This window comes from Ambystoma mexicanum, chromosome 5q (assembly GCF_040938575.1).
Source record: "Ambystoma mexicanum isolate Mex_15411 chromosome 5q, UKY_AmexF1_1, whole genome shotgun sequence".
In the NCBI taxonomy this organism is placed as follows: domain Eukaryota; kingdom Metazoa; phylum Chordata; class Amphibia; order Caudata; family Ambystomatidae; genus Ambystoma; species Ambystoma mexicanum.
This window is the reverse complement of record NC_090933.1, coordinates 1,134,980,656-1,135,557,371: the sequence shown is the minus strand read 5'-3', so window position 1 is coordinate 1,135,557,371 and position 576,716 is coordinate 1,134,980,656. Positions and strand designations below refer to the sequence as shown.

Genomic DNA, 576,716 nt, shown 5'->3' with positions numbered 1-576,716 from the left:
TATTAGTCCAAAGATATTCCATTTAATGTATGGCCTAGAAGTAGTAGATACACCAAAGAGAGAAATCCCTGAATACATTAGAAGGCCGTATTTGGAAAAGAAACTTAAATGTACCCTCATGTTTACCATTTGCTATAATTAGACTAGAACTTGGTTTACAGTCAATTCATTCTGGTGTTCTTTGAAAAAACTTATGATCCTGCAAAAAATGTTGAATCCTATATAATCCTATGAAGCCCTTTGGCAAATTTTAGAGAAAGGTTCATCGTTTGTATTTAACAATTTTTCAAGGTAATGTGCACTTGTGATGGAGGAGATAGGGTGTAACCTATGGTGGGTGAACGTAAGATTAGGACAACATCATTATAACAAACAGGATGATGCAATTAACAAATATGTTTTATTAAAAGACTATAGGTTCGTCCCCAGGAATCACTGCACAATCCCTAAATACTTGAGGTTAATTCAAAACAGAATATTGAGCATGTTATTTCTATGTATGTCACTTATGTAAACATCCAGCTGTTGTGGAAACTATTAAATACATAATTATGGAATGTGACAAAATTTACGAGGTACCCTACAGATTACTACAGAAGTGTGTACATGCTTCCGATGGGGTGCACTCTGCCGGACTGTAGATCCATTTACTTAATGGAAATCATACAGCAATAATTATCACATTAATTTGTTTAATACATATTATTTATGAACTCCATGGAGAAAATGTGTTATATTAGTTGTCAACCTTATATATTGTTCACTATGATTGTTTGAATTAATGTGTACATGAAGTGTAAATATTGACTGGATGCTGGAGATTGGGCGGTTTTTCAATACATTCAATAAACTTAATAGATTTTAGGTATGTATCAGTTAGGGGATGGTCTTAATTGATTTTGTGGAAATGTACAAAGGTGTTGTAACCAATAAATACAAATAAGAAAAATAACTATTGCCACCTGGATAGTAACTCATAGTTTTGTGGTTTTGGCAACAGGGCTGCATATCTTGAATGCAGCCCTAACACTGCAATGGCTTGGCTGTCACTTCAGCTGTTGGAGGGCACCTATTCTAATTGAACCTGCTCTGTGCCACAGGGGAGAATGTGTTGTAGATCAGGATACTGATGCAGCAGGGCACAGGTGTGCACTATGCTTTTGGAATGGAGTTTGTGGAGAGGATATGGTTAGCAGACCACCATCTCTGAGAGAGAATTACTGCATTATTTTAATAACACATTCCAGTGCTTCTACACCCTTGCCAAAGGGCAATACTTCATACTGCTACTGCCAAACAGTAGTCCTACTTTTAAGTGTGTGGCCTGTTGCAGTTTTTGTTTTTGAAAACTCAATCACTATACTTATACAGTCTGGTTCACACTCTCAGCCCTTCCATCCCAAAAGTCAGTGAGCCATTTTACCTTATATCCCAAACAACAAATGATTTTTAAAACATAGTAAGCCTCTCAGGACAGCTACAGCCTGGTCCACTGCTCAACTTCTCCTTTCCCCACCTCCCAGGCAGCCTTAGGGGAGAGAGGTAGGAGGTGGACCTCAGCAAAGCCATCACACCAAAGTACAGGCAGAGAGAGAGGACGATGCAAAGACACAAATATTAAGAGTGAAATAGTGAGAGATAGAGAAAGGCAGAGATGAGGGAGGGAGAGAGAGAGACAGACAGAGAGATAGAGAGAGAGAGAGGGAGAAGAGACATGGGATGATGGAGGTTTTGTTGTGGGAAAATGATTAATGCCGATTCCGGTGGATTACTAAACGATTTATTAGTAAAAGCAAAAGCAGGAAAAAAACAAATCAACAACAGTACGCAACTTCAGCGTGAGTGAGAACCCCCCTCCCTGTGAGTACCATTCTCTTAAACCTAAAGGAACACATGCATTTCAATGGACAGGGTGTCCCAGAAAGGGCATGGAATCATACTGAAAAAATGTTGCAAGCAGGGCACAAAACCTCACTATAAAGGATTTTGATACCAGCTGTGTTCTTACATCTCAGACAGTGTTATCAGTGAGGGCAGCATAGCGTGATATATTCAGTGAAATTGAATATAGTACTGAAAGATTTACACATGCTCTGAGGCAGGTGAGAACGCTTACAGTATGATGACTTTAGTCTACTAGCGCAGCTTTTTCTAGAAAAGTGAGAGCCTAAAACACACTTACATTTGCCAAAAGGGAAACAAGTTAGAAGCAAGAGATATGAAGGCCAGTATAGTTACACTCCAGGAGAAGGACCTTCATACAAAGACATGTGCAAAGCCTAAAGCCACACCTTGCACAAGGAAGACACTGTTTTAAACATGGTGGATTGCAGCATCCTCCTCACTATTATTATGCAGCAATGCAGTAATGTGCAAGTGAAGTACATAACATTTTCAATTCAAAACTTGCCCTCACAGTCTATTAACTACGCATGGGTGAAGAAATCCATCCGAACACTGAATCACCTGAATTTTCACTGTTTTCGGGTGATTTGGGTTTGGCCGAACTTTTAAGAGATTTGTGTTCCAGATCTGGTTTGAGCTTAGGACAATATTATGCTGGGGTCAGACCATTTCCTTACTGCACCATTTCAAAGCAGACAAAGTATACCTTTAATAGAAGAGCTCAGAAGCTTTCCTGCTAGGAATGCTCAAAGAAGGCAAAGTGTCTAAGTGAGGACGACATGCCCAGGATTCCACCAAAATAATTGGTCGGCAGGAAATACTAGTGATAAATCTAGAACCCTGTGCACAAAGTTCCTCAGCCACAGCGAATTCCTCAACAAGAATTCGTTTCTGGCATGAATTTGTTTTAGTAATCAAGGACTTTATGCACCGCTTCTCTGATCAAGAATATTTATTTTTTGTGCAACTGTTTTTCGTGTAATCATTTTCCTGTGTTGTGTTGCAATTGTAAAGCATTACAGTTGACAAATACCATGAGGTGGTGCCAAGCAATTATGAACTGACTTAACACCTTTACGTGTATGTGTTTATATTGATCTTTTTCTATATATGTGATAGTATTTCGTGTATATCTGTGATGGCATTTGCATTGTATTGCTCATTTGCAATAACACGTGTCTATGGTTTGTATCTGTTGTATGCCTATTTTTAGGTGCTGTGGAATACATTAAAACAAGCTACTCATTTGATGGAAAGTTTAAGTGAACATTATGTATGATTGAATCAGATTAAGTAAATTGATATGTTAGCTTTTATGTATGAATTTATCCCACAGAGAGAATCTTTCATATAACACATAGTTAAGTTCCCGATCTATTTATGACTTGTAGGGACTGCCTATAGTTGACTTTTGTTGGAAGAACGGAAGTACAGCAAGGTTGTGGGCCCGATGTTTGCCTTACCATCTAGTTTAAGTCGCTTTTGGCCTCATTACAAGTTTTCTGTTCCAGAAACAAGACAGGTACATTCAGACCTGCAATGCGTAAACACCGTCACCTCAAAGTGACCCCCATGGTGCTACCGAACCCAGTAGCGCCGTGACCGCAAACAGCGGGATGAATCCTTGGACCTCCCTGAATCACAGGCAGTGGAGTATACGGGTCAGAAGTGTTGCTAGGTCTGGAAATGATCAGGGGCTATGCTAATGTCGGGACTGGCGGGACTCAGGGCTAGCTAGCCTTGAGCTTCTATCCGGGGGTACAACCAAAAGACCCGGGGCTATAGCCCCCTCAGCCCCCGCCTAGCAACGCCTCTGATACCGGGTACATTACGAATACCATGCACATGGAAACACCACCATAAAAAGGGCAGTATCACCGTGAACACTGCGCCTGTGATACCGCCACCAAGGACCAGTCGTTAAACAGTGCCAGGTGAGCAGCAATAAGCCCCGAATGTGCAGAATTATACTAGCTGCACAACATTGGCCACTGGGAACCTACAAAAGGGCCACACCCACACCCAACCTACCTCCCAACACAACCATGCTGGCAGTCGGTCTAGCAGCAATTGGGATGGGGAACCTGCAAGCAGTTATGGAGTTACAAGCAGCACTGAGGCAGAGGAGGAGGCGCAGGAGGCAAATGAGGAACCCGGTAGCCACCCCAAACATCAATGTACAGCAGGTACCACCCCGCAGGCAGCCACCAATACCCTGCATCAGGGCCTCACCCTGGAACCTGAACCCAAGTCAAATCCACACATTATACCGGCTGGTAAGGGCCATAAAAATATCAATTGTCATCCTCATCAATGAAGACATCAGCAGCATAATCAACATCCGGACTGCAATTCCACACTTGCTGAAGGTAATCTTGGTACTGCACTTCCTTGAAACTGGAACCATGGGTGAGCCTCCATAAAATCCTTCAAACAGTGCGAGAAATGGGTCTGGCGTTCATAATCAGTTCAGGGCAAATAAGGAACAGATGGTATGTTGTTTCAACCGCATTTGCCATTTTACAAAATCTACAACACCTTTTACTTCGAGGAATTTCCCCACAGGCACCAGAAATTTCATTTGTTAAGAACAAATTCAGCCGAAGTCGCAGGGCCTGCCCACGCCAATACGAACCCGGACATTTCCTCAGATAGTACGGGAGCGTATTATAGGGTCTACTATCGAGCAATAGACCTGAAAATAAGTGATATTTCCTTACTTGGGCGAGCGTCTCAATCCAGTCGGCCTCTCAGACTCTTTTTTTAACTTTTAAAGGATACATTAGAAGAAACTCCACTGAGGAGTCAATATCCTCTAGAATTTCTAGACACTGTTGATGCCATCCTAGTAGACCGACAGGAGACCTACACTCTATACCACGTTTTAAGATCCCCTACATTGACCCCTATTCTACGTGATAGATCTTTCGCAGAAAACCTAGGTTTTTCCATTTAATCGAGGCCTCCATGATATCAAACCCAGTTCGTACCTTAAAAATGGTACTGGCACACATACTGGCAACTTTAAGGTTCTCCTCCAGAATACACCTTAGAGCCCATTGCCCTCTAAGCGAAAAGAAAGATATCTCAGCACTGTAGGCCATCACCGGGACCACCTTCTTACAGTAGAACTCACAGACCGGAATAATTAAAAAAACATATTTTTTATTTAACCAGATTGCCTGTGCCGCAAGTGCCATGACCTTAGGCAATATTTGTCGCAGTTCTGCCTAACGATCAAAAGTGAAACAATCAATATCAGAGTGGAAGAAAACTCAGAATAGGTTGAAGGAGGGGGGGCGCTGTTGCGCACGACGCTGATGGCCGCCTGAGAGGAGAGCTCCGGCCCGTAATCCATCCTATGATAAAATAAATCCTTTTCGGGGCCACCTCCAAGCCGGAAAATACCTGCTAATGGCAGTTGAAGACCCACGGCATCACTCAACCAAAACTCATGCAGTAACAGATACTTAATCCCGAGATATCGTCCTGGAAACTCACACCGTGGGAACGGCAGTGTCAAACCTGAATCGCGGCTCCACAAGTAAGCCACGACAGCCCGGAGGCGTGGACTTGGCTGCAGGCCTGAAGGGGGAAGGGCCATGCTACGCGCCTGAACACTGGATGTCCCGCCGAGATACTGTGGAGCTGACGGCTGACAAGTCCTGTTGATACTCGGTTTCTAGCCCGAGTGTATGCCTCCAGAGCAGACCAGACGTAATCCTCGGAAAGCGCTGACTTTCCACCGCTTGACGCTGCGGTCTGGTGTGCGCGAGCCGCTGCGCAGGATCCCTGTGTTGCCGCCCTTGGGCTGCCCGGCCCTCTGCCCGGGCCATTGGAGTGCCGCGGACCGACCCTCAGCCTACACCCGAGACAGCCTGGAGAAGAGCGGACCCACATCCTTGGCAGACCTGGCAGATACCGGCGAGCCGACTGCTCCCGTCAGTTGGATCATGCACCTGTCACCTTGAGGTAGGAGCCCACATCACAACTCCTCCTGGTGGCTCCTACCTGCGCATATCCGCCACACAAAACACCATCGGGCATGTTGCGGAGTTCGATCGGGACCCGGAACGATCTACCCTGGCCTTGTCTTAGGCAACGCACACTGCTCATAACCTCACGCTGCAACCCTGGGAACAACCTGAACCAAATGCCTGCAATACTGAGGGAATCGGTGTGATACCTGCACTGCGCCATTAGCCAGAATACGTGCCTGGGTGACACTGGCCGCCGGCTCCCGCGCCTCGAGCCTCGGGAAGGCAACCACCCCTCCTTATCCGGCCTATACACTGAACCTGTGTTGAGCCCACAAATCCAAGGTCCGGACAGCTTAGTGGTGCAGGAAGACCCGACTGGATCAGCCATCAATGTTGATGTGCACCTTTTGTGGAGGCCATATGAATTCTACTGTCTAACTACAGGATCTCCTGATTTCGGACATGCCTGCGACGCAGTGGACGGGCGAAGTGTGTGCTGTCTCTGCCGTTGGCACTGGCTATAATCCTACACGAGCGGATACATACCAACCCCGGACTTTGGCAACATATCACAGGTTGGCACCAGTGTGGGAACATCGGGGACATTGAGCTCCAGCGGTCGACGGAGCTTACTTGAAAGCCCATACCCAGATGCACGGCCAGGCCGTTGCAGTGCAGGTTACAGAACGACCCTCTCGCCTCTCCTTCACTGTGGCCGAGCCGAACAAGGCCAACTCATATACCAGGAAGGATCGCTTCCAACGCCCGGGGGACCACCGCACCCCACGTAAGACCGCTGGACAATAACTCCACAGGAGGCAAAGAGACGTGGGAGGACACAAACCACTCGATCCAATATATGGGCCGCAACGAAAAGACAGGGCCCGATGGACTCCTTTGCCAGCTCCCACTCACATGGGTCTACCACAACATCTATTGAGTCGACTGGCGGCCAGTCAGAACCCCCTATGGACGAGAGGGTGGACAAACTGTTGTCGATGGTCCAGAGTGGCTTCCTTGCGGTCAATAGTAAACTGGACGATATAGGGGCAACGATCAGCTCCCTGAAGGCAAGAGTTGATAAAGCAAGCACACGCACCACTGAGGCGGAGAACAGGATCAGCGCCAATGAGGACTCGATAACACAACACAGCCGCGACATCGCCCAACTGAAAGGGGATATTCAGAGAACCCTGCATACGTGCAAAGATCTCGAATCTCGATCCAGGAGGAATAACATCCGCCTGGTCAGGGTAGCCGAAACCTTTGGCAAGGGATCCATGGAACGCCAAGTGGAAAACCTCCTGAAATCTCTCTTGGGCCCCAACGCTTTCTCCGATCATTTTCTTGTAGAGCGTGCCCATCGCACCCTGGCCCCCACTCCCAAGCCTGGAGCACCACCCCGCACAATTATTGCCCGTCTCCTCAATTATAGAGATAGAGATGCTATCCTGAGAATTTCCAGGGAGAAAGGCTCCCTACACTAAGAAAATAACAGAAGACACATATACCCAGATTTTTCAACAAATGTGCAAACATTAAGAAGGTCCTACGAACCAGTTAAGAGACAGTTGAGGCTATGCCAGATCCCATATGCGCTCGTCTTCCCGGCTAAAATGCGGATCCAACACGGAGGCCGAGCACACTTTTTTGAAAATCCTACGGAAGCCATGTCGTATGTTGAGGCCTCTATCCCACTTCCCCCGGGGAGCCGGGAAATAAATCAGAACTTACTGCCCCAGCCAGTGGCGGAACCGGAAGACCATGCTGGCTGACAGGCTTTACTCCACACTGCATTATCATGAAGTTCGGAAACCTGTTGACGGCGAGATGGCCCTGACCGCCACATGTTGAAGTAGAGCCTTGAGCCCCCCGTGGTGGTCGGTCACGTGAGTCCAGCTCACACCCCCAGGAGACTTCCCAAGTTATGTTTGAAGGGTTACATCATCGGGTTGGGGTTGATGATGCGGGTGGGGGTTGGTGGGGAAATCAAGTAAATTTTCATCCTGGCACTATGCCAGGACTGTTTGGGGAAGTTATAGAGTTAAAACCAGGGGGCTACTTTCTAGCAAGACGCTCACATCACTTGAGACAATGGCAATACATCTGGCAAACACATGTTCCGATAAGCAGCTATGACACAGGCTAAAGGGGGCTTACACATTAGACTACTCTCCTGGAATATTCATGGGCTCAACAACCCGGTCAAGGCAAGGAAAATCGCTGCATATATTGCATGCCATGACCCCCATATTCTGCTTATACAGGAAACGCATGCATTGGGGAATGTTAACACCAAATTTCTGCCACGCTGGGGCCCTTATAGATACTTTACGGAATACTCTGCACAGTCCAGGGGAGTCCTGACCCTTATACATCCCAAGCTATGCTTCAAATACCACTCCAGCAGGATAGACCCACAAGGTAGATTTGCGTTGGTGTGGGGGGAGTTAGCAGGGCACCAGATAATCTTGATCAACACGTATGGACCCAATATAGATGACCCACTATTCTACTGTACAATACTAGATATGCTGTCCGCATCGGGGGAAACACAAATAATCTGGGGTGGAGATTTTAATACGATACTTCATCATTCCATGGATCGTTCCTCAGCTGCCCTTAGGGCCCCATCCAAAGCGGCAATAGCCATCAAACAATTGATGGAACAGATCGACATAATTGATGCATGGCGCACGTTACATCCACATGAGAAGAAATTCACCTTCTATTCATCTGTCCATGACTCCCATTCGCGCATAGATTACTGGTTCACTAGTTCATCCCTAGCTGGGATGATCACCAATTGCGAAATACATCCCTTCACGCTCTCAGAGCACTCGCCGATAACACTAGCCATCAGCCTGGATGACTCCTCACCTCCGGCTAGAAGATGGAGGATGCCTTCCACGATCCTTAGGGACCCCCATGTCTGAGGAATTTCTGGAACTGAATGAGGGCTTGGTGAACACTTATGCCACCCTATGGAAGGCGTTCAAAGTCTAGATTCGGGGAACCATACTGGGTAAGTCCACGGGTATGTTGAAATCTGTGAGAAGGGAACTGGGTATAGCTGAAGCCAAAATAGACTCATTACAGATGGAGTATAGCGCCACACTAGATAAGGAAACCCTGTCGAAAATTCACACTACACTTAAGGAATTCAATGAGTTGGCCAATAGGGAAGTCTTATACATGGCTGCCCCAGCTAAAGCACGCAGATATGGGGAAAGTAATAAAGCCGGGAAATTTCTGGCCAATATGCTTAGAACCGATAGACATCACAACCCAATCGCTAGCATACAGAACCCGGCTGGCATAACGGTCAATAAAAAACAGGACATTAATTCCACCTTCGTGGATTTTTACTCCGCTCTATACTCCAATCATGATGCAAAAACCAAAGAAGACACATTCAGGTACCTAGATGACCTAGACCTCCCTACATTAACCCCTGAGACACGAAACATACTAGATCAACTTGTTACAATCAAAGAACTCACAGCGGCCATTAAGTCTTTATCCGGTGGCCGTGCCGCCAGTTTGGACGGCCTGACCGCGGAACTATACAAAGAATTTCAGAGTGAATTAGCCCCATTATTATTGAAAGTGTGGGAAGAGGCTATGAGCCAGGGTGTCCTCCCAGATTCGATGCACGAAGCAGTCATCATGGTCCTTCTGAAACCCCGTAGACCAGCACAAGACATGGCCTCTTATAGGCCCCTCTCCCTGATAAATACCAACGCAAAAATCTTCGCCAAGGTATTGGCCACCAGACTCCTGCCATACATGCCAATCCTGGTCCACCCCGACCAGGCTGGCTTTATACCAACAAGATCTACAGCTCTGAACTTGAGGCAATTATTCAATGTAATGGCACAAATAGATCCAGAGGCGAAGGCGGCCGTAGTGGCCCTGGATACCGAAAAGGCCTTTGATTCCGTCTCCTGGACATACCTTTTCCTAGTGCTTGAGAGGTTTGGTCTTGGTCCATACTTTATCAAATGTGTGCGGCTGCTATACACCCAGCCATCTGCTAAGGTTTTAACCAACAACACTCTGTCCTCTACATTCCAACTACACAGGTGGACCAGGCAGGGCTGTCCCTCCACCTATCCTTTTTGCACTTACCATAGAACCAATGATGGAATATATCCGCCAGAACCACTCGCACAGAGGTCGCAGGATGACTGGTCCCCCATAAATGATATCACTATATGCGGACGATACGCTGCTATATGTCCGAAATCCATAGGAAAATGTGCAACACATTATGTCAGACATACACGAGTTCTCGGAATACTCTGGATACAAAATCAATGTCCCAAAGTCCGAAATATTTCCACTGACCCCTGATACAGGTGACCTTTCCGATATAACGGGGTTCAAACCTGCCCCAACGCAGGTACGATATTTAAAGATCATGGTTGCTAGAGATAGGCAACTTTTATACTCACATAATCATGGTGAATTATTGCTTAACCTTACGACCAAGCTCCAGCTGTGGGCTAATCTTCCACTATCCCTGTATGGCCGAGTGGCACTAATCAAAATGGTGGTTCTCCCCAAACTCTTATATTACTTCAACAACATTTCGATCTGGCCTGGTAAACCCTTTTTCGCGAAACTCAAATCACTTACATCCTCTTTTATCTGGAATGGAAAGACTGCCACACTGGGATGGGCTATGATGGTGGAATGATACTCGCAGGGCGGTATTGCTGCACCTGATTTTGAATTATATTACATAACTGCACAAGCACAATTCGCGAAACATTGGTTTGACCCTGAGGACATGGCCCCACATATTCTCCTTGAAAAACATGCAGTCCGTCCTAATGACATACGGTCTGTCATCCTTAACCCTACTTACGGAAACGTCTGTCCATTCGACCCGGTATATACTCCACACGTGCCCGGTCCAAAATCTGCAAAAGGATTGGCCTGGAGACCCCCTGTGATGCAGAAATCCCCCTATGGAACTTCTCTAGTATCTTCCCGACATTCGACAGGGCCCTCCAACGGTCCTGGGATCCAAACAAACTCTTTACGATGCGGGACATGTTCCCAGATGGCACATTTTGCAAACTCACAGATTTCATGGGTGCGGTAGGGGGAGGCCAGCTTAAACGCTTTCAATTCCATCGAATGAGAGCGGCTTTTGCTGCTAGATGGCCAACCTTTCCATTGGAACCCCAGACACACGAATGTATTAGAGCTGTAGTGTCCACGGATGGCCGTGGCAAGGGGGTCTCGATGCTATACACTTTGGTGCAAACTCACTCCCCTTCACGTAACACAATCAAAGAAACCTGGGAGCGGGACGTGGGCGCCCAGATCAATGACATTAGATGGGCCCGGTATTGTCAACTCACCAAATCTGTCTCATTGAATTCAGGGCTCCGATTGATTCAATTTAAAATCTTGAATCAGCTACATTATTCCCTGGTTAAGCTAGTTAAATTTGTGGTGGGTTGCAAAGGGACATGTCCAAAATGTGGCGCCCCCGATGATGTATGCATATCATATGTACTGGTCGTGCCCTGTTATTGTGGAATTCTGGCGGGAGGTGGCAGGTCTCCTGGAGGAGATAACGGCGATCCTGGCCATGCTGTCCCCCTTGAAGTATTTATTTGGTGACATTGGCAAAGTGAAGGAAACCACGAGAAGATTATTTAATATCTCATGCATAATTGCCAAACGATGTATCCTTAAATGCTGGAAGTCTGCCGCTGGATCAACCCGAACCAATTTCCTGAAAGACTTTTGTATGGTAAACGATGATGAGGAACTCTTTGTATTGTCAGTCTCGACACTCTGCCGCCCCAAAGATATATGGTCGCTATTACGCTTATACCTATGTGATTTGATGCCTGACACAGATGTAACATCTACCCCATCGCCTTAAACTGTGATGTATGCCTGACTATCATATGTATATCAATAGTGAGACTATGCTCATGTCGTATTGCACTGTTTCTGTGTACTGTCTTGATGTAAAACTGCACCCTCAATAAACAAAAGTTTTTAAAAAAAGAATAGGCTGAAGGACAAAGGCTTATACTCAGAAGAAATGTATCTGGGAAAAAGCAGATTTTCAATAAGCAAAGCAATAATCCCTCCTTAGTTCAAGACCTTTGGGGCAACGCTTTAAGTGACCGGTCCATGGAGGGTTTTAAATATAGACCAGAGCGAGGGCTCTGCCGGGGTCTTGATTATAAGCAGGTTCTCCCCTGTTTACTGGTATGGTGATGCCTACGACGGCCACAGCAGGGTTTGCCTTTAACGATGGGAAGCATTATAACACAAAAGATATCCTTTAGAGACTGTAATACCTATAAGACTACTGAAGACGCAGCTAAAATGAAAACCCTTGTTTCATTGAAATTTGTGTTCCACTTTCCCAGGAGCACATAGGAGGCTTCCATTTTCAAATCGTGATGTTGAGATGGACTAGTGAGAACTGCTCTTCTGTTGTAAGAACTGTGGGCCTCATTACGAGTCCGGTGGTAACCGTGCTTGAAATTCCGGCAGGTTACCGCCGGACTCGTATTACCATTCCACCTCCGTGATTCCCGGAATTACTGAGGCATTACGACCCCAGTGACCCAGGAATTCCGGAGACGGAATTTGGTAATTCCCCATTCCCATTGAGTCCCATGGGACTCAATGGGAATGGGGAATGGGGAAGTGGAAACACCGGCACCATCTAGTGATGGTGCCGGTGTTTCCATGTCCGCCTGCAGGCGGGTGGTGTTAAACCCGCCAGGTCAGACCTGGCGGGAATGACACCTCCGCCTGCAGGACTGGAGATCACCCGGTATGGAAACAACGGTGGCGGCGGGTTTACCGCCACCGTTATTTCCACACCGGGTGACTCGTAATGAGGCCCTGTGTCTTCGTTTTACTCACTGATACTGCAGGGGGCACACTAAATGCTCAAGCTTGCATACTTGGGCCTGCATTGTATAAATATCGCCTTGCAGCAGGTACTTTAGCACCGAGAGTTATCGGAAAGGGAATAGAACCTGCATGGAATTACTTTGATTTTATTTTTTATAATTTTGCTAATATTTGAATGGAGTTTAAGTACTGCTCAATTATACTCAAGCAATAAATCTGCATTCTGCGGGCTATACCAGCAGGTAACAGCCTGGGGCTCAAGTTACAGGCCAGAGCGAAGCGAGGGCTGTAGCGCAGTGCCCCGTGCCATTACCCAGCCTGGTGTATCCCAGAGAAAATGGGTTTATTGCTATTAGCACCCCGAGAGAAACCATCAAGGTGCTAATAGCAACAACAACAAAAAAATCCCGGCCGTGATGCTTTGGTCGAATCAGCGGCCGGGGAGAGTCAATCAGGGTTGTCATGGAAATGGAAGGCGGGGCACCTCTTCCATTTTCATGGCTTTGAGCTGGAAACAAAGCTTTCGGTTTGTGCAGGGAACAGGAGCCCCTTTGAGGTATGGAAGCGGGGTTAGGAGCTGGATTTGGGGGTGGGGTCAGTAGAGGGGGGAACCAGCCATAGGGAGTGGAGGGTGGGTGCAGAGAACACTCGGGAACCCGGGCTTGCATCGGTATATACAGCCGGGTTTGGAGCAACCTGATTTGCTACCACACCTGCTGAGGGTGTTAATGTTGTGTATGTACTTGCTCATGCAAAGGGAAGAGATGGTTTGTTGACTTCCTATGGAAGCTCTTCCCTTTCTTAATGCTGTAGCTTCCTGCTGTGACGACATAGCAGAGGGATAGAGAATTATTGATCAACTGTCATGACATCACAACACTGTGGATAGGACATTTTCTAGGCCAGGTATCTTTTTTTCTTTCATGTTTGTGATGTTGCGGGTGAGATGAGAGGCAAGCTGGCATTTTATTTCTTTTATCAGGTTCCCCCATACCACCTTCGTCCACCCCCTGCAATGCTTGTCCATAGGGGACATCATAGGGGTTGGAAAATGGAGGCATAGGGGCCGTACATAAGATAAAGTAATAGATGGGCAGCTTTCAACTTCTGTGTACATCCTACATAGAGTTAACTCTTATTGTCTATCAGATGGCACTCGAAACCCCCCCTGTGGAAAAAATCCCCCTAGTGCAAAATGCCCATATTTTGTAATAGATTGTAAAGTCTTCCATGTCTGTAAGGACACTTCTTCAGGTGCATGGGATTAGTTACTTATGCTTCTTAGTCAGGTTCCGCTCCCAAATATCATTTCATGACTTGTAAGGGCTGCCCTCAAGCTCTCATCCCACTTAAGGCACTGGTTGTACGCCCTGGGGCCATGTTTGAATTCTGCTGCTTTTGGCTGCTGTTGGATGATAAGCTTTGGCTTGAGAAATCTTATGTGTATGCTTGCTAGCACCCATTATGATGTGTGGAATGTGACAAATGTCTGGGATGGGAATTATCACTCAATGGATTTGTCAGTGCATCACATAATGATACCCATGGCCACTGTAGGTAAGCCCCTAGACACTCACACCAGAATAATACAACTCACTAGGGAAAAAGGCCCAATACACCTCTTGCAAGGATAACAAGGTTTATTTCCACAAAAATTAAAAGCGCCAAGAAAGAACTCAAAACTCTCTGGTCAAATCTGCCTGAGCAGCACATTATGAAGGTACATTGCGCCATCAGTGACTTCCTTACATACAGTAGAAACCTGCATGGCTGGTTGTGAGACCCTATATATAGGCCACCTGCTCCATAGGGGATGCCAGGCCATTGGACCCAGCTCCATCCGTCCATCTTCTTCCACGTGAGTGATGCTGCATTCGTCATCGGTCACAAGCTAGGTAATTGGCAATTATTTGCAAACTAAACAACAAATCTCCATCAATATAGCAGTGCAGCGGGTACAAGCAGACAGGGGACCTGGGGGAAAGCCGAGGTTATACTTACTCACACACTTCACTCGCTCCTAGACAGGACGGCACCTCTCCAAGGTCTTCCACTCTCGTTCTGGGCTATAATTTCATCCCTCGCTGCACCCCGCAGCACAAATCACGTGACCTAGAAGTGAAGGCAGGAAAGCCCTGCTTTCTGATCTTTTTAATCGATCGGGGGTGTAACATGTTTATGATCAGTGGTCTGGGTCTGGCTGGTACCTTGGAATTCAGAGGTCCTAAAGCTGGGGCATTTGGGTACTATAACTTAGAATTTGGACTGGTGGGTGTCAGAGGCCTACTTCTCCAGCTTTCCTTGGCAGACACTATTTTACAGACCAATGCTTCCCCTGTGTCTGTCACTCTGGGTTGGTCTGACTTCCTGGTGTTTACTGAGGAGGATGTTCTAGCCACCACTTCCCGTTTAAAATCTGCTGCGCTGTCTGATTCTATCCCTTTATTTGTTCTGAAGGATCTTATGCCTGAAGTTGTCCCGTTGGTTACTCAGGCTATTAATCTCTCCCTGTAGTTCGGGAGTTATTCCAATGGAACTTAAGCAGGCCATTGTGATCCGTCTTTTGAAGAAGCTGTCACTGGATGCTGATGTTCTCTCTAACTTTCGTCCTATTTCTTTGCTACCTTTTTTCATGAAGCTACTCAAATCGCTTATCTCTCCTCTTCTATCTGCCTTTCTTGAGCACTCCGCTGTACTTGACCCTGTCCAGGGAGGGGTACCGAGAGTGTTCTAGTCTCCGTCATGGACGATTTGGCTAGGCTGATGACAGCGGGGGCGTCGGGCCTTGATTTTGCTTGATTTGTTAGCAGCTTTTGACACCATAGACCACCCCCTGCTCCTCGCCTCCATTGGCCTCTTGGGACTAGTCCTTGCCTAGTTTACCTACTTTTTGACTGGCAGGGGCCAATCAGTTTCTCTTTCTCTGTTTCTTTGAGCTCTTCATTCTCTTTCTTGTAGGGTCCCCCAGGGATCTGCCCTGTCCCCGATGTTATTTAACATTTACATTCAGCCGCTGATTGGCCTCATTTGATCCCTCGGTTTCAGGTGCTACTCGTATGCCTATGATACCCAAATCCTGGTCTGCTTATATTTCGAAAGAGGAGGGGTAGCAGTTCGTCTACGAGAGTGCCTGTTGGCTGTGGGGGACTGGATGAGTGCCAACTGGCTGAAGCTGAACGGGGACAAGACGCTGGTTCTGGTGGTAGGTGCTTCCTCTCAATCCAGCTCTTGGTCTCCTGACTTTTGGCCTTCCGCACTGGGTACTTTCCCAGTTCCAGTGACAGTAGTGAAGAACCTCGGGGTCTATCTCTCTGCATCTTTATCTATGGCCCGCAAGTCAGTGCGGTCTGCCAATCTGGGCACTTTTTACTGAGGGTGCTCTGGAAGGTTCTGCCCTTCCTGCCTCTGCGTCTTCGGCCGGTGGTGGTTGCCTCTCTTGTTTCCAGTAGGTGGTAATACTCTACTGCTCTCTATCTGGCCCAACCAGTTGGCCTAATCCATCGGCTTCAGCTGCTTCAAAATCTGGCAGCTCGGATAGCCACTGACACAACGTATGGCTCTCACATCAGCCCGGTGTTACATCGTCTGTATTGGCTCACGGTGAAACAGAGAATTGTTTTCAAATCCCTCTGCCTTATTGACCGGACCTACCATCAAGTTGGATCAGATTTTCTCTGGGACAAATTTCAACCTTACACTCCTTGTCTACTATTGCGCTCTGGCAATACTTGCCTGGTTCAGGTCCCCAATTTTTGCCGTCAGCGAACGGTTGGCCAGGCCTTCTCGGTGGCTGCTAGTAAACTCTTGAACAGTCTTCCCTCTCACCTCAGGATGACTGAGAACCATCTGCTCTTTCACCGTTTGTTAAAAAACAAACTTTTCGTTCAGTCTTAAGGGTAACTTCCACTGTTCCATGGACATCCTCGTGCCAAGATGCCCTCGGACGAATGTGCGTGCGATTAGTGATTATAACATAACATAACATTCTCGTGAGATCATACAAAGACACTCAGCCCTCTTCCCGTGGCCGTGCAGGGACCATCTTCCCAGAGCATGAAGGTTGGCAGCATTTTAAGACAAAAAAAGATTTATGGATCTCTGTGGCTCTGGCCTTTCTCATCAATGCCCGGGATACAACCCATTCCTTCTCCTGATATTTGCGGCCTACACCTGGGATGCTGGCTGCTTATGTTCCAATATGACTGCCACTATCTAAAATGGCGTTTGTTCCCACATGTGCACTACTACATCTAAGAAGCATGTAATAGTGTGATTGTCTGGAAACCTTTAAAAGCATCCCCTACCCTCTTATCTCTTATATATAATATCTGGCAATCTTTGCATTATTCTAAACCGCTTGGGGGTGCAGGAAGATCATCTCTCCTTTCCAACACCACCTTGGGTCTGTATGCCCCAGTACTCCTGTTCCATGGCTTTTGATTGCTTCTGCTGAGGGGCCTCATTCCACAATAGGTGTGGGGGAGCTCTTAATTGGTATTTTCCATTGTGCAGTGCAGAATAATGAAAGAAAAGAATAATGTAGGTAATGGATTGTGGTTCCAGGCATGGGTCTACTTTCAGGGATGGTAACCAAATATTGAGCAGGTGAGTCTCCGGTTATAAATTACAGTTCAACTCTAGTGGCAAATCTACAATAGCGGGACACCAGTGCGCCCAACTGCTTCTAGACATGGGTCCATGCATTCCAAATCGCATGCCTGTGCTTCAATATCTTCCTTCTATCACTGTTTCATGTCTGACTGGAAAACTGGACACTGTTGGGGCTGTGGGACTGGATGTCCACTCTCAAAGGATCTGTATGCAGACACTTAGCCCACCTTTGCCAGGTGTGACTTTGAGTGACCAATAAAAGGCATGCAGCAGATCTATGTCATGGTACCTATCCTCCACACCTCACATGCTCCAGCCCCAGAGATGCACAGAGCCCATGTCTGTCATAGTTCCATGCTAAGCTCCTGCATGCATGTGTGCTGGGGAAATGGGATGCTTGACAGACGTTTTACTGCAAGCATCTATGTCGCTGCCACTCATCCGCTGCCCTAAAGAACAGTAAGTCAATCAAGCAGACTTTTATATGGATCATAAAATACAACACATCCAGAAACTCCAAAATAACATGTGGTCATGCATATAGAGATAATTATATATTTACATATTTATTGATATTTATAATGAGTGACTCTTGATCACCTGCTACAGAGAGACATACAATATAGCCCTAAAAATGCAACTACTACTACACTCAATTATAATATTATGGTAAACACACACAAATAAAATATCCTACAAATATTATACAATTCAAAGACTGAACAGAAAATAAAATGATCCAGACTTCCACAACAGTTCATAATCTAAATTCTTAAAAGTAGAGATTACATTTTTTACAGACTGTCGATTATAATGCCATTCAGATGCTCCGCCCACCACCAGTTTTCATGCCTTTAATGCAGCCGCTTAAGGGGTCAAGGCTAGGGCACACAGCAATGAGAAACAGCTGGTTACTTGACCAGCACCTGCAACTCAGCAGCTCCACCCACCACCTTCAACGCAGTTACTTGAGGGCTCCAGGCCAGCTGCAGGCACATAGCATTGAGGAGACTCTAGTCACTTGGCCAGGCCCTGCCGCTCAGTTGCTTCTCCCACATGCAGTTTTCGTGCCTTTCAGGCAGCTACGTAAGGGCTACAGGCCAACTTCATGCAGACAGCATTGAGGAGGCTGCTGGTCAGTTGTCAATGCTTAGGTAGTAGTCACTCACAACGCAGAGATCGTCCCCCGTGTTTTTGATGTCCTCTTTCCCCCAGGCTACTGCATCCAGCATGCTGACTAGTCAGTTAAGGAAGGAAACTGAGTGGCAGTAATCCACAGGAGCAATTGGCCATGCTCTGTCTCCTCTCTCAGAACATGCCTGTTCGAATCACTCTCCTGCCATTTCCCTTTTCCTCACAAGAAATTCATCACATTCAAGCTCATCTACAGACCATCTCACAGAAGTGACTCTTTCATTACCTACATCTCCAACTTAATCTCCTCTGCTAAATTAGCACACAGTAGAGATGTTTTTTTTGGAGATTTTAATGTCCCAGAGTCGCACATTGACAACCACACCCAAAACACAATTTTCGCACTGAATGGATCCATGGATCTTTAGCAAATTGTACTCTGGCACGCACAGCAAAGGAAACACCCAGAGCTAGTCTTTATATCAACCCACCTCTTCACCTGTGCAGACCCTGTCCCACTCGACTGATCTGGGCATGTATCCCTACCACTATCAATAACTCACGTGACTGCGGCCCACAGAGGTCATGCTAAATGCCCCCTCAGCGCTGCTCTTTCAAAACTTCCCTGGTCAACGAGTTAGATGTCAGGCATCCCCACCACAGGGAATGCATCAATCTTCCTAGAATTATTCAAAAGCTCTGCTATGAAACTGGTAGACACTCATGCCCATCTAAAAACCAGCCATACTAAGACCAAACCATCTGCCACTTGGCAGTCCATGGAGCTCGCCTACAATAAACACTCAATGATAGCCCTAGAAAAACGGTGGTGCAAAAACCATAACCCTGACGATCTCACCAGCCTCAAATCTCTCTGCACCAACCATAGGATTCTGATTACCTTAGCAAAAGATGCGGCCTAGCTCCAAATCTCCACCCTTTCCAAATATCCATGAATAGGTTTCCTGACAGGTTTTGATTCTTCTTGATCAGTGCCTTTTTGATGAGGCAGTAAAAAAAAGCATGGAAAATTAATTTCGGTTACGCCATGTTGCAAAACTTATTTCCATAGCCAAAGCAATGAGAGAGACATATCACAAACAGACTGGGTTTCCTCAGGAAATTCCAGAGAGTCTCCCCTGTCCCCATTTCAACACTCTTTTATGTTTTAGATCGTATAGTGGTAGAGCGAAAAACATGCTCGAACATGATAGGACATCAATGAGTCAGTGCAAAGTGAAGGCATTACATGTCAACGAGTCCATTCTGCTTTATTATTACATGATATTCAAATTCTGCTTTTAGTCACCACAACCTTGAAGGTGATACACACTTCCAATGGGATACATTGAAACAATATCAAAATATGGGATACATGAACAAACTTTCTTTTTCCCAATTGGGAGGATAGCACAGGTGCAACGTGCTCGCCGTGAAAGCAACATGACACAGAGCAACACAGGTTCGATCCCTGTTTAAGCCCTTTATAAATAACCTATCATATCACTATCATTTTGGAAGCCAGTGTTGATGTAGTAGTGTAGGTCAGCCAATAAGCCATTTCTTCCATTTGAATGGGCATGTACTAAAAATTGTGTACCTCTGTTCTAAAATTCTGAGGGGGAGAAAACTCTTCTTTGGCTATTTATAACTTGAGCAATACCCAGAGGTTTCAAAGTGCAGACCTAGGAATCGAACCGGCGCTGCTTCACGGTGTTTTGCTTCCAAAGCCAGCGCGTTGCCCCTAAGCTATCCTTCGAGCTTTCATCTGAATATGTGCTATAGGTAAGCATCCAACAAGATTCCAGAGACTTAGTACCCCTAGATAATAATGCTGGAAAGAAATCATTCAGTGTCATGGTTATCAAACTGTCCTGAATAATCTAATTTTTCCCAGATGAAATTCGGATTAACTCTCTCTTCGAAGGAAGTTGCTCCATGGAGACTAAGAGAATTCAGGCCCTAGTGCAGGAGAGACAGGCCTCCAAGCGGTTCGCAGCAGAGGCTGTCATCTTCAGGTATAATTGTGTGTAATCTGCAGAGTGCTGGATCGGTAAACAAAGAAATACGTTTTCATTTATGAAAAAGCCATGTTCAGTTAACTCTACATTTAACATTGTTCATGCCCTGGCACGGAGCCAATCTAATCCCTTGTGATCTCATACATCTCGTATATCCCAAAATAAATATGGCTAGAGTGACCATAGGCGTGCATCCTCGTTTTTCCTTCACTCTGAGGTGTGCCTTGGTCATATTTCTCTGATTTGAGCATCCCTTGTACAGCATCATTATAATCAACAAACACATGTAACATCACTTGGAATCTGAATGGGCACATGTGCATATGTCTTAATTGTGTCACGTGCAAAGAGCCCCCATAGGGTAAGCTTGAAATATTCTGATGTAGCAGATGAAGAGGTTAGCTATTCATCTGCTTGTTTTGATGCTGTGTGGTTCTGTGCTCAACACTTAGATCCTTAAAGGAGGCTTTTTCGTTTTGGCTATTAAGCTTAGCTAAGGGCAGATGGCGTGTGAGGGGGGGCACACAGTCTGTAGGTGTTTTGTTATTTACCAAACCATTGACTGCTCTAGAGAAACCCTTCAACGCTCACACCAGAAAGAATACAACCCGCTAGGCCCAGCACACTTCTTGCAAAGAAAACAAGATGTATTCTTTTTAAAGAAAGAAGTACGCACCGCAAAGAACTCTGCTGCCACAGAGCGCTCTGATGAAATCAGCATGAGCACTACCTTTTAAAGGTACACAAAGTCACAAGTGATGTACATCACATAGGTTACAAATACGAGTAGCTGGTTGTTGTGACCCTATACAAATATAGCCTGCTCCATATGGGATGCCAGGTGATTGGTCCAGTATCTTCTCTCCATCTTCTTCTACGTGGGGATCTCTTTCGTCAGCGAAGTTCACAGCATCAATTAGCAATTGAGTTACGCACACACAACTCATTATTTCACAGCTCTACAGTGCATCTGGTACCAATGACATGAGCGAGGCGGATACTTTGGAGGTTGTCGTAACTTTCTCAGCACTACGTATACCCTCACTCCTTTCCCAGACATCTTGGTGCCTCCACATCTTTCCCACCCACGGCATATATTTGTTACCTTCTACCCTGGCACTTCGCAGCAAAAACCACATGCACGGGGGGCGGGTGCCCGCCAGTCCTTGTTGTCTGATCTTTGGGGCACTTTACAGGACAGGGGTCTTAGGCTGGTCAGTGTATTAGGTCGATATAACTTAATGATCTGGACTGGCGAGGGCTTAAAACTCTCGTCCCTCATCCTGTAGGATTGCTCTTTGAAGATTAATTCGGGCCTCGATCTTGGCCTTGCTGGGTTCTTGGGTTGCATGTACTACTGATAAGATGCAAGAGAGAACTGTGTCTGTAATTGGTTATTTAAAACATGCTTAATACCCAGAGGGTTCTAAGCACGGACCCAGGGATCGAGCCTGTGTTGCTCCATGTTGTCTTACTTCCAAGGTGAGCACGTTGCCCCTGAAGTTAACCTTCGACAGAGCTGCCAGGGCTGCGAGTGAAGAATGCACGCAGACTCTTCTAACCCTCGGAACTAACTGCAAGCATGCTAGCATAGCCATGGTACTAGGCCTCAATTTCAAAATGGTGTCTACCTTCTAAAAAGGGGATTTCACTACACACGCAATTCTAAGGTTAAATTTCACTACGTTTCCATTACAATCTAACTTCTATGAGTGGGTCGCCCTCCCCCCTTCGATCTTCTAAATTCTCCTGCACCATTTCCTTCCACAATCGCCTTGTCCTGAATCGCCGCGAGCATTGGGACCTCCGCCCCTGCTTCCCAACATTGCCCATACCATGCTTCTCCCTATGGCCATTCCCACCAACTTTTTGCCCCTCCCTGCCCAAAACACATCCATACTACATCTCACGCCTTGAAACACTTGGGTATAGGCGCGTTATAAATGCCATATCATTTCCTATCACTAGGATCTCTTTGTGATCGTTTTTTCATGCCGTGAGATCAAACTTTGAATCTGAAGTGGCTGGCAGTGTTATTTCAAAGCAGTCTTTTGAGAGTTAATGGCTTCATTGGAGCTGTAAACACACTACTGATGTCATAAAAATATCTCAGCCATGTTTGCCTTCAGTCACTTGATTTATAAACTGTATGCATGCCCTTCACTGAAGTCCTGTTGTAAACAAGCACTGGCAAAGCCAACAGTTATGTCTTTTATATGGGTAATAGATAGGCCTTTGCCAGGGACTGCTATTATATGCCCAGGTCCTTGCACCATTTTTCAGTTGTTACTATTAATGACCAGTTAGTACCATTGGAACAGGGCCTGGAAAATGCCTTTCACACGTCTACACAAAACCCAAAGTTGTTGGCATTTCCAATTGTATCTGGGAGTCATGGAGGGAACTGGAACTATAGCTTGTGTGTTTTTTTTGTTGCCATGAATATGCATGAGCATGCACACGAGAAGGATCAATTCTGATATGAAAGGTCAAGCGCGTACAAGGAGGGAATTCAGGCACCTTCCTTGATTAAAAATCAGTTTGCATTGCAATTATATAGAACGTGACTTGGGAGTGTTTCCAGGCCCTCTGAAAATAATTGATTATTTTCTTAGGAAAGGATTATTGGATGTTGAATAGTAGACCACTGTCGGAATTCACAAGCATCAACTATGTCATAATTATAAGATTTGGTAGCATACATTTGTCATTACTAAACACTTCTACAGTGTGCCGATACTAGTTAGTTTAGGCTTCATTGTGCATAAGGTTGCAGGTGCAGTGCCTGTGGATGTAGGGGTAACCAACCTCCCATTGTGTGACTGACATTTATTTGAATTGTATTTGTGATTTATATAGAGTCAAAAATTAAAAGCATTTCACTTCAAGGCACAATTGTATTACTGTGGTGCTTACAATTAAAATTAAGACCATCTTTGCGCTGGCATTAAGTAATTGGAAATAACACAACCAAGATCTTAATTAACATCGTAGCTCAGATTTCTGTAGAGACATTGCTTCATGTGGCAAAGTAGGGGAAGGGGACCCAGAGGTCAGATTATATGCTCCTATCAGTCACTAGCACTGCAAAACCCACAGGTTGCAGGTTAAGTGCCTTTGGCTGAACAGATGTTTTGAACTGCAACTCCTATCAGCCCTAGTCAGCATAGTCAATAGTTAGGGATAATGGGAGTTGTAGTACAAAGTATTTGGGGAGCCAAAGGTTGTACCTGCATGGTGTACACCATTTGCATGGCCTTGGAGTGTGTACAATAATGTGAGTGCCCCAATATATGTTATATCTGAGTTCATAGAGAGCATATTGAAAGCAACAGAGACCAGCTTCATTACAAAGACACTGGGGGGGTCAACCCCCACTTAAGCTCACAACCACCCTGCACCAGCTTGTCGTAGACCAATTCTAAAGCATAGTAGCTCACCACCTGGAAAGAGTAGCCATATAATTACCCACAACCAGCATAAAAGGGTGCAAAGGAAAGCTAGTATGTTGCATTATACATCCAGTATCTTTTTAAAAATAGGGCTCTGCCATTTCCCCATATGTGATCACATATGAATATTTCAACCAGCATGGCATGTACAATGTACATGGTCGGTTGAACTACAATGCCAAGTTACCTGGGTCAGTGCAGAACTCATACATTGGGGACACTTCCAGGATAAAGACATAACTTTAGGCTGGTGGAAACTGTGGAAACAGTGGAAACAGTGGAGTGGGGGTTGGGGTAGATCATTTCAGAGTAAGCAATGTAAGGATGTCAAAGGCACAGACATACCAGGCCTGGTGAGTGTATCAAGAAGACATCTTAAACAAAGCATGTAATATGGGACTAGATTCACCAGAAATATGAAGAAAGAAAGACCCATGCTGGCTTAATTAGTTCTGCCACTTTCTGTCCTCTCTGCATGCAAATGCTCTGCCATTTGCGCCGCGAGTTTGGATTTTCATGCCGGCGCAAATGCTGGAGATCCCTATGGAGTCTGCCTCCTTTATTCAGCAGCATAAAGCAGGTGGTCCCACAGGGATCCATTGTACACGTGGCCTGCCAAGCTCCCATGGCAGGCAGCTTGTACACTTACAATTAAACAATTAAATTACAATGAACAAAAATGTTTAAATACAATTAAACACACGTGCACGCTACCTTTTGCCCTGCATGTTTGCACGAAAAGTTGGCTGCGGGGAGCCGCCTGCGTGTACGTCAAAACGTGACGGCTCCCTGCAGCCGAATCACTCACTCGAAGAAATGAGCTTGAAAATGTATTTACGCAAGATTTTCACCATTCATGGCTTGATTTCCTTATTGCATCTGAGCATTCTCTGGATAGAAAATGTGATTCATTTTGACAGGTTAGAAGAAGTGATATTTTATTTGATAATATTTTGAGGTTTTTATTTGAGGACTCCTCTGCTTTTGGTGTAATGATTATGTATTTTATCTGTTGCTGTGTCCCAAAAGAAGCTTAAAGTGAGTTCAGCACCGTATTCCTTTATAGGGCAGTGTGTTTCTTGTATGGGATATGTGTTACTGTTTCTAAATTGCTTTTTAGCCAGATGGTGTGTAACCATTAAGACATTAGATTAAGCCAAGATGACTGGTTGGGTTTACCACCCATATTACCCCTAAACATTCTTATAGCTATTCTAAAGCCCTAATTTCCTTTTACTTTTACTGTAACCTACTCTAGCTGTAATACGAATCTACCCCTTTTCTAGGATGAGCACTAATGTCAGGCTCCTATCTATATAGTAATATTCTCCAAATTAAGGATGAACCCCAGAATGTGTTCCTTATTTATGTCAGACATGCTTAAGCAACATTTACCAGAACCTTGAAACAAGTTCTACATGTTTGACTTGGACCACTCACAGAAATCCAGGAGATTTGCGTTTTACTTCAAGGCAGGCACGAGAACCTAGAGAGGCACAAATAGACAAAACTCAACACTCTAGAAGGCGGAAATACATTTAGAAACCATCCCTGAGAAAATACTCTCAACTGGATGCTAAAGTGACGCTCCTGGACAATTCTAGGAGAATAAAACAGCTACAGGTCTTGCACGTCCCCTTCGGCACTAACACTCGAAGCTCCACGAGCCAGGTGGAGAGTGTCCTGGCAGATCTGGAAAGAGGGACTGCAGCGGCTGACTGCACTCTTGTCCAAACGTTTAGGAACCTGATCCAACGTTGATAACTTATGCGGAATGAGGTGGCACACTAATGGTGCCATTATGAGCACCTGGAGACTGCCCTGGGGTGGTAGCAGTACGTGGTATAAATCAAAATAACATAACATGACACAATGGCCCAGTAAGTTCCAGAACAGAATACTGCAGGTATCGAAGCAACATAAAGAAGTGGGATATTAGGAATATTAGGAGTCTCCTGTTCCCGAATAAGAGACAAGAGACATTTGGACTCATTACGAGGTTGGCCGTAACACTGTTATCGCCGCCTGAGATCCCGGTGCCACCGGGACATTTCAGGTTCCGGCCGCCTGGGATCTCAAACGGCAGAAATCGTAAGTCCCCATGGGAGTGGGGAGACGGAAGCCCGGCACCATGAAAACTGTGCCTACCAGGACCGATGCGCCCAGCAGGTCAGACCTGCCGCGCGCAGAGGCCCCGGCAGGCATAGTTGTAGTCTGCCGGTCTGGAGTGGGTGCCGGTACATTGGCAATGGGCAGGCAGACTTGTAATGAGGCACATTGCCTTGAAATAGGCTTCCTTTAGAAATAAAAAAAATATATATTAATTTGATGGGTCTGTGAAACACAAATAGTTATCTAGCCAAATGAATAATGCTTTTCTTAAGCAGCAGTGGCTACAGTGCCCATAGACAGTTTCGGTATGCTACAGGAATTGAACTTCCAGTTTTATATTCGTGTTGTTTGAGTGTTTATTCACTTGCATGGGGGTGGGAAAGGACCCTCTGTGTTGGACGATGTTTGCAAACAGGGGCGAAAGTCCCTGGCCCGCTGCGATTCAGGACAAGGCGATTGTAGAAGAAAATGGTGCAGGAGAGTTAGAAGAGTAAACATAGCGAATTGTAACCATAGAACCACATGTAGTGAAACACTATTTTAGAAGGTAGGCACCATTTTGAAACTGAGGCCTAGTGCCATAGCTATGCTAGCTTGCCCGCAGTTAGTCCAGAGTTAGAAGGGTGTGCGTGCGTTCTCCACTCGCAGCTTCACAGAAGGTTAATTTCCAGAACACAAACACACACACACTTATTGTATCTTATCAGTAGTGCATGCAACCTAAAAGGAATGTGCCCGGCAAGGCCAAGAGAGGGATGGAATCGATCTTTGAAGAAGCAATTCCCTGGGGTTGGTGGGAGCAAGGGCATGAAGCCTCCACTGGTTCAGATTGTCAAGTTATAGGGCCTCATTACACGTTGTGTGGTAAAATCCGCAAATTACCGGCATGGCGCCCTTAACGTGTCCGCCCTCGTAGGAGTGCGCTAATAGCGTACCAGTACGAGTACGCGGACACAAGCTTTGCGCCATGCCGGTAATGCCCCTCCAGCCTTGCCGCTAATCTCCCCCAAAAGTCACTTACCGCCTTCCACGACAGTGCAGATAGCAACTCCGCCTTGACGCTTCGTGCAAATAGTGGCCACCGCTAATAGCGGTGACCGTTAAATACCGGAACCGGAAATAGCATCATCGCACAGGAACGGGAAAGAGCATGGCGGCCAACTTTAAAAACACAATCCATTGCCATCCTCTGCCCCCTCTACCTGTTCGTGTTACCTTGCTGCCTGATACCCATTGCTACACTGTTACCATGCCCAAGGCACTAAAAAAACAACAGACCGCCAGCGAAAGGAGAAGTTCTCCACTGAGGAGTTAGTGATGCTGACTCAGACCTTAGCGGACAATGCAGAAGTGGTCTTCGCAAATGACATGCGGCGGGAGACCCTCCTAAAGAAGAAAGCAATCTGGGCCGAAGTGGCAACAAAAGTGAGTGCTGTAGGCACCAGCACGCGCACTGTACGCGAGTGCAGAAAACGATGGGACGACCTGAGACTCCGGGTCAGGATGATCCTGGCCGAGAACCACAAGACTGCCACCGCTGGAGGATCAGGGTCACCGATCAAGCTGAAGGAGTGGGAGGAGACATGTGCAAACCTCATCGGGGTAGAATGTATTGAGGGAGTCGGGAGGATGGAGCACAGCGTGCCAGACACTTCTGATGGAGGTAAGTGCACTGATGCAAGCATGCAATGTGAATGTACAAGTCCCCACAAATGGCAGCCCTGGATCACTGCATGGATGGCCCGGCATCCACACATGCATCCCACCCTGCGCATGTCAGCGCCAGACCCCAACACACACACATGCATACATCAACAGAGCCAAGTGCCACACACAACACTGCATGGATGAGGCACTGAAATGACACCTCACCTGCTTCCTCCACAATGAAGTTCAAACGGCCCCAAATGAATTCATGATGTAGCCTGCATTGAGTACATGCGACCATAACCAATGACATCCCCCTTCTTGTCCCCGACAGGGTCGCATACAGACAGCGAGGGAGCATCCCAGGCACCCCCTGTGCAAAAGAAGAAAAGGCCACAGCCCAGCGAGGACGCACCAACAACATCAGGTGGAAAAAGGCCAAGGCCCCTATTGCAGCGTCCAAAACAACTCCTGCGCGCCACTGCCACTGCCACGAAAAACCCTACTGCCCCGCCTCTGGAGGTCCACTCCCCCCACCAAATCACCGCCACTGAGGGTCCACCCTCAGCTGCTGCCAGTTCGGCAGGGGAGGCGGCAGCCATTGCCCCATTGTCCGACGTGGATGAGCCCACAGAACTCGATCTTCCTATGCACACCCCAAACCCTGCTGTAACCCCCGAGCAATCACCCCTACACACACCTTGCTCGCACATCACCGTTCACGAGTCCATGGAGGCCTTCAGTAGCCCCCCAGAGGCGGCATCTGCACACCAGCCAGCATCAGGATGCGCAGCAGACACACCACCACAGGCCGCCACTGCCCTTGACCTGGCCAGCGTCATCCAGCGCCAGCAGGCTCTCACAGACCTCGTAGGTCAACATGTAGAGGAGGTTGCCTGTCTCAGGGCGGACCTCGGGGAGACATCCAGGCACTCCAGGGAGGGAATGGAGTCGTGCACAGACAAGCTGTGTGGGGAGCTGATACGCGTCCGGGAGGTGCTAACACGCATCGCAGATGCAATGGAGCGCCAATTTCCACCAGGACAGTCTGCCACCTCTTCGACCACCAGTTCGCGGCAGACAAGCCCAATCAGAAGCTCTACACGCACCACCAGACGCACCTCCAGCCAGCCCCCAAATGCTGGCCCTGGCAATGAACAATAGGGCGTGAATGTCCATTGACCGCTGTGCATGCCTGGACCCATACATTGTTGGAGATTCATGAGGGACAGTTGTGGGGGGTGGGGGGAAGGGTGTGATGGGACAGTTGTAGGGGCTGGGGGGAAGGGTGTGATGGGACAGTTGTGAGGGGTGGGGGGAAGGGTGTGATGGGACAGTTGTGGGGGGTGGGGGAAGGGTGTGATGTTACAGTTGTGGGGGGGAGGGTGTGATGGGACAGTTGTGGGGGGGTAAGGGTGGCGGGATGGTTGGGGACTTGCACATTTTTCTGTTTCTGTTCATTAATACACTGTTGTTTGAGCAAAACACAGGCCTTGACTCCTTCATTGTGTATGATCTATTTATTGACGCCAAGATCCATTGTGAGCTAACAAACAGACACCAGTGCATCACCAGCCATATACAGGTGACAGTATGACTACATGTAACTCAGAATATTTGGTTGATCAAATGCTGTCTCACAGCACGTCCCTCCTGGCCATCCCCTCTTGCATGACCTGCATCCCCTTCACCTCCATCCTCATCCCCGTCATCATCCTCATCAGGTGCCTCCATTTCAACGTCAGGGGGCAGTGGCACATTCCGTCTCATACACATATTGTGCAGCATGACACATGCCATGGTGATCTTTGCAACCTTCTCATGGCCATACAGGAGGGCGCCACCAGACCTACTAATGCACCTAAACCGTGACTTCAGAAGTCCAAAAGTCTGCTCGATGACGAGGCGGGTATGTGCATGATTGTATTCTTCTTCGTGCCTGTTCTGTGGGTTCCATACAGGTGTGAGGAGCCACCTCTTCAGGGGATAGCCGGCATCAACTACATGGGGGGAGGAATGGGTTCCTGTTACTTTTTGACACATGTGTGGCCTGTTCATGTCACATACTTTGGCCTATCATTGTGATTCATGTACACATTCAACTGCATCAATGAATATGGTCTGTGTGACTGCTTTGTGCAAAGGTGAGCGCAAGCATGCAAGTAGACATGCCCCAGTGATGCCTCCAACAGTGACTGCCATGTCCTGGGTGAGGCCAGGTCATTGGTGTCCCTGTGGGCAGGCACATTTGGTACCACACTGGTGGTGTACTGTCCTTCCGACATTGCTGTTGCCATGCTGAGAGGCAACACTTCAGTGGTGCCATGGGTTTGTGGTGCATTGCCATAGCTAGGGGGTATACCTTTGCATGCATCCAAGGGCACAATGCATTGTTGATGTTGTGCTGTAGGAATGCTGCATGACTATGTTGGCGGCATGGATGACATTTGTGTATTTTGTGACGTGGCGTGTCGTGCAATGTGGATGAGGATTGATATTTGATGTCACCAGATTTGGGTTGTCAGCTGTGTCATGTGGCATATACTTGCATGTCCGTTCATCCCAAGGACGTTGCTGCCCTCACAGATGCCCATTAGCGTACATCTGTATGTGCATTTGGGTGACGGACTACAGGCTACACCCAGTTGGAGTATCTATCTACCCCCCTCCAATGCACACCCAGTTGGAGTATCTATCTACCCCCCCAATGCACACCCAGTTGGAGTATCTATCTACCCCCCAATGCACACCCAGTTGGAGTTTCTATCTACCCCCCAAATGCACACCCACTTGGAGTATCTATCTACCCCCCCAATGCACAACCAGTTGGAGTATCTATCTATCCCCCCCAATCACACTGCCATGTGCTTGGCCTGGAACTCACCAAGTAGCCACGAACGTTGTCCCATTTGTCGCTCCATGTAGCGGGGGATAGTTGAGTTCCGCAGGACCATGGAATCATGGGTAGATCCTGGAAATCTTGTTTGCATCACATACCATTTGGACATTGATGAAGTGGAATTGCTTCCTGTTTTGGTAGACTACTTCATTGTGATGTGGGACAACCAATTCCACATGTGTACAGTCGATGGCCCCAATGCACCTTGGGATGCCTGCCAGTGAATAGAAGCCAACTTTGGTGTTTGCAATCTCCTGGGCAGTCCGTGGCATGGATATGTGTTCGGGTGCATGCTTCAGGAGGGCATCGAGTACCTGGTTCAGTATGCGTGAGAATACTGGTTGGGAGATGCCATGCATCTGCCCCACTGTATGCTGGTAGGTTCCTGTGGCCAGGAAGTGGAGCACTGTCACCACCTTGAGTAGAGGGGGGATGGCAGTTCGGATATCTATGAGGCTCACAATGTCGTTGTGTATCATGTCCACGATGCTGGTGATGGTCTCCCGGTCCAGACGGTACAGGGTGTGTATCTGCTCAGGTGTTAGGTTAAATGGACTGGCTCTGATCCGGGGAATTGGTGGGTGCCTCTGTGGTATGATTAGGTGGCGTGGTGGTGCTTGCTGTGCCTGTCTGGCCCTCCTCCTCCTCCTGCCTCTCCTCTGTGCAGCCTGTTGTTGTAGCAGCAGCGCTGCAATCAGGTCCTCCAGGCCATGTAATGCTGCCAGTATTGGAACCATCTTGGTGTGGGAAGGGGTGTGGTGTGCTTCTTTTGAGCAGCCACAGTCTCCATTGCCTCCACCTGTGCTGATTTTGGCCACCTGTGGCAGGTGTTGACACTGCTTAGTTCTTTTAACGGGTGGTTCGCGATGGCGGTATTGCCGCCATGCCGGTAAGGGGTTTTGGGGTATTTACCATGGCGCTATTGCTGTGTTCACTAGCCTTGTGATGGTGTGCTATTAGCGGCATGTCGTTATTTACGGGTTGGCGGGTCGCGCGCACGCGGACTGACCGCTATTAGTGGCACCGTAATTAGCGGTGCCGCTAATGGCAGTGAGCCGCGTCGTAATCCGCATGGGCATTTAACGTTACCGGTATTCCATTACTGGTAACGTTAAATACCTACCGCCATCCGTGTAATGAGGCCCATAGCGTCCTAAAACCCTCAAGCCCAAGATATAAGCATTCAAGTGCACTGGCCTACCCAAGACCCCTGGTCATAAAGCTGTAGAGTTGCCCCACCATCAGTCCAAGTGATTTGTGCTGCGAGGTGCCAGTCGAGAAGGTAACAAATGTATGCCACGGATGGGAAATTGGGGCAGCGCCAGTGTGTCTGGGAAAGGAGCAGGGGTTTATGTGGCTCTGAAGAGTTATCACAGCCTCTAAAGTAGCCGCCTCGCTCATGTCCTTGGTACCAGGTGCACTGTAGAACCATGAAATTATGTGTTATTTATCTAACCGAATTGCTAAGTAATGTTTTATATTTCACTGACGAAAGAAGAAGATCCCTACGTGGAAGAAGATGGACAGAAGATGCTGGGACCAATCGCCTGGTATCCCGTATGGAGCAGGTTATATGTGTATAGGGTCGAACCAACCAGCCACCTGGATTTGTAACCTGTGTGAAGAACGTCGTTTGTGACACTGCATATCCTTAAAAGCTACTGCTCATGTTCTCATCAGAGTGCTCCGTAGCAGCAGAGTTCTTTGTTGGCACATACTTGTATTTTTGTGAGATTAAACCTTGTTCTCCTTGCAAGAGGGGCCTTTTTCCCTAGTTGGTTGTATTTTTCAGGGGTGAGTGTTGAGCGGTTTCTTTACATTTTTGGTGACTCTAACGTGATCCCATGTTTTCCGCAAAGATGGACACTTTCGGGGCGCCCATCTGGAAGGGCCCCACCCACCTGCAGTGACCAGTCCCAAGCACGTAACCTGTAGTGGTGTACATGAGTTGTTTTCACTGAATTCCAGTCTGCAATTTGGAGCGGGTCGCAGCTCCTAGGAAGGTGAAAGACGTTATTGGGATGCTGTGACAGAGGAGCTCGGGTGAACACACAGATGCAAGTACAACTCTTGCGGGAGACAAAAATGGGGGTTGACATTGTTAGCTGCTAAGTACAAAGGTAAAAAGCTTCAAAGGAGGAAAGAGATCTTAGAATTATGGAAGATGGTAGTGGACAATCATGAGGGCAAATCTCAATACAACAGTAGCTCAACACAGAGCATAGTTAAAACAGTAGTGTCTGAAGGAACACAGGCACCTCAGCCCCAAGTAGGGATTTATCCAACTCTTCCCGCTACAGGATATACTAATCCAACATATGTACCTTCACCTGCCACAGCACCACCCATCTCTGCCACCACACCCATACCACACAAATACTAACACTGCAGTACCATGGGATAGAAAACCACATAAAGAATTAGAGGAGGCTTTAGAGGCAGTGCAAGCGGAACTGGCACAGTTGAGGGCACTCAGAGAAGAAGGGAGCAAATTTGGGTGTGGCCTTGACGAATGTAGGGCCAGAGACATCTTGTTTAGATTATACAGCACTGCTATCAAAGATGTTCATATTGAGAAGGGGAAGAGTGATGAACGAGGGGCGGGGAGTGTAGGAGGATGAGTGGGAAACAATGGATGAATTGGAGGATTAGGAGGAGGCACCAGCAATTACTCCATGAGTAGCGAGCTTGTGGGCTCTATAGTTGATTTGGGCGGGCAGCAGTGGTGAGGGAAAAGTCAAGTGATGGGAAGAGGGCAAGAAGGGAAGTGGGCACGCAGATGCCCTTAGTGCATAAAGGCCCCGGGAGGGCACAGTATGTAGCCTGGGCCCAACTGGACAAAACAACTCGATTAAAGCATTCCCGCCCCTCACTGTGGGGGCTGGGAGATGGATATATGCTTTCGAAAAACAAACAGCCAGACTCCCTTTAGCAGTGGGGAACATATAAAGTGTACTTGTATCAATCATGGAAGATCAGGCAGGAGATGTTTCGGTAAAGGCTGGAATTCCAGGAGTGAAAATAGATGACGATACACAAGATGGGGCAACTTTTAATAATATCAGAGTGGAGGTGTGGGATGCACAGTGGAGGACATACTCCGATACACCGGACCTCCAGTCCATAATGCAATATACGATAGGGGATGATGAAGGCCCCGCTCAGTACATTTTGAAAGTGCAGGAGATGTGGAGGGCATAGACGGGGGAATAGTGGGACCGATCATTTCCTCTTTTCCATTTTGTTATCCAAAGGGCATTGCCCAAGCCGGTACAGAAATCCCTCGAGGAGAAAGTGAGCATAGAAGCGAAAGGGTGGGCCAAAATACAGACTATAATTATACACCAATGTAAGTGGATCAAAGAAAGAGAAAAGGAAACAGCACAAAGGTTGCAGGCAGAGAAAGCGAAACTGGTACAGAAAGAATTGGCAAAATAGCAGTTGAGGAGGCAGTAACGCAAACAGAGCCAGCTAAGCAGGCAGTAGTGCCAGCGGATGCAAGAATAGCCGTGTTCTGGCCAGGCGGAGGGCAGTTGAACAGTGGACCTCAGCCACAGTACTCTGAGAGGTACCAAGGAGGTCAGCAGCGTAGAAGGGGACGGTTTAATGGAGGAAGGGGTTCAAAGGTGGATTCGGAGGGATGGGGGTGAGAGGGGGAGCGGGACCAGCTCAGTGTTGGGGATGCGGAAAGTGGGGTCATTTTGCAAGGGAATGTAGAAGTAGGATGGGGACGAAATACAGTCCCTACACCACTGCAGGTCTAGTACAACAACAGCAACACTCCGCCCCGATGGCCAGGTCCATACTTACAAAATACACCAAGCATACACAAAGATACCACCACAACCCCTTCAAGTGCAGTTGCCAGCCCCGTCCAGTACCCCAACCCAAGCTGTACCGTTAAACCCATCATACGGCACGCCTATGCCCAGAAGCAATGTCGTCCCAAATGGGACAGTGGCCCCTTATCGGGGAGTGAGTGTACTGGTTGTACTGGGGTTTGTTTACCTACTTTAGTCATGTGCTTGTACCACATGTTATTAGATAATCAAGCACTATCAGTGAGATAGAGATACACCCCCTTGTCTGCATCAGCACTGCATCTACCTCTCTGTATTTTACTTACAGTGTTTACCTTTCCACCTGACATGGGCGTTCCACCTGCCGGAGTTGGGGTTGTGTTAGTAGAGGTCACAGCAGTATTACTAGCAACATATGAAATTCACCAAAAGATGAGGGCAAAGATATTACATGAGAATAAGACACAGGACACAATAAGCATTCTTTTAATAATGCCCTCCATCACTTGTACCTCGTTGAACTCCTTTGTAGTCTTGATGATGTTTATTGCCCACCTGAAATGCACTACAATAGACATTATTGTATTAGTATTTTATTAATTCAAGCACTGCAAACTCAGTGTTGGGTCATTGCAATAAGGAATAGTTGTTCCCAAACGGTGCATATTCTAGGACCTCAAAGTACTGCAAGCAGAGACGGGTTTCCTATCCCTAGGTGTGAGTATACTTTGGTCAGATAAGCTATAAAAACAAGGAAAAACACATTAAGATGGCGTATTCTATCACTGTCATATCTTCTAACAAATTGGAGAAATTTGCCTTAGAAGGTCTCGGGATTAGGATCAAGGGGAAGCATGGTACAATGCAATACTAACAATGCAATAATAACAGTTGCACTTTCACGATGAATGCTGTCAGTGTGCGGAAAGAAAAATAATAAACAGGGTTCCCTCACTCTGGATGTGTAGGAAATCCTTTCCCTATCTCTCTTGCTCTGGAGCGAGTAATCATAGGTTGGCATCTGCTGGGTTGTGATGCTTTGAGGCAATTGTTTTCTTCTTCTGCTTGTGGATCATTGGCCCCTTCGTTGTTGGTGCTAGGAGAGGCCACCGTTTTGCAGGGCTTGATGTCTCCCAGGTGATTCCAAGTATTCTTCCCTTCCAATTTCACTGCTCGCTCAGTGACCTGCTCGACTCTAAAAGGTCCTGTAAAACACGGCATAAACCAGCGCATGGAAAAGTTCCTTAGCCAGACCTTGTCGCCAGGATACATTTGTGGCTGTTTTAAAAGGTCTTCATTTGCTTCTGTGTTGTTGTTCTGTTCTCTTGCTTCTGGCCTCTCCCGTTGTCCCTGCAGTTGATGAGAAATAAAAGAGGTGCTAGTCATCAAGGAAGCAGTGTATTTGTACATTTCCTGACCCAAAACATTAGACATTTTCTCTGCATCTTTTGGTGCCCTAGCGGGACGAGCCAGCGGAAGTCTCATGCGCCATCCTGTCACCACCTCATGTGGGGTTAAATGGTGGTCGTACCATCTTTTATTGCGCAATGGGAATAATGTATATGGAAGACAGTGCAGCAAACTCTTATTGAGGGCCTTCTTTGAGCAGCCCGTTGAGGTGCTCACACGTCCGTTTGCTTGCGGTGATAGGCACAAAAGAATTTGTGTTGCATTCCCCTACAAGGTTGCGATGTGTTGAAAAATCTCATTGGCGAAGTGAGGACCATTGCCAGAGCGTAGGACCTCATACACGCCCCACTGTGGGAAGATTTCCTGAACCAGGAATGTCGCTGCTCCAAGGACATCAAGATGGGACCAAGGACCAGCTTCGATCCATTGGGAAAACGGGCACACAACCACTATCATGTAGTGGTAGCCCTGGCATACTTGGAGCATGTCAACATAGTCAAAGTGCAGGTGCTGGAATGGACCCATTGGGTGAGGTATGGCTCCTCTCACTACCCTTAATGTATGACCTACTGTAAATTGTTTACACACTAGAAAATTAGTCATGAATTCACCGATGTGCTCTGCTAAATTGGGACAGAACCAATCCTCTCCTATATGAGCCGCAAGCACCTTCTTCCCTACATGGTAGGATAGTGTAATTGTGTCAGTGCAGTGTGCAACAATGAAAATGGCATTACTACTTTTCATGTGTTATTTTTCCACCATAAGGAGTCTGTCGGAGATACTGTACATCCCCTCTTAATCAGCAACTCCTTTTCTTCCCTGGGTGCAGCTCCCTCCATCGAGGAGTCGCAAATGAAGCTGACCACGTTGAACTCAGCCCTTCTCGTGATCCCAGAAGCACACCTAATCATGAAATCAGCGTTGTTTAGGTATCCCAGAGAGGACCGGCGGTTCACACTACACATTCACCATTCAGAGCACTCAGGGCCCAACTAACCCTGCCCCAGTATACAGACGGAGAACTCAGCCAAAGTCAAGTTAAAACTTTCATTTATTTTCAATAACAGACAGGGATCGTACAGGAAATGGCAAGATCTCCAGCCATTACAGCTCCTGAGCCAGTGCTAGGTGCTTTTGTTGAGGTCTGATGTCACAAGTCAGAGCTCTTCCCCAAAAACCTAAGAGCATACACAATTGGGTGGTTGGAATGGTATTGCCTATAACTGGCACCTATAGATGTTAGCTAACTGGCTCTCGCATGTCAGGTGGCTTTGCCTGAGTCTTCCCCAGAAACGATCTATTACATTGTTGCAGGGTCGCAGAATTACCATTGGCCCTTGCCCTTTGCCATCCACCCCCAGGATCAGTGTTCCCTGATTGGCTGGAGGTGATCTGCCCTGGGACCAAGCTCTGTTCTCAGCACTCTGTGTACCTTCTCAAGATGATGAGAAAGACTATGTGTCCCATTGTTGCCATCAGCATAACCACTTTGCCTTAGAGAGTGCCTGCAGGTTGCAAAGTTGTAAAACAACACATGTATCACATTGTGTCTGCTTCGCTGGGAAATGCTCCTCTTCCCACCACAGGTGAATTGCCTTTGTTTGGATTGGCTGCACCATGTGGGTGAAGACCGCAAAATTGAGCTTTCTGGTCTGCAATTAGTGAGGATTTATTCTGCTATTTGCCAAGTGGCTCCTTGTCTCTGGAGTTTCGTAATGTTCTTCTCTTCTCTGATCTTGACTGCGAGCACCAATCCTGGTCAGTATGCTGCAAAATCTGTTTTTCCTTCATCCCATATTCTGAGGCATGTGGCTTCATGTAATTCTACTATGTTTATTCTATGATTTCTGTATATCTATATTGTATTTGTTTCCTTATGGGTTAGTGGTACTTGGTCCTTCCAGGTTCCCTATACGATCCTGTAGCTTGATATGGTTAGTTGCAAGAAGTGGCTGCAAGCTTACTCTGCATCTCTTGTTTTTTTTTTCTGTGTTTCTGCGTTTGGCTAATGAGAGAAAATAATAAAGGCTTTTGACAGTATCTGACCTCTATCTACAGAACTGTATAAGCATGTTTTTCGTTTGTGAACGTGTTTGTCCATGTAACATCGTGCAGAGATGCAAGTTTCCTTCATGGCTATCGTTACTATGTCATGGTGTCTCTAATGACGTCAGCACAGCTAGATATTTGTCATTAGTCAATCAGATCCAGTGAGGCACCTGCATCCATGATCGATGAGGCACATGTATCCAGGAAGACGTCAGTTGGATAAGGTTTGAATAGTTGTCTGAGAGAATATCTGTTTGCATATGTGGATGTCTTTGGCTGTCCTGGGGGATGGCCAAACAGTGACTGGCGTCTTGCATTTCTTGCTCTTTGGGCTGTCATGCTTATGGCAGTTAAGAGGGGCATTCCAGGGACCCTCTCTTCACCAGGGAGCCTGGGTATCCCTGCAGCATCACCAGAGCCCACTGCTTCTGCATCACCATTACAGCCACCTGTTTTCTGAATACTGGCAGAGCTCAGAGATGAAGAAAAAAATACTTTTGAAGAGGAAGACAAGCTTTAACTATCTATCGTCAAACTCAACTCAATTGCTCAAAGAACTACCTGATCAATGCAGACTGTACAAAAAAGAGGAGGCATTTTTTGCTTTCTTGTTAGTGCCAGGGATACAAGCAGCAGGCAATGCTAAGTGGCTGCAAATAGTTTGATATGAACTAATAATGCTGGCCAATGACCCTGAACAAGGCTTTAACTCAATTAAGATGATGCTGCAGAACCGGTGTGTGCTCGATCTACTAAGGTGATCCCTAATAGTGCAACAATGATGGTTACAATTGGGGTAAGCAGTGCACCTTGCGGTACAAAAGATGGGCAGGTACAAACAGATGACCCAACTAAGCCTTGCATGATAACAATACAGCAAAGTATTGATCCCTGGAACAGTTAATACGGCCCGACTTGACCTCTGAAAATTATGTGGAGCGCTGGGTAGATTTAGAAGGAGATGAGGGCTGCATATATCTTACCTGCACCGTGCTGCAGTATGCGCAAGCAGGAGAAAGTTTGCGCTCAGTATGTAAAGTGTGGGAGCCTAAGAAAGGTACATGGAGGTATGAAGAGGCTCAGAGAATAGCAAGAGAGTTTATTAATACAGAATTAATGAAAGGGGGGAATGTTGGGAAACAGGGGTGAAGGTCCCAGGCTCTGTGGCGATTCAGGACAAGGTAATTGTAGAAGAAAAACAGTGCAGGAGAGTTAGAAGACTGAAGGGGGAGGATAAACCACTCATAGAAGTTAGATTGTAATGGAAACTGTAGTGTGGCTTATGCATTGGATGCCACGTGGGTGCCCTGGGTGATGACATTGTTGTGCTACGCGGTCGAGGAATTCCAGGACCCGAGCGAGGGTGGAGCCACAGTTGGAGCAGGAAGGTGGAGAAGGACAAGAGCAGGCAGAGCTCAATGTAGGATTACTTACCAATAAAATATCATAATCCAGTTACCGTGCCTCTGTGTCGCATACACTACAGTTGTGGTGATGAGTGTTTCCAGAACCCTGTGAGCCCCACAGAGATTCCCGATGTGATGCGATTTCCTTGCAGCAACCCAGCGTTATGCATCGTTGAAGCAGGCTGGCAGCAGTGCGAGGTGAGCTGACCCTTCTACCTATATTTCCTGACTTCTGCCACCGCTCACACGGAGAGGAACTATGCCCCTCTGTGGCGACTCCTATTCCCTTCTGAACCGGCACAGTCAGCCAACGTTACGCAGCATTACAGGGAGATTACCATATTAACTTTAATAAATGCGCACTGTATAGGAGAGCACCACTACCGTAATGCTGCTATAACGTGCACCCAATGACTGTCTCACATCTCCAGCACATTTGTACTTAGCAGGAACTTGTGTGAAACAGAATCCAGAGGCAAATTATTACCAATGGCAGCACACTACAAATATGCAATTCACCATGGAATGACTGTGCAAGTCAGCCAACCTCACTCATTGGATATTACATTGGAAACAGAACGTGCTGACACATCTCATTTAGTAAGTATGAAAGAGCATTTTACATTTGTAATACTGACATTCCACTTGCTCACTTTTGCCATTTCTCACCACAACAATGACATTCAATAGTGCTCAGCTGCCAGCTTTCTTTTTACCAGAGATAGGATAACCAGTGATACCTTGGAAGAGATGGATAAAGTCATTTGAACATTATGCCAATGCGTTCTGCGGCAACAATTACAGCGTAGAAAGAAAAAAGTCTCTTCTGCTACACTGCCTGGATGCTGCAGGACAAGAAAAGTTTGAAGATCTACCGGACCTACCAGGAAATGAGTCTGACGACTTTAACAAATATGAAAAGGCAGTCAAGAAGATGAATAAGCATTATGAATAGAAATTAAGTACAATATTAGAATGCTCATATTTGGGAAAAGAGTGCAAGAGGAAGGCGAAAGTGTTGAACAATATATTACACGCCTGAGAAAATTAGCCAGATCATGCAATTGTAACAGCCAGGTGGATGAACGCCTCAGGGATCAATTTATACTTCAGTGCAACAGTGCGAATGTCAGAGCAAAACAATGGTAGGAAGATGACCCCCGTTAGATACTGTCCTGAGAGTATCCAAAATAGTGGAGCATATTGAAAAATGTTTCTAAGCCCTAGAGGACAGGATAAAGTATACGACTATGAAAAGGGAAGTTGCCACATAAATAGCATCAATGCCCAAGGGAAATGACACTGTATCAGCAGTCAGCGATAACACATCTGTTAGGAGGAAGTCTGGAGAAAAGAACCAAAATTCAGGATGGAGAGATGATAGGAGAGGAAGGATGCCTTTCCGTGCAGGCAGGTGAAGCAGCCCAAGGCAGAGTAGCCCAAGAAGATGTTTCAGGTGTGATAGTGCCTACCACTGGGCGGACAACCCAGAATTTGCAAGGGTAAAGGTCACCTCACGAGATGTTGTAGGAGCAAGAAGTCTGATACCAACTGGATTGGTAGTGATCACAGTGAAGAATGCATATCACTAGTGATGGATGAAAACGAAGATGAAATAGACAGTCCAAAAGCTTCAGTATTTATTGACAATGCTTTGATATCCATGATGATTGTTTCAGGTGTCAAATATACACTTCTACCTGAGAGCCAATGGGAAAAACTAGGACGTGATTACCTAAACAAAGTCGCTGTCAATCGAAGGTCCTATGGAGGGGCAAAAATCGAGTTGACTGGATGGTTCTGGGCCGTTTTGAAATTCAAAAATAGAGAAGCTAGAGTTAAAGTCTATGGGCCTCATTACGAGTAGGGCGGTAAGGGATACCGGGCACCGGTAAGGAGACTGGTGCCGGTAATCCCTTACTGCCCTACTACGAGTTCCCTTAGCGGGTCCCGCCTTTAACGCCTGGTCTGACCGGGCGTTATGGACGGGACCCGTTAAGGGAAATCAGAGCCAATAACGGTGCCGCGATTTGCGGTACCGTTATTAGCCCCTTCACCATTCCCATTGAGCCCTATGGGGGCTCAAAAGGGAATGGGGAATGGCTTTTTCAATGGGCACTTACCGGTCCCGCAAAGGTCGGACTACACTGGTAAGTCCCCATTGAACGAGACCAGTACCAGACACATTATTGGTGGCAGTCATGGCGCAAATAGCGCCATCACTACCACCAATCTCGTAATGAGGCCCTATGTGACGAAGAAAGGCAAAACCGCCCTGCTAAGTTGGATGCATCAAAAGAAACTTTGAGTGAAACTGCCGAGGAGGCAGTGCTAGCCATTGAAAAAATGAGTAGTGGAAGACCGTTCGTAGATGAAGTGTTCCAACACAAGACAAGATAGGCTGTTTGCAAGGTTTTGTACATAAAATATAGATGAAGGACAACTGCATAATGGTGGCGCAGAAATTGTGCAACATCCCTTTGTCAATGAGGGAAGATGTCAAGCAAGAACTAAAGAAACTAGAAGGTCAAGGGTCATAGAGAGCATAGACGCAGCAGATTTGTCACCTTTGGTTGTCCTTAGGAAAGATTCAGGCAAACTCAGGATTTGTCTAGAAATGAGGGAACTTAATAAATGTGTAATTCCAGAGAGACACACATTACCGAACATTCAAGAAATTATATCGACCATGTGTCCCGCAAAATATTTCTCCACATTGGATCTCACACCTGATTACCATCAAGTAAGACTGCATGATGAGTCTGAGTGCTTAACAGCTTTCATCACCCCTTTCAATACAAACGGATGCTGTTTGGCCTAGTGTCGGCGTCCTCCGTCTTCCAGAAGATCGTGCTCAAGCTGTTTGATGGAGACAAGGGCATTTTGTGCTTTCGGAATGAATCCTTGTTTGCACAGACAATCAAAGACTCCACGATGAGAGATTGAATGGAGTATTCAAGAAATTAAATACTGAAGGAATAACATTGAACCGCGAGAAGTGTAAAATCAGTAGGAAAGAGATTGACGACTTGGCGCATGTTATCTCTGCCGATGGCATACGTCCAAAGAGACAGGTGGCGGAAGCCATTGAAAACATGCCCAGCACTGTATGTCACGAGGAGATGCACACCTTCTTAGGGATGACTGAGTATTACTCTAAATTCATCCAAAACTTTGTGAAGTATACTGTGTACATGTGTGAATTAGTCAAGATGAAAGGTGTATTTAGTTGGAGTAGGGCATGCAAAGAAGAATTCAAATTCATTAAAGAGGCTCTGGCGCGAGCTCCTGCGCTGTAGAATTTTGAAATAACAGGAAGACGATTATAACGGCGGATGCAAGCAATGTAGATTTAGGCACAGTGGTAACACAAGAGGAAGGTGGGAAATCATTTCTCGTTGCCTTTGCCTCGAGGTTGCTGAAGGGAGCCGAGAAAACCTATGCCACGATTGAGAAAAAAGCACTAGCGATCAAATGGGCCACAAAAAAGTTTACGAACATTATCTGGGGCATGGACTTCGAATTTCATTCTGATCACAAAACTTTCATGGAGATAAATACTTCAAAGGAAATGGACAAGGTATCAGCTCGCATCAGAAGATGGGTATCTCAGCTACAAGAGTACAATTGTGTAGTCAAGTATTTACCAGGTGTGAAGGTGGAGAAGGACAAGGGCAGGCAGGGCTCAATCTATATGTGATTACTTACCAATAAAATATCAAAATCCACTTACACTGCCGCTGTGTCGCATACACTACAGAAATATAGCGAATTGTGCCCTTAGAACCACGTGTGTAGCGAAATCCCATTTTAGAAGGTAGATGCCATTTTGAAATTGAGGCCTAGTGCCAAAGCTGTGCTAGCTTGTCCACAGTTAGTCCAGCGGGTTAGAAAGGTGTGCGTTCGTTCTCCACTTGCAGCCCTGGCAGCTTCTCAGAAGGTTAATTTCCTGAACACAAACGCACACTCCTTTTTGTATCTTATCAGTAGTGCATGCAATCCAGAAGCAATGTCGCCGGCAAGGCCAAGAGACGGCTGGAATGGATCTTTGAAGAAGCGATCCCATTAAGAGGGGGGCAAGGGCATTAAGCCTCCACTGGGTCAGAATGTCAAGTTATAGCGGCCTAAGATCCTAAAGCCCAAAATATAAGCATTTGAGTATACTGACCAACCCAAGACCCTTGGGCATAAAGCTGTAAAGTGACCAATCGATCAGGAAGATCAGAGAACAGGGGCAGGTGCCCCCACCATCAGTAATTGATTTGTGCTGCGAGGTGCCAGGGGAGAAGGTCACAAAGTTATGTCTCGTGTGAGAACATTGGGGAGACGCCGGCGTGTTTGGGAAAGGAGCAGGAGTTCATGTGGTTCTGAAGAGATATTGTGACCTCTAAAGTAGCCACCTCTCTCATGTCTTTGGTACCAGGTGCACTGTAGAACCGTGAAATAATAGTTGTTTGTGTAACCCAATTGCCAAGTAATGTTTTATATTTCGCTAACGAAAGAAGATCCCCACATGGAAGTAGATGGACAGAAGATGCTGGGACCAATAGTCTGGCATCCCATATGGAGCAGGTTATAAGTGTATAGGGTTGAACCAACCAGCCACCTGGATTTGTAACTTATGTGATGTACGTCATTTGTGACACTGTGTATCCTTAAAAACTACTGCTCATGCTGTTTTCGCCAGAGCACTCTGTGGCAGCAGAGTTTTTTGTTGGCACATACTTGTATTTTTTTTAGATTAAACCTTGTTCTTCTTGCAAGAGGTGTGCTGGGCCTTTTTCCCTAGTGGGTTGTATTTTTGCTGTTGTGAGCATTGAGGGGTTTCTTTACAACAGCTGAAATAGAGTATTGTTATTGATATTTTATTTCTATCGCGCTCGTACAGAAGTGTTTCGGAGCGCGACAAGGAAAGGGAGGGGAACAGGGGAGAACAAAACAATGATCTTTCTAGGTCCAGTTACATGGAGAATGCGCAAGTGCATGGGAGAGGGGGAGTGGAAAAGTGCATGGAGGGGAAGTGGAAAGTGCGGAGCAAAGGAGAAACAGATAAATAATTATAAATAAATAAATAATAAAGGCAACAAACAGTAGTAGTGCAGCCAGTAATTGGCAAGTGCTGGGTTTAAGGCAGCAGACAGGGTAGGTCTGATAAGTGTAGAAAGAAAAAGGGGGCACTGTATGGGTACAGATACAGACCCCAGTCCAAGGGATGGCCCAGAGGCAGTGTGGGAGGGTGGCAGGGGGAGCAGGTACCTGGGCCCGGAGGACAGAGGGTGGCCAGGTGCACGGTGACAAGAAAGAACAGATCAGCAGGGGAGAGGGGGAGCGAAGGCAGAAGCAAAGAGGAAGGTCTTGAGGTGCTTCCGGAACCGGAGATGGTTCTCCTCAAGTTTTAGTGTGGCAGGGAGGCTGTTCCAGAGGGAGGCACCAGCCGAAGAAAGAGATCTACCCCCAGCTCGTTTCTTCGAAAAACGACTGACCCTGAGAGAGTTAGAGGTAGAGGAGCGAAGACCTCGAGAGGGGAGGTAGTTGCAGAGGGATAGCTGAAGGTATTTTGAACCCAGTCCCCAGAAAGCCTTGTGGACAATGCAGAGGGTTTTGAATTTAATCCTTGCATCCACTGGGATCCAATGGAGAGATTTCTGAGCTGGAGAGATATGATCCCAGGGCTTGAGGCCAAGGACAAGTTTCGCAGTCCTGTTCTGGATTAGTTGCAGAGGGCGGAGAGTAGAGGCAGGTAGATTTAGAAAGAGGCTGTTACAATAGTCCAACTTAGAGTCCAACTTAAAGAGAACCAGAGCTTGGGAGACCATGAGCTTCTGGGGGAGAGAGAGGAAAGGCAGAGTACCTCTGAGGAGGTGCAGTAGGAAGTTTGACTTTTTAGAAACCTCAGAGATGTGGGCAGAGAAGGAAAGTGTGGAGACAAAGATGACCCTGAGGTTCTTAGCCTCGCAGGTGGGGGTAGGAGGAGGGCCAAAGGAGGCCAGCCAGAGAGTGAGGGGAAAGGATGTTGAAGGTGTGCCAATGAAGAGGATCTCAGTCTTGCTGGCATTCAGACAAAGATCATTGGCGGCAGACCAATCTTGAATGGCAGTAGGCAATCGGAGATGAGAGAGGGAGAGGAGGTGGCCGAGGGGAGCCTGAAAATGAGTTGAGTGTCATCAGCGTAGCACTGGAAATTTGAGCAGAAAATGGCAATGCAGTGGGCGTACATTGCCATGTATTGGTTGAAAAACCAGGGCAAGAGGTTAGACCCCTAGGGAACACCACAGGTAGAGAGGAATATAGATGATGGGAAGGACCCAAGTTGGACCTGGGAGGTTCGATCAGAGAGGAAAGAGGTCAGCTAGGCCAGAGCCTGATCAGTGATACCCAGGTTATCACAGAGACGGTTGAGCAGGATGGTATGGTTGACCATGTCGAAGGCAGAAGAGAGATCGAGGAGGATGAGGACAGAGGGAATGTTAGAGTCAAGGTTGGAGAGCAGATCTACACGGATGTTCAGGAGAGCAGTTTCCATGCTTCTGGGAACTTTGAAGCCAGACTGGTGGTCATGGAGACAGCCAACAGAATTGGAATGAAGGTTAAACTGAGCGATGGCCAAATTTTCCAGGAGTTTGCCCAGAAAGGGAGTAATGGAAATTGAGCGATAGTTAGCCGCGCAAGAAGGATCAGTTGTGGGTTTCTTGAGAAAAGGCTGTACAAGGGAGTGCTGCAGAGGGGAAGGTAAGGATCCTGAGGCAAAGGAGTGGTTGCAAAAATTAGCAAGTACCAGAGCAAAGGTGTCAATGTGGTCCTTGATGGTTTTAGAGGAACAGGGATGAACCTGTTTTGATGAGGCTTTCATAGATCGGACTTGTCTAGCGACCTCATCAGGGGAGAAAAGAGGAAAGGACGAGAAGGAGGGTGGGGGGTGGCTGGAGGAGGGTCAGCAAGCACAGACAGAGAGGGGAGTGGAGGGGTAGGAGTGGAAAGTGAGGACAGGATGTCCTGGGTTTTTGAGATGAAGTGAGAGGCAAGGGCATTGCAAAGAGCCTGGGAGGCAACAGGAGGGGCAGAGACTGCAGCAGGGTTGGCCAGCTCCTTGCAGATTTTAAAGAGTTTGGCTGAGTTGTTAGATGCTGCAGAGACACAAGCTTGAATATGGACTCTCTTCTTGGTGAGGAGAGTCGGTATTGCCTTTGGTGCAGGCGACAGGCCAGTTTGTCAGAGGATGAACAAGAAGCCCTCCATTTCCTCTCAGCCGCCCTACACTTACGTTTAAGTGTAGCCAGGTTGGAGTCATACCAGGTATTGCTCTTGGCTTTGGACTTCAAACGGATCCTCATGACAGGGGAAAGAGCATCAAGGGTATCAACAATAGAAGAGTAGAGCAGAGACAGAGCTGTGTCAGAATATGAGATAGCCAGAGGTGGAGGGGGAAGAAGGTGGTGGCGAAAGCCTGAACTGACACACACTTCATGGGCCGGATGTCCGAGAAGGTAGGTGGCAGTGTTGGGGTAGGCTTGGCTTGGGGGGAAGAAAGGGACTGATGTGAGGAGAGGAGGGAGTGATCGCTCCAGGAGAGAGGAGTGGTCAGAGGGATGGAGCATAGTTAAACTACAATTCATTTAAAGTATTTTATTTTCAATTATTGCCGGCATCTGTATTATCGTTAACGATTGTTTTATTGAAAGTGTCTTCATCATATTGCAATATTTGTATATCATCTTGCTTGCTTGCTTATACCTTCTTCTGTTTGCTTCTTAATCCCAGAACTTTTCTTTCCTCTATTTCCCTTGTTTTTGGGGATGTCTGGTTAATTTCCCCTTTTACAACCATATGACTTATTTTCTTTTTGACCCAAAATTCCCAGCAGAGGGGATACAAATTTTCCTCTTTTCCTCTTTCTTGGTTTCTTCATCTTGAAGGATATGTTCTAGCTTTGCAACTTCTTCCTTTCAGTGAGTTGTGTAGGATGTTTAATTGGGCAACGTCTAATTCAGGGCAGCTTCCCACCCACCCCAAACCAGGTGTACGAAACACACAGGGTTGCACTGAAGGTATATTTATTAACCAAATATAAATAATTGAATCAGATTACAGGTAAACAAAGTGTTTCTTCACAAAAGACAAATAATAAGAAATAATCAACACACTTCGATTTTCAATGCCATAGTATGGAAATAGAGACTTTTGTAGCACACACTCCACCATAACTATCTATGAATTTAATTCACCATGACCACGCATGTGCCCTGGATTGATGGCATGAGAGTGCAAGAGGAATCTTTCATTTGTGAAAGAAAGAAATTAGTTAAAATATCCCTACCTATCCAATTCTCACTACGTCCCCTTTATTCAAACTAGATACCCCTTACTATATAGACAGGTCAGGATTTCAACACTATTTTAAACTCATTTGCAACAAACTACTTGACCTTCAAGTTTGAAGATGCTTATAGAAAGGAAAGGATGTTTAACATGATATTATATGATATGATATAGCATTTATAACGCGCCTATACACAAGTGTTTTGAGGCGCGACGAGGCAGGGAGGGGGGAACAAAGGGAAAACAAAGACAACAATCTTACTAGGCCAGGTGACATTGAGATTGTGCAAGTGCAGAGAAGGGGGGAACAGGTAAGTGCGGGGGGAATGGGAAGGGGCAGTGCAATACATAGAATCAACAGTAAATAATAAATAAAATAAATATAAGCAATAGGTAAAAGTACGGCCAGCTAGTGGCAAGTGCAGGAGTAAGTGCAGACATCAGGTTTCAAGAGCTGGTGGGGACTGTAGGGATACAGAAACATCCCCCAAGTGCAGGGGTTGCCAGGGAGGTAGTGCAGGTGTGTGACACTGGCAGGGGAGGGGGCCTGGGCCTGAGATCAGAGGGTAGCCAGGTGACCAGTGCAATTTCTGTGAGGAGTTCAGCAGGGTAGAGGAGGAGAGAAAGCAGAAGCCAAGAGGAAGGTCTTGAGGTGCTTCCGGAACCAGAGATGGTTCCCCTCAAGTTTCAGGGAGGCTGTTCCAGAGAAAGGCCCCAGATGAAGAAAGAGATCTACAAATCTTTCTTCGTCTGGGGCCTTTCTCTGGAACAGCCTCCCTGCCTCCCTGCCAAGCAACTAACCCTGAGGGAATTGGAGGTGTAGGAGCGAAGAGCTCGAGAAGGAAGATATTTAGGAAGAGAGAGTTGGGGGAATTGAGGCCCCATGCCTTAGAAGGCTTTGTGGACAATACAGAGGGGTTTGAACTAACTTAATCCTTGCAGCCACTGGGAGCAAGTGCAGAGATTTCAGTCCTCGAGAGACACAATCCCTGCGTTTGAGGCCAAGGACAAGTCTTGCAGTCCTGTTTTGGATGAGTTGCAGAGGGCAGAGAGCAGAAGCAGGCAGATTTAGAAAGAGGCTCTTGCAGTAGTCCAGCCTAGAGAGAACCAGAGCTCTAGAGACAGTGAGCTTCTGGGGGAAGGAGAGGAAAGGAAGAATATCTCTGAGGAGGTGCAGCTGGTAGTGTGACTTCTTAGAGACATCAGAGATGTGAGGAGAGAAGGAGAGAGTGGATTTGAAGATGAGCCCGAGGATTTTAGCCTCACAGGTGGGAGAAGGAAGAGGGCCAAGAGAGGCAGACATGTATGCAGACAGATTACCTTCCATGATGTTTCTCTTCAATTACCAAGTAAAATGCACTTTTCTCCCTTTCAATGGGCAACTTGAACAGTAGAAATAATGAACAGTGAATAATCACCCTCTCCCTTTTATCTTGACCAACCCTGCATTTATAACAATAGTTTGCTTGATAGTTTACCCAGAATTACTTCAATTATCTTCTTTTTCTATGTACACATTCAGATAACCTTTTTGATGCACGTTAATTGTTCTTCAAAGTTGAGGGTCAGGTGAATTTCACTCTATACACACCATGGGACCTAATCTATGAATATAGATTTTCCAGAAGCACATACACTACTAAAATGTTCCCTAGCTTCACAGGATGTACAATTCATGTATCTAATCCCATCCCTCATTACTAACACATTATAGGGGCCGGGATTTACTCTAATTCTCTTTATAGGATCACTCCCCATAAGATTACTTCCCTTTCAGATAATACTTGCATTCAGATTTCTTTTGGCTGAATCACAGACAGGTGGGCACCCTGTCTTAAGACTGCTTCAATTCTCCACCTCCAGCAATAAGTGGGCATTAGCAAGTAAGATAGGATCAGCTTTTCTCCTCAGCCTGTCTGCTTTCTCTGCCACTAAAGAAGGCCTGGCACTTTAGCTCCTTCTAGGCCTTACTTTCCAAGCTCTGATGATAATTAAAAATGGGTCCAAAATGAGAGCAATCTATTCCATCTCTTTCTAGTTGTTATCAATACTCCTTTCTCTCTTGCTTTGCCATCAGTTAGTGAATGAGTGCGCGAGGGAGTGAGTGTCTTCATTAAGGCTCCATGAGTGAACCCCAGTGTCTGTCTGTGTTTGACCTTTTATAGAACTTCACCTTTTTGTATGCTTTCCACAATCTAATGGGTCAATCTATGTGATTGGACAATGTTCCCAATGTGACATCACAGTATACATACCCCTCCACGGTCATTGAGCATATTAATGAGGAGGGCAGTCTGATGGGAGTAACTTGTAAACCCAGTTTCCCTCACATTTAATGTGATGTCATCTTGGGGATTTCTTGCATTAAATATTGCTACTTTCTAAATGTGTAATGTCCACACATATGACCACTTTAATAATAGGCTCATTATATTTCTCTCTCTCTGGCACAAATACATTGGTGCAAGTTTTATCATTATAGGATGAATAATTCTTATAGATTATGCCCTTTAGCTCACTTCTAAATGTATATTCAAATTATTTTCCCACCTCAACATAACAGGCTCATCCCTGTGGATGTTAGTATATATGACAGATTAGCGTGCACCCTTTCTTTGTGACAAAATGCAGATTTACCTAATATGCATATTAAAGAAAATGAATTTCAAACCTAAATGAATTCTCTAAGAGTTTTAGTTCAAAAGATATAGGCAATCTAAAAAGTGCAATGTACAATTAAAGGGCTTTTTCCTTCATACAAAAATATGGAATTACAAATACAATTACAATTCTTCTGCTTAGATACAAAGACTAAACACATGGTAACTTTCTATTGAGTGAGGGCTGGAAATCTGCTCTTGTTGACTCAGGCCTGGCTCAAATGGTCTTTTTGGCTCAGGACCTGGCTTGTGAAAAGAGCCTTTGTAGCTAGCATATCAGCAGTTATATGGTGTTACTTCTTCTCTCCTCTTGAGGCGTTTCCAGACGTCCAGTCTTGTCAAGTGTTACATTCTTTTGTTCAGGAAGCCCTGCAAGATGGCGTTAATAGATTTGACTGAGTAGGACCATGGATTCATTTGAATTTAAAGTCTTTTTTTTAAATGTTCCCCCTAGGTACACACAGGGAAAGTAATAAAACTGAACCCTTGAACTAGTTTGCTTTGGCCGTTTGGAGGAGAATCCTTATCTGCAGTGGGCAGATTCAAAGAGTTTATTAATAATAATATCTATTTCTTATTTAGCTGCGCTACACACCATTGGGTCTCAGAGTGCTGAAATAACAAATGACATTATTATCCCACAGAGTGGTACTCAATGTATTGACCTAGGAAGGATGAAAGGCTGAGTTGGCCCTGCTAGGATTTAAACCTGCCACAGCAGGTATCACAGATATCAGGGGTGAGGGTTCAACCCGCTGTGCTATCTGACCGGAATGGGAAGGGAACTTATCTGTTCTCTGTGTCGAATCACAGGACTCTATCACTTTTCCCCAAGGGGGAGCCTTTCCCTGTGAGGCTAGGTAGGTGAGCCCACTCCGCAATACCCACCCTAGGGGTAGAGGCAAGCAGGACCTCACCAGGTGAGACTCCTTCTTTGGGGATACGGACTTGCTAGGAGCCACACCAATGGTGCAATTTTACAGCCATTCATTAACAAGAAATATGAAGAACATACTAAGATGTGTTATTGTGATCAAGCAATACAAATGATCCCATTAAGAGAAAAACTATCACATACTGAGACGAAGGGAACCCTGTTTGGAGCAATACATAATCAACAAACAGAAAGACAGGACTACAAGGTTGCGCTGGGGAAGGCCCACAGCAGCACAATAAAGGAAAGAGATGGAGACTGAGAAAGCCTGCAATATTTGAGTTTGCTCGCAGGCATGTGTTAGGATGCAGAGCAGAACCTTGAAGGAGAATCTACCTTGCAGCGTCAGCATGAAAAAGACAGAGAGAGGCTAAGACGGACACGAGGCATCCTTATCAGAGGCGCAGAAATAGGAGGTGGCGTGACCAAGAAAAAGCAGAGGTGGACCCGTGGGTTTGTAAACAATGCCAATACCACAGTGCTGACATATGAGAAAAGGGAAAAGCCGTCGCTGCGAGCACAGATACTGCACAAGGCCAACCTGACAAGGGAACATGAATGTCCCAAACAAGGGAGAGCCCCAATGACACTATCCCGGTACACCACTGATAATGGGTAAGGCAGGAGACCCGGGCAGGGGACTGAGTCGTTATTGGAACGCTACTACTCGTACTAGTCCTAAATTGTGGAGACTGAATGAAAATAAAAACAATCATTACTCGAATGCTCCTACTTGTCCCAGTCCTAAAATATTAACATAAAATTAAGATAATTTAGCAAAAGCCCTGAGACATTGCAAAATATAAAAACTTTGTGAGGGCGGAAAAACTGCAGAACCACTTGAAACCAAGATTAAGTATCAAACCCAAAACAGAGTTAAAGACTGTGATATAAAGATGAAAAACCCAGGAAGTCAAGAGAGAAGTGCCCTATGAGGGGAAAAGGACAAATACAAACAAAAGAGAAGAAGAAGGTCATGAGAATCAGAAGAGTAAACCAAAGCAAGAGAGGATTGATTATAGGTTTGAAGAATGGTATATCAGAAATGTGTGACTTAACAAGAGCAGTTGTCCAGAACTACTGAAGAATAACCTATTGCGTTGAATTGGGATGAATACCAACCTACAGGAGAAGATAGTCATTCTCCTGACTTTGTTGATATAGTAGTGGTAGAGTCAGAGCAGGTTAGTTTGGACAGTGGATGGATTCTGAGTTGGACCTTCACTGACAACGGATGAGCACCTTAGCTAGTTTTGCTAGGTAGGGGCGCCTTATAGTATAGGTAAAGTTAAGCATTACCCTTTTTGTTTAATAATATCAGTGAAATGGCTGACCAGTCTGTTTCCTTCTTCTGACTCGCAACACCTCCGATCCTCTATGCCAGGGGTGGAATCTTTGTGAGTTGAAAGGATTCCTTTATTTCAGAATTCGGTGGTAGCTCCATTTAAAGTTAGTTTCAGTCACAGTTGCAACTTTTACTGTGCCTATTTTCATAAAACACCACAGTCCATTTTGCATTGGCTTATCAAACTCCTATCAGCGGTACATATTCTCAACATTGATAGATTGCCTAATCCTGACTCTTTATTTCTGTATAAGAAAATGAAAACACAAAGCAGCAAAATGCAGATCCGTTTTTCCTTCTATAACTGCTGTTCTTTCTTCTCAGATTAGGCAATTCCTCATTTTAACAACAGTTTCAGGCTATTTTCTGGTACTCAAAAATGTTCATCTCGGACCTTGTCAGTTTTAGTTTTGAGTGGCTGCAAAACATTGCACATTTCGTTTGCACGTGTGGTTTCCAAATGCTGTGCACAGACTTTAGCTTAAGGACGCCTTGCTCTGCATCTTTTGTCATGAATCATACTTCCCAACAGTTGGCGGTCTGGAGTCTTCAGACCTAGTCAGGTTTCTCAGTATTTTACATACTTGGTTAGGGCCCCATAATTGGCAACATGATTTTGAGTTTCCTTCATACTTCCAACACTCAAAGGGTTTCAAACTTCTCCAAGACCTTTCAGGTTTGTTAAATAGTTTCCAGAATATGTTCTACTTTACTGTCTTATTAAAATCTCTGGAGCTCATTTTTCTCAATAACATAATTTGACGGTGGGGACGTGGTATGTTTGCATTTAGGTGTAGCCTGGTTCCAGCCACAAAACTTTTGTCATTTACACGGTGGAGTGCAAATATGGCAAAGGCAAAAAGCGGCTGAAGCATTTGTATGACGGAGAGGAAGGGAGGCGGCAGAGCAGAAACTTAAGTTGTGTTCCGCCCCTTGTTTCTGCCATACACATCCTAGGAAATTATCCATAACGTGAATTAATGGCATAAAAGCCTTTTACATCATTCATTTACATTACATGTTCATCGAAAATGAGGTCCTCTTGGTTTTCATTGCCATTCCAAGAATGCAGTGTGGTCTATCTTGTTTTTTTAGAACACTGGGAATTGCAGGCTTTTTGCCAAAATACTTTGATGTCATACATGTCAAATTGTCATTACATATAATGCTTTGGGTTTTTCGCTCAATTCCCAGAATGCAGTATCGATGGCTTTCTCATTCACATAACGCTTTCAGACTTTATGTCCTTTTCACTGAATACATTGTTGGTGTATTGCACTCAGTGCTTTTCGTATTCAAAAAGCACTTTGGTACTTTTATTTCAATTGTGAGAATGGAGCACTGGCTTATTACACTCAATGGCTTTCTCATTCACACAATACCTTGGGGCATTTAATCTGTTTTCTCAAATGCATAGATCGTTTACTTTGGTTTGTTTTTACACAATTCATGAAACACACAAGAGACCGGTCTCTGGAACTTACAAACAATTACTGGACACTTTCTGTGTGGGAACTGTGTCGCATGCAAATTCACAAAAAAGATGCAGTCCTTTAACATAGGAGAACCCAACTGCAAGTCAAAACAAGTTGTCTATTGCATTGAGTGCCTGTGTGGCCTTAGATAGAAACCACAAGACCCATCTACTTGAGGATTGCAGAACACAAGTCCAGAATTCGGTGCAGAAATATCTCGGCACCCCTTGCTAACCACTTTATTGATAATCAACACTCACCTAATGATATACTATGGTGGGTGTTAGACATAGTCAGAGAAACTTCTAATATTACGAGGAGCCTTTTGGTCAAAGAAGCTCATTGGATACATCGACTAGATACCCACCAACATGGCCTCAATGAAGAATTTCATCCACTGCCATGATTCTATCCCTCCATTTGTTGCATGTAAATGACTATACACAGTGGTCCGGTTAGTCTCAGTTACTGGAGCTCGCGCTCTCAACACCATTATGACCACGTTGGCAGTAGCAATTGGATCACTCAGGATGGTAATTGCACAGATGAATTATTGCAATCTGTGATTGGGGCTCCCGGACTTAACATCGTCGAGACCGGGAGAGCAACAATAATCCAAGTGCTCAATATGGCAATTGCACACCATCACAGTCTCGTCTGATCGATTGTTAAACCCCCCCTTTTTTTGACCTAGCCAATACAGTCCATACATTTTGATGGACAGCCGCTCTACAGTCTATAGTACTAGTGAAACGGCAGACAAGCCCAGTGCAGCCTTTCACATGACACTAATTTACTATCCCTTTATTCATACATGTGAGGAAGTGATGAACACAAAGCACTATTTTGAGATCATATGAGCTCATGACTGCCGTGGTTACCATGACACCGTGCATACACACATCAGGACACCTCTCCATGTGATCACACCAGCTCTAGATACGTGCCCAATCAGCACGGCCCAGCAGGTTGTCATAACGACGGCTGTGACAACCACCCTGTTCATTCTGCAGAGACCCCGTGAGAAACAAACATTACCTGACAGCGCTCAGTTTACCAAATTGAAGATAAACTTATGGACGGCTGGCCACTCACACGTATAAGAGAGCTTAGCGAACCACATTCTCAGACAATCCCTCTTTGCCCCCCCTCCCTTATTCTCCATCTACAGTGACACTAGTGGGATCTATTTCTGCACCAGCCGACAATGTCACGCACCGTTCACTGTGCCACAGCCGTGATCCCAACGACCCTGCAACGGACTAATAACAAACAAAGGCACTTCCGTTTCTATTAAACAAGAAGCACCTATGTTGCTTGCAGTTTTAACTTAGATATAGTATAGCAAGACTGTTTGGTCTGCCACTACTCACATACTCCATTCGAGTTCTCAAGAGACAAGTCCTAACAGATCTCTATCTGGATTTTATTTCCCTCTCTTTTAGAATTTAAAAAAGGGGAAGGTGTGACTCAGAGTGTGTCAATCTCAACCATTGGAAATGTGACATATAGAATTCCCCCATACACCCGCAAATAGGGTGAGTATGCCCAGGGAACTTTTGAATAAAAGGGAGAAGTAATTTATCAGGGTGCACCGGCCAGGTAGCCACTCACACTAGGTAACTTTCTTCCGATGTCTGCTTTCTTCCGGTGTCTCCATTTGCCCTGAGGAAGGCGTTGTGACTGTCAATTTGTTGTTACCCGCCGAAACGTGAGATAGGATCCAATCAATATCCTGAGGGTCCAAAAACCAAGTCTTGATAAGTTCTCCCAGGTAGGCAGACCTAAGAGTGGATACGAGACCTAGGAGTGTATACATACACAGGGTTGATGCAGAATCTCTGTGAAGACCATTCATTTTGTTATCAATAATTTGATTCAGTTCACTGAATGTTGTTTTACCAATTCTGCTGTCAATAATTCACAGTTAGTTCATTGAATGTTGTTTCCAATAATGAACAACTATTTATTTCTGTACTGTTTGTATGTTTACATGTGTTGTTAAATATGATCTTCTTGACCCCTGTTGCACATTTCTTAAATATGATCTTTTTGACCTTTGTTGCACAACTTTCCTGAATATATTTTTCTCTTGAATTCTATAACGTTTATGTCTAAGCACCGTTTTTGCTTTCAACTGATTAAACCACTTGCTAACATAGCTTCTTGCTCAAGGTTTTTCCTCTTCCTTTCCTTTTGGAGAATTTTTTGCCACATGCCATGCCTTAAGAACATACTTTGCTCACTTCCAAATAAATGTTGAGGGCTTTCCTGTTTTGGTGCTACCCAGCGTGAAATCCGTTCTGATACATGCGACCACCACAAACAATTTTTCCTTTCCTTAACCAATTATGAATAATTAAATACAGTGGGAATCATTTTGTAGTTGTATAGTTATAGATTACTGCTGCAACCACTGTTATTAGGGGGAGCCCCTATCTGTCTTTGCATTGTTTTTTCCAGGCGCCTTGGATTTTCCACTTGTGGGTCAATCTTTCAAGCCCCTGGGGTTCCTGGCGATTTCACCATTGCTAAATAAATGGCTTGGTGACACCTATAATATCTAAAGTGGGTTAGACCCTTCTCTTTGAATATAATCACCGCCCCTGATGATTAACTGGAATGGTTTGTTAGGCTCTAGTACACTTCTCTAGTACACGTAGGAGCTTAGACGAGTCAGTGCATCTTGGGGATTGCAGTACGAGGCCCAACCGGGGTTACTGAGCTAGTGCTTTGGCTTTCAGTGATTCAGACATAAAGGAATTGGTTGGTTGCATGTGTTGGAAGGAAATTAACCTTTCCCACCCCCTAGGCACTTTAGAGTGAGGCGAGTCCCATAGATACACTTGCAATGTACCAGGGTAGAGGGGGCCATGCTAAGAAACTCTGCACAGACACAATATTAAATATAAATTCACAGATTTAGTGTGCACGTAGAAGGAGACACCATTTTTGTAGTTATGGTAGACACATTCGGCCCGGCATGGCAGCGCGGTAAACACAGGCAGACGAAGAAACTTGAATAGGCCCAAGCCATGATGGTAAAAAGACCCTCATTGCTAATTCCCATAGAAACCTCTCTTAGTTCCTTAACTGTTGCAAATACTTGTTATCCCAGAAAGGAATGCGCCCTGCAAGGCCGCGAGACAGCACCAGGTGCCTCACTGGGCACATTCATCACAGCCAGGCCAAAAGCAGACCTCCAACCCACCAGGAGTTATGACACCCACAACCGACCCAGTCCAAGACCCCTGAATTCTGTGATAGTAGGTGACCTCAGACCACCAACCATAAACCCAGTGGTCATAAAAAATCTGAAAGAACACAACCATTTCACATTATTTCATAATGACACACTTTGTAATACAAAGTACAGGGAGGAATACATGATAATACAAAGCTAGGGTGGAAACCTTGGGTACAGAGAGTGCGATATGAACTGAGTGAAGAATGGGTGGGTCAGCATGATCTTGCGCCTCCCCCTGTGCCAGTCGCAGAGGTTCCCAGGTGCACGCCATAATTATAGAGTAGCACTGTCTTACAATAGTAAGTGATGAGGAACATGAACTTCATTCCCTGGAGAGATGAGTCCAGCTGACCCCTCATGATGGAAGAAAGACTGACGGGGCTGGGGCCAATTGTAGTCTGACATCCCCTATGGAGAAGGCCTATGTATTGGGTCTCACCAACCAGCCATGTGGAGTTCTACTGTATCTATGACTTGGTAATGACGATGTGTTGCCTTATAACCTTCTGCTTGTGCTATTTTTTGGCAGAATGTTCTCGAGCAGCAGAGTTCTTTGCTGACATCCTTATTTTTGTGCTATCGAAAGTGGTTATTCTTGCAAGAAATCTCTTGGCCTTTTTTCCCTAGCGGGTTGTATTTTTTATGGCTTGAGCGTTCAGGGGCGTGCCTTCATTTGATGACCCCAACGTGATCCCAGCACCCCCTGTACCTGCAGAGGTGTCCAGGCAGCCTCTCTGGAAGGGCTGCACCCACCTACAGTGACCAGTCCCAAAAACACATATCCCTGAGTGGCTTTATAGGAGCCGTCTTTGCAGAATCCTGTCTGCTCTTTGGAGCGGGGCGCGGCTCCAAGGAGAAGTGCAGGTCAGTGTTGTTGGAACCCTGTGACGGAGGAGTTTGGATGAACGCGTGCATGTTAGTATAGCCTTGCAAGGGATAACAAGTAGGGGACAGATGTATGGGAAAGTGTGAACACTGTGAACAAGCAGAGATTGAAATTGGGCGTGTGGCATGTATGTGGCTTGTTTTGTTTTTTGTTTTTATTAACATTTCAAGGAGAATCATAAGGAAAGGAAAACAGAACTATAGGGAGCATCCCAGAGTGAGGGGAAAAGGTAGTGCCACTCGTATTGTTTAATGAAGAAAAAAGAGGAAATACATAGGAGCCCAGTATAATTAGAGGGCTTGGGAATAGTAGTGATTGTTATTTTAGCTTTCTATTTTAGTTTGTTTTATTTGTGTATTTTATTGTTTAGGGTGGTGGCCCAGGAGGGGTGCTGTGTGATGTGTGGTGTGTGAGCAGAGTGTGATTTGCATGAAGAAGGAGAATGAAAGGAAAAAACGGTGGTGGGGAAAGAAAAGAAGTTTTTAGCTAGGGGAGGGGGGCAAACATTTAATGTGTTCTTGACAATATTTTAATCTGTGTAGCGCATTAGCACAGGCGTAGCACCAGCAAGGGCACGAAAAATGTGGCTATGGGAGGAGAAATGCCCATAGAACACATGTGAAAGGCCCTGCCATTGTACTGTGAAAGGATCAAAAAGTATAACAACCGGTGGGTAACTGAAACATGGGGAAAGGAGATACCCCGCTCATGACCAGAGCAGGGCTCCTATGACAGAAGTATTCTGGAACACATGTCCATCTTCTTGACAGCAAAGTACAAAGGGAAACAATGACAGGGCAGAAGGTAAATATTGAACCTCTGGAAGATGTTTGAGGATACAGAGGAGCGCAAGGAGGGACGTGCAGAGATAGCAAAGGCACAGGCCTAAGTGAAGGTGGGAAGACGTCAGCAGGACACAAGAGAATATATATCTTAGCAGCTCGTCCCGCTGTGGGATACACAAATTCAACTTATGTGTCAACCCCGGCGACAGCCCCGCCGCCCCCATATTCCTCCCCTCCTGATGTTACAGAGCATTCAGGCGTTAATCCAAGAAACCTAGAGCTAGCACTGGCATCAACGTGCTCAGACCGCGCCAGACTGTGGGCTGCACATGACGTGCCTAAGGCAGACACATCAGTACAGCAGGGGGGGGAAGAATGGCAATCGGGAGACTTCGTATTTAGGATTGACAACATGTCCATAAGAACCGTACATGTCGAAAGTGAAGGTGAAATGGATAGCTTGGGTTATGAGAATGTTGGTTCTCATAGGGGAGAGGAAGACGGGTGGAACATGTTCGATGAGATCGTGGACGATAAGGATGAGGAGGCATACCCAGAGGAGGAGGAATGGGGTAATGTTGGAACTGTGGGAAGTGGGGCATTATTCAAGGGAGTGCAGGAGCAGGCAAGGTGCTACAATGGTGGGGGAAACTGCCTTCTCATTCCCGGGGACGAATACCTATCCTGACTAGGACAGCCCACAGAGCCCTTGCATGTCCGGTCCTGTCGATGACCCTCAACCCAGAAGAGGAACTCTTGTTGGGAGCAGAGATAGGAAACAAACAAATTATCTTTATGGTAGATTTGGGCCCTGAGAAATCATGCATCAATGAAGGTGACTTCCCGTTATCTGGCAAATCTTGTAACGCTCACCTGATTCCCACGGAGGCGCAGGTCTGGCTTCGAGTGCTGATGCTTCTTCAATGGTGAAGCGCAGGACTCTGAAGATGGACAGGAAGGGCCCTCTACTCTGGCTTCTCCGGCTTGCAGGAATATTCCCCTGTGCGTGAAAAGGGAGTATTACCTACTGACTGAGTTATGCACAAGCCTCCCACTCTCTTCCAACCCTCCACGATACCCTTCCACGATTCCCCGTGAAGTCTCACCTTAGGGTCAGGAAGGATGAGCTCTCCATCCTGCTTCTGATGCAGGGGCGCGTTGAAACCCAGTTACTTCACTGGATTGAGGATTGATGGGAGTTCAGGTAAGCTTGACTATTCAGGTAAGGCTCTGTAAAAGTTCAGTTGCAAGTTCAAAAGTCCAAGCTTAATAACAATGTTCTTTGTCTTTTTGCAGCAAGTGCTAATGCTTATGTCTTTTTTCCCCTTAGGGGCCGGGGTTCGGAATGCCGGGGATATGGCGCCGACCCGAAGTGAAACGTGCAGTTCCTGTTCCAGTAAATGGCAGGTTAGTTCTGGATGAGGGCTCGGGAACTGTCTTTGCATATGCTCATTCAATGTCTTTGTCTTTTTTCCCCATAGGGGCCGGGGTCCGGAAAATGCCTGGAAGCGGCAAGACCCGAAATGAAGGGGAATGACCCAACTGGTAAGTCTTATTCCCTTCCTTCTCTCACCTCTTATTCTTGTCTTTTTCTCTAGGCTCTGGGAAGTGGCTGTGTATCCGGATGATCGCTGCTGAAGATGGAGGAACCCAGGAAAGGTGAGTGAAATGCAGCGCTGCAGCGATCGTAACGAAATGCTTTTAAAAATAATGTCTTCCCTTTCAGGATTGTCGGTGATGTCTCCGTGGTGCAGATTTAGCTGGTAAGGTCTCTTGTCTCCCTTTGCAGGTGACCCAGGATGCTAACAGGCGTGGCTGAAGTCCAGATACAGGAGCTGACACGGTGAGCGTCCAGCTGCGAGGAGCAGAACAACGCGAAGCGTGAGTTGCTGATCGGGTGTGGTTTAAATAGCTTTGGAAGAAGTTCCAAAAGTGTATCCTTCCTCCTATCAGGTATGTATCCTTCCCCGACCACACCCGGGTGGAAAGTAATCCCACAGGTAAAGTAGTTCCATTCAGGCCTCAAGAGGGCATGGATGTGGCAGCATGGTCTGCATCAGGTAAGTGCACATTAAAACACTTAAACACATGTGTAGCTTTATGAGCCTGGCGCCTAGGGCGCCAGGACAGGGGTCCAACATGAGCCTGGCGCCTGAGGCGCCAGGACTGCGTCCAAAGGGCCCCAGCTTGGGCCCGCTGGCACTCCCCTGGGGGAAATGATGCCTGCCTCTGGGGTTGCCGGGTCGGACCTGGCTCCTTGGAGGTAGGCATCATGACAGTACCCCCCCTCAAGGCCCCTCCCAAGGTTCTTCCCTCCGGGGGTTTTGGCTTGTTCGGAAATCTCCGGTGAAACCTTTGTACTAATCGAGGTGCGTGGACATGGTTACTAGGCTCCCACGATCTCTCCTGAGGTCCATATCCCTTCCAGTCAACAAGATAGAAGAGTTTCGACTTAACTACCTTGGAGTCTAAAATGTCTTTAACTTCGAATTCTAATTCCCCTTCAATTTGAACTGGATCTGGAGGCTTGGACAATCGGGTTCCTGGTTGTACGGGTTTCAAAAGTGATGCATGAAAAACTGGATGTATACGCATGTTGGACGACAGATCCAGTTTAAAGGCCACTGGGTTGATTATAGCCTTGATGGGATAAGGTCCTATGAATCTGGGATTGAAGGTTCGCGGGCCCTTGAGGGATAAGTGTTTAGTTGCTAGCCATACCTGGTCTCCTACTTGGTAAGGCGGAGTTTTACTCCGGTGCAACTCTGCGTTTTCTTTATACTTTTTCTTGGCTTGCTGTAAATGAGTTGCAGCTTCTTTGAAGGCTCGGGTTATTGTGGAATGCAGATGATTTACTGCGGGCATTTCCAGGGTCAGAGGTGGATCTAGGTCAGAGGTCCGAGAATGGTGACCATACAAAGTATAAAAGGGGGTTTGTCCGGTTCCAGAATGCACTGAATTGTTGTATGCATATTCTGCGATCCAAAGGATGTCTTTCCAATTTAACTCGGATTGGTGTAACATGCACCGAAGATATTGCTCGAGAGTCTGATTGGTTCTCTCGGTTTGTCCATCGGTATGGGGGTGGTGGCTGGTGGATAACCGCACATCTATTTGTGCTAGTTGGCAACACTTCTTCCAAAAATGGGAGATAAATTGACTTCCACGATCCGAGACTAATATGGAAGGGAAACCATGTATGCGAACTACATTCTCCAGGAATTCCTTGGCCAAGGTGGAAGCAGAAGGCAAACCCTTTAAAGGGATAAAGTGGGCCATTTTGGTGAATAGGTCCACAATTACAAGGATTGTGTTGTAACCAGCACAAGGAGGCAGGTCGGTTATAAAGTCCATTGACAGGGTGTGCCATGGCGCCGGTGGAATATCCAAGGGTTGAAGTAGGCCGGCTGGCCTTTTCCTTTGAGCCTTGTTTTGGGCGCAAATTCCGCAAGAAAGAACAAAAGACTTTATGTCTTTTCTCCAAGAAGGCCACCAGAAGTGACGTTTAATTTTTTCCTCCGTTTTAGCGATACCAGGATGTCCTTCCATTAAAGATTCATGATGATGGGCAATAACAAGTTCCTGCAATTCTTTACTTGGCAGAAACAACCGCTTCTGGAAGTAGGGTAAGTCATCCTTAACGGTGTAATGAGGACCCTTCTGACTCCATTCCAGTAAGGTTGAAGAGTCTAGAAGTTGTTTTACTTGCGTTTGGATGTCCTCAATAGTGTGCAATGAGATTAAGCCTAAGATTCTTTGCTCAGGTATGATGGGCAAAGGTTCTAAGCTCGAATTAGGTTCTTCCATGCCAATCCGGGATAAGGCGTCCGCTTTTCCATTCTTGCAGCCAGGGCGTTAGGTAATTACAAAATCAAATTCCGCAAAGAATAGAGCCCAGCGGAGTTGTCGTGAAGATTGAGCTTTGGCCGTTTTTGAATACTGTAAGTTTCTGTGGTCCGTAATTACGGTGATGGTGTGTCTTGCCCCGAGAAGGTAGTGACGCCAAGCCTTGAAAGCAGATTTGATGGCCAGTAACTCTTTATCGGTAATTGCGTAGTTGATTTCAGGAGGAGAAAATTTTCTGGACCAAAAGGCCACTGGGTGTAGTTGGTTAGTTTTTGGGTCTCTTTGCGACAGGACAGCTCCCATGGCTGAACTGGATGCATCGGTTTCCACTATGTACGGGAGATCTGGGTGCGGGTGCTTCAATACAGGTGAATTTGGTTTTCAGGTCCTGGAAGGCTTGTTCGGCCTCAAGAGTCCATTCGAAGTGTTTGTTTTTCTTTAGGAGAGCGGTGATGGGTTGGACTGTTCTGGAAAATTCCGGGATGAATCTTCGATAGAAATTGGCAAAGCCGAGCATGCTCTGAACTCCCTTCACCGAGCTTGGAGAAGGCCATTTGAGGATGGCGTCCACCTTTCGCGAGTCCATTCAGACTCCTTGAAGTGTCAGGATGAATCAGAGAAACTCAACTTCTGTGGTATGAAAAACGCATTTTTCGAGTTTTGCAAATAGTCTGTGCTGGCGCAGTTTCTCAAGAACTGCCCTAACATGTTTTCTGTGATCAGATTCTGAAGAAGAGTACACCAGGATGTCGTCAATGTAAACAATGACACATACATCGATAAGTTCCCGCAGAACATCATTCATAAAGTACTGAAAGGCGGCAGGTGCATTGCACAAACCGAAGGGCATCACCTGATATTCGAAGAGCCCAAATTTGGTGCGGAATGCAGTCTTCCATTCGTCGCCTTCTTTTATGCGCACCAGGTGATAAGCTCCTCGGAGATTTAACTTGGTGTACAGACAAGCGTCTTTCACCTGGTCAATAAGCTCAGGGATCAAGGGCAGAGGATAACGATTCTTAATCGTTATTTGATTTAGGGCGCGATAGTCTATACACGTTCTAAGGTCGCCTTCTTTTTTCGGCACGAAGAACAGAGCTGAAGAGACAGGAGACTTGGACGGGCGAATAAAACCATTGGCTAGGTACTGATCTAAATACTGACGCAATTGCAGGTTCTCAGGTTCCGTAAGAGCATAAATCCTACTACAAGGTAGTTGAGCATTGGGTACCAGATCGATTTGGCAATCATAAGACCGATGGGGAGGTAACGTGTTAGCCTGTTCTTTCTGAAAAACGTCTTGGAATTCTTGGTATTCTGACGGTAGCTGTACAGGGGTGGAAGTTGCTGAGGCTAGACCCATAGCTGGATTTCTTGGATAACAAGTTGGTTCACAATCAGGAAAACTTATCTTCTTTGCTCGCCAGTCAATTCTGGGATTATGTGTTTCTAACCAAGGAATTCCAAGAATTACTTGAAATTGTGGGGCCTTGATCACATCAAACACGATTGCTTCCCGATGTCCATCCTGACCCACCAGTGTCACTTCAACTGTGGAATGCGTTACAGGCCCTGAGGCTATTTCGATTCCATCTACTGTAGTAATGACATCTTGGGTTACTTTCGGGCGGAGAGGAAGCTTAATCCTGGAAGCCAATTCACGGTCTATGTAATTTCCTATAGCTCCACTGTCGATGTATGCTTTTATAGCATGCAACTGCTGAGGCTGTTTTGGGTCCACGAGCACCATTGGCATGACAAAATGCGAGGTCAAAGAGTTAGTTTTCAAACTCGGCAAGCGGACCCCTACGCTTGCCGGGCTAGGTCGTTTCCCGAATCAGGTGTCACTAATTCGTTATCAGTAGCTCCAACCACCTTCTTAAGTGGTTTAACTGGACAATTTCGAAGAAAGTGACCGGAAGTCCTGCAATACAGACAGAGTTGCATTTGCCGCCTTCTCTCTCGTTCTTTCTGCGTTAATGGTCCTTTAACACCACCGATTTGCATATGTTCAGATACGTCAGTACTCTTGGAGTTAGCGTGGGTTTTGATCGGTGCTCGGTTTTCATACTTGAACCGATCTGCTTTTCTATTTTGAAGTCTGTGATCAAGTTGAACCACTAAGTCAATGTAGTCTGCGCAGACCTGGGGTGGGTTTACTATCTGAGCTAGAACATCCTTAAGCTCTCCGCGCAGGCCTCGATGAAACAATGTGATCCTTTTGCTTTCTGGCCATCCAGTTTCCACAACCAGTCTGTTAAAGGTGGCTATGTAGGACAGAAGATCCTGATTACCTTGTCGTAAGGATAGCAGTTCGTTATCAAGGGCCTGTCCTTGTGAGTTTCGAGCGAACAATCTTTCCATGCTGGCCTGGAAGCCCTGAAAATTCTGGTGAATGGGATCATCCTGATTTACCAATGGAATAGACCAATCGGCAGCACTGCCACTGAGGTAAGATAGTATAAAGGCTACCTTGGTCTGGTCGTTAGGGAAGGCTCCGGGTCTGCATAGAAAGTGTAAACGACATTGGTTCATAAAGACGGCATATTTCTTGAGATCCCCCGCAAAACGTTCAGGCGGGGCCAAAGGCATGTGTCCAGGTAGATTAATTTGTACCGGGTTACTCAAACCCATTGATGTGGAAATGTCCCCGGAATTAGGTAAAGGAGTGTGCCCTGCCTGGTCCTGTAATAACCTTTTGGCTAGGTCATCTGTTCTTTCCTTGAATAAGATCAATTCTCTTTTGAGAGCGTTAGTCTCCTGGCGGGCTGAGTGCACCTCCGCCCGTAATTCCCCCAAAAGCTGGGCCAGCTGGTCAGTCTCGGAAGTCTCCATAGCGCCCGGGTGGGAAATTGTGGGTAGGCTTCGCGTTCTGTAACGCTCACCTGATTCCCACGGAGGCGCAGGTCTGGCTTCAAGTGCTGATGCTTCTTCAATGGTGAAGCGCAGGACTCTGAAGATGGACAGGAAGGGCCCTCTACTCTGGCTTCTCCGGCTTGCAGGAATATTCCCCTGTGCGTGAAAAGGGAGTATTACCTACTGACTGAGTTATGCACAAACCTCCCACTCTCTTCCAACCCTCCACGATACCCTTCCACGATTCCCTGTGAAGTCTCACCTTAGGGTCAGGAAGGATGAGCTCTCCATCCTGCTTCTGATGCAGGGGCGCGTTGAAACCCAGTTACTTCACTGGATTGAGGATTGATGGGAGTTCAGGTAAGCTTGACTATTCAGGTAAGGCTCTGTAAAAGTTCAGTTGCAAGTTCAAAAGTCCAAGCTTAATAATAATGTTCATTGTCTTTTTGCAGCAAGCGCTAATGCTTATGTCTTTTTTCCCCTTAGGGGCCGGGGTTCGGAATGGCGGAGATATGGCGCCGACCCGAAGTGAAACGTGCAGTTCCTGTTCCAGTAAATGGCAGGTTAGTTCTGGATGAGCGCTCGGGAACTGTCTTTGCATATGCTCATTCAATGTCTTTGTCTTTTTTCCCCATAGGGGCCGGGGTCCGGAAAATGCCTGGAAGCGGCAAGACCCGAAATGAAATGGGAATGACCCAACTGGTAAGTCTTATTCCCTTCCTTCTCTCACCTCTTATTCTTGTCTTTTTCTCTAGGCTCTGGGAAGTGGCTGTGTATCCGGATGATCGCTGCTGAAGATGGAGGAACCCAGGAAAGGTGAGTGAAATGCAGCGCTGCAGCGATCGTAACGAAATGCTTTTAAAAATAATGTCTTCCCTTTCAGGATCGTCGGTGATGTCTCCGTGGTGCAGATTTAGCTGGTAAGGTCTCTTGTCTCCCTTTGCAGGTGACCCAGGATGCTAACAGGCCTGGCTGAAGTCCAGATGCAGGAGCTGACACGGTGAGCGTCCAGCTGCGAGGAGCAGAACAACACGAAGCGTGAGTTGCTGATCGGGTGTGGTTTAAATAGCTTTGGAAGAAGTTCCAAAAGTGTATCCTTCCTCCGATCAGGTATGTATCCTTCCCCGACCACACCCGGGTGGAAAGTAATCCCACAGGTAAAGTAGTTCCATTCAGGCCTCAAGAGGGCCTGGATGTGGCAGCATGGTCTGCATCAGGTAAGTGCACATTAAAACACTTAAACACATGTCTAGCTTTATGAGCCTGGCGCCTAAGGTGCCAGGACAGGGGTCCAACATGAGCCTGGCGCCTAAGGCGCCAGGACTGCGTCCAAAGGGCCCCAGCTTGGGCCCGCTGGCACTCCCCTGGGGGAAATGATGCCTGCCTCTGGGGTTGCCGGGTCGGACCTGGCTCATTGGAGGTAGGCATCATGACAAATCTCTCGACTTGCAGGGATTCTCTGGGGCTATTTCCATGGTTCAATACACAAAGGATTTGGATGTAACGGTGGGAGTAAGGGTATTTTGAGCTCCCCTATTGTATTCTGAGAGCTCTCCTGCCAACTTGCTCAGCAGGGATCTGCTCAGCAAGTTAAACATGATGATCTCATTTACCGATAACGGCATTGTCTGCGCCACCCAAGAATGTGGACACTAAGGGCAATGCTCATAATACACACCATTACACATGGCTTAGTGGTGCGAGGCATAGCCGTTGACTCAGACATGTTCATCTATGATATAACAGCGCTTATGGAAGCAGTGCCACACATTTCCATAGCCTGCTGGAGAGTGTCAACTGACTTCATTTTCCGCCCTATAGTGTCCCCAGAATTGGTAGCAAGCACAATACTATCCCTAGACCTACAAGGGTTGTTAGTATATGCAAAAAGTGTAGTTGTTCTCAGATCAGACAGACAAAGGTGCCGGTGGTGTACTGTATTGTGCATTAATTCCACCGTACCCCGAAGTGACAGATGCAGAACATTTTGAAAACAATGACAGGGAGATAATAATTGAGATATCTATCCCCTGTGAGATCATGGTGCAGTACAGAAGAGTCCAGTGCCCCCCAGTGGCCGTTGTCGCACCACCTCCATTCATCCAGGCCGACTTAGAGTATGTGCCAGCAAAACTAAGAACCAACCCACATGATGTAGGGCTACTAAAGAATGTGACTGCAATGCAGATCACACTAAAAAATGAAGCAGTATTACTCCTAGTAAAACAGTACCCACTATCAAGGTAGGCACAGGAGGGGATAAAAGACACAATACAGGCTCTACTACACCAAGGAATAATAGTTCCCTCTAGTTCTGAACGCTGCCACAATTTTGTGCAGTATCCCCAAAGAAGCAACACACTTCACAGTGCTTGATTTAAAAAAAAAACAAGACTTCTTTTCAATAGCCTTGTACCCTAATTCACAGTATCTCACAGCATTCACACATGGTGGGAAGTGCTACAAGCACACTCGTTTCCCCCAAGGCTACTGCGAGAGCCCAAGTATTTCAACAGGATATTACACGAAGACTTAGGCAACACCCATGTGCCCAGCTCTTTCATCCAGTATGTGGACGACTTACTAGTTTGCAGTAACAGTGAATAAAATGGTTGCAAAGATTCCATCACCATCCTACAACTGTTGGCCCACAAGGGGTACGAGGTTGACAAGGCCGAACTCCAATACTGACAGCTTGAGGTATTTAATTTAGGACAGCTAATCTCAGAAGACAGCAAGAGAATAATACCAGACAGAGCAGTAACTGTGTGCGCCACTCCCAAACCGGTGACAGTAAAAGATATGCAGAAATTCCTGGGGTTATGTAATTACTGAAGGGCATGGATTCTGGACTATGCAGCATACACAAGACCGCTCTTACATGTTCTCAAGGAATCCCAAAAAGGCAACCATACACTAGAATGGACAGCAGACATGATACAAAATTCTAATGATTTGAAGGATGTCATTTCCACAGCCCCAGTCCGCGCCACCCTAGATTACACACAAGTGTTCTCCATATTCTCACACTGAAACAGAACACTCATGACCGCTGTTCTAACACAGAAAATCACAATGGGCCACAAGCCATTAGCCTATTACAGCAGCACATTAGATTCAGTCATGCAAGGGCAGTTCGCATGCAAACAAGCTCTCGCTGCATCTGCCTTTGCCATTGAGAAAAGCTCCACAATTGTAATGGGATGCTCCGTGACGCTGTACGTGGAGGATTCAGTATTCGCGATCTTAGAGAGGTCAAAGTCCACCCTGACCACCCAGAGAGCATCGGCATACGAGATTATAATTTCAAGCCCAAACATTGTTGTAGTACGATGAAAAACAGTAAATCCTGCCACGTTCCTAATGAACGTGTGCACTGAAGAAGACTTACAACAGCACGACTGTGCCACATATGAAGGTGTAGAGGATGACATCCCCAAAGCAACAGATTGTCCACTAGAGGAGGATGAAGTACTTTTTTGTTGAAGGGTCAGCGGAAATCGACCAGGACAAAGGCCAAAGACATACAGGTGCAGCAGCAGTGCGCATCTAAGGAGGAGAATATGAAATAATAGTGATGAAGAGGTTACCCCTGCACTATTCAGTGCAGGCAGCAGAACTGGTGGCACTCATTGAGGCACTACGCGCATCACAAAGATGCCATGTGACTATCTATTCAGACTCAGCATATGTCACCACAACAGTGCATGCCGGGTTGTCATTATCAAAAAGGAGAGGGTTCCACAGGCAGATGGTGCCCCAGTACAACACGTTGCACTATTAGACGCACTGATTTCCGCACTGTCACAATCTTCTGTCATGGGCATCATCCAGTGCACCACACACAATGGTAACACTGACGAAATAGCCTTAGGAAATGCTGTGGCGGATGCTGTGGGCCAACATAGTGGCCTACCTTCCTGTCCCGGAAATTTCAGAATATGTCATAACTACACCATCACATGATCCACAACCAACATAATGCACAACTCTGCCCATTGCCCAATTTATTGAACTACAGGGAAGAGCACCTAATGAGGAAAAAGAACTGTGGTCCAAGAGAGGGTGTAAACAGTCCCCCACGGACCCACTCTGTAGAGAAGAATGCACCGGCAAGGCATTAATGCCTGGAGAGGTCTTGGCAATAGCATTCAACCAGTTGCACCACCCGTCTCACAGCTCCAAACAGCATATTTCGGCAGACATACAGGAAGATTGGTTTATACCAAACTTTCAGGAACACTCCACGAATATGGTTATACACTGTACCACCCGTCAAACTTTCAGCACAGGAATGATGCTTCGGACAATACGAGGGACAATGCCTTACCCTATTGGGCCATTCCGTGAGTTACACATTGATTATGCAGATATGGGAGAAAGATGCAATGGTTCATAATTCCTAATAGTTGTAGCGTTCCCTTTTTCACGATGGGTTGAAACTGGACGTTGTACACATCTGTATGTCACATGCGCTGTTAAATGTTTGGTGTGTGTGGTTCTCCCTTGATCGGGTGTGTGCGATACATTAAAGTCTGAACACAGCACCCACTTTTTCAATGAGCTCTTTAAAGAAATCACAGCACTACTTGGCATCAAAAGCTGGATGTGCTCAATTTACCACCCCCAGGCAAACGGCTTTGTGCAACAAATCAACAGCCTTCTTAAAAGCAAGCTCTCCAAGCTATGCACTACCTTAAAGAAAAACTGGGTGCATTGCTTGCCCTTGGTCCTGTTCCGTTTGCTCACTCAGTCAAGTAAAGACCATCAGCTTTCACCACAGAAAATAGTAACTGGCAGGTGCATGCACACACACACACCCGTTCCCCCAGTTAGGAGGGCATCAGATGCTCATATAGCTACAGCGTTTCTGGGTGAAGAATTCAAAGAATACTTAACGAACCTGACACGTGCGATCAAATATGTCTCCCGACAGATTGCACCTCCTCACTGAGACAATGCACGAGGTACTGCAGAATAACTTTTTACAGATACAATGCCTGCCCAGCCACTGGTGCCAGGTGCCTAATATATGTCAAGAGCTTTGTGCTCAATTGGATCAACCCTATATTCCATAGTCCTTATGAAGTGGTGTTTTTCACCCCTCTTGCAGTAAAAATGAAAGGGCTCCTATATTGTATTCACCTCTCAGATGTGCGTAGGCCACCCCCAAATTCCTTGCCAGTATCTTAAAAGAAACAGCCAATCTAACTCACAATAACTACCTCAAAAGTAATAATGTAACTGTAAGTCCCAGAGAATAAACATGCATTGCTGCTAAAAGCATAAGCACTTTTAAGTAAAAGAAACTCTTTCTTGCTCTCTCTCTCTCTCCCCCCTCCTCTCTTCTCTCTTCTCTCCCTCTCCTCCTCTCTCTCTCACTCTCTCTTCCTCTCTCCTCTCCCTCTCGCTCTCTCTCTCCCCTTCTTTCCCCACCCCTGTTTTGGTTCCCTCTACAGGATTATACGGCATTGAGCACTCAACTTCAAATAATTAATTATATGTTCAGAATAAAGTTAGATATACTGTTAGTTCTACAAGGTTATATTCTTACACTTGTGGCCTACACGTCACTGCCATCCTATTTACCATATTAATGTTTATGTTAGGAATTTATTGGGGTACATCTTTTATCTGGGCCAACCATCTAAAAGAGGGGAGGGGGAGCGGGAACGTGAACGCAACTGCTGCACTGTTAAACGCAACTACAATGTCAAATGAAACCAGCAAAGCAACTGTATATATGTATAGTATTTCACAAATAAGTAATACCAGTATCAATAGTGCCAATATGCAAGCAAATATACCTGACCGAATGAGTGTGTGCATGAGCAAATGTTAGAAATATTATTTTGCACAATTAAAAATCTCTTTTGTGGCACACATATTAGTAATACTAACAATGTTAGCTACAGTTTATTAACAAGGAGATATGTATCGTGCCATGATACAACGAAAAGGGAAGCGTGTAGGCCCATATATGATGCATACAATCGCATAGACCTGGATGCCATTGAGGATATCAGACATCCCAAGCACTCGAATAGCTGATATGAGTGCCGTAGGAAGACAAAAAAACAAATACTAGCTGTTATGTATGCTCATTCATACCGCACGCATCAGGAGCACCCAAGGTGTTAGAACCACAGGAAGTTCCAATTATAGAGGCACAATGCCTGGTTCATCTTGCACTATGTAGACGAAAATTCACCTTTCAGGCACACAGCGTGCAACTAGACCTTGTCAATCCAGACGCCCTGCAATGCAAAACCAAGCCAAAAAACCTCAATAGCTTACAACAACCATATTTAGTGATTGACGGGGTAAAGTATGTAAACAGCAAGTGGCAGGAAACTATTCATAAAACATGCATACAGCTATGGGCAGAGCATGTCACACAACTGACATGGATTGCCGCAATGGAGAATCCAGTGAAGGTGCACCAAGAGGAGGGCTATGAACTGTGCTTCCTCAGCGAAGGAACTGTCTTTGTCAGCACCCACGAGTGATGCAACAGGACATTGTTGATTCCAGACTTGAAAAGGGGCACAGTGGCAGTGATGGACTACTACTGGGTCTGTGGCCAACAAGCGTACTTGTACCTCCCACCACAAGGAGGGGCTACTGTTCGCTGACCATGATGAACTCAGCACTATTAGAAGCTCCAAAACACCACCTGAAAGGGGGGCCAATACCTGACACAGCAACAATAGTTTCCCTGGCTGTCGAAGAACAGAACCCAATGCCACCGCCAGAATTTCGTGTCTTACCCAGCAAGAGCCAATATGATAAGCTGCAAAGGAAGAAGAGAGCATCAAACTATCTATCAAAAGACTAATCCACACTGCTTGGAGAGATACCTGAAGAATACCGATTGTTTAGCTATGCTGAAACATTTTTTGCCTCACTCCTGCTGCCCAGCGTACAGGCAAGGGCTAATGCTAAATGGGTGCAGTTCATACGCTGGGAAATGGTCCAGTTGGCAAATAACACGCAGAAAATGGGTTGCTGGCCCACATAATAACCTCAGTGCATGGCCTGGGGGGTCATATGAAAAAGGAAGCTGGTATCCAAGCAGTTGATTGGTTCGATATCGCCTGTGACAGGGCCCCGTCCTGGTAAGGATCCCTCTTGAAGATGCTGGTGCCTGTCATCGTGTTCATACTTGTTCTTTTCTGCAGGTGCCAAATGGGACTCTGATGTTGTGCCAAAGCAGTGCCTAGTAGCACAATGATGATGGTTTCAATTGGTGTTTCAAAGGTACCTCGTAATACAAAAGTTATAGAAATACAAACTGACCACACTATCCGCCGCATGGTCCCCATATCTTATGGAGATGAAGTAGACAGACTATACCACATGATTATTGTTCCTCCCCCTGACCCTGAAAATTGTAAAGATGTATGGGTAGATTTAGCAAGGGATGGGGGATGTATCTACATGACTGTGATAAACATGTTGATTTATACCCAGTTATTGTACATACTGGCGCTGGCTCTGTCAATACCAGGCAAAACAGTCATGTGAAGGGTTAATTATAACTTGCAGCCAGGAGAAAATGATTGATAGTTGTGTTGTCCAATCAGAGACTTCCTTCCGATGGTAATAACTGTTTTCTTTGTTTACATCTGGTTACTAGGAAACAGAGGAGCTGGAGAGCCAATTTGACGGTTACGAGTGGGCTTACTAGAGAAGCTGATATATATATGGAGAAGCTCACAGACGTTTCAAGTAGTGAGCCAAATTGCGCCGTTGCACTTACATGGTTTTGTTGGTATGCGAATAGAGCTTCGATCCTAATCGTTTTGTTAAGAGAAGTTTAATACTGCCCGAGTCCTGTCTAGGAGCAGCGCGTTGACAGTTGCTGTGAAGGCGGAGGAGCGCTCGAGGTGGCATCATGTCTTGAAAGTGAGTTTTGGTGTTTACGCTGTCAGCTGTGATTACGCTGATGAGTCCTTCTCGACAACAGAGGAACCGCTGTATCGCTACAGCCTAATCTTCGAGAAGTGTGAGAAGTGGGAGGAGACGAGGTGGTGCTGCTGAGCCACAACGAAAGCTGAACGGGGCGGGGACCTGACAGCCCAGATGAGAGCCGCGAGGGCCGATCCTACGATTGCAGAGAGAAAAAGCTACATACCCAACCCGAAATGACAAGAGACTAAGAAATAGGAAGGTACGTCAAACTGCAAAAGCCTGCGACTGCACATAGACTTTTTAAAACGGAAAAATAGACGTTGTGAGACACAAAGGCAATATAAGGAACCTGTCTTTATCCTAAAGTGCCAATAGTGAAAACTACTATTCGCCTCATTGAAAAGGTGTGTCAGCTCTCTGACAAATACCGAAAACGGACTGTCAATCGAATAACAAGACACACAAGGAGGTTTTGGAAACAATTAATTAAAGTGGAGAAAGGCCACCCAAAAGGGAAGGGGAGGAGTTGAGATTCACCAAAAGCTTGTGTATCACTAGGCAAGAGCACACCTAAAAGAGCGTCAGAGAAGCAAAAGTAAAGACTGCTATAACAAACTGAGATATTCATGCTAAATTCAGAGAAGGAATAAAGAGAAAGATACAAAAAAAGACACTGGCGAGTATTTATAGAGACTTACCTGTGTTCCTATGTGAGCCAAGCATATGCCAGGAAAAGTATATCCAGTCCAAGAAGCTTGCAGAGAAGAATACATATCCTTTTTCCTAAGAAAGAAAGAAAAGACAAAGTTTCCAATTTAATAAAAGTTGTTTCTGTAACAAGTTACCACCAACTTTAAGACTCAGTGTGCTCATTCATTATTTTAATAAGGTCGTCCTTACAATTTTGGTGTCAGAGTGGGATCTTAAATAGAACCCCATGGAAGAACTCATTAAAACACTCTCTGAAGGTCAACAACTTCTCCAACAAGCCTTACAAATACAAACCGAAAGTACCTCGTAATACAAAAGTTATAGACATACAAACTGACCACACTATCCTCCGCATGGTCCCCATATCTTATGGAGATGAAGTAAACAGACTATACCACATGATTATTGTTCCTCCCCCTGACCCTGAAAATTATAAAGCAGTATGGGTAGATTTAGCAAGGGATGGGGGATGTATCTACATGACGTGCACTCCTAAAGAATATGCACAAGCAGGGGAGAGCCTGCTGGATGTATGTAGGGCATGGATGCCAATAAAGGGAACACCACCATATGAAGATGCAGTAAGAAGGGAAAATGGGAAGAGGAATTTGTTACTGTAGAAGTAACGAAAGGGGGAATGTTGGGAAGAAAATTAACCTTTCCCACCCCATAGGGGCTTTAGAGTGAGGAGAGTCCCATAGGTGCACGTGTGATATACAGAGGGGATGGGGCCGTGCTAGGAAACTCTGTGTGAACACAATATTAAATATAAATGTGTAGATTAAGTGTGCACATAGAAGGAGACGCCATTTTTGTAGTTATGGTAGATACATTTGGCCCGGGATGGTTGCGCAGTAAACACAGGCTGACGAAGAAATCTGAATGGGCCCAAGCCCTGATGGTAAAAGACCGACGCTGCTAATTCCCATCGAAACTTCTCTTTGTTCCTTAACTGTTGCAAATACATATTATCACAGAAAGGAATGCGCCCTGCAAGGCCGCAAGACAGCACCAGGCACCTCACTGGGTACCTTCATCACAGCCAGGCCAAAAGCAGACCTTCAACCCCCACCCAATCCACCAGGAGTTATGACACCCACAACCAACCCAGTCCAAGACCCCTGAATTTCGCTATAGTAGGTGACCTCAGACCACCAACCATAAACCCAGTGGTCATAAAAGATCTGAAAGAACACGACCATTTCACCTTATTTCATAATGACACACTTTGTAATACGAGGTACAGGGAGGAATAAATTATAGTTCAAACCGAGGGTGGAAAGAGTGCAATATGAACTGAGTGAAGCATGGGTGGGTCAGCATGATCTTGAGCCTCCCCCTGGCTATTCCCTGAGCTTCCCAGGGTCACACCATAATGATACAGTAGCATTGTCTTACAATAGTAACTGATGAGGAACATGACCTTCATTCCCTGGAGGGAAGAGCCCAGCTGACTCCACGTGATGCAAGACGGACGGCGAGGCTGGGGCCAATTGCAGTCTGGCATCCCCTATGGAGCAGGCCCATGTATAAGGTCTCGCCAACCAGCCACGCAGCTTTCTACTGTATGTATGACATAGTAATGAGGATGTGTTACATTATAACCTTCTGCTTTGCTTACACTATCCTTTAGCAGAACGTTCTCGAGCAGCAGAGTTCTTTGCTGGCATCCTTATTTTTGTGCTATTCAAATTTTTTATCCTTGCAAGAAATACCTTGGCCTTTTTTCCCTAGCGGGTTATATTTTTTCTGGCGTGAGCTATTTTTTCTGGCGTGAGCATTCAGGGGCCAGGGGCGTGCCTTCATTTGTAAGGAAAATATATTCTCTGGTCAGTCTCAGAATCTCAGAAATGTCTAGGCTTGTGACATTACAGTAGACTGTGGGCAATGCCTACTAAGCTACTCCCAAATATTCTGCAGCTCAGAGAGAATTGTGTTCTGCTTGCTCATGGTCTTGGCTGATAGATTTACATATAGCTTTAGCATTTAGGGCTGGCACTTTAGTCTATGCTCATTTCTTTGAGGATCTTTGAAGTGAGGGTACATGTTGGTTCTTCATGGATAGTACTCTTTTCCTAACTACTTGGAGGTCCTCTAAGTGTATATTTTCAATTATTTAGAAGTGAGTGATCTCTGTGAATCCAGTCAGTCTTGATTCAGAAGCAGACACTCACCCATGTCTCTAAGGTTCTCACTACAACTCATCACCTTCACCCCTTATTTCATTTTCATCTTTGACCGGCTGCCACCTTTGATACCCTTTCCTACTCCTGACGCTTTCAAATCTTGGCTTTTCTGGAGGCTGCTCTTATTTGAGACACCTCCGGCCTGACAGGTTGTTCCTTCTGTATTCCTTTCTGGCATTTATCCTACTACCTCCTCTTTGCTCTTTTATATCCCCTATCTTGATAATCTCATCTCCCCCTTTGTGTCTCTAACTACTGGTTTGCTGATGTCACCCAAATATGTTTCGCCTTCCCCTCCTTCACACATGGACTATCGTCTTGCAACACCAATTGTTTTTTCACCACACATCGCTGGATGAGCCTGCACAGTATGATGCTCAACTCCACCAAGCGATCCTTCTCAAGCCCTATAGACACTCAACACTTTTTCAATGTCATAGCTATCTTACTCACATTCTCTTCACCCCAGCGCCCAACACCTGCAATGTTTGGGTCTTCTTTGACATTGACATCAAACTTTAACAGTCAATTACATCTATCACTATGGCTGCTAAGCTTAACTCTCTGAACAGTTGTAATAAAGTTTAGTTTAGTTTAGTTTAGTTTATTATTTGTATAGCGCCGCCTGGCCCTAGGGCATCAAGGCCCTTAGATTGAAAACAACATATCAGAATAATACAGTACAATGCAAAATGGTCCGTAGAAGGTAAGTACAGAGATTTGGTACAATATCAGGCAAGTACAGATTGATACAAGGTATGGCAGGCATGAATCATGTCCTAGTACATAGTTTACAAGGTTGCAGGTAATGGGAAAGCTGGTAGTATAGTGTTAGTAGTTCATGGCTTCTTTGGTTAGTAACCAGGATTTGGCGCTTTGTCTGAATCTGTGAAAGGATGGTTCAGATCTAAGATCAAGAGGAAGTGAGTTCCAAAGTTTAGAGGCAAGCACGGGCAAGCTTGCGCCACCTGCTTTTTTAAGTTTGTGTCTCGGGATGGTTAGGCAGTGTGTTTGCGCTGATCTGGTGGGTCGAGGTGGGATGTGGAGTGTGAGGTTGTCTCATAGGTATTTGGGTGCTTGGTAGGTTAGGCACTTGTGCGTAAGCGATAGCATTTATATTCAATTCTCTGAGATATAGATAGCCAGTGGCATGATCTTCTGGTGTCAGAGATGTGTTCGTGTTTGGATATGTTCAGAGCTGCTCGTAGGGAGTTGTTTTGAATAACTTGCATCTTGATGATGTTTTTTTGGCTGGTGCCCAGGTATAGAGCATTGCAATAGTCGACTTTCGAGAGGACTAGCGCTCTGGCTAATCTGATACAGTTGGAGGGTGAGAGGTATGGTCTACTGGCATTGATGAGCTTGCAGGTGTAAGCAGTGGCCGAAGAGATGGCGTTGATCTGTCTTGTCAGTGTGAGGGAAGAGTCAAGGTAGATCCCAAGGGTTTTGACGTTGTTGGATACAGAGATGATATTTCCGTCGATAGAGAATGTCTGATATAGTTTGTTCAGTTTGTTGAGTCTGGGTGTTGTTCCTAGGAGGAGAAGCTCAGTCTTGTCGTCATTGAGGCAAAGGCCGTGCTTAGCCATCCATTCTTGGATAATGGAGTAGATGTTGTTAAGTACTGCATTGTCAGTGGCATAGTCGCCTGTTAATGGGATAAGTATTTGCGTGTCGTCGCGTAATTCGTGTAAATGATCCCCAGGCGGTCCAGTATGTCGAAAAGGGGTTTTGTGAATACATTATATAGCGTGGGGGAGACGCAGGAGCCCTGAGCGACACCGCATGTGACTGGGGCTGGTTTGGTAGAGGTTGTCGGAGCAAAAACCCTCATGGATCTGTTATTCAGGAAGGACTGGATCCAAGCATTGGCTTTGTCAGAGAATTTGGCTGCTGAAGTTAGATGTTTACAAAGGATGTCATGGTTGACCAGGTTGAAGGCCGCCGACAGGTCGAGGAGGAGAAGGAGTGCAAGTTTGCCTTTGTCTTTGATGTTGTCCATTTGTGTCTTGAGGTCAATCAATGCGGTCTCGGTGCCGTGTTTGGGTCGGAAACCTGATTGTCTAAGTCCTAATAAAATGTTTTTCTCGAGGTGGTTCTGTATCTGTAGATAGGCAGCTCTGTCAAGGATTTTGAGGAGGAAGGGAACAGTTGTGATGGGTCTGTAGTTGTAGGGGACACTAGGGTCGAGGGAGGGCTTCTTTGTAGGGGTAGAACCCAAGAGTCCTTCAGGTTGTTGGGCACTATGCTGGATGTGAACGAGGAGTTGATCAATGAGGTAATGAAAGGAGTAAGATGTTTGGCTGCATCTTTGATAATAGGCGCCGGGCAGATATCGCCTTGGCACTTAGATGGTTTCAGTGAGTTGATTATGTCTTCCACCTCTTTGATGGATATGGTGGAGAACTCAAATAGGTTGTTGTCATCCGCTATAGGTGGGTGGGTGGGGAGGGATAGGGTTGTCATTGAAGGTGAGGGTTTCTTTCGTAGTTGCAATTTTGGTTTGTAGCATGGCAATTTTGCCTAGGAGTGCTTCTTGAATGTTAGTGCACCAAGATATGTCTTTGATGCTGGTATCTGGAGTGGGGAGGGGGATTCGAGGTCTCTGAGAATGTTAAAAACCTCTTTGGTGTTGGATTTTGCGTTACAGATTCTTTCATTATGCATGCTTTTTTTGTCTGGATGATGGCTATCTTGTAGATGTTGGAGGCAAGTGCGTACGATATCTTGTTGTTAGTGGAGGGCATTTGTTTCCAAGATAATTCCGCTTGTCTTTTAGTTTTGCGGAGTATTTTTAGTTCAGGAGTGAACCAGGAATTGAGATGCGCGCGTGGTTTGGCTTTCCGGAGTTTGAGAGGTGCTATGGTGTTTAAGGCCTTAAGGATGGTTGTGTTGTACAGATCAACTAATTCGGTGGGGTTAGTGATGGTGGGTGAGAGGTCGATGATGGGTTGGAGTAAAGGGAGGAGTTTCTCTACTGTGATGTTTTTGCTATTTCTAGTGAGTGTCAGTGGAGCAATGTGAGCAGGGCCGGGTGTTTGGGTACCTTTGTTGATGGTAAATGTGATGAGGTGGTGGTTGGTCCAGACACATGGTGTGTTGGAGAGGATGGTGGTGTTACAGTGGAGATCAGCTATCCAATCAAGGATGCAGCCTTTATTATGTGTGGGTTGTGAGATGTGATGGGTGAGACCTAGTTCGGAAATGGTGTTGGCGATGGTGTTTGCATTGTCGTCTTTCTGGTCATTGAGACCTAAGTTGAAATCGCCTAGAATGAGAAGTCTTGAGTTGGGTTTGGTGTTGTTGGAGAGTAAGAGAGCTATGTCGTCGTTGAAGGACAATATGGGGCCTGGTGGTCTATAGATAAGGTGGGTGGTAATAGTACTTGTATGGGTTGTGGACAGTTTGATAGTGAGTGCGAGGTGAACAGGTGTTGGGGCAGGTGGAGGTCTGGTCTATGGGTGGTGAGGTGTGTGTGAGGTGCGAGGCAGGTTTAGGTTTGGGGTTGTTTTTACTGTCTGGCTTTGGAGTGGTCAGTTCTGGATCTGAGACGGTTAAGTCTTAATGAACCTGTACAGGGGTAGGAAGTCTTGGTAGTGGTATTCTTGTGGTTGGGCATGCCTGAGATGGTGGTCTGTAATCCTTTTTGGGTTCTGGATAAGATATCTGGGCTGTGCGGCTTGGTGAGTGCCGACTGGAATGGGTTAATGTTGGGTAGGAAAGGGGTGGGGCAGGGGATGGGATGGTGTCTTTGGCAAGCTAGTCTGCTGAGTCCATTGGGGTGGGATAGGAAGTATGAGTCAGTGCATGGGATGTCATGGTGAATCACACAGAATGGAAACATGATGAGGATCCAGGTTAGCATATCTAAGGTATGGTAGGCCAGGTAGGCTTCGCTAACAGTGGATCATGGCTGGGCTTAAAGATTATAGAGCTATCAAGTGGGATAATGGTGCGTAATCAGCTAGGATTTTGGGGACAGTCAGATCAAGTATAGTGGCATAATCCAGTGAGATGCTAGAGCACTGCGAAGCTAAGTAGGATGCTAGAGCGCGGTCAGCTAAAGGCTGTAGTGTATACACAGCTGGTATTTACTCTGAAATTCTGCAATTATCGGGCAGTAGTCAACTAGGATACTAAAACACAGTCAGTTAGCGCGAATACTACATACACAGCTGAACATTTTCGGGTGATACTCAGCTCGGATGCTAGTGCACAGTTCACTAAGATAGTAATGCCAGCACAACTGAGATTTTCTCTGGAATTCTGAGTTATAAGGCAGTAGTCGACTAAGATACTAAAAGCACAGTCAGTTAGCACGAATAATACATGCACAGCTGAAATTTTCGGGTGATACACAGCTAGGATGCTAGTGCACAGTTCACTGAAATAGTAATGCATACACGACTGAGATTTTCTCAAACTTTCTGAGTTTTCAGGCAAAAATCAACAAGGAAGCTGATACGCGGTCTGTTAGGGCAATGAGAGCATGCACGGTAATGTATGTGCATCGAAGTTACACAGCTGCAGTTTTCAGGTAGTAATTAGCTAGGATGCTTGTGCGCAGCATCCCCGACACCCCCCTCACACTACTAAGATTCTGATTTTCAACCTCATCGTCAGCAGACTGGGTTACAACTCTAGCCACTGCATCTCAACTTTAGGAGCAGCATCCTTCAGCCACATGCACTCTTTTTCCACCCCCTGTGCATCGTCTCTATCTGTTATATTATGTTACAGCACTTGTATAATGTCAAAAGCCCTAGGGCGTCCAGGCGCTTGCAACAGCCAGAGACAGACAAGAAGGCTAAGGCTGGAAAAAAGATTACATGAACAACATCGTTTTCAGGCTTTTTCTAAAGGCTAGGTGATTTGCTTCTTCCCTGAGTCTTTGGGGCAGAACATTCCAAGCATATGCAGCCAGAACTGGAAAGGAGCGTCCATTTCCCCGTGTTTTCTTTACCGTGGCCACTTTCAAAAGATGAGCTGAGGTAGATCGAAGATCTCTCATGGGCTTGTGCACAGAGACCTTTTCCTTCAGATAACTAGGTGCTAATCCATTAACGCACTTATAACATAAGGTCAAAAGTTTGAAGGAGATCCTAGCTGATATGGGCAGCCAGTGCAGTTCCTTCCTGGCCGAGGAAGTTGGTTCATTACGTTTCATGCCATAGATAATGCTAATGGCCGCATTTTGGATTTTTTGCAATCTGAAAATATCTTCCCTACTGGCGCCATGCAGTAAGGCATTGCAATCGTCCACTTATGGAAGAATAACGGCCCTGACCAATTTTGCTCGATTTTCTTTCAAAATTAACGGGGACACTTGCCTTAGCACTCTCAAATGGTATTGGATGTTTTTCACAATAGCATCTACTTGGACGCCTGCATTCAAAGTGGCTTCTAGGTACGTGCCCAAGGTCTTTACCTTATTGACTACTGCTATCTGACTACCTTCCACTAGAAATCTGGCAAAGGTGGGACCTAGATTCTCCCTGGACTTCTTAGAATCGTGAATCATTAAGTCTGTTTTTCCGGCATTTAAACACAACCAATTTGTGGTCATCCAATTTTTTATGACTTGGTAGACCTCACCAAGCTTGTCCTTCTCCTTCTCTTGGTAATTGCCTGACAGCACCAGGGACAGCTGGAAATCATCGGCGTAATTCTTGAAAAAGAAGCCTAGTTTTTCCAGTTCTCTACATAAGGGCACTAAATAGATGTTAAAAAGTAGAGGGCATAAGCACGTCCCCTGGGGGACACCACATATGATGGTCTCCATCTCAGATGCAGAGTCTCCCCAGTACACCCTAGATCTTCTACCTTCCAAAAAAGACTTACCCCAATTTATCGCCTCCTCGCAAAGGCCACCAGTATCTCACATCCGCTTCAGTAGGATCTCGTGATCTAGCAGATCAAAGGCTGCTGACAAATCCAGTAGGATCAGCAGCCCTGATTTACTTTTCACCACTATAGTCAGCATATGAGTCTGGAGGTCCACCAAGGTACTCTCCGTACCGTTGTGACGTCGAAAATCCTGATTGCCTGCCATGCAACCGAGACAAATTTTCCATATAAGATTGGGGGTGGGTCGTAGCCACCTTATCAATCAACTTCAGGAAAAACAGAGTGTTAGTAATGGGTCAGAAATTTGTGGCATCCTTGGGATCAAGACCTGGCTTCTTCAGTAGAGGTGTCATCGCCACGGCTTTGATGGCTTGCGGTACACTACAGTAACTAAAAGAAGCATTTATGAATCTACATAAAAATGGAGCAGATATCCTGGTGACTAAGAATAATCCCTGAGGGGATAAGGTCCCCTGGACAGCTGGTGGGATTCATAGCTTTCATAATATTTATGGATTCTGTAACTGATATCTCTGGAAACTGAAAACCTACCGAGGATGGTTCCTTGTTAGAACACTTATCACTAGGTGCACACTACTAATATCCACACTCCCTACAGTGAGGGTGTCTGTATCTGATTTCTGACTCTCCAACTCATTTAGGATTTTTATTTTGGGCACATAGCAATTTATCAGAAAAAGCTTTCTGAGTTCTTGTACAATCATCCTGAGTAGGGATGATATGATTTAATACGTTGGGTTCCTCCCATGACCTAAAGAGACTGAAACGTTCCTTGGTTTCATTTCCCGCCATCTCGATCTGGTTATTATAGTAGGGCACTTAGCTTCCATCATTTTAGCTTCATAGGCTTTTTCAAGAAGTTTCCAAGCAACTTTATTATTATCTAGTATGGAAGAGCACAATCGCCCCCCCCCACAAATTCCTTCTTCGGATCTTTTAATCTATCCATGGACTCTCCTTCCCCTCGTCTAAAAGGCTATCTTTATCTCTTGATATTCAACCCCATAATCTCATAGTATCATGGAGGCCTCCCTGTGACATTGCGGGGGGCTCTCCCCGCCATTGAGGACCATAAACCACAGAGTCTTTTGGACTCATGTCCTGCATGGCACACTCTCGATTCATCGAAAGTTCCATTCTAGTCGTTCGGCTTCCTACGTGCTTGGCTGCATAACTTCTGAGTTTGCGTCCCGGACAGTCTGTCTCAACGTTGTGGTTTCCTTCACTACGGACGCTTCAGCTTCAGTTCTCCTTATTCCTTGGATCGGTTCCAGGTCTGCCCTGCTCCGTCCCTCAGGCTCCACTCCAAATTCTTGCTGCATTTTGTACTGTGCATCTATAAGACTCCTGGATGGTTTTTCCCCCTATATGGGTTTTCCCTCACTTTTGGATGACACTCCAGGGTTTAGCCTGTACTCTGGTGGACAGATCATCAGAGTGCACAGTGGCTCCTGCTCGGGGTCGTCCGTACAGAACCGAGTAAAGTAAGGCTGAATCCTGGACAGTTTGAGACGCCCACCCACTGCTGGCATTATGGATCCAGTCTGGTGCACGAATTGGTGCACGCAGTACACACTTTGTCCAACGAGGTCCAAAGTTTAAAGACAGAAAACACGGCTCACCATCAGCTTGTGGGCCCTAGTGACCCCATACCTGTTGAACTGTCCATGGTTTGCTCTTCCTTCAAAAGGTCTGAAGCTGACCCGAAGCATTTATATATAAGCACATATATATATAAATATATATATGTAATTTACATGAATTCTTGGACGCATGTACCATTCATTTCACCTCTCGACCAAATTTACACCCTATGGATCGGTCTAAAGTTGGCGTTATGGTCTTAAATATGACCAAGAATGCCTTAGCCTTGGCGACTCCACTGGTAACCACAAACAGTCCATTACTAGACCAGTACCAAGTTTTTGTGGGAGCACTAAAGCAAATGTTTGATCGCCTAAATCTGTCTTACTCTGCTCAGGAAACTCTATTAGACATTCACCAGGCATTCACCAATGTCGTGACTTACGTGTCGAAGTTTTGTCAATTGGCAGTTGAATCAGGTTGGCAAGAAAACGTGCAATTTGTCCTGTTCATATGGAGATTTAGCAATGAGTTAAAGAACGAACTGTCACGAGTACCATGCCTGCCTACCCTGTCCGATGTGATAACTATGGTACTCCAGTTAGACTACCGCTTACAGGAATGGAAGTCTGAACGAAAAAAACCATGTACTGCATATTTTAGAACAACATATTCAGCTGGACCCACTTCTTCTTCTAGTACCCCTACCGACAGCGAACCCATGCATATCGGAGCTGCTCAAGGACTTCTCACTGAGGAAGAAAGAAGAAGACGATGTACACTACACATCTGCATAAACTGTGGATCAAATGAACATTTAGTTTGGGAATTCCCCATACCCCCACAAAGGAGAATGGGAAAGGCAATCTCCTGCCCATTTTAGGAGCACTATCCCATTGACACAAAACCGCCCTACTTCTGTTTTGGGTTCAGCCACCACGACAAGTAGACAAGCAGCCTGTACTTTACTGGTGTTAAAGATAACCTTAGTCATGGGATCTCAACACAGTATCACAACCAAGGCCTTGGTAGGTTGTGAAGCTACAATGCTCTTTATGGACAATGAATGGTCTGCCTCTAATGGCATTGCAAGAATTTAGAAAACTACCAGTCAACCGGTAGAAGGCATTGATTTGGACAGCTTTCTTCTGCACCTTTCACAGAGCAAACCGAGTTTGTCCCTATGCGCATATACGATCATCATGAAGTCCTTAATTTCGACTTAACTACAACAGTGCACTTTCCGGTAGTACTTGGAATACCATATTCCAAGAACCCGGCAGAACACATAAATCAGGTCTGTACGGTTTTACAGAGACTGCTGAACCCAGGGTTACTGGTTAAACCAGAAAAGTGTTTGTTTAGTGTCACTGCTGTGCCCTATCTTGGATATATTCTCTAGTCAGATCGAGTATCCATGGACCCACGTAAAGTTGATGCCATTTTGAGTCAGCCCCTACTCAAGACAGTAAATGTTCAATGTTTCCTTGGCCTAGCAAACTTTTATCACAAGTTTATTCCCTGGTACTTCCATCTGATAACCTGTTTTCTTTCCAACTGCATCAAGTTCCAATGGACTCCTACAATGGAAAAAGTTTTTCAATTGTTGAAACATACTTTTACCTCTGCACCTATCTTTGTTCAACCCAACACTTCTCAACCTTTTATCGTGGTGACCAATGCTTCAGATTGGTCCATCTGAGCAGTGCTAAAGCAGGTAAACAACACCAATGAAGAACATTGTGTGGCCTTTTTGTTGAAAACTCTTGCAGACAGCAAACAAAATTATTCCGTCCTAGAGAAAGAACTACTTTCCATCAAGCATGCCTGTACTGAGTGGTCTTATCTCCTGTTGGGAGAAGTTCACCTACTCAAATCCGCAAAGATCTTAGAAACCTACAGCATCTTCAAAGTTTTGAGGGCAGAAACAGTGGACAGGCTTGTTGGGCTCATTTCTTTGTGGATTACACCATTTTTATAACATACTTTCCTGGCACCAAGAACATAATGGTGGATGCTCTCTCTCGCAGAACGGAAAGGCCATGTTACAACCCACTGCCAACTGATAAGATTCTTAAAATGAAAACCTCTGTGTATTCTGTCAAGTCCTTTCTGCAACAAGTACAGCAGGCTTTTGTAACTGGAACCTCCACCCATTCCTTCTATTCCTTGGGAATGCATTTCTACAGATTTCGTAGGGGAGTCAACCCCATCTCGCGACTTCACAACCATAATGGTAACCATTTACACTTTAGCTAAGATGGCCTACTTCTCCACCCTATGGAAACTACCCAGTGCCTTGGAGATGTCTCAAGTCTTCCTCATAGATGTTTTCAATTTTCATGACCTCCCTACCACCATAGTATCCGACTGAGGCTCAAAGTTCTGGTTGGTACTATGCAAAACATTGGGGATTGAATGTGCTCTGTCTTCCGATTTTCACTCTCAGTTCAATGGTCAGAACAAAACTATGGAACAATGCTTGCATTGTTTTTTCTGAATTCTCCAGATCACTTTTCTGATCTTCCCAGAGCTGAATTTACCTATAACAACTAATTGCACACATATCTCAAGACCGGCCCTTTACATTGCACTTCTGCTTTTCACCCCTGTGCGTTTCTAATAGAAATGGTTCTGTTGACATCTTCACCCTCAGCTGATGCTCAAATAAATCGATAACATCCACCAAAAACACACACAGTCTAATCAAAACCTTACAGCTGGCCAGGACGGTGCCAAACGGTATGCTGGCATCCACCATTCAGAAACTCCCGACGACCAGATCGGGATTAAAAACTGGTGGTCCATCTTCCTAGGCATCTGATTCCTACCAAACTGGGGTCTCGTTATCTGGGTCCTTTGAAAATCATCATACGGATTAACCCTGTGGCAGATAAGCTCCTGTTACCCAACTCCTGGTGCCTGCTCCATCCGGTGTTCCATGTGTCACTGCTGAAGAGGTACATTCCCAGCACTTTTCCTGACCGACAAAAAGGACCCACATCTCCTGTTCTACATGACGGCATTCAAGACTTCGAAATTGAACATCTCTGTAATTCTTGGTATCGCTGGTGTGCATTACAGTACTAAGCCACGCACAAGACAGAATGCGAGTTGCGGTCTAGTCGTTCAGCTTCCTTCGTTCTTGGCTGCATAATTTCTGGGTTTGCGTCCTGGCCGGCACACCTCAATGTTGTTGCTTCCTTCGCTACAAATGCTGCCCTGCTGGTGAGTTTCTGCCCTTCCCTGTTCTGTGGCTCTTGTCTCTATGTTCCCTTTTCTCTAACCCTTATTCTGTTCTGGTCACTCCCTCCTGCCTATTCTTCCTTGTCCTCTCTGTCTCAGGCATTCTGTTCCTCAGATTGGTTCCAGGCCCTCTGGCTGCTCGTCATTTAATCTCTACTCTGGACTCTTACCGCTTTTTGGACTGAGTACCTTCAAGGCTACTGGAGGTTATTTTAAACTGTACTCTGGTGGACACATCAGAGGGCACAGTGGCTTCTGACTGGGGTTGGTCGTACCTCTTCAGCTCCCGCCTCTCACAACAGAGCAACGTAAGGCTGAGTCCTGACACATAGATGCAAACACTACTAAACCCTATTATTCCTCCCTCACCCTTCGTTGTCTCCAACTTTCTCTCCCTTAATATCCAGGCTCTCCTTGACTGGAATTCCTTACTCCCATAAATCATAAATATCACTACTATGACTGCATTCAGGAATTCCCTCAACAATCACCAACTAGTGCTGAAAGGTGTCATAGTGATGTGCAATGGTGTCAGTCCTCCTCCCTAGATCCACAACACAAGTGCCCCCACCAGTATAGACATATAATGACTGGAAACAAACCTTTGCAACGTTGTACATTTCCCCTATCCTATTTTGATGTTATTTGCTCAATCTCCCAGCACTATTTTTATGCATCAGCTATTTTAAGCTGCCCTCAAACTCCGCCTACACTCTCTAGAATGGTCCTCTGCTCTCAGACATCCGATTCTCCTTCCCCTCCGATCCTTCTCTGTTCAACTCAAACATCCATTGTAAATATTGTATATATTGGTGTCCTCACTATAAACTGACATCTGGGCTCATTCTGGGCCTGCCAGTGCGGAAACAACGGTGCCGGTGAGCTTACCAGCACTGTTGTTTCCAGACCGGCATACTAGAGGTCTGCCTGCCGGAGCCGCCCTGCACGACAGGCCTGACCTTGCCGGGCACAGCGCCCACGGTAGGTAGAGCGTCACAGAAGCACCAGCACCATTAGCAACAGTGCCGGTGCTTCCCACTCCCATAGAGTCTTATGTGACTTTCCTTCCCCTCCGATCCTTCTCTGAAAGGATCCATTGTAAATATTCTATATATTGTTGTCCTCACTATAAACAGACATCTGGGCTCATTCTGGGACTGACAGTCCAGAAACAACAGTGCCGGCAAGCTTACCAGCACTGTTGTTTCTGGACAGGCATACTAGAGGTCTGCCTGCCAGAGCCGCTATGCCTGACAGGTCTGACCCTGCCGGGCACAGCGGCCACGGTAGGCAGACCGTCACGGAAGCACCGGCACCATTAGCAACAGTGCCGGTGCTTCCGTGGTTCCCACTCCCATAGAGTCTTATGGGACTCTCCTTCTCCGATCTTTCTCTGTTCAACTCAAACATCCATTGTAAATATTGTATATATTGGTGTCCTCTCTATAAACAGACATCTGGGCTCATTCTGGGCCTGCCAGTCCAGAAAAAACAGTGCCGGTAAGCATACTGGCACTGTTGTTTCCAGACCGGCATACTACAGGTCTGCCTGCCGGAGCCGCCGTGCCCAACAGGTCTGACCCTGCCCGGCACAGCGGCCGCGGTAGGCAGACCGTCATGGAAGCACCAGCACCGTTAGCAATGGTGCCAGTGCTTCCATGGTTCCCACTCCCAGACTCTTATGGAACTCTATGGGAATGGGGACTTACAATTTACCGGCGCCTGACTTTCCGAGCCGCCGGGGTTGTAATCACCCGGTGGCACTGGGAAGTCAGGCGCAGGTAAATATTTACTGGTCCAGTAGTAACCCGCCGGTATCACCGGCACGGTTAACCGCAGACCCGTAATGAGCCCCATAGTCATATGGTGCCTATGGCAGCATGCACATCATAAATACCACTAACATGCTGTAACAAAACATTTGTCCATGCTGCATATTTTTGTGTCAATAGACGGCACACAGTGAATATTGTAATTGTCATAATCTATTGTTCATTATTGCCTATGTCTTCTATTATTTTCTGGCTACTTAGTGTGACTATATGTCTTAAATGGGCCTCATTAAGAGTTTGGTGGTATCCTCTGGTAAATCCGGCAGGATAACACTAAACGGAATTACTGTTACTGGAACTCAGTCTGCTGGAATTACTGAGTGTCAGTAAGGGTTGGTCAATCCCCATTCCATTGAATCCCATAGGACTCCATGGGGGATTACCGGTATTACCGGTGCCGGTAATACCAGCTGTTTTTTGCAGTGGGGTGGCAGAATTACAATTCTGCCACCCCATCGGCCAACTTGTGGTTTGCCGGTCCGGAACGTGCCGGTTAATGGTATTACCGGCATGATAAATCCAGACCGGCAATCCTATAATGAGGTCCTATGTCTTTGTCATCCTCATTCCATGTTCCCACGATGGATGAGTACTCCTAGATCACTAGGACGTTGGTAACTAATACACCACCTGCTCTCTTGCCAAGCAGCCTTAGCAAGGAGTGATAGAATCATTGTTATGTGTCCTTATGCACAAAATATCTGTTTGAAATTCTCTCTCTCTCTCTCTCTCTCTCTCTCTCTCTCTCTCTCTCTCTCTCTCTCTCTTTCCTTTTACCAATAAACACACAAATAAATCAATGGAATTTACAGGGTCTGCCCTTCAGCGATGCCAGTTAATATCAATCTAGTTTCAACTAGCATTTCTAATAAGCATAGTATGGCAAAAATAATCAGCTGTACAATTGTGATAAAGTTTTAGGTGTGTTCGACTGCTTCTTGAAGCTAGGTCTGTGCTCAATAAATACCCTAATAAAAATAATAATATTTATTATTATATTATTATTATTTTAATGTATTTTATGGGTCAATTTTGGAGCTTTACGAGGGATAATACTGGATTTGTGGATTAATGTAAATATGAATATCTTGAGGTATAAGGTTGAGTTATAGAATAATTTACTTGTGCTACTCTTCAAGACCTAATAACAGTCCTGGTCTGATAGAAAAGTGTTCCTATTAAAAACGTTTTTGTTATTATCCTCACTTGTAGGCTAAGTGTAGATATTCTAGGAAAAGTTTTATGTGTTACTTGCTTGCATGTTTCTAAAGTGGCTGCCACATTATTATTCAAATGTGATTCCAGGGTGGTCATATATTTCTGTAAGGTTTGAGAGAACTAGCGAACAACAAATATTGTTCCACAATTCAAAAACTATTGACATATGATGCTGCTAAATTACGTGTGCTGCTTTGAGTGTTCACTTGTTCAGGTGTAAATTGGGTATTTATAGAGATGAAGCCTACACTGGCAAGCAACTTACATAGAGAGTGGAAATGGTTAGGTAGGGTCTAAAAGGGGAGCTAATTCCTTCGGTGCCAGGAGTTGAAACAGTAAATTAGGAGAAGTGGGTGTCAGGCCACTGTGTCTCACCCGCTAGTCCCCGGGGATCTCTCTCTCAGGTGGCCAGTACATGCCATTGCCTTTGGATTCAGACTCTGGAGGTGGACCAGTGCAGGAGGATCACCTGAGTGAGCGGTCTTCGGGGAGAGGGGGCGAGGCAGCGATGGTGATATGCGGTATTCCCCCTTTTGTGTACATCCAACCCCTCCTATTTTTTAGGGTCCAATGTCCCAACTCCCACTCTGCACAAACACTAGGCCGAGGAAGAGGGTGACTGAGAGTAACAAGATTAACTCTTATACATCGTACTGGACATGTTCCGCTAATCGGGTCAGGCAAAGTCAGGCACTTGACTTCGAGTGCATACACCTGAGTCCAATTAGCTCTCCTCACACGGACAAAAGGCAGAACCTAGAGACACACTCTGAGCAAGGTGGAACACGAGTATGATGCAGAAATTCTGGGGCGAAGGTGAACCTACTGGAGCAGAGTGATGGTCCAGGCGACGAGAGCAGCGGGCCGAAAACCACAAGAGTTCCCTACTGGAGGCTGTTGCCTCCACAAGGCCGTGAAAAAGACACATGGAGAAGGCCAGATCCCAATATCGAAGACTGCATTGTGTTTCAAGGATGCCAGTGACCCTCCTGGGTGAACGGAAGAGTGGCAGACGCGTGGCCAGTCCTGTGGTACTAAGCTTGACTTGTGAATTGAAAACCGGAAAAGCAAAATAAAAATGCACACAGCCGGGGAGTTGGCAAGCGACCTGAGAGAAAGGTGTGCTAAGAAAGATTGAGGTTTGCACGCATGTGGATGGGACGTGAGGAAAGGCAGACCTGTGAGTGAACTTCAAGATAAAGAAAGCTGTGAAATCAGCGATACTGAGTAAGAGAGTGGTCCGGCGAAAAGGAGTAGCCCACTTGAAAGTCTCTGTGAAAGGTGTATTGTTTGAGGCGATAAAAGTGAATGAACTGTAGAGGCGAAAGTGAACGAGTTTGCCCCTGTTGAATCTTGAGTGTCGTGCTGATATGTGAGACCTCCATCCCCAAGTGTCACACTGGGAGAATGATAGAATCACCCTATGCAACCCTTGAAGCCACAGGTGGAGAGGTCCGGAGCCAGGGAGTACTGGAAAACCCCAAGGAAGCTGTGAAGGAAAACAGGGTTAAGTACCAGACAAAGAGGGTAATTCAAGAGGTAACAGGAAAACAGAAAGGGCCTTTCCGGATGTTGGCAGAATGGAAGAGGGAAACCTAGTGGAAGGGTAATTCCGGGACTCACGTGGCAGAGGTCCTGAGCGGGAAGAGATGAAGACACCCAGTGATGATCAAACCAGACTCCACCTGGTAAAGTCCTGTAAGCAAGATTGAGGCTGATAACAAGGTTCTAGGCAAGGACGGTAGAACAAGGCAGTCCGTGTAGCAATCCAAGGTCAGCTGCTGGGTGTAGCAATCCAGAGTCTGTAGAACAATAGCAAAACGTAATCCGAAAGAAGTCCGTGAGAGTTATCCGAGTTCAGCAGCCAGGGGTAGCAGTCCAAAGTCTGTAGAACAATAGCCAAAAGGTGTAATCCGAAAGAGGTCCGTGATGCGTTAGCCGGGTCCAAGAAACCATGAAGCAGAACTAGATACATAAAGCCAAACAGAGTCTCAGGGAAACAGCTGCGAAGTGCGGTACTGAAGCACTTCACTGCTTATGTACTGTTCGCTTCCTGGTCACGTGATGCGGACCTACGTCACGTGATCGCGAGTCCAGGTCACGTGATCGGGTAGGCACAGCAACGCGATGCGAAGAAGCTCCTCTGATCTTCCGGTTGCCTAATCTCCACGGCAACTGCTAATGGAGGAACGGTCGCAGTCGTGACTGCGGGGTGTGAGCGTAAAGCTGCTGCTGTACCTGTGTACGGGGCGACCTGGACCGCCAACGTGAGCCCTGGAAGGTAAGTGGAGGGCGTAATCGGGCCGAGGGGAACCTCGGATCACTGGTGGGACGGACGAAGGGCATGACAGCCCTCTAGAGAAGGGGAGAGGAAACATTGAACATTGAATTCTGAGTTGAAGTGGTCCTGCGGTGGTCTGTAAAGGAAGCCTGCTCATTTGAAAGTCTTTGACATCCGGAAAGGGGCCTGAGCTCGACTGAGTGCGACCTGAAGTGTAAAAAGCTTGGGGAAGGGTGGCAAGTGTTATTGAAATGTGAAAGGTCTGAGCCCGGCAGAAGGGGACCAACATTTAACTTTTGCTTTTCTTGAAGAGGTCTGAGCCCGACAGAGAGGGACCGGTGTGAACTTTTTGTTTCATTATTTGGGGAAGACCGGAATAAGAGGCTTTAATGTGGAAGGCTAGGCGGGCCTTGATCCACGTTCTGAACTGTTTCAGTGTTAAAACCTGAGCCAGAGTGTGTCATCTTGCCTATAGAGACTGCCTTATTCTATGCTGTCTAAACATGGGGAGGAGAGCTGATTCAGCCACATTTTTTCTTTGACAAACACTGGTTTTCCTTTTATATACATACCTCATTTACACAAGTTAATAAAGGTTTTACAAATTGTATCTTTTTTGTCAGTGTCATACTTGTGATACCATGCCTCCCCTAGACTTCCTATGATGGGTTTCTTGGAGACTAGAGATTTCAGTTATTTCCTGAAGTGTAGGAGGGAGGGTCCTGCCTGTGGTTGGTAAATAGGTGAATTCATATTCTAAGGCATAGCATTTGAAGGCCTATTTCCTGGTTTTCTCTTTCCTGTAGTTCTTAATTTCCAGTCTGGTGATGTCATGATTTACTGTGTTAGGTGTGTGGGTATAGGTAATACAGGCTTTTGGGGGTATAAGCAGATCAAAGAAAAGAGAACATCAATATTGTGGTATCTAAGTGCAACATTGTACACCCTTATCAACAAATCTATTGATATCGTAGAAAACTGTTAGAGATAGAGATTAAATAACAATGTTACAAAATATATCTTTAGTTCAAAAATAGTCTCTAAAATACTAAAATATATAAAACATTCATAATCAAAAACAAACCCCATAGTTCCCAATACAAAAATGTATTTGTACTAGAAACACTAGTGTATAGGGCGCTATAAAGGTCATATCATATCATATCTAGAATATGCGATTACATGTTCAATAAACTTTACAGTGAATGTTGTTCTTCCAATTTCAAAAACATTACTCCACGCTCAAATTGATATGTCCCAACAACAGAGACTTAGTCCTCCTCCTTCTGAAATAAATACACTTGTATCAAATTGTACAATTATGTATCTAAATCCTTACATGTTTCTGTCCCTCAATCTGTTTAACAATGCTGGACATTCTTCAGGGGTAATCAATTATTAATAGCGTGCCACAAATCCCACAAATGGAGTCGTCATGAAATTAGCCACATATCCATGAATCTTGAATTACACCTTTTCATATGTCTGGCACTATTCTGTAATACCATGCAAAATATTTACGCTGTGGAAAAAATAATTCTAATCAAGATCCTGAACATATCCCTTTGTTACTCTTTATCATCATCACGTTCATGCTTATCCATCACAGATTAATGTGTGCATCACAGATTAATGTGTGCAGTGTTCGATCACCTGACACTCAATATATGTTAAGGACTTCCTGTAACTCTCTTCCTTTCCAAGAGTATAGGTCCATCCTTTTTTAACTTTGAACTCTTGTTTGAAGACTCCTTTGCATATTGACTTCTATTCAAGGGAGAAGTCCAAAAAAACATGTTAAACCGCCGGCACTACAGCCAGCGTTCACAAGAATACTCTTGGAAAGGAAGAGAGTTACACTGTAAAGTTCATTGAACATGTAATTGCATATTGCATATTCCAGTGCAAATTATTGTATTGGGAACTATGGGGTTTGTTTTCGATTCTGAATGTTGTGTATAGTTTAATATTTTAGAGACTATTTTTGAAATAAAGATATATTTATAACATTGTTATTTAATCTCTATCTCTAATAATGTTCTACAATATCAATAGACTTGTTGATAATGGTTTATAATATAGGACTTAGATGACACAATATTGATGTTCTATTTTCTTTGATGTGATTATAATTATGTTATCCCAGATAGTAGGAAAGAGATCTAACACCCAGTATTGCTTCTGGGTTAGCACTTATGATTTAGGCTTTTGGGGGTGCCAGCATAGCTCTATAAGGATTGGTGTGATGTGGTCACATTTCCCTACTGAGGGAATGAGGCTCTGAGCTATCAGTGATGCTTTCTAGGAAGGCATTTGCCACCATTGAGATGGGCCGGGGCTGACCTTGGACCTCAGTCCACGTGTTAGACGTATGGGGTTAAAGCTTGATGGTGTTTAGGAGTGGAAGCTGCTAACTTGCTGTTTATGTTTTCTTGGACACAAACAAAATCAATGTTGATATTTCTTTTAAATTGTTTTTTGGCACATGGAAAAGTTCTGTTATGAAATATTAAATTTAAAAAAAGACTTTGTAGTCCAATCAACTGACAACTGGTAGCACGACAAGCTGTCAGCCCTCTTCGCTCCTTCAGTGCCAGAAAAGGCCAGAACAGGCTGATGTGATTAAAATATTAAATAAGATTTTATCTGTGCTGGCAAAATATGTGTATCCCTCTATTTTTTTATAAATGTAATCCTGAAAAGTGCCATCACTTGAAAGCGCTCAGCATCTGAGGTCTATTTTGCCCATTTAATTTTTTCACAGGTTACTTCACCAGTCACATGATTATTGTTAAAATATCTGTATTGTTGGTTTGTTGTTACAAAATCCTGAAGATATAATATGTACCAATTTTGGTATAATCTTACTTTATGGTATGCAAACAGTATTCTATGGAACATATCTTGCACCTACTGCATGCACCAAACCCTCAAAGTGTTACAAAATCCCAAAGATTTGTTTCGATTTATTCATTTGTATAGCACTCACAACCTGAATTGGTATCACAGTGCTGAAAGTGCAACATGCAGAAATTGAAGCAATAGAAGGAGTTACTGGAAGAGCAGTATTTTAGGTTTTCTATGTTTGATCCAGCTAATCTTTTCAGGAACAAAACTAAAAATTCTGCTTTTATTTATTTTATTGTATTTTTATTAAATTTCTATAGCGCTTCACACCTAAGCACTGAACAAAGTAACCAGCAGTACAAATCACATGAGCAGGCAGTCAAAAAACCAACAGATCAATGAGTGAGAAGATGGGACTTGAGAAGAGAAAAAGAGGATATTGAACACAAGGAAAGTGGAAGAGAATGCCATTTCTTAGGATCAAGAAGAACAAAGGAACGCAAATGTGAGGGCCAAATGGGGCACGAAAAATATTTAGAGAGGCAGACCTATTCGTCATTTATAGAGCCCACCCCCTCACCTTCGTCAAACTGAAAGAATAACAAGAACGCACTGTGTTTGATACCTGGTATTATCCCAATACCATACCGGAGATGAGAGACGTTATGCCCTCAGAAAACCATATCGAAATGTATCCTTGAACTGATGTGGTAGGCATGAGCCTGCAGACACCACTGGACATAGAGGAACTATAAAGTCTGACAGATGTGAAGTGACATCATGAAGAAGAGAAGATATGAGGGGGCATTGAAACCAACATATGAATATCTAAAGAAGAAAGATGTGACTGAAGTGACAAAGTAAATGTATATGTGAAGATTTAGAAAACCATGTGCACTAAGAAGATAAGTAACAAGAGATGTAGTAGATGTATATAGGCAGAAACACAAGGTAGATAAGACAACGTAGAAGCTTGCTAAAAGTGGGAAATAGAAAACGGGTAAATCAGCCATGTTGGGAAAATGGACATCGGCATCATGTAAAAGTAAGCGCAAAGCCTTGAGAGGGGAAAAACAAAGTCTGCAGAGCTGACAGACACTGGAATACAGATTCATGCAAAAACAAAGGGTATTTGTTTGCCTCAGAATCAAGGAAACTCCAGCAAGAGCAACTGCAAGGCTTGAAAGGAGTTGAAGAGGATAAGCTAAATACGTATGACATATTTCTCTTAGATTAAGTAAAGGAGTGAACTATTGCGAGTGCCAAGTATTGTTCAATTAAAGATGCAGAAAGCCCATGCAGAATGGAGTAACAAAGTCTGCGGAGGGCGAGGAGAGTAATAGCACCCAATATAATTGAATCAAATAATATTAAATAGAAGGACTAAATCATGGTCTCCTCACACGTGATTAAGGACTGGAAAAAAAGGCCTATTCAGAAGGCTCCAGATGAAGATAGCAATGTACCTTCACTCCCTTTAAGGTTCTGAGGAAGAGAACAGTCAGCAAGGCTAACTACAAAGAAGAAGCCTTGTGTTAGGGCCTAACTGATGAGAGATGATAGGCTAATTAGCTAAGAAAGGCAGTTGTCTGACGTTGTTCTCTTGAACCTGGTTTTGTTTGTTTGTTTGTTTGTTTGTTTATTTATTTGTAATGCGCACCAGACCCGGAGGTATCAGGGCGCAGAAGAGCAGGCAGATACATGAATACTTTCAGCTTAAGGTTACACAGTTACATAGAGGAAAAACAAGCATTTACAGAGAGGATATAGTCAGTAGGCTATTTGACAGGTGCATATGTACAATAAGAATAATCAATACATCATTGTTTTGTTGCTTACGTGCTGCTAACGATCTGTCCAAGGTTGGTAACAGAGTGCCAGCCAATCATGAGTGCTTATGTGATGATGGAACATACATTGTTGCAGAAACCTATCCGCTGCTGGTATTACTTTATTATCTGTGTTTTATGTAGTTAGAGGTAGTTCAAAACGTGCCTAACAGATAAGAGGCATCCAATGATGATACTAAAATCTATACAAACTATAAGTATACATTTCCCATAACCAAACCCTCGACCCAGTAGGTTTTTACTGTTAGCCACGTTTGTGTAACTGAAATGCATTGAGAGTGTGTGAGCTGCAATCTGTTCGTTCATCAGGTTTCCCTACTTTATTGGATTGATAATAAAGTAGTATTTTGGCATATTTTTGGAGTCTGTCGGGTCATTTGGGCCCAGAGATCATTTATTGTGGTAATTCCATTCGGCACTGGGAACGCTCCAGGTGCTATTGCACACATAGTTAAAAGAAAGAGATATTCAGAATGTAGTGAACGAGCAGGAGAGTAGAAAGAGATTAAAGAGCATACACTTAAAGACAATGAAGAGAAAATTTAAGAGTAAACAATTTTCAAAAGAAACCCAATGCAAAGAGTGCAGACCAGAGGAAATATAATCCAGAGGGGAGAGGGTACAAAGAACCCAAATGGAAGACTGGTATATAGAATGAAGAGGAGAAATGTGAAATGCATGAAGACCAAGAAGAGAAGAGCAGTAAAACAGGTGGGAAAAAACTAATGAAGAGATGAGATGTTTAGTGGAGGGAAAGGTAAGAAACCAACAAGCTTTTCAATATTGAAAGGTTGATGGCAGTAAGAGCGAGAGATAGAGGAAACACGAGAAGAAACGGTTAATGAAGAGTCAAAGATTATGCTATGATTATGGCCAGAGGGATAAATATGAAGAGAAGAGGGAGAAAAAGAAAGAAGAGGGGAGAAAGAGGAGGAATAGCTGAAGCAGGGAAGAACAGAACTTCCGTTTTTGAAGGTTTGAGGTGAAGATAGTGAGAGGACATCCAAGATTGGATAGCAAGAAGACACGCAGATAGAGAAGAGTGAAAAGAGTCAGTAAAAGAAGGAAAACATCAAAAGAGTTGCTAATCATCTGGATAAAGGTCATAGGAGAAAACAAACGATGAAATAATTGAACCAATAGGGCATGTGTTGAGAGAAAAGAGAAGAGGAGCAAGACCCGAGCCTTGAGGAACACCGTGCAGAAGAGGAAGGGTGGATGAAGAGTGACCAGCCCAGGAAATAGAGAATGTGCGCCCTGTGAGGTAGGAATGAAACCAATTCAGCAATGAGTTCCTAAATGCCAAACTAGAAAGAAGAAAAGTGTGATCAACCGTGTCAAAAGCGTTATAGAGATCAAGAAGAAAGAGAAGAGAGGTAAGTTTAGAATAACGAGAAGAAAGTAGTGAGTTAGTGACAGACAGAAGTGCAGTTTCAGTAGAATGACATGACCTGAAACCAGACTAAAAAGATGTAAGAGAGAGTGATCATTAATGAAGGAAGTAACTTGGATATAAAGTAATGCACTCTAGAAGCTTAGAAAGAAAAAGAAGAAGAGATATGGGCTGAAAATTATAGGGCAAAGAAGAATCAGGGGTAGGTTTTTCACAATGGGAGGTATAGAAGCATGCTTAAATTCAGAGGGGACTACAGCAGAATAAAGAGAAGTATTAAAGGGGGCAGTGAGATAGGGTACAAGTGATGAGTAAACCGGGGGGTTTAAGGAAGAAGGCAGAGAATCATCTGGGGAAAAAGTAGGATGAGCCCTGGGTAGGGCGGAAGAAATATAACCATCTAAAAGAGGTTGGAATGTAGACAAATCAGCGAGGAAGGGATCAGTTGCCTAAGGATAAAGAAGGTGCAATAGAAGAGGAAGGGATAGTGGAATGCAGTTGAGAAATTGTTGAGGTGAAGTAATTAGCAAAGTCAAATGCAGGGAGAAGGGGATGAGGGATCAAAGGAGGATGAGGGATCAAAGGAGGAAGGGGAAAAATGCGATTCAGATTTTGAAAAAGACGATGAGGATGAGAAGCAAGTGAAGCAAACAGAGAATGAATGTATTGTTGTTTAGCAGAAAGGAGAAGAGAGTCATAGGAAAAGTGGAGAGAGGATAAAGAAGATACATTGGTTACTAACCCAGACTTGCGCCAGCACGATTCAGTCAGATGAAGGGGGCGGTGAAAAGAACAAAGGGAAGATGACATCCAGGGCTGGGAGGACATGTGAGATGGAATAAACTCACTAGAATGATAAAAGAGGTCAAGTGAATCAGATAGAGTACCAGATAGAATCGAAGATGCAGAGTCAGCAGAAAGAGAAGAGAAATTAGAAATAAATGGAAGAGTTGAAATAACAGCAGAGGAAAAGGAAGTAGGCTCAATGAGTCGGAAATCACAATGATGAAAAATAGTAGTAGAAGATTGAGTCAGAGGAAGAGAAGGAGGAAGAGAAAAAGAAAAAGAGAGTAGAAAGTGGTTAGACGAGTAAATAGTAAGATCAGTGACAGAGGTAGAGGTAGGAATAGAAGAACATATTAGACCAAGAGAAGAGATGTATGGGAAAGAGGTAGTGGAATTTGTAGAAGTGAGTAAGAATGAAAAAAAGACAGAAGCGGAACAGCAGCATGGGTGGAAGAAAGGTGAAGATTAAAATCACCCAAAAGAAAGAAAGAAGCAGAGAAAGAATATCAAGATCATCACAGAAGGAAGAAACAGGACCAGGAGGACAATAGATGACAAGAAAGTTAAAGGAAGGACAAGAAAGGAACAGTAATAATATTGATGAGAAACAGGGATGATCCAACTGAGAGTGAGACAAAACAGAGGGAACGGTGGACACAGGGCTCAATTCGAGGGTACAAGTGGGATGGCGTCGTCCCACTGTTTCACAGGGCGGACACCACCCCCCCAGTTATTTTAGAGGCGTGTAAAATGAGAAACATTGACTGTCGTTTTTACACCTACCCCGGACTTGAACTGCAGTCGCTGGGTTTGCAGGCCAGGCATTTCACCACTAAGGCAATATGCCCCAAGGTGGTGGGCCCACCCTGTAGGTAACGTCATCAACATTGAAAACAGGCCTCCTGTCCAACACCACTGCGTGGTTTCAGGGCGCGCTCATAAGGTAAGTTTCTTTTTATATAAAAAAAACAAAATAACACTGTTAGCACCCATGTAGGAAACTATGTGAGTTCTAAGCGATGAAGTGGGAGGGGGGCGCGGACTGGGGAAGGGGGCAACCGCTGCCCAGCCAGCTTGGAACACAGCCTTCTACCATACTGTACAGCATGTGTTCTGAGCCTCCTGATTGGCTGGTGCCCCGCCCCTGCAGTGTGATAATCCGCCATGTAACCTAATGAAACACAATACACAACTAAAAGTGAAATGCCACATTTCGGGAGTGCTTGTTGCAGGAAAAACATTGGTACTGGTTCTTGAAGTTTAAAATATGCACACCTTAATGTTTTCAAAACTGGAAGCAGTGCATGGCGTGTCTCATGACACGCAATTTTCCCTTTTCTCTCATGGTGGAGGGCTCAGCTCCAAGAAATGAACGTAAACTATTTATTTAGGAAGCTGACGTGTGCCTGAGATGTGCTCGCCAGGCGCCAGTATATATTTAACGCGCAAACAGCGCAGTGTTACTTTGTACATCATGACATTTCATTGGCTGTTTGGCAGCCAATGAAATTTGATATGAGGGGATGGGTGTGCGAGCGTGCCAGGGCACCGCAGCGTGCGCACTGTGGAACAGCCGGATTTAGTCAGCGTGTGTTGGTCATGGGCTTTCTGGTCGAGAAAAGGGGCGGCCTGCTTGGCCTGCAACAAACGTGGTTAGTACTTTTGATCTTAAATGGCTAGGAATATATATGGATGAGACTGGAGGACTCGGAGACTGAGTCGTATCCGCCAGCCCCGCGTATGTCCCTATCTGTCTCTCTGTAGTTGAAGGCGCTGGCCCTGCCTGTGCTTGCCCTACTATGACGTCAGACCCTCCTCGCTGGCCGAGGGACGGTGGCAGTAGGGCAAGGGCAATTGTATGTCGTCGACATTTGGAATTAAGAAGATGATCTATTCATTAATTGCCTGTCATAATTGAGCAAACGGTTTACAGGGCAATGATTTACGAATGGGACTGCTTAATTCCATATCGCACGGAGTCTGTCTCCATAATTACTCTGCTTAGGGCAGAAGTCCAGAGAACATGTAGGTGGACGGTATCTGTTATGTGTGGATTTGAACCGGTTCGCATAGTTGTAAGCCTAAACCCTTAGCCACAAGTCTACAGAAATCTCTGAGCAGGAAGTTCTTACACGTCTTATACTCGTCATCTGCAATTTACAATCTTTGTGTTCTGGATTTGAGGCATGAAATGTGATCATCTTTTATACTTAGCCCGCAATGTTATATAAATGGTAGGAATATGTATTCTGTTGGAAAATGCTCATTTGTCCATTTATCCTGCACACCTTCAACTGGGAAAGACAAATCAAATTTGAATATTTCACTTTTTTTTGTTATAGGTGGGCTTTGTAAAGGTATGGATTGCACTGCTACACTAGAAAAGCGACGAGAAAGCCATACCTTTTACAAAGACCACCGATCACAAAAAGGACTCCAGAATAATCAATTTATACTTAACCAGCAATGTTAAAGCAATATCTCTACTCTTGCCAAGCTTATTACTGCGCAATGCGCGCTTTCTTCAACTGGGAGTCACAAATTGAATGAAGTTTGCATATTTCACATTAGAATATGCTCTTGTGATAGGTGGGCTTTTTAAAAGGTGATCAGTTTGCATTGCTAGACTGTCCAGCAATGAGAAACTTTTCAAAGTCTTTCTGTCACAAAAAAGACTCCAGACTTCTCTGTTTATACTTAGTTAGCAATGTTAAAGCAACATCTCCTCTCTTGCAAAATGCAGATTAATCCTGCCCACTTTCTTCTTCTAGGAAAGACAAATGGTTACCCCCCTCACTAACGTGAGAAGGGGTTTAGATTTGATTAAAGACAAGGAGGCGACTATTATGCATAACAATCTTTACTTGTGACACCACAGCAGCAATGAAAATGTTTTAAACAAAACAAGTTCCAACAATTTAAAACAGTATCGCAGTGATAACAAAGGGAGGAATATCCAATCCAAGATGAAGGCCAGGTCATGCCCTGCCAGCAACCAATAGGCAGACCCACCACCTATATAAGTCCTTTCCTCTAGTAACAACTCCTCTTCTGTAGCTGCATCACAACAGATGCCATCCTTGAAGATCAGATACAATAACACGGACAACCAATCAATAACCAGCTCTGGGATCTTCTCATGTCGCACCATCCCGGGACACTTGAGAAACCTCCTTGAATGGATCACTTCACCTCGCAAGTGCATATAAAACAAACAGAAAAATTAGTACGAGGGATAATACTTACCTCCTTGTCTTTAATATAATCTAAACCTCCTCTCACGTAAGTGAGGGGGGTTGACCATTCTATGTCAATACAAGAGGCTTCATAATATGCAAATTTAAAGCTGCTGCATCACATTAAGTGCAACATGATCAATACGCTTATGCTAAAATGTCTTGAATGTGGACTCTCTGGACCAGTCAGCTGCTTTAAAAATCTGTTCCAGCCCTCCCCCCGGGAAGGCAGCTTTAGAAGCCATAGCACCCCTTAACGGCTGCGCCCCGAAGGAAGAAATGTCACTGCGTGCTTCCTTCATGACCCATCTGGCTAAAATGGCGGGGACATAGGTTTATAGAGTTTCCTGCAAGAAATAACCAGCTGAGAGGTACCCCGGGGGCCTAAGCCCCTCTGTCTTTAACTCAAAACTTTAAAAAAATTCAACAACACAGTTTGTTTTCTGGAAATGCTGGTTATGAAATGGAAGTAATAATGCATTTAGTTCTTCTAGAAACATAGAAGGATACCCTCTGAAGGGAAAACACCTTATTATCAGCATGCAAAGCTCTGATATCTGACACCCTGTTAATGGAGATGAGCCACAATAGCATGGCTAACTTAGAGAAAAGCTGTTGCAAAGATAATTCGTCATTATGGGGTCAAGAGTGAAACAAATCCAAGACCATAGTGACATCCCAAAGAACTGAATACCTAGCCTTAGGTATGTTGTTACTGCAACGCTGAAAATGTCGCCTTTTAAAATGCCCAGGACATTCACGATGACGCAGTAACAACATAGATGTTATGCATGAGGAATACAGATGAAGAAAACATACCTTACAATAGGCAGGATGTAGACAATTGTAAGGAGTGATAATCATTTTAATATTTACTGAAAGGAATGACAAAAAATGTACGTCGTTAGTAGATACGAAGGGATCTTAGTACTTGCGAAGGACCGCAAGCTTTTTTTACGTCCTCTAAAGAAGTTGTAACAAATGGGTTCATTATTTTATTTTTTTGCTTTACATGCCCGGACGCATAAAAAATGGAAACAGCGATGTGCATACATATTGCAATGTAAAAAACAAAGGTTACGCGTTTTTGTGAACCATGATATTAAAGGTAGATGAATCATTTTTAATAAAAACGAAGACAATGACATAACGGTCACATCTACTTTTGAGGTGATAAGAGGAACGTTAAGTGAACATTACAAAGGACAGAAAAGCAGATTTTAGTGATAATAAAGAATGTCTAAGGATGAAAATGGTAAGTCCTTTTGAAAATTATGAAGGGGAAAAGAGTAATAACGGCGTAATTCAGAAATAAGATTTATAATTTGCTTTTAATTGTAATTTCTGTTATAATAGGTGAAGGTAGCATAATGGATAAAGGTCAGTACATTTATTCAAATAAAAGAAATAAACAGCTGAGTCTACAAGGATATATGTATTTAAAGGAAAAAGTTAAAAGTGCTGTAACGCTGTGGAAATGTACTCAGTATGCAATCAGTAATTGCCGTGGACGAGCATGCACTTATAATGAATCTGAAACAATCAAATATAGCAGAGAACATAACCACAGACCAAACATTAGTGGGATACATGTACGGGAGAAGATACACGAAATAAAAAATAAATGTGCCCATGAACAAATGACAAGTGGTGAAGTGGTGAGACAGGTGCTAAGTGAGGTGCCATATCATCTTGTAGGAGAGATGCCAAATAGCAAAGCACTTAAAAGAAGGCTTTTGTACAAACATTCAAAAAAGGAAAATCTACCAAAACTACCCAAATGTAGTGAGGAAGTTGAAATATCATCACAGTATACAGTCACAAGTAAGAAAGACATTTTTAGTAGAGGATGGTAATGAAGAGGAAAGAGATTTTTACATATTTGCAACAAATAAAAATCTAGAAAGAATGGCAGAAAGCGAACACTGGCTAATGGATGGAACTTTCAAAAGTTGTCCTAGATTGTTTGCATAACTTTATAGCATACATGCAAAAATTACTAATGACTTCTTCCCTGTGGTATATATTCTAATGATCAACCGTTTGGAAAAAACATACATTAAAACCTTCGAAAAAATTAAAGGAAAACTAGCAAAACAGATTTTGCATACAATCCGATATGGAATGGACTATGAATTGGCGGCTATGAAAGCAATACAGCAAGTTTTCCCAAATATTCAGATCCAGGGGTGCTTCTTTCATTACAGCCAAAATAAATGGAAGAATATTCAGAGACATGGTTTGCAAACAAAATATGCATCTGACAGTGAATTTCAATTCGAGATTAAAAAGTTGTGTGCATTAGCATATGTGCCAAAAGAATCTGTAATCAAAGGCTACGAAGAAATAATAACAAGTGAATACTATAGAGAAAATGATGTGTTACTTGCACAATTTCTGAATTACTATGAAGAGACATGGTTGGGTAAACAAACACGCTATGGTAGACGCCATCCAAGAATCTCAGTGGAATACTGGAATTGCTATGAAGCAATAATCACAGAGGCATTCAATACAAATGATAAACTAGAAGGTTGGCATCACTGCCTGAATGTGCCAATTGGAAGAGGCAAACCAACATTATGGCCATTTTTACACTCATTCCAAATTTAAGAAAGCATCCAAGAAATAAAGATATTGCAGCACATAAGTGGCCTGGCTGTAGCAATGCATTAAGAAAAAACAGTAAAACAGAACCTACAGCTAAAAGAAATAGGCCTAAAGTTTGCCAAAATGAATTTACAAGACTACATTACAAGTGTCACATTTAATGTGGCATTTTTCATTCAATAATTAAAAGTGTATATATAGTCTGAAATCATTGCAAAAATGTGAAAAAACAGTTGGCATAGCAAAATACATTTGCCAAAGTGTTTGCTTCTTTTTAAGAATTTTGTCAGATTGGTATTGTTTAACAAAATATTAGCCGTTGCAGTAATGCTCACAATTCGTTTTGTAATTGCTCACAATAGATATACATTAAATCATAAAGACGTTGTTTGAAAACATGCTATAGATAACTATATAATACAGCCAAACTGACCGCATTTTACATAAAAACAATTTGCCCTGAAGATCTGAGCTAAATAGCAAAAAAAAACATGGAAACAAACAGACCGCACTGTGTTTGAAATCGAATGAAGCAGGGGAAATGTATGCAGAGTGCAGTGATTACTTGTGAAAGCACACACAATTAAATAATAAAGACGTTCAATAATAAAGACGTTATAAAAATATAATAGCCAAACCGACCGCATTGTACATAAAACCAATTTGCCTGACCGCATTGAATAGCACAGAGAAACATGGAAACAAACGGACCTCTCTGTGCGCATTTCCCCTGCTTCATTTGCTTTCAAACTCTGGAAGTCGGGAAGCAAACAGAGTGAAAGTCGCAGTAAGTCGTCAATTTGGCACATGGGAAAAATGCAAATTGGTGTATGTCGTACTTTTGGAGGCGACATTTTTGTACACTTCCCTTAGGTGGGACCTTAATGCAAATAGACTCAAGGGACTTCTGCACCAAGAAGTGCCTGCCCACTGGTTCTCCTTTCACAACCACATGGCCAGCCAAAATGGCTGACCTGAACCCATTAATAGTTCACGGAAGGGCAGAAACGGGATCGAGGTGCAGAGCCACACACCAGCCCACCCAGCGGCTCCTGACTTAGTGGAAGCTGCCTTGAAATCCTTGATGACACAGATAGTCCCTGGAAGCACCAGGAAGAGCTGAAATCTTCCAAGCCATAAGGGAGAGATGCCCCAAAGGACCAGCTCGCGAGGGAGACCCGTGGAGTCTGTTAGGAGCCGAGGGTGGAGAGGGAGAAGACAAGGAATATCCACTGTCAGCTCTAGGAGGGCTGGAAACCACACCTAAGAGGGCCAACAGGGAGTTGCTATTACCAGAGCCGCGGACTGTCTGGCGATCATGGTGAACGGGAGAAAGGCATAAGACAGGGGACCCGTCCAATCCTGGAGAAAAGCGTTGGTCGCTAAAGCCAAGGGGTCTGGCCTCCAACTGAAAAAGAGAAGCACCTGACAGTTGTCTTGAGGCAAAGAGGTCTACTTGAATCGGACCCTAGAGAGACCAGATCTTGGCAAAGAGGGTCATGTCCAGCATCCAATCGCTCCTGTCCTGAAGGTGTCTGGAATTCCAGTCTGCCAGAGTATTGCTGGCCCCCGGGAGTTACTCTGCTTTTAAGAGAATGTTCCGATCTAGGCCAAAGTGCCAAAACTCCCTTGCTAGATCCGCTAGGGCTTTTGAGCGGGTCCCCCCCACGTGGTTTATGTAACGCACTGCCAAGATAATATCCATCCAAAGAAGGACACAGCAATTCTCCTGATCCTTGAGGAGGCGCTTGACTGCAAAGGAGCCCGCCAGAAGTTCCAGACAGTTTAAATGTAGAGATTTCTCTTGAGCTGATCATTTCCCTTCTGTGGAAACCTGCCCTATCCAGGCCCCCTCAACCTGCCCTGCTGGCATCGGATTCTAGAACAACGTCTGGAGATGGAGCAAAGATTGCCTTGCCATTCCAGGCAGTCATATGATTGAGCCACCAAAGGAGCTCCAACCTGGCTTCCGGAGACAATAGCACCATCTGTGAATAAGATAGATTCTTGCGAAGATGTCTGCCCTTGAGGCGCTGAAACACCCTGTAATGTAAGGGGACCAGAAAGATGACCTGAATGGAGGCAGATGGCATCTCCACCACCCTGGCTTACTGTCTGAGAGAGCCCATCCCCTTCTTTAGGAGGAGGCAAATTTCCTTCCGAATCTTTGAGAGCCTGCTGTCTGGCCGCAGAAGGATGCATTGCTTGGTATCTATATTGAAGCACAGAAACTGGATACATTGTGTAGGCTGGAAGATGAACTTCTTCACATTTATGATAAAGGCCAGGGCTTGCAACAGGGAGAATGTCAAATGTAGGTGATCTTGGAGAACCTGGAAATTCTGTGCCAAAAGGAGCATGTCATCAGATAAATGATTATTCGAATACCCTTCACCTTGAGGAAAGCCATCACTTGCTTCAGTAGATTGGTGAAGCACCACAGGGCTGAAGAGTGGCCCAACGGGAAAGAGGCAAACTGCCAAAGGCGACCCCCCTCAAAGGAATTGGAGAAACTCCTGAAGAAAGGATGAAACCAGGACTACCAGGTACGCATCCTTGAGGTCTATTTTAACCATCCAATCTGCAGGGTGGAGGGTGTTCCTGAGAAAGTGAATGTCCTCCATCTTGAAATGTTGGTAAACTACAAATGAGTTGAGGGCTCGTAGATTCATGACATTGCGAAATCCCTCCTCTGGTTTTGGCACTAGGAAAATCGTGCTGAGAAACGGAGGCTCTGAGAGTGGCCGGGACTACTGCCCCCTTGAAGATGAGATCCCGGACCTTTGCATCCACTAACTTCTGTTTGGCCTTGTCGAACAAGAGGGGAATGGGAGGAGTGAGCTGACAGGAAGTGGAGTAAAACTCTAGTTGAAACCCCCGTACTCTTTGCAATACCCATGGATCTGAAGTGAGTTCCTCCCACTGATGAAAGAACCTTGCCAACCTGACTCCAAACCTTTACAGGAAGAAACATTTAAAATATGTGGTAATACCTGGAGCTGTTCTTGCTCTACCCTCACCTCTGCTGACACGTCCTCTCCATTGAAACCCCTCCTGGTAGTAGAAAGCAGCCTGGGTCCCTCGAGCAGAGGAGGAATGATGTGCACCTCTGGATGAATATTGGTGGGGCGGGTAGAACCCTGGGCGAAACAGCCAGAAGAGCAGGCTCTACCTTGTCCAGCTTTATCAAAAACCTTAGAGACGAAAACCTTCCTAATGTTGGCCTGGGCCTTATACAGGGCAGTGAAGGTGTGCACGTATGTATATAGGTCTTTAGTAAACCTGTCACCAAACAGGTTGCCTTGGTCTTAAGGGCCTCTAACCAGTGCTCCAGATAGGATTGTGAGGTGGGAGTATTTTACGCATGATTTTTCAAATTGGAGCGTAAATGCAATTTCAAGAGAGTAAAAATGAGTTTTCTCCTCTGCAAGAGATTAAAACTTATCCAACACATACGTTATGGGTATGAACACATTTTAAAAGGGTGCATGCTTTACTGTGTTGCTTGCTCAGCTGTCACAGATTTGGTCTTTCAGTTGGAAATTCACCATCATGCATAAGAAGGCTATGCTGCTGACAAAAGAAATGCTCAGTGCCATCTAGTGGTGGAAAGTATGTTTTTTTAATGAATAAATCAAAGCGTACACGGTACGCAGTACAAAATTAAATGATCCGTATTTGCCATATTTACATGCGTAAAAGGGCAAGATATGCACGTTAACTGGTAGGCTGCCTCTAACCCTTTCTGCATATTCTGTAATTTGGAGTCTATGCGCATAAGAAGGGACTTGCGCCTCTCATTGGAAATGGCAGCGTTGGGATTGCCGAGCTGGCATAACGCTCTTTGCACCCAGCCTTGAAGAGCTTAGACATCAACTGGGGTATTAGTCAGCACAGCTTCCACCGCTAATTCGAAAATTTGTGTTAAGGGGCCCAAAATATCTAGCAATTTGTCCTAGCAACTGCGCAGGGCTTTGTCAACCTGCTTCTTAGGGTCCTTTCCTTTCGGAGATAAGAAAGACACCATAGTCTGATCAATATCAGGGGTAAGGGCCAGAATAACAGGTCTAGGGCATTCAGAATGCAGCTTGTTCCTGTCTTCCTTGTGCACAGGCCTTCTGACCCAGTGATGTAAAAAAGTGGAGACAGACCTTGGGTGTTGGATGAGGGAGGGATAAAAAAAATGGCACCCCATTGTCATCTAACAAAGGACCCATAGCTTCTTGGGACAAATCCACAGGGGTCCCCGTCTTTTTAGGCCTCTTGGGCTTGGAATCAGAATCCTCAGAACTATCCTGTGAGGACATTGGTGTTAAAGGGGCGTTAACCGGAGGTACCGGCCTAGGGGCTGTCTCTCCCAACTTAATGCTTCAAGGCCCTCTTACTCGAGTGATCTTGACCTGGGGAACAGGACACAGGACTGAGTTGTCCTCCCAAATGCTTAGATTTAGCAGAACATTTTTTAGGGACATGCACTTGCAGGGAAGGACCTTGATCAAAACGAGGGTGAAAATCAGAAATGTTATTAACCCATCGAAAGCTGAGGCCAGGGTAGAGTTAAGTTAAGAAGGGCAGAGTCCATAGAATCTTGAATTGCCCTAGCTACTGAAGGGGGGGGGCTGAAAGAGAGCCCTCCCCATAACCCTTAACCCCAGAATCCTCTCCAGACCTTTCACTTTTCTTCGAAGGCCTAACCTGGGTACTGACATCAGCAGAACTTGCTTTGTTTAAAAATAAATCTTTGCTGCTGTGGTGTCAGAAGTAAAGGTTGTTATGCATAATATGAAGCCGCCTGTCTGGACATAGAATTGAACTACATTTCAATTTTTCACTTTACAATACGTCTATGTGATAGGTGGGCCTTGTAAAATGTGAGGATTTGTCAGTGCTAGATTGTCGAGTGTCGACCAATGAGAAATCCTTTTTACCAAGCCCACCTGTCACAAAAAGGACTCCAAACTGCTCTGTGTAATCATTCACAAGTGGGGGCTTTGCACACAGAGAATACATGTATCATGGGGAGCACATGTGTGTTTGATTCTTTCACATACAACTGTTATGGCGCTGCACAATCCCACAGAATCACAGACACAAACCACTATTCTGTTATTTTTGCCTACTTAAGCACCCTTGTTCTATTTCCATAAAAAAAATACTGAATGCGTACACTCCCCTTTGGTTCAGGGAAGAAAAATTAATCTGTCCTGTTGTATATTTATTTTGGTGCATTGCCTCTGCAGCAGGTTGTCCTCTGTATACATTGCAATTTTCAGGCTGATCTCATTTGGGTTGAGAGTAGTAGCAAGTGTACTGTAATATTTATCAATACACTATGATATTTTATAATAGGTCAACACTAAGTAGTCTTGCCTTGGTTGACAAGATTTATCCACACACAATCTCAGCAAGCTATTATTGCATAGTTATGGAACTGTTTTTCGCCTATTTACTCCAAAGTTATTTCATATCCTAAGTACATACCTCCTTACATGTTTGCTTGTCCCTTAAACATACATACATTATTTAAGAACACATCAGTGGTCATTACAGCTTTGCCGGTAATTCCGACGGGATACCAGGAAAGCTGCATTACTGTCTACTGCCGCCCGATATCCCAGTACTACCGGGATATTAGGGGTGGCGGAGTAACAGTAAGTTCCCATTCTCAGAGAGTCCGATAGGACTCCATTGGGATGGGAACTACTGAGGCACAGGCATTACCGGTGCTGGTGATTCAGTCATTTATCAGCCGGTGGTACCCCTGATCTACTAGCAGGTCCGGCCTGCCCAGAGAGCTGTTGCCCCCACCGGCAGACATGTACTTTTCTGGTCTGGAAGAAATGCTGGTTCCGGAATTACCAGCATTTTTTTTTCCAGCATTTTGTCGGAACCGGCAAAGTTATGAGCCCCATTGTGTCAGTTGGCAAATGATGTAATTTTCTACACTGCACATCATATCATAGCATGTTATTGTTGCATTATAAGCAGTTGTTAGATTGAATATAGGCCCTTCTCCTCCTTATGAGGCTTGGGGCAACAAGTTGAGTGCAGGCTGATGACCACTGCAACAACATGCCTCAGCATTTCATAATGCGTCTTTATGTATATATAGTTAGGAAAGCCCCTCTCGTTATGTTTGTGCCTCTGTTTTAATGCCTACAATTATATTTGGAAATGTGAAGTTCTATTTTGCGCAAGTAAACATGTTTGTCAGATATGTTTGTTAATGGTTGCGATAATACCACACCAAAAATAATATTAAACTATTTCTGTTGCATTTATCTCTGTGTTAAATGTATTTACAATTTCTGTGACCTGTGTGGTTTTCCGGACATGTCCATAGAAGATGGATCAATGTGCCTGTGTCTGGGCAGCCTCTCCAGCATTGTGGTGGGATTGCTGGGTTGCTTTTATTTAGAGTCTCTGGTGTCAAGTATCACCTGTAGCACACTTTGATTGCTCCCTCTTTGTTTGTGACACATTTTGAGCTCTTGTGCATTCGTGTCAAGATTCGGTTCCTTTCCTCCGGGCTCAGTTATTTTCCTATGTCCCTTTCCCCTTTCTGCATATAGGTTTCTTTTTTGTTGTGTTCCGCTCTGTCTAATAGTGTGTATAGGGTGGATATCTTGCCTGAAGGGGCGTTCGCGTTGTAGTGCTGTTAGTTTCCTGACCCCCTGTGCTATTCTGCATCCAGCAGCGTAACGCTCACCGTGCCTGCAAGTCTGCATCCAGTCTTCTGCCACGCCCGCCTCGAGTTTAGAGGTCCTAGAAAAAGGGAGAAAGAAGGAGAAAAGGTTAGAACAAGAGCAATACCTTTTGATCCTTACCTGAATTCCCGATCCATTGCGCCTTCGAGCTGGAAGAAAGAAGTTATTTTATGCGCGTCGCCTCGCCTGCTGCAGCGCCGCGCTGGACTCACCGGCCTTCGCACCATCTTCGCATTCCAAGCGCATCCTCCTGCATGTTCCCGCCGCACTACGGCACCTAAGGAGAAGACAAGAACAGCAAGGTGAGCCAATTGAATACACAGAGGAATATTAGTTACCCTCCATAGACTTACCTGATTTTACCACCGGGGGTACTATTCCTCTTCACGGGTCGGCGCAGCTTCCACTTCATCTTCGCCGAATCCCGGCCCCTAAGGGGAAACAAAAGGACTAACAAGGGGAACCCTCCTCACCACAATAGACTTACCTGATTTTACCGCCGGAGGTATTATTCCCCGAGACTTCATACTTTCAGCGCCTGAATAAGGGAGAAAGCAACAGGTTACATATTGACATTATTTTATCGAACTGTGTTGGAAAATACAAATCCTTAGCAGAATATTACCGGTTGCCACGAGGAACTCTCCACTAGGGTCAAGCTGCAACCTGCAAGGCAAGGAATCGAACAAGACAGTCAGGCATTTGAACTCTTACGAACTACATACTTACGGCGTCTTGCCGGGAATCTCGGAGTCAATATTGTTCTGGAACTCACCAATTCCTTCGAGCCAATGAAGCAACTGGTTATCAACGCGCCCCTGTGCTCAATGCAGGATGGAGAGCTCATCTTTTCAAACCAGCAGGTGAGACTATAAGAGGGGATATCAAAGTGATCTGTGGGGAGAGCAGCGGGGGTGGGGCTTTTTACGCTCAACTCCACGGGTGGTTAATTCCCTTTCTCCAATCGCAGAAGAATATTCCTACGGGCCAAGCAAACGAAGCTGGGTGGGCCAGTCCAGTCCGTCATCTCGGCCCTACGCGTCACGTTGGTGGAGACCGCAGCTGTCCAGTTCAGATTGACGCCTCTGTCGGAGCCAGGTGAGCGTAACACCCAGACACTCAGGCGCCAAAGGAGGGCTTCAGCACTGAAGCCGCCAAAGGCCAATGAACAAAGGGACCAAACCTGGTTTGGCGCGCAGAGAAAAACACAAGAAGGACTTTTCCTAAAAGAAATGACGAAAAAAGATGACAGACAGGTCTGGGGTGCCATAATGAAATTTTTTAGCTACCTTTGTTAGCGGTGGGAAAAATTCATGGTAGTTTGATCTAAACCACTGCCACCAGCCATTTAAAGTAGGAAAAGGTAACATTTGACTGTTCCATGATGAGTGTTTTGACTCAGGGGAAGCTAGGCAACCCCTCCAGCACTCTATTGGAAGATGGTGCGTGCTGGGTCTGTACATTTAAAGAGACTACAAGTCAATTTAACTTTTCATGCTCTGGGAGACAGTAGTCAGTCCCAGAGAAGGCATTTAAACCTTGGGAAGTCTGAAAGACATCCCTCTGTCACTGCACTGAAGGTGCTGTGTGACGCACATAAAAAGATGATGGCTATGGAGTTGTTTTAAAACTCCAAACTCAAACAACAGAAAAGTAAAACACACATCAACATACATGTAAGAGTTGGAACAAAATGCTCACGCTCTTCCCAGGTAAAAAATTCAAATCCTAGAAATCCAGCAAGGTTGCTGGGGGGTCTCAAAAGGTAAGGGAAATTAGCACATTCTTGAGAATTCTCCCTAACACTCACCCTCCCCCCCAGACTAAAGGACAGGAGGATTTAATCCACTCCTGGATGAATCTCCTTACTCCAGTTGGTCAAACATCCTGGAGAGACCATCAGCATTTTGGTGGTGACACCCAGACCTGTGTTCAATGGTAAAATCAAACCCTTGCAGGCTGATTGACCATCTTAGTAGTTTAGGGTTTTCCCCTTTCATATGCATCAACCATCTCAAGGGTTGGTGGTCAGTCTGAATCGCAAAAGTAGATCCATACAAGTATGGTCTAAACTTCTTCAGTGACCACACAATAGCAAAACATTCTCTTTCAATGGTTGCCCACCTTGTCTCTGGTTCCTTCAGCTTCGTGCTGATGAAGCAAATGGGGTGCTCCATACCGTTCTCATCCAGCTGACTCAGAACTGCACCTATACCTGTATTTGCAGCATCTGTCTGCACAATGAAGGTTTGGTTATAGTTAGGAGCTCTTAGGACTGCAGCTTGACAAAGGGCCTTCTTTAGGCCTTCAAATGCTTGAGTGCACTCCTCATTCCACTTGACCTTTTTAGGGAATTTGGGAGAGGAGACCACATTCAAGGAAGAAGCTATGGTCCCATAGTTCTCTATGAAGTTCCTATGGTAACCAGTGAGCATAGGAAGGCTCTCACTTGGGTTTGAGTAGTAGGGGTGGCCCAGTTTTGTACAGCTTGTACTTTGCTAGGCAATGGCCTGATTTCACCTCCTCCTACCTCATGTCCAAGGTAGACCACTTTACCCTGACCAATTTGACATTTACTAGCCTTTATGGTCAGTGGGCCTGCTCAAGAGCCTGCAAAACATATCCTAAGTGGTCAACATGTTCTTTCCAAGTAGGGCTGAACACTGCAATCTCATCCAAGTATGCCATGCAGAAGTCCTCCATCCCATTCAGAACTTGATTAACCATTCTTTGGAATGTAGCAGGTGCATTCTTTAGTCCAAAAGGCATTACCTTAAACTGGTAGAGGCCTGCGGGGGTTGAAAATGCAGTTTTCTCCTTGGCATGGTCTGTCAGTGCTATTTGCCAATAGCCTGAAGTGAGATGAAATGTACTGAGGTACTTGGCTGAACCAAGTTTGTCCACCAGTTCATCTGTTCTTGGTAAAGGGTGGGCATCAGTCTTGGTGACTGCATTAAGAGCTCTATAGTCCACATAGAATCTCAACTCCTTGGATCCTGCCTTTGGTACTAGAACAACTGGATTAGACCATGAACTGGTAGAGGGCTCTATTACCCCGAGATCAAGCATCTTGTTGACCTCCTCCTTTAAGTGGGATCTTACATGATCTGACATCCTGTAACCTCTGCTTTTAACAGGTAAACAGTCACCAGTTTGAATATCATGCTGGCCCCAAGGGGTCAAGCCTGATGATAGTGAAAACAGGGAGGCAAACTGATTTAACAGAAACTTGCACTCCTCCTGTTGTTCAGGTGTCAAATTAGAAGAGAGATTAACTCCTTCTATTTTCTCATCTAAAGGCTGGCCTCTGAGTAGGCCAGGTAGAGGTTCACTCTCCTCCTCTTGAGCTAAAGCTAGAAGCAAAGCTCCCACTTCTGGTCTTGAGACATAAGCTTTTAAATGGTTGATGTGAAAGACCAGGATTGCCTAAGTCCACCAGATAGTTGACCTCTCCAAGTTTACCCACAACCTTGAAGGGTCCCATCCATTTGTCTTGTAAGGCCCTCTGCCTTGTAGGTACCATAACTAGAACTAGCTGGTCTTGAGAAAACTCAACTATGTCGGCCTTCTGGTCATGCCAATGCTTTACCAGAGCCTGACCTGCTTTTAAATTATCTGATGCTTCTGCCATCATGTGTGACATTCTCCTCCGGAGACCTATCACATAGTCGGTGACTCTCACTGGCTTGGGGGAGGAGCACTCTCCAACCCCTCCTTAATTAGGGCCAAGGGGCCTCAAACTGGATGGCCATAGAGAAGCAAATAGAAGGCATGGCATTAGAAGGTCCCACTTGCTTCTAAGGGGTTCCTCTAAAGCACCTATCATGCTCTTCATTGTACGGTTGAACCTCTCTACCAATCCATTTGTCTGAGGATGGTAGGCAGTTGAGAACGCGTAAGTTACGCCACAGTTTTTCCACATGGCCTGCATGTAGTGGGACATAAAATTGGACCTCCTGTCAGAGATATCTTCCTTAGGAAAACCTACATTGGTAAAAATACCAAGTAGGGCCTTAGCAACAGCCTGAGCTGTAACAGTCCTCGTAGGTATAGCTTCAGGATACCTAGTAGCATGGTCTACTACAACCAGGATAAACCTGTTTCCTGAAGATGTTGGAGGGTCTAAGGGACCAACAATGTCGATTCCTACCCTCTCAAAGGGGACTCCCACCACTGGGAGAGGCACCAAGGGCACCACATTCTTGGCTCCACTCTTGCCAGATGTTTGGCAAGTGTGATAGCTCCTACAGTACTTATCTACATCAGACCCCGACTTAGGCCAGTAGAAATATAAAGAGAGCCTTTCCTTGGTCGTCTTAAAACTTAAGTGACCAGCCAAAGGTATCTCATGGACTAACTGTAGGAACTGGAGTCTGCTTTCAAGAGGCACTACAAGTCTTCTGTAGTCCCCTGGGATAGACTCAGTTGGTTCACTGTAGAAGAGATCATCTTCCCAGTAAAACCTATCCTTCCCTGGCTCTTGCCCATCCAGCTGGGAAGGTGCCTGTTGGCGAAAGCCTTCAAGAGTAGGGCACTCTCTTTTACTTCTGCTGAAGTCTGCCCTACAGGGTCCACCTTCTGCCAGTAAAGACTACAGCTCAGGGTGATCTGCAGGATTCAGATCTCCAACAGGAGCAAGATCCTCTTCCAGCTCTGATTCCTCCGCAGCTGGTTCAACCACACAAGGTTGTTCCACACACTCAGCCTCAGCTGGTGGAGGGATCACAGGTGTGATCTTGGACAGTCCTCTCAGGGCTGTCCTTGTTGGTAGCACAGGAGTGCTCGCTGTTTTCTTCCTGGAGGTTTTAGGTTTCCACTTTTCCTCTTTCTTCTTTGAAATTGCAGTCAGTAAGTCCTGTGGACTGGGAGTTATACTTTCTTCTATAATCTCCTCTTGAGAGCCTTTTAAGGTACTCTCTCTGGCCTTCCTAGTCTGCTCCTGTTTCCTTTTGCTGGGAGGCCTGGGGGTGCTTGATACAACTCCAAGAGTGTTTAAGTCATTCCCTAACGGGACTCTCCCAAGTACTTCACTCTGCACACTTACAGGTATCTTGACAGTCATGTCATTGCACTGGATGAGAGCTGGGAACTGTGGATGCATTTGGACAGGGCCTCCAGCAAGCTTAGTTAGGAATTTGGGTGCCTTAGCAACATCCTCAACCTTAAAAAATGATTAATCAACTACAGTTATGCTGGCCCCAGTGTCTCTGATGGCAGGGATCTCCTGACCATTCACAAGAACACTGTCTTTGTAGTACCTTTTAGTATTGTCTGGAATAGAATTGTACACATCTAAATTCTGCTGTTCTCACAGACTCAGGGATGCTAAAGAAACACTGGCGGAGACTTTCATGGGTTCCTCAGCCAGTAAGTGAAAGTTTCTATTTGCCATTGGTACTTCCTCCTCTGGGGAGAAGGCTAAGGAGACATCGTGGATCCCTGAAGGTTTCACATGGTCAGTTGACCCACAAGCATAACATTTTCCAAATGGCTTTATGAATGGGGGTCCGTTCTGACCTTCTTCTGGTTTGGCACCAGGAGGTACACTAGCCTTATTCAGTTTCCCTTGTGGCTTACCCTTTTAATGTATGGCACCCTCTTTTATAGTGGAAGTATTAGAATTATCTTTGTTGTCTTTCTTGTGCTGCTTTCCCGCCTCCTTCTTCCGAGTTACCCCAGAATCCTTGTGAGTAGCCCTGTTGGCAACCCACAAGTCGGCAGCCCTCGCTAACTTCTTTGGATCAATTTCCTTAGTTAACCAAGTGCTGTCTCAGCTCAGGAGAGCAGGCATCATAAATAGACTCCAACATAAACAGATTTCTCATAACTTCAAAAGTGTTAACTCTGCAACCTTTAACCCATGCATCTAAGATTTTCAAACATTCAGTCACCCAGGTAGCCCAACGGGTAACATTATGCTTTTTGAGGGTTCTAAACCTCTTAAGATACTGAGAAGGGGTCTTCCCAAATCTAGCTATCAAAGCTAGCTTCACAGTTTCATACTCCTTTCTGTCTATATTCCCAACTCCATTACCACATCAGTTGCAACAGGGGGTAGTCTAGAAAAAAGCCAAGGAATCAGCTGATTCCCTGTAATGTCTTGAATCCCATGGTTATATTCAAAATCAGCCAACCAATCCAAAATATTAAGCTTAACCTCATACATCCTTACTGCATCTTTGGGCATGCAAGGCTTCTTAGGACTGGAAGACCTAGAAGACTCTGGGAAAGAACCAGTTTCAATGGACAACTTTTTCATTTCTAGTGCATGGTTCAACTCCATTTCTCTGAGATTAAGTTCTTGATGTGTGCTTTCAGTTTGAGCTTGGATTCTCATAATCTAATTCCAGTCTCATTCTTTCTAAAGAGACACATTCAGGACTTAAGGTTGGAAGTCCCTGTGGTCAAAGATTGAGGCCTATTAGCAGGCAGAGGTAAAACAGGGCCTACATTGTGAGACTCTTCTGCCTCATCTAACTCATCCATAACATTTGAGTTAATCTCAGAAGTATTATCATCCTCATCAACATTTTCCACATTTGCTGCAGGGGTGGGGGTTTCATACCCACTCCTCAGACTTTGATATTCTATTTTAACAACTTTTCTATCAATTCAACCTCCTTGCCTTGTACAGTGAGATTCTTAGTTTTACACAGTTCTCAATTGATCAACTGTTAAAGTGACTAGGGTCGCCTGTCTGTAGCTTTCCATATCAGTCATGATAAAACAATTGCTTCTCTAATGTTGCCTAGCCTTGGGAGGATTATCTGAACAAAGGTAAAAGTAGCACTCTTAAATGTAGCAAGTTTACTTTATCCTCACTGCTGTACACCAGTGTTAGGCATAATCACCTGCACTATCCTTTGGGAACACTACATGTCCCGGGAGGATAGCTCAGCGGCAGCGTGCGCGTCTTGGAAGCAAGACGACACGAAGGAACAACAGGTTCGATCCCCGGGTCCGCGCTTAGAAACCTCTGGGTGTTTAAGCGCGTTATAAATACGTAACTAAGACAAAAAAAACACAATTACGCAACTAAGAAAAACAAACAATTCCTGTAACAGCGCCTCGATGCCTGCGGGCTGTGTGAGCGCTTTATAAATGTTAAATAAATAAATAAAAATACATGTAATTAAGACTACAAGTGTAAGCACAATTTCACCTTTGGTACACGCCCGTACTACACAGTAAACTGGTAGTGATGGCTGAGCAGCCAGACTTATCTCAAGAGTTGAGTGAGCAGTAGAACAGGTTACACAAAGGACCAACTAATATAGTGATTCAAACAAACACTTAGTCAAGGTTTCTTGGTAAAAGAATATACATTTAATTACAAAGTCAGTTTGAAAACATTACACTAGCAAGAGCAGCTCAATACAACACACTAATAAACCGCAAATACACAACCGGTAAGTAACTGAACAAGTTTAGCTCCCCTGAAGTGGGAGCAAAATGGCACTTGAGATACTTAATAAAGGGGTAAAAAGACAAGGTTATAAGAATAGACATCACAGATACATTCATAGGCAGGGCAAAGGGTTTCATTAAACTACTACCAGCAATTCTATTCATAGGCCTGGGCCAAAGTCAATGGTTCAGAGTCTTTCTATAGGATCTCACAGTTCTGGTAGTAAACGGTTAAGTCTTTGCCACAGCGTTTAGGAGAATTTGGCTAGCCGAAATGTTTGACGAATGTTTAGGGAAGGACAAGCCTTCGAAGTTGAAAGTTTCCACGAACTTTCGCAATGGCCGAAAAGATTTCCGGACTGCATTTGCACTGTACCTTTGTATCGAAGAAGAGCTGTAGCTGAGGCAGTTGTTCCTGGCAGTTCGAGCAGATCTCGCTGTTTCTGAGCATCAGTCGTGGGGACAAGGAGGAGGACGTCGGGAGGATCCTGCACTGCCCCGGGATGAGGCCACAAGCTTAGCAAAATGTCGGTTTAAGGTGTGTGCGCCTTAAAGTCCTCCAGCTGGTTTCCTTCCCTCTGGCTATCCGGTTTTTAACAGCACTCTGATGAAAATTCGACCAGATGGGGACGGTGTCAAGGTGGTTTACAAGTTGGTTGTTCCCACCCAACTCAAGGGAAGAAGTTAACCTTGAAGGGCTTCTCTGTCGACGGAGTTTCAGGCAATTCAGACCTGCAGCAGGGCTTCACCAGTCGTCCAGGTGTTGCAGCAGTCCTCTTCCTTCAGCTCGTCTTCGGTTCTTTCGTTCCAGTGGTCGACTCTGCTTTCCGAGCCCCAGAGATGTGCTTTAAAACAGTTTTCCCCCATTCATTCCAGCCTGGCTCTCACTCACACAGCAGAGTGGCTGTCCTTGCTGGACAGCCAGCCGGCCAATGACACCAGAGTGCATTTAGGTCACCTAGGAGACTAAGCACAGGGAGTTTCAGGCACCTTCTTCACATCCTGTCCACCCCAGACACTCAGGCCCCAGAGGAGGGCTTCAGCACTGAAGCCTGCCAAAGGCCAACGAACAAAGGGACCAAACCTGGTTTGGTGCGCAGAGAAAAAACACAAGAAGGACTTTTACTAACAGAAATGGCGAAAAAAGATGACCAGAGTCTGTTTTTACAGACAGGTATGGGGCGCCATATTGAAAAACATAGCTGACCTGATTTTTAGCTACCGTTGTTAGTGGTCGGAAAAAATCATGGTAGTTTGATCTAAACCACTGCCACCAGCCGTTTAAAGTAGGAAAAGGTAAGATTTGACTGTTACATTAGTGTTTTGACTCAGGGGAAGCTAGGCAGTCCCTCCAACACTCCTCTATTGGAAGATAGTGTGGGTTGAGTCTAAATTTAAAGAGACTAGTAAAGTCAATTTAACTTTAAATGCTCTGGTAGTCAGTCCCAGAGAAGGTATTTAAACCTTTGGAAGTTTGAAAGAAATCCATGTGTCACTGCATGGAAGGTGCTGTGTGGCACACAGAAAACGATGATGCCTTTGGAGTTGTTTTAAAACTCCATAGCCAAAGAACACAAAAGTAAAACGCACATCAAAATCCACGCAAGAGTAGGAAAAAAAGGCTCACACTCTTCCCAGGTAAAAAAATTAAATCCTAGAAATCCAGCAAAGTTGCTGGGGGTCTCAAAAGGTAAGGGAAATTAGCACATTCTTGAGAATTCTCCCTAACAGCGACTTGTTTCTAAAACGGTGCTGTGAGCCCATCGGGAACTGGGGCTGTGTTTTTTAGGGTACATATTGTTTCAGTTACTTCCTCTGTGGTTATTGGGAGCTACAGGGATTCTATTTCAGGCTGGGGACTTCCCTTTTGGGTAGCTTGCAGGTACCGGATCTGTGCTGCTTTGTCTGTTAGGGCGCCAGACAGAACTTCCCTGTGGTGCTCTGTCATGATCTCCAGTTTCTCTTTCTCTGTGTAGCAGGGACTACCGCTAGAGTCCTGCATAATGAGGATATTATTCTGTGTAGTTTTTTAAGCTTGAGTACCAACAGACAGTTTTGCCTTGTCGCTGTTCCAGTAGTAATATTGTTTAGTGTATGCTAACGCTCTCGCCGACAAGTCCGCCAGGAGCATTTCGAGAGCCGTTTTTTCCTTCTTACGCTCCCTACCTACTTTTGTGTTTTGTTGTCTTTTGAAGCTTTCTTCCAGCTCCGCTCCCCTCTCCTCTAGCCTAGATTACTGCAATTGATTTCTTCTTCTGTGTGCAGCCGTGCTGTTGATTGCTACCCCTCTGAACCTCTGGCTACATTGCATCCCAGACAGTTGTCTCAGAGGTGCCTTTTGCTGTGTTTTCTCTGAATTAGTTGTGAGGGATTCAGACAGCTCGCTACTGATTGATATGTCTGTTAGGATATGGTCCTGTAGTTTCCAGGACCTTTGTGGGGGTTCTGGCAGACCCTGCACTTGCAGACGGGCAATCACTGGGACATGATCCGATATTATTCTGCGTTCAATTTTTATATCTTCGATACATGGGACGAGAATATTGGATGTTAACAGTAGGTCATTTCTGGAGAAGCCCCTGTGCACATGTGAATAAAATGTGTAGTCCTGGGCACCCTTGTTGGCAAGCCTCCAGATGTCTATGGTGCCTGTTTCCCGGAAGAACTCACAGTCCTATTGCCCGGGCAGAATCCCCCCTGGTCGGTGGCAGTGTTTTATCGTTGGATGGGTCGGGGAACAGGTTGAAGTTGCCCCCAACTAGCAAGCGGCCCTCTGCAAATGTGGTTAACGCTGGGAGGATGTTGCGGAGGAAACGGTCCTCTGCATTGGTTGGGCAGTACACCACTGCTACAGTTATCTGTGTTTTCGACCAGGAGTCCCTTGACCAGGTGGTATCTCCCTGCTGGATCCCACTTTATTGTAATTTGTGCAGGGGGGACTTCTTGGCTGATTAGTAGGGCCACTCCCCTTTTTTTCTGGCCTGCGTGTGGCGAAATATCGCCTAGTGTATTGTTTGAAGTTGATTTCCTTTTCATCTGCTTCCAGGAGATGAGTTTTTTGTAAGCTGACAGTGTCTGCTGATAGTTGGGACAATCTGCATTCGACCAACTTTCGCTTCCCCGTAGAGTTCAGCCCCTGTACATTTCATGTTTTTATAGTGAGTTCTTTGCTAGAGTCTGTCATCCAGAAAGTACTTTGTAATTCTGCTTTCTTGTCCCCAATGATTTCAGCTGAAGATTTGGCGTCTGCTTGCAGAAAGCTTTAACAATTGTTTTCATTGCGCCCATGATGAGTAGGGTTTGATAATTGCCTTTCTTTTCTGATCCCTTCTGAGAAGTTTCCCCTACCCCATTTTCCTCAACCTCACCTCCTTACCCAAAAATCCAGGTTGTCAGGACCAGCCATCGACCATCAGTGAAACTGGCTAGGCCATGGCAACCGCCTTTCCTGGATGCAACAGTGCCTCCTGTAGTTTTTGGGTAAAATTTGGTATTCGCATTTGCCAAGTAATTGGATCTGTAGTTCGCGTTTAGTCCAGCCTGGCTCTTTTTCCCTTTGAGTTTGGGCACCTCTGTTTCTGCTGGCCTGTTTTTGATGTGTTATGTTGTTCTAGAGCAGAGCTGTATTGGAGCGACCATGTGGCCCTGGGGTTTTGCCTGGCCCTAGTTTATTGTATCAGGTTTGTGGCTGAGGGCTTCCGGTTTGTTGTCGCCCTAAGTTACGGCGACTTTTATCTGGGATAGTATGTGCTTCAGAGGTCTTGTCCCCCTCAGTCTTTGCTGTTTCGCTTGCTTTTGGGCAGAGGTCCCTTGATCCTGCATCGCCTATCCACTCGGGTCCAGGATTTTGTGGGATCTTTCGATGTGCCTTCGAGAGAGGGCATTTCTTTCTCGGGATTGTCCTTGTCTGCCTCTGAGTTCAAGAACCTCTCTGCCTCCTTTGGGGTGCGGATTAGCCGGGACTTTCCTTCCCATGTGAAGTTCAGGGTAGTCGGGAACCCCCAGCGGTATTGGACTTTTCTCTTTTGTAGCCACTCTGTGATGGGTTTCAGGGATTTCCTGTTCATTAGTGTGGATGCTGCTAGGTCCTGATATAGGGAGATGGAGGCATCCCTGAAGTAGATGCGCGCTGAGCTTCTACCTTCCCGCATTATTTCCTCCTTGACTTTGTAGAAGTGTACTCTCACTAGTATGTCCGGTGGGGTGGTTGAGCCTTATTTTGTCCTGGTTCTATGTACTCTGTTGAGTTCATAAAGCGGAATAAGTCCCTTGTGTAGAGCTCCAGTTCTGCGACTGTGACTGATGATGAGATACCCCGTAGGCATATGTTGTTGCGCCAGGATTGGTTTTCTGCGTCTTCCTGTTTGAGTTTCAAGGCCTCGCACCTGGCCTCCAGCGCTGAGATCCTATCTGCTCCCTCCCCGATTTCGAAATGTTGCTCATATGTTGTGGTTTCAATCTCCGTTCTTCTGCTTTCAATTTCACCTACGCGCTTGTCTAGGGTTGTGATTTTACTCATCACTTCTTCAGTGCCGTTCTGGTATTCCTTGGTGATAGGCGCTAGCAGTTCTTGGAGATCCGCTTTTGTGACAGCTTGCGCTGGGAGGCTGGCTGCATCCTCTGGAGATACTACTGGGACCATAGGTTCGCTCTGCTCCCCCTATTTACTTTTTCTGACGTGGAGGCTGTCAGCAGCGTGGAAATGTCCCCTTGTTTCCACGATTTTGGGTTTTTAGCAATTGTGCCCCTACAATCTCCTCTCCTGCACAGTGAGTTTTCCCCTTCCGTTGATCTCCACTCCGCTATGGTATGTCAAGCGTGAGTGGGGGATGTTTTCTAGCCCGCCTTTCCTTCTGGAGGCTGGTGCTGAGGCTGTGTCATGGGTGCCTTTGCTATGTGCTTGGTTCTCTTATCCTTTTTGGGCCTTACAAGGGCACTGCAGAGTTTTTGATGGTGTTGGCCTCCCTTTGGGAGCTTTGTTGTGGGCCTGATGGATGCTGAGGTAGCTCAGACCCTCCTTCCTGATGCTTTCTTGTCCAACTCTGTTCAGGTGCCTTGCGAGTAAGCGTTTATTTCTCTTCCTGGGGGCTGCAAGACCTCCTGCTGATCTGTCCCCTGATCGTTGGATTGATAGGGAGGTCAGGTTGTGGGAAGGGCGTAGGTCGAACCCGTTCCCACCCTCCAGTTGATGGTGTGGGCGGGTGTTAGGCCTTTTCGGCTGTGTTTGTCCCAGGGGCTGCAGGTTTTCTTAGAAGCTGCATGGTAGCGCTCGTGCTGTCTATGCCAGGTCTCCCTGCTGGGGCTGCTACTGCCGCGTGTGGATGTGTAGCCTCCCAGCAGGTCCGAGCTCCCGTGTGGTGTCTCCCTCCTTCCCTATGTGAGGGAGGAGATGGGTTGGCTGGGCTGCATAAGGGGGATTGCTGGGCTGCTGTGCGGCATGTGCCGCCCTACCTTCAGGTCCTCAGCCGAGAGTGAGTGGCTGGTTGCTCCAGGTGTCCCCTGCCAACAAGGAGGGGAGCGGGTCACCGCAGGCTTCAGGCAGGAGCTTGTAGGCGCTTTCCCTCGGCGTGGAGGCTGCAGGAATGGTCAGATGGGATCCAAATTGCTTTGTGTGCAGGGGTCTGTTGTGCCGTAGTTACGTTGCTGGCATGCCCCCTTTTTAATTCCTTCTCGATGGGTTTGTTGGAGTGCGTTGGGTTCTCAGGCACCCACCTGCCATGGAGAGTGGCTTTCCCTGCTTCATGCGTGTCACTGCGGGGCTTCCAGCATAGGCAGGATGTCTGATCTTCTTATGCGGTTTGGGAGTCCCACTGAAGGGCTCCCTCGTCATGGAACACTGGTCAGACCCAGCTCGGTGGTGAATCCAAGCCGAGATCACCGAAGCTCCTGTTGGATCTCAGGCTGAGGGAGCCCCTGGGCTGCTTGACAGTTCACTCCCCGGGTGTTGGTGAGTCAGGATATTGGCTGCCATTTTGGCTCCTCAGCCGCCGGGCACGCTGCAAACATCTCTTGACACAAAGTACTCCTGATTCAGACACTGTTGAGGGTCGGGAGTTTGTCAGTGCACGCTGTGCCTTATACTTGCCGATTTGCTCCGTTTACAGATTTGGGCAAGTGATTTTACTGGTGCATTTTCGTCGGTCGCGTGGCTGAAGCCGGGAGCTACTACGAAGCCACTCCAACCGCCATGGCTTCAAGCCACGCTCCCCGTTCATCACATTTTTTAAGACTGGAGTTGAAATAGTAAATTATACCTGCCATAGAATGTTTAAGGGAAAAAAGGATGAATATATTTGCAGCATTTTTTATGAACTCTTCTTACTTCAGCTTTGAAAATATTTTAAAATGTGGTCATGATATAGTCTGCTTTAGCAATGACATTATATTGTGTCAGCTTTTCACAGGTTCAGTGGCCTGTATGGAGAACACCATCACCTGAAGGTGTTTCAGACCACAGTGTGTACTCTATAAAGGACTCCACTTACTTTAAATAGCTTGTTCATTATGATATATTAAGCAAATTACGGCTTGAGCCCAGTGCAGGCACTGATCTTTCATCTGGCTTTGAAGATGTTATATATTTTATATAGCAAATAATAACAACGCTTATAGACACATTTTACCACTACTGGACATTACATGCAACAGAACCACAAAAAGTCTGTACTTTACTGTCTCACAAATTATAAATGATAGCTGTAGAGCCACCGATTCTTAAACAAAAGGGGTCTTATTTTGTAAAATAAATGTGAATTGCATGCAATGGGCAACATCTTTAGCACTTACGTGCTGTTGGATCCCTTGCATTAAATTGTTCACTTTTATGAACCAGAGTGAGACAGAACAGTCGAAACTGGCAAAATCTCCTTTGCTCATACATTTTACTCTCCCTTCTGTAAAAAAGTTAATTACGCTTTGCAGTCAGCATTTACTGTGAATTCCTCTGGAATTTGCCTGCTTCTACTAAGTGGTAATTGCAGATGGGTTTCATTGGAATTCATGAAGATTGTATTCTGGTGTAAAACGAGAAGTTCTACTGGCAGAGTGGGAAGTACGAGACAGAAACATATTTCTCCTTCTTTCCCCTCCAAAACCTTTGGAAACTCTAACAGAGCAATATAGCAGCACACAAACAGCATTACGACTTGTTTCTTTGCCTTGCTATGCCACTCTGTCAGATTTAAAATGACTCCCAAGCTCTCACTCTCTACTCTAAGTTGGGCATTAAGGCCTCATTATAAGTGTGGAGGTAACAGTAAAACAAGTAATATTTCCCAATTCTTTCTGTTTTACCGTACTGTCAGATTATGGATTTGGGCTCCCAGGACCCAAAAACCTGAAGTTATACCTCCACTCAAAAAAGCAGTAATGATAATGGTGGTATTACCAGTTGCAATAATACAATCATGCCCCAATGAAGTCCACAGGGACTTTGGAATGGTTGATAACCATCACTACTAATCAGGCGGTATTCTACTTTTACCGGCTCCGGTCGGCTTAATTCAGTTTTTCGGTATTATCTGCACTTATACTACCAAATGTATAATGAAGCCACTAGTAATAACATACAATGTTTAATCTCCCTCACTATCGTGAGAGGGGGGGTTAGATTCTATTAAAGACAAGGAGGTGAGTATTATGCAAAACAATTTGTACTACTTGACAGCACAGCAGCAAAGGAAAAAATCTTTACACAAAATAAGTTTGTTTCAACTTCAAAAATGAAAAAACAGTATTTTAAACAAAGTACAGTGAAATATCCCAAAACAAGATGGAGGATAGGTCATGCCCTGCCATCAACCAATGGGCAAGGACCCTCCTGCGTATAATTCCTTTCCTCGAACACATCGTCTTCTGCAGCTGCACTATGACAGACGCCATCTAAGAGGATAAAACACTGCAGCACGAAGGACGATCCTCGACCAGATCCAGTACTTGGTCTCACCATCGCCCCTTTAAACCTCCTGGAACTTCTTCGGACCAGGCACACCTGACCCCAAAGCTGCATGAAAATAAACATAAAACGGGCGGGTGGGTGTGATAATACTTGCCACCTTGTCTTTAATAGCATCTAAACCCCCTCTCAAGATAATGAGGGAGATTAACTATTCTATGTGGAGACCCTTGCATTACATTGATGGCTACATGCTCAATACGTTTATGATTAAAGGTCTTGAACATGGACTCTCTAGACCAATCAGCAGCTTTTAGAATGTGATCCAAACTTCCTCCCACTAAAACGGCTTTAGAAGCCATTGCACCCCTTACTGAATGGGCTCCGAATGAAGACATGTCAATATCTGCTTCTTTCATGACCCACCTTACCTACCTGGCTAGAGTGGCCGGGGACACAGGTTTATGGAGTCTACAGTAAGAAATTAGCAGCTGAGAGGTCCATGTGGCCTTAAGCCCTGTCATCTTTTGTTCAAAACATTTTAAACATTGCACTACACACAGCTTGTGATCCTCTGGAAAAGCATGGTACGATATAGAAGAAATCATACACTTTGTTCTTTTAGAGACAAGAAGGTCACCCTTTGAGGGGAAATCATTTTATTATCCACATCCAATGCCCTAATATCCGACACCCGCTTGATGGAAACAAGACACAATAACATGTCTAGCTTGAAGAAAAGTTACTGCAATGATAACTCGTTATTATAAGGCCAAGAACTAAATAAATCCAATACCAAGTTGACATCCCACAAGATTGAATACCTGGCCCTAGGAGGGACTTTGATGCAAATAGACTTAAGAGCCATAAGCACCAGGAAGTGCCTACACACCGGATCCTCATTTACCAACACATGTCCAGCAGAAATGGCGGACCTGAAGCTGTTAATAGTTCTATAGGCCTTGCCCTCTTTGAACAACTCAACCAAGAAATTAACTACCTCTACTAGAGGGGCAAAAACGGGATTGAGGTGCCGAGCCATGCACCAGCCCACTCACCGGTTCCATGCTGAGGAGTAACCCGATTTGTTGGAGGCTGCACAAGAGTCCTTGATGATACAGAGAGAGTCTTGCTAAAGTGCTTAGAAGCACCAGGAAGAGCTGAAATCTTCCAGGCCATAAGGGAGAGATGCCCCCGAAGGACCAGTTCGTGAGGGAGACCTGCTGGGTCCGTTATCACCAGAGGGTAAAGGGGGAGAAGCTGATGAGTTTCGACCACACTCTAAGAGGGCTGGATACCACACCTGAGAGGGCCAAAAGGGAGTCACTATTACCATTGTTGCGGCTTGCTTGTGCACTGGTAGTAGGACCATTGCTATCATAGCAAACGGGATAAAAGCGTAGGACCGGACCCGACCAATCCTGAAAGGGTCGGTTGCTACTGCATTGGGATCTGGCCTCCAACTGTAAAAACGGGGCACCTGACAGTTGAGCCTCGAGGCAAAGAGGTCTACTTAAATCGGACCCCAGGGAGAGAAGATACTGGCAAACAAAGCTTTGTCCAACATCCAGTCTCTCCTGTCCTGAAGATGCCTGGAATTCCAATCCGCCACCACATTGCTTGCCCCCCAGAGATAAGCCGCCTTCAATAGAATGTTCCTGTCCAGGCAAAAAGGCCAGCATTCCTTTGCTAAATCCGCCAGGTTTTGCAGCGTGTGCCCCCAGATGGTTTATGTAACAAACTGCTGATACACTGTCCATCCAAAGGAGGGCACAGTAATTCCCCTGATCTTTGAGAAGACTCTAGACTGCAAAGGAGCCTGCTAACAGCTCCAGACAGTAGATATGCAGCGATTTCTCTTGACCTGACCACTTTTCTCCCACGGACACCTGCCCTATCCTGGCGCCCCAGCCTGCCCTGCTGGCATCCGACTCCTGAATGATATTTCGGAGAGGGCCTAGAAAAATGACCCTGCCATTCCAGGCGTCCATGTGCTTCAGCCACCAAAGGATTAACCTGGCCTCGAGAGACAGTACCATTACCTGACATTAAGATAGACCTTTGCGCAGATGCTTGCCCTTGAGGCGTTGCACGTCCCTGTAATGAAGAGGCGCTGTAAAGAAGGCTTGAATGGAGGCTGACCGCATCCCCACTAGCCTGGCTAGCTGCCGAGGGAGACATTCCCTTTCCCGAGGAGGAGGTTGATCTCCTTCCATATTTTGGAGAGTCTGCTGTTTGAAAGGAGAAGGATGCACTGCTTGGAATCTATACTGAAGGCCAGAAACGCTTGTAAAAGTTGACCGTTAAATTTACATGAATCTGAAGAATCTGAAAACTCTGTACTAGATGGAGCATGTCATCCAGGTAAATGATTCTTTGTATTCCTTTTGACCTGAGATGAGCCATCACCAGGTTCCTTAGTTTGGTGAAGCACCATGGGGCTGATGAGAGGTGAAACGGGAGGGCGGCAAACTGCCAAAAGCGAGACCTCCATTGGAACTGCAGGAGCTCCTGGTGGGGGGCAGACGGAAACTACCAAGTACGCATCATTGATGTCTATTTGGACCATCCAATACGCAGGGAGAAGGGTGACCCTGAGAAGGTGAATTCCCTCCATTTTGACAAGTTGCCAACCACAAATTAGTTGAGGGCTCGCAAATTTATGACTGGGCGAAACCCTTCCTCTGGCTTTGGGACTAGGAAAATTGTGCTTAGAAATTGGAAAGCTTTGAAGGAGGCTGGAACCACTGCACCTTTGAAAATGAGATCTCGGACCCCAGCAGCTACTCATTTTTGTTTGGCTTTGTCGAACACGAGGGGAAGAGGGGATGTGAGCTGGCAAAGAGGAGAATAAAAGTCTACTTGAAAACCTCTTACAGTCTGCAACACCCAGACATCTGAAGTGAGCGCCTCCCACTGAGGAATAAACCTGGCCTACCTGCCCCCTAAATGTTTGCGGGAAGAAACATTTAAAACATGTGGCATTACCTGGAGCTGTCCTTGCTCTACCAGCACTTCTGCTGGCACGTCCTCTCCAGTGGAACCCCCTTTGGGGGTAGGACTCAGTCTGGGCTCCCTGATCAGAGGAGGAATTGTGTGCTCCCCTGGATGCATATTGCATGGGACGGTAGAGCCCTGGGGAAGTGAGCAGAGGAGCGGGCTCAACCTCTTCCAGCCTTGTCAAAAATCTTAGGGGCAAAAACCTTTTTGATGTTAACTTGTGCCTTATCTAATGCTGTGAAGGTATTCACCAAACAGATTCCCTTGGGCTTTGGGGCCTGCCTCCCCCTCTGCCATATCTGCTCACTTGGAATTGAGGCGCATAAGGAAAGACTTGCGCCGCTCCTGGAAATGGCAGTGTTGGTATTGCCAAGCAGGCAGACTGCTCTCTGCACCCAGCTCCGGAGGGCCTGAACATCTACTGGAGAATTCAATAGCATGGCCTCCTCCACTGATTCAAAATTCTGCAGCCAGGTGCCTAAGATATCCAATAGCTTATCTTGGCAGCTGCTCCAGGCCTTATCAACCCCCTTCTTGGGGTCCTTCCCTTTTTGAGATAGGAATGAGACCATGGACTGGTCGATATCTGGGGTAAGGGCTACTTTGTTTGGGATGTCTGGCCTGGGACACTCAGAACAGAGCTTGTTCCTATCCTCCTTGGGCAAGGGTCGTCTAACCCAATGATAAAAAAAGGCAGAGACAGCATCAGACGGGGGGCCACTCCGCTGATCGGGGATGGTGTATGAGGGAGGGATCGGAGAAAGGATCCCCACTGTCGTCTAACTACGGTCCCGGAGCCCCTTTGGATAAACATACAGAACCCCCTTTCTTCTTACGTCTTTTGGGAGGGTGAATCTGAATCCTCCGAACTATCCTCTGAAGTCATGGGAACAGAAGGGACGCTATTAGGTGTCTCTGAGTGACTCAGTCAGGCGGGATCTGACTGTGACTGAGCAGGACCCCCCTGGACCAACTTATGCTTTAGACCCCTACTAGGGGGATGAATCTGACCTGGAGTACTAGACACCAGACTGAGTTGTACTTCCAAATGCTTGGACTTTGCAGAATACCTTTGAAGGACATGCACTGCAACCGAAGGTCCCTGTTAGGGAGAATTCTCAGTATGTGCTAATTTCCCTCACCCTTTGAGACCCCCAGCAACTTTGCTGGATTTCTAGGATTTTATTTTTTTTACCTGGAAAGAGTGAGAGCCTTTTTCCCACTCTTCCATGTATTTTGATGTGTGTTTTACTTTTGTGTTCTTTGGTTATGGAGTTTTAAAACAACTTCATAGGCATCATCTTTTTCTGGGTGTCACACAGCACCTTCAGTGCGGTGGCACAGGGATGTCTTTCAGACTTCCCAAAGTTTAAATACCTTCTCTGGGACTGACTACTGTCTCCCAGCGCATGTAAAGTTAAATTGACTTTACTAGTCTCTTTAAATTTACTGACCCAGCACACACTATCATCCTATAGAGTGTTGGAGGGGTTGCCTAGCTTCGCCTGAGTCAAAACACTCATGCAACAGTCAAATGTTAACCTTTCCTACTTTAAATGGCTGGTGGCAGTGGTTTAGATCAAACTACCATGATTTTTCCCGCTTGCTAACAGCGGTAGCTAAAAATATTTTTCAATATGACGCCCAAGACCTGTAAAACAGACTCCAGTCGACTTTTTTCGCCATTTCTTTTAGGAAAGGTACTTCTTGTGTTTGTCTCTGCGCACCAAACCAGCTTAGTCTCCTAGGAGACCTGAATGCACTCGGGCGTGATTGGTTGGCTGGCTGTCTGGCAAGGACAGCCACCCTGCTGTGTGAGTGACAGCCAGGCTGGAATGAATGGGGGAAAACTGTTTAAAAGCAGGTCTCTGGGATTTGGAAAGCAGAATGGACCACTGGAACGAAAGAACCGAAGACGAGCTGAAGGAAGAGGACTGCTGCAGGTCCGAATTGCCTGAAAGTCCATCGACAGAGAAGCCGTTCAAGGTTAACTTCTTCCCTTGAGTTTGGTGGGAACAACCAACTCGTAAGCCACCTGGACACTGTCCTCATCTAGTCGAATTTTCATCAGAGTGCTGTTGAAAACCGGATAGCCAGAGGGAAGGAAACAAGCTGGTGGACTTTAAGGCACTCGCACCTTAAACCAACGTTTTGCTAAGCTTGTGGCCTCATCCCTGGGCAGTGCAGGAACCTCCCGATGTCCTTCTTGTCCCCACGACTGACGCTCAGGAACAGTGAGATCTGCTTGAACAGCCAGGAAAAACTGCCTCAGCTACAACTCTTCTTCAATACAAAGGTACAGTGCAAACGCGGTCCGGAAATCTTTTCGGCCATTGGGAAAGTTCGTGGAAACTTTATCAAATTCGAAGACTTGTCCTTCCCTAAACATTCGTCAAACTTTTCACCTAGCCTAATTCTTCTAAACTCTGTGGCAAAGACTTAACCGTTATCTACCTGAACTGTGTTATCTTATACAATTGACTTTGGCCCAGGCCTATTGAGAAGAATTGCTGGTTGTAGTTAACTGAAACCCTTTGCCCTGCCTATGAATTTATTTGGGCTGTCTATTCTTATAACCTTGTATTTTTACCCCTTTATTAAGTATCTGAAGTGCCATTTTGCTCCCACTTCAGGGCAGCTAAACTTGTTCATTTACTTACTGGTTGTGTATTTGTGGTTTATTAGTGTGTTATAGTGAGCTGCTCTTGCTAGTGTAATGTTTTTCAACTGACTGAGTAAATAAATGTATATTCTTATACCAAGAAACCTTGATTAAGTTTATATTTGAATCACTGTATTTTTTGGTCCTTTGTGTAACTTGTTCTACTGCTCACTAAACTCTTGAGATAGGTCTGGCTGCTCAGCCACTTCTACCACATAACTGTGCAGTACAGGCTTGTACCAAAGGTGAAATTGTACTGACACTTGTAGTCTTAATTGGATGTAGTGTTCGCAAAGGGTACTGCATGTGATTCTGCCTAACAGTCCCTCCTCAGAATGAGGGTGAATATCTAAGATTGTATTTATTAGTCTATCAAAAGCTGAGGCCAGAGTGGAATTCAGGTCATGTAGCCTGAATTACCTGAGCCACTGAAGGTGGGGCAGGAAGGGATACCTCTCCCGACCATCTGCTAGCACCATCTTCCCCCAACCTCGCACTTTTTTTTAGAAGGCCTAACCTGGGTACTGGCATCAGCTGAAGAAGGGCTGTCCGCCCCTTTACTAGCCACCACGATGACAGAAAACAGAAAATATGGGAGGGAATGGGAAAAGAAAAATGAAGTGAACACACTGTCCACAGGAGTAAGGACCCTGAATGGAAAACACAGTGTTCTGACAAGAGACAGGCACGTAAATGCAGCATAATAGCTGTAAAACACTGAGGCACAGCAGTGGTGTATACAACATGCCAAGCAGGTGTTGTGCCAACAGCTGCTTACCCCCGCAGGGTGTGTTTAATATAGCAGCGATGGCAGGAGTAATGCAGACGAGGCCGCCGAAGTCAGGAGAGGTTCCAGAGAAAGAGGGAGAGAGCTGCCTGGCCACACGCACCCTGTCCTGTAGGCCCACTCGCATTGGGCCTGAGACGAAGGAAGCGGTGTAACCGCCCGAGACGGGACAAGCAGGATATTTAAATACTTAGTGTCAGGCCTGAGGGGAAAGGCGGCAACTATGGCGGTAAGGGGCACGCCCTTGAGCACCAGTGAAGGGCCCGAGGTGTGAGAGCACGGGAGCAGAGACCCAAGTACTGGGGAAAACTGTTTGCTTAAAGCAGAGACAATGCTGAACCAACAAAGTTACAAAATAACTGTAGCTACACTGGCTAGCAACAAAGTACACAATTGAAGGGAGTGACTTCATTTGTGGCGTCAGTAGCAAAGAAAGAGGATGTTGTGTTTGAGGAAAGGACTTGTATGGGGAGGGTCCTGGCCCATTGGTTGATGGCATGGCATGACCTATCCTCCATCTTGGTTTGGGATGTTTCCCTGCACTTTGTTTAAAATGCAGTTTTTTTTTTTGTTTTTAAGTTGAAATAGACTTATTTTGTCTAAAGTTTTTTCTCTTTGCTGCTGTGGTGTCAAGTAGTAAAGATTGTTTTACATAATACAAAGCCTCCTGTATTGACATAGAATTCCATAACATCAAACAAAAGACTATAATAGGACTAAGTAAGTTTGAGAGGAACCACTGCAATGCTTTATCCGCATCTATGGGATAGTTAACTGAGTGATTGTGTTTTTTGACTTATTTAATTTCTACCAGTCTACATCATGTAAACCTCTCCACCCTCTGTACTGTTAATGAACCGCTAATTAATTAACCTTGATACTCGTAAAGAAATGGAACACCAACGCATCAGGAAGTATTAAGAGCTTTCTCAAGTAAGTGTAAATGCAGTCAGTCGGTCATATTTTGAGCTCAGCTGCGCCCTCGGGAGAACAGCTGTGAGCAGAGAAGCGAGGGAGCCGCGAGGCTTCTTGATGGACAGCTGCAGATTGCAGCTTGCGCTGTAATGGGCTCCCAAACGCTGAGTAATGGATGGCAAGTCGCCTTCCACCACCCACTCACTGCAAATGGGTTTTCTCCTGCGCATTCGGTCTCTGAGGCATTCCCGAAACACTGTAATTATGCCCTCCTTTCTGCTCCTCTGTCGCCACTTCTAAATCAGACGCAATTTCAGGTAATTTTGCATGAAGGTCGCTGTTAGTCTTTCCCTTGTAAAAAGACATGCTTCACATGCTGTACTAAAACTTTTTCTCACTTTGCTTTTACAGGAACTGTGTGCTCAAACCTTTATAGTGAAAAGTGGGAAAGACCAGAGATTCAGATAAACACAAGGACATTTCCCGAAACAATGTAGAAATATATGGACTGTGAATAACCATACAATCTATCTTTAGGGTATGCTCATCTGCATTAACTTACAATTCAATATTTGTATTGTAAGTATGACCAGCTGGAAAATCAAATAACAAAAACATACACAACTGCTGGACAATTTCACTACAAAGCTGGGGAAATTTCTAAAAACAGACTTGTAGGAAAATGACATCTGCTCCGATTAACAAGGGCAAAATGAAATCAGTAATTTCAAATGTTGATTAAAAATTATCCAGCATTGGTATAAAATAAAGTGTTTTTTAAACAATGTTTATTAGTTTTGCTAGTTTTACAAACAAACACATACATTTCAACTTCGGAGTACCCAGTAAGGGAAGAAAAATACAGTGACATAGTAAACATCACATAAACGGGCTGGATACATTCATCTATATACTTGAAACTATAGAATGTCGATTGTCAGCATCGGAAACCGTATCAGAAGCAGACAACACAAATTGCATACAAGGACCCCAAATATCTGGGGGCAAGCATGTAAAGGCCTGGTAGATATAAATGCCACATCAAGGTCATAACAATTAATATTTTCCATCCAAATTGTGATTTTTTGCAGTGATCCATTCCATTAGGCAGTGGCCATTCTCCTACGTGCCAGCACCAGAAAAAGCCCCGCTATTTTAAGTATATGCCTGGGGAGTGAGACAGTTAACCCCAACAAAGCTAACAACTGATCAGCATTCATCTATATACTTTAAACTATAGAATGTCGATTGTCAGCATCGGAAACCGTATCAGAAGCAGACAACACAAATTGCATACAAGGACCCCAAATATCTGGGGGGCAAGCATGTAAAGGCATGGTAGATATAAATGCCACATCAAGGTCATAACAATTAATTATATTTTCCTTCCAAATTGTGATTTTTGGCAGTGATCCATTCCGTTAGGCAGTGGCCACTCTCCTACGTGCCAGCACCAATTTTTACGTATCTGCCTGGGGAGTGAGACAGTTAACCTCAACAAAGCTAACAACTGATCAGCCACAACCTGTTCCTTCAGGATAAGAGATATATTCTCAAATACCCCTCCCCAGAATGTAGCTATCGGGGGACAAGTCCAAGCTAAATGGGCAAAGTCTGCAGACAGGGCCTTACATCTTGTGCAGTCCTGGGTGGGGGGGGGGCTCTGTTTTTTTTTTTAAAACAATCTTATTGATTTATTCAAACAACAACAATACAAACCAAACAAACAGTGCATATATCAACAGCGCATTTATACTTGCTTAATTTCGGTCACTGTTCCCCTTATCCCACCCCCGATTCCGAGCCTATTCCTTCCCGCACTCTGCTTCTGCATCACATGGCGGGGTCTCCCTTTCTGTAAGTTCTGTCAGATCTTGCATTGATCCGAATAATTCCGCTATCAATGATTTCCAGGCCATCAGGGTTCCTGCCTCCTCTTCTCCCCCTACTTTGCTCGCCTCTTGCCATATCATGGTTTCTGCTTCTGCCCATTTCTGTAACTCTTTCCACCAAATCTCCACCCGTGGTCTGAGGCACGTCTTCCATCCCATGGCAATCCTCCTTTTTGCCAGCACATATGCTAGGTCTTTCAATTTACTAACATGCTTTAGTTTCTGCGATCTGGGGGACCCCCCCCCAGCAAGCAGGCCCAGACTGTGTCTATAATAATCGTGACCCCTTTCTCCGCCAGTTTCTGTGCTACTTCGCCCCAGAATCTCTCAATAACCGGACATGACCAAAACATGTGCACCATGCCAGCCTTTTCTTCGTCACATTTGGGGCATGCTTGCCGTCCTGTATCTGCAAACCTGGATATTCTTTGGGGTGTCATATATGCTCTGTGCGTGATATATAACTGTATCCGTTTTAATCTAGCATTCCTTGACACCTTCTTATGATACCCCAGGGCTCGTTCCCACATCCCGTCCTCTATTGGGGCCCCTACTTCCGCTTCCCAGTCCAGCCTTAATTGCGTTAGATCCTTTCCAACCTTGGACATCATCATCTCGTACAATCTAGAGATCTCGTGCCCCCCTTCTGCTATGTCATATATCGTGTCTATGGTAGCATCTGGTTCCTCTTTCAGTTCCGTTTCGGGCCACGTTTCCCTGACCCTCTGCACCATTCTGTGATACGTAATATATTGGCCCGTGTGTAATCCCATTTCTTCCCCCAATGCTTCAAAATCTACAATGCTACCCTCTCGCCAAATATCACCCATAGTCACCAGCCCAACCGATTCCCAGTGATTCCTGATTATCATCCTCAGCTGCTTATCTCCCCCTGCCAGTGCAACTAGTGGTAACTGCGGGGAGCACAGAAATGGGTTCTCCATTATCCGGCATGCCCGGCGCCACATCTTCCACCCAAGCATCCTCATCCTGGGACGCCCTACTAATTTTGTCTCAGGCAGCCAGATCATCTCTCTTAAGTAAAATGGAGCACAATCATGTCCTAATAACCTGGATTCAGGGATCATTTCATCTTAGAGCCATTTGGCGACATACTGCAGCTGGGTCGCCACATAATAAATCTCAAAATTGGGCAGTTTTATCCCTCTTTTTTCATAAAAGTTCTGCAACTTCCATAGTGCCACTCTATTCCGCGTGCCATGCCAGAGGAAATCCCTACACATACTGTGCAATCTGGTGAAAAACTTTATGGATATCAAGTATGGTATATTCCAAAAATAGTTAGCATTGTACCCTGTCCCATCATTGCTAGGGGCAACTTCACCCAGAATTTCATACAATTCTCGATTTTCTTAATGGCTATTTCCGTATTGTGCCTGTGTTCCTCTTCAACTGTATGATATACATCTATCCCCAGATAACGGGAAGTACTCTCCGCCCATGGTATTTGTAGCACCGGTAGCTGTCCCACAGGGATCCCCTTATACCCACCTAACGGGAAAATGCTAGATTTTTGAGGGTTCACCGCTATACCAGACAACTCTGCGTATTTTCCCATCACTTCCAGAATGTACTGGAGGTTTTCCTCTGGGTGCCTCAAATACAGTAGCAAATCATCTGCATATAAAGAGATCAAATGTCGTTCCTCACCCACCGCGATGCCTATAGTATCGTATTGTTGTCTGAGGTATATTTTTAGCGGATCCAGAGCTAGTATATAGAGCATTGACCATGGGCATCCCTGTCTGGTGCCTCTGCAAAGTATCCGTCGTTCAGATATCACAGTTCCTGTTTTAACTCTGGCCAACGGTTCACTATATAACATCTTTGCCCACTGTATATATCCAGGCCCCATTCCATAGCCTGCCAGAGCTGGCTGCTAGCAGCCATGGCCACTTGACCGAATCAAAAGCCTTTACTGCATCTAGGGACACAATAGCCATTTCGCCCTCGTTCTCATTTCCTAGTTCAACAACCCGTTGGAGACGTCTATGATTATGCGTTATATTCCTGTTAGGGACATAGCCAGTCTGATCGGGGTGAATTAGTTTGCCAATAACTCTTCGCAGTCTGTTTGCCAAGACAGCCGTTAATATCTTGCTGTCTTGGTTCAACATCGACAGAGGTCTGTAGGAACCACAGCTATGGCCAGGCTTGTTGGGCTTAGGAAGCGGTATTATAATCGCTTCTCTGAGTGACTCCGGCAGCCTTCTCAGCTCAAACACTTCATTTAGCATGTCTAGCATTGGGGGAAGCACTTCTTTATATTATATACTTTATAAAATTCACTTGGGAACCCGTTAGCCCCTGTGGTCTTACTAGTGGGCAGCTGCCTCACTACCTCTGCTAGCTCCTCCAAAGTAATTGGTGCGTCCAACTCCTCTTTCCTCAGCGCTTATCTTTGGCAATCCTATGTCCTCCAGTGTTTCTATAATCGTTGCATGATCATTACCCCCTTAATCCCCATATAATAACCTATAATACTCCACAAACTCTTGATTGACGCTCTCTTGGGTATCAGCTACACTGCCATCTTCCCTTGTTATTGTTCTAATCGAGGGTCTGGGGTTTTCGCTCTTGTACAACCATGCTAAAAGCCTTCCTGTTTTATCCCCTCCCGCATGCTGTCTCTCTATGTATTTTTTATAGTTGAGGTTACATAGCCTTTCCCAGTGCTCCGCGCATTTCTGTTGCAGTTTAAGTGTCAGCTCCATGTCTCCCTCCGTGTTACTTCCCCCTCTCAATGCCTTTTCCAGTTCCCTTTCCGTTTCTTGTAGGTCAGCCAAGATCCCACCTTGTAGGCCTTTAGATTTAGCAATGGCCACGCCCCTCATCACGACCTTGAAGGCCTCCCATAATGTACTCGCAGAGTCCACACTACCCGTGTTCATCTCGAAATAAGTTATAATCTCCTCTCTCATGTCCTCCCTAAAAAAGGGATCTCTGAGTGCTTCCGCCCGGAGGTGCCATGTCGGAATCCTTGCTCTTGGGGGGCAGTATTGCCATCCGAGGATCAGAGGCGAGTGGTCCGAAAGGATCTTCGCTTTGTATTCCACCTGCATACTCTCTGTAATTACCTCTGAGGTGGCAAAGACATAGTCCAGCCTCGTATGTAACTGGTGCAGGGCGGAATAGTACGAGTATTGCCTATTTTGGTGGTGTTTCGTCCTCCACACATCTGCCAGACCGAAGTCATCTAATAATGTTTGTAAAGCTTTAGCAGCTGGGGCGGGTCTATCAATTTTCCCGTCTGATCTGTCCACCCTAGGATTTAATACACAGTTAAAGTCCCCCCCTCCCCCCAAATCACTGCAGACCCCATACACATGCTTAAGTTAACACACAAGGCTCTGAAATATGTCGCTGTATTTTGATTGGGGGCGTATGTATTTCCAAAGCTTATTTCCCTATTCTCTACCAGTCCTCTTATGATAACCATCCTCCCATCTGTCTGCGCCCTTTCCTGCAACAACTGAAACGGGACATGCGGCGCCACCCAGATAAGGACTCCCCTGGCATAAGCGGAATATGACGAGCCCGCCACAAACCCTTTCCATTTCTTAGCCACCATCTCCCATCTTCTCTCGCATCAGGTGGGTCTCCTGCAACATTGCAATGTCTATTTTTCGCCTACGCAGGTACAACATGACCTTGTTCCTCTTCAAGTAACTGTTGAGTTCCGTGACATTCCACGTAATTACTTTAAGGTCCCCGATGGCCTATTAGAGTCCCCCCCCCCACCCCCACCGGTGCAGTTCAGATCCAACTTCCATCTCAATCTTTATAGGCTCGTTCCCCACTTCAAACTTCCCCTAACTACAAACAACCCAAACACCCCTAACCCTTTCCCTCCCACCTCCCTTCCCTTCCCCAACTTTACCCCCCCCCCCCAACTGTTGCCCAGCTCCATCCCTGGATCTCAGGCTCCCCCGCATCTAGCTCTTTCTGGCAAAAGCCTGTACTCGAAGCTCAGCAGGGTGAGGTCGCCCTAGTGGCTATCCTACTACTTCTACTATTACTTGGGGGGTAAGGAGCCTGTGTTCTGCTGCTCCCATTTGGTTCAAATCGACTACATGCCGTTATCAATGTACTCCTGTATTCAAAATTCTATATTCCAGTCCATTGCATATCGGCAGAATCAAGGGTATTATAACCTGGCTCCGGCCCCGCCCATCACTACACGTCTATCATGTATTATCCAGTCTCTACCGGGGTACCCTCTAGTGTGGTATACCAGTATACATAGAACGTCTAAGTCACTTATCTTGCTCTTCTTGGGCTCGTTCTGCAACTTGTTCCGGGCAGCCCTGTAGGTCCAACCATGTAGTGGCGTCCTCCGGAGTGTCAAAAAAGAACATTCTGCTTTTGTGCAGCACTTTCTTTTTTTTTTAAACTTCTTTTTATTCATTTAGCGTGGCAGCAAAGAACAGGCGAACATCGCCAGGCAGGTACAATACAAGTACAATAAATACACAGTACAGGCAAACGGGAGTTACATCGCAAATGAACACAGCCATTGGGCACTTTTATAACATGCACAAAAAGCTATGATGGGGCGAGAGCCCGGGTCGGTGGGGAGAGGTGGCTAGAGGAGATGTGGCCGGTGTCATATTCAGGTCTGACATATAAGATCGGAATCTGAGCCAGATATTCCTGGGCCTAGAGTGGGTAGGTTGTAGGTGAGACCAGGCTTCCTCCGAGTCCGAAGCCCACGTGATCGCTCTTAGCCATTGGGCGTGCGTGGGAGGCAAGGGGCGAAGCCAGCACAGTAGGATGGATAGAACAGCGAGAAGCATGCAGAGGCCAGCTAGTTTTTTGGAGTTCCGGGGGAGGCCCGGGAGGTCATGGAAGAGGCATACCACCGGGGAGGGACTGATGGGATGGTCGAGCATAGCAGACACCGTCGAGCAGACTGCCTCCCAAAACTGTGAAAGGTGGGGACAGGACCAAATCATATGAATGTAATCGGCCGCATCCAGGCCGCACCTAGTGCAGTTAGAGGGGTGATCACTGGACATGCGGTGCAATCTGATCGGGGTGTAGTGGAACCTATGTAGGACTTTAAACTGTATCAGTTTGAAGCGGGAGTTGAAAGACACCCGGTGTATGCGATCACACAAGTGTGCCCAGCGCTCATCAGACATTTCAACACCAAGGTCCGCCTCCCACGCCCGCCTCAGTTTAGTGAATTCTGGAATAGATCTGGACTGCAGCATAGTGTATAGTCTAGATATTTTACCTCTAGTGGGTGAGGGGGAGGTGAGTTCCTCGATGATAGGGTCGTCCGGTGGTAAAGCCGGGAACATCGGATAATTACGCTTAAGGGTCCTGCAAAGAGATGAATATTGGAGCCATACACTCTGGCCTCTCCTTAAGGGCAATGGGAGGTCGGGCCATTCAACAAATATACCCTGATCAAACACATCGCGCAGCAACTCATATCCCGCCTCAGCCCAGCTTCGGACCATGGCCGATGGCACCCGTGGGACCCCCGGTAGGAAGTTCCAGAAAGGGAGGTTACCATGGAAGGTGTGAGCAGTACCGGACAATTTCCATGTTTTTGCCAATGCCAGGGATGTGCAGGCGACCGGGCTCTGTGAGTCCAGCACCAGAGGGGTGGGTGTTATCACCAAGGAGCGAATGTCACTGTCGCAGACCGCAAGTTTCTCGAGTCTGACATGTGGGGGGGGTCCGTTGCGTTAAACCAGTAGGATGTATATTGGATTTGGGATACCAGCCAGTATTTAAGGAAGTCAGGGGCACCAAAGCCCCCATAAGCCATAGGGGTAGATAAGGTATCCAGTTTAAGGCGGACCGCACCCGAATGCCAAAGGAAGGAATTGACCGTGCGGGTCAGTTCCCGGAAGAAACCCCCCCCCCCCTGGCCACAGGGGGATATTGGCGAACTTGTAGAGTAACTGGGGCAACACCACCATTTTCAGCAGGCCTATCCTGCCTGCGAGGGATATCGGGAGTTTGTCCCAGACTAGAACCTTAGATGACAAATGTGTGAGATACTTTTGATAGTTCTCGTTGAAAGTCAGCGCTTGATGGCGCGTTATCTCGATCCCCAGGTAGGTGAAAGTAGACTGGGCCCATGTGAACCCCTGGGTGTCAGGAGGGGGGGGGGGGGAGTGCATTCTGTAAGAGGGAAGAGTGTAGATTTCGAGCAATTCACCTTAAGGCCAGAGATTCGGCCAAAATGTTTGACGTCTTCCAGTATTGGGGATAAGTTGACGGAGGGAGAGCGTATAAGCAACAGAGCATCATCGGCATATAGAGACACTATGTCCGCCTGGCCCGCCGTGCGGAGTCCTCTATGTGTGTGGAATTGGCGGCGCATGTCAGCGAAGGGCTCTATTGCTATGGCGAAGATCAAGGGAGAGAAGAGGCATCCCTGTCTCGTCCCCCTGGCGATCCCAAAGAGGGGGGAGCAGCGGTCGCCGGTACGGACCCTAGCCACGGGGTCAGAGTAGAGCAATCTGATCCAGGAGAGAAAAGAGGGACCAAATTTACAGCTCTCGAGGACCCGCCACAAATACCTCCATGAAACTGAATCAAACGCCTTTTGCATGTCGAGCGTGGCCGCTACCGCATGTGTCTCGGGGTTTATTCTGTTAATTATATTAAAGAGACGCCTAAGGTTCAGAGAGGTAGAGCGACCGGGGATGAAGCCCCCCTGATCCGGATGGATGATAGATGGCAAGAGGGGAGCCAACCGTAGTGCTAGTGCCTTAGCGTATATTTTGACATCGCAATTTATAAGTGAGAGCGGGCGGTATGAACCGCATTGTGAGGGGGATTTACCAGATTTAAGTAATACCGTAATTGTGGCTTCACGAAGTGAAGGAGGAAATACACTGGCTTCAACCGACTCCTCCCAGAGAGCCAACAGGTGAGGGAGCAATAGTTGTTTATAGCGCTTATAAAATTCAACTGGGATACCATCCGAGCCAGGGGCCCTCCCCGAGGATAAGGAGTCCACCGCATCAGAGAGCTCCTCAAGCATAAGTGGGGAATCAAGGGAACCCGCGGACTCTGGGGAGAGAGTCGACAAAGGAAGGGTATCGAGGAAGGAGTCAATCTCCGCCGCTGGCACCTCATCAGCGTTGGAATATAGGGTTTCATAGAACGTGAAAAATTCCGTATTGATGTCTTGTGAGGTGACAGCCATAGAGCCGTCCGGTCTCTCAATCCCAAGTATATGCGGGGACCCCATCTCGTGACGGATAAGTCTCGCCAGAAATCGGCCAGGGCGCTCGCCCTCCCCGTATCTTCTCGCCATGCCAGGGTTATCCAAGAATTTTTGTTCGCGCTCCGCAAGGGATCGGAATGTATCCAGCTCCACCCCGATGTCAGCCAGGGTACCCGGAGTGGAGTGAAGTGAACATTGAGCCTCAAGGGTCGATAATTTAGATTCGCTCTCTGCGAGGTTTCTGCGGATCGATTTAAGGACACCGTTCTCCTTCGACAGCGCCATCCCTCTAATATAAACCTTGAAGGACTCCCATAGAATGGCCTGCGATGTTACCGAGCCTGTGTTTGTCTCAAAGAACTCCTCGATGGATAGCTCGAGTTCAGAACATAGCTCCGGGTCCAGCAGGGAAAGAGGCTTCAGCCTCCAACGTCGGGTACGGTCGGGTACGGTCGGGATCGGGCCCCCAATCTATGGTAATGGTCACAGGATAGTGGTCAGACAGGGTCCTGGGGAGAATCTGTAGCTGTATAATATTAACTAGTGCGTTGGAGATCACCCATCTGTCAATACGGGAATAAGAATCGTGGACCGAAGAGTAGAAAGAATAAACGCGGGAATCCGGGTAAAAGAACCTCCATGCATCAACCATGGCGAGACGGGGTAGGGACGATAGTGCAGCGTAGGCTGCTCTAGAAAGTTGACGAGGTTTGGACCCAGACCTGTCGAGGGCTACATCAAAAATTGTGTTAAAATCCCCCCCCCCCAGAGGATGGGGACAAGGGGGAAGCCATCGAGAAGGGACGACGCCTGTACATAAAAATCTGGATCATCTATATTGGGACCATAAATGTTCAGCAGGACTATCTCCTTATTTTGAAGCGTAGCATGAAGCAGTACATATCTGCCCTGAGGGTCTATGTGTGAGGAGATGAGAGTGAACTTGAGACTCTTATGAATGAGGGTCATGACCCCTCGGCTTTGGGAAGAGAAATCAGTGGAGAATCTGGGGGCCCCATGATTTGGCAAATCTCATGCACTGTTCCGTGCGGGCATGTGTCTCCTGTAAGAAAAGAACCTTGGATCCATGACGCTCAGCCTGCAGCTGCCTCATCTTTTTGTAGTTACCCAACCCCCGAACATTCCAGCTCATAAAAGTCAGGTCGCTCCCAGACATTGATAGGGGGACGAATATATCAGAGAAAATACCAATAGCCAATGGGCCAGTTTAGCAGCCCTGCAGTAACGGTCATTGAGTACCACCTCGCGGTCCGTAACTGCTGCCAACGCCAAGCTTTTTGTAACATAACCCCCAACATGTCCCACCTCCACCCACATCCCTCCCCCAAACAGAGGGATGGCAATCCCAAAACCCCTCAACAAAAACCAAACCAAAGGCATCAGTGCCTGGGGGGCTGTAGGCCGGATTGGCCGTGTCTCTCCGGGCAACGGCAGGTCAAAGTGAAATGAAAGGTGCCAACAGTGAGAACTTGCACGTAACTTGGGCGGAGATGTTGCACATGTTGACGTGGCACATATTCGTAACAGTGAACATTCTAAACAGGTTACAGAATAGAAAACCAGTGTGACTCCAGTATAGGAAGGTGGCTGGGTATGGGTCCTCCTCGACCGGGCTGAAGGGTAGCAGTAGGGCCTTGAACAAAGGGCGGGTATCAGCCTGGGAAATAGGCCTCTTCTGGAAGAGTGAAGAAGAACACCCGGTTGGCGTGTTCTATGCGGAGTTTGGCGGGGTAGAGCATGGCGTATTTAACTGAGAGATCACGCAACCTGCGCTTTACCGCCAGGAAAGTCTTGCTTTCACGCTGGACGGCCATCGAGAAGTCTGGGTAAAGGTGGATCCTTGCACCGCCCAGTAAGAGCTCACCCTTGAGCCTCGCGGCCCTGAGGAGGGCATTGAGGTCACGATAATTCAGCACACAGGCTATGATGGGCCGGGGAGGAGCGCCAGGCCTGGGTTTAGCCGTTAGGGCTCGGTGCGCATGCTCTATGGAAAATTGCGGGGAAAGTTTGGGTGAATCGAGGAGCGTCAGTAATGTGTGTTCGACGAAATCTTCCATTGATTCATGAACCTCATTCTCGGGAACGCCGATTATTCGACCTCCGCCACCCGGCTATCCGTCCTCTCAATATGGGCCTTGATAGAGGATATAGAGCCGTCATGTCATCTAGTTTTGAGTGGAGTGCGGTGAAGCCCTCCCGAATAAAGTCCATCATGTTTTGATACTCCGGTGCTATGGCGGATGTTGACGCCGTGGGAGCCTGCTCGGTGGTTTCCTCTGGTGATCTCACCGGCGTCTTCGCGGACATATTGATGGAGCTCTGTTTCTTTGTGGCCCCCTTGGTCATCCTGGCGAGGTTGGAGTTCCAATGGAGTAAGGGGGGGATCCCAGCAGCTCAAGAAAGAGAGGTATGGGAACCTCGCAGGGCGTGATGTAGAGCAGGTGATTTTTGGAGGGGGGGTCAGCCACTGTGGACCCGTTTATGTGAGGCCTGTGGCGGCCGGTGGAGCCTGCGGAGGTGCAACCTGCACCCGTGGGTGCGGGAGGCGCAGTCCGGAGAGATCAGGTGTAGATGACACAGGGGCTAAGAGTGGTGGTGTGCAGTGGCCGCTGTGAGAGCCGTGGTCAAGGTATGGTAGTCCAAGCAAGTCTGTAGGAGGGGTAGGGAAGAGCACCAACCGGCCCTGTGTCCCACCGATGAAATGGACAGGCTGAGGCTCAAGAGCAGCAATGTGGGATGAACCAAACCCTGAGAATCCTCAGGCCAGGAGGCCCTCCAAAGTAGGTGTGATGTGGGTGGCTGGCGTGGCCCAGAGCACCCCAAGTCAATTGCCGGATCACAAGCCAGTCTACGGAGCAGAGGGACACACGGGTGATGCAGCTCCAGGGCAGAGCCGACTGTGTTGGGTGAAAGCGCCAGTTGTTCAACGTGAGCCCCAAGTTACAGAGGTGGGCACCACCAGCACTCGGGCCACGAAGTGAGGCGGTACCCCCCCTCCATGCACCACGTACCTTATTGGGCCCGGGGCCCTGAGGTGTATCACAGCGGGGGAGCGCGGCACCAGGCGTACAGGGGAGCGCCGCAGCTGGACCCCCTCACTGAAGTATCCCTGAGGATAGGCCTCCAGCAGTCGGCTCCCCCGGCGAGCAGGATCACGGTCCGGGAAGGGCCGGGCCACAGCGGCGCCAAGGACGCCCCCCGAGGCGGCGTTGGATTGCGCCGCGGCCGCAGCCGTATGTGCCGCCCCTCCGCGGGTGAAAGAGGAACGCAGGGTCCGGGCTCCGGGGGAGGCCTCCTCAGTCAGTGAGCCCCGGCAGGAGTGGGTGGGGATCCTCGCTGGAACGAGTAGCGGCCCCGGCAATCAAAGAGGCCCGGCACGTCCCGCAGCCGGAAAAGGACGCCGGCGTGAAGCCGCCTTGCAGGTGGGGGAGGGGCGGAGAGATGTCAGGGTCTCCGGTTCCCCGGCACCGTTTCGCGTCAGGGTTCGGGCCAGATGCAGCCCGGATCATCCGCAATCGAGTCGTGCCTTCTAAAGTCAAGTATGAATACAGGAAGGTGCCGCAAAAAGGATCCTGTGACTGCCTGCCACGGAGAGTCACATTCAAGCGGCCATCTTGTTCGGTGCTCAACAGCGCCCCCCTTGTGCAGCACTTTCAACCTTGCGGGGTACAGAAGCATATATTTGATGCCGGCCATGCGCAGTCTCCTCTTCACCGCTACGTAGCTGTACCTTTGCCGCTGGATCTGCATTGTATAATCAGGATACGCTGTGATGGTAGCCAAAGCTCTCTCAATCGTTCCCCCTTTTCTAAAGTACTCCAAAATATTTTTGCGATCTTTGTAATTCAGTATCTTGGCAATTATTGAACGGGGAGTGGCTCCAGGCTTCGGTTTTCTCATGAGGGCTCTATGCGCACGCTCCACTGTAAATCCTTGTGAGAGTTTATCGGCCCCTATTTCCTGCAGGATCATGTTCTCCACGTAATCCGTGGTGTCCTGGCCTTCTTCCGGCAGGCCAACCACGCGAATGTTATTCCGTCTCGCTCTCCCTTCTGCTTCCTCTGCTCGGTTCTCCAGGATGGCTTCTTGCTGCTTCAGTGTGTGGACCTCCTTTGCATTATCCTTGCTGGTGGTCGTGTTGGTCTTGACCGCACTTTCCAAGTTGCTTTTTCTGTCTGCCAGCGCCCTGACATCCTGTCGCAGCAGGTTGATGTCTATCCCCACTGTGTCTATTTTAGCCTCCAAGGGGTACGCAGGTTCGCCATTGCTATCCCCCATGAGTCTTAGTTCCGTTGGCCGTTAGTATCTGGTGGTTGTCAATCCCTTGGGGACTTTCGATGGGTGCATTTGCACCAGTGTGTATCGATGCTGCTGGAGATTGCTGTGTCTTAGCAAACGTCTCCATCGTGGGTTGTTTGCTTTTGGCCTTAACCCCTCTCCCCGCCATCATGTAATCTGGCTCAGGTGTCCGAGACCACCTTGTTCCTGGTGTGGCAATTCTATTGCCCTGCTTCGTCGTATCGGCAGTGGGTCGCTACGGGCCCGGGCTGTTATCTTGGGGTGCCCCGCATAGACTTGAGTGCGCCGAGCTATGGCCCCGGGTGGGTTATGTCCTCCCACTTTTTCAATTGGCCTTATTGTCTCCCGTAAATTGTGTACCCTGGGATAGTATGGCAGAGGAGCCACTCAGATTTAAGTCTCAGCCAATGCGGGAAGTCCTTTCCTATCCCTTGGCCTCCGACACTTTTGTACTGTCAACACTACGATGCAATTCTGGTTGTAAGAGGTGCTCAATCGGCACCTCCAGTGGCTAATAGCCGCCACAGTTCGAGTTTTGCCCCAAGTTCCTGGTCTCATACTTTCTTATAACAGTAGGTGTCTCGGTGGGCTGCGCCAGTGCTTCTCTTCAAGCGCTGTGCCTACGTTGTTTTATTTCAAAGAGTCACCATGCTTCCTTTATTTTGCGTGGGCGTGCAGCTCGTGGTTGTTGGGATTCCTCCTGATTAAAACCCCAATCCTGTGCAGCTCTCACGTATATCCTTCTGCACAACTTGTCACTCGCCACCTGATCCTTTGCAGCAGCGGTCCTCCCGGTAGCGCTCCACGTGTGGTTGCAGCCTCTGGCCCGGGTCCCACGCTATTTGTGCAGAGTCTCCAAGTAGCAGCTCTGTCGCCCAGCCATTAATCACTATGAGTGCCTCTTTGTTGTGATCCTACCATGGATCTCTGTCATGTGCACAGGGAAAGGACTCGCTCTCCTTCACAGAATTTCTCTCTGGGCTGAAGCCTTCCGTGAGCCTCTGCCACAGGAAATCTAGGACATCACTGTAGTGAAGGCCAAGGCTAGGGGCAGCCTGTCGTGGGGCCCGTACTGGTGCGCATCCATTTGTGTGCTCGCAACACTTTGTTCAAGCTGCTGGTCTTCCAGCCTCGTTCTCCGTGCAGGGGAAGCGCCTGGCATGCCATGCAGATCCCTCCCTCAATCTGTCCTGACTGCCGGTGTCCATTCAAGGGGTCAAGTCTATGCGCCCCAGTTTCGCACACGCAGGTGCGTTTATATTACCATGGTGTGCTCTTTACTTAATCACGGAGCTGCCGGACCCGCCTCTTGCAGCCGCTCTTCGTTTGCTTCCTCGGAGCTCTTAACATACGCCTCTTTGTTTAGAGGCACTTCCATCCAGGGCGGCGAGGAGCCTCAAGCCTGACAGTCCCTCACAGCTGGGGGGGGGGCCGCGCCGGCTCCAGATGCCATTCCCCACCTTCCCCCACACGCGACCTCCACACCCATGTCCCGGGCCCACACGCCGCCCCAAGCCGCACACAACAATAAGTATCTTCGTTGTCTGTCCCCGCTCACTGCTCCGAGCGCACAGGGAGGGACCGTGTGCTTTTATCCGCGTTGCGCTCTGGTCTTCAACGTTGTATCCTTTGTTGTCCGCCATTTTAGATACATTGTTGCAGAGCCGCCGAAGGTTCCAAGTCCATTTCTTCTCTGCTGTGTGGCGCGATTCCCTTGGCTTTTATTTATGTATCAGAGGACACATTCACAATTCCGTGCCTTCATTCCTGGAACAGCTTGTCATGTATTAGTGCATGTGCTGGCAAATCAAATGTCGGATCCACGGAGCAGCTCTCCCCAGGCACGTCCTATTCCATGGCCAGCTGGCCACGCCCCCGGGTATAAAATAAAGTGACATAACTTCCAATTTGCTGGGCCCGGGAGTAATTCAAGATCAGAGTACGGCCCCAACAGCTCCCTGTGATTGCGTCACTTCTAAAATGCTGTGCTTATTATATAAAAGCCTAAAAGGCATGGATTCACTTGCTGCAGGGGAAAAGCATGCTTGAAATCTCTCAAAAGAGATCCACACACTCCTCAAATCAAGAAGGGGGGTTTGCAAGCAGGCCCAAAGGGCTCTTGTAACTGAATCTAGGTAGGTGTGGGAGTGGAAGATGAGTTTATTGGCAAAGTGTTTGAGGCATAGAAGGAAGGACCCGCAAGCAGGCGGCCAGGAGAGTAACCGCCCAGTCCTCGCTGCTACCCCTCGCTTCATCACTGCCGGATGATGCAGAACCTCAGTTCAGATTCTCCACCTAAAATTATAAAAAAGGTACGGGGCCGCACATGACACTCCTCTCTAGTTATGCAAGCCAACCAATCACAAAGCCTTTATATCTGGCTGTAAGCAAGCAGAAGCAATGAGGTGGTTTTGAGGAGTTCTCAGCAGGTATCTATGTTGCAGAGCGTGGGCACACCTTCGCCACCATGTGATCTCCATGGGAAACAGTCCCTGTAGATGCTCTAGTCTTTTCTCTTACTGTGACAGTGATGATCGTAAGTTGTCGTACTAAGGCACCTCTACATGAGCATGCATATGAGTTTGTATAGGTAGATTGTCGATCTCACTGTGAAGGATTGCCATATGGCAAGGGTGTAGAAGACCTGGCTTATCTCAGAAAGGGTAACCTGCTAATCAGGCATCCTCTTCAAAAGCTCCATGCCAAAGCACTGTGTACACATGTGCCCTACTGGATCAGTAGCCTGATCTACAGTGCCTTCTCTACCAGTGGCACACATCAGTTCCGGAGGACACAGGCCCATTTGACAGCTGCAGTGACAGCCAAGTCACTGCAGAACAGGGCATGCATTTAAAACATGAACACCTGAGTTTGAGGAATTGTGGCCTGCATCTCCCATAATTTTCCAAGCTACATCAATTTCATATCAAATATGTGTCAGCCCTGTGAGACCAGCTCAGCTGTGTGCAGGTTATGTGTATTCCCCCAGCTAGGCTGTCTGCTGCTGCTACCAGCAGGACTGTAGCCTTGAGGGTTGGCTCTCGTACACAAGTGTTTCAGAGCGCGACAAGGCAAGTGAGGGGAACAGGGGAGAACAAAACGGCGATCTTACTAGGCCCAGTGACATTGAGAATGCGCAAGTGCATGGGAGAGGGGAGGGAAAAGTGCATGGAAGGGGGGAGAAGTGGAAAGTGTGAAGCAGAGGAGAAACAGATAAATAACAATACATAAATAATAAAGGCAACAAACAGTGGTAGTGCAGCCAGCAGTTTGCAAGTGCTAGATTTAAGGCAGCAGACAGCATAGGTCTGATAGGTGCAGGAAGAAAAGGGAGGGGCTGTATGGGTACAGATACAGACCCCAGTGCAAGGGGTGGCCTGGAGGCAGTGCGGGAGGGTGGCAACTTGTGCAACTTTTTCACCAAAGACATATCCTTTTTAAAGAACGTTGTGCTAATTGAATTGCCTTTCATCCCTGTATTCTTGCCCAGGGTGCTACACTATCTCATGCTACCTTTTCCTTGCTATATGTTACCAGTCCTTCTGCCAAGCAAGGTAGTGTGCTGTCCAGACAGTTATTGACTTATTTCTGTCCCTTCACCATCATATAGGGAAACTCCACACACTTTATGTTTCTCCGGTCTTGATGTATTTTACACAATCTGGGCCCACCATTTCCAGGTGCACACTGTGTGCCTGGAACATTCCTTTTATTCTGCACAGCGCAAGATGAACCAGGCATTGTGCCTGTATATGTGGCACTGCTTGTGGTACTAACACCTTGGGTTGGGGGCCCCTGACGGGTGTGGAATGAGTGAACACACATAACCGCTCCCATTCATAGCGTTACTCCCTACACCACTCATATCAAAGTACCATAACTCGGGGTGATGAATACACTCAATCACATCAAAACCCAGCCCTTGATTGTCAGAGATAACATTATACCTTTTCATGGTGGTAGACAATCCCCTACTTATTGTAAAAAACCTGTTCGCTGCTTCCTTCACAGACGTAACCTGCACATTGGAGTCATTAAAGCCATTTCCATTATTCTTATTAGTGTTTACATTAGTACTGATATATATATATAACTCCTCTTGTGTTATTAACATTGTTATGTATTGTTCCACTTGGATAATCTACAATCCTATTCCCTCCAGTCCCCGCTTTATAGGACCTCCCCCTGTAATACCCTACCTCAATACACTCCCAGTAGTGCTAGCAATATAACAAACAATCGTCCAGCAATTACTGACCCACAGTAATAGATATGTCCCCAATCTCTCACTTGTATCTCTATGCCTTGGGTCCCTACTTAACAAACTATGTACATTAGTTACGCCCATCTTCTTTTTTCCTGAAATAGAAGCAAAGACACACAAGACAACGAAAAAAGGGAGAAACGTACACAAGGTACTCTGTACAAAAAGGATAAAGAAACTAGAGGGTGTAAGGGAGAGGTAGAGAGAGAGAAAGAAAGGGAGAGAAAGAAAGCCAAGGAGAGAGAGGGCGCTCCCAGAAAAATAAAAATGCATAGCTAGCAGCTGAGCTTTGGCCTGCCACTTGGACGTGCCACCACACCCGTATCGAGTACTATTACCCTTTCTTTTAAGACAACTGATGCACCACTGTGCTCTCTGGAGGTACCCTACGAACGTTAGAGAGGTGGACCCAGTAGCATAATTCATTTACTTTGACCGCGAGGGGAGTACAAAACACTACCTCGTACAGTCCTTGGAACCGAGGATGGTTCCACCTGTGCAAAAAATTGCGAATGTAGATATAGTCTCCTGGCAGCAGTGGTCAAGTTGTTATATGCTCAACATCGGGCGTCTCCCTTGTCACAATCCTGGGAGGTGCAATCTGTCAGGGAACACATTTAATGGCCCGAATTAGTGTCGTCAAATAATCCCTGAATTCCTCTCCTAACACCGCTGCAGTCCTGTGTGCATCAGAAGCCCTTACAGGGGATATGGGATTATGCATACACTGGCCAGAAACCACACCGTGAGGTGACAGATGATGATCTGAAAAGAGCCAGGGGCAAACAGTGCACCCAGTTCTTCTTCAACCTGGTACACAACTTGGATAACTTGCTGTTGAGGAGGCCATTTATTCTCTCCACAACACCATGTGTGGGTGATAAATTGAACACATCCGATGCCAAGAAGTACTGTACTGTGTTGGAAAAACGCATTGAAGAAATGTGTGCCATTGTCTGACCTTACAACCTTGCACACACCCCAGTGCTGGAAAACGTCCCACACCAGAAACCTTGCATCACACTTGGCATCCGGGGGCGCACATGGCCCTGCTTCCACCGACCTTGAGAAAGAACAGACCACAACAATGAGGTACCTGGATCCATTACAATGCTCACCCATGTCATCGTAGTCTATGTGTAATTCACGGAACGGCCCAGTAGGGCGGAGCAAGGTGCCCCCTAACATCTGTAGTGTCATCCCTGTATTAAAACATTGACTTGTGATGCAATGTATAGCTATTTCTGTAATGCTTTCTTGGATGTTTGGTGTGAACCAGTCCTCCTGTATCTCTGCTGCTATGTGTTGCTTCGAACTGTGAGATGGGTAGTGTAATTGTTGAAATGCTACTGCTAGCAGCTCTTGGGGCAATACTGTCTTCCCAGTGCTCTCTTGCTTTAATAATAGATCTGTCGGAGATTGTTTACACCCTCTCTGTGACCACAAATCCTCCCTCTCGGGCGCCCTTCTTTGTAGTCCGATAATCTGTGAGATGGGCAGTGCTGTGTAATGCAATGGATTCTCATTTGCCAGTCGATCAGTCACAACCTACTCAGCTGGCATTTCATTTGGAAGATAAGTCACCATTGTGGCTGCAGCGTCGGTGGCTGTGTTCCCTCTCGATATTTCGCCTGCACCATTAGTATGGGCGGCCCACTTGATGACCACCACAACAGGTGGCTGTGATAACGCTTCTATCAGCATTTCTAACAGAACTGCATGCTGTACTGGGGATCCATCCGCCCTTCAAAACTCCTCCTCTCTCACTGGAAGAGTCCGGCGTGTATCATTGTTGTAACGTACGCTGAGTCAGAGTATATTGTGACATGGCATCCTTGTGATGCTCTCAGCGCTTCGATGAGCGCCACAAGTTCTGGCACTTGTGTCGAATAGTGTGTAGGAAACCTTTTCATGACCACCGTCTTGTACTTCCTTCCCTCAAGTCGTACCACTGCTGCACCTGTCCGTCTCTTTCCATTCTTCTGGCCAATTGTGGACGACTCGTCAACGAAAAGTATCTCGCCCTCTGTTAATGCGCAGTCCCTTGCTTTGGGAGTATCATCCTCCTACCCCTCATATGTGGCACAATCGTGTGCCATCAGGTTCTCGATAGTAGGCATGTCTGTTAAAAAGGTGACAGGATTCACTCTTTTACACCTAACCACATGAATATGGAGTTTAGAGATAATGACCTCGTATGCCGACGACCTTTGCGTAGTCAGGGCAGATTTTGACCTTTCCAGAATAGCAAACAGAGAATGTTCCACAAACAATGTTACTGAATACCTCATTATGATTGTTGAACTTTTCTCTATGGCAAAGGCAGCCACTGCTAAAGCTTGTTCAAACGCAAAGCCCCCTTGCATCAATGCATTCAAAGTGCCACTATAATAGGCTAGTGGCTTGTGGCACACAGTGCTTTTTTGCATCAGCACTGCTGTCATAAACTGTCCATCAGAATGTGAAAACAAATAGAATTCCTGTGTATAATCAGTGGTGGCAAATACAGGTGCCAAACTAATCACCTCCTTTAGTCGTCAAACTGTCTGATCATTTCAGCCGTCCACTTTAATTTGTGGTCCTTTGTCTTTTGCGCTTCCCTAAGTGCGTTGGAGTGGTCTTGTGTACGCTGCATAATCTAGAATCCCTACAGTAATTACATAAGCCCAGAAATGTCTGCATCTCTTAAACTGAGGTGAGTCTGGCATTGACGCATACAGGTATTGCCCTGCCGGGTAGTATCCTCTTCCCATTTGCCAATATAAACTGTCCCAGATAGATCACTCCCTGCTGGCAATATTGTAATTTGGCCTTATCGACCTTGTACCCCAGTCCGTCCGTCTTCTATCACGTGGGTTCTGCGGGGCTCACGTAGAAGGTCAGAAAACAAATTAATTATACTCCTACTATACAGCTTATTTTATCACTCATACTGTACATTTGGCAGGCCTTAAAACGGACACACAGGAGGTTCTGGGGCACTCTAACCTTCGCACACACATTTCACGTACTCCGTCCGTGCTGTAACAAACTCACAGTGGCAACAGTAAAGACAGACACAAGTGATCACAGTTCAAGGGTGTTTATTAATTTGTATAGGTAGGTTGGAAAAATGCAAACCTATTGCCAATCCTTACAACTAAATACAAAAAGAGCGTGGGATAGTGTTCACAAGAAAGAAAGAAGTGTTCACAAATGATGAGTCTGGATGTGGTAGCTGGGGGTCTCCATACCCCACGTTTTGAGCAGGGGACAAGGCGGGACTCCTAAGCACAGCACACTCTCAAGCTTTCCCAGCACAAGACGGCAGTTCTGTTTTCAAGTATCAGGACCTTCAGTGGTTAAGTCTCTTTTTGTCAAAGATGTCCTCTTCTGAGCCTCTTAACACAGGTAGATTCCCCTCCTCCTCACCTGAGTCTTCAGCCGAGTACAAGTGCTTCTTGTCCTTCTTTCTTCATACAACTTTTCTTTTGGAAGAGATACAGCCTCCCTCAGATGGAAGCCACTATGTCGCTGTACGGAACACAGCCGACAAAGGGTCCTCACCTGAGAACGCCTGGGAAAGAGGGAAAAAGCCAAAGGCTGAAAAAACCTCTTTTAGATTCGTTCCTGCAGCGTGGTAAGTAAACCTGCAGTCTCCACGGGGTGTTGAAAGAAACAGGATCCCGTTGATCCGGTAGGAAAAGAAACGGGAGTGACAGCAACAGTAGGTTCCGTGCTCGGAGGATCAAGCACCAGTACAAGGATCCGCAACACAGCCAAGCGGAAAAAGTAAGTACCGTGAGAGAAAGCGGTAAGGTAAGAGAACGACAGATAGGGACCAGAATGGAAAACAACAGAAAAGGCAAGAAAGGTAGAAAGGAGCCACTGATCGAGAGTAGTGGAAAGAAGTACTGACCAGACCAAACGGAGAGAGAGCGGTAAAGAAGCTGAAAGGCTGCGCTTGGAGAAACGCAGCTGGAAGAGACAGCAACAGTGGAAACCAGCCTCGGTAACCGGAACGGGCGGCGAAAGCAAGCGGGGGAGGGCATATGAGGGGGGGGAAGAAAGCACAGCACAGCTAAATATCGAATCAAGGGGGACAAGAAAACAGGACAGAAAGCAGCAGCAGGCTGCAAAAGGAAAACACAAGCATCAGACCCAAAAGGGAAGGGAAGCGAACGTCAAGAGCCCCAAAGACTAGAATGCAGCAGAAAGTAACGTAAGAAACGTGATTGGGCAGATTAATTGTGGCGATACTTCAAGGCATGTCGCAAGCTCCAAGAGGACAGGCGCGTGACACTTTTCAGCAAAAAGTCTCTTGCCTCCGAAGACTTGATGCGTTCAAAATGATAACCAAAAAGTTCCTTCCGCATGTATGTTGGGTGATGACTTTTCACCCCTGAATCCTCCTCTCCTGGCCTCAGATCCACAAAATGTTCCTCGTGATATCAGGACCTTCGGTGGTTAGATCTCTTGCTTCCGAGGGTCTGGTATATTCAACATAACAAACAAAGGTTCCTTTCTGATTGTACTTGGGTGATGTTTCTTCATTCCTGAGTCCCCCTCTTCCGGGCTCAGTCCCCTCTCGAATATCAGCCTCCCTCTGTCGGGTTCACTATGGCTCCCATGTGTACACTTTCTCCTTTTGCATTCACAAATCTTTGGACAGCGGCTTTTCATCCTTGGATCCCCCGCTTACGGGCTCAGACCCTTCTTGAATGTTAGCCTCTCTCTGTCGGGTTTCCTATGGCTTGGTGTCCAAAACAATGTCACCTTTCGCATTCACAAGACTTAATGACTTTTTAAATCGTTCACTGTGGACACCCCTGTGCCGGCTTCACTCTTGTCCACACAGTGTTCATTGGGACTTCAAACTTCGCCCTTTTCCATCGGCATCCTTCCGTTGGGTTCACTCTTGCCAATCACACAGTTCTTTCTATTTTCTCACTATGTGGGATTCAACTCCCTTAGCTTTTTAATTACGTGCAGGTCAAAGACTTTCAAATGTATTGGGATTTTTGCTAGACCCCTGTATGACCACTTTGACCTTTTCCTTCTAGCTCTCCTTTGGCCTTCTGATATCGTTAGTTTCAACAAATGTGGGATCAAACAGAGTCTCTCGAATGAGCACCCACATGGCGCCCGACTCCTCAGCAGGTAGTTTTCTCTTAATGTTAACAGTTCTATGAACTTTCCTAAATTTGCCATTTCTACTTTCTTTTAACACAGTTCGAATTCTTATCGGTTCTCCTCTCGACTCACCGGATGTGATGAACCGCTAGGCTTTTCTTGTCTGTAGAGTCAAGGCCGGTACCATGGTAGCAAGTGTCTCTTCCTGTTCTGATTATCAGTGTAGGTGTGCTCCGTGTACCGTTGACATCTGCGGCAATACACGCTGGCTATTGTTCGCAGTCTTACGATTCGCTTCATGGAGGCTTTGCGGGTCTGGGTCCGAAAGGGCAAGGTCACTTCTCTCCTCCACCCTTTTGGTTCTCGCGGTCTTTCTCCTCCTCTTGAACTGCTGTGCTTGGATAGCTCTCTCGTTGTGAGGTTTGCCTTGCTCGTTATGTGGTTTTGTGCTCGGCCTTTTATCCTTGTTTGGAAGGAAAAGTGCCATCAGGTGTGAGTGATTCTGGTCAATTGCCTGACTTTGCCTGACCATTGTGTTGGGACATGTCAGGTAAACAGCTCTGGCGTTAGTCCATTCTTTTTCGTGGTGTGCAAAGAAAGTGTTTGTGTCGGAAAATGGGAGCGGGTTAGAGTGTCTGACTATTCAATGTGGTAGGATGGGGAAAAGGTGTTATAAGAAATGATATCCCCCCATCCAAGGGGGTTCGGTAAGCTCCGAAGGATGAGTTTGGTAGGGTTTGTGAAAGAAATAGGGGGGATTGTGGGGACGGTGGCATTTTGTCAAAGTAGTCTGGGAGTTCGGAAAATAATGATCAGAGGGACATGGAGGAAAATAACTAGGTGTAACGCTCACCTGGTATCCACAGGGACGTCACTCAGCCTGTTCTGACCACTTACAACCTCAAACCCTTCCCTGGAGTCTACTCGACTGGAGGCTGGGCCTTGTTTTCTTGGAAAGTATGCTCTCCGTGTGGTTGATGTATGCTCGTTGCTACCTAGTTACTTCACTGGCAAGAGTCCGACAGGTAAGTATAATGAGTCTTTTGAACAGTTCTCTAACTTTTTTCCTTTCCTTCCTTAGATGATGGCCGGCGTCCGGGGATGGCGACGTGCTGCTGAGAAGTAGCGCTGAAGGTCAGTGAGAGTGCGATGCGCGATGTGACCCTTTCGTATTTGTATTGAACTGAGTTCTGTTTGTGTCTTTTAGGTGCCGCAATGTTTTCAGCGTGGATGCCGGTTATGAAGAAGAAATGCGGTAAGCGTGGTATGCGGCGCCTCTAGATGTTTCCACGCTAACCTGGAGTGTCTTTTCCCTCTTGCAGATGGATGAGAAGTTCCGGAGACAGAGTTCCTCAGAGCGGCTGGGATTCAGGTAAGCGTTTGAAGCTCGTACAATCTTTAAAAAATAAGCAAAGATTTGCTGAATGCTTACTAATGCCTTTTTTCTGTTCTTTTCCCTTTTCCTTAGGAAGCGGCGTGCCGGGATGGGAATGACACCGCCGATGATGCCTACAGAACAGAAATAGCGATGAATGATGGGCAGAAGCGCCGCAAGGTAAGGCTGTTCCTAACGGTGTTCTTGTTCTTGCAGGAGCTGAGCGCAGAAGAAAGATGCAGGCCTACCGGAGACAGATCCGAACACGGTGAGTGTCTCGCTGCAGGTGCAGAAAACACAAAGCATGTTTCTCAGACTGGGCGTTGCTTAAATAGTCTCTGGGTATCCCAGGTGTCTCTGGGTTGAACCACACCCAAAAGACTAGACTGCACATGCAGTTCTGGGAACCGAAATATGTGGGGGCATCCATCTTGTCCCCATCAATGCACTACAAGTCCAATCCCCAATGTTATCCTATGGGAGTGAGTGAGTCTGGTGCCACAAGCGCTAAGTCTGACTCCAAGTGGGTCTTTGGAGGGATGGCGAGGCCCTTGAGGGCCATGTAGGTGATCGTGGCCTGGCTCCAGCCTGACATCTTGGATGGCTGGGGACATCAGGGGCAGGAATCATGACACTAGGAGTATTCAGGTAGGATACCGGAAAACAGGGATTCTGGGAGGGATAGTTTCTGAGTGCAACAAAGTTTGGGTTCCTAGTGGATTGGTTATATATTGAGGGGTGGGTTGTTGGACCTGGGCAAGATGTCTTCATTGGGAGGAAAGAAGGCAGATGTGGTACAGCCTAGAAAGGTCTCAGGGATCCCATCCTCTTCCCCTTCTTCCCCAGTATAATACCACGTCTCACCTGGGTTATTCCGCCGAGTACAACCCCGGGCTCTCCTATCCAGGTGATTATTTTTCGCTCATTCGCACCCAGGGTTGGGATCTGAGCGCGTCGGCTCTTCCCTGGCCACCTGAAAAAGTGATTCTCGAGGTTCGCTTGGGAGAAACCCTCAGGTTTCTCACAGCGCCATCCGGCTCCCAAGGGTTCCACCCTCGTTTTGAACTATAATGTATCCATCCCAGCACCTCACAATACAAATCACACGATTATCGTTTCAACAATATGACTTGTCCATCCTCTTTGAACATTTCAGGACTTTTTACTTTGGGGTTGGTGCTCAAAGGCCACCTGGTGCCATGGAATTTAGGGATCTCGGGGTTTAATCAGTTACATGGGCTATAACTCGCGGTAATCCGGGAATCTGCCAGGTCAATCTTTGGCCAGTGTGAGATAACTTGCAAACCAGGCGCCGTTCTCTGATTGCAACCTTATTTTTTGCATTTTTAAAGCACTTAGCAGCCCAGAGGCATCGAGGTGCTGTTTCAAGAAGGTCTCTTAGTTACATGAGAAAGAGGCAATTCATGGGATACATATGGCCTGTACCTTACAAGGTGGCTGTGCAGGCATCGGAAAACATAGATGAGATACTAGAGATGTAGTACATTACAGGGATACTTTAGACATAATGTGCAGATGAAGTGCTGGTAGAATGGCACGTTAGAGTTTACACAAACAGCATTGTTTTGATTGCTTTTCTGAAGGCCGCGTCGGACTCAATGCTTCTGAGTGTGGGAGGGAGCAAGTTCCAGTTGGTGGCAGCTATGACTTGGAAGCTTGAGCCCCCTGCTCAGACCCTGATGCTTTTGGGAATGGATAAGCGGTTAGTGTAGTTGAATCTGATGGGTCTGTTCGAGCGAGGAGCTGAGAATCTTTGAGAGAGGTAGCGAGGTGCTGTGTCATGGAGACACTTGTGGGTCAGTGCCAAGGACTTTAAAAGAATACGTTCCATAACGGGTAGCCAATGGTCAGATTTCCTTGTTGCAGAGATGTGGTCTCTCCTGGAGATGCCTGTGGCTGCTCTGAGGGCATTGTTTTGCACCGTCTGGAGTTTCTTGATGTTCTTTGCTGAAGTGCCTAGAAGGAGCGTGTTGCAGTAATCCAGGCGAGATCCAATGATTGCTCGAGATTGTGATGCAATTTTGTTGCGTTAAAAATGTACTGGCAGCCGTGATGAGGTTTGCGTGGTAAGCTGCTGCCGATGAGACTGCATTCACCTGTCTGGCCATGGTGAGGTTAGAGTCTAGGTATACTCCCAAGGTTTTGACTGACTGAGATACAGGGATGCGAGTGCTGTCGATGAGGAAGAAGTCCTATTTTGATCCCATTTTTCTGATAGTGTCCGGTGAACTGATGAGTAGAAGTTCTGTCTTTTCACTATTAAGACAAAGCCAATTTTCAGCCATCCAGGTATGGATGGTGGCGTAGATGAAGGTGAGGGTTTTCTGGTCGGCCTCATAGTCTCCCATGAGGGGGATGAGGACCTGCGTATCATCCGCATAATTGGTGTATGTGATGCCCATGGAGTCTAGATAGTTGAATAATGACCTAATAAATAGGTTGTACAGGGTGGGCGAGATGTATGATCCTTGTAGCACTCCACATTTTATTAGGTGGGGTTGGGCGCAGGCCTTGTCTGAGAAGACCTTCATTGCTCTACCACTGAGGAAGGATGAGATCCAGGCAGTGGCATTGGGTGAGAAGTTGCCAGCCGTAGAGAGGTGGTGGCATAAAGTGTCATGGTCGACCAAATCAAAGGCTGCGGATAAGTCAAGGAGTAGTAAGAGGGCATGTTTGCCTGTGTCCCTGAGGTCGTCTTTTTGGTTCTTGAGATCCAGTAAGGCAGTTTCTGTTCCATGGTTGGGGCGGAAGCCTGACTGTCGGAGGCCTAGTAGGTGATGAGTTTCTAGCTATTTCTGGACTTGAAGCTATGCTGCTTTATCCAAAATCTTCATTAGGAAGGGTACCGTGGTAATGGGCCTGTAGTTTCCTGGAGTTTTCAGATCCAGTGTAGGTTTTTTCAGTAATGGACGCACCCAGGCTTCTTTAAGGCAGGAGGGCACTTGGTTTGATTTGAAGGAGGCGTTGATGAAGTCAGTGAAGAAGGGTGCCAAGGCGGGAGCGCTATCCTTGATGAGCTGAGCTGGACACGAGTCACGCTTGCAATTTGACGGCTTAATAGAGTTGAGTATAGTCAGGACGTCCTGTTCTTTGATTTCTTGGAATGAAAATGCTGGGATTTCCGCTGGGGCTTTCAGACGCAGGTTGGATAGTTGTTGCTTTAAGGTTCTTTGTTGGCCGATGATTTTTTCTTGTAAGGTGTTCAGTTTGTTGAGCATAGCTTCTTGGATTTTGTTGCACCATTCTTTGTCTTTGGTAACGGAGTTAGGTGGGGGGGTGGGTGTTTCCATATCGCCAAAAATTTCGAAGATTTCCCTGGATCCAGATTTGGCGTCGGCTAACCTTCAATTGAATGAGTTGGCTTTAGGTGTGATGATGGCGGTTTTGTAGTGTTTAGCGATATTTTTGAAAGCAAGTTTAGTGGAGTCGCTGGGGTTGGTTTGCCATGCTGAGGGGGCTGATCTCTTTTTTATGCACAGCTTGAGGAGTTCTGGGGTGAACCAAGAGTTAGTTTTAGTGGTTTTGGCTTTTCTTTGAGTAAGTGGGGCAATGGTGTCCCCGGCTTCAGAGATGATGGAGTTGTAAGTGGCGGCGAGAGTGTACGGGTTATTGATGAATGGAGGCTTGAGTCCAGGAACCTGAAGATGTGGTAGAAGTCTTTCCTTAGTGAGTTGCTTGGCGCTTCTGGTGATGGCGGGCGGCAGAGTTCTGGGGGTTGTGGATGATGTCTTCGCGAAGTTGAGGTCGAAATGAATGGCGAGGTGATCTGACCATGGGATAGAGGTGATGGCTGAAATGGAGGGAGGACAATTGTTGTGGGAGATCCAGTCCAAGGTGCGTCCTGTCACTGCTTGTTTGAAGCCCAATATGGTGAGGGCATTGTTGAGGGATGCTGCATTCCCATCAGCAGGGTCGTTGAGGCTGAGATTCATGTCTCCCAGGAGGATGGACATGGTAGATTTCTCTAAATTGTTCCCAAGGGCGTGGATGAATGCTTCTTGGAATTCTGTAACTGGCCCCGGTGGGCGATAAGTGACATGGAAAGTGATAGTGCAGTTGGGTGATGGATTGATTTTGATGAGCATGTAGTCACAGTTATGGAATATGTCTCCTTGGATTCTTCTGATGGGGATGGACTGCTTGGCGATCAGTGCAACCCCACTTCCTTTCTGTGCTCCTCGGTCTTGCCTGAAAATGGTGTATCCCTTAGGCAGGGCAAGGGCAAGGGATGGGCCGGACGCCTCGTGAAGCCAGGTCTCACTAATGAATAGTAGGTCAAGGTTGGAGTTGCAAAGGAGGTCATGGATGTCAAGAGCGTGGGCTGGGAGTGACCGAGCATTGATGAGGGCACACTTGAGCATGGATGAGGGGCTAGGGGTGGCCGAATTGGTTGTGGGTACTGACGTAATGGTTGTACTGGCATCATGAATCATGGGGACAGCAGTGAAAGCAATAACAGTCATGGGGGTAGTCAAGTTAGCAGTACATGAAGTAGCAGCAATCAAGGGGGCTACAGTACAGGCATCAATAGTGGTAGCAGCGCCCACGCGGGCAACAATACAGGCATCAATAGTGGTAGCAGCGTCCATTGGGGCAACAATACAGGCATCAATAGAGGAAACCGCGCTTGTGGGGGCACCAGTATAGGCAATTATGGGGGCAACAGTACAGGCATCAATAGTGGTAGCAGCGCCCACGGGGCAACAATACAGGCATCAATAGTGGTAGCAGCGCCCAAGGGGGCAACAATACAGGCATCAATAGAGGTAACAGCGCTCACGGGGGCACCGGTATAGGCAATCATGGGGGCAACAATACAGGCATCAATAGAGGTAGCAGTTCTCATGGGGGCACCAGTATAGTCAATCATAGGGGAAACAATATAGGCATCAATAGTGGTAGCAGTGCCCAAGGGGGCAACAATGCAGGCATCAATAGTGGTAGCGGCGCCCAAGGGGGCAACAATGCAGGAATCAGTAGTGGTAGAGGCGCCCAAGGGGGCAACAATACAGGCATCAATAGTGGTAGCAGCGCCCAAGGGGGCAACAATACAGGCATCAATAGAGGTAGCAGCGCTCATGGGGGCACCAGTATAGGCAATCATGGGAGCAACAATACAGGCATCAATAGTGGTAGCAGCGCCCAAGGGGGCAACAATGCAGGCATCAATAGAGGTAGCAGCGCTCATGGGGGCAACATATAGGCATTAACAGTAATGGGGGAAGCCCTATGAACAATATATCCAGCAGCAATAATCATGGGGGTGCTGGCTGCAGCCGAGCGTGCATAACCTAGTGCTCTTACCACGTTTTGTTCGCTCCGGTTTGTTGTTGCGGTGGCCCCTACCTCAGGGTTGTGATGTCCTAGAGGATTCCATAGTTTGTGAGAAGGGGTGCTTGCAGATTCTTTTCGGTGTGTTGGACTGGTGGAGGTCTCCATGTTGCAGTGTCTCTCCTGGTAGATCCGGGTGCGGGGGCTGAATACCTTACGATGGAGGCGGGACCAGAGGTGATAGGAGGCGGTGTGGTGGCAGGGCGCGTGTGGCGCTGCGGTACAGGGGATAGAGATCTGGACGTGACGGGTACTGGAAGGGAGAACGAACCTCGAGCAGAAGCGTTCATTCCTGGTACACTGCGACGGAGGTTAAGAGGGGGTGGGTGTGGCTTCAGTACGGGCGTGTAAACGGGCCAATCTACGTATGAGCATGACGTTACGCTGCTGGAGAGAGGAGCTCTTACCCTGCTGGCGTAGATAAGGGGTGAGCACCCTTGAGCAGCAGAGAGCGGATGAGAGCAGCGCTGGCCTTATTCCTGGGCCTTTGCCATGTGGCTTTGCTTGGTTGTCGCCTCCCTCCACCTTTAAGGTGGCAGGGGAGGGGATGCAGGGCGCAATTGACCTATTGTGGCCTCAGGCCGCGGCAGTGATTCCTCGGCTGCATTTGTAGTACACATTCTTATTGGATGAAAAAACACATCTTTGTAGCACTTTTAAGAACAATGAATAGCCGGTGTGGCGGTGGGGGTGCGAAATGTCCTAATGGGAGCTCGGGCATAACTGGAGATTTCTTTGGCCTCATGGATTGAGGCCTAGTGCATGTAATGCTGCATTTACGGCGCACGCTTTCCATTTTACCTAGGATTACTAATATCTATGCAAAATAGCAATGCCTCCCGCGCCTTGGGCCACACCATGTAGTTACACTATAATTGGTTATATTAACTTGGGGTCCTGCTGGACGGGATGGCGTCCCTCTCACTGTCCCCTCTCTCCCCTGGCTCATCACAGTGCCTCAAATGCATCTTGCCTTACTTGAATGCGCCCAGGGGCGGCTGCCCCCTTCCCAACATTAGGCATGACGGAGCAACATTCTCAGTCCTGGACCCCTGATTCGGGAATTCTTTCGTTCTAAGACTGTGCTCCGTTTTGGACCATCTCCTATTCAGCCACACCTTCAACACTTATATTTTCTCTTCATAATTAGCTGGCATGTCATCCCTGCTCCTGCCTACAACATGCACCTATAACCCTACAGATTCACGCTCATTTAGAAATCTGCTTACCATAGCATAAGATAAAATAATGCAATGTCCTTAGGCCTTCGACTTCATCTGGGGCTAGTCAAGCCTCTTACCCTCCTGGTCTTGTTCTCGCACCATTCAGGGTGATAGTCCACCTGGTTTTTTTTTTTATTGTGTTTGGTTTATACAAACCTTTACAATCATTAAAAATAAGGATTAAAACATCCAGCACAATAACAATTTAACAATGAGTTAAAAACATACATGACATTTGTAAGGATAATTTTTCCATACCACAGTTTGTGCTTAATACATCAAATTCGAATTCTCATATCGAAAGTGTAGTAAATTCGTTTAGTTTTACTTCAATGATTGACAATAATTCTATCAATTTCAAATTAAATGACAAACTATTACTACACATACAACGGTTCCAAAGTGCTTCCATGCTAATGTCTGTTTGGAATTGAGCCTTTAAATTGAAATTTTTTTTACGGAATGGTGAGAAAAAGGGACAAGCAATGACCATATGTTTAAGTGTCTCATCTGTTTCCGGAGCTTCACAAAATCGGCATACAGTAGAAAAGCCGGTCTGAAATGATGTATTCCAATTTTTTGTTTTGGATAGAGTTCGAAATTGATTCAAACGAAAACGGATTAGAAGATTTCTACCCACCGCAGAGGGAAATTGGGTCAAGTAAAATGCACGATCACCCCACTTTCTACGAAATTGGTTATATTCAGAATACGATGGGTAAGTTCCCATTTTATCTGTAAGCTTACACCAAAAGTAGAGTTCGTATTTTTTTTTTTGAGCAGGAAGCAGCAAGGTCATACTTTCGGGGGTTTCATTAATAGCATTTAAAATTGCATTTAATTTGTTTGTGAATACTTTGAGTGAGTGAATACTTGAATTCTCAAGTAATTTATTCAAGTTAACATATAAGGAGTTTGCCGGAGGGTCCAGCATTTTAATATAGTTTTTTATATTTCGCCAATTTCTTTTTACAGATAGAGGCAGCAGATTGATTTCGTGGCAAATAAAAACATTTGGTATGGACTGAGCTAAACCCAGGGCAGACTTCCACATTTTTCCCTGTATTGTATCAAGAAAAGAATCAATTTCATATAAACATATATCCAAAGAGTATAATAAGCAGGGTTCAACTTTGAGACTGGTTTAGCTAGCAACTCTCACAAAAGCATGTCACCTTGATGCAGAGGCCCTTCTTCAAATCGTTTAATCCTTTTGCAAGTTTGCCAACTCCAGATGTGTGCAGAACGTTGGCGTTGACCTGCCTGCAGATGGTTTATTACAGTTGCACCCTTATGCATGCTGGATTTTTGACATTAATGGCTAGGCAAGGTGTATCCTTGCCCATAAGCACATCCCATTGATGCCACGAGGACGTGTCTGAGAAGACCCACAAGATTAACTTCAGAGAATAAGATCCGACTCTCGTTGTGAAAGGAATCATTTGTGTGGCGGTGCACCTCTCAAAGGTATTACTATATACACAGTTTAAAAAAATTCTGATTTTGTACAGGAGTTGCTTCTGCATGAGATGTTAACAGTAGCATCCCTGTAAATGTGGCTGGTCACAGGGTTCAATTTCAAAGTTCAATTCATCAACGTTATTCCAGTTTGAGAGTACACAACGAAAAGCAGAAGCATTCCTAATGGCCAAAGTTTCAGAATGGAGCTTACTTAGGGCAGTAAAATAATAATTGCAATAGAAAACACTCACCTCACACCACTACCACCATAAGTGACACCATTTGGAAAATATTTTATATCCTGTAGTAAAAAGCAACAATAATTGGGTTATGCAAGCAGATTGTGTTGTGAAATGGATCTTGCCCTTAACATCTGTCGACATCTGATCCCCAAAAGTACTTCCTAACTCTTTCCAACAGGCCTTTTGAACCTCCTGGGGACATAGGCAGCTTTGAGGAGCCCTCACAGAACATGAGAGAGCCAAGCACTTATTTCATGAAGAGACAGTACACCTATGTAGTATAACAGGAGTGTTAACAACAGAATTTCAGTTATTCTTAACAATGGTGTAGTCATCTCAGTGCATTGTAGGTAATGCAAAAACTCTCGATGTGGCTTATGTATCTATGAAGGAAGATTATTTTACTAGCAGTCAGCAAATGTTACAGCAGAGCTGTCCTTCAGAGATGTCATTTTAGTCAGAAACAACTCGACTGCCATACACTTCCATACAGGTTGATGCAGAACAGAATCAGAATTTGCTTCAAGTTTATTATTCAGATCCTATAATCGAGAAAATACTGGTACCTCACCGCTACTCATCTCTGGTCTATTCACAGGTTTGCTTCAAACAAACACCCCTGTCTCATAGATGCAAGTCTGGAAATCGGACACCTTCCGCATTCTTTCTCAAGTACAACTTCTTTACAGTAGCCTGCATGCGCGCCATTTGGTTAATTATTAAAATAAGGCAGTCAGAAAGCAAGTAAAGTTCAAAAGATTAAACATTAGCAGTTGCAATATGACTAAGTTATAATCTTGCTATTACATTAGTGACATTTCTCATACTTTGACTTTTGAGCAGTCAAGAGGTGGACTTCATGTGTCAGTAGTGTGTTATTGTAGTCTCTGTTCAGTATACTTTGCCATTAACGTTAAAAAATGCAGTGCTTCTCGGGTCAGTCCCTTTCTCAAATTCCACTATAAACTGTCCTTCATGCTCCAGGATTCATGTTTCTGAGAAGAGTTTCTTTCCCAAATGGCAGGAGGAAGTGGATTCCAGGTCCCATATTCAGTGCTTGGTAGCACATTCTCTTTTTCAATTTGTGCTAGGTACTTAGTCTCAAGGTCCAGTGGTTAGTGCTTCTTGTCCTTCCCCCAAGAATGCTGTACAGTATGCTCATGATTATTAAATATGCTCATAGTTTTCAGACTCTAACCAAGCAATATCTCCATCATATTTTAACTTGATTCATCCATCCCATTATACCATATTTCATGAGTCTTTGCTTATTTACCTTTACGTGTCCAGCACTAGTCTAGTCTATCTGTCATATTAGCAACTCCATAATGATTGCCCTGAATTTCTAATAATCCACATGTAGTTGAAGTAACCACTATGCTATAATACATGTTAATTTTAACGAGGGCAATGTCTTGGACTGTTTGGGTTTTTTCTAACATACTGATTAGCATATTCAATGCCACATAACATTCTTCATGCCTATTCTACTTTTTTCTTTTTTTCAGCAACCTTCTTTTTCTTGGAACCTAGCTTCTCACTTGCCATACATTTGTTCTGCACAAGACTAGGAGGAGCGAGTTAATGGAAACATTACAAGTACGTGAGTTGGTAAGTTCCTTAAGACCTTCATTCCTACATAAATCATTTTTGAATCTTTATCTTTTAGAATGGTTAATCTGGTTGATCCGCATACAGCCAAATAATCACTGAGGAATGCTTAGGGTTGCCCATATAACTAATGTAGTCATTGTTCCTGTGTGATGCTTGTTTACAAGAATGTACTATGGTCTATGATTGATTGGTTGTCCATGAATTAACTGACTTTAAGAAAACTGAATTAACTGACTTTAAGAAAACTAAAGGAGAAATTAGCACATTTTCTGGGTCAAAAAACCAAAGTTCCTACTTACTTTTTTGCACTTTATTTTTTTATAATGGGGGGCGAAACTGCCCACACACCTCCCTACCTTAACTAATACCCTTACCCCACCCCACACCTATATTTGTATAAACATTTACTAACATTTCGAAAACAATCTGCCAAATAAATTCAGTCATTTCTTCCTCTTTCTTTTTGGATTCGATCATTTCTACGGATACCTGATTGATTGATACTATTATTCATGGGAGATAGGTGTACATATCCCATCACCCGGGTAACATGATCTACATGTTTCCTCTAACCTCACTTCTTCTAAAAAAGCTAGAAAACCATTGAGGAGTCTACTTTTTGCCATTTGAACTTTAGATTTGCCGTTCAGGAGAAGCACCATTGGTTGACAGGATTCTTGTGTGACAACTAATAAACTACCATGCTTATGTGATGTCAATGCCTCCTTACTCTATGGCCAATATGTAGGATTGCAGGGTTTGGCCTTGAAAAATCTTTAAAATCATCGATTTAAGGGAAATGAACTTGACAGTGTGGTGGGAAAATGCAAATTACTGGTAAACGAATGCAGACAGAAATTTTAAGTGAATATAAATTGCTGAAGGATATATTTTTGAAGTGTTTGTAGCTAGAATAGGGAAAATAAACTTGCCAACTAATATATTTACTCCGATGTTTGTATACTGATGGTTTATCAAAATTAGTTCAGAATATGGTTACACCGCCGAAAAAATGTATATTCAGCTACATTGATAAAGTTACTTCAAACGCATTGTGGAATATTTGTATCCACGCCAATGCGTCACACTGCACCCCTTTGCCAATGGGGAAAGAAAAATGGAGGCGATAACCCCCGTGCGCACTAAATCTGCAAAATGATGCATGGTTCACAAACTACAAAAGAGCTGCACACCCTGCCACACACACAGGCAAAGTTGGTGTAAAAACAGGAATCACTGATGTCACCGGTCATCTGTCACCTGGAACAAGGCCACAGAATGGCAAAATACAAAAATGCCCTTAAAAATTCAGCCATTTTCCCAGAGAATTATGGAAAGGAAAGGGTGCTGAAAACAAAGATTCTCCAGGCAGTCAGAGGAATCCAGGCATCACTGCCTGACAACTGCCTAAGGAAATTGGCTGTCAAACCCAGTTAAATGTGTTTTCTTTTTCCTGAAGAAGTGAAAAATCCACCAATTTAAAGCATTTTTCTGTGAAGGGCTTAATTCCTTTAAAATGTCAAAATCCATTATAAACTCTGTTCATTTTATATCTTTTAAATAAAAGATTGTAGGTAAATCTTACAGGAACCCAGTCTGGAGCTAATAACTATTTAATTCTGATCTGATAATGCCTGGCTTGCGAAAGTTGACATCTCAGCTTGACACTCCCTTGCTACAGGAAGGCTTAAGTGATGCTAATGGTTCCTGCATAATGACAACAAGCAGTACAATGGGACCTCAGTAGACTTTCGTCTGGGGCTGAGCCGAGGACAATGGCAAGCTGCCCAAGTGATCTCTACAGGGGAGCTTCCCTACAGGAAAGGGAACACACCCCCCTTGATCAAAAGACTGGACAGCTGCTACCTGAGAAGGGGAGGTTACAAAGGAGGACTTTGATGTTAAATCCTTATGTTTGATTAAAATTTAGAACTCTTTAACTGAGCAACCTAAAGAAGAACAAATCTGAAAATTGGTAGACATTAAACTAATTTCAGCCTTGTGATTTGAAGACATTGAGGAAACCTGTACCATTTATGGAACCAACGTTATGAAAAATGTCTTATTGTAGCAGAACGATCAATGTTGCAAACCTAAAATTGTATGTACATGATCCACTGATCAGCGCCCAGAGATGTCCCAAATTAGAAATGATTAACCCAAACCATTATAGTTCAAATTGATACAAATCTGTAGAATAACCAAGATAGCTCGCACAAAGATTGGGAGTGAATGTGAATGTAGACAATCGAATATCAAATATGTGTCCAATTTTATTAAGGTACATAATGTTAGAAACGTACATTTGTGCAAAAGTTATGTTTTGGTAAAAATCCATGTGGGAGTTCCTAAATCCTGTCATAAGGATGACAGCTCTGTTCAGACCGCCAACCAGGACAAAGTACATGCCTGTACCCACTCATAGACATGGGGGTGTGTTTTTAAAGTTCTGCCCACCCCATAAACTTTGTAATGGATAAATATAGGAACAACAAGGCTGAAACACGTGTATGGGGGTTGCTGTTGGTACTCTTGTTCAGAGAGGAATTGCCATAGCATTTCGGTGCTCTACTGCCCATGTGGGAGGGACAAAGACTGATATACAAATGGATATTTCCAATCTGTGAAAGGTACAGTGAGCAAAAAGCAGATGGCTGTGAACTCTCAATGTGGTTAACAACCACTGAACAGGTTATCATGCCTTGTCCTTCCGATAGAGGTGCGCCTGCTACCTTTGTTGAATTCTTTGAAGGAACTTGGGGTTGGTCACCCTAGGTTGCCTGGGAGCAATCAGACGTGGACTCCTTGCTCACTGTGCTTAGAGAGGCTCAGCTTCACCTCACTGATAATGCCCAATAAGGCTGAAACACGTGTACGGGGTTGCTGTTGGTACTCTTGTTCAGAGAGGAATTGCCATAGCATTTCGGTGCTCGACTGCCCATGTGGGCGGGACCAAGACTGATATGCAAATGGATATTTCCCATCTGTGAAAGGTACAGTGAGAAAAAGCATATGGCTGTGAACTCTCAATGTGGTTAACAACCACTGAACAGGTTATCATGCCTTGTTCTTCCGAGAGAGAGGCGCCTGCTACCTTTGTTGAATTCTTTGAAGGAACTTGGGGTTGGTCACCCTAGGTTACCTGGGGGCAACCAGACGTGGACTCCCTGCTCACTGTGCGCAGAGAGGCTCAGCTTCACCTCACTGATGATGCCCAACAAGGCTGAAACATGTGTATGGGGTTGCTGTTGGTACCCTTGTTCAGAGAGGAATTGCCATAGCATTTCGGTGCTGGACTGACCATGTGGGCGGGACAAAGACTGATATGCAAATGGTATTTCCCATCTGTGAAAGGTACAGTGAGCAAAAAGCAGATGGCTGCGAACTCTCAATGTGGTTAACAACCACTGAACAGGTTATCATGCCTTGTTCTTCTGAGAGAGGGGTGCCTGCTATCTTTGTTGGATAAATATAGGAGTTTCACTACACATAGACACACTGCTTCCAGAACCCATCCAGATGTCCGCGCAGCACATTAGTCCAGAACTCTTCATCTTGTAGCTGACTCCAGAATTCTTTGAAAATCCAGATTTCTTTGCAGAATCCAGACTTAGCGTTGCTGAACTATTGCTAGCTTGACCCAATTTCAAACATAAAGAACTTAAAAGAATAATTCTGATTCAGCTTGGCTTGCTACCATTAAGTCTTGACCGCTGAAACTTGCATCCTGCTATCTACCGTGTTCATTTACCAGAAGGAGCCCTTCCAAATCCAGTCTGAGGTGCAGTCCAAAATTGACCAGAACTGCGCCGCTGATCCAAATCCCTCCAGAGGTGCCCTGCTGCCGGTCGACCTGATCCAATTCATTGACCAGAGCTGACGGTCCAATTCAATTACAAAGGACTGTAAGTGTGAATAGGAAGAACAGTCACCCATAGTATATCTGCATTGTATTATCCCAATCTCAACCCATCCCATCTTTAAATTCAGAACCATAATATTGTTAGACTTCTATTGTGCTGATTGTTTCATCTGTGTTACAAAACCATAACTCCCTAGTGATTTTGAATAACTAAAGTAAATCCCAGAAATCGAGTATCCACCAGGGACTGGTTGCGCTGGCCATATAGCTGTGAAGTTTCAAGTGTGGCATTCTTATTTTCATAGTCCTTAATATAGTATAAGAAAACCTATCTGTCATTTTTAAAACTGAATTCCTGTTTTCAATTTCACGCCTATTTTGCAAAAGCGCCTCTTACTAAAACCTCTATAACTCCTTCAGTTTTAAAGACAGAAACTCTCACTGATACCGAAGACCCTTGGCTACATCCACAACTAAAAACTGCATTGCCGAACAGTATATTTGACCCGTTTTTCTCTAATATCGCATAGTAAATGTTTGCTGGAAATTTGTAATTTTAGCCAAAACATGTGTCTTTTGCCCATTTCAAAGTGCTTCTTCCATCCCATCCTGATCTGAAGTGTGTATTGTTGTTTATATTATAGCTCATGTGTGTTAGGACATGTTTAGAGTTGCTTTCTTTAGAATTATTCTCCATTTAAGCATTTTTGACCATTTTGCAGTATTTCACAAAGCCATTTTCCACCTGTCATTTTTAAGAGTTGATTTCCAAAAACGGTTTTCTCTCTTGTTTGGGGAGGGAAGATTGCCTATAAACTTTAGACCTTGTCTTTCCTTCCTGAATACCTGCTGATTACTCACATTTGTGTAGGATTGCTCATTTGTATTTAAATAAAACTTTGCTGGGGGAATATTAACCTAAACGCTATCTGTGCACAAAACAAAACTCTTCTTTTTCCTGTGTTTTCTATGCTGCATCATTATAAGTGAATTAAATTGCTTGACTTATGTTCTGAATTGTTTTATCACTGTTAGTTGATTGCTGTCCCATACATATATAACTTATGTGTGATTTGAATATTAAATAAATAAATAAATACATCTTTACCTTTACAAACTAGCCTGATTCCTGGTAAAGTGTGACCTGGGGGTATTTTGAGATGGATGTGATATGAGTGGTATATCATTCAGAATATTGAACTTACAGACGAAAATAAATAAGGGTTTCATTCCGCGCTACATGCTGTGTGAGACCTGGGTGAGTGCCTGATTGAAATCCCTTACAACATTTTGTCAAAAGCAGTAAAGGTTTAATTGTATTAGAGGTGCCCATCTGAGTTGCTTACGTCCCAACGTTTGGAAGTTGACCATGGTTGTATGTGAGTTCTGGGGTCTACAGTCAGCTATTGTCTTAATTGGGAAGCCTGAAATCCTCCTTAAAGAGGTCATAAAATCTTTTACTTGTTCCATTGAAATCAATTCACTGAAGAGCTATTAAACCTGTCGATAAAGGGGCTGGACAACACAAACTTTGTTTTGCAGGATGATTGTATGACGTTCCCGTTTGTGTTTGGGTAATCAACTTCACGCAAGATTGAGATATGCGTCTGTTTTCTACAACAATTGAATAATATATTTTTGTATTTATAAAAGATGGTGGCTTATGAATAAACATTACCAGCTATGTTAAACCAGCTATGTTAATGTACCTTTTCAATATTCTCCTCCTCCATACGTGGGAGCATAATTTCCTATAGAGAGCACAGAATACACAATCCCCCACATATGAAGTGCCATTAGGTGAGGTTCATTGGAGGATTATAATACGTTTGGATGACAGGTTTAGAGTTTGCAATAGCTTGTAGGTCTGTGTCGGGGTTGGAAAAATTCTAAAAAAAAACTAAAATTAGGATTTTGGCTGAGGTTAGGATAAATGATCCCATGCACAATGGTCCATCAGTCTTGGTCCAGGATATGGTTAGGGTGTGAGTTAGTGTTTGGATTTATTAACCTAAAGGAACATTGTATAGTGCAGGATTCCAACAGAAAGAATATGGTAGGCTGCAAAGTGGTGTAGAATTATATTAACGTAAGTAGTAGTTCACGTGGTTAAAAAGTCAACCCTTTATACCACACAATGCAACTGCTAGCTAATGATCTGTGTGTCGTATTGCACAACATTCATGATAGTGGGGTTCAAAAGGGGTTATGGGCTGCTGTCTACTGTTGCCTCAATATACAATCACAAAAATGGGCGAGCAGAGTCGCTCATTAATGTAGATGAGTCGGCAGATAGCTGTCACCATGCTATCTATACTTCAAGAACACCAATTTACATATCTATTATAAGGCTCAACATTGGATAACTTGTCTTACCCCCCCTCAGGTGAGGTACAGGATGTGTTTTGGGCTGAAACTGCCAGGGCTACCGGCGACTCTGGGCTCCAATGCAAATGCCCCTCCGCCCCAGCTCCTCTTTTCTGAGCTCTCATGTAACGAATGTACAAAAAAGCACCCATATGCCTGAAGTCTGTGTTGATGTTGCATTATCCTTACCACTGCCTTATATTTCTTATATTTTCCCCATGGCGCAGTACTTCCAATGGAACCTCAGCTAGCCTCCACTCGAAGTCTTTGCCTCCCCAAAATAAACCTGTAGTGGTCTGTCTGGTGCTTGCCTAATCTCAATTGTCAATCTGTGCCTCACTCAGTCTAACGGGTGCCTGATGTGTATCAAGATTATACCCCCTCCCACCCCATGAAACATCCTGCCCTACTGCCAAGGGCCTATTTCGGAGCACAAGCCACTTCTAGCTCCGTGCCCCATCATTAGAAAGCCTGTGAAACACTCTTATATGGACAGTTGGTTCGTTTTCAAACACCCCACAATGCTTCTCTCCTCAGTGTCGGAGCATGAACTGCCAAGACTGCCTGACTCTTGGTTTTAGCCTTATACATAGATTAATTGATAGCGAGTCATTTTACAAAATATACTTAATCCTGTTCAGGCACTGATTGTGAATCCAGAAATGTCATCAAGTAAGTTTCATTGTGGCTATTGGCGGGTCTGATGTTTGGGAGTATTGTTTGCATAATGAGTGGTGTAATGTAAGATCTTTATTAAGCCCTAGGCCGTATCACCCCATCACTGCACATCTGAAAATGTCGCAATTTCACTGTATATATATGTGGGAGGTGAGTGAAGTTAATAATACATGTGGGAGGGTATGGGATGGCTGGGGGTCACCCCTGCATATATATGCGGTGAAATGGGTTAAAACAACCAGAAAAACAAACATTTTGGAGTGCGCAGTAAAAGATGTACAGTGATCACATAGATCCGTCCTAGGCCACCTGGCTACCATTTCTGTCCTAACTACTCACAGGTCTCAGTGATTGCTCAGCTTTGATTTCTTCCTAGAGAAATCGGAAGGAGGCCGACCACTATGCAAGCAGATTCCTTCTTCTCAGTACACATCCACCTAAGTGCTGCTCCAGAGCTCACCATCCCTCCAAACCTCCTTCACGAACAGGCTTGAGTGGTACAGATTGACGTAACGATGATGGGGATTAAAATTGTGCACAGAGGGCTGCTGTGGGCAGTGTAATTAGTGCAAACAATAATTTCAAAAGTGACACTCAGCTAAAGGGTTGAGTATCATGATACAAGTATGAAAAATGATATGCCTATTAATGATGGTTATGGGTGTGGTATTGATGGGTAAGTCCATTAGCTCCTGTCAACCTTTTCTGCCTGACTCATACAAGTCTGCCACCATTTAAAGATTCGTATCTACGGAGATGCCAATGTGGGCCTTCCGGTTGGGGTTCAGATAGGCATCCCACCACCCAATGTTGCTCAAGTTGTATGGATTAGGCAGAACCTAAATGGGTCTCTTGGATAGGTGCTATGAAACTCTTAATCCTCTGCAAAGGTATGAAGATTTTGTTGTCACTTTCTTTGGTTACTCGCCTCTTTCATGTCCCAGGAAACCAGACACACTGCTATGTTACTTGTAATATACAGAATTGCTTGATGAAAACGCATGAGCCCATGTGTAAACATTATATCCTTATTTCAATAAGGCCAAACAACTGCAAGAAAACATGCAGAGACCAACTCTGCTTGTATTCCCTCATCCGTGCCATTTTCAATCTAATTTCCTGCATGTAGAGATACATACACACCATGCATTGCCATATTATGTTAATTGAATTCTCATGCTTCCCCACGCCCCTTGATGCAGGCAGAGAGGCAGTGCTGTCTATTAAGTCTGTCAACGCTATTGAGCATGCAAAGAGCAGGAAGAGCCAGTAGGGATCTGCTGTCATTGGAGCAGTAATTACCCTTACCATGCACCATTGGTAACATTTGGCACATTCAGAGTTTTCCTGGATTCCTGTACCTAAATCCGCTCTATGCAACTAACTGCAAGAATCTGGTGGAGTTGACCCCAGCTTTGCTCTGTACGTAATTTGTATAGCACGTCTTATTGCTGTTTGTTTTACGTCTGTGCCCATTTTAAAAAAGGGTGACCGTGGATCACATTGACAAACATCAAACGTTGCCTTATCCTATTTATGTTGCACAGTTATTTCAATGAATGTATGTGTTTTGCAACGAGACGGCCTTTTCGAATAGTAATGAAATATACACATTCAAATGTAACTTTTCCAAAAGAAACATGAACAGGCCAAGGCATGTTGGTTTAATACAATATACAGTGTCCTTGATGGGCCAAGACTTTTGAATTGATTTGGCTGGGATTTTCTACAGAATCGGAAAGCAGGAACGGCCTCTGATCAGTGACAGCTCAAGAGAACTTTGCATTGAATGAGCTGGGCTTTCCCATTTACTGAACCCAAAGGCTTCAAGGTATATGTCCACCAAGCCAGTCCGAGGCTGCGGAACACTCTTTGGATTTTGCTGGTGACCCAATGCTACTTGACTGAGCAAACCTCCAAGGGGCTCATTTTCCAAGTCACCGCTGCATAACAAACGGTACTATGTGTAATGCCTGTTTTAACACCTTTTTTTTTTTTTACTCTACCTGGTATATTCATGATTGTTGGAAGTGGAGGGGAGGCACAGAAAGGGAATTCTGCTTTCATCCAATTTTTCACCCTCTGCCTCCAAAAACCACTTGTTTTTACACCAACTTTATATTTTGTGCTGGCATAAAACCAATGGCTTCCCTCTAGAATCCGCTCACTTTTTACACCTGCATCATAATTGCTGCCTCCCATTTACTGAATTTGCACTTCAAAGTGCAAAGGCAATTCTGCCTGATTTTCCCACCTGCTTTTGCACTTCCTAGAGCAAATGACAGAATTGCACAGGCGGGGCCTGTTTGCACAAACGGGCAAACTTAACTGGTCCCCTCAGTACAATTAACCCTTTTATTAAAGTAAGCTCCAAGGAATTCTCCTATGTGTGAAAGCAACTTCTGCCTGTGAGCCCTATCGTTCCACTGAACACAGCATTATATATTGTCACTAAGAGGAAGAATAAGGGAAGTACACACTGGTATATAAGGAAACTATCTGCTGAGAAGAACGTATTAAAGACATGCCCCAGTAAGGACAAATGGATATTATAGAGCTCTGTATCAATAGAGAGCTTTGAATACCCGAGAAAAACTGGCACCCTGGAAACTATACTTAATAGCCTTGAGAAAGTCTGTCTGGGTCAAAACACATGTTGGCTTTTTTGTTACACATAACCTCAATAGCACTGTCAAACACAACTGGACAAAATAATATGTTTATGAGAATAGCTATAATGAAAAGTCAATCCTGAGAGTAAAGGGGGACATAAGGGCATATAAGGCACGAAACCCATAACCTTCAGCAATTTTTGTTTGTGGCACTGAACATAGGCACTACACTTGTGCCATTGCTGCTGTACTATCGCAGTGAGTCAAGTATCTATATGCTCGATTTTATAATGTTTACTATAAATAATTGCCGACAAAGATTTCATCCATCTGCTGACAGAGAATGGCAGAGTACTGCTGAATCATGACCTTTGCACCAACGCCGCAGTATTGAAGCATAAACAGCAGAAGGGACGTACCCATTGCAAGACAGATTGATGCCAATGATAAAGTCCACCACTGCCGATAGAAGTGAAGTCAAACATCTTCTGGTGGAGGTCAGACACTGGTGCAAGTGATGTACGCACCTTCCGGTGGCGGTTAGACCACCTGCATATGTGACATCAAACGCCTTCCGACAGAGGTCAGACCATCGGTGGACGTGACGTCAAACTCCTTCTGTGATGGACAGACCTCTGGCAGAAATCATTCTGCCACAACCGCTGGTGCAGATCTCCAGCAAATTCCATTGAAGGCATAAAATAGCCTATTACAGCTGCAGAGTGGAGAACCAGAGAAGACACAGGACCCTATACAGAGACATTCCTACTAATCAGGCATGGCAGGTACAAGAGACCCATGTTTCACAGACACAGAACTGCAGATATTGGTGGACAAAATGATGCCAGTAGAGGGATGACTCTTTGGTGTAGGGATACATAACTCATACCTCAAATGGCAGTGAAAAGAGGGACATGTGCATGGCACTGGTCAATACAGTCATTGCAGTTTCTACCATTGCACGAGTGAAGGAAGACCTACATAAGAGGTGGAATAACCTCATTCATGCCATGCGCAAAAAAACTATTCAAGGCCCAGGAAATCGAAGACAGTACTGATGAAGGGGGACCTGGAATGATTCCATGGACTGCAAGGGAGCAGAAACTGCTCCCTCTGTTTCAAGTGGGCGGTGTCATAGGCCTAGAAGGGAGACATGATACAGGTGAGGGAGAGAACAACAATAACCGACATTCAGAAGCTAAACATACATGCATATGGACAAATAGACATACATACAAGTACGTTTTCACAAAAAGGCGAATAACACACCAATTATTAGCACTTGCAACAATTTTCACACCATTCCAAAAACGGAAAAGCTGGAGGTGCCCAAAGATTAAGCAGCACAAAAGAGCACACAAGGATAGCGTGAAGATCTATCTACAACTGCCTGTGTCCCACTAGTGCTAGGTATCGCTGGTGTGCCGCTTATCTAACAGCAGACAGGATAAGAAATGGGAAAACAATCTTGGTATTCTCTAGCTCAATAGAGTACTCTGGGTCAACCTCCTGCTAATAGTCGTCCTACCCACGGACATTTATATACAGCGTTTTACAGAATAGGCAGTTTAAAATACAATTTCAGTTAGTCTATTGATGGCAGTAACACAATATTAATGACCTAAAGACCAAACTGAGTGTATCCTATTACTATGTAAAGTGTAACGGATTTTTTTTTTTATTTAAAAAAAATAGTTTCTAAAAAAGAACACATGTTGCTCAATATGACATTTCTGTCAACAAAGTGTAATGAAGACCAACGTGGCTATCACTCACTGGAGTCAGCCCCTAAGATTTGCAAGGGTGCCTGAATAGGAGTGAAGCGAAACTGTATATTTTGGTAATATCCTACCCTTTTTACAGTTTTATCATCTACCGGTTTCAGTGTTTTTTTTTATAGATTTTTAGCCACTTTCTTCAGGACAGTCTTTGTACCCCGACGTGATTAATTTTCTAGCGTCTAGAGTATAATGGATAGGTACCTGGGCTCCCCGCCCTGCCTTCATTTTCTGCCATGTGTGAATTAAAAGTTGGTGGCCCTGAAATAGAGCAAGCAAGTTTGGGTTCACACTTAAGTTGCAAAACTAATTTAATTAGATCAGTAATATGTGAATGATCACATTTCCAAAGAGCACACATCAAGATAATCAGTACATGTCACTTCCTTAACAAGCATTAATCCACCAAGTCTGTGGTTAGTCCTATGTACTCTCGGCCCCCTCTATCCGAGGATGTCAGCACTTCTAGTCAGGAGTGCTGGTTGAGTTGAGTATACAGAAAATCTGTGCTCAATTTGAGCAGAAAGGTCCCTGTCTGTAGTTACAGTTTAGTGATTAAGAATTCAGCACACTGACCTAAATGGGCACGCTTTTTGGTGTCAGGTATTCACTTCCCCCGCAATCCTGATGCTGTTCAGATGGCAGGCTGTACGGCAGAATGTATAGCCGTCATGGCGCTTGCAGTCTCTACAAATGCGGTGTTGTTCTAAATATACCAAAACAAGTGTTGTGTTATAGAAGACCCGTACACCACCATTTTGTGGCATTCCAATTCCCGTTTTTGCGTATGTAGTTTCAAGCTTACCTGCAAGCTTTTAAAGTTAGTGCCAGTGGTTACCGCCGGCAACGGTCAAGTGTGGATACTGTGTGTGGTTGATTTCATCTTCCTTTCGAATGCACAGCGGTCGGACCCAATCACGTGATATTCCTAATCACATGAGCGTCAGTCATGTGTGGTCCCGATCGCATAGTCAGGCAGGTCAGGCAGCGCATACCTCATTTCTGTGAGTGTTATTTTTACCACGGGAACCTCTATAACTATGTCCATCCACATCCATCACAACAACTGCCTCACAGTGAACCTCTGCACAGCAAAGTCAAACAGTTTTGTGTCTGGGTCTCGTACTGTGAAAGTGATTTCTACAGAGCCAGGACAGCTGCATCTATTCGCACTGATCATGTTTTATAACTCGCAATGAATCCCTGCCCAGTACGATCACACGATATTAGTATGGGTCTCATACTATACCCATAGTTACCATGAGGTCACTTGTGTGTAGAGATTTCCATCATTTTACATTGTGGCTGGACAATTGAGACCCGCCCATTTCATTCTATGTCAGTAGGGGTATCACTCAAGTGGATAGAAAATTAGCCTCTGTAGTTCAAGCTACAGTTAGGTCAACAATTGCCCTCACTAAGGTGAAGGTACCATAACGAGCGAGTTTAGGCAAAAGTGCTGCTCAAGAATCCTCAGGTAAGTATGGAGTGGCTACAGAGTGGCAGTCTCTGCAGTGTTCTACGAGCTTCTGCTAATTTCTGTGTTGGAGTCTGTTTTCAGTGCTTACTACTGAGAGAGGGTTGGACTTTCATACAAAACCCCTCTTCCCCGCGGAGCGGCCGCGGAGTGGCTACAGAGTGGCAGTCTCTGCAGTCTATGGCAGCTAGGGCAGGGCGGCCTGCTAGCAGAAAAAGCCGCACTCCCCGAGTGTCCCTAGTGTCCGCTGCTGCGGTGACCAAAAAGTCTTTGACTGGCGGTTTGATCTCGGCCACTTACTCGGTGTCAACATCACTGCAAACTGAGACACAGGGTCCCCGACTGCGGAGCGCCAAAGCAAAGATGATCCTTGCGCCTACTCAGTCTCACCTGGATTCCGAGGCTGACTTTTCCGGCACAAGGCCGGTCTTCACTGCATCCAGACCTTCTGCATCGGCGCACCAAGACTCTGGAGCACGCCGGCTGGACGCTCGGATGCCTTCACCATCTGCTAGCCCCCCGGCTTGTCTTCTTGCCTGCCCCCAGCCAACTGAGAAGTCCCCCGCGGCCACCGGTCACCCCCCGCCGCTTGAACCGAGTGCGGAGTTCCCCCTCGGAGGAGAGGAAGCACCGTGTGCTGCAGGTGAGGAGGGACTGGTGGGTCGGGGGGGTGAAGAGAGGGCGGCGGGTGACAAGCTACTTTCCACCGACCTTCGGTGTTTATCACGCCCAAGGGCTCGAAGCCCTAATCTTCAGGTGGACGTGGAAGTCAGTGGACCGGCAGCACCGGCAGATGATTTGTCAGCTCAGATAAATTTGGACGTAAACCGCCTTATAGTGGCGCCGACCCTCCATCCTCCCCCCCCAGATGGTGGAGAAGCTCAACTCGGGGCACTCCCTCTAGAGGTGGACGCGCTAAGGGGAGCGATCCTAGCGGTTTCAACTGAAGCGGCTCCTCCTGACCCGGGGGTGTTCGACCCTCTGATAAGGGCTGCGAGAGCCGATAGGGTAAACAAACCAGCTCAGGCCCCCACACGCGTTTTGCATCCAAAAAAGAGAGGAGGACCGGTCCGTAGGAAACGTTGTGCACACCCACCTCAAAAGTTGGGGCTGAAGGTCTATCAAACACAGCGCCCTAGACTTTCCTGTGCCCCGCCTTACCTTCAGCTTAACCAGCAGAAGGACGACAAAACACATCAGCTGGTAAACAACCGATTCTTCGCAAAACTTCTAAAAAAGAAAGTTTCACCTTCAGAGGAACTTTCGGATGCAGAGATTTTAGAAGTAACAGCGGACCAAAACACTCCCATACTTGGCAGGGGAGGCCCCACTGACTTGCGCCCAGTCTTTTCACTGGAACCAGCACGCTTTTCTTTTGCAGGAACCGTGGCAGATGCTAACATCAGGTGGCACTTTGGCTCCCCCCGTACTGGTGTACCACCCTCGCAAATTCCCTCTACCAAGTCCACAATTGATCTGGAGAAAGCTACTAACCCTTCAAACTCCCATTTATCATCAGCTGTCTTTACGGCCCCTGAAGCAATGGACCCCCTTCCTAGACCACTGCTGGTTGGGCCAGGGGCTCCAGCAGTTACACCACCGACAGCAAAGTCTCTATTGCAGAAACAGGGCTGTTCAAACCCTCCAATGTCCGTTATCATTGACTTAAGTGATGCCGAAGATTCTGCCTCCATTTCCTCTCAAGTAAACGACACAGAAATCAGTCCCCTAGCACCTACGACTCCGGATCTTTTTGACCAAGGGTCCAGTGAGGTGCCCTGTTTAGCTACGCAAGGTCCAGTCCGGGTCCCCACTGAGCCTTTCCCGCAAGAAAGAGGCCGCGCAGCGGGGGTACAAACGAGTCCTGGTTTCCCTAGTCCTTCAACTGGCTCGTCGTTTGGGAGCACCCAAACGGTATCAAGCTCAACGAGCCCTATACGTGCAAATGAGAGTGGAAGAATACACACAAAAGACACCTCGCCCAAAAGGACGGATTTAAGACTCATTATGTCAACGGTAACTCTGGCCATGGCCCCTTTCTGTAAATTATACGAGTCCATAAACGACTCCATGAGAGATCACACCTCCATTATAGCAATGATGAATAGCCGTCTAATCTTCTTGGAAGGCTACATCAACGCACTGAATAATAAAATGGAAAAGGGTGCCAAAGACGTGGAGTCTGGTAAGTCCGCATCACAACTAACGAAAGGACCCTTGGTGGATGTCAGCTCCCAGACTTTGGCCCCAAGCTCGCAACTCTTATATGAGGAGCCAAGAACAACGGTTAGCCACAGGCCTCAGTGTGAAGGTCCGAAAATAAATAAGTCATTGCCCACCAAGTCAAAGGGAAATGGAGCAATACGTGATGAACCAGATGAAATCACAACAGATAAGGGGGCTGTCCTGGATAGGAAAGCAAAGGAGACCACTTTGGTAACGAAAGGTCAAACAGCGACCCAAAAGCAATTGACTATTAAGTTCTTTTCCCCTCAATCGACCACTAACAAAGTACAGGCGGGCAAAGACAAAGGTGAATGGCACTGTGGCTCTGGGACCCCCCTTACTCGTGAACCATCCAAAGCAGCGGCTGAACGGGAAACCCGAAATCTGAAGTTGGGGCCAAAGGTTCCAGACAGCGTACCTGTAAATAAGGAATCTGAGCAGGTGACAGATGAGGACCTATTGAATTGTAGTGTTTACACCCTATCTGACGATCAGGAATCACTCAACAATTCTTATCAAATGGACGAGGAGCCCTCTCCCTTTTGTACTTTGGAAAGTCGTTGCAAGAAGCTTCAAAAAAAGTGTAGCTGGGGGGAAGGTTTGCGGGAAGACAGTAGCCCCAAATGGCATTTTTCTAACTTCCAAGTCGAGGGTAGGAAAGAGTCAAACCCCGACAACCCTCACTCAAGACTGGAGGGTAGAAGAATTGATTCTCCTGCGAGACCAAGTTCTCCCTCTGAAACTAAATGGGTGCACGCCACCCGCGATAAACAGCTTCCGGTCAAGCAAATTTCCCCAGTCACAAATCGGAAAGAGAAGCAAAAATCGCACCAATTTAAACTGGGAGAAAATAAAGGTCGAGGGTCATCGGCACACGTTTATAAATCAAAACGAAACTTCAAAATCGAACAGTTGCCAAACAACAGAAAGTACGTGATACTGAATAGAAGCTGCCTGTTACAACTTCTTAAATGCGTACCATCACTCCGAAAAGTCGAATCAAACGACCTTGCCAGGGTCGAACCTTTCCATCAAGGTAAAATGGCATGCGCGTATCTACACGTGCAGACGAACTGGGCCAAAGTGAGGATCTCCGAGGCGGCTGAACATCTACTAAAAATGGGTTTCGACCAGTTTGAACTGGAAGAGACTGCTCGATTTACCTCGCCCAGGAAACCATCAGAATCAACAAAGTCTGCTACGGATACGAGGAGTAACAAACCACAATCGCACTTAAGACCTGGTGAGGAGAGAGGATCCAGACTTATTTCAATACACACTGAGCCTTCTTTACAGAACGCCTCTCCCCGGTCTTCTCTCTCGCCCCCTAGCGGCAAAGAGGGGAGCCAGTGCCCTAAAACGGCCACAAAGACAGACGGAACTGCCCTAAAGGATCCTTTGGGTATAAGAAGGTGTCCTCAGGGACCCAGGCCGAGGATCGTAAGGACCATACATCAACCACCGGGGGGAAACAAGACTGGCACCCATGAACCTCAGAAACAAGCCTCACCAGCGGAACAATGGGCATGGTTGCCCAACGCATTGACAATAAATAAGAACAGATAGCAACCCGTGGAGCGCTTGTCCGCTCCACTCGCCTCTACACTACTAACGGGTAAACCTGATCTCTCCCTGGGGTCATGGAACACTCGTGGATTCCAGCATTTAACGAAACAAGGAGACATAAACTTGGGATGCTTAGACATCATTTGTCTGCAAGAAACCTGGATGATAGAACGCCCCTCCATAGACGGATACGACTTGACCTTCGCTCCAGCTATCAAAGGTCCCTTTGGCCGACCGTCATCAGGCCTTATAACTGCAATACGCTGCGGATCCGGTTTACATCTAATGAACACTCTGAGAGTGTCAACTCATCTATTGACCACGGAAATTATTTGGACTGAGGCCGAGGTGAAAAAGGGTAAGCCTAAAACGCAAGTTATAATCATCCTAAATGTTTACTGGAATCCGGCGAGTATGACCGATTCACTCCTCATAGCACCGATTGAGGATTCAATCGATGAAGCACGAGTAAGGTGTCCTGAGGCCCTGTTAATCATCTGTGGAGATCTAAATGCCACCTGGTTACCACACGATTCAGCCGGTGACCCTCCTCTTTTTTCGACCTTAAGAAGTAAACGCGGTGTGGCTTGGCTGTCCTTGATGTCATCCCGTGACCTGCTATGTGCTGAGGATCTATTCCCCAGAAGTGACAGGCCACCCACCTGGGAAAGAGGAAACTCTTCAGCAGACCTCGACCACATCTTCATAAGCAGGCTCTTAGCAGCTTTGACCACTTCGTTCGAGGTATGGAGGTCCTCGGCTAGCGACCATAACCTGCTTGTGCTGAAATGGACGTCCACGAAGCTCGTGAACTTATTCATGCCTGCACAAGTGGAGGTAAACAACCAGCAAAACCGCTTAAGACTCTCAGAATCCTCGATCCTAAAGATACAGGCACAATATTTGGCAACCGGAAACTAGCACAACCCACTGAGTGACCTGCAATTACCAGATTACCAACCTCTTCTGGTACCTTTCAGAGCTAAACCTGCTGGCCCCAGACAAAACAACGAAGGTGCTAGACATCAATACAGCAAAGAACTTGTCCTAAGACGGAGATCAGTAAGGCGTGCCAGAAGAAAATTTGGTGTCTTTCCTTCACCCGAAAATCTGGCAACCTTGAACCAAGAAAAGAAATCTTATAAATCATGGCTCAGGTTCCATCGTAGTAATCTTTACCAACAAGACGCCGAAGCGATGCTGAAGCTTGTCTGCGGTCACCACCCCCGAGAGTTCTGGGCGCTCTTAAGATCTTCTCTGTCGCCTCACGAGACCTCACCATCAAATCCAATCGGGGAAATAACCTGGATAACATTCTATTCAAATCTGTTCAAAGCTCCCGCATTGTTAACCTCTTGTGAACTTACAACAAAACGAGTACCATGGATAGATTTGAGTGATGAATCTGAGATTCTCAAAGTCCTGCAGAATCTGAAACCATCGCGAGCACCTGGCCCGGACGGAATAACAAACCTCGACCTAAAAAAATATCCAAGTCAGTGGGCTGTGTTGATTAGTGAAATCTTTAAACGCTGCAAACAGGCTTGGCAAATTCCGGCATCATGGACAACATCCATCATAGTCCCGATATTCAAAAAGGGAGGGAAAGAAGATCCTAAAAATTACCGCCCGATCGCACTTCTGGACACGGTTGGCAAGGTGTTTGGTTCTCTATTACTTCAAAAATTTCAGGACTGGGCCAGGGAGGCCGAATGCGCCGACCCGTTTCAAACGGGATTTACTAAAAACAGCGGTACGACCACTAACATCATGTTTCTCAGTACACTCAAAAGCAAGGTGCTGGGAGGAGGTCCTAGAGTGTTTCTAGCGTTCATAGATCTGGCTCAAGCTTTTGATCAAGTAAATCGTGAGCGCTTGTGGAGAAAACTGAGTCTTTGGAAATGCCCGGCCGAACTGCTTCAACCGATTCAAGCTCTACACCAAGAAACAAGGGTGCGAGTGAGACTAACCCAGGCTGGTTTGTTGTCCTCTGAAATCCCGGTGGATCGCGGTGTGAAACAGGGTTGCCCCCTTGCCCCGTCACTCTTTATTGCTTACCTCGGCGACTTCAAAGCCTCGGAGCAAACGATCCGCTCCTTTCCACCGACTTTGGGCAAAGTGAAAACATCGAGACTACTCTACGCTGATGACCTTATCTTTATGGACTTGACTCCTATCGGTCTTCAGCGTCAACTCGACCATCTGGCGACATATATTCAAACGAATGATCTAACTATAAACACGGCCAAAACAAAGATCCTGATAATGGAAAAACACAAGCGACCAAAGGAAAAACTTGCCTGGTACCTGGATGGGGTAGCACTGGAAAAAGTCACAAACATCACATACTTGGGAGTAGCATTGGACTGCTCGAGTATAAATGCATCTCTCCAAAGTTGCCTAATGACTAAAGCAAGAAACCTAGCGGCACAAGGCAGGGCATTGGACAACAAGTTTGGAGGTTTTTCCCTGTTACCCCTGATAAAATTCTACAAAATGAAGGTGGTGCCATCCCTCACCTATGCCGCAGAAGCTCTCCCGCATACACCCACAAATTTGTGGCTGAAGTTAGAGGGTCTATTTTGGCGCACTGTTCTAGGTTTCCCCAAGTCTGTGCCGGCTCTGTTGATCAGAAGAGAGCTTGGCCTATTATCGTTGGAAGGGACCATGGAAACTAAATCGATGATGCTGTACAGGAAGATGCTACTTTCGGACTGTCCTTATGTGCTAGCTATTGTACGCACGGAACTATTGACATCTTCCTCTTCTGTGCTCAAATCTTGGGAAAGGGCTCGTAAAAGGAAGCTTGCGGAAATCAATTCCTCGGAGCAGGATCTTATCAGCAATCCGCTAAAAATAAAAAGGAAAATCAGTGAGCTTGACTGGATTGAAACCCTGAACAATGCATCCAAAGCCAAATCAGTCAGCCATTTGCCGCCCCATGAGAGCAAATTAAACACTGTTCCGAATTACCTGAGTAAATTCCCTAACAAAGCCGCCAGAAACTTGTTTTTGAGAGCGCGTCTAAATTTACTGCCGACACACGAGATATTAAAACTCAGAGGACAAAGTAATTCGAACACATGTCGTTTCTGCAAAAATGAGACACACGTAGAAACTATACGCCATCTCCTTTTAAATTGCCCAGGAACCAGAGCCGTAGGCGAGAAATTTCTGTTACCACACCTTTCTGCATCGTATATCAGGGAAGAAGAAACGTGGTGGACGCGCCTGATGAGCGGAGAAAGAAATACCTGGACTATAGCCACCACACAGACTTTGAAGTTTATTCTATCTCTCTGAAATTTTTCTTCTCCTTCTCCACTTCGGCTTCACCTCGCTTCAGTTTCTTTTTCTTTCTCCCTCTTATTTCTTAATTTCGAGCTTTATCCTTTGTTCTTCACTTCGTTTTGATTCCAATTTCGTTTGTAAAAATCATTAATTTGATTAAATCAACTAAATAAAAAAAAAAAAATACACTTGAGACTGGTAAGTCATTTGGTTTACTGCACTAACTGGGGAGTTAAGGGATCACTCCCTGTTAAGATGGATTTCTGAACTCTGACCTGGTGGGGCAGATGTTCAGGAGGCCAGCCTAGTTTCTTGGAACAGGGCAATCAAGGTAGCATTGGCGGCTGTCAAGACTAGGTCTCGGGAGGGATGAGGGTGACTGACAGACCTCGATGAGCACACAGAGTAAAGGACACTACAAATCACTCCCAGACAGGTGTATCTATATTAAAAATATAACTACATTTATTCAAGGCCTTTGAAGTTCAACACACAGTAATAATCAACAGTAATACTTTTACACCAACACAATTCTACTAAAATACATATATACAAGACCAAGTGGTCTAAAGGGTTAAACGCACAGAATGGGTCCACAACCTGCAAGGAAAGGACACAGGCAGTGCAAATTATCTTTAGGCAGTTCTGCAATAATCACAATACTAACTGAAAGGCAGTCGAGTCCCTAAGAAGAGGGGAGCCTATTGCTCAAATGTACTTGCAGTGCTGGCATACGCGGTAGTGAAGATCGGCAACTACGGGATCTCTTTGCAGGGTCTGTAGCAGCTCAGGAAGGTGGGTGAGGTGATGAAGAATAAGTTCCCACTCTTCATGGAGGGTCTCCCCAGAAGGGCAGAGCAGGTTCCAAGAGTAGGGAAGTGTTCAATAGCTTAGACTATCAGTGCGAAGGAGAGTGGCCCTCGGGATACTCGTGCGTAAAAATGGATGGATGCACTAGGGGCCACCGGTAAGGGTTGCAAGTACTCGCCGACCTCAGGCGCAGTCTAGGCCAAACTTAGTCGAGTCCACTTTGGTTGCAGGTTCAATTGTGGCGATTCTGGGAATGCCAAGTGTACGAAATTCGGTGTGAGAGTGCCGTGAACACAGAGCTTGCGATGTATCAAGTTTTAAGGGTCTCCTCGAAACAGCAGTGGTGTCAGAGCAAAGGTCCCATGCAAGGTGGTCAGCCCACTTGGTTGGCCCATGGACGCTTCTGAGAAGGCTTACTTGCAGGGTTTGATGAACGTGCCGAGAATAGTTAGTCCCACTATTCCAATGGTTCGAAGTGTTTTCGGAGATCTTCTAGTTGGATCAGATGCAGAGGGGTCCAGCGGGACAACAGCAGGCTCACAGTGCCAAACCTTCCAGCGGGTCACCAGCGGTTCCTCGACTCAGCTTCTTGGTTTCAGGATACTTGGATCCTATCCTTCGTTTAGTGGGAACTCAGGAGATTAACATGGTATTGGTGTTTGGAGCCTTCTCTTATCCAGAATCTCCTTCGCGCCAAAACCAAGAGGACCCAATGTGAGATCTGCTCACTTACAGACATACCATACATGGACCAATCACGGACCACGGTCGTCCCAGTCATTCACAGCACACCAGACACTGGCACCCAAGATGTGGATAGCAACTAGACAGTTCAGCCCACATCCTGGGGGCACGCACACAAGACGTGCAGAAGCCTGTGAAAGCTTGGCGTTTCGCGGGAGAATGCATGCCCAATTAAGGTCTGACCTGGGTCAGCTCGACCTGGGTAAGGTGAACGGGCAAGATGGCCAAAAGACAGGACAAAGAACCTTGTGGCATGGCGATTTTGGAGCCAGGCCACCTTTCTGTGCCAAACGCGGTTTGCATGTCAGGAAAGGGTTAAAAATATATGAAAAGATAAGCTGACACCAGTCCTGTCCAAGGCACATCCACACTTCTCCTAGAAAATCCTTTGAGGGTGTCTAAGGCCTTTTGAAATGAAAAGAAGAAACAAGTGCACTGTACTGTAAGGTACATTGTGCACTTGCAACATGTTGCAGGAATGTTGCAACATTGTAAAGGACTAAGGGAAACAAAGTCTCCCAGTACTGACTGTCTTTGAGGACATGTTTGTTTCCCCCTAACAAAGTGAGCGAAAATCCCAAGGGAGTGCAGCTGAAGGCTGTGCTTCACTGGAAAAGTCAGACTATGGTGTTGAAACAGCAGCAAAACGTTGGGGCGGGGGGAACACAACTGGAAGGAAAACACATAAATGGGAATCTTTCCTAACACTCCCACACAGCTTAGTTGCAACCTGATGTGGCTATGGCCATCACACTATGGTAACATTGCAAGTGTCTGCCAGACTATAGATTCATTAAGACCTTTTTATCAGTATGCAATCGAAAGATAAAATTCTGCTATCACTTTAATAACAAAGTCTGCATGTCCCCCCTCTCCAAAGACAGGTGATTTTTTCTGTGATCATCCATTGTATATCTGTCGGGGCGTGTTGTTGCTGTTGGCAATGTGCCACCATGGGTGCATTTTCTCGCTTCGGTCTAATACTGGTCATATGTTCTTGAATGCATTTCTTTATTGGTCTGCTTGTCATCCCAATATACCTCAATTGGTACAGGCAGCTAATCAGATACACTACATTAGCAGTATTGCAATTAGTAAGTTGCTTTTGTCTGCATGGTGTGCGGAGGCCACGGTCCAATTCTGCGTTTTGTCAAATTGCAGACGTTACATTGATCGCACGGGGAGAGACCCGAGGGTGCTTTAGAACCCCACAGCTGCTCTTGTCGTACGGCCATTTCGGGAGGCTGATATGATTGTACCAATATATCCCGTCGATATTTTCTTTTTTTAATTGCAAATCTAGGTTTTGGTAGAATAGTATTCCCAATGTTCAAAATCGGCCACAACTTTAGAATCTCTTTTTTGATTCTGTTTGTGTTGTCAGAGTAGCTGAACACTACTGTGTACTTCAGGTTTTTTATTCTGTTGCAACGTTGTCTCTCAAGGGATGTTCTGTGCTCGTTTCCTAGCCTGTCTAATCATGTTTTGAGGGTATCCCCTTTTTTTCAGCCAATGGCTGAGGATGGCTGCCTGTGTATCATACTCGTTGTGGAGTAGTTCCTCCTATATCTTAAAAATTGCCCAAACAGTACATTTTCTCTAAGCCTCTTGGGATGGAAGCTTCATTAATCCAATAAGGAGTTATGGTCCGGAGGTTTTCTAAAGGTGGTCGTCATGAGTGTCTCATTATTAGCTTGAATCTCTACATCTAAAAAGTGTATAATCTCCTTGCTGAGAGTATGGGTGAACTTGAGGTATCTGTTTCTAGAGTTGTGCCAGTTCATGAAATTGAGCAACACCTGTTTTTCTCCCGTGACGACCAAAAGTATGTAATCTATGTATCGCGTATAGACAGTCAATTGATTTTTGTATGGATTGTCGTCACTGTATATGTGTTTCTTTTCAAAGTCCAACACATATAAGTTAGCCAACGATGGTGCGAAGATTGCACCCATTGCTGTCCCTGAACATTGTTGGAAGAAAACATTCTGTTTGTGGCTTTGGTGTGCAGAGGTTCACTGTGAGGCAGTTGTTGTGACAGATGAGGATGGACTCGGTTATCAGCGTTCCTGTGGTAACAATAACATTCATAGAGATGAGGTGTGCGCTGCCTGACTATGCGTTCAGGATGATACGTGACTGACACTCATGTGATTAGGTCTGACGGCAGTGCATTTGAAAGGAAGATGAAATCAACCATGCACGGTATCCACACTTGGACGTGGCTGGCCTTAACCACTGGCACTAACTTTAAAAGCTTGCAGGTAAGCTTGAAACCACATATGCAAAAATGGGAATTGGAAAAGGCACAAAATGGTGGTGTACGTGTCTTCTATAACACAGTACTTTTTTGTTATATTTAGACCAACACCGCATTTGTAGAGACTGTAAGCACCATGACAGCTATACATTCCTCCGTACAGCCCGCCATCTGAACAGCATCAGGATCACGGGGAAAGTGAATAACTGACACCAAAAAGCGTGTCCATCGAGGTCAGTCTGCTGTATTCTTAATCACTAAACTGTAACTACGGGCAGGGACCTTTCTGCTCTAATTGAGCACAGATTTTCTGTGTACACCCCTCAGCCAGCATTGCTTACTAGAAGTGCTGACATCCTCAGATAGAGGGGGCCGAGAGTACTACCTGGTGGAATAATGTTTGGAGGAATTGACATGTACTGATTATCTTGATGTGTGCTTTTTGGACATGTGATCATTCGCATATTCCTGATCTAATTAAATTAGTGTTGCAACATAAGTGTGACCCTGAACTTGCTTGATCTATTTCAGGGCCACCAGCTTTTAATTGACACATTGCAGTAAAGGAAGGCGGGGCAAGGATCCCAGGTACCTGGCCATTATACTCCCGACACTCAAACGTATCACGTCATGGTACGAAGACTGTCCTGAAGAAAGTGGCTAAAAATCTAAAAAAAAACACTGAAACCGGCAGACTATAAAACTGTAAGAAGGCTAAGGGTGCTACCAAATTTATACAGTTTTGCTTCACTCCTGGCCAGGCCCCCTTGCAAATCTTAGGGGCTGACTCCAGTGAGTGATAGCCACGTTGGTCTTCATTACACTTTGTTGACAGAAATGCTGTATTGAGCAACATGTGTTATATTTCAGAAACTATTTTTTTTAATAAAAAAAAATCTTTTACACTTTACACAGTAATCGGATACATTCACTTTGGTTTATAGGTCATTAAAATTGTGTTACTACCATTAATAGACTAACTGAAATTGTATTTTAAACTGCGTGTTCTGTCAGACACTGTATATACTCAGTGGGTATGAAGACTGTTGGCAGGAGGTTGACCTAGAGTACATTATTGAGCTGCAGAATATCAAGATTATTTCAATATCTTATCCTGAATGCTGTTAGATAAGCGTCACACCAGCGATACCTAGCACTAGTGGAACACAAGCAGTTGTAGATGGGTCTTCATGCTATCCTTATGCTATCCTTATGTCCACTTTTGTGCAGCTCATACTTTGGGGCACCTCCTGCTGTTTTTTCCGTTTTTGGAATGGTGTGAAAATTGTTGCGTGTTAATAATTCCTGTGTTCTCCTTTTTGTGAAAACATACTGCCAGTCGGGATCAACCCCGCATACTTAGCTTTGAGGCACCCTTTTGTGACTTTTATACATACAGGTACAACATGGACACATGTAAACCAACATACCCCCACCAAGTGCACAACCACGCAACTTCCTTCAATACCCATGAGGCATACACATACATATAGATTGCAACAAACACAGGGATACCAACCTACAACCTGAGCACATGATGATGCCATGTATGTATGCTTCCACCGCATGCAGGTAACACATCAGAGCAGTCCATTGGCCATGAAACTGCACATGCCGAATAGAAGAGAAAAACAGTCAAGAAGCATTATGCTTCAATGGCAAGACACATTGCCAGCACCAGAGACACCACACCACACTGCTCTGTCTTCAGATGCACCGTCTCTTTCCAGTGCTGACATTCTCACTGCATGCCTGAATTGCTGTTGTCTCTGTGTGTTCAGGTGGATGGCCACAAATGCAATTTCTCCCCTGCAACTGCCATCTTGCTCTGGTGGAATGGCACGCACTTGCACCATTGAATTTTATGCTACATTTGTTATGGCGTTTGTTTATAGGGGTATTTACATTGATTTTGTGGCATAATGGCCACTCTTTATTGGTGGATGTGTGTAGGCCAAGGGAGTGCATTTCCATCGGCGGTCCGTCATTGTTCTTTCTGCGTTTATGGCAGCCTGAGTGGCGTATTTGGCGTTCGTTCCATCAGAATACAGCATACTCAGTTTCAGCATACTCGTGATCAGAGGTAACATAGCGGTTTCGCTTCTGTCACTGTTCAAACTGTTTTCAACAGATACTTGTCAGAAAATCAATTCACCCCACACTACTAGATAATGATCATTTTGATTGCGGGATAAATATGACCGAACATATTTCAGAAATGCACCAGTAAATCATGTTCCAGCCCATTTAATTTCTTCACCACACAATATTGGGAACGGGGAGTGCGGTCAGCTTTACCCCATTCCATGCTCTGTGCAACAAGTATGCCTCCATCTCTGCCCACATCTATTTTCTGATGTGGGTGGAAATGCCTGTACACCTGTAAAACCAGGCAGAATCTCTAGAAAATTGCTATGTCAGCCCCTATGCACGTACATATGTCTGGTATTACTGATTGCACAGGAACACCCCACGAAAACAATCAAAATTGCTAGAGAACTGCAGAAATGCAAGTGTTAGCAAGGATGGTTGTCGTCATGCAATTAGGAATCAATGTAAAATGAAGGTGGTTATGAGCATATTTTAGTGGAGATGTGTTTTAAGAACAAGTTATGCAGCCACATGCCAGGTTACCACAATCGTAGGCCATGGTACAGCCATGTCTTGCCAGGGTCCTTCTAGCCTATGTCAGGGCACTATACATACATGCTAGGTAAATGACTTTTAATATAGCATATGACATCATAAGATAATGAGCTGGCTTCGCCTATTACAGTACTGCCATCCTATGCCAGTGTGCGGTCACCAGATTCCATGATAGTGCAATTTCTTATTCACTGATACTCTAGGCTATGTCAGGGTATACAGCTATATGCCAGTGTACAGCCACTTCATGTAAGCGGTGTGCCTAATTTATCCTTCCACCTTGAACTAATTTACACAAAAGACCCCTGCCAGATGGGACCAGGAAGGCTGTGGGCGACACAGGTGCCAGGGAAGAGAAAAGAAGACCAGCCGTATACACATCATCTTGCTTGCATCAGGCTACACCAGTGGTGTGAGCCAGTGCAAGCAGAGGGATCACTGTACTTTCTCCAGGTGTAGACTCCAAGTATTCCTGGTGCTGCTTGCTACCTACTGGGTGCGAGGGTTGAGAGTGATGGCACTAGGGAGATAAGCCAACCTCTGTCTCCCTTAATTACTACCTTCTGCGTCGTAGGGGGAATTGGCATTGGGATGTTTAGGAGATACACAGAACCCAGGTGCGATCCCCTTCCTTCAGCTAGTCCACCAGACCTCTGGCTGTCATGTAATTGGAGCACAAAGAATGGTTACCACAACATGTTCTTCCCCAAGTCTCAATCAACAAATCGTGGACTGCTATGGTCTATAAGGCTAGATAGCTCAGCAAGTTCAGAGCTTGCTGCTGCAATCTGTGTGTGATCTGCTGGTCACAAGTTTAAATCCCAGCAATTTCGACTCAACCTCACTCCTTCCGGTTCGATACAAGAAGTACCAATTTGGATTGGATAATAATAATTGCATACGTAAGAGTTCCAAGTAAAGCACTTTAGATTAAAGTGCTGTATAAATGACAGGTTCTTATTATTATGAGATGGACAATATTTAGAAACCCGGATAGCCGCAAAACTGCCTTATCGTTTCCGTCACTCGCTATACTGGTATTACCAGGCTATTACGGGCGGCGGAGACGCCGGTAAATTGCCATTCCACAGTCTCATAGGACTCCCTGGGATGGGATTTCCGGAATTACTGACACCGGTAGTACCAGTGCCAGTGATTCCGGCAATGATTTGCCGGTAGGGACTTGAACTTCCTGCAGGTCAGGCCTGCCGTTAGTTCACTGCCCCCACCGGCAAACTTGTGTTTCCCAGGTCTGCAAGAAATGCTGGAGCTGGAATTACTAGCATTTTTCACAGACCAGGGAACTCACAATTAGAGAAATCTGTGGCTCTCTGTAAATTTCACAGAAGAAGTTGAAGTGTAGTAGTGGGCTGCAGGTTTTATTTTATTTATTTGAGACTTGTAGAGCGCTGCACGCAACTTGGACAGGAGCATTAGAGATCTTGGGCTAAGTGGAAACAGGATCTCCAATAGAAGGAACAAATGGGTTAACCAGAGATTTTAAATCCACAATTGTGCCAGAGACTCTGTAGTTGCGTATGGTCAATGGCATCCTGCAAATGAGCCCTAGCTGGTAGATAAGCCTTAAAGAACATAGAGGTCCTTGAAAGCAGAAGGTAAATGAGTGGCTTAGATCCAGTCGTAGGGGTTATGACCTATATCGATACCAAACAACATCTGCGGTGGGACTATTTGTAGTGATCCTTGAAAGCTTTAGAGTCTGACATATGTATTCATGATACATAAGTCAAAATTGTAGTCTGTACAGTTCAGTGCTCCTCGCCTGCCATTGTGCGAGGTGACCGGTCAGGTTTGTCATACAACGGCCTTCAGCCAGACTGCTTTGAATACAGGCTCTATTCACAGATTCACGCCCACATTGTGGGCAGTCTGAGGTGTGCACCCCATCCTGCAGCTGGCATTGCCTTATTCCCTGATGCCACCACCTCTAGAACCCACCTTAAGAAAACCAATGATGCAAAAGCCGTTTTTTACCACGTTCTCCCGCCTGCCATCCATTTCCCTTGTTGATTACGTTTGTATAATCAACACTGAAAATGTGGATGATAAGACCAAATGTCATGTTACTGGCTGGGACCAAAGTGGTGGACTTTGAAAAGAAACACATATACAGTGACGACAATCCATACAAAAATCAAGCATTTTATGTCTTGAGAAATTATAGTGTATTAAGGGATGTGTATTTGTCAAGATAATTTATGATGCAAAGCTTAAATTCCAGTCAAGTACTATCTCTATTATCCCATTTCCATAAGATTTTTATTCAGGCAATTCCAAAAGTGGGTTTTCTACCACTCGTAAACATCTAGTCAGGACTGCCAAGTGCAACAAATGTGCCTAATTGCATGAAGGCTTAGCTTGATAAATTGCCAGAAACTCTCTTAAGTATTTTGGCTTTGTCTGCAATTCATTTACAGTTCCCCAGCAGGTGCTGGCAGTTGTATGTCAAAATGTTGTATTGGTGATGATTTCCATTTGATAAACTATGTACATTGTTATCCCATTCATACTGCTTAAAATTGTGACTCTTGTGTGTAAGTTACTGTGGTGAATAGACCCCGTCTAGTTTCTTAAAACACTTTACAAAATGTGTAAATTGTATGTATTTAATGGCAGAAGCAGAATTCCCCAAGGAGCATCATCATCCAATGCATAGCGTTTACAAGTATATCAGACTTGGTTGTATTTATTTAAAAACAGGGTAACCATCTATGCTGTGCTTGAGAACGCACACCAATCTCCCAGCTACTCGTGTATCAATGGGCTCTCCAACACAGGACATCCACGCCAAGATGGCACCCGTGTTACCAATTTGACCGCACAGCACTTGCAGGCCCAACCGCGTGTTCTTGTGAGAGTTTGCAGCATAACACTTGCATTCACAAACAGTCTACTGTGTTAACAGATACGCTGCTTCAGATCGGGACGCCCAGCCGACTACATGCAAGTGAGTTTCGAGCGCAGAACTGTAATGTGATTGTCAATACATGTTTGATTCTATCTGACACAGATACTTTCCGTGAACTTTCTAGATGCCTGCCGACACTTCAGCAACTTGTTGTTGGCTGCCCACTTAGGAAGGCAACTAGCATATGTCCCCCTCCAAGTTGAGAAAGTAGTTAGGATTATGGTAATACAAGAAGGGTTTAATCATTTGCCGAAAACCCAATTAATGGAGATGCAAGGCAGTGCACCACAGGAAGAGCAGGAGCTATGGAACCGAAGTGGGTGTTCTTTATCCCCCACCGAAGCATTATGGCAACAGGATAGCACTGGAAAGCCGGTGATGCCAGTAGCATTGTTAAAGGTAGAGCTTGAAAAGCTGCACTACCCCACGCATGTAACTAGAGAAAGTCTTGCTGTAACGATTGCGGACAACTGTTTTTTTTCCAAGAACATGTTGCATTCTTTGTAGTGAATTGCATTGTGTGTCAAAAGTGTACTGTGGGCATACATTGAGAATGATTAGAGGAGTAATACCTCGACCGAATGGTCATTTTGAGCATTTACATATTGATTCTCCAGCATGGGGTCTGGCATGGATTCACATGCTCATGAATATTCCCCGTCGTCAGGCTGGGAATCCTCGGTAAAGAAAAAAAAACCAGTATCAGTTTCGTTTCTGATCTGTCTTTCGTAGTAATAACCAATCACTGGTCTCTGCGTCATACTGACCACAGCCAATGACTGCCCTCTACCTAAGCACCGCCTCTGGCAGCCATCTTCAGATTTTTACCGCACGTTCATGTGTTGGGATCCTCGTGCTATTGCTCTCGAGCGTTAGTGCTATTTTTTCACGTTTTTTCTCAAAAACTTCGTTTTTTTCGGTCAAAAGAGCCTCAAGCTCAACCGACTCTCTATCCGATCAACGAGGACCCGTGTCGGATTAGTCTGCGCCCCTCAAGGGTGAAGATTTTGTCGAGCTACGCTTTTGGAGGACTCCAGAAGCTTCTCGGGCCCGGACATGGCCCAGGAGAAGGGAAGCTCGACGCCCGGAAAGCTGTTCAGGGTCTGCCCTGGATGCCAGCTGCAGAACGTCTTTAAGGAGGACGAACACTCCTTTTGTCTCTACTGCTTACATGAGGATAAGACGCACGTGGAGAAGGACTGTGCGTTTTGCGGCAATATGTCGGAGCGGACCATGAAGGACCGCCATCAACGTCTCGCCAACTGGCTGGAAGGGAAGAGCCCGTCAGGCGAGAAGAAGAGGAAGAAATCCGAGCGGTCTTCTAAGACCTTTGAGGACGCCCCGGCGACGGGGGTCCAACACAAGGCCAAGCACCGCGAGTCCGCTGGCACCGGGAGCGCCGAACGGTCGGGCTCTACGGGCGCCAGGCAGGGCGCACCCTCCCCGGCACCTTCAGCCAGGAGCCAACGCTCTGGGTCGGGTAAGAGGAAGGGCGAGCACCCGGCGAAGCTCCTGGAGAGTCCCCGGTCGAGCTCGAAGGCCCCATCGGAGGGGGAGCGAGGCAGTGCCCCCCCCCCCTCAAGGATAAGGCGGTGAGCGCACCTAAGGTGGTGAAGGCCTTAATCCATCCGGCCAAGCCCTCTATCGAAACTGTCGCGGCGGCCCTGGCTCAGCCTGTGGAGGCTACACCAGTGGTGGCGACCTCGGGGCTCAGAGTCTCCCTGCCACCTCGGAGGGAGTCCTCTTTTGTGCCCATCGATAGGACCCCCGTGAAATCCCCGGCGGGGAAGAAAAAGGGGGGGCAGGGCATCGTCGTAGATTCGGCTTCGGAGGAAGAGCTGATCGAGGTCTTAAGCCACGGCCTTGGCGTGGAAGAAGACCGGCCCGTCGGGATGGATCCCGACGCAGGTGACGACGACATCGTCGAGGGTGCCGACGGGGCCCCTGATCGCCCGTCGGATTCCCCTCTGCCAGCGCCGCAAGACAACTCGGCGGCCATTTTGTTGGCTATACAGTCCTTATGCTCAGAGATAAGGACGAGACTACCGTTGCCGACGGAGGAACCTCTCCCGTCGGGGGATCCTGAACCGGGACCTTCTGGTGTTCCCCCGCCCAAGAAAAGGATGATTCACCCTCCACCTCCTTTTCAGCCGTCGCGCCCCGTCCAGCCCTCCTCCCCGTCCACCCGAGGGGATGATACGGGGACTGACACGGCAGCGACGGGTACGGACGACGAGGTATACGACGACGATCTACCGTCGTCACCTCCCACCAGGGCTTCTCCGCCCGACGAGATTGGATCGTTCCACTCCATGATCGCCAGGGCATCCGAGCTTTTCCAACTCTGCCCTGAGGAGAAGAAAAAGGAAGGATTCCTTTACCAACGGCGCGAGGCCAAGAGGAAGACGGTCCTCGCGGTGCCTCTACTGGACGACATTTGGGATGAGGGCCTCGCCCTCCTCAAGAACCCTTCCACGACGCCAGCTAGAAGAGACCGGTACGAGAAGAAGTACCGGGTCCCGGACGCGGCCCCCCTGTGCCTCCGGGCGCAGCCTACCCCGGACTCCATCGTCTCCGCGGCGGCCAGGAAGAAAGCGGGGGGGGGGTGCGGCCCCACATCGACTTCCCCACCGGACGGCGAGGGAAAGAAATTGGACGCTATGGGACGCAGGGTCATCTCGTCTGCAGCGACGACGATTAAAGCGGCCAACGCCTTGGCTATCGTGGCCCGCTACGACAGGGAGCTATGGTACAAACTGGCTCCCCTGCTGGACTTCCTACCGGACGACAAGAGGGCGGATGCCCTGGAGATCCTACAGGAAGGTGAGGTGGCGTCGGACCACGCCATCACTATTGCGACGGACATCGCCGACACTGGGTTTCGCCAGTTGGGCAACGGCGTGTGCCTTAGGCGGCGTGGATGGCTCAAGGCTACGGACTTCCGTCAAGACGTATAGACCAGAGTCCTGGACATGCCGTTCGATGGGAACAACCTGTTTGGGAAAACAGTGGACGATTCCCTTCAGGCCATTAAAGCGGACACTGAGACGGCCCGGGCCCTTGGGGTTCTGCAGCAACGACGGACGCCCTTTCGGAGCAGCGGAGGCAAGGGCGCCTCCAAAGGTTCCGGCGGCGGTTTCTCCACCTACCGTCAAGCGGCCCGCTCGTCGTCTCAGGAGGCCTACAGAGGACGAGGCAAGTCTGGCGGACCCCGCCGTCGTCGCCAAGGAGGTCAAGGCGGCAAAGCCTCGTCGAAACAGGATTGAACCGGCCGTGGGGTCGGGCCCCCACCGAAGCACCCCGGTGGGAGGGCGAGCTTCGTCAGCGTGTGGGAGTCCATCTCCACCGACCGTTGGGTGCTGGACGCCTTAGCCCGGGGCCACGCGCTCGAGTTTCAAAGAAGGTGCCCGTGCGTCCCCCCCCGTGGCCAGGAAAGAGCTTCACGTCCCTCAGCTTCTCCAGGAGGTAAAGGCGATGCTCAGGAAGGGCGCCATCGAACTCGTCCCAAAGAGGCTTCGGGGCTCCGGAGTTTACTCGAGATACTTCCTCGTGAAGAAGAAGACGGGAGGATGGCGCCCCATCCTAGACCTGCGACGTCTGAACAAGTTCATCAAGGCGCAGAAGTTCCGGATGGTCACCCTCCAGCACGTCCTGGGTCAGCTATAGGAAGGAGACTTCCTGTCGTCGTTGGATTTGGAGGATGCCTACTTCCATATTCCCATCCTAAAGGGGCACCGAAAATTCCTCAGGTTTGTGGTCCAAGGGCGTCACTACCAGTTCAAAGCCCTCCCCTTCGGACTACGGTCGGCACCCAGGGTATTCACCAAGTGCCTTGCACCGGTGGCGGCGCAGCTGCGCCGCGAGGGGATCCACGTCTACCCCTACCTGGACGACTGGCTCATCCGAGCCAAGACGAGGGAGCTCGCCGTGGAGCACACGGCAAGGACCGTCCAACTTCTCACGGACCTGGGATTCTCAGTGAACTACGTCAAGTCCCACCTGGTACCCGCGCAAAACGCACTGTTTCTGGGAGCGAAGCTCGACACAGTGTCCCTTCTGGCCTCCCCGTCGGAGGAAAGGACCAGGTCCATCCTGGGCAAGGTACAGCGGATGTTGGTTTCCGACGCGGCCAAGGTGAGGTCCATCAAGTCCCTCCTCGGAATGATGTCTTCTTGCATCTACCTCATTCCCATGTGCAGGCTCCGGATGCGCCCGTTGCAGGAGTTCCTGGACGCGCGCTGGATCCAAACGACGGGCGGCTTCGAGGAGAGGATCACACTCGACGAGAGTTTCCGCCGAGCGGTCCGGTGGTGGGGCACCCGTGCGCATCTGACGGCGGGCATGGACTTCCAGACCCCAGACCACCAGGAGACAGTGACCACGGATGCCTCCCTGGAAGGGTGGGGAGCGCACACCGAAAATCTGCACGCGAGAGGCCTTTGGCTCCCGACGGAGAAGTCCCTCCATATCAACGTCCTGGAGCTCCGTGCAGTGTTCTGGGCCCTCAGGTCCTTCCTTCCGTCCCTCAAGGGCAAGGTGGTGAGGATCTTCACCGACAACACCACCACCATGTTTTACATCAGGAAACAGGGCGGAACCAGGTCCCCAGCACTGTCCAAGGAGGCGCAGGACCTGTGGCATTGGGCCGTCGCCCAAAGGATGTTTCTGGTGCCGTTTCATCTGGCAGGGATAAAAAAACACCATCGCCGACTCACTCAGCAGGGAGCTGCGCTCGTGCCACGAGTGGGAACTACGGCAGGATCTAGTGGATCGCCTCTTCCGACGGTGGGGCACACCCCAGATCGACCTGTTCGCGACGAACTCCAAGTGCCGGAGGTTCGCCAGCAGGTTTCCCCAGGCGAGGAGCATGGGCGATGCTTTCTCGTTCCCCTGGGAGGGCCTGTTCCTCTACGCGTTCCCTCCTTTGCCACTGCTAATCCGGCTCGTCAACCAGCTCAAGAGGTCACGGTGCAGGATGATCCTCGTCGCACCTGCGTGGCCGAGGCAGATATGGTTCCCGGACCTTCTGGACTTGTCAGCGTCCCCGCCAATCAAGCTGCCGGTGGACGCGGATCTACTCTCCAGGGAAGGAGGCGCCATCCTCCACCACGACCCGAAATCGCTGAACTTGCAGGCCTGGCTCCTGCAGCGCTAGAGTTTGGAGGATACGACATACCGGCCGACTGCAGAGAGGTTCTTGCAAAGGCCAGGGCGTCCTCGACTCTTAAATGCTACGGACACAAATGGAAGAGGTTCTCTGTCTGGTGCCACGCACAGAAGATTAACCCTCTACGGATTACGGCTCCCCAGGTACTGCCGTACCTGCTGACGCTGGCCGAAGCTGGACTGGCACACGCGTCCATCAAGATTCATCTTGCTGCGATCTCCCAATACACCAGAACCACGGGGCGGACGTCCTTGTGGTCTCATCGTCTGGTGAAAGAGTTCATGAAGGGACTGTTCAGATCGTTCCCGCCGGTGAAGGCTCCGGCCCCGGCGTGGGAGCTCAACGTGGTGCTGACCAAGCTCATGGGACCTCCGTTCGAGCCTCTGCACTCGGCCCCGTTGAAGTTTCTGTCGTGGAAAACAGCGTTTCTTGTGGCCATCACCTCCGCACGACGGGTGGGAGAGATCCAGGCCCTTTCCTGCAAGGCCCTGTACTTGACTTTTCACGACACGAGGGTAGTGCTCAGGACGCACCCCTCCTTCATGCCCAAGGTACCGTCGGACTTCCATCTCAACGAACCCTTGGTGTTGCCTGTGTTCTTCCCGTCGCCTTCGTCGCCGGCTGAGAGGACTTTGCACTCGCTGGATGTGGCTAGAGCGCTGAAGTTCTATGTGGACCGCACGAAGTGTTTTCGGAAGACGTCACAACTCTTTGTGAACTTTGGACCTGTCAATCAGGGGAAGGCTCTCTCGAAGGCTTCCATTTCCAGATGGCTCTCCGGCTGTATCATGTACTGTCATCGGTTGGCAAACCGACCGCTGCCTGGCCGTCCGAGAGCCCATTCCACCAGAGCGATCGCAGCTACCACGGCGTTCCTTTCTGGTGTGCCCCTGCTGGACATATGTAGGGCTGCTACGTGGAGGTCGACGCACACCTTCACGAAATTCTACTGCGTCGATCGGGATTCCAGGGAGGAGTCCAGGGTCGGCCAAGCAGTGCTGCGCAACCTGTTCGCCTGAGGTGAGCCTGGTGAGGAGGTAAGATGCTTAATGTTGAGTTTGATGTAATGCTTAATGTTGAGCCTTTGCCACCTCCCGTGGTTGTGCATGTGTGTACTGCTATGTATTCTTTATTCATGAGCATGTGAATCCATGCCAGACCCCATGCTGGAGAAGGAACAAGTTACTTACCTGTAACTGTTGTTCTCCAGCATGGGTCTGGCATGGATTCACATGCGAACCCTCCCGCCTACCCCTCTGCGGCTCTTCACTTGGTCATACTGCCACTTCACGTGCTTCCAAATCTGAAGATGGCTGCCAGAGGCGGTGCTTAGGTAGAGGGCAGTCATTGGCTGTGGTCAGTATGACGCAGAGACCAGTGATTGGTTATTACTACGAAAGACAGATCAGAAACGAAACTGATACTGTTTTTTTTTTCTTTACCGAGGATTCCCAGCCTGACGACGGGGAATATTCATGAGCATGTGAATCCATGCCAGACCCATGCTGGAGAACAACAGTTACAGGTAAGTAACTTGTTCCTTATGGGGACATGCTGCAGGTGTGTAATGGATACAAGTATCGATAGTGGTGGTGTCTTTTTTTCTAGGTGGATCGAGGCAGGTCCGTGTACACACCTTGACGCCACTTGCGCAGCAAAGTTTTTAGTACATTAAGTCTTTCCAAGATGGGGTATGTGTGTGTTAAGTGCTTAAACGCGATAATGGGCCACATTTTGTTAATGAAGTGTTCGAACAAATAGTACTGTTAATGAGTATTAAACAAGTTTTCTTCTGCTTATCACCTGCAAGCAAATAGGATATGTGAGAGACTCAACAGCCTCCTTAAAGAAAGGATTGCCAAAATCAAGCTAACTTTGAAGAAGGGATGGCTATATTGCCTGCTCATAGCTTTATATGCCCTAAGGAATTAGTCTGGTTCGAACCACCACCTCACTCCACATGAACTAGGGAGTGGGAGGCGGATAAGAACTCAGTCCAGAACTTTGATAAGCATGTGCCTGTACTCCCTTATATTCCCAGAGATGAGAATTGCAAGGCCAAGTTCAAAGACAGTCTGCATGGCAGAAGGCCTGGGTGATGAGAGATGATGGGCTAATTGGGTGGGGAGGTACAGTTCAGTTTACCCCATGGCACCTGGGCCTCAGCTCACATGCTGCTAAGTGAATCGAATGTTCGAGAAGTGCACAAGCGTGCCAACCAATTGTAGAAGGCCATATAATGAACGGCTTTATAGTTTGAGAGCCAATAAAGTACAGTGTTTCTAATAACTGATGAAGATGACTTGCACTAGGGGTGGGCATGAGTTGTCCACCTGACTGTAGAGACCCAACCACAACCCGACCCCTTATAGAAAGTATACTTAGATATTCCCCTTGAGCCACCCACAATCCGCTGTAGGTTTTTCTTATTTGCCACGTAGTATGACGTCATGTATGACAAGTCTTTGCTATATAAGTGTTGTTTTTTATGAAATACATTGAGAGAGAACGCTGTACGATGTTCGTTGATGTGCGTTGTAACTCCCTGTTTTAGATAATTGATAATAAACAGTAAAAAGACTTCAAAGGGATTATGTCCTCCGACGTATTCCACATCTTTGACAGTAATTACCACAGCTGTGCTGCTTTGGAAAACTTTTTTGGCGTAGGCGTCCTGCGTCGATGACGTCTATACGCTGTCCCTCGAGGGCCTCCGTCGATGGTCGACGTCACTGGATGTTATATCTAGGACGTACGACGCCCATAGCCTCAGTTCCGTTTTTTCCACAAACGTGTTCGCTTCGGAATCTCGGTGCGCCTCGGTTCTTCTAACTTGAAAATTCATGATGTCTTCTTCTACCCCGAAGTCGGGCATCAAAAAGTGCCATGACTGCTGTTCCAAAATGTCCATTACGGACCCGCACGACATTTGCCTCTGGTGCCTCGGTGAAAGCCACGCCACTGACGATTGCGATGACTGCCAGTCCCTAACTTTGAAGGTCTTGCGGGAGCGGAAGAAGTTGTCGGCTGGTAGGGTTTCTAAAACCCGTAAGTAGAAATCTACTCGTCTTTCGCCCGGCGATTCGAGGAGCGACTCTCCGCATCGCCGTAAGTCCCAGAGGTCTCGTTCTAGGAGTGGGTCCCGCCATTCCTCTGCCTCTTTGAGGCATTCACAGAAGCACCGTCACCGGTCGCCTTCCCCGTCGGAGGACTCCGCCAGACGGCGGGTTACTTGTCCCACGAAACACTCATCGGCGGCCGAATGGGATGCATTCCGCCAGAAGATGAGGCGGTTTTTGAATCGCAAGGCACTGGTCTGTCCGCGCCTTCGAGAGAAGCCAGCAAGGAACGAGCTAGAGCCACCACTCGCACGCCTTTGGGCTCGGGCGGCCGGCGCGATCATCGGGAGCCGTCGGGGTCCTGATCGGACAAGGGTGATCGCCATAGCCGTGCCAGGTCCAGGTCCCGGTCCTCGACGCCGTCAAGACCGTCGGAGCCTGTGAGACCTTCTAAGAAGGCATTGACGCCGTCGGCCCCATGTCCGTCGAGGGACTCTCTCTCGAGGCTCTGGCTTGCAAGAAGTCGTCGACGCCAACGGTGCCGCGGCCGTCAAAGGACACACTCGGGGCTCCAGCCTCGAAGCCGAAGTCGTAGGCGCCTCGGTCGACGTCAACGCCGATTCCATCGGCGCCCTCGACAACTTTTGTGGAGAATTTACCGGAGGTGCCCTGGAGGGCTGTGGAAGCTCCGAGAAAGGCTCTCAGCAAGTGAGGCCTTTTTTTGAGCCCTACTCTGTTCTTCCTCCCAGGGTGGATTTGTTCCTACCCTTGGAGTATATTTCAGAGGTGGAGGAAGGGTCTGATGAGGAGGGGGGTTGTGCCTCCTGAGGTTCCCGATGACCTGTTGTCTGGTCATATCCAACTGGAAGACCTTTGTCAATCCTTACATGACGCCAGTGGTCTTGATACCTCTCCGGAGGTTGAGTTTGGCAGGCCTGAGCCTGGTACACATGCTGACTCCTCGTATAGGCGCCTCATGTCGAAGGTGACTGAGTATTTGGGGTGGTCTGCTCCATCTGCTGATTTTCTTCAGGATGATTTGACAGACATCCTGGATCAAGGCCAACCCACTGACCCGATGTTGCCATTTCATATGGCGTTGCAAAGAAGGGTGGCGGCGATTTGGACTGCTCCGGAGAGTCTCCCGGCAGTGAATAAGTCTCTTCCAAAAAAATAATGCCCAGCCTGTGGTGACCCCTGCTACTTGTCAACGCACCCTACTCCGGAGAGTTTGGTGGTGCTGGCGGCTACAGCCCCAGCAAAGCAGGCTGCGTACCCTACTATCCCTCCGGATAGGGATGACAAGCGCTTTGATGGTTGGGCGAAGAAGGTATTTTCTTCTGGGGTATGGCTTTAAAGGCAGCCAACTCCGTTTGTGCCCTGGCAAGATTCACTCACACTTTGTGAAATTGTGTATCGTTGGCGGCTGAGCATATTCATGAAGGGGAAGAACGGGATGGTTGTCTAGCCCTCGTGCAAGACGGCAAGGATGCCATGTGTGAATCCCTTCAGTCGGGTCTCGACATGGCAGACTGTCAGCCGGTCCATGGCTGCGAGCACCGTGATACGCAGGTTTGTGTGGTTGCGGAAGTCGGGGTTTGTTCCGGATGTGCAATCCTGGCTTCTCAACATGCCCTTTGATGGTGTCCATCTTTTTGGCAGCAAGGCTGACGAGAGCCTTGAGAGGTTGCAGACCTCCAAAGCTGCAGCAAAGTCCTTGAGCGCTGCAGTACGACAACCTCCGCCTTTTCGTCCTAGGGGACAGCAATGGAGGGGAGATTCATTTCGGTACTACTCTTCCTTTGGTAGATCGAGAGGAGCTACCAGTCAAAGAGGCCACCATAGGAGTACCAGAGGTGGAAAGCAAGGTACTCGAGGTGCCAAAGCCACTCGGGCAGTTGCCTCTTTGCCATCAGGCATTGCCACAGCTGCGTCCGCTCAGTCATGAGGCCATGTCCCATAGTTCGCCGGTTGGGAGCAGACTGGCGCAGCATCTTGGAGAATGGCGTGCCATTACTTTAGATGTGTGGGTTCTGGAGATCATAACCCATGGCTACTGTCTCCCCTTTCGGCAGAGGCCTCACGACAATCCACCAGGGAAGCTCTCTTTGAAGCGTCAGTATCCGCTCCTTGCGCAGGAAATCCTATCCCTGCTGGAGAAAGGCACCATAGAACAGGTGCCTGTAGCGGAGAGGAACAAGGGCTGGTATTCCCCTTATTTTTTGATCCCAAAAAAAGACTGGGGGATTGAGACCTATCATGGACTTGCATGGGCTGAACAAGCTCCTCAGGAAGGACAAGTTCAAGATGGTAACTTTCTCAAGTCTTCCAGGCCCTTCAACTGCGAGATTGGTTGGTGTCTCTAGACCTCAAGGATGCTTACTTTCATATGCCGATTCATCCAAAGCACAGGAAGTACCTCAGGTTTGCGGTTGGTGACTCTCATTTTGAGTATCGGGTCCTGCCGTTCGGATTGACCTCCGCCCGAGGGTCTTCACCAAGCTGAGGGTGGTGGTGGCAGCGTATCTCAGGAAAGGGGGGATTCACATCTACCCCTACCTGGACGATTGGTTGATCAGGGCGCGTTCTCCCGAGCAAGCCCTGGATCATCTGTCCGTCACCTACCACTCCCTTCACAACCTGGGCTTCTCCCTCAATTTAAAGAAGTCCCATTTGACACCTACCCAGTGGCTCCAGTATCTCGGAGCAGTGCTCGACACATCCCTGGGGTTGTGTTCGCCGCCCCAGGTGAGGGCTCACATTCTGCTGATGGTGGACAAATTTCAATGTGCCCAGAGTCTCCCGGCATTCGAGTTCTTGAGGTTGCTCTGCCTCATGGCATCCTACATTTTCCTGGTGCCAGAGGCCAGGCTGCGGATGAGATCTCTGCAGTGGGCTCTCAAGATGCAGTGGTCGCAGTTCTCCGGCAGGATGTCGGATCCCGTTCAGATTCCGCCCTCGGTCGCACAGGATCTTCTGTGGTGGGCCGTCGAAGGCAATCTGATGAAGGGTGCTCCATTTTGGCAACCGTGGCCGGAGATAACGATTGTGATGGACACATCCCTCACGGGCTGGGGAGTTCATGCCAACGAGTTGACGGCCAGCGGCCGTTGGTCTCTGCCGGAGTCCAGACTCCACATCAATCTGTTGGAGCTGCGGGCTGTCAGGCTAGCCCTGAAGGCTTTTCTGCCATCTGTGCGGGGGAAGAATGTCCTGATTATGACGGACAATACAGTGGCCATGCACTACATCAACAAAAAGGGGATGGCAGGGTCACTCCCGTTGTGCAGTTAGGCGATGCAGCTCCGGTTCTGGGCCATTCAGCAGGAAATTTCATTCTCGGCAGTTCATCTGGCCGGAGATGAAAACGTGGCAGCGGACGCTCTGTGCAGGCAGAGCACGGACTCTCACGAGTGGGAGCTAGCTCAGGAAGTTCTGTTGGAGATCTTCACCCTTTGGGGAACCCCGCAAGTGGATCTTTTCGCACCAGTGTCAACCGGAAGTGCAAAAGATTATGCTTGCGGGAATTTCATCCAAGAGGAGCCTTAGGGGAAGCGTTCGTAGTGGAGTGGTCCTTCCCACTGCTGTACACGTTTCCTCCAATACCGTCATTCCGCAGGTGTTGCGGAGGTTACGGAGGTTCGGTTCCCGGATGATCCTCATTGCTCCGGCATGGGCCAGGAGAGCGTGGTACCCAGACCTTCTCGACATGTCCGTCTGCCATCCACGTCGTCTTCCCTACCGAGACGATCTGTGCTCGCGGGAGGGGGATCAGGTTCTCCATCCAGAGGTCAAGTCCCTCAGCTTTCACGCTTGGTATCTGAAAGGTTGAGGTACAAGGATTGGGACCTCCCCGAAGACGTGATGGAGGTGTTGCTTTCGGCCAGGAGGCCCGCAACGAAAACTCTGTACTGTTGCCGCTGGAGAATGTTCTGCGACTGGTGCAGAGTACAGAATCTGGATCCTTTCAATTGTTCCATTCCTTTGGTTTTGTCTTTTGCTTTCTTTAGCCCACAGGGGCCTGCAAGTGGGTACCATTAAGGGTTCCCTGGCGGCGCTCTCCATATTTAAGCACTCATCTGAGGAATGTTCTTCTTTTAAAATCGCTTTGATCTCAGTTTCTAAAAGGGCTAACTAATGTGTTTCCACCGTCGTCTTTCCAGGTGCCGGGATGGGATTTGAATTTGGTTTTAAAGTTCCCAATGGGAGCTCCGTTTGAGCCCTTACATTCTTGTCCGTTGCGACTATTGTCCTTTAAAGCTGTATTTTTAGTTGCGGTTACTTCCGCACGCAGAGTGAGTGAGTTGCAGGCACTTTCCGCCAAACCACCCTTCACTGTGTTCCATAAGGACAGGGTTGTCCTTAGGGTGCGGCCTTCCTTTCTTCTGAAGGTTGTGTTGGAATTCCATCTGAGCCAGAAGGTAATTCGTCCGGCATTCTATCCTCCTCCACATCCTGGTAAGGAAGAGGAGAGGCTCCATAGGTTGGACCCTAGGAGAGCTTTGAGTTTCTATCTCTCATGGATGTCCCGGGTCAGAGTGGACGATCAGCTCTTTATTGGTTATGCTGGAAGGCTTTTAGGCCAGACTGTTTCCAAGCAGACCTTATCTAGATGGATCATTTTGACGATCAGGCAGGAAAGGACCCTCCAGTAGGCTTACTGGCTCATTCTACTAGGGGTATGGCTGCCTCCACTTCAGTATAGAGGGGTGTTCCGATTTGCAATATTTGCGAAGCAGCCACATAGGCCTCTGTCCATACTTTTGTGAAACATTATTCCTTGGACTCTATCCATGGGCAGGATTTTGCCTTTGGTAAGGCAGTCCTCTATTCTGCAATTTAATTGGGCATTCTAAATTGATGCATTTGTAATTTTTTTTTCCCACCTCCATACGTTGGTACTACTTTGGGAGTTTGTCAGAGATGTGGAATACGTCGGGGGACACAATCCCTTCGAAGAACAAGTTACTTATCTTACCTGGTACCTGGTTACCTGGTGCCCTCTGTCACATATGCATTTTAGTGTGTTTTGGGTCAGTCAAATCTAGGTGCCCTCTGGCACATATGCACCTTAGTGTGTTTTGGGACAGTCAATTCTAGGAGCCCTCTGGCACGTATGCAGTGTAGATACAATAATACCCGTGCCCAGTTCCTAGTTCCCACAACTAGTTCCCACGGGCAGGCGCGACTATAGAATATCCCACCATGCGTACCTCTAAGATTTACTTTATATTCACGCCCCATTCCCTATTCTGGGCTACCTTCATAATTACCACAACAATGGCCTACATCAACTCCACACCCTGTAATCTGCCGGAAAGAAACATGCAGCTTAGAGCTAGTCTACCACGACTCTACGATCTAAAAAATAATAGAACAAAACCCTCGATTCTTAAACATAGACTAAATAACACCAACCCTAACTTACCTGCCACAGAGGTGGAAAGACCCCCTAAAAGACAGGTTCACCTTCCTCATAACCAGAAGAGGTCCAAGTACCCTAAGCTAAAACTCATTCAAGAAAAAAATACCAACCCCACCGTATCAGGAGCACTTATCGACGCGAGGTCCCTCATAGCTCACAGCACGGAGATTGCTGACATACTCAATATGGACAACATAGACTTTTTAGCTGTCTCCGAGACTTGACTCCATGACGCAGCAGGCCCTGCACTTATGATTGCCATAACAGATCACTACAACATATTAAGAGTCGACCAGCCAAACTCAAGAGGCAGCAGCCTGGCTATTATTGCCAAAACTACATTAGCAATAAGACTTACCCCACCTCCAGCTTTCACATCATTTGAACTACTTTCAGCTAAACTTCCCATCTCCAACAATAGCACACTAACCATCCTCTTGGTGTACAGACCACCGGGCCCTTTAGGAAACTTTGTGGATGACCTTTCCAGCCTCCTCACCAATAATATCAAAAACTCTACCCAACTCCTACTACTAGGTTACTTTAACCTAGGATTCAATGATATTGAGGATAAACAGGCCCAAACCATCCAATCTATCCTAGTCGAACATGGGCTTACACAAAAAGTCCTAGCCACCACACATTAAAGGACGGACTCTAGATTGGATAGCCAATTTAAATTGCACCACTACCATAGCCAATATTATACCTCAAACTTGGACAGACCACCATCTCATATGCTTCTCATCTATCATAGCACCCCCTCAAACAGATAATCGTGAAATTGTACCACCTCAGCCTACTAGAAGCAAAAAAGACATCACTGTGGATAAACTACTCCCTCTACTCCTACCTGCCCTTATTGCTAGCGCCAATAATCCTGACCCTAACTCATTAGTCGAGACATTCAACAGCTCTATGGCTAAAGCGCTGGACACCATTGCCCCTATCAAAATACGTAAAAATAAACCCGAATCACACCTCAATTCCTGGTTTACCCCCCACCTCAAAGAACTACGAATCCAAAAATGTAAACTCCAAGCTATCTGGAGACATTCACCTTCAGAAGAGAATAAAACCCTACTTACCAACTTCGCGAACAAATACAAAAAAGAAATAATCCAAACCAAAAAAAAATGCATTCAACGAAAGAATCAGCAAAGCCAATTCCAACTCTAAGGAACTCTTCTCCATCCTCAGGGAAATGGAAAACCCTATTGCTCCCACGGACAATATCCCCAAGGACAAACAATGGTGCACGAGCATCCAAAATGCACTAGCAAATAAGATAACAACGCTACAATCCAAAATTGCTACGAAGAAAGCTTCCTTGAACTGCGTAGGAACGCATACCACCCCTCTGATAGAAACACCAAGTACAGATGGACTAGGCAGTTGTATACCATTCAGGTTTACCAACATTTCCATACTGGAAACTGAAAAGGTCATCTTATCCCTGAAACCATCTAATTGCCAGGGCGACAACTGCCCTGCTCAAATAATCAAGGACGCCGCGAGAGACTTAGCAACCTTCATCTCTAAGTTAATCAATGCCTCCTTTAGAACTAGCACTGTGCCCACTAACCTTAAAGAATCATGGGTATTGCCTCTCCTCAAAAAGAAACCCTCGACCCAGCCATCCCGACTAATTATAGGCCTATCACCACGGTCCCGTTCCTTCTTAAAATCATTGACGGCTTACCTCCAGATCCAAAAATATCTGGAGATGAACCAACTACTAGGATCACGCCAATCCGGATTCAGACCTCTTCACGGTACTGAAACAGCCTTAATTGACCTTAAGACACTGATCGACGAGTTGAAGGACAAAGGTAAAACAGCTATGCTCCTCCTCCTTGATTTATCGGCAGCCTTCGACCTAGTTGACCATGCAGTATTATGCAAGCATCTGGCGTCTGCCATCCCATTTCTCAAGTGAAGCTATAGCCTGGGTACAGTCCTTCCTAGCCAACCACACAATGAGAGTCTTCTCCCCCTTAGCCGGTTCATGTGTCTCTCCTACTATGTACAATATCTTTACTAAGCCACTCTTCGACAAACTTGACAGACTGGGGGTTAACTACGCGGACGATACGCAGATCCTCATACCACTTTCTGGCAAATTTGTCGCAGACTCAGCCCTAGTAAACAAGATCTACCTCATCATTCAGGCATGGATGGCCTCTCACGGCCACTGCCTGAATGATGACAAAACAGAGATACTGATCTTGGGTTCCGACTCTAGTCTCAAAAAACATAGCCCTAGCTACTCGGCCTTTCATATAGATGGTAACATAATCAAGGTGCTAACCGAGGTTAAAACACTTGGCTTCTACCTTGACTCTACACTAGCCCTTAAAAAACAAGTCAACTCCCTGGCCCCATCGACAGCCTACACTTGCAAATTAATCAGAGCCTGTAGACCTTACCTCTCCAAAACTAACTGCATCACCCTAGCCAACGCCTTAATAATGTCTAAACTAGATTATTGTATTGCCCTATACGCAGGTGCTAATAAAACTATCATAAATAAAATGCAAATAATGCAGAACAATGCTCTTAGAGCAGCCTTAGACATACCCCGTAGAGAGCATATCTCTAACATTAGAAAAGATCACCACTGGTTAAAATTAGTGATAGAATCCTCCTCAAGACACTATCTATCACCTACAAAGGACTTAACAACTTAGCGCCACCATATATAGCGGCTAGACTGACTAGAAAAACTACCAGCCACCTTTTTCTCGACACCCCTAGATTCAGATTTACTAAATCGGGTGGCGCGAGCTTCCCTGTTAGAGCTGCCCAGGCCTGGAATGAACTTCCATCTGCACTAAGAGATGATCAACCATACTCTAGATTTAGATGTAAAGTGAAAAGCTGGCTCCAGACTAACGACACCCACTAAACTGATCCCCGGCCTCTACCGTGGACTTAGGCATGTAAATATTCTGAAACTTGTACTTTTCTGAAACTTGTAACATAGACTATCCCCCTGCGTGATTTGCTGTACATTTGTACTGTAAATACTGTTATAATATGTATGCATTTACTGTATGTAACCTTACAGTACTGCTACTTCTACTGCTGCGCCCGGCTACCCCTGCGTTTTGGTGCGCATTGCCAAATAATAAACAAAACTAAATGTTCTTTCGATGGGATGTTGCTCTGACGTATTCCACATCGTACCCTCCTACTGCCCCGCTACAGAATTTCTTAAGTGATTGCAGCTTACATTTCCGCAAGGCTTTCTGTAGTCATACTGGCAGGAGATTGGTGCCACACGTTCTGGGGAAAAAACTACAACTGAGGCTACGGGCGTTGTGCGTCCTAGATATAACATCCAGTGACGTTGACTATCGACAGAGGCCCTCGAGGGACAGTGTATCGATGTCATCGACACAGGACGCCTACGCCGAAAAAGTTTTCCGGAGCAGCACAGCTGTGGTAATTACTGTCAAAGATGTGGAATACGTCGGAGGAACATCCCATCGAAAGAACGCTCTTTGCCTTCTTCCTGAGTGAGTCTGATTATTGGAGTACAGAGTTATTCTATTTCCCATCCACCTGCATGACACGCTACCTAAATTAAGGCCCATATGGTCACATGTCATTGACAGCAGTGCAGACCCAGTTACCACTGACACTCCCACACACACAGTGGACCTTGCTATCAGTATTGGTCGCACCCGGACAACCCGAGCAGTCCCCAACCCACATTGGAGTATCTGTCTCACAGGTGGGAGCAGTTGAGTAGGAGGAATAGGTGCCAGCCGATTACCTTGTGGTCCAAGAACCTACGCAAGAGAGAGAGGATGAAGCTCAGCATGGAGGAATGCAACAGTATTCACATGACAAGGCTGATTATCGACACACCACCCCACCTCAGAACTCGACCCCCCTCACCCTAAGTGCACACCTTCTGGTGATGTCGGGATCAAACCGCAGTCCGATGTAGAACAAACGCTGCACATACAGAAGATCTTCCAACAGCTCACAGAACGAATCCTTAGACATGCACACATCAACCATCATGAGCCTACATGAAAAGACAAGGGGACCAATTACAGTCCACAAATAGCAGTAGGACGCTGCAGAATGGCAAAGCTGGACTAGCAGCATCAAATAGGGGATTCTCCTGTGCTAGACATGGTTTGCTGTGGTTTAGGGTGAAGGGATCGAATACAAAGCTCCGAAATACAATTGTTTGGAATGAAAAGGACGGGAAAAAAAAATCGCATGTACTTTTTTTTTTTTTTTTTTTTTTAGCCGGGGTCACTCCCCCAAACCCCTGTTTTTTTGGCCAAAAACCACAAATCTAACCTATACCAAGGCCAAAAAAAAGACATTTAAAAAAAGGCATTCGATAAAAAAAATTTCGGTCCTTTTGAGTCGGATGTATTGTATTCGACCCTTTTGAATTCGACCCTTTGACTGGACACAGTTTGCTGTATGGAAGCCACCAACAGTCTGACAACTGTGCTTGAAAGAAAGGACCAGTCACTGCAACCGGCCTTTCTATGGCTGCAGCAGGCACAGTTGTCCACATATCACGAGCGAAGCATGGCATCCCAGGGTGCAAATCCACCCCGTACAAGCACACTAATACCACTGTCAGAAGGTGTATCAGAGATCACCTGCAAAGAAAAGAGGCTTGAAATTAATTGACTACAGCATAATGCAAAAGAGTGCTCTGTGGAGTGCACAGGGACATTGTCATTCCACACATATGTGAGGAAATATGTGTGCTGCATGGACCTGTTCCAGTTAGGCCAAATTGACACCATGCCAGGATGCAGCACATGAGGGAATGTGTGTGCTGTGTCATGGACCTCCCAATACAACGTTGGATGTGCATAGAGGCCACTCCATGAGGTGAATATGTAACTTCAAGAGGTATGTTGTCATATGTTGGGCAATTGTCCACTGTTCTTCTAATTGCCCCTTATATATAGCTACCGATGGGCACATGAAATGCATTTTGTATACATTTCTACCTACTGGACTGGGACCCTAGAAGGGGATCGCAATGTTGAGTGGCGGTAGATTGACCCTGCAAGCATGCTAAGCCATTCTGCTTTATGCAGCTATTGATGTATGTGAATCATTTGTGGGATGAAAAAGTCCCAGACTCTGTTGAATTGTGTGCCACTATACATAACTCTAGAAGTAATTGTCCTTCGCTGCATCTTCTCTGTTGTCTGCTTCATCCTCACGGTCTACACCCTCTGGTAATGGCACACCCCTATGCATTGCAATGTTGTGTAGGATGCAGCACATCAGAATGATGCGGCACACCTTTCCAGGGGCATACATGATTGTGCCTCCAGTACAGTGCAGGAGTGCTATTTGTTTTTCAGCTTTATAAAGCCACATTTGATCACATACTTGTTGTGGTGTGTGTTCGATGGTAGCGGTATGCAGTTATGCTATCGAATAGAAAACAAAGTATGCATTTTTAAACAAACTCAAAACATCTATAAAAAAATAACACATTTCAGAAAACTATAAATATGTAGTAGGGAATGGGAATAGTAGTTTTGGGGGTGGGAGAAAAGTATTAAAAATGGGGTGGAGGGCTGGGAGGGGAACACCCCCCAAAACATCGAAAACATATTACTTTTGTAGATGTTTTTTCTTTGTTCAAAATTCATTCTTTGTTTTATCATTGGATACAATCACATGTAACCCATGGTAGCATTGGTCTGCTATTGTTTGTGGATTTTGGAGAGGTGACTGGAGCCATGACCTGCATGGAAAGGCAGCATCACTGGACATTCATTTGAAAAGACATGTTAGATTTGTGGCATGCTCATGGGCAATATAATACAGAAATGCTCTGCTTATGTGTTTTTAGCAGTTACCAATCGGCCATGTCCTCCAGTTGGTCATTCTACAAATCAATCGTGGTGCCCTCGTTTTCTGCATTGTCGTGGTGTCATGTGTAGATCCAAGAAACTTTGCACACATATGAGTTAATATCATGTTTGAATTACACACAGCCTGGGCGTTGATGCTAAGGAACACTTTTTATTCCGATACATGGGTTCACATGCTTTGGGGCTGTAAAGGCATCATGTGTTCCATTAATTACACATACCACTTTGGGTAGGTGAACCACACTGTACAATTCAGTCTTAATGGTGTTAATGGTGGAGGCATCTCCCACCATGTAAGATGATTGCATCAAGCACTGGTATGATGATGCTACTGAATGCTTGCTGTCAGATGCCAACTACACATCCCTACAGAGGTCAGAAATGATCCACGAGCACAGAACTGCAAGACACTCATCACATTCATGCCATTGTTGATCTGCTAAGTCTGCCTCTATGCTATCTGTCAGGTCCATAATGGGCCTTTGGACAAGTTTGTAGATGTTGAGTGTGTGCTCTGCTGACATCACCTGGAGATAGATGGCAGATGGATAGGTGCTCTTTACCGCCGTCTATGATGTGCTCTGCAGAGTACACAATGTTGGATGTTAATTACCAATTAACAGTGTGCATGTTTGTGTTCATTGCATACTTTTCATGTACACCCCATTTGTAGCATGTCCCCGGGTAAACATGTATCTCATGATAGCCATGCAGTCATTGGTGAATCGTATGGTTGGGTGTATTGTTGGTGACATGTTTAACCTGTCCTGCTGGGTTGTATGCAGTTAGCCTTCTTCCCTATCCTTCCTGGCACTCTTATCCTTCCTGGCACATTGAACCACACATATGCATGCATTTTCTTTGCTCTCCTCACTGCACATTTTGTGCTGCATGGCCATCAGTGTCTGCTCTGTCTTCAGATGCACCTTCTCTTTCAAGTGCTGACATTTTTGCTGCATGCCTTACTTGCTGTTGTCTCTGTGTGTTCAGGTGGATGGCCACTAATGCTGTGTCCCCCCTGCAACTGCGACCTTGTTCTGTTGGATTGGCAAGCACTTGCACCATTGAATGTTATACCGCTCTTTATTGGTGGATGCGTGTAGGCCAAGGGAGTGCATTTCCACCGGCGTTCCGCCAGTGTTCCTGTTTTTTTGTTGCAGCGTGAGTGGTGTATTTGGCGTTCGATCAATCAGAATACAGTACGCCAGTTTCAGCATAGTTGTGATTGGAGGTAACATGGCGGTTTCGCTTCTTTCACTATTCCAACTGTTTTCAGCAGACACTTGCCAGAAAATCAATTCTCACCACACTACTAGATATTAATGATCATTTTGATTGCAGGATAAATATGACCTAACATATTTCACAAATGCACCAGTAAATCATGTTCCAGCCCAATTCATTTCTTATTTTCACCACACAATTTGGGAACAGGGAGTACGGTCAGCTTTACCCCATGCCATGCTGTATGCAAAAAGTATGCCTGCATCTCTGCCCACATCTATTTTCTGAAGTGGGTGGAAGTGCCTGAAAATCTACAAACATTACTTGATTTTTACACCTGTAAAACCAGGCAGAGCCTCTGGAGAATTGCTATGTCAGCCCCTATGCACGTACATATGTCTGGCATTACTGATTGCACAGGAAGACCCCATGTCATTTTACACCAGTTACAGAAAACAATCAAAATTGCATAGAGGACTGCAGAAATGCAAGTGTTAGCAAGGATGGTTGTCGTCATGCAATTAGGACACAAAGTAAAACGAAGGTGGTTATGAAGATATTTTAGTGAAGATGGCCCTCATTACGACCCTGGCGGAGAGGGGTTTACGCCAGCGTAATGCATGGCGTACCTCTCCGCCAGATTACGGCTTTCCGTAGCGCCATGGTGATTTTTACGCCCGGATTTTCCGGGCGGAAAAATCCATGGCGCTACGGGACCTCTTGTTAATTACGCCACCGTAATCTACGGTGGCGTAATTAACGCCTTCCCCACTCCCATTATACCCTATGGGGCAAAAATGGGAATGGGAAAGGGTAAATGGGGATTGGGGACTAACCGCCCCGCCAAGGTCGGAATGGGGCGGTGAGTCCGCCAACCCCCATGGCGGAGTTGGCAGCTCTGCGCCATGGACCATGGTGCAAATTGCACCATGGTCCTCCGCCAGGGTCGTAATGAGGCCCGATGTGTTTTAAGATCAAGTTATGCAGCCACATGCAAGGTACCACGATCATAGGCCATGGTACAGCCATGTCGCCAGGTTCCTCCGAGCCTATGTCAGGGCACTATAAATACATGCTAGGTAAATGACATTTAATATAGCATATGACATCATCGGATAATGGACTTTCTTCACCTGTTACAGTACTGCCATCCTATGCCAGTGTGTGGTAACCAGATTCCGTGATAGTGGCATTTTTATTCACAGGCACTCTAGGCTATATCAGGGTATAAAGTTTAGCCTGTGCAAAGCCACTTCATGTAAGCGGTGTGCCTTCCACCTAGAACTAATTTACACAAACACCCCTGCCAGATTGGACCAGGAAGGCTGTGGATGATACAGGTGCCAAAGAAGAGAAAAGAAGACCAGCCATATCCACATCATCTTGCTTGCATCAGGCCACACCAGAGGTTTGAGCTAGTGCAATCAGAGGGATCACTTTACTTTCTCCCAGTGTAGGATCCAAGTGTACCTGGTGCTGCTTGCTACCTACTGGGTGCTTGCTACCTACTGGGTGCGAGGGTTGAGAGTGATGGCACTAGGGAGATGAGCCAACCTCTGTCTCTCTTAATTTTTAATGTTTAGGAGCTACACAGAACCCGCTTCCATCTCCTTTCTTCAGCTAGTCCCACCAGAGCTCTGGTTTTCCTGTAATCGGAGCACAAAGAATGGTTACCACAACCTGTTCTTCCCCAAGTCTTAATCAACAAATCGTAGACTGCTCTGGCCTATGAGGCAAAATAGCTCAGCAATTTGAGAGCTTGCTGCTGCAATCTGTGTGTGATCTGATGGTCACAAGTTTAAATCCCAACAATGTCAACTCAACCTTCTCTCCTTCTGGGTCGATAAAATAAGTACCAATTTCGATTGGATAATAAAAATTGCATATATAAGAGTTACAATTAAAGCTCTTTAGATAAAAGTGATGTACAAATGACGGGTTTTTATTATAAGATGGACAATATTTAGAAATCCGGAGATCCGCAAAACTCATCGTTTCCGCCACCTGGTATCCTGGTATTACCAGGCTATTACGGGTGGCAGAGACGCTGGTAAATTCCCATTCCACAGAGTCCGATAGTAGTACCGGTTCCAGTGATTCTGGCAATGATTTGACGGTAGGGACCTGAACTTCTGGCAGGTCAGGCCTGCTGGTAGTTCACTGCCCCCACCGGCAAACATGTGTTTACCAGGTCTGGAAAAAATACTAGTGCCGGAATTAACAGCATTTTTCCCAGACCGGGGAACTCGCAATGAGCCCCAATTAGATAACTGTGGAGCTCTCTGTACATTTCACAGAAGAAGTCGAAGTGTAGCAGTTGGCTGCAGATTTTTTTTTAATTTGAGACTTGTAGAGTGCTGCACGCAACTTGGACAGGAGCAATAGAGATCTTGGGCCAAGGGGAAAAAGGATCTCCAATAGGAGGAACAAATGGGATAACCTGAGATTTTAAATCAACAATTGTGCCAGAGACACTGTGGTTGCGTTTAGTTCCAAGTAAAGCTCTTTAAATAAAAGTGCTGTATAAATGACAGGTTCTTATTATTATGCGATGGACAATATTTAGAAATCCGGATATCAGCAAAACAGCCTTATTGTTTCTGTCACCCGAAATCCTGGTATTACCAGGCTATTACGGGCGGCCGGGATGCTGGTAAATTCCCATTCCACGGAGTACGATAGGACTCCATGGGATGGGATTTCCGGAATGACTTACACCGGTGCCAATAATTCCGGCAATGATTTGCCGGTAGGGACCTGAACCTCCGGCATGCCAGGCCTGCCGTTAGTTCACTGCCCCCACCAGCAAACTTGTGTTTCCCAGGTCTGGACAAATGCTGGTGCAGGAATTACCAGCATTTTTCCCAGACCAGGGAACTCACAATGAGCCCCAATTGGAGAACTCTGTGGCTCTCTGTAAATTTCACACAATAAGTCGAAGTGCAGCAGTGGGCTGAAGGTTTTTTTTAATTTGAAACTTGCAGAGCGCTGCACGCAACTTATACAGGAGCATTCAAGTTCTTGGGCTAAGGAGAAAAAGGATCTCCAATAGAAGGAACACATGGGATAACCAGAGATTTTAAATCAGAAATTGTGCCAGAGACATTGGTTGCGTTTGGTCAATGGCATCCTCCAAATGAGCCCTGGCTGGTAGATAAGCCTTAAAGAACATAGAGGTCCTTGAACGCAGAAGGTAAATGAGTGGCTTAGATCCAGTTGTAGGGGTTATGACCTATATCAATGACAAACAACATCTGCGGTGGGACTGTGTTTGTAGTAATCCTTGAAAGCTTTAGAGTCTGACATATGTATTCATGATAAATAATGACAATTACCCCTGCTACTAGCGCAGGGAGTTTTGATTCTATTAAAGACAAGGAGGCGAGCATTGTGCTCCATCTTGTCTCCAGCAGTTTGAACAATAAACACATTTTTTGTAACTTCCCATGTGGGAATTTTTTTTTCTTTTTCTTTACGTTTTTAACCAAAAAACTACATTTCCCTTATGGCCCAGGCCCACTGTAGTCCCTATGTCCTGGTCACATGATCCTTGTCCTTCCTTTTCTTCTCCTCTCCCTCTTCTTGAATGCTCACAACTGCACTCCAACTTGAACTGAACTCTGAACTAGTCCAAACATGATCTCTGTTCCTTCCACTGTCCTGATCTGCAATTCTTCCGCATTAAACTAGCGGTCTTGCTCTCGAACAGCTTGTGTTTCTTCATAACCTCTTCTTCTGATCATATCCTAATGAAAATATACAACAGAGTATATTAGGGAGGCGGATACGCACCCTATTTCGGGAGAAATTTATCATGGAACGGTTGGACTGCGTGGGGCGGTTGGACTGCGTGGGGCGGTTGGACTGCGTGGATCTGTTTGAAGTGCATGGAGCGGTTGAAGTGCATCGATCAGTTGATGAGCATGGAACGGTTGAAGTGCATGGAGCGGTTGAAGTGCATCGATCAGTTGATGAGCATGGAACGGTTAGAATGCATGGAATGGTTGGAGTGCATGGATTGCATGGAGCATGAAGGCGCTCAATCTCAAGCACCTACTGAAAACCACCATATCACATCACCACGCATACTCTTCTATATACCACCACTCAACTAGAACACAGCGATACTATGACACATTCGTTATAGCTGTTCTCATACCACCACCTGCCATGTACTCCCCATCATCCTAACTAAACACAGCTGGCTGCACACCCGCCAGCCTAGGCATTCTCCCCAGGCCTGACGCAGCCAGAATCAGTCTGATATCACCCTGCCAGAACAAACACATACTCCTGATCTCCCAACCACCACAGCTACCGCTAAGAAGCAGCTATCAGACGAGTGACACACCTGCTGCACACATCCGGTGCACACATGCACCTTATGGCTCTTTCTCTCTACTGACTTGAACTACGGTCCCAGAGGACGTTAAACCTACCAGCGTCTTGAGATCATACCAGTGGTACATAAGGCGCTATATAAATGCAAAGTAACATAACATAACATAACATGAGTACATCCTTAGACATTCACATTAACTCTCCCTTGTATCTAGGGTGGGAAACTAATGGTTGCCTCCTTGTCTTTAATGGAATCAAAACTCCCTGCTCTATTAGCAGGGCTAATCTTCATTCTATGTCAAGACGGAGGCAAGCATTATGCTTGTTCAAAGCTTGTCATCACTGTCTTTGCCATTGACTCTACAGGCTTAAAATATAATGTTCTAAACGTAGTATCACTGGCCCAGTCGGCCACACGTAGGATATCCTGCAACATTGCACCCTGCGCTAGCGCTTTTGAAGCCATCGCTCTTCTAAAGGAATGCGCTCCGGTCGTAGCCATATCTATACCTGCTAACTGTATCATCTCTCACCCATCTTGCTATGGTGGCCGTCGCTACTGCCTTGTGAGGTTTTCTGCGCGCTATCAGCAATTGTCGTCCCCATCAACCTCAGCTGTGCGGTCCTATGTTCATATTCTTTATACAGGCTGATACGCACCATTTAGTGTGTACCTGCAGGTAGGGGTAGACTATTGTCATTGAATCTGTCTTAGTTCTTCTTACTAGGGTAAAGGTTACACCTTCTGGTCCGTACACTTTCCTATTTATATCTAGGGCTCTGACATCTGCTACTCTCCTAAATGACACCAGGCACAAAAGCATCGCCAGCTTCTTTGACAATTGTTTCAGTGAAAGGTATCTATTCCCTGGCCAGCTAGCTAATAATTTCAGGACTACTGAAACATCCCATAAGGCGTCATACTTTGATTTTGGCAGTTTCCTAAATTTTATTCACTTGAGTAGTCGAACTACCGCTATGTTCTCCCCTACAGGCAATCCCTCTATGGGTACATGACCCGCTAATATTGCAGATCTGTATACTCCAATCGTTCTATATGCTTTCCCATCTTCGAGTAGCTCCGCTAAGAAGTTTAATATTTCTACTAAAGGGGCTGAAACGGGATGAAGACTTCTCCCTTTGCACCACCGTGACATCTACTCCAAACTGTGTCGTAGCACCTTCTAGTCCAAGTTGCCCATGACTCTTCGATGAGACTAGCAGCCTGCGCCGAAATCCCTGGGTGATTACAGCGTCTCCTGCTATCATGCACGCCATCAGCGGAAGAGTCCCTCTCACTCTCAGAAGTTGATACGACCCAACTGGGTCTGTGAGAAGACTGTCTCCTGGGGGCAATATTCTCAGGTAATCGGTCACTAGTTCCATCAACATTGGAAACCATACTTGCGATTTCCAGAACGGGGCTATTACTATCATTTTCGCTCTCTCTCTGCAAACTTTCGTTAGCACCTTGTTCATCATAATAAATGGCGGGAAGGCGGCGTGCGTCTCCCCTCTCCAATCTTGGAGAAAAGCATGTACGCCTGCCGCTTTGGGGTCTAGTCTCCAGCTGAAGTATCTGCTCTTTTGTGCATTCAGCCTGGACGCAAACAGATCTGTGTGTGCTGGTCCCCAGAGCTCCTCTTTCTGTCGAGATATGGTATTGTCTAGCATCCAGTCGTTGGAGTCTGCTAGATATCTGGAATTCCAGTCCGCTACTACATTGAGCGAACCTGGGAGATATTCTGCCACTACTGAGGTCCCTGACTCTAGACAGAAGTGCCAGAAATCCTTGGCTAGTTTCGCTAATAGTTTGGACTTTGTCCCTCCTAAATGATTGATGTTCTTGACTGCTGATATGTTGGCCATCTTCAGCAGGATACACAAATTCACTCTGTCTTTCGTAAATGCCTTAATCGCAAACCACCCATCTAACAGTTCTAGACAGTTGATGTGCAATTTGAGTTCCTCCATACTCCACTTCCCCCTGTCTCTAGCTCTCCGCAGCGAGCTCCCCAGTCTGCTCTGCTGGCGTCTGATTCTATCACCAGATCGGGCCGATCGCTGAATATGGCTTTCCCGTTCCAGGCGTCCATATTCTGTAGCCACCATTCTAATTCCGTCTTCAACTCTACATCTAGCTGCACTAGTTGATGGTATCGCAAGCCTTGTTGTAAGTGCTTTATTTTTAGCCGCTGCAGGGCTCGATAATGTAGGGGTCCGGGGAATATCGCTTGAATCGATGCTGCTAGCAGACCCTCTACTCTCGCTTCCTTCGTAGGGAGATAAGATTTTTGCTGAGGCAAATTCTTATTTCTCTCTTTATATCTCTTATCTTCCTGGCTGGCAACTCTAGTGTGGCTGACTTGATGTCTACGACAAACCCTAGGAATTCTATTTGTTTCGCTGGAATCACTTCTGATATCTCCCGATTCACTAGGAACCCTAGCGACGTCAGGTGGTCTGCCACCCTGCTTGACTGATATTGGAGCGTTTCGCTGCTGCTTGCCATCAGCAGAATGTCGTCCAGATATATTATCATTCTTATCCCTTTCTCCCTGGTATCTGCTGCTATGGGCATCATGTTTTTTGTGAATGCCCATGGTGCTGATGCTAACCCAAATGGCTTTGTTGCAAATTGCCGCAATTGCCGCCCCAGTCGAACGCTAGGTAGGGAGGGGCGATCTTCTTTTTGGACTGGTATCGTGAGATACCCGTCCTTCAAATCCACTCTCGTGAGCCAATCTCCCTGTCTGAGAGTGTCTCTGAGCTGATGGATACCTTCCATCTTGAAGTGGTGGTAAACCACCCAGCCGTTCATCTCTCACAGATTATCATGGGTCTCACTTTTTCCTTCCTGTGTACCAGGAACATGTTGCTTACAAATTTCGGGGTTATAGAGCAAGGCTCAACTGCTCTTTTGCTTGCTAAGCTTCGCAGCTCTGCGTGTAAGGTCTCCCTCTCTATCTGTGCAGAGTGTAAGAGGCGCAGGGGGTTGGGGTTGCGTGGGTATCTGTATGAATTCCAGCTGCAGTCCTATGACCGTTTTCAATACCCAGGCTTTGCTTGAAAGCGCACGCCAGTTCTCCCAAAATGTCTTCACCCTACTGGCGGATATGTGTGCTATCTCGCCTGCGAGGAAGCTCTGTCCTCCTCCCTGTCCTCTGCCTCGCCTTCCTCCCGGGAAGCGCCCTCTTGGGGGGAAAGAAGGCGTCCTGCTGCCTGTTTCTCCAATATTGAGCCCTGTTGTTCTGAGGCCTTCTTGTGGCATGGTAGCGACTGGTCTTCTCTTCTGGGGAATATTTTCTTTGATGCCTGGGCCTTCCCTAAGGGGGTGTAGGTTCCTACAAACCTCCCCATTTCCTTTAGCTGCTTCGCCCGCTTCGTAAGACGCTACATCGCCAAACTTGGAGTCTATTTTAAGGCACAGTCCTCTTCTGCGCTCAGCCGAAATGGCGCAATTAGCGTTGCCCAGAAGGCATACTGCTGTTTTCGCCCAGTTCGCAAGGACCTCAGGCTCTACTTCTTCCCCTGTATGTCTTGCTCGCTCGGCTAAATCCATGATCTTTGCGAGCGGTCCTGCTAGGCCAAGCACTATTTCCTGGCAGCTTCTCCAGGATCTGTCTAACCCTTTTCTGGGATCTCTGGAGGTCTTTTAAACAAAGGCTAACATCTTCGGATCGAGCTCCGGTGCTTCTACTACCTTCCCCAGTAGTTCAGGTTTGGGGCATTTTGCCCGCATCCATTGTCTTGCCTCCTTCTATAAGTCCTTCCGTAATCTGTGGGTCATGTATTTTGTGACCCTTGGTGATGGCAGCCATTCCGATGATGTAGGTTTTCGGATGTCCTCTGGCTTGAACATATCCGAGATTCCCTCCTCGTCTTCTGTATTGTTGAGTTTCTTCAACTTTTTCTTAAGCGAGAGCTGAACCTCCTCCTCATCCCCTTCATTATTCTCATCTTGTGAGGGACGCGGGGACCCTGTGGGGTCCTCTTCGGAGTCTTGTTCTTCTTTTCCCATATTATCTTCCCCTGGGTAGTGGGTTGCGAGGCTCGGCACTCCAGACTTCTGTATGAATGCATCTCGCAGTCGTATGAATGTGTTGGTAGCCTCTGGGGCCTTCAGTTCTGCCTCGTCTGGATTACCTGGGGGTCAGAAGAGTTCTTTCTCTTCCAGGTCTTCCTACACCCTTTGGGTCTTCTGGCGTGACCCTTGTGGACGTGCTTTCTTTAGGTATGGTGCTAGTCTCCTTCTGGCTCAGATATGTTTCAATGGTCTCCAGTCTCTCCTGTAGGGGTCTCAACCCTTGAGCCACTGTCTCCATCAGTGAGTCTCCCAGCACTTATTTGAAGCTATAGGCCAGATCCTCAGAGTAGGCTGCCTCTTGCTCCTCCTCGCTCCACTCAAATTCAGTCATCTTTTCTGTGCTGTAAGTACCTTGAAATATCAGTTCTGGTGTAGTGGCATGTCCACTGACTCACTGTGTTCTGTGTGAGGCTGCACCCTTTGCCCTGCTGAGCAAGGTTCTGTGTGGCACTGTGTGTTCACTGTTGACTAGCCTGTACTTGGCTGTGTGAAATAAGTGTTTTTATCCCCTGTATTAATGGTTCTGCTGTTCTGTTTCTTGCTCCGTGGGTGTGAAGGTAAACTTCAAGTGTTTATTTGTTCTACGGAGTATACAATTAGCTCTCCGCTGGAAGCGCGTACAGTAACTGTTGTGTTAACGCTTCTCTCTCGTTGCCGTGTGAGAGAAACTCCTCCTTCCCAAAGGTGCGGGCTCCTCCCTCCACCAATGAGCGCTCTGCTTAAGTTATTAGGTGGGGGCTATTCTCGGCGGCTCGCACTGGCCACGTGAGCCCAACTCCTCCTCCCCAAGTGAGGGGCTTGCTCTGGGAGCATATGAGGAGGAGGAGGGCAAGCACCTAGAGTGCCGTGAATGCGGCACAGGGCCGCCGTCTCCTGAAATGAACTTAATGTAAGTAATAATAAATACGCCGCGCACTCCTACTTAAGTCGTTCTCTGGCACCAATGTTCACTGCCTGTTGTGCGTGCTTCCTACTCCAATAACTGACTTTCTAGCCTACTGATCCTGGTAAATAAATACGCACATTGCGCAGTTAATAAGAAATGTTACTTAACTGCATGGAGAGCAGGAAAGAAGAGGGAGAGGACAGGAAAAGGAAGGACTAGGATCATGTGACCAGGACATTGGGACTACAGTGGGCCTGGGGCATAAGGGAAATGTCGTTTTTTGGTTGAAAAAGTAAAACAAAGTTTTTCCCATATGGGAAGTTACAAAAAATGTGTTTATTGTTGAAACTGCTGGAGACAGGAATACATTTAAGATGGAGCATAATGCTCGCCTCTGACTTGACATAGAAGTCGAAATTGTACTGCCATTGCGCGAGGTGACCGGTCAGGTTTGCCATACAACGGCCTTCAGACAGACTGCTTTGAATACAGGCTTTATACACAGGTAGAAGCCCACATTTGGGGCAGTCTGAGCTGTGCACCCGATCCCGCAGCTGGCATTGCCCCATTCCCTGATGCCACCACCACTAACACCCACCTGAAGAAAACCACTGATGCTAAAGCAATTTTTTACCAAAAACGAATGAAAAAAAAACGTACTCCACGCTACCACATAGCAACATTCTCGCACCTGCCATCCGTTTACCCTGTTGATTACGTTTGCATAATCAACACTGAAAATGTGGATGATAAGACCAAATGTCATGTTACTGGCTGGAACAGAGCATGCCTTGGCAGGGATTATTGCCTCAATAAAGCATTTTATGTCTTGAGAAATGATAGTGTAGTAAGTGATGTATATTTGTCAAGATAATATATGATGCAGAGCTTACATTCAAGCCAAGTACTATTTCTATTATCCCATTTTCATAAGATTTGTATTCATAAGATTTGTATTCTTGCAATTCCAAAAAGTGGGTTTTCTACCACTCGTAAACATCTAGTCGGGAATGCCAAGTGCAACAAATGTGCCTAATTGCATGAAGGCTTAGCTTGATAAATGCCAGAAACTCTCTTAAGTATTTTGGCTTTGTTCTCCATGCATTTGCAGATTGCTTCTAATGCACGGATTTCCCCAGCAGGTGCTGGAAGTTGTATGTCAAAATGTTGTATTGGTGATGATTTACATTTGATAAACTGTGTACATTATCCCATTCATACTGCTTACAATTGTGACTCTTGTGTTTAAGTTACTGCAGTGAAAAGACCCCTTTAGTTTCTTAAAACACTTAAAAAAATGTGTAAATTGTATGTATTTAATGGCAGAAGCAGAAATCCCCAAAGTGCATCATCATCCAATGTATACCGTTTACAAGTATATCAGACTTGGTTGTATTCATTTAAAAACAGGGTAACCATCTGTGATGTGCGAGAGAACGCACACCAATCTCCCGGCTACTTGCCTATCCATTGGCTTTCCAACACAGGACATCCACGCCACAATGGCACCCGTGTTACCAATATGACCACACGGCACTTGCAGGGCCAACCTCGTGTTCTCGTGAGACTTTGCAGCATAACACTCGCATTCACAAACACAGAGATACGTGGCTTCAGATCGGGACGCCCAGGCGACTACATGCAGGTGAGTTTCGGGTGCAGACAATCTAATGTGATTGTCGATACATGTTTGATTCTTTCTGACACAGATACTTTCTGTGCACTTTCTAGATGCCTGCTGACATGACACTCCAGCAACTTGTTGTTGGCTGCGGACATAGGAAGACAACTAGCATAGGACACCCTCCGAGTTTTCCAGGCGTACTGATTCTGCCTCGCTCCCAACCAGTGATGAGCCATGGGTGTAAAACTTATTTTTAACTTAAATTCCTTGTTGATGTCCTGAGCGAAACTCACTTTTTGTCTTACTGATGTGCTGAGCTAAACTCAATACAGCTGACAGTCACCATATCTTGTCCTTATTAGGTAGCCTACCCCCAGCCTAGACTGGCAAGCTAATTCAGACCGAAGTACAGGTAACTGCATATAGGCAATAGAAGTACTGTCCCAACATGTCTGTGAGAAAACTAAGTTCACAATGCTAATGCCTGTCAACATTTTTCCACTTCCGTCAAAGATAGCTCTGCTCTATGGTTATCACTCTGCAGTGAACCGCCTCCTCATCATTTCTTGGGGAGCAGCGCATGAGTCACTTGTACCTCCCACAGGGAGTTTTCACCTTTTCGGAAGAGGGTAAGTTGACTATTTCAGGCACTCTCTCAATACTACCCAGAGATTTTAACACAACACACAGGGTTTGGTGATCGATTTCTCATCCTATTTTTTACATTCGGTGTAGGTATTAGTATGGTGCCATGACCCTGTACTCTCTTCTGTTTCAACAAAAACTCCCTTAGTTGTTTTTAAATGTTCACGTGGTGGAGGTGATCTGGACCATGGTTAAATGCCCCAATCCACATATTTCTTCCGTGGATTACCCCTCACTATGGTCTTTATTTTTATATTGTTTTTACTCCTCAGGGGTCGGTTAAACAATCCTTTTTTGGTCCAGAGAAAGGCGGAATAACGTGGATAACACCGCCGAAATGTATAAGCCACGAGTGATCTCCGCAGATACACACATTTGTGGCTGCCCAGTACTAATACACAAGTATGGCGCTCTACGTAGACCCCTGAACCCAAAAGTTGACCATTGTGGCGGGCTTCTCAACAATAGGATGTTCGTATTAGTTAGAGAGTATTTCCTGTATCTAGCAGTTTCTTGAGAGGTTTGGGTGCCCTTACAATCCTTCTTTCTCTGTTACTTAAATCGTATGTATGTAATGTCAATAACAAACATATTTCTTTTTTTGTTCGTCTGTGTGGAATTTTCCACACCTTGGAACCTCTTATTGTGTTATATAAAATGAAATATGTGTTCTTTATATATAGATATTCTTTGCCAAAATAATTACAGAATATACAATGCTGCAAGGAATCAATATGCCTTTGGGAGTGATACATTTCGTACAAAGATAAATATTCTAAATCTTTACTAGAATATCTATAGGCAACTACTTTTGAATTTGCCTTGCATACACCATACACGTTATAGGAAATCATTTCCTGCTTAGACTCATCCTGTGGCCAAACAGCTCCAGGGAAATGGAGAAATAAAATACAAAATGATAGAGTTTTTAACAACCCCCATTCCTGGACCATGTGATCAGGGCATCAGACACTGAGAATCCTGGGGAATGAGTTGACAGAGACAAGTAAGCGAATGAAGACAGCCAGAAAAAGTCACAGGACTCCATACCAGCGTGGCAAACACTGGATAGGCCTGAGAAGAGGAAGAGAAACATGAGGAGGTGGTGGAAGCTGGGAGGTGAGAGCAAAGCTGGAGCATTGCAAGCCTGAAGAAGAACTTTCACCAAGTGAGCTGTAAATCCCATTTACATTTCCTGGTCTAGACCTAGGTGATGGACTACTGTTATAGGGTAAGGCTGGCCCCCGCAGCACTTGGCTTCATTGAGACACAGGGCTCTGTGAGTTGGTGGCATAACTGGTGAGCGGAAGAGCCACTCGTCCCTTCAACTGTGTCACATGGTGCTCCATGTGACACAGACACGTGACAGAGCATGAGCCCTTGGTAGCCGGGCTCAAGTTACAACATCCCACGCCAAGGTTATAAAGTTAAAGCAATGACAAGATGCAACATTAGGTACAGCTCCAATCACCTACATTACACATTATTCAGTTGAGCGCATACAATTATATACAAGTTCCAGTCGGGCAGTTAATCATAGGGAAAAAACAATGACATGCATTTTCCTTGAGTCCATTTTAAGCCTACTAGACAGGCTGTGTCTCAAATTTCAACCTACAATCACAGGCACCTTGGGGACAAATGCACCATAAGGGAAACTCTATTAATCAGGGAAGGTGGGAAATCCCACTGAAGTAAAGCAAGATCCTCAGGCACATCAGGTAGGTTCCAGCAAGTTACTTTATTCCAGTTACATCAGGTTACATTAAGATGACACTGTATGAACCACTGGCTCCCATCACCCAGGCAGGGACTCTCCAACTGCCGAGTCTGGAACCTTTAGCAAGCATTCTCTCACTCACACCATAACATTCTCTCTATCACACCAAGCATTCTCTTACACCACCACGCTCCTGCATCCATCCGAACCTCTATATAAAATCTACCAACGGACGACACCATGATCAGTCACTGGATCCATTTTAAGCATGAAGATAATATGCAGGATTGTAGCTTCAAACACACAATTACTGGGACCACTTTAAGCATATCAATAACATGCGGGCTCACAGCATGAAATCTGCATCTTTACTGAGTCCTCTTTAAACATTTGTGGAAAGGCAGGAAACCAGTTTCACCTTGCACATAATCGTCTGTTGGTAGCAAGGGGGCATGACCGGCCCGTGTCGCGTGCTACGGCAGCGTGGCTGCAAAGATAGGCACAGTCATGGGGTTGGGAGGCAACTCACTTTGTTAGTCCAATCCGAAGGCTGAGGCTTCATTACAGATCTTGGAGCAGTTCTGACAGCATGCAGTTAAAGCCGCACCCGGTGATGCTGGGGGCCACATCCGCTGCACATAGGCAGTTTACTTGGGGAATCAGTTTTGGTTTATTTATTTATCAATTTGTATTGCACTCCCGGTACCCGAGGGCTAAAGGGCCAGACATAAAACAGAGACGTGACATAAAACATAATTACTAACCCAGTGTGTGGGTGTGTAGGCAGATAGTTAACCAGCAGAGTTTAAGAAAAAAGAAAGGTCTTTAGTTTCTTTTTAAAATGTTCTATAAAGACAATATTTCTAAGAGCGGGAGCCAAAGCATTCCATGCGAGGGGGGGCAGCTATGCTGAAGGCTCCATTACGTGCTTTATTTGTCTTACAATGCCACGGTTTCAAAACATTTGTGTTGTCTGATCTGAGAAGACGAGTGCTGGGTTTCTTCACGATGACTTCCATTAAGTAAGATGGCGTGTGACCGCTCATATATTTGTGTGCTATGAGCAAGAGCCTAAAGCAGACCCTTGCCTGTACAGGGAACCAATGCAGGCTCTGTCTCGCCTCTGACATGTGATCTCTGTAATGAAGTCCTTTAATGACCCTCACTGCCCCATTCTGTACAACCGGAGTCTCTGTGTTTTTCTCAGAGATAAAGGCCGTAGATGGCGCAGCAATTTGATAGAATAAGAAGACGAAGAAACCAGATTGCTCACCTGAGCCTTCATATTGAGGTTCTTGTCTAATATGATGCCTAGCGTCTTCACCTTGCTCTTTACCTCAATGACACATTTATCAATACAAAAGTTATTGTACATGGGACCGAGCATCTCCAATTTAGTGTCAGAGCCGACAAGCATGATTTCCGTTTTGGCGCTATTAAGTGCCAAGCCATTAGCCACCATCCACTTTTGGTTCTTCTGATATATTTGATTGATGAATAATTCATCATCTGCATCATCGCAATGTACTCCTGAAAGTGGGATAACACATTGCGTGTTGTCGGCGTAATTGGCAAAAACAATCCCTTCTTGCTCTAACATGAAAAAAAAACGGAATCATGAAAATATTATAAAAACATGACGATACGCAGACTCCCTGTGGAACCCCAAATAATAAAGGAACTGGATTTGCCTCTGCCAGGTCACTTGCCACCCTAACCTGCCTACCACTTAGAAAAGAAGAAATCCATTGGATGGCTCGAGGTGAGAAATTAGCAATTTCCCTCAACCTGGTGGACAGAACGAATGGTCCACCAGGCCGAAAGCCGCTGAAAGATCCAAGATTATCAGTAAGGCAGTTTGACCTTTGTCCATGCCTTGATGTAAATGGGATTTTAAGGCTAAGAGGGTCGTCTCTGTCCCGTGGTGTTGGCGGAATCCAGATTGAAATTTATTCAAAATCAGATCGTTGTTTAGGAAGAGCGAGATCTGGTTGTATGCTACTCTATCCAGAATTTTCAAGGGAAACATGGTATCTGTTATCAGTCTGTAGTTAGAAGGCGTAAGAGGGTAGAGGTTAGATTTTCTTTAGTAAAGGAGTAATACACGTATTTTTTATGTCATCAGGAACACTATGCTGACCAAAAGAGGCATTCACAAATTTCATGAGCGCAGGGATTAAAATGGGTGAACTATTTTTGATCATAATTGAAGAGCAGGGGTCACCCTTGCATCTCGAAATTTTTAATTGGGCAATCATGTTGGCAAGGTCAGCTTTTGATATGAGTGAAAAATTATCAGGCCGATTCATGGAATAATTAGCGCGGCGCAAGTGGGCAAAAACGTGCGAATCGCAGTGGAATAGCGAAAATCGCAGTGCAAGTGCGAAAATCGCACGAAAAGCAGCGCCTTCGATTCATGGAAGGCCGTGTGCGAGAAAACCAGCGGATGTGCGATAAAAAAGTGCGCGGCGCACGTTGGCGCACAGGCCATCTAACAGCGTGCGCCAGGTCACAGCGAAAATCGCACAGGCCACAGCGAAATTCGCACATAGCGCGGCGCACGCAACAAAAGTAGGCGGAACACGGGCGTAACACTCGGAATGGGGAACAACTTGCCAAAACGTGGGCGTCACGGGGGAAGTACAGGGCACAAGTGCGCGGAACGCCCACACGCTCGCCTACAACACGTATTCATGGAATAGAATAGGGGAAAAAAGCGCACGCTCAAACCAGCGCACAGGCACAAACACGACCGCCACAAGAAAGCAGGCGGTAGCGTCTCTGCGGCTGTAAGAAATGTGCGCCAAAAGGTGCGCCAACAAATAGCACCTATATACTGCCATGATGAATGTCCCATACTGTGGCCCTCCAGGAAAAATGACGTGCAAAGGGGTACCCACAAACACGGACACCCGCTGACAAAAAATACATGTGCGTGTATACCGGGGTGCGCGGGAAGTCTCACACACGATTTCAGCAGGGCACGTGCATCACAGGGGTTCGCGTGAAGTTATTCACGCGATCGGGCCTGGGGGAGCGGGCTACGTGTATTTCAGGGGTTCGCGTGAAGTTTCTCACGGGATCGGGCCTGGGGGAGCGTGCTACGTGTATTTCAGGGGTTCGCGTGAAGTTCCTCACGCGATCGGGCCTGGTGGAGGGTGCCCCTGGATGGTGGGGGTGTTGGGAGACATGGGTGGGTGCCTGGTGGAGGGTGCCCCTGGTGGCGGGGGGGTGGGTGTGATAGGGGACATGGGTGGGGGCCTGGTGGAGGGTGCCCCTGGTGGCGGGGGGGTGGGGGTGATAGGGGACATGGGTGGGGGCCTGGTGGAGGGTGCCCCTGGATGCTGGGGGGTGGGGGTGTTGGGAGACATGGGTGGGGGCCTGGTGGAGGGTGCCCCTGGTGGCTGGGGGGTGGGGGTGATAGGGGACATGGGTGGGGGCCTGGTGGAGGGTGCCCCTGCACTGCTGGGGGGTGGGGGTGCAGGGGGACATGAGCAGGTGTGCAGGGTAGTCCCCTGTTTTGTGGGCTGCCTGCAGGGGCCGTGGAGGGTGTACAGGGAACACCTGTGAGGACCCACCCAGCCTAATTGCGTGTGATAATTCCCGCACACCCCTGTAATACACGTACCTGGCCAAATCGCGTGTGATAATTCCCGCGCACCCCTGTAATACACGTACCTGGCCAAATCGCGTGTGATAATTCCCGCGCACCCCTGTAATACACGTACCTGGCCAAATCGCGTGTAGAACTTCCCACGCACCCCTGTAATACACGTACCCTGGCTAATCGCGTGTATGACTTCACGCGTACCCCTGATATGCACGTTACCCGCTTTGCGTTCCTTGTTTGGCAGCCCTGTAGACTGGTCCAGGGTTAGCGCAACCCTTTGCGATGATTTAGCGATTTTGATGGCTTTTCCTTGCGCGAGGGCGTTCTTGGGGGCGTTACTGGCGCTGCTGCAGGGTCGCTGCGATACTCTGCGCCACGGCTGGTTTGGGAGCCTGAAATCCATGAATACGCTGTGCGCGGAAATCGGTTTTAGCGCACGTGCCTGGCGCAGACAATCGCACGCGGACACTCTGCGCCAGCCGCTTGCGACACTTTTCTGCGAAATTCTATGAATTACCCTACAAATGTCTTCCACTCCCTGTCCTTATTTGATCACGAGCGGACATTGAGGTCTCGATCCTCTCTACTAAGAGATAATATTTTCTCTTCAATAGAGTCTTTGATTTTCTCCAATTTGCTCAACATGGCCTCCTGAATATTTGAGCACCAAAGATTGTTTTTCGAAATCAGGTCTTGGGCAGGACCCTGTACATGTTCTTGCTCTTTTAGTATCTTAAAGAGTTCCTTTGTGTCTGACTTGGCATGCCAGCAAGACGGAGATCCTCCTCATTGGCACACCTTCACCATCCTTTCCCCTCACCATCTGGCCGGCCTCCCTTGGCCCTCCTCCTACCCCCACCTGCGAGGCTAAGAACCTCGGGGTCATCTTTGACTCCATACTTTACTTCTCTGCACACATCTCTGATGTCTCTAAAAAGTCAAACTTCCTACTGCACCTCCTCAGAGGTACTCTGACTTTCCTCTCCTTCCCCCAGAAGCTCATGGTCTCCCAAGCTCTTGTTCTCTCTAGGTTGGACTATTGTAACAGCATCTTTCTAAATCTACCTGCCTCTACTCTCCGCCCTCTGCAACTAATCCAAAGCAGGACTGCAAGACTTGTCCTTGGCCTCAAGCCTTGGGATCGTATCTCTCCAGCTCTGAAATCCCTCCATTGGCTCCCAGTGGATGCAATGATTAAATTCAAAATCCTCTGCATTGTCTCCAAGACTTTCTGGGGCCTGGGTCCAAAATACCTTCAGCTATCCCTCCGCAAATACTTACCCCCTCGAGCTCTTCGCTTCTCTACCTCTAACTCTCTCAGGGTCAGTCGTTTTTCAAAGAAACAAGCTGGGGGTAGATCTCTGTCTTCGGCTGCGGCCTCTCTCTGGATCAGCCTCTCTGCCACTCTAAAACCTGAGGAGAACCATCTCCGGTTCCGGAAGCACCTCAAGACCTTTCTCTTTTCTTCTGACTTCGCTCCCCCCCTCCCCTGCTGATCTGTTCTCTCTTGGCACCATGCACCTGGCCACCCTCTGTCCTCCGGGTCCAGGTACCTTCTCACCCTGCCGCTGTCATGATTCCTGCTCCTCATGTCCCAAGCCCTTCAAGATGTCAGGCTGGAGCCAGGCCACGATCACCTACATGGCCCTCAAGGACCTCTCCATCCCTCCAAAGACCCACTTGGAGTCAGACTTGGCGCTTGTTGCACCAGACTCACTCACTCCCATAGGATAACATTGGGGATTGGACTTGTAGTGCATTGATGGGGACAAGATGGATGCCCCCACATATTTTGGTTCCCAGAACTGCATGTGCGGTCTAGTCATTTGGGTGTGGTTCAGCCCAGAGACACCTGTGATACCCAGAGACTATTTAAGCCACACCCAGGCTGAGAAACATGCTTTGCGTTTTCTGCTCCTGCAGCATGACACTCACGGTGTTCGGATCGGTCTCCAGTAGGCCTGCATCTGTCTTCTACGCTCAGCTCCTGCAAGAACACCGTTAGGAACAGCCTTACCTTGCGGCGCTTCTGCCGATCATTCATCGCTCCTTCTGTTCTGCGGGCATCTTCGGCGGTGTCATTCCCATCCCAGCACGCCGCTTCCTAAGGAAAAGGGAAAAGAACAGAAAAAAGGCATTAGTAAGCATTCTGCAAATCTTCGCTTATTTTCAAATACTGTATGAGCTTCAAACGCTTACCTGAATCCCAGCCGCTCTGAGGGAACTCAGTCTCCGGAACTTCTCATCCATCTGCAAGAGGCAGAAGACACTCCAAGTTAGAGTGGAAACATCTGGAGGCGCAGCATACCGCGCTTACCCACCGCATTTGTTCTTCATAACCGGCATCCACGCTGAAAACGTTGCGGCACCTAAAAGACACAGAAAAAGTTCAGTTCAATGCAAATACGATAGGGGTGCAGCGCTACTCATCTCAGCAGCACGCCGCCATCCCCGGACGCCGCCCATCATCTAAGGAAGGAAAGGAACGAAGATAGAGAACTGTTCAAAAGACTCATTATACTTACCTGTCGGACTCTTGCCAGTGAAGTAACTAGGCAGCAACGAGCCTGCATCAATCAACGCGCCCCTGCGCTGAAAGCAGGAGGGAGAGCACACTTTCCAAGAAAACAAGGTGAGCTGTGGATCAAAGGGAAGGGTTGGACCCTGGGGAAGAAGGGGTTCAAGCACACAGACAATAGGGAGTTAAACTCTAACAATCCTGTGTTTCAGGCCCAGTCTCCAGTCGAATAATCTCCAGGGAAGGGTTCGAGGTCGTAAGAGGTCGCTGAGTGACGTCCCCGTGGATACCAGGTGAGCGTTGAACGCAAAGCCTCACATCAAATCCACCTGGGTGTCATGGAAACGTCAGAAACCGACCAGTTAGCCCACATGTTGGGGCAGCTACGTTCCGAAGTACATGCAGCCAGGCAGGAGACCAACACCCTGAGGAGAGAGCTGATAGCAGCCAAAGAACGCACTGATGATTTAAGCCGGCAACTTCTCCAGTCACAAGCAGGGCATGCACTATTGCTGGGAAGCGTGCCCTCGATGCCAGCGCCATCAGCCAATCCTGTTCAGATAACCCTTCCTCGGGCAGTTCCCTTGGCCCCGCCCAAACGATTTACGGGGGATCCCAAGAGGTTTGCAACGTCCATGAAGCAGTGCCGCCTGCACTTCCTTTGTAGGCTAGGGGCCTTTCCGAATGACCAATCACGGGTCGCTTTTGTGCTATCCTACCTGAGTGGTAGCGCCGCGGACTGGTCTGTACCCTTTGTGGCCCAAGACGATCCTTTGCTGCATGACTTCAGGGGCTTTCAGAAGGAGATGGAAAAGCTGTTCGCCCGTCGTACTCATGGGTAGGCATTAGACAACAAACTTCTGTCCCTACGCCCAGGGAATCAAGACGTATTAACATACATAGCCACGTTAATACACGCGTAGCTGGAGCAGAATGGCCAGTGGAGAAGAGAACCACGTTATTTCATCAGGGGCTGCGGGGGGAGCTTAAGGATGTTCTTGCACAAGTAGTGAACCCCCCGAAAGACTGCTTAGAATTCATTGACCTTGTTGTTCAACTGGATCATAGGTTGCAGGACCGAAGAGCAGATCAATCCAGACCGGACCCTCGCCCTATGCATGTGCGTTCAAAGGACAATACTGCCTGAACAACGGAAGGTTCAGGAGAACCAATGCAAATCGGGTGGGGGGGGTCAGATCCCCCTAGACTAAAGCGGAAAGGGATAAAAGGAGACAGCAGCAGTTATGTTTGTACTGTGGAAGGTCAGGTCATTTCCTTAAAGAGTGCCCTGTGAAGCCACCGAGGAGGACGGTAGGGGGCCAAGGACAAGGAAGATACCATCAAGGAATCGGAAAACTCCCCAGATCGGCAAGTGTAGGTGTCCACTTGTCGAGCGAAGCAAGTGAACTACAGACCTCCCATTCTGTGGTCTTGATCAATCACCAACAACCATCTCGGATGCACGCAGTAAGAGCGTACATAGACAGTGGAGCCGCTGGGAATTACATCGACCAGGATCTTGCAGCAAAGATGGGGCTTCCGTTACGCCTTAAATCAACCACCGACACTGTTACCACTGTCGACGGCACGGAATAAGCTTCTGCTCCAGTATCCCAATGCACTGCAGCTTTAACCCTTCTGTGCCAGGATGGACACCAAGAATCTATCATTTTCGACCTCATTAAGGCACCACAGTTCTGGTTGATTTTGGGAATGCCATGGTTGGTAGCTCACAATCCTCGAATCGATTGGCGAGCAAAAGAATTGGCCTTTCCCGAGACTTCCGCCCACACATGTTATCGCCAAGAGAAACAACCAATAGACACCAGAACCTCCACGCTTGCGACTGTGGCAATCGGCACCCTACCAAGTGAATACCAGGACCTTCAAGATGTCTTTCAGAAAGAACAGGCTAATACCCTGTCACCACATAGACCATACGATTGCCAAATCGACCTGATACCCGGCGCACAAATCCCTTGTGGGCGAATTTACGCACTCATGGAACCAAAAAACCAGAACCTGAAGGCCCATCTTGACCAATACCTGGCCAACGGGTTCATCCGTCCTTCGAAGTCTCCAGCAGCCAGTCCTCTATTCTTCGTACCGAAAAAGGAGGGGGACTTGAGAACGTGCATCGGCTATCGTGCACTGAGCCAGATTACCATAAAAAAAGCTACCCCCTGCCACTGATCCCTGAATTGCTTGATCAAGTCAAAGATGCCCAAATCTACACAAAACTAGACCCGAGAGGGACATATCACCTTGTTCGCGTAAAACAGGGGGACGAATGGAAAACTTCTTTTCGCACCAAATACGGCTTGTACGAATATCAAGTAATGCACTTTGGCCTTTGCAACGCGCCTGCAGCACTTCAATACTTCATGAACGATGTCCTACGGGAATTGATTGATGTCTGTGCTCTAGTGTACATCGACGATATTCTAGTACATTCTGCATCAAAGCAGGACCACGTTAAACACGTCCGATTTGTATTGGAGAAACTCTGTCAACACCAGCTCTATGCCAAGCTCGAAAAGTGCTCATTCCACGTCTCCGAGGTGGAATTCCTGGGCTTTATTTTCAGCCCGAATGGAATCCGAATGGATGTACACAAGGTAGATGCTATCCTGAACTGGCCATACCCAAATTCATTCAAGGGAGTTCAAAGTATGCTGGGTTTTGCAAACTTCTACCGCTGGTTCATCCCAGGATTTTCGCAAATCGTGCATCCCATCACGTCATTACTAAGGAAAAGCAACAAAAAGTTCCAGTGGACAACAGAAGCCGAGGAGGCTTTCCAGGAACTCAAAGCAAGATTCACATCTGCCCCAATCTTACGCCACCCTCGCCCTGATCTCCCATACCTAGTGGAAACGGATGCCTAAAGCATGGCTATGGGAGCCGTCCTCTCACAAAAGGACCCTGAAACGGGCCAGTTACACCCTGTTGCCTTCTGGTCGCGTAAATTCACACCCCCTGAACTCAATTACGCTATCACAGACAAAGAAATCCTGGCCATTAAGTCAGCCTTTAAGGCATGGCGGCACTATCTCTTGGGCGCCAGACACACAATCACCGTAATAACTGACCACCGGAACCTCCAGTACCTAAAAACGGCAAAGGGCCAATCCTCACGACAACTACGTTGGGCTCTTTTTTTTGGCTTAATATGACTACGTGATTACATTTCGACCAGGGGTGAAAAACGGGAAGGCTGATGCCCTTTCCCGTATGGGGGTGGAAGAGCAAGGGTATCAGACCCCTGACCCAATAGCAATCATCCCGAGTGACAAGCTCCTAGGCATCACAGCAACCATAACTCAGAAAGAATTACATGAAGAAATCCAAAACCTGATGAGTCCGGAGCAATTACAAGCGTGGAGCGCACAAGGAGAACATTACATGATAAAAGATCAGTTGCCCTACTTCAGGAATCGTTTATTATTACCAAACCAAGAACTACGAGAACAAGTCATGATTCCTTGATCGAGGGCCACCCCGGAATCGCTAAAACCCTAGCCAAGGTAAAACTATTATTGGTGGCCCACGTGGCGTAAAGACATTATCAATTCATCCTATCTTGTGGAGTGTTTGCTCAAAACAAGTCATCCAAGTAGAAACCGGCTGGGCTATTACAACCATTGGAAATCCCACCAGCACCCTGGCACACGTTGTCCCTCGATTTTATTACTGACTTACCACCCAGTCAAGGGTTTAACACTATTTTTTATTTTTTTATTTATTTGTTACAGTTGGCGAACCAACTTTTCAAATATTAAATAACAATGCAGTGTATCAGCAAGTTGCATAAATTAATACAATGCATCCCAGGATGCACACAATCACAGTGCAAATTGCAATACTCCTCATATTCATGATAAAATACATTTCATTTGTTTTCCTTATTCTCACTTAGTCTCTTACATTCCTGGTAGTATTATTTCTATAAATTGCACAATGGCAATCTGAACAGTTACTCTTGAGCTAGAAAACGGTTTATAGTGATAATACCGAACTTTAAAATCTCGAAAAAAAACATCTCGAAAAAAAAGGGCGAAAAAAAAATAGCGAATTTTTTTTTATTACTTCTTTTTTTTCGAAATGGGGGGGTTCCCCCAACCCCCTTTTTTTCTATTTTTTTTTTATCTTAACCCTTTTTTTTTTACTTACCTGACCCCAAAAACACACATAAATTAATAAATAATTCAATATTTTTTTTCGAGATTTTTTTCTCCAGATTTTTGATTTTTGTCATTCGGTATTATTTTTTCGGCCTTTTGACTGACCACCCTAGAAAACAGCATGTTCCAAATTTGATCATAATCTACATGATTCCGTACAATAAGTTTCTTAAACATTTGGCCCTTGTTGCTTCTAATGCAGTGCACTCGATTACCAGGTGCTGTAACGTTTCCCTCTGCTCCCTGAGTAAACAGAATCAGCAATAATTTTGCTCTCTTGGTATTAGTCGCCTTCTACATAAGATGTCTCTTGTTTTGTGCTGATTCAATCTAAATTTAAAAAACTTTCGGCGATGTGAGTGCGATGGAGATTTTACCAAATAATCAGCTATCACACCATACTTTTTAAGGCCAAAAGTGCTAGAATTAAAATCCCTCCGTTTTGAACATAGTGCTAAGTTGCCAGCGCAGTCATATTCATAGATCTTTCTTTTTGCACGATCTGGGTTGGCTAATAGCAACTCAATTGTTACTGCGGCATCAGCTGCTGCATTTAGGGTATGGTGTCGCCACCTTCTCGATAAACCATCATTCAATGTGAGAATGTTTTGAGCTAAGATTTTCAAGAAGGATGGTTTCACTAACCCTTCTAATAGTTTTCGCAACAGTGCACACTGTTTCCATAATACTTGGGAATGCAGAGAGGCTAAACCTAGTTTGAATCGCAGTAACGCCAAGGGTGTTCCGGGCGACAATGTTAAAACTGCCTTCCAGTATTTTGCTTCCCAAGCATCCCAAAAACAACGGTCTCGCGGAGCAAAGGCCTCGACGCCATACAGTAGGATCGGAACTACCTTCGACCTATAAAAGGTTATAACATGTTTTAATGTCAACTTCCCCAATTTTCTTAGTAGTATCTTTGACTGCGAGATCAACAGTTCCAACTTAGCTTTGATTTCACAGGTTTGGTTTTTTAAAGTTTTTTGGTGTTCAATGTGGACTCCCAGATACTTATATCTTGGAACCACTGAAAGTTCACATTGATGTAAAGACCACCTCAAATTGTGTCTCTTTAAGTTGTTGTTGCAAATTAAGATTTGTGATTTGGCGGTGTTCACAATTAAATTGTTGGCAATCGTATACATTTCTAATTGATTCAGCATATTTTGTAACCCACTAGGTGTCTGAGAGAGCAAGACTAAATCGTCTGCATATAATAGGCTATCTTTTGGTGACCAATGCGAGGGGCATCAGTAATGCTACTCGTCAAAGCCGGACCAAATCTAGAATGAAGAAATTGAACAGAAATGACGCAAGGGCGCAGCCCCGCTTCACACCTCTGTGTGTTGCAATCCGGGGAGACATTTTTCCTTCCAAATTTAATTTGACTCGCATGGAGGTATTCATATGTAATTGCATCACCAAATTCACTAAAGATGGAGGACAATGATGTTGCTTAAGTTTGTCTACAAGTAATGATGTGTCAATCGAGTCAAACGCTGACTTAAAATCAATGAAGCCTAAATACAATGGGCTACCACCATCCATTTGTTTTGATTGTATCATAGAAAGGGCCATGATATTGGGGATCGTTCCCATACCTTTTACAAATCCAGACTGGAGCGGATCTTTGAGTTGACTATCAGTCACCCACTTATTGACCTCCTTCAGAATGAGCCTGCAGAATATTTCACTCGGGGCATCTAACAAGGAAATCGGACGATAGCTCTCTTGTAATTTACAATTGCCTTTTTTATAAATTGGAATTGTGATTGCTTCAGTCCAAGACTTTGGTAGTGTTTGCTGTTGATTAATGGCTGAAAATATTTTTAAGAGAATTGAACCCCAGATTTCTAAATGATTTTTCATTATGAAGTTAGATATACCATCAAGGCCCACCGCTCGTGAGTTACTAGAGGACATGATTAATTGTTTAATCTCAACCAGATATAATTGCAGATGAAACTTTAGGTCTCCCCGGGGTGATGCCAATGGTTGAGAATTAAGGGGTAGCGCATATAGCTGCTCAAAATGGTTCACCCACTAATGTACATCCGCCACTGAAGATTGCATATCCATTTGATGATTATTGGTGGCCTGATTGACTGAGGCCCACATTTTTTATGTTTTTCTGCGCTAATGTGGATAACATCTGCTCCCCATCTCTTTGGTATAAGGTTGCTCGGTGTTCCAAGCGCCGGTTATTATATGTTAAACAAGGTCTTTTGGTGAGGACCGACCGATCGGACGGACGGAGGAAGCCTTGCTAACCTTCTTAATTCCGCATGATGTGCGGTTTTCCTGATGTATAGGGATCTATCGAAAGTGTGCAACTACCTTTTGAGTCACAAGGTTTTGATTGACTAAAAGCTTGCATTACATCACTATAAATAAGACCCACATTAGTTGTATGCAGAGTATCATTTTGATTGGAATCAAGCAGAATTTGATTGAAGTGTATCAAGGCATTCTGCGTCCATCGTAAGCGATTCCCACCGCAATTAGCAACAAAATAACCATTCTTCAGAACCCCCGGCTGATCGACCTCAGATCTTATACCAGATTGCCAATTGGCACAGAGCAGATCATGGTCACTCACCCTTGACCGTGTCAACTGAAACGCTTGCATCTTAGACCATAGTGCAAAGTTCACATATACATAGTCCATTGTGGATGACGAGCTACCTCTATGCCAGGTTGGTTCCGAGGGAACATCAGGACTAATGGCTCCATTCAAAACATATACATTTCTAAATGAGACTAGAAAGTTCCATCGCACCAGTCTCTCACACTGTTGCCCATCATTTTTTGCAAGACAATTCAAGTTCAGGTCCCCAGCCAATATTGGGTGGGTGAAGCTTTTCTCTTCATCCACCATGTCCAACAACGCATTCAAGTCGTTAAAAAACAGGTCCGTGGTGATGGCTACAGGATTCCAATATATATTGAGAATCGCATATGCGTCCCCATAAATAACCGCCCTGACTAATAACATATAGGGGTTTGGGGTTGCCCATACATCCGATGAATACCCTGGACCATCTTTCAAAGCTACTACTAGACCCGCAGATGGTTTGCCTACTGCGGACTTTAGGGCAGAAACATGATGGACTTGATGCTCAGCCCAAATTAGAGGTGAAATCAACCATGTTTCTTGGAGGAGGGTTATGTCAAACCTACTTAGCCCGCTCTCATCATTGTTCAGGAGGTGCTTGAAGCCTCGAGAATTCCAACTGACCAATGAGAGGGACTGCTGACTTTTAGAGTTACCTAGTTAATTTTGATTAGAATTACAGTTGCAAACACAAGATCCCCCTCCTAGCTCTGATTGATTGTTGTTCGTATTGGTAGTGGACAAGGATTTGGTATTAGGTGCACAGTCCGTGCTACTTGACGCTAGAGGACTGGGCGTACTATCTGTTTCCACACTAACTACAAACCCCAGGTCGTACAAGTACCTCTTTGCTTGCCAAACCAAGTTTTGAATTACTCTGGATTGAGTCCAAATGCAAACAGCATTTAAGTTCAAATTTGATACAAATTCTACCAGAGTTAGATCAGCTGATACCATGTCCTGCAGTGGCGGAACATCTGAAAAAATTGCCAAAATGGCTCTTCGATTTAAATCATACTGGGTACAAGGAGCCGGTCTACATTTGAGGATCAAGGAGCATAGTGCCGGTCGAATTTTACTTTTTGAATCACTCTTTTTCTCTTGTTTTCCTACAAATCAGCCGGCGGGAACAGATTCCTTGCCATTCATGTTCAAACCCAAGTTACCTAGTGCATTTTTAACGAATGATAGCACTATATTTGATAGGTCACCTGGATTGTTCATGTTGGATGGTGTTGTCGGCTTCACACAAGCCGTGGAGTTGCTTATGGTCGGGTAATTGTTATCAATAGCAACCAGGGTCGTGCTCAAAGTCGGGGCTACTAAATCAGTGCTTCCATTTCTACTTATATCATCATTGATTGTGAACTTCTTCCCACCATTCTCTAATGTATTGGAACCCTTGTTCGACAAGCACTGCACTACAACAGGTGCCCCCACTAATGAAGGGGGAAGATGCTGACCCTGCATATACGCATCCACCGCCTTCCTTATTTCTGCTCTATGTCGCATTATCTCCTCTCTACAGGATGTGATAATGGTCTCACTTGCGTTCTGCTGACTGGTTGTAGTCGTCATCAGTGATCTAGAAGGGCCGACCTGACACTTCAGCTGTGCAATCTTTCATCAAGGCATCTAAAGGGGAATAATCATCCACCACCCCTACGCTAAGGGCCTTAATGGGTTCTCTTGGCTTATCTCAATTCATCATCATATATTTCTTTTGAATTGCATCAGAAACATTTACACATGGTTTTCTATTTGCAACTATTGGAGTCAAAATGGATTTCATAAAGCGTTTAGCAGTAGCTCTCCCAATGCTTTTGGGAATCGGTTGATTTTTTGATAATTTTATCCGTGCCTTCTTTTCAACTACATTGCTAAATACTTTCTTTTTTGGATCCTCATCCCCCATTCCCACATTAATCCCTTTGTCATTGGCACAATTAAAAATTGAATACACCTTTTGAGTAGAAGTAAGCTTCGATGGAAGAGCACACTCAGGTCGCGAATTACATATCAAAAGTGGATTCAGTTCTTCAATTACCGGCACAGCGGGTATTTCATGTATGACAGATTCAAAACAGGGTAAACTACTCCTGTATGCCTGATTAAGGGGTGTGCCTCCCGCCGAGTGTGGCACCGTCGGTTGGGGAACCACTGAGTGTGTTTGCATGGCTATTGAACACAAAGATACTTTCCCCCCCTCCCATCTGATATAGCCCTCAACTCATTGATCTCATATCCTTGTTGCGTGACTTTCTGATTTAAGGAACATAACAAATCTCTTAATTATTGGACAGCCAAATTCAATGCTTGTAGACAGATGTTGGACTGAAGCAGGGTCAGAGCATTCAAATCCACACAAGTGTTAGAGCCACGCGAGTGCATCTCTGGGTAAGTGGAAGTGTTTGTGCCCATGGTGCACACACCTGGGCTAGCTCTCACTGACGCGTTCGATGTAGTTAACTCATCATCAAAGCTTTGGGATGAGTCTGTAAACATCAAAGGTGTGCTAGACAGATTGTCCGACATATATTTGTCAGAGAATGCTGAACCATTCATATCCAAGTCAATAATGGCAGCATCCCCTGCCGCTTGTGGTAAACTTGGTATGGCAGTGGGAAGAGTCAATCCTTGAGTTAGTGAGTCTAACAGAGCCGTGTCAGAGATAGATGAATCATGTGGGCGGAAGTTTTGTTGCGCAGTAGCCAGTAATAAGACAGGAGTTGTACCTAATGTTAGGCCGGCAGTGTCTAGTGCAGGCCTTGCATTTGAAAGTTCCACACTACAAACACCCCCAGTCATCTGTACCTGAACACTGGCCACAGCCCGCTTTGCTCTGTGGGCTGATAGTGAACCGTGGCAAAACATTCAAATGTCCCCATTCACCATTGCGCCTTTTTTAGCTGGTCCCCGTGCCGGAGTCACACACTCACACTGGACTGGCAAGGCCGTATCATTACGGATAGCTGTAAGCAACAGAGAATGATCTTTCAGAGATATGCCTAAGGTCGTAGATCTGGTCAGCATAACAGCCAAACCAGATTTGCTCTTCTTTTGATCAATGAACACGGGGAGACACAGAGGAACCACACCTGTTACTTCGGCTCCTCAGCAACCTTCACACAATGGGGGTGACTCTGCTTGGACTAATACCCTCACACTGCGACAGATATCCTGACTTACAGGCGCAATGCAAGTGATCAACAACAACTCGTTGTATGTGGCCAAGAAGCGACTGGGATCAAAGGGTCTAGCCCCGCAGTCTCCCGCTGTTCGCTAATCCTGATCACACGTAACTCCCAATAGTGTTACTGAGAGTGTCAAATTACGTACAGCTGTACATTACTGACTTATGTAATGCAAGGCGTCATGACAACGCTCTGAATGGGGGTCCACAGCTTTCTCTTCTTACTGTGAACGCCGAAGTGCACGCGCTACCAGCGCCTAACAGCCGCACAACAGCCAGTGGCCTTGCCTCCGAAGGGCTTAACGCCGCAAGGGTGGCTCGGGTTGTAATTTATGCACGGCCAAAGTCACGTGATCAGTATCGTGATGTGGATGATCCCGCCTCCTCCAGGAAGCAGGGGATTCAACAGCAAGAGCTACAGCAAGCTCGCAGTGCTGTTTAAAACAAGATGAAAGTAGGTAAGTGTTCCAGTTAAAATAGATTTCTTCACCTCAGCACAGTACACAGGGTTTAACACTATTCTTGTGGTCGTGGACCTATTTTCAAAAATGGCACATTTCATTCCTCTTAAGGGGCTCCCAAATGCTTCTACTCTGGCAAAGGTATTTCTTGAAGGCATCGTACGGCTCCATGGGTTTCCTTCAGTTTTGGTCTCAGACCGAGGTACTCAATTCGTATCTAACTTCTGGAGAAAATGCTGCTCTATGGCCCATATCGACATCCGGCTATCCACCAGTCACCATCCCCAAACGGATGGTCAAACTGAGAGGACAAATCAGACGCTCGAGCAGTATCTGCGTTGCATGTTACACCAAGCTGAAGGAAGCTGGTTCGACCTATTATGGATAGCTGAATATGCTTATAATAATTCCCTACACACCAGCACTGGGCAGACACCCTTTTATACCATGTATGGCAGGCACCCACGTACTTCTGAGTTGGACGTTCCTACAACCCTGGAAATGCCAGCAGTCAAAACCTTGCACACAACCATTTCTCAAACCTTTAAAAGGGAAGCTGAACACCTACTTCAAGCTAAGAACACTCACCATGTTCGGATCGGTCTCCAGTAGGCCTGCATCTTTCTTCTGCGCTCAGCTCCTGCAATAACAAGAACACCGTTAGGAACAGCCTTACCTTGCGGCGCTTCTGCCCATCATTCATCGCTCCTTCTGTTCTGCGGGCATCTTCGGCGGTGTCATTCCCATCCCGGCAGGCCGCTTCCTAAGGAAAAGGGAAAAGAACAGAAAAAAGGCATTAGTAAGCATTCTGCAAATCTTCGCTTATTTTTAAATACTGTACGAGCTTCAAACGCTTACCTGAATCCCAGCTGCTCTGGGGGAACTCAGTCTCCGGAACTTCTCATCCATCTGCAAGAGGGAAAAGACACTCCAGGTTAGCGTGGAAACATCTGGAGGCACTGCATACCGCGCTTACCCACCGCATTTGTTCTTCATAACCGGCATCCACGCTGAAAACGTTGCGGCACCTAAAAGACACAGAAAAAGAACTCAGCTCAATGCAAATACGAGAGGGGTGCATCGCGCATCGCGCTCTCACTCACCTTTAGCGCTACTCATCTCAGCAGCACGCCGCCATCCCCGGACACCGGCCATCATCTAAGAAAGGAAAGGAACGATCTTAGAGAACTGTTCAAAAGACTCATTATACTTACCTGTCGGACTCTTGCCAGTGAAGTAACTAGGCAGCAACGAGCCTGCATCAATGAATGCGCCCCTGCGCTGAAAGCAGGACGGAGAGCACACTATCCAAGAAAACAAGGTGAGCTGTGGATCAAAGGGAAGGGTTGGACCCCGAGGAAGAAGGGGGTCAAACACACAGAGACAATAGGGAGTTAACCTCTACCAATCCTGTGTTTCAGGCCCAGTCTCCAGTCGAATAGTCTCCAGGGAAGGGTTTGAGGTCGTAAGAGGTCAGAACAGGCTGAGTGACGTCCCCGTGGATACCAGGTTAGCGTTACAGCCACCCTCCCGCACTGCCTCCGCGCCACCCCTTGCACTGGGGTCTGTATCTGTACACATACAGCCCCCCCTTTTTCTTCCTGTACTTATCAGAACTACCCTGTCTTCTGCCTTAAACCTAGCACTTGCCAATTGTTGGCTGCACTACCACTGTTTGTTGCCTTTATTATTTATGTATTTATGTATTATTATTTATCTGTTTCTCCCTTGCGTCGCACTTTCCACTTCTCTCCCCTTCCATGCACTTTTTCCCTCCCCCTTCTCCCATGCATTTGCACGTTCTCCATGTCACTGGGCCTAGTAAGATCGTTGTTTTGTTCTCCCCTGTTCCCCCCCTTGCCTTGTCGCGCTCTGAAACACTTGTCTACGAGCGCGATAGAAATAAAATATCAATATCAATTCCCAATTCTGACATTCAAGGACTCCTTTTTAGCTGCCATCGTAGCTGATTTAAAGATGCCAACACCTTTTTATATGCTTCAAGGCTGGATGAGTCTCGACATTCTCGCCATGCATAGAACAGTTTAATTTTATTGGTCTTTAGCTCCTCGAGGTTATCATCAAACCATGCATTATTAATACGTTTGGACTACAATTTAACCTTAGCGGGGCTAGCCTTTCCGTTGCTATGTTTAGCGAATTTACAAAGGTTTTAGTGATGTCCTCCAAATATCCTGTATTACCAATTTCAGCATTCAAGGTCATGGCCCATGAGCTCAAGTTTTCCAATGTCAATTTCTTATGGCTTCTAATGGTTTGAGAAATGGTGAGATGGCAGCACTGATGATGACAGGGACTTTCACAGAGTCCACTTTAAGCATCAGAAAAGATGCAGGACAGCAACCTCAACCTCAGTCCCCTTGTGAGTCCACACCAAAGGTATACAATAAACAATGTATTTATTGGTTTATCCAATGCACATAGTCCATCAATTTAGCTGCAGGAGCTAGTAATCAGCGTTCAAATTCCTTATTAGGTGTTTCATACAATATATAACATGAATCTTTTGCTTTTTCCAACGCTTTTTAAATTTTCTAACAGTGATTAGCTTATTTGATGCCAACACGTGTTTCGACCCCTTTTACTGCAGGTCTTCCTCAGGGCCTCATCCCCTGATGTGGAATGACCTCTGATACACATACTATGCAGTATTTAGCATTTTTAATGATGGTGTTTGGATCACCATTACTAAACTGTATAACATCAAATGTTGGATGATTTATGTTTTTCATTGATGTGCAATGTTGTCATTGATATAGGTGCATATGAAGTTGATTTTCTGGCCCCGAGGAAGACCTTCGTAGAAGGGTTTCGAAACACGTGTTGGCATCAAATAAGCTAATCACTGTTTGAAAAAGAAAAAGATTCAAGTTATGTATTGTATGAACCACCTAATAAGGAATTTGAACGCTGATTACTAGCTCCTGCAGCTAAATTGATGGACTATGTGCAGTCCCTACTACACCTTCTCACTCTGCAGTTTGCTGGTTGTGTCTGGGCCGCCCCTCAGTTAGGATCCCCCAGGCGGGAGTATTCTTTGGTGGTGGGTGAGGTTCCTGCTGGCCACTCCCTGATTCATCAGCAGCTTCGCCACAAGCAGAGGACCCTCTTCTGCCATGGGGCCGGATAGCAGTGTCAGTGACGCGTGTGCGTGTGTCAGGGGTTTGTCGCCGGGCACGTCGAAGGCAAACGGTGGGCCACATCTCCTAAGGCCACAGGACCACGGGCCTTCGTTCCACCCAGCCACATGAGCAACCTCTTTCCTGAGGGCTGCAGCCGGGTGATGTTGCTGGCAGGGACTGCGGGCGGCTCCTCTGGAGCTGAAAGTGGATTTGTGGCAGCGTGCCTACCACCATTGAAGCAGGCTCCCCCAGGCATGGTGATTTGGGTAATGTTGAAGGCAACAGCTCTGGCCACACCACATCCATCTCCCCAGTCAGGAGTTGACGGTCTGCAGGAACGCTCCGGGCTCTCCAGCAGCGTCAGCCCATCGAAAATGGGACCTCGCTGGCATGGCTGATGGTCATCGGGGCAGGCCCAACATTGCCGGGGCACCAATGCGAATCACAGCATTTGCACACCCTCAGCACGTCCCGCAGAGTCTGGGAGCCTGAGCCTGCAAGACACAGGACCTTGCCAGCACAAGTGGACGGTCGTCAGGGCAGGCCTGACAAAACTCAAGCATCGTCAGTAGGCGCTCATAATAGCATGCATTATGACCGGCCTGCACAGAGGGTCATAACAAGTCCTCGTTGCCAGTTGGTATGGGGCCAGGTAAAACCAGACCCCCTCCCGCACTTTGCTTCAGTGAGATGCGAGAGTCTGTGAGTTGGTGGCATAACTGACGAGCGGGAGAGCCGTTCGCTCCTTTATTAACTGCGTCACATGGTGCTCCATGTGACAGACACGTAACAGAGCACAAGTCCTTGGTGGCCGGGTTCAAGGTACAACAACTACTTAGAAGCACTCAGTTAGATACAGGAGTTCTGAGGCCTGGATGGCCTGCTTGGAAATGATTAGAGTCCAGAAAAGAGCGTCACTGGAAGAATAGTGCATGAGTGGAGCCTGACGCTATGTCTTGGAGACACATTGAAAGCAAAGTGTTTACAGGCCATTGTAAGATATAAATAGCTCTCAAGCTGCATTCTGGGACATGTGGGGAATTAGATAAAGGACACTGGGAGAAATAGAGGCCCTTGAAACAAAATCCTAGAAAACATGCTGAATTTAGAGAAGGCCATGAGTACACAAGGTGCATTCTGTTAAATGTAGTAAATGTGTTTAAATACATTGTGAAATAAAGAGGACCCTGACTCTGTATTCCTGGAAATGTACTGAAAATACCACAGCATCCACAAGACATTGTGAGATAAAGAGAACCCTGAAGGTGCACTCTGGGAAATTTGGTGAACATAAAAGTATTCCAAGTCTTCAAAAGACATTGTCAGATAAAGTGATACTTTTAATTACATGATATTGTGACCATAACATTAATTATCAATTGGGGAATCCAGGCCAGACAATCTGCTTCCCAGTAAAGCCGGCTTAATTTACAGGTGTAAGCCTGCATTAGAGACGACTAGCAGCTCATCCTCGGGCCTCCATTTGGCCTGCCGCTAGTTCCCAGCACCATTCCCTGTTCCCTGCGCTACTCCTTCTCTGATCCCACCACCATGCCTCTCTATCGACCTCCTTCCTTCTTGCTGGAACAGGCCCATAGAAATGGAAGAGGGGATCTGCTTGGATTTCCATGGCGGACGTGTGTTTTTAATTGCGTCTAGCCAAAGACTGTTTCCAAAACATAACTATCTCTTAGTACACTCCGGGTTTACCCCAGGTGCAAATAGCAACAGAATCCCCCGTTTCAGTATGCATAGTATTTTAACAGCTTGTGACCTGCTTTACCTTGGGCGGTTGGTTGTTTTTTTTAAAAACTTTGTTTATTACTGACATTTTCGCATTTGAACAAACGACATATTTCCAGCGTACACAACAGCTTATGCATATAGCACTATGTATTATGGCACTTAATATAATAGGATCACGTGAAGGAGGGAGGGGGGAGCAGGAATAGGGGGGAGGGGAGTGGAGTATGAGGGGACTTAGGATGGAGTGTCATTCGGGGGATGCTGCGGCTCTTCTCATCTCTTCTTCCTCAGCATGTAAGTATGACCTGAGCGGGGCCCAGATGTCCTTAGGTCTCGAGGTCGAGTTTATCCCCCGGACGTATGTCTCTTCACATTCCTGTGTGTTGATTAAGTCTCTTATCCAGTTTTGGTGTGTGGGAGGATCTTTTGCTTTCCATTTCTTAAGGATATTAGGTTTGGCCACAGCGCCTCCTATTGCGAATAGTCTTCGGGTCTTGATGGAAGCCTTTCGAATGTCTCTCAGGAGATATTTCAGCTGTGTCGCTGGGATATTAGTGTTCAGTATGGAGTTCATTGTGTTGGCAACTTCTTTCCAGTATTTGTTGATTGGTGGGCATTCTCAGTACATATGGATAGCTGTTGCATTGAGTGTCCCGCATTTGGGGCACGGTTGCGGCTTGCCAGGGTCGAAATGGGCTATTTGTTTAGGTGTTATATGGAGTTGGTTCAGGATTTTGAATTGTATAAGTCTAAAGTTAGCGCATAGGGATATGGCTTTGGTGTGTTTACAGTAGTTTGTCCATTGTTGTTCATCTATCTGGATGTTCAAGTCTTTTTCCCATTTAGTTTTCATATTGTTCTTGGATGGTGTATTTGATTGCACGGTTCTGTATAGGGTGGACACATTACCCGTAAAGCCTTCTGTGAGAATTTCAGTTAGGAATTTGTGTTGGAGGTGCATTGGGGAAGGATGGCCATTTTTGTTGGCACGCTGCCTTCAGCTGTTGGCGGTGCAAGGTTGTGGTTAGACCTTTCCCTGTTCTATTTGGATTTCCCTCAGCGTGAGAAACCTTCCTTCTGGGAAGAGGTCTCCAACCTTCGCCTGTTTGTTGGGCTCCCATAGTGACTGTATGGTGAATCCATTGTGGGTTCCAGGCCGGGGTATTGCCATAAAGGGAGGTGCAGCCAATAAGGTTTTTCGCATTTCACTCTTTTCAGGATCTGTGTCCATGCTCTCGCTGATGTTTCCATAGGGTCAGCCAGTGGTTTTTCTTTGGGTACCTTAGCAAACAACATGCTCTTAAGGTTCAATGGGGAAGCTGCAAACTTTTCTGCATGTATATGGGCATATTGTTCTGTGGTATCAGCCCAGTATTTGGCGAAGTGTGCTTGTGCTGAGTGGTAATACAGCTGGAAGTCCGGCGCTGCCAAGCCACCTGTGTCATAGTTCTCGCAGAGTTTGGCCCAGCTCAGTCTGGGCTGTCGGCCTCCCCATACAAATCTTGTGATGAATTTTTACAGAGCGTCGAAGAATTTTGTACCTGGCCAGATCGGGATGCCGTTAAACAGGTACAGCAGTTTCGGAAACTGCCAAACTATTAGCATTTTCAGCAAGGATATTCGACCGTACAGCGACAGTGGTAGTTTGGTCCAGGCATTGAGTTTGCATTCTATTTGTGCAAGGTATGGGGCATAGTTGTTGGTAAATAGTGTTTTTATGTCTGGTGCCAATATTATGCCCAAATATCTTGCAGAGATGGGGGACCATCGTAGGTCTTCCATGGTTGCAGATTGGTTTGTGGCCTCTGTGAGGGGGATTACTTCGGATTTGGTCCTGTTGATTTTGTATCCAGAGTATCTGGTGAATTCGGCAATGTCTCGTTGCACCGGCGTTAAGTGGGTTTCTGGGTTCCTGATGTATAGCATCGTATCATCTGCAGAGAGAGAAATAAATTGAGGTTTTCCCAGAATAAGGATCCCTCTCCAGGCATGGTTGTGTCGTAGGCTTGCTGCCATTCCCTCTATTGTTAGTGCGAATATTAGTGGAGAAAGTGGGCAACCTTGTCTGGTGCCCCTGCCCAGATTGATTACGGCAGAAAGGGTATTGTTGGTGCGTACTCTGGCCATGGGATTGTGGTACAGTAGTTTGAGTTCTGAGGAATCCTGGTCCGAACCGCATTTTCCCTATGATTCCGTACATGAATTTCCAGGAGATGGAGTTGAATGCTTTTTCTGCATCTAATGAGACCGCCACCGCCTGTACTCGCGGATCCAGTTGGGATGTTATAGCAAAGAAACATCTAAGGTTCAGGGCGGTGGAACGGCCTGGTATAAAACCAGTCTGGTCAGGGTGCACCAGCTTGTTCATGTAGGGGTTCAGTTTGTTGGCCATGGCCTTGGCAAATATTTTTGTATCCACATTAATGAGTCACATTGGTCTGAACAAGGATGAGGAGTGACCTGGCTTGTGTGGTTTCAGCAGCACCGTAATGATGGCTTCGCTCATTGACGGTGGGAGTGTACCGATTTCTAGAGCTTCATCCCATATCTCCAGCAGTCGTGAAGCGAGTTTGTCTATATAAATGTTGTATAGATCCGTTGGTAGGCCATCCGACCCTGGTGCCTTGCCCGTCTTGAGATCTTTGATTGCTTGTTTTATTTCTTCGAGGGTTAGGGGCAGATCCATATTACCACTTTCTTCCGGGGTGAGTATGGGAAGAGGGAAGGATTCGAGATAGTCTTGTAATTCTTCTGGTGGTGCTTGGTCTGCATTTCAATACAGTCTGCTGTAGAAGAGTCGAAACACCTCATTAATTTCTGAGTGATCCAAATGGGTTAAGCCTTGGTCATCCATTATGCTGGTAATTTGTCTGTGTCCCAGTTCAGTTTTAATAAGGTTTGATAGCATTTTACCAGACTTATTACCTTCGCCATATTTCCTGGCTCTGATTGGTTGGGGTGTATACCATACCTCCTGCTCTGCCAGTGTTTTAAACTTGTTCAGGGCTTCGTTCAGGGTGGATAAGGTTGCTGGTGTTGGTGGTCGGATGTATGTTGTTTCTGCTTCTTTGGTTTGGAGTTCGGCTAAGACCAGTTGGGTCCGTATGTCTTTCAGAGTGCCATGCACGCGGGAGATCTGTCTGTAACCAAACCAACTTTCCGGTGGTGCGGTTTAATATAACTACCGCATCTTGTTGCTTTAACCAGGCAACGGACCTGTTCGTACCCCCACTCCCCTCCCTCACCATCCCCCCAAATGGGCGGTGTCTCCCAAAAACCCATTTGCTACTCTGAGGTAGAACTTGAGGGAGCGTGGGGGCAGCGTGGCCCAGCCTCCTCTCCGGGACTATATTCGGTATTCGTGTGGATAGGCGTGGTGCTGCCTTGTTTGATGTTCAAGGTATTCGATCTAATTTATTGTCAGGTCCGGTGGGTAGGAGTTTGTTGGTTAGGTCCCTGTGGGTATCTCTGGCATGTGGTTCTCTACATATGCCATTGCGTCATCTGGTGAGTCAAAGAATTGTGTCTTGTCCGCGTGTTGGATGCGGAGCCTTGCCGGGAACATCATGGCATAATTGGTTTTACGGTCTCTCAATGCTCTCTTCACTGTGTCAAAGGATCTTCGTGCAGTCAGCACCCCCGACAAAAAATCCGGATGTAAATGGATTTGGTTGGGCTCGAAGGAGAGGGGGCCTTGTTCAAGTGCCAGGCGGAGCCCCAGGTCTCGATCACGGTAATTGAGCAGCCTTGCTATTATAGTACGTGGTGGTGCCCCCGGCTTGGGAGGTGCGGTAAGTGCTCTGTGCGCTCTCTCCACCAGGAATTGTTTGGAGACTGCATCCGAGAATAGGGAGTGTAGTATATCTTCAAGGAATTGTTCTATGGAGATATTAGATTTGCGCTCTGCCACCCCGACTACCCTGATGTTATTGCGCCTTGAGCGGGATTCTAAATCTTCGCACTTGATCTGTAGTGAATTGATGTCTTTCTGGATTTCTTTCCATAGTTTTGCCCTGTGTGGTGGTCGTGTCCTCAAGTGCTGAGACCCTATTTTCTGCCTCTGTGACCCTAGAGTTCATTTTTTTACTATCAGCTCGGATGGAGGAGATATTTTCCCCTATGCCATCCAGTTTGGTATTGATTGCTGCAAAGCCTCTTTCCATAGCATCCATATATGGGGCCATTTCTTGCGTAGGGGGGGTCTGGCGCAGATGTTTTGGAGGATTCTGCATTGTCATTGTCATGTTCTTGGTTTGAGGAGTTGGCAAATGCGTCTATAGGACCCCTTTTTTTTGTCCTTGTTTTTGGCACCACCAGCCATGTTTGCAGAGGGTGGACGTACAGGATATGTTGCTGGGGTGTTTATTGGGTGCAGTGTGTTCCGTAGGGTGTTTGGCGTAGCTCGCTATTTCTGTCGATATAAAGTTAAGTGTTCAAGGCTGGTGGTTTATGATACGTCTTGCCGGTGACGTGGTTCACTTTCCCACCTTTTTTTATCCAGTAGTGGCTGGATATAGTGGCGGCTGTAATGTGGGTTGGTTAGTTTATGCCCAGATATTTGTCCAGTGTCCAGGGGGGGACCCATCCCTGAGTTATGCTGATAAGGTAGAGGTAGGTTCCGGCCTGGCGAGGGCTGCAATGGGACTATATCTGCCCGCCGGCGTGCACGTAGCTTATTTCTTGCGTTTAGTTGAACTTAATGCCCCCACTGGTTCCGGGGAGAGGGCCACCCCAAAGACTGGCTCAGGGTATGCTGGGATGTGGGCCCGCTTCTACCCGTGGGCCGGGCCGTGGACGTCTCTCCAGGAGTTTGCGGGATGCAGTAGGGGTGCTGCGTGGAAGAGAGGCAGCCTCGCCCTTGGGGTGAGGAGCAGGCAGGGGGGATTCGGGAGCAGTTAGGAGGAGTAGAGATGTTTCCAGGGAGCGTCAGGAGGATGATCCGATCCGGCCTCTGGTAGCACAACTCTGTGTCTCCAGCGACAAGGTAAGAGAGCGGATGGCGGGTGAAGCTGTGTTGGGTCCACACAGGTGGTTCCGGGTATGCTGAGTGGAGCAGCACTGGGAGCAAGGCAGTCTGGGGAGAGTTCCGGGCTGTGTAGACTTGTCTTCTTCGGACAGGCGCCCGGGCTGGATCAGGGGTTGCTGCAGCGGGGGGGCAGCTCCGGCCGAGGTTTCGGCCAAAACCGCACTGCTTATGTACAGCTGGGGCAATGGTGTTCCTCACGGCTGGGGGCTCGGATTAGGCGCCGACTCGCTCTGCCATAAGACGGGAACCCTCCCCCACGCAGTAGCGTTCCGCCACAACGGGTGGGCGGATTTCTCCCCCGTTCGCTCCAAAGTATGTGGGGGGGGGGTTCCGACACCCACTTCGGGGTCTGAGTTTCACGGCAGCGCAGTCTATCTGCAGGATTTTCGTTTACAGGAGCTTGCTAGTCTCGGAGGTCTGGGGCTATGCAGCCATCTTGTTCGGCACGTAACAGTGCCCCCCCGGGCGGTTGGTTGTTATCACCCGGGACAGCCATCAGGATGGGATATTATTGCTTAAAGAAATTGTATGCAGTAAAAATTAAAAATACAACTTGTAAATATAATCGATACAGTTTTTGTGGGTGCCTTTTAACAGTTTGTCACATTTCTCTGCCATCGCTTCCATGGGTGTTTTGAGTACCGTAAAAAAAGTCACTGAAGCGTCTTCGGAGCTCATTTCAATTGGTGTGGTAATGCTGACTCCTAAGGACATCTTCGCAGCCACCACCACTTGCTCCACCACCAAATTCCTAAGAGACCTCTCACCAAACTTCGGATTGCACCCTGCAACCTGCACAGAGCATCACACTACTAATTCTAAATTGCCTTGAAAATGACCCAGGAAGGTCAAAACAAGTGTTGGCTACAAGAATGAATATAGGTTGCACCAACTCAACCAAAGTTTGTTTCATCATTATCATAGAGATCGTTCTCTGAAATCATCCTAAATACCCAGCGTATGTGTCTAGGGTTTACACTCCTAGAATTGTTGACACCTTACCAGGGACATAAGGGCCCGGTCCCAAGAAAAACCCTAACACATGCAGCAGAGCAACCTTAATTCATTTGACCAAGTGTTGTGTCCCACAAATTCTAGTGCCCCACTCGCATCTTTATTTAATGTTAAAAACTGGCAGTATTTTCAAACTCTATAAAAGGCAATGCACTTTTTACCTCAAATGTATTTTAGAAATGCCACATGTGGGAAATATCCGATAATAACTATATGGAATGCCACTAAAATTCCCCATTTTACCACCATCTACAAAGGAGTTCAGCTGGAAGTATGCAGTCCAGTCAATGAGTTTTGCGAGAAATCTGGTGTTTGAGATTGGCCTGTATTTCTTACGGTCAAGGGGGTCAAGTGATGCCTTTTTTTTAAAGTGGCTTGACATGCACTATTTTAAAAGCTTCAGGGAAGATGCCGGAGATGAGGGAGTCATTTAGTATGGTTCTCGCATAATCTCCTGCAAAGGTACAGGAGAATATTTCCAGGAGAGAGGCGGGGCAGGGGTCGAGGGGAGACCCGGATGGTCTGCTGACTGATAGCAGGTCACGGAACTCATCTCTGGAGATGGGTTTGAAAGAGTCAAAGGTCGGAAAAGTGGACGTCGGTGGAGTGTGATCACGAGGGGTCGGTGTAGGGTAGAGGGTGATCGAGGGCAATTTGGTGTTAAGGGTTGCCATCCTGTCAAGTGCGGTGTTGTAGAAATCTTGCGCAAGGGAGTCGCACAGTGATTGTGTGGGTGGACTGGGTACAGGTGCATGTAGGTTTTACGACTTCGGAGATGATCTTGTGGAGTTCTTTGCTGTTGCTGCCGGAGTTCAGAATTTGTTTATTGTAATAGGCTTTTTTAGCCTTTCGAATCTCGGATTTGTCATTACGGCGGTGGCGGGCGAACATGGATCTGCTGAGATTGGTTTTAGAAGCTCGCCATTTGCGTTCAAGAGTTATTTTGTTTTTTGACAGTCCTCAGGTGGGGCATGAAAAATTTGGGGGACGGTCCTTTGCGTGAGGTTGCAGGTGCGACGGGGTGAGAGGAATTAGTGATTCCTTAAGCCAGGAGTCAAAGGAATCGATAGTTAAGGGTGTCTCACAGGGCAGCGTCGCAGAAGGACGGAGTAGCAGGGCTTCGGCTGGGTCGGTGAGTACCTTGACTTTGTTCCAGCATTTGTGATAAGGGTGGGGCTAGGGGCAGCTTTAGGAGGAGGGGTAGGTGTGTGGATAGAGAAAAGATGGCAAGGTGGTCTGTCCAGATAAGTGGTTTGGGACTGGATATATAAACCAGGTCATATGAGTTGAAAATCGCATCAAGGGTGTGCCCACCTGAGTGGGTATGATATGATATGGCATTTGTAACGCGCCTATACACAAGTGTTTCAAGGCACGAAGAGGCAGGGAGGGGGGAAACAAGGGGAAGACAGACAACAATCCTACTAGGCCAGGTGTCATTCAGATCGTGCAAGTGCAGGGGTATGGGGAAGGGAAAGGTGCAAGGGGAAGGGGAGGGGGGAAGTGCAGTACAAGTAAGTAGAACAAAATAAATAAATAGGGCCAGCTGGTGGCAAGTGCAAAGTAAGTGCAGACAAGTGCTGGGAAGGGGGGGCTGTAGGGACACAGAGACAGTTCCGCAGTGCAGAGGTTGCCAGGGAGGCAGTGCAAGTGGAGAGTGGCTGGGCCCAGGACCGAGGTCGGTGAGAGTTGACCAGTAGTATGTTGGGAGAGGTTGAGTGCATCAAGACTGTCAACCAGTGGGTGGGTCATGGGGTTGTTGGGTGTATCAAACCAGATATTGAAATCTCCCAGGAGTGTGAGAGATGAGTGATTTACCTGAATGGTAGCTATTGAGTCAGAGATTGTTGGCGAAATGTCTGTCGTATCCAGGGGGTCTGTAGATGAGTAAGAAGTTGTGGGTGAATGTCGATGATAGCGAGAGTTTTACCAGAAGGGATTCACAGGATGCGTTGCATGCCTGGGATTCTATGAGTGAGATTGTGAAATGAGGTTTGTAGAGGATTGCCACTCCTCCACCTCTGAAGGGTCTATTGTGGGCGAAAAGCGAGTAGCCAGGGGGGAAGGCCTCGTGTGCGACGGGTGCAAAATCATCGGAGAACCAGGTTTCGGGATAAAAATTAGGTTGGGATTGTCGGAGCATAGGAAATTAATGATGCTGTACTGTTTTGTGCAACAGAGCGTACATTAAAAAGGATGCATGTGACTTTGCGAGCGGAGGTGGCCAGGGGGGAGGTATGGTGCAGGGAGGCCAGGAATGAGGACGGGTCAAAGAAGTGTCCTTTGTTGAAGTGGGACCAGATGCGGGATAGAGGGGGGTAAATGAAGTTGGGTGCTAGAGCGTGGGTAATGCGCCAGGAGGTGTGATTTATGAGGGGAGGGTATGGTGCATGGAGCCCGGGAATGAGGACTGGTTGGAGAGGTGGTCTTTTTTGAAGTGGAATCTCCATCCCCGGGGGAGGTTAATGGGTTGCACCTTGAGATTGATGTACACAGTACTATCTCAGTGTGGCACTTTCCAGGTGAATCACACCTGGAAGAGGATAGAGGCTTCACGTTGTGTCCTGAGCAAAGAGAAAGACACACCTAGATTTCAGAGACCTGTCTAGTGTGACTTAAGCCCAGGTTTCACAATGCGGCTTGGGCTTGAGTACAAGAGTAAAAACACACCTAGACCTGAGAGTCCTGCACAGTGGGAGAGAGGCCCAGGTCTCACAATGCAGTTAACATACAGGAGAAAACACACCTAGATATGAAAGACCTGTATAGTGGGTGAGAGGCCTAGGTTTCACAATGCGGTTTGAGTACAAGAGAAAAACACACCTAGATTTCAGAGTACTGTATAGTGACAGAGAGGCCTAGGTTTCGCAATGCAGTTTACATACGTGAGAAATCACCTAGATTTGAAAGCCAGTGTTTCACATTGCAGTTTACAAACGGCTTAATAAACAGAGTTATCTTGATGTGGCACTCTCCAGATGTGGCTTAAGGCCATGTTACCAAGTGTCTGAGAGTGTGACGCTGGCTAATGTTCATCCTTATTGTTCCAGTGTGTTACTTCCTAGATGTCATTCAAAACAGTATGAACAAATCCTCGATGCAGGCTAATTATCACAGTACTATCCCTGAGAGTCCCATATGTCTTTCACTTTGCGTCCTATTTCTGAGCCTCATGCATTTCTATTGAGCGCTTCTACACCAGTGAAGTTATTAGGGTTGGATTTACTGTGTACAATTTGTTTTTCTATCTATTGATCCACTGATAATATTTATTTGGATTTGCATATACAGGGAGAAATAGAATTTATTGCTGTGTCGCAAGAGTCTCCAAATTTGAAAAATCAGCTGCAAAATGACACTCTTTTCTATTTGAGCCAACCAACCACCAGTCTGTGCTATGCGTACCCCCAGAAATTGAAGCATTTTAGCAATGCATTAATGCGTCATTATGTGCTATGTGCAGTTTTTACCTTTTTTTGGTATAGCAGGCCATACATTGTTGATGTATAAAACTTCACTATCACTCACAGAATTATATTCATTCATTTGCTTTTGGGGGTTAATAAGTGTCTTTGAGATTAAAAATGAATTGTCTGCTAAGAGAAGAATACATAATTTTCTCCCGCAAGACTAGAATCATAAACTTGTAACCTGTTTATCTCTGTTGCCATTGAAATTCTGTAAGCGAAAACAGAAGTGGTGCTAAAACTCACTCCTGTCTGACAATTCAGTTGAAGTAGAAACAATTGCTAGTTTTATCACCTTCCAACCATAGCAGTATTTGATTTATACAAATTACATATAAAAGATCAGATACCCACAGGAATCGCCAAACACAATTATTCCTTCTGTAATATAACCTAGCAAACAACATAAAAGGCTATCTGCAAATCAACTAAGACAAAATCACAAACTTCCGTATTGATAAATGGAAACAAACATTTGGTCAACATTGATTACCCCCTAACGGAAGTCAGTCTGGACATTCAAAAGGATGTTTTTAGATGGGACACCCTATTTGTAACATATGTAAAAATCATGGATTTTCACAATGCTATAAATAAGCGATATCGGGTGGTAATTGGTAGGAATCGTTGAGCACTCTTTTTGAAGATAGGAATGATCTTTGCCTTCTGCCAACTATTCAGTAGGTCACATTGCACTGATGTCATTAAAGAGGTTTTGTAACAAAACGTACCTGATGACCTGCACTTTTTTAAACATACTCCTTGGTATTAAATCAGGGACTTGAGTTTTATCAGCTTCAGTGTACAATTTTGATGAAGAGGAAATCTCTATTGAGGGAGTTGTCAAGGCAAATGTCAAGCTAGTAACACACAAACTCAGACATTCAGTCTTGGTAACGCCAATACAGGAGACATCAATTATTATGGAAAATCTTTTAAAACAGATGTTGCTCTTAATTGATGGAGTGAATGGGGTGTTGTGGTACCTGGCACACAGACCTCTGAAAGTGCAGAAAGTGAACCACCAAGACGGAAATTCCTGTTATTGCCACACAGTGGCAAGGTTCAATAATGCAGTAGAGGTATATCTGCAGAATGGGCAAGTGCCTGACTTTACCATTATTTTTGTGCACAAGAAACCAGATATACCTTTTTAAATACATTGGATCACAAACTAAAATGTAGAACTCAAGTGATTGAGGATTCAGAAAAATTTGAGCCAATCAGAAAAGTGCAGAAGGGACACATGTATGTTATTGCTAGGACTGAAATGCGGGATGGATGCTCTTGCATCCTGGTATGAATTAATAATTCCCCAGAAGATGCTGTGACAGAATGATCATTGGAACATGATACATGTTTTACCAGCGAATCATTAAACAGTTGAAGGATGAGGGAGTCATGCTTCATTCTACTAAGTTCAGAAGGTATCTAGGTTGGATTGACCAGATTCCATATATAGAATAGTAGGAAGATACATGATAAAAATTGATATAGGATCCAAGACGAGCCATCACAATGTATGGTTTACAAGAGATTCCAAAAAGTCATTTTACTTGGGTAGTGCTATTTTATATACAATTAGTGCTGCAATTGATTTGCTAAATTCAAAAATCGGTTCTAGACTTGGTAGTGATCCCCCAGATTCTGACAACAGAGAAAAAGATTCAATCATGCCCAGATACTCCCATAGGCAACTGAGTAACAGTTGAAGAAGGATGTATGTATCCCAGCATTCACAAGACAGAATGGGTCAGAAATTCAGGACATCTGGTGCATTTCTGGGCATTAACGACAAGGTTGAAAGGTGACGGGGTGTAACTTGTGATTATGCACCTTTGGGATTTTAGTACACCATTTAGGTTGTCAAAGCATCAGAATTGAAAAATGAACTTCCTTTGAATGGCCATCACTGGGGGTTCACTTTCTACACTTTCAAAGGTCTGCGTTGTGAGGTCTATGATAAACCTCTTCCGATGCTCCTTTCTTACATGGTAATGGGGCTTCTTTTTCAACTTTTTGCTTAACCTCAGAGGACCAGGTACTCTCTGTGGTAGCTCATCTTAGATCTGTTTCCCCCCTAGATCCTATTCCTTTAATGAGCTTGAAAAGTATTGGTCCAGAGCTGGCAGCCAGTCTTACTATGGCACTGAATCACTCTTGGAGTTCTGGCTGCATTCCTTCGATTTTGAAACACGCTCTTGTGACACCTTCTTTGGATCCTGCTTTCCGAGCTAATTTTCACCCGATTTCCCTTATGTTTCTTACAAAGGTTTTAGACATAGTTACTCCTCAACGTAGGTGTTTCTTGGAAGGTTCTGCTATTTGAGATTGTTTTCAGTCTGGTTTTCACCCTTCCATGGGTACGGAATCAGTGTTGGTGTCCATTATCGACAACCTCACCATGATACTTGACAAGGGTGGAGTTGGCATTCTGAACCTGCTGGATCTTTCAGCAGCTTTTTATACCATCTACCACTCCATTCTGTGTTAGCGTCTGAAAGAGATTAGAGTCTCCGGCGGTGTGCTTTGTTGGTTTAGGTCTTTTCTCTCAGGGTAGTATCAGATGCTTTCTTTACCCCCTTTCGAGTCTGCACCTTCTCTCACTTGTGGGGTTCCACAGGGTTCGGCTATTTCTCCTCTGCTTTTTAATGTTTATATTCGCCCTCTTGCCAAGCTTATTCACATTCATGGATGTCGTTTTTACTCCTATGCTTATTGTACTCTACTGATTTTTCGAGTTGATCATGAACCGGGATTAGTTGCTACTTGTTTAAGAGGGGAGGTCTTGCCGACATAGGGGAGTGGATGAATAGCAATTGACTTAAGCTGAATGCTGACAAAACCAAAGTTTTGGTGATTGGCCCGTCATTGGCAAGATCGCTTTGGTCTGGTGGCTTTTTGCCTCCCTCCCTCCCTTGGCCCTCTGCTGTCTCCAGTTGATTCAGTCAAGAACCTGGGGATTAAAATCACTGCATCACTTTCACCCGAACCTCAAATTAGGTTTCCAGGCCTCTTACTCGTCTCAGTACCAGAGTGGTGTAACTGAATGTTAGTGTGTACAACTCCTAGTTGCCTCTTCCTCATCCCAGTACTAGAGTGGTGTGACTGAGGGGAACTATGCACACTTTAGAGAAGTTTTTTTGTTATTTTGGCCTGATGTTTCTCTGAAACAATATTAGGGGCTTTATATGTATTTACCTTCCCTGAATAAGGAAACCTCCTCCAATTGCCAATACGTTGATGACATTTTCCAAGGACATCTCGAAAGGAAGAAAAGGAGAAAGGATGACAATATTCCATAAAGGCTACTGGGCCTGAAGGTTCATTATGAAAAGGAAATGGGGAATATCGCTTCTCACCCAAGGACCTCCCCATTCCATGCCCGAAGTCTCCTCTACCCAGGTGATCCTCCCTCGCATATCCACCCCCATGGTCGGGATCCAAAAGCAATGGCCCTCCCGTGTAACCTGAGCAAGGGATATCTGGGAGAAGGAAGTGAGGACGCCCTCAGGTTCCTCCTACGGGTCAGAAAAATATAATTTTTTCTGAACTTTTTGACTCAATGGACCTCATTACGGGTCCGGCAGTAACCCTGCCGGTGCTACCGGTGGGTTGCCGCCAAATCCGTAATAATTTACTGGCGCATGACTTCCCAGTTCCACTGAGCTATTACAAGTCTGGCGGCTGGGAAGTCTGGCGCCAGTAGATTTGTTAATCCCCATGTGGGACTCTATGGGAGTGGGGAAAAGGGATCACCGGCACTGTTAGAAACAGTGCCGGTGCTCCTGTGACAAGTCTGCCTACAGTGGCCGATGTGCCTTACCAGCACCCTTGTTTCTGGACCGGCAACATTTTAAATGAGGCCCAATGTCAGTTACATTTTATGTGCAAGCCTGAACCTTTTTCCTCTCATGCCGCTAAGGTTGCCTTTGTGCTGTCTTACCTTGCTGGGGATGCAGCGCCATGATCAGTTTTGTTAGTAGGTCAGGAAAGCCTGGTCCTAATGGATTACTTCATAAAATTCAAAAAGACATGTCAGGCGAACAGATGGAGATGTTGTATGTGGGTTCCAAGCTGTTCCTTTCTTTGGAGAAGTTGCAGGAGAAAGTCATTAAGGAATGTCACAAATCTTTGTTGACAGGCCACCCGGTTTCAGAAAAACATTGGAGCTGGTTGGAAGGGATTTTTGTGTGGAAATGATCAAAATGTGTGAGGTTTGCACCTGCTATAAGAGTACAGTGGGAAAACCAGTAGGGCTTTTGAACCCCTTACCTGTCCCGCCTCGTCCTTGGCATACTGTTTCTCTGGATTTTATTGTGGAACTCCTTAAAGACCAGGGATGTTTGGCAATCCAGGGATGTTGTGGATGTCCTAATAAAAGAAAGACATATTCTTCCTATAAAGGGGGAGGTTCTTAGGAATGTGAACAGGATGTGCAGTCTCTGCCGTTACTAGCACAGTTTCACAAGGGTCATCCAGAAAAACGTGGCCCTTAAGAGAGGGGGTACTGTCGGGTCCCTCCAAGTTAGATCCACTCAAGGCAGACGAAATCACAGGTTGGGGGGAGTGTTATAGCTTTCAGGATCGTTTTAACAGAGTTCTTACACAAGAGTTATGTGAATGTTTATTTACTGTTGATTCTGGGCTTTGTATTTATCTCATTGTGATTTCAACTTTAACAAATGTTTTCAGAGTCAGGAATTCAGCCCAAGCCAAAATGGAGGAAGGGGAGCTGAGAGCTGATTGGTTAAGATCAGACCCAACAATGTCCATGTAGTGTTCTAAACTGCCTTTCATTCAAGAAATCAAGCCGGAAGGTCTTGTTTTGAGAAACACTCCACTGTAATTATCTCTTTCAGCATTTTCAAGTAACAATTCAGGTCAGGAAGAAGTCTCCGTGTTTGGGAAAGAAGCTTTGTGTGACATAGGCAAGAAATACGGTGAAGGGCAGCATGTTTTTCTCTAAGGAAGTCAAATATCTTTATGTTGACATATATATATTTCTGAGGCTTGTGGATCTGCTTAGATCACATGCTATGTATAGGCCGATATCTAGTGGTAGTTGCAGTGTATGACATGATTTGTTTTCGAAACTCGAAAAAGGATGTCAACGGAGTGTGTTAATAATACTATCCCTAGTGTGACATCTACTGTACCCATGGGCCTTCATGCGTCGAGGTCCCTCACATTGTTTTTTTCCGCCATCGTGGTCAGTCGATAATTTGCTGGCTTCTGCATTTGATTAGACAAAGTTTAATTTTAGACTTTCTTGCTATTCTTTCAACAACCACCCATCTCCCGCACTGCCAACTGTTTCAGCGGCCTTCAATGGACAGCTCTATCGTCGATGAACAACGACTGAGGCCTACACAGGCCTCACCGGGCCTCGGCCCTTCACAGAGGGAGAGTAGAAGGAGGTCATACACTTCGTAAACCTTTAGAAAATGCCTCGCCTGACCCCTTCTTTTTCCTTTTATCGCTGCGCTGCCCTTTTCACTGGCCATGGAAAACACACCATTTAAAATGTGCCTTTCCTGCAACAGGAAATACCCATGGAAAGACACGCACAAGGTGTGCAATCACTGTCTGTTAAGGGATCACTCTGAGAAAAACTGCAAGTCCTGCAGACTTTTCCGTCCTAAAACCCTAAAGGACCATCCAACCAAACGCTGGGCCACCCAGGCCATACAGGCTGAGGCCTCCATAGACGTGGCAGGGGAATCCAGTGAGGGCAGCATCGACATACTTAGTGATGCCGAAGGCTATCGGGGTTTGATGGAAACTCATGTGAGAGGCCCTGCGGCTCAGGCACACATGCCTCATGCCACACTAAACACACACCCCATGCCACACTAAACGCACACCCCAAGGCCGAATGTCGACCGCGCCGTCTACCGTTGAGTACCTCCCGGTGTCAAAGGAGAGGTTCTCTAAGTCATCCCTGTCTTCTGGGCCATCGTGCTCGTGTTCGACAGGCCTCCGAAACAAGAGTCGAAGCCTTTTTCAGACACTGTGCCTAAAAAAGCCCTCCTTTCATGCGCCAAAATGAGGGACCTCCTCAAAAAACACATCCCAGTCACACTTTTAAAATCAAGAACATCGAATATTACAAAATATTCTACGCTCTTACCATCCCAGCCCTCGACCTCCCAAGATAGCGGCCTTTCTCCCTCTGGAGACACCATTTCAGGGGCCAGGCATCACAAGGAACCTACACCATTGCAACACACCCCTAGCCCCTCAATATTTCCCAAATCAAGTGAGTGGACTTCAGAGAGCTTCGATAGGGTTATAGGGAGAATGTCCTGCTTTGGGGACTTCATGGGCCGGCACCCTAAGGAACTCAAAAACCTTCAGGGCCCTACACAGAAAGGAGTGATCAGGGATAAACCATCTGCTAAAAGGCCATGGCTGGACACTTCACAGCCCAGCACTTCCACTCATACCCAGGCCACTTCACAGTACCTTGATTCCTCTCAGGATCTTAATATTATAGACGCTTCGGGTTGTCAGGATGCCGAATCTCAGGGAGATGAAGGGGATCAGTATGGCCAGGACCAATACTATGAGGATGACGATGAGGACATCTACATCATCCAGTCACCAGACCATTAAGATCAGCCAGTGTGTGACTCACCAGTTGACAAACAGCTCCAGTACAATGAGCTACTTCTTAGGGTTGCCCGCCATTTTAAAATATATACCCAGGAGGCCCAGGTTGACAAGGATTTTGTGGAGGACATTCTTGGAGACAAGAAATCCGCTACACAATTTATTCCCCTCCTGCAATCTATAAAAAGGTGTATTCTGCCTTCTCTTCTTACACCAAATTTTACGAAAGCGGTCAACATCCGCACCGAGAAGGTACTGAAACGTGGCTTAAAGACCCAATAGGACCCACCTGTGACATTGCTGTACCAGAGGGATACACAGTGTGTAATACTGACAGGGAAGGTAGCCAGGGTGGGGGAGTGGCTAGTGTAGCGAGAAAGTCATTGAAACTATTCAAAGCAAATTTCAGTTGTCACAGATGTGAAACCCTACAGCTCAAATTAACTGCATCAACATAATAGTCATTTATAGACCTCCATCGTTAATCTCAGACTTTGCAAATGAGCTTACCTCACAACTCATAAACTTAAAATCACCTAATTCATCCACATTGTTAGTAGGAGGCTTTAACCGCTGGAGAGGTAATAAGGTGGATAAAGAAGCCATCTCTCTCGAAGACCTTAACAAATCTTGATTACGTTGTTATTAACAATTAACCCACAACCCCACAAGGCAACCAACTGGACTGGGCCTTAACGCACAACCTGCAGACTCAGAGGGTCGTCACAGAACCATGTATATGGAGTGATTACTATCTGGTGTCTTTTGAGGTAATATTGGCTCACACCAAACAGCATCATAATCCTCATATAAAAGTACAGATTAGAAATTTAAAAAATTTAGGACCAGAACAACTCAAACCCTGTATCACAAGAATCCTGAAATCCTTCCAAGAGCAAGACAGTTGTTAAATAATGCTGGACAAATACCTTGCACAGATTCAGAATCCGGAAGCTCCCATGAAAAGTAAAATAGCGAGCAAAAATAGTAATTACCAGAAGTGGTTCAGTGAAGAACTAAACAGAGTAGAAAAAGAGTGCTAGAAAGAAAATGGCACCAAAATCGCTCCAAGGAAAAACTGGAGTCAAGCTAATAAAAAATATAAGGAAAGCATTAGAGAAGCTAAGGCTAATCGTTACAAAAAAGAAATAGCAGGAGCATCAAATGTTACCAGCAAAATATTTGAAATATTAAAAAGCATATGAAAACCTTAAGTCATTACCCCGCCCTTTTCACCATCTAAGGAAGACTGCGATATAGTCCAAAAGGCCCTCGCAGCAAAAACGCAAAAGGCAAAAGACAATATAGTTAAAGCCAGAGAACAATCAGCAGACGTCCTGCCAGAGAAAGACTGTTTCAATCAGGGAGTCACTGATTACTTTAATTTCACATCAGTCTCGGAAACAGAACTGCTGGTGGTACTAAACAAAATGAAACCAACATCATGTGCCGAAAATATACTTCCTTCAAAAATTATACCAGAAAATATTTGCACCTGTTTTGGATTAAAATAATTAACACATCTTTTAAAGAAGGTTCAGTAACGAAGAAAATTAAAAATGTCACAATTACGCCTTTGGTTAAAAAGGTTGGTCTTGACCCCAAGGACCCAGGTAATCTACCTCCCATTACTAATGCTAACTTTGTCCTTAAAATATTGGACAAAATAGCTACGATCCAAAAACAGAAACATATAGAGGAGCAAAATACTCCAACAACAATCTGGCTTCAGGGCCGTCCATAGTACCGAAACGGCCATGTTAGACCTGCAAAGCCATATGCTTGAGTTAGTGGACAGAGGCAAAACTGGGATGTTGATGCTGTTGGACCTTAGTGCAGCCTTCGACCTGGTAGATCATCAGCTCCTAGTAAAAGTGCTAAAAAAATAGCGGGATGCTCCCTGATTGCCTTGGACTGGCTCATATCCTTTCTTTCGGAGCGTCAAGCCACAGTACACTGGGGGGAAATGTTTTCCGAAGCTATCGCAATTATTTTCGGTGTACCGCAGGGAGCTAGCCTATCTTCGTTGTTGTTCAACATATATATGAGAAGTCTCTGTGATCTGTTGGAGGACGTCGGTGTCTTTTTCACAAATAATGCCGACTATACGCAACTGGTATTAGAACTAGAGGGTGATCACTCAAGAGATAGTGTGAAAATAGCGGAAATCTACCACATAATAGACAAGTGGATGCAGCAAAACTGGATGTGCCTAAATAACACAAAGACAGAGCTCTTGATCTTTGGAACCAGCGCAGCCAGAACCAAACTGGGAGAGGAGTATAATTTCTTCCCTATCTATCAAAGAGGCCAGAATCCAAGTCTCATGCAAGGTTAACACCCTGGGGATGATGGTGGATGACCAGGTGAGGTCAGAGGCCCAGATCAACTATTTACACAAAAACAATTCATACTATACATGCCTCATTAAAGCCATTACACCCTATCTGAGCGAAGAGAATTCTGCAACTATAGCTAGTACTATCCAGACTAGACTATGGAAATGTATTGTTGTTGGGAGCAACAAAAGAAGACATTGCCAGGGGTCAAGTCATGGAAAATTATGCGGTTCGTATAGTGAAGAAACTAAAAACTAGGGAGCACACAGAGGCAAGGAAATCATTGCATTGGCTAAGAGTTGAAGACAGAGTGAACTTCAAGTCAATGACAATCATTCACAGGTGTATCTTCGGAGAGGCCCCGCTATACTTCAAGAAACAATTTACTAGATATAGCCCCTCGAGACAACTACGCTCAGCGGATAAAGGACTGATAAACGTGCCAAAATACAAGCTCAAAGCAGGCATGGGCAGATCCTTCACTGTTTGTGTGGTGCAAAAGTGGAACAAACTACCACTTAAATTACGGTTAGAAAAGAACTATCAAACGGTTAGGAAGAGCTTGAAGACTTGCCTCTTCAAGTAAACTTTAATGCTTAGCAAAATAAGAACCCGGTGAGACAGACGTTAATTCCAAATGTGACCATTACATGTTGTTTGTTAGGAGCGCCCTGATGCCTGCAGGCTGCCAGCGCTTTATAAGCACCCATAACATAACATAACATTCAGACCAGCCCCTACCGACCCTCTGTACATCAGGGGTCAGCTGATACCAAATTCATTGGTTGTCACCACAACAAGAAAAAGAGCAGGCACACCTCTGGCCTCTGCAGAGGCCCCGCCTGATAAAGAAAGCAAGAAGATCGAAAAAAGAGCAGGCACCCCTGGCCTCTGCAGAGGCCCCGCCTGATAAAGAAAGCAAGAAGATCGATAACTTTGGCAGGAAGGTGGCTTCCTCGGCTGTCTACCAAACTAGAATAGCCAACGATACCACCCTTCTGCTTAGCTATGGTTGCCATAAGTGGGACGAGTTGGAACAACAAATTGAGGCAGTTGCAGAACCCCTAACACACAACTTATAAAAACTGTGTCAGAAGGCAAGCAGGTCGCCAACTGCATTTTAAAGAACAACATTGATGCCGCTGACAATGCAGGCTGCCATATTGATCAAGTGCCATGCCTAGCTGAGGCAGTGAGGGTTTAAACTAGAGACACAGGCCACGTTGCTCAACATGCCTATTGAACCTAATGCCCTGTTCGGTAAGGCAGTTGAAGATGCCCTGAAAAGGGCCAAAGAGGAAAATGACACCCTGAAATCTCTTTTGTCTAAAGGGGTCTTTTAACACAAGAAGGTTCCGTGGACAGGGCCCACAACGCTCCTCTAGTTATGGTTAAGGCAGCCAGTCACCATCGTGGGGCACATCACAGGGACAGTCCTCCTCCAATTTTCAACGAGGCTACAAAAGGTCCAGTAGCAGCGGTAGAGCCTCCTCCGTCAGAGGTGCCACCCAACCCAAGCATTGACGCCCCGCTCCAGATACCCTCCAATGCCACTTAAGTAGGAGGTTGCATCTCACAATTCACCCATGCATGGGGGGGAATCACTTTGGGCTAGTGGGTGTTATCCACCATGGCAGGCGGATACTGTATAGAGTTTCTACAAAAACAATACAAAGACCCGCCAAGACACAGAAAAATGACTCCAGAGGAAAGGCGCATATTACTGGAGGAGGTGAAAGCCCTGCTGGAAAAGGACACCATAGAGATCGTCCCAGCAAACCAGGTTAACAAGGGTATTTATTCAACGTAGTTCCCTGTACCAAAGAAAGACTTAACAATGCGCCAGGTACTATACCTGATTTGATTTTGATTTTGAAATTTCTTAACCCGCACCAAACAGACTTAACTGCATTTGGGCGCAGATGATCATTATATATCAAACATAGAGTGTGTACATATTGCAAGTGGGCTGTGCTCTAGCATAATTATTTGAATATGAAGGTTTTTAGCCTCTTCCTGAAGAGTTCCATGGTTGGGCAGGCTTGGATATCCAAAGGTAGCTAGTTCCATATTTTAGGGCAAAACACTCCAAACCTCCTGTCTCCCTTGTATACCCGTGTAGCCCGAGTTATGCACATTAACAATTTGTCCCCTGGTTGTAGGTCTCTTGTTGGATGATAGGCGCGCACCTTGGCTGCAAGGTACTCGGGTGCAAATCCAGTGATGCATCTGACCATCACGCAGGCCAGCTTAAATTTAATACGGTCTTCGACCATCAACCAATGTAGGAATCTACATAGGGCCGAGACATGGTCCCACTTTCCTGGGTGATCAATAAGCCTAATTGCTGCATTCTGGGCATTCTGTAAGCTGCTGGTCTGGTTTGTTGGAAGTCCTGCCAGCAGATTATTACAGTAGTCTAAATGCGAGTTTGTCATTGCTCCTACCACTATTGCCTGGTCTTCCCTTGGGACAAATGGGAGCACATTTCTTAGCATATGCATTGAATAGTATACTGCCTTCATCTTAGCACCTACTTGGGCTTCACCGCCCTGGTTTTCCTGCCAAACATACCCACGATTTTAGACTTTCTTTGACTAGTGTAGTTCCTCCCCTAATGGAGGAGGCAGTTGTCTCTCCTGGATCATTTTTCCTTCAGGTCCAAACAGTATTAGTTTGGTTTTTGATGCATTCAACTGCAATTGATTGTTTGCCATCTACCTCTTGATTTTTCTCATGCATTGATTAATCTTTTCAAATGCATCTTTGAAGTTCTCTTTCTCAATATAAATTTGGGCATCGTCCGCGTAGGAATTAAATCACAGCTCATATCTCCTTAAAATGTTGAATACCGGAGGAAAATATAAGTTGAAGATCAAGGGGGAAAGTGATGATCCCTGTGGGATTCCACATTTCAGCCACAGTATCTCTGAGAGAAAGCCTTCCAAAGTAACCTGTTCAGGTCCTTAAAAAGGACCTGAACCACTCTATCACCTGTTTGGATGCTCTCCCAACTTTGCTTATACGTTGGAGAGCTATCCGGTGGTCTACCATATCGAAGGCTGCGGACAGATCCAGCATTAACAGTGCTGTGAATCTCCCTCTGTCCGCAGCCTCCAACAGATCATCCTGGACGGTCAGCAGTGCAGTCTCCATCCCTGCGCGCAGAGAACACTTCTGAAGCCTCAAAAACTTTGCATGAGAATGCTTCAGAAAGTAATTCCTCTCTTAAAACGGGTGAATTACATGGCAATATTTGACATGAAAGATACATACTTTAATATTTCAATGTTCCCGGCGCACAGAAAAAATCTGCGCTTCCAAACAGCGGAAAAATACTACCAGTTCAAAGTGCTCCACTTTGGCATTGCCTCAGCTCCAAGGGTCTTCAAAAAGGTACTAACGATATGATATGATAGGTTATTTATAACGCACTTAATACCCAGAGGTTTCTAAGCGCGGACCCTGGAATCAAACCTGTGGTGCTCTGTGTCGTCTTGCTTCCAAGACGAGCATGTTGCCCCTGAGCTATACTCCCGAGGCTGGTGGTAGCGGGGCACCCGCAGAGAGTCAATCCCAGTGTACCCTTAGATAGACGACTGGCTGATAACAGGGGAGACTCCTCAAATTTGCAAATACAACACCCAAATAACAATCTATCTTCTTTTCCAATTGAGATTCTCTGTCAATGAGAAGAAAATGAGAAAAAATTAACTGTCCCAGTCAAATAAAACAATTACTTGGAGCAATCATAAAAACAGTAGAGGAGCTAGTCTTGCCCTCAAATGAGAGAGTACAAAACATGCTGTTTCAAGTACCTCACTATCTAGCTGGTTGCCAGATAACCTTACGCAAGGCAATACGCCTGCTTGGGATGATGGCTTTATGCATTTACCTAGTTCCACACGCGCGGTACTCATGCGCCAAATGCAGGAGTGGTTTGCAAAACAATGGTCTCAGGCAAGTGGTCAGTGGGACAATCTAGTGGTTGTTTAGCTAACCCTAGTACAGGCTCTTGGCTGGTGGTCCAAAGACAATTTGCTAAAAGGAAAACCCTTTCACAATTAACCAGTTCAAGCGATACTAAATACAGACGTCTCACTCGCCGGATGGGGAGTGTCAAGGGTTTTTACCCATGTTGAATTAGACTGGGTAGATGTGGGGATGAGCTGTCGCCGCCCATCATTCTATCCCAGAACAAAACTAAATCAATAGACTGGGTAGATGTGGGGATGAGCTGTCACCGCCCATCATTCTATCCCAGAACCAGGAGAACCGCGCAGTTTTGCGCACAACAAAATGGTCCCCTGACCTGCCACCCACCAGTGCGAGCATGAGGGGCCAGGAGTGCCATGAGTGAAATGTGTGCCAAAGGAAAAACAGCAGTGCCGGTGGCTAAAAAAAAAAAAAAGCGCTTTGAAATCACCCTTGTTTCTCTGAAGTGCAAGCTAAAAATGCCTATTTTAAACATCGCAAGATATTCAAAAATCTCAATGAACACCAGCAGACATTTGGCAGAATGTATTCTTGTGTGCAAACTAAATCTGGAAAGAGAAAGAGCCCAAAACAATGTTTATAACAAAACTGGCTGAGCTGTGAATGTCAGCAGCTGAAGTGAAATTGGACTGAAAGACACTAAAATCTAAATGTTTAAATGAAATGAGTGACCTACTGTTGAGTGGCACATAGTTTTCAACTGTTAAATGCCATAGTTTTGAACTTAGAATCAGCGTTCTAGCTGCATGTGTAAAAATTGTCAGTTTGATTTGAATGTAGAAAACTGGGAACTAAAGTGACATTTAGCTGAAGCCTTGCTTGAAGAGAGTGAATTCTGCCCGGCAACTACCCCCGACAGGAGTGAAACTTGCTCAGCCACTCTTCCCAGGCCTTGCTGCATTCTGCGGCCCCTACCAAAAGGAGATGACACCTCCCTGATTGAATCAGGGGAGGAGCACCTGGGGACTACAGGAAACTAAACAAAGCACTGTCCTTGGCCCAGGCAAATGTTAAATTAGGGGGGTCGTAAATGGCTTCCTCTTGGAAACGGGGAGGGGCACTGCATCTGTGAGCAAGCTGAGCTTGGAAGTGGATAAACCAGAAATTCCCCCATGTGCTTTGGAAAACCACACCCCCTTTGGGCCAGGGCATAATTTTAAAAAGATGGATAATTCATAGTGCGGAATTGTGAAAATTATATAAATAATATCATTATTCTTGTGATTTTTCTGTGCACATTTTAAGAGGTGTTAGGACCCTGTGGTATGTTCTGGGGAGTAGTGGCGGAAAATAAGGGTATTATTCCAAACGTCTGTGTAAATGTGGGTAAAGATCCGATATTGGTAAACCAACTAAAAACGAAAATAAGTTGTCATTTTTGAATGCAAGCCCCCAGGAAGATAGTTGGGCCAGAATGTACCTTAAGTAACCTGTAATATTTACATGTAATGTCAAACAACTGTGTATCTGGGAAATGTGTTATTAAAAAATGATTTCTAAGGTAAAAGCAAAGGGGCGTTTCTTCAATAGATTGTAAATGGCTGACATTACTCTGACACACTATCCTTTCTCAAATCAGGGACCAAAGAATCCTTTGGCCTATCAAATGTTGAGAGGGTTGGGCATACAGAACTAGCCGACCCACCCACTTTCTAAACACATAAAAAGAGCCACTGGAAGCTAGATAGGACTTTCTTTTTCACTTTCTGCAGAGCATTTTGACAGACAACTCCACATCCAGACTTCACATCCAGAGACTCCTGACTCCAGAACAAAACTCCAAGAACTCTAGAACCCAACAGCTGAACTCCTATCAGCAGGCCTTCAAAACCTAGCAACCAAACTATTCAGACAGCCGGGCTGAGCTGTCTGATTCTGGCTAGTACCCTGTGCCAATACCCAGAAAACAGTGCTGAATCCAGAACCACAGACTAGACCAGAAAGCAGAGCTTTACCCAGACCAGACCGCTGTGAGCAGAACCGGTGCCTGACAGACCCAGAAGGCAGAATTATCCAGTGAGCAGAACCAGGCAGAGACCGTCCGTGGCAAGGGAACCGCAGTCCAATCCTGACCCGATCCGTGGCGAAGTCGCATTCCTGTCCAAAATATAGTGTACCGCCAGAACTGTGCAAAACCCAATCTCTTAGTTTAAAATAATCTAATTCAAACTATTTTAACCTATTGAGAACTGCATCCTAGAAATCTTGTGTTCCTTCTGTCATCTCAAACCTGAAAACTGTCATCTGTCATTCTGAGCTTGACTTTTCTTTTGAGAATCTACCTTCACGAAATCGTCCGTATCTCCGAGTTTTAACTGTCATTTTAAAGCTAAGATTCTAAGCTTTCCAACGAACCTAAAACAGACTTGCTACCCCTTATAGTGCCTCCGTAATTGCGCTCGACGCACGCGTCTAAATTGCTGCGATTTGACATTTTGCTTCATTTCAGCCACGTGTAAAAATATTTGTCCTTGCTTTCCTTTGCTGAAATTCGTTTGCAACCTGACAATCATTCATAGAGCATTGCTAAAGTGATCCTGAACTAATTTAAAGTAGCTATCACTCACCCTGAACCTCTAGAGGGAATTAAAAAAATTTTTAGCATATTTTTCCCTTCTTCGCATACCCCCTTTAAAGTACTTTGCCTGTGTTTAAAATCATCCCTGTTGATCTAAGCTTGCTAGGGGGGAACTGAATTGGGATTGTACTGTGATTGTGTGTGTCACTTCCACCTCCTTACATTGCATAGAGGGGGTGAATTGCCAAAAGGGGAAAAGTGATTATATTATGTTTTGCTGAAATCATATCAAGTTTATTCCTGTGTTGCTTCTTTTCCACCTTGCATTTCCTTGTACCATATAAAGCATTCTCAGCTACCTTATCCTCTATACTACTCCTATGTAATTACCCAGTGTACTAGTATCGCATCATCCATTGTTGATCACTCACTGTCATATGTCTAAGTGTGATATCAATTATTAATTTATTATAAAAGTGCGATATATATGTATATTGTTTAATTCTCAAATAAACCTTTTAAATTTGCAAAACAAACTTACTTCTTGGCTCAGTGGGGTCAGGGGGATTCTAAGAGAGGGGTGTTATATAAGGGTTGTCATCCAGAGTACACAAACTGGACATAAAAATATATAAATAAGGGCTTCCCTTGAGCAATCCCAGACAAGGCACTGACTTAGTGGGACTGCTTGATTGGAGTCTTTAACAGGAGCTCACTATCTTCACGATACAGCTCACGGCCAATGGACATACACCACAGCCCAGAAAGACATAAACCTTCTAGAACTCCTAGTTGTTCTCAGCGCTCTGCAAGCTTTTCAGCAGCATCTAGTAGGACAAACAGTGCAAGTCCTCACAGACAACACCACTACCGTGTTCCACCTAAACAAGAAGGGAGGCACACACGCTCCAAAACTGTCCAGGTTATCCCAAAAAATCGTGAAGTGGGCACTCAAGTGGAACATGTTCCAAGTCTCAACACGTTCCAGGGGAACTCAATGCTTTAGCAGGCACTCTCAGCAGAAATCCTTTACCAGAGGAGCACGAGTGGTAAATCAACAGAGATATTCTAGACAAAATCTTCTCCCTGTTGGGTTATCCTCCTTTAGACCTGTTCACCACAAGACAAAACACAAAATGCCCAGACTTTGCCTCCAGGATTTCCCAACCAAGATCCAAGGGGAACGCCCTGTGGATGAGCTGGACAGAGAAATTTGCTTACACTTTAGCACCAACATCACTCCTCAGCAGGATAGCGCACAAGATGTACCAGGAACAGGTCACTCTAATCCTGATCGCTCCAATGTGGACAAGACAACCATGGTTTCCATATCTGCTCAAACTGGCGATGTGCAAACCAATCAGACTTCCGTGCTCCTCCGCCATGCTGTCCAAACACAAGGGGGACAACACCCCATCCACATCTTCAAACTATGAACTTGGCAGCCTGGCTCCTGACGTCATAGAATTTGGGCACTTAAAACTTCCACAAAGGTGTATGGATATTCTCAAGGAGGCACGCAAACCCAACACCAGACACTGTAACTTTAACAAGTGGACAAGGTTTGTGGTGTGGTGCAGAGCACAATCCTTAACCCCAATTGAATGTTCACCATCCAACATTCTACACTACATGCTCTATTTACTAGATTGTGGACTAGTATTCAACTCCATCAAGGTACACCTAGCAGCCTTGTCTTGTACACCACTGCACAAAACCAGGGATCCTGGTGGAAAGGTCCTGTTATAAAAGCTTTCATGGAGGGAGTAAAGAGACTATACCCTCCCATTTCTAACCCTCCACCAGGTTTGGACATTAATATGGTACTCTAAATGCTCATAGGTCCACCCTTTGAGCCTATGCACAAGGCCAGCCTAAAACACTTGACCTTCAAAACTGCCTTTCTAGTAGCCATCACCTCGATAGGATGAGTAAGTGAGCTACAGGCTTTATCTTTGCAACATCCCTTCATTGTAATCCACAAGGACAGAACACATCCTAGGTTCTCACTAAAATTCATATCCAAGTTCCATGTCAACCAGCCCATTGAACTACCTATTTTTTTTTCCAAACACCATCTGACTCAGCTGAAATAATCCTCCATACTGTAGATGTAATGAGGGCGGTCTTGTACTACATAAACAAAACAAAACCTATAAGGAAAACAGACCACCTGTTTGCTTCCATAGCACCTGGTCGGGAAGTTAATCACATTTCAAAAAAGGCCATATCCAGATGGATAATTAAGTGCATACAGCTGTGCTACTCACTATCAAAGAAGACCCTACCTTTCACACCAAGACATCACTCTACCAGAGGTATAGGAGCTATTTAGCATTTATTTGAAATGTCCCTCTAGACGCTATTTGCAAAACAGCTACTTGGAGTTCCAATCACACCTTTACAAAGCATTAGTGCATTTACACACATTCTAAAGCAGATTCAAAGGTGGGACAAGCAGTGTTAAAACATCTATTTGCCCCTGTACCTTCTCACAACCCACTTCCTTCTCCAGGTACTGCTTGCTAATCTATGTATAGCTTGTGATCTAAGCAGATCCACATGCCTCAGAAGGCATACATACTCTTACGTCCCGTCCCCTTTCCTCCATACTGCATGGGCGTCCCTTCCCAAGGACGGGAGACAGAACCTTTTTCACCAGAGAAAACCTTCTTCCCCTTTAAATTTAGAGGTGCGCAGGGGTTCGTCCCTGGGAGCATGTGCTACCCTGACTCTGCCTGCCGGCACCACACCTCAGTCCCCTTTTCCACGTTGCACGCTGACGGAAACGGGGCCAATTTCACCAGCACTCCTGGGTTTGGCTTCGGCCATGTAATACCACACATTCTTCCCCGGATTCTTCTTCTGTCTTTTTGTCTTCTTTTTGTAATTCAGGTACTCGGTCCTCCGGCGTCACGCTCCTCCATGGTGCATGTTGACTTCAGTGGGCTTCAGCAGGTGTCCAGCCTGTGTGGGTCACTTCCCTACGTCCAACCCCCATGCTCTTTGCCTCCGTTGCATTGGCCCCGACTATAGCTGGGAAGGTTGAACCACGTGCGACGTAGTGACACCACGCGCACTGAAGAACAGGCTAGCTAGGTGGAGTGAGCTCTTCGAAGGATCGCCTCCAGAGGACTTGAAGACATTTATCAAACAGAGATCGAGACCCAAGGGAGGGCTGCTATTTTCCATTGCACCCTGTAAGGGCAACTCCTTCCCGAGGAAACGCCCTAGCGGGAGGAACCGCTCGGGTTCTTAAACCAGCACGCGCACCAAGGCTAGTTCAGCTACCGGCCTCATGGCCGAGGGGTCATCAGATCCTTCCGGAATCAGTGCTGAGGGGCCGAAAGGTTCTTTTACCGGGTGTATACCCGAAGGGCAATGCCCTAGTACCGGCTCAATGTCAGAGGGGGCGCCTGCACAAAGCACTACCGGTGGCACTGCCGACAGCAATATTCCTTCCAGGTCTAGGCCTGAGGTGCCGGGTAGGCCTCATGCTCCACCACTGAGAGTCTTGGAGGAGGCCGGGTCCACAGCTCGACAAAATGGCCATGTTCCAGACAACATGGCCGCTCGTCTGATGCCACTTCTATGGACAGAGCAGGCGGATGAACGCGCTTCAAGGTGGGACTGGTGTCAACCAGGTACATGGCCTACAGTTTATCAATCAGCAGCGATGGGCAGGTTTCCCCTGCAACCTAGACAGAGTGTGCACCGTCCCCAGCAGCCCCCAGCCACTCCGTCAATATCACCTGCCACCTCTTCTGCCTCCGAAGAGGGGTTCTTCGAAAGGTTCCTGGCACTGATGCAAACCCCCCAGATGGGGGCCATCCTGCGGGATGAAGTCAGGGACCTGCTCGCACTGGTCACTCCACCGGTGCCCATAGTCATTCCTCCCTTGGCTCCGGGGCCACAGGCCCCAGAAGATCCCCCTCTGCCCCTGCAGGCTCCTTCAATTCCGGCTCCCCTACCTCCCGCAGTACAGGTGGTTCCACTCCAGACTCTGCAGCAGCCTCCGGCTCCGGTCTCTACGCAGCAGCCCCCGGTGCCCAGCACCCCTCCACCCGTTCCGGACCAGCCGAACACTCTGGTGGACACAGACTAGGAGGAGGACCCTGACACGCTGTCATCTGCAAAGGCCTTTCGCGATCGGCTTGCAGGTTTGGCTGAATACCTGGGCCTTCCTCATCCTGAGGTCGAGCAGCCCGAGGAGGGGGTTTTAGCAGAAGTTCTCACCCTACGACCCCCTACCAAAACGTGTATCCCGATGCAGAAGGACATTGTTGCCATGGCCAAGAAGGGGTGGCTCAAGCCACACTCGGCCCAACCTGTCAATCGGTGCCTCGATGTCAAGTATAGACAGATGGAGGGGGGATTCACTCTTGCTATCGGCGCACCCTCAACCACACTCTTCGGTGTTTGCTGCGGCGTCACTCTACTCTTAGCCTCAGTCGTCCTCGGTCACCTCGTCCTCGGCGCTACTAGGCAAGGAGGATAAGATCTTGGAAGTGTACGGGAAAGCCTCGCTGCACCTGCGTCAATCCAATGCGGATTCCATGCTGGCAGCCACGAACCAGAGGCTTTGGCGGAAAAAAGCAGCCTTCCGTCCGGAGCTTCTGGTGCAGAGCCAGGCATGCTTCAAAGCGGGTCTAGGAGAAGCCAAGCTGGTAGCGCAGGACATCAGGGAGTCCACTGTGGCCCACATTGATGCCTCTGGCCGGGCCATCTGCATCGCCACAGACATGAGAAGGATGGCCTGGCTTTGGGCTACTAAATTTAACCCTGCTTTCCAGGAAGGCATATTGGACCTTCCGTTCGATGGTAGCGACCCCTTTCACTCTACCACCTAGGAATTACAAAGTCTTTATCCTAACGAAGGACACGACCAAGGCATACACCCAGTCGCATCAACGCTCCGACAGGGGGCCGTCGTTCGGCGGGTTCTGGTGATTCCAGGAACAAAGGTTGAGACAACCTGACCGCTCGCCGAGTCAGCACCGGCGCAAGCAGCAAAAAGGGGGGGACCAAGGGTTCCAGTGGGGGGCAGGCTTGCCTTCTACGTGCAATTCTGGCACCAGAACATTGCGGACCCCTGGATCCTCTTTGTAGTGTCCTCGGGGTACCACCTACCATTCCCTTCTCCTCCTTCCTCCCCTCCACTCCCACAGATTGGGACGGCAACTCGTTGGCAGAGATCCGGTCGCTCGTCGAGAGCCAGGCTGTGGAAGAAGTCCCAGCCTCCGAGAGAGGATTGGCTTTCATTCCAGGACTTTCGAAAATACAAAAGAAGAACCAGACTGGCCTGAGAGTTGTGCTGGACCTATCCACCCTCAACCTCTCCCTCCCTCTTCAGGAATTCAAGATGGTTACGCCAGCACTCATTGCGGAGGCATTAGACAAGGGAGACTGGATGTGCTCCCTGGATCTGAAGAATGCCTGTTTACACGTCCCGATTTAGCAACCTCATCGCTCCTTCCTGCACTTCAGGATCATGGGCTGCCATTTCTATACAAGGTGCAAACCTTTGGCCTCAACTCAGCTCCCAGGATATCTACCAGACTTATGAACGCGGTGGCAGTCCTCCTCAGGGCGCAGGGCCACCATGTCTACCTGTACCTGGACGACTGGCTTGTCAGGGTGAGATCTCCGGAGGGGGTTACCCACACCTTTTCCGCACTTATGCGCATTCTCCATAACCTGTGGTTTACTATCAACCTCAAGAAGTCCCAGCTGAAGCCCATGCTGCGTCTCACCTTCCTGGGCCTCATCTGGGATACAAGCTCCGAGAAGGTCTTTCCCTTGGAGGACAAGTTTACGGCCATCAAGAGGGCCACTACGCACTTCGTTACTAGAGCAGTGACCTCGGCCTGGTAGTACCACGACTTACTGGGTATCATGGCAGCGGTCCTCCTGGCCGTTCCACACACAATACTCGGGATGAAGAGGATGAAGAGGTTACAGCTGCACTTCGCAGTCTCATGGAATCAGGAGAAGGGCTCCCAAGCGGAGCTGATCAACATACCTCCTCTCCACTTGGTCCTCACATGGTGGTCCAGGGACTGCAACCTGCGGACGGGCAAGCCCTTCTAGCAGCCATTCCCGCAGGTCACCATCACTACGGACTCCTTCCTAGAAGGCTTAGGAGCTACTCTGGACAGCCACAGCGTCCATGGAGTCTGGACCCGGCAGGAGCGGGAGTCACACAGCAGCTGGCTGGAGCTCTAGGCTATCTGGCTAGCTCTCAGAGCTTTCCTTCCGCTCTTTGGGGGCAAGACCATCCTTGTCCAGACTGACAATTCCACCAGCATGTACTGGGTCAACAAGCAGGGAGGTACCAGGTCCCCTTCGCTGTGCACCCGACCGGTCAGCATGTGGGAATGGGCCCTGGAGAACAACATCTACCTCACGGCAGTCCACCTCCCAGGGGAGGCCAACTTGGAAGCGGATAGGCTCAGCAGGCTGGGAGCGGACAATTACGAATGGCAATTGAACGACCAGGTGCTGCTGGAGGTCTTCAGCAGATGGGGCCACCCTCAGGTGGATCTGTTTGCCTCCTGGAAGAACAGAAAGTGCCAACAGTTTGCGTTTTGGCAGGGGCAGGGTCCAGGATCCCTGGGCAACGAAATGCCTTTCCGCCCACACCCCTGGTACACAGGGTGATCTGCAAGGAAGCTCATCACCTCAGCATCATTTTGATAGCTCTGTGGTGGCTGACGATACCGTGGTTCCCCGAACTGCTCAGCCTCTCGGACAGACCACCCATTCACCTTCCGCTGGGCCCGGCCCATCTCTTGTCACAGCAGGGGGACATGGTCATCCACCCCGCTACGCAGAGGTTAGCCCTTGCAGCGTGGTTCCTGAGCAGGTCACCCTCCAGGCATCTGAGCCTCTCTCAGGCTAACTTAGAGATCATTCAGGGCGCCAGGAGCAAGGCTGCCAGGAGCCAATACAAGAATAAATGGACTAGGTTCTGTCACTGGGCAGAAGCTAAGGAGATCGACCCCCCCTTACGTGCACACTCAACGACATACTCTCCTTCTCAGCACCCCTTGCGCACTCAGGCGTTCATGTGGACACATGTCACACCTACCTGGCAGCCATAAGGGCCTACTGAAATTCAGAGGTGGAAGTCTTCTCGACTTCCAACCCGATAGTCAAGAAACATCTGGCAGGCTTGTCCAGGCTCTACCCGCCTATCAAGTGGCCACACTCGGTGTGGGACGTCAATGTGGTGTTTGTCGCCTTGGTGCACAAACCCTTCAGGTCTATGGCATCTGCAGACATCGGGTTGGTCACCATCAAGACAGTGTTGTTAGTGGGACTCACCTCTGCTTGCAGAGTCAGTGAGATCCAGACTCTGGTGGTCTCAGAACCCTATACCACCTTATCCATGTGGATTATACCGGCTTTCCTCCATACGTCCCACCAATGTCCCCCCTAATAATACTGGGGTCATTAGGCGATGTTAAATATTGTCGAAGCGTCAATGGGGACTGAGGTGTGGCACCGGTAGGCAGAGTCAGGGTAACGCATGCTCCGAGGGCCGCACCCCAGCATGCCTCTAACGCCTCTAAATTCAAAGACTAAGATGGTTGCTTAGCTTACCATAACTGGCGAATTTCAAGGGTTTTTCGGTTTTACATGGAACCATAACGTCCCGTTAACAAAGTATTTTTTACTGAATTTCACAGGTTTTTAGTAGGGCAACTTAACCATAATGTCCCGTTAACACATTTTTTTTTACTGAATATACACATTGATCATATGAAATTGGGAGATAATTACTAGGATTCCCTTACTTTTTGTACATGTAACATCGAACATACTGAACCTCCTTTGCTAATGATATTTGAAGCCCACGGACTGAGCGTCTGTCCGCGGACGGGCGCAGACGAGAGCAACACTACCCAAACAGTCAGGGGGTATTTGAAATGGTTCTATCATGCCATATAAAAACTGCACAAGGTTAAAAAGCAGCACATAAACACATTATAAGTAGTAATAAATAACCATTGGAACCTACATGTCTCACACATAACCCATCCATTTAAATACCACGTGTAATGAAATGGGTTGTACCATAACAAAAAAAGATATGCCTCGAACGTAATTACCTCATAGATACTGTACAGCTAGGAGCGACAGTAGACAAACACAACGAATACAAATTACAAGAAAGTAGTAAGTGAACTTCATGTTTAGTGTATGTTGGTACACTTTTTGTATGAGGTGCAGAACAAATAATGTATTTCTGTTGTTTTCACACAGAAATGTGCAGTACTTCTGACTGGCTGGAGGAGAATTTTCTGCAAGACGAAATGTCGGAAGATAGCGATAATAATGGTACACACTTCTCTGCATAAGCAAATTAATAGTCCGTACTTAATGGATACTTAACATATATATATTTATTTTTAACAGACCAGGTGAAAAATGAACAAAATCCACCAAAAGACACAGTGCAAGACACCTTGAAACGCATAAAAGGCAAAGTGGACATGCTAAAGGAGAATTTTAACGGGTTAAGGCAATTTGTGGAGGACCACGTCAAACGAAAAATAAGATACCACTGTCCTACCTGTACATGTCCCCCTTCTCCATTTCCCAGTGAACTATCCCCAAACCCTGAAGAATAACATAAACGTTTTGACGATACTTCCATCCCTTCATCCCCTCACAACGAGCCTGTGGAAACCCCTAATTCCCCTATATTTGTTTGTGTCTGCTTCCCCCCCCTCTCTCTCTTAATTGCTGTATATGTGTTTAATAAAAAAAAATGTATGTTACTTTTAATGGAATAGTGTGTGTCAAATTGTTTTTTTTTTAAGTCTTAAAATGTCCACGGACAGAGCGCCTGTTCTGCCTGTCCGTAATTAATAAAATATGGATGTCCTAAGGGCAATACACCTAGCCGTGCCATTTGCAACCAAGATGTAACTGTTCTTAGAACACACCAGGTGGCCGGGGTGTCCGTAAATTAACAAAAGAGGAGTGTCCTAAGGACACTATACATGTCCGCAGCGAAGATTGAACTGTCCGTAGAACAGGCGCGGTGTCCGGCATGTCCATAGTCAAACAAAATGGAGGTGTCCTAAGGACACTCTACCTGCACATACAGCCAGCATAACATCTACGCACATGCGCACCACACCCGTAAGCCCTGTGAACATTGTGCCTGTCCGTAACTGTCCTTCTCACTTGTGTCGCACTTTTAATTAGTTTCAGGACCTGAACACTGTCCGTAGAACACCCACGTGCATATGCACGATTATTCCTGTGCATTTGGTGTGCTGCGGGCACCCATTTCCTTTGCGGATGTGTTCACGACATCATCATGTGACCGCACCCACGCCGAGCGTGTGCCCTAATTTGAGCACTTAGTTTGCTTCCGCAACATTTCAAAAGAACTTATGCAGACAGGGCAAATTATTTTACAATACAAAATCACCATTTCACATGTCCTATACAATGGCCCTAGCTTTCCACATATTGTTTGGAACTTTTTCAATGCCTTTGAGTGATCGATATGGTCACGAGGCGCACCCCTCCACCCCTATAAACAGCCACACCCCCAAGCTCATCTTCACTGTACTTCTGGCGATTGTAGATTGAGTTTTGCTGCCTTTAGTGCTCTAGTGGAGATTATCTCACCAACCCTAATGGCATTCATGGCTGCTATTGCTACATCAGCCTCAGCACCACCCCAAACCCTCCACCGCCACCACCTCCCCAAGGGCCTGCAGAGGGAAATACGCGTGAGGATGTAGAGAGCGAGGAAGAAGAGAATGAGGTGGGGGAACTCCCTACTACCACCACTCGCCGGGAGTCATGGGTATGGGGGTTGTTTACCGTTTATGGTAACGTACCAAAAGCACGTGCAAACCTGGTCACCTGTAAAAAGTGCAATTTGGTGCTGAGTCGTGGGAAACCTGGTGCGTACAGCTTTGGTACGACAACCATGAAGCGACACCTAACTTCGTTCCACGGTGTGGACATTTGCAAGGTGGTACCATGTAAAGAACGTAGTAGGTTGAGTTCTTCCACAGCATCCTCCGTGTCCGATCCTCTCTCCACAAGAGACACTCCTGTGGGAGAGCGCATCCCTCCAGCTGCCTCACAGGCCATTTGCGATGCTGTTGACCCTTACCTTTTGAAGGTCACAATATTGTGTATGTACTGCAATGCAGTACTCTGCAGGGGGGGGTCTTCGAAGTGCTTTCGAGGCTTCGGTCACTGAGCACCAGAAGACCTGCTACCTACCTAAATAAGGCCCACCCTACATCTTTTTCTCTCCACCTGCCCTTTCTTATCGCAGTGGTTGGTGTCTCTTCCTTACCCTCCTTTTCCCTCCTCCCCTAGTGGGTTGTGTGTAAAAAAAAAAAAAAAGAAATCCCAAAAAATATAAAACAAAAATTAAAAAAAAGGCTTTTTTCAGAGCCGTATACTCAGTTTAAAAAAGGAACTATCAAATAAACGGTGTAGGCCCCCGCGCATTTTTTAAAAAGTCAGCGGACAGTCCTAGGACAGACAAAATTTTAGGGTGCAACCGTAGCAAAACCAATGGACTTTTCTCTGGCAGTAAGTGGTGGCTCTGAAAAGAGCCTTTTGGTAGTGTTGTGTGTGTTTGAAAAACTTGGATTCCTCAACATGTAATGCAAAATAGGTGACTATAATGGCAAAAAAGGTTGCAATGCATTTTGTACATTTCGAAGAAAAATCTGATTGCCAGCATATGTAAGATGGACTCCATCTCTGCGAAAAATGAATGTGCTACGAAACATAATATTTTCATTGTGGAAAGAAGACATGCCAACATCTCTTAGAAAGGCACAAACAGCCTTATTGACATTGCGCCTCGCTTTCTCCATTTGTGACCCATGTAAAGAAGAACGCAGCCACATTTGTCTTTGTGCAATGCGTGAAAAAATTACTTGGCAATTTGGAAACATGTCCATGACCTTCTCAAGTCCTTCCTTCATTGCAAATTGCAAAGAAATTCCAGACACTTGCCCTAACCTGTTTCCTCCACAATGAATGATAATTATATCAGGATGACGCTCTGTCTGTAAAGTAGCACAGAGAGGTACCAGGTCCAGCCACTTCATTCCATGCACTCCATGTCAGTGCACTTCCACAAGAGGGAATCCAAGATCTGCAGATATACCTCAACATTTTGCATGCACCTTCAACCAATGTATCCATGAGTCTCCTAAAATCCAGATAATCTGTTTTCGAGCAAACACAGCCATAGCTGTCTGTTCTCCTCTCAGGGAAAAGACGTTCTCACTAAATCTCTCTGTTCACAATACACCCACTGAACTTTACTAACCAATCCCTAGCTCCGCTCATTCTCATTTGATTGCCTCTTCACCCCAGAATCCCTGTATGTAGTATGCGCTGCCTGCAGACTACCGCCATGTCCACGGACATGTAGTGGATCTGAGCGTGACGACTGCCGATTTAAATAGTGTTCCCCTTTTCCCCTTTAAGGTGGGCTCTGAAAAGAGCCGTTTTTTTTTTGGTTTTTTTTGCAGATGCCTGACAGACACCTGTTGTTATTTTGTATTTTTTTTTTTCTTTTTAGTTTACTCCTACAATCATTACATAACCTTCTCCAAAGCAAGCCTTACATTCCAAAAGAACATGTAATTTCCCAAAAAAGATAAAGAAACACCATCTGCTTCAAAATAAGCTGCATTACTGGAAACAATGTTCTCGTGGCTGCAGAAAAACATACGAGCTCTTAACATGAAAGCACGCATACCGCGATTGATTGCACACCTAGCAATACTTTGATCAGGACAAAAAACAGAACTGTTGTCCCATTTTGCTCGAGGGAGTAAGCCAGAAAAAATTACTTTAGCAGTTGGAAAGATGTTGATGACTGCTTGAAGCAACTGTTCCAAATCTCCCAACAAAGTAGGTGAACTCATGTACCCCAAATGGAAAGCAACATAGTGCAAAACTACAACATGGGGACTGTTCATCCTATGCATATCTCTGCAAACTTAGGGCTCCACACCACCTCCACTCCTCGTACATCGAAATTGTTTGCCACATGCCTACATTCAGAATAGTGCTGTAAACCATGGACAAAAATATCTCCGAGCACCAACACCCAGACTGTCTCCACCTCTGCCATCTTCACTACACACACTCTCTTTCTACACAAATCAACAATACCAACATCTGATTGGCTGATCCCTACAGTCCCCTTTCCATGCTGGATTTGCTGAAAAACCCTGTATGTGGCACGCCCTACCCGCGGACAAGAGCAGTGTCCGTGCGGCACGTAACTCTTAGCCAGCCCTTCTACCATTTCCACATCACTCGTGAATCCATTCCCTCATTGAACACAGCTAAGCAGCACACAACCATCCACCAATTACGTCCAAGACCTCTACATCTAACTCCGTCATCAGAGTTCCGCCCTTCAAATGTACTGTTGATCACTCTGAATACAAATCTCATATTATTGCAAAGCACCTACTACAAAAAGTACTGTGCAGGTTTCGAGGATTTCTACTTACAGCTCCATGCATACCCACATACATGATTACAAAGTACAGGTGTGCATACATTATTCAGAGTACATGTGCAACTCTTATGAATCCTTTTAAACAAATAAATGCCACTAAATCTGCATAGCCAATATATACGTACCAACGCTCCTGCTTTAAGCGTGAGACTCTTGCGAGTTGTCATTGAAAAATCGCACTACTTCTTACTATCTCCCACATAATCTATACATACGTGCCCACCCTCCAGATTTACGTGCAAATCTAGATTTTTCATTAAAAAAGTCACAATTTTTTACTGTCTTCTGCCTAAATTAATGCTACTTCCAATGCGATCGTACGAGAAAAATAAACGTTCCCGATTGCTGTGGTGACATCTCCCTCTCGGGTGCTCCCGATTTTTTGCATTCCTAGTTATAATATGAAAGTATTCAAATTTTTCCCATCTACTATAATAACCTATCACTTCCAAACCTCTCTGCTATCTGCAACACAGCTGCAAAAAAACAAGGGAATTTCATAAACTTAAAATTGTACTAATTTGCGAAGCAGGTTCAACTAACATATTTCAAATAAACTATAAAGGCTGCACATAGTCAAATGAAATGCACGCATACACTGTGTCGAGATATCAAACGAGAATATGTCCATAAAAGCTGAAAAATGAATATGTAAATAAACATCAGTGCTATAAACACACACAATTACTAACTTCTTCCTTTTACAATTGCAATGAGGCCAATCTCCTGAAAATCAACAGCATCTACACTACAAACAATATATCCGAAGAAACCTGGTCATTGCACAAAAAAAAGTAAGTACAAAACTACTTTTTATATTCTTACTGTTCCTCAAAGAGATTGTCTGGGTTATGTATGCAATTTGCGCACCAAATAAAACATCGATTTCTGAACCATGTCAGGTGTCTTGACCCACGTTTGAATGATTATGCTACAACATTTGGTGCTGTGGGCCTAGAAAATCCAAGATGGCCGAAAAGCCCACATTTGCGCCAGAATCCAGGAAAACCGCACAGTTTTTGCACACACCAAAATGGTCGCCTGACCCGCCACCCACCAGTGCGAGCGTGATGGGCCAGAAGCGCCATGAGTGAAACGTGGTGCCAAAGGAAAAACAGCAGTGCCGGTTAGCTCAAAAAGTGCTTTGAAATCACCTTTGTTTCTCTGAATGCAAGCTCAAAATGCCTATTTCAAACATTGCAAGATATCCCAAAATCTTACTGAACACCAGCAAACGTCTGGTAGAATGAAGTCATGTGTGCATACAAAATCTGGAAAGATGAAGAACCTAAAATAATGTTCATAACAAAACTGGCTGAGCTGTGGATGTCAGCAGCTTAAGTGAAATGGGATTTAAAACCACTAAAATCGAAATGTTTAAAATAAATGAGTGACCTACTTTTGAGCGTCACTTAGGTTGCAACTGTTTAAATGTCATAGTTTTGAACTTAGAATCAGCATTCTAGCTGCATGTGTCAAATTTGTAAGTTTAATTTGAATGAAGAAAAATGGGAACAAAAGTGATATTTGGCTGAAGCCTGGCTTAAAGGGACTGAATTCTGCCCGGCAACTAACCCGACAGGAGTTGAAACTTGCCCAGCAACTGCATTCCCAGGCCTGGCCTGCCTTCTGCTGCCTCCACCAAAAGCAGATCACACCTCTCTGATTGAATCAGGGGAGGGGCACCTGGGACTGCAGGAAAACAGAACAATGAACTCCCTTTGCTCCAAGCCATCGCTAAATCAGGGGGTCGTAAATGGCTTCCTCTTGAAAGGAAATGGGAGGGGCACTGCCCCTATGAGACAGCTGAGCTTGGAGGCGGGGACGAACAAGGAATTCTTTCATGTGCTTTGAGACCTAAACATGCCCATCTGGGCCAGAGCATAATTTTAAAAAGATGGCTAATTCATAGTGCGAAATTGTCAAAATTATATAGTAATATCAGTATTCCTGTGATTTTTTCTGTGCACATTTTAAGAGGTGTTAGGACTCTGTGGTATGTTCTGGGGGGTAGTAGCGGAAAATAGGGTATTACTCCAAATGTCTGTATGTTAAAAATCTGACACTTCATCATCTGATGCCCATATTCCTTGCGCACATTTGTGTAAATTCTGGAAATGTTTAGAGGTTGTGTTCTGGATGAAAAAGGCAGAATTCTGTCAGAAGTGGACACAACATCTTACAAAGACGGGGATCGGATGGTTTGGTGCTACAGAAAATATGTTAACTGGACATATAATATTAGAAAAATTGTACATAGATGAATATGCATTTGTATCAAAAATAGATTTGTGTGCAAAGTGACAAGGGGAGGATTCTCTAACCCATAAACATACCTCATCACGATGACACTCCATTTCCTTCCCCCAATCAAGAGGGAGAGGAGAACTTGGCCAATGAAAAGTTGTGAGGGGCAGGCTTAGTTATGCCCACGCACACACCCATTTTCAAAAGACATAAAAAGAGCCAGTGAGACCCAGGTAGGGACATTCACTTTCCACTTCAAACTGATTTCTTGCGAAGCGCTTTTCCAGAAGACTCCAGAACCAGAACTTAGAATCCAGACTTCAGAACTTGTAGCAGAGAGGCCTAGTCCACAAGCTGAATCCTTCAGAGGCCTCAGAATCCAGCAACCTAACCAAACTGTTCAACAGCCGGGCTGTGCTGTTTGATTCTAGCCAAGAACTTTTGCTAGAACCAGAACCAGACCCAGTGAGCAGTGCTTTATCCATAACCGCAGACCAGACCGCTGTGTAGTGCCAAGAACTTTTGCCAGAACCAGAGATCCAGACCAGCAGAGCAGAGAGAACCGCAGCTAAACCTGTTGACCAGATCTGTGACACGGCCCATTCCTTCCAAAATTAGGAGTGAGTATCCAGCCAGAGCTGCGCAAAACCAATCTCTTAATTTAAAATAATCTAATTCAACCCATTTCTACCTATTTAGAACTGCATAGAAATTGTGTTTCCATTCTGTGATTTGAAACCTATGAAAGTGTAATTTGTCATTTGAATCTTACTTTATTTCTGAGAATCTACCTCCACTAAATCGTCCATATCTTTTGAACCATACGTGCTAGGAACGAGATTTAACTTTCATTTTAAAGCTCAGATCCTCAGCTTTCCAACCAACTTTCTATTCCTTATAGTTTTTCCGTAATCGCGATCGGCGCACTCGGAAAAAGTTCAGCGAATTGCAAACTAGCTCAATCTCACCACACGTTAAAAAATAGCTGTCTCTTGCTTGCATTGCTGAAATTCGTTTTCAACCTGATAATCCCTCATGAATCATTGCTAGTGTTGACCTGAACTAATTCAAAGTAGCTGTCACCCACCCTGAATAACCTATAGGGAATTAAAATAATTTTTAGCATATTTTCACTTCATTGCAAATCACAGTAAAAGTATTTCTGCATGTTTTAAAAGCATACCGGTTGCTTTAAGCTTGCTAGGGAGGAACTAGAATTTGTATTGCATTTGATTATATTCCTGAAAATTGTGTGCTCCCCTTCCATCTCCTTATATTGCATAGGGGGGGAGTGAATTGCCACAAGGGGAAAAGTGATTATATTATCTCTTGTTGAAACCATATCAGATTATTTCTGTGCTGCATTCTTTCCATCATTGCTTTTCCTTTAAACCATAAAAGTATTCTCTGCTATCTTATCCTTTCTATACTAACTCCTCACTGATTGAAAAGAGTGTGCAATTGTAACATTACCCATTGTTGATCAACATTATATTCATAAGTGTGCTATCAAATATTAATTTGTTCATAAAAGTGTGATATATATATATATTGTTTAATTTTTCAAATAACTATTCATTTGCAAAACAAACCTACTTTTTTGCTTAGTGAGGTCAGGGGGATTCAAAGAGAGGGGCGTTATACAAGGGTTTATCATCCAGATCTATGAACTTGTCATGAAAATATATAAATAAGGGCTTCCCTTGGGCATCCCAGACTAGGCATTGACTTAGTTGGAGTGCTCAATTGAAGTCACTTAACATCCATTCTGCCCACAAATCCCCATTTATTAAACAGAGATTAGCAGGCAGAATGGCACACAAATCTCAATTTTTTTGGAACACAAATAACATGCTCATCCCTTAGAATGTTAGTACTAGAAAACAAAACTGTTTTAATTTTATACCATTACGTTTACTATTAATGCTTCTCCTCACCACTAGCTCACTTTCTTCTCTCATCTGAACCGGAGTGTAGTAACATACAAACAGAAGAATAGCCTTCCCAGCTCATTGTAACTGCCCAACGCACATTCACACACCACCACATACATCTTCCCCATTAAACTCATACACGCATGCACACAGCACACATACATTGTAAAACAGACCAACCCATACCTTCTTTTTTTTTCAACAGACCCCAAAGAATGCCTACCAAAAAGCAAGTCCGTAGAAAGGAACGCAGAAATAGAGCAAATGTAAATAAAAGTGTCCAAAGTAAGCATCCATCTCGACCAGAGTTTGTACAAAACGTTAAAACAAAACAGCTAATGCAGTCATTTAGCGAAACAAATTAATCTTCAACTACAGAAACTTTGCCTCCTCTATCAAAATGTGGCACGAAGCAGAAAATGCTTAACAAGAATTCAGCTTCCACTACTGCTAACACTGCTCCTATAAATCCTGATATAGTAGGAAGAAACCATAGTAATAAAAAGTATTTTAGCAAAAATTTCCGCCACAGATTCCTTCAGAATCTAATAAGAAGAGGAGTGAAATCATCCACAACCCTTAAAACGTATCGTAGAAAATTAATCCTAGAAACTCTCGTAGACAGTGCAATCCTTCTCAAAAGGAAGTTATTTATTTTAGTTTGTAAACAGGATGAAACCACTAACAAAACTAAGTACTAAACTACAAAAGAAACTTCTGAATAAACGGAATGTCAACAAAAATAACTTCTTAAATATTTGTGTAGATGAATGGAGTCACACCACGACAACAGAACCATATTTTAATGAAGAAGCATACAAACAAAATCAACAAACACAATTGCCATCCATAGCAGTGGACGAGGATATGAAAAAATCAATAATACCATCATTGAACAAGAAACACTGCTTACCAAAGTTCCCCCAGAAAACTCAGAATTACCTCTCCATTTGACTGAACCAGACCATCCAGTATCCAAATGGCCGTGCACGTCAATGTGTAACATTCCTAACAAATCATTCAAATCTTTACGTCACTTCCTCAATCAGTATGTGAAAGGTAAAGACAAAATCAAAATGAAAGTGCTGCAAAATATGGATACCTGTCCAGTGCGCAAATACACAGGACTACAAAGGCATTCATTAGCCTGCATTTAAGGACCTATTTGCAAAAGCACCTTCCATGATATCAAAATATCAACACATCATTCAAATGTAAGACATCTAGTGTATAAACTGTACTATGCTAAAAGTCCAGTTTTAGAACTAGCCAATTTAAATAATACTCTTCTGCATGGTACACCCAAATACCTACAAGAAGAAATCAACCGTATCCAGAGAAAATATTTTGGAAGTGAAAGCCACGTACAAAATGCAATAGTTTTAGAACACACTAGCAACAATTCTGCACATGGTAACCTTCTATTACACACATATAAAAAAGAAATATTAAAATTTAAACGTACATCTGCTGAAGTACCAAACCATGCGTGTGTGTGTTGCCACAGAACTTTTTACAAAAGTAACACCAAAACTATAGACGTAAAATACAAAATAGAAGACCATGAACATTCCAAATGGTTTGAATTAGCTCTGTAACTTTTAGCAGAAAACAAATACCAAATAAGTAAACCCCTAATATGTTGCAGTTACTGTACTACAAAACTTGACAACAACCAAACTCCTTCATGTGCTATCACAAATAATTTGGAATTATTCCCACTACCAAAACCCCTGCAACAACTCAATTTGTATGAGAGCATCATAATTCAAACAGTACACCCATTTCAAGCAATAATACGCCTTCAACCAAAAACAGCAAAATTACCTCCCTCTGAATTGGTGAAAGGCATTTGTGGCAAAGTAATTTATTTACCATTAGATCTGACAGAAAATGTGCAGACTCTAGGAGTGCAACATCCAATAGAGCATTCTTTAAATGTCTTAGTAAATGGTGTACCAACAAAAGACAAAGAAATTTGGCAACAACTCGTGCACTTACATAAAGTTAGACAAGCCTTGCAATATCTGAAACACAATAATGAATACTACAAAGACATAAATATTGAAGAAAGCTTAAGGGAAACAACTGAACTAATTCAAGACTCATCAGAAACTGGTCAATTTGAACTGCTGGATCCTGCTGCAGTATCCACTCTTTGACCATTATACAATTCATCCATTGCACTCTAATGAGAGCATAGATGGTACACTAGAAACTTACCAAATGCGACAAACCAAAGGGTCACCAATCGGCATATGGGAAAAAAGTATAGAAGCACGTGCTTTTTCACTACTATTTCCTACTGGCAAAGGAGGAAGATACGATGATAGACCTACTCAGATAGCAGCATCAGAATACCGCTCATTACGAATGTACTCTGAAGAGCCCAGATTTAGAAAAAATGTGGAATACATATTCCACCTACTCTTTGAAAGTGAACTAGCAACCCTATGTTACGGAGTTGCACACATATTGAAATCTGGAACCCACTTTCAAAATATGTCAGCTACACAATTAATACAAAAAGTCCAAGAAAAAGATGAGGTTTTACAATCGAGCATAACAAATCTGTTTGCAAACATGCGTGGGACGAAAGAATACTGGTTCTGACGTCACGGAGATGCACGTTGTATAATCCGAAAACCTTGGACCACCCACTTGGTGTGTTACATTAAGTTTTGCAGAATATGCATGGGAAGATTTACATGATTTCCTACGCATATCAAACAACAAAACCAGCATAGATGTACTAACATCCGGAGAACTTTGCTCTGTAGATCCTGTTAATGTTTCAAGATATTTCCACCATTATTTCATTGCTATGCTATACTTTATTTTTAATTAATTAAACTGTTCCTCCCCTCGGAGAAGTGCAACACTTCTTTTGGAGAAAAGAATACCAAGCCAGAGGAGCACCACATATCCACATGCTTTTATGGATTAAAGGTGCACCTAAATTTGGTCAGGACAGTGATGCCACTGTTTTGCAGTTCATCCAAAAATATGTCACTTGTCAAATCCCTTCACAAAGGACACATAATGACCTTCATGGACAAATTGTAGAATTTCAAAGACACAAATGTGGCAAATATTGTCGTCGCAAATACAAAAGCAAAGGGAAATACTACACCAAATGCTGCTTTGGTTTCCCTAGACCAGTTACAGAAACAGGAGAAGTTTACAACTTCATGTCTTCAGTTCGACATAGTGTTAAAGGTAAATCACCTAAGAACACGTATTACATAAAAAGAACAGAACAATCAAAATATATCAATGATTACAATGCAATCATTGCCCTCTTATGGAATGCAAACATAGATGTGCAGTACATTGCAGACAATTCCACTGCAGTTGCACGATATGTCACAGCCTACTTAACAAAAGCAGAAGAAACAGAGTTGCAAGACCTCTGGAATGACCAATCATCAGACAAAACACTATCTCAGAATTTGTACAGCTTAGGCATAAACATGCTCTCTCATAGGAAATGTGGCGCCTATGAAGCTGCAGATCGTTTAACCGGTACTGCTTTGTATGGAAAATCTGAAAATATAGTATGGCTAAGTCTTGGTCCTGCTAAATCTAGGAAAAGAGTTCTCAAATCATATGAGGACATAGAAACAATAGCCAAAAATGATCCCAACAGCCAAGACATTTAAAGAACAATTTACTAGACACAAACTACCGGAACAGGAGTACCACTTTGCAAACCATGTGTCTATACCACATAGCCCAAAACTTTGCATACAAAAATAATATAAACCCGATGAAAGCAAAGGTAGATATAGAGTGACAGATTGTGAAGGCAGCTTAGTGAAATTTACCAAACGAAGATTAATTAATCATGTCAAATTGTCATTAAAAACTCAACAGAAAGAACTATATTTCATGTCCCTGCTACAACTTTTTAAACCATGGAGTAATAGGAAGCGATACTAGATAACTATGACTGCTATGAAGAAACTTTCAAAGCAAAAGAAAGCTCTATCACCAATGTGAACTTTACGCAGTACAAAACAATGTTGCACAAGTCAACCTTCTATAACAGGAAGTCAAGAACCACTAGGACAGCCACTAATAGCAAATGAGGCAGACTTAGCTATGACAGAAATGGAAAACACCATGTCACTATGAAGAACATACAGAAGACAACCGTACTACAATCAAAACTTCACAAAGACCAGCGCACCATTTTTGAAAAAGTAACAAAAGAAATTGCACATGGTGTACAACACGAAAATAAAAAATGTACCTGCCAAAATTACAAACCTATACTGCTGTACGTCAGTGGGGAAGCTGGTTCAGGGAAAACATTCTTAATCAAAATCATCAGCAAGTTCCTTCAACAATTGACAAACGGTAACGGCCCCCACGGGTTTAGCTGCCTACAACATAAGCGGTGTGACTTTACACCGGTTGCTACTCCTTCCAGTAGAACACCAAACCAAATTAGACTATTACAAACTTTCTGCAGAAGCTGCAATGGAACTACGCAGGGTATTAAAACAAATGAAAATACTACTAATAGATGAAGTGAGCATGGTCTCCAACCTAATGTTGGCTTTGATTCACCTCAGATTGCAAGAAGTACTTAAAACAAAGTACGAAGAACTCCTTGCAGGAAAACACATTATCGTTTTCGGAGATCATCTACAATTGAAACCAGTGAAAGGTGAACCTATTTTTAAAAACTTAGGACACAAACTCTGCTGTAAAACTGTTGGCAGCATAGGAAATGTCAACCTTTGGCAACATTTCCAATACAGAGAATTAACAGAAAACATGCGTCAATCTGCAGACCTCACTTACGCCAACATTTTAAAAAGTATTAGAAATGGTGTACTATCTCAAGAAGCACAAGCAATATTGAAAAACCGGCACATCCATGAACATTATGGCGATAATGCAAGTGCTACTGATGCTATGGAACAATTAGCGCACAAAAATGTCAATTGTATGGCCTTAATGCCAACTCTTGCAAGCTGTTCCAAATTCAATGAAACAATGTTAAAAAAAGAAATGCAACCAATAATTGAAATTTGCTCCACAGACACTGGACGTACATGGTATGATCCTACCCATGTGTCAGCAAGCCAACAAGACTAAATACCTTAGAAAATTCACAGCTGGGTTGGAAAAAATATTAAAATTGTCCTTAAATTGTAGAGTAATGCTTAAACGTAACCTTGACGTGGAGCAAGGACTAGTTAATGGGGCACTGGGTACAGTTGTTGGCTTTCAAACATACCCACGTAACACCAACATTCAGTTTGTCAATATTCTCTTTGACAAACTTTCAGAACTAAAAAGGATAGGGCACTCAACAGCTCGATTCCTTCTCTTCAAAGACATGTATGTACGTAGAGAACAATTTTCTCTAACTCTTGCATATGCAGTCACCATTAATAAATCCCAAGGTCTTACCCTAGACAAAGCATTGATAGATATTGGAAACACAGTCTTTAAAGAAGGCATAAGCTACATAGCACTATCACGCTTACGTACACTTGACGGTCTGTTCCTAATCAACTTTGATGCAAGTAAAGTGAACGCTGATATTCCTTGCATTTTAGAATACAATAGACTGTGTTCACTGTACACCCCCCATCTGAAATCCTATCCTGTTCTAGAAAAAGGAAAATGTTGTAAAAGAAAACTAATTCATACAGAAATGCAACAGGATCTGACTGCAAATCCTTCAAAGAAATCAAAAGACGCTAATACTTCACGAATTACCACAAGCAAAGAAGAACCTGTTAGTGAAAGTAAATCAGGTACTTCTTCAAAAAAGGAACACAAACTCCGAAGAATTCACTCGGACACAGAACTATCAGGTCCATTCACATTTTCAAATGAAACTGGTGTAAGTTGCTACGCAAATGTAGCAATGAATATTCTATTTCTATTGCCACCAATTGTTAACAACATTTGCTTACACAGTACAGACCAATTGTGTTTGCAAATGTTAGTCCTTCATAGAAACGCAATAATCCTGACAACACGTATAGTGTTCACGGAATAAGACAAGAATTGGACTACTGTGCTGGAATGGTGAGGTTCACTATAAACTCACAAGAAGATCCACAAGAATTTCTAATGTACTTACTACAAGTACTTGAAAACAAAAACATACCTACACATGAAATCTTCCAGATTTCATACAAGTGGAAACATACATGCACTCTCTGTAACAATGTGACACAGGAACAAATCCCTAATGAGCGATTTGTGTATGTATCCATACCTAATTGTGAATCCATTCCATTTCAGCAACTTCTACAAAATGCAAACCATGGCAGATTATGTACTATCTGCAATTCAGATAATCGCTCCACCTTACTGATACAAACACATAGTAACTACATAATACTAATGCTTCTACGTTACAATGCAGAAGGTACCAAAAACAACTGCAAGCTGACTGGATTCACACACGGTCAAGTGCCACTTGGTAAGAAAACCTTCACAACAATAGGTATAATCTACCACGCAGGAACCACAACCAATGCAGGTCACTACACTGCATATATTAAAAAGAAAAGTGGATGGTTTGAATGTAATGATGGTAGCATTACTCTAAAGCAGAGATTACCAGCAAATCTTACAAATGCTTAATTAATCTTCTTAAAGCCAAAATTTAATAACTAATATGCACGTCAACAAAAAAAATTCAATAAAAAAACTGTAAACAGTTAGAATACGCCAACAGGTATCTAACTGCCCAAGATTGTACAACAACCACACAGATAAATCAATACCACTGATTTGCAACAAAAAATACACAGTTAGAATACGCCAACAGGTATCTAACTGTTTAAAAAATCTGCAAGAAGCCAACATATAGAACATTAATCAGAAATAACAAGTGAACACTCAAAGGAAACAAAGAAATCATTTGTAGCATAGCAAAGAAAGTTTTTTTTTTTTTAAACCAACAACGATTTTTTTCCCCCAGACCCAATGATTTAAAAACAAACACAGAAACTAAGCAAAATGCACAGTACACTGGTTTGTAAAGTAAATATGAGGGTAAAAAAAGCTAAAATGTCTATTATACAATGTAATAAGTATTTATAAAATACAAACATTAACATGCTCTTTTCTTTTATCATGGAAATTGGAAAAGAATATTTCCTCCAAGTACTAAAGTCATGTAAGAAATATATGGAATCTCAACACATTAAACAGTAAGTATAATTTCACACATTTCTTACATATTCAAATCTACACGTGTGATCTATGGTTGTAATATGGTGCAGTGGCTGTGGGCAGGGCCTAGAGTCTTGGATGTATAACCTACGGCCTACACCCTGCGGCCATGCAACCAACACTCTAGGTCCTGGCCACAACCACTGCAGCATATCACACCCATTGTGGCTTATAACTTCAGTACTGACAACTTTGGTGTTGGGTGCAATGCCTTAAGACATGCACCCAAGACTCTACATCCTGGCCACAACCACTACAGCATATCACACACATTGTGCCTTATAACTTCAGTACTTAGAACTTTGTTCTCGGGTGTATGCCCTTCGGCCATGCACCGAAGAGTCTGGGTCCTGGACACAACCAATGCAGTATATGAAATCCATGGTAGCTTATAACTTCAGGGCTTATAACTTTGGTCCTGGGTGCATGGCCTTCGGCTATGCATCGAAGACTGTAGGTCCTGGCCAGAACCACTGCCACATATCGCACCCATTGTGGCTTACAGCTTTAGTATCTAGAATTTTGGTCTTGTGTGCATGGCCTTCGACCATGCACCCAAGACTTAAGGCCCTGGCCACAACCACCTGATAGATATTCAATTCTATGGATGTATCTATGGGTGTAATATGCTGCGGTGGTTGTGGCCAAGGCCTAGAGTCTTGGGTATATGGCCTACGGCCTATGGCCATGCACCCAAGACTCTAGGCCCTGGCCACAACCACTGCAGCATATCACAACCATTGCGGCTTATAACTCATTGTCACACCCATACATTCAAACATTTTGAATGCGGCCTATACTCAGTTTGCAACCACGACTCTACGCCCTGCCCACAACCATCTCATAGATATTCGATTCTATGGGTATGATATATGAGTGTGTAATGCTGCAGTGGTTGTGGCCAGGGCCTAGAGTCTTGGATATATGGCCTGCGGCCATGCCCCCAAGACTCTAGGCCCTGGCCACAACCACCGCAGCATATCACATCCATGGTGGCTTAAAAGTAATTACCACACCTATAGAATGAAACATTTTAACTGCAGCATAAACTCAGTTTGCACCCAGGACTCTTAGTCCTCCCCACAACCACCTGATCGATGTTTGATACTACGGGTATATCTATATCTGTGATATGCTGCAGTAGTTGTGGCCAGGGCCTAGAGTCTTGGGTGTATGGCCATATATATTGGAATCTCTGGGCCTGCACTATATAAAACCCATGATGTTGTCTTATAACTTCAGTGCATATAACTTTGTTCTTGGGTGCATGGCCTTTGGCCATGCACCCAAGACTCTAGGCCCTCCCCACAACCACTTGATCGATGTTCGATACTACGGGTGTATCTACTGCTGTGATATGCTGCAGTGGTTGTGCCCAGGGCCTAGAGTCTTGGGTGTGTGGCCATAGATAAGCAAATCTATGGGCGTGCACTATATAAAACACATGGTGGCTTATAACTCCAGTGCTTATGGCCACAACCACCACAGCATATCACACCCATTGTGGCTTATAACGTCACTACGTATAAATTTGGTCTTGGGTGCATGGCTTTTGGCCATGCACCCAACACTCTAGGCCCTCCCCACAACCACCTGATTGATATTCGGTATTATGGGTGTATCTATTGCAGTGATATGGTGCGGTGGTTGTGGCCAGGGCCTAGAGTCTTGGGAGTATGGCCTATGGCCATGCACCAAAGACTCTATGCCCTGGGCACAACCACTGCAGCATATCACACCCATGGAGGCTTATAACTCAGTACCACACCCATAGAAACAAACATTTTAATTGCGGCATGTAGTCAATTTTAACATTCGCTAACACCACGCGTGTCCTTAGAACAGTTTCAACTTGCCTGCGCACAGCACGGACGGAAGTACTATCCTTAAGAGAACCCTCATTTTCAGTAATTACAAACATCCCAGAGATTGCGGGCATGGCAAATACATCATTAGCACCTGCCGCCTAAACAAATACAGTATTTCACCCATCTCTTACTCTATGAACCTGCCCAAGCACCGTGACACACCAAAACACTCCCCAAAACAGCATTTCGCCTCTGGTCGGCGCCGCGCTGTCGGCGGATCCAAGGTGTCGGACGCATCCAAAAAATCTGACACACATCACGCCTCACTCCAGCCAATCGGAGGACATGTTGCGTGTCCACGTTCATGACGCAAGCCCTTTAGCCAATCAGTATCTTGTCCGTGGAGCGAACAGGGAAGTGTGACCGCAGAGCGGACATAGATATCACTAATTTTTTGAGACATACTTTTGGTCGTTTTAAAGAAAACTACTGGACGGACTGGCACCAAATATACAAAAGCACGCTTTCAGGACCAAGCTCCTGCCGCAAATTTGGTGAAAATCCGTCCAGCGGTTTGGGCTGTAGGCGTGAGCAAAGTTTTTTTTCCCCTTTCAATCTATGGGAAAAAAAGACATTTTGGGACCCCCCCCTATAACTTTGGCCCCCCCTGAACCAAACCTCACCAAACTTAGCCAAGGAATTCAGAGTGGCCCATACACTTTTTTTGCAAAGTCTGGTGTGGATTCGTCCAGGGGGAGCGGAGTTATAAGCCACCCAAAAAGTGCTCTTCCTATGGAAACAGCAACTTAACCATAACTACACGGCCACGGTATATATATGCACGTTTGTACCATGTTAGCTAAGGGTTGAATAGAATGTTGATCCAGAAGAAAACAAGTCAATACCCTAATTAGGCTAACAAAGTCGTTTATTTTGCGTTTTTGCCTGATTTCGTGGAATGTCTCCACTTCCTCAGGCAGAGATTAAATGAAGCATTTGAAAAAATCACAGCTTTCACAGCTCCTCCTGCAGATACCCCATTATCTGTGCCTGTCTGTACCTCATTTGTAGTTTTGCTCAGAACGGCATGTGGATGTTCAACTCCCCCACACATTGCAGTCTTCAAGGCCTAAATGGTACACTGCGTTAAATATTTTAAAGTTGAGAGCAGGGAAAAGAAATGAAATAACAGCCCACCCTGTTGGTGTGCTCTCAGGAAGGCAGGAGGGGTTGATTAGGTATCAGTCATTGTATATGCAGTCCAGTTGAAGCTCAGTATGTCAGGCCAGTCCCTTTACAAGATCAGTGTGTGTGTATATATATATATATGTCATTGTGACCAATCTGTAGAGATAGCTTTTAATAACAGCGCTGAAAAGAAAATACTTTTTGTGTTCTTCTACCTAGCAAACAAAGATTTTCGGAAACCTGCATTCATGGAGCCCAAATGCTCATGCGTTGCTAACAAACACCTCATTTTGCTCCGGAGCAACGGGCTACACTTAGAAAAATACCTGTTTGTTAAGGCAAGGCACTGCAGATGAACAGGTCATTTTCTAAGAGTGTCAATTGAAGAGTTGTGTAAGAAATAATTTAAAAGAACCTTAAGGCTGCCTACAGATGTTTTTCTCCGTCTGGCGCAGAGCTGTTCACAAGGTTAAATATAAACTCCTGATGAGCTCCGTGCAACACAGATCAAAGTCCTCTAGCTATCAAGGAGAGGAAAACAGGTATTTAGTTAGTTTCTAGTGGAAGAAATGGAATTTAAAAGGGGATTTGATGCAAATGACTGACCTTGTGCTTTCTTATTTCCTTCTACCTATGCAGATCTTCACCCAGTTGGAAGAAAGAAGGGGAAGCATCTTTTTTTTTTTACTCACTCCCCTTCCCCCTGGGGTGTTTCAAATTCAGCTGTTAGTAAGATCAAATTCAGCAGTTAGTGAGACGTTCTTGTGGATCTGTGGGGTTCAGCAGCTCCTGCGGATCAGGCAAGTTGAGTACCTGACATACATGGGGGAACCAAAGAGTTAAATCCCCAGGATCATGGAGATCCTTCAAATGTATGACCAGCACAGTGGCCTCCGCATTAACTTGTACAAATGGAACCTCTTCCCAATAAGTGGGGGTCGTCTGCAATGCTGGAGGACTGTGCCTTTCAAGGTAGCCATTGGTTCGTTCAGATACCTGGGCATCCAGGTTTGCCGGGAAGTCACCACTTTTCTTGAGCGTAATATAACTATAAGCAAGGTTCATTGTGGATGCACAGTTCTGGTTGGCTCTGCCCCTGTCTCTGCTGGGCCGGGTGGCTATGTTTAAAATGATGACTCTCCCCAGGTATCTGTACATCCTCCATAATACCCCTGTCAAGGTTCCTAATTGGGAATTCCACACCATTGAAAAGGCCGTGAGGAAACTACTGTGGCAGGACTCTCAGCCCAGAATAGCATTGCAATGTCTGTATGGTTCAGTATGGGATGGCGGGTCGGGCTCCAGAATCTTAATAAGTACCACTGGGCCCTTCCAGAAGGTGGTGACAACTGAGGGGCTGTTGGGGGACCCATCTCACCCGCACATTAGAGTTAAGCACACAGGACTGGTGGGTACGGAACTGCTGCATGTTTATATGGCAGCTATGAGGGAACCGGGATGGGAAGGAATTGTGACCCTAAAAGCCCCTTTAAGGAACAACCGGGACATGCCTGAGCTACGGAGGTTTACTTTTGTGGCTCAGTGGCACACCAAGAGTCTATGAACATGGGTGATGGACTCTTGGAGGGACGCTTGTGGTCATTCTAGGAGTTAAAGCAGGTTTTGCAATAGTTGGCTTTCGACAATTTCCAATGCATGTGGTTTCAGCCTTCGATGTGGTCATAATTTCGTGGTAAATATCACTGCCCAACACAAACTCTGTTGGAAGCTAATATGCACACAGAACATTTTGTGGCGATCTCGACTCTCTCAAATTCTTTGCAGGTTTACCTTGCACCCTTTGATGAAGCTCCAAAAGAATTGGGAAAGGGACATGCGTCCTGTTAAGCTTGAGGACGGTCATACAACTCCACAGAAGCTGAAGAGAGTATGACCGTCCCTCCGTGGTTGGTATGGGTTCCTGATGTGATACTAACAGGACACACTGCGGCAGCCAATGGGGGGATGAGGGTTATGGAGAAGTTGCGGATGGGTAAGGGGAGATTAGGGAAACCGGGAAGAGGATTAGGGTACCTAATTGGATAGGATGGGGGGGAAGTATGGGAAAGGCAACATGCAATACATGCAGCATTCCTCGGCTCTTCCTGTTCCTAATTCTCTTTGCACACGTCTGCCAGCCTTCTGCCTGACAAGCCTGTGTAGGCACTGTTAACCTAATCTGTACACATAATCATACTTCACAAGACTCATGCAATTATAGGACAAACATGATTTACACATTGAAATGAATGCATGAGTTGTTGATAACAGCCACAAAACAATAAGCACAATGAGCCAACACAAAAACAAAAGACTTGTTCAAAACCCAACACAATACATAAATGTGGAAGCTATACTGGGACTGGCTTCCCATCTTCAGTTTCGTTGCGTCAGTGATGAGTGCACATACCTTTCCTGTCATGCCTGAGTAAGACATACATGCTTCCAAGTTCCTGTTACTTCACAGGTGGTAATGCACTTATAAATGCTGAAAACATAAATTACATAAACCTACCTTTAACTAAATATAATGTAGTATTCCAATGAGCACATATATCAGGCTTTGGGTGCAAACGGCCCACCCGAGCAAATGATAGCAGGCGAAGAATCATCAACGAGGCTGTTGTTTCCTGGCAGCTCAACCTACTTTAAAGTTGTCTTCCGGATTCTGGTGAATGGGGAAACCAGGAGGCCAGCTCTAGGTGTTTGCGCTGAATGCTCCTGTAGCTCACAGCTGCAGACTTCACTGCCGCCGCCCGGGAAACACATCACCTTTCCCTTCCATGCTCTCCTTAATAGTCCTTTCTGTGCGCGACTCGCAGTGCGCGCGCGACTCGCAGTGCGCGCGCACCTGCCGCCAAATGGCGTCATGGGATTTGTGGTTCCCTTGAGGAAATGCGGTCCGAGGCCCCGGCGCACAGCATCTCCAGGGATTATTAGCCTACGATTGGTGGCTCCAGCCACAAAGGCCCCCTAGAGACTCTCCAAACACCACCCAACCACCCGCCAGGACAAAGACAAACGACACAGGAAGAACAGCGCATTCTGCTTGAAGAGGTCAAAGCACTGCTACTAAAGGACGCCATAGAAATCGTCCAGGCAAATGTGCCCTGTCCTAGAACTGCGCCCTGCGAACACATGTCAAGCCTCAGAAATTTCACATGACTACTCTACAAGAAGTAATCCCACTGCTAAAACAAGGGGACTACATGGCAATTTTGGACATTAAAGATGTATACTTTCATATTTCAATGTTCCCAGCACACAGAAAATTCCTGCACTTCAAAATAGCAAGACAGCACTATCAATTCAAGGTGCTACTTTTCGGCATGGCCTCCGCTACAAGGGTTTTCACCAAGGTATTATAGCGGTAGTGGCGGCGCACTTACACAGACAATCAATCCCAGTGTACCCTTTTCTGGATGACTGGCTAATAACCGGGATTTCCCCTAAAGTTTGCAAGCAAAATACCAAAGAACAAGCAACCTTCTGTTCCAATTGTGATTCTCAATCAACGAGAAAAAATCAGGGCTTGTTCCAAACGAAACCAAACAGTTCCTAGGAGCTATCATGAAGACGGAAGACAGGCTAGTCTTCCCGCCAAACGAAAGAGTCCCAAATATACTGGTCTAAATACCTCAGTATCTGTCCGGTCACCAAATAATCGTACACAAAGCAATGCGCACGGTAACGCATGCTCCCAATGCAAGTGGTTAGCAAAACAATGTTCTCAGGCAAGCGGTCAGTAGGACGATCTAGTGGTTGTTTTGCTAACCCTAGTACAAGCGCTACACTGGTGGTCAAAGGAAAATCCCTTTCACAATCCTTTCACAATCCTCCATTGCAAGCAATAGTTACAACAGATGCCTCCTTCTCCGGATGGGGAGCCCATTACCTTCACCACACAGCGCATTGTGCCTGTGGACACATATCACCGCCCAAAATCACATCAACCTTTTGGAACTACTAGCTGTACTCAAGGCCCTACAAGCCTTTCAGGTGCATCTAACAGGTCAAACAGAGCAGGTCCTCACAGACAGCACCACTGCCATGTTTTACATAAACAAGCAGGTAGGCTCACACTCTCCAAGTCTGTCCAGGCTAGCCCAGAAAATGTGGAATTCGGCTTCTCTAGCAGACTCTCTATGCAGAGATCCCCTACCCGAAGAACACAAGTGGCAACTCAACAGAGGAATTTTAGATGATATCTTTACCGTCTGGGACTATCCTCCTTTATACCTGTTCGCCACAAGCCAAAATGTACAATGCACAGCCTTTGCATAAAGGTTTCCCAACCCAGATCCTAGGGGAACGCCCTATGGATGATCTGGTCAGGGAAATTTGCTTAACACTTTTCCACCGACACCACTCCTGAGCAGGATAGTGCACAAAACCAGCCAACACCCCTGCTGCTGCTTAGGTGGTGGAGGTGAACGTTACCCCCATTTTAGATCTAGAGATGGGGGGGCCTAAAAATGTACCTGCTCAAAATCATCAAAATCAGAGTCCCAGACGGCCTTCAGGTCAATCTCAATCAGGTGGCAATCAGGGAGGTAATCTGACTAATGGGACCCCTAACTCCCCTGATTATATCAGTCCCCGATACAAGGGCAACCAACCAATCTTGGGGCACGTATGGACTCCTCCAGCCCAAGGGGGGAATCCAGTCAGGTAAGTACTACCCCGGGAAACTTCCCTCCTAACTTCCACCAGGAGGGCAGTAATTCCCCAAATGCGGGTTTAAGATTCTTCCCCAGATACTCGCAATCCGCAGGACAACCCTCCTTTCATTCCCCGATTTCAGGAACCCAGACAACCCAATCCGGGAGAGGGGAGGCCAAGGGTGGAGGTTTACCAAAATTCACAATATCCAGGGTACTACGGGAGAAAGGATAGTTACCCTTCGCGTGATCCACCTAGATTGGAACAAAGACCCCTGTACTAGCCAGAACGGGTGTCCCAACTGGGTCACATGTTGAGGGCTCAACATAACCCTCAGATGAACATGGCTCAGAACCCCAAAAACCAAGGGTCTGGTACCCCAGAACAATGACGGGCAAGAAACCGGATAACCCACTGGTTCCAGAGGAGGAGGTGCGGGGGGGGAAGGGAGGTGTAAAGTCCTAGAGGAAGCTTCCTTCCTTAGTCGTGAAAAGCCCCTAGACACCCAGGAACCGGAACAAAAATCTCCTGCCTCCAAAAATCTGCAACCCAAGGAACAGAGGGTGGGTAGGAGAAATAAAGAACTCAAAAAGGCCCCTTTTGTGGAGGAAGTTAGTGTCCTCCAACTTGAAGGGGAAGAATCCTTAGAGGATTCTTTGAAAAAGATCTTCTCCCTCTGGGGGTCGGAGGGGGCTCCTCCCAAAGAAAAATGGGTCCCAAGAGAACTAAATGAAGACTGGGTGGGTGTGGGTACTGAGTCAGAATCGCCCGTCCTTGAACTCCAGAATGAGCATCCATGAAACCCAATAGTAACAGATGGATCCCAAACCTCACAAACCAATTCTGTTGACTGCCTCCAGAAAGGGGTAGGGGGGAGCAGCCCAGAATCCGAAAAAGGGGAACCCGAAACTCCCCAAATATCCAAATGTAAAAGTTTTCTTTCAGATCCCCAAACTCCAACACAGAATTATGCACAAACTACTCCTGTGTCGGAGTCAAAAATAATAAAATTGACCGCCCAGCTTGCCCAAAATGCACATTACCTGTGCCCATTGGAGGAGAAAGAGGGTAGATTTTATGCCCTGGTCCAGGTGCAAGGGCAATGTACATTTTCGGCGCTAGTGGACACTGGATCCCAAGCCACTCTTCTGTCAAAAAGGGCCTTTGAGCAGCTAAATTCAGGAAGGGGGGAGAGATATCAGATCCCTCTCACCCCTCTTCCTGGACAACTCCAGAACTTCGATGGGAATGAAATTCCTGTCGAGGGGACTGCGGATTTGGAAATAAAAATTGGGCGGCAGAAAGTGAAACACCAGGTCATAGACGCAGGTTGTCCCCCCTAATAGACTGTGTGAACAAGGTCCTCTGGACTCAGACTAACAAGCCAATAAAATTGAAACAGAGTGTTAACCATGTTAGTTTAAATGGCACATGCCACATGGTTGAACAAAAACCTGATCATATTGAGTTTCATTTCCAGAACAATCAGATACCTGATGTGACAGTAATTACTGTAGGACAACAAACGGGTGACGGGAACTCCTCTCCATTCCTGAAAATCAACCTTCCTTCCAGTTTCAAATGGCATTCCACACTGGAAGGAAATACTTTGAAATTCTATACCAATTCACAATCTGAAAATTCCAATTCTATAGTCAACAGTGATGAGAAACCAGCTCAAAGTTTAGCTGATATTCAGAAAATTAGAGAACAGTTGTTCATCCCTATTCAGCTAAATGAGGGGAAGCAGTCTGTTCTCACTTGATTGTGCGTGAACAATGGTAAGAGCTTCATCAGCGAAGCCATGTTCCGAAAGCTCCCAAAAGATCCAGCCATTCCCACATTTAAATTGATCGATAAGTGGGAAATGGGCCTGGAAACTACCAATTCCGAACATCTCTTGCCTAGCAGGTGTATGCTCAAAATCTTTATAGGAAACAAAAGCATAGTACTTAATTGTTGGGTCGTGTGAGATGTCCCTGCTGCATTCTATTTAGGCACTGACATTCTCAACTGTTTTGCCATTAATTTAGACCTGATCATTTACAAAGCCTGGTCCCGACTAAGGGGTAATCCCATGGACTTTGATTATTCAGATAAAGCATTTCGGTCAGCCCAATTGCTGCCGTGTGCAGTTGAAGTTCAAATTGGAGAGAAGGTCACCATCCCAGGACAGACCCGACTATTCCCACTTGAATTAAAAATTAAGAGGACAGAAACTGCAAAATCCTGACGCATATGTACACCTCAATGCCCATCTCCAACAGCAGGGGTTGGGGTTAAACCAAACACCATTAGTCAATGTAGAACACAACACCATTCCAATATTGATGGATAACAGCAACCTTGGGAGGATCAGTCTGGGCACAGGCACCATTATTTGAATGGCGGTTGATGACCAACATTTTTCCATGGATCTAGGTAATGAACTGATAGGACCAATCCCCAATCACTGTTTTGACAGTGAGAGTGGCAATGACTTACCACCAGACAGGATCTTCACCCAGCAAGGGGGGGATTTCCTTGTGTACTCTTCCTGCCCTTACGGTGAGGAAGAGGTGACCTGTGACATCAGGCAGGATGAGGTGATCTTCCAGGTCCACAGTGACAGCCTCTCCTACCTGAAACCCTCTGTCCAGGTCAATACTCTAACGAGGGACCTCTCCACCCAGCTGGAGGAGGCCGCTGAGATAGCAAAACTGGAAGTCTTTCCAGGCTTCAGGCAAATGGTTGAAGAGCGAGTCAACCTAGCTGATGCCTGTGAGACTGGAGCAAAAGTTGAAAGAGGTGTTCCTAGAATGACTCCAGTGTTTGTGAAGCAATACTGCTTGCCTTTCGCATCCATGGAGTCCCTGATGGAAATAATCAAAAACCTTGAATCCCGTGGGATAATTCGTCCATTCCACAGCACCTTTAATAATCCGGTGTAGCAGAGACTCTGTGCTGACCTGAGGGAGCTGAATAAATGGGTCCACATGTCCCGATGGCCTCTCCCCTGCATTGACCAAGGACTGGCCCAGATCCAAGGGTCAAAGGTATACACAGCCATTGACCTGACCAATGGGTACTGGACCGTGCATGTCAGTAGGGAGGACCAATACAAGCTGACCTTTACCTTCGGCAGGCAGCAGTACACATGGACCCAGAATCCCTTCGGATACATCAACTCCAGCAACTAATTCAACATCTTCTTAAATAAGTCCATGCCTGACTTGGGTGAAAGGGGTAACCTGGCCTATGTAGATATTGTCCTGATAAAAAGCTCAACTGTGGAGGAACACATAGCAGAAATCCGTTATGTTCTGACACAGTTGAGGGTTGCTGGAGCAAAACTATCCTTTCATAATGCGCAGTGGTGCAGCACCCGTGTCAACTTCTTGGGGCATGAAATAACTCCTGAGGAGAGGAAAGTGGAAGCACTCCTAAAAGTGAAAGACCCCACAACTCTGGGAGTGGGGCCCAGAACAAGCAGAGACAGTAAAGCAACTCAAAAGAAGCCCCTCACAAGCGCCTTGACTAGCTTACCCTGTCAGAAACAAGGAGTTCTTCTTGGAGACAGGGTTCTCAAATACATGCTTGACAGCAGCATTATATCAAAAGTATGACAAGGTCAATAACTTCATCTCCTATGCAAGCAAGACTTCCTCCTCTGTGGAGGAAACATTCAACGATTGTGAGAAGGCACTCCTGGCAACGGTGTGGGCATTGAAAGATTACCAACCGTTCATCAAGGGGGAACACATCATAGTGGAGACTTTACACCACCCTTTGCGATACCCCCAAAGTGACAGAATCTGGGCCGGAATTGTGAGCAATTCCAGAATTACTTCCTGGATTCTGTCAATGCAAGGCTTTCCGGTGGAGGTCAGATATGACCAAAACAAGAAGAGTCCCCTCGTGCAAAGTCTGGCTGACTTGCATGATTGTGCCAGAGAAAACTGCCTCAAGGGCGAAAGTCTTAAAACCAAGGACAACATGGAGGCGTACCTGAATTCCCCACACAAAGTCTATGAAGAAGACAAGTGCGAGGGAATGGCCACAGTTTATGTGGACGGGTGCTCCAACCATGTTGACAGCAACGGGGAAAGGAACTGGTGGCCAGCATTGGGAATGCCTGGGTAAATGATGCCCCAAAACCCTCCTCTGGGTACAAAATCGGTCCCCGTAGTAGTCAGGTGGCGGAGTTGATGGCAGTTCATCAAGCCATCCTCACTGCCGTCCAACACCAACTCCACGAACTGGTCATAATCACTGACTCAGATTATGTCTGGAACGGGTTCGTGGAGCACCTGGTTAATTGGAAAACCAGAGGCATTCTATGTGCTAACAACAAACCGCTTAAATATGGCAAGCTAATTATGTGCTAACAAACCGCTTAAATATGGCAAGCTAATACAAAATATAGATGATCTGGTCACCTCTAGTGGGTTGACCATCTATTGGAAGATGATCCGGGGTCATTCCAGAATAGAGGGACCAGACAAAACTGGAAACGACCTGGCTGATCAGCTGGCCAAAACCGGAGCCATCCAGGGGCATCTCCTTGAGATCGAGTCCCTGTTGGGGCAAATCCAGGTCACTGCTATCACTAGGTCCCAGACAAATGCTTACAATGAATTCTCAACTGCCCAGTGGAGTAAGGAGACCCCAGATGCTTATTTAATCACGGCACAAAAAGGGGATCCAATTATTGATATATTTTATCAACACCTGAGGACCCTGAGTACTTTCCCCTGACGGATAACGATTACATTGGAAAAGAGGACCTCAGGGTGTTGATGAAATGTCCAAAAATGTTCTGAATCCAAGACGGTTTGGTGGTAAGGAGATCCATACCTGGCTGTGACCAGTGGGTGGTCCCTACCTCATTCTGAAGCCTGATGCTAAGTCAAGCCCATGACGCGGCCACATCCGGTCATCGGGTGTTTCACACTACTTCAAAAATCTTGCGAGAGGTTGCATACTGGCCACACATGGGGCAGGACCTCGACCAATACTTGAAGGGGCGTCTTGTGTGTGCACAATTTCAACCAACATCACTCACACACCAAGCACCCCTCCAGAGGAGGGGGATGACACTGCCTTGGTCAGATTTACAAGTAGATTTCATCGGGCCCGTGATTCGCTCCTCTAGGGGGAACACAGTACATGTTAACCGTAACATGCTTGTTTACCAAATGGGTGAAATGTCTCCCGGCCCCAAATTGCAAGGCAGAAACAGCAGCTGCCCTGATGATCAATCACATCTTCTCGCATTTTGGCTTACCCCAAAGGATTGAGTCAGACCGAGGAAGTCACTTCACCAGCAAAGTGATGACAAAGATGTGGGAGATACTTGGCCATCAGATCTACACCTTCTTCTGCAACTAAGATTTCTCCATTTGAGATGACTGGACGCAGGGTGGTGCTACCTCAGCATCTGCTCTATAGAACACAGGAGCAGACACTGATAAGCGCCTCCACAACTCACGAGTATGTTGAGAATCTAAGAAAACACCTTCAACATGCTTTTGCGAATGCTCAGCAGAATCTAGAAAGATCTGCAGAGGGTATGAAGTCTCAATATGATCTAAAAACAACCAAAAAGGAATAGCAAGTAGGAGACAGGGTTAACTTGTACAATTTCCAAAGTAACCAGACCAAAGAGCGCACATTTTTGCCCAGTTGGCGCGGTCCTTTTGAAATTGTAGATACAATTTCACCTGTCGCCTACAGAATCTGCATCCCCAAAGGCGAATTGACAGAAGAGAAATGGGTCCATATTAATCAGTTAAAGAGTTGTCACCCTAGGCACACTTTGCAGCAAATTGAGGAGCTAAGAGAAAATCAAATAGAGGAGACATCTGAAGCATGAGAATAAGAAAAAGAAGAATCAGAAGGGAACGATGGATTTATAAGTATAATTCATGATTGAATGCATGCGTGTCCCACTGCTGTCAACCCTATTGGAAGGCAGTTAGTGGGAAAATGAAGTAACCAGTTCTGATTTATTTAATAGATTTGTGCTGGGAGCACCTATTCCAAGACCAAGGAGGACCTCCCTGCGACCTGGAAGGGAGAAATCAAAGAAAATCTGGGAGGGTCGCTCAACACCAGATGGAACAAGGGAACTTAACGTTGATGGTTTATTTACTGTTACCCATCTATGCTGAATATAGGAATATAGGAAGACTTAGTAGTATCTTTGTCTAATTCACAGGATGCCTATATTGCAATAGATTCCTGTGGAGGATTGATTCTGACGTTCTACTTGCTAACCCTTGAGTTGGAACTTGGGGGGTTAGTAGTCCCTGGTGATTCTATGGTTTAGAAACACTTTTCTGACAATATAAGTCACCGCTTAAAAGAAATAGGGATGACACAATGCTGATGATTGTTTATGTATGTCTTTTTTAGAATGAACATTGGCCTATATGTTTCCGAATAGGGCAGAGTAGTTATTCTGTGCCCAATGTCCCGAAGGTCTTTTTTGACTGAAACACGTGTCGACGAATTGCTGTGTGCAATCAGGGACTAACAAAAAAACAGGTACCTGAAACCTGATATTATGGACCGGGTCATCAATATATGTAAAAACTAAAGGAGATTGTGTTAATAGCAGTAGTTCTTACTGTCTTGACAAGCCAAACTGGTTTTATTCATGATTGTTTGAATGTGGCAGTATGGGATTATGAGTGAATGTTTGAGATACGAATGTTAAACTGATGGATTGAATTTATTGCTTTTATGTTTTTATACCATACATACATTAATTATGTGAAATGTGTATTGATTAAAATTTATATTTGAGTGAAGAATATGTGTCATCCTGTTCCACTGGTCCACCCGTCTCTAATATAATATAATTGATAATACTCCACTTTTTTCTGGATACAGTCAGTTGGAGGAGTTGAGGCAGACCCTCCATGATGTCAGTGGGCTGGACACTTCCCCGGAAGTGGAATTTTGGTTGGCCTGAGCCTGAGGCTCATGCAGAGTCTTCTTATAGGAGACTCATGGCGTGAGTCTCGGAGTATCTGGGCTGGTCCAGTCCTCCTGAAGACTTTGTGCAGGATGATCTCACGGACATGTTGGATCAAGGTCCGTCCTCTGACCCTGTTTTGCCATTTCATCTTACCTTGCAGAAAAGGGTGGCAGCTGCTTGACAGTCCCCGGAATCTCTTCCAGCTGTTAATAAGTCTTTGACCAAGAAATACCACCCTTCCATTAGCGACCCTAGCTATTTATCTACTCACCCCACTCCTGAGAGTTTGGTGGTTCAGGTGGCTACGTCCACCTCGAGGCAGGCGGCGTACCCTACCATCTCTCCGGATGGGGATGACAAGCGCTTCAATGGTTGGGCCCGGAAGGTATTTTCTGCTGGGAGCATGGCCCTGAAATCGGCCAACTCCATTTGTGCTTTGGCAAGGTTTTCACACCCTCTGTGGAATTGTTTCTTTGGCGGCTGAGCATATTCCTGAGGAGGAAGAAAGGGATGGGTTCCTTGCTCTCGTGCAGGACGGCAAGGATGCCATGTGTGAATCCCTTCAGTCGGGTTTGGATACGGCCGACAGTGGTAGCCGATCCATGGCTGCGAGCACTGTTATCCGCATATTTACGTGGCTGCGGAAGTCGGGGTTTGCTCTGAATATGCAGGCCCGTCTTCTCAACATGTCACATTTGTTTGGCAGCAAGGCTGACGAGAGCCTTGAGAGGTTGCAGACCTCAAAAGTAGCGGCGAAATCTTTAAGCGCTGTGGTGCGTCAACCTCTGCCTTTTCGTCCTAGGGGACAGCAGTGGAGGGGAGGTTCCTTTCGTTACTACTCCTTCTTTGGTAGAACGAGAGGGGACGCCAGTCAAAGGGGCCAGCGAAAGAGTACCCGTGGTGGTCGGGAAATCGTGGTGCCAAACCCGCTCAGGCCACTGCCTCTTTCCCTTCAGGCACTGCCGGAGCTGCTTCCAAACAGTCGTGAAGACATGTCCCATGGTTCGCCGGTTGGGGGCAGACTGTTTCTGCATCTCGAAGAATGGCGTGCCATTACTTCAGATGTGTCGGTTCTGGATACCATAGCCCACGGCTACTGTATTTGTATTTGTATTTATTTTATTTATAAAGCGCAGCCATGCCCGGGGGCATACGGGCGCGTAAGTTAGATATGGTTACAGTTACAATTAAAAGCAGTTAACAAGGGTTACGTTACAGTTACAGTTAGGTACATACTTAGTATTGCAAATGCATGCATACATAGTCTAAGATAAATACATTAATTACAAAAGTGTGCCGTCAGCAGTCAATCATGCTGGGATCAGGAGGTTAGGCTGTCATAGAGTCCTTGTTGTGAAGCCAACACTTCGTGTTGTGTTTGAATAGGTTAAATGAAGGTTCTGCTCGCAAAAGCGCAGGGATTGTGTTCCATAATTTAGAAGTTTGTACAGGGAAGCTAGCTCCACCCGAGTTATGAAGTTTGAATCTCGGTATGGACATGGTGTTAGCTTGTGCTGCTCTGAGTGGTCTTGAAGAAGTGTGAGGTCTAAGTTGGTTGGTAAGGTATGCTGGTGCAAGGTTAGCCCTGGCTTTGTGTGTAAGGGCCAGAGTTTGAGTGATATTCTGTGCTCGACTGGGAGCCAGCGTAGTTTGCATCTGGTCTCAGAGATGTGCGCCTTTTTGGGAATGTTGAGGGCAGCCCTGATGGCATTATTTTGAATTACTTGTAGTTTGTTGATTATTTTTGTGGCTGGTGCCTAAGTAAAGAGCATTACAATAGTCTATTTTGGACAGGACTAATGCTCTAGCAAGAGTAATGCAATTGGGTGAGGAGATGAACGGCCTACATGCAGTGATCAGCTTACAGATGTAAGCGGCTGATGATGCTACTGCATTGGTTTGTTTGGAGAAGGATAAGGTGGCATCGATGTAGATACCAAGGGTTTTAGTATTATTTGACAAGGGGATGAGATTGCCATCTATGGTGAAGGATTTCAATGCAGGATTAAGATTTTTGAGTTTGGCGTGAGTGCCCAGGATGATCAGTTCGGTTTTTTCGTCATTGAGACAAAGTCCATGATGTGCCATCCATGCTTGTATTACTTAGTAGATTTCATTAAGGGTTTTGCTGTCTGTTTCATAGTTACCCGAGATAGGTATGAGTATCTGGGTGTCATCCGCGTAATTGGTATACGTGACACCCAGATAGTCAAGGATATCAAAGAGGGGCTTAGTGAATACATTATAAAGTGTGGGGACACGCAAGAGCCTTGCGGGACTCCACAGGCTACTGGTGAGGGTTCAGCAGAATCAGTGGGAGAGAAGACCCTCATGGTTCTGTTCGCCAAGAAGGAACTGATCCAAGCCGTGGCTGCGTCTGAAAAGTGTGCTGCAGTTTTCAAATAGTGACAGAGTGTTTGGTGGTTGACCAAGTCAAAAGCTGCTGACAGGTCAAGCAGAAAGAGGAGTGCAAGTTTGCCATTGTCTTTCAGGATTTGGATCTGGGTCGTGAGATCTATTAATGCAGTTTCCGTACCATGCCTCGGTCTGAAACCTGATTGCCTAAGTCCTAGGAGATTGTTTGATTCTAAGTAGGCTTGTATTTGTAAATAGGCTGCTCTGTCCAGTATTTTTAATAAGAAAGGTACAGTCGTTATCGGCCTATAGTTAGACGGGTTGACTGGGTCAAGAGTAGGTTTTTTGAGGAGTGGAATGACCCACGCGTCTTTTAGGTTATCAGGTACTACTCCAGATTTGAACAAGGCATTGATGAAGTTGGTAATGAATGGTGCCAGATCGTGCGCGGCAGCTTTGATGATCGAGGCAGGGCAGACATCACCTTGGCAATTTGAAGGTTTAAGTTTCCTGATGATGTTTTCTACTTCCCAGATTGAGAGGGGTGAGAAGCTGAAAGGTTTACAAGTTGACTTAAAGGTAGGTGATTTGTTGGGTAATTGTTTGTAGTCCGGGTCAGCTAGTAGTAGGGATTTTTTTGCATTGATTTTAGATTGTAGGCGAGCTATTTTATCTAATAAGGCCTTCTGAATATTACTACACCATAGTGCGTCAGTAACACATTTGTCTATAGGGGCAATGGGGGATTCTAGTTCTTTCAGAATCTTAAAAAGTTCTTTTGTGTTGGATTCCGCTTGTGTAATCTTTTTGTTATAGGTGTCTTTTTTTAGCAAGAAGGATGGCTTCTTTGTAGCTAGAGGAGGCTAGGGTTAGCTCAGTCTTATTGGATGCTGTGGGATGTTTTTTCCAATGTGCCTCAGCGGTTCTCTTAGATTTGCGTAATTCTCCTAACTGCCTTCCCTTCCCTCACCGGCCTCACAACAATCCACCGGGGAAACTCTCTTTGAAGGTTTCCAGATCTTCACAGTCGTGAAGCCATGTCCCATGGTTCGCCGGTTGGGAGCAGACTGTATCTGCATCTTGAAGAATGACGTGCCATTACTTCAGATGCGTGGGTTCTGGATACCATTGCCCACGGCTACTGCCTTCCCTTCCCTCACCGGCCTCACAACAATCCACCGGAGAAACTCTTTGAAGGTTGCGGATCTGCTCCCTGCACAGGAAATTTTGAGCCTGCTGGAGAAAGGTGCTATAGAACTGGTGCCTGTAGCAGAGAGGAACAAGGGATGGTATTCCCTTATTTTTTGATCCCAAAGAAAGACGGGGGATTGAGACCCATCATGGACTTGCGTTGGTTGAACAAACTTCTCAGGAAGGACAAGTTCAAGATGGTTACTATTTCTCAAGTCCTCCAGGCCCTTCAACTTCAGGATTGGTTGGTGTCTCTGGACTTCAAGGATGCTTACTTTCATGTGCCGATTCATCCCGCGCACAGGAAGTACCTGAGGTTTGCGGCTGGCGACTCACACTTTCAGTTTCGGGTCCTGCCGTTTGGAATGACCTCCGCCCGAGGGTCTTCACCAAGCTAATAGTGGTGGTGGCAGCGTACCTCAGGCGAGGGGGGATTCACATCTACCCCTACCTGGACGACTGGCTGATCCGGGCGCGCTCTCCCGAGCTTGTTGGATCATCTCGGTGTCAACTGCCGCACCCTCCACAGGCTGGGCTTCTCCCTGAATTTCAAGAAGTCGCATCTGACACCTTCCCAACAGCTCCAGTACATCGGGACTGTTCTAGACACGTCCTTGGGATAGTGTACGCCTCCCAAGGTAAGGGCTCGTCACATTGTGCAGATGGTGGCCAAGTTTCAACATGCCCAGAGTCTCCCGGCTTTCAAATTCTTAAGGTTGCTCGGCCTCATGGCATCCTGCATTTTTCTGGTGCCAGAGGCCTGGCTGCAGATGAGATCCCTGCAGTGGGCTCTCAAGATGCATAGGTCACAGTTCTCTGGCAACATGTCTGATCCCATTTGTTAGGGAGAATTCTCCAGAATGGCTAATTTTCCTTACCTACTGAGTCCCTCAGCAGCTTTGCTGGATTTCTAGGATTTCTTTTTTTTTTTTACCTGATTAGAGTGTGAGCCTTTTTTCCCACTCTTACATGTGTTTTGCTGTGTGTGTTTAAAATGTTTGTGTTCATAGACTGTGGAGCCTCACCTACTCCACAGGCATCATCTTTTTACTGTGTGTTACACAGCACCTTCCGTGCAGTGACACAGGGTTGTCTTTTAGACTTCCCAACTCAGATTCTGGGACTGACTACTGTCTCCCAGAACACATAAAGTTGCCATTAACTTTATTAGCCTCTGTAAAACCACAGACCCAGTACAAACCATCTTACATGGAGTACTGGAAAGGGTTAATACTTATCCCTTTTTGTCTGTTTCTCTAGGAGCATTGTTTTGCTCCCTTTTTCATCAAGACTTGGCTGGTGGCAGTGGTAACTACCCTATTTTTCCTACAGCGGTTATCTTAAATAACCTTGGTATTGTTTTAGGCTATCTTGGTAGCCTCGAATTTAAACCTGCTGGACCATATATGTTTTATTACGGTTCCGGCTGGGTTTATTCGCCATTTCTTTTTGTAAAAGTCTTTCTCGTCTTTTACTCTGCTTGCCAAACTAGGTTTGATTCCTTTGTTCACTGTCTTTTCGTAGGCTTCTACGCAGGAGCCCTCCTTAGGTGCCTGTATGTCTGGGGGGTGGACAGGATGGGAGGGAGGGGTTTAGGACTCCCTGCACAGGGTCTCCTTGGAGACCCATGTCGCACTCTGAAATGATTGGCTGTGGTGACTGTCCCGGCGGGACAGCCACCCTGCTGTGTGATTGACAGCCAGGCTGTGTGAATGGGGGAAAACTGCATAAAAAGCAGGTCTCTGGGTCTGGAAAGGCAGAGTGGCCACTGGAACGAAAGAACCGACGAGGAGCTGAGCGAAGAGGACCCCTACCATGACTGAACCGTCCGGTGAAGCCCTGCTGCAGGTACGAATCCTCGAACTCCAACGACAGAGATGATCCTCCAGGAATCTTCTTCCCCTGAGCTGGTGGGACCAACCAGTTTGCCCAAACTGCAAGCCAGGACTCCCTCCTCTGGTCGAATTCGCTGTACAGAGCTACAGTGGGCCGGATAGCCAGGAAGGTCGGACCCTGCTTGGGTTTTAAGGAGCACACTTTTTATTTGTTGCTTTGCTCTGCTGTTGGTTTCTTCCCTGGGTAGTGCAGGACCCTCCAGTCTTCCTACTTCATGTCAGTCCGACAGTCGCTTCAGGAACCGTGAGCCTGTAGGAACTACCAGGAACGTCTGCCTCAGCTACAGCTTCTTCGCCATTTAAAGGTACTGTGCAAATCCGGTTGTGCGTTTCGTTCAGCCGCGGTGAAGGTGTGTGAAACCTTTCGCCAATTCGAGGGCTTGTCCTTCTCTTCTCTTTAAACTAACTTTTCTGCTGACCAACTTTGTCCAGAACTCTTGGCAAAGACGTAACCGCAAACTACCCTGAACTGTGTGATCCTGAGCAAAAGACTTTTGTCCTATTGACTTTTTTATCCTAACTTTGTTTTTCCCTCCCTTTTTAAATTGTTGAAGTGCCATTTTGCTCACACTTCGTTTTGAGTTTAAACTTGTCCAGAATCTATTGGGAATGTTGTGGTGTATTGGTAACGTGATTTTTTCAACTGCTTTACTTTAGTGAAATGTTATACAACTGATGTGTAAATAAATGTATATTCTTTTACTCAGAAACCTTGAGTCAGTGTTTGTTTGAATCATAGTAATTGCTGTCCTTTGTGTAACTATTTGATACTGCTCACTTACTCTTGAGATAAGTCTTGCTGCTCAGCCATCGCTACCACCTTTACTGTGTAGTATAGGCTTGTACCAAAAGGTGAATTTGTACTGTCACTTGTAGTCTTAATTGTGTGTGGTGTTCCCAAAGGGTACTGCTTATAATTCTGCCTAACACCATTCAGATTCCGCTCTCATTCTCCCAGTATCTTCTGTGGTTGGCCAACAAAGGGAACTTGATGAAGGGGGAACAGTTTTGCCAACAGTAGCCAGAAGTGACGGATGCTTCCCTCACAGGATGGGGCGCTCATGCCAGCGGCTTGACCACCAGCGGTCGTTGGTCTCTGTCGGAGTCCAAACTCCAAATCAATCTGTTAGAGCTGCGGGCCGTCAGGCTAGCCCTGCAGGCTTTTCTGCCCTCTGTACGGGGGAGGAGTGTCCTGATCATCACGGACAACACAGTGGCCATGCATTACCTCAACATAAATGGGGGGGTAGGGTCACTTCCGTTGTGCAGAGAGGCAATGCGGCTCTGGTTCTGGGCCATCCAGCAGGAAATGTCGATCTCGGCAGTTCATCTGGCCGGAGAGGAAAATGCAGCGGTGGACGCTCTGAGCAGGCAGAGCACGGTCTCCCACGAGTGTGAGTTGTCTCAGGAAGTCCTTCAGGAGATCTTTGCCCTTTGGGGAATCCCGCAAGTGGATCTCTTCACCACCAGTGTCAACCGGAAGTGCAAGAGATCCTGCTCAAGGGAATTTCCTCCAAGAGGAGCCTTAGGAGACGCGTTTGTGTTGGATTGGTCATTCCCACTGCTGTACGTGTTTCCTCCAGTCCCCGTCATTCCTCAAGTGTTACAGAGGTTATGGATGTTTGGTTCCCACATGATCTTCATTGCTCCAGATTGGGCCAGGAGAGCGTGGTACCCGGACCTTCTAGAAATATCCATCTGTCCTCCACACAGTCTTCCCTGCCGAGAGGATCTGCTCTCATGCAAGGGGGGGTCAGGTTCTCCATCCAGAGGTCAAGACTCAACCTTCACGCTTTGTATCTGAAAGGTTGATGTACAAGGATTGGAACCTCCTGGATGATGTGATGGAGGTGTAGCTTTCGGCCATGCAGCCTGCGACTAAATTCCTGTACCTTTGGCATAAGTTCTGCAACTGGTGCAGAGATCACAATGTTGATCCTTTTCAGTGCTCCACTCCTATGGTCTTGTCTGTCTTACTTTCTTTGACCCACAGGGGCCTTCAAGTGGGTACCATTAAATGTTACCTGGTGGCGCTGTCTATCTTTAAGCGCTAGTCTGAAGAATGTTCTCATTTTAAGATTCCTTTGATTTCTCAGTTTCTTAAAAGACTGACTAATGTATTCCCGCCATCCCCTTTCCAGGTGCCGGTTGAGTATTTGAATTTGGTTTTGAAATTTCTCATGGGTGCTCCGTTTGAACCTTTGCACTCTTGTCCTTTGAGATTACTGTCCTTCAAGACTGTGTTCATGGTTGCGGTTACTTCCGCTCGCAGAGTGAATGAATTGCAGGCACTTTCATCTAAGTCACCCTTTACTGTGTTTCACAAGGACAGGGTTGTACTTCGAGTATGTCCCTCCTTTCTACCTAAGGTAGTTTCTGAATTCCATTTGAGTCAAAAGGTGGTTCTTCCATCTTTCTACCCTCCTCCTCATACTGGCAAGGAAGAGGAGTGACTCCATCGGTTGGATCCTAGGAGAGCTCTAAGCTTTTACATTTCTAGGATGTCCAGGGTCAGAGTGGACGATCACCTCTTTGTAGGATATGCTGGACACTGATTGGGCCAGGCTGTTACCAAACAGACCTTGTTGATGTGGATTATTCTTACCATTACGGAATGTTATCGATTGGCGTGTAAGGACCCTCCTGAAGGGTTGAGAGCTCATTCCACTAGGGGCGTGGCTACTTCTACCACCCTCCAGAGGGGTGTTCCTATTAGGAATATTTGTGATGTTGCTACATGGGCTTCCATCCACACCTTTGTAAAACATTTTTCCCTGGATACTATCCATGGTCAGGATATGGCCTTTAGTAAGGCGGGTCTTTATTCCGCAATCTAATTGGGTACTCAATTCTTTTCCCTCCTCCATTTACTGGTACTGCTTTGGGAGTCTGTCAAAGATGTGGAATACGTTGGAGGACACAATCCATTCGAAGAACAAGTTACTTACCAACTGGTAATGTTCTTTCGACTGGATCTTCCTCCAACGTATTCCACGTCGCCCTGCCAGCTTGCCCCTCTGGAAAATTTCCTATGCGATAAGTGCTAAGTACACCAGCTACACTTCAAGCTACCTCAGGTCAGAAACAAAACAATCCGAGGGACGTCGACGCGTGAAGGACCATGGGCACAGGAGACGTCACACTAGGGATAGTGTTACTGGCATGCTCTGTCGACATCCCTTTTTGAGTTTCAAAAATAAAAAAAATGGAATACTCTGCGGCTACCACTAGATGTCGGCCTATGCATAGAATGTGAATCTAAGCAGATACAAGCATCAGAAATACGATTACGGTGAGTAATGTTTCTCATATATAAGTAGGAACGCCATTTGAGCCAACTCACACATTCCACAACAACACCACCTAGTAGCCATGGCTGGAAGTTCACCTCCAGTTCTGAGCCAAAACGCAAAGGCATTGTGGTTATGCAAATTAGCTCAAATGCTAAAATTACCAGGGAATTGTCTCTCTTTAAGAGGGCAGTGCTACTTCATACATAGCTTAATCAACCCAAAACATACATTTGCAAGGCCGCCAAGACAACTATATACCTGGTTTCACCCTTATTAGTGATAATCAGTGCAGTATAGTCCTGACAGCCTTGCGGTTGGAGCATTTGGCCATGTTTTCACAAGACCAAGAAAGTTATGGTGAGTTTAAAAAGGTTTGGAGAAAAAAAAACTTTCACTTGGAATGTGAAAGTAGGAAAGTCCATTTGAGCCAAGTCACACATTCCACAACACGCCACTTGGTAGCCATCGCTGGAAGTTCACCTCTAGCTCTGAGCCACAACAGCAAGGCATTGTGGGTATGCGTATTAGCTCAAATGCAAACCTTTTTCTCTAGGAAATTATCTTTGTCTAGGAGGGCAGTGCTACTTTATACATATCTTAATCAACCCAAGACAGACATTTGCAAGGCTGCCAGGACAACTGCATACCTGGTTTCACCCTTATTAGATATCATCAGTGCAGTATAGTCCGGACAGCCTTGTGGTTGGAGCATGTGGCCATGTTTTCACAACACCAGTAAAGTTATGGTGGGTTTAAAAAGGTTTGAGAAAAAAAAAAAAAAACTTTCACCTGACAGTAGGAAAGTCCATTTAAACCAAGTCACACATCTGAACTAATTTGCATGCCCACAATGCCTTGTTGTTGTGGCTCAGAACTGGAGGTGAACTTCCAGCGATGGCTACTAGGTGGCGTTGTGGAATGTGTGACTTGGCTGAAATGGATTTTCCTAGTTTCACATTTCAGGTGAAAGGGTTGTTTTCAAATCTTTTTAAACCCACCATAACGTTATTGGTTTGATATATATATATATATATATATATATTTGGAATTGTATTTGCAGGTTGAGAAAGTCAAAAGAGACTTATAGCCACGCGGTTTCATCTACCTATCTAAATAAACCACCACCACAGCAGTAAGACAAATAATCAGTAGCCTTTGAAGTAGGTGATAATTCTAAACATCGAAGAGCCTGATAACAGTTTTACTGAACATGTTATAATTCAGACATAGGGACTTTGATGGTGTTTTTGGAGTGCTGTGGCTAAAATGATAGCCACATAAGCACTCTGTGCTGTAGGCATAGAACTGACCCAAAGGTTTGCACACAAGAGTGGATGGGAGGATTAATGTCCTGATCTCTGCTTCCAAAAGGTCAGGGTTTTCCCAACTCCCTTGGAAGCAGATCCATAACCCAGGTTCCGAGTGCCAACCAGTCCCAATTGGGACCTTTTGGACCCAGTCCTGGCGCCAGTGGCACCAGGCTCATAAATATGCCCAGTCCCAGCGCTGGAAGCGCCGGGCTCATAATGCTTGGGTGGACTTACCTGCAGCAGACCATGCTGCTTACTTGCCTGCCAGTTGAGCCTCTGATCCTCTTCTGTTTGGAACTACTTTTCCTGTTGGGTGGGGCAGGAGCCACTCCCTAGATTCAGAACACTGGAACTCTTCTGGAAAGCAGGAACTCTTTTCTTACCTAGGCGTGGCTGTGGAAGGAGGGACCTAAGCACTACAGAAGGCTATTTAAACCACACCCGATGGATGAATCTTGCTTTGCGTTATTCTGCATCCTCTGCAGCAGAACGCTCATCGTGTCTTCTGCATCTGATCCTGGGCCGAAGGAAAAAGGCTTACCATCCTGAATCCAGTCTTCAGCAACACCTATAAAGACAAGAAAGAACAGGTTAGCATTACGGTCTTCAGTGACAGCTCTTCACTTACCTGGTCCATCGGCTGTCACCAACGCCTCGCGCTGCATTCCGGCATCTGAAAGACAAAGGCTTACCTACTCTTCGTGCGCTCCGGAGGTCTTCACACTGCATTCCGGCATCTGAAAGACAAAAGCTTACCAACTCTTCGCACGCTCCGGAGGCCTTCGGCGCTGCATCCCGCATCTGAAAGACAAAACAAGGTGCGTTTAAAGACATTGGGGAACTTTAATACTCACGTGCCATTACTCCTTTCCACATCTAACCCAGTGGGTATTCCGGCACCCTGCAGCCGCTCCGAACTTGTACCTGCAAAATAAAAAGACAGTTAGAGCGCATCGTGAAGCAGGCAACAAGCGCTTACTTACGTGCTTCCAGGCGCTTCTATTCAGCACACGGGCTCCATCTTCAACTCACTTCAGCCCGTCATCCGCCATCGCCGGAACCCTGCAAAACAAGAAACATCATTACTAAAGACTTTAAAGACATTAGAATTACTCGAAACTTACCGTTCGTGCAGTAAACGACGGACAGCAGTCCTCTGAAGTCAAGAGGACTGCTCCCCTTATCCAGTGAAGAAACTGGTTACAGCACCCTGCCCCGAGGCAGATGGAGAGCACGGCGTTCACTTACCTAAGGTGAGAGTGTTAACCTTTGGGGTTCTACAGGAGAAGAGAAAGGGAAGAAGAGAGAGACATTCAATAACCCAGTTCCTTAATCCCATATTTTCTATCTGCAGACATCTTACCCTTCAAGTCAGACATACAGTGCACAGAGGTCCAGCCCAAAGAGCCTGCCGTGTGTTACACATCACCTTTGCAGATACGGTATACGCCCAGTCAAGACCGGCGCCTCTACGGGAATCAGGTGAGCGTTACAGAACGCAAAGCCTACCACAAAACTCCCGTCCAGGCGCTATGGAAACCTCGGATACCGACCAGCTAGCCCAGTTACTTGGGGAACTAAGGGCAGAAGTGCATGCAGCCCGTCAGGAAACGAACGCTCTAAGAAGGGAACTGATTATTTCCAAGGAGCGAACAGATGATCTCGCTAGACAATTGCTACAGTCACAGGCCGGACAGACACCGTTACCCGCATCTGGGGGAAATCTTCCTTCTACATCCTCTATGAATCCAGTGCAGATCAACCTACCTGGGAATGTACCTCTGGCTCCGCCCGAACGATTTTCTGGTGACCCAAAGAGGTTTGCAGTATTTATCAATCAGTGCCGGTTGCATTTCTTATGCCGGCCAGCAGCCTTCCTAACTGATCAAGCTAAAGTAGCTTTCGTGCTTTCGTACCTTAGTGGCAATGCGGCAGACTGGTCGATCCCTCTAGTAAATCAAGATGATCCGGTCCTCCATGATTTTCAAGCTTTTCAGCTCAGTATGGAAAAACTGTTCGCAAGACATTCACAGGGGCAGGCCTTGGACAATGAGCTTCTTTCGTTGCGACAAGGTAATCAAGACCTTTTGGCTTATATTGCGTCTTTCAACAGACTGATAGTGGAAACTCAATGGCCTGAGGACAAAAGGATTACGCTGTTTTATAGAGGTCTACGTGGAGAGCTCAAAGATGTGTTAGCCCAAGTAGTGAATCCCCCACAAGATTGTTCGGACTATATAGACTTAGTAGTTCAAATAGATCACAAACTGCAGAACAGGAAGGCCGATCGTTCCAAGTTTGATGCTCGAGTATTTTCCAAACCGCCAACTCCTTCCAAAGGAGTAGACTCCAGGGAACCCATGCAAATAGGGGGTCTGAAAGGTCCTCTAACACAAAAGGAGCGGGAAAGGAGAAAACAGTTGCAATTATGCCTCTATTGCGGAAACTCAGGGCACTTTCTTCGAGACTGTCCGGTGAAACCTGCCAAGAAGGCAGTAGGAGCTGCAGTTACCAAAGTTACAAACTCTGAGCAGGGAAACGACCTCGCCCGACAAGAATAGAGGTCCTCTTGCTGAGCGTGAAAACCCGTTCCGTGACCTCGCATTTCGTGATACCTATGGTCCTCATTAGCCCTGATAATCCGGATCGATTACATGCAATTGAAGCTTACGTCGACAGCGGTGCCATCGGCAATTATGTGGATCATGAAATGGTTTTGAGGATGAATCTAACTCTTTGTCCCAAGGCTGTAAAGGACGTCATTACTACGGTGGATGGTAGGGAGATAGCTGTAACGCTCACCTGATTCCCGTAGAGGCGCCGGTCTTGACTGGGCGTATACCGTATCTTCAAAGGTGATGTGTAACACACGGCTGGCTCTTTGGGCTGGACCTCTGTGCACTGTATGTCTGACTCGAAGGGTAAGATGTCTGCAGATAGAAAATATGGGATTAAGGAAGTGGGTTATTGAATGTCTCTCTCTTCTTCCCTTTCTCTTCTCCTGTAGAACCCCAAAGGTTAACGCTCTCACCTTAGGTAAGTGAACGCCGTGCTCTCCATCTGCCTCGGGGCAGGGTGCTGTAACCAGTTTCTTCACTTGATAAGGGGAGCAGGCCTCTTGACTTCAGAGGACTGCTGTCCGTCGTTTACTGCACGAACGGTAAGTTTCGAGTAATTCTAATGTCTTTAAAGTCTTTAGTAATGATGTTTCTTGTTTTGCAGGGTTCCGGCGATGGCGGATGACGGGCTGAAGTGAGTTGAAGATGGAGCCGTGTGCTGAATAGAAGCGCCTGGAAGCACGTAAGTAAGCGCTTGTTGCCTGCTTCACGATGCGCTCTTAACTGTCTTTTTATTTTGCAGGTACAAGTTCGGAGCGGCTGCAGGGTGCCGGAATACCCACTGGGTTAGATGTGGAAAGGAGTAATGGCACGTGAGTATTAAAATTCCCCAATGTCTTTAAACGCACCTTGTTTTGTCTTTCAGATGCGGGATGCAGCGCCGAAGGCCTCCGGAGCGTGCGAAGAGTTGGTAAGCTTTTGTCTTTCAGATGCCGGAATGCAGTGTGAAGACCTCCGGAGCGCACGAAGAGTAGGTAAGCCTTTGTCTTTCAGATGCCGGAATGCAGCGCGAGGCGTTGGTGACAGCCGATGGACCAGGTAAGTAAAGAGCTGTCACTGAAGACCGTAATGCTAAACTGTTCTTTCTTGTCTTTATAGGTGTTGCTGAAGACTGGATTCAGGATGGTAAGCCTTTTTCCTTAGGCCCAGGATCAGATGCAGAAGACACGATGAGCGTTCTGCTGCAGAGGATGCAGAATAACGCAAAGCAAGATTCATCCATCGGGTGTGGTTTAAATAGCCTCCTGTAGTGCTTAGGTGTCTCCTTCCACAGCCACGCCTAGGTAAGAAAAGAGTTCCTGCTTTCCAGAAGAGTTCCAGTGTTCTGAATCTAGGGAGTGGCTCCTGCCCCACCCAACAGGAAAAGTAGTTCCAAACAGAAGAGGATCAGAGGCTCAACTGGCAGGCAACTAAGCAGCATGGTCTGCTGCAGGTAAGTCCACCCAAGCATTATGAGCCCGGCGCTTCCAGCGCTGGGACTGGGCATATTTATGAGCCTGGTGCCACTGGCGCCAGGACTGGGTCCAAAAGGTCCCAATTGGGACTGGTTGGCACTCGGAACCTGGGTTATGGATCTGCTTCCAAGGGAGTTGGGAAAACCCTGACCTTTTGGAAGCAGAGATCATGACAATAGCCTCCGGGCCAGTAACGCATACCACTCAAGAGGTGACGCTAGTAAGTCAACATGGACACCATGAGAAGATCGTGTTCGATGTGATCAAGGCCCCTCAGTTTCAGATTATTCTAGGAATACCTTGGTTAGAGAAACACAATCCTCTGATCGATTGGCGAGCAAGAACGGTCCAGTTTCCAGAATGTGTCTCTACTTGTCACCCTCCACCTGGTGTTGCACTGGCAGCAATTTCTTCAGAGACTCCCCAGTTACCTCCCGAATACCTAGAATACCAAGATGTTTTCCGGAAGGATCAGGCTAACTCTCTACCTCCTCATAGGTCTTATGACTGCCAGATAGACCTGATACCTGGATCTACTGCTCCTTGTAGTAGAATTTATGCCCTCACCGAGCCTGAGAACCTTCACCTTCGACAATACCTGGATCAATACCTGGCAAATGGGTTTATTCGTCCTTCCAAGTCCCCTGCTTCTTCAGCTTTGTTCTTCGTTCCAAAAAAGGAAGGAGACCTTAGAACTTGTATAGATTATCGCTCCCTGAACCAGATCACCGTTAAGAATAGATATCCGTTACCTCTGATCCCTGAACTCCTGGACCAAGTCAGAAAAGCATGCATATATACAAAGCTGGATCTTAGAGGAGCTTACCACTTGGTACGAGTAAAAGAGGGCGATGAATGGAAGACGGCCTTCCGCACCAAGTATGGACTATTTGAATATCAGGTCATGCCCTTCGGACTTTGCAATGCCCCGGCCGCCTTTCAATATTTTATGAACGATGTCCTCAGAGAGCTCATAGATGTGTGTGGTGTTGTTTACATTGACGACATCCTCGTTTATTCTTCATCGGAATCTGAACATCGGAAACACGTGAAAATGGTCCTCGAAAGATTGCGTCAACACAAACTTTTCGCTAAGTTGGAAAAATGTGTTTTCAACGTGACTGAAGTTGAATTCTTGGGATTCATATTATCACCTGGCGGAGTGCGTATGGATTCAAAGAAGGTCGATGCAGTTCTCAAATGGCCATCACCATCCTCCGTAAAAGGTGTGCAAAGCATGTTCGGCTTCGCTAACTTTTACCGCAGGTTTATCCCCGAATTCTCTCGAATAGTCCAGCCCATCACTGCCTTGTTAAAGAAAAACAAACGTTTTGAATGGTCTACCGAGGCGGAACAAGCTTTCCAGGATTTGAAGACTAAATTTATCTCTGTACCAATCTTAAAACACCCTCGCCCCGAACTCCCCTACATCGTGGAAACTGATGCTTCAAGCCTTGCCATGGGGGCAGTTCTATCACAAAAGGACCCGGTAACCAATCAGTTGCATCCCGTGGCATTTTGGTCCCGCAAATTCTCGCCTCCTGAAATCAATTACACGATTACTGACAAGGAACTTCTGGCTATCAAGTCTGCCTTTAAGGCTTGGCGGCATTATCTGCTGGGGGCCCGACACACCGTTACTGTGATTACGGATCACCGAAACCTGCAATATTTGAAAACCGCAAAAGCCCAATCCTCTAGACAACTCCGTTGGGCATTATTCTTTGCCGAGTTTGACTTCATAATTACCTATCGACCTGGTACAAAGAACGGTAAAGCTGATGCCCTTTCTCGGATGGGAGTGGAAGAACACTTGATCAACCCTAAACCTGTACCAATCATTCCCGAACAAAGAATTCTGGGTGTAATCGCCACAGAATCCATAGAGGAAGTTAAGGATAAGGCCAGGCAACTTGTAACTCCAGCAGACATACAGAATTGGCATCTGCAGGGAAAGAACTTTGCAGTAAAGGACAACTTATTGTATTTCCAAGAACGATTATACCTACCCAGCACAGATTTACAGAAAAAAGTAATCTCTTGTTATCACGATTCTTTAATGGAAGGACATCCCGGTATGGCCAAGACCTCAGAAAAGATCAAGCGCTACTTCTGGTGGCCGTCTTGGAAAAAAGATATCAGAGACTTTAGAATGTCCTGTGGAGTATGCGCCCAAAACAAGAGTCAAAAGGAAAGACCAGCAGGCCTCTTACGCCCTATTGACATCCCACCTCGCCCTTGGCATACGCTTTCTATGGACTTCATCACCGATCTACCTCCATGCTCCGGATACAATACGATTCTAGTAATCGTGGACTTATTCTCCAAGATGGCGCATTTCATTCTGCTCAAAGGCTTGCCAACAGCAGCAACTCTGGCCCGAGAATTTCTCAAACATCGTCCGACTGCACGGTTTTCCTTCGGTTCTAATTTCGGATCGAGGTAGTCAATTTATTTCTCATTTTTGGCGAAGTTGCTGTCGGTCGGCTCAAATTGATGTGAGACTATCGACCAGTCACCACCCTCAGACCGACGGACAAACCGAGAGGACCAATCAAACTCTGGAACAGTATTTACGCTGCATGCTGCAACAAACTGAAAAAACTTGGAAAGACATCCTTTGGATAGCCGAATATGCCTACAATAACTCTGTCCATTCGGGAACTGGGAAAACCCCGTTTTTTCTTTTGTACGGCAGTCACCCTCAAAGCTCGGAGTTGGATCCCCACCAAGATCTTGAAACACCAGCAGTAGACTTACCTGCATTCTACAATCACCCAAGCCTTTAAGGAAGCTGTTTCTCACCTTCAAAGGGCTAAAGAACAATACAAGAAAGGAGCAGATCAACATCGGAAGGAAGCCCCTCAATATCAAGTAGGGGATCAAGTCTGGTTATCCACCAAATATCTACCTCTAAAAGGGCCACGCACATTCAACCCAAGATACCTTGGTCCCTATTCCATCACTACCATAGTAAACCCAGTAGCGGTCAAGTTGGACTTGCCCCCGCACATGAAGATACATCCGGTCTTCCACGTCTCTCTATTAAAACCCGTGCAACCTCAAACCCGACTAACTAAATCTCCAAAACCTATCCTAGTTGATGGAGAACTCGAGTTTGAAGTCAAAAGCATTCTGGACTCCAAGATCTCCAAATCTAAACTATTTTATCTAATTGACTGGAAAGGCTACGGCCCCCAAGAGAGATCCTGGGAACCTGCTGAATATGTCCACGCTCCTCGCCTAATCAAAAGATTTCACCGAACATTTCCTGACAAGCCAAAACCCCCGGAGAAGCCCGGTTTGGGAGGGGCCTTGAGGGGGGGTACTGTCATGATCTCTGCTTCCAAAAGGTCAGGGTTTTCCCAACTCCCTTGGAAGCAGATCCATAACCCAGGTTCCGAGTGCCAACCAGTCCCAATTGGGACCTTTTGGACCCAGTCCTGGCGCCAGTGGCACCAGGCTCATAAATATGCCCAGTCCCAGCGCTGGAAGCGCCGGGCTCATCATGCTTGGGTGGACTTACCTGCAGCAGACCATGCTGCTTACTTGCCTGCCAGTTGAGCCTCTGATCCTCTTCTGTTTGGAACTACTTTTCCTGTTGGGTGGGGCAGGAGCCACTCCCTAGATTCAGAACACTGGAACTCTTCTGGAAGGCAGGAACTCTTTTCTTACCTAGGCGTGGCTGTGGAAGGAGACACCTAAGCACTACAGGAGGCTATTTAAACCACACCCGATGGATGAATCTTGCTTTGCGTTATTCTGCATCCTCTGCAGCAGAACGCTCATCGTGTCTTCTGCATCTGATCATGGGCCTAAGGAAAAAGGCTTACCATCCTGAATCCAGTCTTCAGCAACACCTATAAAGACAAGAAAGAACAGGTTAGCATTACAGTCTTCAGTGACAGCTCTTCACTTACCTGGTCCATCGGCTGTCACCAACGCCTCGCGCTGCATTCCGGCATCTGAAAGACAAAAGCTTACCAACTCTTCGCACGCTCCGGAGGCCTTCGGCGCTGCATCCCGCATCTGAAAGACAAAACAAGGTGCGTTTAAAGACATTGGGGAACTTTAATACTCACGTGCCATTACTCCTTTCCACATCTAACCCAGTGGGTATTCCGGCACCCTGCAGCCGCTCCGAACTTGTACCTGCAAAATAAAAAGACAGTTAGAGCGCATCGTGAAGCAGGCAACAAGCGCTTACTTACGTGCTTCCAGGCGCTTCTATTCATCACACGGGCTCCATCTTCAACTCACTTCAGCCCGTCATCCGCCATCGCCGGAACCCTGCAAAACAAGAAACATCATTACTAAAGACTTTAAAGACATTAGAATTACTCGAAACTTGCCGTTCGTGCAGTAAACGACAGACAGCAGTCCTCTGAAGTCAAGAGGCCTGCTCCCCTTATCCAGTGAAGAAACTGGTTACAGCACCCTGCCCCGAGGCAGATGGAGAGCACGGCGTTCACTTACCTAAGGTGAGAGCGTTAACCTTTGGGGTTCTACAGGAGAAGAGAAAGGGAAGAAGAGAGAGACATTCAATAACCCAGTTCCTTAATCCCATATTTTCTATCTGCAGACATCTTACCCTTCAAGTCAGACATACAGTGCACAGAGGTCCAGCCCAAAGAGCCAGCCGTGTGTTACACATCACCTTTGCAGATACGGTATACGCCCAGTCAAGACCGGCGCCTCTACGGGAATCAGGTGAGCGTTACAATTAATTTCATATGAGATTTTAAGACAATCATAACATAGGTATGATTTACTAATTATGTTTTTTTACCAGTTAGTAGCATGATTTATCTCACATAGTGAGTGACATTTATTTTCTTTTGTTTAATCCACAGTGGGGAATAATAAAGTGATGCTGATAAGAAAATGAATAAACATCAAATAAAAGGAACACTAATGAATACATAGACGATACATATAGAACCTCTATTTTTGGAACTACGTATTTATTACAAAATTGTATAACCAGTAGATATACAACGCTCATGTTTACTGTACAATCACTCATCTTCCCGATGAATATCTTTTACTGACGTTATTAGACAGAAACATGTTGGAAATCTACATGTATATGAGTAGTCATATGCTATACTTACCAGATTAATCTCATTATAATGAACAATAATGTTGAAACGATAGGGAATTAACACGAAGTTGAAATGTACTATTGTCTTAGTCAATTATAAGTGTTTATGTGTGCTAGAGCTATTGACTTATGTTTGCCACGTCAGAATTCTTGATTCCTTTTAGTCACGTCCAGTATAATTTCAATGATGTACCCAATTTATATTTGCTTGTGGTGAATTGTTGAGAATCTAGTTCAGTTTATGTATACATTGTATTTGAGGTTGTCCAAATCCAGGCCTCAAGAGCCGGAAACCTCCTGACAGGTTTTCAGGATACTCTCCATTAATATTCATGAGACAGAATTTGCATACCTTTAGAATCATTGTATGCACATTTATCTCATGAATATTAATGACGATTATCATGAAAATCTGACCTGGATCCGGTCCTTGAGGCCAGGAGTTGGTCAACCCTATTAGATTAATAGGTCACATGTTCCAGCATCACTAGACTGGTAGTTTGTAATATTCATATTATTACAAATAAAGTATATTTCGAAGGGATTGTGTCCTCCGACGTATTCCTCATCTTGGATATCTCCTTCCAGCTCTGCTGGCCTCGGAAAAACTTTTCTCTAGAGGGCGCTGCGCGTCGACGTCCTCCGAGTCGATGTCCCTCGACAGCCGCCGTATCAACGTCGACGTCATCCTGCCTATAAACGCCGCGCGCAGCGTCCGTTGCTCAGTTCCGTTTTTCCGCGCTTACTCAGTGCCTCGGAATACCGTTGCTCAGTTTTGTCCTGTTAAACCTATTTACCTCGAGTTATTCGATCCGTACTCGATGGCTTCTTCGTCGGAACCGACAACTCCTCGATCCGGCTTCAAAAAATGCCGAGATTGTGGGAAAAAGATGTCGCTGACTGACCCTCACAGAGTTTGTCTGTGGTGTTTGGGAGCTGAACACCATTGTTCGGAGTGCGAGGACTGTATGTCCATGACAGCTAAGGCCCTGAAGGAGCGTAGGGGGAAGCTGGAGAAAGGTAAGACTTTTAAAGCTTCTTCTTCGTCGACGAAGTCGAGACATTCGTCTCCTCGTCACCATTCGCGCTCCAGGTCTCGGAGTGGGTCCCATCACTCCTCGAGATCGAAGCACTCGAAGAGGAGACGTCGAAGATCCCCTTCTCCGTCTTCCTCTTCCTCTGTTTCGCCAAAGAGAATCCCTTGCCCCACGAAACATAGTTCCCGGGCTGAATGGGAGGAATTCCGCAAAAATATGATGAGCGTCTTCGAGAAAGCGGCCTCGACCCCCTCGAAGACTGCCGAGAGCGATGCTCTGGTCGAAAGATCCGAAGGTCAAAAACGCTGCCAGTCGCAGTACCCGGCGAAGGAAACCTCTCGAGCGCGTCTCGAACCCTCGAGTAGGACTATGACCTCCAAACCTTCCTCGAAGGTTCCGTCGACGAAGGTTCCGTCGACGCCGAGGTCGGTGTCTTCGACGCCGTTGTCGAAGGGACCTTCGACACACGGGTCTGTCGACTCGACGCCAGCTTCGACACCGGCGTCGACGCCAAGAAAAGTCACGGTTACGACACACCCAGTGACTATCGCCCAGGTCCTCGATGACGATGGCTTCGAGATTGTCGAGCAGAATCCCAATTCTGTCGAGCTCATCGAGGCCTCCGCCTTTGTTTTCGACGCCACGCTCGAAGCCTTCGGCGTCAACGACATCGACGTTTTCGAGGCCGATTATGACAAGTTCGGCACCCTCTGCCTTGGAAATGGGATTTACACCCTTTATGAGTTCAGAACAATTGAGAACTATGTCCTCAATTATGGAAGAGGGTGAATTGTCTGAACAGGAAGACACATTTGAGTTGCAGGGACCTGGAACCCCAATTAGAGAGGAATTTTCCTCTGAAGAACGCAGGTTAAAGGATATTCATGATTCCTTACATGAGGCAAGTGGGTTAGACACTTCCCCTGAGGTGGAGTTTGCTAGGACAGACCCGGGGGAGCATGCTGAAACCCCCTATAGAGCCTTAATGGCCAGGATCACAGAGTTTATGGGGTAGTCTGCACCTTCACAATCTTTCCAACAAGATGACCTCACGGATATTCTTGACAAAGGCCCACAGGAGGATCCTGTGGTGCCTTTCCATAAAGCTCTTCAGAGGAAGATTATGACGAACTGGGAAACCCCAGATGTCGTCCCGGCAGTAAATAAAAAACTGTCTACAAAATACAGGGTATCCTCTACAGACCCAGAGTTTTTGTCAAAACACCCATCCCCAGAAAGTCTGGTGGTACAGGCAGCATCTTCTACCGATGTCAAGACGGCTTATCCTACCGTCCCACAGGACAGGGACGATAAAAAATATGATGCTATGGCAAAGAAAGATTTTTCGGCATGTAGCATGGCGTTAAAATCTGTTAATGCTACTTGCACCCTTGCTAGAGTCAGCCATACACTTTGGGAGTGTGCTTCTACAGCGGCTGACTGCATCCCGGAGGGAGAAGAAAGAGAGGCGTTCATGAATATCATACAGGACGGTAAAGACGCTATGTGTGAATCCCTCCAGACGGGCATTGATACGGCTGACAGTATCAGCAGAGCAATGGCGGCAAGTACAACAACCAGGAGATTTGCTTGGTTGAGAAAGTCTGGTTTTGCCCCAGATGTGCAAGCCAGGCTCTTGAACATGCCATTCGATGGCTCTTCTTTGTTCGGGGAAAAAGGCGGATGACAGTTTAGAGAAACTGCAAACTTCAAAAGCAGCAGCAAAATCCCTAGGCGCTGCAATCCGTCAGACACCTTTTCGTCCCACAGGAACCTCTGCGAGGGGCAAGTCCTTTCGCTTCCACTCCGCATTCAGAAGAGGTAGAGGACGACCGGCTCAAAGGGGACAAAGAAGAACTACCCGAGGTGGACGGGGTAGATATTCAAAAGCCGCAGCAACAGCAGGTGCCTCTTTACCATCGGCATCTGCATCAGCCGCCCCAAAACCACTCTGAGCACTTCCCTCACAGGACACCTGTAGGAGGCAGGTTGACTCAACATCTGGCGGTATGGCAGGCTATCACGTCAGATGCTTGGGCATTGGAAACAGTTGCCCAAGGTTACTGCCTGCCTTTCCTACGCATACCTCAGAGTCATCCACCGGGGATCAGCTCTCAGAAAGCTCCAGATCCGCTCCTCTTGCAGGAAATTTTGGACCTGCTACAGAAAGGTGCCATAGAACCGGTACCTGTAGCGGAGAGGAACAAGGGCTGGTACTCCCCTTACTTTCTCATTCCAAAGAAAGACGGAGGACTGAGACCCATCTTGGACTTGCAAGAATTGAACAAATTCCTCAGGAAAGACAAATTCAAGATGGTGACTCTTTCTCAGATCCTCCAGGCCCTTCAGTTCCAGGACTGGTTGGTATCTCTGGACCTTCAGGACGCTTATTTCCATGTGCCTATCCATCTCAAACACAGGAAATACCTGAGGTTCGCAATTGGCAACTCCTCACTATCAATTTCGAGTGCTGCCATTTGGGCTGACCTCCGCCCCGAGGGTCTTCACCAAGTTAATGTCGTAGTGGCGGCAAGTCTAAGGATGGAAGGGATTCACGTCTACCCCTACCTGGACGATTGGTTGATCAGGGCTGTTTCTTCGGAACAAGCTCAGATCCAGCTAAATCACGTGTGCCACTCCCTTCACAAACTGGGCTTCTCCCTCAATTTAAAGAAGTCACAAATGATACCATCGCAGAGACTCCAGTTCATAGGAGCGATCCTGGACACTTCCCTGGGAAAAGCCTCGCCACCAGAGGTGAGGGCTCAAGATATTCTACAGATGGTTACCAAGTTCCAAGATGCCCAACGTCTCCCAGCCTTCGACTTTTTGAGGTTGCTAGGTCTCATGGCATCCTGCATTTTCCTAGTGCCAGAGGCTCGCCTGAGAATGAGATCCCTCCAGTGGGCACTGAGGACTCGGTGGTCACAATTCTCAGGGAGAATGACAGATCTTCTTCAGGTTCCCGACAGGGTGGCTCGAGACCTTCAGTGGTGGGCCTGTCAGGAGAACATTCTGAAAGGAGAACATTTTTGACAACCCTGGCCGGAGATAACAGTAGTCACGGATGCATCACTCACGGGGTGGGGAGCCCACGCCAACGACTAGACCATCAGCGGTCGTTGGTCTCCATCGGAGTCCAGACTACATATCAACCTGTTAGAGCTGAGAGCCATCAGACTTGCGCTGAAGGCGTTCCTGCCAGCTGTACAAGGGAAAAACGTCCTGATAATGACGGACAACACGGTGGCCATGCATTACCTCAACAAAAGAGGAGGCGTAGGATCACTACCCCTGTGCAGAGAGGCGATGCAGCTCTGGTTTTGGGCAATCCAAGAAGGAATCTCTCTATCGGCAGTTCACCTAGCCGGAGAGAAGAACTTGACAGCGGACGCTCTGAGCAGGCAGAGCACAGTCTCCCACGAGTGGGAGCTAGCTCAGGAAGTCCTTCAAGAGATCTTCGCCCTTTGGGGAACCCCTCAGGTGGATCTGTTCGCCACCAGCCTCAACAGGAAATGCGATCTGTTCTGCTCAAGGGAATTTCCCCCGAGAGGAGCTCTGGGAGACGCGTTCATAGTGGACTGGGAGTTTCCGCTTCTGTACGCGTTCTCACCGGTCCCTGTCATTCCTCAAATGATCAGGAGGTTGAGAAGATTCCGGAGAACCATGATCCTAATTGCCCCGGATTGGGCTAGGAGAACGTGGTACCCGGACTTTCTAGACTTGTCCATCTGCCCTCCAATTCGACTTCCACTCAGAGAGAACCTACTCTCACAGAAGGGAGGTCAGGTTCTCCATCCAGACATCAAAACCCTCAACCTTCACGCTTGGCTTCTGAAAGGCTGAGGTACAAGGATTGGGACCTCCCTGATGATGTTATGGAGGTGTTGCTTTCGGCAAGGAGGCCAGCAACAAAGTCTTTATACCGCTGCCGTTGGAACAGATTTTGCAGCTGGTGTAGAGAACAGAATATCGACCCTTTTTCATGTGGTACACCAATGGTTTTGTCCTTCCTACTATATTTGGCGAATTCAGGCCTTCAAGTTGGCACCATTAAGGGCTATCTCGCAGCGCTATCCATCTTTAAGCGCACTGCGGAAGAACCATCCTATTTCAAGTTACCCTTAGTAATACAGTTTCTAAAGGGGTTAACCAATGTTTATCCCCCAAGACCATTCCAAGTTCCCCTATGGGATTTAAACTTAGTCCTAACTTTCCTGATGGGCACACCTTTCGAACCACTCCATTCTTGTTCGTTAAGATTCCTTACCCTTAAAACTGTTTTATTAATAGCACTTACATCTGCTAGAAGGGTGAGCGAATTACAAGCTCTTTCTTGTAAACCCCCTCACACAATCTTTCACAAAGACAAAGTTGTCCTGCAAGTGAAGCCTAATTTCCTCCCAAAGGTGGTTTCTGAATTCCATATCACTCAGAAGATTACCCTACCATCTTTCTATCCTCCTCCTCATCCGGGGAAAGAGGAAGAGAGGTTACACAGGCTAGACCCTAGAAGGGTTTTAAGTTTTTACATCAGTAGACTAGCCAGGATAAGACAGGCAGACAAGCTGTTTGTAGGTTACACAGGTCACAAGCTGGGGTTACCAATAACTAAGCAGACCATTTCCAGATGGATCATTCTAGCCATTCTGGAATGTTATAAACTGGCAGGGAAAGAGCCCCCTCAAAACCTTAGGGCTCATTCGACCAGAGGTATTGCAGCTTCATCGGCCCTCAAAAGAGGTGTGCCGGTTAAAGACATCTGTGCGGCCGCTACATGGTCGTCTGTCCATACCTTTACACGATTTTACAACTTGGATTCCTCCTCCAGTCAAGAGACTAGGTTTGGAAGGGCTGTACTGCATTCTATTCATCAATAGAAGACAGCGTGAAGTCAGTACTCCCTCCTCCAATAATAGAATACTGCTATGGGAGCCTATCTAAGATGAGGAATACGTCGGAGGACACAATCCCTTCGAAGAACAAGTTACTTCTTACCTTGTAACGTTCTTTCGACGGGATGTTCCTCCGACGTATTCCTTATCGACCCTCCCATCCATCCCCGCAGTTCTACTTCCCTTGTTGTTGCAGCTTACGCTCCTTCAGGGTGATTAGTCTAGTCCAGAAAGAATTATTGTGGGCTACAAAACGGAACTGAGCAACGGACGCTGCGCGCGGCCTTTATAGGCAGGATGACGTCGACGTCGATACGGCGGCTGTCGAGGGACATCGACTCGGAGGACGTCGATGCGCAGCGCCCTCTAGAGAAAAATGTTTCCGAGGCCAGCAGAGCTGGAAGGAGATATCTAAGATGAGGAATACGTCGGAGGAACATCCCGTCGAAAGAACGTTACAAGGTAAGAAGTAACTTGTTCTTTTATGAGAGTAATACCTCATATTTTATATTATTTAAATTGGAACATCATGCCGCCCTGGATCCCACTCTCAGCTCATCCTATCCAAAAGTAGCTTGTTTGCTTGCATCCCACACCATAAGAGATTTTTGAAACACAGAGAGGCTCTCCGTATAGTTCTAGTACCACTTCCACTCAGCCCTGCCTTCCGTTGCATCCCAAGATGCACTCAAGGAGAGCGGCAAATAGGAGTTCAGCAAGACTTTTTCACTAAAGCACAAGCAGAGGGTGAAGAATAGAGATCGAGAGTAAGATAGAGAAAAGGGAAGAGAGAGTGGACAGAGGGAGAGAGAGAGAGAGTGTGTGAAGGAGAGAGAGCGAGAGAAGGAGGGATAGAGGGAGATACAAAGGGAGACAAAGTTGTGTACAGCTGAGTACAGTATTCACCAATTCCTGTTTGCACCACCATATGTTCATCTATTTCAGGCACTCATTGAGCCATCTACAGCCTAATGTGGCAGCATGGTTACTCAATGTAGCGATGAACACACAGGTTTGATGTTAGTGAAGAGATCCTATCTCTGCTCGTGATTTATGAACTGTTCAGTTTTGGTTCATTTTCTGCATAGTGCCGGGGGTCACTGTTTAAAGCCTGCAGTTCCCGTTCCCATCCACTCCTTGTAGAATCTGCACATGCATCTCCCGCCACATTCATTTTAATGTGAACGGAGTGGCTGGAGTATGGCCTCTTGTTTGATATGATAAGGCATTTGTAACGCGCCTGTACACAAGTGTTTCAAGGCGTGACTAGGCAAGGAAGGGGGAACAGAGGGAGGACAGAGAAACGATCTTACTAGGCCAGGTGACATTGAGATCGCGCAAGTGCAGGGGAGGGGAAAAGTGCCAGGGGAAAGGGGAGGGGGCAGTGCTGCACATGGGATCAAAACAATAACAAGAAGCGCGGCCAGCAGGTGGCAGGTGCAAGGGTAAGGGCAGACAACAGGTTTCCTAAGGTTAGGTAGGGGGACTGTAGGGTTACAGATACAGACCCAAGTGCAAGGGTTGCCGGGAGGCACTGCGGGTGTGCAACTGGGCGGGTCGGGACCTGGGCCTGAAATCATAGGGTCGCCAGGTGAGTAGTGCAATATCAGACAGGAATTCAGCAGGGTAGAGGAAGAGAGAAGGCAGAAGCAAAGAGGAAGGTCTTGAGGTGAGGACGGAGAGTAGAAGTAGGCAGATTTGGAAAGAGGCTGTTGCAGTATTCCAGCCTAAAGAGAACCAGAGCTCTAGAGACACTTTCTGGAGGAAGGAGAGGAAAGGAAGAATACCTCCGAGGAGGTGCAGTTGGTAGATTGACTTCATAGAGACATCAGAGATGTGAGAAGAAAAGGAGAGTGTGGAGTCAAAGATGACCCAGAGGTTCTTAGTCTCACAGGTGGGAGCAGGAAGAGGACCAAGGGAGGCTGGCCAGAGTGTGATGGAAAAGGAGAGTGCAGGTGTGCTGATGAGGGGAATCTCTGTCTTACTGGCATTAAGGTAGAGATCGTTTGCGACACACCACTCCTGGATAGCAGACACTCGGAGATGAGAGAAGAAGAGGTAGCAGAGGAGAGCCTGAAAACGAGCTGAATGTCATCCGCATAGCACTGAAGATTGGAGCAGATAGCGGCAATGCGATTGGCGATAGGTGCCAGGTATTGGTTGAACAGCCAGGGAGAGAGGTTAGACCCAAGGGGAACACCACAGGTAGAGAGTGAGACAGAGGAAAGGAAAGACCCAAGTTGGACCTGGGAGGGTCGATCAGAGGAACGAGGTCACCCAGGCCAGAGCCTGTTTGGTGATACCCAGGTTATCACAGAGACGATTGAGCAGGATGGCATGGTTGACCGTGTCAAAGACAGAAGCGAGATGGAGTAAGATGAGGACAGAGCAGAGATTGGAATCAAGGTTAGAAAACAGGTCTTCACGGAAATTCAGGAGAGCAGGTACCATGCTTCTGGCTGCTCTGAAGCCAGACTGATGGTCAATGGATTATGCATTATGTCATGCAAATACAATTGTTATTTAAGACAAGTAAACTCAAGATCACACAGGTTTTAATGACTCAAGTATAACCTTTCAAAAACACTATCAACTTTGCATGACGAGGACTGCTTGCATGCAAGTGTAATCATAATCAGTCTGCACAGTAAAATTCAGGGTTTCATTCACAATTACTCTCAACTTTATGTGTGTATCCAGCAGTTTTGATCTGAGATATAAAGCTAGCTAAACTTTGACAACCATTGTCTCAATGCATTTAATGCGAGGTATGGATGCACACCCTTCACAGTGTAAGGGGTCTAAGTCAGTGACAGGAGGAATGCTTCAAAGGCTTCTATCATCAGCACATTTCTACTGATATGCGCGTGGCAAGCACTAATGATGCTCTGGGTGGGCAGGCAGGAAATTGCCCTGGAGCCTGGTGGTGTGAGTGAGAAATTATTCATAGGATATTGATTAAAGAGAAAGTGGTATGCTCTGTGGTCTCAGCTGGAGTTCAAGTCTCAGACCTTGGGGAGGAAAGCTACAATCTCGCAGGCATGCAATAATGAGCGTCATAAAAAATTTTCCTTGGTGAATGGGAACTAACAGGAGAGTGCTGAAGCCTCAATTGTGACAAGTGAATCAGGCAGCTCAACGCATGACTTAATTCAGGTTTGCTCTCTGTTAAAGGGGGTTATACATTCTAATCTCTTCTGTTCTCACTTTACTAAACTCAACCAGGGAGAAAACAGTGCTTTAGCGTCGTGTCAGCTTCTGCCTTCAGGTGGATCTCTTGACAGGAAGTGCTCTCACTAGTCCGCTTCACATCCGCAATCATGCCTGTGATCCCAAATAAAGCTCTAGAAATGTCTGATTCTCGGGTTTCACTTTCAACTTGGTGAACCTATTTACCCGTACGGCATCTGGCTGTAGATGCTAGCCCACTCCCTGCAAATATCTATCCTTTCGTTGCAGTCTACCCTCTCGTTTTGCCTGGCTGAGTCTGATGGTTGCTGGTTGAACGTGTGCGGCCATCAGTCTAAGTTATTAACTATAATTGCACTCATAGTACAACTGGAGTCAGAGGCGACTGGGAACTAAAAGAGGCCCTGGAATTAATTTTCAAAGTGGCTCCATATTACTCATTTTCAGCACCCAACCCTTCTCCAATGAGAACATTTGGAAGTAACTATAGGTTACAACAAGGCCCAGGGTGCAGAAGCCTGTCGGGAAATCTTCAGCGTTCCCCATAGGCCAGTCCAACCCTGACCGGAATCCTCTATTTATTTGTACATTTGTAAAGCGCTCATAACGCATGGCCATCTAGGCGCTGGAACTTAGGAACAGGGTTACAATTTAGTCCTTCATTAATACATGATTACAATTTAATACTTCATTAATACAGTTACATCTTTGGCCAATACATATGTTCATTATTTACTCAAAGGCAGAAATACGCATCAAGTTGCAGAGGGCTAACAGTGTAGAATGATGATGACAACAGATTGGGCGGCCAACACTACTGGTGGACTTTTTGTGCCTATTGATGCCCTCATGATGCCACAATGTCCGGCCTCTTCAAATATTGGGGGATTTGGTCATGATTCCTTTTGTTTCGGAAAGTCGTGGCTAAACGTTGCCACTTGATCGTTCCCCAAACTTTGCAGAACTTTCAAGGCAGCTGGAGCGATTTTAGGGCATTTGATGAGTAGGCTCGAGGTGTGCTGCAGGTTCCAGTCCACCAGTTGGATTGCTGCGTGAATTAACAGGCCTGTTGCAGACATTCGTTAGCAAGCACAGTTTATATGTTCGCATACTCGGTGAAAGGACGTCTTTTTATCCTTATGAAGTCGACATGAGTTTATCTTCATGTGGGTTTCCTCTGACTTTTTATGCAGCATGTGCAAAAGCCGCGGCATGTAGGGTTCCCAGGCCTGTACAGGAAACGCACACTGGTGTACACTGTGCTCATGCTGCCAGGGACGCCAATCACTTTCTCCCCGGAATGATCTCATTTCAGCTGTTGGCGCATGGATTTTGCTACAAAGAATTAGCTGCCAATAGGATGAGGCTGTGAGTTGGGGAAAAATACCTGTTATTGCACAAAGAAATAATTATATTTGTCGTTTGAACTATATCAATATTACTTTCCTTCCAATTACTTTTTGGTAAGACAGCTCAGAGTGCTAATTTACCTGCTGCGGACATGTGCCTGTGCAGTCCGTAGATCACAAGTTTGAATGCCAATGACGTGTGCAGCGGAAGTGGGAAATGACTGTTATATTTTGCACAGTGTTTCTATTTGTAACACGTCATTCCTTCCAATGAATGCCATAGGCTAAGACTCTAGAAAAGGTAGTTTTCGGTGCCAGTCGTCATCTGTCCATTTAGAGTAACAAAGAAAGAATGGCAATATGCAGAGAATCGGGGTGTTCTTCAGCGTGCCTTAAAGGGTATAGTACAAAGAGTAATATGGAGGCTTCATTGAAATAAGACACACCACAAATGTAATTGTTTTTGGTGCAATATTACAAGTTCATTTCGAGCACAGTGGTGCTCGCTTAGCAATTACAGAAAGGTGTAAGTGTGGCTCCTCACTACTTACAGAGAACCTTTCATCCATTAGCTTGTGGTGTATAGTTTTGCATTGTGTGTATTTGGCCTGCAGCAGACTTACAAATAATGTACATGATGAGTTGATTTTTAGTTTGCGCTGTTAGATGAGGAGGGACAGAAAGCTTATAGGTGTTGCTTGGTTATTTGCCCACCCATTGACTGCCCTTGCCATGCTAATGCTTATGGTAATTCCCACCCACTTCCTGCCCGTCCCCACCCAACATACCTCCTAATGGGAAATCTTTGAGATTGCCTTACCATGAAACGTTGCACTCAAAGTGCCTGTCAGTGTTATTTCAAAGCAGTCTTATGAGAGATAATGGCTTAATTGGTGTTGTAAACGAGCTACTGGTGTAATAAAAATGTCAACCAGGCGTACCCTCATCCACTCCATTTATAAGCACTATATGCGTCCTTCACTGTACTGTAGTCCTGTTAAAAATAAGCATTGGTAAAGCCAACAGTTTTGACTTGTGTATAAATATTAGGCATTTGCTAGGCACTGCTATTTGATACCCATGTATCCACACCATTTTGCACCTGCTACCACCAATAGCCAGTTAATACCACTATGGCAGTGCCTGAAAAGTGCCTTTTCCACACCTACAGGAAAGGCCAAAGTGGTGGCATTGCTAATACTTGTTTAACCGTGCTTCGGAACACCTGCAAATAACTTAAAATGACACTTCTTTTATTTCCTGGCCTAAATTTGGTGCATTTAGGGTTACTACATCGCTCTCTCCCACCCGCTCTCTAGGATGCCAACAGTGCTTACATGGTGAAGGTTTTTCCTGTAAAGGGACAGGTGTTGGGTTGGTAGCATGTGCTAGTCCCCACCGTCCTTAACATAGGGGAATGTGGGTAGTCAGGGGATCCTCACCATGCCACCCAGAATCCCGGATCACACTGTGGTTTGTGGCCTATGGAACCCTTGGCTAACCCCCTTACTCACAATAACGTTACGTCACAGCTGGACGGCTGAAAATTAGCCAGTTAGGGTGCAAGGGCCAAAACCTCCATGCATGCAAGTGAGATGTTTCCTGCAGTGAGAGGATTTTACATTTTGAGGGTGAATCAGCTGCCCGTGAGTCAGTGTTTACTCATAGATGGACTAGATTTCTGCAGGAAAGCAGCCCGAATTAAAATAGGCATAATCAACTTGTTGCTCTTCCACTGCCAACATTTCAAAAACCTTATTATCTATGGCTCAATTTTGATATACTTATCCCTTCATTAAAACACCACCAAAACCCTAGATAACATTGCACCTCTAATATTGAAAACATACTAATTCTGCAATACATTCTGGTAACAAATGATTCAACAGCCAACATGCTAAGAAAAGTGAGAAAACTGAATACAAATATAATATAACAGATCTTCAATAAGCATACAGCCCTTCTGAATTTACCATGTGGGTTGCCAAATACTTGTCAGGGAGAAAAATATGAGGAACTCCAGCAGCGAGTCACCTGGGAGGTCTCCTTCGTCTATGAAAAGATCAAAGTACCAAGATGCACACTAAGGCTCCTGCTGGTCAGCCAATCTATTCAGACTTGATCCCAATCCTTGCCACTTGCCTGAGCAAGCTCTAAAATTCCTCCATGAAATCAAGGTCATCCTCCACCGCCTTATAAACAACTACTATCACCCCATTATTGAAAAAACACAGACACTGCAGACTTCTCCAATGGAAGTCTGCAGCTAACCTACCTTCTAAAGCCAAACGAATGTTATTCATTTATTTGTTGATTTCTTGATTGTGGACTGTACTCCCAACTTTAAAAAATAGGGAGTAAAATGCTCCCATTTCCAAATCTTATCTGGAGCACTGATTCTTTAGGGAGGAAAAATAAAAGTCCAGTTCCCAATAGGAGTATTTTATGAGCACGTAAAAATGGAAAACAGAATGTTTTTATATTAATGATTTCGTTGCACCTAGGTATTGATACACATTAAGAGATACATGCTTACATCTTCTGATCAGGCAATTATAATAGTCTTTTCTTCATGTGGTAAAACGTGCAATTTTGGTGCAAACATATCCATATAGCTGGATGAGTGAAACCAGGGGCACATGGTCCTACGTTTCTTTCCATATAGCTGGATGAGTGAAACCAGGGGCACATGGTCCTACGTTTCTTTCCAATTTTTTGTTGGTAGTATTTTTACTCCCTATTTTTATTTGTTGGGAGCAGTCACCTATTTTTAGTGAGAAAACATGGCCGATACACCTTATCTGTAGGGCTGATTGTTGATTTATACAGCACCAACAACAATATGAAGTGACTTCCTGGTGCCTCAAAGGAGGTTACGGGAGAGAAAACAAGCCAAGGTAAGGCCACAATGAACTGATAATTTGCAGGGCTTGGTGCATTCATATCTGGGTTAGAGCCAACAAGGGAATGGGGGAGTAGAGGGTTAGTGCAAACAATGTGAAAAGTAGACATGTGAATTCAGATGGGTGCAAATATCTGTCCCGCATATTTACAGCAGTGCGAAATCCAATAGGAAGAACGAGTCATTCGGGCAAATTGGCTATTTTAAAGAGGTATGTTTGTGTTATTTAAGAAAAAAATGCAAGCTACTTCTTGTTGTAAGTGGGAAGGAAGCAAGTTTCACAATGAAACGCCAGTTCCGGAAGAGCGGAGGGCAAATGTTTCTTTGCAGTTGAGGGCATTAGGGTCTTGAGGGGTGGTATATTTTGAATCGAGCAACAAGGTACATTGTTGCCTTCTCCAGCATTGGATCTTTCATAGATTCAGATGCTTGAATATTCCCCATCGTCAGACTGGGAATCCTCAGTGATAAAAATAATTATTAAAATGTTTTAATATACATATATTGCTACCTAGAAATGCATGCACGTAGCCCATTATGGCCTATGGGTCATGCTATTGTGTAGTCCCTCCACCTCACTTTGGTCCTTTATGACCCCAACCAATGAGGTGGCAGGGCTTAATCTCTGCCCCAGGCGGCCATCTTCAGATTTTTCACCGCAGTCTAATTGACACAGGGAATCCTCAAGCTCTCTGAGCTTTTTTGAATTTACTTCAAATTTTTCAGTAGTGTATATTTTTTATATGCTCTACCACATTCCTCTGGCTAGGGGCTATATCCACTGGTTTTTGGGGTGTCAAAAAACTTTGTTTTGATCCAGAATTCATCGAGTGAACTTTCTCTTCAGATGGCTGACCATCAGACTACCAAGAAACCTTCCCTCTTCAGGGATTGCACGAGGTGCAAGAGAAATGTAGTTTACATGAAAGATCCCCGTGATCATTGTATATACTGTGTTTATCCTCATGACATTTATAAATGTCACATTTGCAAGTCTTTTTCAACTAAAACCTTACAAGACAGGCATAGAAGACTTCTCCTGCATTTGGAAGCTACGGAACTTTCTTCTGATGAGGAATCTGGGAAGGCAGCCCCTGTTCACTCCAGCAAGTTGGCTGAGAAGCAAACTTCTAAAAGAAGGGCTTCTTCAGGGGAAAGGAGCTCCTCTCCCACTCCCAAGAGCAAGAGGAAGCTGCAAATTATACCTTTCCTTCCTCCCCTGGATTCTACAAGCCATAAGACGGTAAAGACTACCTCCAGAGGTAAGGGGGAGTTTGCAAAAAACCGGGGTGGGGGCAGTCGTCTACAGAGAGGCCGTTTATGAGCGGCCATAAAGATAGAGGCCCGTTGTCCACCAAGCCGTCAACGGCATCCTCATCGACGACCATCACGCAAACTGCATCGTCCACGACTAAATCCTCGTCAGTGAGTTTATCGCCTACGAAACAGTCGTCGACGAAGGAGGCTCATCACTCGTCCTCGAAGCACTCATCTACGAGACATTCGTCCACGAAGCGCTCGTCGACTGAGAAGTTACCGTCCATGAAATCTTCTTCCATGCATTCGTCGACCGATAAAGGCAAGCCTCCATCCACGAAATCTTCGTCCACGGATCCGCCGTCGTCGACGAATACTTCGACCATGGCTCCGTTGACGGCACCGCGAGTTCCGTTACCGACAGAAGAAATAGGCTCTAAAACGCCCCTTGCAGACGCCACTGTTACGCCAACCAATGAGGAAAGTCTCCCTGAGTCTTTAGAAGCGCCGCCTCAGTTTGTGGACTCTCTTGAACCACAGGGAACACAATTATCTCCCTTAGGAGAAATGCTGGAGCTACCTGACGTCATCCTCCAAGAGGAATTTTCAGACACTGAGTTTGTTGAGGAACAACATTGTCTTATACCTAAGGAACACAGTCCTCCTTGGCAACCTACTACAGAGATGCCTGCTGATCCTGTGCTAATGTTATCAATGCAAAGGATCATTTAAGAGTTCAACAGACGACAAAATGAAAAAAGCAAGACAACTGTACCGAGAGAGTCTAACCTTCCGCAGAGGGTGTTTTCACCCGAGAAAGCACGCCAAGACATTCGCCTTCCAGGAGTAGGCATGTTAAGTGACTTCAATTCAGCACTCCAACTAAGTCAATGCCTAGTCTGGGATGCCCAAGGGAAGCCCTTATTTATATATTTTTATGACAAGTTCATAGATCTGGATGATAAACCCTTGTATAACGCCCCTCTCTTTGAATCCCCCTGACCTCACTGAGCCAAGAAGTAGGTTTGTTTTCAAATTAAAAGATTTATTTGAAAAATTAAACAATATATATATATATATATATATTTCTGAGGCTTGTGGAATCTGCTTAGATCACATGCTGTGCATAGGCCGACATCTAGTGGAAGCTGCGGAGTATTACAGTTTGTTTTTCGAAACTCGAAAATGGGCGTCGACACAGGCGTGCCAGTAATACTATCCCTAGTGTGACGTCCACTGTACCCAAGATCCCTCACGCGTCTAGGATCCTCAGATTGTTTTTTTCCGCCATACTGGTCGGAAGCATCTTGCGGAGTTCCCTGGCCTTAGCCATACTTTTGCTAATTATTGAAGTAAAATTATTTATTGACATCCTTCCCCACCCCAACGTCGACCCTCGACACTCGACGACGGCTGGAGAAGACATCGACCGTCGGCTGCTGCACGACGGATCTGGGCCTCGGAAGGCCGCTGGCCTCGGCCCGGGCCTAGTAGGCCGCTGGCCTCGGCCCTGCAAGTAGGGAGAGTGGGGGGTGGTACATACTCTTCACTCTTAGTATATAGGTACACCTTATATATTTCCTACACTTACCAGCCCGCTGCCTCAAGGTGCGTATGGAGGGTACCCCTTTCCAATTCTGCCCCAAGTGCAACCGCAAATACCCTTGGGTCGACAGGCACGCCACGTGCAATCTCTGCTTGCCGAGGGACCACCCCGAAGCGAACTGCAGAGCGTGTAGTAGGTTTAAGCCTAAGACACTTAAGGACCGTTCGACAAAGCGTTGGGCCCACCACGCCAGGCAGGCAGCCATGGCAGCGGAGGGCGCCTTCAGCGATGGCAACGACGCCGTACTTTCGGACGGCGAGGGCATTACGGCGTTGAAAGACTGCCGAGCGCAGGTCCCCGACCTCGGAAGGTTGTCCGGCAGGGCGGCTATGGGGAAGACCCCCAGCGACGCAAGCGCTACACACCCTACACACACTAAGCACACTAAGTCCAACCGAACCTCGACCACGTCGACTTCTCGGAAAGAGGCACAGATAGAACGGTCCAACTCGGTGTCCTCTGGGCGCTCTCGATCGAGATCGCCGCATGACGCAAGGCAATCTTCCACTCTTGCCAGTAGTGCCTCGCTCCCTAGATTAACGGAAGTTCGATCGTCGGAAGACGAAGACGACTTCCACCCCCAGGCCGCGCTCCAGGAGACCGAGGCCGCAGTTAACACCAGCGAGGCCCCACGCTCAAAACAAGGTACCTCTCCCGACCCTCGACGCCAGGCGTCGAAAGTCTCTGAGGCCTCCAAGGGGCAGGGAAAACATTTTTCCACGCACGGGGAGGGGGGGAAACAGCGGAAAGCACAGCCTTCCACTCCTGTAAGACCATCCTTCCACCCTAAGCAGACAGTCAAACATAAATCTACTGGGACATCAACATCCAGCAAGGCTACCCTTGATAAGTCCTCTAAGTTGCCTACTAAAGCCATACCCTGTTCCAAAGAATGGTCCAGTGAAGACATAGACAGGGTCATGTCAAGGATGTCTTCCTTAGCTGATTTTTATGACAAGAACCCAGAACATTTCCTTTCGTATGACCCTCAAGGGGCCACACCCTCGGGCTCCTCTGATCCTATCCCCCTAAGTAAAAAGGCCCGGTTCGAAAGATCTGAACCCTTCGAGGTGCAGCCTTACTCTACTCCATACTCTACTCCACACCCCAGTTACCAAGGACAGCCCTTCCCTGAAGGGGACCAGGAGTTTACAATTATGGAGGAACAAACCGGGACTGAATACTATGCGGATGATGAGGACCTGGAGGAGGTAGAAGACGAGCAGGAAATTTACAGAGTAGATTCCCCGGTAGAAAGCGAAGCCCCAGTTACCGACTCGCCAGTTGATAACCAGCCCCTCCTTAATGAAGTTCTCGCTCGCGCGGCAGAACATTTTCACATCGACACTCACGGTGTACAGGAGGAAAGGGACTTCGCAGAAGAGTTGGTGGGAGAAAGGAGGCCGGTCGCTCAAACCATCCCTATCCTTAAATCCATCCAACGTAGAATAGATCCATCCCTGGTGAATCCAAACCTCACCAGAGCCGTCAACCCCAGAGTCGAAAAACTTTTTCTGGCAGCCCAGTCTGACCCTCTTTATATAAGAGGACAGCTTAAACCAGACTCCCTAGTGGTTACCAACACTCGGAAGAGGGCTGGGACACCCTTATCGTCATCAGAAGCTCCTCCCGACAAGGAGAGCAAAAGACTATACGGGTTTGGCAGGAAGGTAGCCTCAACGTCCGCCTACCAAGCAAGGATTGCAAACTCCACCACCCTATTGGCAAGTTACAACTGCCATCAATGGGAAGAGGTCGCGGCGCTCATAGCCTCTGCTCCTGAACCCTTAAAAGGCCAGTTGGCTCGGATCTCGGCAGAATGGAGAGCCGTGTCTGGTTGCATATTAAAAGCAACTTTCGACGCCGCGGACAACGCAGGAAGGTTGATAGCAGAAAGTACTGTTATCAAGAGACATGCATGGTTACGGCAGTCGGGGTTCAAAACAGAAACACAGGCTTCATTAATAGACAAGCCGGTGGAACCCGATCTATTGTTTGGGAAAGCGGTCGAAGACGCACTTATGAATGCCAAGGACGAGTACGAGACTCTCAAATCCCTTGGCCAGCTTACCAACAAACCCCCTAATCAGAGGGGGAACAGTAATTTTCGTCGCCCACGCGGCCAAAATTCACAAAGAGGCAACTATGCCCAAGGACAGGGTACACAATGGAACAACAACCAGCAGTCTACCCAGAGTTACAGCAAGGGTAACAAAAGAGGTTGTGGAAGAGGCAGAGGCAGCCCCAACAAGGGAGGTGGCACGCCTCCACCAAAGCAGTGACGCTCAGTTCAGGGTCCCTTCTCACGCAACCCCAGTAGGGGGACGCATTTCCAACTTCACCCAGGCTTGGGAAGGGATCACCTCAGACAGATGGGTGCTGTCAACAGTGTCCACAGGATATTGTATAGAATTACTGCAGCGTCCCCGGAACCACCCTCCACGACAAAGAGTACACTCCTTAGAACATCAGAAGATCCTTCTCGAGGAGATCGCCATTCTGCTAGAAAAGGACGCGATAGAACTCGTCCCAGGACACCAGGTAAACAAGGGTATCTATTCAACTTACTTCCTTGTGCCAAAGAAAGATTTAACAATGCGCCCAGTATTGGACTTACGGCCTGCCAACAAGTATGTCAAGCCCCAAAAATTCCGTATGACCACGCTACAAGAGGTAATCCCCCTCCTAAAAAAGGGGGATTACATGGCAACCTTGGATATGAAAGATGCTTATTTTCATATCTCCATGCTCCCAGCCCACAGAAAATACTTGCGCTTCAAGGTGGACAGTCGCCACTACCAATTCAAGGTACTGCCCTTCGGGATAGCTTCAGCACCAAGGGTGTTCACCAAGGCTGCTGCACACCTACGCAGGGGGGCAATCCCAGTGTACCCTTATCTGGACGACTGGCTCATAACGGGGGAAACCCCAGGAATTTGCAGGTCAAACATTCAGAGGACTATCGACCTCCTCCACGAATTAGGCTTCTCTATCAACGAGAAGAAGTCAAGTCTGGTGCCAAGCACCTCAAAACAGTTCCTAGGAGCAATCCTAGATTCTCAAAAAGGGTTGACCTTCCCTTCGGAAGAGAGAATTCGGAATATACTACTGCAAATTCCACATTATCAGTCAGGTCAACAAATAACGGTACGCAAAGCAATGCGGTTACTGGGCATGATGGCGTCTTGCATTTACCTGGTCCCCCACGCGCGTCTGCGCATGCGTCCCATGCAGGAATGGTTGGCGAAACAGTGGTCTCAGGCAAGTGGTCAGTGGGACGATCTAGTGGTCGTTTCGCCAACACTCGTACAGAGCTTACACTGGTGGACGAGAGAGAATCTCGCAAGGGGAAAACCCTTTTACGATCCCGAAGTACAGGCAGTGGTGACTACAGATGCATGCCTGACTGGGTGGGGAGCTCACCATCTCCACCACACAGCTCAGGGTCTCTGGTCTCACTCAGTAGCCAAGAACCACATCAACCTGCTAGAGCTTCTGGCAGTATTCCGAGCGCTTCGGGCGTTCGAGCTCCATCTGCTAAACTTGTCGGTGCAGATCCGGACGGACAGCACGACAGCCATGTTCTATTTGAACAAACAAGGAGGGACTCGTTCGCCAAATCTGTCCAAGCTTGCCCAGAAAATCTGGATATGGGCACTCAGACGGAACATCTTCCTGTCATCACAACATGTTCCAGGGGAGCTCAATTCCCTAGCGGATGCCCTAAGCAGAGACTCCCTTCCAGAGGAACACGAATGGGTCCTTCACAGAGATATCGTAGAAGATCTCTTCTCTCAGTGGGGTTTCCCCACTATAGACCTATTCGCCACAAGCGAAAACAAACAATGCCCAGGATTTGCATCCAGGTTCCCCCAGCCAGACTCCCAAGGGAACGCCCTGTGGATGAACTGGTCAGGGATGTTTGCGTACGCTTTTCCACCAACTCCTCTCATCAGGAAGGTGGTGTACAAGATGAACAAGGAATCGATGACGCTCATCCTAGTTGCTCCCATGTGGGCGAGACAACCATGGTTTCCACACCTACGCAGGATGGCGGTGTGCGAGCCCATCAAACTCCCAGCCTGGTACAACCTACTGTCCCAGCAACAAGGTCAAACAGTGCACCAGGAACCCAACTCAATGAACCTGGCAGCATGGCTCCTGAGGTCATAGAGTTTGGCCATCTCAATTTACCACAAAGGTGTATGGACATCCTAAAAGAATCCAGGAAACCAAACACAAGGCACTGTTATTTTGACAAGTGGAAGAGATTCGTTATTTGGTGCCAGAATAAACAAATCAACCCAGTTGATTGCACTCCTTCCAACGTTGTGACATACATGCTCCACCTGCTGGATGCAGGATTGGTTTTTAACTCTCTGAAAGTACACCTGGCAGCCCTCTCGGCTTACACCACATCCCATAACAAGGTGTCGTGGTGGAAAGTACCAGTAGTTAAAGTCTTCATGGAAGGAGTAAAGAGACTTCACCCTCCTATTTCGAACCCACCGCCAGGATGGGACCTTAATGTGGTGCTAGCTAAGCTCATGGGCCCCCCTTTCGAACCCATGCATAAAAGTATTCTCAAACACCTGACTTATAAAACGGCCTTCTTAGTAGCCATTACCTCCATAAGAAGGGTCAGTGAAATTCAGGCTCTGTCAGTGCAGGATCCTTTCTTTACTATCCACAAGGACAAACTGGTTTTACGCACACACCCTAGGTTCTCACCTAAATTTATATCAAAGTTCCATGTAAACCAGTCCATCGAGCTTCCGGCTTTCTTCCAGAACCCGCAAAGCTCGGCTGAGGTGAAACTACACACCCTAGATGTGCGTAGGGCGGTCCTCTACTATGTAAATAAAACCAGACCGCTAAGGAAAACAGATCAACTGTTTGTCTCCGTAGCTACAGGCAGAGAGGGAGATCGCGTCTCTAAAGGCGCTATCTCGAAGTGGATTATCAACTGTATACAGCTGTGTTACTCTCTTTCTGAAAAGACTCTGCCTTTTACGCCAAGAGCCCACTCTACTAGAGGCATTGGGGCCACTCTGGCTTTCATTGCAAATGTTCCCCTCGACACCATTTGCAAAGCAGCTACTTGGAGCTCTATTCACACTTTTACTCAGCATTACTGCATTGACACTCATTCCAAGACAGATACACAAGTGGGACAAGCGGTTCTAAGACACCTGTTTGCTCATGACCCTTCTCACATCCCACCTCCTTCTTCTGGTACTGCTCGCTAATCTATGCACAGCATGTGATCTAAGCAGATTCCACAAGCCTCAGAAGGGATACATTACTCACCGTAATCGTATTTCTGATGCTTGTATCTGCTTAGATTCACATGCGACCCACCCTTCCTCCCCTCCGAGAGAAGGCGCATGATTGCTTGTAGTCTTACCTTTCTGTCTATCTGCTTGGATTATCTGTACTCACGCTACTCCTCATGCTTCCTCATGTCAGAAAAAATACAATCTGAGGATCCTAGACGCGTGAGGGATCTTGGGTACAGTGGACGTCACACTAGGGATAGTATTACTGGCACGCCTGTGTCGACGCCCATTTTCGAGTTTCGAAAAACAAACTGTAATACTCCGCAGCTTCCACTAGATGTCGGCCTATGCACAGCATGTGAATCTAAGCAGATACAAGCATCAGAAATACGATTACGGTGAGTAATGTATCCCATATATATCACACTTTTATGAATAAATTAATATTTGATTCCACGCTTATGAATATGACAGTGATCAACAATGGATAATATTACACTAGCACACTTTTTTAATCACTTAGGAGTTGGTATAGAAAGGATAAGGTAGCTGAGAATACTTTATGGTTTCAAGGAAATTCAATGATGGAAAAGAATGCAGCACAGGGATAAACTGATATGGTTTCAACAAGAGATAATATAATCACTTTTCCCCTTGCAGCAATTCACTCCGCCCCTATGTAATATAAAGAGATCGAAGGAGAGCACACAATTTTCAGGAATATAATCAAATGCAATACAAATTCTAGTTCCCCCCCTAGCAAGCTTAGACTAACCGGTATGCTTTTAAACAGGCAAAAATACCGTTACATGTGATTAGCAAAGAAGTGAAGAATATGCTAAAATGATTTTAATTCCCTATAGGAGATTCAGGGTAGGTGACAGCTACTTTGAATTAGTTCAGGTCAACACTAGCAATGATTCATGAGGGATTATCAGGCTGAAAACTAATTTCAGCAATGGAAGCAAAAGACAACTATTTTTGACAGGTGAAGATGTTTGAGTCAAATTGCAATTCGCAGCACTTTTTCCGAGTGCATCGTGCGCGAATACGGATCAACTATAAGGTGTAGAAAGTCTGTTGGAAAGCCTAGATTCTTAGCTTTAAGATGACAGTTAAATCTCGTTTCTAGCACGTATGGTTCAAAAGATGCGGACGATTTAGTGGAGGTAGATTCTCAGAAATAAAGTAAGATTCAAATGACAAATGACACTTTCACAGGTTGGAAATCACAGAATGGACACATGATTTCTATGCAGTTCTAAATAGGTGGAAATGGTTTGAATTAGATTATTTTAAACTAAGAGATTGGTTTGCACAGCTCTGGCTGGATACTCACTCCTAATTTTGGAAGGAATGGGCCTCGTCACAGATCTGGTCAACAGGTTTAGCTGCGGTTCTCTCTGCACTGCTGGTTTGGATCTCTGGTTCTGGCAAGAGTTCTGGCACTGCACAGCGGTCTGGTCTGGGTCTGGTCTTGTATCGGCGCTGCACGGCGGTCTGGATACAGCTCTGCTTTCTGAGTTCTGGCACAGTGTTCTAGCCAGAATCAAACGGCTCGCCCGGCTGTTGAATATCAGGTTGCAAAAGATTTTGAGGCCTGCTGAAAAGGATTCAGCTTGTGGATTGGCCCCTCTGCTTTAAGTTCTGGAGTCTAAGTTCTGGATCTCAGGATCTGTCTGGATTTGAAGTCTGGAGTCTGGTTTTCTAAGTTCTGGTCTCTGGATATTACCTGAATTTGAAGTCGTCCGTCAAAGTGCTTTGCAAGAAATCAGTTTGAAGTGGGAATCGAATGTCTCTACCTGAGTCTCAGTGGCTCTTTTTATGTCTTTTGAAAGTGGGTGGGAAGGCTGACTTTCTATGCTCAACCCTCTGAGGATCATGATAGGCTATAGGACTCTCTGTCGCCTGACTGGGGAACAGAGTTGTGAGTCATCCAGTGCTACCAATTTACAATCTATTCTAGAAACGCCCCTTTGCTTTTACTTAGAAATAAATTTTTCATAACTAACAGGTTTTCCAGATACACACGTCGTTGAAATTACATGTACACATCACAGATTGCTTAAGGTACAGTTTGGTTCAAGGCACATGTTTCTACGACTTTGGGTTTAGAAACGACAACATTTTGCGCTTTTTAGTGGGTTTCGCCATATTGGTTTTTCATCAAATTTTCCACAGAGGTACACCCCCTCCCTGAGCAATCATGTCTCTAGCATAAACACTGTACCCACAATATTCATACATCCCGGGATTCGGTCTCAGAACATCACACAGAGTTGAACTTTTTCTCAATTTGTAGGCACATTTTTCATATTAAGAATCTCCAAATTGTACATTTTTGTAAGCTTAATACAATATTTTATAAGCAATTAAATAAAACCTACATTTGCCTCTCCTTCAGTACACCCATTTGTGTGTCCCCGCCCCCGGGAACTTGGCTTGACTCAGAGATCAAATGTCTTTCCTTCCCCCAGAGCAACAGTTGACAATTACACCTCAAATCAGCATGTTCTATTCAATAGAAAAGAGTCTATTGTGTTGACTGAGGTCAGCACACCAGGGTGCCACTCTGCATCTGATTAACACAAACATGTGATCTCCTGTTCTGTTGCTGGTAAGGGCAGGTGTGAATGTTTCCCATGGACAGAGGCCCCTTGAACTTTTAATTGAATCAGAATGCCTTATTGTGAGGAGTTCTGAGGTGTGAAGGCTTCCCATTGATCAGCCAGGCTTTGATGTTTCCAGCTAACTCAGGTTCCTTGTCAGCTCCTGAAAGACAGGCCTCCTGTCAGAGTTTAGACCGCTACCGCCGGTTAGTGTCGAGCGCCGGTACTGCACCCCTTTTTGGGAGCTGTCTTGAATTAATACAGTTCAGATTTTGAACAGCACCATATTCCTTTGCACTGGTTTTTTGCTCTGTGTGTAGCCAAAGGATAGGGCCTGGCAATGCTCTCTTGTATTAACATTAACAGAGGCAAAAATGGATGGGAACCTATTTTTCATGTTTTCCCTGTGCATTTTCTGGGGAGTTCTGGCCATCATGATGTTTTCAATGCCAGTAATGCACAGTTCTGTCTTAGGGCTTGGATGCATGGGTACAAACATCCCACTAGCCCCCCCCTCTTGTGATGGCCATTCTGAACTTTCACTGATGGAACTCGCAAGATCTGGGATGTTCGCCTCATCTTCTTCCGATTCCGCCGATGGCGAAGTTCAGCATCTTTTCCTCCATCAGGGTGGATCGATCAGTTCTTCTTGCCGGTCCTGATGGGAGTATTGGGCGGTACCCCGGGCCCCTCGGATGTTTGCCCCCGGTCCCTGGGTCGTCCTCCTTGGTCAGTCTCCATGGTTTATCTCTCCTAGGATAACAAAGCAAAGCGGCAGAAACATATTCGTAGACATTTCCCCACCACTATTAATGGTGGGGCGAACATATACATTTTATACATCAGGAGACATTTGCATTCAAGAATCATAGGATTTTATAGGCTATATGTGGAATATTTTAGGGTTGGACTTGTATTACTCTGGAGCGGCCCCCTCTGGGATTGCAGAGGACTCCTCCAGTTGCTGCAGAGTGTGCCTGGGATGGCAACACTTTAGCTGATTTATATGGACCCACTTGTCTTCCCCTTCCGCCAAACTACCCTTGGGGATGCGGATCTTGTAGGCGACTGGGGAGATCTTGTCTACAATTTCAAAGGGTCCCTTCCATGTAGGCAGACATTTCCACTGTTTTGGCCTGGTTCCTTTGGAAATTGTATAGATAAACCTGGTCCCCTACATTGTATTCTTTCCTAGTAGTCTTTAAATCATAGTGAGTCTTCATGCTATCGGCTGATCTTTCTAGGTTTCGCTGAGCATAGGCAAAAGCATGTTGGAGGTGCTTCCTTAAATTTTCAACATACTCATGCGTTGTGGAGGCATTGGTCAAAGTTTGCTCTTGGGTCCTGTAGAGCAAATACTGGGGAAGCACCATCCTGCGTCCAGTCATCAGCTCAAACGGTGACATTTTAGTTGCAGATGAAGGGATAGATCTGATGGCCATTAGGACCAGAGGTAATCGAATATCCCAACTTGGCCCAGAATCTGCCACAAACTTTTTTAATATGCTCACAATGGTTCGGTTATAACGTTCGACTGCACCAGAAGAGGCTGGCTGGTAAGCAATGTGAAGCTCCCTTTTAACCCCCAGTATCTCCCACATCTTAATCATTACTTCGCTGGTAAAATGGCTACCCCTGTCTGACTCAATCCTTTGGGGTAGAACAAAACGGGAAAAGATGTGGTTGATCATCAGGGCAGCTGCTGTTTCTGCCTTGCAGTTTGGGGCCGGGAGACATGCCACCCATTTAGTAAATAAGCATGTCACCGTCAACATGTACTTATCCCCCTAGAGGAACGAATCACGGGCCCTATGTAGTCGACTTGCAAATCTGACCATGGCAGTGTCATCCCCCTCTTTTGGAGAGGTGCACGGTGTGTGAGGGATGTTGGCTGAAATTCTGCACACACAAGACACCCCTTCAAGTAGTGGTCGAGGTCCTGCCCCATGTGTGGCCAGTATGCAACCTCTCTTAAGATCTCAAGTGTTGTATGAAACCCCCTATGACCGGCGGTGCCCATATCATGGGCGTGACTTAACATCAGGCTTCGGAATGAGGTAGGAAACACCCACTGATCATGCCCAGCTTGGGATTTCCTTACCAACAAACCGTCTTGGATTCGGAACATTTTTGGACATTTCATCAACACTCTGATGTCCTCTTTCCCTATGTAATCGATATCCGTCAGGGGAAAGTTCTCAGGGTCCTCAATGTGTTGGTAAAACTTACCAATTATTGGATCCCCCTTCTGAGCCATAATCAAATCAGCATCTGGGGTCTCCTTACTCCATTGTGCAGTTGAAAGATCATTGTGAGCATTTGTCTGGGACCTAGTGATAGCAGTGACCTGGATTTCCCCCAACAGGGACTCAATCTCTATTAGATTCCCTTGGATGGCCCCGGTTTTGGCCAGCTAATCAGCTAAGTCATTTCCAGTTTTGTCTGGTCCCTCTACTTTGGAATGACCCTTGATCTTCTTCCAGTAGATGGTCATCCCAGTCATGGTGACCAGATCATCAATGTTTCAAGGGTTTGTTATTAGCACATAACATGCCTCTGGTTTTCCAATTCACCAGGTACTCCACGAACCCGTTCCGTACATAATCCGAGTCTGTGATTATGACCAGTTCGCGGAGTTGATGTTGGACAGCAATGAGGATGTCCTGATGCACAGCCATCAACTCTGCCACCTGACTAATTTGGGGACCAATTTTGTACCCAGCGGAGGGTTCTGGGGACTCATTCACCCATGCATTCCCTACGCCGGCCACCAGTTCTTTCTCCCCGTTGTTAACATGGTAAGAGCATCCGTCCACATAGACAGTGGGCATTCCCTCACACTTGTCTTCTTCAAAGACTTTGTGTGGGGAATTAAGGTATGCCTCCATGTTGTCCTTGATTTTTAGACTTTCGTCCTCGAGACAGTTTTCTCTGGCACAATCATGCAAGTCAGCCAGACCTTGCGCAAGGGGACTCTTCTTGTTTTGGCCATATCTGACCTCCACAGGAAAGCCTTGCATTGACAGAATCCAGGAAGTAATACGGGAATTACTCACATTTCCGGTCCGGATTCTGTCACTTTGGAGAAATTGCAGAGGCTGGTGTGGAGTCTCCACTATGATGTGCTCCCCCTGGATAAACGGGCGGTAATTCTTCAATGCCCACACCGTTGCCAGGAGTGCCTTCTCACAATCGTTGAATTATTCCTCCACAGAGGATAACGTTTTGCTCGCATATGAGATGACTTTGTTGACCTTGTCCTGCTTTTGATAGAATACTGCAGTCAAGCATGTATTAGAGAACCCTGTCTCCAAGAAAAACTCCTTGTTTCTGACAGGGTAAGCTAGGCAAGGCGCTCGTGAGAGGCTTCTTTTGAGCTGTCTTACTGCCTCAGATTGTTCTGGACCCCGTTCCCACTTGACCCCACCCTTCAAGAGATGAATCAGGGGTCTGGTGATCTCTGCATAGCCCTCAATGAACTTTCTGCTGTAATTAGTCAGTCCAAGGAGGCTCCTTAGTTCCCGCAGAGTTGTGGGGTCTTTCAGTTTCTGGAGTGCTTCCACTTTCTTTTCCTGGGGACAGAGACCCTGAGGAGTAATCTCATGCTCCAAGAAATTAACACGGGTTCTACACCACTGTGCTTTCTGAAAGGAAAGTTTTGCTCCGGCGGCCCTCAACTGTGTCAGAACATAACGGATCTCCACTATGTGTTCCTCCACAGATGAACTTTTGATGAGGACATCTACATAAGCCAGGTTACCCCTCGCACCCAGGTCGGGCATGCCCTTATGTAGGAAAATGTTGAATTCATTGCCGGAGTTTAGGTATCCGAAGGGAGTCCGGGTCCAGGTGTACTGCTGGCCCCCAAAAGTAAAAGCCAGTTTGTATTGGTCCTCCCTACTGACCGGCACGGTCCAGTATCCATTGGTCAGGTCTATTGCAGTGAATACCTGTGACCCCTGGATCTGGGCTAGCCCTTGGTCAATGTAGGGAAGGGGCCATCGGGAAGTATGGACCCGTTTGTTGAGCTCCCTAAGGTCGGCGCAGAGTCTCCACTGGCAGTTTGGCTTCAATATTCCCAGCACCGGATTATTGAAGGTGCTGTGTAATAGACGGATTATTCCCCGGGACTCAAGGTTCTTAATTATTTCAGTAAGGGACTCCATGGATGCGAGAGGCAAGCGATATTGCTTCACAAACACTGGAGTGTCCGTGGGAATTGTTGTTGTGTGAATGACGGTGCGAACACAGTCATATGAGTCCACCGCAAAGAGATCTTGGAAATCCAAGAAAACTTGTTTCAACTTTTGCTTCTGCTTCAGAGTCACACAGGCGTGGGCTAGGTTGACTCTCTCTTCCACCATCTGCCTGAAGCCTGGAAAGACTTCTGGTTTTGCTATCTCAGCGGTCTCCTCGAGATGGGTGGAGAAGTCCCTGGTCAGAGTGCTGATTTGGACTGGAGGCTTCAGGTGGGAAAGGCAGCCCTCATGGACCTGGAAAATCACCTCATCCCTTCTGAAGTCACAAGTCACATCTTCCTTACCATAAGGGCAGGAAGTGTACACCAGGAAGTTCCCCCCCCATGTCGGGTAAAGATCCTGTCTGGTGTTGTATTGTCGTCACTGTCACTGTCAAAGCAGTCCTTGGGGATTGGTCCTAACAGTTCATTTCCTAAATCAATGGAGAAATGTCGGTCATCAACCGCCATTCCAATAATGGTGCCTGCGGCTAGAGTTATACTCTTTAAGTCGCTGTTATCCACCTCTATTGGAATGGTGTCATGTTCTATGTTGACTAATGGTGTTGGGTTTACCCCCAACCCTTGCTGTTGGAGAGAAGCATTTAGATGAATACAAGTATCAGGGTTTTTCCATTTTTGTCCTCTTAACTTTCACTTCCAAGGAGAATTGTCGGGTCCTTTCTGGGATGGTGACTTCCTCTTTAACCTGAATTTCAACTGCATAAGGTAGCAATTGAGCTGACCTAAATGCTTTTTCTGGATCTTCAAAGCCCATGGGATCATCCGCTAATCGGGACCAAGCTTTGAAGTTTATTAGGTCCAAACTAATGGCAAAGCGATTGAGAATGTCACTGCCTAACTAAAAGGTGGCAGTGACGTCTCGCACGACCCAACAATTATGGACTATGCTCTTGTTGCCAATGGAGATTTTGAGCATACACCTGCTTGGCACCCAGGAATTGGGTGTTTCCAGATCCATTTCCCATTTGTCTATCAGTTTGAATGTGGGAATGGCTGGATCTTTTGGTAGTTGGCGGAACAAGGCTTCGCTGAGGAAGCTCTTACCGTTGTTCAGACACACTCGGGCGAGAACAGAGTCCTTTACATCATTTAACTGAACAGGGATGAACAACTGCTCTCCAATCTGCTGAATACCAGCCAGGCTCTGGGCTGATTTCACATCTTTCTGGACTATTGGAGTGGGAATGTATGATTGTGGATTAGTAAAGAATTTCAGAGTGTTTCCTTCCAGTGTGGAATACCACCTTAAACTGGAAGGAAGGTTGATTTTCAGAATAGAGAGGACCCCCCCCATCACCAGTCTGTTGTCCTACTGCTATTACTGTCACGTCTGGAATTTGGTTGTTCTGGAAGTGAAATTCTACTTGGTCAGATTTTTGTTCAACCATGTGGCATGTGCCGTTTAAACTAACATGGTTGACACTCGGTTTTAATTTTATTGGTCGGCTAGTCTGGGTCCAGAGGACCTTGTGTACGCAATCTATTAGGGGTGACAACCTTCTCAGGAGGTCATTCCCTAGTAAACAAGGGGTGCCCTCTGGAGTCACTACTATGACCGGGTGTTTCACCTTGTATCGCCCAATTTTAATGTCCAAATCTGCAGTCCCCTCGATGGGAATTTCCTTCCCGTCAAAGTTCTGAAGTTGTCCAGGAAGAGAGGTGAGAGGAAATACGGTAATTCTCCCCCCTTCCTGCATTTAGTTCATCAAAGGCCCTTTTGGACAAAATGTAGCTTGGGATCCAGTGTCCACCAGCACCAAAATTGTACCTTGCCCCTGTACTTGTACCGGGGCATAGTATCTTCCCTCCTTCTCCTCAAGGGGGCACAGATAATGCACATTTTTGGACAACTGGTGGGCTAATTTTTTAGTTTTGGACATTGCAAGAGAAGAGATCTGGGCAGAATTCTGTGGAGAGTCATGGGAATCTGCAAGAAAAAGTTGGTAACTGGAAATCGGAGCCGTTGTGGGTTCCCCTGGTTCCGGTTCTGGGCCGCCCCCCCCCTTTTTGGAGGCAGTCACCAGAATGGGTTTGAACCAGGGGATTTTGATGCTGTTGGTTCTGGGATGAGATGATGGCGGCGCTAGCTCAGTCCCCACATCTACCCAGTCTGGATTTGGATCCCTTGGGACCCATTTTTCTTTGGGAGGAGTTCCCCCATCTCTGAAGGAGAAGATCCTTTTCCCAGGATCCTCTGATGATATCTCTCCCTCAAATTGGAAGATCTGTACCTCCTCCACAAAGTGGGTCTGTTTGGGTCCTTTGTTTCTACTACCTCCTCTCTGCTCCTTGGGTGGCAGACTTTCAGGGGTAGGAGATTTTGTTTCCGGTTCCTGGGTTTCCAGGGTTTGTTTACAAGTGGGCAAGGAAGCTTCCTCCAAGGCTTTACATCCCCCTTCGCCTTGTGCCTCCTCCCTGGGAACCGGTGGGTTATCAGGATGCTGCCCCCGTCATTGTTCTGGAGCACCAGGCCCAGAGTTTGAGGCATTCTGCACCGGCATGCTCATCTGAGGGTTCTGTTGAGCCCTCAGCATGTGACCCAGATCCCGTGCCATATTTTGGATCTGGCGCTCTAACTGTGAAACCCACTCAGGCTGATACAGGGTTCTGTTTTCTCCCCTGGGCTGTTCCCGGGAAGGGTAGCTATCCCTTCTCTGGTAGTTCCCAGGGTTGGGAAGATTTGGGTACCCCTCCACCCTTGGCCTCCCCTCTCCCGGATTAAGTGGTCTGGGCTCAGGGAATTGGGGAAAGAAGGATGGATGATTTTGGGGTTGGAAATTGGGTGGATACCTGGGAAAAAAGTTCTGCCCAGGGTTTGGTGAAATTCTGCCCTCCTGTGGGAAGTTAGGAGGGAAGTTCCCTGGGTTGGGTGCCTGGTTAGATCCCCCCCCTTAGGCTAGATGAGTCCACACATACCGCAGGATAGGTCGGTTTCCCTTATAGCGGGGACTTACATAGTCAGGGGAGCGAGGGACCCCATTTGTGGGGCTATCTCCTTGACTCCCTGTCTGTGAATGGCCCGAGGGCCTTCTGGGCTGAGAATTATTCGGTGCAGGCAGGTTTTTTGGCCCCCCCATCTCCAAATCTAAAATGGGGGCAACCTTTACCTCTGCCACCTTGGCAGCAGCAGGGGTGCTGGTCGATTTGGGGCTTTTCTGGGCGTTATCTTTATTTTGTATGGGCTTCTGCACCTCATAGATCCGGGTAGCCTGTTCAATGACCCAGTCTAGTGACCTTTTCTCGTGAAAATCTCTCACTAGCTGGTTCATTATTTATTTGGGTAAGGCATGGAAAAACGTATTTACAAACTCTTTACTGTCCGTGCGCACCCTTTTGGTAGTCTGCGCAAAGGCACGCTTCAATTCCTGCACAAATTCTTTTGGGGTCTGATCCTCCCCACATTGCAAATTGTAGGCTGCCTTGCAAGCCTCTTGGGGATTTCTGTGAACAGAAAAATGTTTCAAGATGGCCGCCCTATATGTGGACCATCTTGAATAGTTTTGGTCGTCCAGCCCCACAAAGAAACTGGAGTATTCTGGGGAGAATGTCCATTTGACATACTGAATGCAGCCACTGCTGTCCTTCAAATGGAAAGTCTCCATCATTTGCTCGTAAAGCTCCAAGTGTTCCCAAACAGAATACTTGGCGTTCTTGTGATAAGGGGTGATGACACTCCTTATTGCCTTAATCTGTTTTAAGGGGTACTTAAGCAAGGCCCTTTTTGCCTTATTGGCCTTTTTGGTTCGGGTAACCCTAGTCCATTCATCCTCTGACTCAGAAGCACTGCTCCCAGAGGTGCCCCTCTGATCTTCCAGGTTTTCCCGGATTCTGCGAGCCTGGGAATGGCTGGCGGAATGTGGGGACCTGGTCTCCTGTGTCCTGTGACGCACAGAGGAGTCTTCAGATCCCTCCTTGCTGCCAGGATTTGATGGGTACCCCCCACCCCACTGACCTAACTGGGCAGAGGTTTTCAGGATGCCCTTTGTGGGCCTACTCTCCTGGGGTTCCCCACTAAATTGCACTGTACTTAGGTGCCCATACCCGGATGCCCACCCATCCATTCCTGGGTGGTACTGGCCTATGAGCACCATACTTTTGGCTGGATAATAATCTGCCATCCCTGTGGCCCTGTGCGCCAGGGGACATGAGGGTGGCAGAGTCCAGGGACTGGGAGAGGTGAAGGCCTCTGGTACTAGGGCTCCTGAGGTTATGCTCAGGTGTTTCCCTTTCCCAGCGAACCTCATCTCTATCAGCCCTGCTCCCTGTTGCCATGCAAGAGCCTGTGCTTTCACTTCCTCAGTCAAGGCCTTACTAGACTCTTATCAGTCTCTCCTGCATGGCTACCTGTTGCTGGAGCCTATCATTGTCCTGGCAGAGAGCCTGTCATGATGCCTGCCCCCGGAAGACCAGACCAGGCCCAGCAGCCCCGGAAGCAGGCATCGTGCCACTTGGAGCATGCCCAAAAGCCCCAGTTAGGGGCTGTTTGGGTGCAGTCCTGGTGCCTATGGCGCCAGGCTCATAAAGATAAAGTCAGTCCTGGCGCCATGGGCGCCAGGCTCATTATTGATAACTTACCTGAAGCAGACCATGCTGCATACTCACCTGAGGCAGACCATGCTGCATGAAGACTCAAGCCAAATGAGGCTTTGGAGGGACTATTTACTGAAGGGACCATTTTGTTACTTGGGTGGGGCTGTGTAAGAATACTTACCTGGATCTTCTTCCAAGGCTATTTAAACCACGCCCGGCCAGCCACACGTGCTTCGCGTTATTCTGCTTGCTGCAGCGTAACGCTCACCGTGTTTTCAGCAGCTCCAGTCTTCAGCCACGCCCGCTTCAGTCCTGGGACTCCTGAAACAAGAAGAAAAGAAGGATAAAGGTTAGAACAGGAGTTTTAACTTTAATCCTTACCTAAATCCTGATCCATTTCGCCACGGAGCTGAAAGACAGAAGTCTTTGAAGCATCGCTTCGCATTCCTACGGCGCCGCGCTGAACTCACCTGCTTGGCAGTACTTCAGCATTCCATCACGCTCTCTCCATCCCGCGGCCGCCCTCCGACACCTAAGGAGACAAAGACAGCAAGGTGAGCAAGGGGACTCTCTAAGGCTATACAAGCTACTCCCAAGGACTTACCTGATTTACCACGGGGGGTACTCACCTCATCTCGGGTCGGCACAGTCAACTCTGCTTCATCGCCGTACCCCGGCCCCTAAGGGGAAAACCACAATAGACTTACCTGAATCTTACCAATTGCCATTTGGAAATCTTCGAGAGGATTAATCGGCAACCTGCAAGGAATCGGACAGAGTGAAGATCAGACATTTGAACTCTTATGAACAATTGGACTTTAGAGTCAATACTGGAACTCACCAATTCCTCTACGCCAGTGAAGTAACTGGTCATCAACGCGCCCCTGCGGTCGACGCAGGATGGAGAGCTCATCCTTCCAAACTATCAGGTGAGACTAAGGAGGGGACATCAAGAGTGATCTGTGGGAAGACAACGGGAGTGGGGAAGGTGCTGTCATGATGCCTACCCCCGGAGCACCAGGCCAGGCCCAGCACCCCCGGAAGCAGCCATCATGCCCTCGGGTAAAAGCCCAGCGGCCCCTTATAGGGGCTCTTTGGACTCAGTCCTGGCGCCTTTGGCGCCAGGCTCATGTTGGACATCAGTCCTGGCGCCATAGGCGCCAGGCTCATAAAGGGAGGTGTTTTGTGCACTTACCTGATGCAGACCATGCTGCACACTTCAGGCCTCCCTGAGACCTGAAAGGGACTATTTGGACTATTTTTTCACTCGGGCGTGGCCAGGGAAGGATACATACCTAGTTGGGGAAGGATACATACCTGGGACTTCTTTGGAGGCTATTTAAGCCACGCCCAGAAAGCAGCTCATGCTTCGCGTTGTTCTGCTTCCTGCAGCTTAACGCTCACCGTGTCTGCTCCTGCTCCTGGACTCCAGCCCCGCCCGCCTCGAGCCTGGAAGACCTGCAAGGAAGGAAGAGTAGAGAAAGGTGAAAACCAAGGACTATTTCAAACTTCTTACCTGCATCCGGAATCTTCTCGCCAGCATCCCTGAAGAAAGACTTCCATTTAAAAGCATTGCGTTGCTCGCTGCAGCGCCACGCTTCACTCACCTGTCCTCGAGACATCTCCCGGCTCCATCGCGGCTGTCAGCATCGGACGCCACATCTCTGCACCTAGGGGAGAGAGGAAGAAACAAAAGGTGAGCAGAAGGAACACAGAAGGAAAGCCTGATTAACAGACATAATACTTACCGGCTTTTCTTCCACATTTCGGGTCGGCGCCGCCCCGTTGGCAGGTACCGTACCCCGGCCCCTATGGGGAAAGGACAAGAGACATTTCTGGGGAATGATAAGGACATTTAGAGGGATCGCCCTCATCACTACTCACCTCGGCAGTTTAACCCCTCGACGCATCGCCTTCATTCTGCACCTGAAATAAAGGACAGATCACAGGTTAGAAAGACAACATAAAGGGGGCCTCACTTGAACTTTGAACTTTCATACTTACGGCGCATCGCTCAGGAAAGTCAAGTGGATTTTGCCAGCGCCATTCTGAAAACCAGTGAAGTAACTGGACGAACGCGCGCCCCTGCACCAGAAGCAGGATGGAGAGTTCATCCTTCCAAACCATAAGGTGAGCTTAAACCGGGGTTTGGAGGAAGTTAGAGAGGAACGAAGGGGGAAAGGGGGTAGCTAGCACACTATTCTGCAGACTGTTAATCCCCTTTCTCATCTGCAGAAGGATATTCCTACTGGCCAGGCAAGCACGATTTGGAGGTCCTGTCCAATCGGTGTTCCGGGTCCAGCGCATCACGCTAGAAGAGGCCACAGCAATCCAGACTAGACCAGCGCCCCCGTGGGAACCAGGTGAGCGTTACAGGTGGGTTGACACTCAATTCCACGGGTGGTTAATTCCTCTTCTCCTTTGCAGAAGAATATTCCTGCAAGCCAGACAAACTAGGCTGAGCGGGCCAGTCCAGTCAGTCATCTCGGCGCTACACGTCACGCTGGTGGAAACAGCGGCCCAGTTCCGTTAGACGCCCCCGTGGGAACCAGGTTAGCGTAACAGAGCCTCATTCTCTCTCTGTGCTTCCTGGTTAGTCTTGGAGTACTGGGCCAGTCTTTGCTGTAGGAGGGTTACCTCCTGAGTCCCATCCCTACTGGCCTGCTCCTTTCTTGCAAGAGCATCTTCCACCCTCCTGGTGTGCTCCAACAAGTTGTGATGCTCTTTTTGGAGGTCACCCAGTCCCTGGAGGGCCAGGTGATTTTCTTCCATTTTTCTTTTTAAGTGGCAGACTTCCTGGCCTAAGGTGTCCCTTTCCTGACTAAGAGCCTGCATCTGTGCCGCCAGGTCATCCCTCTGCCTTTTAAGGGCACCAGCTTTCTGACTGGGTATCCAGGTCTTTCAGAATCAGTTTGTTGCTCTCTGCCTTCTCCCTATCTAGGTGGCTTTGCAGGGTGACTACCAGCTCTGCGCATGCCCTATTGAAGTCCAGTTGTTGCTCCAGCTTTTTCTGGCTCTGCAGTAGGGCGTCCAAACCTTCTTTGTACTCCTTCTGCAAGGCCAGAAATCTGGTATCCTGGTCAAACTTTTCCTGTTGCAGGATACCCATATCCTCTTTTATTTTAATCATATACTCTCTACTATCATTTTCTGACTCCTGGCTGCTCTGCAGCCTCTGCTCAGAAGAGACCAGGTCCGATTGGGCTTTCTCTAATGCCATCTGTTGCCTATTTGCCAGATCTTGGCCTTCAGCACATTTGTCCTGTATGGCTCCCATATATAAATATAAATATGCCGCTATCCTGACAATCTTGTCGTGCTCATCTTTGGCTTTAGGGGCCATATATAGTTCACTCAGGGCCGCATGTAATGGACCCTGATCTCTCCATATGTCTGACCCTGTTGCAGTGATCTGGGGTGCGATTGCCTGCAACAACACCATCTGTTCCTGTTCCGTCCATTCGCCTCTCACAAATAGCTTATGTAAGAGGTGCTCTCTGGCTATTTTGATATCTACCAAGGTCGTCATTCTGGAAATTGATTTCCATCCTGACATACAGAAGTTAGTATTTATTTTGCAAAACAGACTGTCTCCTTAGAGCGTCCTTCTTTTGAGGGGTGATTTTACAGTGTAACACAGTGTGGTGATCCAATAGGATTTATGTATCCTGTCAGTTAGCACACTGTATTAAGCTGCACAAGTGGTAGATCTAATCCAGACGTCCCGGCTCGAGCCCCCACTCTGTTAAGTGACTTCAATTCAGCACTCCAACTAAGTCAATGCCTAGTCTGGGATGCCCAAGGGAAGCCCTTATTTATATATTTTTATGACAAGTTCATAGATCTGGATGATAAACCCTTGTATAACGCCCCTCTCTTTGAATCCCCCTGACTTCACTGAGCCAAGAAGTAGGCTTGTTTGTAAATTAAAAGATTTATTTGAAAAATTAAACAATATATATATATATCACACTTTTATGAATAAATTAATATTTGATAGCACACTTATGAATATGACAGTGATCAACAATGGATAATATTACACTAGCACACTTTTTTAATCACTTAGGATTTGGTATAGAAAGGATAAGGTAGCTGAGAATACTTTATGGTTTCAAGGAAATGCAATGATGGAAAAGAATGCAGCACAGGGATAAACTGATATGGTTTCAACAAGAGATAATATAATCACTTAATCCCCATGCAATATAAAGAGATGGAAGGAGAGCACACAATTTTCAGGAATATATTCAAATGCAATACAAATTCTAGTTCCCCCCTAGCAAGCTTAGAGCAACCGGTATGCTTTTAAACAGGCAAAAATACCTTTACATGTGATTAGCAAAGAAGTGAAAAATATGCTAAAATGATTTTAATTCCCTATAGGAGATTCAGGGTAGGTGACAGCTACTTTGAATTAGTTCAGGTCAACACTAGCAATGATTCATGAGGGATTATCAGGTTGAAAACGAATTGCAGCAAAGGAAGCAAAAGACAACTATTTTTGACAGGTGAAGAAGTTTGAGTCAAATTGCAATTCGCGGCACTTTTTCCGAGTGCGTTGAGAGCGATTACAGAAAATAATTGGGCTTGTTGGAAAGCTTAGATTCTTAGCTTTACGATGACAGTTAAATCTTGTTCCTAGCACGTATGGTTCAAAAGATACGGACGAATTAGTGGAGGTAAGATTCAAATGACAAATGACACTTTCACAGGTTAGAAATCACAGAATGGACACACGATTTCTACGCAGTTCTAAATAGGTGGAAATGGTTTGAATTAGATTATTTTAAACTAAGAGATTGGTTTGCACAGCTCTGGCTGGATACCCACTCCTAAATTTGGAAGGAATGGGCCTCGTCACAGATCTGGTCAACAGGTTTAGCTGCGGTTCTCTCTGCTCTGCTGGTCTGGATCTCTGGTTCTGGCAAGAGTTCTGGCACTGCACAGCGGTCTGGTCTGGGTCTGGTCTTCTATTGGCGCTGCACGGCGGTCTGGATACAGATCTGCTTTCTGGGTTCTGGCACAGGGTTCTAGCCAGAATCAAACAGCTCGCCCGGCTGTTGAATATCAGATTGCAAAAGATTATGAGGCCTGCTGAAAAGGATTCAGCTTGTGGATCTGTCTGGATTTGAAGTTTGGAGTCTGGTTTTCTAAGTTCTGGTCTCTGGATATTGCCTGAATTTGAAGTCGTCCGTCGAAGTACTTCGCAAGAAATCAGTTTGAAGTGGGAAGTGAATGTCTCTACCTGGGTCTCAGTGGCTCTTTTTATGTCTTTTGAAAGTGGGTGGGAAGGCTGACTTTCTATGCCCAACCCTCTGAGGATCCTGATAGGCTATAGGATTCTCTGTCGCCTGACTGGGGAACAGAGTTGTGAGTCATCCAGTGCTACCAATTTACAATCTATTGAAGAAACGCCCCTTTGCTTTTACTTAGAAAATGAATTTTCCATAACTAACAGGTTTCCCAGATACACACGTCGTTGAAATTACATGTACACATCACAGATTGCTTAAGGTACAGTTTGGTTCAAGGCACATGTTTCTACGAGCTTGGGTTTAGAAACGACAACATTTTGTGCTTTTTAGTGGGTTTCGCCATATTGGTTTTTCATCAAATTTTCCACGGAGGTACACCCCCTCCCTGAGCATATTTCTATAAGTTATCATGTCTCTAGCATAAACACTGTACCCACAATATTCATAAATCCCAGGGTTCGGTCTCAGAACATCACACAGAGTTGAACTTAGTCTCAATTTGTAGGTACATTTTTCATATTAAGAATCTCCAAATTGTACATTTTTGTAAGCTTAATACAATATTTTATAGCAATTAAATAAAACCTACATTTGCCTCTCCTTCAGTACACCCATTTGCTTGTCTCTGCCCCCGGGAACTTGGCTTGACTCAGAGATCAAATGTCTTGCCTTCCCCCAGAGCAACAGTTGACAATTACACCTCAAATCAGCATATCCTATTCAGTAAAAAAGAGTCTATTGTGTTGACTGAGGTCAGCACACCAGGGTGCCACTCTGCATCTGATTAACATGACCATGTGATCTCCTGTGCTGTTGCTGGTAAGGGCAGGTGTGAATGTTTCCCATGGACAGAGGCCCCTTGAACTTTTAATTGAATCAGACTGCCTTATTGTGAGGAGTTCTGAGGTGTGAAGGCTTCCCATTGATCAGCGAGGTTTTGAAGTTTCCAGCTAACTCAGGTTCCTTGTCAGCTCCTGAAAGACAGGCCTCCTGTCAGAGTTTAGACCGCTAGCTCCGGTTAGTGTCGAGCGCCGGTACTGCACCACTTTTTGGGAACTGTCATGAATTAATACATTTCAGATTTTGAACAGCACCATATTTTTTTGCACTGGTTTTTGCTCTGTGTGTAGCCAAAGCATAGGGCCTGGCAATGGTCTCTTGTATTAACATTAACAGAGGCAAAAATGGATGGCAACCTATTTTTCATGTTTTCCCTGTGCATTTTCTGGGGAGTTCTGGCCATCATGATGTTTTCAATGCCAGTAATGCACAGTTCTGTGGTAGGGCTTGGATGCATGGGTAAAAACATCCCACAGGCCACAGAAAAGGGTGCGTTCACCCGAGCCACCGCGCAGGTCTAGAAGCAGGACACTCAGTGCTTCACCGACAAGGGTCTCTTCTCTGGCATCGTCACACAACAAGGTTTCCATCTAGAGATCCAACGATAGTACCATCCCCTGTTTCGGTCTCAGACTGGCAAGAAGATCCTTTCAGAGAGTTTTCTGAACCGGAAGAAGGCTAGATCACCCAAGAACCGGACACTAGTGAATGGGAAGATTACATTGTTGAAAAGCCCAGAAAGAAAGATTCTCCGGGTGGTTCTTCACCACCGGATGATCTAGTCTCTTTTCATACTATCAACGGCAATGCTGCAGAATTGTTCAATTACAGGTCACATCAGAGAAGAAGTCGGTGCTCCTATGAGCACAGGGACAAGCGTGGGGGAACTGTTACTACCATTCCTCTCCTCGACACCATTTGGGGGTCCGGTTCCAAGATATTGCCACACCCTTGTCCACTCCAGCTCCAGTTTCCAGGCCAGAGAAAAAATACAAGGCTCCGGAGTCTGCTCCTAAAACTGGATTCGGTTATCACAGTAGCAGCTAGGAAAAAGTTGGCCAATCCAGCATCACCTCTATCAGCCCCACCGGAGAAGGACGGTCGCAAACTAGAGGCTATGAGCAGGAAAGTGTCCACATCATCACTTACCATCAAGGCGGGCAACGCGCTGGCCATGACTGCGAGATTCGACCGTGAGCTTTGGCTCTGTATGTCCAAGCTGGCCAAACAGTTGCCTGTAGAACTCCAGGAGGAAGCCAGGTCGATTATCGACGATGGGGAAGCAGCTTTGACGCTCGGTTTCTGGCAGATGGCCCACGGTACAGTGCAGAGAAGACAGGCCTGGATGAAGGCTACCAATTTCAGACCTGAGGTCCAAGTGCAGATTTTCGATATGCCCTTCGATGGTCAAGAAGTCTTTTGGAAAAAAGATCGATGACCACCTCAAAGGAATCAATACGGACACGGCACGTACCACCAGCTCCTTCAAAGAAAAAGACAAGGATTGTGTCATGATTCCTGCCCCTCATGTCCCCAGCCCTCCAAGATGTCAGGCTGGAGCCAGGCCACGATCACCTGGGGATTAGACTTGTAGTGCTTTGATGGGGACAAGATGGATGCCCACACATATTTTGGTTCCCAGAACTGCATGTGCAGTCTAGTCTTTTGGGTGTGGTCCAGCCCAGAGACACTTTGGATACCCAGAGACTATTTAAGCCACGCCCAGGCTGAGAAACATGCTTTGTGTTTTCTGCACCTGCAGCGTGACACTCACTGTGTTCGGATCGGTCTCCAGTAGGCCTGCATCTTTCTTCTACGTTCAGCTCCTGCAAGAACAACACCGTTAGGAACAGCCTTACCTTGTGGCGCTTCTGCCCATCATTCATCGCTTCTTCTGTTCTGCGGTCATCTTCAGCGGTGTCATTCCCATCCCGGCACGCCGCTTCCTAAGGAAAAGGGAAAAGAACAGACAAAAGGCATTAGTAAGCATTCAGCAAATCTTTGCCTATTTTTAAAGACTGTACGAGCTTCAAACGCTTACCTGAATCCCAGCACCTAAAATACACAGAAAAAGAACTCAGTTCAATACAAATACGAAAGGGTCGCATCATGCATCGCGCTCTCACTCACCTTCAGCGCTACTCATCTCAGCAGCACGTCGTCATCCCCGGACGCCGGCCATCATCTAAGGAAGGAAAGGAACAAAGTTAGAGAACTGTTCAAAAGACTCATTATACTTACCTGTCGGACTCTTGTTGCCAGTGAAGTAACTAGGCAGCAACGAGCCTGCATCAATCAACGCGCCCCTGCGCTGAAAGCAGGACGGAGAGCACACTTTCCAAGAAAACAAGGTGAGCTGTGGATCAAAGGGAAGGGTTAGACCCCGGGGAAGAAGGGGTTCAAGCACACTGAGACTATAGGGAGTTAAACTCTACCAATCCTGTGTTTCAGGCCCAGTCTCCAGTCGAGTAGACTCCAGGGAAGGGTTCGAGGTCGTATTAGGTCAGAACAGGCTGAGCGACGTCCTCGTGGATACCAGGTGAGCGTTATAGAACACAAAGCCTCACATCAAAATCCACCTGGGCGTCATGGAAACGTCAGAAACCGACCAGTTAGCCCACATGTTGGGGCAGCTACGTTTCCGAAGTACATGCAGCCAGACAGGAGACCAACACCCTGAGGAGAGAGCTGATATTAGCCAAAGAACGCACTGATGATTTAAGCCGGCAACTTCTACAGTCACAAGCAGGGCATGTACCATTGCCGGAAAGCGTGCCCTCGATGCCAGCACCATCAGCCAATTCTGTTCAGATAACCCTTCCTGGGGCAGTTTCCTTGGCCCCGCCCGAACGATTTACGGGGGATCCCAAGAGGTTTGCAACGTTCATGAACCAGTGCCGCCTGCACTTCCTTTGTAGACCAGGGGCCTATCCTACCTGAGTGGTAGCGCCGCTGACTGGTCTGTACCCTTTGTGGCCGAAGACGATCCTTTGCTGCATGACTTCAGGGGCTTTCTGAAGGAGATGGAGAAGCTGTTTGCCCGTCGTACTCATGTGCAGACATTAGACAACGAACTTCTGTCCCTACGCCAAGGGTATCAAGACCTATTAACATACATAGCCACGTTCAATAGACTTGTAGTTGAAGCAGAATGGCCAGTGGAGAAGAGAACCACGTTATTTCATCGGGGGTTGCGGGGGGAGCTCAAGGATGTTCTCGCACAAGTAGTGAACCCCCCGAAAGACTGCTCAGAATTCATTGACCTTGTTGTTCAACTGGATCATAGGTTGCAGGACCGAAGAGCAGATCGAACCAGACCGGACCCTCGCCCTATGCATGTGCGTTCAAAGGACAATATTGCCCGCACAACGGAAGGTTCAGGAGAACCAATGCAAATCGGGGGGGGGGTCAGATCCCCCTTGACTAAAGCGGAAAGGGATAAAAGGAGAGAGCAGTAGTTATGTCTGTACTGTGGAAGGTCAGGTCATTTCCTTAAAGAGTGCCCTGTGAAGCCACCGAGGAGGACGGTAGGGGCCACGGACAAGGAAGATACCATCAAGGAATTGGAAAACTCCCCAGCCCGGCAAGTGTAGGGGTCCACTTGTCGAGCGAAGAAAGTGAACTACAGACCTCCCATTTTGCACTGGTCTTGATCAATCACCAACAACTATCTCGGATGCACGCAGTAAGAGCGTACATTCACAGTGGAGCCGTTGGGAATTATATCGACCAGGATCTTGCGCCAAAGATGGGGCTTCCGTTACGCCCTAAATCAACCACCGACACTGTTACCACTGTCGACGGCACGGAAATAGCTTCTGGTCCAGTATCCCAATGCACTGCAGCTTTAACCCTTCTGTGCCAGGATGGACACCAAGAATCTATCGTTTTCTACCTCATTAAGGCACCACAGTTACGGTTGATTTTGGGAATGCCATGGTTGGTAGCTCACAATCCTCAAATCAATTGGCGAGCAAAAGAATTCGCCTTTCCTGAGACTTGCGCCTACACATGTTGCAGCCAAGAGAAACAACCAATAGACACCAGAACCTCCACGCTTGCGACTGTGGCAATCGGCACCCTACCAAGTGGATACCAGGACTTTCAAGATGTCTTTCAGAAAGAACAGGCTAATACCCTGCCACCGCATAGACCATATGATTGCCAAATCGACCTGATACCCGGTGCACAAATCCCTTGTGGGCAAATTTATGCACTCACGGAACCAGAATACCAGCACCTGAAGGCCTTTCTTGACCAATACCTGGCCAACGGGTTCATCCGTCCCTCCAAGTCTCCAGCAGCCAGTCCTCTATTCTTCGTACCGAAAAAGGAGGGGGACTTGAGAACGTGCATCGACTATCGCACACTGAACCAGATTACCGTAAAAAAACGCTACCCCCTGCCACTGATCCCTGAATTGCTTGATCAAGTCCAAGATGCCCAAATCTACACAAAACTAGACCTGATGGGGGCATAATCACCTTTTTCACGTAAAACAGGGGGACGAATGGAAAACCGCTTTTCCCACCAAATACGACTTGTACGAATATCAAGTAATGCCCTTTGGCCTTTGCAACGCGCCTGCAGCATTTCAATACTTCATGAACGATGTCCTACAGGAATTGATTGTCTGTGCTCTAGTGTACATCGACGATATTCTAGTATATTCTGCATCAAAGCAGGACCACGTTAAACACGTCCCATCCGTATTGGAGAAACTCCGTCAACACCAGCTCTACGCCAAGCTCGTAAAGTACTCATTCCACGTCTCTGAGGTGGAATTCCTGGGCTTTATTCTCAGCCCGAATGGAATCTGAATGGATGTACACAAGGTAGATATTATCCTGCAATGGCCATCCCCAAATTCCTTCAAGGGGGTTCAAAGTATGCTGGGTTTTGCAAACTTCTACCGCCGGTTCATCCCAGGATTTTCGCAAGTCGGGCATCCCATCACATCATTGCTAAGGAAAAGCAACAAAAAGTTCCAGTGGACAACAGAAGCTGAGGAGGCTTTCCAGGAACTCAAAGCAAGATTCACATCTCCCCCAATCTTACGCCACCATCGCCCTGATCTCCCATACGGTGGAAACGGACACCTCAAGCATGGCTATGGGAGCTGTCCTCTCACAAAAGGACCCCGAAACGGGTCACTTACACCCTGTTGCCTTCTGGTCACATAAATTCACACCGCCTGAACTCAATTACGCTATCACAGACAAAGAACTCCTGGCCATTAAGTGAGCCTTTAAGGCATGGCGGCACTACCTCTTGGGCGCAAGACACAATCACTGTAATAACTGACCACTGGAACCTCCAGTACCTAAAAACGGCAAAGGCCCAATCCTCACGACAACTACATTGGGCTCTTTTTTTGCTGAATATGACTACGTGATTACATTTTGACCACGGGTGAAAAACAGGAAGGCCGATGCCCTTTCCCGTATGGGGGTGGAAGAGCAAGGGTGTCAGACCCCTGACCCAATAGCAATCATCCCGAGTGACAAGCTCCTAGGAATCACAGCAACCATAACTCAGAAAGAATTACATGAATAAATCCAAAACCTGATGAGTCCGGAGCAATTACAAGCGTGGAGTGCACAAGGAGAACATTACATGATAAAAGATCAGTTGCCCTACTTCAGGAATCGTTTATTCTTACCAAACCAAGAACTACGAGAACAAGTCACGCCCGGTTATCATGATTCCTTGATCGAGGGCTACCCCGGAATCGCTAAAACCATAGCCAAGGTAAAACGAAATTATTGGTGGCCCACGTGGCGTAAAGACATTATCCAATTCATCCTATCTTGTGGAGTGTGTGCTCAAAACAAGTCATCCAAGCAGAAACCGGCTGGGCTATTACAACCATTGGAAATCCCACCAGCACCCTGGCACACGTTGTCCCTCGATTTTATTACTGACTTACCACCCAGTCAAGGGTTTAACACTATTCTTGTGGTCGTGGACCTATTTTCAAAAATGGCACATTTCATTCCTCTTAAGGGGCTCCCAAATGCTTCCACTCTGGCAAAGGTATTTCTTGAAGCATCGTATGGCTCCATGGGTTTCCTTCAGTTTTAGTCTCAGACCGAGGTACTCAATTTGTATCTAACAACTGGAGAAAATGCTGCTCTATGGCTCAGATCGACATTCGGCTACCCACCAGTCACCATCCCCAAACGGATGGTCAAACTGAGAAGACAAATCAGACGCTTGAGCAGTATCTGTGTTGCATGTTACACCAAGCTGAAGGAAGCTGGTTCGACCTATTATGGATAGCTGAATATGCTTATAATAATTCCCTACACACCAGCACTGGGCAGACACCCTTTTATAGCATGTATGGCAGGCACCCACGTACTTCTGTGTTGGATGTTCCTACAACCCTGAAAATGCTAACAGTCAAAACCTTGCACACAGCCATTCTCAAACCTTTAAAAGGGCAGCTGAACACCTACTTCAAGCTAAGAATCGCCAAAAGATGTTTGCTGATCAACACCGAGCAAAGGCCCCCAACTACCAAGTGGGAGACAAAGTCTGGCTGGCGTCTAAACACGTGTCCATTAAAGGAACCCAAACTTTCCGTCCAAGATACCTGGGTCCATTCACCGTCACCTCCGTGATAAATCCTGTGGCAGTCAGACTAGCTTTGCCGTCAAACATGCAGATTCATCCTGTGTTCCACATGTCTCTCCTTAAACCTGTTCAACCTCGGACCTGGGTAGCAACGCCACCGCAGCCAGCAGTAGTCGCCGGTGAGCCAGAATTCGAAGCCAAGGACATCCTGGATTCAAAGTACGTCCGATCCAAATTATACTACTTAGTAGACTGGAAGGGGTATGGTCCACAAGACAGGACATGGGAGCCTTGTGAGTACATCCATGCACCTCGCTTGCTTAGAGGATTTCATCAAAACCATCCAAACAAACCAGGACCAGACAGAAGAGCCACCTTGAGAGAGGCCTGGGGGGGGGGGGGGGGACTGCTGTCATGATTCCTGCCTCTCATGTCCCCAGCCCTCCAAGATGTCAGCTGGAGCCAGGCCACGATCACCTACATGGTCCTCAAGGGCCTCTCCATCCCTCCAAAGACCCACTTGGAGTCAGACTTGTCGCTTGTGGCACCTGACTCACTCCCATAGGATAACATTGGGGATTGGACTTGTAGTGCATTGATGGGGACAAGATGGATGCCCCCACATATTTCGGTTCCCAGAACTGCATGAGCAGTCTAGTCTTTTGGGTGTGGTTCAGCCCAGAGACACGTGGGATACCCAAAGACTATTTAAGCCACGCCCAGGCTGAGAAACATGCTTTGTGTTTTCTGCACCTGCAGCGTGACACTCACCGTGTTAGGATCGGTCTCCAGCAGGCCTGCATCTTTCTTCTGCGCTCAGCTCCTGCAAGAACAAGAATACTGTTAGGAACAGCCTTACCTTGCGGCGCTTCTCCCCATCATTCATCGCTTCTTCTGTTCTGCGGGCATCTTCGGCGGTGCCATTCCCATCTCGGCACGCCGCTTCCTAAGGAAAAGGGAAAAGAACAGAAAAAAGGCATTAGTAAGCATTCAGCAAATCTTTGCTTATTTTTAAAGACTGTATGAGCTTCAAACGCTTACCTGAATCCCAGCCGCTCTGGGGGAACTCTGTCTCCGGAACTTCTCATCCATCTGCAAGAGGGAAAAGACACTCCAGGTTAGCGTGGAAACATCTAGAGGCGCCGCATACCACGCTTAATCGCCACATTTCTTCTTCATAACCGGCATCCACGCTGAAAACGTTGCGGCACCTAAAAGACATAGAAAAAGAACTCAGTTCAATACAAATACGAAAGGGTCCAATCGCACACTCACTCACCTTCAGCGCTACTCATCTCAGCAGCACGTCGCCATCCCCGGATGCCGGCCATCATCTAAGGAAGGAAAGGAACAAAGTTAGAGAACTGTTCAAAAGACTCATTATGCTTACCTGTTGGACTCTTGCCAGTGAAGTAACTAGGTAGCAACAAGCCCGCATCAATCAACGCACCCCTGCGCTGAAAGCAGAACGGAGAGCACACTTTCCAAGAAAACAAGGTGAGCTGTGGATCAAAGGGAAGGGTTGGACCCCGGGGAAGAAGGGGTACAAGCACACAGAGACAATAGGGAGTTAAACTCTACCAATCCTGTGTTTCAGGCCCAGTCTCCAGTCGAGTAGACTCCAGGGAAGGGTTTGAGGTCCTAGGAGGTCAGAACAGGCTGAGTGACATCCTCGTGGATACCAGGTGAGCGTTACAGATTGCTGGTCGTTTCGTCCCTTTCGAGGTTCATCCTCAAAGTACAGAGGTTTCATCCGCCCGTCCTACGGCCAGAAGTCGCAAGGTAATTCATACCAGGACTCCAAATACCAATGTTCCAATAAGTACTCACAGAGAGGAAGGTGAGGCGGCGCTCAAGGGAAGTCACAGAGAAAGCAAAACTAACATTCTAGCTCATGGGTGCACAACATACGGTCCGCGGGCTAGTGGCGGCCTGCCATGCTGTTTTGTCCGGCCCGCGAGGCACAAAGACTTTCCTAATGGAGGGCGGCCCGCAAGCAGCATCGGCCGCCCTCCATTAGGAAAGTCTTTGTTGTCTTTCAAGCCGGACAAAACACTGGCTGTCATTGGCTCAGCACACACGCACCACGTCGCTCCTACGAGCCACGTAGTGCGTGTGTGCTGCACCAATGGAGGGCCAGCACCACGGCTGGCGTGGCCAATAAGGCTTGATGCCGGAAGGCATTTCAGCCTTGCTTGCCACACCAGCCGTAGTACCACTCCACTCCACTTACCTTGCCAGCGTTCCAGCTAGCCTGCCTTCCAGCACGTCCGGTAAGTGGTCTGTTTGCTTGTGTTTGTGTGTCGGGTCTGTTCTGCTATATGTTTGTGTTGTGTATGTTGAGATGGGGGGTGTCAGATGTGCATGAATGTTTGTTTTTGAATGTTTGTGTTGTGTATGTTGAGATGCAGGGGTGAGGGGTGTCGGATGTGCATGAATGTTTGTTTTTGAATGTTTGTGTTGTGTACGTTGAGATGGATGGATGGGTGGGGGCTGTCGGATGTGCATGAATGTTTGTTTTTGAATGTTTGTGTTGTGTATGTTGAGATGGGGTGGGGGGTGTTGGATGTGCATGAATGTTTGTTTTTGAATGTTTGTGTTGTGTATGTTGAGGTGGGGGGTGGGGGAGGGTGTCGGATGTGCATGAATGTTTGTTTTTGAATGTTTGTGTTGTGTATGTTGAGATGGGGGGTGGGGGGTGTCGAATGTGCATGAATGTTTGTTTTTGAATGTTTGTGTTGTGTATGTTGAGATGCGGGGGTGGGGGGGTGTCGGATGTGCATGAATGTTTGTTTTTGAATGTTTGTGTTGTGTATGTTGAGATGCAGCGGTGGGGGATGTCGGTGTGCATGAATGTTTGTTTTTGAATGTTTGTGTTGTGTATGTTGAGATACGGGGGTGGGGGATGTCGGATGTGCATGAATGTTTGTTTTTGAATGTTTGTGTTGTGTATGTTGAGATGCAGGGGTGGGGGGTGTCGGGTGTGCATGAATGTTTGTTTTTGAATGTTTGTGTTGTGTATGTTGAGATGCAGGGGTGGGGGGTGTCGGGTGTGCATGAATGTTTGTTTTTGAATGTTTGTGTTGTGTATGTTGAGATACGGGGGTGGGGGATGTCGGATGTGCATGAATGTTTGTTTTTGAATGTTTGTGTTGTGTATGTTGAGATGCAGGGTCTGTATGTGTGCATGCTTGCTAGTTTGTATGCTGAATTGGGGGGTGGGGTTTTCGGGTCTGTGTGTGTGCATGCTTGAGAGTGTGTGTGCTGAGTTGGGGGGTGGGGGAGTTCAGGTTTGTATGGGTGCTTGTTTGAGAGTGTGTGTGCTGAGTTGGGGGGTGGGGGAGTTCGGTCTTTATGGGTGCTTGCTTGAGAGTTTGTGTGCTGAGTTGGGGGGTGGGGGGTTCGGGTCTGTATGGGTGCATGCTTGAGAGTGTGTGTGCTGAGTTGGGGGGTGGGGGGATCGGGTCCTTATGGGTGCTTGCTTGAGAGTTTGTGTGCTGAGTTGGGGGGAGGGGGGTTCGGGTCTGTATGGGTGCATGCTTGAGAGTGTGTGTGCTGATTTGGGGGGTTCGGGTCTGTATGGGTGCATGCTTGAGAGTGTGTGTGCTGAGTTGGGGGGTGTGGGGTTCGGGTCTGTATGGGTGCATGCTTGAGAGTGTGTGCTGAGTTGGGGGGTGGGGGGTTCGGGTCCATATGGGTGCATGCTTGAGAGTGTGTGTGCTGATTTGGGGGGTGGATGGTTCGGGTCTGTATGGGTGCATGCTTGAGAGTGTGTGTGCTGATTTTGTGGGGTGTGGGGTTCGGGTCTGTATGGGTGCATGCTTGAAAGTGTGTGCTGAGTTGGGGGGTGGGGGTTTGGATCCCTAGGAGAGCACTTTCTTCAGCCAGATCCCAGTCTCTACCTCTCCTGTCCCCTCCCAGGCCCTCTGCACGGCACTGGCTTCTCACTTAATTTCAAAAACTCAGGACATCCTGTCCTCAATCTCCTCCTATCACCTCCCTCCCTCTACTCCCTGCTCTTCCTCTGATCCTTCTGCACCCACCACCCCTCCCTCCTTCTCTGCCTTTTACCCTTTTCTCTGCAGACAAGGTTTCTTGACAAGTCCGATCTATGAAAGTCTCGTCGAAACAGGTAAACAGGTTAACCCCTGCTCCTCCAAAACTATCAAGGACCGCATTGACTCCCTGGCTCCTGCCCTGGCCGATTTCTGCAATCACTCCTTCGCCACCGGAGTCTTCCCTTCCCTCCTGAAGCACTCCCTTGTGCACCCTCTTCTTAAGAAACCCTCGGCTGACCCCTCCTGCCCAGCCAACTATCGCCCTATCTCTATCACTCCCTTCCTAGGCAAGCTCCTGGAGAAACTTGCCATCTCCCAGCTTAATCTCCACACTGAATCTGTTGGTTGTCTTCATGACCATCAGTCTGGCTTCAGGGCTGCCAGAAGCACAGACTGCTCTCCTGAATATCCGTGAAGACCTGCTCTCCAACCTTGACTCCAACACCCGGTGTGTCCTCATCTTACTTGATCTCTCTTCTGCCTTTGACACTGTCAATCATGCCATCCTGCTCAACCGTCTTCGTGACAACCTGGGTATCACTGGGCAGGCTCTGGCGTGGCTGACTTCTTTCCTCTCCAACCGACCCTCCCAGGTCCAACTCTGGTCCTTCCTCTCTGATATCTTTCTCTCTACCTGTGGTGTCCCCCATGGGTCTAACCTCTCTCCCTGGCTGTTCAACCAATACTTGGCACTCCTTGCCCATCGCATCGCCGCTCTCTGCCCCAACTTTCAGTGCTATGCGGATGATACCCAGCTAAGACTGAGATCCTACTCATCGGCACACCCACTCCCTCTTTCCCTGCAGCTCTCTGGCTGGCCTCTCTTGGCCCTCTTCCTGCCCCCACCTGCAAGGTTAAAAACCTTAGGGTCATCTTCGACTCCACACTCTCCTTCTCCCCTCACATCTCTGTCTCTAAGAAATCCCACTACCAGCTGCACCTCCTCAGAGGTATTCTTCCTTTCCTCTCCTTCCCCCAGAAGCTCACCGTCTCCAGACCCCTGGTTCTCTCTAAGATGGACTATTGCAACAGTCTCTATCTTAATCTGCCTGCCTCTACTCTCCGCCCTCTACAATTTATCCAAAACAGGACTGCAAGACTTGTCCTTGGCCTCAAGCCCAGGGATCGTATCTCTCCAGGATGAAATCTCTACAATGGCTCCCAGTGGCTGCAAGGATTACGTTCAAAACCCTCTGCATTGTCCATAAGGCCTTCTGGGGCCGGAATACCTTCAACTCTCTCTTCCCAAATACCTTCCTTACCGGGCTCTTCGCTCATCTGCCTCCAACTCCCTCAGGGTCAGTCGCTTCTCCAAGCAACGAGTGGGTGGTCGAGCTCTCTCTTCAGCAGGGGCCTCCCTCTGGAACAGCCTCCCTGCCTCCCTGAAACTTGAGGAGAACCATCTCCGGTTCCGGAAACACCTCAAAACCTTCCTCTTTGCTTCTGCTTTCTCTGCCTCTCTCCCCTGCTGAAATTCCTGGCTGAAACTGCTCTGGTCACCTAGCCACCCTTTCTGATCTTGGGTCCAGGCCAGGCTGCACCGCTTGCACACTACCATGCACAGCAACCGATCGCACCTGGGGACTGTTTTCTGTATCCCTACAGTCCCCTACCAGCACTTATTCTGCGCTTACCCTGCACTTGCCACCATCTGGCCGTTTGTATTATTATTATCTTATTTATTCTTTCTATCCCTTGCACTGCACTTTCCCTCTCTACCTTCCCCCAGGCACTTGCCCTTTCTCCCTACCCATGCATTTGCACGATCTGAATGTCACCTGGCCAAGTAGGATCGTTGTCTGTTTCCCCCTCCCTTGCCTCGTCGCGCCCTGAAACACTTGTGTATGGGCGCGTTATAAAGGCCATATCGTATATCATAGAGGCCATCCATTGTAATTCCAGCCCCTGTATATACAAGGAGTGTTGTGGTCTACGGAGAAGGGGAGTGTGGTTGACAGGTTCAAAGGCAGTAGAATGGTTGAATGGAAAGACTGGTGCGGGATTTGTGTCTGCTCTAGACAGGAGGGCCTTCTTCATATTCAACTGTGGGTTCTGTGCGGTGTGATGGGCAGATCCTCTATGGTAAATTGTGTGACAGATTTATTTATTCACAGTAGTTCCTAATTTGTTTTCTGGCCATTTTGTCCAGCATCCTGTTATGAATGGATTGTCTGTGATAGGACAATAGTTAGCTAACACTCAGCGGGCAGCGGAAGGTTTTTGAGGAGGAATACAATGATGGCTCTTGTAAGAGATCACATCGCCATGAGAGAAGGAGCAATTGAACAGAGTGATGAGGTTGGGAGGAATATATTTTTTTCTTGCATAGCTGGGCAGGGTTGGCTCTGCAGTGAGTAGGAATTCATGTTGGGCACAGTTTTGATCACATCTTCAGAGGTTATGGGTCAGAAAGAGCAGAAGGAGCTGGCACAAAAGGGAAGTTGTGGCAGTGGCTTAGATCTAACTAGGGTGCTGAGGTTGTGGGATATTTCTTTTAACTTGCACTAAAAAATCCTAGTTAGGCAGTCTGGTTGTTTTGGATACTACATGCAGAGGGGCTGCTGAGCTCTTGGCTGATTCTGAAGACTTCTGCTGATATATTATGAAGTATTGTGTTCACGGGGGAGAGCCTTCTTTATTGGCAGTGGCAAACAATTTGATTTCTACAATCAATCGTGCAGTCAGTTTTATCTTTCGATTTGGGCCGTTTGTGTGTTTAAGCTGTCTGCTTTTTCTTTTTTGTAGTGTCAATTCACCATACTACCACGTATTATTGTTCATAATCTTTGATCATTGCACGAGTAATTACCCAGCAACTCCCAAGTCTAAAGTGAAGCCAATTGATGTCTGCATGATTGACAAACTGGCCGACAATCTGCCATTAGACCCTCAAAAAGCACTACATGAATGCTTCTTGATATAAGAGATGAATTAGTGTAATCTTTGGAAGCCAATCTACCTGCGACCATGATAGTGCTCGATTTCTATTTGACATACAACACAGTAAACCGTTCCACCTTGTTATCCCACCTTCACATGCATAAGGCATCCACTGATCGTCCCTGGATTGTATATTCCCCTTACTAAATGGTCAGTTTCCAGGAAAATGTTGGAAAATTCCACTCAGCTTTAAGAAAGCAGTCACCCTCGGTCCCTCAAAAGTCCATCCCTTCAACATGTTTTTTGTAATGTCTATGTTAGACCCAAGGCTTTTTGATTCAAAACTGAACATTCCTGTTCCACCTAAATGCCAACAATGTGTAACTGATAATTCACCTGGGAGAAGAAAGCATATATCACTGCCCAGCACTGATCCAAGAGTGAATGATTGCCAACAGTCCTAGTTCCATTGTCTCTTAATGAGAGGTCTTACTTTGTAACCTTGTAACAGCCCACACCGATCTCTATGCCCCTTCAATTAGCCTACCTTGGAGCCAACACCAGTGGCTGGCGGCAGGCACATACACTTTGTACACTAACTGTACACTAACTGTTGGCATCACATTGATACCACAATTTATGCCAAAATGCTTTATGCAATTTCATATCCTGGAGAAGGTGCATTCTTTTCTCTACCTTAGTCACAGAAGGGCAGGTGCATGCTCATAAACATGCAAAGGGTGCCTTCTAGGAAACTGGAAAAATGTATTCCAGAGCAGCTTGGCTTGCACTTTGCCCGAATAAACAGAAGCACGCCTCAAAGGATTTACAAATCTTACATTGGCTTCTTGTCTAGCAAAAAGCAGACTTTAAGAAGTTGTTAAAGGATCAAAGCTTTCAGAAAAGTAGTGCTGATATATCAGATAATTAATACTAATCATTCCACCTCTTCAGGGAACGTCCTTTTTGACCCCACAAATAGACATCCAATGGTCTATCCCAAGCCACAGAATGGGGGGATGGAGGGGTGTGATGATCTCTCTCACTGGCCCAGAACTGAAAAAAAATATTTCACAAGTCGTTAGACTGGAACCGGATTACCACAATTTCAGAAAGACCCTTCAGACTACTGCTCCATGAGGCCTTTGCAGGTTGATGTCAATGGCCTTTGCTGATCAACAGTGCTCCTCCCTAAAACAGCGTCCTTGCTCAGGTATCCTGGAATGTCACTTTAATGTCGAGTAAGGAAAGGCGCTATGTTTTTGTCTTTATGGATTTTTCCTGTCCTACACCCCTCCATCACCTTAGTCCTTCTGAATTCTGCGCTATTTATTTGTCATTCTAGCACTTTCAAGTGGCTCCGTAGACACCAGACGTCAGCAGTGAGAGCTTAACTAATTGATCTACTTGACCAGCTGTTGTAGATAGCACACAAAATAATGATGCCACATGAAAAACACGAAAGGCTAATAATAATAGGGGTGGTCGTCTTTGCCAAATTCCAACTTTTCTAGAGACCTTAAAGCATCTGTTAATTAGATGCGATTCAACGCAATTGTTGAGAGATAATGCATTGAAAAGTGTTGTGCATGATTTGTGTTTTTTAAACTCTGACTTGTTTGGGAAACGTCTGATGGAGGGGAGGCAGATTACGCTGATACTTGCACTGGTGTGATATCTAATTATTATGCATGAATTACTAGGGGAATCGATTTGTGTCTGAGAAATGAATTAGTATGAATAATTTGGGCATTTGTCGATTGGAAGTATTAATTTATTGCGATTTTACTTGTACATATTTACAAAAATGTTTAATTATGTGAACAGTTTTAATAAACTGTAACACAAAAAATGTACAAAATGAGTAAAGTAACATTTTAAAATGCATGACAGAATTTTACATGAGTGTGAAGCCTCAGGTGGTTGAGTAAGAAAAGAATTTGCTGAAACTCATTACAGCGGAGAAATCTGAAGGATCAGTAGGTGAATGGTTAAAAGAAAGACCTGGCACTGGAAACATGCACATATGCCAGGGATATCTAACATGTAGTCTTGGATTTTGGTGCATAATACACAATTTTTGTAATATCTATATTCTGTATAGCTGGGGAGGGTGTTTGGCCGATCTATAATGTAGGCCAACATTAGCTGAATCTTAGTATTGCCACTGGAGTATGTGTTGAATATATTCCTGAATGTATGGTGTCTTCCTGAGCTGTCATGCCAAAAAAAGTCTTATATAGTCGACATTTTACAAAATAAAAATATAATTTATGGACCAGTCATTAATGCATTTAATGTGATATGAACAGTTATCACTGCGTTCGTCAAATCCTTAAGATTTGTTATGATATCACTAATGAGGTGTTTTTTGTGCAGAGTAATATTTTATGTTATGTTGATTTATACTATGCCTGCTGCCATTTGCATGGCCTCCAGGCGCTCACATGGCTCTGTAAGAATATGGGTGGTGTAACTTAGTGAGGGAAGAGGGATAGGATAAAGGTTCTGTTGATGCTTGTAGGATCAGGATAAACTGGAGTCTGTGCGTGTCAGCTTTCTGAGTGTGCTTTGATTGTGTGCCCTGAGCTTGTTGTGTCCAGAGGGGTAACGCCCAGTGTCCGGATTGTTTGTTGTTTGCAGCTGTTTGTTCCTTTTATGGATGTGTGGCTTGTGTGTTTTTGTGTGTTGTGTGGCTGACCGTTTGGGCATGTGTGGTATGTGGGAGGTATGGAGGAAAGGAGCAACGAGCAGGGGGTGGTTAGTAGGTTTTGCCTTAGGGTGTGTGATTGTTTTATTGTCTGCTCCACGATCCATACTGTCCCATGATTACCTTGCTTTTGTTCCACTATGGTTCATACGTGTTTAACCTTTATCTGAAGCAGTGTTGTAAATGTTGTTAACTCAGCGTTACTCCTTCACAATGTGTAATCTATCAAGAACCCCCTGGTCATTCTTGTATTCACACATTCTTGTGTTACACTCACCTGGCTCCCACAGGGGCGTCGGTCGGACCCGGACAGCTGCGGTCTCCACCCACGTGATGCGTAGTGCTGCGATGACTGACTGGATCTGCCCTCCTAATCTTGTCTGCTTAACCCGTAGAAATATTCTGCAAGTGGAGAGATGGATTTAACCACTTGTGGATTCAAGTGATGGCACCCCCACAGTCCTCCCCAACTAATCACCTCCGAAATGCCCGCACAGCAATCTCACCTTATATTCTCGAAAGATGAGCTCTCCATCCTGCGTGGATTTGCAGGGGCGCGTCGATTCCAGTTACTTCACTGGTTTGAAGGCTCGGGAGAGTTCCGGAGAGTATTGACTCTGAGGTTCCTGGTGAGGACCAGTAAGTATTAAGTTCATAGAGTTCAATATGTCCGATGTTCACTTTTGTTCCCCCCCTTTCTTTTTTGTCTTGCAGCTGGCTCGTGAAAAGATGCTCTTGTGGCAGCTAGTGGCACTCAGGTAAGAGTCTGTGTCACCCGGCGCTGTCCGGTAAATGTTGCACGAGGAAAACGTGTTGTTTTGTCTCTCTTTACAGATGCGCCACGTGAAAATATGGAGAGTCACAAAAGGATGCCTCCGGTGGTAAATCAGGTAAGTCTATGGTGGTAAGAATTATATTTGTTGGTTCCCTCGGCTCACCTTGTGGTTTTCTTTTGTCTCCTAGGTGCCGAAGTTCGGCGAAGAAATGATGGAGGCAGCGCCGACCCGAAGGATGCTGTGAAGACTGGTGAGTATGGCGCGGCGCTGCAGCTGGAGGTGTGGCGCGTGCAGAAATTATGTTCTTTACAAGTCTGGAGACAAGATGGATCCAGACACAGGTGTGGAATAGAAATAAGTTTGTTTTCTAACCTTGTCCCTTTCTTTCCTCTTTGTTTTAGGAGCTCAGGATCCGAGGCGGGCGTGGCAGAAGACTGGATGCAGGCTGCAGGCACGGTGAGTGTTACGTTGCTGGATGCAGAATAACGCGACGCGTGTGTTGCTGGTCGTGTGTGGTTTAAATAGCCTCAAAAGTAGTCCCAGGGAAGAAGTCCCTAGAACCACAACCGAGTAAAAAATAGTCCCTGTAGAAAAATAGTCCCTTTCAGGCTTCATGTTGGATTGGAGTCATTTGCAGCATGTCCTGCCTGAGGTAAGTAATGACTCTGAGCCTGGCGCCTTATGCGCCAGGACTGATTCCTACTATGAGCCTGGCACCTAAGGCGCCAGGACTGAACCCAGATAGCCCTTAGCCAGGGCTGCTGAGGTTTTACTAAATGTCTAAATGCCTGCTCCCGGGGCTGATGGGGTTGGTCCGGATGCCTGGGGGTAGGCATCATGACACCCAGATAGTTTTACAATTATTCCATTAATGTATAGCTGCTATTTACCAATCTTCATTGAGGCTAAAATGTGGAAAATCTAATTGTGCCTTTTCTTTCATACCAAAGAACTAAATGGTTAAAACGTACCTTAGGTTCCCAAAATAAATGTTAATACATGAATACAAAGAAGAACACGTGCTTCAGATGAAAAATGTAGGAAGAAGAGCCCACCCAACGATATTCTTATTCTAGTTTTTATTAACACGCCCATGTATTTTAAAAAAAGAAAGGCTCTTGGTTCAAAGAAAAGAGACAAATATACTTTGGGGCAATAAAATATGAAAAAGCAGATATTGATAGTAATGTTCATGCCGTTTCAGTGACTAACATATTGTCACAATACAATGAAGACTATAAATAATGAAATTCAAATGTCAAGGGGCCTCATTACAAGTTTGTTGGCCTGGAATTAACGTGCTGGTAATTCTGTTTATTGGCATGTTTGGCCTGATTTACCTCCAGTCAAGCGCTTGAGGGAAATCAGGCATCCCACTGGCAAAAAACAACTGGCATTACCGGCAATCCCCCCATGGGGTGTTATGGAATCTGTTGGATAAATGAAACCACTCAGCTGTGCTTTACTACATCACTTTTCTGCAGTGGTGCAAGAAACAGAAAAATTGCAGCGCTGACTCCTGTGCGCGCCAGGATCTCTACAACAACCAGAAAATGGCTGCACCACCCTGCCTCTCACATTTCAGGTGGGGTGGAACAGAGTACTCACTGCAAGAATGTGCCAGCGTGCTCTGCAACATTTAACATGGAGTGAAGTGAAAGAGGCAGCATTACTTTGCTGAAAACCCAAAATGCCTCTTTAAAATGACACCTCTTTCAACCTTTAAAAGTGCTGCTTGCCACTTAACTCATCCAGTCCTTATGAACCACTGTGATTAAAAAGGCCCTGCAATGTCCAGGATCATCCATTGTGTCTCGGAGGAACCGGGCCTCATTTGAATGACAGCTCCTGTCAAAAGTATCTTTGAAAAATCAACCAGGGGCTTTGTTTTCGTTTTACACGGGAAACGGGGAAACCTGTCTATTTTCTTTGCAAAAGTATCTAAATCAGCTGTTCAGAGAAATACTCTAAATAGAAGCCTGTTGAAATGTATCCATGCTGCAAAACAACTCCAGCACTCAAGAAAAGAACTATAGCTGCATAAAGTGTGTATTTCCTGGAGATGAAAACCGAATTTAAGGAAATAGTAAAATGTTCTTTTTCTGACTGAAGACAGAAAATTGCCTATGTAAAAGTAAATTGTTGAGTGAAGGCTTGTTTACTTAGCAATGTAAAAGGATTTGTTGCTGGTAAAAGTACACCTATCAACTGTTTTGATTCCACAGGTTTAAGTCAAGATGTAAAACTCATAGGCTAAGTTGGCAAGCTAAAAAAAAACCTTGCTCTGCCAGTTGCTAGCCTTGAGAAAGGGTGATCCATCATAAACATCTGGCACAAGAAAGCGCTAATTGCCAGCTTGAAAGACTTTGAATACACCAGGACAAAGAAACTTCACAAGCTCATCAGAAATTCGTCTTTGCTCCAGGCTGGGACAATAGCAGACTGAGACTCTCACTTGTCAAGCGTGAGGGGCAATAAAACCTTCAATCAAGAGAGAGGCCCCTCATCCTGCTTCAAAGGAAGTGACAATTGACAGCAGTTGGAAAAAAAACTGACCAAGTGACACTGGACTGACTTTTGGTTTTAAAGGCTATTTTGTAACTGAACCTTAAAGACGTTTAACTTTGCAGCAAGAAATAGGACAATATGAAAAGTTTGTAATTCTAAATCTAATGTTATGCTCTTTCTTTGAAAACTTGGTAGAACTCATTACTGCATAAGGAACAGAAGTTAAAAAAATGACAGATTACGGGGAAAGTATTGATGTCGCAAACATAACATTTTGTACCTATATCACTGAGGTAAATGTGCATCTGTGTACAAATCTGGGGAATTCTAGGCCAAATCCTCATGTTTAGAATGACCAAAATGTGTCAGAAAGGCGAAACCAGGTCCCTCAGAGTTGGGGTTTGGATTGAAATATGACGCACAAAATATGTAAAATGTGTATCTGATTTTCTCAGAGGTTGCAACTGCATAAATGTGTGTTTGTGGCAAAATTATATTTTGGTTCCAATATCTAGGGGAGGTTTTCTAGACATTGTGAAAATCAGCCCATAAACATGACATCCTTTTCCTGTGATCCAATCAGTGAAGAGCTAGGAGGAGACTTCTAGCTTGCCCGATCCTGTTATTAGAGGCAGGAGTGGTAAGCCTGCCCTGGTCATATACTTTCGTGATGTCATCTGGCATGATAAATAGGGGCCTCTGACAGCACACAGGAACGCACACTGATTCCTGATTTTCTTCCTGAATTCCTTTGTGGCGTCCCGTTCCTGATTTCTTCATCCTGTTTGATCCTGATTCTGGATTTTCATTACAAAGCCAAGGCCTATGCATTGCTGACCCCATTTTCAGCTAGGCCCCAAATTCTAAACAATCCCAAAAATCTAAGGGAAGCATCCTGATCCAGCCTGGCTTGTTGCTACTAGATGCATGCCTGCTGCAAACTTGCTACCCCGCTGATCTGTAGTATCCAGTAACCAGAAGTGCCAGTCCACGTCCAATGCAGTCCGGTGACCAGATTTGCCCAGCTGTCCAGTGTTAGACCAGATCCTTGTGGTGACCAGAACCCTTGATGGTCCAAAATCCTAAATTAAAGTGGACTGTAAGTATTAATAGGAATCGTAGAAAACCATAGCATAGCTTGCCTTGCTTTGCCCTATCCCAATCTCTAAACCATCCTATCATTACCTTAATAACTTGTAACATTGTCAGAATCCTTATTGCAATCCTGTCCTTGATTTATCTTGCTTAGCGCCATTTCTTTAGTCATTTTTATCTTGTGTAAACCCTAAACTATCAATCCTATTTCGAGTGACCGGTCTGGTTCTGCCAGGGCGGGCGCTCAGGATCTCGGGTTGAAGTCATAAATCAACTCTAGAGCTTACTGTGTGCCTCTTTTGTATTCTAGCCGGAATGCTCTAGTATAAAGTAAAATTAGAGTAAAACTGTTCTTGTCCCACTTATAAATAAATATTACCTTTTCCAACCAGCCTGATTCTTGGTCCATCTTGACCCGGGGTATTTGAAAAGCGGTGTGATATGAGCTGTGTATCTCTCAAATATTGAACCTACATATATATAAAAATAAGCATTTCGGTTGTGCGCTGCATACTAGGCTGAGACAAGGGTGTATCGCCTGATTGAAATCCTTATCAAATTTGGGGGCTCGAGTCCGGGATTGAGTTTGGTTGCCACCCGTGACAGTCTAACACAGCAGACTAACCTGCAGAATAGTAATACTTTGTGTGGTTGGAATACTGTGCTACACTGTATAAGCGCCTCCCAAAACAATGCTCCAGGCCTGTCTGTAAAAGTAAAATTAAATCAACCCCAAAATAATTGATAAAGAAAGAACATCTCCAAAATGGCTGTTCTTGTAGAAATCAGTATGGCTAGGGAGCACCTTCTGCACAAGCTTTTTGTCAGAGGTGAGTGGCCAGAAAAGGATTAACATGTCTGGCTACAGGAAATCACACAACAGGTCACTGCCATGAACATGGATACATGGTAGGACAATGGCCTATTAAACCAAACTCTTAGTGAATTATACATGGCTCCAAAAGTTAAAGAGGAGCAAAGCAACATTGCCAGAATTGCGACCTGCCTATTCACCCGCCTATGAGTGATACGGTAAAAGCAGGATGAAAACATAGCTCTGGCACAGAATCAAATTGAATTATTAGGAAAAATCCAGAATGATCTAGACTCAGCAGAACAAAGGCTACTGAAGAGTGAAGAATTAGAGGCAGAATCTAGAGATTGTCACAAAATTAAAAGAGGAGTTGGCTCACCAACAGCAGGATAATGCAGAGCAAGACACCCAAGTACAGAGATTGAAAGAGGAGTGTAGGGAAAAGGTTGACTCTCTGCAAGAGTCACCAGAAGTTAAATCAACAGATAAAATATAATAGGGTCTGCGCAGAGCAGATAGTTACTCTACAAGATCAGATAAAGAAATTGGAAGAGGAAAATAGCCAATTAATTATGAGAGATCTACACTCACACACAGAATTTGATGAGGAAATCCAATGATATTAAAAAAGAAAGAGATGACCTGGTGGTGCAGAGGGGCACCCTAAATCAAGAGAAAGACGCCCTAGGCCAGGAAATAAGCGAGTTACAAACCAAGTTACAGGAAAGAAGTTGGCCCTCCAGGAGTTAAAAGAACAAAGAACTGAGCATGGGAAGCTGCTAGAGCACACCAGACGGGTAGAAGTTTCTCTGAAAGAGAATATCCAAGCCAAAGACACACAAACCCAGGAGATGAATCACTTGCAACAGAGAATGTCCCAGTACTCCCAAAACACGCAGGAAGCGCAGAGGGACAATGAGGCCCTCTGTGAAAAGATTCATGGACTCCACCAACAAGTAGCAGTGCAAGAGCGAATCATTGAGACCAGTAAGGCCTTGATATATGAACAAAAGGCTCAGATTTTTGCTTATCACCAGGAAATAGGGGCTGGAAAAGAAAAGGTAGCAAGATTGGTGAAAGAGGGTTCTAGACTAAATTCGGAGGGACCCTGAACAGGTAGAGAGGGACTGAGCAACCCTGATCAAAACATAAGGACCCCTGTAGTCAGGGACTCAACCCCATTCAATACCATGAACACTGCCAGCTTCATGTCTACTGGATCATATGAACCAGGGGCCATGGGGATGGCAGAATCCAATAGGGTTGGTAAGATGGGACTGACAGATCAGCGCCCCCCAGAAATTGATGAACGGGTGTCCCTGTACAGATACCCAAATGTTAGGGCTGATATCTCTGACAAGGAAGACTCCTCTGAGGGGAGGGTCAGGGAATTAGATCCACTAAAATACCAACTTCCAAGGGACCATTTTGTGAAATCTGGTGGGGAACTCAAGGAAATAAAGCCCAAAAAGAGCATCCTAAAGGCTTCTGCCAAGTTAGGGCAGTGGGGGGGGGAGGATACTCTACCAATCCAAGAAGCATGGGAGAGTAGGAAGACACTTCTGAGCACCACAGGAGTAGAGAAACTAGGCCCCAACATTCTGTGAGGCCTTCTCAATCTTAAAACATTTCTCTGCACACAGAAACCCCCACGATGCCCGCAAGGCGGCCTACAGTTTGCAGTGCGGGGAACATCAGGCCCCACAAGAATTTGTGCAGGGGCTCAAACGCGCCTTTGCGCAGACCCCCAGGAGGGTGCGCACAGATAGTCTGGAGTTCATCACCACCTTCTTTCACGCACGCCCCAAATATATAATGACCCAGCTGGTGAGGGACTTTTATGAGAAGAGATCACTGGACTGGTCATAACAGGTGACCCACTTTTATGATGTACAGAAACTGGCAGATAACAAAAACACAAACAAAAAACCCAAACCAGCCAACACCCCTGCTGCTAAGGTGGCGGAGGTGAAGTTTGCCCCCATTTTAGATCTGGAGATGGGGGGGCCTAAAAATATACCTCTACAAAATCCATCCATTCAAAGAAACAGAAGGCCCTCAGGCCAAACCCAGACAGATGGTAGTCGGGGAGGTAATCCCACAAATGGGATCCCTAACTCCCCTGATTACATCAGCCCCCGATACAAGGGTAACAGACCCATCCTGGGGTATGTGCGGACTCTCCCAGCCCAAAGGGCGGGGACCCAACCAGGTAGGTACCACCCCAGGAAACCTCCCTCCTAACTTTCCCCAGGAGGGCAGTAATCCCCCAAATGCCGGGTTGCGTTTCTTTACCCGGTACCCTCAAAAGCCCGACCTACAGAACCACCCTCTTTTCTTTCCCCACTTCCAAGAAGTCAGGTCCAGGAGAGGGGCGGCCAAGGGTGGAGGGTTACCAAAATTCTCCAAACCCAGAGTACTATGAGTGAAGGGATAGTTACCCTTCACGTGATTCACCTAGGATTTACCAGAGACCCCTGTACCAGCCGTAACGGGTGTCCCAACTGGAGCGCCAGGTCCAGAACCTGTCCCAGGATATGGGTCGCATGTTGAGGGCTCAACAGAACCCTCAGATGAACATGACAGCTCAGAACCCCACAAACCAAGGGCCTGGTACTCCATAACAATGACAGGGAGAGAACTCCGACAACTCACCGGTTCCAGAAGGAGGAGGCACGGGGGGAAGGGAGGTGTAAAGCCCTGGAGGAAGCTTCCTTCCTCACCCGTGGAAAGCCCCTGGACACCCAGGAACCAGAGCAAAAATCTCCTGCCCCGAAAGTCTTCAGCCCAGGGAACAGAGGGTGTGTAGGAGAAATAAAGAACCCAAAAAGGCACATTTTGTGGAGGAGATTAGTGCCCTCCATTTTGAAGAGGAAGGATCCTTGGAGGATTCTTGGAAAAAGATCTTCTCCGTCAGGGATGGGGGAAATACCCCCAAAGAAAAATGGGTCCCAAGAGATCCAAACGAAGACTAGGTGAATGTGGGGACTGAGTTAGAACCGCTCATCATTTCACCCCAGAATGGTAGGCTGGGACCATGGTGTATCGTCTGATTGAAATCCTTAACAAATTTGGGGGCTTGAGTACGGGGATTGAGTTTGGTTGCCACCCGTGAGAGTCTAACACAGCAGACTAACCTGCAGAGTAGTATTACTTTGAGTGGATTGTGTCCTCCAATGTATTCCTCATCTTAGATGTATTTCATCCAGCTTTGGCTGCTTTAGAAAAAAATATTCGGCAGAGGGCGCCGTGCATCGATGTCGTCGAATCAATGGTCCCTCGAAGGTCTCCATTGAGGGTGAAGTCATCGGGGGTGTGTAAGTAGCATGCGCAGCGCCTGTTGGCCTCAGTTCCATTTTTCCGCAGTATACGTTGCTTCGGAGATTCGGCGCCTCGAGTTCTGTGAGAATAGTAGAAATACTACAATATAGCGATATGTCCTCGTCATCGACGCCGACTACGACCCCGAGATCGGGTTTCAAGAAGTGCAAATCGTGCGGTTCAAAAATGTCTATCATAGACCCGCACGACAGTGTTTGTGGTGCTTCGGGGAAGGCCATGACATGGAGGCCTGTACGAAGTGTCAGGCGATGACGGGGAAGGCCTTGCGAGAGAGGAGGGGAAAACTACAGGTAGGTCGTAAATCCGACCATAAAGCCTCTAGCGTCGAGTCGAGGTCCCGTGAGGAGAAGTCTCCTCGACGCGAAAGGCATCGGTCCAGGTCCCGAACCGATTCCCATCACTCGTCGTCTTCGACAAAGAAATCGAAGAAAAGATGCCACAAGTCCCCCTACACCTCGTTCTTGGACGAATCCCCCAAAAAGATGAAATGCCCCACTAAACATTCGTCACCCGAAGAATGGGAAGCATTCAGGGTCAAAATGATGGAGGTGTTCGAGAAAGCGAAGCCTCGGTCCACGCTTTCTTCGGAAGCCGGCCGGGAGCGTCGCCGCTCGGACACTCATGCACCCTCGAGCGCGGATGATCGAAAGAGGAAGGATAGAGAAACTTCTAGGATGCCGAGCGAGAAATGCTGCTCGAGTTGAGTCGACCGCTCGAGGTCACTGACGCCGTCTGAGACCGAACGCACCTCGAAGGGCAAGTCTTTGAAGAGCACCTCGACGCTGGCGCCGTCGACGACAGCTATTACGTCGACGTTGACCCCGAAGCCCTCGGCGCCAACGGCTCCAGTTCCGCCAGGTCAGCCAGAAAAAGGGAAAGAGAAGTATACAAGACCTGTAATGCCTTCAGGACCCATTAATGCTCCTCCTCCACCTCTCCCAGAAAAGGTTTTCAAACATCTTCCTAGGAAGGAATTCTTCAAGTCCCTGACCTCGATGTTTGAGGAACAGGAGAAATCTGATGAGGAGAATGTACCTTTTGGGCTGGAATATGGCACCCCAAATGACCCAGAATGTCTGATTTCAGAGGAAAGCAGGATGAGGGACCTGGTTGAATCACTACACACTGCAAGTGGCATTGATACATCTGAAAATGACTTTGGTAGGCCAGAACCAGGAGAGCATGCCAGTCCATCATACGGTCAGCTAATGACAAAGGTGGTAGATTACTTAGGATGGACTAGACCACTAACCCAATTCATCCAAGATGATTTGACAGACATATTGGACCATGGTCCTACTGAAGACCCAACACTACCCTTTCATGTAGCCTTGCAAAATAAGGTGGCCAAAAACTGGGAGTTTCCGGATTGTATTCCACCAGTGAATAAATCCCTCACTTCAAAATACCGCCCTGCCAGTAGCGACCCAGGCTATCTGTCTAAACATCCCTCTCCCGAGAGTTTGGTCATACAGGGAGACACAGCTTCTAACAAACTGGCGTACCCTTCTATCCCTCCGGACAGGGACGATAAGCGTGTGGATGGCTGGGCATGGAAGGTATTTTCAGCTGGGACTATGGCGTTAAAATCAGCCAACTCCACATGTGCCTTGCCAAAGTTTTCGTACACTCTGTGGGAGTGCATTGCAATGGCGGCGGAGCACATACCAGAAGGGGACGAAAGGGAAGGATTCCTAGCCATCGTTAGAGATGGGAAGGAGGCCATGCAAGAATCCCTTCAATCTGGACTGGACACTGCAGATATTGTGAGCAGGTCCATGGGCACTAGCACAGAAATGCGCAGATTTACGTGGTTATGGAAGTCGGGTTTTGCACCAGACGTACAGAACCACCTTCTGAACATGCCCTTTGACTGGTCTCACCTTTTTACCAGCAAGGCTGACGAGAGCCTTGAGAGGTGGCAGACCTCAAAAACAGCTGCCAAGTCTTTGGAGGCTGCTATTAGGCAACCTCAGCCTTTTCGTGCGCCAGGTCAATCTTGGAGGGGACGATCCTATCGTTACTACTCCTCATATGGAAAGGCGAGAGGAATGGCCAGTCAAAGGGGCCAGAGAAAGGCCACTCGCGGTGGACGAGCAAAATGTGCAAAGCCAGCTCCAGCTACAGCCTCTTTGCCATCAGCAGCTGCAGCAATCGCACAAAACCACTTTGAGGTCTTGCATCACAAGACACCTGTGGGAGGCAGGCTGTCACAGCATCTGCAAGAATGGTGAGCCATTACTTCAGATGGTTGGGCTGTAGAAATAATAGCCCAAGGTTACTGCCTTCCTTTTCTTACGCAACCTCAAAGCAACCCACCAGGGAGACACCCTTTGAAGTTTTCAGACCCGCTCCTACAGCAGGAATTTCTAACCCTGCTGGAGAAATGTGCTAGAGAGCCAGTACATGCAGCGGAGAGGAACAAGGGATGGTACTCCCCGTATTTTTTTTTTTTGATCCCCAAAAAGGACAGAGGACTGAGACCCATCTTGGACTTAAGAAACTTGAACAAGTTCCTCAGGAAGGACAAGTTCATGACGGTCACTCTTTCTCAGATCCTTCAGGCCCTTCAACTTCAGGATTGGTTGGTGTCATTGGACCTCCAGGATGCTTATTTCCATGTGCTGATTCATCTCAAGCACAGAAAATACCTGAGGTTCGTAGTTGGCAACACACACTATCAGTTTTGAGTCCTGCCATTCGGATTGACCTGCGCCCCGAGGGTCTTCACCAAGCTGATGGTAGTGGTGGCAGCGCACCTCAGGAGAGGGGGGATTCAAATCTACCCCTACCTAGACAATTGGTTGATCAGAGCATGTTCTGCCGAACAAGCACTGGATCACCTGAAAGTCACCTTCCACTTCCTCCACAGACTGGGCTTCTCCCTCAATTTCAAGAAGTCGAAAATGACACCTTCTCAACAGCTCCAATACATAGGAGCTGTGTTAGACGCATCTTTGGGAAAGAGCTCGCCTCCCAGGTCGAGGGCTCAAGGCATTCTTCAGATGGTTTCCAAATTCCACAATGGCCAAAATCTCCAGGACTACGACTTCTCAAGGTTACTCGGCCTCATGGCATCCTGCATCTTCCTGGTGGCAGAGGCACGCCTGAGGATGAGATCCCTTCAATGGGCTCTAAAGACTCAATGGTCCCAGTTCTCAGGTGAAATGACGGATCTTCTCCAGATTACAAACAAAGTTCGACAAGATCTCTCTATGGTGGACTTGTACAGAGAATATCCTAAAAGGAGAACATTTTTGGCAACCATGGCCGGAGATGACAGTGGTGATGGACGCCTCACTCATGGGGTGGGGAGCTCATGGCAACGATCTGACAATCAGCGATCATTGGTCTCCATCGGAGTCCAAACTACACATCAACCTTTTAGAGCTGAGAGCAATCAGACTAGCGCTGAAAGCTTTCCTGCCATCTGTCAAGGGAAAAAATGCCCTGATAATGACGGACAACACAGTGGCCATGCATTATCTAAACAAAAGAGGAGGTGTAGGGTCACTACCTCTGTGCAGAGAGGCAATGCAGCTCTGGTATTGGGCAATTCAGGAAGGAATCTCTTTAACGGCAGTTCATCTAGCCGGGGAGGAGAATGTGATGGCAGATGCTCTGAGCAGGCAGAGCACGGTGTCCTACGAATGGGAACTGGCTCAGGAAGTCGTTCAGGAGATCTTTGCCCTTTGGGGAACCCCTGAAGTAGACCTGTTTGCGACCGGAATCAACCGGAAGTGCGAAAGGTATTGCTCAAGGGAATTCCCCCCGAGAAGAGCCCTGGGGGACGCATTCGTGGTGGAGTGGAATTTCCCACTATTGTATGCATTCCCTCCGATTCCCGTCATTCCTCAGGTAATCAGGAGACCGAGACGGTTCGGGAACCGCATGATCCTAATTGCCCCGGATTGGGCCAGGAAACGTGGTACCCGGACCTTCTAGACATGTCCATCTGTCCCCCAGTACGTCTTCCTCCGAGAGAGGACCTTCTCTCACAAATGGAGAGTCAGGTTCTCCGTCCAGAGTTCAAAACTCTCAACCTTCACGCTTGATATCTGAAAGGCTGAGATACAAGGATTGGAACCTTCCAGATGACGTCATGGAGGTGTTGCTTTCAACAAGAAGGCCAGCAACAAAGTTTCTATACCGTTGCCGTTGGAAAAGGTTTTGCAACTGGTGCAGAGAAAAGAATGTCGGTCCTTTTCTATGTTCTATTCCAGAAGTACTTCCTTCCGCCTGTCCCTAGCACATAGAGGTCTACATGTTGGAACCATTAAAGGTTATCTTGCAGCGCTTTCCATCTTCAAGCGCTCGTCGGAAGAATGCTCCTATTTCAAAATTCCTTTGGTAGTGCAATTCTTAAAAGGACTCACTAATGTGTTTCCTCCTTACCCATTCCAAGTGCCAGTTTGGGATCTCAATCTGGTCCTAAAATTCTTAATGTGTTCTCCTTTTGAGCCTTTGCACACTTGTCCATTAAGATTACTGACATGGAAAACTGCTTTCCTAGTTGCTTTGACATCTGCAAGAAGAGTGAGGGAATTGCAGGCACTGTCTTCTGGGCCACCCTATACTGTGTTCAATAAGGACAGAGTTGTATTAAGGGTTAAACCCTCATTTTTACCCAAAGTGGTGTCTGATTTTCATTTAAGTCAGAAAATTGTTTTACCCGCATTCTATCCTCCACCTCATCCTAGTAAGGAGGAGGAAAGATTACACAGTTTGGATCCAAGAAGAGCTTTAAACCTTTACATCTCCAGGCTTTCCAAGCTTAAAGTGGACAATCAACTGTTTATCGGCTACACCGGAAGGACATTGGGTCAATCGGTGACAAAACAAACAATATCACGCTGGATTGTGCTTTGCATTTCAGAATGCTACAGATTAGCACAAAAAGATCCACCAGAAGGTTTAAGGGCTCATTCCACCAGAGGCATCACCTCTTCGACAGCCCTAGAAAGAGGTGTTCCAATAAGGTCCATTTGTGAAGCAGCAACTTGGTCTTCGCCGCATACCTTTTCAAAATTCTATAGTCTGGATGCTTTCCAGTCTAAGGAGCTGAATTTTGGTAAAGAATTACTATATTCAGCCATCTAAGGCTATCAAAAAATCTAACCCCTCCTCAAGAGAAATTGTCCATAGTGCTTTGGGAGTCCTAAGATGAGGAATACGTTGGAGGACACAATCCACTCGAAGAACAAGTAACTTACCAACTGGTAACGTTCTTTCGATTGGATGTTCCTCCAATGTATTCCTCATCGCCCTCCCAACCTACCCCTCTGTAGATTTTTCCGGGTTATTGCCACTTCAACTCTCGCAAGGCGGATACCTGTCTACCGGCACAATCTACACAGTGCAAAATCAATAGTGAGGGGGAAAACAGACCTGAGGCCAACGGGCGCCGCGCGTGCTACTTATACATCCAATGACGTCACCCTCAACGGAGGCCTTCGAGGGACCATCAACTCGACGCCATCGACGCACAGCGCCCTCTGCTGAAATTCTTTTACGAAGCAGCTAAAGCTGGATGGAATACATCTAAGATGAGGAATACGTTGGAGGAACATCCATCGAAAGAACGTTACCAGTTGGTAAGTAACTTGTTCTTTGTGTGGTTGGAATACTGTGCTACACTGTACAAGCGCCACCCAAAACAAATACTCCAAAACCAGGCCTGTCTGTAAAAGTAAAATTAAATCAACCCCAAAATAATTAATAAAGAAAGAACATCTCCAAAATGGCTGTACCTGTCGAAATTAGTATGGCTAGGGAGCACCCCCTGCACAAGCCTTTTGTTAGAGGTGAGTGGCCAGAACAGGATGAACATGTCTGGCTACAGGAAATCACACAACAGGTCACTGCCATGAACATAGATACATGGCAGGACAATGGCCTATTACACCAAGCTCTTAGTGAATTATACATGGCCCCAAAAGTTAAAGAGGAGCAAAGTAACATTGCCAGAATTGCGGCCTACCTATACCTCCACCTAGGAGTGATACGGGAAAAGCAGGCTGAAAACACTGCTCTGGCACAGAATCAAATTGAATTTTTAGGAAAAATCCAGAATGATCTAGACTCAGCAGAGCAAAGGCTACTGAAGAGCCAAGAATTAGAGGCAGAATCTAGAAATTATGTCACAAAATTAAAAGAGGAGTTGGCTCGCCAACAGCACGATAATGCAGAGCAAGACACCCAAGTAGAGGCAATGAAAGATGAGTGTTGGGAAAAGATTGACTCTCTGCAAGAGAGTTACCAGAAGTTAAATAAACAGATAAAATATAATAGGGTCTGCGCTGAGCAGATAGTTACTCTACAAGATCAGATAAAGAAATTGGAAGAGGAAAATAACCAATTAATTATGAGAGACCTACACTCTCAGACAGAATTAGATGAGGAGCATTCAGAAATCCAATGCTATAAAAAACAGAGATGACCTGGCGGAGCAGAGGGACACCCTAAATCAAGAGAAAGACACCCTAGGCCAGGAAATAAGTGAGTTACAAACCAAGTTACAGGAAAGTAAGTTGGCCCTCCAGGAGTTAAAAGAACTAGGAAATGGGCATGGGAAGCACACAAACACAGGAGATGAATCACTTGCAACAAAGAATGTCCCATTACTCCCAAAACATGCAGGAAGCGCAGAGGGACAATGGGGCCCTCTATGAAAAGATTGATGGACTCCACCAACAAGTAGCAGTGCAAGAGCGAATCATTGAGACCAGTAAGACCTTGATAGATGAACAAAGGGCTCAGATTTTTGCTTATCACCAGGAAATAGGGGCTGAAAAAGAAAAGGTAGCAAGATTGGAGAAAGAGGGTGCTAGACTAAATTCTAACTGGAGGTACCCTGAACAGGTAGAGAGGGACAGAGCAACCACTGATCATAACATAAGGACCCCTGTACTCAGGGACTCAAACCCATTTAATACCATGAACACTGCCAGCTTCATGTCTACTAGCTCACATGAACCAGGGACCAGGGGAATGGCAGAATTTAATAGGGTTTGTAAGATGGGACTGACAGATCAGCGCCCCCCCAGAAATTGATGAACAGGTGTCCCTGTACAGCTACCCAAATATTAGGGCTGATATCTCTGACGGGGGAACTCCTCCCAAAGAAAAATGGGTCCCAAGAGATCCAAATGAAGACTGGGTGAATGTGGGGACTGAGTTAGAACTGCTCATCATTTCACCCCGGAATGATAATCAATGAAACCAAATTGGCCAAACCAAGTCTCCGGACTGCCTCCAAAAAGGGGGTGGGGGCGGGCCCAGAATCAGAAAAAGAGGATTCCCCAGCCCCCCAAAGCCATTCTGGTGACTATTGAAATATGGGGGATGGGCATCCCAGAATCAGAAAAGGAGGAGCCTGAGACTTCTCTTATCCCTGAGTTCGAAATTTTCCTTTCAGATTCCTAAACTACCCAACTCCATTCTGGGGACCGCCTCCTAGTAGTCGGAGGGGGGCAGCCCACAACCAGCACAAGAGGAACCCCAAACCTCACCAACCACTTCTGTTCACTGCCTCCAAAAGGGGGGGGGTCATCCCAGAATCAGAAAAAGGGGAGCCCGAAACTCCCCAAATAGCAATGTGTCCAAGTTCCATGTCAGATTCCCTAACTCAAACTGTGAATCATGACCAAACTATCCCTGTGTCAGTCAGAAATAAGGAAATTGACTACACAACTTGCCCAGAATGCCCATTACCTTTGCCCATTGGAGGAGAAAGAAGGTAGATTCTACGCCTCCGTCCAAGTGCAAGGGCAATGTGCAATTCCAGCACTGGTGGACACTGGTTCCCAAGCCAATCTTCTGTCAAAGAGGGCCTTTCAGCAGCATAATTCAGTACGGGGGGAGAGATACCAGATCCCTCTCACCCCTCTTCCTGGACAACTCCAGAACTTCGACGGGACGGAAACCTGTCGAATGGTCTGCAGAGCTGGAAATTAAAATACAGCGACACAAGATGAAGCACCCGGTCATAGTCGTAGCTCCGGAGGGAACCCCCTGTTTATTAGGGAATGAAATCCTCCGTAGGTTGTCTCCCCTAGTAGACTGTGTGAATAAGGCACTCTGGACCCAGACTCACAGGCCATCAAATTAAAACAGAGTGTCAACCATGTTAGTCTAAATGGCACATGCCACATGGTTGAAAATCAGGTAAAATTAAGTTTCATCTTCAAAATAATGAAATACCTGATGTTACCATAATTGCTGTGGGACAACAAACTGGTGATGGGAACTCCTTTCCATTCCCGAAAATCAACCTTCCTTCCAGTCTCAAGTGGCATTCCACAGTGGAAGGAAATTCTTTGAACTTTTATACCAATCCACCACCTGAAAATCCCAATTCCATAGCCAGAATTGATGAGAAACCAGCACCAAGTGTAGCTTTCACTCAGAAGAAGGGCAAATCTTCTTTCCGATTCAGTTAAATGACGGGAAGGAGTCTGTCCTGGCCAGAGTTGACTTGAATAGCGAAGAAAGCTTCACCAGCGAAGTATTATTCAAGAAACTCCTAAAAGACCAGACCCTACCTGCTGTAGAGTCAGTTTATTAATGGGTATGGGGCTTGGAAATTCCCCGTTCCAAACATCTTCTGCTTAGCAGTTGTATGATCAAAATTTCTAGAGGTGGCAGAAGTATCGAACACAATTGTTGGGTCGTGCAAGGTGTTCCTTCTGCCTTTTACATGGGCAGTCACATCCTCAACCGACTCAAGATTAATTTGGATCCCAGTTATTGCCAAGCCCGGTCCCAACTGGAGAGCAATTCTCAGGGTCCTTGCAATCCTAAAGAAAGCCTCTGGTCAGCCCCAGTGGTACGGTAGTGAATTGAAGTTCAGAAAGGGAGGAGAGGTCATCATCCCAGGCCTCGCCTACAGAATCTGTATCCCTAAAGGTGACTTGACAGAAGAGAAGTGGGTCCACATCAATCAGCTAAAGAGTTGCCACCCCAGGCACACTTTGCAACAGATAGAGGTGTCCAAAGAACATCCAGTGGGGGATACATCTGACGCATAGGAATATTTCAATTGTCACTCAATGCATGCGTATCCCACTGCTGTCATCCCAATTGGAGGACAGTTAGTGGGAAATTGCCGGCCCGTTTTGTGTTCTCTTTTATAGATTCGTACTGATTGCGCCTACCTAACAACCAATGAGGACCGCCCCGGTAACCTGGAAAGGAGAAACCAAACGAGATCCGGATGTGTTGCTCCACACTATGAAAGGAAGATCCCAGGGAAAGTGAGGAAGTGTCGTTCCACGTTCCATCCAGAGACAACAGGAGGAACATGTTGCATTGTTCGCTGATGGAAGAAGGACTCATACCCAACTGTACCTGTTTTTCCCATGGAAGAAATCCCACTTGCCTGACTCCCCCACGACTGGAAGTCCAGTAGAAGTCAGAGGGGGGGATCTGTGGGAAAGATTAACCCACTCAGTAGGCTTTACTACATCACTTTGCTGCAGTGATGCAAGAAACAGCAAAATGGCCGTGCTGACTCCTGTGCGCGCCCTGATTTCTAAACTACATTTTTGCAACAACCAGAAAATGGCTGCACCACCCTGTCACACACATTTCAGGTGGGGTGGAACAGAGTACTCACTGCAGGAATGTGCCAGTGTGCTCTGCAACATTTAACATGGAGTGAAGTGAAAGAGGCAGAATTACTTTTCTGAAAATACAAAATGCCTCTTTAAAATGACACCATTTTCAACCTTTAAAAGTGCTGCTTGGCCTAAACTCATCCAGTCCTTATGAACCACTGTGATGAAAAAGGCCCTGCAATGCCCAGGATCATCCATTGTGTGTCAGAGGAACCTGGCCTCATTTGAATGACAGTTCCTGTCAAAAGTATCTTTGAGAAATCAACCAGGGGCTTTGTTTTCATTTTACACAGGAAACATGTCTATTTTCTTTGCAAAAGTATCTAAATCAGCTGTTCTGAGAAAGACTCTAAATAGAAGCCTGTTGAAATGTATCCATGCTGCAAAACAACTCCAGCACTCAAGAAAAGATCTATAGCTGCATAAAGTGTACCATATCGCTAATAAGGGCTCCACTTGCATCTCCGATAATCAACTCGACTGGGTTATGACAAATAACGTTCAACTGACAGTGACCGATAACATTCCATGCATTTGGTCAGATCACTACAAAGTTGAAGCGACACTTTCCATCAATTTCAAATCTGATCATTTCGACAATTCCCCTAAACCAGCTCTAAGCAGAAACTTTAAGAAAATCACACATGACATTCTTAAAGAAGGCCTTAACCATGTCATGAACAATACTGCAGATGATGACTCTTGTGAGAATATCATCCGCACCTTCAGTAATCATTTCCAGGAGCTACTCGACAAACATGCACCACTTAAAAATAAACAGTTTCGCCCTAACCCTAACCACCAGCATTGGTACACGCCTAAATTGAGCACTCTTAAAAAAGCCAAAAGGAAATTAGAAAGAATATGGCACAAAACCCCTTCAGAGGAAAATAAAGACAACTGGAAAAAATGCGATCTCTTATACAGAGTCAAACTGACAGAAGTAAAAAAAGAATACTACAATACTCAAATTACCAGTGCCTCTAACTCCACTGGGAAATTGTTCCAAATCCTTAAATCATTCGAAAAACCACCCACACTTTCTTCACCCTTTCAACCAACCTTGACTGACTGCAAAGCAGTTCAACTTGCCTTCTCGAATAAAATGAAAAAAGCCAGAGACTCCATTATAAGTTGCAAAGTATCGGACCTGTCACTACCTGCGCAACCTAAGGTGACGAACCCTGACCTAAAGATCCCTAAATTCACATTTTCACCAGTTTCAATCAAAGACATGAATGACACTCTTTCTTCCATGAATTGCACCACCTGCGCTGAAAACATCATACCTCCAAAACTGATCCTAGAAAACGCTGAAATCTTTTCCCCTTTTCTCCGTCGCATGACAAATGCTTCCTTCAGGGACTGAAAAGTACCGACAGGAATTAAAACAGTCACAGTCACCCCTCTAGTCAAGAAACCTGGACTAGATCAACAAGACCCCACTAACCTCAGACCCATCACTATTTGCAACTTTCTGTTGAAGGTACTCGACAAAATAGTGACCAAGCAGCTGCAAGATTATGTAGATCAACACAGCCTGCTACACCCCCAACAATCGGGTTTTAGAAGTGCCCACAGCACAGAGTCAGCACTGCTGGACCTGCAGACGGAAATGTTGAGCATTCTGGACAGAGGTAAAACAGGACTGTTAATCCTCTTGGACCTCTCGGCGGCTTTCGATTTGTTAGATCACGGAAAACTCCGAGAGGCCTCTGACTTGTTTGGGAAACGTCTGATGGAGGGGAGGCGGATTACGCTGATACTTGCACTGGTGTGATATCTAATTATTATGCATGAATTACTAGGGGAATCGATTTGTGTCTGAAAAATGAATTAGTATGAATAATTTGGGCATTTGTCGATTGGAAGTATTAATTTATTGCGATTTTACTTGCACATATTTACAAAAATGTTTAATTATGTGAACAGTTTTAATAAACTGTAACACAAAAAATGTACAAAATGAGTAAAGTAACATTTTAAAATGCATGACAGAATTTTACATGAGTGTGAAGCCTCAGGTGGTTGAGTAAGAAAAGAATTTGCTGAAACTCATTACAGCGGAGAAATCTGAATGATCAGTAGGTGAATGGTTAAAAGAAAGACCTGGCACTGGAAACATGCACATATGCCAGGGATATCTAACATGTAGTCTTGGATTTTGGTGCATAATACACAATTTTTGTAATATCTATATTCTGTATAGCTGGGGAGGGTGTTTGGCCGATCTATAATGTAGGCCAACATTATGTGAATCTTAGTATTGCCACTGGAGTATGTGTTGAATATATTCCTGAATGTATGGTGTCTTCCTGAGCTGTCATGCCAAAAAAAATCTTATATAGTCGACATTTTACAAAATAAAAATATAATTTATGGACCAGTCATTAATGCATTTAATGTGATATGAACAGTTATCACTGCGTTTGTCAAATCCTTAAGATTTGTTATGATATCACTAATGAGGTGTTTTTTGTGCAGAGTAATATTTTATGTTATGTTGATTTATACTATGCCTGCTGCCATTTGCATGGCCTCCAGGCGCTCACATGGCTCTGTAAGAATATGGGTGGTGTAACTTAGTGAGGGAAGAGGGATAGGATAAAGGTTGTGCCCTTCTGTTGATGCTTGTAGGATCAGGATAAACTGGAGTCTGTGCGTGTCAGCTTTCTGAGTGTGCTTTGATTGTGTGCCCTGAGCTTGTTGTGTCCAGAGGGGTAACGCCCAGTGTCCGGATTGTTTGTTGTTTGCAGCTGTTTGTTCCTTTTATGGATGTGTGGCTTGTGTGTTTTTGTGTGTTGTGTGGCTGACCGTTTGGGCATGTGTGGTATGTGGGAGGTATGGAGGAAAGGAGCAACGAGCAGGGGGTGGTTAGTAGGTTTTGCCTTAGGGTGTGTGATTGTTTTATTGTCTGCTCCACGATCCATACTGTCCCATGATTACCTTGCTTTTGTTCCACTATGGTTCATACGTGTTTAACCTTTATCTGAAGCAGTGTTGTAAATGTTGTTAACTCAGCGTTACTCCTTCACAATGTGTAATCTATCAAGAACCCCCTGGTCATTCTTGTATTCACACATTCTTGTGTTACACTCACCTGGCTCCCACAGGGGCGTCGGTCGGACCCGGACAGCTGCGGTCTCCACCCACGTGATGCGTAGTGCTGCGATGACTGACTGGATCTGCCCTCCTAATCTTGTCTGCTTAACCAGTAGAAATATTCTGCAAGTGGAGAGATGGATTTAACCACTTGTGGATTCAAGTGATGGCACCCCCACAGTCCTCCCCAACTAATCACCTCCGAAATGCCCGCACAGCAATCTCACCTTATATTCTCGAAAGATGAGCTCTCCATCCTGCGTGGATTTGCAGGGGCGCGTCGATTCCAGTTACTTCACTGGTTTGAAGGCTCGGGAGAGTTCCGGAGAGTATTGACTCTGAGGTTCCTGGTGAGGACCAGTAAGTATTAAGTTCATAGAGTTCAATATGTCCGATGTTCACTTTTGTTCCCCCACTTTCTTTTTTGTCTTGCAGCTGGCTCGTGAAAAGATGCTCTTGTGGCAGCTAGTGGCAGTCAGGTAAGAGTCTGTGTCACCCGGCGCTGTCCGGTAAATGTTGCACGAGGAAAACGTGTTGTTTTGTCTCTCTTTACAGATGCGCCACGTGAAAATATGGAGAGTCACAAAAGGATGCCTCCGGTGGTAAATCAGGTAAGTCTATGGTGGTAAGAATTATATTTGTTGGTTCCCTCGGCTCACCTTGTGGTTTTCTTTTGTCTCCTAGGTGCCGAAGTTCGGCGAAGAAATGATGGAGGCAGCGCCGACCCGAAGGATGCTGTGAAGACTGGTGAGTATGGCGCGGCGCTGCAGCTGGAGGTGTGGCGCGTGCAGAAATTATGTTCTTTACAGGTCTGGAGACAAGATGGATCCAGACTCAGGTGTGGAATAGAAATAAGTTTGTTTTCTAACCTTGTCCCTTTCTTTCCTCTTTGTTTTAGGAGCTCAGGATCCGAGGCGGGCGTGGCAGAAGACTGGATGCAGGCTGCAGGCACGGTGAGTGTTACGTTGCTGGATGCAGAATAACGCGACGCGTGTGTTGCTGGTCGTGTGTGGTTTAAATAGCCTCAAAAGTAGTCCCAGGGAAGAAGTCCCTAGAACCACAACCGAGTACAAAATAGTCCCTGTAGAAAAATAGTCCCTTTCAGGCTTCATGTTGGATTGGAGTCATTTGCAGCATGTCCTGCCTGAGGTAAGTAATGACTCTGAGCCTGGCGCCTTATGCGCCAGGACTGATTCCTACTATGAGCCTGGCACCTAAGGCGCCAGGACTGAACCCAGATAGCCCTTAGCCGGGGCTGCTGAGGTTTTACTAAATGTCTAAATGCCTGCTCCCGGGGCTGATGGGGTTGGTCCGGATGCCTGGGGGTAGGCATCATGACACCCAGATAGTTTTACAATTATTCCATTAATGTATAGCTGCTATTTACCAATCTTCATTGAGGCTAAAATGTGGAAAATCTAATTGTGCCTTTTCTTTCATACCAAAGAACTAAATGGTTAAAACGTACCTTAGGTTCCCAAAATAAATGTTAATACATAAATACAAAGAAGAACACGTGCTTCAGATGAAAAATGTAGGAAGAAGAGCCCACCCAACGATATTCTTATTCTAGTTTTTATTAACACGCCCATGTATTTTAAAAAAAGAAAGGCTCTTGGTTTAAAGAAAAGAGACAAATATACTTTGGGGCAATAAAATATGAAAAAGCAGATATTGACAGTAATGTTCATGCCGTTTCAGTGACTAACATATTTTCACAATACAATGAAGACTATAAATAATGAAATTCAAATGTCAAGGGGCCTCATTACAAGTTTGTTGGCCTGGAGTTAACGTGCTGGTAATTCTGTTTATTGGCATGTTTGGCCTGATTTACCTCCAGTCAAGCGCTTGAGGGAAATCAGGCAACCCACTGGCAAAAAACAACTGGCATTACCGGCAATCCCCCCATGGGGTGTTATGGAATCTGTTGGATAAATGAAACCACTCAGCTGTGCTTTACTACATCACTTTTCTGCAGTGGTGCAAGAAACAGAAAAATTGCCGCGCTGACTCCTGTGCGCGCCAGGATCTCTACAACAACCAGAAAATGGCTGCACCACCCTGCCTCTCACATTTCAGGTGGGGTGGAACAGAGTACTCACTGCAAGAATGTGCCAGCGTGCTCTGCAACATTTAACATGGAGTGAAGTGAAAGAGGCAGCATTACTTTGCTGAAAACCCAAAATGCCTCTTTAAAATGACACCTCTTTCAACCTTTAAAAGTGCTGCTTGCCACTTAACTCATCCAGTCCTTATGAACCACTGTGATTAAAAAGGCCCTGCAATGTCCAGGATCATCCATTGTGTCTCGGAGGAACCGGGCCTCATTTGAATGACAGCTCCTGTCAAAAGTATCTTTGAAAAATCAACCAGGGGCTTTGTTTTCGTTTTACACGGGAAACGGGGAAACCTGTCTATTTTCTTTGCAAAAGTATCTAAATCAGCTGTTCAGAGAAATACTCTAAATAGAGGCCTGTTGAAATGTATCCATGCTGCAAAACAACTCCAGCACTCAAGAAAAGAACTATAGCTGCATAAAGTGTGTATTTCCTGGAGATGAAAACCGAATTTAAGGAAATAGTAAAATGTTCTTTTTCTGACTGAAGACAGAAAATTGCCTATGTAAAAGTAAATTGTTGAGTGAAGGCTTGTTTACTTAGCAATGTTAAAGGATTTGTTGCTGGTAAAAGTACACCTATCAACTGTTTTGATTCCACAGGTTTAAGTCAAGATGTAAAACTCATAGGCTAAGTTGGCAAGCTAAAAAAAAACCTTGCTCTGCGAGTTGCTAGCCTTGAGAAAGGGTGATCCATCATAAACATCTGGCACAAGAAAGCGCTAATTGCCAGCTTGAAAGACTTTGAATACACCAGGACAAAGAAACTTCACAAGCTCATCAGAAATTCGTCTTTGCTCCAGGCTGGGACAATAGCAGACTGAGACTCTCACTTGTCAAGCGTGAGGGGCAATAAAACCTTCAATCAAGAGAGAGGCCCCTCATCCTGCTTCAAAGGAAGTGACAATTGACAGCAGTTGGAAAAAAAACTGACCAAGTGACACTGGACTGACTTTTGGTTTTAAAGGCTATTTTGTAACTGAACCTTAAAGACGTTTAACTTTGCAGCAAGAAATAGGACAATATGAAAAGTTTGTAATTCTAAATCTAATGTTATGCTCTTTCTTTGAAAACTTGGTAGAACTCATTACTGCATAAGGAACAGAAGTTAAAAAAATGACAGATTATGGGGAAAGTATTGATGTCGCAAACATAACATTTTGTACCTATATCACTGAGGTAAATGTGCATCTGTGTACAAATCTGGGGAATTTTAGGCCAAATCCTCATGTTTAGAATGACCAAAATGTGTCAGAAAGGCGAAACCAGGTCCCTCAGAGTTGGGGTTTGGATTGAAATATGACGCACAAAATATGTAAAATGTGTATCTGATTTTCTCAGAGGTTGCAACTGCATAAATGTGTGTTTGTGGCAAAATTATATTTTGGTTCCAATATCTAGGGGAGGTTTTCTAGACATTGTGAAAATCAGCCCATAAACATGACATCCTTTTCCTGTGATCCAATCAGTGAAGAGCTAGGAGGAGACTTCTAGCTTGCCCAATCCTGTTATTAGAGGCAGGAGTGGTAAGCCTGCCCTGGTCATATACTTTCGTGATGTCATCTGGCATGATAAATAGGGGCCTCTGACAGCACACAGGAACGCACACTGATTCCTGATTTTCTTCCTGAATTCCTTTGTGGCGTCCCGTTCCTGATTTCTTCATCCTGTTTGATCCTGATTCTGGATTTTCATTACAAAGCCAAGGCCTATGCATTGCTGACCCCATTTTCAGCTAGGCCCCAAATTCTAAACAATCCCAAAAATCTAAGGGAAGCATCCTGATCCAGCCTGGCTTGTTGCTACTAGATGCATGCCTGCTGCAAACTTGCTACCCCGCTGATCTGTAGTATCCAGTAACCAGAAGTGCCAGTCCACGTCCAATGCAGTCCGGTGACCAGATTTGCCCAGCTGTCCAGTGTTAGACCAGATCCTTGTGGTGACCAGAACCCTTGATGGTCCAAAATCCTAAATTAAAGTGGACTGTAAGTATTAATAGGAATCATAGAAAACCATAGCCTAGCTTGCCTTGCCTTGCCCTATCCCAATCTCTAAACCATCCTATCATTACCTTAATAACTTGTAACATTGTCAGAATCCTTATTGCAATCCTGTCCTTGATTTATCTTGCTTAGCGCCATTTCTTTAGTCATTTTTATCTTGTGTAAACCCTAAACTATCAATCCTATTTCGAGTGACCGGTCTGGTTCTGCCAGGGCGGGCGCTCAGGATCTCGGGTTGAAGTCATAAATCAACTCTAGAGCTTACTGTGTGCCTCTTTTGTATTCTAGCCGGAATGCTCTAGTATAAAGTAAAATTAGAGTAAAACTGTTCTTGTCCCACTTATAAATAAATATTACCTTTTCCAACCAGCCTGATTCTTGGTCCATCTTGACCCGGGGTATTTGAAAAGCGGTGTGATATGAGCTGTGTATCTCTCAAATATTGAACCTACATATATATAAAAATAAGCATTTCGGTTGTGCGCTGCATACTAGGCTGAGACAAGGGTGTATCGCCTGATTGAAATCCTTATCAAATTTGGGGGCTCGAGTCCGGGATTGAGTTTGGTTGCCACCCGTGACAGTCTAACACAGCAGACTAACCTGCAGAATAGTAATACTTTGTGTGGTTGGAATACTGTGCTACACTGTACAAGCGCCTCCCAAAACAATGCTCCAGGCCTGTCTGTAAAAGTAAAATTAAATCAACCCCAAAATAATTGATAAAGAAAGAACATCTCCAAAATGGCTGTTCTTGTAGAAATCAGTATGGCTAGGGAGCACCTTCTGCACAAGCTTTTTGTCAGAGGTGAGTGGCCAGAAAAGGATTAACATGTCTGGCTACAGGAAATCACACAACAGGTCACTGCCATGAACATGGATACATGGCAGGACAATGGCCTATTAAACCAAACTCTTAGTGAATTATACATGGCTCCAAAAGTTAAAGAGGAGCAAAGCAACATTGCCAGAATTGCGACCTGCCTATTCACCCGCCTATGAGTGATACGGTAAAAGCAGGATGAAAACATAGCTCTGGCACAGAATCAAATTGAATTATTAGGAAAAATCCAGAATGATCTAGACTCAGCAGAACAAAGGCTACTGAAGAGTGAAGAATTAGAGGCAGAATCTAGAGATTATGTCACAAAATTAAAAGAGGAGTTGGCTCACCAACAGCAGGATAATGCAGAGCAAGACACCCAAGTACAGAGATTGAAAGAGGAGTGTAGGGAAAAGGTTGACTCTCTGCAAGAGTCACCAGAAGTTAAATCAACAGATAAAATATAATAGGGTCTGCGCAGAGCAGATAGTTACTCTACAAGATCAGATAAAGAAATTGGAAGAGGAAAATAGCCAATTAATTATGAGAGATCTACACTCACACACAGAATTTGATGAGGAAATCCAATGATATTAAAAAAGAAAGAGATGACCTGGTGGTGCAGAGGGGCACCCTAAATCTAGAGAAAGACGCCCTAGGCCAGGAAATAAGCGAGTTACAAACCAAGTTACAGGAAAGAAGTTGGCCCTCCAGGAGTTAAAAGAACAAAGAACTGAGCATGGGAAGCTGCTAGAGCACACCAGACGGGTAGAAGTTTCTCTGAAAGAGAATATCCAAGCCAAAGACACACAAACCCAGGAGATGAATCACTTGCAACAGAGAATGTCCCAGTACTCCCAAAACACGCAGGAAGCGCAGAGGGACAATGAGGCCCTCTGTGAAAAGATTCATGGACTCCACCAACAAGTAGCAGTGCAAGAGCGAATCATTGAGACCAGTAAGGCCTTGATATATGAACAAAAGGCTCAGATTTTTGCTTATCACCAGGAAATAGGGGCTGGAAAAGAAAAGGTAGCAAGATTGGTGAAAGAGGGTTCTAGACTAAATTCGGAGGAACCCTGAACAGGTAGAGAGGGACTGAGCAACCCTGATCAAAACATAAGGACCCCTGTAGTCAGGGACTCAACCCCATTCAATACCATGAACACTGCCAGCTTCATGTCTACTGGATCATATGAACCAGGGGCCATGGGGATGGCAGAATCCAATAGGGTTGGTAAGATGGGACTGACAGATCAGCGCCCCCCAGAAATTGATGAACGGGTGTCCCTGTACAGATACCCAAATGTTAGGGCTGATATCTCTGACAAGGAAGACTCCTCTGAGGGGAGGGTCAGGGAATTAGATCCACTAAAATACCAACTTCCAAGGGACCATTTTGTGAAATCTGGTGGGGAACTCAAGGAAATAAAGCCCAAAAAGAGCATCCTAAAGGCTTCTACCAAGTTAGGGCAGTGGGGGGGGAGGATACTCTACCAACCCAAGAAGCATGGGAGAGTAGGAAGACACTTCTGAGCACCACAGGAGTAGAGAAACTAGGCCCCAACATTCTGTGAGGCCTTCTCAATCTTAAAACATTTCTCTGCAAACAGAAACCCCCACGATGCCCGCAAGGCGGCCTACAGTTTGCAGTGCGGGGAACATCAGGCCCCACAAGAATTTGTGCAGGGGCTCAAACGCGCCTTTGCGCAGACCCCCAGGAGGGTGCGCACAGATAGTCTGGAGTTCATAACCACCTTCTTTCACGCACGCCCCAAATATATAATGACCCAGCTGGTGAGGGACTTTTATGAGAAGAGATCACTGGACTGGTCATAACAGGTGACCCACTTTTATGATGTACAGAAACTGGCAGATAACAAAAACACAAACAAAAAACCCAAACCAGCCAACACCCCTGCTGCTAAGGTGGCGGAGGTGAAGTTTGCCCCCATTTTAGATCTGGAGATGGGGGGGCCTAAAAATATACCTCTACAAAATCCATCCATTCAAAGAAACAGAAGGCCCTCAGGCCAAACCCAGACAGATGGTAGTCGGGGAGGTAATCCCACAAATGGGATCCCTAACTCCCCTGATTACATCAGCCCCCGATACAAGGGTAACAGACCCATCCTGGGGTATGTGCGGACTCTCCCAGCCCAAAGGGCGGGGACCCAACCAGGTAGGTACCACCCCAGGAAACCTCCCTCCTAACTTTCCCCAGGAGGGCAGTAATCCCCCAAATGCCGGGTTGCGTTTCTTTACCCGGTACCCTCAAAAGCCCGACCTAGAGAACCACCCTCTTTTCTTTCCCCACTTCCAAGAAGTCAGGTCCAGGAGAGGGGCGGCCAAGGGTGGAGGGTTACCAAAATTCTCCAAACCCAGAGTACTATGAGTGAAGGGATAGTTACCCTTCACGTGATTCACCTAGGATTTACCAGAGACCCCTGTACCAGCCGTAACGGGTGTCCCAACTGGAGCGCCAGGTCCAGAACCTGTCCCAGGATATGGGTCGCATGTTGAGGGCTCAACAGAACCCTCAGATGAACATGACAGCTCAGAACCCCACAAACCAAGGGCCTGGTACTCCAGAACAATGACAGGGAGAGAACTCCGACAACTCACCGGTTCCAGAAGGAGGAGGCACGGGGGGAAGGGAGGTGTAAAGCCCTGGAGGAAGCTTCCTTCCTCACCCGTGGAAAGCCCCTGGACACCCAGGAACCAGAGCAAAAATCTCCTGCCCCCGAAAGTCTTCAGCCCAGGGAACAGAGGGTGTGTAGGAGAAATAAAGAACCCAAAAAGGCACATTTTGTGGAGGAGATTAGTGCCCTCCATTTTGAAGAGGAAGGATCCTTGGAGGATTCTTGGAAAAAGATCTTCTCCGTCAGGGATGGGGGAAATCCTCCCAAAGAAAAATGGGTCCCAAGAGATCCAAACGAAGACTGGGTGAATGTGGGGACTGAGTTAGAACCGCTCATCATTTCACCCCAGAATGGTAGGCTGGGACCATGGTGTATCGTCTGATTGAAATCCTTAACAAATTTGGGGGCTTGAGTACGGGGATTGAGTTTGGTTGCCACCCGTGAGAGTCTAACACAGCAGACTAACCTGCAGAGTAGTATTACTTTGAGTGGATTGTGTCCTCCAATGTATTCCTCATCTTAGATGTATTTCATCCAGCTTTGGCTGCTTTAGAAAAAAATATTCGGCAGAGGGCGCCGTGCATCGATGTCGTCGAGTCAATGGTCCCTCGAAGGTCTCCATTGAGGGTGAAGTCATCGGGGGTGTGTAAGTAGCATGCGCAGCGCCTGTTGGCCTCAGTTCCATTTTTCCGCAGTATACGTTGCTTCGGAGATTCGGCGCCTCGAGTTCTGTGAGAATAGTAGAAATACTACAATATAGCGATATGTCCTCGTCATTGACGCCGACTACGACCCCGAGATCGGGTTTCAAGAAGTGCAAATCGTGCGGTTCAAAAATGTCTATCATAGACCCGCACGACAGTGTTTGTGGTGCTTCGGGGAAGGCCATGACATGGAGGCCTGTACGAAGTGTCAGGCGATGACGGGGAAGGCCTTGCGAGAGAGGAGGGGAAAACTACAGGTAGGTCGTAAATCCGACCATAAAGCCTCTAGCGTCGAGTCGAGGTCCCGTGAGGAGAAGTCTCCTCGACGCGAAAGGCATCGGTCCAGGTCCCGAACCGATTCCCATCACTCGTCGTCTTCGACAAAGAAATCGAAGAAAAGATGCCACAAGTCCCCCTACACCTCATTCTTGGACGAATCCCCCAAAAAGATGAAATGCCCCACTAAACATTCGTCACCCGAAGAATGGGAAGCATTCAGGGTCAAAATGATGGAGGTGTTCGAGAAAGCGAAGCCTCGGTCCACGCTTTCTTCTGAAGCCGGCCGGGAGCGTCGCCGCTCGGACACTCATGCACCCTCGAGCGCGGATGATCGAAAGAGGAAGGATAGAGAAACTTCTAGGATGCCGAGCGAGAAAAGCTGCTCGAGTTGAGTCGACCGCTCGAGGTCACTGACGCCGTCTGAGACCGAACGCACCTCGAAGGGCAAGTCTTTGAAGAGCACCTCGACGCTGGCGCTGTCGACGACAGCTATTACGTCGACGTTGACCCCGAAGCCCTCGGCGCCAACGGCTCCAGTTCCGCCAGGTCAGCCAGAAAAAGGGAAAGAGAAGTATACAAGACCTGTAATGCCTTCAGGACCCATTAATACTCCTCCTCCACCTCTCCCAGAAAAGGTTTTCAAACATCTTCCTAGGAAGGAATTCTTCAAGTCCCTGACCTCGATGTTTGAGGAACAGGAGAAATCTGATGAGGAGAATGTACCTTTTGGGCTGGAATATGGCACCCCAAATGACCCAGAATGTCTGATTTCAGAGGAAAGCAGGATGAGGGACCTGGTTGAATCACTACACACTGCAAGTGGCATTGATACATCTGAAAATGACTTTGGTAGGCCAGAACCAGGAGAGCATGCCAGTCCATCATACCGTCAGCTAATGACAAAGGTGGTAGATTACTTAGGATGGACTAGACCACTAACCCAATTCATCCAAGATGATTTGACAGACATATTGGACCATGGTCCTACTGAAGACCCAACACTACCCTTTCATGTAGCCTTGCAAAATAAGGTGGCCAAAAACTGGGAGTTTCCGGATTGTATTCCACCAGTGAATAAATCCCTCACTTCAAAATACCGCCCTGCCAGTAGCGACGCAGGCTATCTGTCTAAACATCCCTCTCCGGAGAGTTTGGTCATACAGGGAGACACAGCTTCTAACAAACTGGCGTACCCTTCTATCCCTCCGGACAGGGACGATAAGCGTGTGGATGGCTGGGCATGGAAGGTATTTTCAGCTGGGACTATGGCGTTAAAATCAGCCAACTCCACATGTGCCTTGCCAAAGTTTTCGTACACTCTGTGGGAGTGCATTGCAATGGCGGCGGAGCACATACCAGAAGGGGACGAAAGGGAAGGATTCCTAGCCATCGTTAGAGATGGGAAGGAGGCCATGCAAGAATCCCTTCAATCTGGACTGGACACTGCAGATATTGTGAGCAGGTCCATGGGCACTGGCACAGAAATGCGCAGATTTACGTGGTTATGGAAGTCGGGTTTTGCACCAGACGTACAGAACCGCCTTCTGAACATGCCCTTTGACTGGTCTCACCTTTTTACCAGCAAGGCTGACGAGAGCCTTGAGAGGTTGCAGACCTCAAAAGCAGCTGCCAAGTCTTTGGAGGCTGCTATTAGGCAACCTCAGCCTTTTCGTGCGCCAGGTCAATCTTGGAGGGGACGATCATATCGTTACTACTCCTCATATGGAAAGGCGAGAGGAATGGCCAGTCAAAGGGGCCAGAGAAAGGCCACTCGCGGTGGACGAGCAAAATGTGCAAAGCCAGCTCCAGCTACAGCCTCTTTGCCATCAGCAGCTGCAGCAATCGCACAAAACCACTTTGAGGTCTTGCATCACAAGACACCTGTGGGAGGCAGGCTGTCACAGCATCTGCAAGAATGGTGAGCCATTACTTCAGATGGTTGGGCTGTAGAAATAATAGCCCAAGGTTACTGCCTTCCTTTTCTTACGCAACCTCAAAGCAACCCACCAGGGAGACACCCTTTGAAGTTTTCAGACCCGCTCCTACAGCAGGAATTTCTAACCCTGCTGGAGAAATGTGCTAGAGAGCCAGTACATGCAGCGGAGAGGAACAAGGGATGGTACTCCCCGTATTTTTTTGATCCCCAAAAAGGACAGAGGACTGAGACCCATCTTGGACTTAAGAAACTTGAACAAGTTCCTCAGGAAGGACAAGTTCATGACGGTCACTCTTTCTCAGATCCTTCAGGCCCTTCAACTTCAGGATTGGTTGGTGTCATTGGACCTCCAGGATGCTTATTTCCATGTGCTGATTCATCTCAAGCACAGAAAATACCTGAGGTTCGTAGTTGGCAACACACACTATCAGTTTTGAGTCCTGCCATTCGGATTGACCTGCGCCCCGAGGGTCTTCACCAAGCTGATGGTAGTGGTGGCAGCGCACCTCAGGAGAGGGGGGATTCAAATCTACCCCTACCTAGACAATTGGTTGATCAGAGCATGTTCTGCCGAACAAGCACTGGATCACCTGAAAGTCACCTTCCACTTCCTCCACAGACTGGGCTTCTCCCTCAATTTCAAGAAGTCGAAAATGACACCTTCTCAACAGCTCCAATACATAGGAGCTGTGTTAGACGCATCTTTGGGAAAGAGCTCGCCTCCCAGGTCGAGGGCTCAAGGCATTCTTCAGATGGTTTCCAAATTCCACAATGGCCAAAATCTCCAGGACTACGACTTCTCAAGGTTACTCGGCCTCATGGCATCCTGCATCTTCCTGGTGGCAGAGGCACGCCTGAGGATGAGATCCCTTCAATGGGCTCTAAAGACTCAATGGTCCCAGTTCTCAGGTGAAATGACGGATCTTCTCCAGATTACAAACAAAGTTCGACAAGATCTCTCTATGGTGGACTTGTACAGAGAATATCCTAAAAGGAGAACATTTTTGGCAACCATGGCCGGAGATGACAGTGGTGATGGACGCCTCACTCATGGGGTGGGGAGCTCATGGCAACGATCTGACAATCAGCGATCATTGGTCTCCATCGGAGTCCAAACTACACATCAACCTTTTAGAGCTGAGAGCAATCAGACTAGCGCTGAAAGCTTTCCTGCCATCTGTCAAGGGAAAAAATGCCCTGATAATGACGGACAACACAGTGGCCATGCATTATCTAAACAAAAGAGGAGGTGTAGGGTCACTACCTCTGTGCAGAGAGGCAATGCAGCTCTGGTATTGGGCAATTCAGGAAGGAATCTCTTTAACGGCAGTTCATCTAGCCGGGGAGGAGAATGTGATGGCAGATGCTCTGAGCAGGCAGAGCACGGTGTCCTACGAATGGGAACTGGCTCAGGAAGTCGTTCAGGAGATCTTTGCCCTTTGGGGAACCCCTGAAGTAGACCTGTTTGCGACCGGAATCAACCGGAAGTGCGAAAGGTATTGCTCAAGGGAATTCCCCCCGAGAAGAGCCCTGGGGGACGCATTCGTGGTGGAGTGGAATTTCCCACTATTGTATGCATTCCCTCCGATTCCCGTCATTCCTCAGGTAATCAGGAGACCGAGACGGTTCGGGAACCGCATGATCCTAATTGCCCCGGATTGGGCCAGGAAACGTGGTACCCGGACCTTCTAGACATGTCCATCTGTCCCCCAGTACGTCTTCCTCCGAGAGAGGACCTTCTCTCACAAATGGAGAGTCAGGTTCTCCGTCCAGAGTTCAAAACTCTCAACCTTCACGCTTGATATCTGAAAGGCTGAGATACAAGGATTGGAACCTTCCAGATGACGTCATGGAGGTGTTGCTTTCAACAAGAAGGCCAGCAACAAAGTTTCTATACCGTTGCCGTTGGAAAAGGTTTTGCAACTGGTGCAGAGAAAAGAATGTCGGTCCTTTTCTATGTTCTATTCCAGAAGTACTTCCTTCCGCCTGTCCCTAGCACATAGAGGTCTACATGTTGGAACCATTAAAGGTTATCTTGCAGCGCTTTCCATCTTCAAGCGCTCGTCGGAAGAATGCTCCTATTTCAAAATTCCTTTGGTAGTGCAATTCTTAAAAGGACTCACTAATGTGTTTCCTCCTTACCCATTCCAAGTGCCAGTTTGGGATCTCAATCTGGTCCTAAAATTCTTAATGTGTTCTCCTTTTGAGCCTTTGCACACTTGTCCATTAAGATTACTGACATGGAAAACTGCTTTCCTAGTTGCTTTGACATCTGCAAGAAGAGTGAGGGAATTGCAGGCACTGTCTTCTGGGCCACCCTATACTGTGTTCAATAAGGACAGAGTTGTATTAAGGGTTAAACCCTCATTTTTACCCAAAGTGGTGTCTGATTTTCATTTAAGTCAGAAAATTGTTTTACCCGCATTCTATCCTCCACCTCATCCTAGTAAGGAGGAGGAAAGATTACACAGTTTGGATCCAAGAAGAGCTTTAAACCTTTACATCTCCAGGCTTTCCAAGCTTAAAGTGGACAATCAACTGTTTATCGGCTACACCGGAAGGACATTGGGTCAATCGGTGACAAAACAAACAATATCACGCTGGATTGTGCTTTGCATTTCAGAATGCTACAGATTAGCACAAAAAGATCCACCAGAAGGTTTAAGGGCTCATTCCACCAGAGGCATCACCTCTTCGACAGCCCTAGAAAGAGGTGTTCCAATAAGGTCCATTTGTGAAGCAGCAACTTGGTCTTCGCCGCATACCTTTTCAAAATTCTATAGTCTGGATGCTTTCCAGTCTAAGGAGCTGAATTTTGGTAAAGAATTACTATATTCAGCCATCTAAGGCTATCAAAAAATCTAACCCCTCCTCAAGAGAAATTGTCCATAGTGCTTTGGGAGTCCTAAGATGAGGAATACGTTGGAGGACACAATCCACTCGAAGAACAAGTTACTTACCAACTGGTAACGTTCTTTCGATTGGATGTTCCTCCAATGTATTCCTCATCGCCCTCCCAACCTACCCCTCTGTAGATTTTTCCGGGTTATTGCCACTTCAACTCTCGCAAGGCGGATACCTGTCTACCGGCACAATCTACACAGTGCAAAATCAATAGTGAGGGGGAAAACAGACCTGAGGCCAACGGGCGCCGCGTGTGCTACTTATACATCCAATGACGTCACCCTCAACGGAGGCCTTCGAGGGACCATCAACTCGACGCCATCGACGCACAGCGCCCTCTGCTGAAATTATTTTACGAAGCAGCTAAAGCTGGATGGAATACATCTAAGATGAGGAATACGTTGGAGGAACATCCATCGAAAGAACGTTACCAGTTGGTAAGTAACTTGTTCTTTGTGTGGTTGGAATACTGTGCTACACTGTACAAGCGCCACCCAAAACAAATACTCCAAAACCAGGCCTGTCTGTAAAAGTAAAATTAAATCAACCCCAAAATAATTAATAAAGAAAGAACATCTCCAAAATGGCTGTACCTGTCGAAATTAGTATGGCTAGGGAGCACCCCCTGCACAAGCCTTTTGTTAGAGGTGAGTGGCCAGAACAGGATGAACATGTCTGGCTACAGGAAATCACACAACAGGTCACTGCCATGAACATAGATACATGGCAGGACAATGGCCTATTACACCAAGCTCTTAGTGAATTATACATGGCCCCAAAAGTTAAAGAGGAGCAAAGTAACATTGCCAGAATTGCGGCCTACCTATACCTCCACCTAGGAGTGATACGGGAAAAGCAGGCTGAAAACACTGCTCTGGCACAGAATCAAATTGAATTTTTAGGAAAAATCCAGAATGATCTAGACTCAGCAGAGCAAAGGCTACTGAAGAGCCAAGAATTAGAGGCAGAATCTAGAAATTATGTCACAAAATTAAAAGAGGAGTTGGCTCGCCAACAGCACGATAATGCAGAGCAAGACACCCAAGTACAGGCAATGAAAGATGAGTGTTGGGAAAAGGTTGACTCTCTGCAAGAGAGTTACCAGAAGTTAAATAAACAGATAAAATATAATAGGGTCTGCGCAGAGCAGATAGTTACTCTACAAGATCAGATAAAGAAATTGGAAGAGGAAAATAACCAATTAATTATGAGAGACCTACACTCTCAGACAGAATTAGATGAGGAGCATTCAGAAATCCAATGCTATAAAAAACAGAGATGACCTGGCGGAGCAGAGGGACACCCTAAATCAAGAGAAAGACACCCTAGGCCAGGAAATAAGTGAGTTACAAACCAAGTTACAGGAAAGTAAGTTGGCCCTCCAGGAGTTAAAAGAACTAGGAACTGGGCATGGGAAGCACACAAACACAGGAGATGAATCACTTGCAACAAAGAATGTCCCATTACTCCCAAAACATGCAGGAAGCGCAGAGGGACAATGGGGCCCTCTATGAAAAGATTGATGGACTCCACCAACAAGTAGCAGTGCAAGAGCGAATCATTGAGACCAGTAAGACCTTGATAGATGAACAAAGGGCTCAGATTTTTGCTTATCACCAGGAAATAGGGGCTGAAAAAGAAAAGGTAGCAAGATTGGAGAAAGAGGGTGCTAGACTAAATTCTAACTGGAGGTACCCTGAACAGGTAGAGAGGGACAGAGCAACCACTGATCATAACATAAGGACCCCTGTACTCAGGGACTCAAACCCATTTAATACCATGAACACTGCCAGCTTCATGTCTACTAGCTCACATGAACCAGGGACCAGGGGAATGGCAGAATTTAATAGGGTTTGTAAGATGGGACTGACAGATCAGCGCCCCCCCAGAAATTGATGAACAGGTGTCCCTGTACAGCTACCCAAATATTAGGGCTGATATCTCTGACGGGGGAACTCCTCCCAAAGAAAAATGGGTCCCAAGAGATCCAAATGAAGACTGGGTGAATGTGGGGACTGAGTTAGAACTGCTCATCATTTCACCCCGGAATGATAATCAATGAAACCAAATTGGCCAAACCAAGTCTCCGGACTGCCTCCAAAAAGGGGGTGGGGGCGGGCCCAGAATCAGAAAAAGAGGATTCCCCAGCCCCCCAAAGCCATTCTGGTGACTATTGAAATATGGGGGATGGGCATCCCAGAATCAGAAAAGGAGGAGCCTGAGACTTCTCTTATCCCTGAGTTCGAAATTTTCCTTTCAGATTCCTAAACTACCCAACTCCATTCTGGGGACCACCTCCTAGTAAACGGAGGGGGGCAGCCCACAACCAGCACAAGAGGAACCCCAAACCTCACCAACCACTTCTGTTCACTGCCTCCAAAAGGGGGGGGTCATCCCAGAATCAGAAAAAGGGGAGCCCGAAACTCCCCAAATAGCAATGTGTCCAAGTTCCATGTCAGATTCCCTAACTCAAACTGTGAATCATGACCAAACTATCCCTGTGTCAGTCAGAAATAAGGAAATTGACTACACAACTTGCCCAGAATGCCCATTACCTTTGCCCATTGGAGGAGAAAGAAGGTAGATTCTACGCCTCCGTCCAAGTGCAAGGGCAATGTGCAATTCCAGCACTGGTGGACACTGGTTCCCAAGCCAATCTTCTGTCAAAGAGGGCCTTTCAGCAGCATAATTCAGTATGGGGGGAGAGATACCAGATCCCTCTCACCCCTCTTCCTGGACAACTCCAGAACTTCGACGGGACGGAAACCTGTCGAATGGTCTGCAGAGCTGGAAATTAAAATACAGCGACACAAGATGAAGCACCCGGTCATAGTCGTAGCTCCGGAGGGAACCCCCTGTTTATTAGGGAATGAAATCCTCCGTAGGTTGTCTCCCCTAGTAGACTGTGTGAATAAGGCACTCTGGACCCAGACTCACAGGCCATCAAATTAAAACAGAGTGTCAACCATGTTAGTCTAAATGGCACATGCCACATGGTTGAAAATCAGGTAAAATTAAGTTTCATCTTCAAAATAATGAAATACCTGATGTTACCATAATTGCTGTGGGACAACAAACTGGTGATGGGAACTCCTTTCCATTCCCGAAAATCAACCTTCCTTCCAGTCTCAAGTGGCATTCCACAGTGGAAGGAAATTCTTTGAACTTTTATACCAATCCACCACCTGAAAATCCCAATTCCATAGCCAGAATTGATGAGAAACCAGCACCAAGTGTAGCTTTCACTCAGAAGAAGGGCAAATCTTCTTTCCGATTCAGTTAAATGACGGGAAGGAGTCTGTCCTGGCCCGAGTTGACTTGAATAGCGAAGAAAGCTTCACCAGCGAAGTATTATTCAAGAAACTCCTAAAAGACCAGACCCTACCTGCTGTAGAGTCAGTTTATTAATGGGTATGGGGCTTGGAAATTCCCCGTTCCAAACATCTTCTGCTTAGCAGTTGTATGATCAAAATTTCTAGAGGTGGCAGAAGTATCGAACACAATTGTTGGGTCGTGCAAGGTGTTCCTTCTGCCTTTTACATGGGCAGTCACATCCTCAACCGACTCAAGATTAATTTGGATCCCAGTTATTGCCAAGCCCGGTCCCAACTGGAGAGCAATTCTCAGGGTCCTTGCAATCCTAAAGAAAGCCTCTGGTCAGCCCCAGTGGTACGGTAGTGAATTGAAGTTCAGAAAGGGAGGAGAGGTCATCATCCCAGGCCTCGCCTACAGAATCTGTATCCCTAAAGGTGACTTGACAGAAGAGAAGTGGGTCCACATCAATCAGCTAAAGAGTTGCCACCCCAGGCACACTTTGCAACAGATAGAGGTGTCCAAAGAACATCCAGTGGGGGATACATCTGACGCATAGGAATATTTCAATTGTCACTCAATGCATGCGTATCCCACTGCTGTCATCCCAATTGGAGGACAGTTAGTGGGAAATTGCCGGCCCGTTTTGTGTTCTCTTTTATAGATTCGTACTGATTGCGCCTACCTAACAACCAATGAGGACCGCCCCGGTAACCTGGAAAGGAGAAACCAAACGAGATCCGGATGTGTTGCTCCACACTATGAAAGGAAGATCCCAGGGAAAGTGAGGAAGTGTCGTTCCACGTTCCATCCAGAGACAACAGGAGGAACATGTTGCATTGTTCGCTGATGGAAGAAGGACTCATACCCAACTGTACCTGTTTTTCCCATGGAAGAAATCCCACTTGCCTGACTCCCCCACGACTGGAAGTCCAGTAGAAGTCAGAGGGGGGGATCTGTGGGAAAGATTAACCCACTCAGTGGGCTTTACTACATCACTTTGCTGCAGTGATGCAAGAAACAGCAAAATGGCCGTGCTGACTCCTGTGCGCGCCCTGATTTCTAAACTACATTTTTGCAACAACCAGAAAATGGCTGCACCACCCTGTCACACACATTTCAGGTGGGGTGGAACAGAGTACTCACTGCAGGAATGTGCCAGTGTGCTCTGCAACATTTAACATGGAGTGAAGTGAAAGAGGCAGAATTACTTTTCTGAAAATACAAAATGCCTCTTTAAAATGACACCATTTTCAACCTTTAAAAGTGCTGCTTGGCCTAAACTCATCCAGTCCTTATGAACCACTGTGATGAAAAAGGCCCTGCAATGCCCAGGATCATCCATTGTGTGTCAGAGGAACCTGGCCTCATTTGAATGACAGTTCCTGTCATAAGTATCTTTGAGAAATCAACCAGGGGCTTTATTTTCATTTTACACAGGAAACATGTCTATTTTCTTTGCAAAAGTATCTAAATCAGCTGTTCTGAGAAAGACTCTAAATAGAAGCCTGTTGAAATGTATCCATGCTGCAAAACAACTCCAGCACTCAAGAAAAGATCTATAGCTGCATAAAGTGTACCATATCGCTAATAAGGGCTCCACTTGCATCTCCGATAATCAACTCGACTGGGTTATGACAAATAACGTTCAACTGACAGTGACCGATAACATTCCATGCATTTGGTCAGATCACTACAAAGTTGAAGCGACACTTTCCATCAATTTCAAATCTGATCATTTCGACAATTCCCCTAAACCAGCTCTAAGCAGAAACTTTAAGAAAATCACACATGACATTCTTAAAGAAGGCCTTAACCATGTCATGAACAATACTGCAGATGATGACTCTTGTGAGAATATCATCCGCACCTTCAGTAATCATTTCCAGGAGCTACTCGACAAACATGCACCACTTAAAAATAAACAGTTTCGCCCTAACCCTAACCACCAGCATTGGTACACGCCTAAATTGAGCACTCTTAAAAAAGCCAAAAGGAAATTAGAAAGAATATGGCACAAAACCCCTTCAGAGGAAAATAAAGACAACTGGAAAAAATGCGATCTCTTATACAGAGTCAAACTGACAGAAGTAAAAAAAGAATACTACAATACTCAAATTACCAGTGCCTCTAACTCCACTGGGAAATTGTTCCAAATCCTTAAATCATTCGAAAAACCACCCACACTTTCTTCACCCTTTCAACCAACCTTGACTGACTGCAAAGCAGTTCAACTTGCCTTCTCGAATAAAATGAAAAAAGCCAGAGACTCCATTATAAGTTGCAAAGTATCGGACCTGTCACTACCTGCGCAACCTAAGGTGACGAACCCTGACCTAAAGATCCCTAAATTCACATTTTCACCAGTTTCAATCAAAGACATGAATGACACTCTTTCTTCCATGAATTGCACCACCTGCGCTGAAAACATCATACCTCCAAAACTGATCCTAGAAAACGCTGAAATCTTTTCCCCTTTTCTCCGTCGCATGACAAATGCTTCCTTCAGGGACTGAAAAGTACCGACAGGAATTAAAACAGTCACAGTCACCCCTCTAGTCAAGAAACCTGGACTAGATCAACAAGACCCCACTAACCTCAGACCCATCACTATTTGCAACTTTCTGTTGAAGGTACTCGACAAAATAGTGACCAAGCAGCTGCAAGATTATGTAGATCAACACAGCCTGCTACACCCCCAACAATCGGGTTTTAGAAGTGCCCACAGCACAGAGTCAGCACTGCTGGACCTGTAGACGGAAATGTTGAGCATTCTGGACAGAGGTAAAACAGGACTGTTAATCCTCTTGGACCTCTCGGCGGCTTTCGATTTGTTAGATCACGGAAAACTCCGAGAGGCCTCTGACTTGTTTGGGAAACGTCTGATGGAGGGGAGGCGGATTACGCTGATACTTGCACTGGTGTGATATCTAATTATTATGCATGAATTACTAGGGGAATCGATTTGTGTCTGAGAAATGAATTAGTATGAATAATTTGGGCATTTGTCGATTGGAAGTATTAATTTATTGCGATTTTACTTGTACATATTTACAAAAATGTTTAATTATGTGAACAGTTTTAATAAACTGTAACACAAAAAATGTACAAAATGAGTAAAGTAACATTTTAAAATGCATGACAGAATTTTACATGAGTGTGAAGCCTCAGGTGGTTGAGTAAGAAAAGAATTTGCTGAAACTCATTACAGCGGAGAAATCTGAATGATCAGTAGGTGAATGGTTAAAAGAAAGACCTGGCACTGGAAACATGCACATATGCCAGGGATATCTAACAAGTAGTCTTGGATTTTGGTGCATAATACACAATTTTTGTAATATCTATATTCTGTATAGCTGGGGAGGGTGTTTGGCCGATCTATAATGTAGGCCAACATTATGTGAATCTTAGTATTGCCACTGGAGTATGTGTTGAATATATTCCTGAATGTATGGTGTCTTCCTGAGCTGTCATGCCAAAAAAAATCTTATATAGTCGACATTTTACAAAATAAAAATATAATTTATGGACCAGTCATTAATGCATTTAATGTGATATGAACAGTTATCACTGCGTTCGTCAAATCCTTAAGATTTGTTATGATATCACTAATGAGGTGTTTTTTGTGCAGAGTAATATTTTATGTTATGTTGATTTATACTATGCCTGCTGCCATTTGCATGGCCTCCAGGCGCTCACATGGCTCTGTAAGAATATGGGTGGTGTAACTTAGTGAGGGAAGAGGGATAGGATAAAGGTTGTGCCCTTCTGTTGATGCTTGTAGGATCAGGATAAACTGGAGTCTGTGCGTGTCAGCTTTCTGAGTGTGCTTTGATTGTGTGCCCTGAGCTTGTTGTGTCCAGAGGGGTAACGCCCAGTGTCCGGATTGTTTGTTGTTTGCAGCTGTTTGTTCCTTTTATGGATGTGTGGCTTGTGTGTTTTTGTGTGTTGTGTGGCTGACCGTTTGGGCATGTGTGGTATGTGGGAGGTATGGAGGAAAGGAGCAACGAGCAGGGGGTGGTTAGTAGGTTTTGCCTTAGGGTGTGTGATTGTTTTATTGTCTGCTCCACGATCCATACTGTCCCATGATTACCTTGCTTTTGTTCCACTATGGTTCATACGTGTTTAACCTTTATCTGAAGCAGTGTTGTAAATGTTGTTAACTCAGCGTTACTCCTTCACAATGTGTAATCTATCAAGAACCCCCTGGTCATTCTTGTATTCACACATTCTTGTGTTACACTCACCTGGCTCCCACAGGGGCGTCGGTCGGACCCGGACAGCTGCGGTCTCCACCCACGTGATGCGTAGTGCTGCGATGACTGACTGGATCTGCCCTCCTAATCTTGTCTGCTTAACCAGTAGAAATATTCTGCAAGTGGAGAGATGGATTTAACCACTTGTGGATTCAAGTGATGGCACCCCCACAGTCCTCCCCAACTAATCACCTCCGAAATGCCCGCACAGCAATCTCACCTTATATTCTCGAAAGATGAGCTCTCCATCCTGCGTGGATTTGCAGGGGCGCGTCGATTCCAGTTACTTCACTGGTTTGAAGGCTCGGGAGAGTTCCGGAGAGTATTGACTCTGAGGTTCCTGGTGAGGACCAGTAAGTATTAAGTTCATAGAGTTCAATATGTCCGATGTTCACTTTTGTTCCCCCACTTTCTTTTTTGTCTTGCAGCTGGCTCGTGAAAAGATGCTCTTGTGGCAGCTAGTGGCAGTCAGGTAAGAGTCTGTGTCACCCGGCGCTGTCCGGTAAATGTTGCACGAGGAAAACGTGTTGTTTTGTCTCTCTTTACAGATGCGCCACGTGAAAATATGGAGAGTCACAAAAGGATGCCTCCGGTGGTAAATCAGGTAAGTCTATGGTGGTAAGAATTATATTTGTTGGTTCCCTCGGCTCACCTTGTGGTTTTCTTTTGTCTCCTAGGTGCCGAAGTTCGGCGAAGAAATGATGGAGGCAGCGCCGACCCGAAGGATGCTGTGAAGACTGGTGAGTATGGCGCGGCGCTGCAGCTGGAGGTGTGGCGAGTGCAGAAATTATGTTCTTTACAGGTCTGGAGACAAGATGGATCCAGACTCAGGTGTGGAATAGAAATAAGTTTGTTTTCTAACCTTGTCCCTTTCTTTCCTCTTTGTTTTAGGAGCTCAGGATCCGAGGCGGGCGTGGCAGAAGACTGGATGCAGGCTGCAGGCACGGTGAGTGTTACGTTGCTGGATGCAGAATAACGCGACGCGTGTGTTGCTGGTCGTGTGTGGTTTAAATAGCCTCAAAAGTAGTCCCAGGGAAGAAGTCCCTAGAACCACAACCGAGTACAAAATAGTCCCTGTAGAAAAATAGTCCCTTTCAGGCTTCATGTTGGATTGGAGTCATTTGCAGCATGTCCTGCCTGAGGTAAGTAATGACTCTGAGCCTGGCGCCTTATGCGCCAGGACTGATTCCTACTATGAGCCTGGCACCTAAGGCGCCAGGACTGAACCCAGATAGCCCTTAGCCGGGGCTGCTGAGGTTTTACTAAATGTCTAAATGCCTGCTCCCGGGGCTGATGGGGTTGGTCCGGATGCCTGGGGGTAGGCATCATGACACCCAGATAGTTTTACAATTATTCCATTAATGTATAGCTGCTATTTACCAATCTTCATTGAGGCTAAAATGTGGAAAATCTAATTGTGCCTTTTCTTTCATACCAAAGAACTAAATGGTTAAAACGTACCTTAGGTTCCCAAAATAAATGTTAATACATAAATACAAAGAAGAACACGTGCTTCAGATGAAAAATGTAGGAAGAAGAGCCCACCCAACGATATTCTTATTCTAGTTTTTATTAACACGCCCATGTATTTTAAAAAAAGAAAGGCTCTTGGTTTAAAGAAAAGAGACAAATATACTTTGGGGCAATAAAATATGAAAAAGCAGATATTGACAGTAATGTTCATGCTGTTTCAGTGACTAACATATTTTCACAATACAATGAAGACTATAAATAATGAAATTCAAATGTCAAGGGGCCTCATTACAAGTTTGTTGGCCTGGAGTTAACGTGCTGGTAATTCTGTTTATTGGCATGTTTGGCCTGATTTACCTCCAGTCAAGCGCTTGAGGGAAATCAGGCATCCCACTGGCAAAAAACAACTGGCATTACCGGCAATCCCCCCATGGGGTGTTATGGAATCTGTTGGATACATGAAACCACTCAGCTGTGCTTTACTACATCACTTTTCTGCAGTGGTGCAAGAAACAGAAAAATTGCCGCGCTGACTCCTGTGCGCGCCAGGATCTCTACAACAACCAGAAAATGGCTGCACCACCCTGCCTCTCACATTTCAGGTGGGGTGGAACAGAGTACTCACTGCAAGAATGTGCCAGCGTGCTCTGCAACATTTAACATGGAGTGAAGTGAAAGAGGCAGCATTACTTTGCTGAAAACCCAAAATGCCTCTTTAAAATGACACCTCTTTCAACCTTTAAAAGTGCTGCTTGCCACTTAACTCATCAAGTCCTTATGAACCACTGTGATTAAAAAGGCCCTGCAATGTCCAGGATCATCCATTGTGTCTCGGAGGAACCGGGCCTCATTTGAATGACAGCTCCTGTCAAAAGTATCTTTGAAAAATCAACCAGGGGCTTTGTTTTCGTTTTACACGGGAAACGGGGAAACCTGTCTATTTTCTTTGCAAAAGTATCTAAATCAGCTGTTCAGAGAAATACTCTAAATAGAGGCCTGTTGAAATGTATCCATGCTGCAAAACAACTCCAGCACTCAAGAAAAGAACTATAGCTGCATAAAGTGTGTATTTCCTGGAGATGAAAACCGAATTTAAGGAAATAGTAAAATGTTCTTTTTCTGACTGAAGACAGAAAATTGCCTATGTAAAAGTAAATTGTTGAGTGAAGGCTTGTTTACTTAGCAATGTAAAAGGATTTGTTGCTGGTAAAAGTACACCTATCAACTGTTTTGATTCCACAGGTTTAAGTCAAGATGTAAAACTCATAGGCTAAGTTGGCAAGCTAAAAAAAAACCTTGCTCTGCCAGTTGCTAGCCTTGAGAAAGGGTGATCCATCATAAACATCTGGCACAAGAAAGCGCTAATTGCCAGCTTGAAAGACTTTGAATACACCAGGACAAAGAAACTTCACAAGCTCATCAGAAATTCGTCTTTGCTCCAGGCTGGGACAATAGCAGACTGAGACTCTCACTTGTCAAGCGTGAGGGGCAATAAAACCTTCAATCAAGAGAGAGGCCCCTCATCCTGCTTCAAAGGAAGTGACAATTGACAGCAGTTGGAAAAAAAACTGACCAAGTGACACTGGACTGACTTTTGGTTTTAAAGGCTATTTTGTAACTGAACCTTAAAGACGTTTAACTTTGCAGCAAGAAATAGGACAATATGAAAAGTTTGTAATTCTAAATCTAATGTTATGCTCTTTCTTTGAAAACTTGGTAGAACTCATTACTGCATAAGGAACAGAAGTTAAAAAAATGACAGATTACGGGGAAAGTATTGATGTCGCAAACATAACATTTTGTACCTATCTCACTGAGGTAAATGTGCATCTGTGTACAAATCTGGGGAATTTTAGGCCAAATCCTCATGTTTAGAATGACCAAAATGTGTCAGAAAGGCGAAACCAGGTCCCTCAGAGTTGGGGTTTGGATTGAAATATGACGCACAAAATATGTAAAATGTGTATCTGATTTTCTCAGAGGTTGCAACTGCATAAATGTGTGTTTGTGGCAAAATTATATTTTGGTTCCAATATCTAGGGGAGGTTTTCTAGACATTGTGAAAATCAGCCCATAAACATGACATCCTTTTCCTGTGATCCAATCAGTGAAGAGCTAGGAGGAGACTTCTAGCTTGCCCAATCCTGTTATTAGAGGCAGGAGTGGTAAGCCTGCCCTGGTCATATACTTTCGTGATGTCATCTGGCATGATAAATAGGGGCCTCTGACAGCACACAGGAACGCACACTGATTCCTGATTTTCTTCCTGAATTCCTTTGTGGCGTCCCGTTCCTGATTTCTTCATCCTGTTTGATCCTGATTCTGGATTTTCATTACAAAGCCAAGGCCTATGCATTGCTGACCCCATTTTCAGCTAGGCCCCAAATTCTAAACAATCCCAAAAATCTAAGGGAAGCATCCTGATCCAGCCTGGCTTGTTGCTACTAGATGCATGCCTGCTGCAAACTTGCTACCCCGCTGATCTGTAGTATCCAGTAACCAGAAGTGCCAGTCCACGTCCAATGCAGTCCGGTGACCAGATTTGCCCAGCTGTCCAGTGTTAGACCAGATCCTTGTGGTGACCAGAACCCTTGATGGTCCAAAATCCTAAATTAAAGTGGACTGTAAGTATTAATAGGAATCATAGAAAACCATAGCCTAGCTTGCCTTGCCTTGCCCTATCCCAATCTCTAAACCATCCTATCATTACCTTAATAACTTGTAACATTGTCAGAATCCTTATTGCAATCCTGTCCTTGATTTATCTTGCTTAGCGCCATTTCTTTAGTCATTTTTATCTTGTGTAAACCCTAAACTATCAATCCTATTTCGAGTGACCGGTCTGGTTCTGCCAGGGCGGGCGCTCAGGATCTCGGGTTGAAGTCATAAATCAACTCTAGAGCTTACTGTGTGCCTCTTTTGTATTCTAGCCGGAATGCTCTAGTATAAAGTAAAATTAGAGTAAAACTGTTCTTGTCCCACTTATAAATAAATATTACCTTTTCCAACCAGCCTGATTCTTGGTCCATCTTGACCCGGGGTATTTGAAAAGCGGTGTGATATGAGCTGTGTATCTCTCAAATATTGAACCTACATATATATAAAAATAAGCATTTCGGTTGTGCGCTGCATACTAGGCTGAGACAAGGGTGTATCGCCTGATTGAAATCCTTATCAAATTTGGGGGCTCGAGTCCGGGATTGAGTTTGGTTGCCACCCGTGACAGTCTAACACAGCAGACTAACCTGCAGAATAGTAATACTTTGTGTGGTTGGAATACTGTGCTACACTGTACAAGCGCCTCCCAAAACAATGCTCCAGGCCTGTCTGTAAAAGTAAAATTAAATCAACCCCAAAATAATTGATAAAGAAAGAACATCTCCAAAATGGCTGTTCTTGTAGAAATCAGTATGGCTAGGGAGCACCTTCTGCACAAGCTTTTTGTCAGAGGTGAGTGGCCAGAAAAGGATTAACATGTCTGGCTACAGGAAATCACACAACAGGTCACTGCCATGAACATGGATACATGGCAGGACAATGGCCTATTAAACCAAACTCTTAGTGAATTATACATGGCTCCAAAAGTTAAAGAGGAGCAAAGCAACATTGCCAGAATTGCGACCTGCCTATTCACCCGCCTATGAGTGATACGGTAAAAGCAGGATGAAAACATAGCTCTGGCACAGAATCAAATTGAATTATTAGGAAAAATCCAGAATGATCTAGACTCAGCAGAACAAAGGCTACTGAAGAGTGAAGAATTAGAGGCAGAATCTAGAGATTATGTCACAAAATTAAAAGAGGAGTTGGCTCACCAACAGCAGGATAATGCAGAGCAAGACACCCAAGTACAGAGATTGAAAGAGGAGTGTAGGGAAAAGGTTGACTCTCTGCAAGAGTCACCAGAAGTTAAATCAACAGATAAAATATAATAGGGTCTGCGCAGAGCAGATAGTTACTCTACAAGATCAGATAAAGAAATTGGAAGAGGAAAATAGCCAATTAATTATGAGAGATCTACACTCACACACAGAATTTGATGAGGAAATCCAATGATATTAAAAAAGAAAGAGATGACCTGGTGGTGCAGAGGGGCACCCTAAATCTAGAGAAAGACGCCCTAGGCCAGGAAATAAGCGAGTTACAAACCAAGTTACAGGAAAGAAGTTGGCCCTCCAGGAGTTAAAAGAACAAAGAACTGAGCATGGGAAGCTGCTAGAGCACACCAGACGGGTAGAAGTTTCTCTGAAAGAGAATATCCAAGCCAAAGACACACAAACCCAGGAGATGAATCACTTGCAACAGAGAATGTCCCAGTACTCCCAAAACACGCAGGAAGCGCAGAGGGACAATGAGGCCCTCTGTGAAAAGATTCATGGACTCCACCAACAAGTAGCAGTGCAAGAGCGAATCATTGAGACCAGTAAGGCCTTGATATATGAACAAAAGGCTCAGATTTTTGCTTATCACCAGGAAATAGGGGCTGGAAAAGAAAAGGTAGCAAGATTGGTGAAAGAGGGTTCTAGACTAAATTCGGAGGAACCCTGAACAGGTAGAGAGGGACTGAGCAACCCTGATCAAAACATAAGGACCCCTGTAGTCAGGGACTCAACCCCATTCAATACCATGAACACTGCCAGCTTCATGTCTACTGGATCATATGAACCAGGGGCCATGGGGATGGCAGAATCCAATAGGGTTGGTAAGATGGGACTGACAGATCAGCGCCCCCCAGAAATTGATGAACGGGTGTCCCTGTACAGATACCCAAATGTTAGGGCTGATATCTCTGACAAGGAAGACTCCTCTGAGGGGAGGGTCAGGGAATTAGATCCACTAAAATACCAACTTCCAAGGGACCATTTTGTGAAATCTGGTGGGGAACTCAAGGAAATAAAGCCCAAAAAGAGCATCCTAAAGGCTTCTACCAAGTTAGGGCAGTGGGGGGGGGGGATACTCTACCAACCCAAGAAGCATGGGAGAGTAGGAAGACACTTCTGAGCACCACAGGAGTAGAGAAACTAGGCCCCAACATTCTGTGAGGCCTTCTCAATCTTAAAACATTTCTCTGCACACAGAAACCCCCACGATGCCCGCAAGGCGGCCTACAGTTTGCAGTGCGGGGAACATCAGGCCCCACAAGAATTTGTGCAGGGGCTCAAACGCGCCTTTGCGCAGACCCCCAGGAGGGTGCGCACAGATAGTCTGGAGTTCATAACCACCTTCTTTCACGCACGCCCCAAATATATAATGACCCAGCTGGTGAGGGACTTTTATGAGAAGAGATCACTGGACTGGTCATAACAGGTGACCCACTTTTATGATGTACAGAAACTGGCAGATAACAAAAACCCAAACAAAAAACCCAAACCAGCCAACACCCCTGCTGCTAAGGTGGCGGAGGTGAAGTTTGCCCCCATTTTAGATCTGGAGATGGGGGGGCCTAAAAATATACCTCTACAAAATCCATCCATTCAAAGAAACAGAAGGCCCTCAGGCCAAACCCAGACAGATGGTAGTCGGGGAGGTAATCCCACAAATGGGATCCCTAACTCCCCTGATTACATCAGCCCCCGATACAAGGGTAACAGACCCATCCTGGGGTATGTGCGGACTCTCCCAGCCCAAAGGGCGGGGACCCAACCAGGTAGGTACCACCCCAGGAAACCTCCCTCCTAACTTTCCCCAGGAGGGCAGTAATCCCCCAAATGCCGGGTTGCGTTTCTTTACCCGGTACCCTCAAAAGCCCGACCTAGAGAACCACCCTCTTTTCTTTCCCCACTTCCAAGAAGTCAGGTCCAGGAGAGGGGCGGCCAAGGGTGGAGGGTTACCAAAATTCTCCAAACCCAGAGTACTATGAGTGAAGGGATAGTTACCCTTCACGTGATTCACCTAGGATTTACCAGAGACCCCTGTACCAGCCGTAACGGGTGTCCCAACTGGAGCGCCAGGTCCAGAACCTGTCCCAGGATATGGGTCGCATGTTGAGGGCTCAACAGAACCCTCAGATGAACATGACAGCTCAGAACCCCACAAACCAAGGGCCTGGTACTCCAGAACAATGACAGGGAGAGAACTCCGACAACTCACCGGTTCCAGAAGGAGGAGGCACGGGGGGAAGGGAGGTGTAAAGCCCTGGAGGAAGCTTCCTTCCTCACCCGTGGAAAGCCCCTGGACACCCAGGAACCAGAGCAAAAATCTCCTGCCCCCGAAAGTCTTCAGCCCAGGGAACAGAGGGTGTGTAGGAGAAATAAAGAACCCAAAAAGGCACATTTTGTGGAGGAGATTAGTGCCCTCCATTTTGAAGAGGAAGGATCCTTGGAGGATTCTTGGAAAAAGATCTTCTCCGTCAGGGATGGGGGAAATCCTCCCAAAGAAAAATGGGTCCCAAGAGATCCAAACGAAGACTGGGTGAATGTGGGGACTGAGTTAGAACCGCTCATCATTTCACCCCAGAATGGTAGGCTGGGACCATGGTGTATCGTCTGATTGAAATCCTTAACAAATTTGGGGGCTTGAGTACGGGGATTGAGTTTGGTTGCCACCCGTGAGAGTCTAACACAGCAGACTAACCTGCAGAGTAGTATTACTTTGAGTGGATTGTGTCCTCCAATGTATTCCTCATCTTAGATGTATTTCATCCAGCTTTGGCTGCTTTAGAAAAAAATATTCGGCAGAGGGCGCCGTGCATCGATGTCGTCGAGTCAATGGTCCCTCGAAGGTCTCCATTGAGGGTGAAGTCATCGGGGGTGTGTAAGTAGCATGCGCAGCGCCTGTTGGCCTCAGTTCCATTTTTCCGCAGTATACGTTGCTTCGGAGATTCGGCGCCTCGAGTTCTGTGAGAATAGTAGAAATACTACAATATAGCGATATGTCCTCGTCATTGACGCCGACTACGACCCCGAGATCGGGTTTCAAGAAGTGCAAATCGTGCGGTTCAAAAATGTCTATCATAGACCCGCACGACAGTGTTTGTGGTGCTTCGGGGAAGGCCATGACATGGAGGCCTGTACGAAGTGTCAGGCGATGACGGGGAAGGCCTTGCGAGAGAGGAGGGGAAAACTACAGGTAGGTCGTAAATCCGACCATAAAGCCTCTAGCGTCGAGTCGAGGTCCCGTGAGGAGAAGTCTCCTCGACGCGAAAGGCATCGGTCCAGGTCCCGAACCGATTCCCATCACTCGTCGTCTTCGACAAAGAAATCGAAGAAAAGATGCCACAAGTCCCCCTACACCTCATTCTTGGACGAATCCCCCAAAAAGATGAAATGCCCCACTAAACATTCGTCACCCGAAGAATGGGAAGCATTCAGGGTCAAAATGATGGAGGTGTTCGAGAAAGTGAAGCCTCGGTCCACGCTTTCTTCTGAAGCCGGCCGGGAGCGTCGCCGCTCGGACACTCATGCACCCTCGAGCGCGGATGATCGAAAGAGGAAGGATAGAGAAACTTCTAGGATGCCGAGCGAGAAAAGCTGCTCGAGTTGAGTCGACCGCTCGAGGTCACTGAAGCCGTCTGAGACCGAACGCACCTCGAAGGGCAAGTCTTTGAAGAGCACCTCGACGCTGGCGCCGTCGACGACAGCTATTACGTCGACGTTGACCCCGAAGCCCTCGGCGCCAACGGCTCCAGTTCCGCCAGGTCAGCCAGAAAAAGGGAAAGAGAAGTATACAAGACCTGTAATGCCTTCAGGACCCATTAATACTCCTCCTCCACCTCTCCCAGAAAAGGTTTTCAAACATCTTCCTAGGAAGGAATTCTTCAAGTCCCTGACCTCGATGTTTGAGGAACAGGAGAAATCTGATGAGGAGAATGTACCTTTTGGGCTGGAATATGGCACCCCAAATGACCCAGAATGTCTGATTTCAGAGGAAAGCAGGATGAGGGACCTGGTTGAATCACTACACACTGCAAGTGGCATTGATACATCTGAAAATGACTTTGGTAGGCCAGAACCAGGAGAGCATGCCAGTCCATCATACCGTCAGCTAATGACAAAGGTGGTAGATTACTTAGGATGGACTAGACCACTAACCCAATTCATCCAAGATGATTTGACAGACATATTGGACCATGGTGCTACTGAAGACCCAACACTACCCTTTCATGTAGCCTTGCAAAATAAGGTGGCCAAAAACTGGGAGTTTCCGGATTGTATTCCACCAGTGAATAAATCCCTCACTTCAAAATACCGCCCTGCCAGTAGCGACGCAGGCTATCTGTCTAAACATCCCTCTCCGGAGAGTTTGGTCATACAGGGAGACACAGCTTCTAACAAACTGGCGTACCCTTCTATCCCTCCGGACAGGGACGATAAGCGTGTGGATGGCTGGGCATGGAAGGTATTTTCAGCTGGGACTATGGCGTTAAAATCAGCCAACTCCACATGTGCCTTGCCAAAGTTTTCGTACACTCTGTGGGAGTGCATTGCAATGGCGGCGGAGCACATACCAGAAGGGGACGAAAGGGAAGGATTCCTAGCCATCGTTAGAGATGGGAAGGAGGCCATGCAAGAATCCCTTCAATCTGGACTGGACACTGCAGATATTGTGAGCAGGTCCATGGGCACTGGCACAGAAATGCGCAGATTTACGTGGTTATGGAAGTCGGGTTTTGCACCAGACGTACAGAACCGCCTTCTGAACATGCCCTTTGACTGGTCTCACCTTTTTACCAGCAAGGCTGACGAGAGCCTTGAGAGGTTGCAGACCTCAAAAGCAGCTGCCAAGTCTTTGGAGGCTGCTATTAGGCAACCTCAGCCTTTTCGTGCGCCAGGGCAATCTTGGAGGGGACGATCCTATCGTTACTACTCCTCATATGGAAAGGCGAGAGGAATGGCCAGTCAAAGGGGCCAGAGAAAGGCCACTCGCGGTGGACGAGCAAAATGTGCAAAGCCAGCTCCAGCTACAGCCTCTTTGCCATCAGCAGCTGCAGCAATCGCACAAAACCACTTTGAGGTCTTGCATCACAAGACACCTGTGGGAGGCAGGCTGTCACAGCATCTGCAAGAATGGTGAGCCATTACTTCAGATGGTTGGGCTGTAGAAATAATAGCCCAAGGTTACTGCCTTCCTTTTCTTACGCAACCTCAAAGCAACCCACCAGGGAGACACCCTTTGAAGTTTTCAGACCCGCTCCTACAGCAGGAATTTCTAACCCTGCTGGAGAAATGTGCTAGAGAGCCAGTACATGCAGCGGAGAGGAACAAGGGATGGTACTCCCCGTATTTTTTTGATCCCCAAAAAGGACAGAGGACTGAGACCCATCTTGGACTTAAGAAACTTGAACAAGTTCCTCAGGAAGGACAAGTTCATGACGGTCACTCTTTCTCAGATCCTTCAGGCCCTTCAACTTCAGGATTGGTTGGTGTCATTGGACCTCCAGGATGCTTATTTCCATGTGCTGATTCATCTCAAGCACAGAAAATACCTGAGGTTCGTAGTTGGCAACACACACTATCAGTTTTGAGTCCTGCCATTCGGATTGACCTGCGCCCCGAGGGTCTTCACCAAGCTGATGGTAGTGGTGGCAGCGCACCTCAGGAGAGGGGGGATTCAAATCTACCCCTACCTAGACAATTGGTTGATCAGAGCATGTTCTGCCGAACAAGCACTGGATCACCTGAAAGTCACCTTCCACTTCCTCCACAGACTGGGCTTCTCCCTCAATTTCAAGAAGTCGAAAATGACACCTTCTCAACAGCTCCAATACATAGGAGCTGTGTTAGACGCATCTTTGGGAAAGAGCTCGCCTCCCAGGTCGAGGGCTCAAGGCATTCTTCAGATGGTTTCCAAATTCCACAATGGCCAAAATCTCCAGGACTACGACTTCTCAAGGTTACTCGGCCTCATGGCATCCTGCATCTTCCTGGTGGCAGAGGCACGCCTGAGGATGAGATCCCTTCAATGGGCTCTAAAGACTCAATGGTCCCAGTTCTCAGGTGAAATGACGGATCTTCTCCAGATTACAAACAAAGTTCGACAAGATCTCTCTATGGTGGACTTGTACAGAGACTATCCTAAAAGGAGAACATTTTTGGCAACCATGGCCGGAGATGACAGTGGTGATGGACGCCTCACTCATGGGGTGGGGAGCTCATGGCAACGATCTGACAATCAGCGATCATTGGTCTCCATCGGAGTCCAAACTACACATCAACCTTTTAGAGCTGAGAGCAATCAGACTAGCGCTGAAAGCTTTCCTGCCATCTGTCAAGGGAAAAAATGCCCTGATAATGACGGACAACACAGTGGCCATGCATTATCTAAACAAAAGAGGAGGTGTAGGGTCACTACCTCTGTGCAGAGAGGCAATGCAGCTCTGGTATTGGGCAATTCAGGAAGGAATCTCTTTAACGGCAGTTCATCTAGCCGGGGAGGAGAATGTGATGGCAGATGCTCTGAGCAGGCAGAGCACGGTGTCCCACGAATGGGAACTGGCTCAGGAAGTCGTTCAGGAGATCTTTGCCCTTTGGGGAACCCCTGAAGTAGACCTGTTTGCGACCGGAATCAACCGGAAGTGCGAAAGGTATTGCTCAAGGGAATTCCCCCCGAGAAGAGCCCTGGGGGACGCATTCGTGGTGGAGTGGAATTTCCCACTATTGTATGCATTCCCTCCGATTCCCGTCATTCCTCAGGTAATCAGGAGACCGAGACGGTTCGGGAACCGCATGATCCTAATTGCCCCGGATTGGGCCAGGAAACGTGGTACCCGGACCTTCTAGACATGTCCATCTGTCCCCCAGTACGTCTTCCTCCGAGAGAGGACCTTCTCTCACAAATGGAGAGTCAGGTTCTCCGTCCAGAGTTCAAAACTCTCAACCTTCACGCTTGATATCTGAAAGGCTGAGATACAAGGATTGGAACCTTCCAGATGACGTCATGGAGGTGTTGCTTTCAACAAGAAGGCCAGCAACAAAGTTTCTATACCGTTGCCGTTGGAAAAGGTTTTGCAACTGGTGCAGAGAAAAGAATGTCGGTCCTTTTCTATGTTCTATTCCAGAAGTACTTCCTTCCGCCTGTCCCTAGCACATAGAGGTCTACATGTTGGAACCATTAAAGGTTATCTTGCAGCGCTTTCCATCTTCAAGCGCTCGTCGGAAGAATGCTCCTATTTCAAAATTCCTTTGGTAGTGCAATTCTTAAAAGGACTCACTAATGTGTTTCCTCCTTACCCATTCCAAGTGCCAGTTTGGGATCTCAATCTGGTCCTAAAATTCTTAATGTGTTCTCCTTTTGAGCCTTTGCACACTTGTCCATTAAGATTACTGACATGGAAAACTGCTTTCCTAGTTGCTTTGACATCTGCAAGAAGAGTGAGGGAATTGCAGGCACTGTCTTCTGGGCCACCCTATACTGTGTTCAATAAGGACAGAGTTGTATTAAGGGTTAAACCCTCATTTTTACCCAAAGTGGTGTCTGATTTTCATTTAAGTCAGAAAATTGTTTTACCCGCATTCTATCCTCCACCTCATCCTAGTAAGGAGGAGGAAAGATTACACAGTTTGGATCCAAGAAGAGCTTTAAACCTTTACATCTCCAGGCTTTCCAAGCTTAAAGTGGACAATCAACTGTTTATCGGCTACACCGGAAGGAAATTGGGTCAATCGGTGACAAAACAAACAATATCACGCTGGATTGTGCTTTGCATTTCAGAATGCTACAGATTAGCACAAAAAGATCCACCAGAAGGTTTAAGGGCTCATTCCACCAGAGGCATCACCTCTTCGACAGCCCTAGAAAGAGGTGTTCCAATAAGGTCCATTTGTGAAGCAGCAACTTGGTCTTCGCCGCATACCTTTTCAAAATTCTATAGTCTGGATGCTTTCCAGTCTAAGGAGCTGAATTTTGGTAAAGAATTACTATATTCAGCCATCTAAGGCTATCAAAAAATCTAACCCCTCCTCAAGAGAAATTGTCCATAGTGCTTTGGGAGTCCTAAGATGAGGAATACGTTGGAGGACACAATCCACTCGAAGAACAAGTTACTTACCAACTGGTAACGTTCTTTCGATTGGATGTTCCTCCAATGTATTCCTCATCGCCCTCCCAACCTACCCCTCTGTAGATTTTTCCGGGTTATTGCCACTTCAACTCTCGCAAGGCGGATACCTGTCTACCGGCACAATCTACACAGTGCAAAATCAATAGTGAGGGGGAAAACAGACCTGAGGCCAACGGGCGCCGCGCGTGCTACTTATACATCCAATGACGTCACCCTCAACGGAGGCCTTCGAGGGACCATCAACTCGACGCCATCGACGCACAGCGCCCTCTGCTGAAATTCTTTTACGAAGCAGCTAAAGCTGGATGGAATGCATCTAAGATGAGGAATACGTTGGAGGAACATCCATCGAAAGAACGTTACCAGTTGGTAAGTAACTTGTTCTTTGTGTGGTTGGAATACTGTGCTACACTGTACAAACGCCACCCAAAACAAATACTCCAAAACCATGCCTGTCTGTAAAAGTAAAATTAAATCAACCCCAAAATAATTAATAAAGAAAGAACATCTCCAAAATGGCTGTACCTGTCGAAATTAGTATGGCTAGGGAGCACCCCCTGCACAAGCCTTTTGTTAGAGGTGAGTGGCCAGAACAGGATGAACATGTCTGGCTACAGGAAATCACACAACAGGTCACTGCCATGAACATAGATACATGGCAGGACAATGGCCTATTACACCAAGCTCTTAGTGAATTATACATGGCCCCAAAAGTTAAAGAGGAGCAAAGTAACATTGCCAGAATTGCGGCCTACCTATACCTCCACCTAGGAGTGATACAGGAAAAGCAGGCTGAAAACACTGCTCTGGCACAGAATCAAATTGAATTTTTAGGAAAAATCCAGAATGATCTAGACTCAGCAGAGCAAAGGCTACTGAAGAGCCAAGAATTAGAGGCAGAATCTAGAAATTATGTCACAAAATTAAAAGAGGAGTTGGCTCGCCAACAGCACGATAATGCAGAGCAAGACACCCAAGTACAGGCAATGAAAGATGAGTGTTGGGAAAAGGTTGACTCTTTGCAAGAGAGTTACCAGAAGTTAAATAAACAGATAAAATATAATAGGGTCTGCGCTGAGCAGATAGTTACTCTACAAGATCAGATAAAGAAATTGGAAGAGGAAAATAACCAATTAATTATGAGAGACCTACACTCTCAGACAGAATTAGATGAGGAGCATTCAGAAATCCAATGCTATAAAAAACAGAGATGACCTGGCGGAGCAGAGGGACACCCTAAATCAAGAGAAAGACACCCTAGGCCAGGAAATAAGTGAGTTACAAACCAAGTTACAGGAAAGTAAGTTGGCCCTCCAGGAGTTAAAAGAACTAGGAACTGGGCTTGGGAAGCACACAAACACAGGAGATGAATCACTTGCAACAAAGAATGTCCCATTACTCCCAAAACATGCAGGAAGCGCAGAGGGACAATGGGGCCCTCTATGAAAAGATTGATGGACTCCACCAACAAGTAGCAGTGCAAGAGCGAATCATTGAGACCAGTAAGACCTTGATAGATGAACAAAAGGCTCAGATTTTTGCTTATCACCAGGAAATAGGGGCTGAAAAAGAAAAGGTAGCAAGATTGGAGAAAGAGGGTGCTAGACTAAATTCTAACTGGAGGTACCCTGAACAGGTAGAGAGGGACAGAGCAACCACTGATCATAACATAAGGACTCCTGTACTCAGGGACTCAAACCCATTTAATACCATGAACACTGCCAGCTTCATGTCTACTAGCTCATGAACCAGGGACCAGGGGAATGGCAGAATTTAAAAGGGTTTGTAAGATGGGACTGACAGATCAGCGCCCCCCCAGAAATTGATGAACAGGTGTCCCTGTACAGCTACCCAAATATTAGGGCTGATATCTCTGACGGGGGAACTCCTCCCAAAGAAAAATGGGTCCCAAGAGATCCAAATGAAGACTGGGTGAATGTGGGGACTGAGTTAGAACTGCTCATCATTTCACCCCGGAATGATAATCAATGAAACCAAATTGGCCAAACCAAGTCTCCGGACTGCCTCCAAAAAGGGGGGGGGGCTGGCCCAGAATCAGAAAAAGAGGATTCCCCAGCTCCCCAAAGCCATTCTGGTGACTATTGAAATATGGGGGATGGGCATCCCAGAATCAGAAAAGGAGGAGCCTGAGACTTCTCTTATCCCTGAGTTCGAAATTTTCCTTTCAGATTCCTAAACTACCCAACTCCATTCTGGGGACCGCCTCGTAGTAGTCGGAGGGGGGCAGCCCACAACCAGCACAAGAGGAACCCCAATCCTCACCAACCACTTCTGTTCACTGCCTCCAAAAGGGGGGGGGTCATCCCAGAATCAGAAAAAGGGGAGCCCGAAACTCCCCAAATAGCAATGTGTCCAAGTTCCATGTCAGATTCCCTAACTCAAACTGTGAATCATGACCAAACTATCCCTGTGTCAGTCAGAAATAAGGAAATTGACTACACAACTTGCCCAGAATGCCCATTACCTTTGCCCATTGGAGGAGAAAGAAGGTAGATTCTACGCCTCCGTCCAAGTGCAAGGGCAATGTGCAATTCCAGCACTGGTGGACACTGGTTCCCAAGCCAATCTTCTGTCAAAGAGGGCCTTTCAGCAGCATAATTCAGTACGGGGGGAGAGATACCAGATCCCTCTCACCCCTCTTCCTGGACAACTCCAGAACTTCGACGGGACGGAAACCTGTCGAGGGGTCTGCAGAGCTGGAAATTAAAATACAGCGACACAAGATGAAGCACCCGGTCATAGTTGTAGCTCCGGAGGGAACCCCCTGTTTATTATGGAATGAAATCCTCCGTAGGTTGTCTCCCCTAGTAGACTGTGTGAATAAGGCACTCTGGACCCAGACTCACAGGCCATCAAATTAAAACAGAGTGTCAACCATGTTAGTCTAAATGGCACATGCCACATGGTTGAAAATCAGGTAAAATTAAGTTTCATCTTCAAAATAATGAAATACCTGATGTTACCATAATTGCTGTGGGACAACAAACTGGTGATGGGAACTCTTCCATTCCCGAAAATCAACCTTCCTTCCAGTCTCAAGTGGCATTCCACAGTGAAAGGAAATTCTTTGAACTTTTATACCAATCCACCACCTGAAAATCCCAATTCCATAGCCAGAATTGATGAGAAACCAGCACCAAGTGTAGCTTTCACTCAGAAGAAGGGCAAATCTTCTTTCCGATTCAGTTAAATGACGGGAAGGAGTCTGTCCTGGCCCGAGTTGACTTGAATAGCGAAGAAAGCTTCATCAGCGAAGTATTATTCAAGAAACTCCTAAAAGACCAGACCCTGCCTGCTGTAGAGTCAGTTTATTAATGGGTATGGGGCTTGGAAATTCCCCGTTCCAAACATCTTCTGCTTAGCAGTTGTATGATCAAAATTTCTAGAGGTGGCAGAAGTATCGAACACAATTGTTGGGTCGTGCAAGGTGTTCCTTCTGCCTTTTACATGGGCAGTCACATCCTCAACCGACTCAAGATTAATTTGGATCCCAGTTATTGCCAAGCCCGGTCCCAACTGGAGAGTAATTCTCAGGGTCCTTGCAATCCTAAAGAAAGCCTCTGCTCAGCCCCAGTGGTACGGTAGTGAATTGAAGTTCAGAAAGGGAGGAGAGGTCATCATCCCAGGCCTCGCCTACAGAATCTGTATCCCTAAAAGTGACTTGACAGAAGAGAAGTGGGTCCACATCAATCAGCTAAAGAGTTGCCACCCCAGGCACACTTTGCAACAGATAGAGGTGTCCAAAGAAAATCCAGTGGGGGATACATCTGACGCATAGGAATATTTCAATTGTCACTCAATGCATGCGTATCCCACTGCTGTCATCCCAATTGGAGGACAGTTAGTGGGAAATTGCCGGCCCGTTTTGTGTTCTCTTTTATAGATTCGTACTGATTGCGCCTACCTAACAACCAATGAGGACCGCCCCGGTAACCTGGAAAGGAGAAACCAAACGAGATCCGGATGTGTTGCTCCACACTATGAAAGGAAGATCCCAGGGAAAGTGAGGAAGTGTCGTTCCACGTTCCATCCAGAGACAACAGGAGGAACATGTTGCATTGTTCGCTGATGGAAGAAGGACTCATACCCAACTGTACCTGTTTTTCCCATGGAAGAAATCCCACTTGCCTGACTCCCCCACGACTGGAAGTCCAGTAGAAGTCAGAGGGGGGGATCTGTGGGAAAGATTAACCCACTCAGTGGGCTTTACTACATCACTTTGCTGCAGTGATGCAAGAAACAGCAAAATGGCCGTGCTGACTCCTGTGCGCGCCCTGATTTCTAAACTACATTTTTGCAACAACCAGAAAATGGCTGCACCACCCTGTCACACACATTTCAGGTGGGGTGGAACAGAGTACTCACTGCAGGAATGTGCCAGTGTGCTCTGCAACATTTAACATGGAGTGAAGTGAAAGAGGCAGAATTACTTTTCTGAAAATACAAAATGCCTCTTTAAAATGACACCATTTTCAACCTTTAAAAGTGCTGCTTGGCCTAAACTCATCCAGTCCTCATGAACCACTGTGATGAAAAAGGCCCTGCAATGCCCAGGATCATCCATTGTGTGTCAGAGGAACCTGGCCTCATTTGAATGACAGTTCCTGTCAAAAGTATCTTTGAGAAATCAACCAGGGGCTTTGTTTTCATTTTACACAGGAAACATGTCTATTTTCTTTGCAAAAGTATCTAAATCAGCTGTTCTGAGAAAGACTCTAAATAGAAGCCTGTTGAAATGTATCCATGCTGCAAAACAACTCCAGCACTCAAGAAAAGATCTATAGCTGCATAAAGTGTACCATATCGCTAATAAGGGCTCCACTTGCATCTCCGATAATCAACTCGACTGGGTTATGACAAATAACGTTCAACTGACAGTGACCGATACCATTCCATGCATTTGGTCAGATCACTACAAAGTTGAAGCAACACTTTCCATCACTTTCAAATCTGATCATTTCGACAATTCCCCTAAACCAGCTCTAAGCAGAAACTTTAAGAAAATCACACATGACATTCTTAAAGAAGGCCTTAACCATGTCATGAACAATACTGCAGATGATGACTCTTGTGAGAATATCATCCGCACCTTCAGTAATCATTTCCAGGAGCTACTCGACAAACATGCACCACTTAAAAATAAACAGTTTCGCCCTAACCCTAACCACCAGCATTGGTACACGCCTAAATTGAGCACTCTTAAAAAAGCCAAAAGGAAATTAGAAAGAATATGGCACAAAACCCCTTCAGAGGAAAATAAACACAACTGGAAAAAATGCGATCTCTTATACAGAGTCAAACTGACAGAAGTAAAAAAAGAATACTACAATACTCAAATTACCAGTGCCTCTAACTCCACTGGGAAATTGTTCCAAATCCTTAAATCATTCGAAAAACCACCCACACTTTCTTCACCCTTTCAACCAACCTTGACTGACTGCAAAGCAGTTCAACTTGCCTTCTCGAATAAAATGAAAAAAGCCAGAGACTCCATTATAAGTTGCAAAGTATCGGACCTGTCACTACCTGCGCAACCTAAGGTGACGAACCCTGACCTAAAGATCCCTAAATTCACATTTTCACCAGTTTCAATCAAAGACATGAATGACACTCTTTCTTCCATGAATTGCACCACCTGCGCTGAAAACATCATACCTCCAAAACTGATCCTAGAAAACGCTGAAATCTTTTCCCCTTTTCTCCGTCGCATGACAAATGCTTCCTTCAGGGACTGGAAAGTACCGACAGGAATTAAAACAGTCACATTCACCCCTCTAGTCAAGAAACCTGGACTAGATCAACAAGACCCCACTAACCTCAGACACATCACTATTTGCAACTTTCTGTTGAAGGTACTCGACAAAATAGTGACCAAGCAGCTGCAAGATTATGTAGATCAACACAGCCTGCTACACCCCCAACAATCGGGTTTTAGAAGTGCCCACAGCACAGAGTCAGCACTGCTGGACCTGCAGACAGAAATGTTGAGCATTCTGGACAGAGGTAAAACAGGACTGTTAATCCTCTTGGACCTCTCGGCGGCTTTCGATTTGTTAGATCACGGAAAACTCCGAGAGGCCCAAGGCGCAGCTGGTAACTGCTCCCAAGACGCAATAGATTGGGTATCATCATTTCTAGAAGACAGGAACTCAAAAATCAATTGGGGAGGTCATTCCACCTCACCCAAACCTGCAGATTGCGGCGTCCCTCAGGGAGCCAGCTTCTCTCCCTTACTCTTCAACTTGTATTACCGTTGCCTGTGTACCCTTTTATCACAGCTTGGAATCTTTTTCACCAACTTCGCTGACGATACACAGCTCATTCTGGAATTGAGTGGAAACCATTCCATAGACAACGACAAGTTATCAGTTATCTATAACACCATTGAAAACTGGATGATAACACACTGGATGTGTCTTAATAGTTCCAAAACGGAACTTATGACCTTTGGAAACGCTAAAGCCTTAAACAATCTTGGCCCGGACTACTCCGCATTCTCTGTAAAAGACTCCACCATCAAGGTATCAAATAAGGTCAAAACCCTAGGTATTTATTTACAATCTTCCCTAGGTGCAGAAGCCCAAACCGCTTATTTGAAGCGAAATTGTCAGTACTACCAAAGGCTCCTCTGCCGAATTAGACCATTTATAAACATCAAGAATAGCGCCACGATAGGGAGAGCTACCATTTTGTCCCGTTTGGATTATGGCAACGCATTAATGCTTGGCGCCAGCAACAACTGTCTGAAACAATGCCAGATTATCCAGAATAATGCTGTCGGGTCTATCTCAAACAAATCTAAGCGAGAACACATCACTAAGGACAGAAACGATCTTCATTGGTTGGCAGTGAAGGAACAGATCTTGTTTAAATCACTGACCCTAACCCACCGATGTCTTTATGGCACGGCGCCAGCAAACCTAAGAAAATAATTCAGCTGGTATGAGCCAAGCCATAGTTTGAGATCCTCTAAACAAGGATTGATAAATCCCAGTCTCCCAGGTAAAGCCACTGGCCTCGGTCGAGCTTTTCCGAGCCTGGCGATTTCCCACTGGAATAAACTGCCTTGTAGCCGAAAGCAACATCCAACTCTTCAGGAAGCAATTGAAGACCTTTCTCTTCAAATAATTAGGCAACTACCACCGCACCAGGCTGCCCTCTTTCTGCTTCCCCTCTCTTCTCTCTATTTATGTTGTCCTGTGAATCTCCGTCCTCGTGTTTTTTTGCGCCCTGATGCTTGTGAGCTTCGGCGCGTAATAAATAAGTAAATAAATAAATTTGCTGGAGATGAAAACCAAATTTAAAGAAATAGTAAAATGTTATTTTTCTGACTGAAGAGAGAAAATCGCCTATGTATAAGTATATTGTTGTGTGAAGGCTTGTTTACTTAGCAATGTGAACGGATTTGTGAACGGATTTGTTGCTGCTAAAAGTACACCTATAAACTGTTTTGATTCCACAGGTTTACCACAGGTTTAAGTCAAGCTGTAAAACCCATAGGCTAAGTTGGCAAGCTAAAAAAAACTTGCTCTGCAAGTTGCTAGCCTTGAGCAAGAGTGACACATCATAAACTTCTGGCACAGAAAAGCGCTAATTGCCTGCTTGAAAGACTTTGAATGCACCAGGACAAAGAAACTTCACAAGCTCATCAGACATTCGTCTTTGCTCCAGGCTGGGACAATAGCAGGCTGAGACTCTCACCTGTCAAGAGTGAGGGGCAATACAACCTTCATTCAACTGAGAGGCCCTTCATCCTGCTTCAATGGAAGTGACAATTGACAGCAGTTGGAAAAAAACAGGAAAAAAAACTGATCAGGTGACACTGGACTTCCTTTTGGTTCTAAAGGCTATTTTGTAACTGAGCCTTAAAGACCTTTAACTTTGCAGCAAGAATTAGGAAAAATATGAAAAGTTTGAAGTTCTAAATCTAATTTTATGCTCTTTCTTTGAAAACTTGGTAGAACTCATTACTGCATAAGGAACATAAGTTATAAAAAATGACAGATTATTGTTGCGAACATACCATTTTGTACATACATCCCTTAGGTAAATGTGCATCTGTGTACAAAATTGGGGGATTTTAGGCCAAAAACTTCATGTTTACCAAAATGTGTCAGGTGAAACCAGGTCCCACCGACTTGGGGTTTGGATTTAAATATGACACACAAAATATGTAACCTGTGTATCTGATTTTCTCAGAGGTTGCAACTGCATAAATATGTCCTTGTGGCAAAATTAGATTTTGGTTCCAATAGCTAGAGGAGGTTTTCTAGACATTGTAAAAATCACCCCATAAACATGACCTCCTTTTGCTGTGATCCATTCAGCGATGAGCTAGGAGGAGATTTCTACCTTGCCCAATCCTGTTATTAGAGGCGGGAGTAGTAAGCCTGTCCTGGTCATATACTTGTGTGATATCATCTGGCATGATAAATAGGTGCCCCTGACAGCACACAGGAACACACACTGATTCCTGACTTTCTTCCTGAATTCTTGCGTGGCGTCCGGTTCCTGATTTCTTCATCCTGTTTGAGCCTGATACCAGATTTTCATTACAAAGCCAAGGCCTATGCATTGCTGACCCAATTTTCAGCTAGGCCTCAAATTCTAAAAAATCCCAAAAACCCAAGGGAAGCATCCTGATCCAGCCTGGCTTGTTGCTACTAGATGCATGCCTGCTGCAAACTTGCTACCCCGCTGATCTGTAGTATCCAATAACCAGAAGTGCCAGTTCAGTGACCAGAACGGCCCAGCTGATCCTGTCCTGCGAGATTTGGCCAGCTGTCCGGTGTTAGACCAGATCCGTGTGGTGACCAGAACCCTTGACGGTCCAAAATCCTAAATTAAAATGGACTGTAAGTATTACTAGGAATGATAGAAAACCATAGCATAACTGGCCTTGCCTTGTCCTATCCCAATTTCTAAACCATCCTATCCTTACCTTAATAACATTGTCAGAATTCTTATTGCAATCCTGTCCTTCATTTATCTTGCTAAGTGCCATTTTATCTTGTGTAAACCTTAAACTATAAATACTATTTCGAGTGGCCGGACTTGTTCCGCCAGGGCGGGTGGTAGGGATCTGGGGTTGAAGTCATGAATCAACTCTAGAACTTACTGTGTCCCTCTTTGGTATTCTAGGTGGAATGCTCTAGTATAGAAGTTTAATAGGTAGAGACCTCATTTAAATTCTTGATTATACCTAAGACCTATAGCTACACCCCAACCCAAAAACCACACTCAAAATCACCCCTTTTTATTGAAAACCGTTCGGTTAATTTTAGGTGGGAATCAACATATTAGCAAAGTTTTACATGTGTTATTTTGATTTTAAATTATTGTCAACCTTCCATTCAAATTTGAATTGTTTATTTTTGCTCAAACTATTGCTTATGACTGCTAGTATCTTTCCAATGTTGTTCCCATAGAAATGTTAGTGATTTAGGGATTTTTGCACACTTTCAGTGTTTTATTCAGCCATTTTCGAGTCTCAGTTTATCATTGTAAGGTTTCAAATCCGTTTTTCTCTCTTGTTTGAGAAGGGAAGGTTGGATTAAAATTTTGTTTATTGTTCCTCATTCCTGATTACCTTCCTCTTATATCTCTTTAGAATTTATTATCTGTGGGTTGAGGAATATTGCAGGGGGAAATTCTAACTTGAGTGCTATCTTTCCAAAAATTCAAAGTGTTCTATTTCTGTGATGTTTTCTATTTTGTGTTGCTAAAGTGTGAATTTAAGTGCATTACATACCTTCTTATTTGTTATTCTCACCACATTGGTGATTGCTGCCCCATATATTGAAAAGTATATGTTTGATTTGAACTTTAAATAAATAAATATTACCTTTACAAACCAGCCTGATTCCTGGTCTATAGTGACCTGGGGTATTTGAAAAGGGGTGTGATATGAGTGGTGTATCTGAAATATTGAACCTACATATATAACAAAATAAGCATTGTGGTTGTGCGCTGCATACTAGGCTGAGACCAGGGTGTATTGCCTGATTGAAATCCTTATCAGACTCTATGGAATTGGGATTTACAGGTATTCCCGTCACCTGTAATATATTGGTAATTCTTGCATATCAGGCGGCGGGAACGGTAATACCGTTTGCCGACAACCTCCTGGAATTAGCAGCGGGATACCGGCAAACATGTAATGAGGCCATGAAACCATATTACATAAACCCCTTATTCCTTTTATCCTGCAGTTTAACCCTACTTAAAGAAAAGACTGTTTATTATTGGCTTTCCAGTACAAGATAGTCAACTGCTCTAAAAAATAATGACTGTTAAGATGTTAAAAGCAGGCTCTGCAGACATAGACAATGCAGGACCACTTAGTAGAAAACACATTGATTTGTTGCACATATATCCTAGGTTCCAGTTACAGTCAGGTTAAATACAGACAGGCGCACTACCCACTAGTATATTCTCATTCATACTAAACTCAGACCCAACTGACAATGATAGAACATTCACACATCATCACTCAACCAAAATACAAATATATGCTCAACTACTGGCATTTTATGTCAGGTTGTGGCCACATATGTTCAAACACATGCATCATCACCAGTGATTGATTTTAAATGGCCATGTACAGAAACCATAGTAATTCTTTCCAATGAAATGCCCACATAATCACAACATGATAACATGATAATCACAAAACGTGTGTGTGTGTTTTTGTATGCACTATGTTGGTGTGTGGGGGCAGTGTGTGCATGTGTGTGGGCAGTATGTGTGATTGTGGGCAGTGTTAGTGTTTGAGGGAGGGTGTGTGTGTGTGTGTGTGTGTGTGTGTGTGTGTGTGTGTGGGCATTGTTTGTGGGACGGTCAGTGTGTGTGTTATTTTTTGTTATGCTAGTGGGATGTATAATGTGCACCACTGCCATTTGCAAGTTCTCCAGGCACTTTAGAGGATCTGCAAATTAGAAAAAGGATGTGTTTTTTTACTGGAAAAAGAGGGAGAGAGAGCACAAGTACTTTTGCTGCGATTGTGGTATTTTCAGTACAGAAATACCTGTAGTGTGCAGGTTTGTTCTAGGTGGTGTAAGTTGGTGGGTGTCCAGGCACTTGCGTCCATATGGGAGGACTTGTGTGCTGGTCGCGCTGGAATGTATCGGCTGTGTTGAGATTGTGTAAGTTGTAGAAAGAGCTATGGTATTTTGCTGATTGGTCTCAGTGTGTGGGGGTGGTGTTATTCATGTGTCTTAGATTGTGTGTGAAATGTTTGGAAGAGTATGGTGAGTTTTAGTAGAGGGTAGTGTGGGAAAACCATGGTTGACTGTGTGAAAAGCCACTGAATGGTGTAATAATATCAGGATAAATATGGGGATGGAGTCTGAGTTCATTTTTAGGTTGTTCCAGATGGAAAGTAGTGCTGGTTCAGTCGCTCTCTTAGGTCTGAAACTGACATGGGCTTGGTTCAATAGGTAGTTGTGGTATGTGTGCAGCCATGGTGTGTGTTGTGGGATCAGGGGTGAGGTGACTGAGTGAGGGTGCAGTGTGTGTGTATGCAGGAGGGGCCTCATTACAAGTATGCTGTTCCGGAAAAATCGATGCCGGTATTACTATACCGGCATTCTTTCCCGGACTGGAGTAGTCCGAGCCGCAATGCCGGTGTCACCGGCGTCGGCAGGGACCCACCGTGGCTGGCCACACCATTGCCGGTATCAGCGTTGGCACGCGGCAGCTGTACCAGTGACACCGGCCTGCCAAAATATAGTCCACATTAAGAGGTGCACGGGCATGAAAATAACAGCATGCACATGCCGGTAATAATGGATAAAATGATACTGCAAACACTGGCATTGCGGACCAAGCAGTAATAGGAATCTGGTGTGAAGAACCTTGCCACAGGCAGTACTGGAGCTGGAGGACATGCCTGCACAGCTACTCATTGAGGAGGCAGTGAGCCAGAGGATGCAGCAGAGGCGTAGAGGAGAAGGTGGGCGATAATGAGCCAGCAGATACCTAATGTGCAGGCAGTTGTACCCCGCAGGCAGCCACCAATCCCTCGCCTAAGGGTCAGTCCATTCAATATGACCCCTGCTCAGATCCACACCTTGTACCAGCTGGACAGGGACACAATCACCACTATAGTGGACCTCATACATGAAGACCTGGTAAACTTAATCAATATCCGGACAGCCATCCCCGCCTTTCTGAAGGTAGTGCGTGTGCTACTCTTCCTTGCCACAGGCACATATAAACACACAGTGGGGCAGCTGCATGGAATCTCCCAAACCTGTTTCTCCCAATGTGCTCACCCAGGTGCTAGATGCACTCCTGTCCCACGTATGCAACCACATTAGTTTACCACAGACTGAGGAGGAGGTGAATGCAACCAAAATAGCATTTCATGTACTTGCAGGCATGCCTAATATAATAGGTGCGCTCGACTGTACACACATGGAGCTGGTTGTCTGGCATGCTGTGGAGGTAGTGTACCTCAACAGGAAGCTGTACCATTCCCTCAATTTACAGATGGTGTGCGATGCCCGCAAAATAATCACGCATTGCTGTGCAAGATTCCCTGACTCCACACATGACTCCATGGTGCTGCACAGCTCCACACTGCCCCGCTACATGGCACGACACGTTGGACATCGTACCTGGCCGTTGGATGAGTCTAACCACAGGGCCATGAGGGGTGGTGAATGGGGGGGGGGCAGTTAACAGCATAGGCAACCTGTCTGCTGGGTGAGTCCAACCACAGGGCCATAAGGGGTGTTGAATTTGGGAGGGGCAGTTAAAAGCATAGGCAACCTGTCTGCTGAGTGAGTCCAACCACAGGGCCATGAGGGGTGTTGAATTGGGGGGGGCAGTTAACAGCATAGGCAACCTGTCTGCTGGGTGAGTCCAACCACAGGGCCATGACGGGTGTTGAATTGGTGTTGGGGGTCTGCTGGGTGATTCCAACCACAGGGCCATGAGGAGTGTTAAATTGGGGGAGGGAGGCGGTTAACAGCATAGGCAACCGGTCTGCTGGGGGAGTCCAACCACAGGGCCATGAGGGGTGTTTAATTGGGGGGAGGCAGTTAACAGCATAGGTAACCTGTCTGCTGGGTGATTCCAACCACAGGGCCATGAGACGTGTTGAATTGGGGCGGGCGTCAGTTAACTGTATAGGCAACCTGTCTGCTGGGTGAGTCTAACCACAGGGCCATGAGGGGAGCACATGTGCACACTGCATGCATTAATCCATCATCACTCGTGCAAAAACCCGTAACCATTACCATGTATCCATTGAAGTGCAGAGAGACTGGGTAGGCCAATAGAAGGCTAAGTCAAATGAGGAATTGCACTAAGCAACCTCATAATTCCCAACCTTCACAACATCAAACCTCACACATTGAATGTACCAAGACCAGACACAGCGTACTGGGTGCCTTGAACTGTGACTTTTGTAAATTTAACAGAATGTGGAACTCGGCGAATGCATGCAAAAGTGCAGAGCCTTCACAGCCGTGGCTCCATGCATTTAACAGACACATCGCTCCCATCAGCACATGTATTTGGAACATTACAATACATAAATCACATGTACCACAATGCACCCCTCTGTAGTGGCAATGCATGAAATACATGAACACAGCAATGGAATTCACAAGTCATGATGCTCATCCAGAGAGACAGAGAGAAATCTGCCACACTGAAAAAATTGTGACTGCACTCACAGTCCACAGGTACAGCGCAGGTCAGTACGCCTGTCATGTCACCTTAACCTTTTAAATGCCAAGGACGAGATATCTCGTCCTTGACATTACGTTCCTAGTGACAAGGACGAGATAACTCATCCTTTTTGGCATTCTGTTTTGTGCGATCCCTGCCACTGTGCTTGGGGACAGTACACCCACATGGTAAACGGATGTCCAAGGCCGGGGACATCACATTCAACCTTCCTGGAGTTCTTGCTCGCCTGTGTTACAGCTTGTCCCCAACTTTCCCATAGGGAGAAGCTATAACGCATGCCAGGCAGAGATCCAGGAGAAAAATGTGGGTTAACCAACCCCAAGTGCAGCGGCAGTCCCAGGGAGCCTCGGCAGGGTCCCCGTCATTTCCCAGAGGGGTGAAGTTGTAACGCAACCCAGCCAGAGCTCCAGGGCAGTAGGGGGTCATATCCCTGGCCTTGGGCGGCTGCCTCCCATGTGGGTTGAACGTCCCCAAGCCCAGCCTTGATTCCAGGGAGGCCCGGGACAGTCCCCGTCCTTCCCAGAGGGAGAAGCTGTAACGCAGGCCAGCCAGAGCTCCAGGAAAGTCGGGGTTAATGTCCCTGGCCTTGGGCACCCATCTCTCGTGTGGCTTTTTGCCGGGGCTTGTAGGTAATAAAGTCTGGGGCGATTTATGCAAGTCAGACATCTGTGGATTCCCACGGGTGTCTTGTTTTCTGAAATTCATGGGGTTCCCTGTTTTCCGTGGTGGCTGCAACACTCCAGGCCCAAATCTGTAGGTTGGTTACCCAAACCCTTTGGGGGATACCAGTGGTTTAGCCTTTTCCCTTTGCGCCCAGGTAGGTGCACCCACACATGTGAGGTACTGTTTTCATCGGGGCACCTGTGGGAACCCGGGAAGGTAGGACATGTGTTGTTGGCGGCGTGTTTCGGTGGGTAATAAATTCTGGGCCGTTTCACGCAAGTCCGACCTCTGTGGATTCCTACGCGTGTCCTCTTTTCAGAAATGGATGGAGTTCCCTGTTTTCCTTGTTGGCTTCGACACCTTAGGCCCAAATCTGTAGGTTGTTCACATGAGCAGAATTCCTGCAAATCCGCTCAGCCGAAAGACTTGGTGTTACCAGTGGTTTAGCCTTTTCCCTTTGCCCCAGGTAGGTGCACACACACATGTGCAGTACCGTTTTCATCGGGACACCTGTGGGAAAGCGGGAGGGTAGTACATTTGTTGTGTTTCGGTGGGTGAGCAGAGTGAAATGTGTGAAAATTGAGTTTGTTTCTCCAAACTTCGGACTTTGAAAGGGATTGTGGGTAATAAATTCTGGGCTGATTTGCGCAAGTTAGATCTTTGTGGATTCCCCCTGGTGTCCTCTTTTCGGAAATGCATAGGGTTCCCTGCATTCCTTGGTGGCTTTGACACCCTAGGCCCAAATCTGTAGGTGGTACACATGAACAAAATTCCTGAAAATCTGCTCTGCCGAAAGACTTGGGGTTACCAGTCGTTTAGCCTTTTCCCTTTGCGCCAGGTAGGTACACCCACACATGTGAGGTACCGTTTTCTTTGGGACACCTGTGGGAACGCGGGAAGGTACGACATTTGTTGTATTTGCATGGTTTTAATAACGTTTCAACACACTTGCTGCTGCACTTTGTCAGACAACCCTTTCATTTCCCAAATGTGACCTACATTTAGTCGCTGCTTTAGGCACTATACACTTTTGTAACATGCACAAGTCATCTACCCTTTAAAAGGTCTGCTTGCCTTTCCTCACCACATTTGTTTTCCTTATTTACACATGCTATGTACGTTTGTTTAGGCCGTGAGCATAAACATTGTGTGTACCATGGCTCAGTTTTTGGCTTGTGGTATTGCTTGTTTACCTCTCAAAAAAAGGCTGGTTAGCATATCAAAATATGTTTTTTTGTTTTCCACTCAACCTGTTCTTGAAAGCCTGGAAGATGGTGAATTCAGCACAGCGAACCATTACAAGGAAAAAAAACCACAGGCTTCTTTGTACATCATTTTATTGGCATTTTCTGAATAAACCCAACATTTTCTCCCTTTTTGGTTATTTTCTCTCACCCCCTACAGCAAATTAGGATTCCTATATGTGGGAAAAAAGGGGCCAAATTTGGCCGCAAGGATCTCAGTTAACAAAAAAGTTACAAGGGAGTGAATGGCAATATACCGAAATCACCAAAAAAGTCCTTGGCACTCGGGGGGTGGGGGGGCATGGCAGTTAAGGGGTTAAGGACCCCTTCAAGTACAATGGACCCAGTATGAAAATGAAAAAAGCGACAATTATTGGCTACCACCAATATGATTGAGAGGTGCGTGACTCATCCAATGTAGCTTCATCCCACCATGCTAACACCCACCCCTATTCTTGTAACGTAATTCTTCACCCGTGACACATACTACCAATGGATATGTGACCTAGTCACATGGGTGAAGGTGTCAATTGATATGTACATGAAGACCTGTATATGTTGACTGCATACCGGGGATACCATTGTATTACAAAAAGCAAATTAGGCAAATGTGTGAGTTGCCACTGTATATGCACAGTCCATATCCATTGATAACACAATAATGCAAACTGAGTCCATTGTGGTCTGTTGTTCTTGAATTGTGAGAGTGCAGGTTCATATTGAATGGGCCATGTGACAGCAACTGTACCCACCCCCCCAATCAAGGAACAGCTCTAAGTTCAATTACCGGGTTCATAGACAGTGACACATGCCATGTACAGTTATGAATCCCTGTGCTTAGTTGCATTTTCAAATGAACACTGTACTGCCAGTGCTAACATGGAATGACCAAATAAATCACAAGTACCCTTTCTCTCGCTTCCATGCAGGTAATGCCGGGTATCCCCTGATGGGCTGGCTCATGACCCCCATCGGGCAACCACACAACAGGCACGAAGAGGCCTACACCCGTGCACATGTACGCACTCGCTGCACCATCGAGCAGACATTTGACCTGTTGAAGGCCCGGTTCCGCTGCCTCAGCAGGTCAGGAGGAGCCCTCATTTACGGTCCAGAGAAGGTGGGCAAAATTGTGCTGGTATGTGCCATGCTACACAACCTGTACATCAGGTGCAACGTCCCCCTGCCCCCTGACATGGACATGATGCCACATGAGGATGAGGATGAAGAAGATGTATCAAATCCTCTGCGCCACAATGGCAATGATGGGCGTGCCACAATTGATTGACCACTACTTTTGATGGACTGTTAAAGACACAGCACTGGGCATGGGTCACACTAGGCACTGGACACTGTACATGATTAAATAGACACACACTGAATAAGCAATGTCCAGTCATGTGTGTTTGAAACACCAGGTGTATTGCATGAGGATAAACTATGTACAGTTGTGAATTAGATTGCCTAACACTACTATCCTGTTTTATGGACCCCACACATTCTCCCCCACAACCCCTCACCCACTATGCCTAGCCCCCTCCCCATCACCCCTTCACCCAGTACCACCGCACCCATTAAATCCACACCCCCACCACCGCCTTTCTCCTTTACCCCCTCATCCCCTTCCCAACTATTTCCTCCCCACATACACCAGTAACCTGGCCTATTTACGCCTCCTTTTGGAGTATGGGGGTGAGCCTCTGGCAGACGATTGAGTCGCTGTGAGCAAAGCATAGGGCTACTTTGAATAGAACTGGTCGGTGTGATGCTTGAGGATGGGCCGAGTGGGGTGGTGATGTGCCGGTGTTCCGCTATAGCTTTCACTAACAGGTTGATAGACTCCTCCATACCAGACATTTCTCTATTTCCCTCACGGACACGTCTCGCTAGGTGATACACACCCTCCGTGGCTCTGCCCAGCATTCGTGCTGTGTTACGCGAGGTATCCTGCATTGTCTGCCGTGTTAGTTGTGCCTCAGTAAGGTACTGCGTGACCAAGGCATGCATTGCCTGCTGCCTTTCCTCCATCCTGGTGAGGCACCCCTCAATGTCTCGTATGTGCCGGAGTCTAGGTAGTGGCATGGGGAGTTGGCTCTGAGGGCCTGGGGGAGTAAACACAGCTTCATCCTCATAGCTTCCGTGGCTCTGTGTGTCATGCACACTGGCCTCCACAGTGCTGTGTGCTCCAGACCCTTCTGTTGGTGTTGCAAGTTCATCTGGCTGGCTAGGTGGCAGGGAAACAGGCTCTTCCTGCAGGCTGTGGTCTGGTAATACAGGGTCTTTCTGCAGGCTGTGGTCTGGGGCTACAGGATCTTCCTGCAGGCTGGGGTCCGGGGACACAGGTTCTACCTGCTGATGGGCCTGCTTGGCAGCAGGTGTTGGTGTCTGCGAGGGCTGCTTGGCAGCAGATGTTGGTGTCTGCCGGGGCTGCTTGCTAGCAGGTGTTGGTGTCTGCCGGGGCAGCTTGGCAGCAGGTGTTGGTGGCTGCTGGGGCTGCTGGGCAGCAGGTGGTGGCTGCTGGGGCTGCTGGGCAGCAGGTGTTGGTGGCTGCTGGGCAGCAGGTATTTCCTGCTGGCGGGGGGGCTAGGCTGAAGATGTTGTGGCACGCCCTGGTCTTGCAGTGTTGTACCTGGCTCCTGGCTAGAGGTGGTGGATTTCCTGCGGCGGCGACGTGCAGCAGTGGAGCAGGGTGTGGTAGCATGTTCCCCTTCACTGTCAGATGATGTGCCTGTGGGGGATAGTGAGGCAGTGCATCAGTAATAGGTGTGGATCCATCTGACAGACATCATTGCTACTACATTCAGAGTCATGTTCATTGCCATGGACATGGTGGAAGGCATGGCATGGTGCACACATGAATGTGTGGGTGATGCAGTGGGGGAGCATGTTTGTGGTGTGGCCATGGAGTGCGCAGTGTCTGTTGCTTGGGGTACTGGTGTTTAGTGGTTTTGGTGTTGCGGCCATGCCACAGGGGCTGTGTGAGTTTGATTGTGAAACTGATGTGTTTCACTTGTGGACGTTGCTGCGTTGATGTTGACCCTGCAGGAAGGGACATGTTGGGTGTGACAAGTGTGCAACTGGTGTCATTGATGTTTGCATCTTGACATGAGGTGGATTTGGCCATGTGGTGGCACAGCGGTGACTCCAGCAGTTGCATGCAGATTGTACTTGTGTGGCCAAAACAGGACACATGTGGGGAGTGTCAGTGGGGTCTGTTTCGTGTCTTGTAGCCAGGTACATTGTACTTGTGTTGAAGCAGGTTGTCGGTGGGTGGTATGGCAGCAGGGATCTTGGCCCAGTTACTTGACTTTAGGGCGTGACCATTGGCATTGGGGCTACAAGGTGTGTGGTGTGACTTTGGGATTATGGTTACAGACACTCACCGGCATCACTGGATGTCGCTGCTCCTGTCTCTGCATCTCCCACTCCTCTATAGTCTCCATGTGCAGGACGGTGCTGCACGTCTCCTCCCACGCCTGCAGTTTGATGGGAGATGGTGTTCCACCTTCTGTGGCCAGGCCCTGGCTGCGCTCTGCGACAAGGAGGTTGTGGACACTGAGACGTAGGCCGTCCCACCTTTTCCTACAGTCTTGGATGGTCCGGGGTGTTGTCCCCACCGCCGTGAATTTGTGGGTTACATCCTCTCAAATGGCCTTTTTTTGTAGTTGGGTTTGGTGCTGCAGATCTGCACAGAAAACTACATCTGAATGCTCCACAAAGGTGTCTGCCAGCATGTTCAGTTCCTGTTCACTGAACCGGGGTTTGCGGAGACGGACAGCCGCTTGCCTAGCAGAAATGTTCCTCTGTGACGGTATGTGCTCAGATTTTGAGGTACACTCCGGTAGAATGAGGATTGCAATGGATTGTGTTTTAATGATGGTCGCCGGTGCATTTCCTGTTCTGGCGCGATGATGTTTTTTTCTGTGCCGGTAATATTGGCACCGGTAGTTGCAGTGTCCTCGGTGCCGGAGTCAGTGTCTGTGGCAGCGACAATGCTGGTATTGGGGGTTTTGGGGGCGTTGCAGGCATGCCGGTGCTACAGTTTCCGGCATGCTCGTATGCATGTGCACGCTGACTCGAAATCTACGGTAGATTATGGCAGCAGTGCTACAGGGACACGGTAGCACTGGCATGCCGGTCATATTCTTTTTTTAATGGCAAACTCGTAATGAGGCCCACTGTGTGAGTGCGTATTGTGTTTTAGGGCAGTGCATTTGTGTGGGGTGTATGTGGGGGCAGTGTGTGTGGGAGAAGTGTGGGGGTCAATGGGTTTGAGGGTAAGTGTGTGGGGACAGTGTGTGCGTGGGGTTAATGGGTGCTTGGTTGGGTGTAGGGCAGTATGTGAGTACATGTGTGCGGGCCGTCTGTGGGTGTGTAAAGGAAATATGTAATATGTTTGGGGCAGTGTAATTTTAGGTGGCAGTGTGTGTGCGGGCAGTGTTGGTATATATAGGTAATGTGTGTGTTGGGGCCGTGTGTCGGAGCATTGTTACTGTGTCTGGGAAGTGTGTCTGGGGGCATTGTTACTGTACCTGGGCAGTGCTTGTGTGCGTGATGTTGGACAATGTGTGTAAGGAGATATCTGTATAGGGGCAATCTGTGTGGAGGCAGTGTGTGTGGTTGGGCAGTGTAGCAAATGTATGAGGTGGCTCAGTGTGGAGGAAGGAGTACTGTTTGGAGAGTGGGTGTTTGTTGGGCGTGTTTGTGGTAGTGTGTGTGGAAAGTGTGTAAGGGTTTTGTGTGAGAGATGGGAGCTTGCATGTTTGTGGACAGTTCATGAGGACATTGTGTATGGACACGGCAGTGTGTGGGGGGGCATTGTGAATGATGCAGGGTGAGCATTGGTAGGGCAATGTGTGGCCAGTGTGTAAGTCCGCTTTGTTTGGGTCAGTGTGTGTGGGGCAGTGTGGGTTGTAGTTGGTGCATTTCTGTTTGTAGACGGTGGGAGTGTTTGCTTCTATGGGCAGTAAGTGGGTGTGTGGAAGTGTCTTAGCAATGGCTGTTTGGGTGGCAGTGTGTGTGGAAGCAATGTGTTTTGAGATCAATGTGTGTTAGGAGTGCAGTGTCTATGTGGGTGTGGTGAATATGTGGGTGTGGTGGGGCAGTTCATGTGTGGGGGAAGTGGGCAGGGGTGGCTCTGCAGTGGGGGAAGTGTGTGGGGGAATGGAGGTATGTGCAGGGGAATGGCATTGTGTGTTGGGGCAGAGAGTGTCTGTGTGTCTGTGTGTGCGCGGTGGTACTGTGTCTGTAGGCTGTGTGTGTGTTGCAAGAAATGTGTGGTGTCAAAGTGAGAGGCAGTGTGTGTGAGGCTGTTTGTTGGGGTGCATTTGTAGGGGCAGTACTTATGTTTTGCGGAGCAGTATTTTCATGGGGCAGGTTGCAAAGTGTGCATGTTGGAAGATTGTGGGCCAATCAGTGTATATGGGTGGCAGTGTGAGGGGGTCATTGTGTGCATAGGCACAGTGTGTGGGGCAATGTGTGTGTGGAATGGCTCACTGTTTGATGGGCAGTTTGTGTGTGTATTTGAAGGCAGAGTGCATGCGGAAGGGCAGTGAGTGTGTGGGTGGGATAGGCTTCAGTGTATGTGTGGGGAATGTTAGTACATGTGGGCAGAAGGTGTGTGGTGGCAGTGTGTGGGAACAGGTTGTATGGGGTTTTAGGGTGAGTGTGGCAGTTTGGGTGTGTGTGCAGTGTGTGTGTGCCTATGTGTTGGGGCAGTGAATCTGGAGACAGTGTTTGGGGGCAAGTAGTGTGTGTGTGTGTGTGTGTGTGGTGGCAGTCAATATCAGTAAGGCTGGTGTGATGAGAAGTGCATGGGTAGTGTGGAGAATTTGACATGTGCAGGTGTGTGGGGGAGCAATGTGTTTATGTATGTTGAGAAGGGCAGTGTGTGGGTGGGGTAGGGTATGTGTCTGCAGGGGTCTGTGCAGTCTGTGTGAGGGTCCAGTGTGAATGAACATTGGATGTGTGAAGGGGCAGTGTTTGCCTGTGTGTGGGAGCAGTGTCTGTATGTATGTTGCGGGGGCAGTGTTTGGGGCAGGTGGGTGGAGCAGAGTGCTGTGTGTGGGCACATATGTGTTGTGTGTGTGAGCAGTGTATTTGGGGCTATTAATGAGGGTGGAATTAGTGTGTGAGGGAGCAGTGGAAATGTTGAGGGGCAATGTGTGTGTGTGTGTGTATGGGAGCAGTGTGCATATGCATGTGGACGGTGTGGTGTATTTGATTGGGGCAGAGCGGTGTGTGTGTCTGGCCACGTTCTTAATGACCCAGGAGACATGCCTTGATGATAGACCTTCCCTCTGACCTCCCCCTGTGATAGAGATCAGAGCATATCATGGCTTCTTATATCTGTTCCTAATCCACAGTCCTAGGCATGTGTGGTGATGTGCAGAAACCCTACAGAGGGAAGTCAATAATTGACCCCTATAAGATCATGCATCATTTTCCTGTTCCCCCTAGTGTAAATAAGCTGCACATCACAGGCTTGAAGATGATCCTGTGACATGCAGCAAATTGACAACATGGTGAAAAGGGAATGGTGTGGGCAGAGAGGGGCTGGGATGCGGAAGGAAGTGACATAGTGGCAATGGACTTTGATGAGGAAGACAAATAACAAAACAACATATGTAGGCTGGGTGTCTCTCCTCACATCAGTATTCCCTATATATCCTATTCCCAGGACAATAGTTTCGACTTTATAGGTAGCTAGTGCCACCTTATAGGCAAAACCAAAAAGGAGAACTTACACCACACACCTGTACAAATGATACACACTAGCAAACACTAACTGATGTACATTTACAGCAAAGGGTGCAAAGAGAATGCAGCACTAATAACAATGTAAGCAGAAATCATGGAGACAAGAAGTCACACAGAATTACACAGCAGAAGAGAATGTGATAAAAGCACTCATTTAGGGACATGCATCCACATTGTGAGACCTATTTTCCACTCACAATGGGGCCAAAGCTCCCAAGCCAATATTCAGCAGATGAATTTGAGCAGCACACACATAAAACACATAAGCTATTAATTATAGTGTGAACATTACAGTAAGCCCTTCACAACGCTTAAGAAAAGCAAAAGGACAAGAGCAAAAAAGGTTGTCAATTGCAAAGTGACAGTCCCAGAAATGTACATTCATAGGTAACATGAGAATATCAAAATCCAGAAAAGCGCAGGCCTGATTAGTTAGGAGGCATGCTAGTGCTGCTGCTGTTTACAGCGAATGTGGTTAACAACGCAAGACTTAAAAGATTGCTTAAGGTCTGACCACAGCAAGTTCACAATGGGCTGATAACATTCCATTGTTAGGTAGTTTTAAATGTAGGAGTAATGCAAGTTCCATTCATGGATACATTTGCACAGAGCCAACACAAGGATTGGGAAGTTAGTCAGAAGGGGAAATGCATGGTACACCAATAGTTAAAGGCCTAGGGGAAGAGACACACTTGAAGGTTAATGTTTAATCTGGGAAAAGACAGTTTCAGTATGAAGTCAAGTGATACAACCTTCTAATTTGCCCCCCCCCCCCCCTCCAGATTGCTTGATTTGGCAGCACTGGCTAGCAGGGTCTGTGCAAAGGTACTTCTGAGCATGTTATTTGATGCTGACATGGAGGTACGAGGGGCAAAAGCTTAATAGGATCTTGTGGATGATGCAGTGGTTTGAGGTGGATTTATTTTTCAATCAGGTGTCAGAAGAGAACTTTAACGCAGGGGAAAATGGTTCCTGAGATTTTGGGAGAGTATCATTCTGGTAGCTTTATTTTGTAGCAGTTGCTGTTGATGTGGGAGGCCCTTGTTGAAGCCCATGTGTTCATGAAATCGAGACATGAGTGTTTGTGTCAACTAGATTTTCTGATGCATTTTGAGAATGTCTAATTTTTTTTAACACAAAGTTGGGAAAGGGTCAGTTGGGATTTGCGTTTAGTGTAGGGGTTGAAGGGGACCTGGTCATCTGAGATAATGCAGAGCTATTTTACTTTTGAGGGAAGGAGTTGGAGGTCACCAGATTGGCACATAGTCGGGTGCCAAAACGGATGTTCTCGGTTTGTCAACATTCGTTTAGAAGTTGCTGTCATTTGCTCAATCTATCTTGAATTAAAGGCATGGTCTAGTAAAAAATGTTATTTAAAAAATAGATAGGCAACATAAAAAATAAATACTAGCGTTCTCTTTTTTAAAACTTCCTATGTAAAATTTTGAGCTATTCAAGCTCAAAATTCGCAAAAGCAAGCACCTGGGCGCATCCATTTTGTGAAATGGATGCCCTCCTGTGCTGGCTTTTGCTTTTGCGGCACTAATGAAGGAAAAGCCAGCCAGCTGTAGTAAACAAAAGCTACCGCTGGGTGGCTTTCCCTTCATTAGTGCTGTACGCGGAGGACGGGGACCGGAGACCAAAGCAGGAAAGCTGCAGCTGAATCTCGATAAGTGCTATTTTTTTTTTTTTAAAAATAAGCACTAGCTGGGTTTTTTTTCTAAGTTTTCCGGGCTGTAGGAGCCCGGAAAACTCAGAAATAAAACCGCAGCTTTAAAAACGTTGTATTTATGTTTGCGGTCGCTTTTGAAGCGACCGCAAACATAAATACAACGTTATTGTGTTGGAAAACACTGCGGTTTTTCTTTCCAAGTTTCTCAGGCTCCTCCGGCTCGGAGCCTTCCAATACGTCGACGACGAGTGCGAGTGGGGGTGTGGTCCCTCTATCCTCGACGTTGCTGACCCCCCAGACGGTTTTGTCTCTGGATGTGCTTAATACACTTCAGAAGCTCCTGCAGCGTCTGGATACGCAGATCCCTCAGCCTGGCACTTCATCGTCGATATTTTCTGCACCTTCCGTCGACGAACAAGCTCAAGCAGCTCGCACGACGACCAAAAGCCCTTCGGCCTCCCAGGTGGCGAAGGATCGTCCTCGAGTGCAGGAGGAGGGTGAGCTATCGGAGTCCGATTCTATACGAGGTGACTCAGGGTCGGACATCTCCCTGTCACCGTCGAGAGACCCAACATGGAATTCGGATGTAGAGGTAGAGTCTACGAGGAGCCAGGCACAACCATCTCCTCCGGATGATGTGGGAGCCTTCCATGCAATGATGGGGAAAGCGTGTTCCGAGTTCGGCTTAATTCCTGAGGAGCAGAAGAAAGATTGCTTTCTTTTTGATCACATGGGTAAAAGGAGGAAATCGGTATTTGCCATCCCAATCCTGGACCACGTATGGCAAGAAGGCCTCAAGACGATGCGTCATCCGTTCTCGGAACCGGCTATTAAGGGGCGTATTGAGAAAAAGTTTAAAGCTCCGGAGTCCACTCCAAAATGTCTAACATCACAGCCACTGTCAGACTCTGTGGTATCGGCGGCAGCGGCTAGGAAGGCCAGAGTACAGCAAAAATGTTCAACCCCTCCAGAAAGCGAGGCAAGGAGACAGGACGCCTTCGGGAAAAAGGTGCTCTCAGTCGGCGCCACGACGGTGAGAGCAGCCAACTCCTTGGCGATTGTATCGCGTTAAGATAGGGAGATGTGGCATAAAATAGCCCCTATCCTAGAACACCTGCCGGAAGAACATCGCAAAGCAGCCATGTTACTAGTACGGGATGGTGAGGAGGCCTCGAACCATGCAATTAATATTGCGGTGGACCTAGCAGAGTCGGGGTTCAAACAAATCAATCATGGCGTAGTACTTCGTCGACAAGCGTGGCTCAAATGTACTACTTTTAGACCTGAAGTCCAGTACAAAGTTCTAGACATGCCATGTGAAGGAGAACATCTGTTTGGAGATAAGGTTGATGAAGCCTTGAAGGGGATGAAGAAAGACACGGATACCGCTAGGTCTCTTGGCGCCCTCCAGACAGGTAGAAGTTTTTGCTCTTTTCGCCCCTTCAGGGGCGCCTCCGGAAACTCCCGCTTTGGAGCCTCTAGGGACCGTGGATTTAACAGGCCCTCATACTCTTCACAAGGCTACAGACGGGCATCCCAGTCGGCACGTAGAGGCAGAGATTATCAAGCCTCCAGACGACGAGGCTCGGGTCCCTCGTCGACGAAGGACAAGCAAACCAGCAACCAATGACGGCCTTCGGAACGTCCTGGGGGGTCGAGTCTCTCATCATATCGACCAATGGGAATGCATCACCACAGATTGATGGGTTCTAGACACGGTTCGCATGGGTCATGCGCTGCAATTCAAAAACAAGCCTCCGAGTCTTCCGCCAGTGTTTTCGGCCCAGCCCCACCTTCGAGTTCTAAGACAAGAGGTGGCGCTTATGCTACAAAAAGGAGCGGTAGAACGGGTTCCTGTGGCACAGGAAGGACAAGGGGTTTATTCCCGGTTCTTCGTCGTCAAGAAGCCAAATGGAAAATGGAGGCCCATTCTCGACCTGAGGGTACTCAACAAATGGCTAAAGAGCTCAAAATTCAAAATGCTAAAGCTCCAGGAGGTTATCAGGTCAGTGCAACCCATGGATTATCTGTCGTCGCTAGATCTTCAGGACGCATATTTTCATATCCCAATACGTCCACGACACAGGAGATATTTAAGGTTCGTCGTCGGCCAAAAGCATTTTCAGTTCAAGGTCCTCCCGTTCGGTCTCAAGTCCTCCCCCAGGACGTTCACCAAGTGCTTGGCCCCCATAGCGGCCCATTTAAGGAAGGACGGTCACCATGTCTATCCATATTTAGACGACTGGCTGGTCAGAGGCTCGTCCATGGAACAAACACGAAACAGTCTGGGGGCCACGATGTCCCTTTTACAGGAACTGGGCTTCGCGATAAACTTCAGCAAGTCCTCCGTAGAGCCCTCGAGGACCTTGGTCTTTCTAGGAGCGGAGTTTCATACGCACACAGGCCTTGTAAGACCATCCAGCGAAAGAATACAGAAGCTACAAAGCAAGGCGTCGGAATGGAAATGCGGTACCAGGGTGTTGGTGCGCAAATACATGTCCCTGCTAGGGACCATGTCGTCCTGCATTCCGTTGATAAACAACTGCCGCCTGTTTATGAGACCTTGCCAGGAATTTCTAGCAGACCGTTGGATGCAGAGCCAAGGTCGCTGGTCCGACAGACTGGTCATCGACGAACAACTGGTACAAGCACTCTGCTGGTGGAGAGTTTCTACTCATCTAACGAAAGGAATGCCTCTGTTGGAACCGGAGTTCCAGAAGACGGTGGTGACGGATGCATCACTGAGCGGATGGGGAGCTCATCTGGAGACGTTACAAGTACAAGGCCGGTGGTCGTTACAAGAGTCCTCCCTGCATATCAACCTGCTAGAACTGAGAGCAGTGCGGTGGGCTCTAAAATATTTTCTTCCTCAACTGAGAGACTCTGTGGTGCGTGTCATGACGGACAACACGACTACAATGTTTTACTTAAGGAAACAAGGAGGAACACGTTCCAGGTCCCTGTCGACGGAGGCACAGAAAATCTGGCATTGGGCCCTGCAACACAACATGCTAATCTTGGCGTTCCACCTACCAGGCGTGAGAAATGTGGAGGCAGATGCCCTCAGCAGGGAAATGAACGAGGTTCACGAATGGGTGCTGAACGACCAGCAACTACAACATGCATTCAAGAAGTGGGGACATCCTTCCATTGATCTGTTCGCGACGAAGGACAACAGAAAATGCCCGCAGTACGCAAGCAGATGGCCTCAGCAGGGCTCACTGGGAGATGCGTTCTCCTTCCCATGGACGAACAAATTCCTGTACGCATTCCCTCCTTTTCCTCTTATCCGGAGGACGTTGCAATGGATCCTCAAGTACCCATGTCGGGTGATTTTGGTAGCCCCGTATTGGGCCAGACAGGTGTGGTTCTCAGACCTGCTGCACTTGGCTGCGGCGGAGCCAATGAGGTTCAGGAAGATCCCCAACCTTCTGTCTCGACAGGAGGGTATCATCTGGCATCACGACCCGGACAGCCTCAAGTTGACGGCCTGGCTCCTGACTTCGCCGAATTTGGCCAGCTAACGATTCCGGAGGAGTGTCGTCGTATTCTGCAAGCGGCAAGAGCACCTTCCACAAACACTTCATACTCGTACAAATGGAGGAGTTTCTGTCAGTGGTGTGGGGATCAACCAGGTTTGGATCCGCAGTTGATTATGCCGGAACAGCTCCTTCCATACTTGCTGTTCTTAGCTCAAAAGGGCTTATCGGTGTCGTCGATAAAAGTACACCTGGCCGCCATCTCCAGGTTTACACGTCAACGACATTCCGCACCATTATTCAGCGACCGCCTGATTAAGCACTTCCTTAAAGGGTTGTTCAGGAGTTTCCCTCCCGAGAAGAGATTTCCTCCGGTGTGGAGCCTCAATCTGGTGTTAGCGTCTCTTATGAAACCTCCTTTTGAACCAATGTCATCGTCGTCTCTAAAGTTTTTGTCCTGGAAATTGGCCTTCCTGGTGGCCATCACTTCAGCCCGACGTATTTCGGAAATCCAAGCTCTAATGGTAGACCCACCATACTTAAGATTTTTTAAGAACAAGGTGGTCCTTGCCACTAACCCACAGTTCATACAGAAGGCGCCTTCAGTGTTCCATAAACATTCCTCTATTGTCTTACCTACGTTTTTTTCCAGAGCCATGATCGGGAGCGGAGCGCACGTTACACACATTAGACGTGAAGAGGGCTCTCAAGTTTTATCTTCATCGCAAGCAACCTTTCAGGGAAACGAGGCAATTGTTCGTGGCCTATGGTCTGGGTGCTAAAGGCAAAGCCATTTCAAAGCAAGGACTGTCAAGATGGGTATCGTCTACCATTTCGTACTGCCATTCCAAGGCTGGGAAGCCTCTTTTGCGACGCCCAAGAGCTCATTCCACTAGAGCGGCGGCATCGTCGACGGCGCTGTGGTCTGGAATCCCTCTGGGGGACATCTGCATGGCGGCTACCTGGGCGGCTTCACACACTTTTACCCGCCATTACTGCCTGTCACAACAACATGCCGAAGATACTCGGATGGGACAGGCGGTGCTTTGACACCTATTCCAATAAGGTAAGCCCCGGTTGAGGGGTTAGATCTGGTTGCAATTATGATTGAATATTGTTCGTTCTCTATGTTAACTATTGCCGATGGTAACACGACCATAGAGAACTGGCATTGTGAGGAAAGTATGTGAGTTTGCATGCACGCCTCCTCTCTTCGGGATGGTACTGCTATGTAATCTATTCTAAGCATGTGAATCCATGAAAGATCCAGTGCTGGAGAAGGGAATAGTTTCTTACCTGTAACTCCATTTCTCCAGCATTGGTATCTTTCATGGATTCACATGCGCCCGCCTGCCTCCCCTGGCCATGCAAACTGGTTCCCCCACTACTTTGGGGGCCGAAATCTGAGGGAGCGCGGGGGCGGGTCCTGTATTTATATCATGGCGTCCTGACGGCGCGGGCACGCATGATACAAAACGAGGTGGATAGGACGCATAAGCGTCGAAAAAGTTTTCCTACGGGAAAGGGTCTATATAATGTACCGGGGATTCCCAGCCTGACGACGGGGAATATTCTAAGCATGTGAATCCATGAAAGATACCAATGCTGGAGAAATGGAGTTACAGGTAAGAAACTATTCCCTTCTTTGGGTGGGGACATAGTGCCGGGCTGGAGGCTTGTGCCGTTGGTGACAAGAATCAACAGTGTTTTGGATCAAACAATGGCAGTTCTGATTTCCATTATGGCATTTTCAGAGTTTTGGAGGTCCGCTAAAAATTCGAAAGCGTTTCTTTTTTTATAACTGGGAAAAAAGAAGGTAATACAAAAGCACCGCATGCAAAACCTAGAGAGGGAGCACCACTTGAAAGGCCCAGCAATATATTACATTGTTTACTAAGTGCCAGCAATATGTGGACAAAAGCACTCAAACTATCAATTTTTTGGGAAATGATACAGGTTTAAGTTGGTAGTTTTGGATTAATGGTCTTTTCAATGAAAATGTTTCCATCGGAAATGTTTCTATCAAGAATTTTCCATCGAAAATAAATGCATCAAAATGCCATCTTTCACATGTAAAAGTACATATCCATTGAAACTTGTCCATGGAATACAGGAATGGACACATTTCGATGAATATGTACTTTTAAATGTAAAAGATAGCATTTTGATGCATTTATTATTCACGTTAAAACATTACATGGAGTTGTCCAGTGCTGAAGTATTTTGGCACTAGCTAGTTTCATGTAATGCTTTAGTGTTTTTTTTTTTTTTAAGGAGGTGTTTCCCCAACCCCCTAACCCCCCCCCAAGGGCACCCCCTACCCTTAACCATGACCCTAATTCTTATCCTTGCCTTAACCTTAATTCTTATCCTTGCCCTAACCCTAATTCTGACCCTTGCCCTACCCCTAATTCTAACCCTTGCCTTAACTTTAATTCTAACCCTTGCCCTAACCCTAATTCCAACCCTTGCCCATAACCATAACCCTAATGCTAACCCTTGCCCTAACCCTAATTCTAACACTTGCTCTAAGCATAACCCTAATTCTTCCCTTGCCCCAACCTTAATTCTAACCCTTGCCCTAACCCTAACCCTAATTCTAACACTTGCCCTAAGCATAACCGTAATTCTTCCCTTGCCCTAACCTTAATTCTAACCCTTGCCCTAACCCTAAATCCATCGAAATTCATTCAATGAACATGCTTTTCGATGGAAAAGCATTTCAATTAATACATTTCGATGGATATGAATTTGATGGACAGAAATCCGATGGAAACACCAGATACCGTAGTTTTGTATAGCATGAACATTACAGTAAGCCCTTCACAGCGCTTAAGGAAAGAAAGGGAAAATGATTTGGCCAAAGTTGAAAATACTTTTCTAAATGATTTTTATGCTATTCCAAAACTCTCCCAATGCGCTAATCCCATGGAGTCTGACATATGTCCCATTATGGAAGAGGCAGGTTTAAGACCAGTGTTGTATTGTGTTAGGTTATGGAGCTCGACAGAACCTAACTAAGGACAGAGAATCCTTGTTGCATGTTATGTCTCTGGAGGGGCCATTCACTCCACTGGCTTTTACATGTTAAGAGCTGGTTATTTGCACTGGATCTTAAAGGTTATCAGTGCAATCCAAGTGCAATTACGATTAGTTCCAAATCTGCAGTGAGTTATGCTGCTGTGAGAGTATGGCGCACATGAATGGTGGATTTTTGTACATAATTGAGGATGGGGCCTCTATCTTTTATGCAAGCCAGATTTGGGATATGAAGAGTATCTTGCCGTCATCTCTCCAACGTATGCGTGTGTCCTTTATTTTAAATTTAGAATGAATACACTGGGCACGGCTAGTTTCACTAGCACCTGGAGTTGATCTAGCAGCAATATCAACCCTATTTGTGGGAAAGGAGAAGAGTCGGTTACCCCTTTTAATTTTCCTCTGTGACCGTTTAAGGCATCAGAGTTACATATTTAAAGACGCTTTTTAATTCTTTTCATGTACCTAGTCTTGACAATGTTATGAATTTTTGTAAAACAATCAGAAGATTAATGTGACTTATTTTGGGGCGAAATGTTTTCATAGAACTTGGTATAGAAGATCTGATCAAGCTCTTACAATGACGTTGGGAGTTTTAATGAATTGAGCAGTTTTGTTTTATGCAGTGTTATCATCGTGGACTCAATTTATTGATGTTATCATACTTCATATTGCCTTATGACTAGTGCTTACAGCAGGGATGAGATTTAAATGTTTTAAACAGATCACATTTTTTGCAGCAATCGCTATACCAGCTTCTCTTGGAATGCGACCTTGTACATTGGGCAGGTTTTATTTGTTTTTAATATGATTTGTACAGTTCTTAATGTTTTTCCAATGAAGGGCCTACAAATGAATTGCATAGTTTAAATATGTGGTCTCAGTTAAGTGCCCGAATTCAGAATGTCGAATAAAGGTATAAATAAAAAAGAAACGTGAAGAGTAGGAAAGGGGGGCATAGTGACAGTCCCTGAACGGTATAGTCATAGGTAGCTTCTGAATAACAAAGCCCAGCAAAGAAAAATGCAGGCCTGATTAGTTAGGTGGCATCCTAGGTCTGCTACTACTGTTGACAGAGAACGCGAGTAATCTAAGGGTGCAGAAGTACGAGCCTGACACACTAGTGGCATGGTAATTGGCAAATAGGTTTATTCAGACCATCTCAGACAATTTTCCCATACATTGGACTTTGGTTCTATGAGGCTGTTTCCCCACAAGCACTTTGATGCCATTCCAATGGGATAAAGGTGCTTTTTTAAATGATAAACTACTACTACTATATGTCTGCTGTTGTATTTGAAGATTTCATATTTGGGGGTGGAGCATCAGAACTGCTGGCGCTTTGGTAGCACATGATTGCATGAGCTGTGAGCCCTTGGTCCATTGCCTTTGCTTCACAATATATGTATGAGTGAACCTCCTGTAAATTTAGTGGCTGAACTGTGCAGTCCCCAGCCAATATTATATTTATTTATTTATTTATTTATTTATTTGCAGGGAGAGACGACAGCTGGGTACTGAGAACAGACAAGAGTTGATAGTCCCAAGGTGTAGATTTCCTTATTTCCTTTCAAACTCCCCTAATCTGTTTGTGACCTTTATCAATGTTTTGGGAATCGGATGCGGATGCCTTTCCTTGTGTGGAAGCAGCATAGATATTTCAATTAGCTGTAGTATGCAGCCATATTATATTTCAAACTTATTTAAATTGTATGTAGTTATCCACAATAAGGCACTAAAACAGACATAATTTGGTTGCCCTGTGATAAAATGTCTCTTTAGATTTATCAAAGGTTGGGTGAGACCCTAAAACTGAAATCCAGTTATTTGAAATAGTTTTTATGTATTGGAGAATTAATTGTGTTTTCTAATGGGGCTCTCCCCAAATTGTCATTGTTATGATTAAAAGAATCCCCAATGGAATGAAATCAGAATGGTATAATTTTTATTAGTTTCACTGTCCACAAGGCTTTTAATTTAAGCCAAAGATTCAAAGAGGCTTATGGTATAGGTGTTTGTTTAAACCTGATACAGAATTAAGTTCCAAATTAGTGGACTTGTCTCTGTAGAAAATGTAATCTTCCCATGTGCCCTGGCAAATTTGTTGATCGCAGTTGCAGCATAAAGTGAGTCTGCATTTCAACCCCAGAGTATGATGCTACAACAGTGATTGTAGTCATGTGATGTAGTGCTTGCTGTATAATGCTGATGTCAGTTTTGCTGAGATGAACATGATGAGGCCAGCAAAGACCCAAACCAAGGTATCTGGAAGGAAAGCTAATGCAGCGACTAAGAATATATAAAATCATAAGATTTTACATTGTTTTTGTATATGTGCACCCTACCGAAGAAATGTTCTTAGGATTTTGCAGTTGCTGAAGGTCATAGGGTGCGGTCCTCCCAGTTACCACTCATTGTTACCCGAGAAAAGGGCTTAATTTGGGTTTTCGATTTCAGTCAATTGTGGGTGTCCACCCGTAGTATTCTTACAAATGGAGCCAGAATGTGTTTCTCTGGTTTGGGGTTCCCAATTTAAGCATGTAACTGATACTCCATGTGAAGTGGCGGGGGAGGCTGTAAAGCTGATGGAAGACATCAAGAACAACTGAAGCCTATACAAAATGCATCTCGGTTGTAGGTGAAGGATAAAGTAGAAATGAAGACCAGTGTTGGAAGGCAGATCCAGCTTAGCACTTATCTAATGGAAGGAAAACTAAGGGGATCATAGATTGATGCAGTGCAGGATATGAAAATGGGTGAATCGTAAACATTTATTACCCATCAACCTGTAGTGTGTTCTTGTATTGCCAATGCAATGCAAGCTAATAGAATGTTGGTGTATTGGAACACTGGGTCCTCAGTGTTCCTTTGGGACTTCAGGGTGGGAGATGATAGCCTAAGGATGTAGCCACCTTACCTCACTACCTATTTCCTATCTATTACCCTTTCAAAATAATAAAGCCTATTCCACTTCTGTAACTGATGGCTCCAGTGTGGTTCCTGCTATGTACCAGTATCCCACGATGATGGGCACTACAAATTGTCAATGAGGTGGTATTCCCATGTTGAAATACAGAGCCACGTTAAAAGGTGAAGCCTCTACTGCTGGTCCCATGGTGAGGGCTGTGCTGTGATGTCGCCCGTATGCTGATGCCGCAAAAAGTTGTTGTCCTGCAATATGGTCCTGCTGCTAATATATATAGGGAGCCCAGAGACTGTTCACAGGTCAGTACCTGTACTTAGGATACTGTGAGGTCCCGGTGCACTCATCAGTTCATGGCCTAGATACTGCTATTTCAGTGACGCACTGCATCATGTGAGATGTAGTCCCCATAATTGATATAGGGGAAGGGCGCTATTTACAACACATACTTCACTCAGTGTTGATCAAGTTTACCCTATGTGCATGGGGCAAGCAAAATGGCAGTGAAAGTGTTTATTTTTGTGTTGGGAGCGCTCCCCCTGCAGCCTGCTCAATCAAAATGATGGTAGAGGCTGTGAACTGTCCTGTGAGGCCATTGAAGCCGTTAGTGGACAGGAGCTTGGCTGCCCCTGACTGCTGGACAGCAAATGATGACATCATTAAGAGGCCTGGGGGTATGGCGACCATATCGCGTTCTGGAAGACAGAATGCTGAGAAATTTCAAAAATGTAGTGGCTGGTGTGTTAGAGAAGTGCCCCTGCGACGTGCTGCCTGCGTGAGCACAGCTGGCCACGTCAATGAGGACGTGACCGCAGGACACTTTTGTATTGAGGAGAGGAGATATGCAGGAATTCATATATTACGACAGCGGCGGTGGAAATGTTCAATTACTTTCATATTTCACTTGCGGCCAAGGCAGTGGAGGTACAAAGAATTCATTTAATATTGTGGTGGTAGCGGAAATGTATTCTTGCTGTTATAACGGAAGTGTGGTTTCTTGCCGGTATGAATGAGAGGGCACAGCTTAATTTCATATACTGCTTGCACTGGAGAAATGCTTTGGGTGAAGATTTCTCATAGCGTGTAGGTGGCAGTTTGATTTGTGGGGTGCATTTAAAAGCCTCAAAAATGGCATGGCTTTTGGTTTCCAAGTCACATAAATGGCAGGAATTTAAACTCTGCACCAAAAATGGCCTGGCTTTTGCTATTATTTCTGATGAGTGGCAAGAATTTAAACTCTGCAACAAAAACGGCCTGGCTTTTTCTTTTGTTTCATGTAAAGTTTGAGAACCATGGGGAGGGGAGCCTACCTGTCATTATCAATGGACCAGCTGCAATGTAATTCACCCAATAGGGAGGAATCAAAGAAGCCTGTGACATGGAAAACAGTAGTTTAAACATCAATAGAAAAACAGCCTGCACATGTATTTGTAAATATAAACATCTTTGAAAAGCCACAATGGAAAAAGATATCACTGCTCACAGAAAAATGTCAGGAAAGCAAAACCTGATGTGGCGGGGTGACCAAAGCAAATGTATATTATGTTTCACCCACAAAACTCCAGTGACAGTTGGAGAGACACTTACTTCAGGAAAGACCTGTTCTTGCTGGGTGCAGGAACTTCACAATGAAAAACCCCACTCGAGCTGGATGTTACACCTCCCATTTAATGACGCCCTGCAATAGAATCTGCTGCTGCAGGTGTTCAAAGTCCATTGTTCCCCAGTCAGGCTGGCACTGAAGGCCGCTAAAGCAAGGGACTTCAAGGAAAAATCATCCCTAGCTGAAGCATAACAAAAAGGTCTGAGCCCTTGTTGCACCCACTTCAAAAAAGCCACACCACTTCAAAGAGACTTTTAAAAAACTCCGGTCACAGGCTGAGCCCAGGGAGACATATGGCTGTCGGGGATAAAGCGGCCTCCCATTTGATGAACAGAAAACACTCACAATTGATTTAAAAGACTATATTCATTTTAGGCATTTTTCAAAGCAATCAGACTGAGGATTGATTTCCTTCTTATACCATTTTACATGCAATTTTCAGGTGATTTTGGGGTATAAAATGCATCTGCTTGTGACTCTGGGAACTGTAGTGGCCAGTTAGACTAGTTTCATGGCTGATCTGAACATATTACAAATGTGAGGGTTAGTGAAAAGGTGGAAAATGAAATTAGGAATATGCGTGATAATTTACATATTCATAACTGTTGTACATTTTATGAAAATGACAAAAATGTGCCACATGGCCATGCTACATGGTACGGATTTGGCGATTGGCTCATCTAATTCCCCATGATCAACTAAAACCGAATATGTTTCATATGGCAGTAGTTCGTACAATTATGAAGTTATGATACATAACTCATTTTTGCCAAAAGGTTTTAATGAGAACAAAGCATTGTAATAAGGGGGGAAAAGACAGATGGTGCTCCAAAATCCGTAATCCAATCCTGACTGGGGAAGTAGAGAGAGAGAGAAACTGTACAATCACGGCGCCAGGGATTAATGAAGGGTATTTCCCCTAGATTGTAAAATTAGTGATGTCATTTTTGCTATATAAGGGGGACTGTACTAGGACTCAGGACACACAAAAAAACGGGGAGACAGAAAAGGTGGACGGAGAGAAGGCTGCTGAAACTTACCATATTTGAGAGTGCAGTGACCAGACCCCTGCCCTTTCTTTCCAGAGTGTCCTGAGATGCAGCTGGCTTTCCTGAATCTTAAAAAAAATACTCTGTGTATGCTATGTAAGTATCACTAACCCCAGCCCTAAATTGCATAAGCCCTTCATTTTTGCAGCAGTGCATCCAATATTTCCCATTGAAAACCCCAATTGCCTGTGTAGTTCAGTCATCTCCCATAAAAGAATCTCTTGTTTGCCTATAAATCTTAGCATATCCCCATTAAGAAAACCCTGCATTTGTCTGTGTAAATCCTTAGTATTTTGTAAGTAAATCAATTAATTCCCCCATTGAATTTCATGGATCGGGATTGTTGAAATTTGAAGCCAACAATCTTGTTCCTTGTGTTTTTATTTAATTGTTATAGTCATTAAAGTGTTGCCTCCAAAGATTTATTCCCTTTGTGAGCTGAAAACCGAATTTGTCACAGTGTCTAAACTATGCCCTGCTAAGCGAATTTTCATGTGCTAGTGTCATTCCTATTTTCATCTGTCCTATTAAACCAAAACCGTTGTTCCCATTGTGAGTAATCCCTTTGCCCAAAGCCTACCTGTTAATTGCCCATTTTGACTAAAAACTGATTTTTCTATGTGTCTTTCACATTGTTGAAAGTGTGTGTGTCATTTTCCAGCCTCAGTAAAATTAAGGTGATTTCCATTTTCGTTCTTCTAAAAATTTCTTTTCATCCTTTAAAAAGAGTTTTTCCTAGAGTACTCCCCTTCCTCTATCATATTCTGAGCACGGATTTCGAATTGCATTTCCTTCATTTTTCATTGCTCAGAGCTTGCCTGTCACTTCACAGCCCCAGTAAAATTAGTGGGATTTGCCTTTTCGTTTTTCTAAAAATGTCTTTTAACCTCTGAAAACTGCTTGTTCCTAGTTTATATCTCTTAACCTTCTGTACTCTGATCACTGATTTTAAAATGCATTCCTTATATTTTTTGATTATCTTTCTCATGTGTTGCCTATATTAAAAATCGAATTTCCTATGTGTGCTAGCTAGTCTGTTCTGAAGTCCTATTTGTCTTCTAGTGTAAACAGCCAGAAGTACCCTTGTGTGCTGTCCCCTAGCAGTAGTATTGAATCATTGAAAACCCATTTTTCCATTGTTGCAGGGGGGAGTGCTTAACTGCAGGTGCTATCACTTTGTGGTAAATTGTTCTTTCTCTGTTCTGCCCTGAAAAAAAAATCAGAATTAACTGTTAGAGTATATCTTACCATGGTTGGTTGTTTTGTAGAGATTATTGCCTTTTGTGTTGCCACACAATTGGTGGCTATGTCATTGTTTGATTTTCCTTTTTCATTAAATAATAAATTAATAAATATCTTATTGATACACACCGGCCTGGTTCCTAGTCCATTGTGACAGAGGGTTTATGTAGAGTGTAGCCTCTGGGCAGAATCAATCTGAGTTATTGGAGCAAGTAAAAGGGGAGTTAAGGCAGGTAGAGGAGAAAATGCGAGAGCTAACATTCTGAGTTAGAATTAGGAAACATCATTCAGCAGCTAAAGAGGGACTTGGCAGTACAGCAACAAACTAATTCAGAGCAGGAGTCCTAATTATTTGCACTAAAAGAGGAGTGTCAAGAAAAGGTTGATTCCCTGAAAGAGAGTCAACTAAAATTGAACCAACAAGTTACATACAATAGACTCTGCCTAGAGGACATGGGCGCTCTTCTAAATCATATTAAGAAATTGGAAGAAGAAAATAACCGGTTGATTATTAAAGAAGTCCATTGCCAAGAGGAATTTGACCAGGAGCACCGGAAGTTAAGCACTATGAAACAGCAGAGAGATAATCTGACTGAACTGAATGGCACACTGTATCAGGAAAAAGATGCCCTATGCCAGGAAGTGTGCCAAATAAAGACAGACTTGGAGAAAAGTGAGTCATGTTTTCAGGAATTGACTAACTAATTAGAGAAAGAAAAAGTAATAGGGCATATGCGTCAAATAGAATGTGATCTAGAGCAGACAATACAGACCATAAATGCGCTGAGTGAGGAGATTAGTCTCCTGCAACAGAGTATTCCCAGATCATACAAGACGCACAGAAAGAGAATGAGGCCCTTTATGAGGAGAATAGGGGACTCCAGGGCCAAGTAGTAACACAAGGTATGGTCATAGAAGCCAGTCAAGCCCTGATAGCAGAGTACAAAGCTCAAGCCTTTGCCTACTATCAAGAAATAGGGGCTGGGAAAGAGAAATCGGGGAGATTAGAGAAGGAGTGTGCTAGGTTTAATAAGGCATTGGGGCACCCAGAACTGGTAGGGGATGGAAGGGCAGACCCTAATCATGGTGTAGGGCCCTCATTACCAGGGGCCTCAAGCCAATTTACCACCTTGTATGCAGAAGGCACTGCAAAATTCACACCTATGAGTTCACAAGAACCAGGAACAATGAGGCAGCCAGACTTAAGTAGGTCTAGCATGACTGAGCCGGAAGGCCGGCCCCCACCAGAGATTGATGGGCGTGCATCACTGCTTAGGTTCAAAAATATTCTGGCAAATGTATCTGACCAGGAGGACTCCTATGAAGAGAAAATCAGGGAGTTAGACTGGCACAGACATCAGCTACAAAGGGACCATCTTGTCCAGTTTGCAGATAAAGAAGAGTCTGAGCCCCAAAAGAGCATACTGAAAACCTCCACCCATTCAGGGAGGTGGGGGAGTTCTCCACCAACCCCGGAAGGAGGGAGGAGTCGGATGAGTACTCCCATGTGCGAAAGAGGGAATCCAAGGGAAGCGACCCAAAGAGCCTACAATACAACAGGGGAGAAGAGACTAGGCCCCGTCATTCTGGGAGAGACTCCCAGTCCCAGTCTCAGAGAATCAGGGAGCGATAGGGACTGCAGACAGGGCCTCAAATAACAGCAGCTCTGAGTCTGAGGGTGAATGGACCGTGGTGCAGCAGAAAAAGAAGGCTGCCAAATAAAAGAGAACTTTGGTAAAGGACCCCATTGGACAAATAAAACCTTAAGAAACTTCATGACCCTTTACCATAAAAATGCCAAATACTCAGTCTGGGAGCATCTGGAGCTGTATGACCAGATGACAACGTCATTTGGCATCAAAAATGACCATAATTCTATGGAGTTTGCCAAGTGGACATTCTCCCCAGAATACTCCAGCTTCTTTGCTGGGCTGGAGAATCAGAATCATTCAAGGTGGTCTACCTACAAAGCGGCCATCTTGAAGTACTTCTTTGTGCACCGGAACCCTCAGGAGGCTCGCAAGGTGGCCTACAACCTGCAGTGAGGAGAAGATCAGGCACCGACAGAGTTTGTCCAAGAGTTGAAGCGGGCATTTGCCCAAACCGATAGACTGGTGTGCACAAACAGTAGGGACTTCATTAACACCTATTTCCATGCCCAAGTACATAAGGGCACAACTGGTTAGGGACTTCCACGATGAAAGGACCCTGGACTGGGTAATAGAGCTACCCCGATCTATGAAGTCCAAAAGCCTGTAGAAAACTAAAATCCTCAAAATAAATCCCTATGACCAGTCCCAAGCAGGTGGTGGCCAGGCAGGGTACCCCACAAATGTGTCACCTTGAACTGGATGGTCTCCAGCTGGCCCTCTGACTGGGGATCTCCGAACAGCCCTTTACGATGAGTAGCAGTAACCTCGAGATAGATGGGGATGTAGATTCATACTTATGCATCAAATAACTATGGCAATTCCATAGTTTGGCAAAGGGAGTCAGTTTAATGTAAAGTACATAAAACGGGGATACAATGATTATCAGCAACCGCTCGATCTTCTCTCTCTCTCTTCCAACTCCACTTAATTTAAGAAAAAACACAATATTATAGAAAAAACACATCATCATTGACGTGCAATCTTAAAAACCTAACATGCAACGTGATTGGTTATACGAAGGTAACTTTATCATAGGTACTATATCTGTAAGTGGGAACGCGGGGAGCGAGGATTGGATAATCAATGTCAGGTCGGGCAACTAAGCCCTTCCTTCAAAATAGCCACTATGAACGTCACTAAAAGTACGATGTCCCATTGTCTCTACTCTCTATATGACCCTAGATTACACAGTTCACTATGATTGGGTTGGCATCAACCCCACTCATGCTTTTACACTTACGTCTAGCAGCATGCAGAAAGTGCAGGGAGTTTGGCTGCACCCCAGCTTCCCTCCCATTATGTTACAATCAATCATCACCTCAGTGGTCATGTGTCAATTACTGTTTTGTAATTTGGCCTCAAGTCTGCTTCTTGGTCTGAGAACTTTTAAGTAGTATGGGCATGGCAGAGATCCATGCGTAGGTGTGAAAGTCTTACTCTTCCAGCCTGCCTTGTCACGTGACTAGGACACAGTGAAATCGGCCTCTTCTTTTCGTATTTTCGTATATTTGATTTAATTCTGCCAGTCTTCTACCATCTTATCTTGACCTTTCTGAACAGGATACTCTGTTCTTTTCTCCTTAATTGTATCAACTGAAGGCCTTTTCCAACCAGAAACGACCTTGGCTTCTTGGCATGGCTACTCTTAGCTGAGTTTCGCTCCGTCTTAATTCTCGATTTGTTTGCTGCAACATTCTCCTCTTGAGACCTTTAGTAACCTTTGTTCAATTCTGCTCATGTGTGTAGTGGAGATATACTTATGTATAAAGTGCTTTTGAGGTATATGTTGGCACTTGCAGCAATCTATTTACTATTAAGCATAAGCAAGCTTCACAATGTATTTGCTTCTTGCAGTTTCTTGCATCTGTACACGCTTAAACTAACTGAATATCTTCATCCTGTATATGGCATACGTTTTTTCATCTTGGGCACAAGATGTCATTTATCCATAGTATCTACTTTTGACTTTGTTTTACATCAGCATTCTCTGGTTTTATATCATCTATGTGTGTGTCCATCCGATGTCTTATGACATCACCATTCTTCTTCCTTTATTATCTTCTTGGCTTCTTCGGTATTCCATTCTGACAACCGTCATTTTGTCTCGACTGTAGACATGGTTTTCGCAATGGCTACCTTCTCCAGCATGGGGTCTGGCATGGATTCACATGCTCATGAATATTCCCCGTCGTCAGGCTGGGAATCCTCGGTAAAGAAAAAACCAGTATCAGTTTTGTTTCTGATCTGTCTTTCGTAGTAATAACCAATCACTGGTCTCTGCGTCATACTGACCACAGCCAATGACTGCCCTCTACCTAAGCACCGCCTCTGGCAGCCATCTTCAGATTTTTACCGCATGTTCATGTGTTGGGATCCTCGTGCTATTGCTCTCGAGCGTTAGTGCTATTTTTTTGCGTTTTTTCACAAAAACTCAATTTCTTTCGGTCAAAAGAGCCTCAAGCTCCACCGATCCTACATCCGATCAACGGGGACCCGTGTCGGATTCGTCTGCGCCCCTCAAGGGTGAAGATTTCGTCGAGCTACACTTCGGAGGACTCCAGAAGCTTCTCAGGCCCGGTCTCGGAGATGGCCCAGGAGAAGGGAAGCTCGACGCCCGGAAAGCTGTTCAGGGTCTGCCCTGGATGCCAGCTGCAGAACGTCTTTAAGGAGGACGAACACTCTTTCTGCCTTTACTGCCTTCATGAGGACAAGACGCACGTGGAGAAGGACTGTGCGTTTTGCGGCAACATGTCGGAACGGACCATGAAGGACCGCCATCAACGTCTCGCCAACTGGCTGGAGGGTAAGAGCCCGTCTGGCGAGAAGAAGAAGAAACCCGAGCGGTCTTCTAAGACCTTTGAGGGCGCCCCGGCGACGGGGGCCCAACATAAGGCTAAGCACCGCGAGTCCGCTGGCACCGGGAGCGCCGAACGGTCGGGCTCTACGGGCGCCAGGCAGGGCGCACCCTCCCCGGCACCATCAACCACGAGCCAATGCTCTGGGTCGGGTAAGAGGAAGGCCGAGCACCCGGCGAAACTCCTGGAGAGGCCCCGGTCGAGCTCTAAGGCAGAGGAGGAGCGTGGCAGTGCCCCCTCCCTCAAGGATAAGGCGGTGAGCGCACCTAAGGTGGTGAAGGCCTTGATCCATCCGACCAAGCCCTCTATCGAAACGGTCGCGGCGGCCCTGGCTCAGCCTGTGGAGGCTGCGCCAGTGGTGGCGACTTCGGGGCCCAGAATCTCCCTGCCTCCTCGGAGGGAGTCTTCTTTTGTGCCCATCGATAGGACCCCCGTGAAACCCTCCGTGGGGAAGAAGAAGGGGGGGCAGGGCGTCGTCGTAGATTCGGCCTCAACCTCAGAAGAGGAGCTGATCGAGGTCTTAAGCCACGGCCTAGGCGTGGAAGAAGGCCAGCCCGTCGGAATGGACCCCGACGCAGGTGACGACGACGACGACATCGTCGAGGATACCGACGGGGCCCCTTCTCGCCCGTCGGATTCCCCTCTGCCAGCGCCGCAAGACAACTCGGCGGCCATTTTGTTGGCCATACAGTCCTTATGCTCCGAGATAAGGACGAGACTACCGTTACCGACGGAGGAACCTTTCCCGTCGGGGGATCCAGAACCGGGACCTTCTGGTGTTCCCCCTACCAAGAAAAGAAGGATCCATCCACCACCTCCTTTTCAACCGTCGCGCCCCGTCCAGCCCTCTCCCCCGTCCACCCGAGGGGATGATACGGGGACTGACACGGCAGCGACGGGTACGGACGACGAGGCATACGACGAGGATATTCCGTCGTCGCCTCCCGCCAGGGCTTCTCCGCCCGACGAGATCGGATCTTTCCACTCCATGATTTCCAGGGCTTCCGAGCTTTTCCAACTCTGCCCTGAGGAGAAGAAAAAGGAAGGCTTCCTTTATTATCAGCGGCGCGAGGCCAAGAGGAAGACGGTCCTCGCAGTGCCTCTGTTGGACGACATTTGGGATGAGCGCCTTTCCCTCCTCAAGAACCCTTCCACGACGCCAGCTAGAAGAGACCGGTACGAGAAAAAGTACCGGGTCCCGGACACGGCCCCCCTGTGCCTCCGGGCGCAGCCTACCCCGGATTCCGTCGTCTCCGCGGCAGCCAGGAAGAAAGCGGGGGGGGGTGCGGCCTCCACATCGACTTCCCCGCCGGACGGCGAGGGAAAGAAATTGGATGCTATGGGACGTAGAGTCATCTCGTCGGCAGCGACGACGATTAAAGCGGCCAACGCCTTGGCTATCGTGGCTCGCTACGACAGGGAGCTCTGGTACAAGATAGCTCCCCTGCTGGATTTTCTGCCGGACGACAAGAGGGCGGAGGCCCTGGAGATCCTGCAGGAAGGTGAGGTGGCCTCGGACCACGCCATCACCGTGGCGACGGACATCGCCGACACTGGGTTCCGCCAGCTGAAGATGGCTGCCAGAGGCGGTGCTTAGGTAGAGGGCAGTCATTGGCTGTGGTCAGTATGACGCAGAGACCAGTGATTGGTTATTACTACGAAAGACAGATCAGAAACGAAACTGATACTGGTTTTTTCTTTACCGAGGATTCCCAGCCTGACGACGGGGAATATTCATGAGCATGTGAATCCATGCCAGAAGTCGCTGAACTTGCAGGCCTGGCTCCTGCAGCGCTAGAGTTTGGAGGATACGACATACCGGCCGACTGCAGAGAGATTCTTGCAAAGGCCAGGGCGTCCTCGACTCTTAAATGCTACGGACACAAATGGAAGAGGTTCTCTGTCTGGTGCCACGCACAGAAGATTAACCCTCTACGGATTACGGCTCCCCAAGTACTGCCGTACCTGCTGACGCTGGCCAAAGCTGGCCTGGCACACGCGTCCATCAAGATTCATCTTGCTGCGATCTCCCGATACACCAGAACCACGGGACGGACGTCCTTGTGGTCTCATCGCCTGGTGAAAGAGTTCATGAAGGGACTGTTCAGATCGTTCCCGCCGGTGAAGGCTCCGGCCCCGGCGTGGGAGCTCAACGTGGTGCTGACCAAGCTCATGGGACCTCCGTTCGAGCCTCTGCACTCGGCTCCGTTGAAGTTTCTATCGTGGAAAACTGCTTTTCTTGTGGCCATCACCTCCGCACGACGAGTGGGAGAGATCCAGGCCCTTTCCTGCAAGGCCCCGTACTTGACTTTCCACGACACGAGGGTAGTGCTCAGGACGCACCCCTCCTTCATGCCCAAGGTACCGTCGGACTTCCATCTCAACGAACCCTTGGTGTTGCCTGTATTCTTCCCGTCGCCTTCGTCGCCGGCTGAGAGGACTTTGCACTCGCTGGATGTAGCTAGAGCGCTGAAGTTCTACGTGGACCGCACGAAGTGTTTTCGGAAGACGTCACAACTCTTTGTGAACTTTGGACCTGTCAATCAGGGGAAGGCTCTCTCGAAGGCTTCCATTTCCAGATGGCTCTCCGGCTGTATCATGTACTGTCATCGGTTGGCAAACCGACCGCTGCCCGGCCGTCCGAGAGCCCATTCCACCAGAGCGATCGCAGCTACCACGGCGTTCCTTTCTGGTGTGCCCCTGCTGGACATATGCAGGGCTGCTACGTGGAGGTCGACGCACACCTTCACGAGATTCTACTGCGTCGACCGGGATTCCAGGGAGGAGTCCAGGGTCGGCCAAGCAGTGCTGCGCAACCTGTTCGCCTGAGGTGAGCCTGGTGAGGAGGTAAGATGCTTAATGTTGAGTTTGATGCTATGCTTAATGTTGAGCCTTTGCCACCTCCCGTGGTTGTGCATGTGTGTACTGCTATGTATTCTTTATTCATGAGCATGTGAATCCATGCCAGACCCCATGCTGGAGAAGGAACAAGTTACTTACCTGTAACTGTTGTTCTCCAGCATGGGTCTGGCATGGATTCACATGCGAACCCTCCCGCCTACCCCTCTGCGGCTCTTCACTTGGTCATACTGCCACTTCACGTGCTTCCAAATCTGAAGATGGCTGCCAGAGGCGGTGCTTAGGTAGAGGGCAGTCATTGGCTGTGGTCAGTATGACGCAGAGACCAGTGATTGGTTATTACTACGAAAGACAGATCAGAAACGAAACTGATACTGGTTTTTTCTTTACCGAGGATTCCCAGCCTGACGACGGGGAATATTCATGAGCATGTGAATCCATGCCAGACCCATGCTGGAGAACAACAGTTACAGGTAAGTAACTTGTTCCTTACTGTCCAGGTTTTCTTAGGTGTCGGTACTTTAATAGGTGCTGTTACTCTAATAGGCACTGGGCAGAGCCCAACCACTGCTCTTTGCTGGTTTATTTGTTCTTCATACGTCACATACTTTGGCGTGAAAGTACCAGGTACTATGAAGGGGTGGCTGGAGTGTGGATGACATTTGGCACTTCCTCTTCAATCTGACTCTGCCGACATTAGCCCAAGGTATAAGGGGAACAGACCCACCTTGGGGTACGTATGGACCACCCACCCGGCTCAGGTTGGGGGATCCAATCAGGTAAGTACGGCCCCAGGAAACTTACCTCCAAATTTCCCACAGAACTTCCCTCAGGCGGGCAGTAATATTCCACCCTCCAATTTAAGTTTCATCCCTAGCACCCTCCAAATCCCAACTTCCAGGTTATCCCGCACTCTCTCCAGACCACCAGATCAGGGAGAATGGAGACCAAGAATGGACAGCTATCAGGGAAATCCTCAATACCCAAGCTACTGGTGGAGAAGGGACAGCTACCCTTCCCAAAAGGAGCAAGGATTTGGTCCTAGACTCCCATATCAACCAGAAAGGCTGTCACAACTGGAGCGCCACGTCCAGAGCTTGACCCAAGACCTGAGTCGCTTGTTGAGGGCTCAGCAGAGCCCTCAAATGAACATGGCTGCCCAGAACAGCTCAAACCCAGGGTCTGACACCCCGGAGCAATGATGGTGAGAGATCCCCAACAACCAACAGGTTCCAGAGGAGGAGGCCAGTGGGAAAGGGGGATGCAAAGGCCTAGATGAAGTTTCTTTCTTTACCCGTGAAAAGCCCCTAGAAAACTCTGCACCTGAACCCTACCACCGAAAAGCTGCAACCTATGGAACAAAGGGCAAGTAGGAGAAACCAAGGGACAAAGAAGACCCATTTTGTGGAGGAAGTCAGCGTCCTCCAGTTTGAAGGGGAAGAATCCCTGGAGGATTCGGGGAAGAAAGTCTTCTCTTTCAAGGATGGGGGGATTCCTCCCAAAGAAAAATGGATCACACAAGACCCTAACTTAGGTATGGGGACTGACCTAGAACCACCCATTTCTGAACCCCAGAAATGTCATCCGAGAACTCAGAAATAAATGAGGGATCCTCCCCCAGAACTGGTTCAAGTGACTGTCTCCAGGATAAGGAGGACAGCACCGAATAAGGGGAAAAAGGGAATTCCCAAACTCCCCAAATTTCAGAATGCCAAATTTTGTTTACAGATTCCCGAACTCCGACACAGAAAACTGCCCAAGATCCCACAGTGTCGGGGTCCAAAATAAAGAAATTAACTGCCCAGCTGCCCAAAAAGCGCATTTCCTTTGTCCCCTTAAGGAGAAAGAAGGCAGGATTTATGCCCCCATTAAGGTGCAAGGGCAGTGTGCATTTTCAGCACTAGTGAATACAGGATCCCAAGTTACCCTCCTGTCCAAAAAGGCATTTGAGCAAATCAATTCAGGAAGGGGGGAGAGTCACAAAATTCCCCTCACACCTCTTGCTGGACAACTCAAGAACTTTGACGAAAATTACATTCCAGTCGAGGGGACTGCAGATCTGGAGATCAGAATTGGGCAACACAAGGTGAAATACCCGGTTATAGTCGTTACTCCAGAGGGAACACCCTGTCTCTTTTAAGTGACATCCGCCTTTGGACACAGACTAACCGGCCAATAAAATTAAAACAGACCACCAACTATGTAAGACTAAATGGCACATGCCATATTGTTGAGCAGCGGTTTGACAAAATTGAGTTCCACTTTAGGAACAATCAAGTCCCTGACATAACTGTAATTGATGTACGAGAATAAACTGGTGATGGGAACCCTTCTCCATTTTCGAAGTTCAACTTTCATCCCAGTTTTAAGTGGCATTCCACACTGGAAATAAATACCCTGAAATGTTATACTGATACACAATTTGAAGAAAACCCAAACCCCATGATAAAAGCTGATGAAAAAACAGCTCAAAGCTTGGCTGATATTCAGAAAAACGGTTAACAGCTGTTCCTCCCCATTCAGGTAAATGAGGGGGGTAGCCCTGTTCTCACCAGAATCTGCCTGAATAATGGAAAAAGCTTCATCAGCGAAGCGTTATTCAGGAAAATACCAAATTATCAGACCATTCCCACATTTAAGTTGATTGATAAGTGGGAAATGGGCCTGGAAACTCCCAATTCCAAACATCGCCTGCCTAGCAGGTGCACGCTAAAAATGTGCATTTGTGATAAAAGCATAGAACATAATTGTTGGGTTGTGCAAGATGTCCTCTCTGCCTTCTACTTAGGCAGTGACATTCTCAATCGATTCGCAATTAATTTGGACCTCATTAATTACAAAGTCTGGTCCCGACTGGGGGGTAACCCCATGGGCTTTGACAATCCTGAAAAGGCAATTTCGGTCAGCTCAATTGCTACTGTATGCAGTGGAAGTTCAAACTGGAGAAGAGATCACCATCCCAGGACTGGCCCTACAATTCATTATCCCCCTAAAAATTAAGAGCGGACAAAAACTTCTAAACCCAGACGCTTATGTAAATTTAAATCATCATTTTCAACAGCAGGGATTGTATTTGAACCCAGCACCATTAGTTGACTTAGAACACGACCCCATTCCAATATTGGTGGATAACAGCGACCCTAGGAGTATCACTCTGGTCGTAGACACCTTTATTGGAATGGCGGTTGATGCCCAACATTTCTCCCTTGATTTTGGGAATGAAATCATGGGACAGATCCCCAATGACTGCTAGGACTGTGACGATGACTTACCGCCAGAAAAGATTTTCACCCGGCAAGGGGGGAATTTCTTGGTGTACTCTTCCTGACCTTACGGGGGGGGGGAGGTGACCTGTGACATCAGGAAGGGTGAGGTGATATTTCAGGTCAACAGTAGCTGCCTCTCCTGCCTGAAAACTCCTGTCCAGGCCAACACCAAAACCAGAGATCTCTCGACACAGCTGGAGGATACCGTGGAGATTGCAAAACCCGAGGTCTTTCCAGGCTTCAGGCAGATGAGACCAACAAGAAAAATCAGAAGCTAAAGCAAAGGTTTCTGGATTTTCAAGAAATCTTTGCTGTGGACTTGTACGACTGTGGTTGCATCTAGATACATTCTACATCCATACCCATGGACCCTGGGATGACTTCCATATTTGTGTATCGATATCAGTTGCCTCTCGCATCTATGGAGTCACTCACGGAGATCATAAAGAACTTAGAGTCCTGTGGGATAATTAGTCCAGTCCACAATACCTTTAATAACCCGGTACTGGTGATACTCAAACCCAATGGCCAATGGAGACTGTGCGCAGACCTTAGGGTGTTGAACAAAAGGGTCCCCATGTCCCGATGGCCTCTTCCCTTCATTGACCCGGGACTGGCCCAGATCCAGTGGACAAAGGTGTATACCGCCATTGACCTGACCAATGGATACTGGACCGTACTCGTGAGTAGGGAGGACTAGTACAAGCTGGCCTTTAACTTCGGGGGACGGCAGTACACATGGACCCGATGCCCGCTTAGATATATAAACTCCGGCAATGAATTTAACATTTTTCTGCACAAGGCCATGCCCGACTTGGGTGATAGAGGAAACCTGGCCTATGTGGATGATGTTCTAATTAAAAGCTCAACCGTGGAGAAACATATAGTGGAAATTCACTATGTTCTGACCCAGTTGAAGGAAGCCAGAGCGAAACTGTCCTTCCATAAGGCGCAGTGGTGTAAGACCCGCCTTAACTTCTTAGGGCATGAAATCACCCCGGAGGGTCTTTGTCCCCAGGGGAAAAATGTGGAAGCCTTACTAAAATTAAAAGACCCCACAACTCTGCGTGAACTAAGAAGCCTTCTTGAACTGACTTATTATAGTAGAAAGTTCATAGAGGACTACACAAAAGTCACAAGATTCCTGGTCCATTTACTAAAGGCCGGGTCAGGTGGGAGTGGGGTCCAGAGCAAGCTGAGGCAGTGAAGCAACTGAAGAGAAGCCTCTCACAAGCGCCTTGTTTAGCTTACCCCGTCAAAAACAAGGAGTTCTTCTTGGAGACAGGGTTCTCAAATACATGCTTGGCAGCAGTATTGTACCAAAAGCACGACAAGGTCAACATAGTAATCTCCTATGTGAGCAAGACTTTGTCCTCGGTGGAGGAAAAATTCTACGATTGTCAGAAGGCACTCCCATCGGTGTGCGCATTGAAAAATTACCACCCGTGCATCCAGTGGCAGCACATCATTGTAGAGACTCCTCACCAGCCTTTGCAATACCTGCAAAGTGACAAAATCCGGCGGGGAATGTGAGTAATTCCAGAATTACTTCCTGGATTCTGTCCATGCTAGGCTTTCTTGTGGAGGTCAGAAATAGCCAAAACAAGAAGAGACCCCTCGCACAAGGTTTGGCTGACTTGCATGATTGTGCTCAGGAAAACTGACTCGAGGACGAAAGTCGAAAAACACAAGACAACATGGAGGCGTACCTGGCTTCCCTGCAAAAAGTCTATGAGGAAGACACGTGCCAGGGGATGCCCACAGTTTATGTGGACGGGTGCTCCTATCATGTTGATAACAATGGGGAAAAGGAACTGGTGACCGGCGTTGGAAATGCCTATGTGAATAATGCCCCATAGCCCTCCGCCGGGTACAAGATCGGTCCCCGAATCAGTCTGGTGGCATAGTTGATGGCAGTTCATAAGGCCATCCTCACTGCTGTGCATCACAGACTCCACAAACTGGTCATAATCACTGATTCAGATTATGATAGGAATGGGTTTGTGGAGCACCTGATAAATTGGAAAACCAGAGGCATGCTGTGTGCAAATAATAAACCCCTCAAGCATGGCCAACTAATACAATCCATTGATGATCTTTTTTTTTTTTAATTGTATTTATTGGCAGAAATTGCAGCACTCACACAGGAAAGAGTACATATCACCAAATGTACAGTAGTCATAGATATTATACAACATAACATACATATCGAGGCAGGAATGCAACAATTGAATATAAGCCAGGAGTGCAACAAAGCAGCGCACGCCGCAGTGCGTCTATGAAACTCCGGGAGAGCTGACACTAGACATGTCATCAGATTGATTCATGAGGTAACTATTAAATGCTGACCACACATTTCGGGGGCGGGAGTGTTCTGGGAGCATAGTTAAATATTCCTCCTCGCAGGTGCGGGACCAGGTAAGTGCACCAAGCCACTTCTGAAAGGTTGTGGGGGGGGACTTTTCCAGCATTGGAGCACGCACTTTTTTGATACCATGTGTCTCAAACTCCAAACAAGACCCCCAACGGGTCTGGGTCCAGCGGAACCCCAGTGATGTCAGCAAGGGCCCCAGAACCGCCTCCCAGAATGCAGACAACTTGTGGCATACTTGTGGCCACACTTGTGGCATAACCAGCACATGTGTAGGTGATCTGCCCCCTCCTCCCTACAGCGGGCAAATGTGTGTGTGCCTGTCCCCGCAAACTTGGAAAGTCTGCGGGGTGTATAGTATAGTCTGTTAAGCAATTTAAACTGGATGAGCCGGTAGTCGAAATTAAGAGACACTCGTTTGGTATGGGTGCACATCTTTTACCATTGGTGGTCAGAAATCTCCACATTCAGTTCGTCTGCCCATTCGGAACGTGCGCGGGTGAAAGGGGGTGTTCCCGGCCAACTGCAGTTTGTAGAGGGAGGAGACCACGCCCCAGGCGCCACTGGAGTTGGCAATAAAGGCAACCTCGGGAGAGTCGGGAGGTTCATTAGGAAAGGTGGGCCACATGGCTCAGAAAGAGGCGCGGAGTCTGTAGTGTTGCAACATTTCAAGTGCAGAACCCATGTGACCCTGCTTCCAAGTCTGATGGTCAATGAACCTCCCATTAGGGTAAAAATCAGTGAGTGCCCGGTATCCCAAGGCTTCCCATTGGCGGGCTAGGGCAGGATCATGTGTGGGTTCCAGCCCGGGAAATCTCCAAGCTGGGAGCCACTTGTAGTAGGGGCGCGTGTCGGAAAATGCAGCAAGGATGTGGTTCCAAACAATAGTGTGGTCGCCACCAGGTCAAATGGAGATTCAGGAGAGAGCCTATGCTGGATCACTAGGGACATGATGTTGGTCTCAGCTGCAGCCAATATTTCCAGCTTGACATGCGGGTGAGTAAACGGACTCGGGTACCAGTATGTAGCGTATTGGGCCTGCGCCGCCACCCAGTATAACAAAAGATCGGGCGCTGTGAGCCCACTCCATTCGTATGGGAGCGCCATGTCCTGCCATTTCTTGCGGACCGCGCCCGAGTGCCACAGGAACTGTGCAAAGGTTTTGTGCATGTTTGTGAAGTAGAGTTTCTCGGGCCATGCGGGGACATTGCATAATATATATATATCAGTTTAGGGACCAGGATCATTTTAATGAGGGAGAGCTTCCCAGCCAGTGACAGCGGGAGGAAGCGCCATTGGCCGTCTTGGAATTGCGCAGCCGCCCCATAGTAGTCCGCCAGAAGCGTTGGCCCTGACAAGGACACTTGGACCCCCAAGTATCGAATACCTCCGGGGGAACCAGCGGAGTGGGTATTCAGAGGCCGGCTGTGGAGTGCCGGAGGTAAGTGGAAATATTTCGGACTTGGAATAGTTGATCCTGAATCCTGAGCAGGTGCCAATGCGCGTGATGTCGCGGAGGATAGGGTCTAGGTTGAGTAGTGGGGTCTCTAACATATAGTAATACATCGTCAGCATGCATGGATATTATTTCGGGGGAGTCGGTTAATCGGATCCCTTTGTGAGTGTGTCTATCTCTAATAGGGTCTGCCATGCGTTCTATGACCAGTGCGAACAGAATCGGGGAAAACCGGCAGCCTTGGTGGGTTCCCCTGAAGAGAGTGGACAGTGCAGAAGTCAGAGAGTTAACCCGCACCCTGGCCCTCCGGTCTCTGTATAACAATTTAATGTATCTAATCATATTGGGGCCAATACCTATGGTCTCCAGGACCAGCCACTTATACTTCCATGATACCATGTCGAATGCCTTCTGGGCATCGAGTGCCACAGCGATAGCATTGGCGCCCTGGTCAATTCTGGCCATAACGTTGAACAGGCGACAGATGTTTTGGGAGGTAGATCTCCCTGGCGCAAACCCCGATTGGTCCTCATGTACCAAGTGTGTCATGATAGGGAGGAAGCGGTTGGCGATCACTTTAGCGAAAATGTTTGTATCGATGTTCATTAAGGACAGGCGTCTATAAGAGCTGCACTCATCAATAGGCTTGCCAGGCTTGTGCAGGACCATGATGATAGCTTCACGCAATGAGGAGGGGAGGACGGAAAGACGGAGTGATTCCTCCCAGACCTCCAAGAGTCGGGGAGTGAGGATGGCAACATGTTCCTGGTAAAACTCAGGGGTAAGCCCGTCCGGCCCAGGGGCCTTGCCCTTGGGAAGGTTGGAGATCACCTCGACCACCTCTTCGAGTGAAAACATTGTGTCGAGTTGATCCCTAGTGGACTCGGAGATAAGTGTTATGGGGAACCGGCAAGGATGTCCCTCATATGTTGCTCACTATGTCTGGGGGCACTGCATAGAGGTCCGTGTAGAACTCAGTGAAGATGTGTAGAATCTTCTGGTCCGACCATTGAGGCATTCCCCCCGCATCTTTGATGGATAGAATTTGGGACTGGCCCCGTTCCACCCTAGTTAACCTGGCAAGTGTTCTCCCGGGTCTGTCTCCCTCCCCATACTTACGCGCCGCCAGAGGCTGTCTGAAATAGCACACCTCTCTGGTGGCGTGCGAATCAAAGACACTGAGTTCCTCGCTAATTTGAGCTAGCTTGGTAGGATCAGATGCGGTGGCGCATTCTTGTTGTAGGTCATGGAGCCTGATCTCGGAGCGAGTAAGATTGTTTCTAATGGTTTTCAGTACACTCGCCTCCCTGGAGATGGACATCCCTCTGATATATACTTTAAATGCTTCCCACCTGATGCTGGCTGTAGTGGATTGTAGGGAGTTGCATTCGAAATAAGTAGTGATGTCAGACAGTATATCAGCCTTAAATACTATATCTAGGAGGGCCACGGATTAAATTGATGCAGGTGGGAACTGGCAGTCCAAGCTCAACCGACAGAGTGGCAGGTGCATGGTTGGATATTGTACGTGTTAGTATTTGGGCCTCCCGGACCCTACAAACCAACCCATTGGAGACAGAAAAGAGGTCAATTCTGGATGAGCTATCGTTCACAGTTGAATAATATGTGTATTCCCGTAGGTGGGGGTGGAAGGTTCTCCAGATATCACGGATGTCAAGTGCAGCACAGCTTGATTGCAGTACGCGTGCTGCCCGTGATAGTGCCCTGGGCGTTGCCCCTGACCTGTCGAGGTCCACATCAAGTACCAGATTCATGCCCCCCCCCAAATAATCTGAGTCCCCACATAGCCCAGTAGGATATTGGCCACAGCATCAAAAAAGTCAGGCGAATCAATATTGGGGCCATAGGTGTTTACCAAGAGATATTCCCTATCCACCAGCCTGTAATGCAATATGATGTATCTGCCATCGGGGTCAATGTAGCTTTTTTGTAGAGTGAATTTAATAGACTTGTATATCGAGGTCAATACCCCTCTAGCCTGCGTGGAATAGTTAGTGAAAAATCTGTTGGGTCCCCAGGTTGGAGCGATGGCAGTTTGCCAGGTGGGACCGGGCATGAGTCTTTTGTAACGTGAGTATTCTGATCCCATGTCTTTGAGCATAGGACACAATCTTGCGGGACTTAGTGTAATTGCCTAGGCCCCGAATATTCCAGGACATTATCCTAGTGGGCATCATACAAGACTAGGGTACATCCCAGCACATGAAGTTCCGTGAGCACTCCCCGCCAAATACACAACAGTTATGAAACCCCTTCACTGTGCGGGATGGTGCTTTACCTCTGCTTTTTTTTTTAATTCCCCCAAAACCGGACCTCCCCCACCCCCACCACCCACCAACGATCGACGGTGTCCCTAACCACCCCCCCAAATTCCCCAAAAATTCCCCTTAACCAAATATCAGCGAAACTCGTCACAACTTAGTCCGGTTGCACTACCGGCCCAACAAGGGCCAACACTCGAGAACCCTACAAACGTAGCCATTGCAACCGCAATGGGGTGTGCTGTTGCCGTATGGACACCAACGAAAGGACGGATCAATTAGTACCAGTATGGTAGGTGTATCGGTGGGTAATTTATAGAAGAACAGCTGTTACAAAACTCAATATGTGCTATGGCGGTGATGACAATGGATCGTGAGTTAACATGGCCAAACAACCACAAGCAGATTGCGAGCCAGGGGTCTTACATCCCCAGCGTACCAGAAACAGCAATCCGGAGAGCAATATATCAATGGACTGGCCCCGGGAGGACCCAAATGCACACACAGGTGTAACACAGCTGGCAATATACAAGCAGCTTCCCCATAGGGAAGCCGATATGGCCCGTGGCACCATTAACATATTTTTAAACTGTGTATCAGTGAACCAACATGGATACTCAGACGACAGAAGGAGACCCATTGGTCAGAGCTAATGAAGTAGACCTGGTAGTGGCCCTTAATGGGTTATTCATTGTCCATGAGGTCTTCCGTGGGGTTATGAAGAGGTATCTGCGCTTCAATGAACTTCACTGCCTCGTTAGGTACCGTAAGGAAGTAGAGTTTCTCCCTAAAGTTAAATTTGAGGTGCGCAGGAAACAAAATGGCGTAGGGAATGTTGCGTTCTCTTAACATCTTTTTCACACCAATGAATTTCCGCTGTTCCTGTTGAGCTCCCACTGAGAAATCAGGGAAGATCCGGATGGTCTGGTAGTCCAGGCGAAGTTCCCCTTTCTCATGTGCCAGGCAAAGGATACGGTCTATGTCCCTGTAGTTCAGAATCCTGGCTATGACAGGCCTGGGGAAGTCGCCTGGCTTGGGACGTGGGGAAAGCGCACAGTGTGCCCGTTCCACCGTGAAGAAGGGGGACAGAGAAGGGTTATCAAGTAGCTTCTTGAGGAGGTCTTCTACTGCCAATTCCATGCGGCCCTTGAGGGCATTTTCTGGGACCCCAATGATACGTATGTTGTTTCTACGTGATCTGTTTTCCAAATCCTCACACTTGGCCTTTACCGACTTCATGTCCCGTGTGAGCGGGGTGACAGTGTCCTGGAGGGAGTGTATTGCGTCTTCATTAGTCCCTATCGAGGATTCCGCCTCAGTAATCCTGGTGCCAGCATGATCAATATGAGTTTTGAGTTTTGAGTGAGGCGACGTTGGCATTAATGTCATCAATCTTCTCGTGGAAGGACGCAAAGTTTTTGGTCATGGTCTCCATCATTGTAGTGAGATCCGGGGCAGAAGCGCCAGTAGGCGAGACAGGGTCGTCTGGGTCAAGTGGTGAATAGGCCTGGTCGGCTTTGGGCGCCGCTTTAGCAAATTTGTCCGTCGCCCCCACTTTACCGGTGCCCCTGGATCGGTTCGACATTGCTGCCCAGTCACCAAAGCAATGGGGGCCCAGGCGTGGGGTATCCGGTGTGCTAGACAGTTAGAGCCAAGACAGCCGAGGCCGCAGTGTCCAGGTCAAAGCGCGCTGAGCTGGGATAAGAGGTTCAAGGTTTTCAGACACCCGTTGATGTGGGTGGGGCAGCTCCAGTAGTGACCAAATAGGTTTAGTAGTGGCTAAGGCACTGTGTAAGTGGTCATCCACTGGTCCCCCGAGACAGCCGGGGTATATGCACAGTCACAGGATGTCCAGCCCGTTTCCCGGGCTGGAGGTCAGGAGCGCGGGGCAGCAATAATCCGGGCCGTGGAGCGTCCCAGGCTACTCCTGTAGTGATTGCGAGCCCAGAGGCTCCAGGAGGGACCAGCTCGCGGCCCCGCAATTAGGGAGGCAGTCAGGGAGAGGAGCCGGCACCCGACTCCCCTCACAGGGGTCATGACACCATCTGTATAATAAAAAGGATGAATGATCAGACGGAAATATTTATATATATATATATATATGTATATATATTTCTGAGGCTTGTGGAATCTGCTTAGATCACATGCTGTGCATAGGCCGACATCTAGTGGAAGCTGCGGAGTATTACAGTTTGTTTTTCGAAACTCGAAAATGTGCGTCGACACAGGCGTGCCAGTAATACTATCCCTAGTGTGACGTCCACTGTACCCAAGATCCCTCACGCGTCTGGGATCCTCAGATTGTTTTTTTCCGCCATACTGGTCGGAAGCATCTTGCGGAGTCCCCTGGCCGTAGCCATACTTTTGCTAATTATAGAAGTTTAAAATTATTTATTGACATCCTTCCCCACCCCAACGTCGACCCTCGACGACGGCTGGAGAAGACATCGACCGTCGGCTGCTGCACGACGGATCTGGGCCTCGGAAGGCCGCTGGCCTCGGCCCGGGCCTAGTAGGCCGCTGGCCTCGGCCCTGCAAGTAGGGAGAGTGGGGGGTGGTACATACTCTTCACTCTTGGTATATAGGTACACCTTATATATTTCCTACACTTACCAGCCCGCTGCCTCAAGGTGCGTATGGAGGGTACCCCTTTCCAATTCTGCCCCAAGTGCAACCGCAAATACCCTTGGGTCGACAGGCACGCCACGTGCAATCTCTGCTTGCCGAGGGACCACCCCGAAGCGAACTGCAGAGCGTGTAGTAGGTTTAAGCCTAAGACACTTAAGGACCGTTCGACAAAGCGTTGGGCCCACCACGCCAGGCAGGCGGCCATGGCAGCGGAGGGCGCCTTCAGCGATGGCAGCAACGCCGTACTTTCGGACGGCGAGGGCATTACGGCGTCGAAAGACTGCCGAGCGCAGGTCCCCGACCTCGGAAGGTTGTCCGGCAGGGCGGCTATGGGGAAGACCCCCGGCGACGCAAGCGCTACACACCCTACACACACTAAGCACACTAAGTCCAACCGAACTTCGACGACGTCGACTTCTCGGAAAGAGGCACAGATAGAACGGTCCGACTCAGTGTCCTCTGGGCGCTCTCGATCGAGATCGCCTCATGACGCAAGGCAATCATCCACTCTTGCCAAGAGTGCCTCGCTCCCTAGATTGACGGAAGTTCGATCGTCGGAAGACGAAGACGACTTCCACCCCCAGGCCGCGCTCCAGGAGACCGAGGCCGCAGTTAACACCAGCGAGGCCCCACGCTCGAAACAGGATACCTCTCCAGACCCTCGACGCCAGGCGTCGAAAGTCTCTGGGGCCTCCAAGGGGCAGGGAAAACATTTTTCCACGCACGGGGAGGGGGGGAAACAGCGCAAAGCACAGCCTTCCACTCCTGTAAGACCATCCTTCCACCCTAAGCAGACAGACAAACATAAATCTACTGGGACATCAACATCCAGCAAGGGTACCCTTGATAAGTCCTCTAAGTTGCCTACTAAAGTCATACCCTGTTCCAAAGAATGGTCCAGTGAAGACATAGACAGGGTCATGTCAAGGATGTCTTCCTTAGCTGATTTTTATGACAAAAACCCAGAACATTTCCTTTCGTATGACCCTCAAGGGGCCACACCCTCAGGCTCCTCTGACCCTATCCCCCTAAGTAAAAAGGCCCGGTTCGAAAGACCTGAACTCTTCGAGGTGCAGCCTTACTCTACTCCATACTCTACTCCACACCCCAGATACCAAGGACAGCCTTTCCCTGAAGGGGACCAGGAGTTTACAATTATGGAGGAACAAACCGGGACTGAATACTATGCGGAGGATGAGGACCTGGAGGAGGTAGAAGATGAACAGGAAATTTACAGAGTAGATTCCCCGGTAGAAAGCGAAGCCCCAGTTACCGACTCGCCAGTTGATAACCAGCCCCTCCTTAATGAAGTTCTCGCTCGCGCAGCAGAACATTTTCACATCGACACCCACGGTGTACAGGAGGAAAGGGACTTCGCAGAAGAGTTGGTGGGAGAGAGGAGGCCGGTCGCTCAGACCATCCCTATCCTTAAGTCCATCCAACGTAGAATAGATCCATCCCTGGTGAATCCTAATCTCACCAGAGCCGTCAACCCCAGAGTCGAAAAACACTCGGAAGAGGGCTGGGACACCCTTATCGTCGTCAGAAGCTCCTCCCGACAAGGAGAGCAAAAGACTGTACGGGTTTGGCAGGAAGGTAGCCTCAACGTCCGCCTACCAAGCAAGGATTGCAAACTCCACCACCCTGTTGGCAAGTTACAACTGCCATCAATGGGAAGAGGTCGCGGCGCTCATAGCCTCTGCTCCTGAACCGTTAAAGGGCCAGTTGGCTCGGATCTCGGCAGAAGGGAGAGCCGTGTCTGGTTGCATATTAAAAGCAACTTTCGACGCCGCGGACAACGCAGGAAGATTGATAGCAGAAGGTACTGTTATCAAAAGACATGCGTGGTTACGGCAGTCGGGGTTCAAAACAGAAACCCAGGCTTCATTAATAGACAAGCCGGTGGAACCCGATCTATTGTTTGGGAAAGCGGTCGAAGACGCACTTAAAAATGCCAAGGACGAGTACGAGACTCTCAAATCCCTTGGCCAGCTTACCAACAAAACCCCCTAACCAGAGGGGGAACAGTAATTTTCGTCGCCCACGCGGCCAAAATTCACAAAGAGGCAACTATGCCCAAGGACAGGGTACACAATGGAACAACAACCAGCAGTCTACCCAAAGTTACGGCAGGGGTAACAAGAGAGGTCGTGGAAGAGGCAGAGGCAGCCCCAACAAGGGAGGTGGCACGCCTCCACCAAGCAGTGACGCTCAGTTCAGGGTCCCTTCTCACGCAACCCCAGTAGGGGGGCGCATTTCCAACTTCACCCAGGCTTGGGAAGGGATCACCTCAGACAGATGGGTGCTGTCAACAGTGTCCACAGGATATTGTATAGAATTACTGCAGCGTCCCGGAACCACCCTCCACGACAAAGAATACACTCCTTAGAACATCAGAAGATCCTTCTCGAGGAGATCGCCATTCTGCTAGAAAAGGACGCGATAGAACTCGTCCCAGGACACCAGGTAAACAAGGGTATCTATTCAACTTACTTCCTTGTGCCAAAGAAAGATTTGACAATGCGCCCAGTATTGGACTTACGGCCTGCCAACAAGTATGTCAAGCCCCAAAAATTCCGTATGACCACGCTACAAGAGGTAATCCCCCTCCTAAAAAAGGGGGATTACATGGCAACCTTGGATATGAAAGATGCTTATTTTCATATTTCCATGCTCCCAGCGCACAGAAAATACTTGCGCTTCAAGGTGGACAGTCGCCACTACCAATTCAAGGTACTGCCCTTCGGGATAGCTTCAGCACCAAGGGTATTCACCAAGGTACTGGCGGTGGCAGCTGCACACCTACGCAGGGAGGCAATCCCAGTGTACCCTTATCTGGACGACTGGCTCATAACGGGGGAAACCCCAGGAATTTGCAGGTCAAACATTCAGAGGACTATCGACCTCCTCCACGAATTAGGCTTCTATATCAACGAGAAGAAGTCAAGTCTGGTGCCAAGCACCTCAAAACAGTTCCTAGGAGCAATCCTAGATACTCAAAAAGGGTTGACCTTCCCTTCGGAAGAGAGAATTCAGAATATACTACTGCAAATTCCACATTATCAGTCAGGTCGACAAATAACGGTACGCAAAGCAATGCGGTTACTGGGCATGATGGCGTCATGCATTTACCTGGTCCCCCACGCGCGTCTGCGCATGCGTCCCATGCAGGAATGGTTGGCGAAACAGTGGTCTCAGGCAAGTGGTAGTGGGACGATCTAGTGGTCGTTTCGCCAACACTCGTACAGAGCTTACACTGGTGGACAAGAAAGAATCTCGCAAGGGGAAAACCCTTTTACGATCCCGAAGTACAGGCAGTGGTGACTACAGATGCATGCCTGACTGGGTGGGGAGCTCACCATCTCCACCACACAGCTCAGGGTCTCTGGTCTCACTCAGTAGCCAAGAACCACATCAACCTGCTAGAGCTTCTGGCAGTATTCCGAGCGCTTTGGGCGTTCGAGCCCCATCTGCTAAACTTGTCGGTGCAGATCCGGACGGACAGCACGACAGCCATGTTCTATCTGAACAAACAAGGAGGGACTCGTTCGCCAAATCTGTCCAAGCTTGCCCAGAAAATCTGGATATGGGCACTCAGACGGAACATCTTCCTGTCATCACAACATGTTCCAGGGGAGCTCAATTCCCTAGCGGATGCTCTAAGCAGAGACTCCCTCCCAGAAGAACACGAATGGGTCCTTCACAGAGATATCGTAGAAGATCTCTTCTCTCAGTGGGGTGTCCCCACTATAGACCTATTCGCCACAAGCGAAAACAAACAATGCCCAGGATTTGCATCCAGGTTCCCCCAGCCAGACTCCCAAGGGAACGCCCTGTGGATGAACTGGTCAGGGATGTTTGCGTACGCTTTTCCACCAACTCCTCTCATCAGGAAGGTGGTGTACAAGTAAACAAGGAATCGATGACGCTCATCCTAGTTGCTCCCATGTGGGCGAGACAACCATGGTTTCCACACCTACGCAGGATGGCGGTGTGCGAGCCCATCAAACTCCCAGCCTGGTACAACCTACTGTCCCAGCAACAAGGTCAAACAGTGCACCAGGAACCCAACTCAATGAACCTGGCAGCATGGCTCCTGAGGTCATAGAGTTTGGGCATCTCAATTTACCACAGAGGTGTATGGACATCCTAAAAGAATCCAGGAAACCAAACACAAGGCACTGTTACTTTGACAAGTGGAAGAGATTCGTTATTTGGTGCCAGAATAAACAAATCAACCCGGTTGATTGCACTCCTTCCAACGTTGTAACGTACATGCTCCACCTGCTGGACGCAGGTTTGGTTTTTAACTCTCTGAAAGTACACCTGGCAGCCCTCTCGGCTTACACCACATCCCATAACAAAGTATCGTGGTGGAAAGTACCAGTAGTTAAAGCCTTCATGGAAGGAGTAAAGAGACTTCACCCTCCTATTTCGAACCCACCGCCAGGATGGGACCTCAATGTGGTGCTAGCTAAGCTCATGGGCCCCCCTTTCGAACCCATGCATAAAAGTAGTCTCAAACACCTGACTTATAAAACGGCCTTCTTAGTAGCCATTACCTCTATAAGAAGGGTCAGTGAAATTCAGGCTCTGTCAGTGCAGGATCCTTTCTTTACTATCCACAAAGACAAACTGGTTTTACGCACACACCCTAGGTTCTCACCTAAATTTATATCTAAAATTCCATGTAAACCAGTCCATCGAGCTTCCGGCTTTCTTCCAGAACCCGCAAAGCTCAGCTGAGGTGAAACTACACACCCTTGATGTGCGTAGGGCGGTCCTCTACTATGTAAATAAAACCAGACCGCTAAGGAAAACAGATCAACTGTTTGTCTCCGTAGCTACAGGCAGAGAGGGGGATCGCCTCTCTAAAGGCGCGATCTCGAAGTGGATTATCAACTGTATACAGCTGTGTTACTCTCTTTCTGAAAAGACTCTGGGCCTCATTACGACCCTGGCGGAAATCGAAAAACGATGGCGGAAATGCAATACCGCCATCGAATAGCGCTCGGTGCGATCATGACCCGTCACCGCAAAGTACGATGCCATTAGCGACACCGTAGTGAACGCCAACGCTAACTGCACCAAGTACGCGCGCGCGCGCCATGCCAAACTGTAATTACCACCATGGCGCAACGGTACGCGAATTCTGACCCTAGCGGACATGCACCTAACGCCATCAAGCACGGCGGAAAGTACCATTCCGCCATGGTGAGAAGTACGGCATCGCGAACCAACCGTAAACGGCCCTACTGAGTGCCTGTACACCGCTCCCTGGCCACATTGTACAACTCCCCGTAGGTGCAATGAAGTCACACAATGCAACCAGTGAAATGTACTAGTCATCCATGCCTGCCAACGAACAAATGAATCCCAAGAGGGGCCAATGGGAGCTGCAGGGCACAGATGGCACGAATACAGAAGCTATACAAATGGACATGACCTCAGTCTCCCACCAAGAAACGCACGCAAACACAGGCACCTGTGACCAGCAATATTCCGATAATCACATCATTCCACCAATCCAACTGGCTGACCGGCATCTGTTACACAAAAGCTAATCCCCCGCCCCTGAGCATGACATCATCAAAACAGTCATATTGGCAGCCCTTATCCCTGACCTCACTGGGCTTCGTAGGCAAACGCGCCCAGCACAGTACCACGCAACTATACTCCGAAGCTGGAACCCAATGCAGATCTCCTCACAATACATCGCTCCCCAAATAGGAATATGCCACATCACTTGCAAAGAAGAACGCTACACGGTTCATATCAGAATAGAAATTTAATGCACAACAAATTCACCAAGCCCATACAGCCATTAGGCCATGAACTCCAAAACACATTTCACCATTGTGGGCTGCATCCGCAATAAATGACCAGCTACTTCTTGTGTGACGCTCTGTTCCTTCATGGTACACAGGGGCTACATTCTCGTACGAAAAGGCAACATGGAAGCGCCTAGAACCGCAGGGCCGTCCCAATAGGGAGGCACTAGTCCAGCTGAAAGGCCGAAATGTTGCTCCTAGCCACTAGTACTGCGTAAGGGCATGTGGCCCATTGGCGATCGTCCCATAAGATCGTAATGCTGCTCCACTGATTAACACGAAGCAGCAGGTGTCGGGAGTAAAATCCATCTGCAGGAGTGGCATACAGATGGCAGTGGCAAAAGGGAAGGAGATACCTGTCAACCAAATGAAATGAAAAAGAATAGTATGGCCATCAGAACTACATTTGAATTACTCACTTCAATGATCACACCAAATCCACAGCCATATGCATGCTAGCCCACTCCAAAGGATCATCACCACCCAAAAACCACTTGCGAATCATAACTATCTATATCGAGGTGAAAACACTATCACAAACGAGTGTACCTGTGCATGCGTCTGTTAAAACAGAATCCATCAGATGGGATTGGTAACGTGCATAGACACAAGTGTCTGAAGGCGCGTCGAGACAGGGAGGGCTCAACAAGGCCAGATAGACGATGGTGCCACTATGGCAGCCCTGCATCACATAGCGCAGGGGAGGCGGATAGATTCCAAGAAGCCCTGTACATGGCAAACTCTGTATCAAATCATCTGTCCATGCATCCATACATCATTCCCTCATCCCGTAATGAAAACGCCTGTTTCCATACTCACATAACATGTGAAATTTCCATTGAGTCTGTGCGTTATGCAGCCTGCAAAATCCACTGTGCCCCAGCCCGTAATTCCAGTGTTGTGAAGTAACATGTATTTGGGAACGTCCGGCCTCATCGCCCACTTCGCTATTGCGCATCCCAAACTATTCATATCAATCATTGCATCCTCGCCATGGCCCCTGTCCCAAGGACATTGAACAATAGAACGTTATATTTGCAGTCAGACCTGTGGGCATCTCCTCGCCGCTAGCTGAAAACCGAAAGCGCCGCCCTTCGAATTCCTCATTTGCAACATCACGTCGAAAAGGCATCTGTGGCCGCTTGAAATCACAAATTAATCCATCTAGTGCGGCTGTGTGTGAAAATGGCAACTGCCTTCACTCATAAATGGGACGCCTCGCCCGTCTGTGAACCTCGGTACAGTGTTGCATGAGGGTCCACCGTTACTCGAGTACTACGATCCACTGACCCTTCACAAGTCTGTTCGCGACTGCAAAGATAGTATGTGAAACAATGGGACCATAGCCGAATGAACATATCAACCACTGTTACACTGCCATCGGGTACAAATACATGATTGGAATAGCAAGATGCCATTCGTCGAATTGCAGCGTTGTGTGCGGGACGTGCTCGCCCAAAGGGGAGAGCAGCTTGCACAGGTGGAATGAATCACCACAGGTGGAGGCCATACAGCCTGAAAACACATAAATTGCACACCCAGTCTCCTCCCACAACCACACCCACTCCGAAATGCTACCGGCAGGACGAGCTATGTTGGCCCTGGGGGACCTGATAGCACTGCAAGTACTCCAACTTCAAGAAGAAGACGAACACCAACTACAACCGGCCGCACGGAGGAGACGCAGGAGGAGGAGGAGGGCAAGGCAGGGCCAGCAAGGGCCGCCAGCAAGGGCCGCCAGCACAGCCACTACCACCACGCAGGCAGCCCGCAATCCCACGCCTCCGAGCACATCCGTTCAACCTCACTGATGAGCAGATCCACACCCTCTACCGTTTGGACCGGGACACCATAACCGCCATTGTGGACATGACACAGGCTGACCTTGTCAGCATGATAGATAGCCCAACCGCCATCCCACCCCTACTGAAGGTGGTGTCTGTACTCCACTTCCTGGCCACAGGCACCTACCAGCACACAGTCGGACAGTTGCATGGCATATCACAGCCACTGTTCTCACGGACACTATTGCAAGTGCTCGATGCCCTCCTGCAGCACGCAGACGACTACATCTCTCTACCACGCTCGGAGCAGGAAATTACCAACACAAAAGTGGGATTCCATGCACTTGCCGGCATACCGGGTTGCATTGGTGCCATCGACTGCACCCATGTGGAATTGGTCGTCCCACATGCCATGGAGGCCCAGTACCGCAACCGAAAACAATTTCATTCTCTGAATGTACAAATGGTGTGTGACTCCAACAGGATCATTACACATTGTTGTGCCCGATTCCCTGGATCAACCCATGATTCTATGGTCTTGAGGAACTCTACAATACCACGCTACATGGAGCGACACGCAGGGAACAGATCCTGGCTACTCGGTGAGTCTCATTTCATGCATGATGATGTGGGGTATGTGATGCGGCAATGACCTGGCAGGAAGGGGGGGGGGGTGCGTACGTAGCAATGGCATTCCTCAAAATTCCTTTATTGTCCACATACAGGTGATGCCGGGTATCCACTGAAGAGATGGCTCCTCACACCAGTCCGGAACCCACGGGACCAGCATGAGGAGGACTACAACCATGCCCACTCACGTACCCGTGTAGTCATAGAACAGGCATTCGGCCTACTGAAGACTCGTTTCCGCTGCCTCAGCAGGTCTGGCGGGGCACTCCTGTACCGCCATGTGAAGGTTGCAAAGATGGTGATGGCATGTGTCATGCTACACAACATGTGCGTACGTAGAAATGTGCCCATGCCCCCTGACGCAGAACTGCAAGCACCTGAAGATGGTCATGATGAGGGTGGGGATGTGGCAGCACCTCAAGGAGTCTGCGAGGCACAGGAGGGCCGTGACATTCGTCAGCATCTCATAGATGCATGCTTCTAGCACTCACGCCTGGTGGCTGATACATGGACACGGGACTCGTGGCACTGTGTGTGTCTGGAACATGCACAATATGGACTGTACGCCTATAATGGCCTCGTACACAAAGATCAATGTCCACACATCTCATTGGATGATCGTGCATTGTTTATGGCATATGTGATATCATGTTAAACACCCTATCGACCCGCCACCCAAGTGAGCCCAACACACCCCCTCCACCCTCCTACCTCCCCCCCGAACACCAGTGTCCAAAGATGCTCATTGTCAGTGGGCAGTCGCTATTGCAAGCCCCCTCTGCGGGTATCAGGGGCACCCCTGCCTGTGGAGCGCAGGTTCCTCCCAGATCTACGTTGGGGGCTGCCCTGGACCGAACTTGCAACGGATGATGTCTCTGCCTGCTCACGTCCATGCATGTCCCTAAGGGTTTGTGAGAGCTCAGTGAGCACACGGCGCACTGCGGCAAGTTCGGCACATACGTCTTTGGACGTCGCATGCAGTTCCCCCCTCAGGCTCTCGGTGCTTCTCTCCATTTGTACTCTCAGGCTCTCGGTGCTACTCTCCATTTGTGCCCTTAGTGTCTCTGTACTTCTCTCCATTTCTGCCCTAAGTGTCTCAGTTGATGTTTCTATGTCTGCCTTAGTGCCCCCACATTCATCGGCATGGTCCTTGAGGAGCGTGGCCAGTTGCTGCTGTTGCACGATTACCTGGTCGAGGGACTGTTGCCTCTGCTGGGCCATGGCCATTTGCGGTGGTGTCACAGAGTGGCTGATCACCTCATGTTGCCTTGCCACAGGGCTTGTGGGGGATGGCCAGTCGTCGTCTTGTGGGTGCCCCTGCGTGGTATCCTCATGGTGTACGGGATGGAACAGACAGGGGGATTGAGACAGGTCATGGATGGATCTAACTTCGACATCCCCGTTTTCTGTGTCGGAGCATGCTGCCATTAATGCAGTGTCACCTATGGTGCTGCTGCCACCAGAAGCAGTGCCTACTGTGGCATCCATTGGGGGGACCTGTGGTGGTGTTGTTGTGGGCATGCTGGCTGCTGGGGTGCCTGTTGGAGTTCCCTCCTCTGTGCTGCCACTTGATTTGTGCTGCTTCCGTGTCTTGATGCGTGCAGCTGAGGTGGAGGGTCTTTGGCCGTTGGTCTTGGCCCTCTTTGCAGGTGTGCTGGTAGGGGTGTCCTGGAGCTCGTCGTTTGGATCGGACCCTGTGGTGGAGTAAAGGAGGGCGAGCGTTATTAATGGGTCTGTGGGAATTGGAATGGCAATGTATCACATGCATTGGGGTGGTACCTGAGGGTGATTTGGGTCGGGGCCTTGGAGGTGGTTTCATTTGTGTGTGGAGTGAGGGTGCAGTTGTTTGGCAGCCTGCAGTTAGGGTGTGCCTGCTGCACGTGTAGAGGGTGTTTTTAGGATTTTTAATTATTTATGTATTTGATGTGAGTTTTAAAGTGTGCTATCAGGCCTATGTATGTGGACGTTCTCCTGGACATGTGTTACTGTTGCACTATGTGGGCACGTGGTACTTCACATGATTGGACATTGTGGTTTTGGCAATGTTTTATTTGGGACACCTACCTGATTCTTCGGATGTCTGCACTCCTTTCTCCATCCCTCCGACTCCCTCTATGCTCTCCATTCCAATGGTGGAGGCACAGATTTCTTCCCAGGGGGTCAACTTGATGGGTGATTCCGATCCTCCCCCGGTAGCTGTGGCAATGTTGTGGTTGGCAGAAAGTATGCTACGGACGCGTATCCGCAGGTCGTCCCATCGCTTTCTGCATTGCTGTGGGTTGCGGGGTGCGGTCCCCACCGCACTTACCCGCTGTGCCACCAGGGCCCATATGGCCTTCTTGTTCGCAAGTGCCGTCCTGGTCATTTGCGTGGAGAAGACGGCGGCAGCATTCTCCTGGAGGGTCTCTGTGAGCACGGTGAGTTCCTCACGGGAGAAGTGGACCTGCCGCTTGCGGTCGCACGCTTTCTTCGCTACTTTTCCCATTTTTCTTGGTTTACTAGGGTGGATGACGGGTTGGGATGTGTCTCAGGGTAGTATTTTTAATGGTTGTGTGGAATTTGTGGTTTTATAGGTGTACGGCGTGATGTTTCCCGTTCCGGGACCATGCTTTTACTTCCGTTTCCGTATATTTACGGTCACCGTACTTTCCGGTTGGCGCTCACTGCTGTGTCCGCTAAGATGGGTGGCGGTATTGCACCTAGGGCGCCGTACGGCGGCGGTGTGGGCCGTTTTGGGGTCATTTCCGCCATCGCGGACTTTGCACTTCCGCCATGGCGTGGTGCTCGTGCCCGATGGGTCGGAATGAGCCGCACTTTGCTCCATCGTGCAATGGCGGAAACGCTATTTACGCTATGGCGGTCCGGTCGGTTGATTTCCGCCAGGGTCGTAATGAGGGCCTCTGCCTTTTACGCCAAGGGCCCATTCTACTAGAGGCATTGGGGCCACTCTGGCTTTCATTGCAAATGTTCCCCTCGACACCATTTGCAAAGCAGCTACTTGGAGCTCTATTCACACTTTTACTCAGCATTACTGCATTGACACTCATTCCAAGACAGATACACAAGTGGGACAAGCGGTTCTAAGACACCTGTTTGCTCATGACCCTTCTCACATCCCACCTCCTTCTTCGGGTACTGCTCGCTAATCTATGCACAGCATGTGATCTAAGCAGATTCCACAAGCCTCAGAAGGGATACATTACTCACCGTAATCGTATTTCTGATGCTTGTATCTGCTTAGATTCACATGCGACCCACCCTTCCTCCCCTCCGAGAGAAGGCGCATGATTGCTTGTAGTTTTACCTTTCTGTCTATCTGCTTGGATTATCTGTACTCACGCTACTCCTCATGCTTCCTCATGTCAGAAAAAATACAATCTGAGGATCCCAGACGCGTGAGGGATCTTGGGTACAGTGGACGTCACACTAGGGATAGTATTACTGGCACGCCTGTGTCGACGCCCATTTTCGAGTTTCGAAAAACAAACTGTAATACTCCGCAGCTTCCACTAGATGTCGGCCTATGCACAGCATGTGAATCTAAGCAGATACAAGCATCAGAAATACGATTACGGTGAGTAATGTATCCCATATATATATTCACTACAAAAAAACTTTATTGAGGGAATGTTATGGTTAAGTTGTCCTACCAAAAACCTGTGTACTTCATTAAAAAAAAAAAAGAATTCTACCTCCCCATTATGGTTCAAATTAAAAACGAAAAACCCCTGAAATTCGCCAGTTATGGTAAACTAAGCCCCCATAGCTGCCATCACCACTGTGCACTGCTAACACTAACACCCAGAACATGAAAGATGGCATCACAAATGTTATTGATGACATCACTGACGACATCACATGTTTAGCCCCTTTGTTTTCGTTCCCTGCCACAAATATATATGTACATTCAGTAAAAAAAACTTTGTTAAAGGGATGTTATACTTCACAGTGAAACCAAAAAACACTGCACATTCCCCCATTATGGTAAGCTCAGCAACCATAACTTGCAGAATCTACGTGCATTGGTAAGCCTAACACCCAGGACATCAAATATGTGCAGTGTATTTTGGTGTATAGGATCAGAGCGTAATGACGGTACATTGAAGTATTATTCCCTTTTTTCCCCTTTAACGTGGGCTCTGAAAAGAGCCGGTTTTTTTTTTGGGCAGATACCTTACAGACATCTGTTATTTTGTTTATTTTTTTGTATTTAATGTCCTTACTTTACTCCTACAACCATTACAGAACATTCTCTAAAGCAGACCTTATGTTCCAAAAGAACATTGCATTTCCCAAAGAAGATAGCGCAACACCATCTGCTTTAAAATAATCCGCATCACTTGGGACAATGTTTTCGTGGCTGTAGAAAAACATACCAGCGCGTAACATAAACGCAAGCATGCCGCGATTAATGATGCACCTCCCAATACTTTGATCTGGACAGAAAAAATAATTGTTGTCCCATTGTACTCTAGGGAGTAAACCAGAAAAAATTACTTTCGCAGTTGGAAAGATGTTCATGAGTGTTTCAACCAACTGTCCCAAATCTGCCAACAAAGTACCTGCAGTCACGTAGCCCAAATGGCAAGCACCGTAGTGCATAATTACCACATGAGGAGAGGTCATCGTACGTATGTGCAAGCAAAAAAACAGAGAAATTATCCTATACTTGGTGGTGCGCACTGAAAAAATGGTCTGTCAAATTACTAATGTATTAGTAATAGAGGTATGTATTCACATTGCGTCTCGCTTTCTCCATTTGTGGACCAAAAGCAGAAGAACGCAGCCATATTTGTCTTTGTGCAATACAGGAAAAAAGTATTTGACAATTTGGAAACAAGGCCATGTGCTTCGCAAGTACTTCCTTCATTGCAAATTGCAAAGAAATTCCAGAGACATGGCCTAAACTGTTTCCTCCGCAATGAATGATAAGTATATTTGGAGGACGCTCTGTCAGTAACTGACGCATACCAGGCACATATTCATACATACCTCTATTAATAATACATTAGTAATTCGACAGACCATTTTTTCAGTGCACACCACCAAGTATAGGATAATTTCTCAGTTTTTTTGCTTGCAGTATCTTTTCCTGTTGGAGTGCTGCACTAGTTCATTGAAGATTTGTAACAATACTATATACATCATGGCTCAATATATGCAGAACAGAGACGAAGACAGTGCTGCCCGTTTTGCCCCCCGTGGAACGGACACCAACCCATTTAGGAGTCGAATACTCAAAAATGAAACATTAGCCAAAAAATTCATCAAAATGGAACGACTGTGCAAAAAAGAAATTAATAAATACTGGGAACAAGTTTCTCTTAAAAACTATCTTAAACAAAACATCATTCCAAGAGGACTCAGGATACTTATTTTTCTGGATTTTACACATCAGGATGACCAGGATCTTGCGGCAGATTGGGAAGAAAATCTGACAAATAGCACAATGATGAAAATTTTGGTCAAACATGCCGAAAAAGAACATACCAGGGTCATTGCAGAAACTGAACAGAATAAGAAGGAAATCTCAGCCCAATCCAACAGCTACTAAAGACAAAAATTACGAGAAAATGAACAATATTTTAGGTGAATACCAGGATGACATTAAACTTCGTAGGTTTAGGAAGTTTTACAGAGACGAAAAAGATTATATAAATGACAGAGTGTATACTTTTCAGTCTAAATATGATGGAGACCAATCAGCAATTAAAACTCCCACAACATCACCGATCACATCGGACATTGAGTCCGAATCTGAACCAGGCCCCATTAGCTCAGATGATCAGGATCAAGTCCCAACATCAGAGGTCGCCAGACACACCAGAAGAGGCTATCTGGCAGAAATAAAGAGGTACAGAAAGGGTAACATGCCCAGTTATATCCCAAACTTCAAGCAAGTACGCTGCCAAAAACATTTCCCTTTAGGCCCAAATATACCAACAACCCCTATCACCTCAGAGGAAGAAGAGGAAGAGGATCTAAGAGGAGAGGGAACAGGAAATACAAACAAAAGGTTCACGAGATCCAGTCTCAAGCAACTGAAGCCAAAGCCAATCCTCAAAACTTAGTCATTAACTTATCAGACAAACACCTTTCACAAACTCAAACTGATGTGCTTAACTATAGCCTCTCCTTTGCCCCCAGCATTAACTCTGATATGACTGAGGTGCAAATTGATCTATACAAATTTACCAGAAAACTTAAACTGAAGAAATCCTTCCATAACAAGCCTGCTTTTTACAAACCTCATATCTCTCTACCTCCAATAAGTACCAGGAGTATCCAAGAAATTGAAAATATTCACCTTTGGCTAACCTTACAGAAGATCATAACCAACCTCTAACTGAGATCCAAAGAGACCTTGGAATACATCAACGCAATATGGACAATTGAAAAACAGATCCAAATTCACCCCACCAATTATTGGAGACAACGCAATAGAAATGTTTTACAGGGCAATCACCAGAGAAATCCACCAATACATGGATGGCCAACATAGGGGATTTACCAGTAAGAAGCATAACCTGACAAAGTCTGAACATCTAGCACTCAAGAGCCTGGCTGCTGACAACACATTGGTGATCAAAGAAGCAGACAAAGGTGGTAGCATTGTGATTCTTAATAAAACGGATTATATTACCATGGCCCAAGAACATCTTGCAACACCAGGCTGCTATCAAATTCTCAACTACAACCAGATGGTTGAGACTGTACAAGAACATTGAATGCTAATCCGACAGTGGTACCAGCTAGGTCTACTTACTGATGAAAAAAAATATTTTTTGATTAACCCCAGACCTTTAATGCCAACTCTTTATCTACTGCCCAAAATACATAAACCCTTTATTAACCTTCCATCGTTACGACCTATCATGAGTGGTCAAGGAGGAGCCACAGAGAATTTGGCTACATATATTGATTCTTGCATCAAGGATCTAGTACCAACAATTCCAGCATACCTCAAAGATACGTCCCACACCCTACAAATTCTTAACAACTTTAAATGGGAAGCCCACTATTTTCTGGTGACTCTGGATGTAACTGCACTATATACATCTATCGAACCACACTGGCACTTAAGACTATTGATCATTTGTTTAGATTACACTTGGCATCCCATTCACTACATGTCCAAATGCTAAAGAGCTTTGTAGAATTCACATTGAAACACAATCAATTTATTTTTAATGGAAAATATTATACCCAAACCAAGGGAATAGCAATGGGTGCTAAATATGCTCCTTCACTAGCCAATCTATTCATGGCGTACTTTGAAGATCAACATATCTATCACAATAATCCTTTCAGTCAATATATTCCGGTCTGAAGACGATATATTGATGATGTTTTTGCTATATGGTCAGGCACACTCATTCAATTCAATCAATTCATGGACTTTCTTAATTGTAATCAATTTGGTATACTGTTCACTGGCAATATCAATGCAACAGAAATTAGTTTTTAGATATCAAAATCTATATAGTTTATAATACCTTGCAAACATGCAAGTTTTGTAAAGAAACTTCTGTGAATTCTATTTTGCATGCCAACAGCAGTCACAGAAAAAGTGTGATTAATAATATACCACAGGGCACATTTTTAAGAGCCCGTAGAAACTGCAGTGAGGACAAACATTTTGAATTAGAATGTAAGTCAATAAGAACCAGATTTCAAGAAAGAGGCTACACAAATTAAATAATCAATAAAGCCTTACAAGATGCCAGATCTATGGAACGCTCTTCGATCTTATCACAGGAATCCAGTTTACAAGCCACTAGTTCCTCCACTTTTCCTCAATATGTCAACTTCATAACCAAATTCTCAAGTGATTCCAAATTTATTTATCATATCTTGAATAAACATTGGCATTTATTATCATTAGATCCGGACTTGATATCATATATTCTACAAAAACCAAGGATTACATTTTCTAAAGCTCCAACTATTAGAAATCTTTTGAGCCCTTCTTTTTTGGAAACTGGTTCTAACAGACAGGATAACTGGCTATCCAAGAATAATAAACCCACAGGCTTTCATAAATGTGGTGCCTGTAACCTTTGCATGTTTGCCCTTTCACCAACCAAAGAGTTTACTTGTCATGGAGGACTTAAAGTAAATATCACAGATTTTATCAATTGTCGCTCCAAATACATCATATATGCAATTATATGTGTGTGTAAGAAAGTGTATGTTGGCAGTACCATTCGTGAGCTGAGAATAAGGATTAGGGAACACCTCGCCAATTAGAACAGTCAGGATGCCAAACTTCCGTTTGCACAGCATTGGCAAACGCAACACCAAACGGTAAATCGAAGTAACATCAAATTTGTAGGACTTAAACAAACCAAGCCACACGCAAGAGGCGGAGATAGACAATTGAAACTTTGTCAAGAAGAAGCACGTTTCATCTGCAAACTGAGATGCGTACAACTTGGATTAAACCAGGAACATGAATTAAATGTATTCTTATGATTAGATTCTTAACAAACATTGCATTTTTAGGGCAATTGTTTGCTGCTGTAACATCCCAATTGGTTGATAGTTCCATGTATTTGCAATCTATGGCACAGCTATAATCAAATTATAGTGAAATTTTGCATTTTTGCATGGAAAATGTTTTATGTTACTTTCTATTTCGTGTAAAATTCATGCAATGTTAATATATTGGCTTAAGTTCAAGTATTCAAATAACCCTTACGGTAGGTTCACACAATCAAATATTTGTAAGCATGCATATTCATACGCATCATTGAGATATTATTATAATTAGTTTGAGGCATTCCAGTGTAGTTGGCTCTAAGGATTTTAAATCGAGTACTATTTCCTTACTATCATATAATATCTGCCGACACAAACCAATCGCCCAGGTCAGTCGCCAGTTTCATTATCAATAATATAGGTTGTCATTATTATCATCTAAATTATTATTACGTGTTAATAATGACCTTTTCGGTCTTTTTCTAAATAATCATTTTACCTATATGACACTCCTTGTCTCACAGACCTTGCCAGTCGGGCATATTAAGTCTCACGGTTCTAACGCTCCAATGTTGCACGTTTTATAAGATTAATGACAATTGTCAGCAGCACCTTAATTTTCGAAGGTATAGTTATGCATCTTCAACACGTACAAACTGAATACAACATTGCTTTCATGCCAGCAGCAATTAATGTTTATTCTTTTCGCTATTCTCAAACACGTTCTAAATTGCACACAACACTGTTAAACTGCTTTACAACTCTGTGGTAGCAGAGCCGACCGGAGTTGCCTGGCAACCTCGGAGACTCCAAGTCACATGACCATAGGGTATGTATACCTACAGGCCAATTAACAGGCCGATACTGACAACGCCCACATTCTACAAAGCTCCGCTCAGACACACGGCGGAGTCTCCAACAACTTACAGCTTTGTACGCATTTAAGCGGTTAATGTTGGTAAGCCAGCATTTACACAGCGTCTTTATGACTCTGTGTTTTCTCTTAACTCCTCTACACAAATCAATCCAAAACTGACAGTTTTTTGTATACGATGCTGTTAGTACATGGGCACACATTATCAGTGTTTAACTGGGATTTCAATCCCTTCTATGCACTCGCACCTTATTTTGGGGTATTATTTTACAGTTACTGAACTGACAATGAGCCATTAAATTCAACCACCTGATTCAGACCACTGCGACTTATGAAAATGCATCTCATCGCGAGGAACTACATAAGAACTGCCGGTCAGACCGCTAATATATCTTCCAGATAAAAAAACATTTTCTTTACTTTAACAGCATTTTCCATTCTCACGTGCATTTAAAATGTATGTATTTCCAATTTCTGGAGCCTCACTGGGTTTTAACATAAATTCCCACCTCCTTATATCCTAGATGGAATCACTCCTTATGAACAACACAGTTGCAACGAGCAGCAGGAATACAGTCCATTTCTTTTTTGGTGAAATAACAGGTAACCATTCTTTAACTTACCTTTTGGGATGTGTTCTAGCGCACCAACTGTTGTAGATATGATGAATCTATGAAACACAGTGAACAACTTACTGATAATTTTGTTTGTTGTTTTCTCTCCCCTCTCTTTCTTCCGTCTCTCTCCTCTTCCGATGCTGTTTGCACCAATTATACTTTTGAATGATATTTTAATTTCATTTGTTTGAAACAAAACGAATGTTTGTCTTAATTATGTTATGCTTCACCATTGGATATCGCAACTTATGTCACACTGGCCTAATTGTAGCCATATCTACTTTATGCCCTGAAGACGGCCCAGTATAGGGTTGAAACACGTGTTGGCGTTTTTGTGTTGATGCAACTTTGGCGTTTTTGTGTTTATGGAACATTAAAAATCTTCTTATTCAAAGAAGCTATACGTCAACTTGGATTATTTTGGAGACACATTATATGTATACCTACTTGTGAATTTTGAAACCACTCTTGGACCTAAGTTGGTAGCACAGATTAGTGAGGTGATGCCTTAAATTTTGCATCGTACGTATGTGTCTGCAAAGTTGCAGAATTGTCGCAACATTGGCATCAGTGTCAGCGTCCGACACCACCTCCACTCCTCTCACATCGAAATGGTGTGCCACATGCCTACTCTCTGCATAATGTTGTAAACCATGGACAGAAATGTCTCCAAGCACCAAAACCTTGACCCTCTCCACCTCTGCCATCTTCAGTGTACGCACCATCTTTGGACACAAAAGAGTAATGTGAACATCTGATTGGCTGATGCCTACAGTCCCCTTTCCATGCAGGATTTGCTGTAGAAACCCGTATGTGACACGCTCTACCAACGGACAAGCATTGCCTACGTGCGGCACGCAACTCTTGCCCAGTCCTTTCACCCCTTCCACAGCGGTAGCAAATCGAGTCCCTCATTGGACACAACTAAGCAGTCACACAACCATCCACCAATCACATTGAAAATCGCTAAATGTAACTCCGTCTTCAACATTGCACACTTCCGAATTACTGTCGATAATTCTGAATGGAAGTCGCATATCATTGCAAAGCACCTACTTCAGAAGCTACTGTGCAAGTGTTGCGAATTTCTACATACAGCTCCATGCATGCGCACATGCATGAGTATAGAGTACAGGTATTTATATTTCAATCGGAGAACATGTGCAACCGTTATGATTTAATGTAAAACAAATTAATGCTTCTAAATATGCATAGGCAATACATACCAACGCTCCCCCTTTTAAGTGCAAGATGTCCAATCTATCATTGACAAACCGCATAACTTCTTACTGTCTTCCCCATAACCTATACAAACGTTGCAAGGATGCCTATTTAGGGCGAAACTCGATTTTGTATTAGAAAATGTTGGAGTTGTATACTGTGTACGACCTACAGTAATGCTACTTACAATGTAATCGTATGACAAAAGTAAGCGCTCCCGATTGCTGTGGTGACTTCTCCCTCTGAGGGTCTCCCGATTTTTCGGCATTGTGCTTTTAAATTGCAAGTAGAACATTTTTTCCCATCTTCTACTGTGCCCTATCACTTTCAAACCTCTCTCCTATTGATAGTACACCTTGTAAAAAACAAGGCATTTTCATAACCTTAAAAATGTTAGCAATTTTGAAGGACTTGAAAGTAACATATTGCAAATACCATGCAAAGCCTGCACAGAGTGAAGTGAAATGCGCACATGCACTTGGTTCAAATATGAAAGGAGAATGCTATGACAAACAATGCACAATTAATGTGTGCAGTATCAGCACTGCTGTAAACACACAAAGTAATTAATTTTGTTTTTTTTAATCGCAGTGAAGACTACTCTCCTGAGAATCAACAGCATCTACGCTGCAGACGACATATCCGAAGAAATCTGGTCATTTTGCAATAAAAAGTAAGTACAGTACTACTTTTATATTGTAACTACTCCTCAAAGAGGCTGCATGGGTTATTTGTTTAATTTGGGCACCAAAGCAAACATTGATTTTTGAACCATTCTACCTACAAATATCCATTTATTGAACAAAGAATAACAGGCAGAATGGCTCACAAATCCATGTGTGTTTGGAACTCAAATAACGTACGTAATCCTTAGAAGGTTAGATTTAGAAAAGTAGTTGCTGTAGCAAGTTTATGGCATTTTGTTTATTAATAATGCTTCTCGTCACCACTAGCCCACTTTGTAGTCTCATCTGAAGCACATTGTACTAATATACAAACAGTAAAATAGCCTTACCAAATCATTGCAATAGTCCAATGCACATTCACACACCATAACAAAGAGCTTCCCCATCAGACTCATGCACGCATGTACACAGCACACATACATTATACAACAGACCAAAGAATGCCTTCTTTTTTTCAACAGACACCAAAGAATGCCTACCAAAAAGCAACTCCATGGAAATGAACGCAGAAGTACTGCAAATAAAAATAAAAGTGCCCAATCTAAGCATCCATCTGTTGTAGAGTTTTTAGAGAATGTTGGAAGAAACCAGCTAATGTAGTCGGTTAGCAAAACAAAAGAAGCTTCAACTACCAAAACTTTACGTCCTCCATCAAAATGTGTCACAAAACACAAAAATGTTGGCAAAAAATCAGCTACCAGTACAGCTAACAATGCTCCTACTAATCCTGATAGTGTAACAAGAACCGATAGTAAAAAAAAATATTTTATCAAAAATGTTTCGTCACAGAGTCCTTCAGAATCTGCTATGAAGAGGACCGAATCCTCACCCCTTAAAACCTACCGTAGAAAGTTAATCCTACAAACTCTCGTGGACAGTGCAATCCTTCTGAAAAGGAAGTTGTTTATATTAGTGTTAAATAGGATGAAAGCACTAACAAAACTAAGAAACTACAAAAGAAATTCAGCAATAAACGGAATGTGAACAAAAATATTTTTTTTAATGTTTGTGGTGGTGAATGGAGTCACACAACAACCACAGAACCATATTTTTATGAAGAAGCATACAAACAAAATCAAACAAACACAATTGCCATCCATAGCAGTGGACGAGGGTATGAGAAAATCAATACTACCATCATGGAACAAGAAACACTGCTTACAAAAGTATCCTCTGTAAACTCATAATTACCTCTCGATTCAGCAGAACTACACCATTCAGTATACAAATGGCCATGCACATCAATGTGTGCCATTCCAAACAAAGATTTCAAATCTTTACGTCAGTTCCTCAATCAGTATGTAAAAGGTAAAGACGAAAGTAAAATGAAAGTGCTGCAAAATATGGATATTTGTCCAGTGCGCAAATACATAGGACTACAAGGACATTCATTATCCTGCATTTCTGGGCCTATTTACAAAAGCACCTTCCATGATTTCAAAAGGATATCAATACATCATTCAAGTGTAAGAAATCTAGTGTATAAAATATACTATGCAAAAACTCCAGCTTCAGAATTAGGCAATTTAAATAACACTCTTCTGCATGGTACACCCAAATACTTACAAGAAGAAATTGACCGTATTCAGAGAAAGTATTTTGGAAGTGAAAAGCCACTTACAAAATGCAATAGTTTTAGAACATAGTAGCAACAATTCTGCACATAGCAACCTTCTATTACACACATACAGAAAAGAAATAGTAAAATTTAAAAGGTCATCGGCTGAAGTACCAAACCATGTGTGTGTGTGTGTGTGTGTGTGTTGCTGCAGAACCTTTTACAAAAGGAACACAAAAAATGTAGACATAGCATACAAAATAGAAGACAATGAAGACTCTAAATGGTTTGAATTAGCGCTCTACCTTTTAGCATAAAACAAATATTAACTAACTGAACGCTTATATGTTGCAGTTACTGTACTACAAAATTAGACAACAACCACACTCCTTCACATGCTATTACAAATAATTTGGAATTGTTCCCACTACCAAAAATCCTGCAAGAGCTCAATTTGTATGAGAGCATAATAATTCAAGCAGTTCACCCATTTCAAGCAATTATACGCCTTCATCCAAAAACAGCAAAATTACCTTCCTCTGAATTGGTGAAAGGCATTCGTGGCAAAGTAGTTTATTTGCCATTAGATCTAACGGAAAATGTACACACTCTAGGAGTGCAACGTTCAATAGAGCATTCTTTAATAGTCTTGGTAAATGGTGTACCAACAAAAGACAAAATAATTTGGCAACAACTGGTGGGCTTACATAAAGTTAGACAAGCATTGCAATATCTAAAAGACAATAACGAGTACTACAAGGAAATACATATTGATGAAAGCTTAAGGGAAACAACTGAAATAATTGAAGAGCCATCAGAAACTGGACAATTCGAACTTCTGGATCCTGCTACAGTATCCACTCTTTTGGACCATTACACAATTCATCCATTGCATTCGAATGAAAACATAGATGATGCACTAGAAACTTACCAAATGCGACAAACCAAACGGTCACCAATGAGTATATGGGAAAAAAGTATAGTAGAAGCACATGCTTTTCCACTGCTATTTCCTACTGGCAAAGGTGGAAGATGCGATGATAGACCCACTCAGATTGGAGCATCAGAATACCGCTCTTTACGAATGTATTCGCAAGATCCCAGATTTGGACAAAATGTGGAATACATATTCCACCTACTCTATGAAAGTGAATTAGCCACACTATGTTTCGGAGTTGCACACATTTTGAAATCTGGAACCCACTTTCAAAATATGTCAGCTATGCAGTTAATACAAAAAGTACAGGAAAAAGATGAGGTTTTACAAGCAAGTATAAAAAATTTGTTTGCAAACATGCGTGGTACAAAGGAATACTGGTTCCGATGGCATGGAGACGTGCGTTGTATGATCAGAAACCTTGGACCACTGACTTGGTTTGTTACGCTAAGTTGTGCAGAATAAGCATGGGAAGATTTACATGAGTTCCTACGCATAGCAAACAGCAACAAAAACAACATAGATATATTAACACCTGGAGAACTTTGCTCTCTAGATCCAGTTAATGTGTCAAGATATTTCCATCATCGTTTCATTGCCATGCTACACTTTATTTGCAATAAAACTGTTCCTGCCCTTGGAGCAGTGCAATACTTATTTTGGAGAAAAGAATATCAAGCGACAGGACCACCACATATTCACATGCTGTTATGGATCAAAGGTGCACCGAAATTTGGTCACGACAGTGATAGCACTGTATTGCAGTTTATCCAATAATATGTCACTTGTGAAATCCCTTCACAACAGACACATAGTGAACTGCATGGGCAGATTTTACAATTTCAAAGACAGAAATGTGGCAAATATTGTTGCCGCAAATACAAAACAAAGGTAAATACTACACCAAATGCTGCTTTGGTTTCCCTAGACCAGTTACAAAAACAGGTGAAGTAAACAACTTCATGTCTTCAGTTCGACATAGTGTTAAAGGTAAATCGCCTAAGAACACGTATTACATAAAAAGAAGGGAAGAATCAAAATATATCAATGATTACAATGCAATCATTTCCCTCTTATGAAATGCAAACATGGATGTGCAGTACATTGCAGACAATTCAACTGCTGTTGCATGATATGTTACAGCCTACTTAACAAAAGCAGAAAAAACAGAGCTTCAAGACCTCTGGGATGACCTAGCATCAGACAAAACATTATCACAGAAATTGTACAGCCTAGGCATAAAAATGCTCTCTCATAGAGAATGTGGCGCCTATGAAGCAGCAGATCGTTTAACCGGTACTGCTTTGTATGGTAAATCAGACAACATAGTATGGCTAAGTCTTGGTCCTGAAAAATCTAGAAAAAGAGTGCTGAAATCATATGAGGACATAGAAACAATTGCCAGAAATGATCCCAACAGCCAAGACATTCTAAAAAACAATTTACTGGACACATACTATCCGAACAGGAGTAGCACTTTGGAAAGCATGTGTCTATACCACATAACTCAAAACTTTGCATACAAACATAATGTAAAACCTGATGAAAGCAAACGTAGATATAGAGTGACCGATTGTGAAGGGAGCTTAGTGAAACTTACCAAACAAAGCTTAATATATCATGTAAAATTGTCATTAAAAACTCCTCAACAGAAAGAACTATATTACATGTCTCTGTTACAACTTTTCAAACCATGGAGAAAAGAGGAAGACATACTAGAAAACTATGACTGCTATGAAGATGCTTTCAAAGCAAATGAAAGCGCTATCACTGATGTGAACTTTACGCAGTACAAAACAATGTTACACAATGAGCAGCAACAGGAAGAAGAACTTCAGGCCCAACTAGATAAGGACTCTTCCGACAGTAGCCAACCTTCTGTAACAGGAAGTCAAGAACCACTAGGACAACCACTAATAGCAAATGAGGCTGAAGTAGCTATGGCAGAAGTAGAAAACACCATGTATCAGTATCAAGAAGATACAGAAGACTTAAATGTACAACAAGCAAAACTTAACAAAGATCAGTGCACCATTTTTGAAGACGTAACAAAACAAATTGTACATGGTGTACAACACAAAAATAAAGAATGTACCTGCCAAAATTACAAACATATACTGCAGTACGTGAGTGGTAGAGTTGGATCAGGGAAAACATTCTTAATCAAAATCATCAGCAAGCTCTGTCAACAATTGACAAACAACAAACTGTCAGCTGTTATAATGGCCCCCACAGGTTTAGCTGCCTACAACATAGGCGGTGTCACTTTACACCGATTACTACTGCTTCCAGTAGAGCATCAAAATAAATTAGACTATTACAACATATCTGCAAAAGCTGCAATGGAATTACGCAAAGTATTAAAACAAATGAAAATGCTACTAATAGATGAAGTGAGCATGGTCTCCAACCTAATGTTGGCTTTGATTCACCTCAGATTGCAAGAAGTACTTAAAAGTAACATCAAAGATGTCTTTGCAGGGAAACACATTATAGTTTTCGGAGATCTTCTACAATTGACACCAGTGAAAGGTGAACCTATTTTTAAAAACTTAGGCCACAAACTCTGCCGGAGAACTGTTGGTAGCATAGGTAATGTCAACCTTTGGCAACATTTCCAATACAGAGAATTAACTGAGAACATGCAGCAATCTGCAGATCGCACTTATGCCAACATCTTAAAAAGTATTAGAGTTGGTGTACTATTGCAAGAAGCACAAGTTGTTTTGAAAAACCGGCACATTCATGCACTTTATGGCGATAATGCATGTGCAACTGATGTTATGGAACAAACAGGGCACAAAAATGTCAATTGTATGGCCTTAATGCCAACTCTTGCAAGCTGTTTCAAATTCAATGAAACAATGTTAAATAATGAAATGCAACCAATAATGTAAATTAGCGCCACAGACAAACTAGACGTACATGGTATGAAAGTACCCATGTGTGAGCAAGCCACAGCAAGACTAAATACTTTAGAAAATTCAATCTCCAACACAGCTGGGTTGGAAAAAATATTAAAATTATCCTTAAATTGTAGAGTAATGCTTAAACGTAACCTTGACATCTAGCAAGGGCTAGTTAATGGAGCACTGGGCACAGTTGTTAGCTTTCAATCATACCCACGTGACAGCAACATTCAGTTTGTCAATATTCGCTTTGATAAAGTTTCAGAAGTGAAAAGGATAGGGCGCTCAATTGCTCGATTCCTTCTCTTCAAAGACATGTATGTACGTAGAGAACAATTTTCTCTAACTCTTGCATATGCAGTTACCATTCATAAATCCCAAGGTCTTACCCTAGACAAAGCATTGATAGATACAGGAAATGCAGTCTTTAAGGAAGGCATGAGCTACATAGCATTATCACGCTTACGTGCACTTGATGGTCTATTGCTAATGACCTTTGATGTAAGTAAAGTGAAAGCTGATATTCCTTGCATTCTAGAATACAATAGACTGCGTTCACTGTACACTGCTCTTCTGAAACAATATCTTGTTCCAGATAAAGTAAAACGTGGTAAAAGAAAACTAAATGAAACAGAAATGCAACAGAATCCAACAGCACATTCCTCAAAGAAAAGAAAAGAAGCAAAAGTTTCAGCAATTACCACAAACAAAGAAGAACCTATTGGGGAATGTAAACCAGGGCCGTCGGCAAAGAAGGAACAGAAATTCTGAAAAATGCACTTAGATACAGAACTAGCTGTTGCAAATGAAAGTGGGGTAAGTTGCTATGCAAATGTAGCAATGAATATTCTGTTTCAATTGCCACCAATTGTTAACAATATTTACTTGCACAGTACAGATCAATTGTGTTTGCAAATGTTAGTGCTTCATAGAAATGCAACAAGCAATCCTGACAACGCATACAGTGTTCATGGAATACGGCAAGAATTGGACGACTGTGCTGGAATGGTGAGATTCACTCTGAACTCACAAGAAGATCCACAAGAATTTCTAATGTACTTACTATTAGTATTGGAAAACAAAAGCATACCTGTAAATGAAATCTTCCAGATTTTGTACATGTGGAAACATACATTCACTCTCTGTAGCAATGTGATACAGGAAGAAATCCCAAATGAGCGATTTGTGTATGTTTCCATACCAAATTGTGAAAGCATTTCATTTCAGAAACTTGTACAGAATGCAAACCATGGCAGATTATGTACTATTTGCAATTCTGACAATTGCTACACCTTCTCCAGCATGGGGTCCGGCATGGATTCACATGCTCATGAATATTCCCCGTCGTCAGGCTGGGAATCCTCGGTAAAGAAAAAATCAGTATCAGTTTTGTTTCTGATCTGTCTTTCTTAGTAGTAACCAATCACTGGTCTCTGGGTCATACTGTCCCCAACCAATGACTGCCCTCTCCCTGTTCCCCGCCCCTGGCAGCCATCCGCTGATTTTTACCGCACGTTCAAGTGTTGGGAGTCCTTGTGCTATAGCTCTCAAGCTTTTACTGCGTTTTGCGCTTTTTCAAAGAGATTTATCTAATTTTTCGGTTTAATCGAGCCTCAAGCTCAACCGTTTCTACTTCCGATCAACGGGGACCCGTTTCGGATTTATCTACGCCCCTCAAGGGTGAAGTTTTCGTTGAGTTACGCTTCTTGGAGGATTCCAGAAGTTTCTGAGGCCTACCTCGTGGACGTGAAGAACATGGCCCAGGAGAAGGGGAGCTCGACTCCCGGCAAACTGTTCAGGATCTGCCCTGGATGCAACCTACAAAATGTGTTCAAGGAGGACGAGCATTTTTGAAATGCCTTTACTGCCTCCACAAGGACAAAACGCACGTGGAGAAGGACTGTGCCTTTTGCATGAACATGTCGGATCGGACTATGAGGGATCGTCGGACCTGACTCTCCAACTGGCTGGAAGGCAAGAGCCCAGCAGGTGAGAAGAAAAAGATGTCCGAGCAGTCTTCTAAGTCCTGTGAGAGCGCCCCAGCGACGGGGGCCCAATAGAAGGCAAAGCACCGCGAGTCCACGGGTACCGGGAGCACCGAACGGTCGGGCTCCTCGGCTGCCAGGCAGGGCGCACTTTCACCGACGCCATCAACCACGAGCCAATGCTCTGGCTCGGGGAAGAGAAAATCAGAGAACCCGGCTAAGCTTCTGGATCTCGAAGGAACCGGCCGAGGGGGAGCGAGGCGGTGACCCTCCCCCTAAGGTGAAGGCCTCAAGCGCGCCCAAGGTGGTGAAGGCCTTGATTCACCCGGCTAAGGCCTCTATCGAGGGAGTCGCTGCGGCCCTGGCGAAGCCTGTGGAGGCTATCCCAGTGGAGGCGACCTCAGGGCCCAGAGTTTCCCTGCCTCCGCGGAGCAAATCCTCTTTTAAGCCCATCGAGAAGACCCCCATGAAGACCCCAGTGGAAAAAGAGGGGGGGGCATTGGCCATTACGGACACGACCTCCGAGGAGGAACTGACCGAGAATTTGGAAGAGGCCCAGTCCCACGGGAGGAATCCCGAGGAGGGGGACGACGAGAGCGAGGGTGGCAACGACGAGGTTCCCGTGGAGGAACAACTGTCGTTCCTAGCATGCCCGTCGTAACCCGAGCCTCAGGACAACCTGGCGGCCATTTTGATGGCAATACAAGCCTTATGCACGGAGATAGCTGTACCAGGTCCATCTGGAAGCCCTCCAAACAAATGAAGGAGAATTCATCCAGTGCCCCTTCAGCCCTCGCGGCCTTCTCAGCCTTTGTCGCCTTCCCCGATCCCGAGGGACGGCACGGGAACAGACACGGCCACAACGGGAACGGATGACTACGGCGGTGAGGACGGGACTGGCTTCCCGTCTCTGATTTCTCGGGCGTCCCCGCCCAATGAGATTGGCTCCTTCCACGCCATGATTGCCAGGGCATCCAAGCTTTTTCAGCTCTGCCCTGAAGAGAAGAAGAAGGAAGGCTTCCTCTACCAACGGCGCAAGGCCAAGAAGAAGACGGTCCTCACGGTGCCGTTGCTGGATGAGGGACTTGCCCTCCTCAAGAACCCGCCCACGACACCTGCCAAGAGGGACCGGTACGAGAAGAAGTTCTGGGTCCCTGACGCCGCCCCGTTGTGCCTTAGGGCACAGCCGACCCCGGATTCGGTCGTCTCAGCAGCGGCCAAGAAGAAAGCGGGGGGGCATCAGCTTCATCTTCAACTTCCCCACCGGTCGGCGAGGGAAAGAAGCTGGATGCCGTGGGACGACGAGTCATCTCGTCGGTGACACCGATGATTAAGGCGGCCAACGCCCTAGCGATTGTGGCCTGCTACGACATGGAATTATGGTACAAGATCGCCCCCCTGTTGGACTTCCTCCCGGACGACAAGAGGGCAGAGGCCCTGGCGATCCTACAGGAGGGTGAGGTGGTGTCGGACCACGCCATAACTGTGGCCACGGACATTGCCGACACTGGTTTCCGCCAGTTGGGCAACAGCGTTTGCCTTCAACGGCGGGGGTGGCTCAAGGCAACGGATTTCCGCCAGGACGTGCAAGCCAAGGTTTTGGACATGCCCTTCGATGGGAACAATCTGTTTGGAAAGACTGTGGATGAGTCGCTGCAGGCCATCAAGACCGTCATGGAGACAGCTCGGGCCTTGGGAGTTCTGCAGCAATGGCGGCCGCCCTTTTGGAACTCCGGAGGCAAGCAAGGTGCCTCCAAAGGATTCGGCGGCGGCTCCTCGACCTACCGTCAGGCGGGCCGCTCCTCGTCGCAAGAAGCCTACAGGGGACGAGGCAAGTCAGGTCAATCTTGCCGCCGTCGCCAGGGTGGCCAAGGAGACAAGGCTGCTTCCAAGCAAGACTGAACCGGGCGTCGGGCCCCCACTGAAGCACCCCAGTGGGATGCCGGCTGGCGAAGTTCGTCAGCGTGTGGGAGTCCATCTCCACCGACCGTTGGGTGCTGGATGCCCTGGCCCACGGGCACACTCTGGAATTTCTAAAGTAGTGCCCTCAAATTTCTCCAGTGGCCAGGAAGGAAAACCATGTCCCTCAACTGCTGTTAGAGGTAAGGACGATGTTCAAGAAAGGAGCCATCAAGCTCGTCCCAAAGAGGCTCCAGGGCTCTGGAGTATACTCAAGATACTTCCTCGTCAGGAAGAAGACAGGAGGTTGGCGTCCCATCCTGGACTTGCGTCGGCTAAACAAATACATCAAGGCACAGAAGTTCTGGATGGTCACGCTCCAGCACGTGTTGGGCCAGCTGGAGGAAGGCGACTTCCTATCGTCGTTGGATTTGGAGGATGCGTAATTTCACATCCCCATCCTAAAAGGACACCAAAAGTTTCTCAGGTTAGTAGTCCAAGGGCGGCACTACCAGTTCAAGGCCCTCCAGTTCGGATTGAAGTCGGCACCCAGGGTGTTCACCAAGTGCCTGGCACCAGTGGCGGCATGGCTGCGCCTGCAGGGGATCCATGTCTACCCCTACCTGGACGACCGGTTCATCCGAGCAGGGACAAGGGAACTCGCTGTCGAATACACAGCAAAGACCGTCCGGCTGCTCACGGACCTGGGATTCTCCATCAACTTCCCCAAATCCCACCTGGTTCCGTCGCAGGTTGCGCTGTTTCTGGGAGCCAAGCTCGATACAGTGGCGCGATTGGCCTCGCCGTGGGAGGAAAGAACACAGGCCATCCTGGGCAAGGTACAGTGTCTGCTGGCCACGGTCGTGGCCAGAGTGAGGTCCATCAAGTCCCTTCTCAGGATGATGTCCTCTTTCATCTATCTGGTGCACCTGTGCAGGCTTCGGATGCACCCTCTGCAGGAGTTCCTCGGCTCCCGTTGGATGCAAGCGACGGGCAGCTTCGAGGACAAGATCTCGCTCAACGAAGTATTCCGCCAAGCAATTCGATGGTGGGGCACCTGAGCGCATCTCACGGCGGGCACAGACTTTCAGACCCCAGCATACCAGGTGACGGTGATGACGGATGACTCCCTCGAGGGGTGGGGAGCGCACACCAGAGATCTTCACGCGAGAGGCATGTGGCTCTCGGACGAGAGGCTGCTCCACATCAACATGCTGGAGCTCTGGGCAGTGTTCTGGGCCCTCAAGTCATTCTTCACACCCATTGTGCCTTGTAAGTACACTACATACAACTGCTCTGTTTGGTGCATAGCCTGCGGCCATGCACTCATGACTGCAGATCCTCCCCACAGCCACCGGACTGATGTTGAATACTAGGGGTTTCTCTGTAGCTCTGAATTGCTTCACTGTTTGTGGGCAGGGCCTAAAATCTTAGGTGTATGTCCATACATTTCAATATATGGTTGTGGAGTGGCTTATAACTGCAGTGCTTGGGTGCATGCTTGGGTGTATGGCATACAGCCTGCAACCATTCACCCAAAAGTACACATCTTGGCCAAAACCACCTCACTAGATAAAACCCATGTGGGCTTGTAAGTGAAGAGGTTATAGCTTTGTTGTTGGGTGCATGGCCTTCAGCCATGCATTCAAGACTGCACACACTCCCCACAACCAGGCAATCGATACACATTACTATGGGTGTATCCATGGGTGTGACATGCTGCAGTGTGTGTGGCCAGGGCCTAGAGTTTTGGAAGTAAGGCCTTTGGCCTTTAGCCAACAGCCATGCATCCAAAACTCTAAGCCCTGGCCACAACCACCGTAGCATGTGACACCCATGGCGGCGTACTAATGAATACAATACCCATAGGAAAAAGTAATGCAATTACGGTATGTTGGCAATTTCAATGTTCCCTAACACCACACGTGTCCTTACAACAGTTACAAGTTGCCTGTGCACTGCACGGACTGAAATACTGCCCTTATTGGACCCCTAATTTTCTGTGCGTACAAGGTGGCCATAGAAAATACATCATGAAGAGGTTCTAACTTTGTTATTGGGTGCATGCTCTTCGGTCATGCACTCAAGAGTGCAGGGTCTCCCCACAACCACCTCAGTGATGAACCCAAGACTGCACACACTCCCCACAACTTAGCAATCGATGCGCAATACTATGGGTGTATCCATGGGTGTGACATGCTGCGGTGGTTGTGGCCAGGGCCTACAGTATTGGAAGTAAGGCCTTCGGCCGACGGCCATGCATCCAAGACTCTAGGCCCTGACCACAACCACTGTAGCATGTCACACCCATGGCGGCGTACTAATGAATACAATAATACCCATAGGAAAAAGTATTGCAATTATGGCATGTTGTCAATTTCAATGTTCGTGACCACTACGCGTCTCCTTACAACAGTAACAAGTTTCCTGTGCACTGCATGGACTGAAATGCTACCGTTATTACACCCCTCATTTTGGCTATAGAAAATACATTGTGAAGACCGACCCCCAGAACAAATGCATTGATCACCCATGTCTTACTGTCTGAACCTGTACCAACGCTCTATGACACAGCAAAAGAGTTTTATAAATATAGCATGTGTACGCTGTTTGTAGCTCCGCTATCGGCAGATCCAAGATGTCGGGCGCAGCCAAACAATCTGACGCAGAACACGTCTCGCAGCAGCCAATCGGCAGAAACGTTGCGTGTCCGTGGTCATGACGTGAGCCCATTAGCCAATCGTTATCTTGTCCACGTAGCGAACAGGAAAGTGTGACCGCGGAGCGGACATAGATATCACACATTTTTTCCGACATACTTTTTGGTCATTTTAAAGAAAAATACTGGACGGATTGTCACCAAATTTACAAAAGCACGTTTTCTGGACCAAGCCCCTGTACCTGCCACAAATTTCGTGAAAATCCATCCAACGGTTTGACCTGTAGCCGTACGCAAAGTTTTTCCCCCATTCAGTCTATGGGAAAAAAGACGTTTTGGGACCCCCCCTATAACTTTTCTCCCCCTGGACCAAACATCACCGAACTTTGCCAAAAAATTCAGAGTGGCCCATATACTTTTTTTGCAGAGTTTGGTGAGGATTCGTCTAGGGGCAGCAGAGTGACCGCAACTTAACCATAACTATGCTGTGTAATATATATATATATATATATATATATATATATATATATATATATATATATATATGTAATTTACTTGGTGTTGCTGTACAGGTGACAAAAAAAAGAAAGATGAAAATTGTTTATGGAACTAGAAGATTATGCATAACTAGAGGTTGTTGTTGTAAATTCTTGTAAATCTTCTGGGAAAAATGTGTGTAAAAAAGTACTGAAACTTGTTTTTTTAAATCTTCTATTAGAGAATTAACATCCTTAAATTCCAGCCTGAAGAGGAGAACCCCGGGGACCTGAATGGAAGGAAGAAAAGGGGTGCCATGCCACACCCTCCAACCCTAAGATGGAAGGGGAGGCTGGAGTGCCCACTCCGAAAAGAAGGAAGAAATGGGGGTGCCATCCCATAGGCCCCATCCCAGCAACAGAAGGGGATACTGGAGTGTCTACTCCCAGATGAAGGAAAATTGCGCTGAAGGAAACCCCACTCTGCCCTGCTCTTCCCCAACAAAGAGTCATGGAATAACAGGGGGCATATGGGGTGCACCTAAAAGTCCCAAACAGAAGTCCCTTTCACATGAACAGCAGCATTTAAACAATGCAGCCAAAAACAGGCTGGCTTTTGCTTTCCCTGTCACATGAATGGCAGGAACTTAAACGCTGCAACATAAACGGCCTGGCTTTTTCTTTAGTTTCATGTAACTTTTGAGAACCATGGGGAAGGGGCCTGCCTGTCACTAGCAATGGACTAGCAGCAATGTAATTCACCAAATAAGGAGGAATCAAAGAATCCTGTGACAACGAAAACAGGAGTTTAAACATTAAAAGCAAAAATGGCCTTCACATGTATTTGCAAATAAAACGGCTTTAAAAAGCCACCATGGAAAAAGATATCACTGCTGACAGAAAAATGTCAGGAAAGCAAAACCTGATGTGGCAGGGTGACTAAAGCAAATGTATTTTATGTTTCACCCACAAAGCTCCAGTGACAGTTGGAGAGACACTTAAGTCAGGAAAGACCTGTTCTGGCTGGGTGCAGGAACTTCACAATGAAAAACCCCACTCCAGCTGGATGTTATACCTCCCATCTAATGAAGCCCTGCAATAGAATCTGCTGCTGCAGAGGTTGAAAGTCCACTGTTCCTCAGTCTGGCTAGCACTGAAGACCGTTAAAGCAAGGGACTTCAACGAACAATCATCCCTAGCTGAAGCATAACAATAAGGTCTGAGCCCTTGTTGCACCCACTTTAAAAAAGCCCACACCACTTCAAAGAGACTTATAAAAAACTCTGGTCACAGGCTGAGCCCAGGGAGACAGATGGCTGTGAGGGATGAAGCAGCCTCTCATTTGATGAACAGAAAACACTCACAATTGATTTAAAAGACTATATTCATTTTAGGCATTTTGCGCAGCAATCAGACTGAGGATTGATTTAAGTTTTATACAATTTTCATGCAATTTTCAGGTGGTTTTGGGTATAGAATGCATCTACTTGTGACTCTGGGAACTGTAATGGCCAGTTAGACTAGTTTTCTGGCTGATCTGAACATATTACAATTGTGAAGGTTAGTGAAAAGGTGGAAAATGAAATTAGGAATATGCGTGATGACTTACATATTTATAACTTTGGCAGTGGCTAGTACAATTATGAAGTTATGATACAAAACAATTTTTTGCCAAAAAGTTGTAATGAGAACAAAGGATGGTAATAAGGGGAAAAGACATTTGGTTCTCCAAAATCCCTAATCCAATCCTGACTGGGGGCGAAGAGAGAGAGAGAAACTGTCCAATCATGGTGGCAGGGATTATTGAAGGGTACTTCCCCATGATTGTAAAATTAGTGATGTTATTTCAGCTGTATAAGGGGAACTGTACTAAGACAAACAATAAACAGGGGGGGACAGAAAAGGAGGACGGAGAGAAGGCTGCCCAAACTTACCATCTTTAAGAGTGCAGTGACCCGACCGCTGCCCTTTCTTTCCAGAGTGTCTTGAGATACAGCTGGCTTTCCTTATTCTTAAACAAAGGCTTCTGTGTATGCTATGTAAGTAGCAATAACCCCAGCCGTAAATTGCATAACCCTTTCATTTTTGCAGCAGTGCATCCAGTATTTCCCATTGAATACCCCAATTGTCCGTGTAGTCCATCTCCCATAGAAGAATCTCTTGTTTCCCATTAAGAAAACCCTGTATTTTTCTGTGTAAATAAGTAAATCAATCAATTCCCCCATTGAATTTCACGGATCAAGATTGTTGAATTCGAAGCCAACAATCTTGTTCCTCGTGTTTTTATTTAATTGTTATAGTCATTAAAGTGTTGCCTCCAAAGAAATATTCCCCTTGTGAGCTGAAAACCGAATTTGTCACTGTTTCTAAATTATACCCCGCTAAGCGAATTTTCATTTGCCAGTGTCATTCCTATTTGCATCTGTCCTATTAAACCCAAACCGTTGTTCCCATTGTGAGTAATCCCTTTGCCCAAAGCCTACCTCTTAGTTGCCCCTGTCATTTTAACTAAAAAACGATTTTCCTGTGTGTCTTTCTCATTGTTGAAAGCGTGCGTGTCATTTTCCAGCCCCACTAAAATGAAGGTAATTTCCATTTTCGTTTTTCTAAAAATGTCTTTTCATCCGTTAAAAGGCATTTTTTCCTAGAGTACTCCCCTTCCTCTATCATATTGGAGTGTGGATTTCGAATTGCATTTGATTAATTTTTCATTGCTCAGAGCTTGCCTGTCACTTCACAGCCCCAGCAAAATTAGTAGGATTTGCCTTTTCTTTTTTATAAAAATGTCTTTTAACCTTTGAAAGCTGGTTGTTCCTAGTTTATATCTCTTCCCCTACTGTACCCTGATCACTGATTTTGAATTGCATTCCTTTTATTTTTTGATTTTCTTTCTCATGTGTTGCCTGTATTAAAAATCGAATTTCCTATGTGTGCTAGCTAGTCTGTTTTGAAGCCCTTCTAGTGTAAGCAGCCCAAAATACCCTTATGTGCTGTCCCCTTGCAGTAGTATTGAATCATTGAAAATCAATTTTTCCATTGTTGCAGGGGGGGTGTTTAACTGCATGTGCTATCACTTTGTGGTTAATTGTTCTTTTTCTGTTCTGCCCTGAAAAAAAACGGAATTAACTGCAATAGTAAGAAGAAAGGTTTGTCTCCTGGATATCTTGTTTCTGTCTATCAATTAAGATTCCAACACATTGGTTTTTGCGATTAGATCTCGCTTTTTATTTTGATCAATTGTGCTGTAATTTGTGAATTTTTTGATCGGTACATGTTTAGGTACAATTATGGGGCAATAAAGTCCCTTGTGGTCAGCCGACACGTGGGTCTTTATCAAGGCTAAGTGTAAATGGTCTTGAGCCCCTATGGGGTCCTGGTCCGATTTATATGAGTTGTCCTGTGGGGATCAGTGGCTCTTGTTGGGCCCTTTTTATCCGTGTTAAGCGTGGCGGTCCGATCCATCTGGGTCCTGTCAGCACAGGTTGTTCACCTCCCTAGAACCAACCACTTCAATTTAACTGTAATAGTATATCTTACCCTATATCTTACCCTGGGTGATTTGTACGGATTATTGCCTTTTGTGTTGTCACAAAATTGGTGGCAATGACATTGTTTGATTTTCCTTTTTCATTAAATAATAAATTAATACATATCTTATTGATATACACCGGCCTGGTTCCTAGTCCATTGTGACACTGGGTGTTTGTTGAGGTTGGGTGCGAGACAGGTTGGAGGCCTATTCAAAAAGAATCCGTAGTATATTAAAAATAAAAGCGTTTTACTGTGCGCCACATCCATTCTAGGGAAGGAGTTCCCCAGCTGCTGTGTGCCGTGTAAAATACCGTGACAGATTGAGAAACGGAAATAGATGCCCGGAATCTGCATCGCAAGTGTTTCGTTTTTCCTCCAGCATTGTAATGGATTTTCGTTCCACTACATGACTGTCGGCTGAGCATGCTCAATTTGGTTTATAATGCTTATTTTATTAATTACAGCGGTGATGACGGCATTTTCGCCATAATGACAGAAGTTAAAGGCATCAATGTTTAGAGCTGACACCGTTTCCTAGAACTGTTCAGGTTGTTTTTTTTACACCATCATAATCTCTGATCTGTGCCTGTGTGGACAGGTGCGACCTCAGAGAGATGCAGAAGCAACTTTGGATGAATGTTTATTTGTAAGTTTAGCTTAAAGTTACCCAGTGACACGTTGCTGATTCTTATAAATATTCATACACAGCCGTCCAGATAAGGTACATATCTGTCCTTTTTACACACTGAATTCTTGTGAATAGAGCACCTTTCTTTTTCCTATTTGTATCCATTATGAGGTTCTTGGCAGCACCCCCATAAATCATGGAGTTCACTGCTGACATCCAAATGGGTTGAGTCATGATCTGTTTATATAACACTTTCCTGTGTTGGTCATTTCATCTAGCGAATACATAGTCTGTAAAGTGTAACACTTGGATATAAATGAGTGTGTGTTTTTCACTTTGTTCAAATGCTATGATTTTCTGTGTTCCAATGTTATTTAAGAATTTTTCATCATTAATGTGCATTGCAAATTACTTTGACACTTTAGGAAGTTTCATTAGAATTGGTATTCTTATTTGGCCTGATTTTGAAGATTGATCTAGTACAGTGTTTTTAGCAAGTGCTGCATTTGTGTGTTTATCACTGCTGTTTTCATTGGTTTTAATAGAGGCTGCTTTGCTGAAGTATAAATTGTTCACGTTTACGAGTGATTTGCATAGCATTTCATACTGTTTTCTCGTTTTCTCACAAGCACATCAATGGTATTTAATGGCTTGAGGCCTTTGATGCGTTATATTTTTGAGAGACTCTGAGCCAGCAGATGTTTGGCATTTCTCATTACGAAAGGCTATACAATATTGTCTGTGTGTGAGTGCATGCATGAAAGGGCACATTCACTTTTTAGTCGTGAGCAAGGAACTGCTGGATGCGTGGTCTGAATGTTACTTGTATTTCCCCACTGTCCCCCTGAGCAGGTATAATTCATACAGATAGGGAGGGTGAAAATCTACCAGCAATTCTTTGATGAACTTTTATATAATTTTATTGGGAAATTAGCAGTCCTTTGGCTATCAGGACTAGCTATTATCTGTTAAATGAGACCAGGTCAACACGTCCCAATATTACTGTATATATTTTTAGTAGGGTTGACTGTACTAGTACTTCTCAACAAGTCTGCTATATTTAAGCACAGGAGCCTAGCTTCTCAGCGGAGCTGCCATATGGGACAGTGAATTATTCGCAGCAGGGCTAAATCACATTTAGTGGCATCATTACCAGATTCCTTAGCAGGACTGCTAGGTTTTTAAACAATACCTGAATTTGTCAACTGTGGCATTGCAATGACACAGCACGAACATGTGTTTGCAGTTTCAGTATGTAGCTAAAGCACTGAAGAGAAACAGTCTCTAAGCTCCCCCCTCCATTCTCCTGAGGTGGTATTATGCACACTGGTGGACAGTGTGAGAAAAATGGAATTGCTTTGGTAGACTTCAAGCCGTCCTGCTCTGAGTATTGCATTTTTCCTAACTTCTGATTCTCCCATTCTGACTATTGTGTGACACTGCCAAATCTCTAGCACCTCTATAAATCTCCAGCTTCATTTGTAGGATAGTTTATTGAAAGGGGCATGGAGCTTGGACCGGGCCAGTTTTATCATGTAAGCCATGCATGGGACTGCCGATGCCCCAACCCTACAAGGCTTTCAGACAAGTTAGTTCGAAACTTAGTTCAGTGGGTTAAGTCTGCCACACAGATCAGTGTTTCACCTGCAAATACCAAACCTGTCAATAGCGCGGTGAGCTCATGCATCTGCATGCAGTGAAATGTGTTTAAGATGGAGATAAAAGGTTTGAACTGCTTTGCGGGGGGTACATGTTTGATGGTTCCGACCATAGACATCTCATGAGTGCTGCCATACTTGGCATTCAGTGCAGCTAAAGCATTTACATGGAAACAAATTCAGCATCTGCTGATAGGAAACTCTAGATCTGCAATTTCCAGCCTAACTTCCAAAAGAAAGTTTGCATACATTTAAAAGGAACCACCCCCTAATTTCCAAACTGAACTATATTTATAGATGGAAAATGCATGTTCAGCTTGTATCACTTATGTCTTGCTATGCCAAATGCTAAATAAAAATAAATCAGGAAGAGCAATTAAAAACTTAGGAGACACAGGACAACAAAGTTGGATTTTGAGGCAGAATGAACAGAGAACTTAATGGAAAGGAGGGAGAGCCAGAGTAATACAATGTGAGAGAAAACAGAGGAATTAAGATGAGCGAGAGGCACTGGAGTTACAGCAATGGAGACCACAAGACAGAGGAGAGAAACAGCAACAATAGTATTCCGAGACATGATATGCAGAGCGATATAGAGCAAGAGACCACAACAAGCATGGAAACACTCAATAGTGAGAGGTAGAACAGCAAAGTGGGAGACAGGGAAAAAAGTAGCAACAGGAAGGATAGAGCCAAAACATGAGGAAGAAGCCATGAAACGTAGGTAAAGAGGCAGCAACAGTCAGAGGGGAAAGGCATAGTAGTGATGCTGGTAGAGAAAGGGACTTTATTTATGAATACCCAACTAATTGGTATATGGTTCTGTAGCTATTATTAATTCTTAGGAGGTCCTGTGTCCTAATGTCATGAAGATGCAGCTGGATAGCACACACCTACAAGTTATTGCATGAGCGAGCATTTTCCACAAGTGTAATACAATATTTGAAACCAGGTAACAAGAAATATGACTATATTGTACCTAGTATTTTCCAAATGTTTAACTTTATGCACGCATTGGATGGATGTCCAACACCTTTTACTCTCTTGAAATGGTGAATACTCATTTTTACTCTCTTGAATCTCAAAATAGGGAGTAAAACACTCCCACCTCAAAATCCTATCGTGTGCACTGTTTATACATGAATGCAATAGCATGTATGTTTGTGATGCTGATGTGTATCGATGTTTTTTTTAGCTTAGTTGCTTGGATGACGGCAGAGTGATATTTTTATTTTATGAAGGGCATTTAAAACAAAAAAAGAGTATGATGTGTTGTTTATTATATAACATGTTTCTTTGCAGATGGAGATTTGTAAAGCTTTCATTGTATTGAAGTATATAAAAAAAGGGTCCACAGTGTTATTGACCTAACATGTTTTTTTCCAGAAAGGACGATTTGCAGTGCAGCTGTTTAACTGTGAAAATATTTGAATTGTGCACAAAAGTAATGAAAATGCAAATGCTAATCTATGTGTAGTGCATTCAAGTTTGGGTATGGAACATGAGTAAAAAAAATGGCAAATATTATTGGGAGGTTTATGATATTCAGGTGTTATATGGTCTTTGAGGCATTTCAGGGATATATTTATGATGGCATGGACGTATGTATTGTATGGTTGGAAGATATGTATTTTACTGCTTATGATTGGGGGAAGGTTAGGGTGCACCCGGGTAGATGTGATGATATGAATGTGTTTGTATTAGGCCTACAGTTTGTGCACATTTAATCACATGCATGCATCTATTGACATCTTCCACACTTTGATAAAGGTCTGTTTTTGTTTTGTTTGTGACTTTCCTGTCTTTTGCCTTACTTTTATTCATGTCTCTTTGGGAGTTGTTGTACTGCCATCTGTGGTGTGTCGGGTATACATTGTTCTGTTTGGTGAAGGTGTGCAGTTTGGTTTTGCCTGTGACAGGATCTTTTGTGTGAGAATTGGGAGTGAGTGTCTCAGGTTATGGTTTATTGTAGTACGGTTAAAGATAGTTGGAGTATTCTTTGGATAGTGGCGATAGCTCTTTGGGTGTGGCAGGGCCGAGACCCCATGTGGAAGGTGTAATGGTTGCGTATGTCGTTGCGAATGGTTTTTGCTCAAAGGTGGCAACTTCGAGATCTGGAAATGGCTGTCCCGGATACGTGGTGGTATGTTCACTTGGATGGTTTTGGATGTTAGTTATGCAGTGTGTTGAGTATGCTTGGGTGGTTGCGATTGCGATAATGTTACTGAAGTTTTTGGTTGAGTTGTTTTGGTGTATGGGATCCTGTCTGGGGTGGTGTGTGTGTTTCCGCTTCATGCGGATTTATAAGGAAGGGGGATGTGTAGTGTGTGCTTGTATTGCCAATGCAATGCAAGCTAATATAATGTTGGTGTAGTGGAACACTGTGGTCCTCTGTGTTCCACATATGACAGTTAGGAACATCAGATTGGGAGATGATAGCCTAAGGATGTATCCACCCTAGCTCCTTCCCTATTTCCTATTACCCTCTAACAACCATAAAGCCTATTCCACTTCTATACCTGATGGGTCCAGTGTGGTTCCTACTACTTACCAGTATCTTGTGATGTACTACACATTCTGAGGTTGAGATTGTAACAGCTTGTTATTTTCCAAACAGCCACGAAAATCTGAAAAGTCATCTGAGAAGATTTGACTGCTGGAAAGAGTGACCGGAAGCTGTATGGCAGGCCAGTCTCCTTGCTGGGCAATTTATTGCATTATTATGTATTTGGTGGGCATGGTTGACATAGCTGTGGGGAATTGGTTCCAACTCCTGTTAAATGGCGCAATGATTTCTGATTTGTAAAAGACTCCTCCAAAATGTCTAACGCGCAACACTCCGAGATGGTAACACCACACAACCTAGTGCCCAGAATGTGCATTCTTTGTGTCTTGCTGATGAAATAAAACATACTGGGCCTCATTACGACCCTGGCGGTAAGTTACCGCCAGGGCCGTGACTTTACCGCCATGGCGCAAACTACGTTTACGCCATGGCGGTAAGGGGATTTACCGCCCCATTCCGACCTTGGCGGGGCGGTAAATCCCCAATCCCCATTTACCCTTCCCCATTCCCATTTTTGCCCCATAGGGCATAATGGGAGTGGGGAAGGCGTTAATTACGCCACCGTAAATTACGGTGGCGTAATTAACACCAAGTTCCCTTACCGCCATGGTTTTTTACACCTGCTAAAAGCAGGTGTAAAAACCGCCATGGCGGAAAGGGAACTCGTAATTGGCGGAAAGGGGTTGGCGCAGCTAACGCTGCCGCAAACCCCTTTCCGCCAGGGTCGTAATGAGGCCCACTGTGTTGTATTGGGACTCATTTTGCTTCAATGTTGTTTTCTATGGGATGAAAGGTTATTATCACCAATCTGCAAAACACCCTGACAAGTTAATTAAGAATGGTGCAAATGTCCATCTTGGTGCTTCTGCCTTATAATGGGGTTCATTGTTATGTTTTTGGGACAATATAGTGTTCCTTGGCGGCCCTCTATTGGTGGTGTCCAAGACAGACGGCAACCTCTTTGCTGAATATGGTCTCCCCAGTCCATGTAGAGTGTATAGGTGAATGAAACTGAACTCTCACCCCCTGGCTTGCTCTAGAGTGAAGGTTATTTTGGTATAAAACTAGCTTTTCAGGAATGTGCCACTGAGAACCATCAACTTGCAACACAAACATGATAAGGCCAACTGCTGATGTGTGTTAAATGTGTTTTCCTAGAGAAATGAGGACACACCAGCATGCTCCTCCTTCTCCAATGAGCACTCCATGTACTTGGTGTTTCTACTACATGCATGCAGTAGAGGGCTTGCAGCAAAAAAGGACACCACCTGCTTTAGGGACAGCAGGTACTTTGTTTACTTTACCCACAAAGGAGTATTGGTGTGAAAGCTGCATGTGTTGTAATCAACAGCAAGCAGGAGGATCGAGAGAGCCAGATGCCTTGGCTTCAATCGTGAATGTACTTATTCCATGCTGGAGGAGGGCCCAATGCAATAGGGGGACCCAAGCACAAAAGAAAGCTGATGTAGAAAGGATGAAGTGGCACTAAGAAGCAGCAGATTGGGCAAAGAGGTGGATCAACTCACCTCCCCAGGTTTTCTCCAGGATCATGATGTTCGCAGTGGCACTGGAGTTTGGCTGGTGACCTGTTTTTGTAAAATCTGGATTGCTGGCTGCAAGAGCACGAAACACCTCAGGAGGCATTATCTCTCTTGTCCTCTTCATTCTCTGCAAAGGATACTATTCAGGTTCCTTGGTGCTGGGGGGCACCAGAGGAGCAATACAATTCCTTCTACATGCTGAGGGACAACATGTGGCTTTAAGGCCCAGAACAGACATTGTTGTAAACTGAATAGGACTCACATGGACAGCAGAAATTGACAGACTGAAATCCTTTCAACTCTTCCCTCACATATGGCAGGCTTAAGTTTGCTATCTGCAGCCAGTGGCCTGCACCATATACACTGTGCCCAGAGAGGTGATAGACAATTTGGACTGATGAGACCCATCAAAGATCAAGCTATTTGAATCAAGTCAGTCGGGTAAGTGAGTCATTATTAAAATAGGCCTTGGTTTACATTTACTGGTAATGATAGTAAGAACACTGTGAGGGTACATTTACACAAAACCCACCGAAATACTGTCCCACACCAGGCACAATTCCCTTTCACATTTTCATTTCACATAACGATTGTTTACTTCTACATGCTCCCCACGCTTCCTATACCAGGTTATTTATAAAGCGCTCAATACCCAGAGGGTTCTAAGCGCGGACCCGGGGATTGATACTGTGTTGCTCCGTGACGTCTTGCTTCCAAGGCGAGCACGTTGCTCCGAGCTATCCTCCCTTGACAAATAGGTACATTACTATGGGTACATGGAAATTTGACTGAATCATCTCTGTCCTACGCAAACTGCATTGGCTTCCTCTCCAGGCCAGGATACTCTTCAAGACTGCATGTGTCGGGCGTGGCCAACGGACAGACGATGCAGACGTGATCTCGCATCGCTCCGGGGCCGCCAGCAAGATCCTGCTGAAATCCTGCCGTAATCACTGACCTGTGAGGACCAAAATCGCTCTGGTGAAGCAAGAACCGCTGCGGAGCAAAACCGCCTGATCCCGAACCGAAAACGGTGCGGGAAACCCTGGCTGAGACGCGCGGAAGAAGCGAGGCCTGCAACGCGCGAGACCGACAAAATGGCCGCCATACGCGGCAACTGACCTGGGGCGCCGTGCGGCAACGGTGAAGTCAACCTGGGAGGAGGCCCCGTGCGGGGGCTGAGATAGTGTGAAAGAGACTGCCACTACGAGCGCTGAATTGCCGTGCACTGGGGGACAGTGAGCTTGGTCGAGGTCGCTGCCCGCTCCCCATCGGTGGGGTGGCAGCAGGCCCCAGGGAACGAGCGACCTCACCCGAAACACAATCCTCTGCGGGCCGGACTGCTCGGCTGTCACTGCTGCCGACGCGTTGCATGGAGGGCTGCCTATCATAGCCCGCCCCCGCGACAGGAGCCACGACACTACTGATCCACAGTGCGGAGACTGCAACCCCAACGGCCCATAAGAGACCCGGTGTGCACGGAGGCGGAGGGGGACGAGGAGATCGCTACCCGGAGGACAAACAGCCCAGCGGATGCCGCCGCCGAGATACAGGGGCCTTCCCGCCATCACCCGCCCCGGGCCCGAAGCTGAACTGCGGGCGCTCCGCTCCACGTAGAGCGCCCGCCAAACCCGCATCAAACATAGCGGTAAGGAGGGGGTGATTGGTTGGAGTGGGCGAGCTGCATTCCCCCCCCCCCTTGCCCCCTGCGAGACAGTACAACCCCTGGGGTCACTCCACCTGCACCCCTGCACGTTTGGGAACTCAAAGTGCAGGGGGAAAGCACCCTAAAATATTTAACTGGAAGCGGCGGGGGACATAAGTACCAATTAAGGCAGCACAACTAAGGGAACACATGATCCTGCAGCGACGACCACACACATAAACGCAGAGCTGCCCTCAGAAGCGTGCTGGTACTACCAAGACTGTGAAAGTAACAGGGATACCGAGACTGTCACACCGCTGCACCAGCCTGTGGCCGACACATAGGGAAAGGGCGAAACCAAGAACTCACACACTTGCCTGAGAATATAACCTCCTGACCAAGCAACACCAGACGAAATACCCCGAAAAAACGACCCAGAAACTACGCACTATATAACGACAGCTAACCAGCAGATAGCTGCTGCAATGGGCAAAGATAAGGCACTAACCACGAAAAAGGGAGCCAGTCAGAGCACCATGGAACAGTACACGACCACCACTCTGCCCCCGCCAACAGACTCAGATAGACCTGAAGACCCACAAAACCCTGGAGAATCACTATCCCTGAGGGATGTGATGAATGCCATTGCCAACTCACGATCCTCAATGGAAGTCAAAATGGATGGCATCACCACAGAAGTCTCTCTGCTGCGACATGATCTCCAGAAACTCTCCTCCCGCACTGGTGAGGCCGAGACCCGTATATCTGTTGCAGAGGATGACTTGAGAAGTATGGGTCAGCAAATGAACAGAGCGCTAGAACGCATCAAAGTGCTAGAGTCCAGGGTGGAGGAGGGGGAGGGCAGATCAAGGAGGAATAATATACGTATACTTGGGCTGCCGGAAAAGACTGAAGGGGACTCCATGGAGCTCTTCCTGGAGAAATGGCTCACCGACCTATTTGCCCCCAAGACCCTGTCGACACTCTTCTCAATAGAGAGAGCGCATCGAGTCCCAACGGGCACACCGATACCTGGGAAGCAACCGAGAACGGTAGTAGCGAAAATCCTTAATTACAGAGATCGTGATGCTATATTACAAATGGCCAGACAAAAAGGAGAGATAACATACAACGGCTCCAGAATAGGCCTCTTTCCAGACTTCACTAGGGAGGTACAGAAAATGAGACAATCCTTTGACCCCCTCAAGAAACGCCTACAGGCACTAGATGTAAAATATGGCCTCCTGTTCCCTGCGCAATTGAAGATATACCACAATGGTACCACAGTACATTTCACTGACCCCAGAGAGGCATGGGCCTGGGCTGAGGGACATCTGAAGGGGGAATGGAACCCACGCAAACGACTAGAACCAAGGAGGAATAGACCACGTCTGAATGAGCCCCCAAATGAGATACTCCATCAAGAAATGGAGGCGAGACCCCAGAGAGGAAACGATTAATTACAAACACGACTGAGAGATGAATGAACTCATGACACCTGAGACACAGGCAAAAGCAATGAATCGAGAAGAAATAGACCAAAGCTAAACGAACCCCCACAAACTACCTCACCAAGATATGGAAGCGATATCACGAAACTGAGACGAATAAATGTAAAAGCGGACAAAAGATGAAATTATCATAATGTGAAATTAAGCAAGGACCACCCAACAAAAATAGCAACTAGTGAAATCAATGCTGGCGGCCCCAAAACCTGGCGCGGCACTACCCCCCCGGACAATTACGACGAGCGCACGGAGGTATTCCTAATACCGAAGAGACTATAAGTAGATAGATGTTTTGTTTAATAGGCGACAGATGCTTCAGTTGGGGAAGGAGTATAGGGAGGGGGGATCGGGAGTTACACAGGTATACAAATGACAAATGGCCCATCAGGACCACAACGAATCAGACAAACTCGAAAATGGCAAGAACCAAACACCCACATACGGCCAAGAACTCAGTGAGCAATGACTACGGCTGGACTTAAGGAAAAAAAGCTTGCCTTCATGACATGGAATGTGAACGGCCTGGGGAACAGCATAAAGAGAAGACTAGTAATGCAATATATTACTCGACATGATCCGGATATAGTGATGTTAACTGAAACACACCTGGCGGGCACGAACTGCCAATTCTTCAAAAGAACCAAATACAAAACAGCAATACATGCAGGCTTCTCCATGGGCTCGAGAGGTGTGCTAATACTAATAAACAAAAGAACCCCGATAGATGTAACACGAATAGTCCAAGATCCGGGAGGCAGATTTGTGTTTATGCAAGGCACACTATGGAACCAAACCATAGCTACAATGGTGATCTACTCGCCCCCAGCATTGTTGGCCCCCCTACTAGAAGAAATCACACCGATAATAGTAAATAACCCAGCGGATACACTAGTGATGGGCGGAGACTTCAATGAGGTGATGAACACCGTGGAAGACCGCACACATCAGAGGGGAGGAAATCCGGCAAGACCGACCAAACTGGCTAACTTCGCATCAGCACTGGGCCTTAAAGATGCATGGAGGGATCTCCACCCAGGTGAGAAACAATTCTCTTTCCACTCCGGTGCACATGGATCGATGTCCAGGATAGACTATTTCTTCCTCCCTGGGGTAAATATGCACAAAGTGATTGAGTCAACCCTGCAGCCCCGAGGAATATCAGATCACTCCCCACTCACGATGACGCTCGAGACACAAAGACCCCAGGCCCCACCAAAGTGGCGACTAAATGCATACTACCTGGGATTCCCAGAACTAACGGAGAAGATCCAAGAAACAACCGAAATGTACTTTGAACTAAATCAGAACTCCGTGGATGACGCTGGAATAATATGGGAAGCATACAAAGCAACTTTAAGGGGCGAAATATTAAGCTGGACATCAGCACACAAAAAATTACACCAGCAAAAAGTGAGAGAAGCAGAAGCAGACGTGAAACGAGCTGAGGAGAACCTCATAAGGTCAGGAATGACAGACGACAACACACCCCTAAAGATGGCACAGAAGAAACTACACAATGTAGCGCTGACATGCGCAAAACAAGCGCACAGAACTACACGAGCAAGAATATATGAAACGGGAGACAAAGCCAGCAGAATGCTGGCATGGTTGGAAAGGAGAGAGGATAGACACCTCCTGGTACGACGAATAGGCACCACAGACACGGAATGGACCTCAACAGACTCAGACATAGCGGAGGCCTTTGCAACCTACTATGAGAAGCTATATGAACCACCGACAACTCCGCTGGATGCCACCACATTGGACTCAGTGACCATTCCAATACTAAACGAAACCCAGAAGCTGAATCTTGAGGCTCCAATAACAGAAGAAGAACTGACGACAGCCATCTCCCAGCTACAGAATGGAAAAACCCCAGGACCAAATGGCCTTCCAGTAGAAATATGGAAAAAAATTGGCACCCGAGAAGTGGCGCCGCACATGCTCAAAATGTTCCTGCAGGCAAAAGAAAAAGGCATCCTACCACCGGACCTAAGACAAGCCAGCATAGTGGTAATACACAAAGAAGGCAAACCTCCAGATGCATGTAGCTCATACCGCCCAATCTCTCTCATTAACACGGAAGCTAAAATATTGGCCAAAATACTGGCCAACAGACTGCAAACAGTAATAACCTCCCTGGTCCACCCGGACCAATGCGGCTTCATGCCACAAAGATCCACACGAATGAATATACGCAGACTTTACTCCGCCATTGAAAGATCGGCCACTCTACAGGACCCATTGGCACTGCTAACTATTGACTTTGAGAAGGCCTTCGACTCAATACACTGGGAGGCCCTGTGGTGCATTATGGGTAGAATGGGATTTGGAGAGCAATTCACAGACTGGGTTAAGCTCCTATATAATGCCCCGATGGCTGAGGTTAGAGTCAATGGCTGGTCCTCACGAACCATTAAACTTGGGAAGGGCACCAGGCAGGGATGTCCCCTCTCGGCAATGTTGTTTGCACTCGCAATAGAACCACTGGCGATAATGCTAAGGGAATCTATGGATTGGAGGGGATTCCACTGGGCGCAAGATTGGGAGGACAGGGTGTCCCTATACGCAGATGATCTACTAATCTACCTTAGTGACCCAGCGATATCCAGCCCCATTGTGACTAACCTACTAACTACATATGGAGCCTTTAGTGGGTTGAAGGTAAACTATGATAAATCCCTGATCTTTCCAATAAAAGGATTAGATGCAGCGACCCTAGCAAATAACCCATTTAGGATCGAGAAAGAGCAATTCCGATACCTGGGGATACAAATCTCAACAGACCTAAGTCAGTATATAAGGAGGAACCTGCACCCAGTAAGGGATAGATTTGTAAATGACGTTAAACAGTGGATGGCCCTCCCGCTCACCCTACTGGGAAGAGCTGCTTTATTCAAGATGTTGGCCCTCCCCCGGTTCTTATATGCCCTGCAGAACGCACCGCTATATATACCCCGAACAGAATTTTATAAAATAGATGAATCACTTAGGAAACTACTCTGGGGAGGGGGTCACCCACGAATTGCTCTCAGAACCCTTCAGCGCTCAGTGTGGGAGGGAGGAATCGGGCTGCCACACCTACAGACGTATTATTGGGCTGCCCAAATGTCGGTAGTGGATGATAGTCTGCATGCTGATCCAATGATACCACATAACAGAGCAGATGCACAAGCGAACCATGGAGTCACCCCGCTAGAAAGCTTATATCAAAAGAAAACCCGACAAGCTACACCCACAATGATAACTCAGAGAACACAGATCTGGATGGATGCGCATAAACACCTAGGATGGGAGGGGAAAGTCACTCTGAAACAACCCCTGTGGTGGAATAAACACCTCCCGGAACTTAAAGACATTCCCAAATGGGCGGTCTGGGAGGAGGCGGGTATACAGACACTAGAAGACCTGGTACAGGATGGCGAAATCAAGACATTCCAGGTCCTGCGGGACGAGTTCGACCTCCCCATCACAGAGCACTTCCACTATTTACAAATAAGGCATGCACTCACTGCAAGCGAAATAGACCTCCCGAATATACCGGAATGCACCCCGATCGAGAGGAATATAGTGATGGAACGGATTGGGCATAAAGTAACCTCCACAATGTACAATGCCATCAATTCGTTTGCCACGAAAGAACTCACAGGACTTAAAGAGAAATGGGAAAGGGATGTGGGTCAAGTACAAGCGGAAGACTGGACAGTAGCACTCATGCACCCCCGGGAATCAGCAATCTCAGCCAGAATCAGGCTGGTACAGTTAAAAATCCTACATAGGGTTTACTATCCCAGAGAGGCCCTCCACCAATGGGGAAGAGCGACAGACCCCAATTGCTTGAGATGTCACCAGATGAGGGGTACCTTTTTCCACACCTTATGGGAATGCCCGCAGATACAAGACTTTTGGCAACAATGCTGCGATAAGCTCTCAGCAGTACTTGACCGTGAAATACCGATGGATCCAAAACTCCTGATATTGGGAATAGTTGCGGATATAGAGTTATCCAGATTTGAAAAACTCATGTTTGCAACGACTACAAGTCTTGCCAAAAGAAACATAGCCCAACTATGGGGCTCGCCCGCACCGCCGCAATACACCAAATGGGTAGCAGACGTAGACATGTGTATCCCAATGGAGGTAAGAGTGTACACTACAAGAGGATGCCCGGAGAAAGCGGCCAAGATATGGCAAAAATGGGAGGACAGCTGAAGGCAAGTAAAGAACAGACACGGGGACACTGAGCGCCGAACAGTGAATCGATATAAGCCATCGGAACGATGTTGAGAAACTCTAGAAGCAACAACTTTACAATATATGCAAATAGAAACCAGATGCCAGGAGGAAATGTATACCTGTGTGTTTAAATGTTCCAAATGTTTTAAATGTTATTAAAGTGTAAAAGGTTATGTGTGGTGACCAAATGTCAACCACATATTGTTGTTGTGTTTGATGATGTCCACAAAACAATAAAAAAATGTTATATCAAAAAAAAGACTGCATGTGTCATCTACAAAACAGTCATGAAAGGTGCACCAGCATACCTGGCAGATAATCTCCAACTATCTGGTGGCACACACTCCTCATGCAGAAAAGTGAAAAACCGGCTTGATTCACAACTCTTCCCCAAAGAGAAGACCCACTAAAAATCTTGTCCTGCACCCATCCTCTGTTCCGGTATTGGTTCAGAATGCACCCACAATTCTCCAATTTCGCAAATCTCTCAACAAAGCCTTTTCAACACCTGATCAAGGACTAATCTCATTGGATGCACATACCAATGCACAGTACTGCGTTACTGTAAAAAATGTCAGCCCAAGTACTGGCTAAACACACTCTGTACAGTACTCCGCTGCTCTCAAACTAGGTCTGCGCTTTGAGCAACAAAATGAAAATAAAATAAAATCTTACCCATTAGGGGCAGTGAGTGAAGGATGCACAGACCAGAATCAGCACTTTAGGTTAGTTTATTACTTGTAGAGCGCACCGAACCTTGAGGTATCTGGCCGCTAATGCCGATTTGACAGTTACAAGAACATAATCAGGGAAATCAGAATAACAATCACAATAAGTACTTAGCTTATTGACCTGGTTACAGTTTGGTCAGTCATGCTAGCGTTGCGAAGAATAAAAGTGAGGTACATACGGTTGGCAAAGGAAGGAGATTGCAGCGAAGTGGAACGACAACTTAAACTAGGCACCGTAGATCTGAAGGTCCAGAAGGAAGGTTCAGCCCTGATGACTGCAGGGAGTGAGTTCCACCGCTTAGCAGCGAGCACCAGAATACTGGATCCACCTGCAGTTTTTAGTTTATATTTCGGGATGTCAAGGCAGTTTGTGTAGGTAGATCTTATAGGTCTGGAGGAGGAATTCCTTGAGAAATTATCAGCAAAATATTTCAGGGCTGTTTTAGACAGGCATCTGTCGCTTACTGGGAGCCAGTGCACATCACGTCTGAAGGGGGAAATGTGATTAAAACGTGGGATGTTCTTTGCTGACCTGAGAGCATTATTCTGAAGGATTTGAAGCTTCTTTAAATTGCTTTTGGTAGAACCTAGGAATAATGTGTTACAGTAGTTAACAAAGATTAATGCCCTGGCCAGTGTTAGGCAGCTGTTGGTCGACAGATAAGGTTTGCATGCGTTGACCAATTTGTTGGTATAAGCAGTGGTGGAAGCTTTGATGTTGACCTGTTTTTTGAGGGAGAGAGTACAGTCCAAGTAAACTCCTAGCATTTTGATCTCTTTGACGACTTTAATGATGTTTCCATCAATGTTAAAAGTCCTGTAATGAGAGTCAAGTCTGTTTAGCCAGACTTGAGAACCAATGATCAAAAGCTCTTTCTTGTCGTCATTAAGGCACAAGCTATGAGCAGCCTTCCGTGCCTGGATTTGAAGGTAAATGTTGTTTAGCCTTTTGGTGTCTTCGTCATAGCAACAAGTGCGCGTAATGAGGACCTGGGTGTCATCCGCATAATTAGTGTAGGTGACACCCAAGTTATCAAGGCGATCAAAGAGGAGGTTGGTGAAGATATTTTAGAGCGTTGGCAAGACGCAGCAACCCTGTGGAACTCCACAGTAAATGGGAACTCGTTCAGCAGACACCATGGGTGCAAAGACCCTTGTCGTTCTATTAGGAAGGAAGGATTGGATCCAGCTAGCTGCGTTTGAAGAGAACACTGCAGCCGTACTCAGATGTTTAGTGAGGATCTGGTGGTCAACAAGATCAAAAGCTGCAGATAGGTCCAACAGTAAGCAGGAGGGGCAAGAAGGCGATGACTGGGCTTCTGTCTTGCATTTACTTATTTCTCCAACATGGGGTCTGGCATGGATTCACATGCTCTTGAATATTCCCCGTCATCAGGCTGGGAATCCTCTGTAAAGAAAAAATCAGTTTCACTACTGAACTGTCTTTCTCCTAACAACCAATCACTGGTCTCTGGGTCATACTGCCCCAGTCAATGACTGCCTGTAACGCTCACCTGATTCCCACGGATGCGCCGGTCTTGGCAGGATGGTGTCTGTGACTCGAAAAGTGAAGTGCAGGACTCGATTGGCTTCCGGGGCTGAGCTCTTCGCACTGTGTGTCTAACTCGAAGAGTGAGATATCTGCAGGTGAAAGAATATGGGGTTAATGATCTGGGGTTGTCGGGTATCTCTCTCCCTTTCCCTTCCTCGCTTTTCCGTGGAGCCCCAAGGTCAACGTGCTCACCTTAGATAGGTGAATGCTGGACTCTCCATCTGCGTCTGGTGCAGGGTGCCATTGCCAGTTCCTTCACTGGGAGAAACGTAGGCCTCTTGACATCAGAGGATTGCTACCGTCGTTAACTGCACGAACGGTGAGTTTCCGGACACCTTTTAAGTCCTTACAGTCTTTAGGTGCGTGGGCACGTTATTGTGGAACAGGGCTCTGTATAATGCTTTTCCTATTTGTCTTGCAGGGCTCTTGAGGTAGAAGATGGTGTGAAGAAAGCCGAAGTTTGAGCCAGAGTCTTGGAATGAAGCGCTTGGAAATGCGTAAGTAAATGCCGGTTGCCTGCTTTTCAAAAGCTCTCTTACTGTCTCTTTTCCCTTGCAGTTGTGAGTTCGGGTGTTGAAGAGACGCTGGAAAACGCCGGAGTATTTGCAGGCGCCCTATTGTGGCGGGCGCGATGGCGCGTAAGTAAAATACCTGTCTAATGTCTCTTCTTTTGTCTTTCAGGTGCATGATTGCAGCGTTGAAGAAAACCGGAATTCGCAGAGTGCCGGTAAGTAATTCCACACAGGAATAACTATGCTTTTGTCTTCACAGGCGGAGGAGCAGCGTGAAGAGATGGTAGCTGCCGATGGATCAGGTGAGGAAAGCGCTGCGCGTGAAGGTTGCCGTGCTAACCTGTTGTTTCTTGTCTTTGCAGGTGCTACTGAAGGCTGGATACAGGAATGGTAAGCGTTTGTTCTTGCAGGTTCAGGATCGGAAAGAAGAAAACTGGAACAGACACGGTGAGCGTTCTGCTGCAGATGCAGAATAACGCGAAGCACGTTTCATCAATCGGGTGTGGTTTAAATAGCCTTGGAGTGATGAGGCGTCTTCCTCCATGGCCTCGCCTAGGTAAGAAAAGAGTTCCTGTTCCAGAAGAGTTCCAGTGTTGTATCCAGGGAGTGGAGCTTGCCCCACCCAGGTAAGAAAGTAGTCCCGGCTCACAGAGGATTCCTATGTGGCTGGTAAGTAAGCAGCATGGTCTGCTGCAGGTAAGTCCACCCAAGCATCTTCATACAAATTATGAGCCCGGCGCTTCCAGTGCCGGGACCAGTGACTTTGATGAGCCTGGTGCCACCGGCGCCAGGACAAGGTCCAAAAGGTCCCAGTGGGGACCGGCTGGTGCCTAGGATGAAGGTTAGGGGCCTGCTTCCAAGGACGTTGGGCTGGTCCTAGCTCCTTGGAAGCAGTGATCATGACAGCACCCCCCCTCAAGGCCCCTCCTAAGCGTGTCTTCTCCGGGGGTTTTGGCTTGTCGGGGTGATTCAGATGGAATTTCTTGACCAGACGAGGTGCGTGGACATGTTCTGAGGGTTCCCAAGACCTTTCCTGGGGGCCGTATCCTTTCCAATCAACCAGGTAATATAATTTTGATTTGGAGATTTTGGAGTCTAGGATGTTCTTTACTTCGAACTCAAGGTCTCCATCCACTAGAACAGGTTCTGGGAGTTCGGTCAATCGGGTTTCTGGTTGTACTGGTTTTAGTAAGGAGACATGGAATACTGGATGTATTTTCATATGCGAAGGCAATTCCAATTTGACAGCCACCGGATTAATTATGGCAGAGATGAGATAGGGTCCTAAGTATCTCGGGATGAAGGTGCGGGGTCCTTTTAGAGGCAGGTGCTTAGTGGATAACCAGACCTGATCTCCCACTGCATAGTGAGGGGCCTCTTTACGGTGTTGATCCGCTCCTTTCTTGTATAGAGCTTTAGCTCTTTGCAGATGGGCAGTGGCTTCTTTAAAAGTACGAGTGATCACCGAGTGCAAGTGATCCACAGCAGGTGTTTCGAATTCTTGGGGAGGATCCAGGTTAGAGGTCCTAGGATGGTTTCCGTATAATAGGAAGAAGGGAGTCTTCCCGGTTCCAGAATGGGTCGAATTGTTATAAGCGTATTCAGCGATCCAAAGGATATCCTTCCAAGGGTTTTCAGTTTGTTGGAGCATGCAACGTAAATATTGCTCCAGAGTTTGATTTGTCCTCTCGGTTTGTCCGTCAGTTTGGGGATGGTGACTGGTTGAAAGTCTCACATCAATTTGGGCTAAGCGACAGCAACTTCGCCAAAAGTGGGAGATGAATTGACTTCCCCTATCGGAGACCAAAACCGAGGGAAAACCGTGTAACCGAACGATGTTTTCTAAGAATTCTCGGGCTAATACTGAAGCTGAAGGTAGGCCCTTCAGGGGAATGAAGTGAGCCATCTTGGAGAATAGATCCACGACTACTAAAATGGTATTCTACCCTGAGCATGGAGGTAAGTCCGTGATGAAATCCATGGACAGGGTATGCCATGGACAGGGAGGGATGTCCAGTGGGTGTAAGAGGCCGGCTGGTTTCTCCTTCTGACTTTTATTCTGAGCACACACACCGCAGGAGATTACAAAGTCTCTAATATCCTTCTTCCATGATGGCCACCAGAAATGTCTTTTGACCTTTTCCATGGTTTTGGTAATGCCAGGGTGACCCTCCATTAATGAGTCGTGATAACAGGAGATTACCTGTTTTTGTATTTTCTCACAGGGCAAGTACAATCGTCCTCGGAAATATGGTAGGTCTTGGTCCACTGAGAAATCCTTCCCCTTGAATTGCCAGTCCTGTAATTCTGCCGGAGTTAGGAGTGATTTGACTGTAGTCTCGATGTCTTCAAAGGATTGAGCGCTGACCAAGCCCAAAATCCTTTGTTCTGGGATTATGGGTATTGGTTCAGGATTGGTCAAGTGTTCATCTATTCCCATCCGGGAGAGGGCATCTGCTTTTCCGTTTTTACTGCCTGGTCGATAAGTAATCATAAAGTCAAACTCAGCCAAAAACAGAGCCCAGCGGAGCTGCCTGGAAGACTGAGCTTTGGCCGTCTTCAGATATTGTAAGTTGCGGTGATCTGTCATTACGGTGACTGTGTGTCTGGCTCCCAAAAGATAATGCCGCCAGGCTTTAAAGGCTGATCTGATAGCTAAAAGTTCCTTGTCTGTAATTGAATAGTTGATCTCGGGAGCCGAGAATTTGCGGGACCAAAAGGCTACAGGATGTAATTGGTGTGTGACCGGATCTCTTTGTGATAAAACTGCCCCCATAGCAAGACTAGAAGCATCTGTTTCTACGATGTAGGGGAGTTCTGGGCGAGGGTGTTTTAGAACAGGTGCAGAGATGAATTTAGCTTTTAAGTCCTGAAAAGCTTGTTCCGCCTCGGTAGACCACTCAAAACGTTTGTTTTTCTTTAATAGAGCGGTGATGGGCTGGACTATTCGAGAGAATTCAGGAATGAACCTGCGGTAAAAGTTAGCGAAGCCTAACATGCTTTGAACTCCTTTTACAGAGGTTGGTGAAGGCCACTTGATGATTGCATCGACTTTCTTTGAATCCATATGGACTCCGTTTGGTGACAATATGAATCCCAGGAACTCAACTTCAGTTACGTTGAAAACGCATTTTTCAAGCTTAGCAAAAAGGTTATGTTGACGTAATCTCTCGAGGACCTCTTTAACGTGTTTCTGATGTTCCTCTTCAGATGATGAATAGACGAGGATGTCATCAATGTAGACAACAACACACACATCTATGAGTTCTCTAAGGACATCATTCATAAAATACTGGAAGGCGGCAGGAGCGCTGCATAGTCCAAAGGGCATAACTTGATATTCAAACAGCCCATACTTGGTGCGGAAGGCCGTCTTCCATTCATCGCCCTCTTTTATTCGTACCAAGTGGTAGGCTCCTCTGAGATCCAACTTTGTATATATACATGCGTCTTTGACTTGGTCCAGGAGTTCAGGGATCAAAGGTAACGGGTATCTGTTTTTAACAGTGATTTGATTCAGGGCGCGGTAATCTATACAAGTCCTAAGGTCTCCTTCCTTTTTCGGAACGAAGAACAAAGCCGAGGAAGCTGGAGATTTTGAAGGACGGATAAATCCGTTAGCTAGGTATTGGTCCAGATTTTGTCTGAGGTGTAGATTCTCTGGCTCGGTGAGGGCATAAATCCTACTGCAAGGAGGAGTTGTTCCGGGTATCAGATCTATTTGACAGTCGTAAGACCTATGAGGAGGCAGGGTGTTAGCTTGGTCCTTCCGAAAGACGTCTTGGAATTCCTGGTATTCGGGAGGTAGTTTGGGAACCTCAGAAGAGATTGCCGCCAGTGAAACATCAGGCCGAGGATAACAAGTGGAGATACATTCTGGAAACTGAACCGTCTTTGCTCGCCAATCGATCTGAGGATTGTGCTTCTCTAACCAAGGAATTCCCAGAATGATCTGGAACTGAGGGGCCTTGATCACATCGAACACGATTTTCTCCCGGTGTCCCTCTTGGCTCACTAACGTCACTTCTTGGGTGGCGTGAGTTACTGGTCCGGAGGCTATCTCCGTGCCATCCACTGTAGTATTGACGTCTTTTACTGCCTTAGGGACAAGAGGTAGATTCATCCTTGATACAATTTCACGGTCCACATAATTACCGATTGCTCCGCTGCCGATGTAAGCTTCAATTGCATGCAAACGATCCGGACGTTCAGGGCTAATGAGGACCATAGGCACCACGAAATGCGAGGTCATGGAACAGATTTTAACGCTCGGCAAGAGGACCTCTACACTTGTCGGGCTAGGTCGTTTCCCTGCTCAGAATTTGTGGTACAGGTATCTGCGGCTCCTACAGCCTTCTTAGCTGGTTTCACTGGACAGTCTCGAAGAAAGTGCCCCGAGTTTCCGCAATAGAGGCATAATTGCAGCTGTCTTCTCCTTTCTCGCTCTTTTTGGGTTAAAGGTCCTTTCATGCCCCCTATTTGCATGGGTTCCACGGTGTCAGCTCCCCTAGTAGAGGTCTGCGGTTTAGAAAACACTCGGGTATCAAATTTGGAACGATCAGCCTTTCTGTTCTGTAATCTGTGGTCCAATTGAACAACTAAGTCAATATAGTCTGAGCATTCTTGTGGAGGATTCACAACTTGAGCTAACACATCCTTGAGCTCTCCACGCAGGCCTCTGTAGAAAAGCGTTATTCTTTTATCCTCAGGCCATTGAGTTTCCACTATAAGTCTGTTGAATGAGGCAATGTAAGTCAAGAGGTCTTGATTACCCTGTCGTAACGAAAGGAGTTCATTGTCCAAGGCCTGCCCTTGTGCATGTCTTGCGAACAGTTTCTCCATGCTGGACTGGAAGTCCTGGAAATCATGAAGAACCGGATCATCCTGAGTGACTAAAGGGATCGACCAATCTGCGGCACTGCCACTGAGATAAGAAAGCACAAAAGCCACCTTGGCCTGATCTGTTGGGAAGGCAGCTGGTCTACATAAGAAGTGTAGGCGGCACTGGTTAATGAACACTGCAAATCTCTTTGGGTCACCAGAAAAGCGTTCGGGCGGAGCCAAGGGCACATTACCGGGTAGATTGATTTGCACTGGATTTGAGGAGGGTGCTGAAGGATAATTTCCTCCTGGAGCGGGCAAAGGTGTTTGTCCTGCCTGCGTTTGTAGCAATTGCCTAGCGAGGTCCTCTATTCGCTCCTTGGATGTTATCAGCTCTCTTCTTAGAGCGTTTGTTTCCTGACGAGCTGCATGTACTTCTGCTCTTAGTTCCCCAAGCAACTGGGCCAATTGATCAGTATCCGAGGTTTCCATTGCGCCTGGGTAGGAGTTTTGCGCTGGGCTTCGCGTCCTGTAACGCTCACCTGATTCCCACGGAGGCGCCAGTCTTGGCAGGATGGTGTCTGTGACTCGAAAAGTGAAGTGCAGGACTCGATTGGCTTCCGGGGCTGAGCCTCTTCGCACTGTGTGTCTAACTCAAAGAGTGAGATATCTGCAGGTGAAAGAATATGGGGTTAATGATCTGGGGTTGTCGGGTATCTCTCTCCCTTTCCCTTCCTCGCTTTTCCGTGGAGCCCCAAGGTCAACGTGCTCACCTTAGATAGGTGAATGCTGGACTCTCCATCTGCGTCTGGTGCAGGGTGCCGTTGCCAGTTCCTTCACTGGGTGAAACGTAGGCCTCTTGACATCAGAGGATTGCTACCGTCGTTAACTGCACGAACGGTGAGTTTCCGGACACCTTTTAAGTCCTTACAGTCTTTAGGTGCATGGTCACGTTAATGTGGAACAGGGCTCTGTATAATGCTTTTTCTATTTGTCTTGCAGGGCTCTTGAGGTAGAATATGGTGTGAAGAAAGCCGAAGTTCGAGCCAGAGTCTTGGAATGAAGCGCTTGGAAATGCGTAAGTAAATGCCGGTTGCCTGCTTTTCAAAAGCTCTCTAACTGTCTCTTTTCCCTTGCAGTTGTGAGTTCGGGTGTTGAAGAGACGCTGGAAAACGTCGGAGTATTTGCAGGCGCCCTATTGTGGCGGGCGCGATGGCGCGTAAGTAAAATACCTGTCTAATGTCTCTTCTTTTGTCTTTCAGGTGCAGGATTGCAGCGTTGAAGAAAACCGGAATTCGCGGAGTGCCGGTAAGTAATTCCACACAGGAATAACTATGCTTTTGTCTTCACAGGCGGAGGAGCGGCGTGAAGAGATGGTAGCTGCCGATGGATCAGGTGAGGAAAGCGCTGCGCGTGAAGGTTGCCGTGCTAACCTGTTGTTTCTTGTCTTTGCAGGTGCTACTGAAGGCTGGATACAGGAATGGTAAGCATTTGTTCTTGCAGGTTCAGGATCGGAAAGAAGAAAACTGGAACAGACACGGTGAGCGTTCTGCTGCAGATGCAGAATAACGCGAAGCACGTTTCATCAATCGGGTGTGGTTTAAATAGCCTTGGAGTGATGAGGCGTCTTCCTCCACGGCCTCGCCTAGGTAAGAAAAGAGTTCCTGTTCCAGAAGAGTTCCAGTGTTGTATCCAGGGAGTGGAGCTTGCCCCACCCAGGTAAGAAAGTAGTCCCGGCTCACAGAGGATTCCTATGTGGCTGGCAAGTAAGCAGCATGGTCTGCTGCAGGTAAGTCCACCCAAGCATCTTCATACAAATTATGAGCCCGGCGCTTCCAGTGCCGGGACCAGTGACTTTGATGAGCCTGGCGCCACCGGCGCCAGGACAAGGTCCAAAAGGTCCCAGTGGGGACCGGCTGGTGCCTAGGATGAAGGTTAGTGGCCTGCTTCCAAGGACGTTGGGCTGGTCCTAGCCCCTTGGAAGCAGTGAATATGACACTGCCCTCTACCTAAGCCCCTCCTCTGACAGCCATATTCAGATTGTTACCACACGTTCAAGTGTTGGGAGTCCTTGTGCTATAGCTCTCGAGCTTTTACTGCGTTTTGCGATTTTTCTAAGAGTTTTGCTCTATTTTTTCTGCCAATAGAGCCTCAAGCGCCATTGTTCAAACTTCAGCTTAGCAAGGACCCATTTTCGAATTCTTCTAGGACGAATCTCATTGAGTTTCTTCTTGGAGGATTCCAGAAGCTTCTTCAAGGCCTACGCCGCGTGGACATGGTGGATGAGAAGAAGAACTCAGCACTTCTCTTTAAGGTTTCCCCCGGCTGCAATCTACGGAATGTCTTTTTGGACGACTGACATTCCCTGTGCCTTTACTGCCTGCACTCGGACCTGACGCACGTGGAGGAGGACTGTGTGTCTTGTCAGGAGATAGTACCCTACACGCTGAATGACCGGCACAGGCGTCTTAATGAGTGGCTGCAGGCCAAGGCCCCTGCTCTGGGTGAGTCCCGGCAGCATGCCTCCCCTGCCCAGAAGAGGAAAGTTGAGCGGTCTTCTATGATGTTTGCGGGCACTCCTCCAGCGGGCACCCAACATAACGCTAAGCTCTGCGGCAGCTAGGGCGAGCACAGCGTCTCCAGCGCCTTTGACCACGAGCCAACACTCAAGTTCTTCCAAGAAGAGGAAATCGGACCATCCGGGAAAGCTCTTGGAGAAGACCTGGACAGACCCGACGGAGAAGGCCACGGGGGAGCGGGGCTCAGACCCTCCCCCTTAGGTGAAGGCCTCAGGCTCGACCAAGGTCGTGAAGGCCCAGGTTCATCCGGCAAAGGCCCCTTCCATCGAAGGAGTGGTGGCGTCCTCATTGAAAGGACACCGGACTAGGTGATGCCTATCATTTCCCTGAAAGCGTTTCCCTTGGTCGCAGAGAAGATGGGGTGCATGGTAGCCCTTCAGGGCTCAGATATCTCCTCTGAAGAGGATTTTACCAACCTCCGGACCCTCCAGGAGGAACGGTGCGTCGAGAGCAGGCCCTACAGGAAGGATCCCGATGAGAGCGACGACGAGGATGGCGACGAGGAGCAACAGGGCGTTGAGGGCGTGGAGGACCAGACTAAGCCATGAACACCCTCGCTTCCATCGCCGCCACCTCAACAACCACCTCAACAACCACCTGGTGATATCTCAGTGGATATTCTCACTGCTCTACGTACCCAATGCTCGGATATCCAGATGATGATGCCTCTTGCGCCGACGGCCTCACCCGCGGCGCCAAGACCATCGGAGGAACCACCACCCAAGAAGAGGAGAGTTCACCCTCTGCCTCCGTTCCACCCTTCGCCTCCCTCTACCCTCCCCCCGAGGGATGAGACGGATCCGGACACGGAGACCACGGGCACGGATGACGACAGAGGATTGGGGGATCTCCCGTCTGCGCCGCCCAGAGCTTCACCGCCCGATGTGATAGGCTTGTTCCATGCCATGATCTCTAAGGCCTCAGAGCTGTTCCAGCTTGTCCCTGCGGAGAAGAAAGAGGGTTTCCTTTACCAGCACCGTGAGGTGAAGAGGAAGACCGTACTTTCGATCCCACTCTTGGATGACATTGGGGACGAGGGGTTGTCCCTCATGAAGAACCTTCCTCGGCGGCGGCATAAAGGGACCGTTATGAGACGAAATACAGGGTGCCGGATTCTGCGCCCAAGTATTTACGGTCCAAGCCTTCTCCAGACTCTGTGGTTTCGGCGGCGGCTGCAAAGAAATCTTTAGGCTCCTCCTTGTCGCCGGCCTCCTCCTCCCCCCAGACAGTGAGGGGAAGAAGTTGGATGCCATGGGGCAAAGAGCTATCACGTCGGCAGCGACGACCATCAAGCCTGCAAACGCCCTCGCCAACATGGTGTTTTACGGCAGGGAGCTTTGGTTCAATATCGCTCCCCTCCTGGACTTCCTTCCCGAAGACAAGAGGGCGGAAGCTTTGGAGATCCTACAGGAAGGAGACGTGGCTTCAGACTACGCAGTTACAGTGGCGACGGACGTCGTCGACATGGGATTCCGCCAAATGGGCAACAGCATTTGCCTTCGTCGGCAGGGCTGGCTTAGGGCCACTAATTTCCACCAGGATGTTCAGTCGAAGGTGTTGGACATGCCCTTCGACTGGGACAATTTGTTCGGGGAGACTGTGGACGAGTCTTTTCAGGCCATCAAGGTGGACACAGACGGCTCGTGCCTTGGAACGACGGCCGTCCTTTTAGACTTCCGGAGCAAAATCCCAAGGTTCTTCAAAAGGATTCAGAGGTGATGCTTCGTCCTACCATCAACCCCCCCCCCGCTCGTCGGCCCAGGATATCTACAGGGGCCGTGCCAAATCTGGAGGAGGACGCCATTGCCAAGGCCCCCAAGGCAGCGCTTCAATGTCAAAACAGGATTGTGCGGCCATGGCGGCGGGCCCCCACCCGAGCACCCCGGTGGGAGGCCGGCTGGCGAGCTTTGTCAGCGTATGAAAGACCATCTCCATTGATCGTTCGGTACTGCACACTCTCGCTCACGGACACACCCTAGAGTTCCAACAGAAGTGTCCCCATATACCACCAGTGGCCCGGCTGGAAAACCATGTCCCTCAGCTTCTGCTGGAGGTGTGGGCCATGCTAAAAAAGGGTGTGATAGAGCTCGTCCCAAAGAGGCTCCGGAGTGTACTCTCGTTATTTCCTCGCCAAAAAGAGGACCAGGAGTTGGAGGCACATCCTGGAAGTACATGAAGTCTCAAAAGTTTCGGATGGTGACTCTTCAACACGTGCTAGAACAGCTGGAAGAGGGGGATTTTCTATCGTCGCTGGACTTGGAAGATGCTTATTTTCACATCCCCATACACAAGGGTCACCGCAAGTTCCTGCGCTTTGTGGTTCAAGGGCAACATTACCCGTTTAAGGCCCTTCCCTTCGGATTGAAGTTGGCACCAAGAGTCTTTACCAAGTGCCTGGCGCCAGTGGTGGCGCATCTCCGCCTACGAGGGATCCACGTGTACCCTTACTTGGGCGACTAGTTCATCCGGGCAAGCTCAAAAGACATCGCTGTCGAACACACGGCGAGGACCGTCCAACTCTTGACGGATCTGGGGTTCTCGGTGAACTATGCAAAGTCCTGCTTGATTCCATCGCAGGACGCGTGGTTTCTGGAGCCCCAACTCAACACAGTGTTGTGCCTGCCGTCTCCCTCAGAGGAGAGGATAGCGGCCATCTTGGGCAAGGTACCAGAGCTGTTGCCCAGGATGATCGCAAATGTGAGGTCCATCAAGTCCCTGCTCGGCATGATGCCATCATGCATATACCTCATTCGGCTGTGCAGGCTTCGGATGCATCCACTGCAAGATTACCTCGACGCTCATTGGATTCAAGTTTCGGGAAGCTTCGAGGTCAAGATCACACTCAACGAGAGTTCCAGTCGTGCGATATGGTGGTGGGGAGTGCACGCACATCTCTCCACAGGCGTGGATATCCAGACCCCACCTCATCAGGAGAAGGTCACAACGGACGCCTCCCTGGAAGGATGGGGAGCGCACACCAGAAGTCTTCATGCAAGAGGCTTGTGGCTACTGAAGGAGAAGACACATCAATGTGTTGGAGCTATGGGCAGTGTTTTGGGCCCTCAGGTCCTTCCTTCCGTCTCTCAAGGGCAAGGTGGAATGGGTCTTTACGGACAACACCACCACGATGTTCTACATCAGGAAGAAGGGGAGAACCAGATCCCCGGCACTCTCCAAAGAGGCGCAGGACCTTTGGCATTGGACCGTGGCCCAGGGATGTTCCTCATCCCGTTTCACCTGGCAGGTGTGAAGAACACCGTCGCTGACTCTCTCAGCAAGAAGCTGTGCTCTTGCCACGAGTGGGAACTTCGGCAGGACCAAGTGGATCACCTGTTAGCAGGTGAGGCAATACCCAGATCGACGAACACCAAGTGCCGGAGGTTCGCCAGCCGCGGAGCATGGGGGACTCCTTCTCTTTCCCCTGGGACGGCCTGTTTCTGTATGCGTTCCCTGTTGCTGTTGCTTCTTCGATTAGTCAATCAACTTAGATGGTCGCGGTGCAGGATGATCCTCGTTGCACCGACGTGGCCGAGGCAGATATGGTACCTGGATATGTCAGTGTCTCCTCCAGTCAAGTTTCCGGTGGTCGCAGATCTTCTCACCAGGGAAGGAGGCGTGATTCTGCACCCAAACCCAGGATCGCTGAACTTGAAGGCCTGGCTCCTGCAGAACTATAGTTTGGGAGCTATGATCTCCCAGCGGATTGTAAGGAGGTGCTTGTCAAGGCCAGAGTTTTGTCAACTCTCAAATGCTACGGGCACAAGTGGAAGAGGTTGGCCATTTGGTGCCGTACTCAGAAGATCGACCCTCTACGAGCCACTGCTCCGCAGGTGCTTCCGTATATGTTGTTGTTGGTCAAGGCAGGACTGGCCCATCGCTACACCAGATCTCCAGGACGGACGTAGTTATGGTCACACCATCTGGTCAAGGAATTTGTCAAAGGATTGTTTTGTTCATTCCCGCCAGTGAAGGCTCTGGCCCCGGCATGGGAATTCAATGTGGTGCTGACTAGGCTAATGGGTTCCCCATTCGAGCCTATACATTCGGCACCACTGACATTTTTGTCATGAAAAAAAAGCTTTTCTTGTGGCCATCATCTCTGCACGAGTGGGAGAGATCCAAGCCCTCTCATGTAAACCACCTTACTTGCCATTCCACGGACGCACCCCTCCTTCATGCCCAAGGTGCCGTCGGACTTTCATCTAAACAAGCCCTTGGTGTTACCTGTATTCTTCCCGACGCCTTTGTCCCTGGCTGAGAGGACTTTGCACTCGCTGGATGTGGCTAGAACACTGAAGTTCTATGTGGACCACACAAAGAGTTTCCGGAAGACGTTGCAACTGTTTGTGAACTTTGCCCCTGTGAACAATGGGAAGGCCCTCTCCAAGGCTTCCATTTCCAGGTGGTTCTCCGGCTGCATCACCCATTGCCACCGGTTGGCAAACCGACCGTTGCCTGGCCGTCCGAGAGCCCATTCGACCAGAGCAATCGCTGCAACTATGGTGTTCCTGTCTGGTGTGCCCCTGCTTGACATCTACAGGGCTGCTACGTGGAGGTCGACGCACACCTTCACGAAGTTCTATTGCGTCGACAGGGATTCCAGGGAGGAGTCCAGAGTCGACCATGCAGTGCTGCGCGGTGTGCAGTCATAATGTCGACACCAATAATGTCGACAGTCAAAATGTCGAAAAATTAATGTCGAAAAATTGTAATGTCGACATACAAAAATGTCGACATTAGTTCTTTTCGACATTAATTTTTCGACATTACTAAAATAATAACATACATTCAATACATGCAATAATAAATAAAGCAATCATCTCTCATATAAGGTAAGTTAGTTTCATGTTTTATTAACTCTGTATAAAAATCAAATAGTAAATAGTTCACTATAGTCTATTTCTAAAATATTTAACTTTTTAAATATAAGTAATATTTTTAAATATAACTTTTGCATGCATGTTTTCAAATAAATAAATAAATAAATGTAACGTTAGTTTATATTTCAGTCAAACATGTAATATTCTAAATAACCAGTTGATGGTGCTAGCGTGTTAAAAATGCATGTCTATCAATAGTAACATATTTTTGTTTTGGTTTCGTACGCACGGCACGTACTTCAACGTAAACGTAAGCGCCATTTTTAAAGCTCACTCTCGATAAGTTTCTCCCGCGGTCGCGTCTCCTTTAGTTCGGTCCTCGGTATTTTTAGATTTTTTTTTGTTTTTCACTATTTTTTCTGGCTTTTTTCATCGGATGGACTGGGTCTACTTGGATGCCTCGGACTGTGCCTACCTGGATGTTTCCATTTTTTTTTGGGATTATGGTTTTTTTAGGAGCCGGAGATTTCGCATACGGATCACTATTTGTTTTTTCCTGGAGTATGGGGTTTACCTGGAACAGGCATTTGGATAGTGGATTTATGTGGATTACGGATTCTTTACTTGGACTTCGGACATTTTTTTTACTGATGGTGTGGATTTTCGCCTGGAATCGGCACTTTTTCATGTTCACTGCAATTTCGTTTAGCACCAGGATTTATGGGATTTTCTTGGAGTTTTCACCCTTTTCAACACGGAATCTCGATGACCATGAACTGTAAGTGTTTTTCTTAACATTTTAAGTTAAATGCCAGAGAATCTAAGTAACTTTCCTTGTTCTCCATGCTGAATTCGTGTACTATTTGCATTAATTTATTGTCATAATCTCTGTACTTTTTTCTTTTTGGTGCTTGATTTGCCAATTAAATTGTTTGTAAAATGCGCAATTCCTGGTGCTGTTCCTCTAATTTTAAGTCCTTTAAGAAATGCCATAAATTTGGATGCTGTGTGTTGAAATTTTTATTTATGCGGCTATGCCAGCCTTCTAACGCGTTATTTGTTCTTGGTTTGTTTTCCATGGTAGCCTGGTAGCAGTTCCACAAATCAATTGGGTATTTCGGTCTGCGTCTGTTTCCACTCCTAGTTAATTGGCCTATCCATGTGTTCTCGAAGTAGTCCAGTAAATTTGTACACTCATCCTCATGATTTTTATAGTACTGACTTCCAATTAAATGTTCGTAAAAAGTAATGACATGATTTTCCGGTACAAAAGCCAAAGCAAAAAGTTTCTTAACGTTAATTTGAAAGCAACTGTCCTCCGTATATTTTGATCCCAAACCTAATTTTTGTATCTTTCTCCAAACACTCTGTGTGAAATGAAAAAAACATCCTTTTATTTTAGTTTCTCTGTACACGCTAGAAAATCCCTTGATTTGAGCTGTTTCGTAATCCATGATTATTGTCTCTGGTTTCGAATCTGGTGTTGTTTCCTTAATTTTATTGTATATGATTTTGTATGTGTCCTCTGTTTTTTTTGGCATCAAAAAGTAAATTAGTGGTATTATTTTGTCATTGATTGTCCCATGTACGGTGTAAAACTGAAAAAACGGGTGAGGGCATACCTTAAAAGTTGCGTCACTCTGCCAATTTTTGCTTCGACTCAGATGCTGAAAGTTATTTGCGGTAGCGGACACTAAGATTTTGTCAGTGTTCATTTCAATTGAGCCACAGTAAAAATTCTCTCCTCTTGCAGTAACTTTAAAAATGTCCGGAATTGTTATATTTTCAAAGGATATTGGTGGAGGTGGTAGGTTTTCATTAGCATGTTTGGTTCGGTTAATAGTGCGCTGCATTAATTTTTCAGCCGGCAACTGAGCTGTTATATATGTCGGTAACTGGCCACAAACTTCTCTGAGTACAGATCCGCTAGCTTCCCCCTCATGTTCAATCGCTGTTCTTTTTAGTTCCGTCAAGGTTTTCTTGATTATTATATTCGTCTGATCAGGCATATGATTGTGTTCTTGTTTACCCTGTACCTCTGTTCCGACTGTTACTGCGCGTGCTGTACATTTATTTTTTGTATATTCCGCGCAGCGCCAGTAAATCCTCTCTTTTCTTTGAAGTTCCTTATAGAATATGTAACCATTCCAAATTAACTGCTTTCCTCCTTTTTGACTGCTTATAAATTCCACTTTGTTTTCCATTTTATCACCTGAAACGATACATAAAATTATTTTTTTGTGGTATTTTATACTATGTGTTTTATAGTACATTTTATTTTATTATAATGGTCGTGTGTCTTACCTTTTCTCCTGTTCTGAGTATGAATAAAGTGTAATCTATTGCCTGAAGTACCCTCTCACGAGATGTTCTGTCAGGTAATGACGGTTTTCCACACCCGTTACAGGTTTCCTGCTACCAAAACAAGGTGCTTTACTCAGGAATGTCATCTAGTGTGTTAACCATTTCGTAACCTACCTTTATCGAGTGTAATAGACAAGTGGGTGATTACGGACGAGGGGAAGGGGAGGGGGTGCTGGGATGGTTCGTGATGTAGGGTGAGGTTGGGGGGTTGGGGAGGAACCCCCCCAATAATAAACGCTAGTTTTGTTATGTTTATTTACTTCGTGTTACTGCCTACGTTAATTGATCATTTTTTGTCGACATTTTATTTTCGAAAAATTGACTTTCTCCATTATATGTATCAGATGTCGACATTACTGTTTTCGACATTTTTTTTTCGACATTTTTGTTTGTCGACATTTTTGTTTCGACATTATGACTATAAACCGTGCTGCGCAACCGGTTGGCTTGAAGGTGAGCCTGGTGAGGAGGTAAGAGATGCTTAATGCTGAGATGCCTAATGTTGAGCCTTGCCACCTCCTGTGGTTGTGCATGTGTATACTGCTATGTATTCTTTATTCATGAGCATGTGAATCCATCCATGCTGGAGAAGGAACAAGTTACTTACCTGTAACTGTTGTTCTCCAGCATGGGTCTGACATGGATTCACATGCGAATCCTCCCACCTACCCCTTTGCTGCTCTTCTCTTGGTCCTACTGCCGCTTTATGTGTTACCAAATCTGAAGATGACTGCCAGAGGAGGGGATTAGGTAGAGGGCAGTCATTGGCTGGGGGCAGTATGACCCAGAGACCAGTGATTGGTTGTTAGGAGAAAGGCAGTTCAGAAGTGAAACTGAAACTCATTTGTTCTTTACTGAGGATTCCCAGCCTGACAACGGGGAATATTCATGAGCATGTGAATCCATGCCAGACCCATGCTGGAGAACAACAGTTACAGGTAAGTAACTTGTTCTTTATTCCCAGCTGGTGCTGGGGATCACAGCACAAGGTGGGCACTTCTATCTGGGTGCGGGAAAGCTGATTTAGTAACACTGACGTGATGCTAATGTTAGGAAAGATTTCAATTTGAATGTAATTTTCCCTCCAAGTGTCAACCTTCAAACTTTTTGCTGCTGTTCTACTCCCTGATCTAACCTTTGCCAGAGAAGCGCAGCCCTCAGCCGCACTCCTCTGGGCTTTCGCTCACTTCTTATGGGGAAACTGACGTTTCCCTTAGTCCTTTCCTCATGTTACAGCTTTTGTGCAACATGCAACAAGAGTGCAATGTAACTTACTTTACCGCACCCTTGGGTCTCTAGTCATTCCAAAGGCCCTAGAAACTCTCGCTGGACTTTTTATGAACTGTGCAGATGTGTCACGGGCAGGACTGGTGGCAGCTATCGTTTTTCTTATGTTTTGAACCCTTTCTTGCCATGTTATCCATGCTTACCGCGTTTGGCACAAATAGGTGGCCTGGCTCCAAAATGGCTTTTGTCCTGTCCTTTGGTCATATTGCCCTTTCACCTTCCGCAGGTCATGCCGACCCGGGTCAGTCCTTATTTGATCATGCACTTTCCCGCGAAACCCAAAGCTTTCACAGGCTTCTGCATGCCTTGTGTATGTGCTTCCAGGATGTGGGCTGGGATGTCTGTTCCCAATACACATCCTGGGTGCCAGGGAGTCTGGAGTGTCCTGAATGCCTGGGACCACCGTGGTCCGTGATTGGTCCACGTATGGAGTGAGTGTTTGTGAGCAGATCTCCCATTGGGTCCTCTCCGTTTGGGCGCGAAGGGAACTTTGGATAAGAGGAGGCCGAAAACACCACTACCATTTCGATCTCTTGAGTTCACACGAACAAAGGAAAAGGAGCCAAGTATTCTGCAACAAGAAGCCGAGTAGAGGAACTGCTGGTGACTCACTGGAAAGTTTGGCACCCTGAGCCCGCTGTCATCCTGTGAGACCCCTCTGCATCTGATCGTCCTAGAAGGTCTGCGAAGGTGCTTCGACCCATTGGAATAGTGGGACCAACTATTCCCAGCACCTTCATCAAACCCTGCAAGTAAGCCTCTTCGGAAGTGTCCCTGGGCCAACCAGTGGGCTGACCAGCTTACGCAGGATGTTTGCTCTGTCATCGCCGCAAAACTTGGTATACTGCTTGCTCTGTGTCCACGGCACCCTCACATAAAATTTCGTACACTTGGCATTCCCAGGTCTGAAGTGAGACGAGTGCACCCGGACCGAAGTAAATGTGGTTACTGTGTTGCCCTGCTGTGGCAACGACCTGTGCAAGTTCGCTACACTTGTGACCCCCTTGACTCTGAAGCCTGCTACTGCGGAAACTACACTGTGTCGAGACGTCCTGATTGTCGTATTCAAACCTGCCAGCGAAGTGGACTGTACTGGCGAAGTCTGGGTCTGCCTGCGTCGGGGACCAGTGAGTAGTCCATACCCCAACCGTTGGCCCGTAGCGCAGGAGCCCATTTTTTTATGCATGAAGTGGCCCCCGAGGGCCCCTTGCCTTTCCACAGCTATTGCGAGATAGCGACTCCATCCCGCACTCTCAACCTGCCTCTGCCCGCAAGTGGAGGCCCTGCTTGAATAGTGGGGACTTGTTCTTCATCGACCTTATCCACCTTCCTGAGCTGCTAGTGACCCTTGAAGAGACCCTATTTTGTCCAGTGGCACAAGCGTGTGCATGTACTATTGAGCAGAAGGCTCCTCTCTTTGTAGGGCTTGGACTGCCTCTTAGTCAGGTGTATTCTTGATGTGGAACTGGGTCTAAAGATTACTTGCACTGCCTGTTTTCCTCCCCATCTAGGTGGTCTACATATTTCGTGCTTCTTAATCCGTTAGACCCCTCTGGTCTTGTATATATATCGTGTTGATTGTGATGTGTTGGTTTACTTCATTATTATTGTGATTCTTTGTTATGGCCTATATTACAAAGGCCTTGTAATAAATGTGTCTATATTTTTAATATAACACCTGTCTGGAGTAATTTGTAAGTGTCCTTGCTTTGTGTGCTCAATGAGGTCTTTCAGTCACCCTCACCACTCTTGAGACTTAGTCTTGACCGCCTGCCATAGCTACCCTGATTGGTCTGGCTTGTCCAGAGGTTACCCTGTTCCAAGAAACTAGGTTGGCCTTCTGAACCTCTGCCCCTCCAGGTCATAGTTCAGAAATCCATTTTAACAGCTAAGAAGTGTCAGACGGGGCAGTGAGACGTGAAGCAACTCACCTCTCTGGTTTTCACTTGGGTCACATTGCCCATAAGTGTCAGGTCTTGGGCTAACATTGTGTTTTTCCAAATCTATAGTACTGGCAGTGCGAACGCAAGAAACAACTTGAAAGGCAGTCTCGATCTCATCCCCTGTAGTGGACATGGTGCAGGCTTCACCCTGATTGACAGGGGCACAAGAGGGGAACTTTCCATCCCTGCGTCCCCTGTGGGACAAAATGTGGTCTCAAAGGCAGAGCAGGTCTTGTTATAAGCTGAACAGGACAGCAGACCTTGACAGACCACATTTCTATTATATCTCTCCTCACATTTTTATCTGAAGCCAGTTGGCTGCACCATAGGTACTGTCTCCAGAGGGTGGACTGCCCATTTGGACAGGTTTACCTCATGAAAGTTCCCCATGATGGGACACAGCAATTTGTTGAAGTTGTAGGTCACGCAAGTGAGTCATTTTTAAAATGTCTTTGTTTACATGTTTCTTTCCACTGTCACCAATGCCAAAATTAAAAACAGTTAATGTATTACAGTTAGAACTCTTGGCGTGTGCATATAAAGAACATCCATACATCAATGCTAATACCGTTTCCAATTGATCACCATTGCCCTGAACCTGAAATGAAAATTATGTTTTCATTTCTCATTCAAAGACTTTTTACCTGTACATAAAACACAAGTTATCTATCATAACACTTGAGGGTACATGAAAAAAAAACAGAGTTTCACATTAAGGACCATTTCCCTGTACGAGTGGAAGTAAATAGCCCAGGTAAGACTTCCCTGGTATTTAAAATAAAATTCTACAGGGCGGCGGATGCAAAGGGCTTGCAGCAAATCAGGACACTAATCGGAATTAACACAGGGCACAGTGTGCAATGCATATGTCTTTTACCCGACCTGTGAATAAGTATCGTTGGAAAGGCTGCACGGACCAAAATCAACAGCAAGCAGTAGGGGGCAGACAAGGAGATGACTGTGCTTCAGTTCAGATTTTCTTATTCGAACCTCGTCCTGGGTCCCATGTAATGGGGAAAAGCAAGCATAAGGTGGGCAGTGCTATGTGAGTGTGGGAATGCTGATACAGAAAGACTGATGTAGCACTAAGAACCAGCAGACAGGCCAAAGGTGTGAAGCAACTCACCTCCCTAGGTTTTCACAAGGATCATGAGATCTGCAGTGGCCCTGGACTTGAGTTACCACACCTGTTTTTTCAAATCCTGTGTTCTGGGAGGAAGAGCACGAAAAAGACCTTGCAGGGCAATCTCACTCTTGTTCTCTTCATCCCCTGGAGAGGACAGAATGCAGGCATCTCACTGATAGAGATTGGCACCAAATGTGCACCTTTAATCCCTTAAACACAATGCGTAACAACATATGGGTTTAAGGCTCAGAACGGGCCTTGTTGTAAGCTGCACAGGACTTCTATGACCGGCAGACCTTGACAAGCCAAAATCCCCTTTGCTTTCTGTTAGGACAGTTTTTCTGAAGTCCAACTAAGGGCTTATTAAAACCATTCAACTGAGGCAGTACAAGACTCCACTCTTAGTATAAGGCTGTACCAGCAGAGCATATGGTAGCGTAGACAGAGCAGCCAGGCTTATTTTAGGAGGGAGAGAGGGCAGTAGACACAGTACAAGTGAAATTGTAGTACATATGATCCAAAGAAACACTGAAACACTATATATTGTAAAAATAAAGGATTTATTTAAATACAGGTAGGCCCAGATATATCTGGGGTAAGTAAGTACTAAAACATTATAAGAAATAGCAGTGTAAAAACACAACACTATACTTGAAATCCACAGACCTAAGTATAGACCTTATTTGGAACACCTAACATTAGTTCTAGGTAAATCAAAACCTTGTTATACACATTTAGTATAGGTCAAGCCTATTCTTTGGGAGTAAAAGACCAATGGTTACTTTCAGATTACATTCGGTAATACAAGGCAGTAGGCCCTTCCAGTTGTACAGTGACTCTTGGAACAAATCACACAAACAGTCAACAGTTGCGTTCTTGGTAGACCCTGTGTCTGGAGTTGCGTGATAACTGGGGCATGGTCGGAGATTACCCTTAGCCCGATGTGGATGTCCGAGATGCAGGGGAACAGCTCGCTTGATACGAGTAGGTCTATTCTGGAGAGGTCTCTGTGGACATGCGGGAAGAAGGTGTAGTCTCCAGCTTTGTCATTCACCAACCTCCAGGCGTCCACCGTTCTCGTCTCTCTCAGAAATTCCGCGAGCCCTAGTGCCTTCGAGAAGTCTTCCAGTGGGCGGAAGGGTTTTATCCGTGGTTGGGTCCGGGGTGAGGTTGAAGTCGCTGCCAATCAGTAGTTTTCCTTCTGTGAA

At 46.3% G+C, this 576,716-nt stretch overlaps 1 long non-coding RNA gene across 2 annotated transcripts; it reads left to right on the top strand.

Moving 5' to 3' along the window:
* The first annotated feature begins 100,928 nt into the window (after nucleotides 1–100,928).
* On the top strand, nucleotides 100,929–545,181 carry LOC138497920 (uncharacterized). Of its 2 annotated transcripts, XR_011278667.1 has the most exons (4): nucleotides 100,929–101,050; nucleotides 168,582–168,684; nucleotides 522,038–522,116; nucleotides 544,895–545,181. It is a non-coding gene; the product is annotated as an uncharacterized lncRNA (long non-coding RNA). The 2 variants fall into 2 exon arrangements; XR_011278668.1 differs by lacking the exons at nucleotides 522,038–522,116; nucleotides 544,895–545,181 and adding an exon at nucleotides 463,708–464,140.
* The last annotated feature ends 31,535 nt before the right edge of the window (nucleotides 545,182–576,716 follow it).